Source organism: Pinus tabuliformis, chromosome 1_2, assembly GCF_031772625.1.
Source record: "Pinus tabuliformis cultivar Carrire ecotype Pingquan chromosome 1_2, CPIR1, whole genome shotgun sequence".
NCBI lineage: Eukaryota > Viridiplantae > Streptophyta > Pinopsida > Pinales > Pinaceae > Pinus > Pinus tabuliformis.
Window position 1 is genome coordinate 35,120,975 of NC_142298.1, and position 576,716 is coordinate 35,697,690.

The window sequence follows — 576,716 nt, forward strand, 5'->3', positions numbered from 1 at the left end:
TTATGTGTTATGCTCTCGCATTATTTATTTTCTGTGTTTTAGAATTCGTATGCAGGTAATTTCTGTACAGGGTTAAAACCTATAATTAGAAAAGACTTGTCAGTGTCATCAGTGCCTTGGATGAGCATATTTGGCGGTGTGGTGGAGGCATTGCTTGAAAAGTGGGTAAAAATGATATTGAAAGCCATGCTTTGGCTTGGGGACAAGGAGGAAAGGGAGTGTGGATTTGGAGAGGGGAGTTGGCAAAGTTGTGTGGAGGAGCAGTTGAATTCTATGAAGCGAATGGCCATCTCTTGCAAGTGTGAAGGGATAATAGAATGGGCCCAATATGGTTTGAATCGAAATCACGGTGCCTAAGCATGTTAAAGTCATCAAGGAGGATGTTTTTACCTGGGTGGAGTTGAGAAAGGAATTGTCATTCATCTAAGTCCATGTCGTGGTGGGAGCACATTTCAAGATTAGAGTCACCGGTAAAGTCAGGGAGAGGAAACTCTACAGGTGCATGATGGACATGCCATGCACAATATGTGTTTTTAATTTGTTCCTAATGTGCAACAATTGCCTCGTCGATTTTCTAATGTCATCAGGTAGTTTGTGAAAAGGGTAGTACAAGAGTAGTTCACTCCAGCAAAATTATATATAGCATTATGAATCTTGATATAGGGTGGGGGTGTACTGAAGAATGACGTGTACGGCCATTGAAGAGAAGATGTGTTTCCATGGTGATGTCTTTCGACGGGAGGAGAACGACCAGGACCGTGCAACTTAAATAAGAGACAATGACTCAAGTGAATGAGGTCTTTGCATGTATGAAGTGATGAAGGGTGTTTTTGGAAGATGGCCATCCAAGTTTTGTGAAACACGTTTGAAAACATTTCTCTTAACATTTAGGGAGACAAAAGAATGGTTGCATTGTGTTAGCGAGAGTTTTCAGAGCATGTGGCATGTTTCTTGTGCACCAATGTCTCTATAAACAATTAGTTCGTTTAGGAGTTTGTGAATGATGGTGAAAATAGGGGCATCGAGGGGAGAACTTTAATCAAGGCATGCAAGAATTTGGTGGTAACTTTTAGAATTTGACTTTGCTTTCGCCACATACTTCGAGATGTAGTTCAAAACAACATGATGTGAGAGAAAAGGATGGCAATCAATGTTGGCCTTCCATATCGCAAGCATGTGAGGGTTGTGGATGTTAATCCTGTCATCATTTCTAGCAGGAATATATGTTTTCCATCTGAAATCATCGATGTGCATAGAAGAGGATTTGTGCAACTCCCAAGGGACTCCATAGCGACAAGTTGTAGAGTTATTTATTTTGTGAAGGCATGTAGAGGAATGACAATTTGTGTGCCTTTGGACATAGTTCACAAGTTCCTCGTAGTCTTGGAGCTCTTTGGAAGTGAGGATTTCATTTGTTGCAAGGAGGTAGGGATCACAAATTGTTGATCAATGTATTCCTAGACTTATTTGTTGGAGGGGGAAAGGGTTCCGAGTAGTAACGTATGTATCGAAGAAAGACTTGGCAGCAGCAATGCTTGCGATGTTAGTCCAGTCGAGGTCGTCCACATCAAGTGTGTTTTCCAACCATAGAAAACCATGTATATGTGCAGTGCCTATATGTTTCAATTCATACCTGAGCAAATACGACGAGAAGAAGAGGAATGCATGCAAAAACTATACATAAAGGATAGAAGACAAATAATGGTATATTAATACCTGCAGCAATAGTCCTTTACAAGGAAACATTTTAGTATGACCTCTTTTGAGAATATTATGAATCTACAATGGATGTATTAAGAGGCATGATGTGGTTTTCCAACAATGTTTTGGATTCTCCAAAGAGGTTGATCATGTGCATTGGATGGAGGATTAGAAGGCATCGCCATATGCAAGTCATGCCATTTGTTATCAGTTGCACTTAGTGTCAAAAAGAAGGTAAGGTTGCCTTGTTGAATGATCATGTCACTAAGTCCCCCTTTATACCTGGTCCAAAAGGTGTGGCTCCCTTGAAGGGATGAGTCAAAGCACATAATCTGGTCTAGGATGGTCAAAGGAGGCACTTGTTGAAGGTTGTGGCGAAGGTTTGCAACGATTGTCAACAAGTTATTCACAAGGTCTCTTTTAATGAAGACAAGCACAAGTTCCTGGTTATGATGGCGCATTATAAGGTTGTATAAGTAATAGTGAAATCTAGGATGTTGGCCAAAGCAATTATCATGATAGTGCATTAGATCCAAAGCATATTATTGCATATCAAATTTTGCAATTCTTAGTTGGTTAATCATGGTAGACCTTGTTAGAGTCGGTCTGGTCAGCCCCGTCAGAGATAAAAACTCGTTATGCATTTCATTTTTAGGTGTCCCGCTCCATTCATTCAGCTGCATTCCGCTAGGGGCATGCCATGATCTGACGAAGAAGGTCATGCTAGTCATTTCCCCTCATGTCTGGCTCCTGTTGGCTTAGGTCTTTGGTCAATGATCACAAAAGTCCATGACAGTCAAGGTCTGGTCCTTTGATGGACAAAGGTCATTTTCGATCATTAGGTCTAGGGATTTATCAGTTTGGTCTTTAAATATGTCCAGTAAAGCCATGCAGGCCAGAGTGGTGCCCGTGTAAAGTGATGATTCACAGAGTTTCATCATCATATTGATAAACTTCGACTGTTCTTCAAAACTCTGTTTTGAAGAAAAGTCAAAAAGTGTTATTGGTGACAAAATTTTCAAAAAGGTCTCTAGTTGATTTCTTCAAGTGCAGTCATGGTTTCCATGGCCAAATGTCCTGTCAAGCAATCCCTGCAAAGAGTGCCGAAAATTTCATCGCTTGAGCCAAAATTCAGAGGAAAAGTGAAAATCAGAGTTGTTTTAAAGTCCGTGAAAAAGTGTCAAACATGACATTAGAAAAGTGGGTTTTTTGAAAAAGCAAAATTTAAAATCATGACCTCCAAGTCTTATACACAAGTTTCCATCACAAACCAAACCCATTGTGCGATCAAAGGCATAGGGAAAATGTTGCAAGGTCGTGGAGTGTGAAATCGCACGATTTGGAGCAGTTTGGAAGAGGTTTCACGGGCGCGGCGCACACAGAGCCTGCCCGCAGTGCTTTTTTATAACTGGCGCAGCACACACCCAAAGCGCAGCGCACTCAGTTTTGCGCGCGACGCACACAGACGAAGGGCCATAAACAGTGCCAAACTCCCTCAAATCTTTTGTGAAGCCCATCAAATTGCAAGGTAGGCTCTATAACATCACTTGCTCCTCAAATTTTATAGATGATATGGTGGTTTTATGCCTATGATTGAAATGCAACAAAACTCATAAAGCAACCACAAGAAAACACAAAGGGCCATTTTTGCTAGGGTTGTGTAATTGTGTTGTTGCTGCCAAGGCTTTATTTTCCCTACCTTACCCCTATTCCTTATTCCCCTATGCCATTTTTCCTATTATCACTACCCTAACACTACCAAACTCATATTCCCTTTCCCTTCCCCCTATTGCTCAATTAAAACCCCAAACCCTAACCTGTCAAAATACCCAAAACCCCTACATATCCCTAAACAAAATTCTCCCTATAACCCCTATTCCCATTACATTACTCCCCTCCTAATACTCCCTTTGTTTCATTGTTCCCCTTGGTGGCAGATATCACAAACAACACCCAACTTCACCATCATCAAAGGGGCAGCCTAAATACAGTTTATAAACAGCAGTCATGGCATTTGAGGGTTCATCAGAGTATGAGGTGGAAACTCACAGTGATACAGCTTCAGGAGAACAGGCCCCCAAGAGACATCACAGGAGTGGAAAACATGTTAGGGATGAGCCAAACACCCTCACCGAATTGCAGGCATGCCCTCTTGCTATGTCATGTTTCCAGCACCTAGCATGTTTTGAATTTTGTCAAAGGGTGGCCAATGTTAGATTTCATCATGAGTTGGCCCATCTTTTTGTGCTTCACCTACATGGAGGTTAGTCTATCTTGGCCGGGGTCACCTTCACATTGACACCCGAAACTATCTCAGTGGCAACGGGCATACCAAATGTTGGAGAACAGTGGCATAAGAAGAAGAAGGTGGATAGGCATCATTATGAGCCTTACATTAAGGCCAGTTGTTTGAGGCATCTCACAAGAGTCTTCCCATTCAGATTTTTGAAAGATGAGTATGCTCCGCTCATGAAATTGATCATGAAGTACTTCAGTTGTGAGGGGAGGTTTTCCCGCCTATATGCCTATCACATCAAGTTGCTCATGCACTCTACCAGGGTGCGGATGATGAACCTCCCATTTTTGGTTTGTGGGAACATAGAGAGGATGAAAAATTTCATGCAGCATAAGACCCCTTAGCAGCAGCTCAACAGTGTTTATCACTTTTCTCTTATCCGGATTTTGGTGGATCATCAGTTGGGATTGCAGGGCATTTCTTGGGAGGACTTCATCTCCCGTGACTTCTTCAGCACTCCACAGGTAGTATCAGAGGCAGAGCATGAAATAGGTGGTCCTTCTCATCAGTATGAGTGCCATGAGGCTGCTACTAGGCCAGTATTCATCACCTATCAGAGAGGCAGTAGACATTTGTTTGCAACAGCCAAGCGAGTGTTATCTCCACCCGGGGTGGAAGGGGCCTCGCTTCCTACATCGACGACACAGGAACAGGACAAAGGTAAGGAGCCCATGCATGATGAGGGGCCTTCAGGTGAGCCATCAAGTGAACGAGAGACAAAATTCGTTCTCCTTCATGATGATGAGATAGATACAGAACCTACAAATGCAGAGCTTAGAGAGATCATCCAGGAGCAGCAATCAGTGATTGAGGCCTTATCCCTTGACTTGGAGAGGGCTAAGTGGAACATGACGTACCTGGAGCAGAGAAACAAACAGCTAGAGGATCAGCGAGCGATCATGGAGCTACAAAACATTCAAGAGCATCGCCAAGCTGCACAAAGAAGAAGAATTGAGCTCACATCATTGGAGCAAGAGATCAATGAGGACCGGGAGGCCTATCTTGAGAGTGTTAACATGCACTTGGAGAGGCTACTAGACAAAGCCGACAAGGACCATGCCTTGCTGAGGCACATGGCTTATCATTACAGGACACGAAATATGAGTGCAAAGGCCCGAATAAGGAGCTTGAAGGCAAAATTACAAAAGAGGCAAAAGAGGCAAAAGAGATAGATTGACTTTGAAGGGTCCAAAGTAGTGTGGCGCACATAGGAAAAATTGTCAAATTTGCTTCCGTTTCGCGAAATTTCAATTCGCAACTTCTCCAACTGGGCCCGCTCATCTACATTTCGGTTTTTTGGCACCTAAGGCGGCATTTAAAGTGTTTTCTCTCCAGATTGGCTCCTATCCAAGTGGCGAAGGAAGGCAAACGGTCACCCAAGCCATTTGTCATGTTTGTAACGCTACACCTGTAGCTGATGGTTGGCTCTTCATCTCCATTTTGTAATGATTCGAGTAACTCCCCAACCCTTGGGCGTTCTATCTCTTCATGTCACATTCTATATATTGTATGCAAACCATTTGCAAAGGGTTGGTTGGCTTATAACTTCTGGGAGACTGTGGGAAAGAAACTCTATTTCTTCACAATATATTTTGACAAAGAATTAATGAAAGGCAGCGGCTCTGTTTCATGAGATTCATGTGGTTGTGAGTGTAGCAAATGTGTCTCTTATGTTTTCATATGTATTTCGTTATGTTTCATAATTCAATTCATGTTCATTTCCAGTGAAATTTTCTGAGTTAGATAAGGTAGAATTCAATTTTATTGCTCTGCCTGAGGGAAAATTTCATGTTCAGTGTTCTTCTTCTGTTGAAAAGGATTCATGTTCCTATGCCCTTTTCACTCTCATAAACAATTTCTCCATTCCGCGTTATTTCAAACCAAATTGCTACACTTTCCACCTGCCTTGCCTCACGAAGTAATCTGTGCCTTCGTATTAAATTCTCTGTTCATTGCTATCCGTTGGTCTCATAACATCCCAGAAGCTCAGTCATTCATAAAAATTGTTTCTTGTATCCATATTCACTTACTAGCCTAAGATAAAAATTTCACTGTAAGTCATCTCAGACCGTTTCGTTTATACATTCACTGAGCGTGACTCGGAGAGAGCCCTCTCCTGCTCTGGTAGGGCTAGCTACCAGACTGAGCGTGATTTGTGGTTACCCTAAATTTTTCCTTCCTTCAGCCTAGGGCAGATTTAGGTGCTAACATAGTGGCGACTCCGTTGGGGAACTGAAATCAAATCCCCTTATTTCTTAATAATTCTAAGCTTCCGGATGATGAGTTTAGGATTGGATAGGCTGAGTAAGTTGGTTGTGTCCTGTGATTTTTCTCAATAGCACGCTGGCTTCGAGACGATATACCAGAGCCAATCCAGACCCGGATCCTCCTCATATTTACGAAAACCCCAATTTGATTCCGAGACTCCTTCGTCAAGAGAGCACCATAACTCCCGTGTTCAAATCCCATTCATGTCCTGACATTTTTGAGTATCTTGAAGAGCTTGAGTTTGACAAACGGTTTGAAATATCATTGTTTGAGTATAAATCCGAAAGGGTTGTTGATTATACTGTCCCCAATCTGTAATTTCTTGTAGATCTAGAAACCGAAAGAGCTAATCGGTTAATTGATAATTATATTGTGACACAGCCTCAAACTCCAATTGCTAGCCCCTTACAAACTGTGAAAACTCCTCCAACACCTCCAAGGCCAAATCCACCAAGAGTGATGGCTGCCCCTTTTTCACCCCTTGTTCTGCCTCAAGTTCTAGATGACATGCCCACAGATTATCAAAGTAAAATCTCGTTTTTTGATGGCACTCCTAACAACATTATTGCCCAGCAACATGTGGACAAAATGGCAGACTTCTATGAACTTCATGAGATAGATGCGGAGAATGTGGCAATGAGACTCTTTGTACAAACATTTGCAGGTGAAGTGAGGAAATGGTTCAGAGGTTTGCCGATAGCACGTATCACTACCTTGGCTGAACTACAAAGACAATTTTTAAATCGATGGGAAGTGAAAATGAATCCTCTTCAAATTCTGGCTGAATATGAGAAAATTAAACAAAACACTGGTGAGTCAGTCCAATATTATTGTGTTAGATTCAATACAGTTCATAACGAAATTCCAGATCATCTAAAGCCACCTGTGGGACTGGCTATGATGAAATTTCCAGATGGTTTTGACGCTGATATGGCCTACCAATTAATAGAGAGAGAACCGGCCACAATGGAAGACATGCAGAAAATCGCAGTCAGCGTTGAAGCAAATCTGCTCTCCAAGAGAGCTAGAGCGAAAGCAGAAAAGAAAGTCACGGTTAAGGAAGAGTCTTCTTCAATGGATCAATTACTCAAAAAGGTAGAGCAGATGCTTGAAAGGGTGAAGCTCGACAAACCTGAGCCACAAGTTAGAAATCCTAACTTCCGTGGCCAGCAGCAACAGCCACAATATAGAATAAGACAAAGAGATCAGCGCACCCAAGAGCAGACAGCACAACAGCCAGTACAGACACCTTTGCAGCAAAATTTTTTGCATGGACTGGAGTCAGATGAGGATGGAAATGTACTAGGTGAAGAAAACCACCTATTTACTCCAGATGAGCTGCCTACTTACATTACCGAAGAAGAGGAGTGTGCAGTGAGCTCAGCTGCACACAAAGATGCAGATTTCATTCTAGCAAGTGACATTGTTTTACAAGAAGAATCAGAGGAGTATCAAAGGGGATATATGAATGCTCTGTCCGCACAGCAGCAGCGATATTCACTTAGAAACAGAGATGTGCCGGCCAAACCAATTCAGAAAAAGAAGGATGTTGAAGCATCAAAGAATGATTCATCAGTTTCACAAAGGAAAGGAAAGGAGGCGGTTGGTCTGGAGAGCAGCAAATCAACATCAACAGAACAATCACATCAGCAAGTTGCATCAAAAGAAAAGGAAAAGAAAGAAATCCCAGTCAAAAAGGTAGAAAAGATTCCCACTTTTAACTTAGAGAATGAGATTTCCAAATTAAAAGTATCCATCCCCTTGACTGAAATAATGAAGAACAGCAGTTATAGAGGACAAATATCTAAGATGTTGAATTTGGACCCAATGTCTGACATGGTGAATGTTGAAGACAATCAACCTGAAATGATTTTTGGACCAGCATCGAATGGTGAGTCTCCTGATAGTGATGTGCCACCCTTTTATATCAGTTTAATAGTGCATGATTTTGTGTTACATAATGCCATGTTCGATTCCGAAGCTTCTCACAATCTCATGCCCAAGGCTATCATGGATAAGCTCGGTCTGGACATCACTCGGCAATACCACGATCTCTATTCATTTGATTCCAGCAGAGTGAGATGTATAGGACTCATCAAAGACTTGGTTGTGAGTTTGGATCGGCTTCCCATGAAAAATGTTTTGATGGACGTGGTTGTAGCAGATATTCCTCCAAGGTTTGGCATGCTTCTTTCCAGGTCTTGGGTAGCGAAATTGAAAGGGACACTACAGCTAGATTTCTCCTATGCAACGATCACGGTGTTTGGACAAATGAGGAAATTGTACCGGGAACAAAAAATGAAATATATGATCACAAGCGAGGAGAAACCAATAAATCATCCAATTAACTATGTACATACAGATTTAGAGTCTTTTGTTTTGTACTCAGATAATTTAAATGATATAGATAGTCGGGTAGTAGAAGCAGATGATATTCCGGAAATAACAGAAAATTTCAGAGAAATTTTAAAGAAAGAAGGACAAGAACAGCAGAACAATGTTGGGCAATAAGCTGAAAGTAATGGACAGCAAGCAAACAAGGCACAGCAAACAGATTTCCAGCACTTGCAAGAGGAGGAAGAAGGTTTGTGGACCATGGATTTTGATGGAGCAGTGGGAAATGATGGCGCTGGAATTGGAATTTGGGTACGCAGTCCCTTCTCCGCCCCAAACAAAGTGCCTAGTAGCGTGAGGGTTTGCTCCTACAAGTTGGCTTTTGAGTGTTCAAACAATGACGCTGAATATGAAGCTCTGATTGCTGGCCTGAAGATTCTAAGAAAGTTGAATGCTAAGAGGATTTCGATATATGGCGACTTCGAATTGGTAATAAAGTAGGTCAGAGGCGAGTATCAAGCAAAGCATCCTAGGATGCGGGCCTATCGTAATGCAGTTCTAGACATTCTAAAATTATTTTCAGAATACACCTTGACATGTGTGCCTCGTATACAAAATAGTATTGCTGACGCTCTTGCCAAGGAAGCAAGTAGTTTGAAGATCCCCATGAATTCCAGCAATAAATTCGAAATCCATGTCAAGCATCGTCCAACCATTCCAAACAATCAGAGATATTGGCAGGTGTTTCAAGATGATGAGGAGATTAAATATTTTCTGCAAAACAAAGGCAAGTTCAAAGAAACCTCAATAGATGTAGAAAATAACGATGGTAAAGGGAATGGTACAGATGAAGTGCAGATCAATGAAATGGACGTGTTACAGTTGAAGAATAACGTTATTCCTAAAGGCTTGATGCCTTTAGAATAAGTTTTTGATCAAGATGATGTAGCCTGCAAGCCAACATTGCAGCCAACAGAGAAGGGTGTAGAAGAGGTCAACATCGGAATAGTTGCCAATCCTAAGTTGGTAAAATTGTCCAAAGCCTTGCCGCCAAAGATCAAGGACAAATACATTAGTTTGTTGGCTTCATTTGCAGATGTGTTTGCTTGGGACTATTCTGATTTAAAGACCTATGATACCAATATAATTCAGCACACGATACCCATCAAGCCCAATCAAAAACCATTCAGACAAAAGTTGAGAAGGATAAATCCAAAGTTGCTGCCATCTATTGAAAAGGAGGTAAACAGGTTGTACAAATCAGGGATCATTGTGCCCATCAGATTTTGAGATTGGATATCTAACTTGGTGCCCGTACGAAAGAAGACAGGTGAGATCCGCTTATGCATTGATTTCAAAAATCTCAATAAAGTTTCATTGAAGGACAACTATCCACTGCCCAAAATGGACCATATACTTCAGCAAGTAGTGGGGGCATCTCGTATGTCACTACTTGATGGCTATTCCGAATATAACCAAATTTCTGTCCATGAAGATGACCGGGACAAAACAGCATTCACCACTCCATGGGGAACCTTTCATTATGCCAAAATGCCTTTCGGTTTAAAGAATGCAGGTGCCACATTTCAGCGTGCAATGGACTTGGCTTTTGCGAATGAGAAGGATGTGTTTTTGGTGGTGTACCTGAATGATTTTACGGTGTTTTCCAAATCTGATGAAGAACACATGCACCATCTAAAAACTGTCTTTCAAAAGTGCAGAAAATATGGCTTGTCGCTAAATCCGAAGAAGAGCTTGTTCGCCATGGAGGAAGGAAAATTACTCGGGCATATTATCTCAAAAGATGGCATTCGTATTGACCCAGCACGTGTGCAAGCAATTCAACAAATCGATCTGCCCCGGAATAAAAAAGAGATACAATTGTTCAATGGTAAGATGAATTTTCTGCGTCGCTTTGTGCCTAATCTTACTGAACACTTAAGAGAGATGACCAACATGCTCAAGAAGGACAGCTAAGTGAAATGGACAGAGAAAGCTGTAAAATCTTTCAATTTGGTCAAATTGGCCCTTTCTTCAGCTCCAATTCTAGTCAGCCCGGACTACACTCAGGATTTCATATTGTTTTCATTTGCTTCGGAGCACACTATAGCAGCAGTATTATTGCAAAAAAGAGATGATCATGAAAGACCCATCGCATTCTTCAGTAGAGCTATAAGGGATGCAGCCTTAAAGTAAAACATTATTGAGAAGCAAGCCCTGGCACTTGTGAAGGCATTGAAAGATTTCCGGGTATATATTCTACATTCTCATATTCTGGCCTATGTACCTAACGTTGCTGTAAAAGATGTTTTAGTGCAGACCGATCCTGAAGGAAGAAGAGGCAAATGGATTGCAGCCTTGCTAGAATATGATGTGGAAATAAAGCCTACAAACCTGGTCAAAAGACAGGGGTTGGCGAAGCTAATGGCCGAATCAAACTTGCACGCCTTGGACATAAATCTGATCACTGCTATGTCTGATGAGAATGAGGAAGGATCATCCATTCAGGTATCTGAAATGTTTACTCTTTCTCCATGGTATTCAGATATCATATATGTGCTTAAAAATCTGTCACCACCGCCCGGCATGACTAGAAACAAAGCGAGAACACTCAAGTTGAAGGCTACCAAGTTTTGCATTTTAAATTATGCGCTGTATTGGAAATATCCCGGTGGCATTTTGTTAAATTGTTTGGTGGAAGAGGAGGCAAAGAAAGTCATGGAGGATTTCCACGGAGGAGAGTGTGGTGGTCACCTTTTTTGGAAGTCAACAGCAAATAAAATTCTGAGAGCAGGTTACTATTGGCCGACATTATTTGTTGATGTACATAAGATGGTCAAGCGCTGTCATAAATGTCAGATTTTCGAAGGAAAGCAGAAGTTACAGCCTTTGCCACTTAAGCCTATTGAGGTGAGCGCTCCTTTCCAACAGTGGGGGTTGGATTTCATTGGTGAAATTCATCCCGCTTCTTCCGGTCAGCATAGATGGATCCTCACAGGGATAGATTATTTCACAAAATGGATTGAGGCAACTCCCACCAGACAAGCTACAGATATGGTAATCATTTCATTTCTTCAAAATAACATCTTGTCTCGTTTTGGTTGTCTGAAGAAGTTAATCACCGATAATGCAGCAGCTTTCAAATCAAAAAGGATGGTAGAATTTTGTCATAAATATCACCTCATTTTGGGTCACTCGACTGCCTACCATCTGCAAGGTAATGGATTGGTGGAGTCTTCGAACAAATCATTGGTCAAAATCATCAAGAAGCTACTGGAAATAAATAAAAAGTGCTGGAATAAGAGGTTGGTCCATGCGCTTTGGGCAGATCGGATCAGTCAGAAAAAATCCATTGGTATGTCACCGTTTGAGCTTGTTTATGGAGTTGATACAATATTTCCTACCTCTCTCACTGCCCTGGTAGTCAGACTTCTTCAGGAGGCCAGTAGTGAAGAAGATCCCATGCAGAGAAGGTTGAATCAAATGGTCCACTTGCAGCAGACAAGAGAAGAAGTTTTCAAGAACACATCCAAATTGCAGGAGAAAATAAAGAAAATTTATGACAGAAAAGCAAAGGCAGATAAATTTCAGTTAGATGATGTGGTGCTAAAGTGGGATGCCAGGAATGAAGAGAAAGGTAAGCACGGAAAGTTCAAGAATCTTTGGAAAGGTCCTTTCAAGATTGCAGCATATAGAGGTTAGAATGCCTTTCTTTTGAAGGAAATGAACGGGGAAGATTGTCTAGGAGGGCCGATCAATGGTCGGCTGCTCAAGCGGTACCACTACTGAGTTATTAACGCTGCTTCCACTATCATTGTAAATACCATTTTTATTTTAGTTTGGTTTCAGTTTGTGAAGTTAGTCTTTGAGTCATTTCAATGTCAAGTTTGAGTCAATTTTTTGGTCATTTTAGTTTCATAAATGAGTCAAATTCCTTTGTTGTTGCCGAAATGATGACTCCTAAGCCCAATGGATGAAGGCACTGTCTAGCTCTTCCAGAGATCTGATGTTCTTGGCACCTCCAAGGACCTACCATCCCCCATTGGAGCCAATGTTAGAGTCGGTCTGGTCAGCCCTCCGTCAGAGATCAAAACTCTTTATGCATTTCATTTTTAGGTGTCCCGCTCCATTCATTCAGCTGCATTCCGCTAGGGGCATGCCATGATCTGACGGAGAAGGTCATGCTAGTCATTTCCCCTCATGTCTGGCTCCTGCTGGCTTAGGTCTTTGGTCAATGATCACAAAAGTCCATGACAGTCAAGGTCTGGTCCTTTGATGGACAAAGGTCATTTTCGATCATTAGGTCTAGGGATTTATCAGTTTGGTCTTTAAATATGTCCAGTAAAGCCATGCAGGCCAGAGTGGTGCCCGTGTAAAGTGATGATTCACAGAGTTTCATCGTCATATTGATAAACTTCGACTGTTCTTCAAAACTCTGTTTTGAAGAAAATTCAAACAGTGTTATTGGTGACAAAATTTTCAAAAAGGTCTCCAGTTGATTTCTTCAAGTGCAGTCATGGTTTCCGTGGCAAAATGTCCTGTCAAGTAATCCCTGCAAAGAGTGCCAAAAATTTCATCGCTTGAGCTAAAATTCAGAGGAAAAGTGAAAATCAGGGTTGTTTTAAAGTCAGTGAAAAAGTGTCAAACATGACATTAGAAAAGTGGGTTTTTTGAAAAAGCAAAATTTAAAATCATGACCTCCAAGTCTTATACACAAGTTTCCATCACAAACCAAACCCATTGTGTAATCAAAGGCATAGGGAAAACGTTGCAAGGTCGTGGAGTGTGAAATCGCGCGATTTCGAGCAGTTTGGAAGAGGTTTCAGGGGCGCGGCACACACAGAGCCCACCCGCAGTGCTTTTTTATAACTGGCGCGGCGCACTCCCAGAGCGTGGCGCACTTCGTTTTGCACGCGGCGCACACAGACGAAGGGCTAGAAAGAGTGCCAAACTCCCTCAAATCTTTTGTGAAGCCCATCAAATTGCAAGGTAGGCTCTATAACATCACTTACTCCTCAAATTTTATAGATGATACGATGGTTTTATGCCTGTGATTGAAATGCAACAAAACTCATAAAGCAACCACAAGAAAACACAAAGGGCCATTTTTGCTAGGGTTGTGTAATTGTGTTGTTGCTGCCAAGGCTTTATTTTCCCTACCTTACCCCTATTCCTTATTCCCCTATGTCATTTTTCCTATTATCACTACCCTAACACTACCAAACTCATATTCCCTTTCCCTTCCCCCTATTGCTCAATTAAAACCCCAAACCCTAACCTATCAAAATACCCAAAAACCCTACATATCCCTAAACAAAATTATCCCTATAACCCTTATTCCCATTACATTACTCCCCTCCTAATACTCCCTTTGTTTCATTGTTCCCCTTGGTGGCAGATATCATAAACAACACCCAGCTTCACCATCATCAAAGGGGCAGGCTAAATACAGTTTATAAACAGCAGTCATGGCATCTGAGGGTTCATCAGAGTATGAGGTGGAAACTCACAATGATACAGCTTCAGGAGAACAGGCCCCCAGGAGACATCACAGGAGTGGAAAACATGTTAGGGATGAGCCAAACGCCCTCATCGAATTGCAGGCATGCCCTCTTGCTATGTCATGTTTCCAGCACCTAGCATGTTTTGAATTTTGTCAAAGGGTGGCAAATGTTAGAGTTCATCATGAGTTGGCCCGTCTTTTTGTGCTTCACCTACATGGAGGTCAGTCTATCTTGGCCGGGGTCACCTTCACATTGACACCCGAAACTATCTCAGTGGCAACGGGCATACCAAATGTTGGAGAACAGTGGCATAAGAAGAAGAAGGTGGATAGGCATCATTATGAGCCTTACATTAAGGCCAGTTGTTTGAGGCATCTCACAAGAGTCTTCCCATTTAGATTTTTGAAAGATGAGTATGCTCCGCTCATGAAATTGATCATGAAGTACTTCAGTTGTGAGGGGAGGTTTTCTCGCCTATATGCCTATCACATCAAGTTGCTCATGCACTTTACCAATTGCGAATGATGAACCTCCCATTTTTCATTTGCGGAACATAGAGAGGTTGAAAAATTTCATGCAGCATAAGATCTCTCAGCAGCAGCTCAACAGTGTTTATCACTTTGCTCTTCTCCGGATTTTGGTGGATCATCAGTTGGGATTGTAGGGCATTTCTTGGGAGGACTTCATCTCCCATGACTTCTTCAGCACTCCACAAGTAGTATCAGAGGCAGAGCATGAGATAGGTGGTCCTTCTCATCAGTATGAGCGCCATGAGGTCACTACTAGGCCAGTATTCATCACCTATCAGAGAGGTAGTAGACATTTGTTTGCAGCGGCCAAGCGAGGGTTATCTCCACCCGGGGTGGAAGGGGCCTCGCTTCCTACATCGACGACACAGGAACAGGACAAAGGTAAGGAGTCCATGCATGATGAGGGGCCTTCAGGTGAGCCATCAAGTGAACGAGAGATAGAATTCGTTCTCCTTCATGATGATGAGACAGATACAGAACCTACAAATGCAGAGCTTAGAGAGATCATCCAGGAGCAGCAATCAGTGATTGAGGCCTTATCCCTTGACTTGGAGAGGGCTAAGTGGAACATGAAGTACCTGGAGCAGAGAAACAAACAGCTAGAGGATCAGCGGGCGATCATGGAGCTACAAAACATTCGAGAGCATCGCCAAGCTGCACAAAGAAGAAGAGTTGAGCTCACATCATTGGAGCAAGAGATCAATGAGGACCGGGAGACGCATCTCAAGAGCGTTAACATGCACTTGGAGAGGCTGCTAGACAAAGCTGACAAGGACCATGCCTTGTTGAGGCACATGGCTTATCATTACAGGACACGAAATATGAGTGCAAAGGCCCGGATAAGGAGCTTGAAGGCAAAATTGAGCAAAGCAACAAAAGAGGCAAAAGAGGAAAAAGAGAAAGATCAGCTTCGAATCTTGGCTGAGGCTTTTTTGGCATAGCATAGCACCCTATAGAGAACCTCCATCCCAAATTTCAAGGAATTTGGCGAAATTTTGGTCACATGACAAATTTTTGGGCAAAACACAGGTTTTTTCTCCCTGTGGCGCGGCGCTAAAAATTGGGAGCTCCAAATGAAGAATGGTTTGCATTTTTGGATTCAGCATGGAAAATCACGACTACTAGTGCTTGGACAAGAAATTTGGGCAAAATCTGAGCCTCCGGGAAGTCAAAAACACCCAAAAAATGGCCTCTCTGCCCCTTTTTTGACACACAGGAAGCAGCCTTGGGAGAATGAAGATTTCGAGGGGAAAATGAGCACCAAATTCAGAAATTCTAGTTGAGTTAGAAAGTAGACAGGACAGGATTTCCAACAAGCACACTTGGGCACATTTTGGACACCTGTAAATGCCTCAAATCAGGCTCTAAAGTAGCGCGGCGCACATAGGAAAAATTGCCAAATTTGCTTCCGTTTCGCGAAATTTCGATTCGCGACTTCTCCAAGTGGGCCCGCTCATCTACATTTCGATTTTTTGGCACCTAAGGCAGAATTTAAAGTATTTTCTCTCCAGATTGGCTCCTATCCAAGTGGCGAAGGAAGGCAAATGGTCACCCAAGCCATTTGTCATGTTTGTAACGCTAAACCTGTAGCTGATGGTTGGCTCTTCATCTCCATTTTGTAGTGATTCGAGTAACTCCCCAACCCTTGGGCGTTCTATCTCTTCATGGCACATTCTATATATTGTATGCAAACCATTTGCAAAGGGTTGGTTGGCTTGTAACTTCTGGGAGACTGTGGGAAAGAAACTCTGTTTCTTCACTGTATATTTTGACAGAGAATTAATGAAAGGCAGCGGCTCTGTTTCATGAGATTCATGTGGTTGTGGGTGTAGCAAATGTGTCTCTTATGTTTTAATATGTATTTCATTATGTTTCATAATTCAATTCATGTTCATTTCCAGTGAAATTTTCTGAGTTAGATAAGGTAGAATTCAATTTTATTGCTCTGCCTGAGGGAAAATTTCATGTTCAGTGTTCTTCTTCTGTTGAAAAGGATTCATGTTCCTATGCCCTTTTCACTCTCCTAAACAATTTCTCCATTCCACGTTATTTCAAACTAAATTGCTACACGTCCTGCCTGCCTTGCCTCATGAAGTAATTTGTTCCTTCGTATTAAATTCTCTGTTCATTGTTGTCCGTTGGTCCCATAACATCCCAGAAGCTCAGTCATTCATAAAAATTGTTTCTTTTATCCATATTCACTTACTAGCCTAAGATAAATATTTCACTGTAATTCATCTCAGACCATTTCGTTTATACATTCACTGAGCGTGACTCGGAGAGAGCCCTCTCCTGCTCTGGTAGGGCTAGCTACCAAACTGAGCGTGGTTTGTGGTTACCCTGAATTTTGCCTTCCTTCAGCCTAGGGCAGATTTAGGTGCTAACAGACATGGTGGAGAAGAGGATGGGGAAGGCCATGGAGAAGAGGTCCTCAGTGTTGTATTCATTGATTGGAGAAAGCCCAATAATGGGCCATTGAAGTGAATGGGTGGCTGTAGAATTGGAAGAATCTATGTAGGTAATTATCTCATCAATCTCAGTATGGGAATTTGGAAGCATTCATACAAAGGAGGATGGTTGAAGGTCAAACGGGCATATGTGAGGAGCTCAGGAGTAGGATTTCTAGAGAGGATTTGATGGGGTTCAGGGGATTTGGTGGTGACATGGCACATAAGGGTGGAGACAACTGTAGGGATAACAGGGAAAGTAGAAAGCGCAATTCAGTTAAGTTGAACATCCTTGTAGTATGGATTGTTTGTTAGCTTGAACTACAAAGTTGTAAGAACACATGATATGTTGATAAAGAATTCATGGGCTATGTGGTCATTGTTTCTTTTGTTGGCAACAAGGATATCTATTTCTGAGAGCATGCGGGAAAGGGAGGTGACATTATTAGTTATATCTTGAGGGAAGCTAATAGTATGGTTAGAATACTTGGATTGGCCTCCACGTGCATGGGTCACTTGAAGAACACGGTTGACGCATGCAATTAGCATCTCTTCGACTTGAATTAGGTAGGAGAGGACATGGGGTTGTTTTCCTGTGTCCATGTTGTTCGAGAAGGAAAAATGATAGAGATCTTGCTTAGAGGCACAACAGGAGCAGGTAACAACACCACAACAGATTTTCCTTTTCATGGATGGGCAAGGTTCACTACAAGTGGAACAGACTTACAGGGGGCTAAGTTCATCAATCCTTTCACAAAAGTGACGATGTGCACGTTGGAGATGGTTGTTGTGGAATTGTTGGGAATTTGAAGAGGAAGCAACATAGGGGGATGGTTATACAAGGAAGGTGGAAGGTGAAGAAAGGGTAGGGTTTGGAAAATATTGGTCGGCAAGTGGACATGGAAGAGGAGGGGTGGATGGAAGGGGAGGGAGACAAATCTGGGTAGACATGGAAGTTTGTCTTGGCTTTGTTTGAGAAGGGAGGTTGGATCGATAATTGTTGTAGAGAAGATGATGTCATGCATTTATTTTATCCTTGTTAAGTGCATAGTGCCTTTGTTGGCATGCCTTCCATACATCATTCTCTGGAGTGGATTGCATGGCTAATAAAGCAAGAAGAGTATTGCCAAAGTTAGAGGCATAAGTTAATGTGGAGAAAAGGTGAGTAATTTATGCATGTCAAAGGGAAAGTAGTGTATGGAGTGAAAAAAAAAGTTGGTGTGATGTAGGAAGAGGCATGCTTTTGTGTCCTATTTGAAAAATATATAACATCAATAGGAAAAGGACTAATGGCAATGAGATGACAAACATGTGGCTTTGCAAACAAATAAGTAATATGAACAATGAAGAAAGTTAGGATCAATACATGTCATGCACTAAGTTGAGAGAGAAGGATGTGTTTTTGTTGTTTGGATATTGTTTATTTGTTTTATTTTTAGATTTTTCTGAATGAAAATGAAGTCAGGAAACAATTTGTGCAAGTGTTATAGGAACATGGAAAGTAAACGAAGGATGTGTTGTAGGTTTAGGTTGTGTGTTTGTTTTTTTGCATAAAAAGTTTTTTTTTTTGTTTTTTTTTTCACATCATAGTAGCATTTAATTGGTGTGATTGTTTCGTTTAATGAAATTTCATGTACTACATAAGTTGTCGATTATGAAATGTAGGTGAAATACAAATTTGAAAATGAGTGGTTTTGTTTTTTTTTGTGTTGAATTGTAATATTGAATGGTGGGTTGTTCAAATGACTATTATTAATATTAGAAGCGATATCATTATGCATATATGTCTTGGATTAAAGGAAGCCTACTTTTTGATTCTACCATAATTAGAAGTAATAGTTGTGTATGTTTTCCATATTGAGCATATCCATATCCATATGTGTATCCAAAACATGTTTTTGTGTTGCAAAGTAGATGAAGAGATGAACAAGGCTAGAAAAATGTAAACGAGAAAAAGCCCATATATTTACGAGAAACATTACAAGTGAGTGAGTGCCCATATATTCATGAAGAACATTACAAGCGAGCACATTCCCATAATTTTACGAGAAAAATTACAAGAGAGGGAATGCCCATATATTTACGAGAAAACTTTACAAAAGTAGGAAGTGTTGCCGCAGTTGAGTTTTACAAGAAATAGTAGAAATAGAAATGTCGATAAAAGGCTTTGACTAGGCATGCAGATTTGTGCAAGGGCATGTGAGGAATAATGCAAGTGTAGAGGGGGAAGGGTTTTCAAGGCTAAAGATGGACATTAATGGGGAAGGGGGGAGATGGAGCACAGAGGTGTTTTAAGGAAAGGGTGTGTAAAACAAGAGCATGGGCCAAAGCGAAAGAGAGGGGAAAAAGATATGTTTATAGTTGATGAGAAACTTTCCTAGTAAGGGAAAAATCATGTTACATTTCTTATAGGACAAGGGTGGATGCAGAGGTGTAAGGGAGCTCTTCATATCACACAAGGGTTGTGTAGAGGCACTCAATGATGTTGAAAGCGTATGTTTTGAGGGAGAGCATGAAGAGGAATTGTTAATATTTGATCTTGTTGGATATGTCTCTTACAGTTTCTAGCTCACTTGAGAGGAGGCTAAGGTCCTTTTCGAATATGCCCAAGAGTTCATTTGCTGTGTCATCAAAAGAAACAACATTTTCAAGGTGTCCAATGTGGTCATGCAATTCAAGCATGAGCACATAGCGGTAGTAACATTCAAGGAAGGAGCCCTCACATTTTGTATAGTGCCACTTGTTGTCAGATTCTCGAACAGTATTTTTCATGCATTGCTTTCGATCAATGCTAAGGAGGAATGCAAGGAAGTAGAATTTTTCCATGTTAATTGTTGTAGCAATAGCATGGAGGACAATCCACGAATATTTTTCAGCATATGGCATTACGAAAATTTCAGCTATTGCTTTAACTGTCGATCTTGGTGTACCAACCACGAGGTGCTTTTTTTAGACCGTACAAACCCCACTTGAGTCTGCACACATGAGACTCTAGAGTAAATTTCTCAAAACCTTTTGGTTACTTGATGTACACCTCCTCCTCAATAACTCCATTGAGAAATGGTGTTTTTACATCCATCTTGTGGATCTTCCACCCCATCTGCCAACAAGTGCAAGAATTGATCTAATGGATGAGTACCTTGCTACAGGAGCAAAGATACCCTCATAGTCAATTCCCTCAACTTGAGAGTACCCCTTGGCCAAAAATTTGGACTTATACTTCTATATGCTTCCATTTCCTGCTTGCTTAACCTTGAGGGTCCATCTCGAACCCACCATTAATTTATCTACTGGTCTTGGGACCACTTCCCAAACATTGTTCTTTACAATGGATTTGTATTCCTCCACCATTGCATCAACCCATATAGGTTTCTCTATTGCTTCCTTGAAAGAGGATGGCTTAGTCTCTACAAGCTCAATCATTAGATCTATGTAGCCAGTGTATCGATCAAGTGACCTTCTCTACCTGTGAAAATTTGAAGGAGCACCCACATTCTCCCTCACATCTTGCACAAGTTTATCAGCTTCCCTGGTCCTTTTCCTGCCTTCTCTGGATGGTTCTTCTTGAGTGGTTGTCTCCACTCTTTGCTCCTCAATTTGTGGTTGCTCCACAACTTCCTAAGGCTCCTCCTTTCGAACTAAAAGATCCTCTTCTAGTGGGATCTGAATCTCCCTCTCAAGAGAGAACCACATCACTTTCTCATCATCAAACTTTACATCCCTTCGCACAACTGTCATTCTAAGGGATGGAAAATAGACACGGTAGTTGTGGGGAGTTTATGCGTAACCCACAAATAACCCCAACTCTGTTGTTAGCTCAAGATTCTTCCTTGATCCTTTAGATACATGGCAATAAACAGAGGCTCCAAAAATCCTGAAGTGCGACACATCTCGCTTCCTCCCCAAGAAATCCTCCCCTGGTGTAATCATACAAAGAATCTGATAAGGACTCTGGTTCTACAAAATTTAGATCGTTGTGTTCCATGCCTCAGCCCACAAATGTAGAGGTAGCACTTGGTCATGCAAAATCACCTTCGCTTCTCCCACAATACTACGGTTCTTTCTCTTAGGCACCCCATTCTTTTATGGTTTATAGAGTATTGTTAACTCTCTTTGAATGCCTTCTTTCACACATAAATTTTTGAATTCATTCGACACATACTCACCTCCATTATCACTCCTGAGATCCTTCACCATCTTGTCGATTTCTTTCTCAACCAATGCCTTGAATTCTACAAACTTGGAGAATGTCTCATCTTTCTTTCACATGAAGAAGATCCAACACTTTCATGAGAAGTCATCAATAAAAATAACAAAATATTTGTGTATAGTAGTGGAGGTTGTTGAGAAAGTTCCACACACATCAGAATGGATCCTTTCTAGGATTGCATGTACTTTGTTTTCCCAATCATGGAATGTGGATTTTGTGTACTTCCCAAATGTACATCCTTTGCATACATCCTACTGCTTAAATGTTCCTTTGGGGAGGCCAGTGGTTATTTTCTACATAATCTTCAAAGTGCCATGATGCAAATGGCCAAGTATTCTATGACATAGTTCGTCGACATCATGGCCCTGCACTTTCTCTGCCTTAGTGCTTAATGCAGCACAATATTCTACATCTATCTTATACAGGTTCTTCACACGAACCCTGATCTGCTTCACCTGTCCCGTGGCTATGTGTCTCATGAATGCTTTTCCTTTACTAAAGATCACATCATAACCACGATCTTCCAAAAATTCAATAGAGATGAGATTCTTCTTTAGGTCTGGAACAAACATCACATCCTTGAGCTTGAGAGGGGAACATAACTCCATCTTAAAGGTGATTGTACCAATCCTTGTCACGTTGTACCTTTCATTGTCCCCCAGTTCATTGTGCATCTACAAATCTTTCTCCTCTAGGTCACCAAAAAACTCTTTACACCCTGTCATGTGGAATGAAGCACGTGATTCCAAGAACCACACGCTACCCATTACCGTGTTGTTCATGCATGCGATAAGGCTAAATTCAAACTCAAACTGTGAAGTCAAGGCTTCATTTGCTGCTCCTCCTTATGTCTTCTTGCATGCATTTTTCTTATGGACACTTCGTGGCATAGTTCTTGAATTCATGACAATGGAAGCACTTAATTTTGGACAAATATTTATTCTTGCACCCTTAGCTAGACTCTGGTTTGGATTGAGATTTCTTTCCTTTTCCTTTCTTTCCCTTTCCAACTAATGCAATTTTTTCTTTATCCTCGCCCTTGGATGAAGTCCCGACTCTGGTATTCTGCCTTATTTCCTCTTGTACCAAATCAGACCATAAGCGTTCCCAATTCGGGAGTTTCTCCCTCTCGTTCACCAAATATTGATAGCTATGTTAGCTCTTGAGAAGGCCTAGAAGGGATAGGCTTTCCAAGTCATCCTCTGCAACATTAACACCATCTCCACCAAGTTCATCATGACATTATGTGAACATTCTTAGATATTGTGGAATAATTTCATTCTTCTACATCTTGTTATTTCGAAGTTTATCCTTAAGCACCAACTTCCTGTGGTCACTACTATTCTTGAACAATTCTATTAGTGCTTTCAACATTGCAAATGGAGTTTATTTATTGATATTTGAGACAAAGTGACCTCGTACTCCCTCCAATATTATTCTCCTTGCATTGGCTACATCTTTCTTCCACTGAGCAAGGTTTTGGGCATCAGATGCTTGTGGTTTGCAACATTTGTCTTGATGTATTCTAGCAAGCCATTGTCATCCAATATGGCCTCCATGCAATCCTTCCATGAGATGAAATTAGAGGTGCCTACCAAGGCATACTCTAGCCTCAACCTATTGAAGGTCATCTTCTCAGCTCCGAAGAGATCCTGCTACACTGAACTACAAAATTCGATCATCCTGATAAACAACATTGAAATTCTTGATCTAATGTGAATCCTACTCCAATAATAGGTAGAAATTATGGTGTATATTTGAAACTGCTCATAAATTTTTACTCAAAACCGCAATACACAAACCTACTATACTGCTCTGTGGAAATTAATTCACAATTTAGAATAAAAATTTTAGACATGCAATAAGAAATAACACACATGCACACAGTAGTTTTCTTGGGGAAAACAATCTTCTAAAAACCTTCAATTCCTTCTTGCATTAATCTGATGAATAGAGATGTATTACAATTGCTTTGCTCAATTGAGCACAACCTGTAAGTGAATAACCTACCTCTTTGCTCACTTAGAAGCTCTGACCGAGACTTAGTCGATTTTTTCCTCTGTTTGGGCCCCAATTTCCTTGTGTAACTCCTTGATAAATTAGGCCCCTATTATTTAGGAATTTCTCCAAAATGGATTGTGCAATTCCCTTGTACACTCAAGGCTACTCTACAACTAATGTTAAACTACCTTGGAATCTCTACCACAGCTTGGGAACTCGAATTCTCGACATGCACTAGCTATTTTTGGCTGATTGATTCATTAACTAGATCATCACTGAGTTTGATTAAAGTCCCACTGCACAATCAACCTTCCACTATTTCCTCCAACAATTGGAACTAGTTTAATTGAAAACAACTTTAGATCATTGATCTTGATTGCAACAAATTAGCAATCACACATGCTTAACTAAACTCTAACTCCTCCAACTCGAATTTACTGCGTAAATTGGGTGACACAAGCCATGTCACACAAGTTAACTGCATCCAAGTTGTTTATTGATGTAGAAATTAGGATTTTCTTAATTTAATCAAGGCAAAATCAAATTGAGAATTTCTTGCTGCATTTTTCAACATGTAAGAGGTACATAATATACTAGAAGTTGTCTAGAAAGAAATGAAAGCGTCGTTAGAAGAAGAACTATCTAAAGAAATGTAGAGGCTTTAAAAGAACCAAGGAAGAGATATAAATGAGGAAGATATTTTGAGAAATATTGGGGTGCAAGCAAGCTAGAAAGTGAAAGTGAGGCTCAAGAAGAAGATTTTGCAGAAACAAAAAAGAAGGCAAAAAGTAATTTCATGAATGTAGTTAATTACTACATCTAGACTCTGTTTTTTCCATTTGATTACTCACCATAACTTTTATATTATATAGCAGACATCATATGTCAATACGAATTGGAATAAGCCAAAGGCCTTCTTCCATACTACTAGAGCTAAGCAAAAGAAGGAGAAATTTCAGTTGATGGTTCAATAGTTATAAGAGTATCATGATTTCCTTTGTTTTTAGTGTGGTACAGGAAGGGTTGATACATTCTAATAATGATGTTGAGGTAGGGGTTGCCAATTTTTTGATGACATTAGGAGTGGAAGAAGGTTTGGGTAGTTGGAAAACAAGTCTAGATGGAAATAAGCCTAAATATATGAACAAACTGAGAAGATTGATCAGTCTACCTAGATTTTTCCTTTTGACGATATTGCTGACAAGAAACACACCCCTCTTCGAAGACAAATCTATCACATAAGCCATAGTCAGTGCAAATAGCATAGTAGCACTACTTAGAGGTGGAAAAACCAAGACAGGCAAGAGATATTTTTCACACAAAGTTTGAATATCTAGGGGTGGATACCACCAACACTCGTCCTTCTTCCTATTCTCATCCTCCAAAAAAGTACCCTACAAAATGCATTGCAAAAGTTGATGTTGAGCTTGTAGGAAAGCTTGTTTCAAATATTGATACCCATGAGAATCTTTAAGTTGAGAAGAAATCACAAGTTAAACTAGTTAAGCAAAATAACGAAGCACTAAGTTTTTTTAAATACGTCAAAAGAAACTTAGGAGAATATATTCTTATTGAGTTGTACACTACTCTTCCAAACAAGTAGAAAGGCCTGTCAGCTTTCAAAGAAGATGAAGAGAATCTGTCAAAGTTGCAAATCACGAAGATGAAGATAATCTATCAAAGTTACAAATCATGAATATGAAGAGAATCTGTCCAAGTTGTGACTCATGATATGAAGTATTATGAAAAGATATGTAAGAGGTAAAGAAGATACCATATATGACTATTTACAAATTCCTAATTTCGAGAGGTGCCTGCAATATATTGAAAAGGTTAGATATTATATATGACTATTTAAGAAATCTCATGTTAGCATTAAAAATCATTTTACTGTTGAATAGAAATCCTTTAGAAATACACAATATCTTTAAAATTGAAAATTGTATCTCATTTTCACTTTTCCACAATGTTGTTTCCAATAGGGTTTTCCAGTCAACAACCTCAAAAAACTCTTAAACTCTCTATGCAAAATATCGACAACCCCATGAGGAGAGGCATGAAGTATCTAACTACATGCACCCAAAGTATCATTTAGAAACTATTAAAACCAAGGTTGACATTTGTTCATTGTTTAAGGATATACGAATTGAAAGAAAATTCTGAATAAATTAGTGAACAAAGCATTATGTTCAGAGTTTTATACATATAGTGAGGATGACAGGGAAGGAAAAAAGTGAAGAATATATCTGCCTCACCCTTTTTTCTAGTGATTTGTGATTCTTTGTTGCACATGAGCTTGGTTCAGACCATATTTTTCAGGCATGTCATTTAGACATGTCTTTCATGGGTTTGAACATATATCTCCAATACCATATTTCTCATTCACGTCATTTAGACATGTCTTGTAAGGGTTTGTAATACATGAGAAGACCATGTCTATCTTGCTATACATGTGGGTCGGAAGCATTGTGTATTTTGTAGTGATTGGTTTGTCCAGCAGTCCAAATCACTGCATTAGATAAAATATCGCTTAAAGAGGTTGTCATTTCGTCATATAATTTTTTTTCATGGGGTTGGTAATGGTCTTTCTCATGATTACAAGTAGATCACTTTTTTGGCTTCTAGGTAAATCCCTTTCCTTTCTTAAGCAGTTGTGTATTTGATTATAATAGCCTTTGCTAAGTATTTTTTTGTATTATGTATAGATAAAATAATATGCATGATATTTCAATAATCCTACCAAAGTTTTGCACCAATCCTTATGAACAATAAGTTGTGGATTTTGCAGTATTCGAGCTTTGAGGCGTGAAAGAGAAATATTGGCTAGGCAGATGCAAAGGAAACTAACGGGTGCTAAGAGAGAGACTTTATTTGAGAAATGGGGTGTTGTCCTGGACACAAAGCAGAGGAAATTGCAGTTGGGTCAGAGATTATGGATAGATAGAAGACTGCCCAAATCCAAGGCAATGCTAATATTGTTGCAAAGCTTGTTTGATTTTGGGAACTAGGATGAGCGTAGAAAAACATGTTTGAGATCAACTTTACACCTACGAAGAATCTCCAAAGGTACTCGTCCTCTGGGAGGAATATTATCTCAACCGTATTGAGCTTTTAAACTGTATCTTGGGTCTTGTACTTCAAGCTAAGAGCATTTCCATTTATTCTTCTCTCCTTATTCTATTGCTTGTTTTGATAAAGAGAATGGTTTTATTCCTGCAGTTGTAATAACACGCTTCCACAGAAAATTGTTTCAATATGTATATGTGTAGTTTAGCATATATGTTTAACTTTTGTCTTGGTACTGAGTCAAGGGTACCAATGACTTGTAAACATAATGTATATGCAAAATAGGAAGTCAACATGTAAAATGATTCCTAACGAGGGCATATGTATATGTGTAGTTTAGCATATATGTTTAACTTATGTCTTGGTACTCAATTAAGGGAAGCAATGACTTCTAAATAGAATGTATATCCAAAATATAAAGTCACCATGTAAAATGATTCCTAACGAGGGCCCAAGGCCAAGACCCCACTAGTGAATGTGTATCCTTTAGACCAGGAAATATGATGTTAATAAGGGTTAGGTGAGGCTTGTGATAATGATGTGAACATGTCAGTTTTTTTCTAATCCAAAATTCTGGGAACTCATATGGAGATTATAATCTGATTTAGATGCAACAGTAAAAACAAAAGTAAATTTTTTTGGCAACTTTAATACTAGGTATCTGAAGAGCAAAGGAAAATTTAAAGTGGTGGCCGAAATTACATATCTCAGTGAACAAATTCAGAGTGAAGAACCCCATTCTTGTGTGCAAGAGGCAAATATCAATACAACTCCCCATTGAAAACCCATATAGCTTAATAACTACACCTTTTGAAACCCTTGGAGCTCAGATGGAGATTATAATATCATTTGTACTAAACAGTAAAAGCAACAGTATAACAAATTATGAACTATTGCACTAGCTATTTGAACATCAGTGGAATCCATAAATATATTCGGTTGCTTGAAAAATTCTAAGACACACATATATAATATGTAGATTAAAAAAAAGGTCAAAAAAGAAACAAAACATTGAAGATTTATTGTACACATTTAATTAGGGATGGCAAACGACTTCATTTGCACTACAAATTTTAAACGCCAAAGAATTACATATCTCAATAAACAAATTCGAAATGCATAACCCCATTCTTGTGTGCGAGAGCTAAATCTCAATACAACTCCCATTGAAAAGCCATATTGCTTAATAACTACACATTTTGAAACCCTTGGAGGTCAATCAAACATTTATTACAATACTTTTTTGGGTATTAAACTTCTACTTCATTTATGAACACCCCGGCCCACTGCTACTACAAAATTCAATGACCTAATGCCAATATTATTAAGCGACACCAAGGCCTCTCCACTGACGCCATTCATAATCAACCCCACTTATTGGGCCTAATTCTCCTTAATGGAGAACACACATATGGGTAGTTGATATCATGTCCCCTTCCAATCAGCCAAGAGTCATTTGTCCGCAAAAGTAACCCACGCAACACCAAAATGTCAGTTTCTACAACCCATCCCACGAGGGGTGAAAAGTGGCACTTGACCAAAGGGGGTTTTTGTGATGCCTTTAGCTCTAAATTGGAAAAAATGATGGCACCCCAAAAACAACAGTGCGCCTAAATGGATTTTTTGCAAGGCCTTTAACTCTAGATTGAAAAAAGTGATGGCACCCCATAAACAAAACAAGCAGGATAAGGGAACTCATGTTCCAACATACCAGAGTCACTTTAAACATGGATCTATGAGAAGGAAGGATAACATCGTTGGTCGAGAGGAAGGATAAGGAACCCCTATTGAGCCAACATAATCATATTGCAAAGTGACATGTTTTTGTTATTTTTTGTATAGACCATATGCATTACATGCGTAAGGCACGGAGGACATGTGACAACTCCCCTTCTTTAGGTGTCGATGCATTCTAAGTGCCCACGACATTTGTTAGAGTCATGGATCAGTTAATCATGTTTTCCCATTAAATGTTCCTAGCTACAATTTTTGTAGCATTCTAATTGTGCTTCAGTGTGAACTATATACTTGTGCGTGCCAAGAGACCTACTATTTTCTTGATATTTGAACTCTTCGTAGATTCATTATGGAGCATACCTTCATCGTGATCAAACCCAACGACGTGCAAAATGAATTGGTGGGAGAAATGATACCTAGGTTTGAGAAGAAGGGCTTTATTTTGCAAAGTCTAAAGATGGTGGTTGTAGAGAGATCATTTACGAAGAAAATAGCAAATACTTTTAAAAAATGGGAAATGATCCTTTGTTGAGCATTATACAACAGTTGGTCGACATGTCGAATGATCTAGAAAAGTTGCTCAATGCTCAAAAGGTTCTCGATAATATATTGTGCTATGTTATACATGAATAATATTAGAGTGGATACTTGGGCTAGGAATTTTTACTGGGAAGAAGAGATTTGAGGGCTTCAAGTTTGGGTGGGTTGAATAACAATATTCCACCTCCTAAAACTCTCCAGTCTCTCATTATTATGTTTAAACTCCATGATCTGGATGAGGTAGACTTCATGGGCTTTTTAGGTGTGTGTGTGTGTGTATATATATATATATATATCGTATTTACTTGCAGTGTCATAATTTGCAGTTCATTCATTTCGTTTTGTAGCATTCACAATTAAGTGGATACTTCTATGTATTGAAATACAAATGCAAATATTAACTACGTAGGAAGCAACACAATCGGCCAATCTCAATGCACAAATTCAGGAAAAGGCTTTACAACCAGACACAAAATGTGTTGCAAGACTCCACCCTCAACAAATGTTACTATAGTCAGCTTGTTTTTGGCAGAGATTCCTAATGGAAAGATTAAAAAAAATATTTGCATCATGATTTTGCACAGACAAGTTACCTGGTGTTATGAAACCAGCTCAAGAAAAGATAGATCAACGCCTTAGAATTCAGCCTCTTCGAGGGGGCAACCTCCTTTACATTACATAAATGAACAATTCTTGGATGATACAAATGAAAAAACCTCCTTTCTATATATAGGAGTCTAACGAGTCACAATATAATCCAGCCGACCTAACAATAATAATATAAAGCCACAAAAATAACAATAGAGGGATTCTATGGGGCACAGAAATAACAACATGGGGGTAATAGGGGCACAACAATATAAATAAGGGGTATAACTACAATAGTAATGGGGTAATCACTAGTATTATAGGGACCCAACATGCCCCTCTCATTCAAAAAAGTGTTGTCCTCAACGCTTGAGTAGTTCTGGATACTTCTGCATAAAATTCTCATCCTCCCATGTGGAATCTTCAGCGGATAAGTTCTTCCACTTGATAAGATACTCTGAAATTGATCGATTTCGTAGCTGTCGAGTTCTTGTTTCTGTGACTGCTTCCGGTTCCAATATAATTTTTCCTTCCTCGTCAAGTTCTGGAAATATTGTTTGAACTGGGAGCTTGTCGCCTATAACATTCTTTAAACATGAAACATGGAAAACTAGGTGCAATCGAGAAGCTGCAGGAAGCTCCAATTCGTATGCCATAGTACCAATCTTTTGCAACACCTTGTATGGACCATAATACTTTGGTGATAATTTATTATCCTTCTTAGCTTGCTTTAGGGACATTTGCTTATATGGTTGTAGCCGTAGGAATACCCAATCACCTACATCAAAACTTCTTTCACTGCGATGTTGATCTGCCTGTTGTTTCATTCTATTTTGTGCCAACATGAGGTTATCCTTTAAGAGTTGGAGGACTTGTTGTTGATGTTCGATGTGATGTTCCACTGCCTGAACCTTAGAATTTTCTCTTAAATATGATGTGATGGATGGTGGTTGATACCCATAAAGTGCCATAAATGGGGTCATTTTTGTTGCTGTATGGAAGGAAGTGTTATACCACCATTCAGCCAGAGGCAACCATTTGACCCATTGTGTTTGTTTATCAGATACAAAGCAACGAAGATATCCTTCCAAACATTTGTTTACTATCTCAGTTTGCCCATCAGATTGAGGATGATAAGATGAGCTATGAGTTAACTGAGTACCAAGACAAGAAAATAATTCTGTCCAAAAATTTCCAGTGAAAATGGGATCTCTGTCACTTACAATAATCTTTGGGTTTCCATGTAGCTTTTGAATTGTTTCCATAAATGCAGTAGAAACTGTACTGGCTTTAAATGGATGTGATAATGCACAAAAGTGTGCATACTTGGTAAGTCTGTCAACTAACACCATGATGACACTCTTTCCCTCAGACTTGGGTAAACCTGTGATAAAATCCATTGAAACCTCCTCCCAACGTTGGCTTGGAATGGATAAAGGTTGTAATAGACCCGGTGTCTTAATTGTTTCAACTTTATTTTGTTGGCAAACCAAACATTCCGCCACAAACTTTTGAATATCTGATTTAAGGCCATCCCAAAAAAAATCCTTCTTAACCCTGTGGTAAGTTTTTAAAAATCCTGAGTGCCCTCCTAAAGGAGAAGTGTGCAATTCCATAAGAATCTTTTGTTTTAGCTGGGAATTCTTACAGAGGTATAAGCGATCTTTGTACCATAATGAATCATTTTGCCAGCTAAATGTATCAGATGTACTGGAATCTTGTTGTAGCTTTCGAATAAGTGCCCACACTTCTTCATCATTCTTCCATTCCTCCCTTGCTTCATTTATCCAATCTGGTTGGATAATAGAAATGGCGCACAACAATGCTTCCACATCCTCATCCTTTCTTGAGAGTGCATCTGCCACCACATTTTGCTTTCCTTTTTTGTAGATGATTTCAAAGTCATAACCCAACATCTTTGTGACCCACTTTTGTTGCTCTTCAGAGGATAATCTTTGTTCTAAAAAGTATTTAAGGCTATCATGATCCGTTTTTACCTTGAAGTGTCTTCCCATTAGGTAGGGTCGCCATTTCTTAAGTGCATGGAGTATTGCCAACATTTCCTTCTCATAAATAGCTTTGCTTAAAAACTTTCCCTTGATTGGACGACTTTCAAAAGCAATGGGTCTTTCATCTTGCATTAGAACAGCACCAATTCCATTTCCTGAAGCATCACATTCCACAATAAAGGTTTTTGTGAAGTCCGGTGTAGCTAAGACCGGTGCTTGGCACATTGCCTCTTTAAGATGTTCAAAGGCCTTTGTTGCTTCTAGAGTCCATGAAAATGCATCTTTCTTCAATAATGTTGTTAGAGGTGCTGCTATTCTCCCATAATTCTTAACAAACTTGCGATAATACCCTGTCAACCCAAGAAATCCTCGCAGATGCTTTATGGATGTGGGGATTTTCCATTCCTTAATGGCTTTAATTTTGCTAGGGTCTACCTTAACTCCTTCATGAGATACAATATGACCCAAATATTCCACCTCCTGGACTCCAAAGAAACATTTGGATCTTTTTGCATATAATTGTTTCTCCTCCAATAGTTGTAGCACCCTGTCAACATGTTCAACATGATCCTTCCAAGACTTGCTGTAGATTAGTATATCATCAAAAAATACTAACACAAATTTTCTAAGGAATGGTTTGAAAATTGAATTCATCAAACCTTGAAATGTTGAAGGTGCATTAGTAAGGCCAAAAGGCATGACCAAAAATTCATAATGACCCTCATGAGTTCTAAATGTCGTTTTCGGAATGTCTTCAATCTTCATTCTGATTTGATGATATCCCGAACGAAGATCCAACTTGGTGAAGTAAATTGATCCATGCAATTCATCCAGTAATTCATCAATGACAGGAATGGGGAACTTATCTTTAATAGTGAGCTTGTTGAGCTCCCTATAATCCGAACACATGCGCCATGATCCATCCTTCTTGTGCACCAATACTACTGGAGCAGAGAAAGAACTTTGACTTGGTTGAATTATACCAGCCTCTAGCATTTCTGCAACCATACGTTCAATTTCACTTTTTTGGACATAGGGATATCTGTACGGCCTGATGTTTGGAGGAACACTTCCTGGAATCAGATGAATAGCATGATCATGATCACGCATAGGTGGGAAACCTTTGGGATTCTCAAATACCTTGGAATGATTGTCCAGGACTTTTTGGAGATCTGGAGAAATAGATGATTCCGATGTGGAAACATCTAGCGAACATAATTGTGCAATTACACCTCTTTGCTCCTTTTTTAGAAGCTTTGTCATACCATTAGAGCTGATTATCTTTCCTGGTTTTCCTGCAATACCCCTTAATTCAACTTCCTTTCCTTCCATAGAAAATTTGATGAAAAGTTCTTGAAAATTAAAAGCTATTGTACCCAAGGATTGTAGCCATTGGACTCCTAGTACAACATCAGCACCTCCCATTGGAATGGAAAGCATTAGGCTAGTCAATACATATTCTCCCATGGATAGCTTGATATTATGGCACCTTCCAGAGCAATTTATTGTTCCTCCATTTGCAATCATCACTTGACACTCTGGTGCTGGATATAGGAAGCAATTCAATTCTTTTGCTACCCTACAATGAATAAAATTGTGGGTGCTTCCTGAATCAATCAACACTATTACCTTTTTCTTCTTGATTTGTCCTTCTATCTTGATGGTTTGACGAGTGGTAATTCCTGCCAATGCATTACAAGATATGGTTGGATTTATTTGTTCTTCATCTAGGCTTTGTTCCTGGAGTATATCTTCTTCTTTTGACCTTTCTTGCTCCTTTTCTTCTTCCTCTTCACAATCTATGTAGAATAATTTCTTCTCAGCACACTTATGACCTTTAGTGTATTTGCTATCACAACTGTAACAAAGCCCTTTTGTTCTTTTTTCTTCCAATTGTTGTGGTGTCAACCTTATAGGTTGTGGAAGACTGGGGGCAACAACATTTCCGTCTTTATAGTTGTGAGTGGTATGCTTCCTGGTTGCCATAATTTTGCTTTCCATTTTTCTTGCTAACCTGAATGCCTTCTCTAATGAATCAGGTTCCCAAAGGAGAACATCATGTTGGATATTATCCTTTAAAGACCCTATGAACACATCAATCCTATGCTCCTCTGGAATATCTTTTACCCTTATGTTCAATTTTTGGAACTCCTCAATGTGCTCCATTACTGAACCCTTTTGTTTAAGACTTATCAATTGGCTAAAAAAAGTGTTGCTTTTTGTATCTTCATAATGTGCTATCAATTCTTCCGTAAAAATTGCCCAAGTGATAAATTGTTTACAAGAGCAAAGCCATTGATACCATACAAACTGATTTGGTTCCAAATATATTGTTGCCATACGTACCTTTTGTGTGTTTTGCACATTATTGAGATCGAAGAACTGCTCCATCTGTAATATCCATGTGGCGGGATCCTTGCCATCAAACTTCCTCATATCGATTTTTGGAATATGGTGGGTCTTCGATTCAACATTAGAGTCTATGGAATCATGATTAACATTTCTTTTGTTCTCATCATGAATTTCCTTTACTACCCTTTCACCATTAGTGACCCTTTCTTGTAGCAACTTCTCTAATTCTTCCATGTCTGTCTTCAAATCGATCTTCAAATCTGCCATGTCTCTCTTCAAATCTGTCTTCGAATCATCCATCTTAGCTTCCATGCCCTTTATCTTAGATTCCACGCCATTTATCTTAGCTTCTATTAGCTTTTGTGAGCGTGACATTTGTTGTACTTGTTCTTGTAATTTTGATATATCATGTAGCATTTCTTCCTCTTCTTCATGAGTCATGCTAGAGCTTTCAGGTTCCTTACTAGGTGTTTGCATTTTCTTTCCTCGGGGCATCAGTTACCGATAATAATGCTTTACTATGCCCTTTGAATTCCGTTAAACCAAGCTTACACAAAAATTTAAAAAAAAACTACACACCTTTTTTCACTTTATAGAAGCCTGATATTGAATCTGATGTATCTCTGTAATTTCGGATCATCCAGTTCTGAAATTGCAACCTGTAGTAGCCTTCTGCGTCCTCTTTGCAATGCCACAAGTCTGACCCAAATTGGATTCTCCAAGGAAGAGTTATGTGAAATCTCCCACAATGACTTGCTTTTATACTAGTTCAGTAGAGCGAACGTGTACGACGTGCCACGAGTCACTGTTTCAACCTTTGGATCTGAAACACGCATACAAGAAACTACAGTCCGTCCTCTTTCTGTACCTTCTTACTAAATTTCAATCCAATCCCTAGAGAGAAAGTTATGACGATTTTCCCCAGGTCACATGTTTTGAATGTAATTCAGGAGTCTGCAAAAAGACCAACTTCCTCAGATCATATCTCAACAAATATCACGCGAAAAGCTCTGAAATTCGGACCCAAGGTTCAGCGCGATTTATTCTCAAATGGGTTTTTTTTGTGACTTCTGAAATGTCACAGAAAAAAGTTATAGCGAAAATGCCACGATGACCTGTTTGGAGCAGCGAAATCTTAGAATCCAAAGCTCTGATACCAAATGTTATGAAACCAGCTCAAGAAAAGAGAGAAAAGATAGATCAACGCCTTAGAATTCAGCCTCTTCGAGGGGGAAACCTCCTTTACATTACATAAATGAACAATTCTTGGATGATACAAATGACAAAACCTCCTTTCTATATATAGGAGTCTAAGGAGTCACAATATAATCCAGCCGACCTAACAATAATAATATAAAGCCACAAAAATAACAATAGAGGGATTCTATGGGGCACAGAAATAACAACATGGGGGTAATAGGGGCACAACAATATAAATAAGGGGTATAACTACAATAGTAATGGGGTAATCACTAGTATTATAGGGACCCAACACCTGGTGTATTTCAAAATTAAACCCTTGAGGTCCTTCAGTTTAGATGGTTAGATGTCCCTCAACTCTGATGTTGTCAATTTTACCTTTTGAAATATTAGTAGGTAAGACGCCACCCCTAAGTATATATTGGCACCTGGAAGTCTATCCAACAAACCTAACGCAATAAGTGAAATTGAACAAAATTGAATGGAGAAACTACCCATGCAAATTCAATGCAATTCAATGCAGAAACAGGCAGGTTGGAGGTGAATATTGAATGTGAGGTGATTTCCTAGGAGATTGTATCTAAAGGCTTACTTCACATACATGGGTTCTCGTGTGATATTAAAGAGTCAATTCATATTAAAATAGGGAATGGCTCAGATAGAAAAAGGGAACAAGTGCGAATGTGGGTGAAGAATAAAGGTCTCACTTCAGATAGGGAATGTTGTGCTAAAAAAAGGTACGAGCAATGTCGTCTTGTGCAAAATAAATTGAAGCCTGACTCACTTCAATCCAAAGGGTATGTTGTGTGAATGTGGCCAAAGGATGTCGTACGAATGTGGGTGAATGAGTTGATAGCCCAGGTGATAGTCTAGTCTAGATGGAAATTTATAATTAGCTGGAAGACGATGAAAATCAAGCTCTTCCATTAGTTGGTAGATGAAGAAAATAAATCCCTCCCATTGGCTAGGGAAAACAGTGTTTTCCCACCCCAAGCTCGCAAAGGAAATGCCTATCGACATAATTAATATGGACTCATCCAATTAATTATAGAGTGGGAATTAAAGAATTAGTGGTTGACTTTGGAACAGTTTCTCGAGGAAAATCAAATTGTTGAAAATATTGCCAATGAGGAAGAATCAATAATGGAAGATGAAACCCCAATGGAAGAAGAACACATAGTTGAGATTTCTCCACCTAAATCTAAACAAACACAAACATCAAGGAAATAAGCCATTACATATAGCAAAAGAGTGACAATGGTAATGTTCAAACAAAGTGAAATTGATTAACGAAAGGAGCAGTCTTTTGCCAATGTTTGAAAGAAGCCAAGAACCAAATTATCTTCAAAAAATACCCTACCTTTGAAATACATGAAGATCGACAAACATTTTATGACTATATTGAGTCCTTGGAAGCCAAAGTGAAGGAACATTATTTGTCACCAAGTAAAGGTTCAAAAGAGAAATAAAAAATTCCAAAAGAATACATCCTCACCAAGGAAGAAGAAGGTCCCCCTATCAAGAGGAACTTGAAGATATATTGAAAGATATTCCTCAAACAAAAAAGGGAAGAAATCCTATGATTACCACTAAAGAAGTTATGAAGATGAAAAAGGGAAAAATCAAAATAATGAAGAGAACTCTTAAGGAGATGGAAGTTTTGGAGAAATATATCAAAACAAAAAATGATTTACTCAAAAGGCATAGCTTAATCTTAGTTGAGGAAAAATGGGAAATTGAAAGAGGAAAATAAGAAGCTTCAGGAAGAGAATATGATGGTTTCCAAATAGGAATATATATGGTATCAGAAAATGGAGCTAAAGGCTAAAAATAGAATTCTCAAAGTGATATTGTTGATGAGGAGGCCAAAACTAGTAAAAACAAGCCAAATAAGATAGAGAGACAACATAGACATTATTCTCCAAGTAGCAGGGGCTCTCTAATGAGAAGTTGGATAGTTTTTGTGCATGAGGACATGCAACATGTTCTTCCAAAGGGAGATATCAATCCTTGTTTTTTTATTATATTTTGCCATGTTAAATACACCACATTTTGGCCTAAATAAACTTATCATATGCCACTTTTATTACATTTTGCACCTGTTTTGATCAATAAGACACTTCCCAAGGTATTTTATCTTTAATTTGTAAATTTTGAAATTTTAAGATTGTAAATCAATTTTACCATATGTTTTTAAGAAATAATTCATTTTTGCAATTGCTTTTTCATTTAGCTATTTACAGGCTAGCTAGGGAAAAGCAAGGACATCAAATTTTTTATTCTTAATCCCGAAATGGTTATTTTTTCCTTGGTTAGGCAAGAAAACGCACGTAGAGCTTTGGTCAATGTGACTCGTTTGTTGGCTAAAATATGAATTTAAGAAGGAAATCCACCAAAATTTGAGAATTTTATATCTTTCCATCATTTTCTACATGAGTGAGGTCAAATCCTATCTAGAAGGATGCTAAGAATAGAATTTAGTTAGGACAAAAGAGATTTATCAGTAGTTGGTATTATTTTTCATGTATAAATGGCAAGCTAATGAAGCTTGTTAAAAAAACTTTAGACTTCAAACTTTCATATTTCTATTATGACCTTCATATGAAAGTTTGAAGTCTAAAGGTGTACAAGCTAAGGCATGGAGGGTACCCATTGTCTAAGTGTGTGCATTCATTTCCCTTATTGCTCATAGTTGTGAATGTTGGTACATTTTTCTATGTGTTTTTCTCTCATGTTTATTTTTACATATGCAAGAAAGCTTCTACTTTCATGAAAAATTCATTACCTTATCCACATATTCATTATTGTGCTTTTCTTGTCTATAATTCCTTGTTTGAATTATAAGTTATGTTGATTCATTCATTATCATATTTAATTGTTGTTCATGAACTCTTAAGTTCTCTCTTTTCATAAATTAGCAAATTCTTTTGAGAAATAAATGTATTGATAGATTGGGTAAAAAAATTGGAGAGTCCATGTATTTAGAAAATGCCCTAATGCATGCATAATCTATCAAACTAGACTTGCATCAAACATTGTAAGTTTCTCTTTCCATATATTAGTGTATGCTTTGAGAAATAAGCTTATTGAGAGATTGGGAGAAAGATTAGGAGGGTCTATGTATTAAGAAAAGGCCCTAATGCATACAAACTACATCAAACTAGACTTGCATCAAGCATTGTTTCCATTCTTGAGAATTTCCTTTCATTTTAACACCTAAAATTGACTGTGATGATAAAAGTACAAGATTGAGGAGTCATCCATTGTAAGTATTTGAACCCAAAGAAACTACAACCTGTGGGACACTAGTGCATGCTCGATCAACCAAGTGATTTTAAGTAAGTTGTGTGCTTGTACTTTCAAGAAGTGTGAGTAGTTTAGATGAGCACTATTAATTCTTTTCAACAAGTTTGGAATGATAGATTATAGTTCTATTTCATTCTTTCTTGATTTTATTAGTTCAAAGTTTTAGAATCTAATTGCTAAATTGCCTACTAGTTAGTTTTAATAGCATAGTTCCAATTTTCTTAAGATAAATAGTATTTTTTTCTAACGTGAAAATAAATCTAAGCATAATTCCCTACATACGTTAGTGTGCTTCAAAGTTTACGACTTCCGATTTGAATAAAATATCGTGTCCTAATTTATGCCAATAAATTTGTTTGACAATGACTGTGTTTCCTTTTTGGTAATGAATTTGAGCATTGATATATCATTAATTGATTATGTACAATCCATGACTACTAATCCCTATACACAAATGTCAATCGTAGAAGAAACATAGCATGAAACACTTAAATATTTTTTAACAGCGCAAGGGGAAGCAACAACAAATGGACAGATCATTATCATGAAAGGCAAAGGAAGCAATGAGTTGATCAAAGAAGCATTGCTAGCTGCAATTTCTTTAGAATCACACATGAATATTTAGAGGCATCTATGTCACTTATCCCTAGATTTTGTTTCAATGATCTAGCATTGGAAAAATGTTTTTGATCATATTGTTGAAGATCTCTCAAATTTTTCCTTTGCTCGACAGTTTCCTTAAATCAAAAAGTATTTAATACTTGTTGTTTTGGACCTACTTTACAATATTTTAATTGTTTCCATCAAATATTATGTGATACCTCATTCAAACATACTTACATGATGTCATGATTATCTTATATATATTGAGGTAATTAAAGGGCTCCAATGGCTTTATGATTTCACCTAGTATTTTTTTAGCTAGAGTAGGTTAGGGTGGGAGTAGCAGTAGCCTAGTTTTTATTCCCATCCTATTTTCAAAATATGATTTTGACTTATTTAAGTTTCTTAGATAAAAAGCCACCATATTCTTATTAGTTTTTTGTTATTATTTTAGGATAGCTTACTTTACTTCTAGTTTATTTTATATAGAAATTTTATTCTTTTGAAAAAAACTTCTACTTTGTTTTTAACTTGATCCTTATCTTAAGCCTGATAGTAGACCACTCAGAGAGCCTGATAGCCACCCCAGTTGGTCAATCCCTGAGTTGGGACTCATTTTCTCTAGCTTAACTCCACAACTGCACCCATAATATAATATCCATGTGGTTGGGAGGCTATAACAGCACCCACAAGCTTGTCTCCACGCGGTTATGACCCAAAATCCCTAGTTTTGTGCATGTGTTGGCGATATCTATGCCACTTTTTCAGGCTAGCCTTCAAACCATTGCCTAAACTATCTATGACTTTCCAAAAACATAACTAATATGACAACAATTCCAACCATTCAAAACTTGAGCAAGATCTTGACCTAGACATGCCTAATACACAATATTCATATCGTCAAGCACATGGTAAACATAGAAGCTACAGGTCATGAACGCATATATGATCATAAACTTCTAAACTTCATCTGAGAATCACCAATAAGGCTTTATTCCCTCTCAAGCTCGCTACAACAACACTTGTTAGCCCATGCATTCACCAACCATTCAATAACTTATCAAATCATGAGAGAGATCCATAATAAGAGCACATCATAAAACCATGCAGATAACCATAAAAGAAACCATGACAAATCATCCATAAGATCAACATGATAGTCAATACAAGTGATCATAGATCACAATAGGAAAGTATCTCATGTTAACGTATGGAATTACCAACCAAGTCAGGGACTTCCATGTACCACCTGATCATAGATTGGTTGAACCAAAACCTTTGTTTCAGCCAATCACCCCCGCATCATATTCCAAGCATGAATGTGGGATCATAAGGGTTAAACCAAAAAATAACCAACTAGGGCTTCCACAGGCCAAACCTCGTTAACCCTCTCACCTAACTGGTCAAGAAATCACTAACATCCACCAGATTGATATCTTCCCAAGTTATCCAGGGCTCCAGGGATTCCATCTCAACCCTTAGCCTCTAAGGACCCAAGTTGTTATAGAGCTCCAAAGAACTACCATCTCAACCCATAGCCTCCAGGGACCCAAGTTGTTCTTGGGCTCCAAAGATCATATCCCAACCCACAGCCATATGGAACCTGACAACCAATCAAAAAATCCAAATGGGGAACCCACTACATCATGGATATCTAGGAAATGGCAAAGCAAGGTTGAAACCACTGTCAATCTAGGAAAATATCCATGCTAATGGCAACACATAATCAATGAACCACATGCATATACCATGCATACAAAACCTGACAAGGAAATCACACATGCAACTTGTTACCTACAAAGTATCCTTGTTGTAGTTGTTGATCCAACCTTCTCTTCCACTACCCACCAATTCATTGCTTATCCTTTGCTTACTTTCTCCAAATCCAAGTGAATGCTATAATTCTCCAAGAATTATCTAAGTGTGCAAGAGTGTACGAGAGAAAGGCTAAGACTGATAAAAAAACTATAATGATCAAAAGATATGAATTATTTCTCTGATGCCTTTTTATCATTGATGTCTACTTTTTCTTCATTTTTCTTCATTTTCCTTCATTTTTCCTCTAATTTCCCTTGCCTGCAAATTTGTGTCTCTTCACCTTCATTTTCTCCTATTTTCCTTTAGTTTCACAATTAAATTCCATTTATCGCCTCTTTTCCTTTATCAATCTCCATAGCCATTATTAAACCACAAGTGATACCAACTATAATGTTTACCCATCATTTAGCTTGTAATACATGTCTCATGACCTTAGTCTTATTTATTTACATGGAAAATCAACTAGGGGTTGTTACAAACCCCTCCCCCTTGGGGAAACACCATCTTTGGTGTTCAGTGATGCTTATGACTAGCAAAACATACTACCTATGGAGCTTTATATCATGGCTCGATCTGGTATTTACAACATACCAAACTGCTAAAAAATCATGACCAAAATACTACTTATTGGAGCTTTATAATACAACTTGTTGCAACATTTACAACATACTGCTTATTGGAGCTTTATAACACAACCCATTGTAGTATATACAATACACACACATATATATCAAAAAACACATATGCTCAACCAGCAAATAAGGAGGGATACAAAGCTCGCATCTAATCAGTCATCTCCCATGTAGCTTCACCAGGCCCAAAGTGCTCCCACTGCACTTTAACTTGCTTTATTGCTCGATTCCAGAGCATGAGATATTTCCATTGTAATAAGCATTTTGGCTCTGGCTATAACTCTCCCTCTGGTTCCACTTACAATATATTCCAATCAATCTGTTGACGGTGCTGGACCCGCCAACATGTTAAGGGATCTCCCCCGTAAGAAGTCCCAATTAGACCTCAGACCGTTTGGTGTAGGAGTCCCCGCAGTGGGTCATATAGTAATGCCTTAACTATGATTTCACACAAAAGAAAGTAATATGTCCCTGTTGGTATCAAGGGTGTGACAGTTGTGGTGAGACAAGGAAGGTGCATGAACGGTTCTAAAACACGGAGAGTTGGGTGAGTGCGCCCTTTGGAAACCTGTGATACCATGCGGCTTGGAAGGGAACACACGAGCGAAGATGCATCAATAACTGGAAATAAAGTTAGCTAACAATCCAAAGTGATGGTTAAACCAATCAACACATTTCAATAAGATTGATACATACCTATACAGAATAGTCCATACATGCATGCGTAAGCAAACAGATACATATAACATTTAGAGTAAACAAGATAGTTGGAATACAATATGACATATGCATGAAACCTATTGTCTCTTATTATATTAAGAAGTGAAATTTCCAGTCATATAATACATTCATGTCCAACCACTAGTTCCGAAAGCGGAATGTTACAGCCACAACCGCCTCCTCCTCTAAAGAGATATACTAGCTCTGCGCAATGGAGAAGCAAAGGCGCGTTACAATATTGTCCAAGCTTTCTCTAAGATACTCTATTGAAGCTTGGCTGACAAAAAGCCTATACAATGAGTATGAGGGACTATTTATAGCAAAGGGTGGGGTGGCCCTTGACATTCCCCTTTGTGACAGTTCATCTACCCTCATGACCCTTCATCTACTCTATGACTGTTACATCCAACTATCGACACTTGAACTTGCACTTGACAATACGTTACATTACAATGCACGTGTACCCATGTGAGACAAAATGGCTTGAGCAAGCCATGCAAGACATCACTATGACTCGGACAACTAATGGAAGACCAGCTCTTCGACATCCTCACGGTGGTCGATAGTAGCGAACTGATGCCAAGCTCAGTAGTCTATGATGGTGTCCGCATACTTTAAGGTGACATATTTCTGGAAATTAACTCTTGCCTCCATACCATTTGGGTACCTTGCTCGGGCTCCTCTATCCAACTCAACTTATAGCATGCGCAACATTGTCTGAGTGCAGACAGACCAACAACATACTTGTGCATGGTGTCTGTGCTTATGGACAAGTCTGGGCTGGTGGCTATGCGCATCAACTCGTCAAAGTACGAGTCAAGCTCTAGTCGAACCTGTGCCTTTGTCTTCGCCTGGGTGAGTGTCCCAATAGATGGGATCGCATGTGAGTGAACAACAACATCTATACTTTTGAATAGACGTGCATGGGAAGCCTGTAGACTAGTGTTGAGCCATGAGAGCTCTTCATAGTTTCGGATCTGACTCGAGATGCGTGCCTTCAGCTCAACCACTTTGGGCTTCATCATCTTAGGCAAGTGGAGCGGGGATCCCTTTATATCTCATCGTCCATGTTTGCATGTAATCAAAAGCAACATGCACATTCGACATGGTATGTGCTCTTCTAGCACATTGTTGCTGCCAACCATTAAGATGGACGACTGCCTTGTGCACGATACCAAACTTGGAATACAACGCCCATGTGACTGTATCAAGGGACAATACTTCATCCAGCATTTCCTTCTTCAATTCTGCTCGGGCAGATGTTGTAACCAATTCTCCCCCCTACTTGGTCATCTGTAGCTCCTCAGTCATTCGCTTGTTCTCATCTATGAGGAAGTGAACACTTGAGCTAGTGGCTTCAACACATTTCCTTGTAGCATCGACCAATGCTGTTGGATGTTTGCGCACGTCAAACATGATCACTCGTTCCTCAAACTGCACAGGAGATGTATGATCATCCAGAGTCGACACTCTGCGTGATTGCACAACTCTATGTTGGGACTCGTCAAATGAGATGTTGTGCATCTCTCCTTCTGGATGATCTCCAATGATCTTAGTGTCTCCTTGGTCACTTAGGACTTGCTCCTCTTCTGGATGCGGTGAAGCTGGTGGGTCAACCTCTTGGTGGCGAGGCATGAGGTCGATGTCTTGCTCTAACTCCTATTGCTCCATATCCATATCCATAGGTTTAAGTGCTTCCTCTATCTCCTGAGTGAAGTCCTGTTCCTACGATGGTTCACCCTGTCTGCCTGATGCCAGATGTTCTGATGAGTCTACTATTTGTACGAGCATAGTTTCATCTTGTCTACACAAGTTGTGCCCCCTGTTGTACCTGATCATGTTGCGCTTCCTTCTCATGTCTGCATAGCTCCTGTTCCTTCCGCGGTTGCTCCTTCAACTCATGCAACTCCTTCTCTATTTCCTCCATTCTCCATTTCTCTCTCTTCCTTTCCGCATTTCTCTTGTCGTGTTGTTGCCCCTTTACCTCTATTGCCAAAGCTGCTTTCTGCACAAGTGGGCCTGCTCAGAACTTGCAACTTTTCTCTTCCCCCATGCGGTCGACAATCTTCCTCTTACCCTTGTCATGCACTGGTATGTTCACCTCTGCTGCTGCTGCTACTTCTGGTGCTCTCCAGGATGCTTCTTCGCTATCCATTCCACAGCAAGGTCGACTGGTTCATTGAATCTGGAGGAGTTGTAACAATATCCCCATGGGTCCTCCTCCACCCTGTGACATGCCCTGTGGATCCAGTTGAACTATACTCCCGTGCAATGATCTTTCACAAGACAATGCGGGTCATACGAATTGTAACTTCGAAGGTCGAATGGATACTTATTCATTTGCTCTGCTTCAACATTTGCATGCTTGAAACTATGTATCTCGTATAACTTGATCCGCAATGGAAGAGCGGGCCAAGGTGCCTTCTTCTTCCGGTGCAACCTAGCTATCAATCCTGTCGAGATATGATATGATACTTCCTGCATGACGAGTTTGTACAAGGAAAACTTCGGTAGAACATGTGGAGGCTTCTCCACATTGTACATCCGTATGAAGGTGTCGGACGGTGAGGCATACCAATCGACTATGTCGATCAATGACTCCATTGTTGCCTTCTACATGTAAGGCAGATCCTGTTCGAATATCATCTCGTAAACCGGGGTGACAAAATGATTAGACAAATGCATGATAACTCCTCTAAAGATGCATTTAGACAACATCTTACAATAAGTGTCCACAGTAGTCTTCGTCAGTGTCCATGCCCACTTCAAGCCTGGGAACTCCTGTCGGGCACGGGTTGCATCCAAGATGTAGGTGGACATGTAGATCTCTTCTTGCATACCTTTGGGCAGCTGTCGAGCCCTTATTACTTGTTCCTTTAGTTGATGAGCCAACATGTCGGACCAATTGCATGCTTTTCCTTCTCTGGCCAGTTCCAACGCGATCACCCAACTCTGTGGGAAGGTTTTCGTGCTTTCTTAGCCATATAGTTGACATGCAAAGATGACCAAGTATTGATACACCTTCCATAGTATCTTTGTCTTGTAGACCTAGTTAGGTGTCATCCTGAATTTAGCTGGTTCCTTCACCCAGTTCTTCAAAATGTATCTGGAGTTGGAATTACTACTAAGTATGATGAAGGGACTCTCCATGATGATCACGGGCTCCGACATTTGATACATCTCATCATAATCTTGTGCCCTGAAGGTAGCAATCTCTGTCTCACTAACACTGCTCAATGTCATCATCTCAGGATCAGTGTGCAAGACGATCTGATGTATCATGTCCACGCATGGGAGCACGAGATACCTGCATGCAATCTGGTACAAGCCGAACTTGTGGATGTTCACATAGACTTGGCGGTCTTTGAGGTCTTCCCCAAATGTGCCTGCAAATTCATCATTGACCTCTTTCCATTTCAGCTTGATGTCCTTGTCTACAATTAGCTTGGTATCTTCATAGATCGGTAGACTTGCAGACACTCGCTCAACTGCTACTCCAGTTGCACTTCCGTCAGTTTCCTTTGATCCTGCTCTCTTAGAGGCCATTGATCCTGAACTGCTAAGAGGTAGACGAATGCCTGCTAGATCTAGAGACAAAGCGACATACATGGCAAGAAATCTGTCAGCGAAAACCAAAGAAAATTGGAGGAACGACATGCAACATACCTGGGAATTGACTGGCAAAGATTATGCAATTTCTTCTGGGATGCTAGCTGACTGGCTGCCAGAACTACGCAAAAGGAATTATGGGATGTCTAGGGAGGCTGGCTGGCTGCTAGAATTGTGCAATGTGTAATCCAAGTTGGCCTGTTGGCTGCTGGAATTGCGCAAATGTGCAATTTCAGATGGCAGTGGTTGCAGGCTCAGTGACTGGATTACGCAATTTTCTGGGCCAATAATCACTGTCCCTCAGAATTTCGCAATGCAAGACTGGAGGACAGTCACTGGGCATAAATGTGCATTTCCTGAGGGGAAGATAGAGCCTTCCTTCTCAAGATTGCGCAATGTTGTCTTGGTGAGGCAGAGTCTGGGCCAAGGTTGCCCAGACCCGCCAACGGGCAACTGAAAGCAAATGTGATTGTGAATGCATGGCAATATTGAGTGTAAGCAGGAGTGAATGATCTTGCATGAAAACAGTGAATGAAAGATTTAGAAAATGGAACAACATGCATGTGGTTGAAGCAAGTTTCTGAATCGACGATCGTTCGTGCAAAATAGTTTCATGCATGCAACAGCAGTGAGATGCTAATGAAAACAGAAATGGTGTTAGTACAAGCTAGTATGCATGTAAACAACAGCAAGTGTTCACATAAATCAAGCAAACAACACTCACACAAGAAAAAACGCAAAAAGCGACAGAAATGTTGCAAAAGACAAGTTAAGCCGACTTACTCGTGAATAACTGAGTTGGATGTGTCGAAGACTCCTAAACGTGTTGTGGGATGTCAAAGCTCCAAGATCGATGTGAAGAAAGGAGCTCTGATGTGTCGAATAAATAAGTTTGAAGCTCATGATGCACATGCCACAAATCTAGGAAAAAGCGACGCTTGGACGAAAGATTCTAAAACGAGCTTTGCATGTAACCTCCAGCTACTAAAAATATCTCCCTAAAATCTAGGGATGCTTTTTTCATGTTGTTTTTTTCTATTTTGGGGAAAAAGCAAGCCATGCATGCAAGTGAAGTTTCCTTGGCCCCAGGTGGAACCAGTCAACTCAATTGCATATGCAACAGTCTGCTCAGCTGGGAGGAAAAAATGTGCATTTCTGGGAGGGAGTTGCGCTGACTGCCCAAAAGATTTGCGCAATTTCTGGGTACAGCAGTTGACTGCTACTCAGGATTGCGCAATTCCTAGGCTGAGTAGCCCTGCTGGGAAGAATTTCACAATTTCCTTAGTGAAGCTTAACTGGCATATTCGCACAATTCTGGAGCCCAGCAAGCTGCCAGACATAATTGCGCAATTTCTAGAAGGAAGTTTGGTTGCCCTCTAGAAGTGCAATTTCTTGATGGAGCTGCTCAGCCTACAGCTAGACCAAGTCTGGAGAAACAACCCGTGAGGGGAATGCAACAATATCTCATGGACAGGTTGTCATTCTACAAGAAAATCACTGAAGCTTGTGTACTTGACAAGGCAAGACATGATTTTGTGAAAGGTTGGTACGGAGGCTCTAAAACGAAGCTAAGGAAAAATTTTGGAGGGTGGTCGTAGTCGCTACAACACAATCAAATGATCATCATCCTGGACATATCTCTTAAGCAATGAAACATGGAAAACATCATGGAATTTAACTATTGGTGACAATGCAAGTTGGTAGGCCACTGGCCCAATCCTCTCAAGGATCTCAAAAGACCCACAATACTGAGGTGTCAGCTTGGCACATGACCCAATCCTAAAGGAGCTCCTCTTGGGCTTGATGTACAAGTACACATGCTCCCCAACTTGAAACTCCTTGAATGCTTTATGTTGATCTACATAACTCTTCGGTATGTCTTTTGTTACCTTTAAATTCCTCTTAATAACCAACACCTCCTGCACCATCTCAACCAACATATTTGGTCCAATCAGCACCTTGTCCACAAGATCACTCCAGTTGATAGGAGCATTACAACTATTCCCATAAAGAGCCTCAAATGGACTAATCCTCAAGGATTATTCATACCCATTGTTATATGCAAACGCCACTAGTGGAAGATACTCCTCCAACTTCCTTTGTTGATGCATGACATACATCCTCAACATGTCCTCAAGAATCTTGTTAACCCTCTATGTTTTTCCATCTATCTGCGGATAATAAGATGTCCTGAAATCTAACTCTATCCCCAAGCCTACAAACAACTCCTTCCAAAACTTGGAAGTGAACTTGGCATCTTTGTCTGATATTATCTTCTTGGGAACACCATGCAACCTCATTATCTCCGTAATGAAGATCTCAGCTACCTCACTAGTTGAATTAGTATACTTCACTGCAATGAACTGAGCTACCTTGCTCAACTTTGTAACCAAAACCATGATGGAATCATGTTGCTTTGATGTCCTCAGAAAACTCGTAATGAAGTCCGTGGAAATGACCTCCCATTTCCATTCTAGACTCAGAATATGCTGCAACAAACTAGGTGGGTGTTTACACTCAACTTTCATCTGTTGATAATCCAAACATCTTGCAACAAACTCATCCACCTCTTTCTTCATGTTTGGATAGTGATAGAACTTCTTAACAATTGTCAAAGTCTTTTGGTATCTCGAGTGTCCTGAATATGACTTGACATGAAACTCCCTCAAGATAAGCTTCTTCAGCTCACTACTATCTAGCACATAAATCATGTTACTCAATCTCGCCAAGCCATTTGCTATGAGGTGATACTCCTCATGTCTCTCACCTTCACCATGTTGTTGCAATCTGTGCTTCAGCTACTGGTACCTCTCATCATGTCCCCTGCATGCAAGATCCACTCTTGTAAATTTGTACAATATGAACTCATAGCTCAAATTTGATTCACCTGCACTTTCCTACTGAGAGCATCTACAACCCTCTTCTCCTTGCCCTTGATGTATCTTATCCAAGAGTCAAAATCATTAAGGGTAGCCAACCATTTAGATTTACTTGCATTCATATTGGATGTACCTCAGACCACTATGATCACTCATTAAGACAAACCTCTTGCCAAGAAGATAATGTCATCACATCTTCAATGCATGAATGATAACTGCCAACTCAAGATCATCAGCCACATAGTTCCACTCGTGCTCATTTAGCTTCCTTGACTCATAACATACCACCTTCCCTTCCTGCATCAAGACTCCACCAAGTCCTTCCTTGCAAGCATCTATACAAATCACAAATTCCTTATCAAGATTTGCAATCTTCAAAACTAAAGCATTAGTAAGTAAATGCTTCAACTGCTCAAAACTAGTTGCACACTCCTCAATTAATTCAAACTTCTTCTCTTTCCTCTGCAAAGATGTGATACGATAGCCAATCCTTGAGAAGTTCCTGATGAACCTCCTGTAATAACCTACCATCCCCATGAATGATCTAACCTCATCTACATTCTTAGGAGTTGGCCACTCCATGATTGCTTTGATCTTTTTCAAGTCCACTATTATGCCCTCCTTGGAAACATCACATCCCAAGTAATGAATCTCATACTGAAAGAAATTGCACTTGTTGAGCTTGTGGCATACAGTTGATGCTCTCTCAACATTCTCAACACTATTGCTAGGTGTTATGCATGCCCTTCCTCATTCCTGGAGTATATCAATATATCATCAATAAATACTATTAAAAACTTGTCCAGGTAAGGATGCAACACATTATTCATCAAACATGTGAAGGTGGTTGGAGCATTGGTAACACCAAAAGGAACCATCACAAACTCAAAATGTCCATACCTCGTGTGGGATGCAGTGTTGTAGATATCTTCTTCTTTGATGTGAACCTGATGATATCTTGAACTCAAATCAATCTTTGAGAACATTGTTTCTCCCTTTAGCTGATCAAATAAATCATCAATCAGCAGCAATGGATACTTGTTCTTGATAGTCACTTTATTTAGCTGTCAGTAATCAATGCACAATCTAAGAGTACCATCCTTCTTCTTTACAAACAATATTGGTGCACCCCAAGGTGACTCACTTGGCCTTATGTATCCTTAATCAAGCATCTCCTTAAGCTGCAACTTCAATTCCACTAACTCTAGAGTACTCATTGTAACATCCCTCGACTACCAACTAGGTCTATAACTTAAGTTACCCAAAATAGGTGATTTTTTTTTCTCTTCTACGATTAATTTGTATATATATTCATAAATACACTATATATATCTAATTAATATATGTAAGTTTTCAATTAAATCATATAAATTCTTAAGAAATGTTTGAAGATATAATTAAATTGTCTCAAATCGAACTATATTATTAAATGTTAATTTTAAATCATAAAATATGACTTCACACATAAAAGCTATCCATGTTTCATACAAACATTGAAAATAGATCCATATTATTTCTATATGTTAACAATACTCTATATAGACTTTGTATCATGCTTTTTATCTTTCATAAAACATAAAAACTAAAAACATTAATCCTTGCATAAATTATAAGTCTTCAAAAAATGAAGAAGAATTCATCATATCCAAAAACATTCATTCCATGTAACATAAAGTTTAGATATTAACATTTGATCCATTCATTTGAAGAATATTTCTTTGCAACAATACCCTATATTTTAAATATAAAATTCTGTCATTTTAGAAATATTTGATACTATTATGAAACTATTAAATGATCACAGCATGGGGATTCATTTCCATTTCCTCTTCTCAATAATTTACTAACATCATTGTCAGAGATTTTTAGTCGTGATGGAAAATTTTCTGGCTCATATATTGTTGACCCCGCTATAAATTCTTTTGGCTCATATATTGTTGACCCCACTATAATACTTTCTTCTTAAATCTCCACTATTATAACTTGAATAATCTTTCTAATTTCAAATCCATTTATGTTATTTCCCAATTATTTTTCATATTTACTCCAAACAACTAAAATTAATCTCTTTATGTACTCTAAGAATCTTTCATCGATATGATAACTTTATATGCAAAATATTATAAGGGAATATATATATATATATATATATATTCCAAAAGAAAAAATCCAACCTAATTCTTATTTAAGTTTTTAAAAAATTAAGATACAATTTCCAATACTTAATAAATCACATAAAATTTCAATTACATAATAATATGATAATATTTATATTACTTTATGGTAATATGGAAGGATACCAAAGTATGTTGGCCATAAGTGATTGGTCATAATTACCAAAATTTGTACTGTTTGAAGTAAAGATTCTTATTATTACAATTGCATGTTGCATGAAACAAAATCAAAGTATATTTTTATAATTACAATTGCATGTTGAATGAAAAAAATCAAAGTATATCTTGCCAACCTACAGAAAGACTCAGAAGTATTCTCGTGTCCATAAGTGATTGGTCATAATTACCAAAATTTGTACTATTTGAACTAAAGATTCTTATTGTCAAAATTGCATGTTGCATGAAACAAAATCAAAGTATATCTTGCCAACCTACAGAAAGACTCAGAAGTATTCTTTTCAACGAGAGTCCAAACAAACAAAACAGAGTTTTCTTTCACATTGTCCAAACAAAATTACTCTGTGTGGAAACTCGCATACTAAGATTTGGGGTTATGTAGAGTGCAACATTAAAATAATAATAAATGATTTAAAATCCATTCCAAAATCAACTATTGGTAAAATAACGAAAGATCCCGATGTATAAAATGTTTAATAGTAAAAGTTATAAAATATTACAAAGATTATCTTCATTCTAATATTTTTGACAAAAATAAAAACTTTAAACTACATAATGCAAATGGATAAATCATAAAGTCTCATTTGCCAAGAATGCATATAAATATTACCAAGGTTATAAAAGATTACCAACATTATAAAATATTACCAAGGTTAACTTCTTTTAAAAACCATTACTTTTGGCAATAATGAAAACTTCAATCTATATATTGCAAAGGGAGGAATCATAAACATTTTATAGTATAAGTTACAGATGATTACCACACTAATTTATCTCGTAATGTTTTCTAGTAAGAGTTACAAAGATTACCGCTAGTAAAAGTTGCAAAGTTTACCGCACTAATTTATCTCACAAACTAGTTGGTATATCACACATTAACCAAGGTAATCAAACTAATGCACCATTCAATTTAATGATACAACGCTCTAAATTAGCACATTGACATTGGTAAAAAAAAAAGTAATTAAGCAAAGATATATGCTTTTCTTTTCTGCAAAATGAATAAGCGTTAAGAATACTTTCTTTTCTACAAAAAGAATAAGTGTTATATTTCAAAGAAAACGAGCAAAAAAATGTGCATGGTACCTTCAAAACAATGACTTCTAAACTCTGAAACGAGACTTGTAAACATATGACTTCAAAACATATAACCTTTAAGGAAACCAACTAACCGAAGGAGGATGCCAGAGAATATGAATATGAACATCAACTCTTCCAATTATAATTTACATGACATGGTTTTTTTTTTTCTTCTACCTTTTTTTCGAACTCGCACAGGTAAACTGCGAGCTTAAAGTGTAATCCTTCTTCTTTCTTTCTCAAGAAAAATTAACAAAATAATAACTCGTCTTCAATATATGCTTTCATAAGCAAAAATGTACAATAAAGCAGAGAGCTGCAAACTACAAATAAGAACACTACACTTGTAATTGATAGAAGACATAGGGACTACAATTAACACTACCATGTTGTCGGCTCACAACCCATTTAAATGAAAGAATTACTAATTGGAGCCGCTATTCACCCATTAGTTCAAATGAAAATAATGATCAGGTCTTTTATAATGACAAGAACTATTTAAAATGTAAACTAGCTACATCTTCATCCAATAAAGGTTAATTAAAGCAAATTATAACAAACTGGAAATTTTACCTGATACTGAGTTGTCTTTGTTTAGCAGTGAACCACTACCCGAATCTGGTCAAATTATAGCAATTGAAGAGGAATCTTTAGTCATTAGATCAGCTAAACCTTATTTGGCTACTCGAAAAGCGACTGTTCATGGTCATTATGGAGAAATTCTTGACAAAGGAGATACATTGATATATGAAAGGTTCAAATCCAGTGATATAATTCAGACCAATCAGTGTTACCACCCAACCATATCCAAGGGAAACATTTTTCTGTGTTGAGCCTTATGAGCTCATAAACAGTACCAAATTCAGTAATAGTGAGAATCATTGGGCAAATTAAGGAAGTTATCTTATCTTCCTCTAACACCACTCAGTGTCCATCAACTAGGAAAATTTATTGGGATTTTAAATTTAGGAATTTAGTAGTCATTTAGGCAGCATCTCCCTAATCTTCCTGGTATCCCCCTCCATAGGGAAAAATCTTTCAATATTTATAAGCATTGAGTGGAGTGACACCTCACCACCTTCATGCAAAAATTAACTTATTTTTAATTTATTATAATTCATATTATTCACCACCCTCCCTAAGGTGGAAACATCTCATTTTTTTCTTGATTATTTAATTACTTTAATTATCTAATATTTACCCCCCCATGTGTCCTTTCTAGAAAACTTTCTATTATTGATTTTTCAAAAATAGATAAAAATATTTTAAAATAATTTTCATTCAAATGACCCTCTAAAGTGGGTAAATTGGAATTAATTCAAGTGAAAGTTTAACTTAGATTAATTCACCTGGTTGATGGTTGATGTAATCCCTTAAGTGGTGTTTATTTTCAGTCATAGAATAGGGATTCCATGCCCCTATTCTGCACCTCTCTCGACTTGTTAGGACTCTAAGCCCTTGCCCTATACCTAGGACTTCGCATCCTAGTAGAATCAAGACTCCACGCCTTGATCTATTGCAAAGATCCAAGACTCTACGCCTTGATCTTTCAGAAAGTTAGGACTCCATGTCCTAATCTTTTCCATAGATTCTCATCTATGCTTCTCTGAAGCTCCATGCTTTTCCTCAAGGCACCCATTGTGAGCTCATATGTATCTGATGATCTGTTGGCAAGGCCTTGTTTCTCGAGACCTACGTGCATCATAACCTTGTTTATTAAACACAACAACTAAAATTCATAATGAAATAATTCAATCACATTTTAACTAACTGTATACATGACTTCCACGGTCATTTATTATATAAGCATAATTGTATACATGACCTCCACGGTTATTTATTATCTGAGCACCCTTCTAGACAAGTAACTAAGTTCCCTGCCAATTCCTGCTAATACATGGTTAAGTATACATAATCACGTAATTCACATATCATCAACAAGATTATGTCAGTTAAGTACTCCACATAGTAGATTTTGTTTATGTGTCACAATCATAGACCATCATTCATGTCATGCATCCAAGCTAAAACAGGATGCCAAAAGAGAAACATCGATAATATGCACTTAACCAAAATACACAACGATAGATATTATCATAAGCATGCAAAAACTATGTGACCCAAACCAGGTCTATATTGTACAAGCATATACATAAGTCTGACATATATAATCTTTATACATTCCATCAAAATCACCCTCCAAGTGTCACCAAAACTAACTAACCAAGAAGGGACACTACACTCATCTTGTATGGTGCCTTTGATGTTGGTTATGCTCCCGCCATGAAATCAATAGAAAAGTCCACCTCTCTATGAGGAGGCAACTATGGAATCTTTGCAGGAGACACATCCTGGAACTACTGCAAGATAGGATACTTCCTCAAGACTTCATCATCCTCATCTTCCTTCCCTATGTCATTGGAAATATGAACTGCAAACAACACACATCCTTTACTGTAATTACGTTTTTCCTACATAGTTGTAACCGTTTTCACCAATAGAGGCTTCTTCTTTCCCTGCAAAATTCTCCTTTCCCCATCACCATCCAGGCACTCAATAGCCTTGTCATATCATTTTACCTTGGTCCTATGAATGAGAAACCAAGCTATTCCCAAAAGCATACTATATGATCCAAAAAAGAGCACATTTAGATGTGTTGGTGTGGGCATAACATTCAATTCAAATGCACAATATCTCACCCAATGATGAAATCTTCTCTTAGTCCCTGTGACCAATTGCACCAACCAAGATTCTACATGCACTTATTTATTCAAGTAACACTTATCCACCAAGTCATAACTGATATAACTATAATTAGACCCAAGATCATTCAAAATGGAAACAACTTGATTACGGATCTTACCTTCCATCTCAATAATGGATGTCTAATGATTTTCCTGCTTGTTATCCATTGTTGCATAAATCTGAGGAATATTTTGACCAACATCTCCAACTATTTTTTCTTCCTAAGCACTACAAATCTGAGGCATAACACCTTGGTGTGATGGGTGCTCACTCCTGCAATGCTCTCCATCACAAGTACAACACCTCAAAGGATTTATGCCATTGCCCTTATTCTACTCCTCATGCTGAGATCCATGCCCATTCTCAATTGCATTGAACTTCTTATAATGTGCTACATTCTCCTTATCACTCACATCCTAAGGTATTCCTCACTTCTAAGGCCACTTTCCTTTAGTATTCTCATTACCTTTCTAGTCCCACTTTAACTTAGGCTTGCGCATGGACTGCTCATAATAATGCTTCAGCTTCTTGTTGACTTCCTCCAATGAATGAGGCTCATGATACTCAATCTTATCTTCAAATGCTAAAGGAAATCCACTGATAAACCTTTGGACCTTTGTCTTCTCATCCTTGAGGTAGGGCACATAGCTCAACAACTCCAGAAACTTGGTCATGTACTCTTCATCTGTCATGGAACCCATCCTGAGCTCATAGAATTCCTTGGCCTTTCCATCATAATATATTTCAGACAAGTAATTCTTCCTAAAGGGTCTTTTAAACTCATGGCAATTCAACTCCTCTTCCCTAATGCCTCTGACATGCTTTACATCTTCCCACTGGATATATGTTTTTCCCTTGAGACTAAAGATAGCTATCTTGGCTTTCATATTCTATAAATAATCATGCAATTTGAAGAAAATTAAAAATTAAAAATTAAAAATTAAAAAAAATAATAATAATAAATATATAAAATAAAATAAATAATTAAAATAATAAAAAAATAAAAAAATAAAAATAAAAATAATAAAAATTAAATTAAATAATTAAATTAAATTAAATTAAAATAAATAAATAAATAAATAAAATTAAAATTAAAATAAACAAAAATTAAAAAATAAAAATAAAAATAAAATAAAATAAATAAATAAAATAAAATAAAATTCATCCCAACCAACCATGCTTCTGCATCTTCTAATTTCTTCACTTCCCCATCAAAATTAGGAGGCTTATATTTCTTGAACCCTTCTGGAGAGTACCCCCTCTCACTCCTCCTATAAGGATGTTGGTGGTAATGACAACGATATCTCTCAAAACCGAAACTGGAATAAAATCCATGAGTATTAGCCCACTTGTCAGGTGTGTCCAAGGATCTGCCACCTCTAACCGTGTCATCCCTGTGCAATTTGTGTCCTCTATGAGACATGATGCCATATGCCCCATTTGTATTTACTTCATGTCCCTAATTATACAAATCTTAAAGGCTCTGAAGGATGACTACATTAAATTCTACTTACTTTTCCTAAGTTCTTGCAAGTATTTCATGTGCCTCAATCAACATGTTCTTATTTGCCTTGCAACTTTTGATCTTTGCCCACAAAATCCTCAATATATCTACTAAATCAGGAGATTACTCTTCGCCTTTCTTCCCAACTAACCTTTTCCATTCCATAGAATTCACATCAGGCATGTAAGGGGAGTCATGTGAATTGTAGTCCACCATTATACTCTTCACCTCTGATCTTCTATCTCTTAAAAACATGCCATGCTAGATAAACCAAATAGAGACATAATCAAAACAATACCTCAATGTATTTTAGGGGAGGCTATCTCATTTGCATAATCAATCCAAATTACCACAATATAGATACATAATGACATCAACATATCAACATCATGCATGATAACACAAAACTATAATAATGACCACATGCATAATAACCATAACCATCACAATGCATGCATAGTAGACACATATACAATTAACATGCATGCATAATAGTATGCATTTAGCCCATCCAGTCCAAGTGTTTAAACCTGGAAGCTTTGATACCACCCTCTAACGCCTCCTCCCACATTTATACACTTTTACAAGTTTTGCAATGTAAACATGAGTTGAGTGTCACTATGATATGACTCGACCTCCAAGTTCCAATTGTGGAAGTGGGGCCTACAAACTAGAACACATATTAACATCTCTCAAAGACTACAGATCACTAAGGATCTTGAAAGCCACCTCATGTGGTCAATCCCTGAGCTGGAACTTACTTTCTCTAGCTTAACTCCATAACCGCACCCATAATATAACATCCATGTAGTTGGGAGACTATAATCGTACCCGCAATACTGTCTCCGTGTAGTTATGACCCAAAATCCCCAGTTTTGTGCATGATGTGGTGACATTTATGCCACTTTTTAAAGCTAGACTTCAAACCACTGCCTAGAACTGCTTATGAATTTCCAGAAACATAACTAAGGTGACAACAATGGCAACCATTCAAAACATGAGCAAGATCTTGACCTAGACATGTCTAATACATGATACTCATTTTGTCAAACACATGGTAAACATGGAAGCTATAGGTCATGAATGCATATCTGATCATAGACTTTTTAACTTCATCCAAGAATCACCAAGAAGGCTTTATGCCCTCTCAAGCTAGTTGCAACAACACTTGTTATCCCGTGCATTCATCAACCATTCAATAACTTATCAAATCATGAGAGAGATCCATAGTAAGAGCACATCATAGAACCATGCATATAACCAACATATAACCATAATATAAACCATGACAAATCATCCATAAGATCAACATGATAGTCAGTACAAGTGCTTATAGATCACAATAGGAAAATAACTCATATTAACGTACAGAATTGCCAACTAAGTTAGGGACTTCCTATTGAAGTTGTAATTAGGCCTGGTCTTCATAAATGTACTTTATCTTTGATGTATATGTCCCATTTGGACAATTTATAAGAACAATAAAATTGAATTTTCAGTGTCTCCAATTTTCCCAGTCAACCCTCCAGAAGACAAGTCGACTTGCCCAAATGATGTGTCCTTTCGGATGACAGAACAACTATATATTGGCACCTATCTGCCACCATTTGGAAAGAAATCCGGTGATCATTTGTAAAAGAAGAATTCAGATGTCTAAGGCATATCTTTCTATGGTATACAAACTTACCAAGGCACCATAATATATGTGAAGTGTGAGCTAGATGAGGACTATAATATCTGTGAAGTGTGAGCTACAATAGCACTAAAATCTCTATGAAGTGCGAGCTACAAGAGGATTGTAATCTCCATGAAGTGTGATTTACAAAAGGGTTGTAATTTCTGTGTAATGCGAGACAACTATTTGTGTGGGACGATGCATCTAAATGACAAACATGTGGCAACTTGCAACCATACTTGTTGATATAATTGTCACAGAGTTTGGGCTATTAAAGAAGGGTTGAATTGGATTTATCTTGTTGACTAAAGGTCCTACAAGGAAAGGATTGTTGGGTTTTCCCCTTGTGGGTTTGTCCCTGACCTCTAGCCTAATTTTTGGTGTCTCTTGTCTTTGTATTTTTATAATTGCTTGATGACCTAATGAATGAAGTAAATGCTAAGGAAAAACATATGTACACAAGTCACAAGTAACTATCATGATAATAAATTCAAGCTTGTACTCGAATTTCAACATGGTATTAGAGCTAGGAACAAGGTATGAATTCATATAGCCAAAATTATGAAGAACATATACACCATAAGTCGAGTGTGTGAGATCTTATATTTTGTTATTGAAGGCATATTCTCTGTCAAACTGTCATGATACTACTGAGTTAGAAGCAGTCTTAAAGGAATGACATAAGAATTACATATCCAAAATGTGATCTAAGTTCCCTATGGTATAAAAGGTAACCTCTATATATTGGTATCATTACTTCATCTTCTAATCATTAATTTGCACCATCTAAGGAGACACAAATTCGAGCCTACTCTAATGCTATTTATTTATGGAATCCAAGCGAAGTTTTGAAGCTAATCATCTCTTTTCTGTAAATGTTTGAGGCTCTAAGGCGAATGTGAATCTCAGGTGCCTAATTATTTGTGATCAAATGCGGTTCTTAGGCAAAATGTATATAGAACCTTACATTGGTTATAAAGAAACTATGAAAGAAATTCAATGTTTTTCGAAAGATTGTAATACAAAACCTCATCTTTGCGATACAACGTCCAAACAACATTTGAGTGAAAGAGTGACAAGACTAAGATCAATTTAAGTCCTAGGCGTCTCCAAAGGTAGGGTATCATCACAAGCAATATTCACCCTCATGCAACAAGAATAGTAAAAGCCTCTTTACACTTGAAGTCTGAATTACTTTTATGATCAAAATCTGGTCCAAAGTTCTGAACACCATTCTGAGCTTAATCTAAAACTTGTAGCATATATCTAAAATCTGTGGAAGGGGTCTGAAATCTGAGTACTAGCTATGGAGCCTTATCTTTCTGAAATTTGACCAAAAGTCTAAGTTCAATCAAACCTCTCTATTATGACATCCAAATTACAATAATATTGTGACAAGTATTCATCTTTGAAGATCTTTCTTTACGGTACTAGTCCGAGTTTCATATCTATGATGTAACCATACATGTTAGTAGAAATAAATATATATTATAGAGAGTTGACCTAATGTCTCATTGAATCAAACAACTTGAAGAAAACACTTGGATTGGTTTGACATTGAAATGTGGCATACATGTATTATCAAAGCAACAAATTCCTTTAAAAGTTCAATTGTGACATGGTTGGGTGTCTAGGACTAAAGGGAAAATCTTATCAAAATAAATCTTAGAATCAAGACAAGACTTTGCAAATATCTCTTTGAAGCATCTTGAAGAAATTGGGATTTGACATCATTTTCAAGGTAGAGAAGGAAGACAGGTAAGACTGAAATGATATCCAAAAGGTATGTATCAAAATTTTGTTCCCATATCTCAACATATAGGTTAGATATAAATCATAAGTTCATTTCAAAGTTCTCTTGCCATTAATGACTACTAAATTCATCAATAACATCATCTCATATATTTGTAACCTTAGAATTTTATGTCAATCATATTGCACGATTTGCTAGATCTTCTAGGTTATGAAGAAATCTCATTCAGGAAATAATTATCAGCTAACGGTCTTATTGAAAGATATTATTGACATTTGTTGTATTATAACGTCTATTAAGAGGTTTTTTCCTCTCCCTCTTGAGGATAAAACCACATTTTATATGATAATTGCTTATATTATTCCTTGCACGCAAAAACTTAGTTTTTGTGATATAATCAAAGTTAGACAAACAATGAACTCCATCTCAAATATAGAAGGCTTGCAAATGACAATTCTAGGGTTTGTAGCTAACACTTGTAGAACTTGCAAATTTGAAAGTTGGCAGGTTTTTGGAGATTTTAGATCATGTAACATCTAGGGTTTGTAAACCCTAACTAAGGTGCGTATAAGAAAGACCCTAAGAATAAAAGCATAGGAATGATCGTTTGCGTTGAAAAGAGAAACCCTAGAACTTGCAAGAAGAATGTGACATAATGTTGATGCTGAGAACAAGGATAATGAAGTTGCAAGATAAATACAAGTACAAGTTTAAAAGGGCGTTGACTTTTCTCCTTGATTAAGACTATTGTTATTAGTTTCTTGTGTTGGAAAATCAAAGATAGTATTAGGGTTTGGTTCTCTTTTCTTGATAATTAATTGTGAGTGTGTTGGCTTATTTTACTTCTTTATTATATTATCTTTCATCAAGAAATTATACACATATGAATATCACAAAACAAGAGACACGAGATATAGGCACATGCCAGGGAAAAACCCCCCTTGAGGGGAAAACCCAGTCAAGATAATTCTTCCTTTCAATAATATCCTTTGAGACTCTTTACCCTAGACCAAGACCAGACTTTCCCTCCACACCATGTCAGCCTTCAAGATCTTCGACCCCTTCCAGCAACTTCGACTACGCAGCAACTTCTGGAAATAGCGAAATCTTAGGAGACTTTGATCTCCCAACCCAGAGCATGAAACAGAGAGAGGGAGGCACCAAAAAATCAATTTTCTTCTTCTCTAGAGATTCCCCCAAACTCGCACTTCTTTCGTCCTCCCAGCAATAGACTTCACACTTCTCCAACTCTTCTTGAGATATTGAACTTCCTTGAGAGTGAGTGATTCAAATGACTTCGACCTCCTTCAATATATAGGCTTCTAGTGGATCGAATGGGGGTCCTTAGGCCGACTTGATCTTCCTTAGGCCGACATGATGTGGAGGACACATAATTCATATTTGACTTGATACAAAACCTTTTTACATGATCTGAAAGCCCAAGAAGGGTCTCTTCGAATATACAATGACTATATAAACTCAATATTAATCCTAGGAGTCCACAATGGGGACTTTGACTAATATAATGATGACCCAAGCATGAAACCCATGCTTTAATAAGTCATTGTTACAATAATAAAAAATATTTTCTTTATTCTTTTGACAAGTACATTACATAATGACTCAAGTACATTATTGAAGACTGAACATAGTTACATTTTCTAACACTCCCTCTTAACTAGGGAGGTATTCATAATTTACATATACAATGGAAGATCTCAAACTATATGAAAAACATGAAGACCTTTTCGGCACCACAATGCCATGGACTAGTTTCTTGACTAGGGCAATCTATCCAACCAATCACTCAGCAATTTAGGCACTGCAATGTCATGGACTAGATTCCTGACCAAGGAAATCTATCCAATCAATCACTCAACAATTTAGGCACCGCAATGCCATGGACTAGATACCTTACCAGTGCAATCTATCCAATCATTCACCCAACAATTTAGGCAACACAATGCCATGGACTAGATTCCTGACCAGGGCAATCAATCCAAGTGGGACTAAGGTGGACTCAAGCTTTCGGCCCCTCTAGGCACCATCAGACTTACTTGCTAACCACCAACCCAAACATACATGCATGTATCGAAAATAGAGCTCAATAAACAACACCATCTTTTCAATTCTGGGATTCCAGACATTAGCACAGAGTGATGGCCAGGTGTCTCCCCGGGATATTTTTCACACGCAAAGCGTCAACAAATTGCTTCCAATTCCTTATCGTCAATACAATCACTAATATCTACCAAACCCAGCAGGTTTCTTAGATATTTGAACTTCTTATTAGGAAGAGCCTTTGTCAAAATGTCTGCTACTTGTTCATCTGTTGGAACATACTCTAGCTTCACGATCCCATCCTGCACCAAGTTTCTAATAAAGTGGAACTTTTTATTCATATGTTTCATCCTTGAATGAAACACCGGATCTCCAAACATATTGATACAACTTTGATTATCACAATTAATTACAGTAGGACACAGAGACTTCTCGAACAAATATGTTAGAAGATTCTTAACCAAATAGCATATTTTCCTACTTCACATGCAACCACATATTCTGCTTCGACACTACTCAATGCAATGGGATCTTGCTTCCTACTCATTTATGACATCATAGCAGCTCCAAGACTAAAGCATCCTCTGGTAGTGCTCCTTCCATCGGTCTCACTTTCACCCCAATCAGAGTTTATGAAGCCAATTACCTTGAATTCCTTACTATCATGCGTTAGGTAGTGATGCATGGTGCCACGAAGATACCTCAATATATGTTTGGAAGCTATACAGTGATCATGACGAGGCTCCAATTGAAACTGACTAAGAATGTTCACTACAAAACATACATTTGGCCTATTATTTACCAGATACATCAGGGAACCCACCAACTATCGATACAAGGTAGGATCCACGAGACTAGAGTTGGAGCTCCTCAGCGTCTTGACGTTGGTGATAATAGGAGTAATCATCAGCTTGGAGTCCATCATCCCAAATTTCTGCAATAACTTGATGATGTACTTTTCTTGCCCCAAATATATCTCCCTAGGTCTCTACCATACTTCTAAACCTGGCTAGTAGTACACCAGTCCTAGATCCTTCATCTCAAATTCAGCTGTCAACATCTTTTTGCATTGTTGAACTCTTTGTTCTACACTAGTGATTAATAGATCATCCACATATAGCAGAATAATGACGTGCTCATTATTCACGACTTTGATATATAGATTCGGATCAGTAGTACTCTTCATGAACCCAATTCTCAGAAGATATGTATCCATTCTTGTATACCATGCCCTTAGTGCTTGCTTCAAGCCATATAGGGCCTTCTTTAGTCTGCAAACATCAGAGTCCCTGCTATTTACTTCAAATGCTTCATGTTGTTCAATATACACTTCCTCATCAATGGTCCCATTTAGAAATGCGGTCTTAAAATCCGTTTGATGGATAGTCCACCCCATTGTAGTAGCGAATGAAACCAACGATCTAATGGTAGTTTACCTTGTTGTAGGTGCAAATGTTTATTCATAATATCCTTTGAGACTCTTTACCATAGACCAAGACCAAACTTTCCCTCTACACCATGTCATCCTCCAAGATCTTCGACCCCTTCCAGCAACTTCGACTAGGTAGTAGCTTCCGGCAACAGCCAAATATTAAGAGACTTCGATCTCCCAACCCAGACCATGAAACGGAGAGAGAGAGAGGCACAAAAAACTCAATTTTCTTCTTCTCTAGAGATTCCCCCAAACTCGCACGTCTTTCGTCCTCCTGACAACAGACTTCGAACTTCTCCAGCTCTTCTTGAGATATCAAACTTCCTTGAGAGTGAGTGAGTCAAATACTGTTGACCTCCTTCAATATATAGGCTTCTAGTGGGTCCTTAGGCCGACGTGATGTGGAGGACAGATAATTTATATTTGACTTGATACAAAACTTTTTTACATGATTTGAAAGCCCAAGAAGGGTCTCTTTGAATATATAATGACTCTATAAACTCAATATTAAACCTAAGAGTCCACAATGGGGAGTTTGACTAATATAATGATGACCCAAGCATGAAACCCATGCTTTAATAAGTCATTGTTACAATAATAAAAAAATCTTTTATTTATTATTTTGAAAAGTACATTACATAATGACTCAAGTACATTATTGAAGACCGAGCATAGTTACATTTTCTAACATCTTGTTTATGTGTCATTTGCTTGGTTATAATCATTCTTTCATAACCTCTCAAGGAGGACTGCAGGTCAATGTTTAGCGTTGCTCTATCATTTGTAGTAGATGTAAGAACTAAAAGAATGAAGCAAAGCAAGAGGACTTTCTTAATGCATAGAATAGAGTTCAGAGGGAGCAAGCAATTTAAGATTAATTGTGCCTAAGTGAAGTCAAGATATGGCATGCGGAAGATGGAAGTATAGAAGCAAGAAGGTTCTCCCAGTAAAAGGAAGAGAGGAAGTTGAAAGAAAAGTTTGAGATTAAGGATTATGGATTGATACACTACTACTTGGGACATGAGGATACATTGGTTGGATTGGCAGTCTTGATACTAGTGATGGTTGGGATTTGGTACGATTCCTTGGAAGAGCGTGAAGCAGGATTCTGTTGCACTAGGGATGTTGAGATATGAAAGTTTGTACAAGTAGCTGTGAAGCAGTCTAGCTCCATAAAATGATTGATGTTATACTTGATGACATGTTATATTTAATTATGATATTGATCAAAGCTATATGAAGAATGTTAGGGAACCAAGAAGGTTGAAGCACATTATGATTCATGACATGATTCAGAGTGGAGTCGTGAAGCTATAATATATCTCCATTAATGAATAGGTAGTCAATGCATTGATGAAGTCCCTTCCCAAGGGAAAGGATGAGTATTTTTTAGATAAGCTTGGGCTTGTGGATGTCTCCTCCTTGTTTTAGAGGGAGTGAGGATGGACACCTTATTCTAATGTGTCATGTACTATGGCTAGGAATAACACCCGTAAATCTAGTACATGGACGCAGATAAGGAGAATGATGGATTGGATAAGCATCGGGTACCGACATTATTGAGATCTATACTATGACTAGGACTAACAGTCGTAAGTCAAGTGCATTAATTTAATATAAGAATTGTATGGAGGACTGACGTTTCCTTGTGTCAAGTATTGTGACAATGGATTAGGAAATGGTCCTATGAGGACATACATTGGTGAACCTAGGTAGAGTATGTTCCTTGGAGAGGCGGTGTGATTTCCTATTGAATTCCTTCCAACATTATACTCTGATCTAGTGGGGAGATAGAACTTACTTGTCAAGGGCTTGGTATTTTGACAATTTTGGTTATGATGATGCTATCATCATTGATGCATATCAATCCAGATCCTTTCTTATATGAATGTTTCCACTTGAGAATATGTTGATGAGTCGTTATGAATACCTCCCTAGTTAATAGGGAGTGTTGAAGTTGTAACTAGGTTCGATATTCATAAATGTAATTTATCTTTGATGTATATGTCACCATTTGGGCATTTATAAGAAAAGAAAATTGACTTTTAGTGTCTCCAAATTGCCAAGTTGGCCCTCTAGAAGATAAGTCGACCTACCCAAATGATGTGTCCTTTCAGATGAAGGAAAAACTATATTGGCACCTATCATCCACCATTTGGAAATTAATTTGGTGCTCATTTATGGAAGAAGAATTCAGATCTATGAGGCATATCTTTATGTGGTATACGAACTTACTAAGGCACTATAATCTCTGTTAAGTGTGAGTTATAGGAGGACTGTAATCTCTGTGAAGTGTGAGCTATAGGAGGACCGAAATCTTTGTAAAGTACAAGCTACAAGAGTACTATAATCTCCCTGAAGTGTGAGCTACAAGAGGGATGTAATTTATGTGTAATGAGAGCTACAGAAAGACTGTTATCTGTGTGGGACGATGCATCTAAAGGGAAAGCATGTGTCATCTTGTAACTAGACATATTGACATAATTGTGATAGAGTTTGGGCTATTAAAGGAGGGTTGACTTGGCACTTGGAACATTGGTAAGTTTGACCTGGATTTCTCTTGTTGACTAAAGATCCTACAAGGAAAGGATTGTTGGGTTTTCCCCTTATGGGTTTTTCCCTGGCCTCTAGCCTAATTTTTGGTGTCTCTTGTCTTTTTATTTGTAAAATTGCTTGATGACCTGATGAATGAAGTAAATGCCAAAAGAAAAACATATGAAAACAAGTCATAAGTAATTATCACGATAAGAAATTCAAGCTTGTACTCGAAGCTCAATACTTCCACGTACCACCTAACCATAGATTAGTTGCACCAAAATCTCTCTTTCAGCCAATCACCCGCACACCATATTCAAAGAATGAATATGGGATCATAAGGGTTAAACAAAAAAAAGAACCAACTAGGGCTTCCATAAGCCAAACCACCTCAACCCTCAACCATGGTAATTTCACCTAATCGGTCCAGAAATCACTAACAACCACCAGATTGGTCTCTTCCCAAGCTATCCAGGGCTCTAGTGATTCCATCTCAACACTCAGCCTCTAGGGACTCAAGTTGTTATAGGGGTCCAAGGAACTACCATATCAACCCACGCCTCTAGGGACACAAGTTGTTTTGGGGCTCCAAAGATCCTATCCAAACCCAAAGCCATATGGAACCTGAAAACCAATCAGAAAATCCAAATGGGTAATCCATTAAATCATGGTTATCAATGAAATGGAAAGGCAAGGCTGAAACCACTATCAATCCAGACAAATATCCATGCCAATGACAACACATGACCAAGAAACCACATGCATATTCCATGCATCCAAAAACCAATAAGGAAATCACACATGCAACCTATTACCTGCAAAGTATCCATGTTGTAGTTATTGATCCAACCTTATCTTCCGTTGCCCACCAATTCCTTACTTGTCCTTTGCTTGCTTTATCTAAATCTAAGTGAATGTTAGAATGCTCCAAGAATGCTCTAAGTGTGCAGAAGTGTAAGAGAGCAAAGTTAATATTTACAAAAAATTGTATTGACCAAAAGCTATGAATTGTTTCTCTGATGCCTTTTTTGTCGAATAATGTAACTAGCTTCGGTCTTCGTATTTATATTTGAGTCATTATGAAATGTATTTACAAAAGAATGAAAAATAAAAATTTGTTATTCTTACAATGACTTATTAAAGCATGGGTTTCATGTTTGGGTCATCATCTTATAGGAAAGTCCCCAATGAGGATTTTTGGGTTTTATATTAAGTCACTAGAGTCATTATCCATTTAATCAAACCCTTCTTGGGATTTTGAATCATGTAAAAAGAATTATTATTGAGTCAAATATGTAATTTGTCACCTACACACCAAGTTGGCCCATGCCTGATGAATTCGACCTACAAGAGGACAATTCGACCCACAAAAGAGGCCATATATACAAGTGCAGTTCGATCTATTTGCTCACCAACTAGCCAAGTTTGATACACAAGAAGAAAGTGTGGAAAACTGTGAAGTTCAAGGAGAATAAGGAAGGATTACAGAAGAAGAACAAGTCGAAGTTTTTGGGCTATCTCTCTCTCTCTCTCTCTTTCGTATGAAGTTACTAGGCTATTTTTGGGGTCAAAGATTTATTTTTGGGGAGGTTGAAGTTAAGGATTTGCTGGGTCGAAGTTCTGCTTTTGCATAGGTCGAAGTTTTGTTGTTTGATAGGTCGAAGTTCTACTACTGTAGGGTCGAAGATATAAATCGAAGTTGTTGGAAGGAAGGGTTGACTTGGTGATTGGAGGAAGTTTGTGTCTAGGTCGAAAAGTCTTGGATTATCCTACTTTAACTACTGAAGGAAGAAGTTTGACTGGGTATTCCCCTAGATAGGGGTTTTTCCCTGGCTGAGTGCCTACATCTTGTGTCTCTTGTTCTTGTGATCTTCATACACATATAATCTGGTAATTGCTTGATGAAAGATAATATAATAAAGAAGTAAACAAAGCCGACATAATTCACAAGTAGTTGTCAAGAAAGAGAAATCAAACCCTAATAGTTCTAGCACTGATTTCTCAACATTTTTATCGTTGATGTCTCTTTTTTTTCATTTTCCTTCAAATTTCCTCTAATTTCCCTTGCATGCAAATTTGTGTCTCTTCACCTTCTTTTTCTCCTATTTTCCTTTATTTGCATAATTAAATGTCATTTTTTGTCTCTTTGCCTTTGCCAATTTCCATAGTCGTCATTAAACCACAAATGATGCCCACTATAATATTTATCCACCATTCAACTTGGAATATGTGTCCCATGACCTTGGTCTTATTTATTTACATGGAAAATCAACCAAGGGTTGTTATAGTTTAGTTGATATGACACACTTGACTTGCACTGGTGATAATGTGAGCATGTTTATGCTTCAGATTTATTTGTTGGACCTAAAGAGTTAGAGGATGAAAACATATTCCATAAGCATAAATATAATGTAGGGATAGAGAAAATATATAAAGGAAGGACAAAAGTAAGCATTGTTTGGCTCCTAAATTTCTTGGAATGCAAGCCCACAAGGATGACTTGCGACACTCAAGAAATCAAGAGTTAAATTTAATTCTCAAATAGCCTAACATCTAGACCCATTTAGACAATGTTATGTGTCTAGTCTTTCATGAGGATTAGCCTTTTTTGAGACATTGCATGTGACATATCAATTTTCAACCATATGTGGTACTATCATTTATGCTTTCTATTTCATAATATTTTCCTTGCTTTCTACCTCTCTTTACTCATCATTTACTAATGGTTTTATTTTTCAGTTGTACTTTGGTTTCGAACAAAGATTTACGTTTTGATTTTAAATGTAATTTCAAGGTTGATCATGTACATTTTTCTCAGCGTCATGTCTCATTTTGGTAGCACCATGCATAAAAAAACATGCTTGAAGATTTTTGTATGTCATTCCTAATTTATTATTTGAACTCAATAGATCTTTTGGAATAGTGCAATAGTGATTGTACCATGATTGCTAGAATGGCTCATTAGTGGTTATGCTTACACATTGGCTAGTGATAAATTCCCATGTAATAGGGGATCCACTCATACACTAAGCAATTGCTCCCGTGAAGGGTGAAAATTTGAATTCTATGGGATGACAACAACAACAACAACAACAACAACAAAATTTAATTAGCCAATTGTAACAAAAGACAAATCATATTAGCTATTAGTCATCCCCTGTTAGGTTAAAAAAAAATATAAATAGAAGGCCACCACTTCCCCCATCCACTAGGTGTTAAACATATATTAAATAAACTCGAAAGGATTGGGAAAGAAAGCACAGTCAGTTCAAGGGACATGCAAATATCTCTAATGAGGATATGAACACTCATTGGCAGTGGAGTAAGGTCCATGATGTTGTGGTGAATCCATCGAGTTTATGGACGCTTATAGGTAACGAAAAAAATCAAAGGGATAATTTAATTGTGACAATGAAAATCATTTTTATCTCAAATCTATACCCTCCCTATGATAAATATGTCATCCTAAATAATTGGTGTAGTTTAAGGAAATAAACCTTATCATCAATTATCCTCTTAATGCAATGGATGATCTTCACAAGTTGTGATGCAAACATCACTAGTGAGTCCATCACTGTGAAATGTCTCAAGTACCTACTGCACACTTATTGTTGAATGACCCTAAAGGTAAAAAATTCATCTTCTACATTTTATGTTCGCAACTTGGGGAAGACTGGTAGAGATTTTGGACCTGTCTAGTGTCTTTCCAATTGCTGAGGGCTTAATAAGTCCACCAACTTGGGGCCCATCCTAAAAAATTTCAAATCAAATCTTATGTTAACTTTTTCCATTAATTGTGTTCTCTTGGTTTTCAATTGTTGATCCTTTGTTGTTTGAATAGGTTATTCTTACTCAACTACTTATTCTTTTGCTTGACCTCATGTTGTAGTCATAATTGAGTATGGCAATAGTCTTGTCAAGTTTGTTTTCCTCACAATTGGTTCTCATTACTTGTATTTGTATGCTTCTTTGTTCTTTGACTAAACCTAATGCATGAAAGTGCCATATGTCATTGCCTAGGTTGGTTATAGCATCTACAACGCATAAGTTGGCTCTAAATTGTTTTTAAAAAAGAATTGACATTTCCACCACGTGTTCTACACACTAATTGGTTATTTTCACAACATCAAAACTCTTAATTATTGATGGATAATCCTAATTTTAGTTGGCATCTTGAAGCCTATATGACACAAATGTCAAGAGCATTGACAAAATTAAATTCAAGTAAACCAGTGGCAAGAATGGAGTCAAGCATCTATTGAAAATGATTTTGCACATAATTATGGGTATTGATCAAAGTGAATCTTTTACTTCCATGGCAAACCTAATATAGGTTTTATGCAATTACAAACTCAATGATATTGATATAATATGATATGAAGTCAAAAAGTAATTGAACATGCACTGGGAATTTTCAGTGAACTAAGCCTCACTACTTATGAAACTTGTTGAAATGATCCAAACTGAGGTTGCATGACCAATCACTATAAATCACCACATATCCTTTACACAATGCAAAAGATGACATCTTAATTAGACATTATATGGGAACCTTACAATTTTTTTAAGATTAAAACAATCATGTTACAAAAAGGCTAAAGTTAACTAGTCCCTCCCGTGGGGGGTAGGGGCGACCTCTTCAAGGAAAAATAGAGAGTTCTCTGCAATGTGGGGTGCAACTCTCTAGAGTGGTAGCAACCAAGTAAGTGCATACTTCAATGTTTAAATAGCATATCATACCAAAAGTCCAAGAACATGTGACATGTTGCACCAAATCTCCTTTTTGGTGTGATACACATGAGATAAACTATTAAACCAAAGTTTCATAGAGTAAGCACATTAAACCAAGGTTTTAGCACTCACAATTCCCTAGATATTTAGAAGCCATATAAGACAAACTTTATGGTGATAAACAAAAGAACGTGTTTCTAAAGGGCACATATCATGTAGCACCTAAACTTATTAAGGGTGCAATTTGCTCAAAGGTGGACCTCCAATTATATGTTGCACCTAAAGCTTCTTTTAGTGTGACACACTTAAAACAAAGTTTGAAACCAAATTCTATGAGGTGAATAAGATAGGTGATGGTGAGATGTGAATAAAACAAAAGGTATTTAAAGCACACAAAAGTGTTACCAAATGTCCCACCAAAAAAATCTTCAATCTGCTACTAAATATCACACACAAAATGAGTTCTGATGTGAAATGGTTGGTCACATATAAAACAAGTTCCATTGTAATACACATCAGGAGGTGTCATAAGACACTTTTTTTATGTTGGTTGACATCATTCTAAGACAAGGTAGAAAAGTGCATACATAAGACAAAAGTTTTTGTGAGCGTGCATAGGACAAAAGAGTGTGCATGAGGTGGCACATTAAAACAAATTTTAAAGGGAGACATAATCACATGGTACATATCATCCAATGTTTAAAGGGGCTTATAAAGATAGGTTCAATACCATGTTGCACCGCCAATAAATTGAGTGGGATACATTCCACTGTCCATACCATGTTTCACCACTAAAAATATTATGTGGGTTCGATACACTTTAATCTCCACACCATATCACATCATCAAAAAGATTGTGTTAGTGTGATACACTCTAATCTCCATACTATGTCACACAACCAAGAAAATTGTGTGTGCGCAGTGCACTCAAAACAAATTTTTAAACCAAAGATAAGGAAGCATGAATAAGACAAAAGTTTTGGTGAATGTCCATTAAAAGTAAAAAATAGTGTGCATGGAAAATTTTATTAGTGTATCCCCCATTCCAAATAGATGATAATCATCATAAAGTTTTATGCGATGTGACACATGAAATTTTCACATCATCCTAAATTTTAAAGTATATGTGAATCAAAGCATACTGCACCAAAAGTTAAAGTGGGTGCAACAAAACACTTAAGGAAGAACACATTTTTTGGGGAATTTGCACCATAACTTTTGATCTTGAAATCCTTTTTGCATGCTTTATACCATTGAAAAGATCATGTTGAGCTCTAAAACTTTTCTAGCAAGTTTTAGCATATTCCCTACCATTTGTTCTAGATTTGCAAATCTGAATAGATGCACACAATCAATAGCCTATAAACCTAATAACACATCATCTCAACTAATGTGTCCGCAAAATCACTACTAAAGTAACTAATTTCATAACTCATGAAATGAGATTGAACTCAAGGAATTAAATTCAAACTCCTCATTAAGTTGAAAATTGAGTTCCTTTTGTTAAACGCATTTTTTATAAAAATAAAGTTTGAAGTTTTGTATGTTTACAGCTTATATATCTTGTGGTGATGTCATTCAAGTATCAACGCTGAAAAATAGATTATACATTTCAATATGAAGGCATTATGTATGAGAGAGTGAATAACAAAAACATGGATGCTAAACATCATGGCAAGGAGGATTTGCTAATATACAATAATGGATTTGCAAATGTTTTGTAGAGAAAAGGAGGAAGTACCAACACATGAGAAACTATCAAATGTAAAGCAAAAAATGAAAAGTATTGAAAACTTGTAGCACAAAGCTTGAGCATGGGAGCTTGCATAAGCTACACATGTCCATTGGTAAACCCAATTCAAAGGATTTACACTCATCATTACTCCAAGAAAATTGATTCATTTCTTATTATTCATTTGGACTCCTTAAACATGTATCTAATGGTCAAATGAGGAATGAGGTGGCCAAATTAAAATAAAATTGAATGTAATGAAGTGATATTGAAGGAAAGGATAAGTATCTAATTTGGAAAAGGGGCGATTTCTTGAATGGAACTAAAACTGTGACTTGGCACTAGGCCAAGAGAGGGCAATTATTTTGTAAATGGCTATAAATGCTATAAATTATGAGAACATGTTTTTTTTCTCTTGGAGATTTCATGTACTACTGTTATAATTTTTAATGGGGAGAAGCCACTTTTGGCTAAGCCATTTTCTAGAGAACTATGATTCCTATATGAATATTCCTTGGACTATCCTGCTACCTTTTCTTAGCACTAGAGTTGTGAAATATTGGATCACATAATAGAATATTCTTATGTGTATTTGTTGCATTTGTATTTAAGTTATTTTCAAGTGTTTGTCTAAATTTATTAGCATAGGACTATAGATAATTGTTTTAATGTTGGATTATGCTAGGTTTGCAGTCAATTATGTTGAAAAGTACAGTAACTAGGTTCGGTCTTCACAATGACATGTAATTATGATCTTTGTAAATGATGAAAAGGAGAGAATAAAATTATTGTTGTAAGACTTGCTTCATGGGTTTCATGAGCAAGGTATTTTATTTAGATGGCTCCCATTGAGAACCTTAGGATTTGACATTAAAGTCAAAAGAATTAATGTCATGTATGAAGAGCTCTTCTTGAGCATGTATCAAATGTATATGAGTTTATTAAAGTTTCTAAGAAACCCTCCAAAGACAAGCACAATCCTCCTCTTCAAGTCTGCCTCTAAATGAATGAAAGAACTCATGTCGGTTAACCCTATGGAGACACACCTATTCAAAATGATATGTCGGCTTATTTATATGAACCAAAAAATATAAATAGGCGTGAAGGGTACTCAAATTAGGATAGTGAGAATTTCGTAGGTCTCTCTGTGATCTTGGATAGGTAGAAACATAATGAAGTTCGGATGTATCTCTCACTGAGATTTCGGGTGGATGGGATAGAGATAAATTCGGATGTCTCTCGGATTTCGGTGGATAGCGGCAAAACAAAAATTCAAATGTTTCTCTGTAGACAGTGGCAGCAAGAAGTCTAAGATTCAGATGATTATTTCAAGAGAATAAATTTGGTGCCCTAGGCAAAGTAACACAGTTCAGTGAGAAATCTACTCCTGTATTCCACAGTGACAAGTTTACAGTTCAGTGAGAAGTATGCTTTTGTAATTTACTGAAAAGGAGTTCAGTCTACTTCAGGAATTCAGATCACAAATAGAGTGACTCGTTCAGATCTCAGAGAAGAGAAGAGAAGACTTCAATGCCATAATAGAGTTCAATAACTATTTTAGTGTTATTTCATGAAGTAGATCTCAGTGTCAAGACATTGACAACATCTCAGTGATGATAACATCTCAATGCTAAAAGGACGAAGTGGAAGAGGAGTCAAGAATAGTGATTGTCAAGAGGAATTTTGTCTTAGTCTTGGAGTGGCTAACACGTCAAGGGTCTTGATCTTGGTATTTGTCAATTGGAATCTCTAGAAGAAAAATTTGTGTGGGTTTTCCTCTCAAAGAGTGAGAGGTTTTTGCCCTGGCTCATAGCCTACATTCCGTGTCTCTTGTCTATTTATGTTCATGCATTGGTTATTATTTGATGAAGAAGAACACTAATAATCTAATACAAAAAAGATTATAACGTAATGAAGTAAAAAGCATTCACAAGCAGTTATTAATCTAAAAGAAATCACCTAATGCTAATGCCCTAGATTTCTTAACACGGTATCATAGATAAGGTGACAGTTAAGGAAGGGAATCTAATCAAAGAGACACTCAAGGATCGAGTTTAAAGGATGGCGTCAAAGCAAAGTGAAGGATCTACATTGAAGAATCAAACCCTGGATCAAAGGAGGAAGTCTACTTCAAAAGAATTCTTGGTATCATCAAATAATTGAGGCCAAAGCCTTATTTCTACTCAAGGTGAATAGATCTACAATTCAAGGCAAATATAAGTCTACACCAGCAAGAGTGTTGGATCCTATAGTCTTTAAAGACCACAAAGACCCTCATCAAGATGAAGACATCTACAAAGCAAGGCAACCTAAAGTATAGAGAAGCATTTCTAATACTAAGATCACATCATCTTGGAGATCCTAAAAGTATTTTTGATCTACATTCATTCACTACCAAATAAGTCGAAGTATATTGAAGGCGGGAAGGCATTATCATCTTCAAAAGATATAAGGCAACCTCACTATCACTGCAGCAAGGATCCCCTCATCCTTGAAGAAGATCATCCAAGGAAGCATAAAAACATCCTCATTAATCACCACCAACAAAGGAAGTTAGATCTAAAGGCATTGACATCATAAAAGGGGAAATCTCCTTTATTCAAGAAGGGATTTTAAATTAGAACAAGATCATCCAAAAAGGGCACTAATAAATCTTCTTCAACCACCATCAAAGTGATAAAGTTGAATATTTCATCTCCACTTGTCAAGTAAGTATATTTCATTCTATAATCAAATTTGGTAAAATGACTTTGTTTTGCGAGGATATTTATAAGTTGGTTGGGTCATTGAACTTCCTTGCATGGAAAAGGAGGATAAACATAGTCCTCGATGAAAGTGAAATCATTGAACATATCAATGGAAAGGTATCAAGGGCCTCGAGGGATTCTTATGAAATCACTTAAAGATCCCTCATCCATATATAGCAGGATTGGAGACATCTAAGAGATATATGATAAACTGGTAGAACAATTCTCTGAAGATGCAACAAAGAAAGGTCCTATCACTTAGATTTGATCTACACAAAATTGAAGGTATCAAAGGATGAAGGGATATCTTCATAAGATCTCAAATAAAAGATATAGGAGAGATGATAAGGAGATAATCATCATTGTTCTAAATGCACTAACGGCTGAAAAAGGTAACAAATGTCTATGAGGATAAGAAGGTTATCCCATTCAACAACTTGTGGGTTCTATGCAAGATAGAAGAAGACAGGTTGGGTGAAAAAAGTATTCAGACATTTGTCGAAAGGAAAGAACATAACTAAGAATCAATGTTGTACATGAAAGATTGTCCTAAGCTTAAGAAGGAAAATAGAGAAGAATTCCATTTCACCGAAGAAGTGGAGGGAGCTGAAAGAAGGAATTCCAAGGAAGAGGAAAAACATTAGAAGTAAGAGCTCTTGACATCACCATATGAAACATGAAATATGTCTGATAGTCAACTATGAAGGATATAACTCTTGAGAACCTCATTGGAAACTTAAGAAAGGGGAATAAGTCATCCAAGACAAGTTTCGTCATACATCAAGTCAAAAGGAAACATCTATTGGATAGGGATATGCAAGATCCTCAAGATTCTCTAATGGAATCCTCATCGAAGGATTCACTGATTTAGAGTGGAAGCAAGTGTTTCATTGGGAACTCCAACTTGTGGAATTCATGGGATGAAGGTATGATGACATAAGAGATGAAGCAGATAAAGGGGTTGAAGATCTTTTCAATCAAGGAAAGTGATGAAAGAAGCCTAGATGACCTAAAGGTAAATGAGGTATGTATGTTTATACTTATTATTATAACGTAATGTTGTATGGTTGCAGGAAACATGGATCACGATCACGACTCTATCTTGAGAAGCATGATCAAAGGTTAGGAATCTCCTTCTATGAAAAGATGTTGGAAGGCATGGGCCACACTAGATGAAATCAACATAATATGTCCTCATATGAAGTATGAGGTGGTTGACTACAATTGAGGAACTCTGCTTGGAAGATCCTGGGAATGGAATAAAATGTGTGAAGAAAGGAAGAAAGAGTTTGTGACATTTGCAACCATGGTAAAGGCAATAAACGTCTGGAAGACCAAGAATATTTGACTAGGAAATCTCCCGGAAAGATATGAAGACTCTAATGGAAGTCTGGAAAATATGGAAACCCTTGACAATGGATATCTATCAGAGATATGTCAACATGTATGCAGGAAGCTAAAGAAAACTGGAAGATGTCATGATGAAAGATCATCACAAAGTTAAATTTTGATTTAAGTGTTCATTTCTTATTTGTTGAACAAATATATGGATGGGCTGATGCAGGACTGCCAAAGGGAAGAATTATGGATGACTTATAAGAGGACCATATAGAAGGATTTAAAATTCTTCCAGAAAATATGGCATGAAGAAGGCAGCATGACATGAAGCAAGACTAGATGAAGACTAATAGATCACTTTCTGATGAAAGGAATAATGACATGATCGACCCTTGAATGAAAGTGATGGATGGTTTGTGCCCTATGAAGAAGACACAAAAGATGAAGACCCCTTGACAAAGAAATTCATGACATCGAAGGAAGGAACTCTTCAAGCAGCTGGTGTAGGAGCTGTTATAGGTCCCTAATTAAGAGGGAGTCTGAAAACAAGTTTCTTACTTGGAAGAAACTTGGAAATTCCTAAGCCAAGAGGTAACTTAGGTACATTCCTTCTGTAGGAATGAGTACATTCCATTATTGGAATTGATATGTCCTCCCTAATTAAGAGGGAGAGATAGACACATCATTATGGTCTTCCCCTGGGAATACAAAATGGAGGATTGGGTAATCATTAGACATCAGATACTCTTAGAGGATGAGATAGGGCATCCAAGATAAGAGTATCCGTGGACCGATATTCTTTGAGGACTAGCTATCCAAGATAAGAATAGTCCAAAGTAGATCATACTCTGTGAACACCAGGGTGGAGTATGTACCTTGAGAGACAATGATTATGGTGTCTATGAATCATTGGTCTCCCCAACATTGTGTTATGATCATGTGGATAGGGTTGTTAGTCAAGGCCTTGCTATGTGACAATGCTGGTTGATATGATGTTAGACAAATGGGTTACCAATTCGATTATTCTTATGAGAAATTATTCAGATTGACCAAGTACCATTATGAATACCTTCATAGTTAAGAGGGAGTCTTGAAAAGTGTAACTAGGTTCGGTCTTCATAACGACATGTAATTATGATTTTTGCAAATGATGAAAAGGAGAGAATAAAATTATTATTGTAAGACTTACTTCATGGGTTTCATGAGAAAGGAATTTTATTTAGATGGCTCCCATAGAGAGCCTTATGATTTGTCATTAAAGTCAAAATAATTAATGTCATGCATGAAGAGCTCTTATTAAGCATGTGTCAAATGTATATGATTTTATTAAAGTGTCTAAGAAGCCCTCCAAAGACAAGCACAGTCGTCATCTTCAAGTTTACCTCCAAATGAATGAAAGAACTCGTGTCGACTCACCCTATGGAGACACACCTATTTGAAATGATATGTTGGCTTATTTATATGAACCAACAACTATAAATATTCGTGAAGGGAACTCGCATTAGGACAGTGAGAATTTCACATGTCTCTCTGTGATCTCGGATGGGTGGCAGCAGAATGAAGTTTGAATGTATCTCTCTCTAAGATTTCCATTGGATGGGACAGAGATAAATTTCGATGCCTCTCTGGTTTTGGTGAACAATGGAAAAAGGAAAATTCAGATGTTTCTCTATGGACAATGGTAGCGAGAAGTCTGAGAATCAGATGACTATTTCAAGAGAATAAATTTCGGTGCCCATAGACAAAGTAACACATTTTGGTGAGAAGTCTACTCCTATATTCCACAGTGACAAGTCTACAGTTCGATGAGAAGTCCACTCTTGTATTCCACAGTGACAAGTATACAGTTCGGTGAGAAGTTTGCTTTTATAATTTAGTGAAAAGGAGATCAGTCTATTTCAGGAATTCATATCACAAATACATTGACTCATTCATATCTAGAGAAGAGAATAATTTGGTGCCAAAACAGAGTTCGGACAACTGTTTCAGTGCTATTACATGAAGGAGATCTCAGTGTCAAAAAAAGTGATAAGATCCCAGCGATGACAACATCTCAATACTAAAAGGACTTAGTGGAAGATAAGTTAAGAAGATTGATTATCAAGAGGAATTGTGTCTCAGTATTGGAGTGGCTAATAGGTAAAGGGTCTTGGTCTTGGTATTCGTCAATTGGAATCTCTATAAGAAGAATTTGTGTCGGTTTTCCTCTCAAAGAGTGAGATGATTTGGCACTGGATCATAGCCTACATTCTGTGTCTCTTGTCTATTTATGTTCATGATTGGTTATTATTTGATGAAGAAGAACACTAATAATCTAAGACGAAGAATATTATAACCTAATGAAGTAAAAAGCATTCACAAGCAGTTACTAATCTAAGATAAATCACCTAATGTTGATTCCCTAGATTTCTCAACATGGTATCAGAGCTAAGGTGACATTTAAGGAAGGGCATCTAATCAAAGAGACACTTATTAAGTATCAAGTTTAAAGGAAGGCATCAAAGTAAAGTGAAGGATATAAATTTAAGAATCAAACCCTAGATCAAAGGAGGAAGTATACTTCAAAAGAAGTCTTGGGATCATCAAATAATCGAGGTCAAAGCCTTATTTCTACTCAAGGCGAATAGATCTACAAACCAAGGCAACCAAAAGTCTACACCAGCAAGTGTTGGATGCTATAGTATTTAAAGACCACAAAGACCCTCATCAAGATGAAGAGATCTACAAAGCAAGGCAACCTAAAGTATAGAGAAGCATTTTGTAACAACCCTGGTGAAAAGTTCATGTAATAAAGTTAATAAAGGAAAGATAAGACCACAGATAAGGGACACTTATTCCAAGCTTAATGTTGGGCAAATATATCCTAGTGGGCATCACTCGATGTGTGTTTTGGCTAAGGAAAATTGGCAAAGGCATTAAAAGACAAAAATGCATTTTTGGCACATTTATTTATGAAAATAAATGAAATTAGGAGAAAAGTAAGGTGAAAGGTCACAGATTGCATGTGAGGAGGAAATTGAATGAAAATAATGGAAAATGAAGAAATTAGAGGCCTCATGCATAAAAAGGCTTATGAGGATCAGTTCATGGCTTTTTTCAAGTTCAATTTTGGAGCTCTCTCATTATTCTCTCTCTCTCTCTCTCTCACTCTCTTGGTCACTTAGAGTTTTCTTGGAGCACTCTAGTTGGAGCAAGGAAAGGAAAAGCAAGCAAGGGTCAAGGAAAGGAAAGTAGGATCAAGCAGCTTCAACATGAATACTTACAGGTAACCTTTTGCATGTGTGATTTCCTAGTTGGTTTGGACATGCATGGCTTTGCATGTTGGTGTATGGTTCTCTTGTTGTTGGTGGCATGGTCTTGCAGGGTTAAGATTGTGGATTTCAGCCTAGCCTAACCTTTTTCCAGATGCCATGGTATGTTGGGATGTTTATTTCGGTTTGGAACTTTGGAATTGTCGGATGGATTTCTAAATCTGGGGCGGAGGTGGTCTCAAGGTTCATTCCAAAAGGCCTAGGAATCCCTTGATCGGTTTTGGTGGGATACACGGTAAAGTCTGAGGGAGCAGTGTTGGTTTAGGGCCTAGTGATTCGAGTTTGGATTGCGGTAAAGCCTAAGAGACAAGGACATGGAAAATTCCTCAAGGATAGTGATGGATTCTCAATGGCATTCCAAGTTCTGTTCGGTTGTGATAGGAGCACCGGTTTTGGTGTGATCACGGTTGGATGAGGGTGGAGGTGGTTTAACCTCTGGATTCCCTTGGTTTTTCTTGGATTGGTTGTTCTATGAGATCCCACATTCATGCTTGGAATATGGCACGAAGGAGACTAGCTGAAAGAAAGATTTGGTTAAACCATGTCTATGGTCGGGTGGTACGTAGAAGTCCTGAACCTAGTCGAATTTTCCTATTATTAATAAAAGTTAAGTTCTCTTACTTTTGCATTGATTTATATGTGGATTTAATGGTTGTCATATCTTTGATATTTATATGGTTTTATGCTGGTTATAAGCATGGTTGAATGATTGGTTCATTTCATCGTTATTTCATATATTTACTTGTAACTGTTAAACGGATGGACGCAAGACCTAATTGTTGATATAGTAGTTCAATGAAGAAGGAGGTGATCCTTCTGGTTATGTTTCATGAGTTTTTTCAGTCATTTATGCTTTGTCTTGTATCCTAGACCTATAGGTTGCATTGATGCCAAGTGTTTAACAATATGTCAGTCCTAGTTGGGGATGCTCAGGCCTAGTCCTAAGGGTGGTTTTTTATTAATCAACATTGTTATTATGTTTTTAATGAATTATGGAAGTTCCAACAAGTTATGGGCAGAGGCTAGGATTCTGGGCTGGAAAAGTGGCTTAAATCCCAGGGTCGTTGGCACAAAATTGGCAATTTTGGTCCACAGTCGCTAGCAGGCAGGCCTATGAGAGTGACTTTAGGTTGTTCGTTGCTCCCTTGCCTGTAGCATGAGAGAGACTATGGCCTAAGAGCTAAAGAATAGAAGTGGGACCCAGGGATAGGTTGTCTAAGTGGATGACTTGTCTCCTGAAGGCTCTGTTGATGATGTTGGATGACTATATGTCATGTTCTGTAGATTCCACTTCCTTAAGGTGACACAGGAGGTTGAATCTGATTATAGTGGCATCTCTCCTCATGTTTACCCCGGTTGGGATGGTTACTTTGGATAGACCTGGGAGGGGGTGTTACAGATTGTTATCGGATCATGGTTGTGCTATATTTGGGTCATATTTGGTGCTATAGATATGGGTGAATGTGTTGGTCATGCATGCATGTAAGTTGCGTGTGTGGCTCTTACACTTGTGTTCCATGTGCTTGTTGCATTGCATCATATTTATCATGGTAGTAGTAAGGTTATCTTGAGGAACTTGATTTCGGTTTTATGGAATGCATCGTCATGAGTATATGATTGGTTATACAATTATATGCAGCTTGATTACATCCTTGTATGTTGGGTTGCATTCTTGGTTATTTGATTACGTGCATCAATCTTGTAGGTAGATTACAAGAATTGATCGCTCATGCTCGACTACATGTGGTTATGCGTATGTGTAGCTGATTAGGCATTGCTTATGCAGGTGGATAGTTGCATGAGGCAATGTGTATACTAGAATATTGGTTGTTGTCATGCATGAGGTCATAACCTGCATTGTTGATATGGCCTTGCATTAATGATTGGACCCTAGTTAATATGATGGTTATGCGTTGATGCACTTATTAATATATGTTTATATTTTATTATGGTTATGTTGTACATGCATCACGTTGATTTGATGATCTTGTAGACAAGGTATCCTCCCCGAATATGCTAAGTTACCCTGATTTATGGTGATTTGGTTTAGCTGACATAGTATGCCTTGCAAGAAAAAGATCAGATGGATAGCAAGGTGGTAGACTACATAGAATCTCCATATGCATTATATGGGCAGCGTGGTGTGGGGCACTCTTATGACTTGGCAGACACATTGAGAAGACCGAAGGAAGAAATAAGGAGTTGCAATGCAGAAAATGACAAAATCATGCAGGCACAAGAGAAACAAGCATAGGTGAATGCGATATTACTTCAGAGTTTGTCAGATTTGCAGCAACATGGACCTCTTCAGATCATCCATGGACATGAGGACAGAACTAATGGGGCATATGGAAACAAGTCTCATAGTAGACATAGGTCAAATAGATCTGACACTATCAGAGATGGCATGATGTTGGACACTCTGGATAGGAGGGGTGACAAACACAAGTATTACTCTAGTTTTGGTTCTGATAGACATCATGATCGTCATCATTATCATCCGTATAGGAGGAATGATATGGGATACTTTCCGAATGAGTTCAAGAAGGCAAAGCCACCTACCTTTGAAGGAGAGATGAATAAATCTTAAGATGAGGAGGCTTGGTTGCATGGCATGAGGAAATTCTTTAGATTGCATGCTTACTCAGAAAACATGAAAGCAAGGATATCCCTTTTCAGTCTCAAAGGTAAAGTGGATATTTAGTGGGAAGACGTGAAGACTGTCAAGGAAATACATGAGGATGATTTGACTTGGTGTGTGTTTGAAAGGCTCTTCAAGATGAAGTACTTGTCTGAGAGGTACTATGATGATAGAGCTAAGGAGTTTTATGAGTTGCGGATGGGTTCTATGACAGATGAGGAGTATACTAGCATATTTTTGGAGTTGTTGAGATATGTGTCTTACCTCAAAGAGGAGAAGACCGAGGTTCATAGATTCATCAATGGATTTTCAGATGCATACAGAGATCGGATCGAGTTCGATGAACCTAAATCATTGGTGGAGGCGATCTGAAAGTTGAAGCATTGTTATGAACAGTCGAAGCGCAAAGTTGAGCTGAAACATGACTTGAAAAGGAATGAAAAAGCTAAAGGAAAATGGTCACCAAAGCGAGGAATACCTCAAGATGAAAGTGAGAAAGATAATGCAGTTCCTTACAAGAGATTCAATACAACTGAGAAAGGACATGGAGAGCAGCAGGCTAGAGGCGGTGGTAGGGAACCATTGTAGTGTTGGATATGTGGTAAGGATCATTGTAAGAGGGATTTTCTGTAGTATCAGAGTGGTGGTAGACCCCAGATCTATAGTTCTCAGGAGGTGCATACAATTGGTGATGTTGGTCATAACATTCCTTGGATTTATGCAGCTATGGACAATAGGCAGGCAGATCATCATGCATGAATCATTGAGATGGACGATAAGCTTTGTGATCAAGTTGTTTCTATTTGGATTGATCCTAGATCTAACTATAGTTATATTGATCCTGACCTGGTGGATATGTGTGGTTTGAGAAAAGAAGTGCATGCAGAATCTTGGTTGGTATAGTTGGCTACAAGCACAAAGAAGCGAGTTCACCATTGCGTAAGAGATTGTTCATTTGAGTTAAATGGTATGCCTACATCAACACATTTGAATGTATTGCCATTGGGTTCATATAGTATGCTCTTGGGTATGGATTGTCTATATCTTCACAGAACCAAAGTGGATTGTTTCGACAAGGCCATTGAGTGTGTGGATGATAGTGGGGAAAAGAGGACTTTGTAGGGAAAGAAGAAGTGTACATCAGTGAGGATGGTTACCGCTATGTAGGCTAAGCATACTTGTATAAAACGTTGTTTGATGTTTGCAGTACACATTTCCAGTGACAAGGGTAAGGAGGTTGACGATGTAGATGTGTTGAGCAGGTACCCAGTATTGCAATAGTTTCAGGATGTATTTCCTAAAGACATTTCAGAGTTGCCACTCACAGGTAGGTATACTTTTCTATTGAGTTGGTACCAGGGGTAGCTCTAGCATCGAAAACACCTTACAGGATGAGCACACCTGAGTTGGTAGAGTTGAAGTTGTCGCTGAAGGAAATGTTGGACAAAGGATACATCACACCTAGTATATCACCTTGGGGCGCACCAATGTTGTTTGCAAAGAAGAAAGATGGTACTCTTAGGATGTGAATTGACTACAGGCAGTTGAATAAGGTAACAATCAAGAATAGGTACCCTTTGTTGGGGATTGATGATTTGTTTGATCAGCTAAAGGGAGTAACATTGTTCTCTAAGAACGACTTGAGATCTGGATACCATCACGTATGCATCAAGTAAGAGGATATCTTCAAGAATGCGTTCAGGACCAGGTATGGGCATTACGAGTTTGTTGTTGTTCCATTCGGTTTGACTAATGCCTTAGCTACATCTATGTGTTTGATGAATAGTGTGTTGTGTCCTTATCTGCACAAGTTTATTATTGTATTCATTGATGACACACTGGTATATTCTAAGAATGAGGAAGAGCATGCTTAACATTTAGCAGCAGTGTTGAGATTGCTAAGAGAGCAGCAGTTGTATGCTAATCTTAGAAAGTGCAACTTCTTTCATACTGAGGTGCACTACTTGGGACATGTTATCTCCAAGGAAGGCATAGCAGTGGATCCAGAAAAGATAGGGGCCATCATGGAATGGGAAACTCCCAAGAATGTGGATGAGGAGAGATAATTTATGGGATTGGTAGGTTAGTGCAAGAGGTTCATCAAGAACTTCTCATGCATTGCATATCTTATCACATCATTGCAGTTGAAAGGTAATAAGTTTGAATGGATGGTGGAATGTGAAGATAGTTTTGAGCAGCTTAAGCAGTTGTTGACACATGCACCAGTGCTAAAGATTGTGGATCCAGACAAGGATTTTGTATTGTGTACAAATGCTTGCAAGAGGGGACTTGGTGGATTTATCATGCAAGAATTACAGGTAGTGTGTTATGGGTCATGAAAACTGAATGAGAACGAGCAGAAGTATCCAATGCATGATCTTGAGCTAGAAACGATTATACATGCATTGAAGATGTGGAGACATTATCTTCTAAGCTATAGGTTTACATTAATGAGCGATCACAGTGGGTTGAAGTATTTCTTTGACTAGCCGACTCTAAATGCCACAAGCTAGATGGTTGGATACCATTAGTGAGTTTGAATTCAAGATTAGATACATCAAAGGGAAGGAGAACAGGGTTGTGGATGCTCTTAGTAGGAAGGTACAGGTAAAGGATAAAGCAGTTATGAGCTCTTATGGGACAGAGTTACAGGATAGGATCTTGCAGGCAGGACATCGAGATGACAAATACATGGAGATTATGCACGAGTTACAACAGAGCATAGGTGCAGGTACAATGTAGGTACAGGTATAGATGATCGGGATGTAGACTATCATCTAATGAAATATGGTTTGGTGAGATTCAGGGACAGGATCTATGTGTCGAATTGCAGTGAGCTCAAGAAGCTTATCTTGAGGGAGTTTCATAACAAGCCATACTCGAGTCATCTAAGATATCAGAAGACATTAACGGTGGTAAACAAGTTCTACTATTGGCCAAATCCGAAGAAGGGAGTGGCAGAGTTCGTGGCTAGATGTTTAGACTATCAGCACGTAAAGGCAGAATGCAAGCATCCAGGTGGTTTACTACAGCCTATTGCGATTCCAGAATGGAAATGGGAGGTCATTTCCATGGATTTCATCACAGGTCTTCTGAGGACAATGAAGCAGCATGATTGTATTATGGTCATCGTTGACAGGTTGAGTAAGGTAGCTCACTTCATTCCAATGAAGGCTACATGTTCAATCAGTAAGGTAGCACATGTGTTCATCAGAGAAATAGTGAGGCTACATAGTGTTCCAAAGAATATTGTGTTGGACATGGATGCAAAGTTCACTTCATAAAAGGGATCTCAATGCAATCCTGGCATAAAAGGGATCTCAATGCAAACATACATGACGACAACATGAGTATCCCATCAACATACAACAAAGGGATCTCAAAACACAACATGATGAATCATGACAACAAGTACATCACACAGATGATTCTGCATCACATCAAGCAGGAATCATGAAAACAAGTAAGAGACAAGATCCCACATCAAACATCAAACAGGGATATGTACATCAAAATGCATAGAAAAAGAAGTACGTGAACACACTGCCTATACCTCGCATCTTGGGGCCATCTGAAAAAAGTGGATTTCAAACTGCTGAAGCTGGTCGTACCATCAACCTCGCTGCGTTGAATCTCATGGAATGACTGCTCGCACGCTGAATGCTGACACCTGCACTCCACTTAGAAAAGTGGCCAAGAAATGAAATGAGAAAATAGAAAATTTGAACACACCATCAGATTGTGGCATCAAATAGTGCAAAGTCGACTGTCAAATTTCTGAATTCTAAGAAAGTGAAAATCTGGGGCTCAAGGAATATTTTAGATTCCCCTTAGATTCCTCAAAGATTCCCTCCTCCGAGTCCTCTGCAAATCGGCTGCTCGGATCAGCAAACTGACTACGCCATCGGGTTCGTGTCGCTGAGAGGTGTAAGATCGACATAAAGTTTGTCCAATTTGGACACTGTGAAAATTTCACCCTCCTGGAAATTTTGCTCAGTCATGGTTCCACCTGCATTAAAAAAATTGAGTCGAATTCCATGCCCACTCCTGGTTCCTCAATCTACCTGGGTACACTATGCAAATGAGGGTTTATATAATTTCCCACGTGGATTTTCCAATGAATTGGTTTGGCATATTTGTAAAATTAGTAGTTTGTTGAGGAGGGGTCGGGTGGTCAAACCTCACCCCTCCCATTTTAATATATTATGGTTTTCAAACAACTGAAAACACAATTGTTGGGGGGTCGGGTCTGCATTGGGCGGCCCGCCCCCATAACCTTTGTAATGTTGTGTATTAATGTTTCATTTGGCGCATTATATAGTTTACGGTTGGCGTTGGTGTATTGGTTACGTATATGGGTTGTTTGTTGTACATGGGGCCACCGCATGGTGGCAGGCCATCCCACGTGGCTGGCGCGGGCTCGATACTCGCCGGCCTCCTCACATTAATGTGTTCTTATATAGAGGCGTGGGGTGGTGGGGGTGGTGGCCCCACCACCTCCTTTTATATATATATATATATATATATATATATATATATATATATATATATATATATATATATATATATAAGGCCTTTTCAAAAATTCAAAATTTTGACAGAAGGAGTCAAATTAAATAGGCCACAAATTCGCCCGAAATCTGGCCCAGGTTAGCCAGAATCAAGTGGCCGGATTTTGTCCAAAATGTTGCCTCCTTAAGCCTGCATAGTCAACAAAAGTCAACCAAAACTTTGACTGCCTCTATCTTCCTCATCCAGACTCGGATTGACAAACTGTTCACACCACCGCGATCAAGACGACGATATATTTAACATGAACCTAGTTCGAGCATAATCCAAACACTTTGATTTTTGACCCTTCCTGAGTCCTCCTAGACTTCTGCATGTGTTTGGAGCCACCTAGATCAATCCACCCCACTAAGGAGATTTTGGTCCTCCAAAAGCATGAAAAATAACCTACAAATTCTCTGTACCTTGTCTACATCACAAGCATCCTGAAAGGCCTCACCTCCATCTCCTTCACCTTTGTTCTTCAGAGCCTTAAGCGATGAGCCGACACCTACAACCTCTGCAACCTATAGTACATTTTTTTGCAAATTGCATGCTTGACTTTCATGACCAGCTAATGACCCAAGCATCCCACACTTGCCACGAGTTTACAACACATACTCGATGGTCAAGTCTACATCGAAATGGAAACAATACCCCAGCTACAGAAACAAGGCCTATATATCATTGTTGCTTCAACAATTGATGGAAAACACATCATCACTGCAACACATGATTTACAATAATAAGGCCAAACACTATTTTGTTTTGACAAGTGATGGAAACACAACATCACTTTCACAGTTTATCATGCAACACAAAATAAGACCAGACATCATTGTTGCTTAACAAGTGATGGAAAACACATCATCACTTTTACATTTTAAAATGCAACAAATGATTTACAAAAGCACGATCGTGACAAGCTAACATATCTAGAAACAAATTTTCACTTATCAATGTGAATGGGTCGCCTCATTGTGGCAGTTTTGCTTGTCAAACAACTGCTTCACCTGGTTCATGCACTGACACTCTGTCTTTAAGGCGTTGTTCTGGATGGAGCCTCCAACAAGTGGCTCTTTGATCGCCACTTTTGTCGCAATGACTGCAATGCATCTTCTTTCTCCATATCTGTTTAACCTATTGTGGAGAGGGTCTTTCACGCCTCGTCCTTATGCGTGCTGTGATTCTTTTCCAACACTTAGAAAATGTATGGTTATGTAATCCACAAAAGGTACATGTCTTTTGACGCCATGTTTTATGTTCATCATTAACAACATGATTCCAATCGAAATGAACATTCAAATGTCGAGACTGATTATACCTTTCCTTGTTGTCTCCGGTGTAAGTATGGCGATAAGAGCATGCCTCGGCTCTTTCCCTGCGACGGAAACTGCCATGGGATGATGGGGATGTTTTCCCATCATTCTCTTTCTTCAACGATTTCGACGATGTCTCGAAAGAATATGACACCTTCGAGCGTTCTCCTTTGGTGTATCTATTTTGGGAATATTTAGTGTTCTTGGACAAACGCCTAACCCTCTAGACTTAGTAGCAAGTCTAGAAACAACAAACAAAGTAATCTCTACCCTTTCTATAATCAATAAATAAAACAAGAGAGAAGAGAAACCTACTTGTAGTTTTCGCTAGCTCCTTTTCTCCCTTGATCGATCTTGCTGCTCCTTTCCATACTTAAGCCGCTTGGAAAGTACCTGCGCAAACACAGAAACAAAAACCCATCAAGGCAAATGATAATGATCAATTCCTTATAAATAACATGGAATCGAGAACATGATATACATATGAAAGCATTAACATATGACACAAGCATAAGGAAAAAGTTTTGAAAACTTTATTGATAAGAGGAAGGATTACAACTCATATGTGCTCGATCCAGTGACACTCTTCCAATTCAATCCCTCTTCACCTCATGACAAGCAAGACACTTCAACACTATAACAATACTTGCAATCAATTCTAATCTCATATCACCGGCATCTCCTTACAACTCAATATTTTCCAGCCCTGATCTCTTAGATGAGTGATCTTTTTATAGGTGAATGAAGGAAGTTATGCCATCAATGGTGATAATGAACGCCTTTCTAAATTTAGAAATAAGTTCCATGGAAGAAGGGATAGGGGATGGATGCTCCTTAACTCCCTTTCTCATCCAAATGCGAACTCAAAGGAGTAGGTGGCATTGAGAAACTTCTAGAGGCTTCCAAGGGATAAGGAATCTTCAAAACCTCACGGAAGTTTGCTCAAATTCGCCCAGCGCAGGCCAAAGAGGGACCAAGTGCGCTACATAGCACCCTGTCAGTGTATGGTTTGCATTGCAGTGCACCCTAATGAAGGCCTGCCTACGCTGATCTTCTTAGAGGTAGTTTTTAGATGTTTTCAGTGATTGAACTTCTTGGGAAGTGAGGCATTCTGATGACTAACTTCTTTAGGGCATGTAACAACTGCACTAGGGGTTGATGGGCCCTAATAGTATCGATATGTAAGTTGGGGTTGATGTGCCCAAATGGATCTATAACAGTATCCCACGCTTGCAAATCGATGTTTATGCACAACCTCCAAAGGTTGAGTTATTCCTTGGTTATTAAGACCAAGTTCTTTTCCTCCTTGTGCCTCATCCTGGTAAGGAGCCTCATGTTTGTTCCTATAATTGGGATCTCCAAATCTCCAACATAAATCATACTATGTGAAGACAAAACCGAAAGGAAATCAACATCTTTTACCTCCTCTGTCGATTTAGAAAGAACTGATGAGGGATTCTCATCATCTGTTGTTGGTGGTTCACTAGCTGTCTCGACGCATTCCCCAACTTCTTTCCTAACATACCCAAGTCCTGTCTGACGGGGTAATTCTTCTACTTTGATGGGGTTGACAATGCCTTGGCCATTAACGCCCAAGCCTTTTCCTTCATACCCCATTCTCTTCAACAGTTTGCAACCAATTCCTATGGTATGATTTTCAAAAACAGCGAAATCATCATCAAGAAACATACATGAATTTAGAGAATTACTTTTTACCTCACATGGGTCACACTGCAACTTTTTCAGGGCCTCGTCCTTTGCTTGTAGTTGTCATAGCAAACTATGTTTCTCCTCTTTCTCGTCATGTAGAAGCATATTCAATTCAGCGTTATCTGTTTGAAGACTTTGGTTGTCGTGCTTCAGTTCTTCTAGGGCCTCTTTCGTGGCTCGCAACTGAAGCTGCAATCGCTCCTTTTCCTCTGTCTCTTTTTGTAGAGTTTCATACATTATTTCCACCCTTTTGGAAATTTTTAGCATGTTCTCATACATCGCTTTTTCATCCTCTGTCGTTGCACGTTCCATTGTTTACGCTTGCAATTCACATCCACGTAAAGAGCACTATGATACCACTTGATCTAGGTCCAGGTGTGACAAAGGACCCTTCCAAGACCTTTTACTTTCATGATGTGTTAAATTTAATTTTTAAAAGAACATTAATGAATACATCTGCATGTTGTAAAGAAGAGGAACATGACAATCATCAACACATGAAAACATAAGCCATTGATAACAGAGTTCGTCCAGGAGGGACTACGTCTCCGGGCCCCAGTGTCAAGATGGTGTAGACCATTGCATTAAGTGCTGTCAATAGTGATGATGTACATAAGAGGTGATGTCACTATCATACAAGGAAAATTCCCTCACGCAGCAGTGGCTCCAAGAGATGTTCCGCTACAAGAACTCTTATTCAAAAAAGGACTCCTATTAGTATGACACAAACTCATGCATGATGAACATCCCACCAACATGGCATAAACGTGATCTCAATGTAAACATACATGACGACAACATGAGTATCCCATCAACATACAACAAAGGGATCTCAAAACACAACATGACGAATCATGACAACAAGTACATCACATAGATGATTCCGCATCACATCAAGCAAGAATCATGAAAACAAGTAAGAGACAAGATCCCACATCAAACATCAAACAGGGATCTATACAACGCAATGCATAGAAAAAGAAGTACATGAACACACTACCTATACCTCACATCCTGGGGCCATTTGAACAAGCGGATGTCAAACTGCTGAAGTTGGTTGTACCATCAACCTCGCTGCGTCAAATCTCATGGAATGATTGTTGGCACGCTGAATGGTGACACCTACACTCCACTTAGAAAAGTGGCCAAGAAATGAAATGAGAAAATAGAAAATATGAACACACCATCAGATTTGTAGCGTCAAATAGTGCAAAATCGACTGTCAAATTTGTGAATTCTAAGAAAGTGAAAATCTCAGGCTCAAGGAATCTTTTAGATTCCTCAAATATTCCCTCCTCCTAGTCCTCTGCAAATCGGCTGCTCAGATCAGGAAACTAACTGCACCATCGGGTTCGTGTCGCTGAGAGGTGTAAGATCGACATAAAGTTTGTCCAATTTGGACACTGTGAAAATTTCACCCTCCTGGAAATTTTGCTCAGTCATGGTTCCACCTGCATTAAAAAAATTACCTCGAATTTCATGCCCACTCCTGGTTCCTCCATCTGCCTCGGCACACTGTGCAAATGAGGGTTTATATAATTTCCCCGATGGATTTTCCAACGAATTGGTTTTGCATGTTGGTAAAATTAGTAGTTTGTTGAGGAGGGGTCGGGTGGTCAAACCCTGCCCCTCCCATTTTAATATATTACGGTTTTCAAACAACTGCAAACATAGTTGTTGGGGGGGGGGGGGGGCCGGGTCCGCATTGGGTGGCCTGCCCCTATAAACTTCGTAATGCTACGTATTAATGTTTCATTTGGCGCGTTGTTTTGGCACATTAAATAGTTTACGGTTGGCGTTGGTGTATTGGTTACGTATATGGGTTGTTTGTTGTACATGGGGCCGCCGCACGGTGGCGGGCCAACCCACGTGGCTGGCGCGGACTCGATACCCGCCGACCTCCTCATGTTAATGTGTTATTATATAGAGATGTGGGGTGGTGGGAGTGGTGGCCCACCACCTCCTATATATATATATATAATAAGGCCTTTTCAAAGATTCAAAAATTTGACCGAAGGAGTCAAATTAAATAGGCCACAAATTCGCTTGGAATTTGGCCCAGGTTGGCCGGAATTCGGTGGCCGGATTTTGTCCAAAACGCTGCCTCCTTAAGCCTGCCCACTTAGCAAAAATCAACCAGAACTTTGACTACCTCTATCTTCCTCATCCGGACTCGGATTGACGAACCGTTGACACCACTGTGATCAGGACGACGAGATATTTAACATGAACCTAGTTTGAGAATAATCCAAACACTTTGATTTTTGACCCTTCCTGAGTCCTCCTGGACTTCTACATGTTTCTGGAGCCACCTGGATCATTCAAGTTTGGAGCTCTCTCATTATTATCTCTCTCTCTCACTCTTTTGGTCACTTTGAGTTTTCTTGGAGCAAGGAAAGGAAAAACAAGCAAGGGTCAAGGAAAGCAAAGCAAGATCAAGTCGTTTTAGCAGGAATACTTGCAGGTAACCTTTTGCATGTGTGATTTCCTAGCTGGTTTGGACATGCATGGATTTGCACGTTGGTGTATGGTTCTCTTGCTATCGGTGGCATGGTCTTGATGGGTTATGAAAGTGGATTTCAGCCTAGCCTAGCCTTTTTCCGGATGCCATGGTATGTTAGGATGTTTATTTCAGTTTTGGAAATTTGGAATTGCGAGATGGATTTCAGAATCAGGGGCGGATGTGGTCTCAAGGTTCATTCCCAAAGGCCTAAGAATCCCTTGACCGATTTTGGAGGGATACACGATAAAGCATGAGGGAGTAGTCTCGGTTTAGGGCCTAGTGATCTGGTTTTGGATTGCAGTAAAGTCTGAGAGACAAGGAGACGAAAAATTTCTCAAGGATGGTGACGGATTGTGGATGGCATTCCAAGTTTTGTTTGGTCGTGATCGGAGCACCGATTTTGGTGTGATCACAGTTGGATGAGGGTAGAGGTGGTTTAACCTTTTGACTCCCTTGGTTGTTCTATGAGATCCCACAATCATGCTTGGAATATGGCATGAGGGTGACTAGCTGAAAGAGAGATTTGGTTCAACCATGTCTATGGTCGGGTGGTACGTGGAAGTCCTAAACGTGGTTGGATTTGCCTATGATTAATAAAAGCTAAGTTCTCTTACTTTTGCATATGTGGATTTAATGGTTGTCATATCTGTGATATTTATATGGTTTTATGATGGTTATAAGCATGGTTGAATGACTAGTTCATGTCATGGTTATTTCATATATTTACTTGTAACTGTTAAACGGATGGATGCCAGACAGGCCTATGAGAGCGAATTTAGGTTGTTGGTCGCTCCCTTGCCCATAGCATGAGAGCGACTATGGCCTAAGAGCTGTAGAATAGCAGTGAGACCCAGGGACATGTTGTCTAAGTGGTTGACTTGTCTCCTGAGGGTTCTGTTGATCATGTTGGATGACTGTATGTGATGTTCGATTGATTTCACTTCCTTAAGGTGACATAGGAGGTCGAATTTGATTGTACTGGCATATCTCCTCATGTTTACCCAAGTTGACATGGTTACTTTGGGTAGACTTGGGAGGGGGTGTTACACATTTATAGGACTAAGATCACATCATCTTAGAGATCCTAGAAGTATTTACGATCTTCATTCATTCACTACCAAAGAAGTCGAAGTATCTTGAAGGCGAGAAGGCATTTTCAAAAGATATAAGGCAAGCTCCCTATCATTGCAGCAAGGCTCCCCTCCTTGTCCTTAAAGAATATCATCCAAGTAAGCATCAAAACATCCTCATCAATCACCATCAACAAAGGAAGCTAGATCTAAAGGCGTTGACATCATAAAATGAGAAATCTCCTTTATTGAAGAAGGGATTTTCATTTGGAATAAGATCATCCAAAAAGGGAACTAATACATCTTCTTCAACCACCATCAAAGTGATCAAGTTGAATATTTCATCTTCACTTGTCAAGTAAGTATCTTTCATTCTATAATCAAATTTGGTAAAATGACTTTGTTTTGCAAGGATAGCTATAAGTTGGTTGGGTCATCGAACTTCCTTGCATGGAAAAAGAGGATAGACATAGTCCTCGAAGAAAGTGAAGTCATTGAACATATTAATGGAAAGGTCTCCTCTGAATATATGGAAAGGGATCAAAGGGCTCAAGGGATTCTTATGAAATCAGTGAAGGATCCCTCATCCCTATATAGCGGGATTGGAGACATCTAAGAGATATATGGTAAATTGGTAGAACTATTCTCTGAAGATGCGATAAAGAAAGGTCATATCACTTAGATCTGATCTAACCAAATTGAAGGTATCAAAGGATGAAGGGATATCTTCATAAGATCTCAACTGCAAGATATGAGAGAGATGATAAGGAGATAATCATCATTGTTCTAAATGAACTAAATGATGTACAAGGTAACAAATGTCTATGAGGATAAGAAGGCTATGCCATTCAACAACTTGTGGGTTCTATGCAAGATAGAAGAAGACAAGTTGGGGGGGAAAGCATTTAGACATTTGCCGAAAGGAAAAAGAACATAACTAAGAATCATTGTTGTACAGGAAAGATTGTCCCAAGCTTAAGAAGGACAATAGAGAAGAAGTCAATTTCACTGAAGAAGTGGAGGGAGATGAAAGAAGGAAGTCCAAGGAAGATGAAAAGAATTAGAAGTAAGATCTTGTGACATCACCACATGAAACATGAAAGATGTCTGATAGTCAAATATGAAGGATATAGCTCTTGAGAAAGGGGAAGAAGTGATCCAGGACAAGTATCATCATACATCAAGTCAAAGGAAACATCTGATAGATAGGGATATGCAAGATCCTCAAGATTCTCTGATGGAATCCTCATCGAAGGATTCACCTATTTAGAGTGGAAGCAAGTGTTTCATTAGGAACTCCAACTTGTGGAATTCATGGGATGATGGTATTATGACATAAGAGATGAAGCAGATCAAGGAGTTGAAGATATTTTCAATTAAGGAAGTTGTCGAAAGAAGCCTAGATGACCTAAAGGTAAATGAGGTATGTATGCTTGTATTAATTATTATAAAGTCATGTTGCATGGTTGCAGGTAACGTGGATCACGAATCTATCTTGAGAAGCATGATCAAAGGTTAGGAATCTCCTCCTATGAAAAGATGCCGGAAGACATGGGTCACAATAGATGAAATCAACATAATATGTCCTCATATGAAGTATGAGGTGCTTGACTACAATTGAGGAACTCTAATTGGAAGCTCCTAGGAATGGAATAAAAAGTGTGAATAAAGGAAGGAAGAGATAGTGAGATTTTCAACCATGGTAAAGGAAATCAACATCAGGAAGACCAAGAATATTTGACTAGGAAATCTCCTGGAAAGATATGAAGACTCTAATGGAAGTCTGGAAAATATGGAGATCCTTGACAATAGATATCTCTGGGAGAAATGTCAACATGTATGCAGAATGTTGATGCAAATTGGAAGATGTCATGATGAAAGACCATAAAAAAGGTAATTTTGATTTAAGTGTTCATTTCTTATTTGTTGAAAAAATATCTGGATGGGCTTATGCATGACTGCCAAAGGGAAGAACTATGGATGACATCCAAGAGGACCATATAGAAGGATGTAAAAGCCTTCCAGAAAATATGGCACGAAGAAGGCAACATGACATGAAGCAAGACGAGATGAATACTAATAGATCACTTTATAATGAAAGGAATAATGACATGACTGACCCTTGGATGAAAGTGATGGATGGTTTGTACCCTATGAAGAGGCCACAAAAGATGAAAACTCCTTGACAAAGAAATTAATGACATTGAAGGAAGGAGCTCTTCAAGCAGCTAGTTGAGGAGATATTGTAGGTCCCTAATTAAGAGGGAGCCTGAAAACAAGTGTCTTACTTAGAAGAAGCTTAGAAATTCCTAAGCCAAGAGGGAGCTTAGTAAATTCCTTTTGTAGGAATGAGTGCATTCCATTATTGGAATTGATATGTCCTCCCTAATTGAGAGGGAGAGATGGACACATCATCTTGGTCTTCACTTGGGAAGACATAAGGGGGGATTGGGTAATCGTCTGGCATCTGATACTCTTTGAGGATGAGATAGGGAATCCAAGATAAGAGTAGTCATGGACTGATATTCTTTGGGGATTGAATATCAAAGATAATAATAGTCCATAGTAGTTCATATTTTGTGAACACCCAGGTGGAGTATGTACCTTAAGAGACAATGAATATGGTGTCTATGAATCATTGGTCTCACCAGCATTGTGCTCTGATCATGTGGATAGAGTTGATAGTCAAGGCCTTTCTATGTGACAATGTTGGTTGACATGATGCTAGACATATGGGTTACCAATCTGATTCTTCTTATGAGAAATTCTTCAGATTGAGAATGACCAAGTACCATTATGAATACCTTCCTAGTTAAGAGGGAGTGTTGAAAAGTGTCACTAGGTTCGGTCTTCATAATGACATGTAAATATGATCTTTGTAAATGATGAAAAGGAGAGAATAAAATTATTATTGTAATACTTGCTTCATGGATTTCATGAGAAATGGATTTTATTTAGATGGCTACCATTGAGAGCCTTAGGATTTGTCATTAAAGTCAAAATAATTAATTTCATGTATGAATAGCTCTTCTTGAGCATTTGTCAAATGTATATGAGTTTATTAAAGTGTATAAGAATCCCTCCAAAGACAAGCACAATCCTCCTCTTCAAGTCGGCCTCCAAATGAATGAAAGAACTCATGTCAGCTCACCCTATGGAGACACACCTATTTGAAATGATATGTCATCTTATTTATATGAACCAATAACTATAAATAGGCGTGAAGGGTCCTCGCATTAGGAATGTGACAATTTTGCAAGTCTCTCTATGATCTCAGATGGGTAGCAACATAATGAAGTTTGGATGTATCTCTTTTTGAGATTTTGGGTGGATGGGACAGAGATAAATTCAGATGCCTCTCTGATTTCGGTGAATAGTAGCAGAATAAAAATTAGGATGTTTCTCTATGGACAATGGCAATGAGAAATCTAAGATTCAGATGATTGTTTCAAGAGAAGAAATTCCGGTGCCCTAGACAAAGTAACACAACTCAGTGAAAAGTCTACTTCTGTATTCCACAGTGACAAGTCTACAGTTCAGTGAGAAGTGTGCTTTTGTAATTTAGTGAAAAGGAGTTCGGTTTACTTCAGGAATTCAGATCACAAATGCAGTGTCTCATTCAGATCCTAGAGAAGAGAAGAATTTGGTGCCATTGTAGAGTTTGGACAATTGTTTCAGTGTTATTACATGAAGGAGATATCAATGTCAATACAGTGATAAGATCTCTGTGCTGAAAACATCTCGATGCTAAAAGGACAAAGTGGAAGAGGAGTAAAGGAGAGTGATTGTCAAGAGGCCTTGTGTCTTGTTCTTGGAGTGGCTAATAGGTCAAGGGTCTTGGCCTTGGTATTCGTCAATTGGAATCTCTATAAGAAGAATTTGTGTGGGTTTTCCTCTCAAAGAGTGAGAGGTTTTAGCCCTAGCTCATAGCCTACATTATGTGTCTCTTGTCTATTTATGGTCATGCATTGGTTACTGTTTGATGAAGAAAAACATTAATAATCTAAGATGAATAATATTCTAACCTAATGAAGTAAAAAGCATTCACAAGCAATTACTAATCTAAGAGAAATCACCTAATGCTAATGCCCTAGATTTCTCAGCAAATTACTCATATTCTTGTATTTGTTCTCAACAAACTATTACATAGGCCATTGACCAGAGCATGCTTGGTTTTGTGTTTACTTATGGATTATTGTTAATCGTGTTCGTACACATGTATTTGCATCTTAGATTACTTGCATTTAATTCTTTAATTTAATATATAAATAAAAAATAAAAAATCAATGGTGGATCGGGCCAAAATCAATAATAGTTGCCAAGCCAAAATTCATATGGTTTCCCTATTCTCAAGAATGAAGAGTTTAGTAGGGACATTTTATCATGGGCATCCCTTTCTATTTACCAAGGTCATTTTGAATTGTTAACAAAATTGGGACTTTTTCTTCTCTTGGATCTTTCATTTATTGTTTCTTAAACTTTAATGAGGAGAAACTACTTTTGGCCAAGCTAAATTTTGGAGAACTATGATTCCTATGTGTATGTATTATGGACTATTTTGTTGCTTTTGATTGTCAGTAGAGTTGTGTAAGGTCACGCTATAGACTTCATGTCGCTACTCTTTGCTAAGCAATCCTTGACATGAGATATACTTTAAAAAAGAGAAAGAAAAGGGCCTAGAATATGAATTCCATGTTAAAAAATGGCAAATACATAAATCATTTGTGAGTTCAATATGATTCTACAAAGAAAGTATAGGAATGTATAATGAAGATGGTAGAAAGGAAAGGTAGGTGGAGTTAAGCCATGCCAAAGGAATGCATAAAAAATTCCCTTAAGCAACATAGAGCCTTGCCTCCAATAGTGTCATGGGCCATATGGATAACTAGAAACACAAAACTCAAAAGGTTGGGAGATATAGGAGAGTTTACGGTAGACAAGTTAAAGCCTTAAAAAAAATTATGATGCTTTTCAAGGAAGATCAAAACTCTACAGAGTGAGAGGAGTGTTTTTCTTATTAGAATCTCATGAAATTTATTTTAAAACAAGATTGGGGACACAAACCAATCACATTATTTAATAAAACGTTTTGGAAATTTTGTTGAGCTACATGAAGAGAGTTATTACAAACATATAAGCAATTATGAGAGATGCTAAAATAATTACTTAATGGGTAAGAAAATTAATTAGTAAAAGAATTAATTAGGATACATTATCTTACTATGAGAATGGTCGTTTAGGATTTATAACTCTCTTAGGTCTGTATTTACCATATCTTTTTGATTTCCTTTTCCGGAAAGGAGTCCAGGGTAAAACAGAACGACACACATTCAAATTAGGAGAAATATCATGAACCTGTTTCTGCCAGCACAAATATTTTACTTTCTCTTGGCTTCTGAATAGGAGATCGATCCAATAGATTTGTTCTATCTTTTTGCCTTGGACTTCAATATCTTTCATTATCATATCCCCTATATTTCCCGGTAATTTAGAAAGAAAAGCAATCTTCTGAGTATGATCATTAACAAGATTTGCTTTATAGATTTTACCCATAAATTCAGATCCAAACTGATCTAAATCTTTTAAATCTGTTAATTGCATGCGGGTTAAATCTGTAATGATTGTTTTCTTTTCATCTTGAGGCTCGGGAACAAATTGAGTTAACAAGAGAACTTCTAAAGTGGCTAAGCCTAAAGCTGCCACATTGTTTCTTTCTTCTTGAGAAGCGCCCATCCACCAATCCCAAACAATTCCGGCCATTCGTTTCTCCGCCAGCAAGAGAATGGAAAAATTATCCAATTTTGACACAACTTGCATTTGATATAGTGCACCTATCCAAATCCGGATAGATTCTGCTGGATTAGATGACTTATCTAAATCTAAAACATATCCAGAGGAATTAGTATGAAAGAGATCTTCTTCAACTCTAGGATATTTAGGGTCTTTATGCAGATTTGCTTTCTGCAGGGATGGCATAATAAACGATGGAAATAGAGTTGCAGCATTTTCTATTGTAACAGCATAATTGTTACAAAGACTCAGTATCAGAAAGAGAAGCATCAGTCAGAGACTCAGTATCAGAAAGAGAAGCATCAGTCAAAATATAAAATGAACTTAGAGACAGGTCGAGGAATTACTGGTCTTGGAGGAATCAACTTGACTTGTCCATTATCAATAGTTACTCTTTTCAATTTGGATTGAGGTTGTTTAGTATCAACTATTGACTTGTATTGGAAATACCAGTTTCCAGGTAACTCAGTAGGATCATATAGAACACCTTCAACTTGAGCATTAGACAAACCAACTGTAACACAATCCTTTAAGACAGGCTGTTTAAGTTTAGGATGTGCTGTATTAGTCAATTGAAAAGAAGCTTGTCCAATTATAGACAGGTATTCACTTTCTTCAGCCATGGTTAACCCTTGGACACCAGACAATAATTTCCAACACCTTTATTTGACCAAATCATAGTATTAATGACATCTTTTTTTTTCTCACATCTATAGAGAACACAAGATGGAAGTGGACAAAAAAGCTCTAGAAAATCCAAAGGGATTATGAGAGATTAATGGGGAAGAAGACATGGTAGTATTCTTAGTTTGAGACCCCTATATACGTGAACCACATTAATTATTGCGGAATATGTCGATTATGTGGTCATACTTTGTTGTATATGCTATTGAATGTGGCACAAAGAAATTTTAGTTGTTTAGGTAGATATAGTTTCTTCAACAATATATAAATGAGTAAGGTATTGTCATGGAATACTATCTTTTTGAGCTTGTGTTGGTATGAAATTCCTCTTTAGCTCAATCTCAAAGATCATAATCAAAGAGATATAAGGTTGATTATGGATATTATTTTTTCACTCATATAGATTAATTTTTTTAAAGGAAATAAAAATTGTGGAAATTACTTTTGCATTCACTATTTTGTGTTGTGTTGGCATAAATGTGAACTACATACATATTGAATTCTTAATATTCAAAGAAGTTTTTATTTTAAATATTTTTTATATCCTTTCGGACCTGGTTATATGGAAGGAGGGGCTGATCAATTTAATTTTTTTATTTTTTTATTTTTTTTTTTAATTTTTTTTTTATAATATAAATAATTTATACTTTATATTAAAATTAGGTTGCAATTGAATTAGTCGACAAATACGAAAAGGAGGTTGCCTCTTTAAAAAAAATCAACTTAACTATCAAGTAGTGTGAGCATGAAGCAAAAAGGGTTATACCATCCTTCATAAAGGATTTTAAAAAAATTATACTAGTATAAACTCTAAAAAAATACCTAAAATCACAATTGTTTTACATAACATAACATAACATAAATGGATACTAATAGATCACATTCCTGTTGTGCTCCTCATCTCAACCAGAATTGATAGGATGTGATTCTTGACTATTCCAAATCCATATCTTCTAGCACTTGACTGGTTGTTTCCTCTTCTTTAGGTTCATTGGGGACAAATATCATTGACATTCTCGAAACAACAAATTGAACCCTTATTTAGATTGCAAATCATATTCCTCGGCATTGAACATTTTGCATTGAATACTTGAATTTGCCTTTTTATGCCATAGTGTTTCCATAATCATTGTATTTTGGGAATTGCATTGTTGTTCGCTTTCATGGAATTTGGTTGTTACCTTATGGATGTATTAATGTCATTGATGAAGTCTTCATGCTCGTGCAAAACTTTGTGTACCAAGGAAAAATTTATGGGCTAGATTTCACAAATGGGCTAATTTTCCATGCTTTTTCCCAAAAGAAAATATTTGTCAATTTCCATTTTTTCTAAAACTGATTCTCCCAAATTTTATAGGATAAAATCTTTTTACCTTAAAAGTCACCAAAATTCTATATAAAATATATAAAATTATTAGAAATTTGAATATTTTTATAAAAATATTGCTAGACATTTTATAGTTTGCATATTAGGGACTAGTAATATTTGCCAATGTTTTTACACTTCGTGATAACTTTAAATCCTTAAAATTTTCCCTATTGTATAATTATTTTATCCCTCTAAGATAATTCCCATGGTTCCTAAGGAAATCCATATCCCGTAGCCTCTAGAAGTGCCCAATTGAATTATACATAGTCGGATTAGGGAGAAATCAAGTACATTATGTACCCAAATAGAAGCACTAGAGTTGTCAAACACAAAGGGGCAAACAAAACATTCCCTTGCTTGAAGAGGAGATAAGCCTACACAATTCCCTAAATGACAATCAAAGATCAACTCAAAAACAAGCATTGCCCTGCATACTCATTCATAACTAAAGATTGATACTTTCGATTAGTCTTCAAAATAAAACTATCAAAATCAATAAGGTGAGAGACTGAACTTTCCATGATATTGATGTAATGGGACAAGAAAAACATCCCAAAGTTAAAATATACATATGAAACATTGTCTACACATTCCTCGACTCTTAAAAGATGTAGACTCAGGGTAGCCCCAAAGCTCTAAGCTAAATCCAACATAAAGGAAAATCAAACGCCAAACCAAATCTAAGATCTCAAACTATTAGTAAGAAATAATGTGACTAACAAATAAATAAACCCCTAAAACACCATGAAATTGGCTAAACAAAAGTTCCAACAATAACCATAAAAATCATGCACCAACCTTCATTCTAATGGCTACCTCAAATTATATATTTACAATATGTTCCACTCAATACAATAAATAAATAAGTATGATGCAATGATATAATGAATGGAGTTCCCATTCATTATGTAAGTAGTTTTATTCATTTTACAAAATTTAAGGTTAAAATTTGACATTAAAATAAAATGGTAACAATGAAACTAATTAAATGCGATTTAACTTACACATGTCTTTAATGTTCATATTGAAGTATTATGTTTGATTGAAGTTTAAAAGGACAGAATGTTCATTGTGCTTGAATTGAGTCCAAAAATATTAGTTTATGCTTTTACACAAGAAGTTTATTTAATCAATGAGAATTTTACATAATTTAATAAAAATGAGTTAAAAGTATAAATTTAAATTATATAATTTTATATTTTAAATATTTCATATATTTTTTAAAATATTGAATTTATTTTTATATTTAAAAGTATAATTTAAGTAATAATAAAAATTATAATTTTATCAAAATTTATATGATATATATATATAAAATCTATTTTCAAATATATTCATTAATACATTAAATGCCACTTCGAAATTGGTCCCTTTAGATGCCAATAAATTTTATATATTAATCAATCTTTGTGACTTAGTATTCACTCTTTGTTGAAAATGAAAAAGCCCATCTGACGGTCAAAACCTCTCCATCTACCCCACATTCCTAAACAACGTGGAAAGGTATTAATAAATATGCAAAGTTATTCAAAGTCAATAACCTTCAAATTTCTAAGTAAATGTGGAAAAGTATTTAATGTTTTTAAACAAATGTGGAAAAGCATTCAAACAAACGCAAAAGTATTTAAAGTCCACAAATGTTTCTAAACAAATGTGGAAGTATTTAAAGTGCACGAATTTCGATCCATCAAATTATTTCTAGTTAATTAGTTTTAATAAAATTTGTAATTTATTCATAAATTTTATATTAGTGTAATTTAAATTAAATAAATAAAATTTAAAAATCTGTATAATTTAATATTATTAAAGTTATTTGTTTTAAATTTTATTTAGTAATATAATTAACAAATAAATATTTTTAAATTTTAATTATGGGTTTAAAGTATATTTTGAAATTATTTTTGCTCGGTTAAGAGTTTATTTTTTTCGATGTAAGGAAACACATTAATTGCTCCCTTACGCACCACAAATGGATAGCTTTAGGTGACATGGTTTTTTTAATAACGAAGATGAGTAAGATGGTTGTCCTAGCTGCTGGTTTAACAACTAAATTATAATAAATTTTCTCATCTTATTTTAAAAATAATTATAAACAATATATATCCATCTTAAGTACGGATATTACATGAGCTGAGAGGGATTAAAAAAAAATTGGTGCAATCTTCTTTTAGAGTGCAAAATACAAGGTGTAATTTTTCATTGTTTAAATTATATTTTTCAATGCTATATAGATTAGGTAACTTAAAATTGTAAGCCCAAAAAAATTTGTTGGATTTCAAAAATAAAACATATACCTAAAAAAAGACTAATCTTTTTTTTTTAGAAGAAAAAGCATAATATATTCATATAAAAAAGAGATTACATAATGCAAATGCAAGAAGCATATGCAAAAACGTGGACCGAGCCACATACAAATCTGCATAAACAGATCACCAAATATAGCCCCGAAAGGCCAATAATGCCCAGAAAACAAGGCAAACCCATCTATAAGGTGCAGAAATGGCACCAAAGCACAAAGCAGACAAGCAACGAAAAACAGCGCAAGATTTGACCGCCCAATACAAAAGGAGAGGCACGAAATGAGGAAGAGAGCAGCAAAAGAAGCTACTCCTTCCTCGCCCCCTCAAACTCTCCACTCGAATCAGACGAGAAACAAGATCACTGCCACAAACAACCGCATCTGCCTGCAGAAATGACCAACGGAAAGATCCATAAAAGCGGCACGAAACAGAGCAAAGCCCGTTGTTCCCTCAACGCTCCAAAGGATATTCTGCGGCCAGAACAAACCTAACTGCCGCCGAGAAGGAGAAGACCCACCAGGGCAGAGGCGGGAACCAGGGGCAGAGGCGGCATGGGAAGCCACCTCACCCCCGCTCAGAGAAGACTAAGAGACCAGAAGAAGAAAACAAGCCTGCAGGACGAAACCCCTCTGCTAGCCTCTCACCGTCCGACTCAGGGGAGCCCGCTCCTCATGCCCCGCTCGCCTTTGGAGAATCCCCGCAGATTCGCCGCTCCTGCTCCTCCCAGTTCTCCTGCTCGCCGCACCTGCTCCTGCTCGCGCTCCTGTTCCTGCTCCCTTTCGCTCACCTGCTCCTCCTCCTCCTCCTCCTGGTTCTCCCGCTCCTACCCCTACTCCCTCTCGCTCCTGCTCCTGCTCCCTCTCTCCTGCGCACAAAACCTCCCGCTCGCTCACTTTCCTGCGCACAAAACCTCCCGCTCCTGCTCCTGCTCCCTCTCTCCTGCGCACAAAACCTCCTGCTCGCTCTCTTTCCTGCACACAAAACCTCCCGCTCCTACTCCTTTTCTGAGTTCAAACCCTCCCGCTCCTGCGTTCAAACCCTCCCGCTCGCTCACCTGCTCCTGCTCCTCTCGGTTCTCCTGCTCCTGCTCCTACTCCCTCTCTCCTGCGCACAAAACCTCCCGCTCGCTCTCTTTCCTGGCAAAAAAAAAAAAAAAAACCTAATCTATACTAAACTATATATATGTATATATATGTGTGTGTGTGTGTGTGTGTGTGTGTGTATGCGTGTGATGTTGATATAGACATGAATTAGTTAATATAGATCTTTAGATAGTTTATTTAAATCAAAGGGATAAAAAAAATCGTTGCAATCTTCTTTTAGAGTGAAAAATACAATGTGTAATTTTTCATTGTTTAAATTATATTTTTGAATGCTATATAGATTACGTAACTTAAAATTGTAAGCCCAAATATATTTCAAAAATAAAACATATATCTAAAAAAAGACTAATTTATAAAATACTAAACTATATATATGTGTGTGTGGGGGTGTGTATGTGTGTGATGTTGATATAGACATAAATTAGTTAATATAGATCTTTAGATAGTTTATTTAAATTAGGTGTTGAAATATTTTTTTAAAGTATAAGATTTAAACATTTACACATGTTTTTACTTCTAATTAATTTACATAAATGAGCAATTAACTAAACGTGCATAGCATATTCATTTTTGTTTTTTTTTGTTATAGCGGATAAGTATTTAATTTTAATTTTAAGAGGGACACATGCCAACTCCATGTTGAGCATGGACAAAATTACACATCACCCTCATATTGAGCTATAGAATGAGCCTCTTGACTCAATAAGTAATTCAAAATTCAAAACCCAAAAAGTTAATTGGAGTTATCTTGGATGGTTGGAGAGAAATGTTGTTATCCCTTCACCCACGTTCAATTTCCTATGAGTCCCATGATGATGAGATAGATGATTTCCCTTGAAAAAAAATCAAAATCCAAAAAGATGATTAACCACTAAATAACTAGGCCACAATTTTAATTTAATTATCATTAATTATTAAGTGGATGATAGAGATTTAACTTTCATAGAATATGTTGGAATATTCATAGTATATTAGTAAATCAAGGGTTAGCATTTATCTACAAGTTAGTTATGCTCTTGTAATTAGTTTATCTTAAATTAATTAATTAAATAAAATGTCATATCAACACGTCATATTGGACGTGTGGTATTAATGAGTCATGGTATTGACCTACGGTACTTTAATAAGAGTTATTTACAAGTTAAAAATTCTCATGATAAAGTGAGGTAAATCTACATGGTTAAGAATTTTTTTACATATTTTTTAAAATATATATACATTTACCTTTTATATTAATTATTTGCATAATTAATAATCACAATTTAAAATATTGTTATAATTTAGTAATTTTTTATGATTTTTTTAATATGGACAATGTTATATGTATAATATGCTAAGTGCTATAATATTTATCATAGATTTATGTCTACTATTATTTACCAAATATTTAATTAATATATTTAGATTAGTAATATTTAATTATTATCATATTCAAACACTTACAAAAATAATTATCACCTAATTTTGATAAAAATATATTTTATTTTTTATTATAAATATATATATTTATATATATTATATTAATTCTAAATTCCAACCTATTTAAAAATATAAAATTACAAAATTATATATATCTATCTATATATATAATTTGTATATTAAATATAAATTTTAAATTATATATATTAAACTTTTAAAATGTAAAATTCCAATAAGAAAGTTGTTTTTAAAACAACCAAATAATTTTAAATAAAATATTTTTGTAAATAATATTAACCTAAAAAATAAAATAAAAAATATTTAATTAATTAAACAAAGTATTTTGGTAAAAATTACATGAGAGAATTTTTTGGCCAACGCTTTTCGAACCAACAAGTGTGGTTCATCATATACCAGATGATGAGGTAAACCATGGCAAAGGCTTAAATAAAGAGCAATGTAGAGACATAATTTCAAGTAACGATTATATTTGAACGATTAATGAAATAATATCATTATTTCACTATTTCAAGTAACGGCTAGTTTTTGAAAAAAAAAAAATTAAATAATGAAAAAAACTAGCCGTTACTTGAAATAATGAAATAATGATATTATTTCATTAATTGTTCAAATATAGTCGTTACTTGAAATTATGTCTCTACATTGCTCTCTATTTAAGCCTTTGCCATGGTTTGCCTCTTCATCTGGTCCTCATGATGAACCACACTTGTTGATTACTAATTAATAGGATGATCAATTGGTTATAATGCATGTTCAATCTTTCTTTCATATTCAAAAGATTTTGTTTCCTTTCTATTGAATTTGTTATAAAAACATATTTGCAAAAAAAATTAATATATATATAAAATAATATATTAAGATTTTGTTTCTATTCTATTAATTTTATTATAAAAACATATTTGCAAAAAATAATTGATGAATATAAAAATAACATATGGTGTATATTGTTGATTTCATGGAATTAGACCTAAACAAGTTTAGATCCATCTTAATTACCAAGTGTTTGGAGGGATCAAATCTCTTGATATGCAAACCTTTTTTAGAGTGAAATGAGATTTGATCCCTCTAGACACTTGGTAGATCTAGAGTTAAGATGGATCTAGGTTGTTTTAATTTCCCCTTTTAAATAGGCTATATTCCCATATAAATACTATGGATGCTCAATAGCATGAGTCATTTTTATTTTTATTATGATTTTGTTTTCTATGGTTTTATTTATTTATTTTGACCAAGTTAGATGTTTACCTTACATTACATTACATTAATCTTATAATATTTTTTTTATTATGTAATTTGACTTAGTCAAAGTGTTAAATATTACATTACAACATTTCTACTATGTAAATCGCTTGATATGCAAACCTATTTTAGAGTGAAATGAGATTTGATTCCTCTAGACACTTGGTAGATCTAGAGTTAAGATGGATTTAGGTTGGCTTAATTCCCCCTTTTAAATATGTTATATTCCACATAAATACCACGAGTCAATACCATGGGTTCTCAGTATCATGGGTCATTCTTATTTTTATTATTGTTTTGTTTTATAGGGTTATTTTTTATTTTGAGTGAGTTAAAATGTTTACTTTACTTTACATTTATTTTTATTATTTAATTTAATTTTTATGTAATTTGACTTAGTTAAAGTGTTAAACATCACATTACAACATCTTTACCATACTGGGTTGGAGAGCACAACTTGGCCCAATCAATTACTTGGGAGCTTATCAATAAAAATAAAAATAAATAATCTTAATTAATCTCTTTCTTTCTTCATATATATATATATATATATATATATATATAGGAAATAGTCTTTTTCATTGGAATTCATTAAAATTTGGCCATACAATTTAAAGCAAAAATGTGAATTTTTGTTGTTTAAAATTCATTTTTGAATGCATAAATGGATTCAACACCATGAAAACCCTGTGGCACACAAATTATATAAATTAAACACTTTAAAGTCAAGTTTTTAAAAATCTCTCTCTAATTTTAATTGAAATTAACTAGAAAAAATATCGTTAAAAAGGTCATTTCATCTATAAGTTAACATTATTATTATTAATGATAAAAATTTAATATATAAGTTATTCTCCTATTTTATCATGGAGATTCTTAATCGACCAGCCTAGATCCATCTAACTTCGGTTCTATCATGCACCGAGAGGGATCAAATCCCTCGAGATGCAAACTTTTCCTCAAATTATTAATCCAAAATAATAATAATAATAAACTAATATTAATATTAAATTTAATGATGTTTTTTACATGGTATGATAACAAAATTTATAATAAAGCTACATCAAATTAATATTTTCAAATGTTACAACTTTGATGTAGAAATATTTATGTCTTTAAATATTTTAATATATCCATAAGATATGGTTTTTCCTTTTAAAGAATTATTTTACAAATGTTTAATTAAAAGAAATATTAAAAGATTTTGGAGCAGGGTTTCCCTTCTTTGTGTTGAATTGTATTGTAGTTTTTTTTTTGGAAAGAAATAAAGAAATTATTTTAACATCCACGAGGCTAAAGATAGCCTATGGGACAGATTGCTTCTTCATCTGCTTGATGTATTCGACCCTTTTTCTGTGAAGCTTCAAAATAAATGCACCCAGCTTCTCGACAAACCCCTCGCTAAATGGATTATCCCAAGAGCTAGCTGCCAACATATCTGCATAACTTTCTGTGTTGTCTTTGAAGGCCTCACATTCTAAAATGAAATGTTTTTCTGTTTCCACTTTTTCGGAAGAAAAAAATATGCATACTCTTTCCTCCCACACTTCCTTTGGCCTCTTCCAATGCCCTGCTTCACAACAGAGTTGATGAGAATTAGTACTTAACTGAGAAATAAGAATTTCGGCTCTCCAAGAGACGTTGGCCTCTATGTATGCTTTTGGTTGATGACTATGAGTGGGATTAAACACTTCAATATAGTACTTTTTCTTTCTTCTTAACTCCTTATCCCAAGTACGCTTATGGAACTTTTCCATAACAAAAGCTTTTATCTCTTTGTTGTTTATGGGACACGCATTCAAGCAAATACCCCATTTACTAAACCTTTTGTTATTTTGTTGTATCCAAGTTTTTTTTTTCTCTTGCACAATCTATCATTAAAGACAACCTTAGGCCATCTACCCTCTTCCATTTGGTCAATTTTTTTAAATACCTTATGACTCACACCATAACAATTGCTTCAATAGGAGCAGTCCCTATTTCACTTAACAATATAGCATAAGGAACTGCACTTTTAATCTTAAGTTTGTCTATAATCAAACGCTTCTGAATTTTATCAATTTGTCTTCACTGCATGTCGGATGTACTGCTGACCCATAGTTCACAACCATAGAGAATCACCAGAATCACTAGAAGCCCAAAAGAGTGGTTTCCCAGTCCCATAAATCTGCCTCTCTACACCTATTTTGAAAATCATAAAATGCTTTCCAACCCCCCAGAGTTCTTTTCTTTCTACAACCATTCTAGCTTAGATTTTTGTTGAAGTTAATTCTGAGGTATTTGTAATCCGCAACTTCTTCCAAAATGTTGCCTTCAAAGTAGAACTTATGTTGGTTATGTTTTCTTTTCTTAGAGAAAACCACTACTTTTGTTTTGTTGATATTGACTTGCTTCCCCACACTTCTATAAAAATGCTCATGGGATAGTAAGTGCTCTTGCAAACCAAGAGTCGATTTAGCAATCAGAATAAGGTCATATGCATACAAAAGAAGCCTTATAACAAACTTGCCCAAATAGATACCATCACCCCCTTGCGAATTTAACCACTCCTCAAGCTTGTCGATATATAAACCAAAAAGGGTAGAAGACAATGGACAACCTTGCTTGACCCCGATATCGCTTCTAAAACTTCTAGAAATGCCTGCTGAAGTTCTAATTTTGACTTTCACCTCTTCATACAACCTATGCACAGCTGATCTCAAATGTTTAGAAACCCCAAGTTCCTCCATTCTGTGCCAAAGCTTATCCCTAGGAATCGAGTCAAACGCTTTTCTGAAATCAACAAAGCAACAAAAAACTTCTTCCTTTTTCTCCCAAACTTTTTCAATGATGTGCCTTAAAGTTATACAATGATCAACTGTGGAATGTTTAGGTCTAAAACTTGCTTGCACTTTAGCACGTTTATCTCTTTCTTCTGCCCACTTGCTAATTTTGTTTTCTAGCATGCTTCCAAATAGCTTTGCAAACAAAGAGTTTATCATGATGGTCCTATAATTGGAGGGATTATTGACGTCACCGCTCTTGAAAAGAGGTATTGCCAAACTAGTTGGGCCGACATTTTTTTTTTTATTGTTATTTTATTGAAGACATGACATACTTACACATCCCGTCATACACTTACACGTCTCCTCATATGGGTTGTTGACTTTGTTATAATACCATGGTTTATTAATACCACATGTCCAAAAAACCATCTCTCATTTTATATAACAATGCTTCATATACCATTTTTTTAATTAATGACTTCAATTAGAAAAAGAGAAAGAAAAAACAGAACTACTTTGGAAATAAATCTCAAACTTTGATTATTCTCAAAGTCCTATTCCAAAATTGACATGTCTATCCATGTAATTAGGTAGATGGTAGAGATTTAGCATCCACAAAATATTTTTAATAGTAGTCATAAATCAAAGGTTGAGATTTATGGCAAAAGAAGTTATAGTTTTTTATTCTTTTAATTAAATTTATTAATTAAAAAAATGTCAGATGAACAATTATCATATGGCATGAGTTATAATTTTTTGGGCATGTAGTAATGATAAGTCATGGTATTGTAACAAATCATTTTTACAAATCAAGAATTTCCATAGTTAAAAAAGTTGTTACATGTTTATATATATATATAGATATATATATATATATAGATATATATATATATATATATATATATATATAATATTAGCGTAGTCTCGAATTAATAGAAGAATAGTCATTTTTTCAAGATTAATTATAACCAAAATATCACCAAAAAAATTTAAAAACTTTGAGTTTAAGTTGTTTAATCTGCAGAATTTGAGCGCCCCAAGGGTTTCCCATAGAGCTAAATCCATTTATGCGCTCACACACACACACACACATATATATAACACAAATGAGTAGTATTTCTATTAAGTATGTGTTGAGATGCAACAAGATACACGAGAACTGATTACATTGTTTTTTCATACTTATGCTCCTTCAAAGGAGGACTAGTAAGTGGTTCCAAAATTTCAAACTGAAATCCTACTACAACAAACGATTAACATATACATTTTGCAAAATTGGCCTAACAAAAAGACAAATTTATAGTAGGAATCCATAATCAAAAGGGAGGGGGATCGTCTGTGAGGGGCCTATTAAGATCAATATGCATATTATTAGGATATCGACTTAGTGCATTGCTTGTAGAGCTTTAGTTTTCACTTATTTCATCTACATTTGTAGTTCATTTAATTGTTTTCACAAGGCATTAAATTTCGTTATTCTGACAATTGACTTTAACTTTGAGTGACTAGAGTTCTTCCACTAGAAACATGATTGTATTCATTTGTTGGTGGACTTTCCAGTTCATATCCATATTCTCAATGTGCAAATATTCAAATCGTTGGGGGTGCTTATTACCAGTCATACTGCCACCTATGACTGTTGGAGGTCCTTTCCTGGATGACATTGGACAATTACCGAGGAGTGGAAGCCAAGTTCTAGTGAGGACAAAGAGCAGACGAGTCCAAGGGCCAATGTAAAGGCAATAAGGGAAGGCTAAAAAAACCAGTGTTTGAGGGAACACCAAGAGAGTCAAGTAGAAGCAACTTAAAAACACATAGAGGAGCGGGACAAGAGCCAGAGAGCACAGGTCACTGGTTATACAACAAATAGAGAAGAGATTACCCAAATGGGAAGGGAAACTTCTTCCAAAAAGACTATAAGCTATATTGAGAGCAAGATTGAAGAAAACTACAAACGGCAAAGGAAAATTTCTCTTAAAAGACTAAAAGATACTTGAGAGCATGAGGCGGATTGGGCTTCCTGTGGAGACTCTTGTGGAAGCATAACCCGAAGCCAATTGCATTGCCTCTATCGAGATGAAGGAGAATCATGGCTTTCCAAACCGATAGAGAGGATCACGACGCACCAAAGAAGATAATTGCTTTACCACAAACAATTTTGATGAGAATTTTATCTTCCCAAACCAGCATGGAGATCCAAAATAAGAAAAAGAAGGTAGTTACACTATCATGAATAGGGTTGAGGAGGATTTTGCCTTCACAATCCAGTAGAGAGACCCAGGACACAACCAATTTAGTTAAACTACGTGAAACACTCCCCACAATTAAGTGTATTCAAAAACATATCTTAAACAACAAAAGAATCACAATTTTGCATCATTTCATCTATTAGTTAGACTATCCCATAATTATATAGATTAAAGTTATAAATTAGTTATTTTTTATGATTTTTTAAAATTTTGGTAATTTGAGAAGTATCCCAAAATAAGTGTTTTGATGCTTATCATGGAATGTTGTTTTTTTTCCGAGGGAAATCATCCTCTCTCTCGGCCTAGGAGCTAGAGAGAGGGCATATACAATAATATTCATAGGCATGTAGCCATAACAACAATATTTATCATCATCATGTCACTCGGGAATTGAACCTCGATGGGGGAGATAACAAATAGTCTACCCAACCACGTGACATAAACCCAATTGACATCATGGATTGACACTTATCGATGTTTATCAACTAATTAATTTACATGGCTCCACTAGTTATAATACTATGGGCCAATGACATGACTTATTAATATCACATGCTCAAAAAACCATAATTTATGTTCATATGATATGTGGTATTAATAATCCATGATATTGTATCAAATCTATTTACAAATTAAGATTTTGCATGATAAAATGAAGTGAATCCTTATGGTTAAAAATCTTTTTACATGTTTTTAAAAATGTATATGTGTTTAATTCATATATATATTTTTTTTACCGAGAGGTGCTCTCTAATTCAGTATGGTAGAGATGTTGTAATATAATTTCATGCCTAACATTTTGACTCAGTCAAATTACATTTAAAAAAAAGAGAATAAAAATAATAAGTATATTCATAATTATAATTAATAATTAAACTAGCCTAGATCCATCTTAACTCCTCATCTACTAAGCAATGAGAGGGATCAAAACTCTTGAGATGCAAACCTCTTTTAGACTGAAAATAGATTTGATCCCTCTCGGCGCTTGGTAGATCCAGAGTTAAGATGGATCTAGGCTTGTTAATAATAACAACAATTTAAAATAAAATTATAATTTAGTTAATTTTTATTATTTTTTTAATATTTATAACGTGACATGTATCATGAAGCATGTGTTTTGATTTATATGGTTGTGCTAATTCAATTGAAATATGGAATTTAAGGGTGGCAGAAGTAGGGGGTAATATATCACTCCTAAGGAAAAATATATTTTTTCTATTCTTGGGGTTTGGGTTCAACCTCAAGAAATCAAGCAAAATCCCATAGCCTTTATCAATGCCTACTCCAAGCATTATCATTGAAAGCCACCAAGTTAATTTTAATATGAGACTCTTATTTCCTCATCTCTTATTTACAAAAGGCTCCTTTGTTGATAATTGAAATTGAAGACTCTCCTTGCATGAACAAGTAGCTTGCTTCATAAATCTGAACAATGTGAAGCCTTACATATTCTAAGACATAACAACAAAGAGACTGACTTCTTGGTGAATCACGAAGTCAAATTAACAAAAAGGTACTTGGTGGTTAATAACAAAAAAAAAAAAATGTTTGATTAATTAAAGAACTAGAATACCATCATGCTCGAAAGCGCAAGAGGGCCTTTATGAAAAATGTGGGTTGGCTAAATGGAGGTTTCTTCAAGCTCCCACACATCAACATGCCAATAGAGGAGGAGAATGACAAAGAGGACAAGAAGGACTTCTCAAAAGAAAAATTCAAAAATTACACTGGTAGCCAAACGTAATTTTTGTTTTTGTTAAAAAGTTACTAGAAACTTTATACTTATACATTCGTAGATAATTTTGAATTGTTGCATAGAGAGTGGCTCTCCAACCTAGCATGGAAGAGTTGTTGCATGTCATGTTCGATATTTTTTTTTTATGTAAACATTTTGACTCAGTCAAATTACATAAAAATTAAAAAATAAAAAATAAGAAAAATAAAATAAAATAAATAATTAAAGTAAAATTGAGGTAAAATAGTCAATCTACCATTGGTGGGTTTTGGACTCCAACCAACCCATGATTCTCATGCTTCTCTTATCTGTGCATGAATTATTAGTACTTTTAGGGGAGGACCTAGATCACAAGATTTCCTGTACGATGATGTCTCAAAGGCAACATGTTCTTTATTATTGGAAAGAAGAAGTAAGAGCATAGGAAAGCAACCAACATGTGTGTTATCTCAGTAGTAGTGGTGTGTTGTTCCTACGGCTACTAGCTCCCAATAGACTTGTCGCAGATAGTTTGTGAATGATCCTTCTCCTTCCTTATTGATTTTTGGCTTTATTTAAGGGAGTGGAGGACTTGCTATTGCTAATAGAACAACTTAATTTGAAATAAACCTATCATTTTGTCTCACAAATTACGAATTGACTAAAGAAAGCCCAACTTGCGCTTTCTTCAGATTTCTTTCATCTCACCTATGGATTGGTGATATAACATAATAGTAGATTGGTATGGGATTTAGTGGGGAAGGTGGGACTCGTCCCCATTTGAAGTGTGTGTGTGTGTATAAACCAACGTAGATTTATCTTAACTTCGAATTTACTAAGCGTCTAGAGGAATTAAATCCTTTTCCATTATAAAATATGTTTACACCTCAAGAAATTTGATCTCCCTAAAGGCTTGGTAGATCTAGAGTTAAGATGAATCTAGGATGATATAGAAAAAAATCCCAATTTTAATTATTATAATGTGTTTGAGATCCAAACTCTCCACCTCTATCACTCCTCGTTTTTCATTTTTCAGAATAATAAAAAAAACAGTAGTCTTTTATATTAATAATAGGTTGTTTACATGTAGCAAAATCTTCAGTAAATCACCATTTTCTAGTGAAATGACTATCAACACAAAATTGTTCTCATAATTCCCAGGATATACTTATGCCTTAAAAAAATTATAGTTGAGGATAATGGAGGCTTGACCTTAGAAGGTCCACCCTGAAGGAAAGACAAAGGCATACCGGGAGTTTCAGTCGGGATGGTGTGGTAGAGGTGGACCCAAGGCGACGTGATCCAAGATTTCCATCCCAAAGTTTAAATGAGAGGTGTGCGAATGAAAGATTCGGGGAAAATCAACCAGAGTGATGTGGTAGGTGCAGGCCTACGTAAGCGATGTTATGGATTTTTGTGAGAAGGCACGAGGAACAAGGTGTAGATCGAGAATTGTGAGCTAATGAGAGGAGTCAGTATTGCGGAGGCGTGGACTTGTCGGAACACGTAAGCCTGGAGGTCAACCCCCGACAATTCAACAACAAGAGGTAAATGAGTTGGTGCGAGGTAACAGATCCAGGAGACAGAGAACGTTTATGTTAGTTGACAACCTTTGGGGGGAGAGAGAGAGAGAGAGAGAGAGAGAGAGAGAGAGAGAGAGAGAGAGAGAGAGAGAGAGAGCACCTCATCTTGGAACACTGTCCCCAGATTAATTCGTGAGTGTGCAAACGGAACAGGTTAGGGTAATGGACCTGAGAGACGGAGAAGGTTTCTGTTAGCTAACAACCTTTCATTATATCTATATATATATATATATATATATATATATATATAGTCGATAAGGACCGAAACCGTGAACAAGTTGACAACCATTAACAATCTATCGTATGGTGCTACGAGATTAGCCAGGGTTATAGCCACATGGTTGCCATGTGGCTAGGACAATGATGTGGTGCCATCTAATTTGTCGGGATTGTAATGGGTACATCTCTTGATCCAAACATAGGATTGAGGCAAAGTTTTATATCACTGGATTCGTCTTTATGAGATGAACGTAACGATGATGTCTAACTAAGGTTTTAAGTTATTTGAAAATATCAAAATTTTTATACCCCATTTCCATAACGACACCTTGGATGTTGGGTCAACATAATAATCCCTCCTCTTAATCAGTGTTATGGTGAGGATTAGGAGGGTGTGTGTTATAATCAACCTGCCCCCAAGTGTCAACGGGACCAAGTTGACAATCTACGATAAAAAATTTCAATCAACCAACTCCAATATCTAATACCATATATATTTGGTTTTAGGTGGAAACCAAGGTATTTGAATCTTGAATCCAATGAGACCACCTCAATAGCAAATATATTGTCAATTTCCAAGACAATGTTCAGCTCTGGAGACGCTTCAATAAACATAGATTTTGTTTTACTCGTATAAAGGCCATAAGCATGAGCAAATATGCAAATTATCTAATGTAAATTCTTTCATTCCACCACAAAAGTCTTCCCAAGAATCAAAACAACATCCAAAAATATTAAGTGTGTAATGGAAATGTTTATGGTGATTTGAAAACACGAAAAAGATCCCTGTTGATGTGCCTCAAAAATCATTCTGCTCATCCCATTAATAACCAACAAGAATAAAAGAGGGAAAGGAGAACAACCCTACCTCAACCCCGTATAAGCCTTGAAAAAACTAGAAGGCACCCCATAAGACAACAAAGTTTACAAGGTGATACAAGCCATAATCCAATTAACAACCTCCATAAATAGACCAATCTTGTGAAGGACCAACCGAAGAAAGCACCAACCAACACAATGATATGCTTTGATTAGGTCTAATTTCAATAACAATGCATTCTTCTTTCTGACCTTGATGGAGTGCATACGTTCTTGTGCAATAGCCACAACATCCTATATTTGTCGTTGTTTTAAAAAACCAAATTGCTTGAGGTGTAATATATTTAGACATGGTATCTTTCAACCTCATAGCAATAATTTTCAACATCATTTTATAAACAACATTGCATAAGTAAATAGGCCTATGATCCATAAAATATTTTACCTTTGATACTTTAGAAATCAAAGCTATAAAGGTGGAGTTAGAGCACTAAAAATCTTACACGAGGTTCTTGATTCATCAGCAAGTAGAAACAGATTCAAGCCCAGGAGATCCGTAAAATGGAGAAATAATTCCACGGGCCACCCATTTGGGTCGGGTCTTTTGTCCCTAACAAATGATTTTAAAACAAATTCCAATTCATTGAATGTGATTTCCCATCGAATATTCACATTATCCCCCTCATTGAACATTCTTGGATATGCTTGTATGACTTTCAATTGATTATTGATGTCCACCCCATCCCTGACACGACAATGATTCTCGAAATAACGGATCGCCTCCTTATATAGGTCTTTCGATGAGGAAATATTCCTACCTTCTTCTTCCTCCACATCCCAATTTGTATTTTCTCACCTCATGTGAAAGGTAAAATTGTGAAAAAATTTGGTATTTTTATCCCTCGTGCAATCCAAATGGCACGACTTTTAAGCCTCCATTCCTCTTTTTGCTACTGTAATATTAACCACTTTCTCTCTTCAAATTTCTAGAGCCAAGTGTTTCGAATCATCAAAGAAGAAACTTGAAACAATTAGATTAACTATCGCTGCAAGATTTAGATTAATCTCATGTAATTCTTTAATATTGCTCATCTTTTTAACTTCAACCCATCTTTGAACCACCTTCTTAATCTCATAAAATTTCTAACAAATTATTTCCATATAAGAATTCTCCTTTTCATATGTAACCTTTGACTAAAAATCCTGAACCATTTGCTCAATTTTAATTCTTTCAACATGATATAGTTGAATTTAAAAGATAGGCCTTTCCAATCGGAATCACCACCCCATTAGAGGAAATTAAGAGTATGATCAAACAACATCAATTGGACAACACATGAATGCATCAAACCTTGAGGCTCCATTAAATCTTCATGAACAGAGAATCTACATATGAAATATTACTATATAATGTAGATTTTCAATTACAATAAAAAATAAATAAATATATACATTTTATTGATTTAACATTTTAAACTAACATTTTAAAATAATTTTTAAAACTTTAAAATATTTTTTTTATACATCCGCCACGTGGTTGAAATATGAAAATGAGTCAATGCATAGACAAAGAAAAAAGCGCGCTAACTGTACCACCAACTATGATTTATTTATAAAAAATATTATAATAAATTTAAGATGAGATAAAGCTTCTTCGTAATCATAAGCGTAAGTGGGCTTTGCAAACGGTGAATTAAGCATAAGTGGGATTTGCTACGGCAAACGGTGAATTATACTAGATGAAGCTAGATGTATAATTTGATAAATTTATCCAGGAGGAATGCATCGGATTTAAACCCAGTCCACATGAGCGAGGCGATGCAGGTGGAGAAATGGCGGATCAGGCTTATTGTTCAGGTACTGTGAAAATTCAAACCATTTCTCCGTCGTTTGTTTTCTCGCACTAAAAATGAATGATATGGGCAAGGGTTTCTATGTTGGAGCTCCAGTGTCATGATCCGCCCTGTAACTGAAGCTGCTGCAGCCATTTCTAGGGTTTTGTCGTCTTGAAAATCGCAGAGAATTATTTGGATGTGAAGTAGGGTATAAACCGACTTCACCGTTGCACTTGCTTTGTGAGGTGACAAAAGGGGGAAATGGAGGACGTTGGAAATGCAGGGTTTCCGGAGTGGCTGAGACCCCCTGTTTCAGACTCTGAAGTTTTGTTGTTAACGAGTTTTAATGGCCATCAATTGGAGAATTGTATGGGGGCATCTTTACTTACGAGGAGAGAAAGTGCGCAGGATGTTTTAGGCGTTCGGCAAGTCAACCATGGAGGTGAATGTGACCGTGAAGTTGATTCTAGCCGATTGAGGGCGCAATCGGAGGCTGTGATTCCTTACGACTATTATTCAGATGGCGAGTACCCAGTATTAATCCACACCAGGCAAGCTTCCGACATGTTCGAGCGCTATGTAGATCCTTTTAGAATCAGTTCCTCTTTTGATGCCCGGCCTGGCATTGGTGTCGATGTTGGGCAGGCTGTCAAATTTGTGCCTAATATGTATGGGTATGAGCAGAACCCAGTCTCTTTGTTCCCGCAATCTGGGGCGAGAGAGGATGGAATTGCGCAGGAAAACTCGAATAAGAATGCCAGAGAGGAACAGTTATGCGATGCGGCATGTAGTGAGGATTATGAGATTCAAAAAGAATGCCCGAAAGAGAATGCAAGAGAGGATAAGGGATCTGATAAGGACTGCTCATATGAGATTGCTAGAAAAAGCGATGCATTCTATGCAGGAAGCACCTTGCCTGTTCTTAAAGGAACTAGCAAGGATTTAGAAGTGGTGGCTGAAAAACCAGAGAGACAACTCTGTTCTGATATATCTGGAAAAATTGACTGTTCTTTGGAAACAGAAGGGGAAACAACGATGAATCAGGAGGATGCGATTTTGGCACAAACCCCATTAGAAACATGTGTTAAACCAATTGTTTGTAAATCATTCATTCGGAAAAAGCCCAATAGCTCAAAAAAACGTGTCCCGAAAAATTCTGGTTCTCCAAATTTAGAAGAAACTGTACCCTCAAGTGTTGGTGGAGCTGATCCGCTGAATACAAATAAATCTGAAGGGCTTTCTTCGTCAACGTGTTCAGAAGCTGGTGTCATTGACGAATCAACCTATTCCAGTAGTTTAGTGCCTTCTACAGAACTGCAAACGGATGGCAGTAACGAGGGTGGTCTAAAATATCAATCACCTTCAGAAGCTACTAACACAGACTGTGCATTTACCCTCATTTTGTCAAATAAAAACATTGATGGGGAAATTAGTGGTCGAAGCACTAGAAGCAGAGGTCATGGAAAGATATATAAGAAACCGATAGTTCAAGATTCATTGTTTGATAAAAGCAATTCAATTTTTGCAAATAAGATGACTGGAAAGCGCAGTACAATATGTAAGACTGTGAGGTCCACCATATGGGGTGACCTTGAAAACTTGAAGGAAGGCCCAGAGAAGAAAGGAAAGACTCTGAAATCTGAGCCATCTTCTTTAAATACTGAATTAGACAGAACAAACATTGAAACTGAGGTACTCCAGAGTTGGGGAGGGAGAAAAAGAGAGACTGCTTTAAGAAGGCTGCAATCTGGGAAGCTTTTTGACACTGGGCAACTAGAGCAGGTAAAATTTCCTACGGCTGGTAGCTGTAGAAATTTTACGGAAAAGATGAAATGCAAGCATAATAAAGATGTTTCACATGAACTAGAGTCTGTTGTAGCATCCAGTGGATTTGAATATCACAGTTTAAATTTTCAGGGAGGGGAGCAGTAGTGCCTCAATGGAGATGTTGGTTCTGGAGGAGGAACCACAAATCAAAAGAACATTGAAGAGGAGCATGAGTGTCTGGAAATCTAGAGAGATCAATCTCCTGTTGATCAATCGACATGTTACTTGCCCCTTGATGTTCAAAAATCACTTGGAAAACTAGAAGAGGAAAATGCAGCTGATCGACATTCAAGTGATTCGACAATGTGCATGGATGAAAGTAAATGCCATATCAGTAAAGCAATTAAAACAGAGACATCTCCTAAAGGATTCAGTGATAAAAATAATTTTGATTACAGGGTTCATGAAAATGAGAATGATGCCAGTCACGAAGATCAGGTTGCAATCACCATGCAGGACATGCATGGAAATTTAATTGACACGGGGACAAAGCCACTTGAAGAAAGTAGAAGCAACGAGTGTGCTGATGTGCCCAAGATTGAGAAGTGTGACATTAATCTGGAAATGGGGCTGTTAGAAACCCAAAGCAGTTTTGTTTCATGTAGGAAGCTCCAAAGCCAGAAAGGTTTTCAATATGGAAGGGGGTTAATTGATATTAAAGATGGATCCAATAAATTGAATATGGAGATTTTGAAATTTGAGGAACAGTCTGAAACAAGAACGCTTCATCCAGAAACAAGGACAGCAGAGATGCATTTAGATCAATTTTCAAAATCAAGGATGAGCATGGAGACTTTAGATACCAGCAGAACTGAATACAGGGACAATGAATTGCATGATATGATTTCAGCAACCTCACATGTCGATCCTACTGGAATATTTGGACAACAAGAATTAGGGAAAAGGAAAGCAAAGAGAAAAGGGAAATTCAAAGGGAAATCAGAGTTTCCAGATGCTCTAGATGTTGCAAAAGTTACAGTAGGAAGTGCAAATATGCTTCAGGATGAAATTGCTGTGAAAAAAATGAGGAAAAGTAAATGGAAGAAAGCAGAGAAGAGTACCTATATGCAACGGAGGAAATCAAATTTACAAAGCCAAAGAAGGCTTTTAGATGCAGATGACAGTGGTCAGTTATTTGTTAGCGAGGGTTTGCTCTCAGGTCAAACAGAGAGAAAGGCTAGTCTTGAGCCAAATGAATTTGAGGGCAAAGATGCAACAATATTTGTTGAAGAGAAGACTGTTCAACATGTATCATTTGAAACTGAGGGATTGGAAAGTATGCTGCTACATGGTAAAAACCAAGCAAGGAAAAATGTCAAAAATATCAGTGGAGGAAACCAAAAAACTGAATTGATGAGCAGTATACGTGAGAGGAAGAGGAAAATTGTTCGACAGAAGAACAATATTGGTGATAAAAAAATATCATATGTTAAAAGTGAGTGTGTGCAAAAAGGTTTGGAGAATTCTTTAAGGAATAATAATAAACCAGGTGAAGGTTTATGTAGCTTGTCAAGTAACAATGATACCAACTCTTTTAGAACAGAACAACAGAAAGAAGACATAGGGGACTTGGATGGAATAAAAGGTCAATCTGATTCTTCTACTGATGCTGCCTCACCTATGAAGATGGTGCACAACTCCTCAAGTGTGCAAATGAATCGTGAGCCAAAACATAAACTTTCAAATTTCAGTCAAGACGTCACAGAGAATCTTTTGTTAGAAAACAAAGCTTTAGAGAGACAAAGAGTGGTAGGTTGCAACAATGACGTAGTCAGAGAGGACATTTCAAGTGGTGTCAATGAGGAAGGAGCAAACATGATTACAAGTGCAGTTAGGAATTGTGATGAGAACATAGAGGGGCAGTGTGAACAACCAAAAGTGGGATGGGCACTGTGTGATGAATGTCAAAAGTGGCGATGCATACCTGGGGAGCTTGCAGATGATATTGATGAAACCGACTGTAAATGGTAATTTTCATTTTCTTTCTTGAAAATATTGTAGTTATTTTTAAGATAGTTGTACAATGTGTATGTGCTTTCATGATTGTATGTGTATGTGAGAGAGAGGGAGAGGGAGTTAGAGGGTCACTTTTGTTTTCTTTCTGTTTTGAAACCTGGTTTTGTCCCGTTCCCCATTATCTTCAGTTGTGCTTGAGTACCTCCTTAATGTATCTAATTTGTTTGTGCACTCCTTTTTGAAGATGCTCCTTCTCCTATGATGTGAGGCAATCACCTCTGCACATTTTCAATGTGTACATAGCTAGCTGCTACTAAATTTAGCTGCTCCATGGTGCAGATATTGTGCAATCCTGGGCAACTATTTGAGGTTCTAGGTTGCATGCGAGAGAGGGGTTGGGTTAGTAAGGAGAAAGTATATAAATTTCTTGGAGGTCAGAAGTTTTTAGAACAAGTACATTGTGCAATATACTTCAAACTAGATCTCAAATTGGCATACTACTAAGTCATCTCAGAAGTATAATTTGAATTGCCCCAGTTTGATATTTTCGAAAGGGGTCCTTCATAGTTGCCTGTAACCAAGTCAATTCTGTAGATACCTTGATCAATCCTCTTATTTTCAATATTTGTTTCGTGCCAACCAACCTACGAGAAACGTAAAACTTATACGAGGTTTCATGCCATTGTCCCAATTCACCTCAGTACTATTGATTTATCATTTTCTGTAGTTATTAGTTTATCTGTGTTTCTGGTTTACAAGTTATCGTTGTCTCTCTCAGTTCATGTGTTTATCCTTTTCTCTAGTTATTGATTACTCCATTATCATATCTACCCACTTAATGAGGTCGTTTGCTCACACTTAATCTATTTGGTCAGTTAAAATAATGCAAATCTTATTACATATTAAAGTAACTTCATTAAAATTTTGACTCCTAGTATTGTAGTATTAAAGCATAAAACTCAACAAGATACCTGTCTGTAGTTATGTGATGGTGGTTCTCATGACTGCAACATTTGAGTGATATTGGTCATTTTTCCATCTAAGTTTCCCATGCCAATTCCTCCTTCGAGTTTCCAATTCTTCTTTGCAAATTGTTTTCTTTCTTCTTTGTTTGAGAGTGTGTTGTTACCATAAACTGTTTACGAATCCCCGGCATCTATGTGCAAAACAATGCTTTTTTCTCAATCTTGTCAGGGTAGGTAGCAAACTCATGCATAACCAGAAGACAAGTTACAAATATGGTGCAACTCATACACTCAACAATAATGAGACAAACAGCACAAAAATATTTGGTGTGATGGACGGGGCAGCAAAATCATCTATGAAGTCATGTTAACAGAGTAAAATGTGCAACAAGAATATGAACATTATTAATCTTCAGCAATCCACGTGCCTGCATTATTTTTGTCTACAGATGTCTGTGTCAAGTTCAACGTGCCAGGTTGCACGACTGAATATTAGTATGTCCAAATTCTGCCCGCTCAATGGTTTTGCAGCAAGATTGTGAACTATAAATTTTAGTGCATCTGCGACACGACATTGTTTGTCACTCTTGTCTACATTAGGGGTTGATCATGGCAATGTGCTAACTGTACTGATTTTATTGCACTTTTCCACACCTCTGGCACATCGACCAATTTTGCACAACCATACTTGGACATATTATGGTCAAAGTACTCCTTAGAATGACCAATCTTTAAACTCTTCTTGCATCACATTGTCACCAAATCATCCCTTCCTGTAATATTTTGGACAGAGTCCCCCCCACCGTATGGTGGGTTATTAAAGCTTGTTTATTTGGTATGGGTTGATGGCTACCCTAAATAAATAAGTTCACAAGCTCTGAAGGACTTTAAAAATCCAATCAATCAAGGAGTGGATAAAAGTTAAAAAATATACCATTTAGTTATATTGATAAAGTATGGACTGGAAAAGCTTGAATTCATTTGAAAGATTACATTTTTTTTCTCTTGAGTTTATTGTGCCAGTCTCTATGTTGTTGGATATCAAGGAGAATCTATTCTTCTGAGTTCTTGCCTCCTTTGTGATAGCCAAATTTGTCAAGAGCTTTGCTGCATTGTTTGCAGAAATATGGACAATTTGAAAGGTATATTCTTTGAAGCCCTGGTGGCACTGTCCACTGAAACAAAGCGACCCCCAAGATCCCAAGCATCAATATTGCTTTCTTTTCTGACAAAGTAAATTACAAGTTTAGATCTTTTTCCTAATATTATATTTGGAAGCCCATATTCATACATGGCTTGGCACTCCCTTTTTTTCACATGAATAAGCAAGGAAAATTTTAGGGGCTAATATTTGCAGGTGGGCTAATTTTCCATGCTTTTTCAAAAATACGATTTGCCAATTTTCATTCTTTTCTAAAATGATTCGCCCAAATTTTATAGTACACCGTTATTTTACCTTAAAATTGCCAAAATATTATTTCGACTAATATAAAGTCATTGGAAATCTAAATATTTCTACAAAAATAAGACCAAAAAATTTACAATTTGCATATTATTGACAAGTAAGATTCGCCAAGGTTTCTAAACTTTACGATAAACTTCAAGGTAAACTGTCGACTGACTGTATCTGTATTCTGTCTTACAATTCTTTATTTCTAAGTTGTACAAATATTTAGATTGTCAACAGAGCTATCAAAATACATACTTCATAAGGGGTTTGGTCACATGCGATGACAAATATTTTTTATTGTAACCCTAGGAGACTTGGTTAAACTTGATCACTCTCCAATAATTTTTACCTCTATGTAGAGATGATACAATCAAGATTCAAGAGTGTACCATATGTGTACAATTCTGACAATTCTCTCTTCTACTTGTACACTCCTTTTTTCTTATTCACTTTTCTGAGTTCTCCTATATTGCTATAGTGTGCCCATTTTTTCTTAATCACTTGTCTGAGTTCTCCTATATTGCTAATAGTGTGTCCATTTCACTCATCGCTACTACCACAGCTACATGCACTTCAAGGACGTCCTCATTTGCACTCGAAAATATATGGGAGTGCAACTATACCTTATAGCCTGAGAAACTCAACTTTGTATTTATTCTCTTCAGCTATGTATAGAGACAGGTCAGCGTTTCTATAGGGAGCATTGCACGTGTAGACTATTGATGAGGGAATCTGAATTAGACCATTTTGTTTTTGATGCCCTATCTATTACGAAAACTGCAATTGGTTTCATTGCTTGGGCAGAGAGTTTAATGGTTCCTTGAAGATTTTCATCCAGTACGAGGAGCAGAGATGCATTGCTGTTCTCCTTAGTGAAATGTTTCTTTTCCAGTAGAAAACTCTTGAAGAGATCTCCCTTGTGTTTTTACCAAGTTATCAGGATTCGGATACGGATACGGATCCGTATGCGGATTCGGATACAGATCCGCCAGATTTTTTAAAAGCCAGGATCCGGATACAGCAAGGAAACTGCAGGTATATATAGTATATAAATATTTTCCATAGTAGGGAAAAGGCTACAATATTCATGGTCACTAGTCTAAGCTTTGTTGATACAATCTGAAGACCTCAACATGCAGCTGCATCATTATGTGTAGACAAAATTGGCCACCTGAACATCTCTCTGGTGATCATCCAATATATTGTGATCATTTCTCCTGGGATGTATGCATCCTCAAATCTATGTCAGCCTTAGCTACCTAGATGCCATCTCTTCTTCTTCATCCAGTTCTTGATCAACACATATATCATCTTCCAATGTCCTTGTCTTTATGGTCTCCTATGTGAGGTCTACTATACTGAATGTTCCAGTGACCAGTGCAGGCTCCACTGCCATCGAACCCAACTTTCATCAATTTCCAGGTTCCTTTCAGTGGTAAGAAAATGCCTTAAAATACTTCCTACAATTTATGTAATCTCCTAAATAACACTACTCTATCAAGTTAAAACACCTCAACCCATTTCTGTGATTTGTTTTGGGCTTTAACTGTATATTTGAAAATTTCAAATGAATTAACTTCCTATCCTTGCTTGATCATGGGTTGTTAACAGCTAAATTAATGCCATACGTGGATCTCAAGAGAAATTGGGTATCCATGCAGTTCCTTATTTATACAGATAAGCCTTTGTTGTGGTGATTGTAATGGGAGATGATGCCACTGGAGTTTTTTCATGGTTCAAAACTTCAATGTGCTTTTAGTGGGACATATGTTGGAACTTCTTAGGTCAATGACTTGATTGACACATTTTTGACCATTCTGTGTTTGTTGTGCTATCTTTTGGGTCCTTTCAATACTCCTGCTTTCTACATTCTTGATTTTTCTATTAACTTAAATACAGTGGTAGTTCTTTTTCCAATGCAGTTGATGGATGATGACATGTTTGTTTCATGTGCTAAGGAAATGATTGACCTACTGGACGTTTTATGGTTCAAGTTCTTGCCAGGGTAATCCCAATAGAGAATTTGCTGATTGTTCTATACGACAAGAAGAGTCAAATGCTGAGATCAATGCAGAATTAAATATATCAGATGTTTCTTGCGAAGAAGGGGATTCAAATGGAATGCCCATAGGATCAAACAATCTTGCATCCATGCAGGCACAAGGTAGTTTGTAGAGGACATTGCCATTAGTTCATTGAAGGATTAATTTTGTTCATACTTATTTTACTTTCCTTGGCTTGAATGGTTGGAGTCTCATCTGATTTTGTTGTTTTACAGATTCTCAACAAGCACATTGGACAGTTATTAAGTGTAACGTCTATGTACATCGCAGCCGTAAAACTCCAATCATTGATCAGGTTGGCATCTTTTTATTCATTTATTTGGCATGTACAATCAGTTCTAGTTTCTTGAGTTCTTAACATTGATGTATGCCTAAATTATTTCCAGATAGGTTCTAAGTGGATAAGGGTACCTGGAACAAAAAAACAGGAAATAAATGCCCATATAATCACTGTTAAAGTGGCTTCTAAGTTTCAACATTTGTAAGCATTTACTACGAGGGCTTACCAGTTACACTTTATACAACACATACATACACACAGTTTTATGTGGTTCATTTATGTTGTCTATAAAGAGATTGTGTTGGCAGATTAGTGGTGAAAAATCACTAGGCGTTGTAAAAAATAAGCTTCTGTTTATGTGAATGGCTCATTGTCCAGTATTTTTAACCGAGATGTTGTCTTTGATGCATGTAGTAAGATTGTGGCATCAGGGAAATGCTCTACCAAAGTTGCTTGTTATTAATAAATCTGTTGGCATTAGCTAGGTAGGATATTAAAAATAAATCAGTGCTAAGCTGTGGGCATTAAATTATGATCTAGGGTGGGGCATAAGTTTTCACGTTTCAGTAATATCATTGTGAACACTGAACAGCATGTTGCACCTCATATTGTATGAGGTTCCACCCTGATTTTCATCACATTGGCGGGATTTGCAGCTGGTAGCTCTAAGCATTGGATGGACTTGGGGTGAGACATCTTCATGGTGCCCTTTCTCTTCATTGCATTGGATCATTTGATAGAGGTCTTTTGTTGGGGGAGTCTTACTTCTCCCTTGTTGGATGATTGTGCTTGCTGGCTTGGTGGTCTTTTCACATGTGCTTGCCTTGTTGCTACATATTTGTTGGTACCTTGGAGCATGCTCTCCCATTATGGTGTGGTCTTAGGTGTACTTGGTTATCTTGTATGTGCTACATCTTGTTAATGGATGATGGTTCTAGCCCCCTAGAGGGTTAGGGGCTTGTGTTAGTACGTAGATGTTTCATGAAATTGTTGGAGTTTCCTAGTGACTTTGTATAATGAAGTTGGCTGGCACTAGGAGGGGTGTTTTACATGGTTCTCTTGTGATGGACCTGTGGTGGGGACATATTTGATGATTGGATGGGTTAGCATTTTCTATTGCCCCCTTCTCTTATGATGTTGATGTGGTTGGAGGATGTGTTGTGGTAGTGCACATTCCCTTGGTGGGACTTCCGTGGGTGATATGGCTTGACGCAACAATTGCTAGACATCACCTAGGTGGAATGTGTTTGATGATGTTAGTACTTACATTGATGTATTTTTTCTTAAGTTTGAGATGTGGTGGGGGGAGGAGGTGGGGAGGAGGTATTACATGCCATCTTTGGTGATCGAGCCTTGATGAGGTATTGATTCTCTTATAGTCCTTTGGTTGTGTTCCCTAGGTTCAAACCTAGGTGGAGCTTCTATTTTGTCATTGTGCTTTTATCGTGGTTGTCTCTGCTAGAAGATACACCTAATTTTCATGGTATGGTAGTTGTTGGAGCTCACCCCCCTCATTGGTACACGTTTTCATATTGATTTAATCAGTTGGTGACTATTGGGAGTCTGGACTATGGGTTTATTTGAGCATTAGTGTTTGTGCACACATATTGAGGTTGATTTAACCATTTAATGGTTAAATTAACCCATTTTAATCATAATTCCAATGCTTCTTGGAGTCACAATCAAAGATATCAATATGATAATGCTTTGAGGCATAATAAAAAATATTCTTGGAGTCATAATCAAATTTCAATTTGAGAGTCTTATTAATACACAAATCCCCCCAAAATTAGCATAAGATGGATTGATCCTTAATGCGACAATTTTCTTGAAGCTTCAAAGTTCCTTTCATCTTGTTTTCCCAATCGAGGATAATATCATTTGTGTAACATCAAGTGAAAGAGCTTTGATAGATGAGGATGCATCTTGGGGAGAATGAGACATCTTGACATCAACAACCCTCTCCACCAATGCATGAGGGGAAATTTCTATTAATGGAGGGGCCATCTAATTAACTTAATATAATATAATAAAATCTATTCAGCCCCAACGATTATCTTGATTGGTAGTCCCCCGGGGCTATCTATGAAATGAAAAGGGTTGTTTGAGTTGCACTAGCTCTCGTTGGCATTTGGAAGCCTTCATGTGAATTGTCCAAGGAATTGTGCGTCTCTGGACTAGCCTTGGGAGTTATACTGGTTTTCCTTGCAAGAGTAGATATGTTAGAACATTGCTTTAACTTTTAGGTCTATGAATCAATGTCTTCTAGATCTACTATCTAGGGATGAACACAACTCTTATATTGGTATTACATGCCATCTTTGGTGATTGAGCCTTTCTCTAAGGTTTGATGAGTTATTGATTCTCTTATAGTCCTTTGGTTGTGTCCCCTAGGTTCAAACCTAGGTGGAGCTTCTATTTTGTCATTGTGCTTTTATCGTGGTTGCCTTTGCTAGAAGATCAACTTATTTTCATGATATGGTAGTTGTTGAAGCTCACCCCCTCATTGGCACACATGTTCATATTGATTTAATCAGTTGGTGACTATTGGGAGGTTGGACTATGGTTTTATTTGAGCATTAATGTTTGTGCACACATATTGAGGTTGATTTAACCATTTAATGGTTAAATTAATCCATTTTAATCATAATTCCATTGCTTCTTGGAGTCACAATCAAAGATATCAATATGATAATGCTTTGAGGCATAATAAAAAATATTCTTGGAGTCATAATCAAATTTCAATTTGAGAGTCTTATTAATACACAAATCCCCCAAAAATTAGCATAAGATGGATTGATCCTTAATGTGACAATTTTCTTGAAGCTTCAAAGTTCCTTTCATCTTGTTTCCCAATCGAGGATAATATCATTTGTGTAACATCAAGTGAAAGAGCTTTGATGGATGAGGATGCATCTTGGGGAGAATGAGACATCTTGACATCAAAAACCCTCTCCACCAATGCATGAGGGGAAATTTCTATTAATGGAGGGGCCATCTAATTAACTTAATATAATATAATAAAATCTATTTAGCGCCAACGATTATCTTGATTGGTAGTCCCTTGGGGCTATCTATGAAATGAAAAGGGTTGTTTGAGTTGCACTAGCTCTTGTTGGCATTTGGAAGCCTTCACGTGAATTGTCCAAGGAATTGTGCATCTTTGGACTAGCCTTGGGAGTTATCCTGGTTTTCCTTGCAAGAGTAGATATGTTAGACCATTGCTTTAACTTTTAGGTGTATGAATCAATGTCTTCTAGATCTACTGTCTAGGGATGAACACTACTCTTATATTGGTAAAACTAAGGTAGATAGTTAAATTGGTTGTAACTTGTTACCAATGTTGTTGGGCATTTGGCTAGTTGCATGCTGGGAAATCCCTGAGTCGAGTCCCCTTGGGTGAGGTTGTTTGAATGATCTACTACTCGTTGACACTCCTCGCTCCTCTTTTCAAGATGACACATAGATAATACCTTATCAGTGATCACTCAAGCTTATCTATCATCTTTTTTGCAATTTTAAGCAATTTTACTACTGATGCAGTATCCATCTCTTTAGGAGTTGCAATATCGCAAGTTAGTTATGCTATTCCATCCGCTACAAGTTCTTGTAGAGTAGCAAAACAATTTTTTGTGCAGAAAATTTTAGTGTATATTAGAGCGATAATACCAATGATTTAAGGTGCAACATCACTAACACTTCATTTTTTGTGCTTGAGAGGCCTTGGCTTGATCTCTACTTGCAATTTCACTTCTTCTAGGGCTAGATGAATGGTGAATTGTATTCAAGACTTTGGTATTGTTCAATTGCTTTTATAAACAATGTTGATTATGTAGCGATGGAAGGTCTTTTGGTTTGTGCCGTAGCCAGTGAAGACCTTGAATTAGTCTTTCTTTAGCATGAATGCAAGTCCCTGAGATAGACTTCGGTTACAATGAGTTGATTTCTAGTTTACTGGAATGGTCATCAAGTTTTCATGCGTAGTGTTAAAGCTTCAGTTAAGTGGGAGTCTTCTTCAGTTAGACAAAGACTATAGTCAAGGTGGCAATGACAAGTTCAGGTAGAATGAGTTAAGACTTCAGTGTTGATTGGAAAAAGAATGTGAAGCATAAAAAACTATGCTCAAGCAATAAAACTGATAGCTTGTATGCGAGAATGTAAAAATACACACAGGTATTTAAAATAATAATTTATTATTATATATATAATATTGTATAAGATGATATAAGATGTTTACAATCAGGCCCTGCTTTTATACCTCAACAGGTGACCTTTCGTGACTGGGCATGTCTAAAGATGTTTACAATGAGACCCTGCTTTTATACCTCAACAGGTGACCTTTCGTGAATGGGCATGTCTTTTAGACATGCCTTTTCACTTAACTTAATGACTATTTAACCTAACTAATATTTGTTTAATATTTATATTTATTTTACTTATTTAATTGTTATGAATTATATTCATAACATAGCCCCTTCCTTTAGAAGCTTTGTCCTCAAAGCTATATTGCTGGTAATCGTCTTTGTGGTTGTCGTCTTGGCATATGAAAGGCGGAAAGTCTCTGTCAGTGGTGGCTCAACATTTATAATTTGCTAACAACTCTATTTTGAGTCCAAAGGTTTTTTTTTGTTTATTTATTTATTTTTATTTTGGTTTTGTTTTGTTTTGTTTCTCTATATTGTTTTTTCCTGTTTTCTTTTAAATTCTATATATATATATATATATTTTTTTTTTTAAACTCTATTTTTTTTTGTTTAATTACTCTAATTTTTATTTTATTTTATTTTGAAACTCTAAAGTATATATATATTTTTCCGTAATGCTATACCATATATATATATATATATATATATAGTTTTATTTATTTATTTTGAAACTCTAAAATATATATATATATATATATATATATATATATATATATATATATATATATATATATATATATATTTTTCCGTAATACTATACCATATATATACATATTTTTGTTTTTACGTTAATATAAATTCGATTTTATACCCCACCTTACTCACCGAATCGACGCCTTCAATGGTCATGCTGCCTCATTGACCATTTGACGGATTCGTGACAGGCCCCCAGATCAGTCGACGATGCAGCGTGCGTATCGAAGGATAAACTGGGGCTCGAAGTAGCGGGAGTACTAAAAGATGGGGTTGTTGCAGAGGACGTCGGGGTACCGAATGGGAAACCCGCGGATGATGCCGGGTTGCTAAAAGCGAAAGAAGACGTGGCCAAAGTCAAAGCAGCGGTGCCAAACAGGAAACTGGGGGCTGAAGCCGAGGAAGAAGCAGGTACCGAAGATGCAGAGGTACCGAATGAAAATGAAGGTGCTGGGGCCGAGGACGAACCTAAAGAAAAGTTAGTGAATGAGGGAGCAATGGATTTAGGTTGAAAAGTGGAGCCATCGCCGAATGAGAACGTAGGCGTAGACGATGGTGCCGAGCTTTGAGACGACGAGGTTCCGAAATTTGAAGGGGAAGACAACGGTGTTCCGAAATTTGAAGGGGAAGACAATGGTGTTCCGAATAATGTAGATGATTGCATTGAAGATCCAAATAGTGATTTCTTTCCAATTTCCAAGAACACTAGATGACCCCCTTCAGTGTTTTTTAAAACCTGAGTAGCATTAGCTGTTCCTAGAATTATGGAACATTCTCCATGAGACATTGGCCATATATCATCTTTAGTTACATTTCTAGGAACAAATCCCACAAAAAGTTTGACAAAGCTTTTACCGTCTTGAGATGGAGTGGAATTTGAATTAGGAAGCCTGCTGGAAGAAGGTACAGCTGAGCCGTAGACGTCCTGCTTCTGCCCAAGAACTGGAACATGACTGTTATGACTTTGTGGATTCCCGCCTCCAAATTGAATAGGAGGAGATTTCGACTGGAACCTCTGTTTTTCCATGGATTCATCTCTGTCCTTCTGCTTCAAAAATTGTGTTACAATTTCATCATCCACTCAGTCCAAGGTTCCTGTCATAATGGAAAGACTTCCATCACCGTCATTATCTTCAATTTCTTTTTCTTTATCATCATCTTCTATTTCTTCATCATTATCATCATTTTGATCTAAATCTTCTTCTTTATTATTGATTTCCTTTTGACATTCTTTAACTCTGCAATTTATTTTTCTAATCGTTGAAATGCTTCTTGAATACTAAATTGTTCAATGTAATCAAGATGTTAATGTAATGGCACATTGTGCGACGAACTACGTTCAAAGGCCCGCATGATTATATCGTGTGCCATGGCTTTGATACCACTGAAGCATAAAAAACTATGTTGAAGCAATAAAACTGATAGCTTGTAGGCTAGAATGTAAAAATACACACATGTATTTAAAAAAAAAACTTATTATTATATATATAAAATTGTATAAGATGATATAAGATGTTTACAATGAAGTCCTGCTTTTATACGTCAATAGGTGACCTTTTGTGAATGGGCTTGTCTTTTAGACATGCCTTTTCACTTAACTTAATGACTCTTTAACCTAACTAATATTTGACTATTTAATATTTATATTTATTTTATTTATTTAATTGTTATGAATTATATTCATAACAGAATGAGTTAAGATTGGAGAGATAACAAGTTGAGTTCTCAGATAACTCACAATCACAACTGAAGGAAACTTGAGTGAATTGCTAATCGAACTAGGCCTCCTTGCATGGTTCAAATTCTATCTATAAAGAGAAGGATGAAGGCACAAATTCATAGATCATTCTTTGTGTGTGGAGTGTGCATAATTGTGGAACAATTGTGCGCTAGAATTTAGGAGCTTGTGCGCTAGGAAATAGGGGCCTCAACTGTGTAGGTAAATAGGAGCTTTTGCACTAGGAAATAGGGGCCTCAAGTGCGCAAGGAAATAGGAGCTTGTGCACAAGGATTTAGGGGCCTCAAGTGTGCAAGGAAATAGGAACAAGAGGATCAGGATTCGAGAGCAGGTCAAGGCTATTCAACAGTGGAACAATTGTGTGCAGGATTGAGATCAAGTAGTGATCAAGGTAGGCCACGATCAATTGTAGAAGCTGAGATTAGCAAGGAGAAGCCTAATGCTTTCTCATTGACAGGTTGCTAGCTGTAGTTGCAACGTGAATTGTAATAGATCCATTTTCTCAAAACAATCAATAAAATACCACAACAAAGAAAGGAGGTTTTCCCTTTTCGGTTTCTTGGGTAAAATAGGCGTGTCAATTTTGTGTGCATGTGTTTTTATCTCTAGTGTTTTTCCATTGCTTATAGATTGTTAAGAAATTTTGGATCTCGATGAAAGTAAATTTGGTTTCAGTTTTTAGTTGCCTTGTTTTCAGTAATTCATCTAAGTAGTGTGCAGAGTTTCAAGAAAATTTAATAAACAACTGCAAGAGCAAGAAAACTGTAGAGCCAACTCTTGATTGAGCAACTTGCTATCCAATGATTTCATAAGGATGTACAACTTACTACTGGGCAATAGCAACAAAACGGGTTTTTGGCCAAAATAACATAATGCATGGTGACGATGTTTGAGGAACTGATAATGACATCACAGTAGAACCAACAACAATCACTACCATCTCAAGCAAACACCATCCCTTTGGTTATACCTAATTTCATTGGTCCTTTAAGGTGGACAATAGATACTTGTCCCAAAGTTTGACCAAGCACTAAATGGGCACAAGTTGGGTTCTTGGCTTTGTAGTTTCTAGGCTTACTTTATGACATGGAAGAGGATTGCCTAACCTAGTGGTTGGCATGTACATAGACCCTAGCAACAACAAACTAGGCTCCAATAAGTAGTTGGGATGACTTCAAAGCAACTCTACAGTCTTGGACTTCGGTAGAGCATTTGCAGCATGTCTGTACAGTCTTGGACTTCTTTCCCCCATTATAAGCTATTGGCCAAGAGGAAGATCCTTCTTTGGAGAATCATTTGTATAATTTTTGGGCTTTGTTATTGATGCAACAAAAGTTATTACAAGTCCTGAAAATTTTAGTGTATTAAAGCAATGGCCTACTTGGACCACACCTTAGGTCTCAAGACTTTTAAAGGAGGCATGAAATTTCTACCAAGAATTTGTTTGGCATTATTGCCATTTAATCCCAAGCAGACTGAGCATTTCAGTTGAAAGATGCTCTTTGCTTTGCTCTAGTGCTGGCTCTCCCAATTTTACAACAATGATTCAATGTTGAGACAAATACTTCTCATCATGCCATTTGCATTGATCTTAATCACCGTGGACATCCAGTATCCTATGGTTCAAAGACTCAGATGTTGATGTTTGTAGCTCGGGTAGGTACTTTTGTAAATGCCTAAGTCTCTAGGCGAGCAAAAGTCGCCCAAAGTGTCATTAGGACACTTGTTCACATACTTGCTCAAGTGTGAGCAAGTCGCTATAGTAACGTAGCCTAAGTCTAACTTAGGAAAAACACATTTAATTATGTTGGCTATTGAGCTAAAGAAATTTAGGAAAAGTAAAGCAATTTTCGTTAGTGATCATGTTTTAATCTCAATTGTTGATATCAAGTGAGGCGATATTTTATCTCGGCCGTCAATAAGTTTCGAGATTAGGGTTAGGGATTTAGCTCAATGTAAAGTTACAAAGCAAGGCTAAGGAGAAAGACTGTTAAAATTGGCAACTAGGGCCAAACTCCATGTGGATCACCTTATTTATGGCTTCTGATATTTTTCCTAGATTCCTCTCATTGAGAGGTGTAGGATTGATTTAAAGATCATCCGATTCCGATATATATTTATGGAGATATGAATTTATTTTGATTATGGACAAGTTGTCAAGGTCGGCCAGCAAACTTATGTAGGCTCAGAAGCCCAACAATCACGTCTATTCACACTCAACGTTTGCATAAAAATACAAGGAGCCTCCTCCTCATTTGGACAATTCATTCACTCATCTTCTCTCTCTCTCCCCTAAGCATAAAAGGAGCCTCTCTCTCTCTCACACGTGTGGCTGAAAGGAAGACGTTCTAGGGCAAGGAAGACGCAGAAAGGACACTAGGACAGTAGGTCATATCTTTGACCAGTGTTGACCAAGCATTGACCATCCAAAAGTGCGGATTGGGTGTGGTTGCCTCTCCTAGGCAGGCTGCAATTTTTGGCACGAAAATCGAGGTGATATGACCTCTCGTTTGACCGGTGTTCACTGCCCTAATTTATGTAAAAATTTCTCATTTCCCACTTCAGTTTTCAGTTTCACCTTATTTCTCCAAAATAGTTAAATGCCCTTTCCCATATCCATACATTTAACAACTGAAAAATAAATTTTGCTGAAAACACAAATTCTGGAAATTTTATAGAATGCTGGAAAATGCAGAAATATAAAAATCATCACATACAAACAACCATTTAACTCATTTAAACACAGTGATTTTTGGTCAAGGTGACCCTGGAAAAACCCCCTACAACTCTTGGGGAAAACCAGTTCAAGAGCTCTTTCTTATTTCTGGAAAATGCTTTTTACAGAGAGAAATATTCAGCAAAAAAATTAGCAAGTAAACTTTTACAACTTATCTTGTTTTTCGTGCCTCACAGCCAACTGGAAAAACTTGCAAACAAAAAAATCTGAACAGTAATAAATGATGTACGTCCTCAATTTCTGTGCCAATTTTCAGCCTTAAATTTTGCTGTATGGCTTGCCTAGAAAATCGTGCAAGCTGCTAGAAATTCTGCTGTACGATTTCCTCGATTTCTGTGCCAAAAGTTGCTGTACGGCCTCCTTGAAAATCTTGCCAGCAAACTCAGATTTATGCTGCTCGATTTCTGTACAAACTGCTGTACGACCTCCTTGAAAATCGTGCCCAAAAATCTGCCTTTCACTGTATGCTAACTCAGTTGTACGGACTTGTTGGAATGCTGCCTTGGAATGTGTGCCAAGCTGCTGCCTCCTTCTCCTCCCTGTCCAGAAATCTCCCTTGCTCTCTTGCTCTCCTTCTCCCAATCTGCTCATGAAAGAATGAATGACCTTTTCCTCCTTTTTCTCCTTTAATCCAACCCTAAGTGACTTTTGGGTGATCCATAAATCCAATGGCTGAAATAGATTGAGATCTAGGGCTGTTAATTCACCCCACTTTAATAAAGACCCACTTAGTCATTTATTTCCAAAGTGTAAAGTTTTGTAGATGTTCTATGCTAACAGCAATTTCACTTTTCTCACAGCAATCATACAAGTAGATAAGCAAAATGCAGATAGAACATATAAGCAGATCTTACAGAAGACAAATCAGAAACAAGAAAAATGTATGTGTTTGTTTCGGCGGTCAACAGGATGCTTCAACCAGCAAAGTCTCCTTTGGTCAGCTAGCCCAGCATGTGTCACAACAACCCTCCAACCAGTAGATGAGTCAACCCAAGTCAGTTCTACAAAAGTCAACGCTGTCCTGAAAAGTCAACGCAGGGGCAACAAGCTAAAAGTCAACGCAGCAGCAAAACGGTCAACCCTTTGACCTCGATTTTTGTGCCAGGTAGTATGGCCTTCAAAAATCGAACCTCCCACAAGTTTTCAGCTTGTTTGGACCAAGCGTTGACCAAAGTCAACGCTGGTCAAACTTCTGCGAAACCCTAGCAGCAGAAACCCTAGCAGCAGAAAAATCCTCTTCGTCCTTCCCACGTGTGGCTGAAATTCGTCCTCCAGGTAGCTCGTACTTTTTAGGATGAGAGAGGAAGATGTGAGTTTCTCCAACTTTTCCTGTATATATATATCCATCAATGAGGGTGTGTGACACATCTGTTGGGCATGTGAGCCTACATTACAAAACTGGCTGACCTTTGCACATATAATTTATTAAGAATAATAAATTCAAAATATAAGTTCTGCTCATCGGATTAAGACTATTTTTATATGGATTTTACACCTCTCAGAAAGAGGAATCCAACAAAAATATTAGCCTCTTAATCTGAGCATCAGAACATGGAGTTTGGACCTAGTTGTCCAAATTTAACACTCCCTCTCAACTAGGGAGAACTCCATCTATTAGTGCAATTAACATCGTGAGTCATCCCGCCGAAACTTGCTTTGCTGGCTTCTTTATTTCAGAACAGAAGAGGGTCAGTCACAAAGACATCATTCCTCGACTGACATAATCAGTCCAGAGGTCCCAGACCTCACAAATCTTGATCCCAGATCAAGTGGTTGGACCATGCCATCCTAGATAGAGAGTACGGCATTCTCTGATGCGTCCATCAGTCTTTGCTAATAGTCTCTAGCTTTTCCACACCTCATTGGCCAAATGAGAGGTACTTCCCATGAGCCCTGAACTCAATGGGTAGGATGCATACGGGGCACAGATTAAATGAGTGGCGAACCAGCTCAATAATCACAAGGGTGGGGCAGAAGCATTATGAGTGCTTATAGCTCCGAGAAGCTATCCCCAAAGCCCCCCAGAGCTCCCAGAGCTCATCGTCCAACAGGACCCACATCATAGGGTCTTTCCAAGACACCAAGACTCTCACGGAAGGTTAGGAACTTGACCTTCCCCAGGGGCTTAGTGAGAATATCCGCGACCTGCTCATCAGTTCCTATATGATCGAGCCTTACGGCGCCTCGCTGTACCATATCCCGGATAAAGTGGTACCTGATATCAATATGCTTGGATCGGTCGTGGAACACAGGATTCTCAGTCATACGAATCCCACTCTGATTATCACAGAGTATTACAGTGGTATCTAGCACATGTTGGAACAGCTCACTAAAGAGCTTCCTCAACCAAACTGCTTCACAACAGGCCATACTAGCAGCAATGTATTCGGCCTCCGCGGTGCTCAAAGCCACCGACTTCTGCTTCCTGCTCATCCATGAGATCGAAGCAGAACCAAGATTGAAACAGCATCCAGATGTGCTCTTACGATCCACCACACTGCCAGCCCAATCGGCATCAGTATATCCCCGGAGTATCACACTCCCGGCAGTGTATCTCAGCCCATGGTTTATCGTGCCCCAAAGATATCTCAAAAGATTCTTGGCACCAACCTAGTGAAAATGATGAGGCTCAACCATCTGTTGACTCAAAGTATTCACTGCAAAACATATGTCCGGACGGGTGTTCACTAAGAACATCAAAGCTCCTATGAGTTGACGATACTCAGTAGGATTGGCCAAGATAGGCCCTGCAGCGCTGCCACTCAACTTCTTAAAGTTGAGTTCCATTGGTGTCGACACGGACTTACAGTCCACCATCCCAAATCTTTCCAGAAGCTTCACAATATACTTTCCTTGAGAAAGGAAAATCTCTCCAGGTCTCTGCCAGACCTCCAGGCCTAGAAAATAGTGCATCAGTCCTAGGTCTTTCATCTCGAACTCAGCAGCAAGCTCCCTCTTACATTGATGAATGAGAGGGTCATCACCTGTCAGGAAGAGGTCGTCCACATACAGCACTAGAATGAGAGGCTTTCCTTCCTCAACCTTAAAGTAAAGGTTTGGATCAGCATTGCTTCGAGTGAAGCCCAGCTTCATCAAGTAACTATCCATCCTCTCATACCAAGCTCTGGGTGCTTGCTTTAACCCATAGAGGGCTTTCTTCAACCTGCAGACATAAGTGTCTCGATCTTGAACTTCAAATCCCAGAGGTTGTTCTACATACACCTCTTCCTTTATTGCACCATGCAGAAAAGCAGTCTTGACATCCATCTGATGAAGACTCCATCCTTGCGTAGCAGCAAGGGCTATGATGGATCGGATGGTGGTATATCGAGCCACAGGTGCAAATATATCGTCATAGTCAATTCCTTCCTTTTGAGAGAAGCCACGGGCAACAAATCTTGCCTTAAACTTTTCAGCACTCCCATCAGATCCATGTTTAATCTTGTAGAGCCATTTAGCGGTGACAACAGATTTGTCCTTCGGTCTCGGGACCACATCCCAGACATCATTCTTCATAATAGCCTCATATTCTTCATGCATAGCATCCTTCCAGACTTGATGCTTGATGGCTTCTTCAAAAGATCCAGGTTCAGATTGTATAATAGTACTCATGGCAGCTAGATACCCTTGGTATCTACACGACTTCTTGCTTTCTCGGAATGTTCCCCTTGGGGCAGCATGACCCTCAGCATCTTCGAGGGTGTCCCTGAGCCATGATGGCCTCTTTCCTAGAGAAGGGGAAGGATCAATAGGGTCCATTGGCTCTTCAACATCAGGCATAGTCTCATCCTAGGGTTCTTCCAGATTTCCAGGTCTTTCTTCATGGTTTTCTTCAGATCTAGGAAGATCTACTACTTTCTTCAGGGAAGCATCTTCGTCAAAAGTGACATCATGGCTTATCTCTACTTCCCTTTGACCAGGTACATAGACTCTATATGCCTTAGAAGTCTCACTGTAGCCCACAAACATTCCTTTCTTCCCAGTAGCATCCAGCTTACTTCTCTTTTCTTTCGGCACATGAAAATAGACAGGACATCCAAAAATTCTAAAATGTGAGACATCAGGTTTCTTATCAGAGAAAACTTCTTCGGGAGTTTTGGAGTCCAAAGCGGAATGAGGGCATCGGTTTTGAATGTACACAGCAGTATTTGCAGCTTCTCCCCACAGAAACTTTGGAAGACCCTGGTCACATAACATGGCACGGGCAGCTTCCACAATAGTCCTATTCTTGCGTTCAGCAACACCATTCTGCTCAGGAGTATATGCAGTGGTAGTCTCCCTCTTAATGCCAGCTTCTCTGCAAAAGTCTTTGAACTCATTTGACTCATATTCAGTGCCATTGTCAGTCCTCAAAATCTTGATCTTCTTTCCGGTCATATTTTCCACCAAGGCTTTGAAGGTACGAAACCACATGAAAGCCTCATCCTTCTTCTTCAAGAAGTATATCCAGGTTTTGCGAGAGAAGTCATCAGTAAATGTCATATAGTAAGAACATCCCCCAGGGATGTTACAGGCAACATACCGGAAAGATCAGAATGGACCAGTTGCAATATCTCAGATGTCTTTGTGACACTTGAGGGGAAAGGTCCCCTTGTATGTTTTCCTTCAGCACAGCCCTTACATACACCTTTATGATTATTTCCAAAATCAGGCATCCCTGTCACCACCTTCCTTGCTTCGGGAAGAGCCTTGTAATGAAGGTGTCCAAATCTTCGGTGCCATAGTTCGGTTTGACGGATAGTATCACAAGTCATAGCTCCCAACGGACTCCCTCCAACCTGGTAGAGTGTACCAACTCTAAAACCAATTGAGATAGCTTCCTTGAAGCTCTTCTTCCACATGAGTACCTTTCCATCAGAGAAAGTTACATTGAATCCTTTGTCTTCCATGGCAGATACAGACACAAGGTTCTTCTTCAATTTGGGTACATAGAGTACATCTTGTAGATGGAGGACTTGTCCTTGAGACAAGTGGAGGGTCACAGTCCCGGTCCCTTTCACAGGATAAGTGGCATTATCCCCAAGGGTAATTTCTAGATTAGTATCCCTTTCGACCATGTCAGAAAGTGCTTCCTTGAATCCGGTGATGTGTCTTGAGGCACCACTATCGATTAGCCAGACATCCATAGTGTCGGGCGGAGATGCAGCTGAGAGAGCAGATATTAGAATATACTCATTTCTTTTATCAACAACATTAGACTCCTCATACCTGGTATTTCTGGTCCTTTTAGAAGGTGGATGGTTTCCTTCAAAGTGAGCCTTCCTCTTTCCTTTTGATTTGTCATTTCTTTGATTCCCATTCCTTCGGTTGTTGTTGTTGTCGTCACTATCGGGAGAATTCTTCTGGAAGGGGCATTCTCTAGCATAGTGTCCAGTCCTATGGCAGGTGAAACATTTACCCTTCTTCTTTTGAGTCTTAGTCCTTCCTTTGTCCTTGGAACCACCAGAGTTCTTCTTTCGGGAATGAGCAACATAGGCAGCATTTCTTTCATTATCAAATTCCTTCATCCTTGTTTCTTCTTGCATACATCTAGACAGAAGCTCATCAAAGTTAGGGATGGTATTATTGTTGAGAATGGTAGTTGTGAATACTTGCCATTCATATGGAAGTCCTCCAAGTGCGGTGAGAACCATCTCACGATCAGCTATTGTCTCCCCAATAGCTAGCAGATTGTTCCTGGTTTCGGTCAACTTCATAAAGAAAGTTTGAATAGACTCGTCTCGGCCCTTCTTCATATTCTTCAACTTGTTCTTGAGGAATAGCACTTGGTTCACATTGTTTACTCGGAACATAAGTATCAGTTTGTCATACATCTCCTTGGATGTGCCTAGTTCAGATATGTAGGCAACCAGACTCTTATTTATGGATTCCCTGATCAACAGTTTTGCTCTGATTTCTCCCTTCTTATACTTGTGTTTAACAGCAGCAGAGGCATTTGATGGAGGTTCTTGAATCTTCCCTGTCACATGATCTAGGAGATCATGATCTTCTAATTTGAGATCTAATAACATCTTCCAGGCATGGAAGTCATCACTTCCAGTCAGCTTGTCATTCTCCCTGAATTCAAGCTTAGAGGAATCCATTTCCTTCGATGATGATTGCTATAGATAGAGTTTGTCTTCACCTCAGCTCTGATCCCATGTAAAGTTTTGTAGATGTTCTATGCTAAGAGCAATTTCACTTTTCTCACAGCAATCATACAAGTAGATAAGCAAAATGCAGATAGAACATATAAGCAGATCTTACAGAAGACAAATCAGAAACAAGAAAAATGTATGTGTTTGTTTCGGCGGTCAACAGGATGCTTCAACCAGCAAAGTCTCCTTTGGTCAGCCAGCCCAGCATGTGTCACAACAACCCTCCAACCAGTAGATGAGTCAACCCAAGTCAGTTCTACAAAAGTCAACGCTGTCCTGAAAAGTCAACGCAGGGGCAGCAAGCTAAAAGTCAACACAGCAGCAAAACGGTCAACCCTTTGACCTCGATTTTTGTGCCAGGTAGTATGGCCTTCAAAAATCGAACCTCCCACAAGTTTTCAGCTTGTTTGGACCAAGCGTTGACCAAAGTCAACGCTGGTCAAACTTCTGCGAAACCCTAGCAGCAGAAACCCTAGCAGCAGAAAAATCCTCTTCGTCCTTCCCACGTGTGGCTGAAATTCGTCCTCCAGGTAGCTCGTACTTTTTAGGATGAGAGAGGAAGATGTGAGTTGTGTTGTGATCAAATTCTCTCCAACTTTTCCTGTATATATATATCCATCAATGAGGGTGTGTGACACATCTGTTGGGCATGTGAGCCTACATTACAAAACTGGTTGACCTTTGCACATATAATTTATTAAGAATAATAAATTCAAAATATAAGTTCTGCTCATCGGATTAAGACTATTTTTATATGGATTTTACACCTCTCAGAAAGAGGAATCCAACAAAAATATTAGCCTCTTAATCTGAGCATCAGAACATGGAGTTTGGACCTAGTTGTCCAAATTTAACACTCCCTCTCAACTAGGGAGAACTCCATCTATTAGTGCAATTAACATCGTGAGTCATCCCGCCGAAACTTGCTTTGCTGGCTTCTTTATTTCAGAACAGAAGTGGGTCAGTCCCAAAGACATCATTCCTCGACTGACATAATCAGTCCAGAGGTCCCAGACCTCACAAATCTTGATCCCAGATCAAGTGGTTGGACCATGCCATCCTAGATAGAGAGTACGGCAATCTCTGATGCGTCCATCAGTCTTTGCTAATAGTCTCTAGCTTTTCCACACCTCATTGGCCAAATGAGAGGTACTTCCCATGAGCCCTGAACTCAATGGGTAGGATGCATACGGGGCACAGATTAAATGAGTGGCGAACCAGCTCAATAATCACAAGGGTGGGGCAGAAGCATTATGAGTGCTTATAGCTCCGAGAAGCTATCCCCAAAGCCCCCCAGAGCTCCCAGAGCTCATCGTCCAACAGGACCCACATCATAGGGTCTTTCCACGACACCAAGACTCTCACGGAAGGTTAGGAACTTGACCTTCCCCAGGGGCTTAGTGAGAATATCCGCGACCTGCTCATCAGTTCCTATATGATCGAGCCTTACGGCGCCTCGCTGTACCATATCCCGGATAAAGTGGTACCTGATATCAATATGCTTGGATCGGTCGTGGAACACAGGATTCTCAGTCATACGAATCCCACTCTGATTATCACAGAGTATTACAGTGGTATCTAGCACATGTTGGAACAGCTCACTAAAGAGCTTCCTCAACCAAACTGCTTCACAACAGGCCATACTAGCAACAATGTATTCGGCCTCCGCGGTGCTCAAAGCCACCGACTTCTGCTTCCTGCTCATCCATGAGATCGAAGCAGAACCAAGATTGAAACAACATCCAGATGTGCTCTTACGATCCACCACACTGCCAGCCCAATCGGCATCAGTATATCCCGGAGTATCACACTCCCGGCAGTGTATCTCAGCCCATGGTTTATCGTGCCCCGAAGATATCTCAAAAGATTCTTGGCACCAACCCAGTGAAAATGATGAGGCTCAACCATCTGTTGACTCAAAGTATTCACTGCAAAACATATGTCCGGACGGGTGTTCACTAAGAACATCAAAGCTCCTATGAGTTGACGATACTCAGTAGGATTGGCCAAGATAGGCCCTGCAGCGCTGCCACTCAACTTCTTAAAGTTGAGTTCCATTGGTGTCGACACGGACTTACAGTCCACCATCCCAAATCTTTCCAGAAGCTTCACAATATACTTTCCTTGAGAAAGGAAAATCTCTCCAGGTCTCTGCCAGACCTCCAGGCCTAGGAAATAGTGCATCAGTCCTAGGTCTTTCATCTCGAACTCAGCAGCAAGCTCCCTCTTACATTGATGAATGAGAGGGTCATCACCTGTCAGGAAGAGGTCGTCCATCAGGCCTCGGCACTACCTCCCAAACATCATTCTTCATGATAGAAGAATACTCCTCTTGCATGGCCTCTCTCCAGACCAGCTGGCTAGCTGCCTCCTCATAGCTAGAAGGCTTAGAGTCAAGGATGCTGGTAACCATTGCCATATAGCTACAAAACCTCTCAGGTTGTCTACTCTCTTTGACCGGCCTCTTAGGCTTAGCAACAGATGTGGCATCTCTCAAGGTGTCCTGAAGCCACTTGGGCTTCCTCTTCCTTGAGCGTACTTCTCCCATAGGAGAATGAAACTCCTCCTCCTCATCATCATCAGGAGCCTGAACTCCTGACTGTCTGTCTGCTGTCCTCCTGCCTGCACCTGAACCTGTAGAAGCTGAGGTACCGTGTGAACTGTCCATCAGTGGACTTCCTAGTGCACTGCTATGTGAACTGCTCTGCATGTTGCCTGGAGTACCACCCCTATGGGTCGGCGAGCCACTGCTCACTGACGGACCTGACATCCTCATAGATGTACCTCCGGATCCTCCTGATCCCTGCCCACTGGATCCCTGCGATTGACTCAACTGCTGTTGAGGGTCTGGCTGATCCAGATACTCTAACTCCCGTGACCTCCTAAAGCCCCTGTCGTCCTCGAACTTTACATCCCGTCTGACAACAACTTTCCTCTGTGCACGAATGTAAATCCGAAAGGCCTTTAAGGTCTCACTGTAGCCCACAAAGATACCCATCTCTGCGGTGGGCTCTAATTTGGTCCTCTTCTCCTTGGGCATGTTGGAGTATGTAATGCATCCAAAGATACGAAGATGACCAATATCAGGCTGCTTCCCAGAAAAAACCTCCTCCGGAGTCATGTGCCCCAAGGCACGATGCAGAATCCTGTTCTACAAATAAACAGTTGTGTCGCAGGCCTCTGCCCACAAGAATAATGGCAACCCCTAATCATGTAACATGGCTTTGGCAGCCCCTACGATGGATCTGTTCTTCCTCTCTGCAACCCCGTTCTGTTGGGGGTTGTAAGGAACAGTGAACTCCCTCCTAATGCCTGCCTCCGCACAATAGTCAACAAACTCTCCAAGGGTGTACTCTCCCCCATTGTCCGACCTCAGGGACTTGATCTTCCGACCTGTCTCTGTCTCCACAAGAGCTTTGAACTCCTGAAACCGCTTGAAGACCTCACTCTTGGTCTTCAAGAAGTAAATCCAAGTCCTCCTGAAGTGATCATCAATGAATAAAACATAGTACTCGTATCCACTCAAGGAAACATGAGATATCTGACCGCTCACATCGGAATGAACCAAATCAAGTATCCCAGTCACTCTGCTGTCACTGCTGGGAAAAGGGGATTTTGCAAACTTGCCCATCGCACATCCTCTGCAAGTATCAAAGTGATAAATACTGAAATCTGGCACACCTGTAGTGATCTCCTACAAGGTCCTCAAGGCTCCATGATACATATGTCCCATCCTGCGGTGCTAAATCTCTCACAGCTTAGAACTGCTAGCTTTGCTGTCGGTACTACTGCTCAATACCAAAAGGGGCTGGAATGCAAACTTGTACACCTTTGCATGGCGTACACCTATCACTCTAGCTGAATCAGCTGGAGTGCCCCTGGGATACATCAACACCTGTCCTCCCTGAACAGTACCTCATATCCTCTGTCCTCCAAAGCTGAGACAGACATGAGGTTCTTCCTCATCCCTGGCACATAAAGAACATCTGACACCTTCAAGGGAGGTTTGGACTCCCTCTGAAATGTCAGTGTCACCACCCCGACTGCTCTAACAACTCTGTCATCACCGAGTACTACCTCTATATCAGTGCCACTCTCTGAAAGCTCTGAGAAGTACTCACGGACTCCTGTCATGTGACGTGAAGCCCCACTGTCCACATACCAGATACCTGAAGATGCTCCACTAATCAAGGGAAAAGCATGCTCCCTCTGAACTTGTGTGGTAGGTGATCCTGCACTAGAGGACTCATACGCAGTGAACCCAAACTCCCGGTCAAAACGAACTACAAAGTCCTCAACCTCTGCTGAAGCTGCCACGCTTTGGTTCTTCCCCTTCTTCTTCTCCAGACACACAACTGCATAGTGTCCCATCTTTTGACAATTCCAACACTTCACCTTGGAATAGTCTTTCTGTGTGTTACCCTGTTTACCTTTACCTTTGCCTTTGCCCCCACCATTGCTTGTGGAAGCCTGCTTCTTCCCTTAGCCTTTCTTGCCTCCTGCCGATAGTGCTACATCCTCATCCTGCTCAACTGGCTTGGCTGCCCCAAGCTGACCTTTCTTGATCTCTGTCTGAATGCAATCATCCCAAAACCTCTCCCATGTGGGAAGGGTCTCACATGAACAAACCCCATCAGTAAAGTTCATCCATGAACGGGGGAGGCCATTCACTGCAATCGCACCAACTCAGTGGGTGGAATGTCCTCTCCAACTGTTGCCAACTCATCTTTCACATTAGTAATCTTTGTGAGATATCCAGCTGCACTATCATTGCCCATCTTAATGGTCTTCAGCTTCTCCTTTAGGACCATTTTCCGGTTCTCATTGGTACTCTGGTAGAGATTGGACAATGCTGTCCACATCTCATGGGCATTTCTCTTTCCTCTCACATGAGGAATGCAATGGTCTTTGACTCCGTCTAGAATTAGTCTTTTACTCTTGTTGTTCTTTTTATTATACTCAGCCAACTTAGTAGCATCAGTAAGCACAACAACAAGGTTCTGTGTGGTATGCACCATGATGTCCCAGACTTCTGCCTCCCCAAAGATACTCTGCATTTTCTCCTTCCAAACGCTGTAATTTGTATGCCCATCCAGCCTATCCTCCACCCTCAATCCCAATGACATCTTGCGGTTTTAAAACTGAAAAATAGCACTGCGTAGTAAAGATAAAACTGCTGTTTGTGAAAAATCAGCTTGCTGGAATTTTCTGAATGAAAAATCAGCAGGCTGTAATTTTCCTCCTTGCTGTCCCAAACTGCACTTCAGCACTCAACCTCTGATACCATGTAAAAATTTCTCATTTCCCACCCCGGTTTTCAGTTTCACCTTATTTCTCCAAAATAGTTAAATGCCCTTTCCCATATCCATACATTTAACAACTGAAAAATAAATTTTGCTGAAAACAAAAATTCTGGAAATTTTACAGAATGCTGGAAAATGCAGAAATATAAAAATCAACACACACAAACAGCCATTTAACTCATTTAAACACAGTGATTTTTGGTCAAGGTGACCTTGGAAAAACCCGCCTACAACTCTTGGGGAAAACCAGTTCGAGAGCTCTTTCTTATTTCTGGAAAATGCTTTTTACAGAGAGAAATATTCAGCAAAAAATCAGCAAGTAAACTTTTACAACTTATCTTGTTTTCCGTGCCTCACAGCCAACTGGAAAAACTTGCAAACAACAAAATTTGAACAACAATAAATGCTGTACGTCCTCCTCGATTTCTGTGCCAATTTTCAGCCTTAAATTTTGTTGTACGACTTGCCTAGAAAATCATGCAAGCTGCCAGAAATTTTGCTGTATGATTTCCTCGATTTCTGTGCCGAAAATTGCTGTATGGCCTCCTTGAAAATCTGTTGTACGACCTCCTTGAAAATCGTGCCAGCGAACTCAGATTTCTGCTCCTCGATTTCTATGCAAACTGTTGTACGACCTCCTTGAAAATTGTGCCCAAAATCTGCCTTTCACTGTATGCTAACTTAGCTGTACGGACCAATGTTTTAAAACTCTGACTCCGACTCTGACTCGGCCGAGGATCGACTCCGACTCCGACTCCGAAACGGTAATGACTCGGCCGGCTCGATTTCAGTGACTCGGTCGTTGTAAAAAATACATTAAATATTTATTTTTTTTATTAAAAAACATAATTTTAAATATTTTAAACATAATTTTAAAGATTTTCATTCATGTTTCCAAACACACAGCATTATAATATAGATGGAAGACAGCATATGATCAAAGTAGGCTCATGAACCAATCCACTATATCAAAATGGTACCCAATGGCAATACATAGTCAACTGTCATACATGATCAAAGACTCAAAACAAAATACAAATAACCAAGGAGGCTAGAAATGGCCTCTACAACAAAAGTAAACTGTGATGGTGACCGGACTGCAATACTAATACTACTGGCTAGTAGCTACTGCCAGAGGAGCCAAGATCATCTCGACCAATCTCTGGATCATCATCATCAGAGTCAGACAGGGGGCCCCATGGCTCCTCCTCATCATCATCGTCTCCAACTGCAACTGTAGAAGTGGTACCAGTACCACTAGCAGGCTGTGCAGCAGATGCAAGCTGAGATAGAGTAGATATGCGGCTGCGCTTCTGTCGTGGCTGAGCAGAGGAAGCACCTACAACTGGAGTCCTTGCTGGCTGTGAGACTGAGGCTGGTGGATTGGGATCTGCATTCAACTGAACAGGCTGAAGTTGAACAACAGGTTCAAGTTCAACTGATGTCTCCATATCTATATCTACATCAAGATCCTCATCAGGATCAAACTCTGGTGGACGACTCTCCACTACCCAATCTGATGTTGGATCAATGTCTTCCAACACAATGGGATCTGAATCAGGTCTTTTGTTCAGCAATTGGTTTCGTCTGAGCCGAAGGTTGTATTGGACATAAACTAGATCATTCAACCGTTTTTGATCCAAACGATTTCTCTTCTTTGTGTGAATCCTCTCAAAGACAGACCAATTGCGCTCACACCCAGATGCACTGCAAGTTTGACTCAAAATACGAATTGCAAACCTTTGCAATTCAGGGCACTGGCCACCAAAGGCCTCCCACCATTGTGCTGCAAAAAACATAGGAGTGTAATGAATTATGAGTTAGATGAAGGCTGAAGCTCAACAAAATTACAAATTATATCTAACTTTCAAATTATAAATGATTTAACAAACTTTAATAAAAAAAGTAAAACCATTAAGAAATTGAAAATTGAAATTTTTGTTTACCTGGCTCATCTGCTTCTCTTGCAATCTTTGCTAGGTTCTTCCCAAAGGTACCTGATGCATTGCTGAAGGATGTGACCTGTCGATGTATCTCCAGCTGATCAGACTCCGATGGGATCATGCGTTCAATGCAATCAACCAGTCCATCTCTGACCTCCCCCTCAAAGCTCCTGACTCCTTAGCTTTATAATGATACCGTGGGTTCAAAAAATACCCAGCTGCATGTATAGGGCAATGGAGTTGATTGTTCCATCTTTCATCAATGATTGCCCAAATGGGCCCATACTTTGCCACTCTATCCTCGTATGCTGTCTTTATTTGCTCCTTTGCTTGATCCATAGCCTCATAAATGAAGCCCATAGCCAACCTTTCCCCATCCACCAACCGCAACACCTTAACTAGTGGCTCAACAAGCTTCACAATCTCTGCTGCCTTTCTCCAAAAAGTTTCTTCATGGACTTTCCTTTTCAATTCTTTGCCTTCTGGTTTGTTAGACCAATTGCTTTGATTCCATTCATCACTGGAAAACATCTTTTGCAAGTTTCTATGTTGGGAAAGCATAGATTGCAATGTCAAAAAATGTGTAGCAAATCTAGTGATGGCAGGCCTAATAATATCCTTGCCTCCAGTGTGTTTCCTCATGAGACTCAAAACCAGTGTATGATTGTAGATAAATTTTGTTATGCTTTTGGCATGATCTACAGTGTTTTTGACCCAATCTAATTTTCCAATATCCTCAAGCATGAGGTCTATGCAATGTGCAGCGCATGGGGTCCAAAAGATGGTCTTGTGTTTCTCTCTAACAGTTTACCAGCAAGAACATAGTTAGAGGCATTATCTGTGATGATTTGAACAACATTAGCCACCCCCACCTCCTGAACGACCTGATCCAATAGCTGAAACAACAAGTGGCCATCTTTTACCTTATCAGATGCATCAACTGATTTTAAAAACATGGTTCCCTGTGGGCAGAAGACAAGAAAGTTTATGATGGTATGGTTTCTTTGATCAGTCCATCCATCTGACATGATGGTACACCCTGTTCTTGCCCATGAGTCCCTGAACTCTTGCAAATACTCATTAATGGATTGAATTTCTTTCTGCAAACGAAACCCCCTTAGCTCATGCATAGTAGGGCCTTTGAAGCCTTTTCCAGCAGCATGTATGGCATCAAACATAGGCTCATAATATGGTGAACGAGCAGCATTAAAGGGGATATCAGCATCATACCACCATCTAGCTATGTACTCACAAGCAGTCTCCCTCAATTCTTTCTTCCAATGGTCATCTAAAGTGGGCTGAATTTGACCTTTACTAACTTCAGGACCATGTGCATCTGATGGAGAGGAGGGAGTGAAATAACTTTTGATAGTCACATCACCCTTTTTCAAATTCATTCTACCCTTTCCCTTATCTTGAACAGAACCAAAAGAGGGAGGAACATAACGGAAAGTGTTGGAATTCCTCAGTTTGAGGGATAGAGGAAGAACCCTCAAAATCATAGTGGGGGTTGGTAGCCATCATTTTTTGTATCTCCCTCTTCCTCCCAATTTCAGCCTGTATCTCTTTTTGCCTAGCCTTATCTTCTTTAAATTTCTCAAAGCTGGCCAACGAATTCGTTCTAATCTCCCCAATTTCTGGTGAGGTACATGGGGTAATTTGGCCTCTAATCCCTGCCAAGTGTTGTTTCAGCCTATTAATGCCCCCAGGACCTTCCTTAATTTTCCTATGGCAAAATTTGCAATGCATTTGACTATCAACCATTTCAACATATGCCCAAGCAGGATCTCTTGCTCTAGGTGCCATTTTTTGACTAGGAAAACAATCTGAAAATGAAAAAAAAAAACATTGATTCAATGTTCATTTATTTGACAAAAAACACTCTCTAAGCTTTCTTGATATGCACCTAAAATTTACTAAGCAAAAACAGATTTATAGAGGTGGAAAAAAATACCTCCAGGCACAAACTGCCTCCTCAAGCTTGCTCCAAGAATCAGCTCCTCAATGCTGCTCCAAATGGCTGCCCAAGAAGCTCCTCACTCCAGCTACAATGCTCCTCCAAGACTCCTCACTGCTGCTCCAAAACAAGCTCAAGAACTGCTCACTAATTCTCAAAGAAGACTCTCACTCAAATGCATAAGACTGCTGTGAGTGAATGAGAGCATTTGGGTGTCTTAAATAGGGTTTGGGAGGGGGAAATGGACCCCAAAAACATTTAGCATATTATTATAACAGTTTGGGATCCATAAACTTCATTAAACAATTCAAAAATACCAAAAAAATGAATATTTTATTGTGGTTTACGCGTGCCTGGCCGTTCCCTTGTGACTCGGCCGAGTCATATCGGAACCGGCCGGGTTGACCGAGTCACACATGACTCGGTCAACCGGACCGTTTCAAAGGCCGGGTCAATTCCCTCAGCAATAACTCGGTTCAACTCGGCCGTTTCGGTTTCGAAACGGCCAGTTTTTAAAACACTGGTACGGACTTGCTGGAATGCTGCCTTGGAATGTGTGCCAAGCTGCTGCCTCCTTCTCCTCCCTGTCTAGAAATCTCCCTTGCTCTCTTGCTCTCCTTCTCCCAATCTGCTCATGAAAGAATGAATGACCTTTTCCTCCTTTTCCTCCTTTAATCTAACCCTAAGTGACTTTTGGGTGATTCCTAAACCCAATGGCTGAAATAGATTGAGATCTAGGGCTGAGATTAAATGCTCATTTAAATCTCACTTTCTATTTTTTAATTCACCCCACTTTAATAAAGATCCACTTAGTCATTTATTTCCAAAGTCACTTTTCCTTTTTAATTTTACATTCACTTTATTAAAGTCACTTTATAATTAGACTTTAGTAACTTAATCACTTAAAGTCACTTTTAAATTAGATTTGACTTTATAAAAATTATAAAGTCACTTTAGGAGAAAAATTAAATTCTTTTGGACACTTTTCCCTAGGCCAAAGATCAAAGCCTTAGGGAACCACTTGTCCTCCGGTACCAAAACTCAACAGTTTAGGGCTGCAAGTTGACTTCAGAAATTTGCAAATTGACTGAACTTTTGGGGCTGTTCAAGGGTTGTTTCTTCACGCTGTTCGAGGACAAGTTGACCAGAAATTGACCAAGTATTTTAGAGGTCAATTTCAACTAGTTTGACCAAGTTTGATTTTGCTGATCTAGGATTCGCTGCTGCTGATATAAAATTATAGAATTCAGATTTTGTACTATTTCTCTCTGCTGAACTATTGAAGATAAAACAAGATTTGATCAAAGGGTTTCCTCGCATTGGGGTTTGTCCCTAGCTAGCCGCCACATCTTGTGTCTTTTGTCTTGGCTTGTTTTCTGTTGATCATTTAATGTTCTATTTGCACTTTACTTAATGTATACATGATTGCTAATCTATGGATAATAAAAAGAAAAATGAGTAAACTGCTCTAAACATAGAACATACCATAATTTAACATGGTACCAGAGCTGAGGTGAAGACAAAGGCCAAGCAAGAGCAATCACCGAAGAGAAGGTTGGCAAGGCTATCTGAAAGAAATCATGGGGTCCTCAACACTCTTCCCTGTTGAAGACAAACACCGTGAGAAGTCTGACTATCACGGATGGAAGATGTCTCTCGATCTGACACTAGAAGAACATGAAGTGTTGGACCATGTGAGAGGCGGAATTGTTGAGTCTCCATCAAATGCATCTGTTGTTGCTAGGAACAAACGGACCAAGGGAGAATTCAAAGCAAGGAAGATCATTCAGGACTCTATCGACAAGTGCTTGGTGGCCTATGTTTCTGAGGTAAACACCTCCAAGGAAATGTATGATAGACTGGTGAATTTATTTAAAGTTAATGATGCAATTCAAGTCTTGTTTCTTAGAAATGAGTTGAAGGAAATTAAGAAGGGCAAAGATGAGAGTATGCAAGCATATTTCTTAAGGATCACTGAGATCAAGAACGATCTCCTATCTATTGGGGAAGTAATTCCTGACAGGGAAATGACACTCACAACTCTTGGAGGACTACCATCTGAATGGTATATATTCAGGACTACTCTTCTCAACAATAATGTAATTCCTGGATTTGAGGAATTAATGGCCAGATGCATTCAAGAAGAAACGAGGATGGAAGAGCAAGAAATGCCCATACTTAAAGGTCATCCCTCTGCTTTTTCTTCTCATACTAAAAGAAGAAACAATTCCGGGGCTAAATTCAAAGGAAAGGCTGGACCAAAGGGTGGAAGAAAAGGACGATGTTACACTTGCAATAAAACCAGTCACTATGCAAGGGAGTGCCCTGATAAAAGGGACTCACATTGGGACGATGATCAAAATCCCTCTCAAGGCAATCAAAGGAATGGCAGGTCAAATGGCAGAGGTAAAAGAAGTGCCGGAAATCAAGGAAGAGGACAACCATTTAAGAAGGCAAGAAATTCCAGGTATGAATCTAACACTGTTAACAATAAGCAAGATGAATATTATCTACCAGCAGCTCTATCTACTACTGCTCCCCCAGAATTGCTGGGAAATTGGCTTATTGATAGTGGTGCCTCAAGGCACTTCATTGGTTACAAAGAAGCTCTCTATAATCTAATAGAGGAGGAAACCAACCTGGAATCTGTTCTTGGAGATAATTCAAAATATCTCGTGAAAGGCGTAGGAAATGTCACTCTTCAATTAAATCAGGGTAATCCCATCCACTTACAAGATGTATTATATGTACCTGATCTAAAAAAGAACCTGGTGTCCATTTCGGCAATGGAAGACAAAGGCTACAAGGTGGCCTTCAGCGATGGCAAGGTACGTGTATGGAAAAAGAACTTTAAAGATGCTTTTACTCTTGGGTTTCGAGTTGATTCATTATATTAGGTCGAGGGAAGTCTGCTGGGTGTCATGTCTTGTGACACATCTCTTCAATCGGAACTATGGCATCAAAGGTTTGCTCGCCTTCATTATAAAGCTCTACTCAATGTAAGGAAAATGGTGACCGGGATGCCCGAGTTCAGATTAGAGCAAGGTATGTCCAGGATGTGCCGAAGGAAAGCTCAAAAGGGGACCATTACCCTCAAGCCAAAGAAATACCTCCGATATATTGCAGTTGGTTCACTAAGAGATATTTGGTATGATGCCTGTGAACTCTTTGGGAGGATATTTATATTACGTCACTTTTACAGATGATTATTCTCGCAAGACTTTGATATACTTCTTGAAAAAGAAGGATGAAGTGTTCTCTTGGTTTCGGCACTTCAAAGCCTTGATCGAGAATCAAACCGAAAAGAAGATCAAGACCTTAAGGACTGACAATGGATTGAATATGAATCCAATGAGTTTCATGACTTTTGCAAAGAGGCTGGCATTAAGAAGGAGATACTACACCATATACTCCTGAGCAGAATGGTGTGGCGGAAAGGAAGAATCGTACAATTGTGGAAGCTCTCCGTGCTATGCGCCATGATCAAAGACTTCCGAAGTTTCTATGGGCCGAAGCTGCAAATACCGCCGTATATGTACAAAACCGATGCCCTCATCAAGCATTGGGTTCCAAGACTCTCGAAGAAATGTTCACCGGTAAGAAACTTGACGTATCTCATTTTAGAATTTTTGGAAGCCTTGTATGTTTTCATGTGTCGAAAGAGAAAAGGAATAAATTGGGTGCATTTGGAAAGAAAGGAATCTTCGTGGGCTATAGCGAAAATACTAAGGGCTATAGAATCTATGTAGCTAGTCAAAGGGAAGTCGAAATTAGTCATGATGTCACCTTTGACGAAGATATGGCTCTTAGCAAAGTAGACAATCTTCCTACTTTAAGGGGACCTAAAGAAGCTGACACCAGGGAACCGAAGGAAAAAGAAGATGAGACGATGCCCAATGTGGAAGAACCTATGGATCCTATTGATCCTCCTCCGCAAGAGCCTTCCTCTTCTAGGAAGAGGCCTTCATGGCTTAGGGGGACACTTGATGATGCTGAAGGACACACTGCACCCAGAGGAACCTTCCCTGAAAGTAAGAAGTCGAATAGGTATCAGGGATACCTAACCATCATGAGCATGATCATCCAAAATGAGTCTTCGTCATTCACATATGCTGTCAAGCATCAAGTATGGAAGGATGCTATGACCGAGGAATATGAGTCCATTATGAAAAATGATGTTTGGGATGTGGTCCCTAGACCCCAAGACAAAGCAGTTGTCACTTCAAAATGGCTTTACAAGATAAAGCATGCAGTTGATGGAAGTGAGGAAAAGTATAAGGTTCGTTTTGTCGCTCGTGGCTTCTCCCAGAAGGAAGGTACAGACTATGACGAGATATTTGCACCTGTTGCCCGATATACCACCATCCGCTCGATCATAGCCCTTGCTGCTTTGCAAGGATGGAACCTACATCAGATGGATGTCAAGACTGCGTTCTTACATGGTTCGATCAAAGAGGAGGTCTATGTGGAGCAACCCAAAGGATGTGAAATTTATGATCAAGAATCCCATGTGTGCAGGTTGAAGAAGGCCCTCTATGGGCTAAAGCAAGCACCCTGAGCATGGTATGAGAGGATCGATAGCTACTTGATGACGCTGGGATTTACTAGGAGTGAAGCCGACCCTAACGTTTACTTTAAGGTTATAGATGACAAGCCTTTCATACTGGTGCTATATGTTGATGACCTCTTTCTAGCAGGTGCAGACCCTCTCATTCACGAATGTAAGAGGGAGTTGGCTTTTGAGTTCGAGATGAAAGACCTAGGACTTATGCACTATTTCCTAGGACTGGAAGTCTGGCAGAAACTAGGGGAGATTTTCCTATCTCAAGGAAAACATGTGGTGAAGATATTGGAGAGATTCGACATGGTGGACTACAAGCTCATAACTACCCCGATGGAGCTTGACTTTAAGAAGTTAAGCGGTAGTGCTAACGGACCTGTTTTACGAAATGCTACTGAGTATTGTCAACTTGTCGGAGCATTAATGTTCTTGGTGAATCCCCGTCCGGATATATGCTTTGTAGTCAACACATTGAGTCAACATATGGTTGAGCCTCACCACTCACATTGGATTGGTGCCAAGAATCTGTTGAGATATTTTCGCGGCACAATCACTCATGGGTTGAGATACATTGTCGGAAATGTGAGACTACTTGGGTATACTGATGCTGATTGGGCAGGCAGTGTGGTGGATCGAAAGAGCACTTTTGGGTTCTGTTTCTCTTTGGGATCTGCCTCGATATCCTGGATGAGCAGGAAGCAGAAGTTGGTGGCTTTAAGCATCGCCGAGACAGAGTACATAATTGCTAGCATGGCCTCTTGTGAGGCAGTTTGGTTGCGAAAGCTCTTCAGTGCGCTGTTTGGATTTACATTGGATACCACCATCATCTTGTGTGACAACCAGAGTGGGATCCGTTTATCAGAGAAAAACCGTATTTCATGATCGCTCCAAGCATATCGATATCAGGTACCACTATATTTGAGATATGGTGCAGCGAGGAGCAATAAGGCTCCAACATATCGGTACAGATGAACAGGTCACCGACATTTTGACAAAGCCCCTAGGAAAGGTCAAATTCCTGACTTTCCGAGAACGACTTGGTGTCATTCAGAGATCCTCTTATGAGGGTTGAGTATGATGTATTGAGCTCTGGGAGCTCCAAGGGGGCACAGGGTACTTCTTGGAGCGACTTGTGATCACAGGGAGACTCACCATCCCTTGGTGGTGCACTATGTACAGGGTAAAGGTTCAACCTTCCCCTGTGACACCTCGTGGCGACTGTGGAACATGATGATTAGTTCTCCTGTGGGCCAAGATGATTCGTTCTCTGTGGCGATTGTGGAGTAGGATGATTAGTTCTCCTGTAGGCCAGGATGATTAGTTCTCCGTGGCATCCATTGGACATGATGATTCGTTCTCTTGTAGACATGATGATTAGTTCTCCTGTCGAGGCATCCTACCCATGCAGTCTGGGACTCATGGGAAGTACCTCTCATCTGATCAATGAGCAGGGAAATGAGGATAGGGACCATAGTAGTACTATCGATGGACGCATCGCTGTATCTTCCGTACTCCCTATTTTAGGATGACCTCCATTGATCTGGGATCAGTGATACTGATCTGGGATCAGTGATACTGATCTGGGATCAGTGATACTGATCTGGGATCAATGAGTGTTTCACACTCTGAGACTGACTTCGGGTCAGTGGAGGATGGTATGATACATCCTCGATCATTTCTTCTTCTTCATAGTTCGAGCAGAGCAGAGTGGGGTCAAGCTGTACAACACAGTGCATTTGATGGATGGATAGTAGCGACGGTCCGACGGATTGTAGATGAAGTTCTCCCTAGTTTAGAGGGAGTGTGAAAATTGGCAACTAGGGCCAAACTCCATGTGGATCACCTTATTTATGGCTTTTGATATTTTTCCTAGATTCCTCTCATTGAGAGGTGTAGGATTGATCTAAAGATCATTCGATTCCGATATATATTTATGGAGATATGAATTTATTTTGATTATGGACAAATTGTCAAGGTCGGCTATCAAACTTATGTACGCTAAAAAGCCCAACAGTGACGTCTATTCACACTCAACGTTTGCATATAAATACAAGGAGCCTCCTCCTCATTTGGACAATTCATTCACTCATCTTCTCGCTCTCTCTCCTACGCATAAAAGGAGCCTCTCTCTCTCTCACACGTGTGGCTAAAAGGAAGATGTTCTAGGGCAAGGAAGACGCAGAAAGGACGCTAGGACAACAGGTCATCTCTTTGACCAGCGTTGACCAAGCGTTGACCATCTAGAAGTGCGGATTGGGTGTGGCTGCCTCTCCTAGGCAGGCCACAATTTTTGGCACGAAAATCGAGGTGATATGACCTCTGGTTTGACCGGTGTTCACTGCCCTAGTTTAGGGCTGCAAGTTGACTTCAAAAATCTGCAAATTGACTGAACTTTTGGGGCTATTCAAGGGTTGTTTCTTCAGGCTGTTCGAGGACAAGTTGACCGGACATTGACCAAGTATTTTAAAAGTCAATTTCAACTAGTTTGACCAAGTTTGACTTTGCTGATCTAGGTTTTGTTGTTGCTGATATAAAATTATAGAATTCAGATTTTGTACTATTTCTCTCTGCTGAACTATTGAAGATAAAAGAAGATTTGATCAAAGGGTTTCCCTACATTGGGGTTTGTCCTTGGCTAGCCGCCACATCTTGTGTCTCTTGTTTTGGCTTGTTTTCCGTTAATCATTTAATGATCTATCTGCACTTTACTTAATGTATATGTGATTGCTAATCTGTGGACAATAAGAAGAAAAATAAGTAAACTGCTCTAAGCATAGAACATGCCATAATTTAAAAAAGACACACCTCACAATGGCACTAGCCATTGAGAGAAAATTTTTCTCAAGTGAGGAGTGTGATACTCAAGTGTTTTGGGTCTAAGGAAAGTGCATAATTACAACATTGGAGATCCAAATTGGCCAAGGAGGTCGAGGACAAATCTAGGGCCTGATATACTGGATCAAAACTAGGGGATTTTTGAGAAAATAAATTGGAAAAAATATTTTTTGGTCCATCCAGGTCATCCATCAAGGTGATCAAGTTTTTTCTCAATGCAATCGAGGGTCGAGATTATTTTGACAAGGATCAAGCATTCAACTAACCGTTTTATTTTGGGATCAAGTCAACTTTGTGCAACTCATTGGACCTAGTCGTTTTCACTTATATTTTTTCTATAAATTGAGCTCTAAGCTCCTCAATTGTAACAGGAAAAAATATTGAGCTCTTGGCTAAGCAAAGCTTTGCTATATTTGTAATATTTTTTTGAGCAATAAAATAAAGTCTTTAGGGCAAAGCTATGGTGTTATTTTTCAATTATATGGTGATATCTTTCTGGTCTACTAATGATATATTTTGTTATTTCCATTAGCTCTTGAAGATTCATTGGTGTATAGTTATTTTACATTATTGTTTAGATTTGGAGAAATACTTTAGATGGAGTATAGATCTATTGGTTTTCGGTTAAACCCTTAGATTCCTCTTTCACTATGCTATCCAAATTTTTGTGGATCTAACAAATCTTTTTTATATGTGTAGAAATTAATTGTGTCGATAAGATCTCGAATACTTGGGGACATTCTCGGTTGAACTAACCAACTATTCAAGGCATGGAAGTTGAAGAACACATAGTGGGATCATCTAAAGACTTATCATTCGAAATATGGGGATTTTCTTGCCATTTGCTCTAGATCAAAATTTATCTATCTTTAAACCTTTTTAAATTTTTTTAAAAGGTATTACTAAATAGATATGCTATTAAAGACCTTATTCTTTTAAATTTGTAAATAGATCTTGTATATATTATCTAACCCTTGTAAAATAATTCTTGTCTATATATTTTTTTGGTCCTTTCTAACTTGTTTCCTTGCAGATCTAAAGAGAGGGATAAAGGGTTTGGCATAGATCTTTTGTAAATATTTTTCTTGCAGGTGGATCCTCTTCTAAATCAAGGGAAATCGAAAATTTTAAAGACTAAACCCTCATCTAGGCTAACGACTAGGGTTTTGTGGCAGATTGAAATTTTTTAGAGGGTCGTCTATTATTAGACCTCTCTCTTCAGGCCTCTAGGGTTTTGGGACCCTTCATTACTTTAAAATTGATTTTTTTTAAGGGTTCTTGTTTATAAATTCCAAGACTTACTTTTTTTTGAATTAGATCTCAGTTGGGGTTTCGATTTTGTAGATTTGACAACTATGGTGAAGCTACAGGGATTTTTGGCACTAAATCTTTGAGGCTGCAAGCCATTTGGGTCTCTAATCACTAAGCTGTAGGCCCAAAAGGCTTCTTTCTAGCCATTAAATCAAGCGAGTTGAAGTTTTTTGCGGCCCATAGAATTTTATTGGAGAATTTGTGAGGGCGACAAGCAATATTGGCATCAAGTCATCTAGTCGTAAGTCTAGAAGGGTTTGATCTTTTGTTTAGTGATTATTTCAGTTAACCCTTGTCAATTTTGTAGAGAAAATCAATATTTTTTGAAGGGTTTTTCCTCCAAATTTTTGGTGAATATCAATTGTTTCGCAGCTTGGTTTTGACATTATATATTTTTGAAAGAGCCGCAAGCTTTGGGAGGGTTACCTCTCCTACTCGAGGGTTCCAAGAAGCCTTCCATCACCTCGAATCTGAAGCTTCTTTGGCTTGAAAGCTCACTGAAAATTTGCCTTGTAATTTCCTCTCAATTCATTATAACTTGGGGAGGAATCTTCTTGGTTATTGTAAGGTTCCTTATGATTTGCAAACCTCCTCAAGATTGAAGTCCCCTTCTCACTGTCAAAGGGTCTTCTCTTTCCTTACAATATTAATAATAAAGGTGATCTTTCTCTTGAAGGGGATTCAATCCCATGGTATCTTGCCTCCTTATTTAAAAGTGAGGAGCTCTCATCTTCTTAGTTTAGTTTTCTTTTCATTGGTCTTAGATTTGATTACTAACGTTCTTTTTGCTCTCATTTGATTAATTGGAGGTTCATTGTCATCATAGCATAGATCTAATCTTTTGAGTTGCATATATTATTGCTCGTCATATTGGCTATTTGATCTACTTGCTCATCTATTTAAAATAGTCTTTATATCTTCTTGTTAGCAATCTCATTTGCCATCATTTACTTGTGCTTTCATCATATAATCCTCAATTATTTCAAGTGTCATAATATAACATAAGTGGAGAACATCTTGAGAAACACTCTTTCATTTAAAGGCATTTGAGCTATTGTTTCTAACATCTAGATCCAATTGTCATCTCTTTCCTTTCTATTGTTTCATTGAATAATCTTAACTTGCTTCCTAAATCATTGTCATAAGATAATTATAATCTTGTGTTCTAAGTGCTCATCATAAATCTTGATTATAAGTGGATTGGCATTTCCTTTATTGAAGCATCTTGTTATCATTGGATCTCATTGAAACATTTGAATTTGCATTCTAGATTTAGATTTGCATCTTTAAAATTTACCTCCAAGCATAAGCTGGGTTGAATAAAAAGCTTAGGACAACCTTCTCCACCATTCAATTTAAGGAGCTCAACCCTTAAACAACGATTAAAACAGGTGACCTTGCAGTTATCTTGTGGCCCAGTCCTTTGTAGGAACGAAGGCATTTGGGTTGTTAGAAGTCCTGGGTAGTTATCATTAATGAGGCCTTAGCCTCCTTCCCCAACACTTCTCCCAACAATCTTGTTCGAAGACAAGTTTTGACAATTGAGGAGAAGGTATTCACCATAGTCTAGGCATATAACTTAAAATTTACCAAGATCCTTGCGTTTCACATAGATAGATCTTGCATTCATCTAACATTGTCCTTTTGCATTTCAATTGGTTATCATAATTGGAATTGTGGGCAAATTCTATACTTGCAAGCTTCACTTTATATTCTTGTACTTGGCAATCTCAAAACTTGTTGTCTCTTGAATATCAAGTTTCCTTTCTTTGAATGTTATATCCCAAAGTCTTATTGCTCATATTTCTAATTGCTTATAATCTACTGGTTTCTTGTACTAATGTTTGTTTTGCAGCATTGCCTCTCTTGTGACTTGAAGCATCATTCTATTTTTCAAGTGTTATATCTTTATTGAGCATTGTTATAAGGCATTGGTCTCTCATCTTTATATCTTGTTGAATGCCATATTGATTTAATCAAATATATCTCATTTGCTCTTTAACATTCACACTTGCTAATTGATCTTTAATCAGGTTACATAGATAGTTAATTGCCTAGCCCTTACTCTCCTAGAGCTTGTTGTTTCCAACAAGTTTTCCTTTCATTGTCATCTTTAGGGACTACCCCCCTTAGCTTACCTAGAAGAGAGCTTAAATGGAGAGAGTAGGGAATAGGTGATAGCCCTTGATTTGAGTGTTGCGCCTTAAAGTTTATACCGTGTGGGGTTGGTAACTTTTCCCACACTTAGGTGTACATCTTAGACGACAACAGGTACCAAAGACTATTCTCACGTGTGGGGCAAGAGGTCTATGTGATGGGGCTTTGTACCAATAGGCCCATGGTATTTTGTTGATCCATGGTATTTTGATGGCCTATGGTAGAGACCTATGTTGCAGCGACTGTAAAAATTTCTGTTTTCCCACCCCGGTTTTCAGTTTCTCCTTATTTCTCCCATGTAGTTAAATGCCCATTCCCATAACCATACATTTAACAGACTGAAAAAAATAAATATTGCTGAAAACACAAATTCTGGAAATTTTTCAGAATGCTGGAAATTGCAGAATTAAAAATCAGCAATTAAAAACAGCCATTAAAACACATTAAAACACTGATATTTTTGGTCAACTTGACCCTGGAAAAACCCCCTACAACTCTTGGGGAAAACCAGTTTGAGAGCTCTTCTTTATTTCTGAAATTTGTCTTTTTACAGTGAGAATTATTCAGCAAAAATCAGCAAGCAAATTTACAACTTATCTCCTTTCCCGTGCCTCACAGCAATTTGGAAATTACAGCAAACAGGACATCAATAAATGCTGTACGACCTCCGTTTTGTGTGCAGAAAAATCAGCAAACTGCTCCTCGATTTTTGTGCAAAAATCTGCCTTTCACTATGTGCTGAATTAGCTGTACAAATCTGCTCAACTGCTGCCTTGGAATGTGTGCCAAGCTGCTGTCTCCTTCTCCTTCCTGCTCAGAAATCTCTCTTGCTCTCTTGCTCTCCTTCTCCCAATCTGCTCATGAAAGAATGAATGACCTTTTCCTCCTTTTCCTCCTTTAATATAACTCCAAGTGACTTTTGGGTGATCCAAGTGACTTTTGGGTGATCTCTAAATCCAATGGCTGAAATAGATTTAGATCAATGGTTGAGATTAAATGCTCATTTAAATCTCACTTTCTATTTTTTAATTCACCCCACTTTAATAAAGACCCACTTAGTCATTTATTTCCAAAGTCACTTTTCCTTTCTAATTTTCATTGACTTTATAAAAGTCACTTTAAAATTAGACTTAATAACTTTATCACTTAAAGTCACTTTTAAATTAGATTTAACTTTATAAAATTATAAAGTCACTTTAGGAGAAAAATTAAATTCTTTTGGACACTTTTCCCTAGGCCAAAGATCAAAGCCTAAGGGAACCACCTGTCCTCCGGTACCAAATTTCAACACTCCCTCTTACCGAGGAAGGTGTTCTTCACCACACCCATCTTGTCTCTGAAGTAGACATGCTTGCCCCGTGGTAAGGCTTTGGTAAGGATATCTGCAACCTGCTCATCAGTGGAAATATACTCAAGCTTCACAGCTCCCTTCTGAACATAGTCTCTGATGAAATGATATCTGATCCCGATATGCTTTGACCTGTCATGAAATACTGGATTCTCCGTGAGTTTAATGCAACTCTGATTATCACAGTAAATCACTGAAGGTCTCAACGGCTGACCAAATAAGCCAAACAACATCTTGCGAAGCCAGATAGCCTCACAACTAGCTAGACTGGCTGCCATATACTCTGCTTCCGCTGAACTCAGTGCTACTGACTGCTGCTTCCGGCTGAACCATGACACTACTGCTGAACCCAACCCAAAACAACACCCTGAAGTGCTCTTCCTATCAGAAGCACAACCTGCCCAATCAGAATCAGTGTATCCTGCCAATCTCACTCCATCTCCCTGCCTGTAGTCCAGACCATAATCCACTGTCCCCTGCAAGTACCGCAAAATGTGTTTTGCAGCCACCCAGTGAACCTTCCTAGGCTCACACATAAACTGACTCATCGTGTTGACTGCAAAACAGATATCTGGTCTAGTGTTGACCAAATACATCAAGGAACCAATCAGCTGCCTGTACAATGTGGGATCCACCAACTCGGAATCCGAAGCATGAAGCTTCTTCCAGTTGGTGATCATCGGTGTCGACATGGGTCTACAATCCTCCATGTGGAATCTGCTAAGGATGTCCACAATATACTTCCCCTGCCCCAGGAAGAAATGCCCCTCCTCCTGCCACACCTCCAAACCCAAAAAGTAATGCATCAAGCCGATGTCCTTCATCTCAAACTCCGCCGCAAGATCTCTCTTGCAGTGCTCTATGAGTCTCTCTGCACCTGTAATGATCAAGTCATCCACATACAGCACCAGAATGAGAGGCTCCTCACCAATCACAATAAAGTAAAGGTTCGGATCTGCCTCACTCTTTGTGAAACCCATCCCCTGCAAGTATGCATCTATCCTGGAGTACCAAGCTCTGGGAGCTTGCTTCAGGCCATAAAGGGCCTTCTTCAATCTGCACACATGGGACTCCTTCCCATGCACCTCAAAGCCCTGTGGCTGCTCAATGTACACCTCCTCCTGTATGAAGCCATTGAGAAATGCGGTCTTCACATCCATCTGGTGGATCTTCCAACCCATCTCTGCTGCTATCGATATAATGGAGCGGATCGAAGTATATCGAGCCACGGGAGCGAAGGTCTCCTCATAATCAACTCCCTCTACCTGGGAGAACCCTCTAGCCACAACCTCGCTTTGAATTTCTCAATGCTGCCATCTGCAGCATGCTTTACCTTGTAAAGCCATCTGGAAGTAACCACGGATTTGCCCTCAGGCCTCGGCACCACCTCCCAAACATCATTCTTCATGATAGAAGAATACTCCTCCTGCATGGCCTCTCTCCAGACCTGCTGGCTAGCTGCCTCCTCATAGCTAGAAGGCTCAGAGTCAAGGATGCTGGTAACCATCGCCATATAACTACAAAACCTCTCAGGTGGTCTACTCTCTCTGACCGGCCTCTTCGGCTCAGCAACAGATGTGGCATCTCTCAAGGTGTCCTGAAGCCACTTGGGCTTCCTCTTCCCTGAGCGCACTTCTTCCACCGGAGAATGAAACTCCTCCTCCTCATCATCATCAGTAGCCTGAACTCCTGACTGTCTGTCTGCTGTCCTCCTGCCTGCACCTGAACCTGTAGAAGCTGAGGTACCGTGTGAACTGTCCATCAGTGGACTCCCTAGTGAACTGCTCTGTGAACTGCTCTGCATGCTGCCCGGAGCACCACCCCTCTGGCTCGATGAGCCACTGCTCACTGATGGACCTGACATCCTCATAGATGTACCTCCGGATCCTCCTGATCCCTGCCCACTGGATCCTTGCGACTGACTCAACTGCTGCTGAGGGTCTGGCTGATCCAGATACTCTAACTCCCGTGACCTCCTAAAGGCCCTGTCCTCCTCGAACTTCACATCCCGTCTGACAACAACTCTCCTCTGTGCAGGAATGTAAATCTGAAAGGCCTTTGAGGTCTCAAAGATACCCTTCTCTGCGGTGGGCTCTAGTTTGGTCCTCTTCTCTTTGGGTATATAGGAGTATGTAATGCATCCAAAGATGTGAAGATGACCAATATCAGGCTTCTTCCCAGAGAAAGCCTCCTCCGGAGTCATGTGCCCCAAAGCACGATGCGGACTCCTGTTCTGCAAGTAAACAGCTGTGTTGCAGGCCTCTGCCCACAAGAACAATGGCAACCCCTGATCATGTATCATGGCTTTGGCAGCCTCTATGATGGATCTGTTCTTCCTCTCCGCAACCCCGTTCTGCTGGGGGTTGTAAGGAACAGTGAACTCCCTCCTAATGCCTGCCTCCGCACAATAGTCAACAAACTCTCCAAGGGTGTACTCTCCTCCATTGTCCGACCTCAAGGACTTGATCTTTCGACCTGTCTGAGTCTCCACAAGAGCTCTGAACTCCTGAAACCGCTTGAAGACCTCACTCTTGGTCTTCAAAAATAAATCCAGGTCCTCCTGGAGTGATCATCAATGAATAAAACATAGTACTCATATCCACTCAAGGAAACATGAGACATCCGACCGCTCACATCGGAATGAATCAAATCAAGTATCCCCGTCGCTCTGCTGTCACTGCTGGGAAAAGGGGATTTGGCAAACTTGCCCATCGCACAACCTCTGCAAGTATCAAAGTGATCAGTACTGAAATCTGGCACACCTGTAGTGATCTCCCGCAATGTCCTCAAGGCTCCATGATACATATGTCCCATCCTGCGGTGCCAAATCTCACACAGCTCAGAATTGCTAGCTCTGTTGTCGGTACTACTGCTCAATGCCAAAAGGGGCTGAAATGCAAACTTGTACACCTTTGCATGGCGTACACCTATCACTCTAGCTGAATCAGCTGGAGCGCCCCTGGGATACATCAACACTTGTCCTCCCCTGAACAGTACCTCATATCCTCTGTCCTCCAAAGCTGAGACGGATATGAGGTTCTTCCTCATCCCTGGCACATAAAGAACCTCTGACACTTTCAAGGGAGGTTTGGACTCCCTCTGAAATGTCACTGTCCCCACCCCGACTGCTCTAACAACTCTGTCATCACCGAGTACTACCTCAATATCAATACCACTCTCTGAAAGCTCTGAGAAGTACTCACGGACTCCTGTCATGTGACGTGAAGCCCCACTGTCCACATACCAGATACCTGTAGATGCTCCGCTAATCGAGGGAAAAGCATGCTCCCTCTGAACCTGTTTGGCAGGTGATCCTGCACTAGAGGACTCACATGTAGTGAACGCAAACTCTCGGTCAAAACGACCAGCAAAGTCCTCAATCTCTGCTGAAGCTGCCACGTCCTGGTTCTTCCCCTTCTTCTTCTTCTCCGGACACACAACTGCATAGTGTCCCATCTTTTGACAATTCCAACACTTCACCTTGGAATAGTCCTTCTGTGTGTTCCCCTGTTTACCTTTACCTTTGCCTTTGCCTCCACCACCGCTTGTGGAAGCCTGCTTCTTCCCTTTGCCTTTCTTGCCTCCTGCCACCAGTGCTACGTCCTCATCCTGCTCAACTGGCTTGGCTGCCCCAAGTTGCCCTTTCCTGATCTCTGTCTGAATACAATCATCCCAAAACCTCTCCCATGTGGGAAGGGTCTCACGTGCACAAACCCCATCAGCAAAGTTCAACCATGAACGGGGGAGGCCATTCACTGCAATCCGCACCAACTCAGTGGGTGGAATGGCCTCTCCAATCGCTGCCAACTCATCTCTCACATTAGTAATCTTTGTGAGATATCCAGCTGCACTATCATTACCCATCTTAATGTTCTTTAGCTTCTCCTTCAGGACCATCTTCCGGTTCTCATTGGTACTCTGGTAGAGATTGGACAATGCTGTCCACATCTCATGGGCATTGCTCTTTCCTCTCACATGAGGAATGCAATGGTCTTTGATTCGTCTAGAATCAGCCTCTTACCCTTATTGTTCTTCTTTTTATACTCAGCCAACTGAGTAACATCAGTGGGCACAACAACAGGGTTCTGTGCGGTATGCACCATGATATCCCAGACTTCTGCCTCCTCAAAGATACTCTGCATTCTCTCCTTCCAAACGCTGTAATTTGTATGCCCATCCAACCTATCCTCCACCCTCAATCCCAATGACATCCTGCTGTCCTAAAACTGAAAAATAGCACTGTTGTAGTAAAGATAAAACGCTGTTTATGAAAAAATCAGCTTGCTGGAATTTTCTGAGTGAAAAATCAGCAACTGCAATTTTTCCTTTTGCTGTCCCAAACTGCCCTTCAGCACTCAAGCTCTGATACCATGTAAAAATTTCTGTTTTCCCACCCCGGTTTTCAGTTTCTCCTTATTTCTCCCATGTAGTTAAATGCCCATTCCCATAACCATACATTTAACAGACTGAAAAAAATAAATATTGCTGAAAACACAAATTCTGGAAATTTTTCAAAATGCTGGAAATTGCAGAATTAAAAATCAGCAATTAAAAACAGCCATTAAAACACATTAAAACACTGATATTTTTGGTCAACTTGACCCTGGAAAAACCCCCTACAACTCTTGGGGAAAACCAGTTTGAGAGCTCTTCTTTATTTCTGAAATTTGTCTTTTTACAGTGAGAATTATTCAGCAAAAATCAGCAAGCAAATTTACAACTTATCTCCTTTCCCGTGCCTCACAGCAATCTGGAAATTACAGCAAACAGGACAGCAATAAATGCTGTACGACCTCCGTTTTGTGTGCAGAAAAATCAGCAAACTGCTCCTCGATTTTTGTGCAAAAATCTGCCTTTCACTATGTGCTGAATTAGCTGTACAAATCTGCTCAACTGCTGCCTTGGAATGTGTGCCAAGCTGCTGTCTCCTTCTCCTTCCTGCTCAGAAATCTCTCTTGCTCTCTTGCTCTCCTTCTCCCAATCTGCTCATGAAAGAATGAATGACCTTTTCCTCCTTTTCCTCCTTTAATATAACTCCAAGTGACTTTTGGGTGATCCAAGTGACTTTTGGGTGATCTCTAAATCCAATGGCTGAAATAGATTTAGATCAATGGTTGAGATTAAATGCTCATTTAAATCTCACTTTCTATTTTTTAATTCACCCCACTTTAATAAAGACCCACTTAGTCATTTATTTCCAAAGTCACTTTTCCTTTCTAATTTTTCATTGACTTTATAAAAGTCACTTTAAAATTAGACTTAATAACTTTATCACTTAAAGTCACTTTTAAATTAGATTTAACTTTATAAAATTATAAAGTCACTTTAGGAGAAAAATTAAATTCTTTTGGACACTTTTCCCTAGGCCAAAGATCAAAGCCTAAGGGAACCACCTGTCCTCCGGTACCAAATTTCAACAGCGACTTTGGGGTTGGGGGGACGAGTTTCTGGAACTGCTAGAGCACATCCCCAAATTTTTAGAGGACGAAGGTTGGGGATGGCAATTTTATATAAAAAGTAAAAAAAAATATGTTCACAATATGGATATGCCATAAACTGTAAACATGAATGATAAGTAGAACACATTGAAATAAACACTAACTAGTTAAGAAATCTGAAATTCATCTTAGTAATTATAAAATCAAGAACTCAATTGGCAAATGTTGAATTGTCTAATAACTTAGTATGTTAAGATCATTTTGTGACCCAAGCCTTGATTTGCCAGGTCAGAGAGACACTCTCATAATTTAAATTTCTATGTTTCAAATTCTAGAAAGAATAGTCTGCGAGGTAGAACAAATCAATCAAATCACTGTTTCCAAAGGTAAATACTAAAAAGGTAAAAACATTTCGCATTACTTGGGATAGTCTATGTTCAATTATAAATTATAAGTTTATTATATGATATGCCAATATGGATATAGTATTGACTTTTAACAAGGATAGATACTAGAAACATGATCGAGCAGGTGTTGGAATATATTATATATGGCTAGAGGTCACATGTTTAAAATTTTGGTGGTGATTTATGTTATAAAATAGCCAATGGAATTAAATATAATATTTTGACAAACTATATATAATATATTAATATATATAATAAAAACTTAAAAAGTAAAACATATATGCCCCCATTAAAATATATTACGGAGGAACCAAAACATCAAATGAGTCGATGTAGGATGGTTCGAATGAAAGAGAAATAAATACTAAATAGGTTTGGAAAATAATTTAAAAAATTAAAAAAACCAATAAATCCTCATACACAGAAGTTGGAATTCGAGTTTTTAAGTTTTAACCCAATAAGTTCTAACTTCATATACACAACATATATACAAAAGTGTTTGGTAGCTGGAAAAAACGAAGGGGTTGTGTGCGTCATACCACGACTCTGCTGCATTGTTGAACACAAAACACGGAAACCGGAACCGGAAACCTGTGAGAAATTTGACCACTGCGGATACACCGAAACAAAGACGCCGTAAGCCACAAACCACGAACCAAAAACCTGTGAGAAGTTCAACCGCTGCAAATATATTGAAAACAGAGACACCGCTTTGCGTAGGGAAAATAGAAACCTGTGAGAAGTTTGATGGAGGCAGAGTTAATGAAACAAAGATATCACTTGGGTAAGGAAGTTTTATTTAGATGCCGTGTAGGGAAATTAATTTAGTGCCAAAAAATTTAATATTTTTTTACTGCTCGAGTCAAAAGTCCCCGATTTTTTTGCAGGGACAGCCAAAACTTACCCTAAACGTCCCTGATTTATGCAAGGGTTGGATTGGGAAAATGTCCCCGGTGGCATCCTTGGCCATTTTGGAACGTTTCCTAGCAGTTTTAAAGTCCCCAGAATGCGGAGACATGGAGGACGAGGGTTTTTTTTGGGGGGACGCGTCCTCGTGCAAAATAAGTATAAACTCATGGTATTGCACCATTTGTAAAAGTATAAGTACAAGGGTGAGTGATTAATTCTTGTGGCAGGAAAGAGAGCATTTTGTGGAGGAGAAGGTTGAGTAGGCCTCAAACCTCTTGAGGGTCGAGAGGGCTTGTGGAAGGTGGTTGGCAGGAGAGCATCTTGTGGAGGAGAAGGCCGAGAGGGACTGTGGAAGGTGGTTGGCAAGAGAGCATCTTGTGGAGGGGAAGGCGATTAGGCCTCAGACCCCTTGAGGGCTGAGAGGGCCTGTGGAAGGTGGCCGGCAAGAGAGAATCGTATGGAGGAGAAGGCAAGGTAGGCCTCAGACCCCTTGAGTGCTGTTATCCAAGTAATAGAGCACAAGTAGGTTTTGAGAAGAATTTAATGAATAAATGTTGATTGGGAAAAACTTGTGTGTAATATGTTACTGTGCATGATGTAATTGCTGGTTTTACAAGTTTCGCTGAGGTAAGACATGGAAGCTTCTAGGCTGTCAGTTGATGCTTTCTACCTCCTTTCATCCCAAACTGATGTACAGACCATTGTAGTTTGCTGAACTTTGTCCATACTCTTTGCATTTACCATCAATAGAACTAACACGGATATTTACATGCACATTTTGCAGCTCAACTAGAGCAAGGTATTCTCCATCCAAGGTATGTGATGTGTGTTTGAGCCTCTTGCCCCTTATGAGATTCTAGCTGCTCTTCTTGCTTCATTCACATCCCACCAATGAAAGGAGAAAGATGGGGCTTCTTCCTGCTTCTTCCTTTGTGCATCTGTGCCAAAATTTTAAGTAAAGTCCATGACATACTTTAGCAGACACAGGCCAAACATAATGCACTGTGTGACAGACATCAATTCCCTCCTGGTTTTCGATTTTGTGACAAAGTGTGGCCTTATTTGGAAAACACAGGTTGAGAAGTAGCAGCATCACAACATCGAGCCAATTTGGTATTGTGCCATATACTGTGACACAGTAGGTGTTGATATTTTGTGTAGCATCGGGAGGTATTCCTACATGTCTAAGTCGGCCCAGAAGAATTATGAAGAATTAAAACAAAAAATTGATTTTTTGAATGACAAGTCAGCCCAGGAGGGTGAAGGGACATGTCCCTTGGGTTGTTTCACCTCATTCCACAAGTATAAATAGATGATGTGATGCCTCATTTGTTCAACCAACGAAGAGCAAGTCTGGTCTGATTTTCTGAGGTGTATTTCTCTCTCTTGGACCCTGCACGTGTGGAGGGGATGCTTTTGACTGTCTTTGACCGAGCTGTTTGACCAAGCATTGACTATTTTGTTTGATCAAGCATTGACTGTTCTGTTTAACCAAATTTCTGAGGCCGCACAAGGGGGCTTGACCGCATGCTGACTGCAGGCCGCATGTGCGAATTTGACCGCAGGTCTGAGCTTGACAAGGCTGATTTGACTAGATTTTGGCAGTTTGACCAGCATTTATTTCTGATTATTTGGGCAATTTGACCAGTGTTGACTTTCTGGAGTTTGACCAGGTTTGACTGGTATTTTGACTTGGATATTGGTATAGATTTCTAGACAAATTACTGATTTGTAAACCTTGTTGAAGAATAATTTCTCCGAAATAAAAGTTGCTGGTTTTTCTCCCAAGTTTGGGTTTCTTAGGGTAAAAATATTGTCTCGATTTGCATGACTGTCTTTCTATGATCTTTGCTATTTCTGCGGCATTTACTGTTGATATTTTCTGAAGTGTAATTGCTCAATGATATCAGTGACATAATAGTAGTATGTGAAAAACATTAGGAAGTAATTATCTAGCATAAAATTTGTATTTACTGTACATCTTGTAGAAAGTTAAACATGGTTTCAGAACCTTGTTGAAAGAGTAACCATTGAAGACAGCCTAGGAGACAAATGTTCAACAGCTTGGTTTTGAGATCTCTTGTCAAAATGGCACCATGTCTCAGAAGTGAAGACAGGTTGGATGGTGCCATCAACTTCAGATCTTGGAAGACCAAAATACTCCTTATCTTGGAAGAGAACGATGTTCAAGGGAATGAGGAGAAAGTCATTCCAGAGCCAGAGGGAGCTGAGGAGAAAGGCAAGTATAAGAAGAATGAAGCCAAGGCAAAGAGAATCATGTTATAGATTCCATAAAGAACCGCTTGATTCCTCATGTTGCTGCATTGAAGATTGCCAAGGAAGTATATGATGCTCTAGTAGGATTGTATGAGAGCAACAACACTAGTAGGAAGTTAACCTTGAGAAATCATCTATGTAATGCCATGATGACTAGATCAGATTCTGTTGTCTCATATCTTATGAGAGTCTCCCAGATCAGAGACGATCTTATAGCCATTGGAGATAATATTGATGATGCAAAGCTTGTTACAGTGACTCTCAATGGATTTCCCTCCTCATGGGAGCCATTTATTCAGGGAATTTGTGCACGAGAAAAACTGCAGAAGTTTGATAAGCTATGGACTGATTGTGTCCAAGAGGAGTCCAGATTGTTGTCTAGGAATAACTTGCAGAATCCATTGAAGACAGCCTAAGAGACAAATGTTCAGCAGCTTGGTTTTGAGATCTCTTGTCAAAATGGCACCAAGTCTCAGAGTTGAAGACAGGTTGGATGGTGCCATCAACTTCAGATCTTGGAAGACCAAAATACTCCTTTTCTTGGAAGAGAACGATGTTCAAGGGAATGTGGAGAAAGTCATTCCAGATCTAGAGGGAGTTGAGGAGAAAGCCAAGTATAAGAAGAATGAAGCCAAGGCAAAGAGAATCACAGTAGATTCCATAAAGAACCGCTTGATTCCTCATGTTGCTGCATTGAAGATTGCCAAGGAAGTATATGATGCTCTAGTAGGATTGTATGAGAGCAACAACACTAGTAGGAAGTTAACTTTGAGAAATCATCTATGTAATGCCATGATGACTAGATCAGATTCTGTTGTCTCATATCTTATGAAAGTTTCCCAGATCAGAGACGAGCTTATAGCCATTGGAGATACTATTGATGATGCAAAGCTTGTTACAGTGACTCTCAATGGATTTCCCTCCTCATGGGAGCCATTTATTCAGGGAATTTGTGCACGAGAAAAACTGCAGAAGTTTGATAAACTATGGACTGATTGTGTCCAAAAGGAGTCCAGATTGTTGTCTAGGAATAACTTGCAGACTCTGTAGGATGAAGAAACTAAAACTCTTGCAGCGCACATAAGGAAAGGAAAAGGAAGAAGGAACTTTTGAATGCTCGATAAGAAGAATACAGGTAAAAGACCCGCTCTTGTTCAGGATTAGAAGAAGGATATGTCAAAGGGGAAGTGCTTCATTTGTCATGATTTTGGACACGATGCCTCCTAGTGTCCTGAGAAGAAAAGGAAGGGAAAACAACATGCATCGACGATCAATGATGATGATGGGCATCCACCTCAGAAGAAGTCAAAGGAATTTTTCCTTTAGAAACTATTACTAGTAGTAGTGAAGTTTGGTCTGTGGACAAGGTATATGACAAGTTTCCAAGACTCTCTTATAGATTTGTAAGAGAGGAAGTTTGGCAATTCCCTACAATCCTCAGATCAAGAGATAAGTACTTCATATTTTTTCCGCCTTTGATTATTATTATGACTTTTGTTTTTTAGTCAACCTCTTGCCCTTGTATTTTTGCTTGGTTATGTTTTTTTTTCCTTTCTTTTCCTTTGTATAGAACATGTCCATTGTGGAGGCTGCCAAGGTGACGATTCCCGCATTAGATGGCAACAAATAAGCGAGCTTTTGTGGCAAGAGGGTTCTCCCAAAAAGAGGGAGTGGACTATGAGGATGTTTTTTCTCAAGTTGCTGAATGGTTAGGTTCTTTTATGGCCTAAGGGCTCGAGCATTAACTCAGGAGGAAATTATTGATGTTCGAGAGAGAGGATTGTACAGATTGTTAGGATATCGAGGACCGTGCTAGATGACTGGAAGAGTTTCCAGTTTTGAGGAAGCAGACAATTAGGCAAAATGGAGGGAGCAACCTTCCGAGAGGATGTCATGGGTTGAGATTGTCAGACAAAATGCTCAAAGGCAGGAGGTCTCTAGGAGCTATATGCCTTCTATGAAGGGACCATGTCAGACAAAAGAGTATGCTTTAGTGATAGAGGGAGCAACAATGGCAGAAGGACTTGTTTATGTGACAAAGGGACTAGCCTGAATTACCACAAATGGATCTGCTTCAGTGTTAGAGGGAGTTGGCCTTAGAGTTTGAGATGAAGGATCTCGACTTGATGTATTATTTCTTGGGATTGGAGGTGTGGCAAAGACAAGATGAAATCTTCCTTGGACAAGGGAAGTACATTGTCCAGATTTTGAGGAAATTCAGTCTGATGAATTGTAAGTCCATGGCCACACCTATGGTGACCAATCTGAAGAAGTTGAGTGATTTTGCTTCAGATTTAGATTTGGTGGATCCCACGATGTACAAGCTGTTGATTTGATCATTGATGCACCTGGTTAACACTAGTTCGTATATTTGCTTTGCAGCGACCACCCTGAGATAGCGTATGGTTGAGTTGAGGTAGATAGATTGGGTTGCAACAAAGTATGTGTTGAGGTACTTGTGTAGTACAGTTGGATATGGTTTGAGATATGTCTCAGGGGGTGAAGTGAGGCTGCAGGGATATACTGATTCAGATTGGGCCAGGAGTGCATAGGACATAAAGAGTACCTCTAGGTGTTATTTTAGCTTGGGATCGACTATAGTATCTTGGTTTATCCGGAAGTAGACTTCTGGCGCACTCAGTACAACAGAGGCGAAGTATATTGCAACTAGTCACGTAAGTCGTGAAGTAATGTGGCTTTGAAAGCTTCTTGTAGGACTATTTGATTAAGTCACTTCGTGCGAGACATGTTGCAGAAGGGAGAGTGAAGCTCTAGTACATATCCACAAACGAGCAGATTGCGAACACTCTCACCAAGCCTCTGTCTAGAGCAAAGTTTGTATACTTCAGAAACAATCTTGGTGTGATGTAGAATGTCTCCCGGGTTGAGAGGGACTGTTGATGTCTTTGTAGGATCAGACAAACCATGCCTTGAGAAGCCATGCTGATTTGGATAGGTCATGTTGATTTGACAAGGGGAGATGGATATATTCACCTGAGTAGCCATGTTGATCTGGTTGGGTCATGTTGATTTGACTTGGGGTGAATGACCTAGGGCAACTACAAGATTGGACAAAGCTTCTCTTGAGAAGCCATGAGGGACTTTGGCTGGGTCATGCTAATTTGAACAAAGGAGATTGATGTAATTCACCTAAGAAACCATGGAGGACTTTGGCTTGGCCATGTCGATTTGTCCAAGGGTGAATGGTATAGGGGCAGATCCTCTTCTGAGAAGCCATGAAGGACATTGGCTGGGTCATGCTAATTTGACTAGAGGAGATTGATACATTTACCTGAGAAGCCATGTTGATTTGGCCAGGGGTAAATGTCCAGGATACTCAAGGGGTAAATGCCCCGGATACTCACATTGCCTACTCAAGGATGGAGTGATCTATAGACGTGCATGTCAGGAGTCATATTACCTACTCCATGATGGAGTGATGTATAGACGTGCATGTGAAAAGACACTACATCAACATATCAAGCTCATGAACTTTTCTTATGGAGGAGAAATTTCAACTAAGGAGAAATTTGTTGCAGCCAAGGAGAATACCTCCCTTGCTAAGAAGGAGTGTTGATTTTTTGTGTAGCATTGGGAGGTATTCTCGCATGCCTAAGTCAACCTAGAAGAATTATGAAGAATTAAAAAAAAATTTGATTTTTTGAATGACAAGTTGGCCTAGAAAAGTTAAGTCGGCCTAGGAGGGTGAAGTGATGTGTCCCCGAGGTTATTTCACCCCATTCAACAAGTATAAATATATGATGTGATGCCTCATTTGTTCAACCAACGAAGAGCAAGTCTGATCTGATTTTCTGAGTTCCATTTCTCTCTCTTGGACAATGGCATGTGCAGAGGACACTTTTGACTGTCTTTGACTGCGCTGTTTGACCAAGCATTGGTTATTATGGCTGACTGAGCATTCGCTGTTCTGTTTGACCAAATTTCTGAGGCTGCACGTGCAAATTTGATGGTAGGTCCGAGCTTGACCATGTCAATTGTGTTGAAATTGTAACTAGTGTCAGTCTTCATAATGTAATGCAATTTCATTATCAAAATATTTATTATATTCATTATTATTATTATTTTATTTTTGGTCAAAGCATGTTCTTCATGGTTATAGAGTCAAGAGAGTCAAAAAGAATTTGTTATGAGTCAAAAAGAAATGTATATGAGTCAAGTCCCATTTGGACTTTTGTATGAAAAGAAAAAGAATTTTTATTTTGAGTCAAAGAGTCAACACAAAGCCAAATTGGCCTATGTGGCAACTATTCGACTCTCCTGGACAACTATATATACAAGTCAACTTGACCTCTTACAAGATCATTCATTCACTCATCACTTCACATCGATTTGTGTGCAAAACAAGAAGATAAGACACCGAAGTCAAAGGATAGAGAAGGAAGTCAAGGGAGAGAGAGAAGACGAGTTTTCTGCCCTAGTTCTGCTCACACGTGCAAAGTTTTTTGTGATTTTCCGAGGCTATTATAGTGTTGAAATTTGGCCTTAATTGCAAGTCTAATTTTTTTTGTGATTTGATTAGATTTCAGAGAGTTTGACTAGTGTTGACTTTCGTTGATTGGAGGAGACTTGGAGGAGTGTTGACTTGGATTTTTGTGGTTTTTGGTCTTGATCTTGGGTCTTGGATATCTCGTTTTGACCTAATTCTATAAGAAAAAGATTGTTGGGTTTTGCCTCTTGTTGGGTTTTTCCTTGGCTTGAAGCCTAATTTTTGGTGTTCTTTGTCTTTGTGCTTGTTGCTTTGAAGTTTTGTATAATTGCTTGTTGAAGAGAACATTAAATTAATAAGAAGACAACTAAACATTCACAGTTTATCAAGAAAGAGGAATCAAGCATTAGACTATCTAGCACTTGGTTTCTCAACATGGTATTAGAGACAAGGTGAAGAAAGGAAGCTTGAAGATCATAGTTTGTTGGCACTCTTGATTGAAGACATCTTTGCAGTTGCTATCTTGTCTCTCTCTTTTCAGTGGCAAGGTACATGAAGGAAAGTCTCAAGGCTCTAAGGAGTCTTTTTGAATCCATCAAAGGATACATCACCAACTTCATCTCTAATCTATCTAAAGAAATCAAAGATGGAACTCTCTACTCTGCACTTACAAGTTCATTTGAAGATGAAATCACGTGGGTAATTGATAGTGTAGCTTCAAGGCATATTACAGGTGAACGTGGACATCTCAATACCCTATTTAAAGGAAGCTCTTCTCACAAAGTCGAACTTGGAGACAAAAATAACTATTTGGTCAAGGGAGTTAGATCTACCTCTATAGAGATGGAATTTGGTGGGAACATTCATCTCAACAACATCCTCTATGTTCCAGGGATCTAGTATAGAAAATGCAAGGACTATTGGGATTCGTGAGGGGAGGTTTTAGAGACTTCTAACTCCTCCTCAAGCTTTAGTACATTTGGACATCAATCCTTGTGAGTTATGGCATAGAAGGTATGGCCATCTCCATTACAAAATATTGCCATCCCTGTGTCAAATGGTTACATGTCACCCCAAATAAAGGAAGAACATGTAGGAGTTTGTAAAGGTTGTGCCCTTGGAGAAAATGTGAAGAAACCATTCCCTAGTAGTGACTAAAGATCCAAGGAAATCTTGGACCTAATCCACTCTGATGCTTGTGGGTCCATGTAAAAAAATCACTTGGTGGTCATCAATACTAACATTTATTGATGATCATTCCAGAAAGACTTGGATATATTTCTTGAAGTCTAAAGATGAAGTATTCGAAAAGTTCCAAGAGTTCATGGCAGAGGTTGAGAATATGACAAAAAAGAGGATCAAGACCTTGAGATCAGATAATGGAGGAAAATATACATCTAAAGAACTCATGACTTTTTGTAAAGAAGTTGGGATTAAGAGGGAGCTGATAGTCCCTTATAATCCTCAATAGAATGGTGTAGCCGAAAGGAGGAATCGATCTATTGAAGAATGTGTAAGAGCCATGGTGCATGGCCAAGACCTTCCTAAGTTCTTATGGGGAGAAGCCTCTATGACAACAGTCTACATTCAAAATAGAAGTCCTCACATAATTCTTGACAAAATGACCCTAGAAGAAGCATTTACTGGAAAGAAGGCTAATGTTGATCACCTCAGAATTTTTGGATGTCCTGTCTAAATTCATATTCCCGAGGACAGGGCTGCGTAGTCAATTGGTTCATGGTAATCCTAATATGGAGTTAGATCATGAAGGTGTGTGCAAGGGATGCTCATTGGGGAAGCATACTAGAAAGCCATTTGATTAGTGAATCTAGATCTAAAGAAATATTAGATCTCATCCATTCCGATGTATGCGGGCCCATGTCTAACAAAGCACTTGGAGGACATCTCTATTATGTAACATTCATTGATGACCATCCAAGGAAGACATGACTCGACCTACTCAAAAATAAAGATGAAGTATTTGATAAATTCAAGGAGTTCAGGGTTGAGGTGGAAACCTTAACCGAAAGAAAGATAAACACTCTATGGTCTGACAATGGTGGGCAATACACCTCCAAAGAATTAATTGCATATTGTAAGGATGCAGGTATTAAGAGGGAGCTTATTGTTCCCTACTATCTCGAACAAAATGGATTGGCTGAGAGGAAGAATAGGTCAATTGAAGAAGGCATTCGAACTATGCTCCTTAATCAAGATCTACCGAAGTTCTTATGGGGTGAAGCAGTGATGATTGCCGTGTATGTTCAAAATAGAAGTCCTCATAAGAGTCTTGATAATACTACACCCGAAGAAGTATTCATAGGAAAGAAGTCGAGTGTGGATCATTTCCGCATATTTGGAAGTCCAACATATATCCATGTTCCGAAAGGCGAGCGAAAGAAGTTGGACTCGACAAGCATCATGGGAATATTCGTTGGTTATAGTCTTTCTTCAAAAGCATATAGAATTTACATAAAGGAGGGAAGATACATTGAAGTAAGTAGGGATGTCATATTTGATGAGAATCAAGCTTACAGGAAATCAAAGGATATTCCTATTGATTCTGATGATGAAGAAGTTCCCATATTTGAAGAAGATGAAGTTCATCATGAGAACTCTGCTACAAATGATGAATAAGAAGGACCGAGTAAGCCTATTAAATCGATGGTTATCCCAACCACAAGGAAGAGGCCAAATTGGTTGAAAGCTATATTAGAAGATGCTGAAGGACATGAAGCTGCGAAAGGATTCTCCAGGGAAAGTAAGAAACTGAAAAGGTATTCTGGTTATGCTGCATATATATCAAAGTTGATTGAAGCCAAACCATCTACTTTCCAGGAAGCTGAGCATGAAGAGGTTTGGAAGAAAGCTATGCAGAAAGAATATCAATCCATCATGAAAAATGGGGTTTGGGAAATCGTTCCTAGACCTAGTGACAAATCGGTTGTCACATCAAAGTGGATCTATAAGATCAAACATGCTGTTGATGGAAGTATAGACAAGTACAAAGCAAGGTTCGTCGCAAGGGGTTTCTCTCGAAAGGAAGGCATTGACTATGAAGAAACATTTGCACCTATTGCAAGGTACACTACCATTAGATCGTTGGTTTCATTGGCTGCTACAATGGCGTGGAATATCCATCAAATGGATGTTAAGACCGCATTTCTAAATGGGACCATTGATGAGGAAGTGTACATCGAACAACCTGAAGGATTTGAAGTGAATAGCAGGGACTCTCATGTTTGTAGACTCAAGAAGGCCCTATATGGCTTGAAGCAAGCACCAAGGGCATGGTATGCAAGAATGGATGCATATCTTCTCAGGATTGGGTTTGTGAAGAGTATTGTTGATCCAAATCTATATATCAAGGTCATGAATAATGAGCTTGTCATTATTCTACTATATGTGGATGATCTATTCATCACTGGTGTAGAACGAAGGATTCAAGAATGTAAGAAGATGTTGGCAGCTGAATTTGAGATGAAGGATCTAGGACTGATGCATTACTACCTAGGTCTAGAAGTATGGCAGAGACCTGGGGAGATATATTTGGAGCAAGTATAGTAAATCATCAAGTTATTGCAGAAATTTGGGATGATGGACTTCAAGCCGATGGTTACTCCTATGTTCACCAACCTCGAGAAGTTGAGGAGCTCCAACTCTAGTCTTGTGGATCCTACCTCATATCGTCAGTTGGTTGGTTCCTTGATGTATCTTGTAAATACTAGGCCAGATATATGTTTTGCAGTGAACATTCTTAGTCAATTTCAGTTGAAGCCTCGTCATGATCACTGGATAGCTCCAAACATGTATTGAGGTATCTTTGTGGCACTATACATCACTACCTAAAGTATGATAGTAAGAAGTCAAGCTAATTGGCTTCACAGACTTTGATTGGGGTGGCAGTGAGACTGATGGAAGGAGCACTAATGGAGGATGCTTTAGTCTGGGAGCTCGTATGATCTCATGGATGAGTACGACGCAAGATCCCGTTGCATTGAGTAGTGCAGAGGCAGAATATGTGACTGCATGTGAAGTAGGAAAAGAGGTTGTTTGGTTAAGGAAGCTTCTGGCAGATTTGTTCGAGAAGTCTCTGGGTCCTACTATGATTAATTGTGATAATCAAAGTTGTATCAAGATGTCTGGAGATCGCGTGTTTCATTTGAGGAGGGTTTTGCCTTGGCATGTGCCTATATCTTGTGTCTCTTGTTTTGTAATCTTCATATATTTATAATTGCTTGATGAAAGATAAGATAATAAAGAAGCAAAAGAAGCCAAGACTCTTACAAGTAATTATCAAGAAAGAAGAATCAAACCCTAATATAATATCCTTGATTTTCCAACAAACAGTAATATCAATGCTTTACTAGTAAAGACAATAGTGAATTAGATATATGCCCAACAACATTCAACTTCAGAAATTTTTATCGATATAGCAGAGATTAAATGCCTAGACTTTCCAACAAACAGTAATATCAATGCTTTACTAGTAAAGACAACAGTGAATTAGATATATGCCCAACAACATTCAACTTCAGAAATTTTTATCGATATAGCAGAGATTAAATGCCTAGACAATTAGGATTTACTTATGAGTTAAGATTAATTCAAAAAATGTATTCAGTAATTTCCAGATTTATAATTTATGCCCAATTAGATTAGATAATATTACTGTGCTTATTATTTGGAGCGAAAGAGTTTAGAGATAGAACCTGGAAGGCTTAAAGCCTTGAAGACCACTGTTGAATTCAATACCAAATCTAAATGCTCAAAAACCCTTCAAACAAAGGAAATTCACCTTCAGAAATTTGCTGTGACAATGACAAATAAATCCTTGCTTGGCTGCTGTAATACCCGTTTTAAAACTGCTGTTACAAATAACCCAAACTAGGGCTACCTGGGTGACTGAAAAGGCTGCAAAAGGAGGTGAAATATAGGTTGAACAGAAGACTGATTTGCTTCCTCAAATTTGCTGTCAATGTGTTAATTGTAAGAATGGAAAATAAGGAAAGAGGGACAGAGAAAAGGCTGCTAGGAGGAGAGGGTTAGGATAGGGCAGCGTCTAGGCAGCGGTGAGAAGGGACAGCAGGAGAGGGTTAGGCTGGCTGCTGTGGGCAACAAGGAAGAGGCCGCAGCTAGGAGGGTAACCTAGTGCCACATGCAAAAAGGGACATCAGAATGAGGTTTGGGCTGCGGGTTTAGGAGAAGGGAAAAGGTAGACTAGGAGGACGGTTTGAGCGGAAAAATAACAGGGGTTTGTCAGCAGAGAAGGTAGGGAGAGTAAGGGCTGAGGAAGGAGGGCTGCGTAGGGAGAAAAGTTAGCCACATGCTTGAGGGAAAGGGCGACGACATAAGGGAGAGTGAGGATGAGGAAGGGCTGCGTAGGAAAAGCAAGGACGTGAGGAGGGTTTGGCAGGCCGCAAGCCTTGCTGGGCAACAGAGGAAGAAAAATACAACAAAGGAAGGGGTTGTAGCGAGGCCAACGTCGGCCCTTGTGACCAAAAAATTTTTGATGCTTTCTCTTCCATGAAATTTTGATGGAGACCCCGAAAACACGAAATTTGAAACCCTTGAAGAAAATTTCTCTGAATAATCTTCCTTGCCTATTTTTGTTGAGGCCAGATCTTGCCCTCCAAGATCTAGATCTGGGTGCAAATTAAAGTTTTCCTTCAGATCCGCACTGCAAAATGGAAAACAAATATACCCAGATTCCGATATATACAAAAAATAAATAAAACCCCAAGACCCAAATTAAAAAAAATTCTCAGATCTATACAAATGAGTTATAGATCTATCAGATCTGAGGAGTATGAGTCCAACTCCGCTCTCAAATTTGTAGATTTAAGGCTTTTACTAGCCAGATCTATCAATTTTGCACAATGTATAGAAAGATATTTAAATATTTTTAATGAGGTACTAGCCCAGAAACACCTTGCTGAAAAATAGATTGTTAGATAAATCATGAGGCTTTGATCAAGTAGGCTTTTCAAAAACTATGTTTTGAGAGTTGGCTGGTCCAACCAAGGACTATCCCCAAACACTCAATTAAAATTCGAATGATCTTTTGCAAACACTAGATCTAACTATCGGATCAAGTAGAGAAATAAAATAACATTATAATTTTCAAGAACTAGAGATACTCGCTGATTCAATCAAATTAAAATTGTTACCCTAGATCCAATAAATTGAACAAGATACCTGTGCACAGATTATTCCACGAGAGCTATTGATTAACAATTTTCAAATAATATTTGGAAGAAAAATTTAAAACAATATTTCCATAAATTCAAGAAGAGGAACACCACCATCAATTGAAACCCCAAAGACTTGCATTATATTCCAGAAATATTACAAGAGAGTGTCAAGAGCTTAGTACACGATTCAAAGATCAGATAGAATAGACTGACACCGAGCTCTAATTTATAGATAAATTCTCCAACGACTAGTTTGCTTGATCTTTGTCAAAGTAATTTCGACCGTTGAAAAAGATTTAATTATCTTTTAATCTCTTCCGTTGAAATTATTTTATTTTTTGATGAATATCGAAATTTTCATTTAATTCATTTTTAATTAACTCAAAAATAATAATTTTGAGTTAATTCCCCAAAAAATTGACTTTGATTTATCTATCAAGGGCGAAGGGTTCAAAATCTCTTGAAATTTTCAATATTCCCTTGGCTGAGGACCTCTAAAAATTATTTCTTTAAAACCCACGAATTTTACCTTCGTAGAATTTTAATTTTACCTAGGACACAAAATTAATTAAATTTTTGTCTTAGGCTTTTAATTTAACTTCGCCAGGAAATTTAATTAATTGACTTATGAGGTGATTAATAATATTTCCAACCCTCTAATATTTAGCCATGGTGTCTAACTACGAGGGACCATGCACTAAATAGTTTTGACATGAAGATTTTACATTTTAATCCATGAAGGGGGAAAACTCATTCGTTATAGACCCTCAACATTTACCCATTTTTGTGACGCAAAAAAAAAATCTAGTAGACCAAGTGACTTGTAATAAAATAATTTAGCCAATTAACTAAAATTATTTCCAAGTCACTTTACAAAGACTCGATCTAAAACACTAGGATTTGCCTAAACCCAACTCAACTAAACTGCCCAGGACACAGTCTCTCATCAGCAGGGATTGGCCGAGAGGGGAGGGTGATATGCATGCTTTTATGAGGAATTCTGTCGATTATTTGTGTCTAGAGACACAGATGAATCGGTGAGACAAAAAACCTCCTAGAAAGGAAATCGTCATCAAAACAATAGGTTTACCTAGCTTGTTACATAGAGACGTGGTCAAGTTAGGATTATTTACATTATATATATATGCATAATGGGTTGACATCTTTACAAAACTACCGACTGATGATGAAATCTGGATGGCACAAACATTTGTACATGATAAATCCATTTTGCGAAAAAAGGGGCGTTCTGCCATGGGGTCGTTGACACAGAGTGGTCAATAGGGTGCAAAGGTTCTTGGCCCACCCAAAGGAAGTGGCTGTCCTTGTCAACATTTGAGAATAGTTACCTCTTATCCAGCAGAAATTGGAGACAACTTGAAGCATTGACCTCTGATGCTAGGAGAGATGGTTCATTTCGCTACAGTGATACTTTGAGGATTATGCAGGAGGACCTCCTCAGCCCTGGGCACTTTCCAGAGGACATCGTCAAGGTTTACAACTGTCCTTTAACAATGATAGACGGAGATAAGGATTCTCCTTCTTCCCCTTCCTGCTCTACTTGTACTTTTATTTCTAGCGATGGTGTTGTTGTTGAGCTTGTGCCTTTGTGTCTTTCCTTTTTATATAGCTTTTTAGCATCTATGGGTTTTATAGTGATTTTGATAATCTATTGACATTTGGTTATGCTCTCTAGTCATGTTCACCTATTTCTTGGTCATTTATTTATTTAAGAAGGGAGGAAATGATGTATTGTCCCCTATAGATTAATTGCCTGAGGAACAAAGTAGCCTATCAATCCTGGTATAATATTTGATAAAGGGGAAAACCCAAAAATACCGTATGTTTGGGCAATAGGGGGCAAGTTTTGGGGTATCTGGGGGCAAAAAGTCCAAATTTGTGGGTGCCATGAACCCCTCTTAATTAAATAAAGAAGAGAAAGCCCCCACAAGGAAATCTGTAAATACAAGAGAGTTAGAATCATTTGATCATCACGGAATTGTATTAATTTATCTCTGTTTTTCTTTGAGCCTGAGGCTTTGAGGGTTTAATACCCCTTCTTCTTGATTAATTTCAGTTGAGATGATCCCACCCAATCTAATCCCCTTAGTCTAGTTTCAGTGGAGCTGATCTCACCCTACCTAGACATCTCTCTCTCTGTTGTGGCGCAAGAATAACATTGGAGCATCTCTGCTTTGGTCTGGTGGATTATCTAGCTATCAAATCTGTCTAAGGAGACCATAAGCAGCGAGCTTCTCTCTAAACTTAGGTGGGTTTTAGTCATCAATACTCTGGTTAAGCCTTAAGGAAGTCTTGGGACAGCGGAAGATATCCCAAGGATACCAAGTCCAGTCTGAGGTAAAGCCGTGCGGTGTTTGAGGTTTTGTCTGGAGGCTGCAGCGCCACAGCCACAGGGCAGGGCTGCAGGGCCAAAATTTCTAGGCTCTCACAGGGGTACAGGTGTGGCTGATTAAGGGACAGCGATTCTCTGTGAGGCCCTTTTCTAGGGTGTGTACAGCCACCAAATTCCTAATTCAGCAAGCAAGGGCATCTGCCTGAGGAAGGAATTGAGGCTTAACAACTTGCAACAAAGGCTGCGGAAACCCTCTCTGAAGTATTGAAGGTAGACAGCAACCACCAAGGTCCCTGTTTCCAGATTGCAAGTCAGTTTGTGGTATAACTAGTTGTAACCAGTTTCTGGATAGTGAATTTTTAGAGCCAACCTGAAGCCGTTTGTCCTTATGAGAGTACAGCCTTCCCTCCTGAAGTGCAGCAGGGTAGCCATGAGTAAATTACATAACTAGTTTATGAATATGTGCCTGTGCAGTAAGCCTGAAATAGCCTAGTTGTAATAACTAGTTGTAACAGATTTGATATAGCATAGCTAGAAATTGTACTGGCTATGAATCTGTTAAATCAGCACTGTTGAAGGATTAATCGTTTGGATATACTCACTGCTATTTGGCAGTCAGTGCTAAAAGTACTGTTTTTGATTGAAGTTTTAAATTACTGTGGAATTCTTGTTTTCAATGCATACATAGAAGATTTATACTGTTGTATGAGTGTGTATTTGTTTCTATTGCATTGGAAAGATAATAACCCTAGATAGTTTTGGAAACCCTAAGGGAAAGATTTCCTTAGGACATTACAAATGACGAGACCTAGCGAAGGACATTACAAATGATGAGACCTTGCGAAGTGGATGTTGTCCAAGTATGTATTTAATTTGTACTTTATCTTTATTTAATTTACATTTTTCTAGGTGAATTGGTAAAAAATGGTTGCTCATCTAAGTTTTGTAATTTATATTTGTGCACATAGGAGACTTGTTCAAAGATGATCATTCTCTGTCAATTTTGGACTCATATTATATATATAGTTATACACACACACGCACCAGAGTGTACATCATGTACCGTTGTGGCCATCTCCTTTTGAGAACTTGCAATCCTTTTTGTCTTTGTGAGCATTACATTGATGTTAACTGTACGCATATAAGCTGATTTCGGGTTTTGCAGGAATATATATTAATATCTTGATAGGAACTAACTGGTGTGTAAACTTGACTCAGAATGAGGCTATTGCTAGGCATTTAATTTTTGAGTTTGTATCTAACTTTCAAATCTTGTGTTCACCTCCACCGGATGTTTAGCTTTATCCCGATTACTATCTTTATATATAAGCTGTGTATTTGGGTTTATCCATGACTGAGTCATCTGAGTTATATCTCCTTAGGATGTATTGGGAACTGTTTGACTATTTTCTGTTACTCTAGAAATATTTAGTTATGCCACAGATTTCACCTATGATTTTAATGATGTTGGATGAAAATTTGATTTAGCCCCACTTTGTTGGATTTTGGTGACACTAATCATGTATGTTTGCTAACTGTTATGTTATATAACAAATTAGTTAATTGTAATTGATAGTTTTTTAGGCAAAAGGCATGATCTTTCACCAAGAGGCACCCAAGGCAGTGTAAAGCCAGGGGCCTCCCACAAATTGTATCATCATCTATCTATTTAATAATAATAAAATATGTTTTTGCTGAATAGTTGAGTTCATCTAATCCATCTGGTATTAGAGCGAGATCGGTCTTCGGAGCACGTCGTTGCTGCACAACCCTGTTACGCTCTTCCCTTGCATTGTTACGTTGTTTCCGCTCCTCATCCACCCATTCACCACGCCTTCCGCCCACAATCTCGTCTGCTTCTTCCGCCCTTCGTCAGCTACCCCTGTCACCATTTCGTTGTTGCATCGTTCCGCTATTCCTACAATTGTTTCATTCCTCTGCTGTTCCGCTGTTCCTGGCCAACAATCGTTGCATTCCTTCGTGTGGTGACACCTGTCCCCGACACCTCCTGCTTGCTACTCTTTTTTCTGACCATTCCTGACCTCAGTCGTATCTGTCCCCCGTTTCATCAAATATCACACGGTTTCATCAAGCGATACACTGTTATAATATACGTTGTTTAATTTATATATATAGGCGTTGGTGGGACATTATATAGTTAACTGCAATATAATCATATATTATATATTATTAAATTATTAAAATAAATAAAAATAATAAAAATAATAAAAATATTTAATTATTAAATATATATATATATATAAGGTTCCAATTAAGGAAGAAAGCTTAAACTGGCGGACAAATATACACCCCCACAAACCCGTTCAATGTCGTCGATGACAATGACTGATTTCAACAAAAAAATGATTGATCTTGAGAATAGGATTACTAGCCATTCCGATGATTTTAACCAAAAATTAGTCGATCTCGAGAGTAAGGTTACCGGACATTCCGATGATATCAAGAAGCTTCAAGATACGACAGCTTGGGTAGAACCATATCAAATCCAAAATGGATCACAATCAGAGAATGACAATACTAACCGCTATTTGTGATAGGATGAATATTACACCTGAACAAATATTCCAGAATGATGAAGGTAATCAACAACACAATTCACCAGATTCAGCAAATTCAACAGATTCTCATGGAAAAACTGAGTCTCCAAAAAAATCATCCACGCACCATCAAGAAAATAGTAATGCGAATTTTCAAAATAAGCAATTCTGGAATCTATTCACCAACCAATCAATACCCTTTTTTCACTCCACCGTTAGCGACGTATCAACGAAGAGCAAAAATCGAGCTACCCAAGTTCGACGGTAACAAAAAATGCAGCGTTGCATGGCTCAATAAAGCAGAAGAATATTTCGAGATTTACGATATTGACAATGATGACGAAAAGATTAGGCACACTTCCATGAAAATGGAAGGCGAAGCATATAATTGGTATATGCAGTGGAAGACGACACTCGCTATCAGTTGGAGAAAATTTAAGGATGCGTTCTTTAAAATGTTCCAAGGTGTCAAGGAAGAAGAGTTCTTTTCAACACTCATCAGATTGCGACAAAAAGGAGATGTGGATGAATACACTCGAGAATGGGAGACCTTAGCAACACGAGTACCTGGGCTTCTAGAATCTCGTTTATTCCAATTGTACATCTCCGGACTTAAAACCCATCTACGAGTAGAACTTGAGCTTCATGACATTACGTCGATAGAAGTAGCAAGACAAAAAGCAAAAGCTGCTGAAAAGAAATTTGAAAAGATACCGTGGCCAAAGCTGGAAAAGTATATTCGAGACGAAGATTTCCCCAGTCTGCGAATACAGATAATACAAAATATGTTCCACCGCATCTTCGTGAAGGAGAAAAATCTAACGTGGAAATGCAAAGGTTGAAAGAGGGCAAGTGCAAATGCTGTGGAAAAAAGTGGGACTCTAAACATAGGTGTGCTAAAGGAAAAGAGACAAAGAACCTATATAACTGTGAAGCAACTAATGATTCAAACAATGACGACGAAAGCATTCTCTCTAGAACTAGATGACGAAAGCATTACACAAGTGTCATTATCGGCTATGACAGGTATGTCGCAACCCCAGACTTTAAAATTAAAGGGACATATCAAGAAGAACAACGTAATGGTTCTCATCGACACCGGTAGCACCCACAATTTTTTAGACTCAACCATGGCAAAGAGACTCAACATTTTCACATTTCCCATGCCCAACATGAGGGTGATGGTAGCTGACGGTAAGAAGATTGAAAAGGTAGGGAAATGCGATAAGGTCAAATTGCAGATTCAAGGCTTTAATTTAGAATCTCCCTTCTACACTGTACCATTAGGAGGAGTAGATGTGGTCTTAGGTATCCAATGGCTACAAACCCAACCATCAAAAGCAGTTTATAAGCTTTAGATGGGAGGGGCAGAGCTACAAGTTATATGGATTCCAAGCATCAAAAAATCAAATCGTGTCGTCATCCCAGATGATGAAAATGATTCGAAAAGGAGCACTAACCTATGTAGTACAATTTCACCAATTAGAAATGTTATCTGCAAAAGTGATTAGCAAACAGTCACTAGAAGTACAAGAGCTAATTTAGAAGCACAAAAAAGTATTCCAAGACTTGTCCATGAAAATGCCGCCTAACAAGGAAATTGAGCATACAATAGAAGTCAAAGCAGGATCAGAACCCGTCAACATCAAACTATATCGATATCTGCATCATCAAAAGATTGAAATTGAGAGATCAATCTAAGACCTTTTAAAATGTGGGATGATCTCAAAAAGTAAGAGTCTGTGTGTTGCTCTAGTTGTATTAGTAAGGAAGAAGGATGGATTGTTTAGGCGATGCATTGATTATAGAGGATTAAACATAATAACGATTAAAAACAAATTCACAACTCCCTTTATCGATGAAATGTTGGATGAACTACATGGTGCAAAATACTTCTCAAAATTGGACTTAAGGTCAGGCTATTACCAAATCAGAATTAGGTTGGAAGACATACCAAAAACTGCATTCTGAACACACGAGGTCACTACAAATTTAAAGTAATGCCCTTTGGATTAATCAATGCACCAGCAACATTCCAAGCCACTATGAACGAGTTATTCCGTCGATATCTTAGGAAGTTTGTATTAGTATTCTTTGATGATATTTTAATTTACAGTAAATCTTTGAAGGAGCACCTACAACATCTGGATAAAGTTCTTACACTACTAGAAGAGCATCAGTTCTACGCCAAGAAATCCAAATTCACCTTTGGGAAGGAAGAAGTAGAATATCTCGGACACATAATATCCCATGAAGGAGTAAAATTGGACCCTAATAAAATCAAGGCTATAAAGAAATGGACCAAACCAGTTAATATATCCGAACTAAGAGGGTTCTTAGGATTGACTGGATATTACCAAAGATTTATTAAGAACTATGCACATATAATTTGCACCTCTAACAAACCTTTTAAAGAAGAATTCATTTCAATGGAATGCGGAAGCAGGAAGGTGTTTTGAAGAATTGAAGGAAGTTATGTCTAATGCCCCGGTATTGGCAAATCCAGATTTCTCTAAACCATTTATCATTGGGTGTGATGCTTCCGGGTTTAGTATAGGTGCTGTGTTCATGCAAGAGGGGCATCCAATAGCTTTTGAAAGCAGGAAGCTCAATAAACGAGAACGTCTTAAATCCACATAGAACAAGGAAATGCTCATTATTATGCACGCATTGGCCAAGTGGAGACAATATCTTTTGGGAAGTAAGTTCTCCATTCGAATTGACCATAACTGTCTCCAAAACCTCCTCCAACAAAAAACACTTTTCGAAGAACAACAAAAATGGATTGAAAAAATTGCCGCCTTTGACATGGAGATATTACGTAAAAAGGGAAAAGACAATGTAGTAGTAGATGCCCTATCTAGGAAGGATGAAGAACCAACATTACTTGCAGTCTCGGTTGTTGTTCTTGAATGGCTTAATGAGATTCGAAGTGAGTGTGCCAAGGATCTAGAAATAACTGCGATCATCAATAATCTTCTAGACAACTCAAAATCTGAATGGAAGAATGATATTCTATGGTACAAAGGAAGAATCTATCTAAATTCAAACTCCAAGTTTAAATCCAAGATACTCAAGGAGTCACATGATCCATTGTTAGCCGGACATGTAGGATTCTTTAAAACTTACTACAATGCACGTCAACCATTCTTTTGGAAGGGGACGAGTCGCGATATTCAAAAATATGTAGCAGAATGTGTCAGATGTCAAAGAAATAAAAGTGAAAATATTATGACACCTGGATTACTTCACTCGTTAAACATTCTGAATCAGAAATGGTAAGAAAAATCAGTGGACTTTATTGAGGGGTTACCTGTATCCAATGGCAAGGATAAGATTTTCGTAGTAGTCGACAGACTCACCAAATATGCTCACTTTATTGCAATGAAGAAATCAGACTCAGCTAAACAAATCACTGAGATATTTTGCAAAAATATTTATAAATTACACGGTTTTCTGAAAGTCATTGTGAGTGATAGAGATGCCAAATTTAAGGGTAATTTCTGGAAGGAATTGTTCAACCATATAGGAACCTACCTAAATATGAGTTCCGCTTACCACCCTCAAACAGATGGACAAACGAAGGTTGTCAATAAATGTTTGGAAGCCTACCTACGTTGTTACGCTACAGAAAAACAAAATAAGTGGGTTCAGTGGTTGCATCTCGTTGAATGGTGGTATAATTCTACGTACCATACGTCAGCAAAAATGACTCCATTCCAAGCTTCGTATGGGTACGAACCTCCGAAATGGAAGGATCTAGCTACCGTCCAGACAAATCTACCAACTGTTAAAAACCAACTAGAAGAAACCCAAAAAATCGTCCAAACCCTAAAAGAAAATAATGTAAGAAACCGTATGAAGCAACCAGCTGACCAGAACAGAACCGAGAGAGAATTTGAAGTTGGAGAATGGGTATTTGTCAAGCTCCAATCATACAAACAATTGTCTTTGAAACAAAAAGGAAAAAATAAATTGGCATGAAAGTTCTATGGACCATACCAGATCAACAAAAAGATCAACCAAGTTGCATATAGTTTAAGCCTTCTGGATAAAAGCCGTGTTCACGTCTTCCATGTATCCTGCCTTAAAAGGGCACTTGGTGGCCATCAATCAGCACAAACAACGCTTCCCTCCTAATATGACGAAGGAAGGGTCATTTTAGAGCTAGAAGGTATCATAACCTCTAGGGAAAAGAAGCTCCGATCTCGTGCAATCAGGGAATACTTGATCAAGTGGAAGGACTTACCAGAAGAAGAAGCTTCTTGGGAGACTGAAGCATTTCGTCAACAACATCCATCGTCATGTATGTTTTGAGAACAAAGCATTTTTTGGGAGGAAGACAATGTTATATAAAACATGAGTTAATTGTAAATAATAGTTTATTGGGCAAAGGGCATGATCAAAGATCATGCCCATTCACCAAGAGGCACGCAAGGCAGTATAAATCCAGGGGCCTCCCACAAATTGTATCATCATCTATCTATTTAATAATAATAAAATATGTTTGTGCTGAATAGCTGAGTTCATCTATCGCTAATTGGTAGTTGTCAGTTGAGAACATATAAATTAGGTGATCAGTAACATCCTAGTGATCGTTGAATGGTTTATTGTATAGTCAATTTAGGGCATACCGACTATGGTAGTATCATAGTAGGGTTTTTTTATTATGTCATCAAATTTCTACTTGATTGTAATAGGATTGGTGCTTCAATTTGTTTTGCCAGATGATGGTTTGCCACTGCAAACCCCCAACAGATGGTAGTTTGGGTTGTGGAGATGAATGCCTGAACCGAATGCTTAACATTGAATGTGTGCAAGGGACATGTCCTTGTGGAGACCTCTGTTCAAACCAACAGGTAGTCTGTTGCTTTCCTTTTTATATTTTGATGAATGGTGTGTTGTACGGTAATGTATATAATTTTTGTTTTGGCAAAATTTTATTGCAGTTTCAGAAACAGCAGTATGCCAAAGTTGAGCGTTTCCAATGTGGTAAAATTTGTTTTGGGTTACAAGCACTTGAGGATGTTGCGAAGGGAACGTTTCTTATTGAATATGTTGGAGAGGTTGGTATTGCCATGATAGATGTGTACTTCAAGTCACAGTTCAATAAATCATCATTCTTCATTTTTTAAATAGAACGACATTGGCTTGATTAATGGATAGTTATACCCATTTTAATTTTCTTAGAGGTTACCACCTGGTAGTTTTATTTTTGCTTCTAATGGATTACAATTTTTATTTTGTCTAAAATAGGTGCTAGACATACCCGCATATGAAACTCGCCGAAAGGAATATGCTTCAAGAGGTCAAAAGCATTCCTATTTCATGACATTAAATAGAATCGAGGTTTGCTCCTTGCTATTGGTGAAATGGACATTCTTCACAGATAAGTTTGCTTGTTATTTGTTTTCATAGGTGTTCTATCACTTGGGCAGTTCTAATTTTGGACCTGATCAGGGTTCAAGTCAATGGATATGGAGTTCATTCTGACATAAGATACACATGTAGTTTAAGCTTGTAATGTTGAGGATAGAAACAATCCTTCTACAAAATATTGGTACAAAATTCCCTATCAAGAGATTCAAGTTCTTCATATTCATTCAGTGTATCTCATGCGCAAGTTAAATGATATATTATTCCTCACAGTGTGGTCAATCAGATCCTATTAACTCGGATTCTTTTTGGTCTTTGTAGCTTTAAAATCAGTCATCAGAGTTTAGGTACATAATTTGAAAATAATCTTCTTAGTTTGCTATAATTTCTATATGATATCTTGCATTGGGATCACTCGCCCCTTCCTGAAATTGCTAGAACATTTTAGCCCTTTCCACATCTAGGCATCTGAGGGAAATTCAGTTCATTTTCAGATGACATGAAAAAGGATAACAATCTGAATCCTGGACCTATTTAATTGGTTGATTCTATTTTGTGGCCTGAAAGGCAAGCTCGGTCTTTAAATTTCCTGTTGACTGCATAAAGCTAATAACTATTTTATGTGCCATCTTATTTATGATACACTGTTGATTCTCGGGCTGGACAACGTTTTCTTTTTTAGTGTAGCTTAGTATTGGTTTAGTCTTTAGCAAATTTGGATTTAGATACTGGGCAATGTCTGGTTTCTAATGTCCAAGCATTTTGCATCACCGTGAGCTTAGGCTGGGTGAAAAAGTGGTTTTAAGTTCATTGTTTTGATAGTTTTTTTTCTCAAATCTTCTTACAGAGTACCTGTTACACTTATTTGAATCTCTTGGAGGGATCTATCTGTTATCATTTAGAATTGTGTATGACTAAAGAACTGTGGTTATCCATTAGATTTGTTGGGATTGTCAATAGTTTTCCACCAAGATATGAGAGGTATTCTACAGGCTGGGTTGGGAGAGATGTTTGTTACTTCATGTGTTCCATTGTGTAATGGTGCTACCCACATAAGGAAAAGCTGACCACACATGCACGCAATAGCATAAATTCATCTGATACCTTCATCTCAAGTTTTTTTGATCTCTCTTGGTGCTTACTAGCTTCTGGGTTAAGATGGATCTATTTGCACCAAGGGTAGCAATTAAGTGATAAAAAGATTTACACACTAGGAAATTTGATCCATCTCGGTGCTGGATAGATCTGGGTTTAAAATAGATCTAGGCTGGTGTTAATACATTTGTCCTTTTGTCCTAGTGCTCACTGGTGTTTTGTTTTTTAGTTTAATATTGTTTTTTATGCCATATTTATTCAAGGGTTCGACATATTTGCAGGTAATTGATACATGTGTGAAGGGAAATCTGGGGCGCTTCATTAATCACAGTTGTGATCCTAACTGCCAAACAGAAAAGGTAAAGATGAATTTCTACTCTACCTGGTTTGGAACTTATATACTGGCAGGATGTAGAAAGCTAGAACAGTTTTGAGGGATCTTTTGGAAGTGCCCTGAATAAAGAAGTCTCTTTGGTGTTCTCACATGGCAGCATTGTTTTTGAATCAGCCTAACTATCTAAAACAAAAATTTCTGCTTAAATTCTAATTTTTCAAATCTATATACGGTTTTGTATAGTTACATTCCTGTAAATTTTATTTAGCAGCTGTAGATGGTTAGGTTTCTAGTAGGCAGAGACGGTACTGTTAGTTAATTTTACTGGAAAATATGAAGATCCAGGTGGCAGTGTTTATGTTCTTTGTGAATAGTAGTTTTTTATCCTGTAGAGATTATCCTTTCTGAAATGGATTATTAGATCTAAATTGAGCCCATTATAGAGTGATATTCCTAAGATAACTTCCCAAGTTAAAGGGCGTCAAATATGGAAACAATTCTTTTGGTTCATTAGTTTTAGGTGTTATTTGTGATGCCTTTTGTTACAGTGGAGTCTGGACCACTTTGGTGAACCTCCATAACCATCAAATCAATGATAGTCCCATCATTCTTTTTGTTCCCACATACATGCATGCTTGGGAGACTGCCTATAGTTGTGGGGGGGACAGTGTGCGTTTGGGTTTGCAAGTGCAAGGGCGCATGTGCAAGTGAGCACACACTTATGAGCAGCCACCTGCACTCAACCTGACAGCACAAAACGACTGTAAATTTTGATATAGATAGATTGCTAGATAGGTAATAATATTTCTCAACAAGTAACAAAGAATCTAGAAGAGCACTAAATCTTCCATTTGACTAATTGCTTAGAACATGCTATAAATTAAGTCATGTGAGACTGAGACATGGGGCATGTGGATACACGTCCACCATGGGACATGTCAACCCTTGAAACGTGGTGCACATGGGACATGTGGATATGCATATGTGCCATGGGACACAGTGACTCTTGAAACGTGACATGGGGGACACACACAGACATGCGTGCGCGTGCACACACACGTTTAGAAATACCAAAATAAATCATTGACATAAAGGTCAAAAGTTTCTTAGAACATTTACAAAATGAAAATATCGATACAACTAGTCACTAACTTACTACATCCACAAGAAACTAGAGTATTCAAGATTCAGTAAACATAAAATACAGGTTTAGAAGGTTGAAGTAAGAACCATAAACTGCAGTTTTCTCATCGAGTCATTTGATATTAAAATCAAAATGCATTACAGGAATGCTGATACTATACATGGGAATGCCATAGCAAATACAAATAGAGTAGATACTAGATACAAAGGATGTTTTCTTTCTTGAGCTTGCTGTCTTTTTATGGCAGAGTTATTTACAGCACTGGCAACTCCACTCTCAGCAAACGGAGCAGTAACAACAACAGATGGATTGACGTTATCCCGTCTTTGACCTTTATTAGCAACCCGTGATGATGAAGCCATGATTTTGTAATGTACCCTTTCAGTGAATTTCAATAAATTTTGGGACACTGCAATATCCCTCTTAAGAATATGCCTATTTTTGTCTACCCTTCTATAAATTTTGATCAAGGATTTCGTCAAACAGTTAGGACAACAGTTTTTCTTTGTATATAGAGAAAATAAGCAACTATAACCATGGCACTATACAAAAAGAGAATGCAAAACATAATACTTATAAAAAACTCAGCCTTCGTTTATTAATATGGAATATGTGATTACATTCCCATGCTTTAGTTTCATAACCTGGAACAGATCTGTAAATAACCCCTGCTATATGGAATGCTTGGCTGGATAATAAGTTGATATTGTGGTCTCCAAAGATGAATGCAGCAAACACGGAATTAGCCTCCCAAATCCTCTTCCAAGCATTATGCATGTGAGAGATCTGACTGACCTCTCCTCGTGGTTTCCATGTTAAGCCCTAGTGAGTGCATATGATTTGATCCCTCCTTTTTGAGTGGCTAGGGTATATGTTAAGTTTAGGTATGTTCTATGCTTAGAGCAATTTATTTCAATTTTACAGTTAGCTCAATATCTTTTCCAGATTAGCAATCGCATTAGCATTAAAGTAAATTGCAGATAGAATATAAACATAGATCGTAGAAGACAAGCCAAGACAAGAGGACACAAGATGTGGCGCTAGCCAGAGACAAACCCCAATGTGGGGAAACCCTTGATCAATTCTTCTTATATGTTCTTCAATAGTTCAGCAGAGAGAGAGAGATAGTACATATACAACAAAAATCAACACTTTGACTTAACTCAATAAGAGCATAGATCATCTCTAAGTAGATGATACATGAGCTAGCTGAACTCAGTTGAAGACACGCTGCTTCAACTGATTCTCCCAGGGGACTCCATCACCATGCTGCACCTATCATTGTGCTGCTCCTCATCATAATGCTGCACCTCACTGTGCTGCATTATGCTGCACCCATCATCGCAGCTCTGCATCTCATCATGCTTCATCAATCATGACTGTACCCATCGTTGTACTGCATCATGTACCATTGCTGCACCATGTTTGCCATACTGTCCCATGTGCTTGCTGCACCATGCTTGCCACCATGTGCTTACTGCACCTTGCTTACCATACTGCTGTTTCATTGTTAGCATGCCTTTGCTGCTGTCCCATTGTTACATTGCTGTCCCATGCCATCATTGTAACATTGCTGCTATCATGCTATCATTGTAACATTGCTGTACCATGCCATCATTGCTATCATGCTGCCCATGCATCTTGCTTACCATACTGCCGTCCCAATTGGCTATTGCTGCTGTCCCATCACAACTGCTATCCCAATTGTTCCATGCCATAGCTGCTGTCCCAATTGTGTGCTTTCACTGTTGCTTATACTTTGACTGGTTAGGGCATCTGGTCATGCTGCAACAGCCCTCACAAACCCATCTAACAGTCCACAAACAACCCTCAAAGACTGTGGCACACCTTCATGAGACTCCACACTTAGTACACTGCTGTTCTGGGCATATACTAGCCCTTAATCCTCCCTACGCAGACCCTAACTGTGGTGCTATGGCCTGCGGCCCAGCACACAGTCCACCTGTAGCATACGACCAACACCATACAAGAATTCTGTCAACAAAACAGTGCCCAAACAGACTTGCGAGAGAGAGGTCTCCTAATTCGGTCTTCCCAGCAAGCAACTTGGCCTTCCTTTCAGCAATTCGGTGCCCTGTTTAATCCACAAACTAGGAATTGCTAGGACTGTGGCTCGGTCTTCCTTTCAGCAACTCGGTGCCCTGTTTAACCCACAAACTAGGGCTTGCTAGGACTGCGGCTAGGGCTTGCTAAGGCTGCGGCTAGGGCTTGCTAAGGCCTCCTTCATAGTTGCATTAAATTTCATCCATGAAAAAGGTAAGGGCTCCTTTAGGTCAATGTATAGATCCCTTCCATAGCTTAGCTGGCCTGTCTTCTTTGCTGCGGCTAGGGCAGCTTCCTTTCCTCCAACGTCTCGAGCTCCCACTCTTAGATTTCTCTTCCACTAAAACCCAAAGCGAGTGGAGAGAAATCAAGAGAGAAGTGTGTGTGAAATGACTCTCAAGTTATCTCCTTTTATACTCAAAAGTTGAGCACATGTGGGTGTTATTTAGTTGCTGGCCGACCTTGACGAATTGTCTTATAACACAAATAAATTCATGACTCCATGAATACTTATCGGAATCGGATGATCTTTAGATCAATCCCACACCTCTCGATGAGAGGAGTCCAAGAAAAATATCAGCTGCCATAAATAAGATGACCGACATGGAGTTTGGCCCTAGTTGCCAATTTTAACACTCCCTCTCAACTAGGGAGAACTCCATTTGCTGATCCATCGGCCAGGTTGTGCTATCTCTTGCCAACAACGCCCTGCACTGCTCAGCTTTGCTTTGCTCTGCTGAACCATGAAGAAGAAGAATTAATCGAGGATATCTCATACCATTCTCTACTGACCTGAAGTTAGTTCCATATGAAGAGAGTGTGTCATATCACTCTTTTTGATCCCATATCAGTTACAAGAGAGTGAGTCATATCGCTCTTACTGATCCCACATCAGTTCCAAGAGAGTGAGTCATATCACTCTTACTGACCCGAAGTCAATTCCAATTGATCCCAGATCAATATCAAAAGAGAGTGTCTCAAACCACTCATATTGATCCCAGATCAGTTTCAATATGCCTAGATCAATGGAGGTCATCCTAGCATAGGGAGTACGGTGGATACAACGATGCATCCATCGATAGTACTACTATGGTCCCTAACCCCATTTCCCTACTCATTGGCCAGATGAGAGGTACTTTCCATGCGTCCCAGACTGCATGGGTAGGATGCCTCGACAGGAGAACCACTCATCCTGTCCATAAGTCGCCACGGGGTATCACAGGGGAAGGTTGAACCATTCACCCCATACACAGCGCACCATTATGGGAGGGTGAGTTGCCCTATGGTCGCTTGTTGCTCCAAGAAGTACCCCAAGCCCCTTGGAGCTTCCAGAGCTCAATGCATTCATCATGCAGGACCCTCATAAGAGGGTCTCCCAACGACTCCAAGTCATTTGGGAAAGTCACAAATTTGACCTTTCCCAGGGCTTCAACAGAATGTCTGCAACTTGTACATCAGTCTCAATGCGATGGAGCCTTCTGGTTCATCGATGTATCATATCCCAGATAAGGTATTGTTTGATGTCTCTATGTTGGAGCAATTATAGAATACAAGATTCCTCAATAGTCGAATCCTCCTCTGGTTGACACAGAAGATCACAGTGGTATCCATCATGTGTACAAACAGCTCACTGAAGAGCTTTTGCAACCAGGCAGCTTCACAAGAGTCATACTCGTAGCTATGTATTCGGTCTCAGTTGTGCTCAAAGCAACCGTCTTCTGCTCCTTGCTCATCCAGGATATCGAGCATAACACAAAGAGAATCAACACTCAAAAGTGCTCGTGAGATCCTACATACTGCATGCCCAGTCAGCGTTCGAATAATCATGCAACTTCATATTTCCGGCAGTGTATCAAAATCCATGAGAGATTGTGCCCCGAAGATATCTGAGAAGATTCTTGGCACCAATTTAGTGAGGCTCAACTAAAATATGAGCCCAACATGCTAACTGCAAAAAATATATCTGGACGGAAGTTCACCAAGAACATCAATGCGAATGAGTTTATGGAACTCATAGGCATTTCCTAAATCTGGTCTGACATCACTACCACATAGCTTCTGAAAGTTAAGCTCCATCGAGGTAGTCATGGGCTTGTAGTTCACCATTTCAAATCTAGAATCCAACTCCCTCTTACTTTTGCAACTGAAAGGGTCTGCACCTGTTAGAAAGAGGTCGTCCTCATAAGGTGCCTGTATGAGAGGTCTATCATCCACAACCTTCAAGCAATGGTTTGGATTGGCTTCACTTCTAGTGAATCTTCGCTTCATCAGACAACTATCAATCCTCTCATACTAAGCTTGGGGTGTTTGCTTCAAGCCATAGAGGGCTTTCTTCCATTTGCATACATGAGATTCTTGATCATGAATCCCAATCCCCTTTAGTTGTTGCAAACCTATGGACCTGGTACATGAGGTGAATGGTCCCCTTTGTGAGATTTTCCTTCGGTACATCTCAGACATGTGCCTTCATGCTCTTTTTGAATTCAGGGATCCTTGTCACCATCTGACTCACATCGGGTAGGGCCCCATAGTAAGTAGACCTCCGGTGCTATAGATGAGATATGACAACTGACATGTTCCCCAATGGACCATCCTGCAACTTGATACAAACTGCTAACCCTGAACTCAAAGATAAAGGCATCTTTGAAAATTCTATTTTCAAACACATGCCTTTCCATCGATGAATGCCACCCTATAACCTTTGACTTCCATTGTCGAAATGGACACCAGGTTCTTCTTGCGATCTGGTGCATAAAAGAGATTCTTGTAAATGAATCGAGTTACCCTCATTCAATTTAGGGGTAACATTCCCTACACCCTTTTCGGGATAGGTGGCATCGACTCCAAGTATAATCCCACGATCATTTCCATCTCTACCAAATTAGAGAGAGCACCCTTCTATCTGATGAAGTGCCTTGAAGCACTACAATCAATAAGCCAGATTCCCAAAGAGTCTGAAGGAGAGGGCCAATATAAGATAGCGCTTCTTTATTAGAAACAACATTTGATTCTTCATACCTGGGGTTCCTTGCTTTCTTTGAAGAGTTGGCTATTTCCTTGATGACCTGCATTACTTGTCACTCCTTCGATCATTGAAGATGTCCCTGGAATGATTGTTATCATCATCAAGTGATGTGTCCTTGCTATTTGAACACTCCTTCACATAATGGCCGAACTTATTACAAACAAGGCATCTACCTTTCCTTCCACCCTTAGATCTGTACTTCCCATTGAAGTGATCTGTAGGCCATCAGAAACTTCCACTGCGCCCTTCTGATAATGTTCTCTACTTCGAGTTCACCCTTGGTGAATTTGAAGAGGGATGAGGAACCCAGTGATCCTTTTGTCCTTTTCCATCTGTGTTCGATGATTGCTCTTTCACTCTTGCTTGGGCTTTGTCTTCACCTTAGCTCTGATACCATGTTAAGTTTAGGTATGTTGTATGCTTAAAACAATTTATTTCAATTTTATAGTTAGCTCAATATCTTTTCCAGATTAGCAATCACATCAACATTAAAACAGATTGCAGATATAACATAAACATAGATCGTAGAAGACAAGCCAAGACAAGAGGACACAAGATGTGGCGCTAGCTAGGGACAAACCCCAATGTGGGGAAACCCTTGATCAATTCTTCTTATATGTTCTTCAATAGTTCAGTAGAAAGAGAGAGAGATAGTGCATATACAACAAAAGTCAACACTTTGACTTATCTAACTAAGAGCATAGATCATCTCTAAGTAGATGATACATGAGGTAGCTGAACTCAGTTGAAGACATGTTGTTTCAACTGATTCTCCCAAGTGACTCCATCACCATGCTGCACCCATTGTTGTACTGCATCATGTACCATCATGTGCCATTGCTGCACCATGTTTGCCATACTGTCCCATGTGCTCACTGCACTATGCTTGCCAGCATGTGCTCACTGCACCTTGCTTACCATACTGTTGTTTCATTGTTAGCATGCCTTTGCTGTTGTCCCATTGTTACATTGCTGTCCCCTGCCATCATTGTAACATTGCTGCTATCATGCTGTCATTATAACATTGTTGTATAATGCCATCATTGCTATCATGCTGCCCATGCATCTTGCTTACTGGACTGCTGTCCCAATTGGCTATCGCTGCAGTCCCATCAATTGTGCCATGCCATAGTTGTTGTCCCAATTGTATTGCTGTTGTCCCATCAATTGTGCCATGCCATAGTTGTTGTCCCAATTGTATTGCTGTTGTCCCATCAATTGTGCCATGCCATAGCTGCTGTCCCAATTGTGTGCTTTCACTGCTGTTTATACTGTGACTGGTTAGTGCATCTGGTCATGTTGCAACAAACCCTACAAACCCATCTAACAGTCCACAAACAAACCTCAAAGACTGTGGCACACCTTCTTGAGACTCCACAATTAGTACTCTGTTGTTTTGGGCATATACTAGCCCTTAATCCTCCCTACACAGACCCTAACTGTGGTGCTGTGGTCTGCGGCCTAGCACACAGTCCACCTGTAGCATACGACCAACACCATACAAGAATTTTGTCAACAAAACAGTGCCCAAACAGACCTGCGAGAGAGAGGTCTCCTAATTCGGTTCGGTCTTCCCAGAAAGAAACTTGGCCTTCCTTTCAGCAACTCGGTGCCCTGTTTAACCCACAAACTAGGGCTTGCTAAGGTTGCGACTAGGGCTTGCTAAGGCCTCCTCCATAGCTGCGTTAAACTTCTTCCATGACAAAGGTAAGGGCTCCTTTAGGTCATCCCTTCCATAGCTTCGCTGGCCTGTCTTCTTTGCTGCGGCTAGGGCAACCTCCTTTCCTCCAACGTCTAGGGCTTCCTCTCCTAGATTTCTCTTCCACTAAAACCCAAAGCGAGTGGAGAGAAATCAAGAGAGAAGTGTGTGTGAAATGACTCTCAAGTCATCTCCTTTTATACTAAAACGTTGAGCACATGTGGGTGTTATTTAGTTGCTGGCTGACCTTGACGAATTGTCTTATAACACAAATAAATTCATAACTCCATGAATACTTATCAGAATCAGATGATCTTTAGATCAATCCTACACCTCTCGATGAGAGGAGTCCAAGAAAAATATCAGCTGCCATACATAAGATTACCCACATGGAGTTTGCCCTAGTTGCCAATTTTAACAATATATGGTCTCAATACCAAAGCCCCTTGATTGGATTAGCTAGGGTGGATCACTTACCACCGAAATAACGCTCTTTCATACTGGCTCTCACCTAGACAAACTCCAAGCGCTCAACTTAATAACAAGACAATAATCAAAATGCATACCTAAGAAGTGAGCTCCCATCTCCTTTTAAAGTTAGGGGCTTCCAGAATACCATGGGTTATTGAGTACCATCCCATGGTTTTTAATACTTAAACCATTTTTTTTCAAGTATTCATTACACTTTATAATTTGCTTTATTTCCTAAGTGATAATTAATAATTAACTGGACCCTTATCCCTTCCCATGCCCCCAAGCAATCCAAAGCTATATTCCAGGATCCTATATGACCCCGAAGAATCCCTGTTGTCTATATTCCCACACTTGTATGCCAAGGCCAATCCCTGGACCCAAAATGGATGTGAAGAAAACTCCATTGTGCTCCTGTTATAATACTAGGAAAGTATCAATCATTCCGTCAAACTTTGTCATATGGTGAAGCCATCCACCTATTTGAAGATTTTCGGAACCCCAAGTTGTGGTATCCTTATGCCACCTCATGAAGTCAAAGTCCTTCGGCAACTCATGGAGTCTAAATTCTCCTTGGCAAAACAACCTTGTTAGTTGTGCTGCCTTGTATTGCAATGTTAAGGGATACGTGAGCTTGGTCAAGCAGTCAGCACTCCATAATTGAGATTGTTGCCTTGTATCTCTGATAGACCTGATATTAATTCCACGGTCATTCTCCCCTTGGAAAGAGTCTATGCCACAATGCCTTCTTCCTCCATGTTGTGCTCTACTACTTTGTCAAGCTTTGGCGCATGATGAAATGTTCCATATGGATCCCATTGCCAAATTCGGAATCTATCTTCCCAACTATTCAAGGGCTCTTGCTATGCTATACCCCTGGTGAGAAGTGTTTTCTTAAAGTTTATCCACTCAGTGGGATCGTAACTCATAACCTCTCTCCAATCCAATAGATTGCTGAAATAGGAAGTATCAACAACAATGTCTCCTTTGGAGTCCATAAATCCCCAAGGAACGTTTAACGACCTCGGAAAAAGACCTTGTGTATAAGTACTAACACAAGGAATGATCCCACCATGCTCACGCTGTGCCACTTTGATTTTTCCTTTGTCCTGTTCATTTGCCCACATGCTGCTCCTATCTATTTCTTTGTTCTTCAATTGCTGATATTGATTGTCAGCATTCCTTGTTTTTGCTTGATTGTTCTTGCACTTCATAATTCACAAGCAACATCTCCAGTTCATCCTTTTGCAATACCCCTTCTAATTGGTCCTTCACCATGATCCCCTGAATGTCATCTTCTTGGCATACTTCACAAATTTGAACAATTTGCTGGTCACTAAGAGTTTCATTTATTTCCTCATCACAATGACCATTTTCAATCATCAACAAACATGGATGCATAAGTGAATTGCTGCCAAAATCTTCACATGATTGTTCATACTTTTCAAGGGTGTCATCATAGGCCTCATAATCCTTATTGGACTGATCTGATTGCATGGCTAAGGCTGCTTTTATGTTATCCTGAATCCTGACGCACTTCATCAACTATTGTACCTGCTACTTTGGGTAAGGCATTGTTCCCAAGTTCAATAGTCTTAATTGCTTTGTTATCCTCACATCATTTGGCTGCAATAGCTCCTTATTGACTTCACAAAAATGACCAGGTTTCCAAGTTTCTTGATATGATGAACAAGTTCTCTTCTTGGAGTGCCTTGTAACCTATAAGTCCATTGAAGTTATTTCCTTTCAGTTAATTGTCTTTTGAAACTTTTTATATTATGCTCAACCAATCTTCTTGAGATCTTATGACCAACAGGTGAAACGACCTGCTCCTTCCTCCAAATAGCCAACAACTTTGATCACAGCCGCCTGCAAATGACATCATGTTCTCCTAAAATTAACGACAATATTTTGCATGATGGTTTTAATAATGTCTGGATGATGTTCTTTGATGTTGGTGAGGAAGCATTGGAATGTTTGAAGATTTAAGCCATTGCATTCTAAATCGATCATATTGGCATACAACTTAGTTCTTGCCATAATATCTAAGACCTTGAGCTTCTTATGAACGGTAGGGTCCTTGATATCATAGAATCCCTGGAAGCTTTCCATAATCAACTATAGAACCCGTCTTAAAATGTCATTATTATAGGGGGGAACATGAGCAGTTATCCTTATGATCTCACTGAGGCAAGAAGCAACTGCAAGTCTTACCTCTTTACAAGGGTGTTCATAAGCCTGTGCTGGATCAAAGCAAGCATTGATGGCTTCAAAGCCCCACCTAAAATTTTCCAATTAGATTCGGTTACATTAGAGAAACATGAGTCCAACTCCGCCAATTTAGAGAGGACATCTCCTGTTTTCACAAACTTCAAATTTGACCCTAGTATGAACAACCAATTTCCCACTTCTCTTATCGTAGATTCCTCAGTTGCTTGGTCTGGAGAGTAACATGGACTCCCATTGAGAAGGGTTTGCTATTCTACATTGCTCTTTTCTCCCTGAGAACCTAAGTTACATGACACGAGGACACGAGACATGGAGGACACGTAAATACGATTATTCAATACAAAACGCAGCGACCTGGAAACAAGACATGGGGGACACGTTTTATATATATTTAATATATATATATATATATATATATATATATATATATATATATATATACCGAAATATAGTTTTTTATCCATATTAAATTGCAGGTTGCAGCTTATCTAATCAAATTAAAATATAATTACTTCTCAAAGTTCATAGTTCACTTTAAAAAAATAAATAGAATCAAAATTTACTATTTAGAAATTAGAATGTGATATGCTTGGTCTTGATTCTTGAATATTCAATGTTCATTGTTCATGTACAACTTACAAGCACATAAGAAAATAACTAAAGTCTAATCCTATTGATTTCCTCTGCCCCTCTTGCGAGAAAATGCCACAGCTTTCCCTTTCCCTCTAGAAGCTGAAGAACTAGAAGTAGGAGCTATAGGAGGTAGACCACGTCCTCTACTGGTGGCAGGGGTAGCACGGGCAAGTGGTGTCACCTGGAAACATTACAATCTCCCAATCCTGAAATCCTGAAAAACTGATAAGTCTGCTGCATTTTGAATGAAATCTAAAATTCTACTTTCTCCATATGAAATCCAATGAGGCCAGAACCACTCTCAAACATCCTGAGTCATTTCATGGTAATGTTAAAAATTTAAGTAAAAGGATGAAAATGAAGATTAAGGAGAATGTCACTTTTACTTTAAGAATTTAACATTACCATGAATAGCATATCAATACTAGGGCCTAGACTTGATCATTAAGCTGCCCCACTCAAAAATTATTTGTTGATTTAAAAAAAAATTGCAGCTTATGCAAGCAACGTTTTCTATAAACGGAATACACGTTTTCCAGATGCAGGACACGACGAAAACTGGCGAATACGTTTTACATTTTACAGGACACGATGAAAAACGTTTTCGACACGTTTTAGGGCTGTTTTCGTGTCCGACACGTAAAATACAGGACACGAGACCTTGGAGGACGTGTCTTGTGACTTAGCTGAGAACATTATTGTCAGGGAACCAACTTGAATACTGCTTTACTGATCAAGGTGGAGTGTTGATCACTTGATTTACTGTTAATTCCATCAGGATGAGAACCCTTCTATTGCAAAATTTTCTAAATTTTGTTTTATGAATTTTGTCAAACACTTAATATGCTAGTATTTTCTTCAAGCCCTTGTGTGCAAATGAACCAAATATTTATAGCAGAGACAACACTAGCGATTAAAGAAGGAAAACCCTTTTCTAGTAGAATATACAAGACCCAAATAAGCTATTCCTTTGAGCCAACTTTATTACACTAGAAAAATGTACATGCAACATATTTAGTTAGACCTAGATGTCAGGGTGAAGGTAACCTCCAGAATGCTGCATTCCTCTTTGGGTTTGATTCTACAATAAAAACTATCCATCGTGGAGCTACCCAAAATTAAGACTTGGCCTTCAAGTGTTGCTATAAAATATTTTGAGAGCTTAGCATTTGAGGGAGGAGTTCGGACTAGGTCAATTTGTCCTCTGTCTAGTGGCTACGAGGGTTTGTCCTCCAATGTGATTGGCAACCCTCCTCTTAGTGCCACAGAGTTTGCCTCAGCCAGCTGCAAGTTGATTGGCGTGATTCACAATTTTGGCCCAGAAATTTCCTGGAACCTTTTATTGCCTATTGAACAATTTTAGCCCCTTTGGAGATAATGCTGAACTCGATAGTATTTTGGCCTCAGTTTTCTTCTGTGCAATTGACCCAGCTATTGCAACTTGACTGTCATCAATAAAATTTGATTGCATCCCCCTGTACTTGCTTCTTAAGCATCATATTGGTCACCTAATGAAGTTTGATCACTACAGGTTACTTTGCTGCTAGCAAGATATTTCAGACACCATTGACTTGACTCCTGAAAAGTGGTCTTTCCTTTGCTCGATCTGTGCGCAAATAAGTACCTAGGCCTCCAGGTGTGAGTTGACTCCTCCAACAAGCGATGCCCTCATACTATCTGCATTGATATACATATCGGGGCACTATGGTGCTGGCTCCCAATTACAAATATATCTCCATTCTTGCCACAACCCAAGACATATTTTGCAGATCCTATGACCCCCAGTTGCCACCTTGATTGCTAGAGGATGGAATAGTCACTGTAAATGTTTTGCTGCTGTAGATAATCCGCAACCCAGTGGCTGTGTATGCACATATAAGCTTAGCCTACACAATTGTGTTAGGATGTTGCTGCATCGACACTTTGCCGTTCATCAAATGGGGCCTAGTTGCTCCATGTGTGATATGGGAATTGGCTGTTGCCAGTGTGGTTTGCCTAACTAAGGGTTAGCAATGTTGTGACTTGCTAATAATTCGTTCCTTCAAGACTTCGTTATACTGCATCAATTATATCGACCATCCTCGATTTTGGTTCAACGCTGAGGTAGAACTCGGTCCAGGAGTGAGGATGTAAGGTATCCAAAGAAGCAACCGAGGGACATTTCGCAGCCAACAATCATACCCCACATTATGTTCTTCAGATCATAGAGAACCTACTAAAGTCCCCGTGTAAAGTTAACACCAAATATAGAAGCACTTTTACTGGGTATCAGTCCAATTTGAGGGTTGAGCTTAGTTCAATGAACTTAAATATAGTTCAGATCCAAGTCACTAATTGTTCCATCTCTGCATCACACGTCCGTTATACACAGATACATACCAATCAATCTGTTGGCCCTTTTGTTATAAAGGAAGGGGAAGGAAAATCTGTCTTGAAAACCCAACATGGGTGCTTGGTTGGTGGTCAAAGAAAATACTCTGCAGGGCCTTCACCATAGACCTGCTCCAAAGCTCTGGTTCAAAGACCGACTTCCTGGTGGCAATTGCCCTGCGATCTTGATGCTGTCGAACTTTGGTTAGTAGAGCTCCATGAGAACCCGACCCTTGGATGGGTTTTCATCAAGAATCTCATTTGAACTGTAACCACAATTAGAAACCCTAGGGCTTGGACTTAGGGCTTTGCGCTTCTGTCACCACCCATCCTATGCTAACTTGCATCAATGTTCCACACTCACCTGGCAAAGATGATAAGCTTTCTGCTGCTAAACCCCTCAAGATGGTAGGATTCACAATTCTGATACTACTGTAATGTGCCCTTTTAGTGAATTTCAATGAATTTTGGAACACTGTATCCCTCTTAAAAATATGCCTATTTTTATTGACCTTTCTATAAATTTTGATCAAGGGATTTTGTCAAATAGTTAGGACAACAATTTTTCTTCATATACAGAGAAAATAAGCAACTATATCCATGACATTATACAGAAGAGAACTTAAAGCATAACCTTATTTTATTGATATGGAATATGTTATTACTTTCCCATGCTTTAGTTTGAGAACCTCAAACAAATTTGTAAATAACCCCTGCTATATGGCATGCTTGGCTGGATAATATGCTGATGCTTTGGCCTCCAAAGATGAATGCAACAACATGGAATTTGGCCTCCTAAATCCTGCTTCTCCAAGCGTTATGCACCTGTGAGAGATCTGATTGACCTCTCCTCGTGATCTAGACGTTAAGTCCTAGTGAGTGGATCAAATCTGATCCCTCCTTTTGAGTGTCTAGGGTATATGGTCTCAATACCGAAGCCCCTTGAGTAGATTAACTAGGGTGGATCACTTACCACTGAAACTAACCCTCTTTCATACGAGCTCTCACCTAGACAAGCTCCAAGAGCTCAACTCAATAACAAGACAATAATCCAAAATGCATTCCTAAGAAGTGAGCTCTCATCTCCTTTTAATGTTAGGAGCTGCTAGAATACCATGGGTTATCGAATACCATCCCATGTTTTTTAATAATTAATCCATTTTTTAAATTATTCATTACACTTTATAATTTTCTCTATTTCCTAAGTGATAATGAATAATTAACTGGACCTCCTCGAAAAGTGACATTATAGATTTTTGTGATGTGAATGAGGAACATTGCTGTTGGAGAAATGAAAAATCTAGGAAGTTAGAATTTAGAATACCTCCAAATCTTTGGGTCTACCTTCACCTCTAGCTTTTCTCCTTCACATATGCAATGTTAAGAATATTCTCTAGTTGTTGAAAGTGGGAAAAAAAGAGCTGAAAAGTACTTTTTCTAAGTTTTTCTTGCATCTATGTGTGTTTGACATGTGGGATATGGACATGCAAGCCCTAGTTAATGTGTCTTGCTTCATAGGATATAAATTGTTTTGTGAACAACTTGCAATACAAATTTTGTTTTTTTCCAAGGAAAACCTTGTGGGAAAACAAGTGGGCACTTCTCCACACTTCATGGTTGGAACCTAGTATATACTATAAACCCATTGGTGTTGATTAGGGCCCTTGACCTAGTAGGGGCATCAAGTGAGGCATTGTAACAACGACAACTAGCTCAAGGGATCAAACCTAAGAGCTTTTTTATGAAGCTCAAACCATTCAATCATTCGAGCTAATTCACCAGGCTCCTTGCAATACAACTTATATATATTTATGTATGTATGTATATGAATAATTGGGATGCAACCTACTAAGGTTCAATGGATAAAACTATGAACCATCCATCATATTGGATGCCTTATAAGAGGGGATTGAATATAACCATTAAAGCCTTCCTTGCAACTAACGCTAGCATGGTTAGTGCCACTTGATGTTTGTTGCCTTTTGTCATGAAGCTAGAATGTGTATGATCCTACCTCAAGAATCAATGGCTCCACCAACTTTCCATAAGTTATCAACTATTTAATATAAATGAAAAGTGTTGCTGTGGATTATTGCCCCATTGGTTATCATAAAAATAAATTTCTTGTTGGTTTCATGTCATTAAGAATGTGTGAAGTTATTGTTTGTCTTATGCAACTTTTAAGAGCTTTTGTGGGTTTGAAATGCACCCTATTTGGGTCGAAACACAGAGTATTGGGCCTAAAATGTAGCACTACGTTCTAGTGATGTATTTCCAAATCATGAAACATCCTTGAAACTTTTTAGGATGTCTTCGATCATTTTAAAATGCGTTGTCGACTTAGAACCAAACATCCAACTGTCAAGGTCTGATAATGTTGCCCATTACTTCATGAAGATCACCTAGACATGGGATTAACTTGCAACCATTAGGGAGAAAGTGGAGGACATAGGGCTCATAAATGTGGGCATTGAATGGTTTTCCCAAGTCACTGGAACCATTTGTCAAGGGATTTTGTGCTCAGGAGAAACTTCCCAATTGGGAGAGGCTTTGGGATGACTGCATGTAGGAAGGGACTTGGGAGGAGTCTAAGGCCAGTAGTCAAGGATATCGAGAGGAGAAATTGGCCTTGGTCAAGATGGCCAAGAAGGGAAAAGGGAAGGATTCCAAGGATAACAGTGAGGCAAAAACCTCTTAGCCATGGAAGAAGGAGGACTTGAGCAAGACCAAGTGCTTCATTTGCCACGGGAACGAGCAATATGCATTACAATGGCTAGAGAAGAAGAAGAAGGGGGAGGGGAAGTCCTAGTAGACAACATCATCAATAGAATATTATGCGATTTTCACAATTATCATATTTTAAGATGAAATTTGTGAAAAGAACTGTGTTTGTGAATTTAGTTTGTCCAATGTTTCGTGTGGACACTCTATCCATCATCAGGGACATAAAAACTTGGAGATGATGTGAACGGGTGCTGAGAAGAGAATAAATATAATGGGAAGGAAATTAGCCATTATGAAAAAATTGAATTAATTTTTAAAAATTATTAAAAATGAGTCAAATTTCTTGAAAGAAGGAAACAAAATGAAAGGAAGGGGAGGAAGGAATCGATCAAGAGCTATAGGAGAAGAAAACATTAAAGATATAGTAGGGTGGGGTAAAATGTCCTAAAATTATTATTTTAAAGAGATTAATATAAAACATTAAACTTTTAATTTAATTTAAAAACAAAAAGAAGAATTAGAGAATAATATTGAGTTTCAAAATATTTAAATAGAGAATTGAAATTTAGGATATAATTTTTTTCTTTTAAAAGTTGAGTCAAATTTCATGAAAAGAGGAAACAAAAACCAAAGGAAGAGGCGGAAGGAATCAGTCAAGAATTAAAGGATAATAAATTATCAAAGATATGAAAGGGTGGGGTAAAAGGTCCTAAAATTAAGATTTTAAAGAGATGTATAAATATTAAAGATTAAACTTTTATTTAATATATTAAAAAACACCTTTACACATTAAAAATTAAACTTGTAATTTAATTTAAAAACAAAAAGAAGAATTAGATAAAAATATTGAGTTTCAAAATATTTAAATAGAGAATTGAAATTTAGGATATAATTTTTTTCTTTTCAAAGTTGACAATTAAAATTAGAACATAGATTTTTATTTTTTACAACAATAATGAAAAAAGGGATAAAAATGGAGAGATAATAAATACAAGAGTTAAAAGGAAATCGAAGAATGATTAACAATTGAAATAAAGAGAAAGCTAACTAAGTTCGAACAAAGAGGCGACAAACCATAGAGAGGAATTATTGGGATAGGTGATGGATAATAGGCTTCCAAGAGTGGCCTAGACTGTAACCATCTTCCTTATTGAAATTGTTAGGGTCCTCTTCAATTTTGAGACCTTCCCGAATGATTTGAGGATTATGATAAGGAAAAGATGCTAAGACCTTAGCTTGATTGAAACAGATCAGATGTTGATTTTCGAATGAGTGCTCCACAATGGCTGATTTAAAGATGCAATTATAGATGATATTTTCTATGTGCTCTTTCTTGTCCTAGAAACTTGGTGGAACATTGTAGATTTGTAGCTTGGGAGGTAGTGAACCACCACGGAGATATAAATAATATTCCTAACCTTAGGTAGTCCTATCACAAAGTCCATGATAGGCTTGGATTTGAGGAGCTAGAACATGAACCTTCTATAGATAGCAACATTACACTCAACAGATTGTATCTCTAAGGTAGTTGCTTTGAAGGGGCAACATCACTGTGTAGTTACCTTGAAGAGGCAACATCGCTAAAGGCCCAAGTATCAATTGTAGAATGTGTGCAATTAAATTGGATTGGAGGAAACTTTGAATGAATTTGTAAACCAAAGTCTGTGATCTATAGAGTGCGATCAAGGTCGTCACTAATGAAGTTGATTGTTTAAACTGTAAAGTAGCAATCATCAAAAGTTAAATTAAATTCAACAAGATGAAGATCAAAAACAAGATTCCAAAATTTAATGATACATAGGTTTATTATTCTCTATATATGTACGAGATATTGCATATATAAACACACGTGTAATTTTCCTTTTTAATCCTAAAGATATCATATTATTATATAAAATCTAGCCTAGTGTACAAGGAAAGTTGGCGGTGCTGAAGCTGAACTGCTATTTCAATTGCTATGTAAGAAGATTAGATTGTTAAACTATGCTAAAGCCAACTATCTAAACAAATAGATCAGATCTAGTTACTTGCTGGTAATATTAACTTTTGCATGCAGCAGAAAACGAGAAAAACAATCACATAGTAGACAAATAGTTCTGCCCTTTTAGATCAGTTCATCATTGAAAAGTATCTTCAGAACTTACAAGAGCTCCCTTACAGGGAGAAATGGCTCTGAGAATTATTCAAATGAACAACAAACTTGAAAATTACAGCTTGCACAGAAATCGAGGCATCTTGCCCTTAATCTGTACAATTGTATGGAATCTGTATGGCAGTACTGAATCTGTATGCACGACAGTACAGCCTGCTCTGCTGGGCTGTAAGGCTGCACTCTTCCCTGCTGATAATTGGTTGCCTATCCATGTTAAAGATTGGCTGCTTTCTCCTTGTTGAAACACTGTTGAAAACCTCGCCAATGGCTGAAAACCAGATCTTTGATTTTCTTCTTAACTCACGTGACTTGTGAAATCAATGTTTTGTGTATGTTTGTCCTTTGCTTTCTCTTTCTTTTATAACTTTGAGATGAGACAAAAACCTATTCGTGAATGGTTGAGATCTAACCGTGAAATAAATGGCTTTCTTTTAGTTAAATTATTAAGTGACCCACTTTAGTCACTTTATTAATGAAAAACCACTTTAATAAAATAATGTTCACTTTATTTATTAATTAATAAAGTGAACATTAATAATTAATAATTAATTAATTAATTATTAATTAATTAATAAAGTGAACCTTTGAAAAAGCATAGGGTACTTTTAATGGCGATTTCCATAAGTAGACACCTTCATGGAAATACCTGTCGGAGCTACAAACATTAACACTCCTTATCGAGGAAGATAATCTCCACCCGTAATATCCCTTCCTAAATTATTTTGGAACATGATTTATTTCTACATTTTGGGGCCAATTTTGGAGGAGATGGGGCCCATTCGATTTTATTAGGAGACTTGGGAGTTAGAAGTAAGTTGTTTTGGGTTTGTTCACACAAGGAAAATAAGCACTTCTTAAACCAATAGTTCGAATTGCATGAGAGGGAAAATCGATGGTTTAGTGACGGATCCATGAAGGAGGGAAAATGGAGGGAAAAAGACTGCACGAAATCCATAAAAGGAAGGCAACACTTCTCACTTCATCATTCTTGGCTTATTGAATTTGATTCTGTTGCTCGAGTTGTTTAGCCAGGGCACTTGCTGTTTAGCAAGAGTTTTCCAAGCGGATAACTCACCCTTTCTTTGAGGGACTTCAAGTGTCACCCTAGAGAGGTCCATCCATTATCATCCGAAGTTGATTTGTAGAGAAATTTCTAGCATTTGTATACAGTTCGCCCCAACAGTGCGTATTTTTGGAGGACGTGTAGTGTATCTAGTGTGACCATTGCAACATTCTACCGGAGGATTATTTCTTGCTAGGAGAGATAAATCATAAGGGAAGTATTGGTGGAGTTGATTGCTACATTTCCGGAGTGTTTGAGGAGGATTTTTCTGGTGTATTGGCGGGCATTGTGCTTCAGCAGATTTGGAGGGCGTAGGGCCTTTTGGGGGTCGAATTTGGAAGGTCAAAACCAGACCAAACCATTTCTGGGTTTTTCTGGGTTTTTGACAAGGACCCCAAATATAAATTTGCAGAATTTTCTAAGCACTGGAGGTGGGGTTTTCAGCCATATCTTTGTAGTAGATAGTGCATAATTGCTGGGGATTGCACAGTGCCTTTGGAGGCCGAATTTGGAAGGTCAAAATCTGGCCAAACCATTTCTTGGGTTTTTTCTGGGTTTTGGACAAGGATCCCAGATATAAAGTTTCAAAATTTTCTGAGCACCGGAAGTGGGGTTTTCAGCCATATCTTTGCAGCAGACAATGCATAATTGTTGGGGATTGCACAATGCCTTTGGGGGTCGATTTTGGGAGGTCAAAATCAGGCCAAACCATTTCTGGGTTTTTGTGGGTTTTGGTCAAGGAGCTTGGGGCTGAATTTGTAGCATTTTCTGAGTAGTGGAAGTGGGGTTTCTTGTAGTTCCTTTCCAACCAGCAGTGTAGTTTTCTGGGCAATGCAGAGCATTAGAGGAGCAAACATTTTCTAGTACTTGATATCATTGTCTCATCACCTGGATTCTGTCATGCTTGCCATTGAGGCAAGCCCAGGTGCATTCATCCATACTATTGTACTGCTCCATTGATTAATAAAATGGCTCAGCTGGTTCTTACTTCTGGAGTTTTAATAAGCATTTGTTGATTGTTTTTATTTCTTGTGTCACAAATCGATTTTGTTTTGCATATCACTGTTTATTTAAGTTTGGAACATTACAGTGGTATCAGAGCATGATCTTGGCCCAGCTGTGGGTAACTAGTAATATCATGGGAGATTTGGGCATGTATGCACAGTGACGGGTTACACCATACACCACCCATGGCTCAAGGGAGATTCAATATGCAAGAATTCTGGGGTGGAATCTGCTGGAACGATGAGAGGTTGGCTCAGTTGAGGAAGGTGTCAGACTAGATCCATCCTTGTCCTTATAGTAGAGACACTAGAGGTGCACAAGCCGTGGGAGTACAACCATCTACACTATGTGGGGAAAGCTGACAGAATCAAGGCACCAGATCTCCTGTAAAGGAGCAGGCAGGCCAGAGACAGTTAGAGGATGAGTCAAGGAGACAATTTTGCTGGTGGAGACCTGGTTTTAGACATCAGGGGCCTGAGGAGGAGATTGAGCATGAGGCAGAGGACATGCGGGAGTGTGAGGAGCACATTGGTATACCCAGTGTGGCACAAGAGTCACCATTGTTGGAGACCTCTTTGATAGCACCAATTGACACCTTGGGGGAGAGAGAAGAGCATACACCCATAGGGTCATCCATTGATGAGGTGCCAGGAGACACAAACATGTCCATCGTTGAGAAGGTGACATCCCTTGTTGAGGTATCCGGGGTCGTGACCGAGTTTTCAGGTGATAGCAGCGCACGACGGGATGATGAGGTGACAAGAGACATCACCACCCTTGATGAAGATCCGATAGGTACAAAGGCACCTAGATCTACAATAGAGTTGCGGGATGACAACCACCTACAACAACATGGAGAGAGAGGGGTGTGAGCTAGTAATGGAGAGGCAGTTCGTGATTCATGTTGAGCCCATTGTGATAGAGGACGAGCAGTCTTCTTTGGGGCCAACCACTGACTTAGAGCTGATAGATGCACAGACTGTCAACACAGTTGTAGTACTTCCAGATAATAGCTCTCTCTGGGATTATATAGATGGGGCTTGCAACATTGCTAGACTACCTTTACACCATGGAGAGAGCGATTCAGAGACTCCTCGACAGATTTTATGTGTTGACCAGGATGGTGAGTTGAGGCGACATGAGCTGTGCAGTGTGCAACACTCGCAGGATGGAGGGCTTGTTCTATGTGCTAGAGTTTGTGCATTCGATTCCTCTCTTAGGGTGTGGGCTAGACTCATGGAGATGGTCGTACTCCTGAGTAAAGCTCAGTGGGAGCTCTCAGACATCGAGGGTGTTGGAGGCCCAGGTTGGTATTAGGATCTAGGCGGGGCTTCCTATCCGATATTAGATATAAGGGATGGCTATGGCATTAATGAGGTAGTAAATCTTCTGCTTGAGCGCATGCATTCCTTAGGGGAGTTCTAGTTGACGCTAGTGGCCAGGTGGTTTGTGAGCATACTCCATTGGTTGTTTTGGCTTGTTGATTGTGCATGGGGCTGTAGGATGATTGACATTCTCTGGCAGGAGTTGGTTGGAGGAGGTGGCATGGGTAGGCCATATTGTATGGAGACGATGTTCTTCCGTTGAGGTTTAAGACTCAAGGGTCACAGAGGATCGGCACAACAGAGATATCCCCTCTAGCAGGTGTGGAGTTAGGGTGCTCAGGTCTACCAGGATGGACGATGGGACATGATGCATGTCGTGGTGGGGTCACTATCAGGGTGGCAGACACTTTGGCACATGTGGGATACCATATGTTACAGGGTGGTATGATAGTAGGTAGTGGTACACAAGACTGCACAGAGTCAAGTCATAGTGTCGAGTGTTATATAGAGGGATGTGGCCTGATGCATACAGAGCCAATGCTAGGCCATAACACCCAGTGGTGTGCAGGGCTATGCAGCGAGGAGCAGTGGCCTGGAGAGGAGCATGGAGATACATGGTGGTATAACATAGCATGCTGATTTACATTGTAGCGTAGGAGTGACTCGGTGCGGGGAGTGACAGGTGCAGTGACACAAGCAGGGCACAAGATGGTACAAGATGGTATAGACGTAGCTGGGGGTATCCAGTGGTGTACAGGGATAGGTTGCGGCATACAGTGGCATGTCGAGGAGTGCAGTGGTATTTGGTGGTATGCAGTGACACATGATGCAGTGCAAAGAGCTCTTGAATCATTGCCTCTAGGCAGACTTATGGACAAGGACAATAGGTGTACCATTGGACGCAACTCACTTAGGATCGATGACGACATTGTCGAGCATTTGGGGACACCATGTTTAGTGGAGGCAGGGCCTTGAGGGAGTTATCAGCAGATCCGAGGCAGAGAGAGGGTCGTCCATAGGATTACTCTTGAGCATTCCGACAGATTCTTGATCATACTGTTTGGGACATACCCACCCATCATCCTCCGGTGTTGCTTACAGTCACAGAGAGTTTGGTTGTTGCACTTTGACACTCTCCATTTAGGTACGGGGCATGGGGAACTCACCCTAGGCACTTGGATGAGACACCACATGTCCTGGGCCGAGATGAGACTCTCCAGTTGAGACACTTGGTAGGTGCACGAGTTGACGGTTACAAACTTAGGGATGGCATGGTTGATTGTCGAGGTAGCATATGTTCCACCCCTAGGCTCACACTTGGGGAGGTGATTGAGAGGGAGTTACATGGTGTTTTTTTAGTTGGACAACTTGAGGCGTTAGGGGAGCATGAGGTGCGAAGGACGGTAGTCCTTGTTGGCAGGATGATGCCTATGCTTCTGGCAGTACCTGAGCACATCATTAGGAGCTGGGATATCATATCTCGCTGTGTGATTTGGCAGGCACAGAGCAACTGGATATTTGCGACACATATTCTTGATGCTCGGTGCCTACTTATTGGATACCTACAGGAGGCAGAGACGGGGCACCGAGGGGTCCCAATAGCTAGCAGCATATCACAATGACAGACAAAGAGGATTGGGGGTTGTGGACCTCCAATATGGTTATGGGATCCAGGGATCCAGTGGATTGGTGGGATACTCCACTCCTCAGTGAGCATGGTCGAGATAACAAGCGGACTGATTCATTCACAGGTGGACACATGGGCGATCACCGAAGTCCTCACTATAGGACAAGGCAGATTGTTGCTCAGGATTTGGGCTAGCCATGGAGTGATAGGCACTGGCACTGTTGAGTCACTTTGGCAAGATTGGCCTAGCCTCGATCATCGCATAGATTATGGCTGAGAGTTATGGGAGAGGAGGTTCTGGTACGCGCATGCTATGAAGTCATTCATGATCGGAGTGTCATGATGTCAGTAGGATAGGTTCCTTTTGCGATGGGCAGGGGATTCTGGCATAACAGGGCTGTGTAATTCAACTACCCGTGGAGGTGAGCTGGTTTCTACAGGGAAGGGTCATCCAGATCTTCCGTTTGGTTTTAGTGATTCATTGATGGTGTGGGGAACTTCACCGGTGTGGCAAGGTGATTGATAAGAGGAGATCAGGGGATGCCTGGGTAGACGAGGATTCAATTTCACCAGGATTGGATTGCATCTTTAGGAGTTTACTCTTGTAATGCATGAGATGGACTACTCAGTAGGGAAATTTCATGGGGAGTTGGGTAGAGTCCTACATTATCAGTATGCAAAGGGCTTTTGGGACCTGTATCTGGTTGGATAGCGAGTGGAGCAAGGTGTGCTTCACATTGATTAGGATGGCTTGGGACCCTGGTATCGAGGGATTCCTTCATGTTGGGACAATGCTGAGATTGGGGATGACTCAATGGTACATTTGGGACCCTGGTATTATTGGTGGTTACAGTGGTGATCAACAATCAGAGAGGACACTTGTTTAGGCATTACTTGAGGACAAACAATTTTTGGCGAGGATGATTGTAATGTCCCTTCCTAAATTATTTTTGAACATGATTTATTGCTACATTTTGGGGTCAGTTTTGGAGCAGATGGGGCCCATTTGATTTTATTAGGAGACTTAGGAGTTAGATGTAAGTTATTTTGGTTTTGTTCACACAAGGAAAATAAGCACTTCCTAAGCCAATAGTTCGAATTGCATGAGAGGGAAAATCGATGGCTTAGTGATGGACCCACGAATGAGGGAAAATGGAGGGAAAAGAACTCCACGAAATCTATAAAAGGAAGGTAACACTCCTCATTTCATCATTCTTGGCTTATTGAATTTGATTCTGTTGCTCGAGTTGTTTAGCCGGGTCACTTGCTGTTTAGCAAGAGTTTTCCAAGTGGAGAACTCACCCCTTCTTCGGGGAAATTTGAGTGCCACCCTAGAGAGGTCCATCCATTATCATCTGAAGGTGAATTTTAGAGAAATTTCCAGCATTTGTATACAATTTGCCCCAACTGTGCATATTTCTAGAGGACGCAGTAGTGTATCTAGTGTGACCATTGCAACATTCTACCAAAGGACTATTTCTTTCCAGGAGAAATAAGGGAAGTATTGGTGGAGTTGATTGCTACATTTCTGGAGTGTTTGAGGAGAATTTTCTGGTGTATTGGTGGGCATTGTGCTTCAGCAGATTTGGAGGGCGTAGGGCCTTTTCGGGGTCAAATTTGGAAGGTCAAAACTAGACTGTTAGGCCCCTATACGACTAGTGTAACCCCTTATTGTTATTAGTACAACCCACTTATTATATTGATGTACCCATGTAGTGCCCATATTGTTACTATTGTGCCACATAGAAGCCCACTATTGTTATTATTGTGCCCTTACATTATTATTGTTATGTTGGCACTGATTATGTTATGACCCCTTAGACTCCTATATATGGAAAGGAGGTCTTTTCATTTGTATCATCTAAGAATTGTTCATTTATGTAATATAAAGGAGGTTGCCCCCTCGAAGAGGCTGAATTCTAAGGCGTGGATCTATCTTTTCTATCTTTTTCTTGAGCTGGTTTCATAACACAGACCAAACCATTTCTAGGTTTTTTTGGGTTTTTGACAAGGGCCCCAGATATAAATTTGCAGAATTTTATGAGCATTGGAGGTGGGGTTTTTAGCCATATCTTTGCAGCAGACAGTGCATAATTGTTGGGGATTGCACAGTGCCTTTGGAGGCCGAATTTGGAAGGTCAAAATCCAACCAAACCATTTTGGGTTTTTCTTGGTTTTGGACAAGGATCCTAGGTATAAAGTTTCAGAATTTTTTGAGCACCGGAAGTGGGGTTTTCAGCCATATCTTTGCAGAAGATAGTGCATAATTGCTGGGGATTGCACAGTGCCTTTGGGGGTCGATTTTGGGAGGTCAAAATCAAGCCAAACCATTTCTGGGTTTTTGTGGGTTTTGGTCAAGGAGCTTGGGGCTGAATTTGTAGCATTTTCCGAGTAGCGGAAGTGGGGTTTCTTGCAGTTCCTTTCTAGCTAACAGTGTAGTTTTCTGGGCAGCACAGAGCATTAGAGGAGCAGACATTTTCCAGTACTTGATATCATTGTCTCATCACCTGGATTCTGTCATGCTTGCCATTGAGGCAAGCCCAAGTGCATTCATCCATACTATTGTACTGCTTCATTGATTAATAAAATGGCTTGGCTAGTTCTTACTTTTGGAGTTTTAATAAGCATTTGCTGATTGTTTTTATTTCCTGTGTCATAAATCGATTTTGTTTTGCATTGCATATCACTGTTTATTTAAGTTTGAAACATTACACCACCACTCCAAGCTTGTCTTGAAATTAGATGAACTTGCCCTTAACCAAGGGCCTGGTGAAAATGTGTGCCAACTGCTCATTTGTAGAAATATATTGGAGCTTGACTGCTCCCCTCTGTATCATGTCTTAGATGAAGTGTATTTGATTTCAATGTGCTTTGACCTGTTGTGAAACACTAGATTTTCCCAGAGTTTGATACAACTTTGGTTATCACAGTGGATCACTGTCGGTTCAAGCTTTTGACGAAACAATCCAGTGAGTAGCTTGTGAAGCCACATGGCTTAACAACTAGCTAGAGTAGCCGCCATGTACTCTACCTCAGCTAAACTCAGTGCTACTGAGGTCTCCTTCCTACTAAACTAGGAAACGATTATTGATAACAAATTGTAGCAACACCTAGAGGTGCTCTTTCGTTTTGTATCTCTTCCCGTCCAGTCTGAATTTGGTACCCCTACAATCTCACACCATCTCCCCTAAGGTATTGCAATCCATATCCTATTGTGCCTTGTAAATATGTGAGCACATGCTTTGCTGAACCTAATGAACCTCCATTGGTTCCACCATGAACTGGCTTAGGGTGTTAACAACAACGCTGATGTCTGGTGGAGTGTTGTCTAGATACATCAACGAGCCAATAAACTTCTTGTATTTTTTAGAGTTTGCCAACTATGAAATTGAAGAATCATTCTTCAGGTTGGTCACCATCAAAGTGACCATCGGTCTGCTATCCTCCATCTTTAATCTCTTCAAGATCTCTAGAGTGTAGTTCCCCTGTCTGAGGAAGATCTATTCTAATTGCTGCCAAACCTCATTTCCCAGAAAGTAATACATCGACCCAGTATCCTCCATCTCAAATTCTGACGCTAGATCTGACTTGCAACTTGCAAGTCGTCTCTCTTATTCTGTCAAAATGAGATCGTCCACATACAACACCAAAATGAGGGGTTCAGATGCAACCAACAAGAAGTATAAGTTAGGATCTACCTCACTCTTAGTGAAGCCTATGTCTTACAGATAGCTGTCATCTTGACATACCAAGCCCTAGATGCTTATTGGAGTCCATATAAGGCTTTCTTAAGCCTGCATACATGCGTCTTTCTGTCATGGACCGCAAACCCCTATGGCTGTTCGATGTAGACTTCTTCCTCAATGATGTCATTGAGTAAGGCGATCTTTACATCCATCTGATGAATGCTCCATTTGATGGATGCTCCATCCCATCTCAGAGGCTATCGAAAGAATTACTCGAATATAGGATTATCTAGCTATAGGAACAAAAGTTTCCTCTAGTTTACTCCCTCTTTCTAAGAGAACCTGAGAGCCACAAATCTAGCTTTTTATTTCTCCACACTACCATGTACTGCATACTTAACCTTGTAAAACCACTTGGAAGTCACAGTTGACTTCCCCTTTGGACAAGACACAATCTCCCAGTGATCATTCTTTATGATGGAGTTGTGCTCCTCCACCATGGCATCTTTGCAGACTTGTTGGTTGGCTGGTTCATCAAAGTTGGAAGGCTCTTAGTCTATGATGCTGGTCATCAAAGCCATGTACGTCAGAAACTTTTGCAAAGGTTTGCTCTCCCTGAAAGTGGTCTGGGGAGGCTCAACATGCTCTTGATCATTCTGCAAGGTTTGCTCCACCCACCTAGACCTTCTAACTGATGTCAAAGGAGTTGAATGCTCTTGCATTGAACGCTGACCATCTCCTGCTAATGGAAGTCTTTGCTCTTGGCTCCTCTGCAACTATTCGTAGGTCTTGGATGCCAAGTTCTCCTCGAACTTCACGTCTCGGTTCAACACTGTCCTTTGTTAATCTGTCAGGAAGACTCTATAAGCCTTTGAATCCTCGCTATATCCCACTAAAATGCCCCGCTCACCCAAGGGCTGCAACTTTGTCCTCTTTTCCACAAGTATGTGGATGTAGACTGGACAACCAAATATCCTGAGATGTCCTATCTTAGGCTTCTTGCCTGTGAATGCTTCCTCTGATGTCTTATCCTCCAGAATTCAATGTGGGCTCCTGTTATGCAAATACACAGTTGTGTTGCATGCTTCGGCCCACAGAAACATTGGCAAACTCTAATCATGGATCATGGCGTTCATCACGCTGATGATAGACTGGTTCTTCCTCTCTACAACCCCATTTTGCTACAGGTTTTAGGCCATTGTCTTCTCCCTCTTGATCCTTGCCTCCTTGTAGAAATCTGTGAACTCATTAGAGGTGTATTCACCACTATTGTATGTCCTTAGCACCTTGATCTTCCTTACTATCATATTCTCCACCTGAGCTTTGAAATGTTTGAAGGTCTCACCCTTGGTCTTCGTGAAATAGATCCAAGTCTTCTTGGAGAAGTCATCAGTGGAGGTCAGATAGTAAGATGCACCCTTTATTGAAGATACTGACATATGCCCTGCTAAATTAGAATGGATCAGATCCAAAATGCCTTTGGATCAAGTCTCGCTACTAGGGAAAGATGCCTTGACATTTTTGCCAAGTGCACACCCTTTGCACACTCCTTGCTGGTCCAGACTGAAGTCTGGAAGCCCAATGCCCATTCGTCTTAGTAATGGTAGAGCTTTGTGATGGAGATGCCCATATTGTTGTGTCAAAGCTTACACATGCTCTCACTAGTGTGCACTAGTGCCTGAGTAGGTTAACCCTGAAGTCTATACAAGTTCCTCTCCTAGACTCCAATCCTCACTATAGTCTCTGGATTGGCTCCTTTTGGGTATATGAACACTTGTCCCTTCCGAAAGTTTACCTCATAACCTTTGTCCTCCATGACTGAGATGGAAAAAAGATTCTTCTTTAGGCCAGGTACATAGAATACCTCTTGCGCATAAAATAACCCTCCTAACTCAAGTTGGAACTGAATTGTCTCTTGTTCCTTAACTGCACAGTGCATACTTGGCATCATTGCCAAGCTCAATATGGATCCTTGAGTCGTTCTCTGTAAAACTATTGAATAGCTCTCTAGCCTCTGCATGTGGTGGTAGGCACCATTGTCCAAGTACTAGGAGTTGGTAGTAAGGCAAGACACGAGTAAAAATTCACTGTCGAACTTGGAAGCAAGCTTGCTCAACTGTGTCTTTGTTGTTGCTGTAACTCTTTGTGACTGCCCCTTGCCTTTCTTCCTCCGTGGACACTAAGAAGCAAAATGTCCATTTGTATGGCAGATATAACATTTGGTCTTGCTCATATCTCTCTTCTGCTTGGACTGTTGTCCCTCTGCTTAACTATATCACCCTTCTTGATTGAAACTTTCCCTTTGGTCTTCGTCATCTTGCCAACCAGGGCCAAGTTTTCCTCTGATGCTCCTCCCTACTTGTTGGTACTTGACCCTTTATGAGTCTCCTCTTGGATGCATTCATCCCAAAGTCTCTCGCAATTAGGAAGATGTTCTCGAGCACAAATGCCCATGATGAATGGTTCCCAAGCCTTGATAAATGCATTTAGAGCAACATTCACTAGCTTTGCATCCAATACAGCTTCTCCAATAGCTGCAAGCTGGTCACGGTTCTGTGTGATCCTCATAAGGTAGTTGGTTACATTGTCGGAGGGTTTCATTTTGCACTTTCCAAGCTTAGTTTCGAGAATCGTTTTCCGACTCATGTTATTACTTGAAAAAACAATACTAAGGCATCAAACATCTCCTTAGATCTAGTATTTTATGCAACATGCAGGATTAGATGATCCTTAATAGCTTCAAGGATCAGTGGCTGTGCCTTTATGTCCTTATCCCAAGCCGCATTGCAAGGTCTACTATTGTTGGTGTTTTCGTTCTCCCCGAGGCTTGCGTTGGAGCTGGAGGAGGGTTGCACATGACTTCCCACAAGTCTGGCTCCTTCAAGATTACTGAGATTTCTTCCTACCATGGCAAGAAATTTGAAGCCCCATCAAGTCGATCCTCAACTTTCACATTGGTCACTGACATGGCTATCCTAAGCTTTATCTTTCAAGCTCGTTGAAGTAACTTGGAACCCAGAGCTGGAGCTTTGATACCATGTTAAAATATCCTAAAACCAACTATCTAAGAAAACATATTAGATCTAGCTATTGGTAACATTAACTTTTGCATGCAACAGAAAACAAGAAAAGCAATCACACACAATACATAAATATTTCTTCCCTGCTAGATTAGTTGATCATTCAAAATTATCTTCAGAACTTACAAGAGCTCCCTTATAGGGAAAAAATGGCTCTGAGAATTAATCAAACGAACAACAGACTTGAAAATTACAGTTTGAATGGAAATTGAGGCATCCTGCTCTCAAATCCTTGCGGTTGTATAGAATCCGTACGGTGGTACAAAATCCATGTGGATAGTGGTATAACCTGCTCTATTGGGCTGTAAGCCTGCTCTTTTCCTTGCTGCTAACTGTCTGCCTGTCCTTGCTGAAGACTGGCTGCCTTCTCCTTGCTGAAATATTGTTGAAATCCTCGCCAATGGCTGAAAATCAGATCTTTGTTTTTCTCCTTCACTCACATGACTTGTGAAATGAATGTTCTGTGTGTCTTTGTCCTTTGCGCATTTTCTCTTATAACTTTGACATGAGCCAAAAACCTAATCTTCAACGGTTGAGATATAACTGTGAGATCAATGGCTTTCATTTAATTAAATTATTAAGTGATCCACTATCCATTAATTAATAAAGTGAATTTCTGAAAAAGCATAGGATACTTTTAATGATGATTTTCATAAGTAGACACCCTCATGGAAATACCTGTTTGAGCTACAAACACTGGCATAGCTAGCTATATGTGTACCATTATATAACAAATTTTATTTAATGGCCCCAAGTGGAGGATCCATATAAAGTAACCAAGGTGCTAAATGTCCAAACCAATGTTTTAAAACTTTGACTTCGACTCCGACACGGCCGAGGGTCGACTTCGAGTTCGACTCGGCCGAGGGTCGACTTCGACTCCGACTCGGCCGAGGGTTGACTTCGAATCCGACTCGGCCAAGGGTCGACTTCGACTCGGCTGAGGGTCGACTTCGACTCCGACTCGACCTAGGGTCGACTCCGACTCCGACTATGACTCCGACTTAGTATCGACTCGGCCAGCTCGATTTCAATGACTCGGTCATTGTAAAAAATACATTAAATATTTATTTTTTATAAAAACACATAATTTTAAAGATTTTCATTCATGTTTCCAAACACACAACATTAGAATATAGATAGAAGACAACATATGATCAAAGTAAGCTCATGAATATATCCATTATATCAAAATGGCACCTAGTGCACTCTCCGATACATACACGATGATGATATAGAGATCAAAACAAAGACACATAACCAAGGAACCTAGAAATGGCCTCTACAACAAAAGTCTGTGACCAGTACTACTGGCTACTGCTAGAGTTGCCAACATCATCTGGCTCTGTGTTACTTGGGAGCGAGAGCAAAAGCGGGGAGCGGGAGCGACATTTTCAGAAGCTCCCAATTTGGGAGCGAATCCTGGAGGAGTTCGACAACCAATGTCACTAACATCAAGGTACATAGAGGGATTGGTGCTCTTGATTAAATACGAGTTCCATACCCTAATAGATGACAAAATTCAATGGAAACATTGCAATCTTCCAATCCTGAAATCTTGAAAAACTGATAAGTCTGCTGGATTTTGAATGAAATCTAAAATTCTACTTTCTCCATATGAAATCCAATGAGGCTGGAACCACTCTCAACCATCCTGAGTCATTTCATGGTAATGTTAAAAATTTAAGTAAAATGATGAAAAAAATGAAGATTAAGGAGAATGTCACTTTACCTAAGTTACCGGATCCGGCCACGGCAGGTGGAGTATTGCCGGATCCACGGATCTGAACCGGATCCGGATCCGGATACTCCAAAAAACGGCAAAAAATACGTATTTTTGAAATCGCAGATTTTTGAAACGGCTCACCTTTACCGGATACGGATCTCGCCGGTGGCCGCCGGAAGCGGGCCGAAAAAGTTAAAAAAACAGATATTTTTTTAGGTTTTACGTTTTTGTGGTCCCGCACGGGCATATATTATATCATTTCTTTTGTTCGCTCTACTGTTTTCTTCTGTCGCCATTCATTCGTTCCGACCGCCGGCACAGTAATATTTGCCATTTGCCATTTGTTTGCGGGCTTAACTCCGGCCCCACTGCACGCAGCACCTGGTCAGGCGCCGGTTCCCCTGCACGCACTGTCGGGCAGACTGTTCACGGCAAAAGTTTAAGCGTTAACAGGTATTTACTATTAAGCGTTAATAATATATGTATCAGTGCTGTATTATTTATGCTGTATTATTTATGACTGTGCGTGAACAGGTATTAAGCGTGTGCTGTATTATTTATTTCAAAACAAATAATATATATTTATTTCAGAACTAAAACCGTAATATATGTATTATATTAATGTTTTATGTTATTTAATATTAATGTTTTATGTTATTATATTAATGTTTTATGTTATTTAATATATGTTTTATATTAATGTTTTATGTTATTTAATATTTATATATATATATGTTATATTTATTTATGTTTATACGTTCGAATAGTTGTTATGTTTATTATTTAATATTTATATATATATATATATGTTATATTTAATTTACCGTATGTTTATTGTTCAATGCTGTTTAAACTTTAATGTTTAATATATTAAATAATTAAACTTTAATAACAGTTATAATATATATTAATATAACAGTTATTTGATTTGTTAATTTATTTAATATTTATATTTATATGTTATATTAATATAACATAAATGATAATAATAACAGTTATATTAATATTTAATATATGTTATTTAAATTTTTTAAATGTATTTAATTTTTTTTAATGTATTTATAATTTAATTTTTAATTGTTTATAGATAATATTAATATATTATAATTTGATTTTTAAATGCAGTTGCAAGTAACTCTATACCATTATCATAATGGAACCATCACAAGATTCACAACATGAGCATGGTGAAGGGGAAATCATCAAAACAGATCCAAAATCTCCTCTTTGATTTTTTCATGGAGTATTTGATTTTTTAGCTTTAAGGTGTTTTTTAAAAGTTTAAATATATATATATATATATTGATTGTACGTGACGTATCCTTGCCGTATCCGGATCTTAGATTTTCAAAAAACTAGCGGATCCGGATCCGGATCCGTATCCGTATCCGAATCCTGGTAACTTAGCACTTTACTTTAAGAATTTAACATTACTATGAATAGCATATCTATACTAGGGATCAGACTCAGACAGAGAAACCCATGAGTCAGACAGGGAAGCCCACGGAGTCCCCCACACTCAACAAAAACATAAAAGAATTAAAAAAATGGTTTTATGGGTTTACTGGCCGTTGTCTGTGACCCGGCCGGGTTAAGACCGATCCGGCCAAGCCATGTAATGACTCGGCCGGCTCGGTCTTAACCTGGCCGGCCGAACCGGTTCAGAGGCCAGGTTGCAAATTTTTTTCCAGCTCGGACCAACTCGGCTGAGTCGGTTCCGAGCCGGCTGGCTTTTAAAAGAATGGTCTAAACTCCATGATGACATGCATATATATATATATATATATATATATATATATATATATGTATATATATAGGGCATTGAGGGAGGGACATTTTCATCATCATTATCTCTCTGTCCTATGCAATGGACAAAGGGCCATAGATGTTTTAATTATGAAGCATTCTATAACTCAACGTGATTTTTCTTTTTACATAACTTGCCCTTGCCTCACTTTGTTGATGCTTGATATGCAAAAGCTCATACTTATAAATGTGTGTGTGTGTGTGTGTGTGAGAGAGAGAGAGAGAGAGAAAGAGAGAGAGAGATTTCTTTTGTTTTCATTAATAAATCCATATCACCATGCATCAATTATCTTATAGAGCGAACATGAATTGCGGAGAAAAGTTTTGTAGGAAGATAAGTTCATATTTATGCAGAAAGGGGTCATGTCATTGGATATTGAAGTGTCAAAGTTCCACTATTCTGATTTGTTTTCGTTATAAATCTATAATCATGCATCTATTATCTTATAGAGAGCACATGCATCTATTATCTTATAGAGAGAACATGTGTTCTGTAGAAAAAAGTTGTAAGAGTATAATTTCTTATTGTATGGAAAACACAGGGTTATGTCACTGGATATTATGTGTCATAATTGCATTATATTGGACTCAATGCAACATGATGATTGGATGTTTAATAATAGTAATTAGTAACTATGGTGGCAATGTGCTACCGATTACATCATGTTGTATTTCTCAACTTTATTCATTTGGTACAAAATTTTATGGTTTAAGAACTTTTAAAAACTCAAAATTAGCTTTGATGTATACTATAATGGTGTTACGTGTTTTCTTTGATAAAAATTTGGTAGCTAATGTATTAGATAATAATTATGGTTGCTTGTTGTTGTGGCCATTGTAATATGAACGTTTTATTTTGATTGATGTGTAAAATGTATCTCATTTTTGTTTTATGTTTGTTGGATAGTGGATGGTGAATGGAGAAGTTTGTATTGGTTTGTTTGCAATACGAGACATTAAGAAGGTATGTTCTATTGATTTCTTTTCACAAATTATCTTTCTCATCATTGTTTTCCAGTTCCTTGCCTAGAACAACACTATTTCTTTTTTAAAGATAGGGAAAAATTTGTTCATCAAGGTTTTATGCCCATATCCTATTTGTATAAATGATTTAATGTGCTTATATAAACTAAAGGGTATTTGATGTTGAAACTCATTGATCACATACCTTTACAGAAGCATCAAGATCATGGAAATCACAATCAAATAGAAGCGTTATGCTAGATATTGGATCAATCTTTTTTTTCATTATTTTAAGAACTTGGTAGAAATTTAATCACTCTTTCGTATTGTGTTTCCTTTTTTTTTTTGAAATCCCAATAGATGCTTATAATAAACATAAGCAAGTGGATTTGTGAAAGCAAACCTTTGGCTAAGCTACTAGGGCTTGGGTGGGGTGAGAGGTGTATCTATTTTCCTAAATTCACATAGGACTTGTGCAAGTGTGTGTGTGTGTGTGTGTATATATATATCATTGCACTTGTCAATACATAAAAATTGTTGTATGACATTCACTGTAGAAACTATCAGTAATTCGCTAACATTGAATGCAATTATGTAAGTCTATAGAATTAGGGGAATATCTTGAGATTAATCATTGAAAACAACACATTGAGAATTGACGTGTCTGTTTTGCAACCTTCTGCATCCCTGTGTGATTTAGCTCTTATATTTAACCAAATCGGGGTTAGAGTAACACCATCAAGGATCATTGATGTCATTGCCTATCATGAAGTGTGTTTGTTGCATTTGGAGAGATGGTATTGAATCTGAGGGAGATCTGTTTATGGTTTTGGTGAAAAATAACAGGTGTATTAGGGAAAAATATTAAAACATTATGCTTCACAGAAAAAAATGTTTTAGTTGTTACAATTGTTCATATTAATCATAGAGGTGAAAATGAGTCACCTCATCAAAATCGACATATATATTGACATATAGAACTTAAAATAAAGTTGTAGAAAGGATAGAGGTGAAAGTAAGTAACCTCACGAAACATGATCAAGATCGACATATAGGACATAAATAAAGTTGTAGAAAGGATAAGGAAAAGGACTTGAATAAAGCGGTAACTATTCAACAAAGTAATATTCATATGTTTCAAATAAATTAAAAAGAATTAGTTGTAAGGTAAGTTTAAGTTATTTAAGGAAGAATTTGATTTTTATTTATTTATCTATTTTTAAAATTATTATTATTATTTTTAATTAAACGAAATGACACACTTGAAATATTACCTAAGTTTCAAAGAAGTGAATACATCCTTTTTGCTAGGACCCTCACAGTTTGTGTCTTTTTAGTATTAAGGTATTTAAAATATCTCTATTGCAACATTGCTAATACCAATGGAAATATCTATGAAGTCATGTGAGTGATTGAAAGGGGAATTAAAGCAACCTCAAACAAATTTCAATTTTCAAGTAAATCAAAATCAATTTACTATAAATAATTTCAATAAAAACAATTCTATAGCAACCATGGTAATATGAACGGAAATAACTGTGAAGCTATGTGAATGATTAAAAGGGGAAATGAGAAAGTTCAAACAAATTTTGATTTTCAAGTAAATCAGAGTAAATTTATTGTAAATAAATTCAATTAGTTATTAGAAGAAGCATAATGCCTTCAATATTAAATGCATACCCTACAATGTAAATTGAATGAACAAGTTAACCATACAATTGATTTACAACAAGTACAAGCATGAAGTGCCACTCTTACAAGGCGTCATAATCAGTTAAATTTGGCAACTAGGGCCAAACTTCAACTTGGACAGCTCATATGAGGCAGCTGATATTTTTATTGGATTCCTCTCTCCGAGAGGTGTAGGATCGATCTAAATATCATCCCATTTTGACATGTACAAATGGAATTATGAATTTATTTTGATTAAGGAACAAATTGTCAAGGTTGGCGAGTCATCTAATTTGCACCTCAACGTTGCATATAAGTTCAAGAGGCCTCCTCATTTTGGCACTTCACTCACTCACACATCTGAGGCTTCTCTCTCCACACGTGCGAAGAAGGCAATATTCTTTTGCAGTGCTTGTGTTGACCAGCGTTGACTATCTTTGACTGCGGTTTTGTGTGGGGCATTTCTGTTTGGGCAGGCCGCAGTTTTGGGCACAAAATCCGAGGCTATTTGACCAGTGTTCACTGTGATAGGGTTTGCTGTTGCATTGACTTTCATTGACCAGATTTGACTGGAATTTTTCAAATTGTTTTTGGGCTTATTTGACTAGCTGTTGGTGGTCGAGTTGACGAAGTTTGATAGCACTGTTTTGGAGGTCAAAATTTGCGTTGTTGACCAACGTTGACTTTCTGGTTAGGGCTTTTTGTTTCTATTGTTTGAGTGATCAGATTTCACTGCGATTGGGCAAGTGAAAATTGTATATTGTACTCTCTCTCTGTTGAACTTTTGAAGAATTATAAGAAGAATTGATCAGGGGTTTCCCCGCATTGGGGTTTGTCCCTGGCTGGTGCCATATCTTGTGTCCTCTTGTCTTGGCTTGTCTTTCACTGGTATTGTTTATGTTCTATCTGCTTTTACTACGATGATGATGTTGGGCTAATAAAGAAATTGAAGTAAAATTGCTCTAAGCATAGAACGTACCATTGTTATCTAAAATTAACATTGTATTAGAGCTGAGGTGAAGACAAAGCCCAAGCGAGACTCAAGAGTGAGAAGAGCAATCATTGATCAAGGACGAGATTCAATGGCCTCCACATCCTACTTCAAGTCTGATGACAAGCTTCATGATAAGTCCGATTATCATGCATGGAATATGTCTCTTGATTTGACTTTAGAAGAGCAAGATGTTATGCATTATGTGCAAGGAAAGATTTCAGAACCTCCTTCAAATGCACCGGCTGTTGCTAAGACAAAGTGCAAGAAGGGTGAAGTCAAAGCCAAGAAGATCATCAGGGATTTTATTCATAAGCATTTAGTTGCTTACATCTCCGATTTGAACACATCAAAAGAGATATATGGCAGGTTGGTTGGCATGTTCAAATCTAGCAATGCAAACCAAACTCTTTTCCTCAAGAACAAGCTGAAGGATATAAAGAAGGGAAGAAATGAAGATATTCAATCCTACTTCATGAGGATTACTGGGATAGAAAATGATCTTTCGATTGGAGAAGCAATCGCTGATAGGGAGCTTACTCTCATTGCCCTTGGAGTACTCCCTCGTGAATGGCATGTGTTCAACACTACTATTCTTAACAACGACATGATTCCATGTTTTGAAGAATTGCTGACTAGATGTTCTCAAGAAGGAACAAGGATGATGGAACTAGATATGCCTTCAAATAGGAATGATCCTACTGCATTCTCCGCTCATGCTAAAAAGAAGGACAATGCAGGTTCAAACAAGCAATGTCAAGGAAGGCTGGGCTTCAAAAAATGGAAGGAAGGGAAGATGCTTCATTTGCAACAAGTTTAGCCACTATGCCAGGGAGTGTCCTAATAGTAGGGATATACCTCATGATGATGACAACGACAACAACAACAATTTTAGGGGCAACAACAATCAAAGGAATGACAAATCCAACAACCGAGGAAAAAGGAATGCTCCCGCTCCTCATCAAGGAAATGGGTGCCCTCCCAAGAGATGAAGGAACACCAGGTATGATGAATCTAATGTTGTTGATAACAAGCAAAAAGAATTTTATCTTATATTTGCCCTCTCCACTGCATCTCCTCGGGACACTTTGGGAAATTGGTTGATTGATAGTGGTGATTCAAGGCAGTTCATTGGGTATAAGGAAGCTCTTTCAAATCTGATTGAAAAGGATACAAATTTGGAAATTATCTTTGGAGATATTTCCACCTGTCCTGTGAAGGGAGTTGGGAATGTTACTCTTCAATTGAATCAAGGTAACACCATTCATCTACAAGAAGTACTATATGTACCTGATCTAAAGAATAACCTGGTATCTATCTCGGCGATGGAGGACAAAGGATTCAAGGTGGCATTCATCGATGGAAAGGTACATGTGTGGAGTAAAAATTTCAAAGGTGCATTTACACTTGGCTTCAGGGTTGATAGCCTATATCAAGTTGGAGGAAGGCCATTGGGAGCTATATCTTGCGACACATCACTTCAATTCGAATTATGGCACCGGAGGTTTGCTCATCTACATTATAAGGCTCTACCTGATGTGAGGAAGATAGTGATAGGTATGCCCAAATTTAAAGTAGAACATGAAGGTGTTTGTCACGGGTGTGTTGAAGGAAAGCATACAAGGGGACCATTCCCCTCAAGTGATAGCAAGAGTACTGACATATTGCAATTGGTTCATTCTGATCTATCTTGTGCAATGCTTGTGAACTCATTAGGAGGATATCTATATTATGCTATCATTATGGATGATTTCTCTTGCAAAACTTGGATATATTTCTTGAAGAAGAAAGACAAAGTATTCTCATGGTTCCGTTCTTTCAAAGCTTTGGTCGAAAATCAAACTGGGAAGAAGATCAAAATATTGAGGACTGATAATGGAACTAAATATGAATCAAATGAGTTAAAAAATTATTGTAGAGAAGCTGGCATTAAGAGGGAGACTACTACCGCATATACTCCTGCCCAAAATGGTGTTGCTAAAAGGAAGAATCGTTCTATCGTAGAAGCTACTCGTGCCATGCTTCATGATCAAAGCCTTCTGAAGTTCTTATGGGTTGAAGCTGCAAACGCCGTCGTGTATGTTCAAAATAGATGCCCTTATCAAGCGTTGGACTCCAAAACTCCCGAAGGAGTTTTTGCTAGTAAGAAACCTGATGTTTCTCACTCTAGAATTTTTGGTAGTCTTGTATAATTTCATGTCCCGAAAGAAAAGAGAAGCAAATTGGATGCTTCTGGAAGAAAGGAACACTTGTGGGCTATAATGAAACTTCTAAGGCATATAGAATCTATTTGCCTGACCAAAGAGAAGTGGAGATAAGTCATGATGTCACCTTTGATGAGGATGCTGCCCTTGGGAAGATTAGTAACCTTCCTCTTCCAAGGAAGGAAAAAGACGCAGATTCAGGAAAGCAAGGAGAACTGCAGGATGAGCTGATGCCTGATGCTGAAGGACCAATGGATCCCATTGATCCACCCCCTCATGAGCCCTCCTCCTAAAATAAGAGACCCTCATGGCTTAAGGAAACTCTCAAAGATGCCGAGAGACATGTTGTACCTAGGGGGACATTTCGTGAAAGTAAGAAGCCAAATAGGTACCAAGGGTACTTAACTGCAATGAGCACCATTGTTCAATTTGAGCCTTGCACATTCGAAGAAGCTGCAAAGCACCAAGTTTGGAAGGATGCAATGAACGGAGAGTATGAGTCGATTATGAAGAATGATGTCTGGATGTGGTCCCCAGACCAAAGGACAAATCTGTTGTCACCTCAAAATGGCTCTACAAGATCAAGCATGGAGTTGATGGAAGTGCTAAAAAGTTGAAGGCCGGATTCGTTGCTCGAGGCTTCTCGCAAAAGGAAGGTGTAGATTATGTTGAGATATTTGCACCGATTGCCTGCTACACCACCATCTGTTTGATCATTGCCCTTGCTGCCTCGCAAGGATGGAATCTACACTAGATGGATGTGAAGACTGCCTTCTTGCATGGTTCACTTAAGGAGGAACTCTATGTGGAACAACCTGAGGGTTTTGAAGTTCAAGATCATCAGACACATGCATGCAGGTTGAAGAAAGCCCTCTATGGGTTGAAACAAGCACCCTGTGCTTGGTATGAGAGGATCGATAGCTATCTAATGAAGTTGGGATTTATGAGAAGTGAAGCTGATCCAAACCTTTATTTTAAGGTTGAGAATGATAGAGCTCTCATCTTGGTACTTTATGTGGACGATCTCTTTCTGACAATGCAGAACCTCTTATTCATCAATGTAAGAGGGAGTTGGCTTCCGAATTCGAGATGAAGGACCTAGGATTGATGCATTACTTGTTAGGGTTGGAAGTCTAGCAAGAGCCAGGTGAGATTTTCCTTTCTCAAGGAAAATATATTGTGAAGATACTTGAAAGATTTGGGATGGTGGACTGCAAGTCCGTGACTACTCTGATGGAACTTAACTTAAAGAAGTTATGCGGAAGTGACGTTGGGCCCGATTTGGGAAATCGTCAACTCATGGGGGCCTTGATGTTCTTGGTGAATTCCTGTCCGAACATATGTTTTGCAGTGAATACATTGAGTCAATTTATGGTCGAGCCTCATCACATACATTGGATTGTTGCCAAGAATCTCTTGAGATATCTTCGGGACACAATCACTTATGGATTGAGATACACTGCCGGGAATATGAGGCTCCATGGTTACTCTAATGTAGACTGGGTTGGCAGTGTGGTGGATCGTAAAAGCACATCTGGATGTTGCTTTTTTCTAGGTTCTGCTTCAATATCATGGATGAGCAGGAAGTAGAAGTCGGTTGCCTTTAGCACCATTGAGGCTAAATACATTGTTGCTTGTTTGGCATCCCGTGAAGCTGTTTGGTTGAGCAAGCTCTTTAGTGAGATGTTTGGACATGTGCTGGATACCACCGTGATCTTCTGCGACAACCAGAGTGGGATTTGTTTTTTTGAGAATCCCGTGTTTCATGACTGCTCCAAGCATATTGATGTCAGGTACCACTTTATCCGGGATATTGTACAACAGGGAGCAATAAGGCTCTAACACATGGGACTGATGATTAGATCGCCGATATTCTTACGAAGCCCCTGGGGAAGGTCAAATTATTAATGTTTCGTGAATGACTTGGAGTCGGGGAGAGACCCTCTTATGAGGGTCTTTTATGAAATGGATGTTGAGCTTTGGGAGCTCCAGGGGGGCGGCAACTTGGGGTACTTCTTGGAGCAATGAGCGACCATAGCGTGAGTGGTTCACCTTCCCCTAATGGTGCGTGATGTACAGGGTGAGTGGTTCACCTTCCCCTGTGATACCTCATGGTGACATATGCATAGGTTGAGTGGTTCACCTTCTCCTATGGCATATGAGCAGGATGAGTGGTTCACCTTCTCCTGCTGGCACATCTTGCCCATGCAGTTCGAGACTCATGGAAAGTACCTGTCATCTGGCTAATGAGTAGGGAAATGAGGATAGGGACCATAGTACTACCGATGGACGCATCGTGTACTACTATACTCCCTATGCTAGGATGTTGATATTGATATGGGACCAATGGAAACTGACTTCGGGTCGATTAAGAGTGGTATGACAGACTGTATTATTAGAGATTGACTTCGAGTCAGTGCAGAATGGTATGATACATTCTCGATCATTTCTTCTTTTTTCATGGTTCAGCAGAGCAGAGCAGAGAGATGGATGGTATAGATTGTCAGACAGTTTGGCAGGTGAAGTTCTCCCTAGTTGAGTGGGAGTGTTAAATTTGGAAACTAGGGCCAAACTTCACCTTGGACAGCTCATATGAGGAAGCCAATATTTTTATTGGATTCCTCTCTCCAAGAGGTGTAGGATTGATCTAAAGATCATCCCATTCTAACATGTACAAATGGAATTATGAATTTATTTTAATTATGGACAAATTGTCAAGGTCGGCCAGTCATCTAATTTGCACCTCAACGTTGCATATAAATTCGAGAGGCCTCATCCTCATTTCTGCACTTCACTCACTCTCCCATCTCCCCTTCATTGTTTGGGTATGGATCTTTTGAGGCTTCTCTCTCTCCATATGTGCGAAGAAGGGACTGTTCTTTTGCTGTCCCTGTGTTGACCAGCATTGATCGAAAGTTGCAGGAAGCTATATTGACTAGCGTTGACCATCTTTGACTGCAGTTTTGTGGCGTATTTATGTTTGGGTAGGCTGTAGTTTTGGGCATGCAATCCGAGGTTGTTTGACCAATGTTGACTGTGCTAGGCTTGCTGTTGTGTTGACTTTCGTTGACCAGATTTGACTGGACCTTTCCGGATTGTTTTTGGGCTGATTTGACTCGCTGTTGGAGGTCGAGTTGACCGAGTTTGACTAAGCTATTTTGTAGGTCAAAATCTGCCCTGTTGACCAACATTGACTTTCTAGTTAGGGATTTCTGTTTCTACTGCTTGACTGATTAGATTTCACTGTGATTGGGCAAGTGAATACTGTATATTGTACTCTCTCTCTCTGCTGAACTTTTGAAGAATTATAAGAAGAATTGATCAAGGGTTCCCCACATTGGGGTTTGTCCTTGGCTGGTCCCATATCTTGTGTCCTCTTGTCTTGGCTTGTCTTCTATTGTTATTGTTTATGTTCTATCTGCTTTTACTGTCATGATGATGTGATTGCTAAGCTGGACATTGATATTGGGCTAATAAAGAAATTGAAGTAAAATTGCTCTAAGCATAAAACATACCATTGTTATCTAAAATTAACATGTTGTGACCGAAATTGCAATCGAAGAATCAAGACCTTAGGAGGAGACCCAAGAAGAACTTATGAAAGAGAGACATTGAAAATTCTTAGCGAAGGAAGTTTAATCGGTGATAACTTTCACGAATCAAGGAGCTAATATGTGAGAACAAAATACGATTAAAAATTGCCATAGGAGAACCAAGATTTAAAATGAAACTTGACAAGAACTCGTTGGAAAACAATGAAGTTTTTTAGCTACAGAATCATACTCATCTTAGCATTTACTTGTGTGTGGTTTGAACTGTGTTCTAGCTATGACACCTTTCCTTTGCCAGTAGTGGTAGCACACGCTCCTTCAAAAGTAATGAGGGCATAAGGGAAATTGTGGAGGAGAGAGAAATAATGTTGGTTTTTGCTAGTACTTAAGATCAAGTCTATTTCTAATCACGGCCATAAACACATTGAAATACACAACTTCAAGCACTTTGCACAACGGAAATGTAACAACAGTGAATCAACAAAGCACACAAAATTTTGTAGGTCCAAAACTTGTTTTTATTAGTCCTTCAATTAAACAAGCATAGGGCTCCCGTACTAGGGTTCACGACCCTTATAAAGCACTGATACAAGACACTGGTATATACATTATACACTAGGGCTTGAGGTCTGTCCTTTGATCCTCAATCTGCCCAAAGAACAATGACAAAAATAACAAACTTGCTGATGTAGATCCTTCAACAACAGTCCTTTCAACCCTCTTTTGTCACTGACACCTAGCAGTCCTTTGCCTCCTTTACTCACAGAGAAATTTGCTCCTTTAAAGTCTCTGCACACCAATTGCTCACAAGGGATTTGTCCTTCAAATCTCTTGCACAATCAACCCTAAACTAACAGCTACTCACAGTGGTCTTTGTCCTTTAGGATCATTGTACAAACATCCCTCAAACAGCTGTCCAAACCCTCCTTTGTTGAACAGACTTCAAAATTCCAACTCAGCAATCATTCTTCATCAATGCATCAGCCCACAACCTGTTCCAATGCCTCCTCTCTCCGCCTGAACATCTTCGTTGCCCCTGTTCTTGGATTGAGGCTAATTTTTGCCTCCATTAGGGCTTGATCTACCCACAGAAAACCAACGAGCTTCCTGAGGCCTTGCGGCCCTCCAAAGTAGACTAGACAGAGGCTAGATAAGCCTCTTTCCAGGGCACAACCCTCTCCCATGTACACAGAACAAAACAAACTTCAAAACAGAAAATTCAGCTTGGACAGAGCCCTTTTAGGGCACGAAAACAACACAGAAAATTCTGCCTTCTTCCTGGCAAACTTGACCTATCTTCCAACACAAGACAAACCACAAACTTGCCCCTTCTCCTCCCTGCGGCAATTCTTCAGGCTTTGCATCTTCTTGCTACGGTAGATTTAGACACAAGAATGAATTGCTATGATGTGTTGAGACCTCTGCAAGGTCTCCTTTATTTCTACCTCTCTAATTATTAACTTAGGAGCCCCTAACTCCATTAAAGTGCCTCCACAACAATATTTAGAATAAACAAACATTATCTTTGGGCCTTTAGCCTAAGTTGCCGAAAACGTCTTCATAAATCGCCAGAAACGCCATTTTGTGTTTCCGAAATGGAAATGGGTATGATCCACCATTGAAATGTTTTCAAAACGTTTCCTATCCATTTCAGGGTTTTGGAAATGCGGGAACAAATTTTCGAAACGTTTCAATCGTTTGTATATATTTTTGGATCTGTTTCCTCACACATCCACTTGTAAAAGTCAAATGTCGGGAATAGATTTGGTTAAAATCAAAAAGTTGGGCCCACCCCTTCTTACTTAACGTAACACCCAACCTTGGCAAACCCCATTTGCATTTTAGTTGACTGTTGGAGGAGGCCGAGCCACCGTAACCGGTCGCCATAAATTGAGGCACTCTGGAGTCTGTCACACCGAAGCACAAATTGAGCACCTGAGGCATCGCTTCTTTAGATGTATAGATTTTGGAGCATTTTTGAGCTTCAGATCTCGATGTGTATATGTTTAGGACACACACGAGTTTCCATTTTTTGAATGAGACTTGATACATATCGTCAAGTGTTGTAGCACATTATCCGGCGACAGTGGAGCATTTCTAGTAGTATTTCTATTTGTTAGTAGTACTTTTATCTGGGTGGGTTAGTTTTTGGATAGGGTCTCTTACCTGTTGAGAGGTTCTCATAGACAACGACTAGAAAGAAATGATGGTTGGGTCAGCTAATTAGGTTTCCTAACAAGACTGAATAATCACCTCATGACTTGTATTTATTTCCTCGTGACTTGACTATTTATTTCTTTCATACAACAAAGTATATTATCATGATATAATAGTGATAAGAGCTTAATGAGACCTTTATTAACCACATTATTAAAAAGATATGTAGCAATGTTCCACTAATTGTTTGGGACATTAGGATGTGGGAAGGTCATACGGAATGTTAGGGTATTTGACATAGGGGACTTGAAATACTAAAAAATTAAAACTAAAATGTAGAAAATTGAAATGTAAATCATTGAATTCTATGACAATCGGACAATAACATACATGATTACTTGTAACATAATAAATCTAAGATACATGTAATAATATAATATAAAATAGTAATAATGATTTTCAAGTCATGCATATCATTGCGGCTTATCATTAGATGTAGAAATTCAATTTAAAAGATGAATTCAAAATTGAGAAAAGATGAATAATTATGAATTCACTAATTGTGAATTATTCATCTTTTCTCAATCATGAAATATGAATTCATCTTTTATTGTCTCTTATATGAACGAGAATATGATATTTTTATTGTTATATATATATATATATATATATATATATCCTTCAGGGTTGCGGGGGAGTGCCCTCCCCCCCCTCGCCCTCGCTCCCAATTCGCGCTCTGGGCAAGAGTGACTCGAGTGATAGTCGGAGCGTGCTTTCGAAATTTCTCCCGACAAAAAAAACGCTCCTTGGTTTGGGACAGTTAAGTGTTTTTTGCAATAATATTCCAATTGTAATTTGCTTTCAAAGAAACAAATAAGTTTTGAGTGGGGCAACCTTATGATCAAGTCTAGGCCCTAGTATTGATATGCTATTCATGGTAATGATAAATTCTTAAAGTAAAAGTGACATTCTTCTTAATCTTCATTTTCATCTTTTTACTTTAAGAATTTAACATTACTAGACTCAGGGTGTTTGAGAGTGGTTCCGACCTCATTGGATTTCATTTGGAGAAAGTAGAATTTTAGATTCCATTCAAAATACAACAGACTTATCAGTTTTTCAGGATTTCAAGATTGGGGGGATTTCAATGTTTTCATTGGATTTTGTCATGTATTAGGGTATTGAACTCATATTTAATCAAGAGCACCAATCCCTATATGTACCTTGATGTTAGTGACATTGGTTGTCAAACTCTTCTATCATGACCCTCCTAAAAATGTAGGCATCACTAAAACAAAATCTTGACTTGACATGCTATGCATTTTCTATCTTATGTTAATGCTTAGAGGGTGATATTAATGACAAAGATCCCTATACAAATCCAGAGGTAATGACAAAGATACCTCTGGATATTAATGCTTAGAGGGTGATATTAATGACAAAGATCTTGATTTTCCAACAAGACTAAAAAATTAGACATTTCTCGTGGCGGCAAGAGGCCCAAGCCTTAGCAATAGATAATAGATTTACTTGTCTTTTCTAGTTTCTGGTAGTTTTTATAACTATTGACTCTTTCATATTTATCATGATATTTTTTGTAAATGATAAATGACAATTTAAGTTTGAAGTTTGAAGTTGGTAATTATAACTCATTAGTAATGAATTATGAATATGATGTTTTGTGAAAGTTGAAAGTTGTTTCATTTCATTTTATAACATTTCATTTCATGTTAGATATTATTGTTGTAATGATTACACTTAGCTTACAAGTACAACGTTGGTGATCAATGATGATAAATGTTATATATTGAATTTTGAAAGCTTGAAACTTTAAGATTGATGAATCATGAGACTCAATATGTTGTATGTTATTATGTTACTAACTTGTGGATGTGGTTGATGAAGATTATAGCTTCTAGATGATTGTTGTTATATCGTTCAATCTATGTTTTTTATATCTAATTCATCATTCTACATGCTTTTGTTGACATATATGCACCAAAATATAAAAAATATATATTATATAAAAAACGCTCCTGGAATTGTTCTCAAACCGGGAGCTTCTAAAAATGTCTCTCCCACTCCCACTCTCGCTTTCGCTCACCGTTTTGCTCTCACTCCTAAGTTACCTTGGTTTCCTTTCCATATCGTATCCTGATTTTTTGAAAATTTGTCGTATTCGGTTCAAACCCCATATCAGGTTTCGTTCCCATATCCGTTCTAGTCCAACTTAGTCTTTAGCCCACAACTTTGGGTCCAAAGCCCACCAACTTGGGTACTTTGCCCACAAGAGCTCATTCTCATGGGGTTTCCCCACACAACCTATTACCCCAAGGGTTGTGGGAGTACCTTCCTACAATTTCAACACTCCCTCTTAGCGAGATAGGTACTACCATACCTTGGAAGCGTCTCACCTTCCCATATGGGCCAACAATCCCCCTGCATGACTGCTTTCCATTCATCATATGCTTCGTCATCCATCATGTAAGTATAACCTGCAGTGTGAACAATACTCTTCGAATTATCCTCGCCACTAGAAGCATCAAGCTTCTTCTTCTCCTCATAGGCCTTCTTGCCATTCTAAGGTTTCTGCTTGTCAGGTGTGGAAGTTTCCTTTCTTCCCTCTGTCAATGCGCCTTTCTTGGGTTGCAAATTCTCCCTCTAAACCTGCAAACTCCCTCTCGAACTTGACTCCCTCTAAGTCTCAGAAACCTTGTTCTTCCCTTGAATTATAGGCTTGCCCTTTAGCCTATATAGACCCTTCTCCCTGACTCCAAAGATTACTCATGTGGAGTTAGAGCGAATGGGCTTGATTATCGCCTTCCCATTTTAGAATAATATTTCAAACCCCTTAGCTTCAATTGTTGAGACGGAAAACATGTTGCACTTGAGCTCTAGTACCCACAGTACATCTTGAACTCATAACATCCCTCCTGACTGTGTGAAAATTCGTAGACTTGAAGGAACCCCTACTGCAGCAAATTTGAATCTACTTCACCTGCTTGATTTTTAAATTACATTCATCAAGTTATTCTTTTGAATACTAAAGCAAATTACTTTTGCAGCCTACACTAATTAAATATTTGATCTCATGAAATAGAAAACAGAGCAAAGAACAAGATATATAGGACACACTTATTTTTGGACAAAATAGTCCCCGGAAAAACCCAAGGCCGAAAAACCGGTGCAGCGACTCTGAGGGTTTATTATTATGCAGGAGAAATATCTGAATAGAAATTTACGATGCTCATCTAACAATCCTTTACAGAGAAAATACTGGCAGAAAATCTGAGTGAGTTTTACCTCACTTCACCCGGGAGAATTTTGGCTAATCCGACACAAGACTGGTTAATCCCAGCTACTTCTGCCCTGGCCCTGCGTCAACTATCTCGACTGTTCTAGCAGTTCTTGACAGTTTCGGCTATTCCCGGCAGTTCTGGCTTTTGCGTGACAGGCAATTTTTCTGCTCTGCGCTGGCCCTTTTGGCTCCGCGTTAGGACTGCGTGGGCCCAGACTAGCCCAACGTCATCTCTCCCGGCTACTGCGCTGCCCCTTTGCAAGCTCTCTTTGCCTCTGTTAGTATTCTCCGGAAAGTTCTTCTCCTGGATTCTCACTGCTCCTCTGCTGCTGAATGATCACTTAGTCCGAATTCTTAGCTTCCTAGCCCCAGATATCGAACTCTTAGATCAATTTGTTCTCTCTATGTGTGTTTTCAAATGAACCCCAAGCCAACATTTTATACTTTTCCTGTTGAGTCTTCAACGACCGAGATTAAGTCTCTAATCAATGGCTAAGATTAAAACATGACTTGATCCGCCTTCTAAATCATTCTCACCCATATTTTGATCAATATCCATTAATATTTTAATTTCCCTAAGTTTAGACTTAGGAACCCCATTAAAAATATTAATTATTTTAATAAAATACAATCCGGGTGGAATTTCACCAAACAGTTTCTGGGTTCTTTAGAACTCGTGTGCCTTAACCTCTCCACCAATTTTCAAGGTTCGAGCACTTTCGACGCTACCAAAAACTAACAGACTCCATCCTGAATGGTACAATCCTTGTCCCTCTGACAACTTTCTGACTCTTATCGCCAATCTTCACATGCAAATTAGCGTCCCACTCAGTCATGGTCTCAAAAACTTCTCGTGATTCTATCATATGCTTCGATGCCCTGCTATCAATGTACCAAGCACCCTGACCAATGTGGTGCTATGAGAAATGAGAGACTAGAGAAAACTCCTCATCAAATCTTCTTGTGAAATCATTCTATTCGGTTGCAAAAGAAGCAACCATAGGCATCTCTTTCTTCTTCTCATTATCTCCTTTCTTCCTACGCAAATACTTACTCACATATTGACCATGCTCGTCACATGCGAACCACTTCACTTTGCTCAAGTCCTTCTTGCCATCATTGAACTTCATTGAACTTCCCCTTGCCTTTCGTCTTACTAGGAAGAGCCATATTCTCTTCATAATAATTCTTCTTTTGAAGATCCTTGTTGCGAAGCTCCTCTTGGATGAAATCATCCCATAACCTGTTCCAATTCGACAACTTATCTCGAGTGATAATCCCTTTGATAAATGGCTTCCATTGCTTGGTGAAACCTGTCAAAGCTAAGTTGCATGAAATGGGGAAACAGGTACGAGTTTCCGAAACGGGCACGGGTACGAAAGGCGACTTCCCCAAATTTTGGAAACAGGGAAACACGAATATATATATATATATATATATATATATATATATATATATATATATATATATATATTAGAATTTAGGACATTTAAGAAATGTTATGTGCAATCATAAAGCATACATGATACATTATAATTTATTACATTTAAACATTATGATTAAATTTACATCACATTTACTCATGAATGATCACATAATGAAAATAAAAATATCGGAATATCCAAAAGAAACCTTTATTATATATCCAAATCTCAATATTAGCCTTTATTATATATATGAGGTTGCAAGTACAATAAAGACTATAAGGCTGCAAGAACTATAGAGATAAAAGACTAATCTTCATCATCATAATCCTCATAAAAAATAGAAGCAGAACCATGCTCAATAGTGGATGGTGGTGCTGAAGAAGATCATGGACCAATTCCACTTCCAGGCTGGACCTCAATATTCAGGGCAACAAGAGAGAGATCCAAATTAGGACTTTCTGCATCCACATCCCATTCTTTAGAAGGACCACTATTGTATTCTGGAATCCTACGAGATGCAAGGCGAAGGTTGGAGTGCACATAAACAAGATCCTCTGCCTTCTGCGAGCCCAACCTATTGCGCTTCAAAGAATGAATAAAACTATAAGTGCTCTAATTCCTTTCTGCTAATGAAGAGCTTGCCACTTGTGAAAGAATACGAATGGCAAGGTTTTGCAAATGTACACCATTTTCTCCATGACAAATCCACCACCTAACTGGATTCATGGTGCTTCTCCCCTCCAAAGCTGATATATCTGCATAATCATTTATTCCTGGAGCAAAACTGGCAAATTCTTCCTTTACCTCCTTATGCAGATGAGAAGGAAACATTCTCATAAGGGCTTTTTTCACCCCATTAGCCACCTCTCTATCCTTATGGGGTGCCTTCCTCTTCCCATTGCTTTGAGCAATAAGCTCCTAATCATAAAATCTGGGGTTTAAGGCATGTGCTAAAGTGTGCAATGGAGTGTTGAAATTGTTCCACCTATCAACAATGATTTTCTTGACTAAACCAACAAAATGATCATCAACAAACAAAAGTTGTGGAGATTCTTGCGAAATGATTTCCATAGTTTTCTCAATTATGGAATCCATGCCATCAAATACCTCTCCTAAGAAAGGTTGGTCAGTGTCAACACTCCGAAGAAGCTCAAATGCAGGGGTTGTGAACTTTAATAAGAAATCTATCTTGCTCCTCCAATCCTCATCAAGGCACAATCTACGCACCATATATCCTCGCTCTGAATCTGCTTGTCTCCACTCAATCCAAAGTTGACTCAACACCATAGAAACTAATGCATGCTTAACCTCAACAAGGCGACACAACATCAGGAAGTTTGAGGCATATCTTGTCTCAACAACTTTTAACAACTCCAATTTGGAGTACTCTCGAAATATGGCCTGAGATTGGTGGTGGTTGGTGATGAATTTGACAATCTCCCTTGCTTCCCCCACGATTTCCTTTATCCATGAAACTTTGTTGGGGTCGATCTCCTCTAAGATCAGATTCAAATTATGGACAATACATGGTGTCCAAAAGATGTGGTCATACCTCCCCTCAATAATTAGACCTGCAGCTTTGCAAACTGGTGCATTATCCATGATAACTTGCACCACCTTGTTAGGCCCTATTTGTTCAATAGCTTTTATAATAACATCGGCAATGAACTGTGCATATTTTACCTCTCCTGAGCAGTCTTCCGCCTTGATAAACATTGCTCCATTTGGGGGAAGTGGCAATGATATTTATCAATGGTTTGCGCTTTGTATCTGTCCATCCAACTGAGACTATGGTAACCCTAAAGCTACTATAGGAAGAACGAATTGGTGATAAAATATCCTCCACAAGCTCCTTCTCATTTTTGAGAAGCTGAGTTCTGACTTTCTCATAGTTGGGCCTCTTGTACCCTTGAGGAGCTTTGTTAATTGCCCTTATCATATCTTGCTAGTAAGGAGAGTGAACAACATTGAATGGGATGCCACATGCTTAAATGCACCTAGCCACTCTGGAATCAGTTTCTTTTCTCGCTTGCACATTCACCAATTTACCAATTCTGCTATCTTGAACTAAAGCGGATGCCCCTCTGGTATTTTTGGGTGCTGGTTGTTCATGTCGTTGAGTGGCACTGACTCTCCTCTTTCTTGCTTCAACTACAATCCTTGGCTCAATGTTAGATGGAGCTTGAGGATTAGCTTGAGTAAGCTCATCGTGCCTTCTCTTAATAACATCTGCCTCATCTTGCTCTCTTTGATATGCCCTTCTTACCAATGGGTCTGCTTTTTTGTGCAACCCACAACCCCCTGTCCTCTTCCATGCAAAAGATGTGCCTTCACTCTTGGGTAGGAACCTTTGTACGAATTATTGCAAAGATTACATCGCCATTCCAATGAGCCACCACCTCCACATTTTTGAAGCTTTTGAACATGCGTCCAAAGAGGATAATATTCAGCCCTTGGGTTGGCCCTAGGGCTTGAACTTGCAACTGCACTTTGGTTGGAAGCCATTGCTGCAAAAATAAATAAAAAAACAAATCTGTAAATAAAAAACGTTTTTCATATTTTTGGCAGCATAAACCCTCGAAAAATTGAAGAAATAGTAGGAAAAAACTAAGAAAATGAATGTTTCTTACCCAAATTAATTTTTTGTAGCTGAAGCTACCCCAAAATGCCAGAAAAGACGAGAAATATGGTTGTAGCTGAGCCAAAAGCCAAGAATGTCGTAGCCGGAAACTTTGCACTCCAAATCTGCTGCTGAAATCTCTTTATCTTGCTGCTGAAATCTCTTTCTCTTGCTGCCGGAATCTCCTTTGTTCAGTGTTGAAAACGCCGTAGCTGAAACCACTGCTCTCTTCCTCTCTTTGCTAAAATCGCCAGTCTCCAAGAGAAACAACTTGCTCTATTGTCTGATGAGAGAATGAGGCGAAGGTCACTTTTTGTTAAAATTGGCAACCAGGGCAAAACTTCATGTGGGTCATCTTATTCATGGCTAGTAATATTTTTATTAGATTCCTCTCGTCGAGAGGTGTAGGATTGATATAAAGATCATCCAATTCCGATAAGTATTCATGGAGATATGAATTTATTTTGATTATGGAATTATTATCAAGGCGACCTACAACTCATGTAGGCTCAGAAGCCCAACAGTCGCATCTATTCACCCACCAACGTTGTGTATAAATATAAGAGGACTTTTCCTCATTCGGACTCACTCATCTCATCACATCTCTCTCTCTACTGCGCAGATATGAGTCTCTTCTCTACTGCGCTGAAATGGGTCTCTCTCTCTCACACATGTGAAGCCAGAAGCTGTTGAATTTGAAGCTGCAACTGCAGAAGTAAAGATTGACTTGCGTGGCCTAGAAGATCTCCTCTTTGGAACTGCGCTGTAGGTTCATCTGAACCTCCTTTGAAAGCCGCAACTTTTGGTGGTGGAATGAAGTCAATCCGACGAACATTTTGCAAGATATCGACTGCCCTAGTTTGAAGCCGGAAACTGCTGAAACTGAAGCTGCAACTGCAGAAGTAAAGATTGACTTCCGTGGCCTAGAAGATCTCCTCTTTGGAACTGCGCTGTAGGTTCATCTGAACCTCCTTTGAAAGCCGCAACTTTTGGTGGTGGAATGAAGTCAATCCGACGAACGGTTTGCAAGATATCGACTGCCCCAGTTTGAAGCCGGAAACTGCTGAAACTGAAGCTGCAACTGCAGAAGTAAAGATTAACTTGCGTGGCCTAGAAGATCTCCTCTTTGGAACTGCACTGTAGGTTCATCTGAACCTCCTTTGAAAGCCACAACTTTTGGTGGTGGAATGAAGTCAATCCGACAAACGGTTTGCAAGATATCGACTGCCCTAGTTTGAAGCCGGAAACTGCTGAAACTGAAGCTGCAACTGCAAAAGTAAAGATTGACTTGCGTGGCCTAGAAGATCTCCTCATCTGAACTGCGCTGTAGGTTCATCTGAACCTCCTCTGGAAGCCGAAACTTTTGGTGGTGGAATGAAGTCAATCCAACTGTCGGTTTGTGAGATATGGTCTGCCCTAGTTTGATAATGAAGCCGCTAATGCTGATGCTACTGATCTAGGGTTTGCTATTGCTGATATGAATCAGATTTATTATACTATTTCTCTCTGCTGAATTATTGAAGATAAAAGAAGATTTGATCAAAGGGTTTCCCCACACATTGTGGGGTTTGTCCCTGGCTAGCCGCCACATCTTGTGTCTCTTGTCTTGGCTTGTTTTCTGTAGATCGTTTAATGTTCTATCTGCACTTTACTTTATGTACATGTGATTGCTATTCGGTGGAATATAATAAGAAAAAGAAGTAAACTGTTATAAGCATAGAACATACCATAACTTAACACTTTTATAACTTGAGAAAGGCATCTAGAAGCAGCGAGAAGGCACTTTAGTTGCCCAATAAAAAAATGGAAAACAAAATAATAATAAAAAACATAAGAAAAAGTCAATTTGCATGAGGAAACTCCGCCGTACAGCCCGGAAACTCGTTTCCGGCTGTATTGGCCATGTTTCCTCCTCAAGAAATGGGACAGTATGGCTGGAAACGAGTTTCCAGGCCATACGGTACGGGTTTCACCATTTCCATTTCGTCTTCGTACAGAAACGGACCCTAGACCCACGTTTCCTGCAACTTAGTGTCAAAGCAATCCTCACTAACTCAGAATCTGGAACGTTATCTCTAGTGGTAGCTTTCTCATTACAAACTTCAGAAATCCTTGTTAGATACAGAGCCACACCTTCACCATCCAGCATCGTGGAGTTCTTGAGCTTATCTCTCAATACCAACCACTGGTTCTTGTTCTTATTCCAAAGCAAGTCCTGAAGAGCCTTCCACATCTCACATGTAGTGTTCTTCCCAGTTAGATGAGGTATCAAGTGATACTTAGCACCATCTAGGATGATCAACTTAGACATCGCATCCAACTCTTCATATACTTCCAACTCCTTGGGATCTGTTGGCTTTTGAATCTCTTTGTCAACAAACAGCCATATCTTGTTCACCAAGAAGACCAACTTGATCCGTTCCTTCCAAGGACTATAATTGGACAACCCATCCAATCTATCCTCGTATCTCAAGCCAGCAATCATCTTCGACATGTTGTTAGTCCTCCAACAACAAGGTAACCAACTCCCTCTTGAGCTGTTCGTTGTGCAGACTTTGATTCCACTGCACCTTCAAAGTAGCTCTACCATGTTGGTTTTGCCTAGTACTTCAGATCAGGTCTATGTCTAATCATGATCATAAACACACTGAAATACACAACTTCAAGCACTTTGCACAATGGAAATGTAACAACAGTGAACCAACAATGTACACGAAATTTTGTAGGCCCAATACTTGTTTTTATTAGTCCTTCAATAAAACAAACATAGGGCTCCCGTACTAGGGATCATGGCCCTTACAAAGCCCTGATACAAGACACTGGTATACACATTATACACTAGGGCTTGAGGTCTGCCCTTTGATCCTCAATCTATCCAAAGAACAGTGAGAAAGATAATAAAGTTGCTGATGTAGATCCTTCAACAACAGTCCTTTCAGTCCTCTTTTGTTACTGACACCTGGCAGTCCTTTGCCTTCTTTGCTCACAGAGAAATCTGCTCGTTTAAAGTCTCTGCATACCAACTGCTCACAAGGGATTTTGTCCTTCAAATATGTTGCACAATCAACCCTAAACTAAAAGCTACTCACAGTGGTCTTTGTCCTTCAGGAACACTGTACAAACAACCCTCAAACCACCTTTCCAAACCCTCATTTGTTGAACAGACTTCAGCTTTCCAACTCAGCGATCTTTCTTCTTCAATACATCAACCCACAACCTGTTCCAACACCTTCTCTTTCTGCTTGAACTTCTTCGCTGCCCCTTTTCCTGGACTGATGCTAATTTCGGCCTCCTTCTGTGCTTGATCTACCCACAGAAAACCAATGAACTTCCTGAGGCCTTGTGGCCTTCTACAGTAGGCTAGACAGAGGCTAGATAAGCCTCTTTGCAGGGTTCAGCCCTGTCCCCGGTGCACAGAACAGAACAGACTTCAAAACAGATAATTTTGGTGGCTTGCTGCTCCTAAATTTGGCTTGGACAGAGCCGTTTTTGGGCACAAAAAACACAGAAAATTCAGCCTTCTTCCTGGGCAAACTTGACCTATCTTCCAGCACAAGGCAAACCACCAACTTGCTCCTTCTCCTCCCTGCAGCTCCTCCTGAGGTTTTGCGTCTTCTTTCTAGGGAAAATGTGAACATAAGAATGAATTGCTATGATATGCTGAGACCTCTCCTAGGTCTCCTTTATTTATACCTCTCTAATTATTAACTTAGGAGCCCTTAACTCCATTAAAATGCCTCAACAACAATAATTAGAATAAACAAACATTAGCTTTGGGTCTTTAGCCTACAACATTGGGTCCAAAGGCAACCAACTTGGGTACTTTGCCCACAAAAACTAATTTTCGTGGGTTTCTACCACACAACCTAGTACCCGAAGGGTTGTGGGAGTACCTCCCAAGCTGCAATTTCAACAGATAGAGGGTGGAAATTCATTTTGTTGCCACTCCCACTATCCAACTTAACATTAGTGAGAAGAATATCAGAGCAACTAACTCCACCTCACCTCTTTAGGGTTATTGTGCTCAGGATAAAAGGCTTGGCCTTTTGATGATGGATGCTATGCCCAATAAGCAAAAGTACCCAAGAAGTTTGAAATTGTCCTTCTTGAGCAATAATGAGAAATCAAAATTTTGAATTTTGGGATAGATAAGTATCCATCTAAGTTGCACGAAACGGGGAAACAGAAACGAGTTTCCGAAACGGGAAGCGAAACGAAACGCGACCTCCCCAAATTTTGGAAACGGGGAAACGCGAATATATATAATAATATAATAATATAATAATATATATATATATATATATATATATTAGGAATTTAAGAAATATGTGCAATCATAAAGCATATATGATACATTCTAATTTATTACATTATGATAAAATTGTCAATTGTCAATGCATAGACTATAAGTATCTAAATTTACATCACATTTACTCATGAATAATCACATAATGAAAATAGAAATATCCAAAATCAGCCACGAGAAATTTCTAATTTTTTGTCTCGTGGTTGATTGGGAGTCTCCTCCTACATAGTCGAATGACCTTAGTGCTCTTGATTAAATACAAGTTTCATACCCTAGTACCCTACATTCTCTTGATTATTGGGAGTCTCCCCTGCATAGAGGGCTTTGTTCTCTCGATTAAATACAAGTTCCATACCCTAGTACATGATAAAATCCAATGGAAACATTGAAATCCCCCCAATCTTGAAATCCTGAAATGGATTTTGAGTAAGATCTAAAATTCTACTTTCTCCATATGAAATCCAATGACGGCGAAACCACTCTCAAACATCCTGAGTCATTTCATGGTAATGTTAAAAATTTAAGTAAAAGGATGAAAATGAAAAATAAAGGAGAATATCACTTTTACTTTAAGAATTTAACATTACCATGAACTGCATATCAACACTAGGGCAAACAAATGTAAGAGATCTACATTAGAAAAAAAAAATTAAAAAACAAATGTTTTTTTGGGGGAAACGTGGCCCGTACGGCCTGGAAACGCGTTTCCGGCCGTACGGCCACGTTTCCCGAAACGGAAACGTGGCCGTACGGCCGGAAACGCGTTTCCAGGCCGTACGGTATGGGGAAACGCGTTTCGTTTCGTTTCCCCTGGAGAAACGCCCCCTAGGGCCACGTTTCCTGCAACTTAGGTATCCATGTACCCTCAAATACCACTAATGAAAAAGGACTTGTCTAGTAATGACAAAGAGTTTGTGCTCATGTAGAAATGTTAGATTAAGGACAAATCGATGTACACCATTTTGGACATTGATGTCTAGAGGAATTTAGTATCCCAACAGTTGGTAGAATTACTCAAGTTGCTAAGCTCAATGTTCCACCGAGTTTCCGGAATGGGGAAACACGGTAGTGGGGATACGCACAAAAGGGACGTATATAAGCAACCTCAAAATTTAGGGAAATTTCGGGGAAACAGGGGGACGTCAGATTCATAAAAATTATAAAACTATTTAAAATTTAATATATAAAAATAAAAAAATAAATTCCCAACAATATGTCAATAACTAAGTTAGTAAATAATAAATCTTAATAATTATGAAATGTACATCTAAATGTGATCATCATTTGGTATTAGACTATTATGAATCAAAATTATCATTTGACATTTCTGCAATCATCAATGTAAAATTGTAAATCTAAAAGTAAATTACTAAATTGAATCCATTATTTGACATTATGCAATGTTCCATCGAAATTTATCATTTGGCAATGGGCATTAATATTATGCAAGGTACATCTAAATTAAAGTAATCATTTATGATTTGACAATTGAAATTACACAATGCACATCGAAAAGTAAATTCATCTTACTAAATTGAATCAATTATTTGACATTATGCAATGTTCCATCTAAATTCATCATTTGGATTTCATCATTTGGCAATGGACGTTAATGTTATGCAAGGTACATCTAAATTAAATTAATCATTTGACAATTGAAATTACACAATGCACATCGAAAATTAAATTCATCGTATGGCAATGACATTACGCTGAAGTCTAAAATAGCTATAGAATACTAAACTAAAAGTAAACATAGAAAGCAATGAAATACTAGTAAATTTATCAAAAAGTACTAAATAATAAATCACAACTCCATTCTAGCAGCTCCATGTCACAAATTGAAAATCACAACTCCAAATGTCTCAACCACCCCCCCGTTGATGGTAAATATGAATTACAACAAATTGCAAATGGAAAATGTTTAGGGGCGGCAGTAGGAAAATCTCGGGCGGCAAGGTAAAATGTTAAGCGGTAGCAAAAGGAAAATGTCAAGCGACAAGGTAAAATCATAGGGCTAATGAGAAATGAATGAGAGATGTGAATGATTATGTTTTAAAGTTTTAATTTTTCGTTTTTTTAGTTATCTTCAAATTTGTAATTTTTTTTGTAATTTTTATGTTTTTAATTGTTATTAGCAAAAAAATTTGGGGGCACGTGGGGGGACGCTTTTCATTGCTAGAAAAAAGTCCCCCCGAAGTTTCCACGAGTTTCCCAAAAAAAGTGACGTGGGGAAAAGTTTCCCAAAGAGTTACACTGTCTCGGGAGTGCCGGGGAGCGAGGAAGCACGTTCCCCACCCTGGGGGGCACGTCCCTGTGGAACACGGACTAAGGTCAATCTATGCAAAGCCATACGAATAATCCACCTCGATCACATGAAGGGATTGAGATAATTTGCTTAGATTCACTAGTGAAAGCAAGAGAATCAAATGTAGACAAAGATGTAACGACCTACCTCCAGTTATCAAGAGCATGGAAATATTAGTATACATATGAGACATGCATATGTTAGCTACATATGCATGTATCGCATGCACGACACTAGTAAACATACTAACTAATTATGGAGAATGTCCAAGTATAAAGTAATGTATTGAAATACATACGAGACATGCATATGATAGTTACATATGCATGTATCGCATGCACGACACTAGTAAGCATACTAACTAATTATGGAGAATGTCCAAGTATAAAGTAATGCATTGAAATTACGTAAATATTAATGTATCAAAATCTAATGAATATTTATTGTGAAGTACTTATACCACCATAGTAATATATATATATATATATATATATATATAGGTTCAAAAGAGAAAATAATATAAATCATTAATAATAAAACCCAAATAAATTCAAAGCATGAGTTAATATAAATCTATTGAATGAATAAAGTATATTTCAGAAGGGGCACATATTTCTTGAATTAATATTTAATAAAGTATAAAAGTATTGAATTAATATTTAATAAAAACAATATCTTCCCCTACCATAATATATATGACCACCGCTTGATTTTCGAAGGGAGCACGCTGGAGGCAAAATCCTGCTCCACCTGTGACCGACTCAAACCTTCATTAAATCTGGTTATGAAGACGGTGGAAGAGGGCGGTGAAGGGGGAAGGTTATAAGAGAATTGAGGAGGACAAAAGGGGTAATTTCTTTTCGGGATTCTTACACAACGGACAAGGAATGAAATACGAAGAAAGTCTTAGACACAGAGAAGAATTGAGCAATTGTTCTTGAAGCTTTTGGGCATGGGGGCCAAATTACTTCGAATTTGAAGTATTTTGGAGCTGGGTACCAAGATTGTACCCAGTTTGGTTGGGAGGTTTTGGTCTTTTGGTAGTCGGAGCAAATTGGGAAACATCAAACCAGAAACTTCTTCAAATTAACTTCCAAGTATTCTTCTGAATTTTTGTTTTCAAATTCATTATCTGGTTAATGATAAATTTAGGGTAATATTATGAATTCTGGTTAAATTGTTAACGCAGTTTTCATATTTTGGTCAAAGTAAATGTTTGAGCAAATTATTTAGGGCCTTACAAAAGAGAAATGGAAACAAAGACAAGATCAAATTTTGTAATGATCTAGTCACAAGTGTGTAAGAGAGAGATCCTAGTTTTATGATCCCAAATAATTATGGATCCACCTTTTATTGTTTGGTTAGATTTTTGGGTGAAGGGAAAACAAATTTGGCCAACAAAACCTTTACTAAAGAATTGAGGCACATGAAGAGGATGGAATTTGGCAATTATAAGTGACAAAATGAGCTAAAGTAGAGAGTTAGTCTAGGCTTTGTGGGGGTTGTGTTGTAGTTTTTGAAACTATAAGAAAATTGAAATTATGGGTTACAAATAGGAAGTTATGCTCCTTTACGCTTGACCCTATTTTAGCTTATTTATCTAGTGAAATTGCATATATTCTATTCCTTTCACAACAAACGAGCAAAGAGCGACAAGAAAGAATCAAGGGCTTGCTTGAATTACAATTAGAGTATAAGTAAATGTAGCATATCATCTACAATCATTCCTAAAGATTCCAACAATGAATATAACTTTTTCTTCAAAGTTTGGAGTTTATAGGCTAATTGCTAGAAAGGCTAAAACAATGCTTATAAATTACAAATAATTAAAAGAAAAATATCCTGAGAAGGTATGGACACCAAATCATGCCCCATCTAGCACATATGAATGTTGCATTGGCCTAAACTAACCTTCAAGAGATACTTTCAATTCCAAAATCCAAGAGGTCTTTCTCATAAGCCCAAATGACTATTTATGCTCTATTTTATTCTTGTGCTACCTTTATCCATAACATGTAGGATAAATGCATTTCTAAAAAATGGATAACATAAAGATAAACATCAATGACAAAATAACTATCAAAACAAAATGACTGTCGTAACAACAATTGCTAACTCTGAAAGATAACATTAATCATTAATTACTAATGTGTTAAATTCTTAGGGGCTTTTAAAATCCCTTCATTTAGAGTTGGTTTGGCCCAAGGCAACTATGTGATGGATGTTATGTGATCTCAAGTCCATAGTATGTAGCATCCTCTATTGATAGGTCCTTATTTTCAATAAGATATTCTACTAGGGTTCTAACCCTCAATTTCTTCTCTCTATTGTTAAAATTGAGTTATGGAATCGAGATTGCTTGAACTTCATCAACCAAATGAGGTAGAGTGTTTGAAGTTTAAGCATTTTGTGTCACCACCATTTTAAACCATGACACATGAAAGATACCTGTTGGAAGATATAAAGTGTGAGCAATTGGCCCTAGTTTTGTTGAAATTCTATACTATCCATATTACCTAGTTCCTAGTTTCTCTTTTTCTTCTTCGTTTTAATGATTTCTTCTTGTATTGTATAATCTTAGGTATAACCAAATCCCAATTGCCTTTTAGTTATTTGTTTGTCTTGTTGAACTTCTATTCTATCTTGGGATAATAAAATATTTTTCTTTAAATCTTTGAAAATGTGTTGACTTTCTTCAATAAAGTCCTGTATGATGGGCGCTTGGGCCTCTTGAAGAGACCAATGAATCAACAAAGGTTGATTATAATTGTATAGTGCCTTGGAAGATGTGATATCAATGGACATGTAGTATGTTGCATTGCCAATTTTTGGGTAGATGCAACCATTCTAACTATGAGGATTAGCGTTCCACATCCTAGCTTGGGATATATCAATCCAAGCATTTGTTAACAACCTCAATTTGGATGATAAATAATGCTTGGAGTTAAGGTGGTGCCTACGAAGTTGAACAATTCCTTCGAAAATCGATAGATGAATATTGGCTCTCTCTCGATGGCAATGTTTGAGGAAGACCATGTATCTTGTAAATATGGTTCATGATTAGATTTGCAGTGTTCCATGGGGACGTGGCCCCTAGGGTGGGGTGTGTGCACCCCATGTTTTCCTCGCACCTGGGACATGGGTTGCCTGGGGAAACGTTTCCCCATGTCCCCCTTTTGAGGAAACTCGTGGAGATGTAGGGGCAAACGTTTCCCCAAAAGGTTTCACTGTGGGCATCCCTCCTCAAGAAGGGTTTGGTGTCCCCCCATGAATTTTGCTTGAAAACAATAGTTTATAAGTGGGGAAGCTTATTCATGGGGCCCTACTAATGTTATGTAATTAATGCTAATGTTAAATTCTTAATGTAAAGGTGACATTCTCCTTTATCTTTCATTTTCATCCTTCTACTTAAATTTTTTACATTACCATTAATTGACTCAAGATGTTTGAGAGTGGTTTTGACCTCGTTGGATTTCATATGGAGAAAGTAGAATTTTAGGTCCCACTCAAAATCCAACAGACTGGCCGCCCTAACAAAGGGTTTGGTGTCCCCCCATAAATTTTGCTTGAAAACAATAATTTCTAAGTGGGGAAGCTTATTATGCAATCCTAGGGCCCTACTAATGCTATGTAATTAATGGCAATGTTAAATTCTTAAAGTAAAAGTGACATTCTCCTTTATCTTTCATTTTCATCCTTTCACTTAAATTTTTTACATTACCATTAATTGGTTCAGGATGTTTGAGAGTGGTTTTGACCTCGTTGGATTTCATATGGAGAAAGTAGAATTTCAGATCCCACTCAAAATCCAACAGAGTGCCTGCCCTAACGAAGGGTTTGGTGTCCCCCCATAAATTTTGCTTGAAAACAATAATTTCTAAGTGGGGAAGCTTATTTTTCAATCCTAGGGCCCTACTAATGCTATGTAATTAATGGTAATGTTAAATTCTTAAAGTAAAAGTGACAATATATTTCATTTTCATCCTTTTACTTAAATTTTTTACATTACCATTAATTGCCTCGAGATGTTTGAGAGTGGTTTTGACCTCGTTGGATTTCATACAGAGAAAGTAGAATTTCAAATCCCACTTAAAAGTCAACAGAGTTAACGGTCTTCCGAATTTCAGGATTTAGGGATTGTAATGTTTCCATTAGATTCTAAAATGCATGGGGGTATGGAACTAGCATTTAATCGAGAGCAATGAACCCTCTATGTACTTCGATATTGGTGGCATTAATTATTTAAATCCTTTATCTTGACCCTAGCAAAATTGTCCCTATCACTCAAAAAATATTGACTTGACATGTTACGCTTTTTCTATCTTATTTTAATGCTTAGGGGGTAATATTGATGATGATGATCCCAATATATGCAATACATTTGATGATATGTAGGTATTTGTTGTAGCATGAATTTTATAGGATTATAGAGGCCATCTAGAGGTTTTTTGTTGATTTATTTTTGGTTCAAATATGGATTGCACTTGGTGCTATTTTGGTTATATGCACCTTTACAATATATATGAGAAACTTTGCATATTTGTGTATAATGGTTTGGATTCATATGGATGCACATGAGTATTTATGTATTTTTTTTCAAAATTTGAATGTTTATGTATTTTTTGGTCAACTAGATTATTTGGTCCATTTTTTTTTCTAGTTCTCAATTTAGGGGTCGATTGGTTTGATCACCAGTGAAATTCTAATAACATTGGTTTATTGTCCATTGTTCACATTTAGTTTTAGCTTTTGAGTCTTAACTCTAGGTACTGATGACCTTAGACTAAGTCGTTGACTCCTCAGGTTTTACTAGTTTTTTAAGTTTGAGTAATTTCAATTTACTATTCCAGTCTTTAGACTCGAATATCTACTATTTTGCTTAGTAATAATCAGATTCTAGAATAATGAATGGTGAATTTAATATATAATATTTTACCATTTCTATTTCGTTGAATCATTTATGATGTATGAATTGTTGAAATGTAACTAGTGTCAATCTTCATATTTTGTACTTGAGTCATGACTTGATGTAATTATTGATGTACTTGTCAACAGAAAAGAAAAGAAAAGAAAATTTATTTGTAAAAAGAAAAATTATTTTATTGAAATGGGTTTCTTGCCCATCATGTTGTGGTCCTAGGTCAAAGCACCCATTGAGTGCTCTAGGGGTCTTGTTGTCAAGTCAAGAGTCAAGTTCATGATGGTCTAGCCCTTAGAGGGTCCATGTAACAAAGAAGAAAAAATATTATTGTAATTTGTTGTGTCTAGAAGCCTCCAAGAGATGGGTCGACCAACCTTCCTCAAGTCGGCCTAAAGAGGCCTAATCCGCCCTCAAGGAAGCCTATATAAAGAGAAGCCTCCTCTCATTTGACACACACATCCATCAAGATATATCTCTAATCCTAGCGAAGAAGATAAGGTGATTTGATCCAGTGAAGATGAGAAAGAAAAGCTAATTTTTGTGGAGGCCAACGAAGGAGGAAAATAAGTTGATTTTTGTCTCTGCTCGTTGACATGGGAGAGTTTCTTGGAGAAACTAGGGTTTCCTCAGTTCAGATTTTGCAGAGTTTTTGTTTGGGGTTTGACTGGCTCATCTCTTGGAAGGTTTGGTCTTGGGTCAAGGTCAAGGTCTTGGAAGTCTTCATTGAAATTCTATAAGAAGAGATTTTTGTGGGTTTTCCTTTACAGGAGAGGTTTTGGCCCTGGCTAGTAGCCTACATGTAGTGTTCTTGTGTTTGCATTGTGATTTTTTGATTGGCATTTGTCTTGATGATGAACATAACTAAATAATAATGTTAGTGCTCTAATATAGCTCACAAGAACATGCCAAGAATTGCCTTAGATTTCTCAACATGGTATCAGAGCTAGGGCCTTGAACAAAGGGCAGAAAGAAGATCAATTTGGCTTCATCTCTTCATAAGCTAATCAAATATACTAGACCGAATTTGTGGAGGCAAAAGATCAATTTTCTGGGCACAATTTCTAGCCCTAATTGTAGAGATCAGGCCGAAATATACAATACAAGAACAAATTGATTTGCAAGGTTTATAAGCATTGATTTAAGGAACCTAAAGACTAATGTAATAGTCCTCTCAAATCCGCACCTCTTGACTAGCAGATCGAAGTTTTCTGGACATGCCTATTAGCCCTAGTCTCTGTCACAAGGCTGCAGAGCTACTTCACCGGAGCAAAGTCATGAGGAGGTCATTTGTGAAGGACGAGAGCCTTGCCAAGAAGCCCTAAGGAAGCAACATTCTCTGGTATAAGAGCAAAGGTCAAAAGTGACACCACAAGGTTTACAAAACCTCCAAACTTATAAAGCTATGTTTGGTATGTATGATTTATTTCTATTGCAAATTGTTTTTAGTATTGAAAGGCATCAAAAGCCCATCTATTGACTTCTCCAACAACCTTAGAAAAGGGAGCAATTAGGTTTCTGTATATCCCTCTAGCCTCACTTCACCTCCTAAGACATATCTCAATCCATGCACACATATCTCAAAACATGCTTTGCTGAAACCTTGTGTATCTGCCTTGGTTCTACCATATACTGGCTTAGGTTGTTGACTCTAAAGTAAATGTCAGGCCTAGTGTTAACCATGTACATCAAAGATCGAATCCACTGCTTATATATTGTGAGATTCACCGAATCTGAATCTCCAATCCCAACAAATAATATATTAGGCCAAGTTTTTTCATCTAAAATTCTGAGGCCAACTACCTCTGACACTAAAGCAAATCCTTCTGTGGTAGTCTTGGCTGCTCCCTTTGTCGCGAAATTAAATCCTCTTACCACTGTTGCTCCCTTTTTCACTTTGGCAAGTCCTTCTGTCACTGTTGCTCCCTTGTCACATAGGCAAATCCTTCTGCCACTGATTCTCTCTCTGTCATGTAAGCAAGTCCTTCAACTATTGTTGCTCCCTTTTTCACATAGGCAAGTCCTTCTGTCACTGTTGCTCCCTTGTCACATAGGCAAATCCTTCTGCCACTGCTTCTCTCTCTGTCATGTAAGCAAATCCTTCTGTGGTAGTCTTGGCTTCTCCCTTTGTCGCGAAAATAAATGCTCCTGCCACTGTTGCTCCCTTTTTCACGTAGGCAAATCCTCCTGCCGCTGTTGCTCCCTTTTTCACGTAGGCAAATCCTCCTACCACTATTGCTCCCTTTTTCATGTAGGCAAGTCCTCCTGTCACTGTTGCTCCCTTGTCACGTAGGAAAATCCTTCTGCCACTGCTTCTCTCTCTTTGTCATGTAAGCAAGTCCTTTAGCTATTGTTGCTCCCTCTGTCACGTAAGCAAGTACTTTTGCTATCTGACTTGGTCTCGTCAAAGAAGTCATACTGCTTCTAGAGACCTTCTGTGTTTGAGCGTCATGAAAATCTCAACCCATGACATCCTCTTAGAAGGTTGCGCCTCCCAGTCATCTAGCATAGTCCTAGATGTTTGTACAATTTCTCCTTGTCGAGCACTGGTCACTTTTGTCGAGTTTGTGTTGAAGTCCTCAGACCATACAAGAACTTATGCATCAGAGACTGGAGCAAAAATATCCTTGTAGTCCACTCTCTCTTACTGGTAGAACCCTCTTGCCACAAACTTCGCTTTGTTCTTCATAACGCTGCCATCAGTTGCCATAAATCATTTTCTTGGCATCCTTCACGTTGTACCTGCAGATCTCATTCAGGAGGCCATGGAAGAATCAATTATAACCAAGCAAAAAATACAAAGAAAAGAGGTTGACCAAGGAATCAAAATAATAATAGTAATCAAGGGAGAAATATATGAATTACTTATATTTTGATTAGATTGCTAAGAGTTGTAGTAAATTTTCAACTTCCTCTTGATCCATAAATCAATGAAGTCCATCTGCACTCTCATCAAGCTTAGATTGCTTTGTCTACTTTTGAGGTGGATGCTCATCCTCGTCTTCAACATCAGTTGTTGATGCATGCTGCTTTCCTTTACTTTTTCTTGCATGAATTGTAAGAGCTAGGGTTTCTTCATCTTGTGGATTCATCGGGCTATCTAGCTACACAAAGGACTCGACAACAAGCTAGCATCAATACCAAGACAAACTCCTCTTGCATTCAACACTACAGGTCTTTCTCTAGGGTTTTATCCCACAAACCCTCAGACTCCAAGATGAATACATTAGTAAAGACTTGTCAGCTTCTTGCCTCAATTGGTGCCGAACTTTTAGGTGCTTCTTTAGTAGCATTCTCCTTATCCATTGACAACCTGCTTTCATTACCAGGTTTTGAAGATTGTGAATTCAGATCTACAGAAAGGAATCCACTGGCCATCACAAAACTTGATGGTCTAAGAACATTCCGGTGAATAATCTTTTTCATGGTCTTGCTGTTTGTTGTCCTTTGCAAGTAACCCTTTTTGTCCTCTTTGTCCTTGATGTATCTTGTTGTAGTCTTAGTCCTTTGCTGCTATAGACTTCTTCTAACACATTGTCTGCTCCTTTTGTAGAGATCTACTCCTTTTAAACTCTGTCAAACTGCTTGTAGCTAGCATTCCTTTGATGCTACATAATGCTTTTCACCTTGTTGTCAACTCCTTTTCTTGCTTGACAAACTTCCCTTCTCAGCCCTTCTTCTAGCTATCCCATTGAGCCTGCTATAACAACCTTTCCACTAGTTGTAGGGCACTCCTAGGGCTAAACTTCACAAAGTGAAGTCCATCACATTTGTCTCTTCAATGGCTACTCTTTAACAAGCTTTGATTCCATGTTGAATTTTCTACAAGATGAATAGTAGAAACCGATTTTTTGATCTAATAATTATTACTTAATGATCTTTAACAATTTTATCACTATGCCACTGATATCATTGAACAATTATACATAGAAAATCTGAACAATTTTGCGGTGAAAACAATAAGATCATAAATAGACAACCATGCACAATAGAGCAATGTTATTAGAACTAGACCGAAACTGGTGGAACAGGCCGGTCCGAACATTTTTGTTCCAAAATCGCTCTGAACCTGACCTCCGAACTGGATTTCGCTGAACCAGTGGGTTCAAAACCGGTTTTGTTTTGTTTGTCCCTTCCTTGGTTAGCGTAAAAAAATTGGCTTTTTTTGTTTTAAGTAAAAGTGACGTTCTCCTTAATCTTTCATTTCCATCCTTTCACTTAAATTTTTAACATTACCATGAAATGAATCAGGATGTTTGAGAGTGGTTCCAACCTCATTAGATTTCATATGGAGAAAGTAGAATTTTAGATTTCACCCGAAATCCAACAGACCTAACAAATTTTCACGATATCAGGATTGCGGGGATTGCCACATTTCCATTGGATTTTGTCATGTATGAGGGTAAGGAACTGGTATTTAATAAAGAACATCAATCCCTCTATGTACTTCGATGTTAGTGGCAATGGTTGTTGAACTCCTCTATCATGACTCTACTAAAAATGTACCCATCGCTAAAACAAAATCTTGACTTGACATGCTATGCTTTTTCTATTTTATTTTAATGCTTAGAGGGTTATATTGATGATAAAGATGAGGAGGATGATCAGGATGATGATTCTAATGATGGCATTGACAATTAACACTTGTAGGCCATAGCTATAGTATTGTAGACTATAGTATCATACTATCATTTTATTTTGGACTATAAAGACCTTTTAGAGCCTGTTTCTTTATGTTTTTTGGTTCAACTATGTTTTGCACTAAGGGCTATTTTGGTTATATGCACTACTACTTGCTACATAAATGAGAACTTTTGCATATTTTTGTATAAATGGTTTGGATTCATATGGATGCACATGAATATATATGTTTTTCTTTAAAATATGGATATTTTGTGTGTTTTTGGTAAACCTTTTTTTTTTTTTTTATAAGTTTAATTTTTTAATTTTTCGACTTTTACCGGGTCCCAGTCTACAAGGTTTTTCAATTTGATCATTGGTTAGGTTCTGATAACATTGCAATAGAGACAACAAATTTACCTTTCACCTATGTACTACGACCCCTGTGCATCCCTCCAAGCTGAGTATCAGTTTCCCTGCAAATTTGGTCTCCTCTCAATAATATCTTGGTCCATTTAGAAGTCTCTCATTAAGGTTTCCTTGCTCCAAGTTTTTCTTCCCTTTAGCCTTTGAGTTGCTTACTCCTTCAGAAAAATCTCTCTTCTCAATTTAAAAATCTCCTGCAATTGTATTGTGTCTTTCTCGTCCCTTAGGCTCTCTTTTGTAATTATCATTGAGCTAAAACCATAATCCTCAATCACGAAAGTGATGAATGGCTACGATTAAATCCTAATCTGCTTAGATCAATGCTAGATAGAGTGATTAAATCACTTTCCTTGGAAAACTTTAGCCCAATAACCAAGATTAATTAATTAATTTAATTAATGTACTTTTCTTAAGGTAGACATAGGATAGAAATCATAGAGGTCACTTACTCAACATGATCAAGTACCTAGAAAATCTTGGACCACTCTTACACATTAATCAATTAATTTAATTAATGTGCTTTTCCTAAGTTAGACATAGGAAAGAAATCACAGAAGTCATTTACTCAACATGAGCAAGTACCTAGAGAGTCTTGGACCACTCCTACATGCTTGACACCTAGCTTATGTAGAAGTACTTGTCCACTGTTATATCATCACTAAGGTTTGCCTCCCTCAACCCTCAACCCTCCACTAGAGTTATGGGTTTGAACCTTTTAGAGTCTTCTTCAAAGTCCACACATGGCTAGCCCCATATGCATGAGTAATGGCAGTTGACATGGCTTCCACTCATATCATGGTGGTCAACACGATAGGTCAACTTGCAAGAGGCATAAAGATTTGCATACGAACTCTGTTTGAGGCAATTCTTGCATCGTTGGAAAGGTCTCTGAGTGTAGATCAACATTTGGGTGTTTGACACTAAAGCGAGAAAGTATTGACCTCCCAAAATGTCGTTTCATGCCTCATAATCACTCCAGAATGTTTCAAACTCTAATTCTCCAAACTGGCATTGCCATTAAAAATGACTTTGCATGCTGTTAAATTATGGTATGTTCTATGCTTTGAGCAATTTACTTCAATTTCTTCTTATTAGCCCAATGCCAATTCTCAGTATAGCAATCACATTAACATATAAGTAAACTGCTGATAGAACATAAATAAAATCGACAGAAGACAAGCCAAGACAAGAGACACAAGATGTGGTGGCTAGCCAGGGACAAACCCCAATGCGGGGAAACCCTTTGATCAATTCTTCTATATTCTTCAATAATTCAGCAGAGAGAGAGATAGTACAATATCACAAATTTGTGATTTTATATCAGCAACAATATAACACCAACCAACAAAGTCAAAGTTGGTCAAACAACTCCAATTTGACCTCAAGTCAACCTTGAAGAACTCGGTCTTCAATAGCAAAGATAGGCAGCTCAAAACAACCCTCGTTCAACAGTCAACGAACAACACATCATGTGGTCAGCGCTAACTAGTCAACGCTGGTCAACGTATCACCCAAAACAAAGATGCGCAGTTCAGACTTGGTCAACGTTGGGTCAACACATTACCTAGCAGCTTGGTCAATGGTCAACAACGCTGCACGTTGGTCAAGACAGCCCTGAAAGTCAACGCAACCCTAAAAACAGAAATCTGTCCTCCTAGCACGTGTGAGAGATCAGCTGCTCCTACGCTTGCCCAATCAGATTAGGAGAGAGAAGATGAAGAGATGAGTGATGGTGAAATGAGGCACAATGTCTCCTTCCTTTATATGCAACATTGAGGTTTAGCTGGGGGTGTGCCACACACTTTATCCTGCTGGCCGACCTTGACAGATTGTCAAGAAATACAAATAAAGTGTAGAAATTTCTCATTTCCCACCCCGGTTTACAATTTCTCCCATATAGTTAAATGCCCTTTCCCATAACCATACATTTAACAAGCTGGAAAAAATAAATTTGCTGAAAACACAAATTCTGGAAATTTTACAAAATGCTGGAAATTGCAGAAATAAAAATCAGCAGTAATAAACAGCCATTAAAACACATTTAAACACTGAGATTTTTGGTCAATGTGACCCCGGAAAAACCCCCTACAACTCTTGGGGAAAACCAGTTCGAGAGCTCTTCTTTATTTCTGAAATGCCTTTTTCACAGTGAGAAATATTCAGCAAAAAATCAGCAAGCAAATTTACAACTTATCTTTTCCCATGCCTCACAGAAAACTGGAAATTACAGCAAACAAGATAGCAATAAATGCTGTATGGCTGCCTCGATTTTCGTGCCCACTTTCAGCATTAAATGCTGCTGTACGACCAGCATTAAATGCACTGTACGGACTGCAATAAATGCGCTGTACGACCCTCGTTTTGCGTGCAGAAAAATCATCAAACTGCTCGATTTTTGTGCAAACCACTCCTCGAAAATCGTGCCAAAATCTGCCTTTCACTGTGTGCTGAACCAGTTGTACAAATCTGCTCAACTGCTGCCTTGGAATGTGTGCCAAACCACTGTCTCCTTCTCTTCCCTACTCAGAAATCTCTCTTGCTCTCTTGCTCTCCTTCTCCCAATCTGCTCATGAAAGAATGAATGATCTTTTCCTCCTTTTTCTCCTTTAATCTAACCCCAAGTGACTTTTGGGTGATCCCTAAATCCAATCGCTGAAATAGATTTAGATCAATGGCTGAGATTAAATGCTCATTTAAATCTCACTTTCTATTTTTAATTCACCCCACTTTAATAAAGACCCACTTAGTCATTTATTTCCAAAGTCACTTTTCCTTTCTAATTTTTCATTGACTTTATAAAAGTCACTTTAAAATTAGACTTAGTAACTTTATCACTTAAAGTCATTTTTAAATTAGATTTAACTTTATAAAAATTATAAAGTTACTTTAGGAGAAAAATTAAATTCTTTTGGACACTTTTCCCTAGGCCAAAGATCAAAGCCTAAGGGAACCACCTGTCCTCTGGTACCAAATTTCAACATAAAGTCATATATCCATGAATACATGTCGGAATCAGATGATCGTTAGATCAATCCTACACCTCTCGACGAGAGGAATCCAAGAAAAATATCAGCTGCCATAAATAAGATGACCACATGGAGTTTGGCCCTAGTTGCCAATTTTAACACTCCCTCTCAACTAGGGGGAACTCCATCTGCTAATCCATCTGTCTATCGGTACTATCTCTGCGATCAAATACACTGCCCTGCACTGCTCGGCTCCATTGAACTACGAAGAAGAAGAAATGATCAAGGATGTATCATACCACCCTCTACTGACCCGAAGATAGTCGTAGACAAAAAAGAGTGCTCAATAACGCTCTTACTGACCCGAAGTCAGTCCCAATGAAGAGAGTGTGTCATGCCACTCTTACTGATCCCAAATCAGTTCCAAAAGAGAGTGAGTTATATCACTCTTATTGACCCAAAGTCAGTTCCAATTGATCCTAGATCAATGTGATCCTAGCATAGGGAGTACGATAGATACATGATGCGTCCATCGGTACTACTATGGTCCTTATCCTCATTTCCCTACTCATTGGCCAAATGAGAGGTACTTCCCATGAGTCCCAGACTGCATGGGTAGGATGTCTCGGCATGAGAAGGATGAACCACTTATCCTGCCTACATGTCGCCACAGGGTATCATAGGGGAAGGCTGAACCCTTCACCATGTACACAATGCACCACTAGGGGAGGGTGAGTCGCCCTATGGTCGCTCCAAGAAGTACCCCAAGCCACCCGGAGCTCCCAAAGCTCAATGTATGCATCATACAGGACCCTCATAAGAGGGTCTCTCAACGACTCCTAGTCATTCTTGGAAAGTCAAGAATTTGACCTTTCCCAGGGGCTTCGTCAGAATGTCGGCGACCTGCTCATCTATCCCGATATGATGGAGCCTTATTGCTCCTCGCTGTACCATATCCTGGATAAAGTGGTACCTGATATCGATGTGCTTGGAACGATCATGAAATACGGGATTCTTGGATAAACAAATCCCACTCTGGTTGTTGCAAAGGATCACGGTAGTATCCAATGTATGTCCAAACAACTCACTGAAGAGCTTCCTCAACCAGACAGCCTCACAGGAGGCCATACTCGCAGCAATGTACTCTGCCTCAGCGGTGCTCAAAGCCACCGACTTTTGCTTCCTGCTCATCCAGGAGATCGAGGTAGAACCCAAAGAGAAACAACACCCGGAAGTGCTCTTTCGGTCCACCACACTGCCTGCCCAATCAACATCAAGATAACCATGTAGCCTCACATCTACGGCAGTGTATCTCAACCCATAAGTGATTGTGCCCCGAAGATATCTTAGAAGATTTTTGGCACCAACCCAAGGTGAGTGATGAGGCTCAACCATATACTGGCTCAATGTGTTGACTGCAAAACATATATTCCAATGGGAGTTCACCAAGAACATCAATGCTCCTATGAGTTGACGATACTCAGTAGAATTTTCCAAAGCAGGTTCGACAACATTACCTCATAACTTCTTGAAGTTAAGCTCTATCGGGGTAGTCACGGGCTTGCAGTCCACCATATCGAATCTCTCCAATGTCTTCACCACGTATTTTCCTTGAGATAGGAAAATATCTCCTGGCTTCTGCCAGACTTCCAGCCTTAGGAAGTAGTGCATCAGTCCTAGGTCCATCTCAAATTGGGAAGCCAACTCCCTCTTATATTTGTGAATGAGAGGGTCTGCACCTATCAGAAAGAGGTCGTCAACATACAACACCAGTATGAGAGGCTTATCATCCTCAACCTTAAAGTATAGGTTTGGATTGGCTTCACTCCTACTGAATCCCAGCTTCATCAAGTAGCTATCGATCCTCTCATACCAAGCTCGGGGTGCTTGCTTTAGCCCATAGAGGGATTTCTTCAACCTGCATACGTGAGATTCCCGATTATGAATCTCAAACCCCTCGGGTTGTTCCACATAGACTTCCTCTTTAATCGAACCATGCAAGAACACGGTCTTGACATCCATCTAGTGTAGGTTCCATCTTTGCGAAGCAACAAGGGCTATGATCCAACGGACGCTGGTGTATCGGGCAACAGGTGCAAATATCTTGTCATAGTCTATACCTTCCTTTTGAGAGAAGCCTCGAGAAACAAAGCGCCTGTGAAACTACTTGGTGGTTCATTGTACTATGTGATATTTATTGATGACTTCTCCAATAAGACATGGATATATATCTTGAAGACTAAGGATGTAGTCTTTTAGAATTTCCAAGAATTCAAAGTTGAAGTGGAAAACTGCAGGTAGGAAGATCAAGATCTTGAGATTTGACATTGGGAGAGTACACGTTGAAGGACCTTGTTGCTTTATGTAAGAAAGCTAGGATTAAGAGCGAGTTGATTCTCCCCTATAATCCACAACATAATGGTGTAGTAGAACGAAATAACATGTCCATTAAAGAATCTATTAAGGCCATGATGCGTGATTTGGACTTGTCATTGTTCTTATGGGGTGAGGCATCACAAAAAACTATGTACATTCATAATAAAAGTCCTCATAAAGTTTAGGAAGGTTCGACTCTTTAAGAAGCATTCTCTAGAAGGAAGCCAGAGGTTGGACATATGAGAATCTTTGGCTGTCTTGTCTATATACATGTTCCTAAGGATAAAAGGAACAAGCTTGAACCTTCAGGAAAGAAAGACATATTTGTTGGTTATGGTGAATCATGAAAGGCTGATAGAATATACATTCCAGAGCATCGACGGATTGAGATCAGCCGAGATGTCACCTTCGATGAAAAAGTGTCATATTGGAAGTCTAAGGAAGTCTCTGTGGATTCCTTGGATGATGTGAAGCAGGATGCTAAAAAGGAAGAGCATTTGGGTACTACAAAATATCCCGAAAGGCTATAATGGCCTTGTGATCCAGCGGAACCAATTATTGTGCCAGAGATCAAGAAGAGACCAACATGACTTAGATCTACATTGGAAGAGGTAGAAGGACATGCAACTCCTGATGGCACATCTAAAGAAGTTAAGAAACCCAATAGGTTTTCTAGCTATGCATCTCTCTTGACAAATCTTATTGATGCAAAACCTTCCACTTATCAAGAAGCAACTAGCCAGCTAGTGTGGAAGGAAGCAATGAATGAAGAATACCAATCTATTATCAAGAATGATGTCTGGGAGTTTGTGCCAAAGCCTGAAGGGAAGTTAGTGGTGACTTCCAAATGGATATACAAGATCAATCATGTTGCAAATGGGAGTATTGGCAAATACAAGGCATGGTTCGTGGCTAGACGGTTCTCCCAAAAAGAGGGAGAAGACTATGATGAGACCTTTGCAACAATTGTTAGGTACACCTCCATTAGATCCATCATTTCTCTTGCTGCTTCGTTGCGATGGAAATTGTACTAGATGGATGTGAAGACTGCTTTCCTTCATGGTGTGATTGAGGAAGAAGTGTACATAGAAAAACCTCAAGGCTTTGAGGTACATGGAAGGAATCTCATGTTTGCAAGTTGAAGAAGGCCTTGTTGGACTCAAGCAAGCTCTTAGAGCTTGCTATGCACGCATTGACAACTATTTGATGAGGCTGAGATTTATCAAGAGCGATGTTGATCCAAACCTTTCTTTGAAGGTTGTGAAGAATGCACCTGTGATATTATTGTTATATGTTGATGACTTATTTCTGACAGGTGCTGAGCCTCTTATCATCCAGTGCAAGAAGCAGTGGGCTTCTGAGTTCGATATGAAGGATCTTGTGTTGATGCATTATTACTTGGGACTCAAAGTATGGTAGATGCTTGGTGAAGTCTTGCTTAGTCAAGGAAAGTATGTGTTAGAGATCCTACAGAGATTTGGTATGATGGATTGCAAATCCATGGCAACACCCATGGTGACTAATTTGACGAAGTTAGGAGGTTCCGACTCTGGATTGATAGATCCAATATTTGGTTAACACCAATTCGAACATATGATTTGTTGTGAACACATTGAAATAATTCCAGGTTGAACCGAGGCATGAGCATTGGATTGTAGTGAAGCACATTCTGAGATATCTTCGTGGTACTATGAATTATGGCTTGAGATATGTTGCAAACAGGGATGTACAACTTCTGGGATATAAAAATGCAGTTTGGGTTGGAAGTGCCGAGGATTGGAACAATACCTCGGGAGTATGCTTCAACTTGGGCTTCGCTATGATATCTTGGATGAGCGGGAAACATAGGTCGGTTGCACTCAACATTGCAGAAGTAGAGTACATCGCAACTAATGAGTCTTGTATTGAAGCAATATGGCTCCAAAAGTTGTTTGCAGGATTGTTCGACTAAGAGTTGGAATCGATTGTGATCAGTGTTTTTAAACCCGGCCGGCTTGGAACCGACTCGGCCGAGTTGGTCAAAAAAAATTTGCCAGGCCATTGAATCGGTTCGGCCGGCCGGGTTAATACTGAGCTTGCCGAGTTGTTACACAACTCGGCCGGCTCGGCTGAGTCCGTATCAACCCGGCCGGCTCGGCCAAGTCCGTATCAACTCGACCGGCTTGGCTGAGTCTGTATCAACCCGACCAGGTTACGGACAAAGGCCAATGAACCCCAAAAAACCATTTTTTTAAAATTTTCTGAGTGTGGGGGACTCCCTGGGCTTTCCTGTCTAACTCATGGGTTTCGCTGTCTGACTCTGATCCCTAGTATTGATATACTATTCATGGTAATATTAAATTCTTAAAGTAAAAGTGACATTCTCCTTAATCTTCATTTTCATATTTTTACTTAAATTTTTAACATTACCATGAAATGACTTAGGATGTTTGAGAGTGGTTTCGGCCTCATTGGATTTCATATCGAGAAAGTAGAATTTTAGATTTCATTCAAAATCCAGCAGACTTATCAGTTTTTCAGGATTTCAGGATTGCGGGATTGCAATGTTTCCATTGAATTTTGTCATTTATTAGGGTATGGAACTCGTAGTTAATCAAGAGCACCAATCCCTCTATGTACTTTGATGTTAGTGACATTGGGTGTCAAACTCCTCCGGGATTCGCTCCCAAAATGGGAGCTTCTGAAAATATTGCTCTCGCTCCCGTTTTCGCTCCCGCCCCCGCTCCCAAGTAACACTGAGCTAGATGATGTTGGAAACTCTCGCAGTAGCCAGTAGTATTGGTCACAGACTTTTGTTGTAGAGGCCATTTCTAGCCTCCTTGGTTATGTGTTTTTGTTTTGATCTCTATATCATCATCGTGTAAGTATTGGACAGTGCATTGGGTGCCATTTTGATATAATGGATATATTCATGAGCCTACTTTGATCATATGTTGGCTTCTATCTATATTCTAATGCTGTGTGTTTGTAAACATGAATGAAAATCTTTAAAATTATGTGTTTTTATAAAAAAATAAATATTTAATGTATTTTTTACAACGATCGAGTAATTGAAATCGAGCTGGCTAAGTCGATACCGAGTCAGAGTCGGAGTCGACCCTCGGTCGAGTTGGAGTTGGAGTCGGAGTTTTAAAAGATTGATTGTGATACATTGTGATAATCAAAGCTGTGTGAAGTTTTAAGAGAATCCCATGTTCCATGACAGGTCGAAGCATATTGAGATAAGTACCACTACATTTGTGACATTGTGTAGAGGACAATGATAAGGCTCAAGTACATCTCCATCGATGAACATGCAATTGATGTTTTGACGAAGCCATTGCCCAGGGCCAAGTTCGTGTACTTAAAATATAAGTTGGGGCTTGCGGAGATTTCCCCTCTTGTTGAGAGGGAGTGCTAATATGTTTACAACATGGATGGATATTCTCCCGGTAGGGAGAATGGGTCCAAGAGGTCTAGAGTGCTCATCAAGCAAGGTTGAGTGAGTCCCTCTCGGAGGAGACCCTGATCACACACCAGGAAAGGGTGTAGTGAGGTTTGCCAGTACTTGGACGCTGATCACACACCAAGAAGGGTGGAGTGAGGTCCTTCAGCATTTGGACCTGATCACAAACCAGGGAAGGGTGTAGTGAGATCTTGGACCCTAATCACACAACAAGTAGGGTGTAGTGAGGTCCTTTCACATCTAGACTCGATCACCAACCAGGGAGGGGTCAAGTGAGGTCTTGGCCCCAGAGTGCTCACCGAGAAGGGTGAGTGAGTGCTTCCTAGTTGAGGTTCTCAACATTTTGGCCTAAGAAGAGGCCATGAGATTTGAGGACTGATCACTCTGAAGGAGTGAATCCTGACATGTTGGTGACATTGCCATGGGTGCGGTACCACCCTAGATATGGCCACTAGCAGATGCTGATGATTGATGATGATGTTGGTGATGATGTATAACCTTTTCTTTAGATAAATTTGTCAACTTGTGAACATTTATGATAGTGATTGTGAATACCTTCCTAGTTAAGAGGAAGTGTTGAATTTGTAACTATGGTCAGTCTTCTTAATGTATATTTGGTTGCTTGATGTATTTGTATTTATCATTGTAAAATATATTTTAAATGCTAGAGTCAAAAGAAAAAAATATTTTAAGTCAAAGTGCCATTACGACTTTTTAAAGAAGAAAATTTGAATTTTTGAAATATAATTTTTGGCTCCAAAAGTTGTCAAGTCAGCCTTCCTCCAAGTCAAGTCGGCCTTGTCTTAAGACACACCCATTCAACCAAGACAAACTACTATATAAAGGCAGTTCAACCTCCTCCCCTAGGGCATTCACATTCTCTCACATAAGACAAGTTATGGGAAAGCAAGCGAAGGACAATAAAGACAAATAGGCCGAATAGAAGGACGAATTGACTCGCACTGTTATGAATAAATATATAGGAAATAATGTAAATGATAATAATCAGAAATAATGATTAGTTAATTAGTAATTAGGTTTAAGAGTCATGTTTAAATGAGACATGGCTCTCGATGAAGAGACACCTGCTTAGTATATAAGAAAGCCTCTCATTCTCATTGTAAAATCGTTCTTATTCATACAGTTTAATATATATTCTTATATCTCAATGTAGATCTTTATATTCCAAGTCTTTTGGAGTACTTGATTTGAAGAACGAACTTTGTTTGCTTCATTTGGTATTTGATTTGAATTGAAGGCCAGAAGATTCTAGAAACCTTACCCAAAGACGGTAAAGTGCTATTTAACATTAGGGGAATTTTCGCAGGAAAAGCTGTTATTATTTCTATTTCTTCCGCAGAAGATAAAAATTATATAACACCTAAAATCACAAACCAATTAGTGATCCCAAAGTCAAATATAACCGAAAAATTAGACTTTTTTGGTAATAAAAAGTCTGACATAGCCAATTTACAGTTAAACATTGAAGATTATACATTTGTATCGCAATTCTCAGTTCACACCCCATGGAACAATCAGGGTGACATTATTTTGGGATCACCCTGGATGGAAACGGTAGGATCTATCATCTTAAATACGAAGAAAAAGTTTCTAACATTTTCTTACTAGAAGAAGAAAATAACACTCCAAGATGTTACACTGAAACTAAATTTAGTAACGCCAAAAGATATATAAGATATTTCAAAAGTAATTTCCAAAGAAATAAAAAAGTGATTCAAAATATGCAAAAAGAAGTTGACAAAATCACCGTTGACAAGAATGAGGAAGTTTCTTGATTTAGAGACCATAGTGAAAAATTACTAACACAAATTAAGAAGCTTAAGAAGGATAAAAAGTCGTTAGAAAACAAGGGGCAACAACTTGTTGAAAAGAAAGCATCGAAATCTTCAAGTGTAGAAATTCAAGTTGAAGAAAAAATGAATACAGATCTAGTGAATATGACAACTTGAGAAGACAAGTCAGTTGAAGAAACAACACGCTTAGATATTGCAGTTCAGATGATTAACACCCCAAGTGAAGGTTTGGTGACGAACTCAACAACGTCCTCACAAGAAGAAAATAAAAAAATTTCCTCACACCTAATAACGGAAAGTCAAATCCAAAAAGTTCTCTATTGACATCCGAATCATGAGAGTAGACAACTCAACCATGCTACGTATCGGGACCATTCAGAACAGAAACAACAAATTGATGTTTCAGAGAAGAGTGATGTAACCTCAATCTAGTCCTATGATGACAAGTTGTTACAAAATTCCAGTGATCAAAATATTACACAGAGGATTAATCTAAGATGGTCTGATCCATTTTCAGTGCGACAATTTTGTTTATCACTTAGAAGATCATATGAACTTGTATCGACGAAGATGATTGTTCCGAGACGAAAAGATATTTGAACCCGAAAAAGAGATCAAGCCTTTTTCATCGACAAGCTTTGAGGACAAAGCTTTTTGAGGAGGAAGGCAATGTTATGAATAAATAGATAGGAAATAATGTAAAATAATGTAAATAATAATAATCAGAAATAATGATTATTTAATTAGTAATTAGGTTGAAGAGTCATGTTTAAATGAGACATGACTCTCCATGAAGAGACACCTGCTTGGTATATAAGCAAACCTCTCATTCTCATTGTAAAATCATTCTTATTCATACATTTTAATATATATTCTTATATCTCAATGGAGATCTTTATATTCCAAGTCTTCTGGAGTATTTGATTTGAAAAATGAACTTTGTTAACTTCACTAACTTCTCTCGCTTGCAACTTCCATGTGTGGACAAACTCTTCTCTCTCTTGTTCGCAGTTTTTTAGGGCATTTTGTTGCAGAGGGGTGAAATTCTGGGCAACTGTGATCCAAAATGGATTTTGGATAGACTCCTAAGTCTAAGTGTTCCTCACAGAGGAAAATGAAAGTCCATGGATGCTCCTGGAAATAGCCCTTTTGCGTAGATCGTCTCATTTTGAATCTACTGCAACTTGAATGGGCTAAAACGGACTTGGGATGCAGAAGTTATCACCAAAAGAAGTTGCCCTTTGTTCTTTAGAAAAAGAGGCAAAATACCCTAAAATGGGCAAAAAAACCATTATAAAGGGAAATCACATCGGAAAAAGGCAAAAAGGCCAGACTTAGGCGGAGGCGGAAGAAACCCTGATCGACCGATCCGATCAATCGGGTCGGAGACAGACCTACATCGATATCGGGACCCTGGACTCGGTGATTGCGATCACGTGATACGCCAATCGCCGATGATCGAATCGACGAATTGACATCGGCGATGTACAGAACCCCTGGGCCGTATGCGACGCGATATGCGATTGCGATCGTGACGGGCAATCTCAGCCGTTAGATCGCGAAAGGAATGGACGGCTAGGATCAAATTAGCGACATGTGATCGCCGGACCCGATGGGTTTTATAAACCTGACATCATAATATTTGAGTTCCGTAAAAAGGGACTTCCCTGTGTATAAGAGTGTTTCGGCATAAAAACCGAAATACAAAGGAAAAAAGTCCCCAAAGCGATATAGCCGGACTCGATAGGGATTTAGGGGCGATTGAATGGGATTTCACGTCTGGAAATCACGCCCGATAGTGTATTTTGCGGGCCTTCCCTGTGTAATGGGATTTTCTCCATTTTTTGGATTTTTCGCCTATGAAACGGCCCCGATTCCTTCTGTAACTGCTCCTGATCATCATGCCACGCTGCAGTAGGTGTTTTTACAGGCAATGATGCATTTTGAAGCGACAGAGCCACAGAGGGACAATGAATCGCAGAGAAATGGCCAGGGAAGCCAAAAAGCCAAGAAGATGCCTCAAAAGAGCCAAAGAGCACGATTGAGAGCACAAGAGGAAGGAGCTAATGCAGAAGGCAGAAGTAGAGAGTGAAAGATACTGCGCAGAGTAGTCGAGGGAGTCACTTGGAGGTCAATTGAAAAGCCATAGAGCTGTAAGTTGTAGAGAGCCAAAGAAGCCAGAGCCGAAGAGCCAGAGCGAGAGCCGAGAGCTTCAAGAGCCAGGGATAAAATGGTGTCTAAATCCATTGTTTCTGTGTAAAACAATGGAGTTCAGCCAAGAGCCTGTAAAAAGGACCTTGCCATAATCCTAGAGAGCCTAGTTGAGTTGACTAGAGCTCACGGACACGTAGCCCAAGAGTTTTGGGTGAACTCCTAATTAAATTGTTGTTTTATGTGGTGTTCTATTGCTACATTGTTTACTTATATATATATATATATATATATATGTTGTATCAACATAAATAACAGAATTTTAAAAGCACATAAATAGTTCTAAAACAGACATAAGCATACACATATATTTTCAAGCATATTATCAATTCCGCATTGGTTAATCAATAAGACTCGGGAATATTTAAGCTTTGGAAGTGGGAGCGGTCCTTGTAAGTTAGACAAGAAGCCTAAGTGCCCCATTTTCAGATCAAACTGTAGAGGCAAAAATTTATGGGGTGATTGACAATTGTAAGAGAGTCGAAATTCTGGGTCGGGACAAGTAGAGCATATTGTTGGATCAGATTGGGAGGATTGACTTAGAGGGGAAGACTGGGTTTGACCATAGGTCTAGGTATGTCTCTTGTTGAACAAGAATAATTCTCTATTGAAAAGGTTGTTGGGTTTCTCCCCTTGGTGGGTTTTCCTAGGGTAAATTTTGTCTTCTCTTGTGCATTGTGATATCTACTATTCTACTGTTATTTATGGTTGAATTTCTTTAGTATAGCTGTTGAATGATATATTGGAATAATTTAAAAGAAGAACTACATCAAAAGTAATTATCAAAAGTTCAAAAATATTCCTTATTGCATTAAAAAAATCAACACCAAAAACACCTAAAATATTCAAATTTTAAAGAAAAACATATATATTCATGTGCATCCATATTTTTCCAAACCATTTATACACAAATAAGCAAAAGTTCTCATTTATATAGCATGTTAAGCAAAAGTTTTGATTTATATAGCATGTAAGGGTGTACATAACCAAAATAGCACAGAGTGCAATCCATCATTGAACCAAAAATACATCAACAAATAGGCTCTAAATGGCCTGTAACGTCCAAAAAAGTCATACTAGAATAAATACCTACATATCATCAAAATCATTGCCTATATTGGGATCTTCGTCATCAATATCGTCCTCTAAGCATTAAAATAAGATAGAAAGAATGTACCTTGTCAAGTCAATATTTTTTTAGTGATGGGTACATTTTTAGTAGGGTCATGATGGAGTTCCACTGTTGGAAATACTGAGAGGGGGGTGAATCAACATTTTGCTTACAATTAGTTAATTTTTCTTTTACAAGGCATTAAATAATTTCAACATCAGATCAAAAACATAAATCAACAATGCACAGTATCAAAAGACAATTGACAACATATTTTAGGTGGAAACCCTTTCAGGAGAAAAACCGCCGAATGCTTCTCTAATAATTTTATGAGTACATTATATGCCTCAGCCCCAATTGAAAAGGGAGCCCCCATCTCCCTAGTACTCTAGAAAAAACATGCAATTTTTTAGCTGCAACTGGAAGGACGCTCCAACGTCCTTTCATCAACTGCCACTGATAAGATGATCCAACACCCTTGCAAGCTTCAACTTCTCTAGCGCCACCCTACCACCTTGAAGTGTTTTCAGGCTACAAACTGAAAGTGACTTTAATCATCTTCCTTGCACCACCCAACCACCCTGAAAATAATAGTAAAACAGAGAAACAACTGTGGGTTCCCATATTGGGGACAATAACCCACATACAATGCTTTTCAACAAAACCCTTATTGCTAATATATTCAATGTTCCACGGGGCTGCGTCCCCCCACCTGGAGGTCAAGTTTCCTAGCTCCCTCGCACTCCGGGGACTTGGGGACGTGATCCAAAATGGATCTTGACTAGAACCTCTAAGTCTAAGTCTTCAAATATGTTAACAAAGGAAAGACCTGACAGAGTTATAAAACAGAGTATGGCAAAGAAACAGTTAAAGTGAAAGCGGAGAAGCGCAACCTTAATGCCCCAGAGTCGTGGATCTACGGGATCAACGGATGAGATTGAATCGCATCGGAGAAAGCCAGCGGCGTATTGACCTCTGCCTTAAGCAAATCGCGATCAGCGATACAATGTGGACTGTTGATCGAGCGCACAGATCAATGACGGAGATTACATATCGCATCGCAGATTTGCCAAAGGGAGGACTTACCGCAGGCCGAAGACTATGCGATATGCACGGACTCGAAAGGGTTTATAGATGCAACTTTATATAATTTGAGTTTCGTGGTAAATGGTATTTCGGGCGAGCTTGACGCAGTAAGTGGTATTGGAGAGGCTCCGCCTGATTCCATACACTGGCCAACACGTAGCACACCGCAGGAGAGAGAAAACCACTTTTTTGGGCAGGTAATCTTTGTGCAAGTAGGCCACCTGAAATGGCTGTTAGCCATTGGATTGGAGATTGTGGATCAACGATGGAGATTGAGCGGGCTACTTGATGTTTCGGGTTGGATGCGAACTGTCGGATTGAAGGCAGATCAACGGTGTGGAACACAAAGGGATTACCATCCATAGCCAATGCAACTTGCGGACCTAAGAGGATTATAGGGCGGACTTTATATCATTTGAAGTCTGGCTTTGGCGCTTTGGTCGGATTTTCCACTGTTTTAATGTATTTCCCATGTATTTCTCTGTGTAAATAGAGAAGCGATCCCTAGGGGTTTCACCCATGCCAGTGGTCCTTTTCGTTGTAAAACAGGTAGAACACGGGGCCTCCGTGCCTTAAGCGTTTTGCAATGATCGTTTAAACGCTCAGCAGGGAGATGAAGGGACAGCGCCGAGAGCCAGAGAGCCCGAAAAGGGAAATGAACAGACAAGCACTGTAAGCTTAAAAAGCCATCCCATAACAGAACAGAGACAAATGAAAGTCAGTTGAAGATAGTCACAGAAAGACAGTTAGTCAGTCAGTCAGATCGAGGTAGATTGAATAGAGGAACAGGACAGAGGGAGAGTCTGTGCACTCTTTTAGACTCGATTTTTCGAGCAGATCCCTCTTTGATGTCACTGTTAGTTGAGACTTTATTTTTGAGCTCACTCTTGTAATAATCTGTTCTTGAAAACTTAATATAGAGGTCGACACTGAAATTTGGACCAGGAGACGTAGCCAGGAAGTCTGGTGAACTCCTTGATTATTTTGACTGTGTTGATGTGTGTGTTTGTTAGCTTTTCTGACTGTTAATTGTCTATATTATTTGCAATCTTTTCGATCCGTTGCACTAAGTAATATAGGCATTTTCCTGCACATGAGTTTGTAATAACTTTTTTTCTTGATCTAGTATCCATTTTCGGATCAAGATGAGATGGGGACGTTTCCCCACGCTCCCAAAAAACATGGTACGCGAGGAAACTTGAAAGAGGTTGTTTCCTCCATTTTTGGGGTCATTTCCTCCAATTGACGTCGTTTCCTAGGTGAAAGGGGTCTTGAGGGGTTGTTTCCCTAGAAAAAATTCATAATTTATTTTATGAAACAAAAAAATCGTAATTTTTAATATTTGTTGACCGACCGTGAAGGGTTTACATTATGTTTATTTCACATTTCATTTTCTGTTTGCTCTTTCGCTGAACTGAACACTGCTGCCATCGCCAAGCAGCCTTCTGTCTGCTCCTTCGTTGAACTGAACGCTGCCACTCATGTATCAAAGTTGACTTTTATATTATTCAATATTCAATGTTCATAGTTGGAAGTGGAACATCAATATGGTTTAACGTTTAAAGTTTAAAACTTTAAACATTTACAATTTTATAATTTATTTTCATTATGCATTGTTAGTAAGTTAGTAGACTAGTAGTTACACTGTACAGTTACAAAATTACATGATTTATGATTATAATTTATATGATAATGATATCAATGATCATGCTTTTCATTTTAAATTTGTTTCAGTTATATGATTCATCGATTTATATTTTGTATTTATAAGTTTTTAAGACCCCGTTGTCCCCCCACGTTTCCTAAAAATTGGTGGGGAGATTTTGCATAGGCCGCTCCTGCATATCCCCCCTCCCTCACCTCCTCGTCTCCGAAACTTGGTGGAACATTGAATATACTTCAGATGTACAATGAGACAGTGAAACCCTTTCAACTGAACAAATACTGAAACCCTTACTGCAAAACTTCAACGGATGACAATGGTACCCTTTCTGCCAGACTCCTTTAACTGCTGTAAAAATGATAATGACAATGAAATTCTAAATGAATGTACCTCTAGTGATCAGTTGATGGCCTGAAGATGTATGCTGCAACAATATGTGCCTGCTATAATGATGTCTGAAGGTGCTTCTACCACTGCCCTGTTTACTAATGCCTCTATGAGTAGTTCTATGAGAAGATGTTAATCACTGTACTGCTGATCTACAAACTTTACTTCTTGTCCTATATTGATTGGCAAGACAGAGATTAGAGGAGGATAAAATATCTATCTGTCACTGCCACTCAACATCTCCTTCCAGATCAATGGTACTTAATACATAGTCTTGCCACAGTTAGGGTTTCAACAATTTACTTCGGAAGATCGCAACCAACCTTCACTTCAAGAGAACAGTTAATTAAGATGAAATCATTGTCTAGGGCATAGGAGTTTCAACCACGAGCTCTTCCCACAATAAGTATCTTAGGTCTGCACTATTGTGGATCTGAATGTCAAGTACTTTCTGCCAACAAGAAATAGAGCAGTGTTTCAGTTTTGTAACGACAATGTGTGTCTTGGAGATTTCTTAATTTTGCGACTATTTGATACGGTCAAACTTCTCCAGACATCCTCAGATATGCATCAAGGCACAGGGTGAAACACCATACCAAGGGGCTGCACCAATCCTTACAAAATGATCAGCGAATAAGTGTCTCTGGTTAGGGCTACAACAGGCTTCGAATCAATCTCCAACAAGCTCAGAATTTTAGTGCATCTTGCATTAATCATGCAAATTAGTTCTGCATGTATTTACCCCATAATATGACTCAGATCTGCTTCAGAATGTTGTGCAAAAGAAGACTGAACAGTCCTTTTAGAGTCTGCTTGAAGGTTCACCTAATTGTCACCGTGAGAGAGACTGATTCTGCACACAGTAAAATAGGATGGACGTGCTTTGGGAGAATGCAAATAAGCCATGCACATTCCTAGGTCTGCTCCAAAGGGAAGGCCAAATGGCCTTGGATGCCCACGATAGCCCTTTGCCAAGCAATCCAAAGGATCAAACCTCACTTGCTCCTTTGCTGGTCCTTGAGATTACACAGAAGCCACAGAGATTGATGGTAAAGGTAGACGAGTAAAACACAGCGAAACTCCTTTCCGACGATAATGAAAAACCATAACCGTTCTTCGACATTCCTCAAGATGTGATCAAGACTACACTGGCAGCAGACAATTTCAGAGTGATGAGTTAATTTATCCTTGCTTATTTGGAGGGCAAATGCACTGTATTTATAGGGGCCGAAATGTATTTTGGTGGGGCACGCTGACATTTAAAATTTGAATTTTTAAATTTTTATTTGGAGACAAAACCCTTTGTTAACCTTAAACCGATTTTAATGGAGGGAAGATGGAATTCGAATTTCAAATTTCATAGTTTGGAGCCAACATTAAATTAATATATTTCCTCTAAGCCCATGAACCAATAATAAACTGCCATGTCACCTTATTTGGGGTTTTTGACCACATGATGAGTGCATCGACTTCAAACAAGCATCTCTGTCAAACCGTGAGTATCCTCGTGATGAGCCACATACCGTCAGAATCGGCATAACGAGGAGAAATCAATAAAGATGGTCTTGACTCGAAAAACCATGATTTTCCATGTCATTTTGGGCAACAAAGGTGGGGCATCGTCTGGTGCTGTTTGGGTTGACATCAATGACAACCATATTTCAACATTCAACAACCAATGCCACTAACATGAAGGTACATAGAGGGCTTGGTGCTCTTGATTAAATACTAGTTCCATACCCTTGTACATGACAAAATCCAATGGAAACATTGCAATCCCCCTGATCTTGAAATTTTGAAAAACTGTTAATTATGCTGATTTTATGTGAGATCTAAAATTCTACTTTCTCCTTATGAAATCCAATGAGGTTGGAACCACTCTCAAACATCCTGAGTCATTTCATGGTGATGTTAAAAATTTAAGTAAAATGATGAAAATGAAAGATATAGGAAAATGCCACTTTTACCATGAATTGCATAGAAATAATAGGGCCATAGGCTTGAATAGTAGGCTTCCCCATACAAAAGTTCTTGAAACTCTGAAGGGGTGCTTCTGGGTGTTCTCTATCAAAAGGATTGCCCCTGGGCATCCCCCTTTTGAGGGGGTGCACCCAGAAGCACCCCTTTTGGGGAGACACATCCGCCACATTAGCGAAATGTTCCCCCCTACATCTCCCCAAAAGGGGGATGTGGGGAAGTGTTTCCCCAGGCATTCCCCCATCCCAGGTGCATGGGAAGCGTGGGGTGCATTCACTCCACCTTGGGGGATGCATGCCCATGGAACACTATATATATATATAATCCAAATATTTTTAACATCTGACATATCTCTAGACATCCTGTTTGGGCCTTCCACGGATGATAATAGAAATTTCCTTTGATTTCAATTTGTGTACAGTTCTGTATCTCTTACTGCGTCTGCTCGTTGGTAGCTTAGCTGCTGCTTCTTATGCTGGGCAGCCTGGTTTTATTAACATTCTGATTTCCAGGGTAGAGTTAATTCATTTTCTGTTGCATGCTGCTTTTTTCCTACTTGTTTCAACATAGAATTTTGAACTGAAAATAAATAAATTGCTATTTCCAGTTCATTCAGGATTGAACTTATTCTTTCTTCCTTTTTACTTGACTTGTTTCGTTTTGGTACTGTTAAGCTGATTTTCAGGGTGAGGAGCTCACATTTGATTACAACTGTTTGCAAGCAATTGGTACTGCAGCAGAGAAGTGTGAATGTGGTTCTGCTGATTGTCGAGGTTTTATTGGTAGTGATCCATTTGCTCGAGCAGCTGTACCTAGAAGTGAGCTAGAAGAAAACTGTGAAGTATCTGGGATGCTTCAGGAAGATAGTGTAAACGAGGGTTCTCTAGATAATAAAGTGTTATCAACCAGAGAGTGCAGTACATTGGCAAATGTTGCAGAAGGGGAACTTTCATCCCAGCCTTCTGAAAGAAAAAGTGAACACTCATCAGCTCTATCTGAGAAGCAGGCTGAGGTCTCAAATAACTTTAGTATAATGAAGAAAGAAAATAGAGTTTCTAATGTAGGAAATGCTTTCAACCTGAAGAAGTCTGTTCCAACAAAGATAAAATGCTTTGAAGCAGGTATATGGCATTCTGGATGTTACTATTCTTTCATCAATTTTGCTCTTATTTTTGGGGTTTTTAACAGTTATGGATTTGCTGTTTGGTTCACTTATGTGTGTAGTGGAAGAGAAGCTCAATGAATTGTTAGATGGCAAGGGTGGAATTTGTGGGGACAAGGTATATTTTTACTGGAATTTGCCGCAGATCAATCTATGCAATAATCTTTTCAACTTTGCAACATTCCATGGTTAGACAGTGGGAAAGATGTAGTGCAGAACTGTAGATTTTTACATAGAGAGAACAAAGTTCTGTGGGGACCAGAAGATTCATGAGATCGCCAAACCAACTACACAAATTGTATTTACAGATTTTTGGGAAACTGAGAGTGCACAATGCATATTCAAAGCATGGCAAATTTTCAAATGGAAAATTTTTGACATAGCTATTTTTTTATAGAAGAACTGATTTTGTGAACGCAAATATAGATTACAATTAATATATTAGTTGATGTAGATGTATGTGTTGATTTGAGTAACGTCCACATGCTTTATGATTGATTGTGTCAGATGAATATAAAATTTGAATAATGTTTGAAATAGTTGCAGTGCTGCGTGTGTAACAAAAATTATTAGATGTTAATGTCGCTTCTAACGTTTTGCAATAAGGTTCCCAAACATAGTGTATAAATATTGGTTTTCCTTAGAAGTGTATTTTGCAATATATTTAGTCTATAATGTCATCAAATCAATAGAGAGAATGGATAAAGTACTTACAAAGAAACAAGGTACTTTTTAAACTTCTCTGTTTTTTGGTTTCTATTTTCAATTGTTTGTTAGACTGGGCATTGGATGAAAACAAGTGTTCTGTTGCAATGATGCAAATATAATGTTGCAAATATATCACCAATGATCCAGATTGAAACTTGTTGGCAACATCGGAGAGAATATCAACAAATATCAGAATACTTGAAATATTACAATATTTTTTTTGAATTTTTAATAACATCTAAATCAACTGCCTCCATCTAGCCCTTCTATGAGCAAATATAACAGTGAGTAACCCCTTCGTTTTCAATTCCTTGATTTCCTCTTGAAATTGACCAAAGAAATTCATGAAACAACCAAAAATCTCGATTCAGCAGATATTTTCCTTTTTCTCCCTATATATTGCTGATATGCTGATATATCATGATATTTTCAAAATATCACAATATATATATATATATATATATATATATATATATATTCAAAATTTGTAAAAATGGCGATATTATCACTGGTCTGAAAAACTCCTGATATATTGCCATGTTGGCGATATTTGAAAAACTGGTCATTTGTATCCTCTTCTTCATTGAAACCACGGAAGCCATAATATATGTCTATATTATGTCTGTATTTAGTCTTCTACTCCTATAAAAATGGAACACAATATATATTTTCTATTTTTTAAGATCTCTTGTCTGTGCTTGTGGCTGTTGAACCTTTTGAGATGTTTTTATCAGAGGATCATATTTCAAAGGTCTTTGCATGCAGTTATCTTTATCCTGGAGTCTGAACAATATTCAGATATATAGCATTAGATGATTGAAAAACATTATTTAAAGTGAGCTTATTGTCAAACAGGATGTTGCAAAAGATTATTTGAAGCTATTACTTGTTATATCAGCATCTGGGAATACAGAGCATGGGGATGTTTCTCACAGGTTAGTAACTGCTACGTCTTTTTGTCCTTTTATTCGTGTAGGTAGCTTTGAAATGCTTCACATTACTCCAAGATAAAGGTTTTGTATCATTAATTCATAAGTGAAACTTTACAAAGCTGGTTGGTGTCTCCAGCATAAAAGATGTTTCTATGGTACTGGACGCTGTTCTTCAGACAAGGTCAAAGACGGTTTTAATTGACTTAATGAAGAAAAATGGTAAGAACTATGTTATGGTGCCCTATTGGGAGTACTTCTTTACGTTTTGGCTTATCCAATTTGTAGTAGACAGGATTCTGTGACTGATGTTATCTGTTTCAAGAATTAGCTTACAGTTGTTGGTTGTGCAGGTTTGCAAATGCTGCATAATATGCTGAAGCAGAATTGTAAGAATTACATCAAGACTCCACTAGTATGCAAACTGCTCAAGGTCAGCGATGTAGTTTTCCATACACTCTTGGATTCTTTTTTGGTTTAATTGTATATATTTCCTTGATTGAGAGTGCCTACATATATCACTAAAAAAATTGTGTTATTAGAATTGGGCAACTCTGACTGGTTTTGAAACAAAGGTGGTCGAAATTGGTGATGAACTTCATATGTGGCCTTGTTCAATGCTTGATTTGCTATGACTCAGATGAGCTGTTGTGTACATTAACGTAAATTTTAACAAGAGAAGTTAGAGTGGGACACCCATTTTGGGATTTTTGGAGATAAAATCAAATCGATTGTATCTGACATGGAGAAGATATAAATTGACATGTTTTTCAACTTTCAGTACACTGTAATATTTTTTTCAGCATTTCATCATATATGAGAAACAACTCTGTACTCCTCCCCCCTCCAGGGCTTGATTTGGGAATTGTTGGATTCCAATATTGAAACCTAGAAACTAAGCTATCGTATACAAGAATAAAAAAATTCATAGGAAAATGTACAGTATTAATGAGCTGAGCTGCCTGGTCACTACCCATGTTTCCGTCTGACAATTGCGTTGCCTGTGCTAGCTACTCGACAATGTAAATGAGGGCCCTGCATGGAACCATTATGTGACTGTGTTCACAGGGAAAGTTGGATGCAGTTATTATGAGTATAATTGTTAAGGAATGGGATGATACATAGGGTGAAATTCTACTTAAGACATCTTTATGGGATTGTTATAACTTATAAGCTGTGCAATGGTGCAAAATGATTTAAAACATCAAATGTTAGCAAATGGAAGCCATTCAACAAAGACAACTAACTTCATATTCACGGGCTTGGTCATTTTGACCTAGTGAGTTGGACTTTAGACCCAATTGTGGGCTGATTGTGGGCGTGAGTTTCTGGTCTCTCACAATGCCATATCTACATGATACATCAGAAAATGATCAGACGTGAAGCAGAGGCCAGCATATCATAAAGGCACGAGTATTTCAGCTTCTCTTTGGCGTGCATTTTCAATAGACTATCCAGTCGTTTACCTACAGGATACATCTCCAATAGACAATCAAATAGTTTATAGCAAATACCATAAAATATATAAATCTGACATGGATAAATATAGTTTATGTGGCTGTAAAGCAGCAGAGGAGGATATATGCATAGAGGGATCCTTTCGGGCGGTGCAGTATAACGGGCACTATAATGTCAGTGTGGTAGTTTGACTGGCATTAACATGACAAACATGTCATACCTGTCATTCTGATGTTATAACCATTTTCTGGATATCGGCCGCATCAGGACTATTTTCCCTCCTGCTCCAGGACCAGATAGACTATATTTACCCTTAGCTCCCGCAACCCTTAGCTTTTTGGTATGTTTTTCCTGTGTTTTTGCAAATTTTGGTTGGAAAATTTGAAACTGCAGATTTCAGTAGTTGGGTTGTTGACCTGAGTGTTCTGAGGCTTTTTAACGAGGCTGAATTAATTTATATGTTTTAAAATGTGATTTAGTGATGGAAAAATACGATTTCATTAATAATGCTATTATCAGATTCAGGAAAATAGAAAAATTCCTTTCATAAATAAATGGATTGTTTTTCCCAAAAGCAAATGATCTACAATAACAAAACATTTATCTTTTTAAACCAAAAGAAGTGTGGGAGGAAAGAGTATGTATTTTTTGTTTCTTCCGGAAAAGTGGAAACAGAAAAGTTTACATTTTAGAATATGAGGCCTTCAAAGAGAACAGGGAAAACTATGCAGATATTCTGGCAGAGAGCTGTTGGGATAATCTATTCAACGAGAGGTTTGGTGAGATTGTGAGGCTGCACAGGAAAATGACCGAATACATCAACCAGAAGAAGAAGCAATCTGTCCCATAGGCTATCTTTAGCCTTGTGGATGCTAAAATAATTCCTTGCTTCCTTACTACATAATTGTTTACATATATAATTTTACTTTGAAAAAATCAAATAATATTTATGTACATTTAAATATTTTTTTTTAAAATTATTTGTTTGTTATCCCTCAGGAACCCAACATCTACTAGTAAACCTTGGGGTATACGACCTGTCCTCTTTGCCATAAACCGGGCTTGCTACAGGGGGATTTGAACTGGGTTGCTTTACTTGCGTGATTTCACTAACGAATTACACTAACGAATTAACCAATTGAGATGCCACTGGGACTTTATATACATTTTATCATTTTATAATTAAAAATTAAATAATTATTAGAAAAAAGAAAATATGACTATTTTAGACAAAATGTTAAATTGTAATCTGAAGTGATATGTAATAAGAGGTTGAATTGTAATCTGAAGTATGAGAAGTTAGAAATTACTAAAAAGTATAAGATCTAGTTTTACACGAGGTAAATGCGGTAGGATAAAAGGTCTATATCTCTAGATTATTAGTGAGGTTCTTTTTTTCTTTAAATATCTAACATTGATGAGGAGATCTCCATTCACATTCATGTTTCCGATTAGCAGTGAGTGGTTGTTAGATTCATCATCGTTAACGACTGAGATCTAATAAATTGTGATACTTCCAAGCAAAATAAAACAAATAAAGAAAAAGGCAAGTTTTTTTATAATTCTCATGTAAAATTGTCGATTATATTAATATATAATAGATTGACCAATTGCAATTGCAATTTCATTTTTTAATTGAAATTTAAATTTAAGCCAAGAATGTAACGAAATAAATGATCTGCGATTATGATTATGATTTATGTAAATTTGAAATTTTCGTCAGCAAAAACAGATTTAAACATGGCATAATATGATTTTAAAAAATTATCATATTTATAAAAATAATATATTAGAGATTTCAAAAGCAAAATTCAAAGACAAAATAAAGACGCTCAACTCTGTAGATTTTATAAATTTTAATCGCTATCGTTCTTCTCTGTATTTTGTTTGGTTCTGATTTCTAGGGCACGCATTTTGCAAAATCGGGTCTCTTCGCTGTCGTAGTGTAATGCTAGGTGCTGTTTCGCTTCTTATTGTCGCCAACAGTAATGTCTCTCAAATATCGGGCTCTTTGCTTAGGGGGTTTCCTTGTGGGTTTCACAGCATTCCAATGGGCATATGTATATATATATAAATATAAAAAGTTGGAAAATCTACAGCATTCCAATTGGCATTGCATCTATATCTAAGTTACAGGACACGTCCTCCAAGGTCCTGTGTCCCGTATTTTACGTGTCGGACACGAAAACGGCCCTAAAACATATCGAAAACGTTTTTCATCGTGTCCTGTAAAATGTAAAACGTATTCGCCGGTTTTCGTCGTGTCCTGCATCTGGAAAATGCGTATTCCATTGATAGAAAACATTCCCTGCATACGCTGCAATTTTTTTGAAAGAAACAAATAATTTTTGAGTGGGGCAGCGTAATGATCAAGTCTAGGCCCTAGTATTGATATGCTATTCATGGTAATGTTAAATTCTTAAAGTAATAATTTTCATTTTCATCCTTTTACTTAAATTTTTAACATTACCATGAAATGACTCAGGATGTTTGAGAGTGGTTTTGGCCTCATTGGATTTCATATGGAGAAAGTAGAATTTTAGATTTCATTCAAAATGCAGCAGACTTATCAGTTTTTCAGGATTTCAGGATTGGGAGATTGTAATGTTTCCAGGTGACACCACCTGCCCGTGCTACCCCTGCCACCAGTAGAGGACGTGGTCTACCTCCTATAGCTCCTACTTCTAGTTCTTCAGCTTCTAGAGCATAGCAAACTCCATTGCCAACTCCACCAGCACCAGCGTCTACATCTAGAGGGAAAGGGAAAACTGTGGCATTTTCTCGCAAGAGGGGCAAAGGAAATCAATAGGATTAGACTTTAGTTATTTTCTTATGTGTTTGTAAGTTGTACATGAACAATGAACATTGAATATTCAAGAATCAAGACCAAGCATATCACATTCTAATTTCTAAATAGTAAATTTTGATTCTATTTATTTTTTTAAAGTGAACTATGAACTTTGAGAAGTAATTATATTTTAATTTGATTAGATAAGCTGCAACCTGCAATTTAATATGGATAAAAAACTATATTTCGGTATATATATATATATATATTTATTTATTTATTATATATATATAAAACGTGTCCCCCGTGTCTTGTTTCCAGGGCGCTGCGTTTCGTATTGAATACTCGTATTTACGTGTCCTCGTGTCATGTGACTTAGATCTATATATATATATATATTAAATTTTAAAATATTCATAGACTAAATTGAAATTAATTTAATTTAATTTTAAATTGAAATAATGATATAATGAATATTTTATATGTTATTATTTTTTATTAATTTTTTTCCAAGAAAAAGCCTAAATTGAAATTAATTTAATTTTAGATTGAAATAGTGATAGAATAAATCTTTTACATATATATATTTTTCTAGGAAAAGTAATCAGCTTCCTTTTTAATCTTGACAGCCAGAGTGAGATTGCTGATAACCTTGATAGTGCATACCTAACTTAGGTAACCCATAGGGATACTCAATTGAGAGTTCACATTTACAAGCTTAAAGTTTAAAGAGTTTTCACTTAACGATTTGAATCTATGTGAGAAAGATAATAATAACCATGGGCTCTAAATACATTTGTCTGAGCGGATTGAAATCATCATAATACACACATTATTTATATATTTAAAAATACTGTTATATTACCAGCTCAAAGCTTAAAGTGTTCTCAGTTAAGGATTTGAGAGTTCTCATTTAAGGATTTGAATCTATGTGAGAAAGATAATAACCATTCGATCTAAATACTTTTCTTTTGAGGTCCTATAGATCACATTTGTCTTAGTGGACTGAAATCATTATAATACACATATTATTTATATATTTAAAAATACTATTGTAATAATTAATTAAATTATATATTTTAGTAATTTGAGAGTTCTCATTTAAGGATTTGAATCTATGTGAGAAAGATAATAACCATCTCATAATAACCATTTGATCTAAATACTTTTCTTTTGAGGGCCTATAGATCACATTTGTCTTAGTGGACAGAAATCATTATAATACACATATTATTTATATATTTAAAAATACTATTGTAATAATTAATTAAATTATATATTTTAGTAAATCATAAAACTTAGCTAAATTATGTTTATATCTAAATAAATATGAATATGGATAAAAATAATAGATATAGTTATGGATAAAATAGGAGATATTTATATGTTATTATTTACACTTAACAATATGATATTTATAACCAATAATAATAATTAACTAAACTTTGTGTATAAATGATATTTTGATATTTATAAAAAATAATAATAGTTAACTCTTACGTATAAATGGGAAAGGAAAAAACAATAATAATCAACTCTCTACATAAATGGAAAGGGAATAAATGATAATAATTAACTAACTAGACGTGTATATATATATGGAAAGGAGAATATCCGAAATTTCAGAGAAAAAATAAATACAGTTACCCTGCTAGACTGGATAAATCAATCTCTATCGCTATTCTCTGTATTTGTATTTTCTTAGTTGTGTGAGGCTCGAGAAATTCTGCGTCCCAAGGCACGCACTGCGAAATCGGTTTCTTTTTCCCGTGTATCGTGTGATGCTAGGCGTGGTTTTCTATTGTCGCCGCCATTAACGGGCTTAAGAAACAGGGCTTTTCGTTTCTCCCACCATTTCCTTGTGGGCTTTTACAGCGTTCTAATTCGTCTACGCTGTCTGTTCGATGGGGTAAAGGCTTCTTTCACGACCTGCGAATAGTCTACACAAGGTCTATGTTCAACTTTTCCCGTCTGCCTCACGGTCGGTTGCTGGTAGGGACAGCGATGTTTCAACTTATTTCTTTTTCTTTTCCTTAAACTTTCCAATCTTTTTCACTTTAAGAGGCCAAACCATTCCCATGGTCTAAATTTTAAATATTAAAAAACAATTTCACTTTCTTTATCTCACCTGGCCGAACACATGTCGATGCTCAAATTTTGATTCTTTTCCTTGAAAGTTGAAGAGACGGGCAAAATCCACGCAGTTCAATTATTAAAAAATACAAAAATCAAATAACCTAACGCGCTACCTGAACCACAGAAAATACAGGAAAATCACTTAACTAATTGACCTATGAGAAGCACATAAATGACCTAATTAGACTTACTATTCTAGAGACATTTAATAACACTAGCTTTTTTATTTCATCAACTTAGGGTTAAAATCGAATAACAAATGAGTTCGTGAAATAATTTAATTCACTTTTTTTTATTCTCTTTCCTTTCCTTTTTTCCCTCTCTTTCGTGTATCAACACTTTCCTTCATAAGTCGGCGATATATATCCGCACCCGCGAGTCGACATGCAGATTGAAATCAATCGATGGGGTCGTGTTACACCGCCTGTTAAAGGTGCCCCGCAACGATGTATCCTTCATAAGTCGGCGATACATCTCCGCACCCGCGAGTCGACACACGGATTAAAATCCATCGATGGGGTTGTGTTACACCGCCTGTTAAAGATGATGCCCCGCAACGATGTAGCCGGCGGCATGAACCCCGGCTACCGGAGATTGAATTCACTCACGGCAAAAGAAGTTAGACAGGCTGTCTCGTAGTGCAAAAGACTGACTTGCGAACCCGGGCCTATACCCCAACCCCCTAACCTTCAGTGAGTCCTCATATCGGATGAAGTGTTTGGACGTCGTGCTGGAATATTCTGCAACAAATAAACATATACACTGGAAATTTACGCTCCCAGATTCAATCTGATTTATCTCTGTAATTTGCACAGCCTTTCGTGAAGTATGTTTGTAATTTTTATGCATACATGTGGCTTTTTTTGTGGAAATCTCGTTAGTCCAAATGTAGTCCCTTCTGTACTCATCATATTCAGTAAATCCACAGATAAGGTCATTGACTGTCGTTTATAAGCCACCCTGGTGGAGGTTTTGACGCGTCTACAATGAAATTTTATTCTCTTCCTGCGAAAGAAACATATATTGTAGCGTCTATATCCTTGGGTTCTTTCTCGGTTTACCGGTTTTTTTGTGGTGGAGTGGCAGACGATTGCACAATGGTTAATGCTGCAACGAGTAGTGATGCTATTATAAGAATAATATGGCTTGCGCCCGAAAATTTTGATAGAGCAGACGAATATCTCCAAAGTGGTCTTTCGCAGTCGTTTTAGTTGGTATCTTTCACATTTAGAGTATTGCTTCCTTTTTTTCTTTGGCTATTCAAAGGTCTGCGCTACGAAGATGTAACACCTCGCCCCGTGAGACCGATTTGGTCTCGTGGATACTCAATAAAATCTCTAAGTTGCACTGAAACGGATACAAAATGGATATGGATACTACTGATATGGATATGGGGTAACAGATAATGTATGTTTTCAGAAAAGTCGGATAAGATATATTTGGGAAAATAAATACTGTAAGTTTTCAGAAAATTTGGATATGATATCTTTGGGAAAGGATAATAAAATGAGTCTTAAATAATTCAGACTAGGATTCTAGATTTAGAAGCAGTCATGTTATTTATAACAATCAATAATAGCAAATTCATATATTGTAATAGATAACATTCCTTTCTCCCAAATGTTATAGGCTATAGCTAAGCATTTAATCAAGACTTGTCATCTACTTCTATACACCGATTTCTAAATTCAAAAATTACTCAAAGATTGAATCCCACTGTTAGCTATCTCACAAGGTTCTGCGAACTTCACTGTTAGCTATCTCGCAAGGTTGGTTGAACTTCAAATAGCTTCAATCTTGAGGTTTGAAATTTGCTATCTCGCAAGGTTGGTTGAAATTTCCAATCATAATATTTTTTTATATTAATCAATGTTGATTTCTTACTATTTTACTTCACACAAAGCTAATAGCTAAAGTCGGGCTTTATCAAAGAAAATTCAAATTCCAGTTGATTCTGATTGTGTTAAATTATGGTATTGTTCTATGGCTTTAGATCAATTTACTTCAAATCTTCTTATTAGCCTAATATCAATTTCCAGAATTGCAATCACATCAACTTGATAGTAAAATGCAGATAGAACATAAATGTAAACTGTAGAAGACAAGCCAAGACAAGAGACACAAGATGTGGCACCAGCCAGGAACAAACCCCAATGCACGGAAACCCTTTGATCAATTCTTCGATATTCTTCAATAATTATTCAGCAGAGAGAGTACAATTTCACAAATCTGTGATTTTACAACAGCAGCAATAAAACCCTAGCCAACAAAGTCAAAGTTGGTCAAACAGCTCACAAATGACCCCAAGTCAACCTTGGTCAACTCAGCCTCCAACAAAAATGATAGGCAGTCCAAAACAGTCCAGGAAAAATGGTCAAACAGTGGTCAATGCATGTGCAGCTCTGCGGTCAACCCTAACCAGTCAACACAGGTCAAATCTGTGGTCAAAAAAGGTCAACGTCTTGCCGTCCAGAACTGTGGCTTGCTTGGAAGAGGCTCCCCACACTAATCCGCAGTCAAACTGACCTCTATGCTGGTCAATGCAGTCAAACTCAGCCTAGCTGCTCCTCGGTCAACCTAAGTCAACGCTGCTGCAACAGTCCTGCTTCCTCCTTCTTCCCACGTGAGAGATAGCTGCTCCTCCTGTGCATACCCAATCAAGTTAGGAGAGAGAAGAGATGAGAAGATGAGATGAGTGGTATAATGCCACAAGGTCTCCTTTTATATGCTACGTTGAGGGTAAACTGGGAGTGAGAAACATTGTTTTGCTTGCTGGCCGACCTTGACAAATTGTCAAGTAATACAAATAAATTCGTATCTCCATGAATACATGTCGGAATCGGATGATCGTTAGATCAATCCTACACCTCTTGATGAGAGGAATCCAAGAAAAATATCCTCTGCCATAAATGAGGTGACCCACATGGAGTTTGGCCCTAGTTGCCAATTTTAACAAATTGTGATCAAACTCAATCGATTTAATTGGTGATATTTTCCAAAATGAAAAAATCGCCAAAAAATCGTGAAAAAATTGTGAAAAAACCGCTCATAAAAATTGTGATAAAATCGTAAAAATCACCAAAAAATCATAAAAATTGTCAAAGAAATCGTGGATGCTTTAGATATTAAAAAATTGAAAAAAACAATATTTTTTTTTGTATTTTTTTAATATTGCTGATGTTTTCCTGATTTCTTCTCGTTTTTTACGATTTTTTCTTTTTGAACCTTTTTCGATATTATCCCAATTGCAATTGTCGTAACATTGATTGGTGTGACATAGATTTTAAGTATCTAAGAAAAGTATACTGACTGCAACCCTGGGAAAAGTGTTGGAAATTGTGATTAAACTAAGGTTAGTTGGTGATTGTCGTGAGGTGTATTTGGGTTGGGCCATTGATTGACTTGACAATGGATTGGGCATTGTGAGGGTTGGGAAAAGTAACCGGCTTGTGATTAAGTAGCCTAAAGTCATGTGTTGTGTGAAATTATTAAAAGTGTGATGACATATATTATTGAATTCGATGAGCCTTCTCTTGGATATGTTGGTTACTTGCCTTTGCTTGGATATGTTGTTTACTTGTTATAGTTTATACCTAAGTTGCGTTGGTTTGGGGGAATGGCGCGGATGGGGGACATGTCTCTTGAATGGCTAGAGCGTGCCCTCAAATTTTCAGGGGACGACGGGTTGGGAACCCATGTACTTCATGTCCCCGTGTTCCGAGGAATTTTGGACCCTTAGGAAATGTCCCCAAACTGTTGGAGACTTCATCAGAGACTCAGGGACTTGTTGGCCATCCCCATGACGTTCAAGGATGTTTTTCATAGACGGGTTTTAATTTGGATTTCTGGTGATTTTAGATATTGTAATTTCAATGGTAAAATTACAAGAAGCACCCTCAATGTCAAGAAAACAAAACATGCAACATGTTGAAAGGCTAATCCTTGTGGTTATTTCTCTTGTCCTTTCTCATTTTTGATCATCTAAGGTTTTACATATTGTACGTGGGTTTCTAGGAGTTATTCAATTTTAGTGCTTCCACCATCCAAATCTCGATCATCTAAGGTTTTACATATTGTACATGGGTTTCTAGGAGTTAGTCAATTTCAGTGCTTCCACCATCCCAACCTCAATAATTGTGAAAACAATCAGCGAGTAATGACTTAGATTGGGTACTAAATGTTTAAATAAATTCTTATCCAACCCCTTATTAATCTGAAATATGAATTTAATCTCTTTACAAAACCAAAGTATTTTATAGTGGTATTCAACACAGTTGTAAAAATATGCAAAACCTATTGAGAAGGGAATGCTTTATGTTTAACATAGTCATCATTAACAAGAAATATGAGAACAAAAAAACTACTATAAAGACAATTCTCTATCATAGATCCTTCATGTACCTTATTACAAATTGAAAGTAGTTACTATTAAGTTTCCTAAAGGTAACGCTCATGTCTAGTGGCCAATAATGGAATGTCACTCAACTCTTTTTTAATTTGCTTGAGATTTTTCATAATTGGCAATTGTAAGGGTTGTGCATAATACCATACAAGCTTGGAACAACTTAAAACTCTAATAGTGAATTATGAATAGATAAATATATAATTGTAGTCCCCAACTTGTCGTTCCCTGAAATATTTGGGGTTGCGTTCTAGCCGTACCAAAAAATGTGTCCCTCTGTCCTTGCCATTCCCCTGTCCCCAAAACCAATGCAACATTATATATATTAAGGAAATTTAGCAGAGGGGACATTGGAGTATATATATATATATATATATATATATATATATATATAAAATTCAAATTCATATTCAATAAGGAAAGAAAAAATGCATTGATCCATACATAATTGAATTACATAATGAAATACACTAACTGATACTCATCATTTGTATTGATACACCATGAGATTTAGTAATGAAATACATTTATCCATATTCATCATTCTAGAATCTAAAATGATTTAAAAATTAAATTCATCATCATCATTTTAGATTTAATTAGTACTAAGCAAAATAGACTATAGTAATATTGAAATCTGAAGACTAGAATAGTGACGAACGAAAGAATCCATCTTAAGGTCATCGATATCTAGAGCAAGACTTGAAATTTAAAACTAAAGCTTAAAAATGGAGAATGAGCATATAAGGAACACTCTGGGTGACGAGGGGCAACAACTAATTGTTAAGTCAGATAGGGCTGCAGGGTAAGCTGAGTAGAGGTAAGCTTGTTAAGTCAAATGAGTGAGTTACAGATTGCAAATTAGTTTAGGTTTTGATATTTGTTATGCATTTCTTTTTAGTTTTAGTTTTGTTTATTTTTTATCCTTTGTTTTTTAAATATCTATCTTTTTTTTTTTTCTCTCTATTTTTATAATTTCAAGGGTTATTATACAAAATTAAGGGGGACATGTCCACCCTCTATAGGGTTGATTTTGGGCTTGGTTCTTATGTTTAAATGCTAGTTGTAGATCGTCATACATGATAGAATCTAGTGGAAACTTTGCGATCCCCCCAATCCTGAAATCTTGAAAACTGTTGTTTGATGGATTTTGAGTGGGATCTAAAATTTTAGTTTCTCCTTATGAAATCTAATGAGGTCAGAACCACTCTTAAGCATCTAGAGTCAATTAATGGTAATGTTAAAAATTTAAGTAAAAAGATGAAAATGAAAGATAAAAGAAGAACATTACCATTAATTACATAGCATTAGTAGGGCCCTAGAGGTGAATATTAAGCTTCCCAATTCATAAATTATTATTTTCAGGCAAAATTAAGGGGGGACGCCCACAACACAACTTTTGGGGAAATGTGTCCCCCACACTGGGGAAATGTTTCCCCCTGTCTCTCCTTGTGTCAGGGAAAGGTTTCCCCTCATCCCAGGTGCGTGGGAGGTGTGAGGTGCATTCAGCGGTACGTGTCCCCGTGGAACATTGCTGAAATCTACTTAGAATGTCCCTGGAATTTGTCTGGAACGTCTAGCAAGTCCCCAACAGTTTGGTGATGTGTCCTAAGGGTCCAAAAATCCCCGGAATGCCGGGACACATGGTACATAGGTTTTTTTTTTTTTTTTGGGAGGGGGTGTTCTTGTGCAACATAGGTTTATACTGATAAAAATGGCTTAATAATATTAAATTGTCACGTGTATATTCTATGGAAAATTTGATACATGTCACATGTGACATCTTCATATTTTCCTCCACAACATAAGTCCTAGATGGAGTTAGAGGAAGGGTTCAACCAAAGTTAGAGGTGCGCTAAGTTTGGCAGAGGAACCCACAAGTGGGCTACGACACAACCATACTTTTTAATTATTATTCCTTGACTTAGGGAAAATATAAATTTTCTTATAGTCAAGGATTGGAGTGGTCTCAATCGTCTAGGGAGACTTTATCTTAGCCCTTTGTGGGACTGGTGGGCCAAGTCGATTTCTAAGAGTGAAAAGGGAGCTCATTTGGTTCATTCATGCACTAGAGACTTGGTGGCAAAAGGCAACAAGAAGTGAACACTTTAGGCTACGGTTTTTGTGAACTAGAGCTTTAGATTAGCACAAATTGAGGGAGAAAGAGAGGTAAACAACCTCAGATCTTATCCAGGATCTATTACACTTTAGCTAGGCTATATTGAAGGCACAAAAGAGGACGTACGAAGTCGTATGATTTGTATAATGTGCATGTTGACTAGGCTGTGAGGCTGAGCGAGGGTGTTTGTACATGTTGACGAATTTGTAGAGGCAAAGGGAAGTTTTCCCTTCTTTGTAATATTTTTCTGAACAATATTTTTTCTCAAGCAAACTAACAAAAGCCACCAAGTTTGTAGGTTTTCACCAATTGGGGTTTCTTGGGTAGAATTTGTTGTGTTCAATTTATGATGTATTTGTCTTCATTTGTTCCTTATTATTTACTGCATGCTTTTTATTAAGCTCAATATATTTGTGGATTGAAGTTAAAGATTAATTTTTAGCTCTTTGTTTAGCATAATTCACAGATTAGATTGCTTACCATAATTCACATGGTATCAGAGCCACGTCTCTGAGTGAAGACCAACACACAAGGTTAAGGTGCAGAGGAAACACACAGTACAATTGGAGGGTTATGGTAGGGTTTCTAGCTGTGCGACCTAGGGTTTTGATCCACAAAGCGTAATTTTTCTAGTCAAACCAGTGTGCTAGGGCTTTTGAAGAATTTGACCAGCAGAATGCCTTACCAGGCTTTGAGAACATAGCACAATTTGGAGGGAGCAACAAATTTATGCTCATGGAAGGAGAGGATTATTGTGGTGCTAGAGGAGCAAGGTGTGAAGGAATTTGCGGAGAACCCACCAGTCACAACAATTGACCCACAATAGTTGGCTCAACATAACAAGAACGATGATAGATTAAGGAGGATTATTCTTGAAGGAGTCAAAGACCACTTTGTATAACATCTTTTCAGTAAGAAGATTGCCAAAGAAATGAGAACAACGATTTTGAAGCTATACCAGTGCTCAAGGACAAAATCAGAAGTATCCGATGGACAAGTTTGAGCCCATAATCTCTTATCTCACTAGGTTCAGCTAGGTGAAGGATGGGTTGGACGGTGTGGGAGAGACAATACGTGAAGCAGACATGGTGAGTCTTGCACTATTAGGGTTTCACAAATCGTGGATAACTTTGAGGATGTAGTGAGTGGCAGAGAAAAGCTTCCGGACTGGGAGTGGTTGTGGGGTCACTGTGTCCAGGAGGAGGTTCAAAGGCAGGCTAGATTTCGAGCTCATGTTAAGCATGAGGAGAAGGAGAACTTTACCCTAGCAGGAAAATGGGGCAAGGCCAAACGCAAGAAGAACATAGGAGGGGCTAAAGTCCATTTCCAAAGGCAAGAAAGAAAAGAAGGATCTCAACATGATAAAATGCTTCCAGCTCCATCAATTCAGACACTATGCTACCAAGTGTCCTTCGAGGAAGAAAGGGTCCAAGAAGGACCAAGTGGTAGCTTTGAGAGAGGTGGACGAGTTTAGTTCCAAGTTTGAGAAGGAGCTCTTGCTCATAGCTTGCATGGCAAGCTCATTAACCAACAACATATGGTACATTGATAATGGAGTATCTTTCCATATGACTGGGAAGAAGGAATATTTCAGCGAATTGATGGAAAAGGACATGTAGTTTCACATTGAGTTGGGAGATGATGGCAGGTACTTGGCTAAGGGCATGGGTACTGTCAAGTTTGAGAGGGAGAGTCCGATAACCCTCTTTATCTCAAGGATGTCCTATATGTTCCGAGCCTTAGGAAACCTTGTTTTAGTTTCAACCATAGAGTTATAGGGCTATGAGGATATTTTCTACAGAGGGAAGACCTTCTCAAGCCCTTAAATTCTGGAGCAACGAAGTAGATTGGAGTGAGACTGAAGAACCTCTACCGGCTACAGTTTCAGACAACCGTGACCTTGAGCAGCAGAGAGGGCTATGAGCAGGGTTGAGACCTTGGGGAGCTATGGCACAGGCGTATAAGCCATTTAGACCATGGAGTGCTGAAAATCCTCGACGAGATAGGCATAGTGTTGCAACAGTGCAAGATTGACTAGCATGACGTGTGCAAGGGCTGCACATTTGGCAAGTATGCTAAGACGTCCTTTCCCAGCAGTGAAAACTTGGTTGACTTTCTAAAAGTGTCATGCAGGTTTGTCAATACAAATTTGCGTGATAGCGAGACAATACATAGATAGTTACCCCTTTCAAATCAACTTTTCATTTAAATATTCCAAGCTTAGAACGAGATATCCACATCCTGTCAAACTAGCAGTTATATGGTATTAACAAGAAATCAAATTTGCAGTTATTGAGATAAATCTACCTGTTGGACAAATGCGAATTTTGCATTTCTAAACCGTTTTATAACACTGCTTTGACCCTTTCCATACGATTGTATGGATATGTCATTTGGTCTACTTCTTAACCTAAGCTCCTCTCATGTGCTCTGAATCTACTCAACTAATCTCTCTCTAATCTCCTTAGTCCTCTTTATGTATAAAATGTGTGTACACAACTCTCATCTTGTTCTATTTGTGATCTGGGAGAGAGATACCTAATCTTCTCAATTATAGCAAACAATTTACCAAATCTTAGCATCTAATCTCCTTAATCCTAGGAATTGATTGGCCAAATCTTAGCAACTAATCAATTTTATCCCAACAATCACCTTGTCTTGACAATTAGGTGTATAATATTCTAGAATCTATAGAATATTTCATTTAGATTTTTAAGACTAGGAGAACATAGGGAATTTAACTTTCACTTTTATATATTTAAGTGAAACCTCAAAATGGTATTATTTTTCACTTTTAGTAAGGTGTTACTAGTTGTCTTAAACAACTTCCCTGCATGTTCACACCTAACCGTGTAAGAAGCTACTGCTCGAGCACCTAAGAAATCATCTGCTACTCGAGCTATATTTCTCAATACTCCCTCTTATATGCTGCTCGAGCTAAATTTCTCAATACTTCCTTTTAGCATTGAAGGAATTCTTTACCAATCGAATTTTGCCTTTGACTGTTTCAAACTTCCCTTCGGTTAAGGGCTTGTTTAGAATGTTAGCAACATGTTGATCTGTGTATACATACTAGAGCTTCACTACTTCTTTCTAAATCCTATCTTGTATGAAGCGGTATTTGATCTCTCTGTTTTTGAATTGGTCATGAAATATTGGAGTCTTAGAGAGTTTGATTCAACTTTGAGTCTCACAATAAATAATCATGGGATCAAACTATTGATCAAATAATCTTGCAAGCAACTTGGAAAGCCAAAAGGCCTCATAACTCACTGTACTAGCTAGCTTGTGTTGTGCCTCTGTTAAGCTAAGTGCCATAGATGTTTGCTACCTGAGCCAAAATATTATCATTGATCCCAAACTAAAGCAACAACTTGAGGTGCTCTTCTTGTCTATTGCACTGCTTGCTAAATTTAATTTTGTATACCCCTGCAACTTCACTGCACCATCTACAAGATATCTTAGATCATACTTCATTTTGGCCCTTGAATACCTTAGCACATGATTTGCTTCTACGCAATGTTTCTACCTCGTCTTCACCATGCATTGAATTAGGGTGTTCACTACAAAACATATATCTTGTCTAGTGTTGAGCAAATACATGAATGAACCCTATCTGTTTCTTGTGCAATTTGGGATCCACCAACTCTGAATTTGAAGCTACCATCTTCTTTAGATTCATGATCATGGTTGTGGCCATAGGCTTATAGTCCTATCTGAAATCTCTTCAAAATCTTAGTTGCGTACTTACCCTCCCCAAGGAATATTTCCCTTGGTTTCTACCAAATCTCCAAATCCCAAAAGTAATGCATTGTGCCTGTTTTCCGTCATCTTGAATTCAACTTCCTTATCTACTTTGCATCTTGTAACGAGCTTCTTTGCACCCATAAAACCAATTATCTACATATAGCAACAAAATAGGTAGATCACTCTTAGCAAATATATAATATAACTTAGGATTTGCTTCACTTTTAGTGAAGTCCATACTAAGAAAATATCCATTGGTATTGGAATGTCATGCTTTCAGTGCTTGTTTGAGACTTGAGTCCATACAAGCATTTCTTAAGCTTGCAAACATGGGGCTCCTTCCCTTTTATGTGAGATCCCTAGGGTTTCTCTATGTACACTTCTTCCTCAATAATCCCATTATGGAAAGCTATCTTTGTTGAGAAATCTAGGGCATCATGAATTAGTTGATTTCTCTTTATTTGTAACTGCTTGTGAATGCTATTTACTTCTTTAGTTTAGGATCTTCTTCTTCTTAGATTATTAGTGTTCTTATTCATCAAACAACAACCAATTCATGAACATAATTAGACAAGAGACACAGCATATAGGCTATGAGCCAGGGCCAAAACTGTTGGAAATACTAAGAGAGGGGGCGCGTGGGGGGGGGGGGGTGAATCAATATTTCTTTTCAATTGTTCTTTTTATCTCCAAAAAACATTTATATATGGAACACAGAAATAGATAGCTAGAATAAATGCTTTTATTAATATAATCTGTGCAATGAAATAGATACAATATATAAATGGTTGCAATTAGTTGCCAAGCACCAACTTGGACTTTTGTGAGGCTCCAACCTCCAGAGCACCAACTCTGTTTTGCCAAGGCAACAGTCTTGGACTTAGGAGCACCAACTCCCAAGGACTCCAATCCTTTCAGTTCTGAGGCTCCAACCCTGCGGGCTCCAACCCTTTATTATAAACTGTTATAATCTGTGTTGCTGTAGTTCTCTGCTCCCAAGCCTGTTGAGCTTATGCTTCACTTCTGTTGTCCTGCTTTTGCTTGAACTTCAGCTTCGTCTAACTCTGATTATTCACGCGCGCTCTGCCCTTTCCTTGTTTTTCCTGTTTTATGTAATCCTGATGCCTCTGACTGTTGGTTTCCACTTTCCTTCGGCTTCCTCAACGCTCGCTTCAACTTCCTCTGCGCTTGCTTGCCTCTTCGGCTTCCCGATTCTTCATGTCGCTTTGGTTTCCTCTATGCTGGCTTGTCTTTCGGCTTCCCGGCTTTCGCCTTCCTGTGTCTCTTCGAGTTCACCAACACTCCAGGGACACGTAAATTCAAAAGAGAGGACTGAAATACACAAAGAAAAAAATGTTGCATATTAAAAACTGTAACAGAGCCCCTTTTTCAATAATAATATGCATACACAAGACTTTATTGTTGTACGGGGAGACTGTACCAATCAGGAGGCCCCACCTGCCACTTCACCATCGCAATCGCAATCGCCATCGTTCAGGCCTACTGAACTATTAGAACCGTTATTTATGCATTTTAGCCTTCAAAACCCCGGGCAATACAATTATTTGAAATACACAGGAATATATGGAAAAACCCGACTGAAACGCTTAAGGCCGGACTTCAAATTCATTACACCCGGATCTATAACTGCATCGGGTCCACTCCTCCACAACGTTGTCGCAATCGGCAGTCGCAGCTTCCGAAGGTCTTTTATAAGTCGAGCCCATGACAATGCCAATGGCCGATTCCCCTACGGATGCGATATGATGTTAAGCTGTAGTTGATAACCCTTCGGGTCCATGTGTAATTGCAATCGCAGTTTATATCGCCATCCCTTTATAACTTCCAATGGATAACTCCCGACATGGCAGACGCGATATAGCATTACGTCAAATTGTAATGTTGTAGCGGGTCCACAACATATCGCAATTCGCATGTTTTAATGGGGCAAGGCTTAGAGCCCAAATATAACGATACATATGAAATACACTTAAAACTCACTTTGAAGCTCTTACCCGGACTTCCGCTGTTTATAAACTTGGACATATATGTTTCGTCGGGTCCGCACATGTATATCGCTGTTGGGGGTTTCGGGTAGTGGCTCATAATAGAACCCGCTGATTATAATTTCTTTGATATATATATATTTTCCGCCTCCGATAGTGTATATTGCATATATATATTATATGCTGCTCCGCCTCTGCCTTTAGCCTTTATGTCTTCCGCTCTTCCTCTATGCTCGTTTGATCGGTCTTCCTTTGGATTTTGATAGTTCTTCTGTGGCATACATTACCCCCGATACTCCTGATATGCCTCCTCCTGTAGCTCCGATACCTCAGCTTTGCTCCTCCGATATGCTCTGCTTTTATATTCTGCAATACTCCTCTTTTGATGAATTCCTCCGCCTCCAATTGCTTGACTGTCTTGGCTTTGCTCTGGCTCCTAGAATATTGCCATATTGACATTAATGACAATCTATGTCAACAATCTCTCCCTTTGTTATGGATGGCAATATTCTTCTTCTCTCCCCCTTTGACATCAATGGCAAAGGAATGCATACGAACTCCCCTGTCGAACTACTCCCCCTGTCTTGCAACATCTTTATGAATGAACTTAAGTGATGCTAAAGAGATAACCCCCATCTTTTGACAAAGATGTTCAAATGCTTCTCGAGGAAGAGGTTTTTTGAAAATGTCAGCTATTTGCTCCTTAGTATTGATATATTCCAAGATGATGTTTTGTTCAGCTACTTGTTCACAAAGGAAGTGATACTTGATTGGTATATGTTTGGTCTTTGAGTGCGTCACTGGATTTTCGCTGAGATTGATAGCACTTGTGTTATCACAATAGATGGTAATTGGTTGATGTGTACGTATGTTGACATATTTTAGAGCTCCCTTCATCCATAGTATTTGAGTACAACTGTCTGCTACAGCTATATACTCGGCTTCGGTTGTGGATAATGATATGGATGTCTGTTTTTTGCTGAGCCAAGATACTAAACAGTTTCCTAGGAAGCATGCATTTCCACTAGTATTTTTTTGATCATCTACACTTCAGGCCCAATCAGCGTTGGTGTATGCAGTTACAGTAAGAGTTGAGCTCTTAGGGTACCAAATACCAAAATTAGGAGTTCCTTTCAGGTATCTGAGAATTCTTTTTACAGCTAACAAATGAGATTGTTTAGGAGCTGATTGAAATCTTCCCATCATTCTCACTGCCTGCATAATATCGGGTCTTGTAGCAGTTAAGTACAGAAGGGCTCCAATTATTGACCTATAATGAGTTGCATCTACCGGAGAGGAGTCATCATTTTTGCTCAATTTGCAATTTGTGGTCATAGGTGTGCTCATGGGTGCACAGTCTTCCATTCCATATCTTTTAAGCATGTCTTTAAGATATTTGGCTTGAGATATAAACAATCCTGCTTTGGTTTGAGATACTTGTAGTCCAAGGAAGTGAGATAACTCTCCTATCATCGACATCTGAAACTCTTTTGACATGTTTTGAGAAACTTCATGGCTCATCTCATCATTATTGCTAGCAAAAATCAGATCATCAACATAAACAAGTGTGACTAGTAACTTACCCTCATCCTTCTTTATGTAGAGATTACTTCTTGCCACTCCCTTCTTGAAGCCTTGTTGTTGTAGATAGTGATCCAATCTTGCATACCAAGCTGTAGGAGCTTGTTTCAACCCATATAATGCCTTTTTCAACTTACAGACTAAGTCTTTTCCTTCTGTTAGATCAAACCCTTTTGGTTGCTCCATGTAGACTTCTTCCTTGAGTTCCCCATTCAAGAATGTTGATTTTACGTCCATTTGATAGATTTTGAATCCTTTTGAACAAACAAATGCTAAGAACATCCTGATAGCTTCCACACGAGCTACTGGCGCAAATGTTTCTTCAAAGTCAATTCCTTCAATTTGTGAATAGCCTTTACAAACAAGCCTTGCCTTGTTTCTGATGATTTGTCCATCTTCATTCATTTTGTTTTTGAATACCCACTTGGTTCCTATTATGTTTTTGTCCTTTGGACGAGGTACTATCTCCCATGTCTCATTCTTTTCAATTTGGGACATTTCTTCTTCCATGGCTTTTACCCAATGAGGATCCTTGCTTGAGTATATGTTTCTGGTTCTATCATGGATAAAAGAGCGATATCGTTTTTCTTTGGTGTACTTATCATCCTTCTTCTGGTTTGCATTCCTTCGTCTCTATTGCCAATAATCTGCTCTTTTGGGTGATATTTTTGGAGAAACTTCATCTTTGAAGGGGTTTGAGGTGGTTCTTTTTCCTTGGCTTCTTCTTGATCTATTTCTTCTTTTTCAGGTTCTTCTTCTTCAAATGAGAGGATCAACTTCATGTTCTTCAATTTCGTTTTCTGGAAGGTCTTCACCAATCTTTACATCAATGCTCTGTGTAGAGTATCTAAGGAAGATCCCTTCATCAACCCAAGAATCAAACTTTCCTGGTGAGCCATCATTGATTTTTATGAAGCACTTACTTCCAAAAATCTTGAAGTACTTTACTGAAGCAGGTCTTCCTTTCCATAATTCATAAGGAGTTTTTTCATAATTTGGTCTTAATTGAGTTCGATTCAAGGTATAGCAGCCGTCCCGATTACTTCTCTCCAGAATTTTGGCTACAAACCTGCTGCTAATAACATTGTTCTTGCCATTTCTTGAACTGTTCGGTTTCTTCTTTTAACTACCCCATTTCGCTAGGGTGTTTTGGCAGCAGGGAATTCTCTTTTAATTCCAAGTATTTTACAGAATTCATTAAATTGTTTTGATGTGAATTTGTTAAAGTTGGCAACTAGGGCCAAACTCCATGTGAGTCATCTTATTAATGGAAGCTGATATTTTTCTTGGATCCCTCTCATTGAGAGGTGTAGGATTGATCTAAGGATCATTCGATTCCGATAAGTATTCATGGAGATATGAATTTATTTGTGTTATGGGACAATTCGTCAAGGTCGGCCAGCAACCAAATAAACCCCACTTGTGCTCAACGTTTTAGTATAAATAGAGGTGGCCTTCAAGTCATTTCAACACACTTGGGATCTCTTCCTCTCTACTTGTCTTTGGGTTTTAGTAGGAGGAGAGATCCTAAGGAATATCGCTGCCCTAATCTAGAGGGAAGAAACTGGGATTGCCGGGAATAGCTGAAATTGTCGGGAACTGCCGGGAAGAGCCGGAACTGTTGGGATTGCTCGGAAAAGCCGAAACTGCTGGGACTGCTCGGAATTGTCGGGAATAGCGGAATTGTTGGAACTGCTAGGAATTTGTCGGAACTGCCGGGAATTGTTGGAATTGTCGGAACTGCGGGGAATAGCTGGAATTGCTGGAACTGTCGGAACTGCGGGGAACAGCTGGAACTGTCGGAACTGCGGGGAACAGCTGGAACTGTCGGAACAGCCGAGAAAGTTGACGCAGAGGGTAGAAGCTAGAACTACATGTAGATTGCGATGTTGCATGCCTTTGCCCATGGAAACATGAGGAAGTTGTTGTCATGGATCATGGATTTAGCCAGCCCCTCTGATGGATCTATTCTTCCTCTTGGCCACCCCATTTTGTTGTGGGTCATATAGAATTGTCAGCTGCCTCTTAATTCCTGTCTCCCTGCAGAAGTTCTTGAACTCATGGGAGGTATACTCACACCCGTTGTCTGATCTCAAAACCTTGATCTTCTTTTCTGGTTCTCAATGAGAGCTCTAAGCTCTTGACACTTACTAAAGGCCTCATCTTTGGTCTTTAAGAAATAAATCCACATTTTGCGAGAGAAAACATCAATAAAGTGTTAGTTTTCACTCCATTAGACACTTTACTAGATACATTTCACTCCCTAGACACTTTATAAAATGATTTATAAAGTTGAGAAATGTAACTTCTTATAAAGTGAGTGTGACTTTATAAAGTTGGGTCGCTTAAATGATTTAAGCGGGCCCAATGTGAGATCAATGTTTTAAAAACTGGCCGGTATGAACCAGCAACCGGTCAAACCGATCGGTTAGCAAGCCCACCGGGTCAAACTGGCAGAAAAACCTGGTTTGACCCACCATTTCTCCTAAAAATTGCCCTAACCGGCTGGTTTAGGACGGAACCAACTAGTTTGGCACCATAAGTCGGCCGGTTCCGTCCTAAACTAGCCGGTTAGTGGCCACGACAGGGGAGGACCCACACAACACTTTTTTCCAAATTTTTAGGCTACTTTGGAGGGAAAGTAAGGGTTCTTTCCCTCCAAAAATGCCCTCTCCAAGCCTTTAAGAGGCCCTTCTCACTCTCTTTTGTGTTGCACATCTCATTTGGAGTATTTGTGAGTTTGATTGGGAGCTTGGAGAGTGTTGAGTTTTTGTTGGAGTAGTGGAACAACAGAGAGTTTAAGCTAAGTAGTAGTCATCATGCCTCCAAAAGCAAGGATACTGCATGGGCTTATTGTGGTATGATTGATGGCAAAATGATCTGCAAATATTGCCAAAAATCTATTAAATGAGGGGGTATTAATAGGTTCAAGCAACACTTGGCTGGGATAGGAGGCCATGTAAAGCCATGTGGAGCACCAGATGAAGTAATAGGGCATATTAGGGCAGAATACCTTCAAAAGTTTGAGACTCAAATCATTGAACCTATTGTGAGTCAAGCAATTGCAAAGTTTGGGAGTCGAGACTCAACCAACTGAGTTTGATCATGATGAGTCATGAGAAGTTTCAAGTGATAATGTTGATCACTATTATCATATATGTAGACTTGTAGTAGGCCACTAGCCCCATAGTTTGTAGGCTTTGTTTTTGCACTCTAGAGGCCATTTAGAGCCTCATTGCTTATGTATTTTGTCGATCATATGTACTTGGTGCCATTTTGATATATTCATCTTTACATGGTATATAAATGAACAATCTTTGCATATTTTGTCTCTATTGGCTTGGAATCATAGTTTTAAATCTTAAAAATAGTTTTTTCATTAAAAATTAATTATTTAAGGTATTTTTTTAAAACCAGTTCGTTTAGACCTGACCGTTCTTGGTTCGAAACCCTGTTCATTAGGTGGACTGGTCTGGTCACCGGTTCCGGTTTTTAAAACATTGTGTTAGATTAAGTCATGACCATTGGTTTTGTGATGGTTAGAATCTCAACGATTGAGATCTAGGGTTAGGGATTTTAGTCATTAATGAGAAACAAAAGGAGAGGGAGAGTGAAGAGGCACACCATTCTTCATGAGATTTGAAGAGTGAAGAGAAAGGGAGAGATAAAGAAAGTTTTGGAAGGAGGAGCAGCAGGGAAAGGAGAGCTGGGCATGCATATCCAGGGGAAATTGGCACAGTTCCCAAGGAACTTTCCCAGAAATTTAGCAGTCTGTACAACACATATAATGCTGGCTGTATAGTGAAATCTGGACACATTTATGGAGGCAGAGGGCACAACAATTGAGGCAACAATTTTCTGCTATGCTGATATAGTCCGTACAGTAGTGGTACAATAGTTGGGTGAGATTTTTTAGGAGGCTGTATGCTGTCAAACTGGGACAGATTTGGCACAGAAATTGAGGGGGGATTTCGGGCATGTTTTCCTAGATGCTTGGCACAGAAATTTTGGCCTGACTCAGTGAGATAGGTTGGCTATTAATTGATAGAATTTTTTCTGTGTATTTTTCTGTAAATTTTCTGTGAGCTGAATAAAATTTCTCTCTTGTGGACTGGCTTTCCATCCGGGGCTTTTCCAGGGTCTTTGGACCAAAATCTCCTGTGTTAAATTTGTGGACTGCTTGTGTTATTCTCAGCAAACATGAAAGTGTAGAGTAGATTCATGTGTTTTAAGTTTGAAAATATTCATGTATATCACAGCAGCATAAAACATGTTGGGTTGGGCATTAAACTTGATGTGATTTCATGAACTTGTGACCAGGTTGGGCGTACAGTCATTTTTCTACATAAAAGATACATACTACCTGCTTTTTGTAATTGACGCTATTGACATCTGTTCACAAATATTTGAGTGTAGAAGGTCTAGAATCCCTTTAGACCTATGCTCGCCTCTTGGGAAAGCATCTTGTGAGCAGCCTTGACATGCTTTCCAAGTATGCGCCCTTTGCTTACTCCTTGTTGCTCAATGCTAAACTCTGGAAGACCTGTGTCTATCTAACTTTGTATAGGCAACACTCTATAATACAGATGCCCCATCCTCTTTTGCCGTAACTGAGGCAAGCTATTACTGTTATGAACTAGGCCTTGAACAGGTTCACCCTGTAACCTGTACAAATTCCCTTCCTTGATCCCTATAAACTGTGATGTTTCTGGGGTAGACTTTGGCCTGATAATGTCTAATCAATCCATGAATTCTACTTCATATCCCTTACCCTCCATAACCAAAACTGAAAGCAGATTTTTCTTGAGACTTAAAACAAACAAAACATCATCAAAGTCTAAAGAGTTACCTGAACCAAACTGGAAGGGAATATTACCAACTCCTGCTACTGAACACTTGGTATCACTTCGAAGCTCAACTTTTTCTCTTGAGTCTTTGTTTATTAGACCAGAAAACAATTGTTGGGCTGATGTCATATGACGAGATGCTCCACTGTTCACATACCATGCATTCCTCAGAACCATGTTCTAGGTACTTGGGTGTCAGTACCTTCTCCCACTATCATTTGTTAAACAACAACTGCGAAAAGCTCTTGGCTGCTAAACAGTTTCCAAAAATATGTAAGTTTTTTAAACCTCATCCATCATTCCTCTAAAGTGACAACTCTTGACCATTTGAAAAGGGGTATAGCCTCCTTTTCCTTGCTGCATGACCAAAGAAAGCTAGAGCACTTCTTCAGTATCCTTTCGATAATACTCTTTGGAATGTCAGAAATGCATAACCAATAGACTAGTATGCTCTAAAGTACAGACTTAGCCAATCCCAACCTTCCTCCCATGGACAACCATCTATAACACCAACAATTAATTTGATCCTATCTTTTTTGATCAGCAATAGCCAATGCGCTTTTTTTTTCTTTTAATCTTCTTCTCTTTATTCTTTCTAGTTGTTTCATTTAATAGTTATTGGGTTTTTAAAAGAATCCCAAGTACTTCACTCTGATATCAAGGGGTTCCAATGCCATTGGACAAATCTATGCCATCTGTCTCTTCAAATTATCACTCAGATTGTTATACAAGATGCAATGGTTATTCAAGTTTAGTTCCATCTCTCTTGATTTACAGAAGGAATTGGGAACAATTTAAGGTATCTTAATTCCCTAACAGATCTCTCCCAAAGAGAAGAATGTCATCGACAAGCAGTGTCTAATAACAGTTGTATCCAGTGTTAATTGGGAGCAGGAGCGAAAGCGGGGAGTGGGAGCAACATTTTCAAAAGCTCCCGGTTTGGGAGCGAATCCCGGAGCGTTTTTTATATAACATGTATATTTTTTATATTTTGATACATATATGTCAACAAAAACATGTAGAATAATGAATTAGATATAAAAAACATAAAAAAACATAGATTGATCCATATAACAACAATCATCTAGAAGTTATAATCTTCATCAACCACGTCCACAAGTTAGTAACATAGTAACATACAACATATTGAGTCTCATGATTCATCAATCTTAAAGTTTCAAGCTTTCAGAATTCAATATATAACATTTATCCTCATTGATCACCAAAGTTGTACTTGTAAGCTAAGTGTAACCATTACAACAAATAATATCTAACATGAAATGAAATGAAACAACTTTCAACTTTCATGAAGCATCATATTCATAATTCATTACTAATGAGTTATAATTGCCAACTTCAAACTTAAAATGTCATATATTGTTTAAAAAAATATTATAATAAATATGAAAGAGTCAATAGTTATAAAAACTACTAGAAACTAGAAAAGAGAAGTAAATCTATTATCTATTTCTTATGCTTGGGCCTCTTGCCACCATGAGAAATGTCCAATTTTTTGGTCTCGTTGGAAAATCAAGATCTTTGTCATTAATATCATCCTCTAAGCATTAATATCCAGAGGTATCTTTGTCATTACCTCTGTATCTGTATAGGGATCTTTGTCATTAATATCACCCTCTAAGCATTAACATAAGATAGAAAAAGCATAGCATGTCAAGTCAAGATTTGTTTGAGTGATGCGTACATTTTAGGAGGGTTATGATAGAAGAGTTCGACAACCAATGTCACTAACATCAAGGTACATAGAGGGATTGGTGCTCTTGATTAAATACGAGTTCCATACCCTAATACATGACAAAATTCAATGGAAACATTGCAATCCCCCAATACTGAATCCTGAAAAACTGATAAGTCTGCTAGATTTTGAATGAAATCTAAAATTCTACTTTCTGCATATGAAATCCAATGAGGCCGAAACCACTCTCAAACATCCTGAGTCATTTCATGTTAATGTTAAAAATTTAAGTAAAAGTGACATTCTCCTTAATCTTCATTTTCATCCTTTTACTTTAAGAATTTAACATTACCATGAATATCATATCAATACTAGGGACATAGACTTGATCATTAAGCTGCCCCACTCAAAAAGTATTTGGTTCTTTAAAAAAAAATTGCATTTCGAACATTATTACAAAAAAAGAAATTGCAAAAAAGGCAAAACGCTGCCGAAAAGGCAGGGAGCGAAATTTTTTTTAGGGAGCGTGCTCCCGACCCGCTCCCGAGTCGCTCCCGCCCGGAGCGCGGATTGGGAGTGGGATCAAGGGGTGGGGGGGCGCTCCCTTGCAACACTGGTTGTATCTGCGTTGTTGATTGCTCTTAAGAATCTATTTTGACTGGCATCCAAGATCAGTATGCTTAAAGCTTCTACAACTGTAAGGAACATAAAGGTTGCCAATGGACATTCCTACCTGTGGCGTCGAGTTGTTGTGATAATTTCTGAATGTGAACCATATCAACATAACAAAATTTGTTGATTCATTATACACAATAATTCATTTAACAGATTGTAGATTCAGGCTTGTTTGTATAAGCACCAATCTCAAGAGGAACCAATGGAATTTATCGTATGTCTTTGAGAGATCAAGATTCATTACCACCTCTGCCTACTTCCCTCCTTTGATTGAATGGAAACCTTCCTGTGCTGTCTCAATTGCATCATGAATCTGTCCATTTAAAGGTAATTCAAATGTCAAATTGTTCATATGAAGTTTAGTAAAGGAAAATTTCAAGGATGAAAATTTATCTTCAAAGTTTAGAAACCTTGGCGAATCTTACTAGTCCTTAATATGCAAGTTGTGAAATGTTTGGCAATATTTTTGTAAAAATATTTATATTTCTAATGATTTTATATTAGTCTATGTCAATTTTTTGCGATTGTTGACCACTATGTGTCAACTACCCATAGCAGTACACCCCCTTTTTTGCAAAAGGGATAGCGTTTGATCGACGTGTCCGTGCCATTTGACTGTCATCATCAACTCGATCATGTTATGTTGTAAATCCAGTCCGCATGTGTAAATTGTAAATAATCTTAGCAGATTCGAGTCATGTATGTAAATTGCTTAGGCAAACCTAATTTTCTAGTGATAATCTACGTTTCGGAAGGTTTTTTGTCTCACCGATCCATGATCGACAAAGTTTTCCTTTAGCCTAACCCCAAATTCGGAATGGATTTTGTCATTAGAATCTTAGGGGAACCCTAGTGTGCTTTGAGTCTATGTAAAAGTAATTTGGAAATAATTCTAACTATTTGGTTAGGTTATTACAAATTGTTTGATCTGGTAGATTATAGTTGTGTCGTAGAACTGGGTGGTCTATGAGCGTCTGTGTCAAATGGGTTTCCCCCTTGAGATGTAAAATTGTAAAATTCATGTTGTAAAGTGTCTTGAGAGTTAGAAAATGTTTTATCCCCTCTTAAGTCCTAGGTCTTAGATGATTTTTCAAAAGGGCTAAGTTCGAGGATTAAAAAAATAAAATAATAATAATAATAAAAAAAATAAAATAATAATAATTCAAAGTTTTGAGAAAATAAATGCAAAGTTTTAATCTTTTAATATATTAAAATGCATTTAAAATTTCGACGGATGAGATTAAAAGGGATTTTGATTTTCATCGACCGTCGAGATTAGTTTGACATGGATCACTCGAACTAGCCATTGGGAATTTTTCCTTTAAATAGGGTGTCAGGGTCATTTGAGAGATTCAATCTTAGAGTCGTGTGCTAAAGAAAGCTCTCTTGTAGTAATTTTTTGTGCAATAAAGAAAGACTTTGGGGTTGAAAATCTTGCTGGTGTTACTCTTCTGGAAATGCTGTAAGATGTTTTATTTTTCTGCATAATTTTATTTTCAGCCATTGATAATAGCTTGATGAAGATTGATTTAGGCACAGGTATCTTGTCTGATCTCTGGGGTTTGAATGATAGTTTAATTTCTGAAAGATAATGGTAGGTATCTCCATTTGATGTGAATTTCTCTATTGTTTTCTCCTTCTATGTTAATGGTTGATTTAAGATGTGCAGGATATCCTTAGTTTTGAGTTTACTGAGCGTTAGGAGAAGTTCTCGGCTAAACCAACCAACTCCCGGGTTGCGTTTTCTGAAAGAGCCCAGCCAATTTTAATCATGGGCTTATCATTTAATTTTTTTTTTTTTTATGAATGCATGAAGGGTTTTCAGAAGCATTTCAGATTAAATTTAAATTCTGAAAATATTTCTGTGGCATAACGATAAATCTCGCTACTTAGAGCCTTCAATTTGTAATTACTATAATTATTTTGCTGATTTTTAGGCTTTTTAGGGTTTTATTTATTTTTTGCATTTTTAGGTTCTGGCTGTTTGTTTTCATTGTTTTCAGGTTGCAGGTTACATGTTGTAGATCTGAAGGTGAGCTTCAATCTTGAAAGCTAGATCTAGGCCCTAGAGGGTAAGATCTGGCCTCAGAGCCATTTCAATTTTTACAGGTGTACAGTTCTGTTGGCCTTATTGTCATTTTTGAAGGGATATTCTTCAAAAGGATTTTTAAGTTTTTCTGAAGAAATTCGAGGATTTTTTCCAAGCTATCTGTTTGCTGCTTGGGATTTCATTTTGACAGAAATTTTTGAAAATTTTTCTTTACGCTGTGGCATCCTAGGGTTTCATTTTATAGAAATTTATTAAAGGCAGGTGGGGTGATTGTTGTTACACCTCGGTGCGTTTCCTCTCTATGCTATCCCTTTGCCAGCGTTCCCTTCAACGCTGCCTTTCCTTATTTTGCAAAGCCTGCCCTCCTTCTCTTCGCCAAGTAGCAGTCAGCTCCACGCCTGTTCTACGCATTCCACCAAACCCTCACGCAAATTTTCATGCTGCCCAGCTCCACATCCTTGCTGCCACTATCCATTTTCTTCATTCAGTTGAGCCATTCCACACAGCTAATTCACCATCTCCCCATTCGCAGTCATTGAAACCCTTCAACACAGCTCCATTTTTTTTCTTGCCGCAGCTTCATCCTCAAACGTTGCAAGGCTTTTCATTGCTCTGCGTACACCAAACATTAACCTCTACCTTGCTTGATTTTTCCCTCAGTCAAACCTACATTTTTCTTCAACCTGCAATCTTCTCCAAACCCTGCACAACTTTCACACTGTCAAAAGCTGCTCCTCCATCAATTTTTCGTTGTACTCCTCCAGTACCCTCCACACATTTTTCTTCTGCCTATGTTGCGGGGGAGCGCCGCCCCCCCCCCCTCGAACCCGCTCCCGAACCGCGCTCCGGGCGGGAGCGCGCTCCCAAAATCGCTCCCGGACGGGAGCGATTTTCGGGAGCGCGCTCCCTTAAAAAAATTTGCGCTCCCTGGTCTGTCAGGGGGCGACTTAGGGAGTGATCGCTCCCGAGCTCCCGGAGCGATTTTTAATGCCCGGGAGCGATCGCTCCTTGATCGCTCCTGGGCATTAAAAATCGCTCCGGGAGCGATTTCAGCCGGGCCGAGAGCGGGTCGGCGGAAAAAAAATCCGCCAGACCCGAAATTTCAAAAAAATTTAGAATTTTTTTATTTTATTTTATAAGCCAAATGGGCCAAAAAAATTTCATTTCAACTTCATTGAGCAGGAGATTGAGAGCTGGAGCAAGAGCAAAGGAGCAAGGAGCAAGAGCTGAGGAACAAGGAGCCAGAGCTGAGGAGCGAGGAGCAAGTGCCAAGGAGCGAGGAGCAAGCCTGCAGAGGTAAGTAATTTAATCATTTAGTTAGTTTAGCTGGTTAGGTAGTTAATTTGGTTAGTTTAATTTAGCTGTTTGAGTTTAAAGATCATGTATTTAAATTAAATTAATAAATTAAATGAATTAATCCCAATAAACTAAATTAATTTGCAGATTCAAGACTCAAACCCTACAAACATCAAACACCATGGACCTGGGGATATTTATTGGCATTTTCCTCTTCCTGGTCCCTTTTATGGTTATTATGGTGGTGGAGAGTAGGAAACGGAGGGGGCCTGAAACTGAAGAGGTGGATGAAGAAGCCGGAGGAAGTCAAATGGGTGAAAACCCCAGTGAGGAGGAGGTGGAGGAGGGTGAACATGACCCTCAAAAAACTAAACAAGACCAAACTCCACTGTGGAAATATGTTCAAAGGGCTGAAACAGGGAGAGGGGGTGGAACCACTAAATTTCATTGCCCCCATTGCAACACTGATTACACAGGTTCATACACCCGTGCTAGAAGACACCTCTGCGGGAAAAGGCCATGGGATGGAGAGAAACAAATAGGAAATAAAACTTGTGCAGCGGTGTCAACAGCAGATAGAGCCAAATACATAAAGGAAGAGGAGGAAGCCCAATACAGAACAAAAAGATCAAGGGGTTTCTTTGAACCAAGCTCACAAAGAACTCCTTCAGCATCCTCCCAAGGCAGTGGATATGGACATGGAGGCACAGGGTCATCATCTTTACGCCGTAGAACCATATCAGATTTCCTTGATGAGGGGTGTAGGAATGATGTGGATTCAAAAGTTTACAGGTTTCTCTATGCATGTGGGATACTATTCAATGTTCTACGCTCACCTTATTGGCACGAAATGGTTTCTGCCATAAATGATGCCCCTAAAGGATACAAGAGCCCTGGGTATGACAAGGCAAGAACCGTTGGCCTTGATCATGAAAAAGCAAAAATATCAAATTCTTTGAATAAAATGACAAGTTCTTGGACTGACTATGGGGTGTCCATTGTATCTGATGGATGGACAAATGTAAAAGGCAAGCCATTGATAAGTGTTCTTGCTGTGTCTGTTAGTGGTCCCATCTTTCTAGCTGCACATGATTACTCAGACAAGTTCAAGACCGCTATCAACATTGCAGAAGCATTACTTGAAACAATTGAGCGTATTGGCCCATACAATGTCATCCAAGTCATCACTGATAATGCTCCTAATTGTAAGGCAGCGGGAGCAATTATTGAGGATAAATACCCGAATATATTTTGGTCTGGATGTTTGGTTCACACATTGAACCTTTTGTTGCATGATATTGTCAAAAACAAAAATGCACAATACAAATGGATTGGTGATTTGTACAAGAAAGGCAAACAAATGATAACATTTATTACAAATCATAGCAATACCCATGGCCTTTTCCGCAATCACTCGAGATTGGAGTTGCTGAAGATTGCGAAGACAAGATTTGGTAGCTATTACCTCACCTTCAGGCGCCTTGTGAAGGTAAGAGAGGCATTAGCTAGCATGGTATCAAGTCCACATTGGCAGGTATTAAAGGAAAGGGCTGCAAATGCAGCTGACATGGGAGGTTTTGAAATGGTGGAGGAGGCCGCTCTTGATGGGCAGTTTTGGACAAGTGTGAGGCAGGTATTGGATTTCACCAAGCCAATTTATCACATGATTCGGTTTGCAGATACAGACAAACCAGTGATTGGCGAGGTGTATGAGCAAATGGATACCATGTTGGGGCAAATAAAAGATATTGTTCATAATAGAGATCCCAACTTGTACAAACTAATTCATGATTGTGTGTGTGAATGGTAATAAGCTTAATGTTCCACTACATTGCTTGGCGTATATCCTTACGCCAAAATACTACTCTTCATCTTGGTTGGGCAAACCTGCAGCAGGGGGTGGGGTTAGGACCAAACCCCACTTAGATCAAGAGGTAACTAGAGGATATTTGGAAGCATTAGAAAAATTGATACCTGACAGGGAGGAAGGTGCAGCTGTGCGCCTTGAAATAGGCAAATACCTCAGTGGCAGTGGTTTGTATGGTAACTTCCATGCAATGGACGACAGAGATAAATTTGATACTCTCACATGGTGGGAAACATATGGCGGCCACGGACTTTTGCCAAAATTGGCAAAAAAAGTTCTTTCACAGGTTGTAAATTCTTCTTTTGCAGAGAGGTGTTGAAGCACCTACAGTTATATACATAATGTGAAAAGAAACAGACTCAACGAAAACCGAGCAGAAAGCTTGGTTTATGTGCACTACAACTTGAGGTTGTTGAGCCATTACTGTGATCGGGCTAATGAAGATCCCACATATAAAATTTGGGACAATCACCCTGAGGACGACAATTTGGAGGATGGCATTGTACATATTGAAGAACTAGAAGAGGAGCTTGTAAGGGATGAAAATGAAGCAGCTGCAGCAGCCATGCCACCTCCACCTCCACCATCCAGTACTAGTAGCAGTGCTCGGGGCCCGAGTCTTGTTCCATTGCTGTCGCCACCTCCATCGACACCCTCGCGTGGAGGCTCTAGTTCTGGTCGTCGGTCTGTGCGGGAGACTCCTAGAAGACCACCACGACCTACTTATACTCCTGAAGACTCTCGTGGCAAGGGCCACTTGTAGATTTACAGTTTACTTGTCTTTTTTAGTTTCTATTAGACTTTGGTTTTCATAACTGTTGAGTTTTGAGTCCTTGACTCTTGACTCTTGACTCTTTCATATCATTATGACATTATGATATTTTTTGTAAACATTATATCACTGTGACAATGAAAATTTGAAGTTTGAAGTTGGGCCTTGGCAATTATAACTCATTGGTAATGATTGTGAATTATGAATATGATGCTTTGTGAAAGACTAAAGTTGTTTCATTTCATCTCATTATTCATGTTTCATTTTATAAATTTTTAACATTTCATATCATGTTAACAGTTAGAAGTTAGGATTTAGAAATATCTTCGATATTACTTCTTGTAATGGTTAAACTTGGCTTACAAGTACAACTTTGGTGATCAATGATGATAAATGTTATTGAATTTTCAATTCTGAAAGCTTGAAGTTGAAACTTTAATATTGAATTTGATGAATCATGATTTATAAGACTCAATATGTTGCAGTTGTAATATGTATTTTACTAACTTGTGGACATGGTTGATGACGATTGTAATTTCTAGATGATTGATGTGATATGGTTCAATGATCAATTTATGTTTTTTTATGTTTTTTATGTCTATTTCATCATTCTACATGTTTTTGTTGACATATATGTATCAAAAATTAAAAAATATAAAAAATATATATATTTTTAAAAAATCGCTCCCGGATTCGCTCCCAAACCGGGAGCTTCTGAAAATGGTCGCTCCCGCTCCCGCTTCCGCTCCCGCTCCCGCTCCCGCTCCCCGTCCCCCCTCCCGCTCCCGCTCCCAAGTAACATTGTCTTCTGCGATCCCTTCCAAACCTGCAGCTCATCATCCTTTAACGCTGCTAGAAATCTGCATAAAAATATAAAAAAAACCGCAGTCCCTTCAAACCAGCCGCAGCCATATCCGCACATGCAATCTGCTACTCCATTCCACACTGTACCCTCTGCCGTCGCTCTTCTCTCCGTCATGCAGTTTGCTGACCTGCGTTCAACACATTACGCACAACAGTTCATCTTTTGATTTAAATGTATGTGTATAGTTTAGCTTAGGGTTAGCGTGATTTTCTTTTTAGTTTCATGTATTCAGATTTGAGTGTTTTTTGAAATTTTTAATTAGAATTTAGATTTGATTTGATTTTTTATAGTTTAGAATTTAATTACCTTCGTTAAAGCTTTGATTTCATTTAGATAGACTTCAAATTTTCATTTTTCTTATTATGATGTGTTTACGTTAGTTCTTTTTAATTAGATTTTAATTTAGATTTTTCTTTTTAATTAGATTTTAATTTTGATTTTTGGTTTAGTCTTAGGCTAGTTTAGATTTTTATTTGATTTTAAATTTAGGTCTGAGTTTTATTATTTAGTTTTCATTTTCATTTTTGTTATATATATTAGGTGTTAGTTTTTTTTGTTTTTAGCTTAGCTTTTTTAGTTTTAAGTTTTAGTTTTAATTTAGATTCACTTTTGTTTAAATTTTATTTTAAAAAAAATAATATCAAAAAGTTTGAAAATAAAAAAATCGATTTTGATTTTTTTTTATGCTGTTAGTTCAAGTTTAGTTTTGTTTCATTTTTTTTAATAAATAAAAAATCATAAAAAAGTAAAAAATCATAAATGGTTTAGAAAAATTAAAAGGTTCCTTTTCATTTTTAGAATTTTAGTTTAGAATAGATTTAGGCTTTATTCTGATTTTTAACTTTAAAATATAAAAAATATAAAAAGTTGCTTTATGGTTTTAGATTAGATTTTAATTTAGGATTTTAATTTTGTTCTATTTTGATTTCTTTATTTTAGAATTTTATAGAAATATAAGAAAATATATATATATATATATATATATATATATATATATATTTTTTTTTTTTTGAAAAGCTTAACTATAAATTGAAAATTCATTCTTGGTGACTTTTGTGGTATCTATGTTCCACTTTTCTATAGTTAAATGCACTTAAATGTTTATTTGAAGATTAATTATATGAAAGTGGTAACTGGTTAGCATTTAAATTTTATGATCATTTAAAGCATTTAATTTTTCTTGAAGTTTAATTGTTGGATCATCGTTAAAGCATTGTGAATTTATTGAATATCTTGCATTGCTTGGGTTATTTGATGATATATGATTGTTAATGGTGGAATTACAAAGTTCATATTTCTGCAGCATTTGATAAACAATTATTTAATCATTAACTCCATAAGGCACTGGTACATTAATTTCCAAAAAAAATCAATCAAGTACTGGTATTGCCTTGCTGTGTCTCCCAGCCCAACTGGTCCATAGTTGGTCTTCTTTTGTCCCATAGGGTCTACCCCCCTTAGCCTCGGGAGACGGCGTAAACGGAGAGATCGGGGATCAGGGTGACAGCCCCTTGTCTGAGCGTTGTCGTGACAATCTGTGCGACAACAACGATTTTTAAGGGCGAAACACTTTTAGAAAAAATGGATATTGGTGAATCTTTTTTTTTAGAAAAAACATGGAAAATTAGCCCCCCCTGCGAATATTAGCCCCTAATTTTTTTCCTAATTTACCTCAGACAGCGCTTGTTTAAGTCTATTAGCAATGATGTTTGAAACAATCTTATACACTAAATTGCAAAGGGAAATCAACCTAAAGTCCTTGAAGGTGTGATTGGATTGTTCTTCTTTGGTATGAAAGCTTTAAACGTTGCATTCAAGGCCTCCAACCTTTTTTTGGAGTCTTGGACTGCTTCGACTTCTTATTAACCCTAAGCAGATCGTTTTCCACAAGATCGTGGAAGCCCAACTAAAAATTGATGGTCCAACTATCAGGCCCTGGGCTTTTGGCCTTTTTAAAAGAAGGAAAATTAGCTTTTTGTACCTCCTTTCAAACACCTGCTGCCAATCCAACATTTTCTTCTTCATCAAAGAGTCTAAGGACCAGCCTGATCATGTTTATCATCTCACCAATATTAGAGGCCTCATTATCTTCAAACAAATTTTGAAAGTGTCTCTTACCTGCCAATGCCAAATGCTGCAATGAAAAAGTCCTAATACCATCCTCCATTTCCAGTTCCCAAATCATACTAAAGTTTTTCAGAAACGCAGCATATTTGTGGAAGAACTTATTGTTGTCACCCTCTAAAACCCAAATGGCTCGACCATCAAACCTCCACTTGATCTCCTCTAAGTACAGCAAAACCTTTTTCTCTTCTCCAAGTCCGGTAGATGGTGTAACTTTTCTTCTGAAAAAACACACTAGATTTCTGATAAAAAAGAACCTCTATGGCTTCCTCCACATCCTTCAGCTCCTTTTGATTGGATAACCATTTGTCTTTTGCAGCTGAGATTGTCAGCTTTTTTATCCTTATCAAATTGTTGGAGAATTGATATATCACATAGGAATTGGCATTGTAGTTAAACTTTCTCCAATTCTTTTTGACAAGAGATATGAAACTCTCATCTGGAAGCCAAGCACGATTAAATTGGAAGGGAGGAGGGGGTTTTCGATCCAGCTCTTCAAATTCTAACAAAATAGGCACATGGTCGAAAAGCCCTCCCAAACCTGTTGATGATAGTAGCTTCAGATATGTACTTTGGCACAGTCGAAGTGTCTAGATGTGTGGAAGTCGTTCAAGTACCTTTAAACTTGGCAAATTACTTCAATTAAAAGATTTGTTAAAGTAATTTCTTTTTATAAGAAAAAGTGAGTTAATATAGTGAAATGCAAAGGTTATTTGCATTAGTAAATTATATGAATCACAACTGTTGATGTCAAGAAATGTTGAGATCTAATCTCAACCGTCAATCACTTTGAAGATTAGGGTTCTGGATTCGGTCAATAACTCATAAAAGAAAGGTTAGGTGAAGGGAAAAGGCACACAAGGGACATTTAGAGTTTGAGTCGTGAAGGACAGTGATTCAAAGAGAACACAACAAGGGTGATAAAGGATCTTCATCCGGTGTTTAGGCTGAGGGAATCAGGAAATCCTGAGACAGTGAGGATGAATTCATACTCGAAATTAGTGGGGGCCTTACTATAGTAGGCTGTACTATTTTCTTGTGCAGAGAAATCACATGAGCCATGGTTGCAGTTTGTAGAGAAGGCTGTATGCACACGTCTCGAGTGTGACTGCAGCAGTTTTACCAGTGTGCAAGTTGATTGATGCAGCGCAGTACAGGTACAGCACTGCTGTACAGGTTGAATGCAGCAATGCACATAATGACAGGAGACGTTACAGGTGATGGCTGTGAGGTACAGAGTGACGTAAGTAGGCAGACAGGTGATGGAAGCATCGTACAGGATGGCAGCAGCAGGCGATACATGCAGGAGCAGTCCATATAGCCATAAAAAGCACAGATCAGGTTTTCCTGGACGACTGATGAGCATGCTTTTATTGATGTAATTTTCCTGTTTGTTTCTATTTGGGCCATTTTCCCAGTGAGGGAGCCCTTGTATATTGTAAAATTGAAGTTAATGGACGGCAGATTTGAAGGATACAATTTTTCTGTGTGCATGTGTATGAGATTGGCTGATTTTTTCTTCCTCTGTTTTATTTATTTATCTGTTAAAACCCCAGTGGTGCATTTATTCAGTAATCTGTATTTAATTAATTAACAGTGATTTACTGGGAAATAACTTGCTTGTAGCTAGGGTTTCCTCCTTATCTTTGGGATTTTTTTACGTTCTTAACTTCTTTCCTTTCTTTCATTTCTTGTATTTGAGCTTTAATGGATACGGGTCTGGTTGTATCCAGATCATATGTAAGCCATATCATATACTGATTCATCTGGGTTATGTCCATACTGGATATGGATCTATACAGATCCAAAATATGATGGTGGATTCTGTAACATATGACGGAACTAGAAAAGAATCAATGGGGAAATAGGGCAAGAGAGTTGAAAAAACTTTGCGGCATGGCTAGTGTGCAAGCAAGATAAAAGGTGTAGATAGTTAAATGATTGGCTGGTCAAATTTTCTTTTTCACCGACAATAATAGAATTAGAACAATGTATTGTAGGCAGCGATCTATTTTCATTGTGGTTGTCTGTTGGATGCTATTAAAATTGTCTTCTATATATTTTTATATTTGGTTTAAAATACATAATTCTGCTAACCTTTATTATCCATATTTTTGTTTTTTTGACACTTTCTTTTTGTTTTTCCCCTTATTAGTTTCTTGCTTTCTTCTGTGAGTGCATGTGTGTTTCATTAAATTATTATTGTTTTACTTTTCCTGCTAAAATTCACTGAGTTAAAGAGAATGTGGACTGACTCTGTGTGCTCGTGAGGCCATAAACAAGAATCATAGTGACAAAATTGACAAGCTTTATTTATGTCTGGTAGTGTTCTACAAGGTAGGTACGTTAATATATATTCAAGTGATAGTAGAATCGTATAGTTGAATTATTGGTGACCAAGCATAGTTAGTAGGGACAATATAGGTATTATTATGATGCCCCTTAATGAATGGTTGTGACTACTGGTTATAACCTTATGATGATATAATGTAATGCTTCTATGCTCCATGTGGGTATAATATGAGCAAATGCCATTACTTTTTTGCATTGTCAACAATTTCTGATGTCTAGACTATGAATTCAGAGCATGCGACTGGTAAAGGCTAATATCTTTGCTTTACTGCAGGTCATAGAATTTCTTGTAGAAAATGGTGTCCTTCTAGTTGAACCGATAAATTCACGGCCTGGTTGTAGAGCCAGTGAAAGGTTAGTAAAGTCTGAATATCTGAATGTTTTGTTATTTTCTTCTTTTCGTTTTTTTGCTCTCTTTCATTTTCTTTTTTTTTTTGATCTGAGTACATCCTTTAGTTTGTCAAGTCAGATCACGTGGTTAAATACTTTTGGAAAAGTCGATTATCATCTAAGCGTGCAATGATGTTTCTTCTTTTTTCTGCTTAAATCTGCATTGATATTTAGAGTTAAGCTTTAGCTGTATTGGTTATTATTGTGCCAGAACCTTGCATAGTAAATAATTATACTAATTTGCTTGCATGTCTTTTTTTAAAAATGAAGGTTGCATTAGTGAAGGTTATTGTATTTCTGCTTATTATTGTAGATTCTAGTACAGACAATTAAAATAAAGTCCTCATTCTTTTTGGATTAAGGCACCCTCTATACTCTTTGCCTTGTATCCGTGTTCCTTTTTTATTTGAGGACTACAAGTGCAAAAATGAGTGAAACTTTTAGTGTGTCTGTTTGCAGCTTAAATTGATTTTGCAGTCCCATTTATTTATTAACAATAGTTCATGGTACATGTCCAATGATTGTCATTTTTCTTGTTTCATTTGCAGTTCTCTGTTTATGATTTTGCAATTTTACATTACAAATCTATGTTACAATTATACTTGTTGAGTTGCTTTGGAAGGACTGAAAGTTTTAAATTCAGTAATGATTACGTTTGATTTCAAAGTTGCAATATGTTCCTATGCTGTAAGAAGCAATTGTCAGGGTTAGTTGCAGAAGATATTGGGAGCCTTGAAGAATTGTTGAATCTATCTTGAAGAATTGAAGCAGAGGGTTGGAGCCCTAGAGGATAGGAGTCCTCAAGAAGACTAGATTCGAACCTGTATTTGTGAGTGAGAGGGTTGGAGCCCTAGAGGTTGGTGTCTCATAGAGACAAGGTTGGAGCCTTGGAAAGATAAGGTTGGAGCCTCGTGAAGTCCAAGTTGGTGCTTGGCAAAGTATAGGTTGGAGCCCGGTGATTTGAAGATTGGTGTCTTCATCTAGGGTTGGAGCCCTAATTATTATTGTACTTGATTTATTGTAAGGAAGAGGATTGGAGTCCTTGTTATTTCTGATTAGTAAAAATATTATTGTATTATTGTTCATTTTGTGTTCTAATTATAAGTGATCTTAACTGGTAAAAATAACAATTGAAAAGAAACACTGATTCACCTCCCCTCTCAGTATTTCCAACAAGACCAAGCCCTAGATGAAGATCCACCTGCAATCCTGTATAAGATCCAATGCACTCCCCTTACCTTCTAGAACAACCAAACATTAGTGTAATTGAGTAAATGAGCTTACAAATCGAGGAACTAAGTGGACACTTCATAGTGGCATGCCCTCCCACAGTGGGCTTTGGAACATACAAGTGTCTCCAAGTTTAAAAAGGAGGTTAACCAAGGACCCTATTAGGTGGTTTCAACCTCTAAGAGGCTGACAGGCCCTTGGTACATCCATCAAATAGCAGGTGGCATTTGATATAACGATGGAATGGAGTGGGTTATCAGGGGAAGATTCCAAGTCACATGCCACAGTATAAGGGTAGCTAAAATAAGTGTAAAGCTTGATATTGTAATTACATTTCTAGCAGTATATGCTTGTCAATCTAAATTCATTTCTAACAGATTATAATTATAATTTCATATAATTTCATTTCTAGCATAATATACTTTTCAATTTTATAACTAAACAAATCAATTTAGAATCAATTTAGACATATGTACATACCTGGTTTTTCTGAGTTTTCTAAGTTGGTGTCAATCCCTGGACGATGTTGTTCTTCTGATACCAAACCAACCAAATTCCTCCCTGCCTGCCTGGGATCAGTTTTTCCGGATCTCAAACCCAAAAGGCTTTGAAAGTGAAACCTTCTAGCCCCGTGCCCAAAACCTCCAAGAACAGGGCCCAATTCTCATAGATCTATATCTGAAATCCTGAGCCCCAAGGCTCATTTGTTATTTCACAAAATTTCTCTCTTAGATTCTCCATTTTCTTCCTCCCTGTCCAAAATTTCTGTCTAGAAGTAACACCCCTGCCCCCCCCCCCCCAAACTCACTTCTCCTTTTTAGATTTTATATAGGGAAGGATCCTTCCCTCCGAAGAAATCCCACCCTCTTTTCCTCCAATCAATCTTATCCTTATCCATTAATATTTTATTACTTGAGTCGGTCACCTTTATTTTAAATTACACGTACATTAAATCAGATTTTTACTTGTATATCTATATATATATATATATATATAATGGAATTTTGAACTTTATCATTTCAACCAACTTCGAGAAGAGGATGTTTTAAGTACCTTAGCATGACTTGCCAAAGGATTACAAAGTTAATTAACCTTAGTAATATTTATTTATTATTTATTTAAAATGTTATTAATGAAATTAAATAAATATATTATAAAATAGGGTATTAATTAATTATTTTAATATTTAATTCATTGTCCATATGTAGACACTTTATGTAATTAAATTGGTATGAATACTAGTACAATACTTTTAATAATTAATTCATTGATCCTTCACTTGGGAATTTTCATAATAAGTTAATATGCATACTAGCGCAGTGCATGCAATGCATGCATATGTAGCTATCATATGCATGCCTGGTATACATGCTAATATCCCTATGTTGACTGTAATTTGAGATGGGTCATTACAATAAGGGAAGCCCACACTTGGGTATATGAATGTAAGAGGAAGTAATTGTGGTACATGAGCTACCTCAACCATGATTTTTCCACCCTTCATATGCCTTTTGCCTTTTATAGATTTTTCTTTTTGTAACTGCTCGGGGCTCGAGGGGATGAGAGCATAATGCATAAGATATGTCAGTGAATACCCCCTTAAGGTGGGGCAACTCATTGCCCACTAGGGGTAGGGATAATCATGGGTTCCTTAATAATGAAAGGGGTCGATATGAGGGACCCTAGGAATCAGGGTGATGGCCATAATGATAGGGTTAGAGCTCATGTACTAAATTTGTGTGTCCTGGCTATCTTTTGCATTTTATGGTACATTTTCTCTTGAGAGTGGCCAAATTATGCTTTTTCTTTTATTTTTAGCTGCATCAACTTTTGGGGCATCGTTCCAAGCCCTATTGGAAGTGCCAACAAGGGGAACGGGAGGCTAACTCTTTGTGGACCCAGATGGGAAATATATGAATGGGGTTATAATGAGAAGAGGGGAGTGATGTGTATGGTGTTGGGAGGCGGGACTACGCAACCAAAATCAGGGTTTACCATGTAGTGCCACTCGTAAAGCTAGTAGCCAATAAAGGAGATTCCACGGGACTAGGATGCAATGTTAACCATCAAATTGGGCTGGAGAGACAAGAGTACAAATCAAGCCCACTCTTTTTGCTGAATGCCCCCAATAATCCATGCCCAAAAGTTTCCATGATAAGTAAACAAAAATACCCAACTACACAATGAGAAGCCATACCTTTGGGGTTGGGAGGCCCACCTTCAAACATACGATCATAACAGATTGGCGAGGGATCATATGGCTGGCTCAAGCGGCGGAGATAGTGGCACATCGAGCTATTTGGTGCCTACAAGGGGCTGCTCGCTGCCGGTTGAGGATCATCTAGGGGAAATTTTTTCTCCCATGGATACTACCCATGGGTGGTGGGTAATAGGATTCACACTAGTTAATGCCTCCTATGGTGTTTCATCCTCCAAGATTTTGTGAGGACACCGATTTTGGATGCACACTGTTGTATTGCATACTACTACCCAAAGAAACATTGATAACCTAGTCATGTATGAAGGACTTAACAACCTATTCAATGGATCAAATCTTTTGTTCGACCTCCCCATTTTGTTGTGGATTGCACAAAATTGTTAGGTCCCTGTTGATTCTTGCCTCCTTGCAAGCGCTGTTAAAATCCTTGGAGGCATACTTTCCGACGTTGTTGGATCTCAAGATTATTTTCTTCTTCCTTGTCTAGTTTTCCACTAGAGCTTTGAACTCTTGAAATCTGCTAAATACCTTATCCTTGGTTTTTAAGAAGCAGATCCAAGTCTTGTGACAAAAATTATCAACAAGAGAAACATAATACATGCTTCTTGTTGTTGAGGTTACTGACATTGGTCCATTTTACCACAAAATGTAGTAGTCTAATGCAAAGCCTCCCCAGGCAACCTAAGTCTTAGGGAAGCAAGGAGGTGAACCACTACTGTCAACTTAATGGCCTCTCCGCTACCATTTTGTGGTATAACGTTATCCCCACAAGGGGGGCTTCCATAACAAGGCTTAGAGGATAGATGACCTAGGGTTACTAAGACAAAGGGTTCCCTAAGGATCATTGTAACAATATCACTTAGAAAGATCTCCAATAAGGGCATGCTAAGGGGTGATAAGAGCTTAATGGTCGTGGAAGAAGGGATCCACAAAGCCTTGGGGGCTAAGATAAATTTTACAGATGTTTAAATACACTTTCCCCCAACCCCAATAAACCAAGAGAGGGCTTTTGTAAATAAGGGTTACAATAATATGTAGATTTATGACATGCAAAAGCATATAACAACCTAGAAATAACCTATAAAGTATAAGATCAACAAAGTCTTGAAGGCTATTAGAGGGGTAAGTAAAGGATAGGTCAACAAAGAGTTTTTGATTGCTGAAGATGCTTGAGACAATACCAAGTATCTATACGTCAACCACTATTTGGAGTGGTGAAATATGCAATAAATGGTGGATTTTCCCTTTTAAGCATTAAATTTTAATGAATGTAATTCCTACTTAAAGGACAATAATGTATAGTCATAAAAATGTTATTAAATGTAGATTTAGAACAAGCCCTAACGCTAGCTACCATGAAATGAAGAAAATAAGAAATTTAGAGTGATTTGCACAAGAAAACCGTTGTTTTCATTTAATTGGGCCATGGAGTCGATTAGGTTGAAGTTGAGATAAGATGACCTTAAATGATGAAGAGCGGAAAACAATTTGTTTCGCTTAGAAACTCTAGTGACTTCTTTCTTGGGAGATTTAAGGTCAAGGTATGCATGAAAACGAGTTCCTTTCATTGTTTCTTGAATGACAAATTTTGCATAAATACATAGGAAGAAGAGCTTATAAAAGATATTGTACTTTTTTATATCACACAAGATATTAATTTCAGAAATTACATGTAAAATGGAAGAAAATAACATTAGACTTACACCATTCAAGGAAGAAACACTTTATCAATCCACAAGATACCTTCTCTATCCTTAGAAACATGCCTCTTCTATAGTAATCACTAATTAGTAAAGCTAATGCCTTGGCTTCTTGGCTCAATGTTTCCTAATCTATGTATGGATGCAACCTTCTTTGCTATTTTTACATGGAAAATTGTAAACTAGCCCCTTCCCTCTTTCATTTTGGAGTCAAACTTGCTTGCATGCACTACAATTGAAGTTGATGCCACTTTGTACTGTCAGTTAGTTGGTAGCTTCCTATATTCGATTCATACCTATCTTGATATTTCTTTTGCTATTGGTCTTGTTGCCCAATATATGTAAACACTTCGTGGAAGTCATTAGAAAGCAAAAAAAAGGATACTTTGATATATTCGAGGTATAGTTTAGTTTGGGATAGATTACAGTTCATGGGGGACCCCATTGTTTGTTGGTTTCACTAATTCAAATTGGGCTAGTGACCTTGATGATCAAAAGTCTACTACATAATATTTTTAGTCTTGGTTCCAGACCTATCGCTTCGGCTTGTAAAATGCAACATGATATTGCTCTTTCTTCAGCTGAGGCAGAGTATCAAGTAACGATTAGTGCAAGTCAATAAGTGTTTTGGCTTCGTCAAATCTTTTGAAATTTTGGATTCTAGTAGGAGCATCCGACCATTGTTTGGTGTGACAATCAAAGTGCCATCAAACTCCCCAAAGATCCAGTTCAACTTTAGTGCAACAAATACATGGAGCTGCAAATGCACTTCATAAGAAAGATCATTCATGATCAAGTTATTGAAGTAGTCTTTTGTCCTATAGATGATCAAGTTGAAACATTTTCACAATGTTTGTTATGAATATGAATATGGAATAATAGAAATAATGAACTAACAGTAATAATCGTAAATAATCATGGAAGGGCATGTTTCAAAAGGCAACTTCTTACAGAAGGCCTTTTGAACCTTAATATTTATATGGGGCCCATCATTGTACTCAATCATATTACTTTTGTATGCTTAAACAATTATATACATATTATTTCTCCTATGATGTTATATTTCGGATATTCTGAATATTGTGCGTGATAACAAACTTTATTCTTATCATTTGGTATCGTAGCCTTGTTTTCTGATTCCAACCATTGGCCATATAGGCCTTTTAGCCATACAATAAAATTTTTGGAGTTTCTCCCTATTCTCCAAATCCTTGCCTACATTTAGGCTTTGGTTCACTCTTATTCTTGTAATCAAGGAAAAATAAGTAAAAATAAAAGTTTTACAAAAAATTATAGGGTTGTGGAAAAAAAATTCATATATATAAAATGGTTCTAAATCATTGTTAAGAAAGTGCATGTGAAAGTAAGAGGGAATTTTTAGGAAATATCTTTAAAACTACACGTAAGAAAAGGAAGAGTAGATAAAATAGTCTTGATTCCTCATTAATTGCCACTAGTGGTTTACAATCTCATTGTTTTGGGCACCCATGGTAATTTCCCATGGCATTTACAAGGTAAGGGAAAGCAAAAGAAATACAAATATGTCTTTCGTGAATGCTAAGTTTTATCTTTTATGAGAAGGAAATCATATACATCAAAGGGAAGTTTTGAAGTTATAAGCAGTGTGTTTGAAGTTATGTATATAAAGGTCATAAATCAAATTTTATAAAGAATTATTTTAAAAATCTATTTAAGTTTCGAAATTACTAAACTAACAAGGAAAAGTTATACATATGTAAGAATTATAAGAGGTTTATTTATCTATTTATATTTATATTTCTGTCAAAGATCAGAGCCATCATCATCACAAAAAATCTGACCATTGTTCAGAAAATCGTTCTTTGGCACAATAAATACCACTGGAATATATGTTGACATAACTTGTTAGTAGATCTCATTGAGAAAATCAAGGTGAACCTATTATGTGTGACTAGTTGGAGAAGTTGAGTACATGTGCATGTTCCCCAAATTCCATGGAGAGATTGGGTAATCAATGATAAATTGTTGCCATCGTGACATTCATTCACATGGTCGTCGATGATTGTTCATTCATCATGTAGCTTAGTCTCATTGGGATTATTGTGGGTGGATACACTACCACTGTTTGGTGTAACACTTTAGGGAAATTATTCGTTATAGTCTTGCTGGTCTGCAAAGGTGTCAAGGGTATGTGTTCACCAGAAATATCAAACATGTGGTTAAATATTAATCCCAAAGCACATCAATTCAAAGGTTGTGACCAATAATCATGCATCAAATAGTTTAATACATATTAATTAGTTGCCTTTAGCTCAAGGTGTTAATAAATACTTCATTGTAATAAACCACGAACAAGCTACGGTCGAGACAAAATGGTTTGAACAATAGTCATAGTAGGGAACTCTCATATTTTACAATTTTCATCAGTGTATATGATGCTGAATCATATACTCAAAATGTTGATGAGATGTTCGTTTAATTTTTTTCCTATTAAGTTATGTGAGCACCTAGCATTTATGACTAATGTGTTGGCATTATGACTAATGTGTTATCCTTGATGGCAACCTACTTGATGTGTTGCCTATTTATGGCAACCTACTTGATGAAGATGTCAACATGATGTGTCTACATGTGACAGAAAAGGATTATCAATTCAGAGACAAAAGAATGATAAAGATGACATTTGAAGAAGTATACGCAAATTAGGTCAACCAAAGTCGAGTAGACGCAGGTTCTATGAAGCAAAGTTGTGTATACACAGGTTGTATGAAGCAAATTCGTGTACACACTTAGGTTTTTTGAAGCAAAGTAGAGTATACATGGGTTCTGTAAAGAAAAGCCGCACACACACAGGAGTATGAAGAAGAAAATGTGCGTACATATTCCGCACCATGGTATTCCAAATACCAAGGATCTTTACCCTGGTATTGACCCATGGTATTGAGCCCAACAACGTATATTTGATCTCGTCCAAGAATACCATTGACACGAGTATGGTTTTGACCTGTGGTATTGTTTAAGGGCTAATCTATATAAGGAGATGAAGATGAAAGTGTTTATGGTGTGCAAGTGATGAATATTATATGAACAGTTAGATCTGAAGAAAATATGCATGTAATGGGCTGTTAATGATTTGCTTGATCTAAAACTAAGTATGCACCTGGGAATTTGATGATGGATCAGATCCAATAGATCTGAAATGATAGTTTGATTATGGGTTGATTTTGTTAGTGATGATAGTGTCTTGACGCTTGATATTTTTGTGTATGCTAAGATCTGGTATGTCTGAAGTTCTGTGATGCAGCAAAGGTATGTCCCAGTAATTGCAAATTTGTACGTGGATTTGATAACCTGAAAGGTGCGTACACATGCGAGTTTAACACAGGTAAGTAGTGTATATATTCAGATCTTTATGCAGGTTTGATTATGGAGAAGCACATATACATGTGGATGTTTGATCAATTTAATCAGGCTTGCTGTGTTTTTGCTGTCTATCAATGAAGTCTTACTTGATGATCTGGGCTTAATAGTGATGTTTTGATTGAGGATTGATTGATTGAAGAATGATGAAGCTACTAGCTGTTTGTGATTGAAGATCAGTGATGGTTCTGTGATTATTTCAGAATGATGCAATGGATCTGTGTATGATTTAGTATTTATTTCAGAGTGACAGTGGTTCAGTTTCAGGGTTCAATGTTTTGAGATCTGTACGCAAGTATGCTTCAAGGAAGTCACGTATACATGCGGGTTTGCTACAATAAAGTAGTGTATATATTCTGATAGTTTATTGATCAGGGCTTTCAGTTGATTCAGTAAGTTGATGCAGTATTTGGATTCAGTGTTAGTATTTTGGTTACAACGATCTAACTGCCTTGGTTGTTTGTGGATAAGTTGATTGATTTGGATTTCATTTGATTTAGTGATTGGTTGATTCAGTTGGTTCAATGATTGGTTGGTTCAATGGTTGAATTACAATGATCAATTTTTAGTTTTGATATTTAGTTTTGGGCTTAAATTATGATAGTGGGTCCAGTCTGGAAATTTGGTGAAATGTGGCCTACAGTTGTGATGTTGTGTATTAGGTGGATCTAGTATGAAAATTTATGAAACGTGGTCCATAGAAGTGTTGAGGGTTGCAGCGTTTAGTGAGGAAGTGGAAGCTTCCTTCCAATGGTAGTTGGTAAATTAGATTAGGGGGTTGGAGCTCCTTTCCGGTGGGTGTCGGTGAACGAGATCAGGGGGTTGGATCTCCCTTCCAGTGGGTACTGGAGAATGAGAGAAGGTTGTAGACTTCTACAGGTGGGTGCCTCTGTGGTGGTATGAATCAAGAAAATGAGAGGGTAGGCATGTTTTTCTTGGAGGAACTATATTTGGAGGAAAACAACCCCAAATTTCCCTCAAAACAACTTCAAAACTCAAAAAATGCATTCTGTGGGGTTTATGGTTGCCTTGACAATAAACCCACCGGTTTATGATGGAACCGATCGGTTTGACCATAAACCGACCGGTTCCATCCTAACTGACCTATTACGACCAATTTTTTTTATTTTTTGGCGAAGGGAGGGGTCAACCCGGGTTTTTTTGCTGGTTTGACCCGGTGGGCTAATGAACCGGTCGGTTTGACCGGTTACCGGTTGAAACCGGCCGGTTTTTAAAACACTAAGTGATAGTTACAGATGTCAGCAAATATTCAAGTTTGTGAGCAACCCGTTTTTTATTGATCAAGAATGAAGAAGAAAGTAACAAAGAAATACATGTATGAGCTTTTGTTCTAATTGTGATCCATTTCCTTGTCTATGCAATAATGATGGTGATGATGACAATAAAACAACTGAACTTGCACTTATGGGTAAAAGTGAAAGTAAGCACTCTAAAGAGAAAACAGATTCAAAAATGATGCCTCTAGAAGCAGAAGATCAAGGCAAGTCAGAAACAATGGACAATGCAAATGTGCCTATGCTGAGCAAAGATAATTATCAACAATGGAAAGAAAAGATGAAGTATAATCTAATGAATCTTGATGTCTGGTATCTAGTGTGCAATGGCTACACCAATATTCCTCCATCAGACAAGGAAGTGCAAAAGAACAATAAGGCTTTGAGTGACATCTTTTGTAGCATATCTGATTCAACATTAAATAAGGTTATGCATTATACAACTGCAAAGCAAGTGTGGGATAAGATACAAGAAATCCATGAAGAAATCCCAAAGGGGAAGATTCCTCATCAAGGAAACTACCAAGGTAACAAGGTTACTTGGGAGCGGGAGCGGGAGCGACATTTTTAGAAGCTCCCGGTTTGGGAGCGATATATATATATATATATATATATATATATATATATATATATATCTATATCTATATATATATATATATATATTAATATTTTGATGCATATACGTCAACAAAAGCATGTAGAATAATGAATTAGATATAAAAAACATAAAATACATAGATTGAACCATATAACAACAATCATCTAGAAGTTATAATCTTCATCAACCATGTCCACAAGTTAGTAACATAGTAACATACAACATATTGAGTCTCATGATTCATCAATCTTAAAGTTTCAAGCTTTCAAAATTCAATATATAACATTTATCATTGTTGATCACCAAAGTTGTACTTGTAAAGCTAAGTGTAACCATTACAACAAATAATATCTAACACGAAATGAAATGTTATAAAATGAAATGAAACAACTTTCAACTTTCACAAAGCATCATATTCATAATTCATTACTAATGAGTTTTAATTGCCAACTTCAAACTTCAAACTTAATTTGTCATATATTGTTTACAAAAAATATCATAATAAATATGAAAGAGTCAATAGTTATAAAAACTACTGCAAACTAGAAAAGACATGTAAATCTATTATCTATTGCTAATGCTTGGGCCTCTTGTTGCCACGAGAAATGTCTAATTTTTTAGTCTTTGTGGTGCTGTACCTGTTTCCCGTAGGAAGTCGTTGGCTGCAAAAACTATGCCAAGAAACCAACTCAACCAACCTTTAGGTTCAAGCTGGCCCTTGAACCAGAGGGGGCTCCCTCAGTTTTTATGAGGCTTTGTTTAACGTTGTTCACCTGTCATTTAACAACAGCCTTTGAAGCACAATGGCTAGATTTATGGTTTTAATTGGGGGTAGTTGGCGATCAATGATAGTTCCTACTCATGATTTAAAGGGTCTCTCACAAGGTTCCTTTTGAAAGTCTCAGCTTCCATCTTGACAGAATAACTTCGCTTATTCAAGAATTATGGTAGAAGAATGTAAGGGGATTCCTAATAATTGAAAATGACAAGGATCATATTAAATCAGTAACAAGGATCATATTAAATCAGTAAATGTTGCTGTGGACTCTAAAGAATATTGTGAAGGTCTTGAAGCTGAGATTGTTTCTCTAAGAGCAGATCTTGAAAAATCAGATAAGCGGAATGGACAACTACTTCAAGCATTTGAAGAACAAGAAAATGGGCTAAAAGAAGATATTCTCAAATTAAAGCAGCAAGTGGAGGAAGGAAGAAGGGTTGAAGAAGTTATGAAGAAGCAATATCTAGAAAAGAAAAAACAATATCAGGTTGAGGTAAACATCCTAAAATGTAAATTAGAAGAAAAGGATAAACATTTGCGATTTCAAGATAGTGCTAAGATTTTGGATAATATTCTTAGTAGTCAGAGGTCTCCTGCGATCAAATCTGGTTTTGGCTTTCATGAAACTGTTGAAGGATAATCTAGTTCACAAGTTGAGGCAAGGAATTTAAAGAGTAACAATGCAAAAACTGAGATAAGAAGTCGACCTGATCAACAACCAAGGAAAGTGAACCTTCAAACAAATTCCTTTACTCCTAATTATAGAAATGTTAATCGACTCTCCCCTCTGATCAATAATGTTGAATGTTCTATATGTCATTAATATGGACACGTTGCAACCAATTATAGAAGTAGACTATTCCAAGCTAATAACCACCTCACAAAAAGGTCATCAAGTTCTAGGCACTTTAAGAGATATTGTTTTGCTTGCAATATATTTGGTCACAAAGCCATTGATTGCAATAGAAGGAATATGAAACAGAAATATTATGATTCCTCTGCTCATATAAGATGTTATTCTTGTAACAAGTTTGGGCATGTAGCAAAAGAATGCAAGAACAAGTCGATGGATCGCTGTAGACAACATGGTAAGCAACCAGATAAGAATATTGATGTTAGAAGCCCTGCAAATGATGGATCCACCAACATTTCTCATAATAATCAGAAAGAAGAAGAACATATAAGGTGTGGTCTTGCTCTCTGCTCATTTAAAGATGAAGATGAATGGTCCATAGATAGCGGATGCTCTCATCACATGACTGGAGATAAGAGTAAGATCGAGTCTCTCAAGAAAAACCAATATGGTAATGTTATTCTTGGAACTAATGTTCTAACAAAAGTTCTGAGAAAGGGTAAAGCCAAAATTAATAAACATAAAGGAGTAGTTGATGCCTTATTAGTTTAAGGACTAAAGCATAATATTCTAAGTGTAGGTCAAATGGCAGATAAAGGAAATATATTTGTCTTTACATCAACCAAATGCAAGGTTATGGATGAAGAAATTGGATAAGTCATAGCAAGAGGATATAGAAACCAAGATAAATTATATGTGCTTGAAGAACGGAATTCTCGTAGATATGAGGATTCAAACTCAGAGTAAAAGAAGATGGTGCCCATTGCAGTCCATTATTCTTAAAATAATACTTCTAATAGTGACTGCAAAAAGTGATGTGAGGTACATGAACTCGTAAAGAACGAAAGATGATTATCAGGGGGAGTAATACATGTTTTGACTTGATGATGATTTCTATGATTGTTTTGATATCCATGTTGGTTATACTACTGACAATGCATCTGGTGTAGTAACAATAATCAGGTACATACAATAGAGGCTTGGGGGGGATGAAGTTGTGAATTTTCAGTGTTTAACTTTCTATACGTGGATTCTATGAAGACAAGTCGCGTATATACGCAAGTTTTGATCTGAACAGTTGCGTATATTTTGCTGTGATGAAGAAACAGTGAGTCAAACTTAAGAAAATGCTCTGATATGCTTCAATCAATTATTATTTAGCTTTTTTTTTCTTGATGGTTGATGGTTACGATCTGTTGATGCTATGTAGAAGTAGTTTTGTCTTTTTATAAGTTGATGCCTCGATGGATAACTGATTGATGAAGATACTTTGATGTTATTACTGATATATGAGATGATATGATCATATCTGACAATGAACAATTGGCATAGGTTCAGGGGGAGCATTTGCTATGCTTATAATAATGCATTGTTGGCATTATGTTTACTTTAGAATTCCTTGGTACATAATGATGCTTATCAATGGTGATGTTGCTTATGTTTCTGCAGTTCTTAAATGATGATGCATGAGTTGCTAATTATGGTTGATTCTTATCAGTTGTGGAAAGAACATGTAGATCGTGTTATGTCATGCTATGATTATTTGATGATAATGTTGCTATCATGGATGATAATGGGATGAGTAGTTGATAATGATGTGTACCTGAGTTGCGTATTGGTGAAATAGTTCTTGATGAAGTGGTGTTGATGTGATAGTTCTTCTTGCATGAAGAAAATGGTGTTACTTCAGGTTTCATGAAAGACATCTTCTAAAGGTTACTGTAGGAGACATGGCATACTTAGTCACATATTGCTACTTTATGATGATGTGATCAGTTCTCACATATGTTGATTATGCCCTTGATGAACGTGGATTGAGGTTCTTCCTACGAAGGGAAAGAGCAAGTTGACCTTGATGAGTTCAAGAGGATGAGTTGATAGTTGATCCCTACATATTGATGCTGCATACTTGGTCACAGGTTGATGATATTAAAACTACATTGTCTTATCTTGCAAATTGATGATGAAAAGGTGCAGGTTGCTGTTGACAGATACTTATGGTGTGTTGAAGAATCTAGGGCATTTAGAATCAAGGTGATTCTTCTTAGCATGATAACAATTTGTGAAGTGTTTTTACAATTTTATCTTAGCTTGGTCTTCTTGTCATTATTAGTGGGTGTGTTTACTTCATCAAACTGCTATCAAAAACAAAGAGACAAGAACACAAGATTTTTGGCATTCTGCCAGGGCCAAAAGTTCTCCCTCTTGGAGAGGAAAACCCGCACAAAATTCTCCTTATAGAAATTCCAATTGACGAATACCAACACCATGACCCTTGACCCATCCTGCCACTCCAAGACAAAGACATCAATCCCTTTCTCTGTCACTGCTGAGATCAACATCATCACTGCTTCTATACTGATGTCATCACACTACTGCTACACCTTTGCTGAGATCATCCTTGCTGCTCCTTCACCGAGATCATCATTGATGTATTTTCATTGAGATCACTATTGCTGCAACATTGAGACCATGATTACATCTATGCCAAGATCAGGACTGTGTATGAGAACGTATCACAGAGATCCCTCCTTATCCCGAATATATTACGGTTGTGATTACAGTAAGCATAAAGTATATGACTGAGATATGAGTCATCATACAATGCGTCTATCTGGAATGTCAATATCATTACAAGTGTGATTGAGAGTATGCCGAGAGGGTATATGTGCTTACTGTGGGATCATCGTGATCCTCTATATTGAAGCTGTAGGATTTTCAAGACCATGATAATTATGCCGAGGATGTAACGCTTGTTACTTCTTGTAACCCTAGTCACTGCTTCTTATTATGCTGAGATTGCAACAAAGATACCACTTGGATTAGTATGCTGAGGTTGCTAGAAGACAGATCCAAATTTTCTCACTGTGATATACTGCGAGATTTTGCTTGTCACAATCATGCCGAGATTGTTAGTAACACTGTAGGATTCTGGAGATCATCTTTGCCACAGGAAAACAATGATTATGATCCCTTTCACTAAAATGAGCACCACTGAGGAGGAGAGGACTATCATTGTGATCATCACTGAAATTGATGAGGTCTTTCGAGATCCTGTACCCAACCGAGATCTCCTTCCTGCACCTCATATCCAACCGAAATTTCAGAGAAGAGAATGCGAGTTATATGCCTCTCATTTGTTGATACCTTAGCCACCTATTTATAGTGGTTTGTCCTAAAAAATGAGCCGACTTGTCAAGTGAACCGACATGTCCTTATATTGAGCCGACATGATATTTAAATATATATTTAATTCATTTTTGAAGCCGACATGATGACCTTCTTAACATTTTGCTTGCAGACTTCTTGTGCTTGCTAATGGAGGATTGATCTTGGTCTTTGGAGGGCTGCTACACACTTTTGTAGACTTGTATACATTTACATAGGCTCATGAGGAGCTTCTTTATACATGACATGACTCTTTGACATATCAATAAATCCTAAAGAAATCAAGAAGTCTTTGACCTAATGACACTTCTTGCTCATGAAACCCATGTAGCAAGGTATACAAAAATAATTTATTCTCTTTTATTACATCATTTACAAAGATCGTGTCATTATGAAGACCAAACCTAGTTACAATTTCTTCAACATGGTGCAGATCCTACATAGCATACGATGGTTGATGAAGACTATGTTGGTCTTATTACCTCACTATAGAGGTCTTTGGTCTTTTTTATAAATGTCATATCTGTCATTTGATGTAAAGGTCATGTAAAGATCTATGATGTAATCATTGTAAAATTCAGTGATGTATGGCTATTGTGGTCAAGTTTTTTGGGGCATATGATGTAATTTGTAACCCCACTGTGCTTGGGTGGTTGACTTGATAATGAAGTCAACCACTGTGATTGGGTGATTGATGTAAGTTTGGGTCCTTGGTGATAGGAAAAGTCATATTCAGTTGAGTCATAGAGTCATGTACTTCATTGTACATCCCTTAGAAATTTCAGCATGTGCTCAGGGGGAGCATGGTCAGTATTTGGTGTTCATATTTAGCAATTCAACAATGCTCAAGAGAGTAGCCTTCATTCAACATTGGTCAGCCCTTTGCCCTTGATGTCAAAGGGGGAGAGTAACTTGGTATTTGAAAATCTTGGTGATTAGCTTGATGTGTCTTATAGGTATTTGCAGGTTGTGGTGACCAAACACCAAAGTGGTTGCCATCAAGTCCAAAGGGGGAGATTGTTGGCATTATGACTAATGTGTTGTCCTTGATGGAAACCTACTTGATGTGTTGTCTTTTGATGGCAACCTACTTGATGAAGATGTCAACAGGATGTGTTTACATGTGGTAGAAAAGGATTATCAGTTCATAGACAAAAGAATGCTAAAGATGAAGTTTGAAGAAGTATATGCAGGTTTGGTGAAGCAAAGTCGAGTATACGTAGGTTCTATGAAGCAAAGTCGTGTACACACTCAGGTTTGGTGAAGCAAAGTAGAGTATACACAGGTTTTGTAAAGAAAATCCGCGTACACACGCAAGTATGAAGAAGAAAAGGCGTGTACATATTCCGCACCATGGTATTCCAAATACCAAGGATCTTTACCATGGTATTGACCTATGGTATTGAGCCCAACAACGAATATTTGATCCCATCCAAGAATACCATTGGTACTAGTATGGTTTTGACTTGTGGTATTGTATAAGGGCTAAGCTATTTGAGGAGATGAACATCAAAGTGTTTGTGGTGTGCAAGTGATGAATATTTTATGAATAGTTAGATCTGAAGCAAATGTGCATGTAATGGGCTGTTAATGATTTGCTTGATCTAAAACTAAGTATGCACTCGAGAATTTGATGATGGATCAGATCCAATAGATTTGAAATGATAGTTTTGATTATGGGTTGATTTTATCAGTGATGATATTGTCTTGATGTGTGATTTTTATGTGTATGTTGAGATTTGGGTATGTTTGAAGTTTTGTGATGCTGCGAAAGTTTGTGCCAGTAATTGCAGATCTGTACACGGGTTTGATAGCCTGAAAGGCGCGTACACACGTGAGTTTAACACAGGGAGGTCGCGTATATATTTAGATCTATACACGGGTTTGATTCTGGAGAAGTGTGTATACACGCATAAATGTTTTGAGAAAAGCGTGTATATAAGCTAGGTTTTCCCTGAAAAAATGTCTTATCAGTTTAATCAATCTTGATGTGTTTCCACTGTCTGTCAATGAAGTTTTACTTGATGATTTGGGCTTAATAGTGATGTTTTAATTGAGGATTGATTGATTGAAGAATGATGAAGCTACTAACTGTTTGTGATTGAAGATTAGTGATGGTTTTGTGATTATTTCATAATGATGCAGTGGATTTGTGTATGGTTCAGTATTTATTTCATGGTGACAGTGGTTCAATTTCAGGGTTCAATGTATTGAGATCTGTATGCGAGTATGCTTCAAGGAGGTCGTATATACACGTGGGTTTGCTACAGTAAAGTAGCATATATATTCTGATAGTTTATTGATTAGGGCTTTCAGTTGAATCAATAACTTTATGCAGTATTTGGATTTAGTATTAGTACTTCGGTTACAATGATCGAACTGCTTTGATTGTTTGAGGAAAAGTTGATTGATTTGGGTTTCATTTGATTCTGTGATTGGTTGATTCAGTTGGTTTAGTGATTGGTTGGTTCAATGGTTGAGTTATAGTGATCAATTTTCAGTTTTGATATTTGGTTTTGGGCTTAAATGATGATAGTGGGTCCAGTCTGAAAATTTGATGAAACATGGCCTACAGTTGTGATGTTGTGGATCAGGTGGATCCAGTATGAAAATTTATGAATCTTGGTCCACTGAAGTGTTGAGGGTTGGAGCCTTTAGTGAGGAAGTCGAAGCTTCCTTGCAGTGGTAGTTGGTAAATCAAATCAGGGGGTTGGAGCTCCCTTCTGATGGGTGCCGTTAAACAAGATCAGGGTGTTGGAGCTCCCTTCCAGTGGGTGCTGGAGAGTGAGAGAAGCTTGTAGCTTTCTGCAGGTGGGTTTCTATGTGCTGGTATGAGTCTGCGCCAGTACAAGATTGTAAGAAGTTTTTCTTTATAACAAAAAGAAGACAGAGACGAAAACAATGATGGTTTTTTTCCACATTGGGTTTCCACCTAAAAAATCTTGGTGTTCATGTGTGTTGATGTGCATGTGTGCTGGTTTATTTTGTTCTTACTCCACATGGTTACTGCTTAATTAATGTTTAATGAGTTACTGATACACTGGCTCAAGGTAAATAGATGATGAATTAACTGAAAGGTAAGTTTATTGGATATATGCTAGTTGTTTGTATAACAGTTGCGTACATACGCGAGTTCCCTTTAGTAAAGTCGCGTACATAAATCTGGATATGAAATTGAAAAGTTTAATGATTTTTAAATACTAATTCACCCCACCCCTTCTCATTGTTTTTCCCAACAACTGGGCTATCACTTTTGATATTATTTGCTAAATGAAAAATTCATTTCACTAGTCTGTTATTTGTGACAAGTTTGTCTCAAGTGGATTTTATTTTTATTATAAGTTTTTGTCTTATATTACATTTCCTCTGTATTATTACATGTCACTAATATCAACAATATTTGATATGGTAATGTGCAAGACTGTGTAGATTTCCCTTAAAACATATGTGTACCTATTTTGTTATTATTTGTTAGATAAATATTTTTTATAGTCGTTCCTCTCAAAAAATGGGTTGTGTTATAACTTACTTTTATTTTATCGTTTTGCAGCCTCAAGGCATTTGTATGTTCTTTGACAGGGCATGCTGATTCACAGGTATATATACATGTATTTATTTATTTATCTTTTGAGCACTTTAAAAGAAAAAAATGAATTCTAAACTTGTATTTTATTATTCATGTTTCAATGTTTGTGAAAGATAGCATGATCATATCTTTTTTTAATCTTTAATTTTTGCTTCCTCCTTTTATTATTGTCTTATGCTTGGCAATTAATACTTCTTTCCTTGTTAGTAGTGTTAAAAATCAATATTCCATTTGGTAGTAGTGTTAAAGATCAATCTTTTGCACCTGTCATTGAAATTGTTATAGATTGAGATAAATATGGAATTATTTCTTTCTCTATCATTTTTTGAGCGAGGTTAGCATGCTTGTGATCAAATACCATGCCCTTCATTTGTTTGGGCTTTTGTAACAACCTAATTAGTTCAATGCTTATTGACCTTTTTCTTTAGTCGTTTGTTCTAGTGCACAGATCTGATGTATGTTGGTTGAGTAAGCTAAATAAAGTTAGTTTGTTGTTTAAGTCCATGCCATAGTTAGCTAGGGTTTGTTTTATATGTAAGTGCATATCTTGTATGCATTTCTATTGTTCAACAATATCCAAGTTTAAAAGCTTGGAGTCACAAGTCATCAAACATGCAAGTCGTAAGGTCAAATCTCACCCACAATTTGGGTGCATATTCTTAGTCCAAATATAGATTGAAGTGCAGGTCAAGCAAGGATGAAGCAACCTCATTTGATGAACCCTATCCTAGAATAGAAAGTATAAACCAAAGTCCAACTCCACTAAAGTGAAGTTAAAGGGAACCAAACTAATGGTAAATTGAAAGTCAACTACATGCACATTACATGTCCACTCCTAGATTTGGCATAGTCATCATCTAGTCTAAAATAGGAAGGTGATGCCCACAAGTGTCTAGGAAGCTTTCTCCTCAAGTTGTGTGCTTCTCTCTCAAAGACATGCAATCTCCTAGAATAACAAAACTTGTTTTGGCACTGAATTGAGTTCAATTGCATGAAATTTGACGTGAAAAATCAACTCAAGGTTGGGTGCGTACTAATCCCTAGGCCATAAGTAGGTCATTGGTATGCATGAAAGTCTAAGAAACTTTCTCCTGAAGTAGTGTACACACTTTCTCCGATAATAGCTTTTGATCTACCTTCTCGTTGGAGAGCTATTTTTCTTGCGTGGAAGTTGTTCTTCAACCCAACTTGCTAGAGTTCATGCTGCACGTCTAGTATTCCTCAATTTCTACTAAACTTTATTTTCTACTAATGTTGCCCTATCCTTTTGGTGCTAAGTCCTTTATGGTGGGCAAGTTTTTCTTGTTGAATTCTTGGTCCAACATGGAAGGCTCATAGAATATTAGATTTTCCACATTCACTTTTGGTTAAATGCACATATATGGGGGTAGATTGAGTCTATATGAATTATCATTATTACACACCTTTTCCAATACTTAAAAAGTACTATACTACACAACCTTGGTCTTCTGACTAGGAGCTTGTAGCATTTTTATGTTCAGATACATCTGAACTTTGTCACCCTCTTGGGTATCCCAAAGTGCACCTAGACCTTTTCAAAGAACGTGTTTGTTGCATCTTGTCCATTGATGGCCTTTTCACAAGACATGATAATGGACATCTTACTAAACCTGTCAACTACCGCAAAGAGCTAGTCGCGTAACTTCCTTTCTCTTGAGAGACCACTTGTGAAATCAGTTGAGATGTTCTCCTAGGGTCTAGTAGGTAGAGATGTGGGATTCTATAAATCATGCTTTGTATTATTGGGGTTGCTAGTAGAACCAAGTATTTATCCTTTAGTGTACTAGGCTACATCTTCTTGCATTTTAGGCCAATAGACATACCTCTATAAGTTGGAAACTATCATTTGAACAACAAAATTCCTTACAACTTTGGAGGTGTGAGCCTCTTTGTTAAGCTACAATCTTTCACCTTTAGGAACACATAACTTGTTGAGCTTATAGAGTGACCCATCTTGGAGATAATAGTTAGCCTTAGTATCACCTTTTACATGAAATTGGCCTTGTAGCCATTGAAACACCTCTTTGAAGTTCTTGTCCTGTATGTATACTTGTTTGTCTGTAATATGTATCATGGGTGAAAGATTGCATGTGCATAAGAGTTATCAAAACTATGTTCAAACTTAAAATGTCATATATTGTTTAAAAAAATATCATAATAAATATGAAAGAGTCAATAGTTATAAAAGCTACTAGAAACTAGAAAAGAGAAGTAAATCTATTATTTATTTCTTATGCTTGGGCCCCTTGCCACCACGAGAAATGTCTAATTTTTTAGTCTTGTTGGAAAATCAAGATCTTTGTCATTAATATCAGGCCTCTTGCCACCACGAGAAATGTCTAATTTTTTAGTCTTGTTGGAAAATTAGGATCTTTGTCATTAATATCACCCTCTAAGCATTAATATCCAGAGGTATCTTTGTCATTACTTTTGTATCTGTATAGGGATCTTTGTCATTAATATCACCCTCTAAGCATTAACATAAGATAAAAAAAGCATAACATGTCAAGTCAAGATTTTGTTTGAATGATGCGTACATTTTTAGGAGGGTCATGATAGAGGAGTTCGACAACCAATGTCACTAACATCAAGGTACATAGAGGGATTGGTGCTCTTGACTAAATATGAGTTCCATATCCTAATACATGACAAAATTCAATGGAAACATTGTAATCCCCCAACCCTGAAATCTTGAAAAACTGATAAGTCTGCTGGATTTTGAATGAAATCTAAAATTCTACTTTCTCCATATGAAATCCAATGAGGTCGGAACCACTCTCAAACATCCTGAGTCATTTCATGGTAATGTTAAAAATTTAAGTGGCCTAGACTTGATCATTAAGTTGCCCCATTCAAAAATGATTTGTTTCTTTCAAAAAACATTACCACAAAAAAAAATTGCAAAAAAGGCAAAACGCTCCCGAAAATGCTCCTGAAAAGGTAGGGAGTCTCTCCCGCCTGGACCGTGGATTGGGAGCGAGATCGAGTGGGGGGGGGGGTGCTCCCCTGCAACACTGGAATGAATCAAAGATAAAAGGGCTAGTTGTAGAGATCCAGATGGGGCTTTTTCATGATCTAAAGCAGCAAAATGAGAGCCCTAGATCTGGGTAGATCTGGAAGTGTTTGATAGTGAGAAGAAGCCCTAGAAGAGGACAAATCCATGGAGCTGTTTCGGGTCAAGAGAAACAACATTATGGAGTGCAAGTACAGTGATGAGGAGACATCCAAATCACTGTTAGAGGGTAGATCTACAAGCCCTAGGAGAGAGCAGTCTTGTGTGCCCTAGATTAGTGAAGCATCGACTGTAGAATGGGTAGATCTGAAGATGAAGTTGTTGTGAAGAATGAGATTCCTAGATCTGTGCAATAGAGGAGCTGTTGCAGAACAGAGGGCAGTTGATATGCAACCCTACTTCAGTCAAGGACTGAAGATGGGCAATGCAAGAACAACAAGCAATGCAGGAATAACAATGCAGGAAGGAGTTCAGATGAGGCAGATGGATGGAGCAGCCAAAAGAACATGACTTAGGTGTGAAAATTCCCTTGAAACACAACAACTGGAATTAATTCTCCTCGCTGATTAGCAATTTATTAATTTTCTGACTAATACCGAATTAATCACACTACAATTTTTTCACCTTGAAAATTAACTGCGGAAGCAAAAATATGAACTGAGAAATGCTAGCACATAAAATTAACATGGTTGGTTTTGGACAAACGTCCTTGGAAAAATCCAATGTGGGAAATCCGGTGCAACAACTGAGGGTTTATTTTATTATGCAACAGTGAATTTTGAGTACTATCTTTGGAAGCCTAATTGGCTATCCAATTAGCAAGATCTAATAAAAAATATTTGAAGGTTCTCTTCCTCGACAAGCAAACCTTGACCTCTGAAAATTGGCTGCCAACCTCTGTGCAGACCGATTATGCTTTTGAAGATCTGTGCAACTGTGCTGGGAAATCTCGCACGCAAGGTTACTTGGGAGCGAGAGCAAAAACAGGGAATGGGAGCAGGGAGCGACATTTTCAGAAGCTCTAGGTTGAGTAGCGAATCGGGAGCAGAGGCTCTCGGTTGAGTAGCGAATCGGGAGCGGATATATATATATATTTTTGATGCATGTTTGTCAACAAAAGCATTTAAAATGATGAATTAGATATAAAAAGCATAAAAACATAGATTGAACCATATAACATTAGTCATCTAGAGGTTATAATATTCCTCAACCATGTCCACAAGTTAGTAACATACCACATATTAAGTCTCATGATTCATCAATCTTAAAGTTTCAAGCTTTCATAATTCAACATATAACATTTATCATCATTGATCACCAAAGTTGTATTTGTAAGCTAAGTGTAACCATGACAACAAAGAATATCTAACATGAAATGAAATGTTATAAAATGAAATGAAATGAAACAACTTTCAACTTTCATGAAGCATCGTATTCATAATTCATTACCAATGAGTTATAATTGCCAATTGTCATATATTGTTTACAAAAAATATCATAATAAATATGAAAGAGTCGACAATTATAAAAACTACTAGAAACTAGAAAATACAAGTAAATCTATTATCTATTGCTAATGCCTGGGCCTCTTGCCACGAGAAATGTCTAATTTCTGAGCAGGTCAAGGTGGTCTTCTAGGAATCCCCTTCTGTATAGTCGCGCGATCAGAACCAGACGACACATGCCCTCCATCTGAGGATGTAAATGGCGTGACGACAACAAAGGAAGAATAGTTGGAACTCGAGCACTGGCATTGCTACTGGATGTTGGGGGTGGCATGGCTGTTGTTTCTTCATCATCATCTCTCAAAAGTTCTTCTTCCAATTCTTCTACATGTATAGTGCCACCACATTATTGTCCTCTGGGTTGTTGTTCGAAATTTTATATGTTGGATCCTCATAAGCCCAATCACAATAATGACTCAACAACCTCAAGTTGTAGTGCACATAAACAAAGCTTTTTGCTCGATTTTCATTAAGTCTGTTTCTTCTCACATTATGGATGATGCTGTAGGTGTTACAACACCTCTTTGCAGAAGAAGTATTTACAACTCGTGAGAGAACTTTTTTTGGCCAATTTTAGCAAAAGTCCTATGCCTCCATATGCTTCCCACCATGTGAGAGCATCAAACCTATCCATATCTTCCATTGCATGCAAAGAACCAAATGAACCAGTGCAACTGAAGTATTTGCCTAATTCAAGACGCAAATTAGCACACTCCTTGTTAGGGACCAACTTGTCTAATGCTTCCATATATCCTTTAGATACCTATGGATATGTTTGGGGTTTGATCCTAACCCACTCCTAGGTGTAGGTTGGCCCAACCAAGATGGAGAGTAGTATTTTGGCATAAGGATATACGCCAAGGCATGTAGTGGAACATAAATTTTATTCCATCGTGCACACACAATTGTGAATCGTTGTATACAAAATGGGATCATTTTCCTTATCAATATCTTTTATTTTCCCCAACATGCTATCCATCTGCTCATACACATCCCCAATCATTGGTTTATCTGCATCTGCAAAAGGAAGCATGCTATAAATGGGATTGGTGAATTTCAAAACTTCCCTCACATGTGCCCATAACAGACCATCAAGAGCGGCCTGCCCCTGTTCAAAACCTTGCTTTTCAATTGCATTTGGAGCCATGTCCTTTAATACTTGCTAGTGTTGACTTGATGCCATGCTATGCAATGACTCTCTTACCTTCAAAAGGTGCCTGAATGTGAGGTAATAGCTATCAAATGTTGTCTTCACAATCTTCAACAACTCCAATCTTGAGTGACTGCACGAAAGCCCATGGGTATTAATAAATTTTATCATTTTTTTGCCTCTCTTGTGAAAATCACCAATCCATTTGTATTGATGGTTTTTGTTCTTAATAATATCATGCACCAAAAGGTTCATTGTGTGAACGAAACACCCAGACCAATATATGTTGGGGTATCTATCCTCAATAATTGCTTCCTTTGCCTTATAATTAGCAACATTATAAGTGACGACTTGGATGACATTGTATGGCCCAATACGTTCAATTGTTTCAAGTAATGGTTCTGCAATGTTGATGGCTGTCTTGAACTTTTATGAGTATTCTGAATGGAAGGTTGCACCATTAACAGATACAACAAGAACACTTATCAATTGCTTGCATTTTACATTTGTCCATCCATCACATACAATGGACACCCCATGCTCATCCCAAAAACTTGTCATTTTACTCAAGGAATATGCTATTTTTTCTTTTTCATGATCAAGTCCCCCGTTTCTAGCCTTGTTATACCCAGGGCTCTTGTATCCTTTGGGGGCATCATTTATGGAACAAACCCTTTCATGCCTATAAGGTGAGCGAAGAACATTGAATGGTATCACACATGCATAGAGAAACCGGTAAATTTTTGAATCCACATCATTCCTACACCCTTCGTCAAGGAAATCAGATATGGTTTGTTCCTGTGCCTCCATATCCATTGCCATGGGAGGATGTTGATGGAGTTCTTTGTGCATGTGATTGAATCACTTGCGTTGGAGAATCAATCTGTCTAGATCATTGACTATCTGCAACTGGGCTCAGAGTCTCAAGTGCTTCTCACTTTCAAGTGTTCCCTAAAGTGTGTTCTTCATCTACCCGTCGACTTCTTCTTATAATATCTAGTTGAGACCTCAACGACCATGATTAAAACTTAATCAATGGTTGAGATTCTGTCTAAGTTGATCCATGTGAGTTTCTAGATAATTCACACGTTTCTCTATTAACCCCTTTTCCTAAGTTAGACTAGCAAAAATTAAATGATGACTAATTAATTTAATTGAGCCATTTCTAGGTGTAATATCCAGAAACAGTTTCTAGGTTATGGGGAAACTCCAATGCTACAAAAGCTAACATTAGGAGGGATGTAGTGGCTTGCCTCTTGAAGGACTAAGAGGACTGTTAGAAGAGACAAAATTGGGTGAGCTCAGGATTCATTCTTGAGGGACAAAGAAAGGAGGTCAAGGGAGCAGATCACATCAGCCCAAGCTCATTGTTGGAAAAGGACAACTTGCAGTGATCTGCCCTCTAACAGTGATCACTAAATTCTAGGTTTTTACAAATGTTGACTTTTTAGATAATATGTTTTGCATAAGCATCATAGGATAGAAGCATATGGTAGTAGGATTTCTAGAATTTATTATGTTGCTTAGTAGTGATTGGATCATCTAGGATATAATGTTAAACTATTTTGCATATTGTTCATCCAAATTATTATCTAACATTATGTTAGAGGTTGTCATTTTGCTAAAATGGATCATTGTGATCCGGGAAGGACCATCATTTTGGAAAGTCCTTGGAAAAAGGATCATGACAAAAATATTATGTAAGTGGAAACAGACTAGCAAAAGGGATGAAGGGTTGCAATGGGTCAAGATGCAAACTTTTTGTGATATATGGATGCCTAGATGATTGGATGAAAGCATAGGAATGTATGTTGAAAAGTAAACTTTAGATAAGATTCACATGTGCAAGAATCTTATGAAATGAAGTTGGTTATAAAGATATGCTTAAGTACTAATGATGCTGGAAAAGAATAAAATGTGACTTACTTAAGAATGTATAGAAGATTAGGACTTTCTCTAGAATATGTAGGACGATAATTAAACATCCAAGTATAATCTCTGGAAGAAAAGTTGTAACTTGGTAATCAAGTTCGATCCTTGGGCACTTTGATGCATGAAGGAAGTATCAAGTGGAGATGGTCAATGAGGATGTTGATGGTACGAGAAGGTCACCATGGTGAGGTAAGTTTATTTCATTTATGGTTTGGTTATCTGGCTAACATATTATTTTTGGCTACCGGGAAAAGAATGTTGCAGGAATACATGATGACAGTTGGGGCAAGTTCAACTGTATGGATGAAGAATGTTGAGAGCTCAATGTTTGGTACCTAGCAACTGTAAAGTCAAGATAAGTCCATCTTGGGATTGAAAGGGTAGCTGTATGAGAAGATAACCTCAAGGTCAAGGAAGATCACTTTCATGATCATATTGAAGATCGGGATGGTTCAATGCAATGCCTTCATGATAGAAGAAAAAAGTGATGAGCAAGATGACCTGGATCTTGTCATAAGAACGGAAGAGTGGAAATGGCTCCATGATACCTTAGAAGAAAAACAAGTGTTGCAAAAGAAAGAGGGGGCCATGTGGTTATGAATATCAAGTAGGTAATACTCTCATGTAGACAAGCAGTAAGGTTTGTGATGTTGGCTTCCATTATTGGAAGGAAGGAATCCCCTCTGGGTTGAGAGGGAGCAAAAGGAGACTTTGCGAATAAGGAGCAAGGTTCTATTCTCAAGATTAAGAGAGAATAGGGATGTACTCTCTGGGTGAGAGGGAGTGATGATGAACATCACATGTGCATTCTCCTCTTCGGGTGATGAAGAGAGAATGATGAAGGATTGGATAAGCATTTATGGTTTCGTTGAGGATACAACATCCAAGAAAGGAAAAGGACCGACACTCTTTGAGGATGGGACAAGAATCCAAGAGAAGAGTGGTCGAATAGGACTGATATTCTTGATGACTTAGGTATGGAGATCCAATATAAGAATAGTCCTAAAAGGACATACCTTGTGGACATCCGGATGGGGTATGTACCTTAGAGAGGTAGTGCGGTATCACTGTTCATACTTGTTGTACTCATTTCAATATGTATCTTATGTAATAAACAAGAAAAAGAAAAGAAAAATTATCACTATTAAAGCATGGGTTTCATGCTCATTATTGATGGTATTTTAGGTAAAAGCATGTTCTTTGTGCTTCTAAGGTTTGTTAGGTCTTAGGATTTATTGTCATGATTTAAAGGAGTCAACATCATGTTCATAAGACCCTTTCGGGTAATTTGTAATTGTAAAAAGAATTATTTTTTCGTATAGAAAGTCCTAGAATCTCCAAGAGTACATGTCTGCCATGGGATCCTCAAGTCGGCCTAAAGGAGGTAATTTGACCCCTTGAGAAGGTTATATAAAGAGCAATTCAACTTCATTTGGTGACACACTCACACACAAGTTTGATCTACAAGAAAGAGTTCGATCTATAGCTGGGTAGTTGCAAGAGGGAGAGCGAAGGTCAAGAATAAGGAAGGACATAATTTCTGGGTTTTTGGGCTCTATCTCTCTCACACATGCGAAATTCTAGGGATTTTGGGTCGCAGGAAAAGGCCGAAGTTGCAAAAGGATGAAGTGTAGAAACTGGTAGCTAGAATGAAGGAAACTTTGTCTAGACCTTGTTGACCTTAGGAAGTGCTGTCTTACTCTTGGAAGGTCCCAGAAGGAGGTCAAATTAGGGTTTCTTCAAGTGCTGCATGGCCAAAGTTGCAGGCCGAGGAGCAGTGGTGTAGATGGCAGGTCGAAGTTATAGTATGTAGCAATTTGGTGTAGATTCAAGAAGGGATTGAGAAACGATTGACTTGGTACTGGGAGAAGGACTTGGTTTTGGGAGAAGGACTTGGTTTAGGGATTGGGTCTTTGTATCTCATATGAAGAAAATTCTAAGAAGAGAAGAGTTTTAGTTTTTCCCTTGGAGGGTCCTCTTTTTTTGTTATTGCTTCTTGATATTGTTTGATAAAAAGATCTAATTAAAGGAACGTAAAGAAGATAACTAAGATTCACAAGCAAGTATCAAGGTCAAAGAAAATAAGTTTAATAAGCTGCTACTTTACACTTTCTAACACCTTTTTCCTTGTAAGGTCGTGAACATTTTTACCATAGGCATTTGGAGGATATTCATTGAAAATTTTGAGAAGGCCGTATGCGCTTAAGGTCTTGAAGCGATTTTTTTTGGTGGAATTTCCTTGTTAAGTTTGAGGAGGATTGATTTCTATCCCATTGTAGTTTGAGGAGTGAGCTTTTTGTTGTAAGGAGTTATCTCTTGTAGCCTTTCTCAAGACTAAACAAGCCCTTGTCATTGTCTAAAAGGCCTCTTCCTCTTAGTGTTTATAATAAAACTGATCTTCTTGCTTGAAGGGAGCTTGGGATTCAATCCAATGGTATCCCCCTCCTTATTTAAAAGGGAGGAGCTTTCATCTTCTTAGTTAGTTTCTCTTTGTTCTAGTCTTAGATTTGGATACTAACCTTTTTTGTTGCTCTCATTTGATTAGATTATACTTTCAATGATATGATAAGTAAGATGTAGTCTTTTGAGTTGCATATTCTCATTTTATTTTGTTAGTAATTTCATTTGCCATTAATTACTTGTGCTTGCATCATTTAATTCTCACTTGTTTCAATGGTCATATCATATAAGTAAAGAGCATACGCCCTATAACTAAAGGCATTTGAACTATTTTCATTGTTTCATTGAATAAATCTTAAGTGCTTCATTGGTTCACTATTGGAATCTTATAATCCCTTGTTCTAAGCGATATTCAATAAGCTTGGTTATAAGTGATTTAACATTCCCTATACTGAAGCATCTTGCCATAACTGTATCTCATTGAAACAATCTTATATGTTGTCATTATCATTTACATTATCATCTTATATTTATACTTGCATTTTAAAGTTTACTTCCAACCATAAGCTTGGTTGAATAAAAAGTTAGGAATACCTTCTCCAATATGTTGGACGTTGGATAAACTAACACTCCCCGTGTGTTTTGCGACATGGGCTAACCGCCTATCGTGGATCCTTATCTTTGGTGAAGCGATCGTTGACTAACACTTGCGGGTTTTGGTCTAACGACAATCGTGATTCCCAACAAGTGCTATCAGAGTGTAGGTCACGAGTTCGATACACACCCACCTCGTGTTGGGGGGGAGATTGTTGGACATTGGATAAACCAACGCTCTCCGTGTATTTTGTGACCAGGATTAATTGCCTATCGTGGATCCTTATCTCTGGCGATGCGATCTTTGACTAGCAGCTGTGGGTTTTGGTCTAACGGAAATCGTGATTCCCAACACATTATTCAATCTAAGCGCTGGACCCTTATTCAACGGTTAAAACAGGTGACCTTGTAGTTCTCTTGTGGGCAATCCCTTGTAGGAACGAAGGCACTTGGGTTGTTAGAAGATCTGGGTAGGTTGTTTTTTGACAATTGAGGAGAAGTATTTCACCTTAGAATAGACATTTAACTAAAATTAACCAAGATTTTGCATCACACTTAGTTTAATTTTGCATTTGTCCATCTATCTAACTTTCTCTCATCTGGCATATTGTTAATTGTGAGCATTTTATTTTTAGTTGCATTATTATTTTACTTGTGATTTAATTTCCATGTTCATTGTCCTTTGATATTGTCACGTTTTATTTGAGCATCTTTTGAAGTATAGTACAAGTTTCTTTATTTTGCAAGCTATATCTCTTGCTCATATTTCAATATTTTTCATTTTTTAATACAAGTTTTTGTTGTTTTCTTATTTTTAATTTTTAAAAATTAATTATATGTTGTTTTAATTTTTAAAATTTTTTAATCTAATTGTATCTAACACTGTGAAAACATTGCCCCATACTGGCCTATAGAGCACCTCCCTGTGCAATAATGGCATTCATGTCTTAATTGGAAGTATTTACAATTAATCTCATCTATAAAGGGCAATTGAATATGTTGTAGTGTCTTACTCTTGTGGATGCTAGTTTCTGTTTGGTCTTTTAGCATGAAATGATAACATAAGCCAATCTTAGTAATGGTTACACAATCCTAACATCTTTGGAGTGACATTCTTTTCAGCTCCATTTCTTGAACATTTAGGCTAGGCTTCACGTCATCCACATTGTTATGAGCCCTTCTTACCTTCTCTTTGGGTGAGAGGTCTTGCATCTATATACAGTGGAAACAAGTGGAAGCCGCGTTGAGAGTGTTCTCCTGACTCATAGGTGTTGAAGAATCTTGGGCAAATGTAGTATAATGTGATTCTTCGTTACTTGATAACAATTTGTGGAGTATTTTTACTTTTCCTTATTAGCTTATTCTTCTTCCTCTACTTATTAGTGCATATGTGTGTACTTCATCAAACTGCTACCAAAACATAAGAACAAGAACACAAGATATTGGCTCTCTGCCAGGGCCAAAACCTCTCTTCTCTTGAGAGGAAAGCCCTTTAGTGAATTTCTCTTATTGAAGCATCTATTGATCAATGCCAAACCCTAGACCCCTGACACGAGTATCCTCCAAGCACAAGTCAAGTCCTTCCTTCTTTCTACACCTTATTCCCCATCACTTCTTCCGACACTTTGTTCTCTGGCATTTCGTCCTGCTTCTTCGGGCACTTCTTTCTCTTACTATGATTCTTGTCTAGAGATAGACCTTCCTTGAGTGAGTCTTCTTGATGAGGTGTTCCTCTTCTATCCCTTGCTCAAGTACACTTCAACTTTGACCATCCGAGATCCTCCTTGAGTGTATGACTGTTCTGTTGTTCTACTGCCCTAGTTTTTCACGTGTGGAGAGTACCATTTAGTGAATTAGGGTCTTTCTTCCTTCGCTGGAGAGAGGGGCTTCTTCGCTTGTCTTGGGAGGCCTTGTGAGCCTAGTGTCAAACCCAAAAAACACAAGATTGTGGACTACTTGTCCCTGCTATCATACCCGCAGATTTCTCCTCCTCTTCCTTGCATGTGTGACTGTTTCTAGCCCTAGAAATAGTCCTTCACCTTCGCTGTCCGTCCTTCTTACTTCGTTGCACATTTCGAGACCCTTTAGACTTTCATTTGCTTCCTTATCTTAGCTTCTGTCTTCACTGATTTTAGAGCTTACTTGAATATGTTATAGAGTAGTGGATAACCTCTATATATAGAGGTCTATCCCTCCATTTAGGCCGACTTGCCAACTGTTTGTTGGCCAACTTGAGGACTACTAGGAGGCTGATTTGTTGAGCAGACTTTAGGTAGTTTCCATGGTGGTGTAGCATACTTGAAGTAGCTTCTTGATGGTGCCATTGCATAGGAGTAGACTTGAGTTTGCTTGGAGGTTTTCCCTTTGACTTTAATAGATATTTATACATCGTGTAACATGCCCTTAAGGTCTTCAACATAATTCTTTTGACTATTTGACTCACCTATAGCACTTTAAATAGTGCTAGACCTATTTCAATGAGCAAGAAACTCCTTGATATATGTTATAAAAATAATATTTTTTTTCTTGAATAAATACAAAATCAGTGTGGAAAAAGTCTAGAAAAAATCGGGATTAAATCCCCAAAATGCAATTTTTTTGACTGGCCGATTAAATTGGACGATTTTTTGCCGATTTTTTCCTAGTTGAAAAAGTCGGGATTAAATCGGGACTTGTTCCAAAAAATCGTGAATGAGGTAGTTTCTTTAATGATTTTTTATTTTTTTTTTGAAAAAATCTGGAATTTTTTGAAAAAGTCGGGATTTTATTGAAAAAGTCGGGATTTTTTAAAAAATGAATATTTTTGTATATTTTTTTTTAATTTTGTCGACTTTTTGCCGACTTTTTCAAGAAACTCCCAACTTAAACGACTTTTTCAATTTTTGGACCCTTGCCGATTTAATCTTGACTTTGACTTTTTCCACATCGATACAAATATCAAAAGTACATTTATGAAGACTGAACCTAGTTACATTTCCTTCAACACTCCCTCTTGACTAGGGAGGTATTCATACAATATTCGAAGGTGTTTGGCTATTATCAATCTTGAAGAATTCGCATAAGAGAGATCAGATTCATCAACATTGTCATAGTGCAAGGCATTGACTAACAACTCCATCTCTTCGTGAGATCATGAGCCACAATGGTGGCGAGACCAATGATTTATAGACACCTTATGGTACATACCCGCTCGGGTGTTCTTTGAGTATGACCTTCTAGGACTATTCTTATCTTGGGTTCCCATCCCTCAAAGGATATTGGTCCTCTTGCCCACTCTTGTCTTGGGTGCCTTACACATCCTCAAAGAGTATCGGATGGCGGATGATTACTTAATCCTCCCATTCTTTCTTCCCAAGTGAAGACAAGAATGTTGTGTCTATCTTGTGTTTTGATTTCCATTCATGGCCTTTATCTAGACTTACGATTGTTAGTTAAGGTCTAGTGCATGACCCATGAAATGGAAAACACAATTGTCACTCCTTTGTAATCAGGGGTGATCCAAGACTCCCTCTTGATCAGGGACCTGTCAGATCTCCCTCTTAACTAGGGTCTCTTTCACTCATCAACAACTTCTTCTTCGGGTGTCCTTCAGCTGCTTGATTTTCTTCCTTTCTTTGATGTCATGATGTCTTTGTTCAAAGTTCTTTTAGGTAGGGTACCATCCATCGATCACTTTCCTTCCTGGTTTGTCATGCCATTGTTTCCTTTGTGGAAAGTGGCTTTCTTGTCATTCATAAGGTTTTCTTGTCATCTTGGCTACTCCTTTGTCATCTTGTCCATGCTTGAGAATACTCTTCACATGGATGCTTCGTTGTACTTGCTTGTTTACATGCCTCAACCTAGTAGCCCATGATGACTTCATGCTGATATTGTTTCAACATTGTTTTTCCTTCTGTTGGATGGCTGCTTCATCACGACATCTTTGTAGAATAGAATCAACTATCGTCATCTTTCATATCTGCAAGGCTTTCATAGGTGTCAGGGGTCCTTTCTTTCTTTGTCAGAGTTGTCCTGCATTCTTTGGGGAGATATCTTCAAAGCATTTTGTCAAATAGTGATTTTCGGTGATCATGGTGTTCTTCACATGCTTAATCTCTTTCTACATTTGCTTCTTCTCAGATAGATAGGTCAACCATCTTATGCTTCTTGTGAGAGCATTTCTTCTTGCTTCGTAGTCAACAATCTTATACTCCTTATGTGAGCATATTCTTCTGTTGACCTTCATTGAATTGTAGTACATGCCTTCGAGCATGTCATTGGTGAAAGAGATTCTGCCATACTTGATCATGTTATAGAACCTTTCCAATGACTCAATAATATAAAAATGATAACATGACTTAAACTTTGATGCATACGTACCTCATCTTGACTCTCTTTTGATCATCTTAGCTTCATTTGGTTGTCCTTGGTGTGGCCCTTCTTGCTTCATCTTAGCTTGCTTGCATATTCCTAATGAGAGATCTACTTTGGTTCATGAAACTTCTTTTGAAGATTCCATTATAGGATCTTAAATACCCTTGCCTTGCAAATGTTTCTTTTCATTTGGTTGTCCTTCGTGTGGCCCTTCTTGCTTCATCTTAGCTTGCCTGCATGTCATCCTTTTTCTTGAATCTCATCCTAATGAGACATCTGCTTTAGTTAATGAGACATCTGCTTTGGTTCATGAACCTTCAACACTTTGACTTATCTAGATAAGAGCATAGATCATCTCTAAGAAGATGATACATGAGATCAGTCGAAGACATGTTGCTTCAACTGATTCTCCAAGGTGACTCCTCCACCTATCGTTGTGCTGCATTTCGTCATCATGCTGCACCTCACCGTGCTGCACCCATCATCACTATGCTGCATCTCATCATGCTTCATTAATCATGACTGTACTTGTCACTATACTGCATTATGTGCCATTGCTGTACCATGTTGCCATACTGACCTATGTGCTGGCTGCATCTTGCTTGCTTGTTGTCCCTAGCTTGCTTGTTGTCCCTAGCATGCTTGTTGTCCTTTGCATGCTTGCTGTCCTTTGCATGCTAGTTGTCCCTTGCATGCTAGCTGTAACATTGCATGCTTGGTGTATTTGCTGCTAAGTACCATACAACTATCGCAATGTTCGTTAGTTGTCCCTTGCATGCTGCTCTCCTTCGGAGATAGATGCTTTGGCTATTTCGGCAGTTCCGACTGTTCCCGACAGTTCCGACAGTTGTGGCAATTCCGGCTGTTCCCGACAGTTTCGACAATTCCGGCTGTTCCCGACAATTTCGACTCCTGCCCTCTGCGTCAGCTTTCTCGTCTGTTCTGGCAGTTCCTTGCAGTTCCGACTTCTGCTCTCTGCGTCAGCTTTCTTGGCAGTTCCTGGCAATTTCGACAGTTCTGACAATTCTGGCTATTCTCGGTAGTTCCAACAGTTCTGGTAGTTCCCGAAAGTTCCTGCTTTTGGCCTCTGCATAAGCTTTCCCGGCTGTTTCGACTGATCCAGCTGTTCCTCGCAGTTCCGACTATTCCTGACAGTTCTGACAGTTCCGACAATTCTGGCTATTCCCGACAGTTCTGGCAGTTCCGGCTATTTCGGCTATTCCCGACAGTTCCGGCAGTTCCGGCAGTTCTCGGTTGTTTCGTCTATTCCCGACAGTTCCGACTGTTCCCGGCAGTTCCGACAGTTCTGGCTTTTGCCCTCTAGATTAGGGCAATGTTATCCCTTAGGATCTCTCCTGCTACTAAAACCGTAGAGAGGAAGAGATCCCAAGTGTGTTGAAATGACTTGAAGGCCACCTCTATTTATACTAAAACATTGAGCACAAGTGGGGTTTATTTGGTTGGTGGCCGACCTTGACGAATTGTCCTATAACACAAATAAATTCATATCTCCATGAATACTTATCGGAATCGGATGATCTTTAGATCAATCCTACACCTTTCGATGAGAGGGATCCAAGAAAAATATTAGCTTCCATTAATAAGATGACCCACATGGAGTTTGGCCCTAGTTGCCAATTTTAACAGTTAGCTAGGGAGGTATTCACCTTGACTTCCTTGGATGTCCACTTTACTAAAAATTTCTCCATCTCAAGAATAGATTGAATGAACCTGCTATGTTAATGTATCTAGTCACTTGATGTTCTATTCTAGAACCATGTGGAAAGCATCCTGCATCAACATCATGCAAAAGATCTAGTCACCTACTAACCAAACACCCTTTGGCGATATGGTTAGGTACCTCCTAATCGGTGTAAAAACAAAAGTAGTCCTAGGTCACCAACTAATCAGGTCGTCACTTGGAACTAGTTCAGTTTTCCCTGACCAATGGTGAAACCCTAGGACCATTTACCATTCCCCCATGTTGTCACATAACACTTGAATGGTAAAAGTACTTGCCCGATGGTTTGAGGCACTCACTCGACCCCCCAGCCAAGTAACCTTTGGCAATATGGTCAAAACCTTCTGATTGGGGGAGCACTCTAGGCTCTGATGCTATTTGGGCCATTCTCCCTAGCCACATTACAGTCAATACCCTTAACCTAGGGAAAATGTTTGCCCTAATGCCACAATATCAACACTCCCTCTCAATGAGGGAGGCATTCTCAAGCACTCCAAGCTTGTCGCTGAAGTATACAAATTTCATTCGTGACAGAGGCTTTGTGAGAATGACAACAACCTACTCGTCCATAGAAATGTATTGAAGCCTCACTGCTCCCTTCTGTACCATGTCTTAGATATAGTGTTACTTGATCTCAGTGTGCTTCGACCTGTGAAGGAAAACTGGATTTTTCATAAGGTTGACACATCTTTGAGTGTCACAATGTGTCATAGTCGTCTCCAACACTTGATCAAAAATCCTGCGAGCAACTTCCGAAGCCACACTGCTTGACAACTTGCCAAACTAGTTGCAATATATTCGGCCTCTGTAGTGCTGAGTGCGATAGATGTCTGCTTCCTTCTCATTCATGATACCATAGTAGAACCCAAATTGAAGCAACATTTTGATGTGCTCTCTTGTTTTCGGTACTTCTTGTGCAATTGGAATTTTTGTATCACTGCAACTGTACTTCAACATTTGAGACATATCTCAACACATAACTGACTGTACCACACAAATATTTGAACACATGCTTTTCTGCAATCCAATGTACATGCCTAGGTTCCACCATGAACTAGCTCAAAGTGTTCACTGTAAAGTAAATATAAGATCTGATATTAACCAAATACATCAAGGATCCGATCACTATCGATATATAGAGGGAACCACCAAATCCAAGTCAGGGCCTCTCAGCTTCTATAGATTGGTCATCATGGGAAAGGCCATGGATTCGTAATAATATACTTCACTTGAGCAAGGAAGATCTCACCCGACTTCTGCCACACTTATAATACCAAAGAGTAATGCATCAAACCTAGGTCCTTTATCTCGAACTCAGAAGTCGACTCCCTCTTTCACTGAGCAATGAGATTTTCTGCTCCTGTCAAAAACAGGTCATCAACATGTAACAACAAGATCGCAGGCTCACCTTTAACAACCTTGTAGTAAAGATTAGGATCGACATCACTCTTGGTGAAACCAAGACTCATTAGGTATCCATCAATCTGAGAATACCAAGCCCAAGGTGACTGTTTGGGTCTGTACTGAGCCTTCTCCAGTTTGCAGACATGAGACTCCTTCTCATTACCTCAAAGCCCTAAGGTCTATGCACACTTGTTCCTCAATCACTCCATTGTGGAAAGTGGTTTTTACATCCATCTGATCCAATTTCCAACCCATAATAGAAGAAAGAGAAATAATACTTCTAATAGAAATGTATTTGGTGACTGGAGCAAATGTCTTTTCAAAGTCCTCTCCCTCTTTCTTGAAGAACCCTCTTGTCACGAATCTCGCTTTTTTCTTCCTTATGTTGCCATCTACCACATGCTTGATCTTGTAGTTCTCCTTAGAAGTCACCACTAACTTCCTCTCAAATCTCGACATGATTTACCACACATCATTCTTCATGATGGATTGATATTCCTCCATCATGGCATCCTTCCAAACTTGTTGGCCTACTGACTCCTTATAGTTGGATGGCTCATAATCAATGATGTTACTCATCAATGCCACATATCTTGAGTACTTCTTAGGACATTTTCTCTCTGTAGGGTCCATGGGGAGTTGCATGCCCCATTGCATCTTTCAATGTACTTCGAAGCCATGTTGACCTCTCCTTGGATTCTGGAATAACGACCTTAAGTGGGTCCACTAGCTCAATGGGTCCTTTTGGGTCTTCCTAATGAACCCACATGCTTGGGAGCCTCTTGCTCCTCATCATCCATATCCATGTAAGATCCTTTAAATCTCTAGTAGGCTGCAGCCTCATCAACGTTATTGTCCTGGTTGACCTCAACTTACTGCTGCCTTGGAACATGAATCTTGTAAGCGTTTGATGTCTCATTAAATCCAACAAACGTTCAGCTCTTCCCATAAGGCTCTAGCTTTGTCCTCTTCATCTTCGGTATGGGAAGCCCATAGTTGATCAAAATTTGGAATTTTTTGTTCTGCCACAAGTGCTTGATACAAATGAATCCCATGAATTCGAAAACCCATTAAGGGTCACAATCACAAGTTCTAGTTCATCAATATAATCTCCAATGGCCTTGAGATGATCTATCAAATGAGAGATTCTCATGAAGTAGGAAGCCACAATATCTGATCTAGACATCTGAATATCACGAAGTTGATTCCTCAAGGTAATTTGCTGACTAATGTTCTTGACTGTATACAACTCTACTAAGGCATCATATATTTTTTTCCTAAAGTTTCAACCCAGCAACAAATGGAATTAAATGGTCTTTGATGGATTCAACAAGAATCCTCTTGGCCTTAGTTTCCATCTTCATGTGCTTGGCCTTTCTCTCATCATCCTGAGGTTCAGTAACCTTTCCTTCCACATTTTCATGACATCATTTTTTTCAAGAATGAGATGCATTCTATGTTGCAAGAAACACTGGTCCCGATGGCATTTTTGGGTTGAAATGATATTGAAACGTGGAAAGTTTGGTCCCAAGGGCATTTCTGGGCTGAAACGAAATTGAAACGTGGAAATGCATTTGGTATGACCTAGAAACGCGTTTTAGGCCGTACCGGTGCGTTTCACATGGGCGAAATGTGGTCCAATACGGCTGGAAACACGTTTGCAGGTCGTACGACTATGTTTCCACCTTTAATTTGTGATTTTTCTGCTTTTTTGTTTTATTATTTTATTGGGCGAATAAAATATCTTTTGGATGCTTCTAGATGGCTCTCACAAGCTATAAAATGATTCTCGCTTCATTCCCTCATCACACAAATTGAGCAAATCGTTTCACTTGGAGATGGACGATTTTAGCAAGGAGAAAAGAGCAAGATAATAGTGGTTTCAACTAGGGCATTTTCAACAGTGAGCAAAGGAGATTTCAGTTGCAAGAGAAAGAGATTTCACAAGCAGATTTCGAGTTCGGAGTTTCCGGCTACGACATTCTTGGTTTTTGGCTCAGCTACAACCATAGTTCTCGTCTTTTTTGGCATTCTGAGGTAGCTTCAACTACAAAAAATTGATTTGGGTTAGAAGCATTCATTTTCTTAGTTTTTTCCCACTTTCTCTTATTTTTCGAGGGTTTATGCTTCCAAATATATGAAAAACGTTTTTTCTTTAGAGATTTGTTTTTATTTTTTATTTTTTTTGTAGCAATGGCTTCCAACCAATGTGCATGTTCAAGCCCCAAGCCCAACCCAAGGGTTGAATATTATCCTCTTTGGAGGCTTGTTCAAAAGCTTAAAAATTGTGGAGGTTGTTGAAGAATCTAGGGCAATGTAGGTTAATAAGATTCTTCTCGCCATGATAACTATTTGTGACGTATTTTAACTTTTCTTATTAGCACAATCTTTACTTGTTATTATTAGAGTGTGTCTTCTCAGTTCATAGTTACCAAAACAAAAGAGACAAGAACATGAGATGTTGGTTTTCTGTAGGGGCCAAAACCTCTCACTTTTTGAGAGGAAACCCTGCACAAATTTCTTTTTATAGAGATTCTAATTGACGAATACCAAGAGCATGACCCTTGACCTATTAGGCCACTCCAAGACCAAGACACCAATCCTCTTCTTTGTCATTACCGAGATCATCATCGTCATAGCTGCTTCACCAAGGTAATCATTACTGCACCTTCATTGAGATATTCATCATAACAATGAGGTCATTATTGCTGCACCATTACTATACCTTCACTGAAATCTTCACCCTGTAACTATGTCTCCATCAGGATCATGACTATATCCATATTGAGATCATAATTGAATCTATGCTGAGATCATGACTCTATCTAGAGGTATGCAGAGATAGAGTGTGTCACTGTGAGATCTTATCACAAATATATCGAGATCATGATTGCATCTAGAAGTATGTCGAGACAGAGTGTTCTTGCACTGAGGTCCTCATCATTATAGATATGTTGAGACTGTCTAGTATGCCGAGACTTTTCTTCAGGGGTACCCATCCGAAAAATCATAGAGGATGGTCTATCCAAAACACTGTACCCTTGTACTTATCCGAAATTTCAGAGGATCCGAGTTCTGTACTCCACCTTTTCTCATACCCTAGCTAGGTATTTATAGTAGTTTGTCCTCAATAAATGAGCTGTCGTGTCATGCCGAACGTGTGTGTCTCCATAGGTGAGTCAACATGACTTCTCTTATTTCGAATTGCAAGCCGACTTCTTCACTAGGGATTGTGCTTGTCTTTGGAGGGCTTACAGACATTTCTTATAGACTTGTATACATTAAACATAGGGTCAAGAAGAGCTTCTTCATACATGACATTGACTTTTTGACTTAAATTAAATCCTAAGGCTCCTAATGGGAGCCACTAACAAATAAATCTCTTGCTCATGAAACCCATGCAGCAAGGCATACAAAAATAATTTTATTTCTTTTATTTCATCATTTACACATATCATGTCATTATGAAGACCGAACCTAGTTACACTTTCTTCAACGAAGGTGGTGGCTCATGGGAATGACAATGTAATCTTTGTAATAATTCGTATAAGGGCTCCTACCTAAGAGTAAAGGCAGATCTTTTGCGTGGAGGAGGACAAGGGATTGTAGGTTGCACAAAAACAACATACCCATTGGCGAGGATGGCATATCAAACAGAGCAAGATGAGACGGATGGAATTAAAAGAAGGCATGAAGAGCTTAGTCAATCTACTCCTCAAGCTCCACCAAACATTGAGTCGAGGATTGTAGTTGAAGCAAGGAAAATGAGAGCCAGTCAACAACATGAACAACCACCATCCAAAAATATTAGAGGGGCATCCGCTTCAATTCAAGATAGTAGAATTGCTAAATTGGTGAATGTGCAAGCAAGAGAAGAAACTGATACCAGAGTGGCTAGGTGCATCTATGCATGTGGTATCCCATTCAATGTTGTTCGCTCTCCTTACTATCAAGATATGATAAGGGCAATTAACAAATCTCTGTAGGGGTACAAGGGGCCCAACTATGAGAAAGTCAAAATTCAGCTTCTTAAAAATGAGAAGGAGCTTGTGGAGGATATCTTATCTCCAATTCGTTCTTCCTGGAGTAGCTATGGGGTTACCATAGTCTCAAATGGATTGACAGATACAAGGCGCAAACCACTGATAAACATCATTGCCACTTCACACAAAGGAGCAATGTTTTTAAAGGCGAAAGATTGCTCAGGAGAGTTAAAAGATGCACAGTTCATTGGACCTAACAGGGTTGTGCAAGTTATCACGGATAATGCACCGATTTGCAAAGTTGCAGGTTTAATTATTGAGCGGAGGCATGATAACATCTTTTGGACACCTTGCATTGTCCATAATCTGAATCTGATCTTAGAGGAGATTGACAATAAAGTTCCATGGATAAAGGAAATCATAAGGGAAGCAAGGGAGATTGTTAAATTCATCCTCAACCAACACCAATCTCAAGTAATATTTCGAGAGTACTCCAAATTGGAGTTTTTAAAAGTTGTTGAGACAAGATATGCCTCAAACTTCCTAATGTTGCACTGCCTTGTTGAGGTTAAGCAAGCATTAGTTTCTATGGTGGTGAGTCAACTTTGGGCTGAGTGGAGACAAGCAAAATCAGAGTGGGGATATATGGTGCGTAGATTGTGCCTTGATGAGGACTAGTGGAGCAAGATAAATTTCTCGCTAATGTTCACAACCCTTGCATTTGAGCTTCTTCGGAATGCTGACAGTGACCAAGAAAACTATGGAAATCTTTTCACAAGAGTCTCCACAACTTTTGTTTGTTGATGATCATTTTGCTGATTTAGTCAAGAAAATCATTGTTGATAGGTGGGACAATTTCAACACTCCATTGCACACTTTAGCACATGCTTTGAACTCCAAATTTTAGGATGAGGAGCTTATTGCTCAAAGCAATGGGAAGAGGAAGGCACCCCATATTGATAGAGAGGTGGCTAATTGGGTGAAAAAGGCCCGTGTGAGAATTTTTCCAGCTCATCTACCTAGGGAGGTGAAGGAAGAATTTGCTAGTTTTGTTGCAGGATTAGATGATTGTTCAGATATATCAGCTTTGGAGGAGAGAAGCACCATGAATCCATTTAGGTGGTGGATTTGTCATGGGGCAAATGGTGTACATTTGCAAAACCTTTCCATTTGTGTTCTTTCACAAGTGGCAAGCTTTTCATCAGTAGAAAGGAATTGGAGCACCTATGGTTTTATTCATTCAGTGAAGCGCAACAGGTTGGGCTCATAGATGGCAAAGGATCTTGGTTATGTGCACTCCAACCTTCGCCATGAATTTCGAGGGGTCCATAATATAGCAATGGTACTTCTAAAGAATGGGATGTGGTTTGAGAATGTCCTGATTTAGCGCTCTCTCTTGCTGCCCTAAATATTGAGAACCATGAGATTAGAAGTGGAATTGGCCAATCATCTTCTTCAACATGACCATCCACCGTTGAGCATGCTTCTGCTTTTATTTTTGACGAGGATTAGTCTTTTGTCTTTATCGTACTTGCAGCCTCATAGTCTTTATTGTACTTGCAACCTGATATATATAATAAAGGCTAACTTTGAGATTTGGATATATAATAAAGGCTGATTTTGGATATCCCGATATTGCTATTTTCAGTATGTGATCATTCATGAGTAAATGTGATGTAAATTTAGAGACTTAAAGTTTATGCATTGACATTGGACAATTTAATCATAATGTTAAACTTTAAATGTGATAAATTATAATATAGCATGTATGCTTTATGATTGCACATAACATTTCTTAAATGTCCTCACACACACACACACATATATTGCGTTTCCTTGTTTCCAAAATTTGTGGGGGTGAGCGGGGTGGTCATGTTTTGTACCTGTGGCCATTTCGGAAACTGGTACCTATTTCCTCTTATCGTGCAACTTAGGGTCCATTCTAGTTCTCCAAGCCATAAAATTTGTTGCACCTTCCAGCCTATCTTCAGGCTTGATAAAGAGAGCCATCTGGTCAAGGATTTGGTGACAGATCAAATTGCAGAATTGGTGTCTTCAAGGGGTGATCTCAATGACTTTTCACCAAATCTTTGATGCCATGTTGATTTTCTAGTGCTAATTGGATAAGCACAATTTTATGTACCTGATAATTACTTCCAATAATATATGATATTACTTTGACACACTCCAAAACATCATTAGGTAATTACACTTAGAAAATTCAACTGGTCAAACATTGACTGTCTCATAAATTCGACTCCTTGGGAACTTCGTGTTGAAGAATCTAGGGCAATTAAGGTTAATAAGATTCTTCTCGCCATGATAACTATTTGTAAGGGTTTTTTTTTTTTTTTTTTTTTAATCTTTTTCTTCTTAGCACAGTGTTGACTTATTTTTATTAGAGTGTGTCTTCTTGATTTATCAAATAGTTACCAAAAACAAAAGAGACAAGAACACAAGATGTTGGCTTTCTGCTAGGGCCAAAATCTCTCACTCTTTGAGAGGTAAACTCGCACAAAATTCTTCTTGTAGAGATTCCAATTGACGAATGCCAAGCCCATGAACCTTGACCTATGATGCCATTCTGAAACCAAGACACAATCATCCTTCTTCCTTGATTCTTCGATTTCTTCATATTGTCATTGAATCCGAGATGCATCATGTAGCTCCCAGCTGCATCATATAGCACCTCCCATCACTCATCATTATAGCACTAATCAACACCTTGAAATCATTGAGATCTTACAGCACTGAGACCTCATTCAAACTCTCTTCAACTAGCAATACACCTTCATATTATTGAGATCTTACAACATAAGGACCTTTATTCAAACTATACTATAGTGATATCGCCATCCATATTATAGTGAGTATGTGCCAAGACTATGAAGAAGTTATCACTGCAATGTCATACAAAGTAATCTGTATAGTGATCATTGTGGTAACCGAGATCCTTACTGTCTCAAGCATTCGAAAGCCTTGGAGAGATCCGAAACCTGATCTCTGTCACCCATCTGAAATCTCAGACTTTCTGTGTTGTACCTTTCTAAAGTGTCTCACTGTTTTGCCATCTGAAATTTCAAAGATGTATGCGAAGATTTCACTATGTAAATGCAAGGGTACAGGCTCCAAAATATAGTTTTTTGTCCCTATATTTGAGTTGACATGTCCATCAAAAGGATGTGTCTCCATATGTGAGCCTCTTTATTGGAGGGCTTCTAGACTTTTCTATAGACTTGTATACATTACACATAGGCTCAAGAAGAGCTCCTTCATATATGACATTGACTCTTTGATTTAATAGTAAATCCTAAGGCTGTCAATCAGAGCCACTTGTTGAAAAAAAGTGTAGCTAGGTTTGGTTTTTCACCACAAATTATAATTATGATTTTATAATAAAGAAACAAATGTTTATTGTATTCCTTGCATCATGGGTTTCATGAGCAAGAAGTGTTTTATCTAGGTCAAAGACTTCTTCTTGATGTCTTTAGGATTTATGAATATAATTACAAAGGTTATGTTACACAAGGAGAACTCATACTCCAAGACGCTGTCACTATCTCTCACCATCAGTTAAAACGAATAGAACAATCTTCATATGAATATGTCGGCCCAAACCAAGGATCTTATGTCGGCCTTCAAAGGTAACACATGGACCACTATAAGTATGCAAGTGATCTCACTCCAAAAGAACAAGAATTTAACTCGATACATCTACGTATCTCAGTGAAGAATTACAGTGATACGAAGGCAATTACATCTATCACAAGTTTCGGGTAAAGGAGTCTCTGTCTTCATCGCAGTGATATGAAGGAATGGTGAAATACATATATCTCTGTTTCGAAGTAAGGCAACCTCTGTTTTCATTACAGTAATACGAAGAAGGGTTCCATCACAGATTCGGATATCCTCTGTCTCATCGTGTGCAAAGAATCAATCACTGTCTTGGGACAATACTCTTATAAGGATATATATATATATATATATATATGTACATATATATGTACATATATGTATATATGTACATATATACATATATATATATATATGTACATATATACATATATATATATGTACATATATATATATATGTACATATATATATATGTACATATATATATATATGTACATATATATGTACATATATACATATATATATATATGTACATATATATATATATGTACATATATGTAGATATGTACATATATATGTACATATATGTACATATATATATATATGTATATATGTACATATATATGTACATATATATATATATGTACATATATATGTACATATATACATATATATATATATGTACATATATGTACATATATATGTACATATATATATATATGTATATATATGTATATATCTATATGTATATATATATATATATATATATATATATATATATATATATGTACATGTATATATATATATGTATATGTATATATCTATATGGATATCAATATATGTACATATATATATATATATATATGTACATATATATATACATGTACATGTACATATATATATACATGTACATGTACATATATATATGTATATATATACATATATATATATATACATACATATATATATATATATATATATATATATATATATATATATATAATGTGATCCAGAGATAGAGAAGATCGAAGTTAGAACAATCTTGTCAAGCGAAAGTCCTGGATTGTGGACTACATTGCGAAGGAGGAGAACAAAACTTGGCATAAGATCAGTGTCAAGGTTTTGGAGGCTGAGTTTCTCCAGTGCTACGACAACTAGAAGGAGAAGGAACTTAGAAGTATGTGAAAAGAATGATTGTGCAGAATTCGTGAGATAGTGACAAGTGTCTTGGAAGTAAGTCTGAGTCAAGCAGTTTTGTTAAGGGTCTTGGTATTCATCAATAAGATATCTATAAGAAGAGATTGACGGGTTTTCCTCTCAAGAGGAGAGGTTTTGCCCTGGCTTGAAGCCTACATTTTGTGTACGTGTACTTTGTTGATTTTCTTGTTTTTGATAACTGTTTGATGATTGAAGAACAAGCAAACATAAAGAAGTTAACTCAAGAAAATAAAAGACATCACAAGCAGTTGCCAATGATGGAAGAATCATTAATAGTTTGCCCTAGATTCTTCAATACCACTAACAAATAAACCTCTTTCTCATGAAACCCATGTAGGAAGGCCTACAAAAACAATTTATTTCTTTTATTTCATCATTTACAAAGATCTTGTCGTAATGAAGACCGAACCTAGTTACACTTTCTTCAGGAGTCCCTCTTAACTAGGGAGGTATTCATAATGGTACTTGGTCATTCTCAATGTGAAGAATTTCTCATAAGAAGAATCGAATTGGTAACCCATCTGTATAACACCATAGTAACCAACTTTGTTTCCATAGCAAGGCCTTGGTTGACAACTCTATCTCTCATCAGATTAGAGCACAATGTTGGTGAGACTAATGACTATAGACACCTTCATCATTGTCTCTCAAGGTACATACCAATGTTACTTGGGAGTGGGAGCGAAAGCGGAGAGCAGGAGCGACAACGGGAGCAGGAGAAACATTTTCAGAAGCTCTCGGTTTGGGAGCGAATCCTGGAGCATTATATATATCTATATATCTATATATATATATATATATATATTGATATATATATGTCAACAAAAACATGTAGAATAATGAATTAAATATAAAAAACATAAAAAACATAGATTGAACCATATAACAACAATCATCTAGAAGTTATAATCTTCATCAACCACGTCCACAAGTTAGTAACATAGTAACATACAACATATTGAGTCTCATGATTCATCAATCTTAAAGTTTCAAGTTTTCAAAATTCAAAATATAAAATTTATCATCATTGATCACCGAAGTTGTACCTGTAAGCTAAGTGTAACCATTACAACAAATAATATCTAACATGAAATGAAACAACTTTCAGCTTTCAAGTTTCATCAAGCATCATATTCATAATTCATTTCTAATGAGTTATAATTGCCAACTTCAAACTTAAACTGTCATATATTGTTTAAAAAAATATCATAATAAATATGAAAGAGTCAATAGCTATAAAAGCTACTAGAAACTAGAAAAGAGAATTAAATTTATTATCTATTTCTTATGCTTGGGCCTCTTGCCAGCACGAGAAATGTCTAATTCTTAGTCTTGTTGGAAAATCAGGATCTTTTTCATTAATATCACCCTCTAAGCATTAATATCCAGAGGTATCTTTGTCATTAATATCACCCTCTAACCATTAACATAAGATAGAAAAAGCATAGCATGTCAAGTCAAAATTTTGTTTGAGTGATGCGTACATTTTTAGGAGGGTCATGATAGAGGAGTTCGACAACCAATGTCACTAACATCAAGGTACATAGAGGGATTGGTGCTCTTGATTAAATACGAGTTCCATACCTTAATACATGAGAAAATTCAATGGAAACATTATAATCCCCCAGTCCTGAAATCCTGAAAAACTGATAAGTCCGCTGGATTTTGAATGAAATCTAAAATTCTACTTTCTCCATATGAAATTCAATGAGGTTGGAACCACTCTCAAACATCCTGAGTCATTTCATGGTAATGTTAAAAATTTAAGTAAGAGGATGAAAATGAAGATTAAGGAGAATGTCATTTTTACTTTAAGAATTTAACATTACCATGAATAACATATCAATACTAGGGCCTAGACTTTATCATTAAGCTGCCCCACTCAAAAATTATTTGTTTCTTTAAAAAAAATTGCATTTCGAACATTACTACAAAAAAGAATTGCGAAAAAGGAAAAACGCTCCCGAAAATGTAGGGAGCGGAAATTTTTTTAGGGAGCACGCTCTCGACCTGCTCCCGAGTCGCTCCTGCCCGGAGTGCAGATTGGGAGCGGGATCCGCGGGGGGCGGGGGGGGGGTGCTCCCCCACAACACTGGTACATACCCACCTAGGTGTTGACTGAGTATGACCTTCTAGGACTATTCTTATATTGGGTTCCCAACCCTCAAAGAATATTGGTTTTCTTGCCTCATCTTATCTTGGATGCCCTACACATCTTATCTTATTTTTCGGATGTTGATTGCATTTATCATGGTTGCAAATCTCACTATCTCTTCCTTCCTCACACATTCCATTCCCAGGAGCTTCAAATCAAAGTTTCTTAATTGTAGTCAACCACCTCATACTTCATATGGGGACATATTATGTTGATTTCATCTAGTGGGACTTATGCCTTCTTGCATCATTTCAAAGGAGGAGATCTTTTTCTCTTGATCATGCTTCTCAAGAGAGAAGTAGTGATCCATGTTACCTGCAACCATACAACACGACGTTATAATTTTAAACACAAGCATACATACCTCATTTTACCTTTAGGTCATCTAGGCTTCTTTCAACAGCTTCCTTGATTGAAAAGATCTTTAATCCCTTGATCTGCTTCATCTCTCATGTCATCATACCATCATCCCATGAGCTCCACAAGTTGGAGTTTTTGATGAAACACTTGCTTTCTCTCTAGATTAGTGAACTCTCTGATGATGATTCCGTTAGGGAATCTTGAGGATCTTGTATATTCCTACCTAGCAGATGTTTCCTTTTTGATGTATGATGAGCCTTGTCCTCGATGACTCGTTCCTTTCTTTCAATGTCCACTGAGGTTCCCAAGAGCTATATCCTTCATGTTTGACTGCCATGGATTTTGTCCTCATGGTTCCGATGGTGATGTCATGAGCACTTCTAATGCTTCCATGATGCAGTAATGCATCTTATTATTTATCATGGTCATATCCATAAAAGACTGAGGAGCTTATGATGAGATCCTTTTGTGAAGGAGACCATCTCAAACATAGTAGAGATTTGTTACTCCCTCTTTCCTTGGTCCTTTTCAGCTACCTCCATCTTTTCAGTGATATGAGCTTTCTTTTCATAATCTTTCCATAGCACTGTTCTGTCTTGTTTGAGGACTAAACTTCTCTTTCCTTTTTGCAACTGTTTGAGTGTTTTAACCTTCAACACTTTTGCCTTCAACTTGTCTTTCTCTATCTAGCATAGAGACCACAAATTGTCGAATGAGGTAACCTTTTTTTTCATGGACATTTGCTACCTTGCTTATTAGTTAGAACAATGATGATTATCTTCTTATATCTCTCCCAGATTTCTCAATTGAGATCTCATGAAGATATTCCTTCATTTTTTGATACCTTAAATTTTGTGTAGATCAGGTCTAAGTGAGGTGACCTTCTTTACTGCATTTTTAGAGAATATATCTTCTAGTATGTCCTATATCTCTTTGATGTCTCCTTTCCTCCTACATAGGGATGAGAGGACCTTAAGAGTTCACTCCCAGGAATTCAAAGGGGACCTTTTTTTCTTGATATGTTCACTGACTTTTCTTATTTATGAGGATTATAACAATCCTCCTTTATTGCATGCAAGGACCTTTGATGACCCATCCTACCTATAGATCTCCTTGCAATCATGAAGTCATTTTACCAAATTGATTAATGAAAAATACTTACTTGGCAGGAGAAGATAGAATCTTCACCTTGATCACTTTGAAGATGCATTGATGCTTCCTCTGGGTGATCTTTGATGTGATTTTATTGTAGATCCTTGCTTGAGTTGCCTAGCATGAACAACTGAAATCCCTTTTAATGATTTTTGAGACCTTCTTGCACTGTCCAGCACCAAGCACCGAAACTGCTCCAGACTATAAGTTATTGAGATCACTGTGGTATGACAGAGATTGTAATGACACCAAATTTGTGGCTAGCACCGTGGTTATTTCAAGACTGAATTAGCACTGAGACTGTGAGAGGTACCAAAGAACTGCCTTCTCTTCTTTTGACTGAGATTACTTAATCATATTAAGGCATCAAGATGTTTATAGCATAGCTCTGAGACTGTGGTAGTATGAGACTATGAAATTATCAGAGAACCTGAGATAAGGATCCAAATCAGTGTTGTTGTAGGACTAAATTGTCTTGCTGTTGTAGACTATCTCCTTGATTCTATAGATAAAAGCCCTTGCCATTATATACTTCTGTTGTAGACTGATCCTTCAATCTTTGATGTCGGTTTTGAAATGCAAAGCTCTTCAACTTGCTTTGGTGCCCTCCTTGAAAACTGATTCTTGAATGTCTCTTTTTGCTGCTCTTCCTTTGACTTCAACACCTTAGCTCTGATACCATGTTGAAGAATTTAGGGCAATTAAGGTTAGTAAGATTCTTCTCGCTATGAAAACTATTTGTGAGTTATTTTTAACTTTTTCTTCTTACCACAATCTTCACGTATGATTATTAGAGTGTGTTTTCTTGATTCATCAAATAGTTACCAAAAACAAAAGAGGCAAGAACAAAAGATGTTGGCTTTCTTCCAGGGCCAAAACCTCTCACTCTTTGAGAGGAAAACCCACACAAAATTCTACTTATAGAGATTCCAATTGACAAATGCCAAGACCATGACCCTTGACCTATGACAGTCATCCTTCTTCCCTGATTCTTTGATTTCTTCGTACTGTCACTGGATCTGAGATGCATCATGTAGCTCCCAGCTGCATCATATAGCACCTCCCATCACTAATCATTATAGCACTAATCATAACACCTTGAAATCATTGATATCTTACAGCACCGAGACCTCATTCAAACTGTCTCTTCAACTAGCACAACACCTTCATATTATTGAGATCTTATAGCACCAGGACCTTTATTCAAACTATACTATAGTGATATGTCCATCCATATTATAGTGAGTATGTGCCAAGACTGTGAGGAAGATATCACTGCAATGTCACCCAAACTAATCTGCATAGTGATCACTGTGGTAACCGAGATCCTTACTGTCTCAACCATCTGAAAGCCTTAGAGAGATCCGAATCCTGATCTCTGTCACCCATCCGAAATCTCAGACTTTCTCTGTTGTACCCATCCGAAGTGTCTCACTGTTTTTCCATTCGAAATTTCAGAGATGTATGCGAAGATCTCACTATGTAAATGCGAGGGTACAAGCTCCTTTATATAGTTGTTTGTCCCTATATTTGAGCCAACATGTCCATCGAAAGGATGTGTCTCCATATGTGAGCCGACTTGACATTTATATACATTCTGAGGCCGACATCAAGAAGAGGATGACTGTTCTTGTTTATTGGAGGGCTTCTAGACTTTTCTATAGACTTGTATACATTACACATAGGCTCAAGAAGAGCTCCTTCATATATGACATTGACTCTTTGACTTAATAATAAATCCTAAGGCTCTCAATGGGAGCCACTAACAAATAAACCTCTTGCTCATGAAACCCATGCAGCAAGGCATACAAAAATAATTTTATTTCTTTTATTTCATCATTTACAAAGATCATGTCATTATGAAGACTGATCCTAGTTACACTTTCTTCAATTCTTCGGCCTCTTCCTTAGATAACTTTTCACGTTAGAGAGAGAGAAAAAATATGAGTGATGAGTGAGTGAATGTAATATTCCTAATGGAAGATTTGCAGTGACAACACAGACAAGTAATAAAATTCACAATAAATTTTTATTCAGTAATGAACACATGAACAAAAATTTCTCATCAAACACCCCACTTGCTTATTTTTCATTAAACAAATATGTTGGAGTACAATGGAAGTTGGATGAGGTGCACTTGGGCTTGCACAAGGCAAGCCACAAGCCTCAGGTGATCAATACATAAGTGCCCAACTGCTGTGAATTCGCTGTTCCGAAGAGAAATGCGCTGTCTCCCCAAATCTGCACTGCTGGCTGACTTCAAGCTCTGATTTACCCTCTCAAAACAACCCAGTAATTTTTGCAATTTTGGTGATGTACTCCTCTCCGAAAACCCAGAAAAACCCAGAAAGGGTTTTCCTTGGTTTTGACTTGGCAAATTTGATCCCTTGGGGATTGGCCCCCCTACAACACTGGAAATCAATGCCTGTAACTGAAACTGCTGTAAATCGCTGCTACAGCGTCCCAACAATTTCCCCACAACCTAGCTCCCCAATCCTGCGGTTAAGCTTACTTCCAAGTGAACCCCACTATTGACTGTGCAGTCCTAGGTGAGGATGATGCAAACCCTTCGACCAGCAGCTCGACCTGAGTATTTGGCTTGCCTTCCTGCTGTAATTTCTCCTTTCCGAAGTGGAAGCTCGATGAGAATACCTCCAGCAACCTTCACATCTGAATTCCCTGGCTCTACTGCTCCACCCAACACACAGTCTCTCCCACTGCGTCCCTACTGCTCCCAAAACTGTGTCCTTGCTGGCCAAGGCAGCGTACTCCTCTGTTGGGTGATCTTCTCTCTGTCTCCAATGGAAAAGAAAGCCCTCCTAGGGTGGCACTCGAAGTCCACCGAAGAGAGGGATGAGCTTCACTCCTTGGGAAGCTCTTGTGCTGAACAACACTTGTAGCTTAGCTAAACAGCCAAAGCAACAATGAATTCTCAAATCATCAAAAGGCCCAAATGCTACTCACTTCCTTCTATTTATGCTTGCTCCCTTGGGCCCCACGTGGGTCCCATCAAAATTGCATTAAGCCTAAAATAACAAAATTGCCAAAATTGGTTTCTCCTCACCTTGGGAAAATAATTAGGAAGGGACATTACAGTGAATAAATGAGAAGTTCAAGTGTCTTTTTATAGTGATATTAGGGTGTCGAAAGAGGCATGTCTCTTTGCAAATTAAATTTAAAATTAATTTAATTTTTCTTTCTTCTAAGTAGCTGGGGAATATCTCTGGCAGCTACAAAACGAATTAGATTATAATACATTCTTTATATTTCGGTAATTAAACATATTTACTAGGAATTACTGCCCACCATAATTTATGCAATACTTTGCATAAATTTAGGTAGGAGTAAAAATAAATATATTGTATATAAAGATCATAACAACCTTGAAAATTTAACAGTAATTGGAATCCCAAATTTGAGGAACATTTAATTTCTAAATGCCATCTTTATTACAAGAGCCATGTATATGATCTTTTGTGCTTTGCATGGCTCCTTTCAGACTATTATATACTACGGGACCAGAGATGTCTTTCACTGGTCCTATTTGTTATTGCCACATCATTGTTGGAAAATCCTTGGTCATATAACTTCTCGTATTGCCAGTCCAAACTCATCATTTTCTAGTTTTACCCTGTAGATAGTTCATGCCTGAGGATGCCTTGTTAAAAAGGTAACCACTATGAGATCAATCGGGTAATATATGCCTTAAATTTTTCAGCTAGCCGTTAGTGCAAATCTCATCACCGCAATTTTCCTAGCCTTTGATGTTAAGAGATCTTTTGGTTGACACTGTATTTCACAAAATTGTGTTGTAAGTTACTGTTATGTCTTCCATCCAGGTACCCTTTTTTGGTCATTTACCTTTTCTACCCATTTGTGTTTTGTTTACTAGTCTTTCTTCAACAATGTGTTTTATTGCATCCATAGCTTGAAGAATCAGAATAGGGTTTTGAACTTGCCACCTATCGAATCAGGTTTTGAACCAGAACTAGATCAAATCAGATCATATTTAGTGAACTAATCTTTAAAAAAATACATATAGTAATTAATCTTTAATGAAAAAAAATATTTTTATGGTGTCAAACCATGATTCTAAACCTTTAGAGAAAAAATATGCAAAATTTGCTCATTGATATACCATGTAAATTTGTGTATATCAAAATGACATTGAGTGCAATATGCATCATCCACACAATACATAATCAATGAGGCTCTGAATGGCCTCTAGAGTAAATAAACAATGGTACAAGCTTATGTGTCACTTCCCTAGTGCAAATCACTCATCAAACTCATCATGAGTTCACCAGTGTTAGAAATGGAATCCTCAACAAGAGCTACGTAAACATCATCTGGCTCAAGGTATTCAAACTTAGATTCCTCAACCTTATAATATGGTAGAAATTGAAAAGGCTTAACATACCTAACAAATGATTTTGGTTTGATTGAAGAATTCACCCCCTTAACCTTATTACATGGTAGAAAAAGATTAGCATGCCTAACCATTTATTTTGGTTTGAGTGAAGGGCACATTTTTGTTAAGGCCATGGTAGATGAGTTCAACAATCAATACCAACAATCAACAATCAATACCAGCAACATCAAGGTACATAAAGGGCTTCATGCTCTTGATTAAATGCCAATCCCATACCCTCATACATGATAGAATTCAATGAAAATGTTGCAATTCTACCAATCCTGAAATCTTGAAAATTATTAGGTCCACTGAATTTTTAGTGGGATATGAAATTCTACTTTCTTCATATGAAGTCCGGTAAGGTTGGAACCACTCTTAAACATCTTGAAACAATTAATGTTAATGTTAAGCATTTAAGTAAAAGTCCTTCTACTTCAAGAATTTAACATTACCACTGATTTCCAACATTGCTAGGATTGAGTTAGGTATTTTATTTAGATTAGGGTTTAGGACAGGGAGGGTTGGTTTTATAGCTGAATGGGTCTGTTTTAGGAGGGAAATAGCCCCTAGTTTCCTCCACAACCACTGTGGGTCCCAGATTTGCCGCCACACGTGAGATCTAACTGGTCCAATTTGGAGTGGAACCGGCCAATTTGAGCGAGTTGGTACTAGTTAGGCACCAAACTGGCTAGTTGGGTATCTAATGGGTAACAATCGGTCCGCAAACCAGGTCATCGGCTGAAGGTTGCTGATTGGCTGGTTTGACTGGTTACTTGTTCAACCTGGCCAATTTTTAAAACTATGATTGCATCTGAAATGTAGTTTACCAATACTGTTTCTTTTTGTTGCAGATACATTAGGTATTCTCATTATCCATACTTGTACATTTTGTAGTTAGAATTGTTAGATTGGTCATCTTTGGCCTCTAGTGGGAATTTAAGTAGGTGCATAGTTTTGTTGTTGTTGTGTAATGTTACTTGACAATATCTCTTGCCATAATATGTTGTAGCGCACCTCATGGTGCAACCAACTATGAAGAGAGTCCAATAATTTTTGTTCGTTGTCCACTAATAAAAAAGAATCTTCTTTCCAATATCATCAGGGACTTGTGAACATAAGTATTCACTACTTTCTGGTTTCAAACTAATTATGTAGACATTTTTCTGTTTCCATGACCAACACTTAATCAGTAGTAAATCTTTGTTGTTATTATTATTATTATTGACATATGGTAAAATTAACAATCATTTCCATTTCTGGTTATAACTTAAAAACATAAATTTAAATTTAATTTAAGTTGATTTGTATCTTTTTTAAGAGTAAATCTTTGTTACTATTATTATTGACATATGGTACAATTAACAATATTTTCTATTTCTTGTTCTAATTCAAATACATAAATTTAAATTTACTTTAATGCTGACAGCTGACTTATATTTTTTACTTGAAAGCCTACTTGTGTTAGTATTTTAATTTTTTAATGTAAATATTTTATTATTATCAATTTTTAAATACTAATTTTTTAATCTAATAGCATTTAATGCTATGTGAGGTGCTATGATGGCATTTCATGTTTGAAAAAGAAACATGTATAGGGCAATTGAATATATTACAGTGTGTCACCCTTGTGGCTGCTATTTCCTGTTTGGTCCTTTTGAATTGACTTGATAACAAAAGCCATTCTTAGTAAAGGTTACATGGTCCCAACAACCTTGGAGAGACATTCCTTTCAGCTCGAATTCTTGGAGGCTTAGGCCAGGCCTCACCTTGTCCACACTATTACGAGCCCTTTTTCTCTCTTCCATAGGTGAGAGGTTTCGAGTCCATATACAATGGAAACAATTGGAAGCCACATTGAGAGGGTTCTCATGACACATAGGTCATAGCACAAGACATAGCACGTGCGTTTGTGGGATATTAAAGAATACCTATAATTTCACTAAATATTGATAAATACTTTGAAAAATCCTTTTGTTTATCCCCCTTCTCACTACATCTTTCCAATAAAAAGAACCCCAATTTTTACTAGATATCTCTTGTTTTTTCTATGTATTAATGTTATCAGAACTAGACTAAAACTGGTGGAACCAGTCGGTCTGACCGTTTTGGTGCCTAAACCAGTCTGACTGGTGGGTAGAAAACTAGCCTTCTTTAACTTTACCATTAATTGCCTTGGGATTTTTGAGAGTGGTTCTGACCTCATTACATTTCATATGGAAAAAGCAGAGCTTTAATCCCACTCCAAAGCCAACATACTTAACAATTTTTAGGATTTGAAGATTGGGGGATGTAACATTTCCATTGGATTATGTCGTGTACAAGGGTATGGAACTAGCATTTAATCGAGAGCACCAAGCCCTCTAGGTACCTTGATGTTAACGGCATTGACTGTTGAACTCCTCTATCATGACCCTAGTAAAATTGTACCCATCACTCAAACATAATCTTAGTTTGACATGTGAGGTTTTTTCTATTTTATTTTTAACATTACTATTAATTGCCTTAGAATGTTTGAGGGTGGTTCTACGCTCATTGGCTTTTGTATGGAGAAAGCAGAGCTTTCACCGAATTGGCTGGTTTTGTACAATGCAACCAAGGAGCTTCCAAACACATTTTTTTTAAAAGAAAACAATAGTTAATGAGTGGGCAGATTTAATATTCAACATTAGGGCCCTACTTATGCTACATAATTAATGGTAATGTTAAATTCAAAGTAAAAGTGACCTTTTACTTAATTTTTAACATTACCATTAATTGCTTTAGGATGTTTGAGAGTGGTTCTGACCTCATTACATTTCATATGGTTTTAGGGTTGGAAGATTGGGGGATTGTAACATTTCCATTGGATTTTGTCACGTACAAGGGTATGGAACTACCATTTAATCAAGAGCATCAAGCCCTCTATGTACCTTGATGTTAACAAGATTGATTGTTGAACTCCTCTATCATGACTAGTAAAAATGTACCCACTGCTCAAACAGAGTCTTGATTTGACATGTGAAGCTTTTTCTATCTTATTTTAATGCCTAAAGGTTGGTATTGATGATGAGGATCCCAACATAGGCAATGCTTTTGATGATATGTAGGTATTTGTCTAAGTCACCATGATTCAGATACAGATACAGATCTGGATCCGGATCCGGATCCGCTAGATTTTTGAAAATCCAGGATCCAGATACAAGAAGGATACGTCAAGTATAAAAAATATAATAATATTAAAAAAAAACACTTTCAGAGTTCAAAAATCAAATCCATTTATAAAATACATCATTTAGAATAGAAATCATTAGATATCTATGAAACCGAATTCGTTGAAAAGGGCTAACGTGTCGTGAATTCGGCGAATTCGACACGATTTGTGCCAATTCGTGTTCGGAATGAATGACCTTTTCCTCCTTTAATCTAACCCCAAGTGACTTTTGGGTGATCCCTAAATCCAATGGTTGAAATAGATTGAGATCTAAGGCTAAGATTAAATTCTCATTTAAATCTCACTTTTTATTTTTTAATTCACCCCATTTTAATAAAGACCCACTTAGTCATTTATTTCCAAAGTCACTTTTCCTTTTTAATTTTTCATTGACTTTATAAAAGTCACTTTAAAATTAGACTTAGTAACTTTATCACTTAAAATCACTTTTAAATTAGATTTAACTTTATAAAATTATAAAGTCACTTTAGGAGAAAAATTAAATTCTTTTGGACACTTTTCCCTAGGCCAAAGATCAAAGCCTAAGGGAACCACCTGTCCTCTGGTACCAAATTTCAACAGTGAAGCCGCGATATGTTGCATAAGTCTATATGCACATTATAATTTTTGAAGGGCGTGACTCCCATTTGAAAGCTGTATGCTCATTCAAATTGGTGGCTAACAGTTTAAATCAATGTTGCAGTTATCGTTATCGGGATATTATTGACAAGGGACAAAATCAGGAAAAAATCGGAAAAAATTGTAAAATACAAAAATATTCATTTTTTTTCAATTTTTTTTAATATCTAAATCTTCTACAACATAAAATAAATACATTGACACATAAATATGATAAAGAACTAATATAAACGATGTGTAATATCATTTCTAGTGCTACATCACACAGAACAATGAATCATGTCTTGAATAGTAAGTCTCGATTCTTGACTCTTGAGTCCCAATTCAATTTCAAAATATCAACAAAAAATATAATAATGTATCTCATATCATGAGTCATAATGTCATATACAATGAAATGAACAAAATAACTAAAGTCTAATAGACTAATACTACGGATTTCCTCTGCCCCTTTTGCGAGAAAATGCAATAGCTTTCCCTTTCCCTTTAGATGTAGATGCCAGTGGAGTTGGCAGTGGACTCTGCTGTGCTCTAGAAGCTAAAGAACTAAAAGCTATAGGAGGTATACCACGTCCTCTACTGGTGGCAGGGATAGCCCAGGTAGGTGGTGTCACCTCCAGGCTCCTCCTCCTGTTGCTCCTCCTCCTCGTCCTCCCCCTCTACGCCTTCCACTACCTCCTGCTCTAACCAATCATCGACAAACTCCATGAGAGGCCTCTCGGCCTCAGCCCTCCATGCAACAGTGGTGTCAATCCCATCTAATGAGATGGCCTCCATATCAGGTGTCCTCTCAAGTTGCCTCACCCACAATCAAAGATTGTAGTAGACGTAGACCATGTCATTAAGTCGTTGGACTCCAACCTGTACAAAGATCATGAAATAATAATTATAAAAAAAATATTGTTTAATGAATTCAAAAACTTATTTGGAAATTTGCAATATTTTAAGTTTTAAGTTTACCCTGATGCGCTTCTTGTTGTGTATTTTTTCAGATACACTCCAGTTGTGCTCGCATCTCGAGAAGCTACATGTTTCGCTTAGGATTTGAATGGCAAGCTTTTGCAGAAGGGGTACCCTGGCACCATACATTCTCCACCATGCATCTACAACAAAATTACAGATAAAACATAAGAAAAAAAATTAAATTTGAAAGTTGAAGCAAAATATGAAGTTATGAACTTGAAGAGACAAGGAAATTTGAAACAAACTAAAAAATACCTAGCATTTTAGTCGTCCTATCAGTCACAACCATCTCAAAGCCAAATGTGCCACCTGCCATCCTGTATGTCTCCATTTCTTTAGAGATTTCTGTACATTTTGCTGGAGATCGCACCATCCTCTAAACACAGGTTAAGAATCCATCCATGATCTCAGCATCAAATACGAACCCACATGGGTAAGAAAATGCAGGGTTCAGGTAGATCCCTACAGCATGAATGGGACGATGGAGTGTGTTGTTCCATCGTTCATCAATCACTTCCCATAGGAGGAGTTGTTTATGAAACCCCTCATCTCCCTTATCATCATAGTAGGCATGAATGGATTCTTTGGCCCTGTCCATGGCTTGATACAAATAGCCCATTGCGGGCTTCTCACCATCAACTAATCGAAGAACTTTTACCAAAGGTTCAGTAACGGTGCACACCTCCTGCACTCTCGACCAAAAGTCTTCCTGGTATGAAACTAATTTGCATATGGCCTCTTCCTCTAGTTTGCGGCTCATTGTCAAAGCACACCACTCCTCTGAAAGAAACATTCTCTTCACATCCCACATAGAATTCAAGAGGGATTGAAGAGATATGAAAGTGGTGGAAAATTGTGTAATGGCGGGGTGCACCAACTCTTTATTGTTGGTGAATTTTCTCATCAAACTAAGCACAGATGTATGATTATATATAAATTTTGTAATGCTTTTTGATGACTTAACAATATCTTTGACAAAGGAAATTTTTCTTATGTCCTCTAACATCAAATCAATACAATGTGCAGCACAAGGTGTCCAAAATAAAGTAGGATGCCTCTCCATAAGCATCCTACCAACAACAACATAATTTGCAGCATTGTCCATTATGACTTGGAAAACATGTTCTCCACCCACTTCCAAAATAAACACATCCAACAAATCACATAAAGTTTTTGCATCTTTGATATGTGAAGATGCATCAATAGATTTCATAAACATTGCCCCCTTGGGACAACTAACCAAGAATTTTATAAGGGTTCTCCCCTTTTGGTCGGTCCAACCATCTGACATCACAGTGCATCCTGTTTGTGCCCATGATGCCCTAAACTCCTCCAATCTTTTGGTGCAGTCAACTTTTTTATTTTGAAGAATTCGGCCTCTAAAGTCATTATAAGAAGGGATTTTGTACCCTGGGCCAACAATTGCAATAACATCAACAACAAGCTGGAAAAATGGATTATTCCTTGCAACGCTGAAAGGAATATCACTCCAAAGGAGAAATTTGGCCAACAACTTGTCAGCTTGTTCTTTCTCAGTTTTTTTAAACATTGAAGTGATAGATGGTTATGAACCAGGCATGGTTCTAGGAACAAAAAATGATGAGGCAGCTACCTGGTTGGTTGTAGATATTGATGCTGAAGTAGAATCAGTGCCTCTTCCTTCACCTGAGCCTAACACCCTCTTTGCTAGTTGCCTCTTCATTTCTGCTTTGGCCTCTCTGTCGTGCTCTAATTCTTCTAATGATCTCATGGCTCTTCGGTTCCGGATTTGTATTTGTGCAAGGCCCTACATCAAATCCAAGGATTTGTGCAAGGTTATACTTCATTCTATAAACCCCCCTGACATATGATGCCCACACAACTTGCAACTCAAGTTCATTCTATCAAACCCTCCATCAGGTTCACCAAATTCCCACAGAGGGTCCAATTTCCTTGGCATGTTTGTAACTTGGTTGAACTCTTGACTCTTGAGTTTTAAATTTGTAAGATGAAGTTTGAAGTTTGAACTTTGAAGTTGAATGGTGAACCTATGGCAAAATAATGATTGCAAGTTACAAAAATTAAAAAAAATTACATATATGAGTAATATGACAAAACACATGGAATTTTTGACAATTTAACAAACAAAAACCCCATCAAATCAATTCAAAAATATTTGATAAACAATGGGTTATCCAAACCCAGCCAAAAACATAAAAAAACCAAAACAAAATTGGTGCCCATATTGGTTTGCTGGAGAAAATTGATCCTCTCCTCCTCAGCTCTCAATCCACCAGGATTTTTGAGTCGATTTTCTCTTCCAATCAGCTCCCAATCGACAAGTTTTTTCTCCTAGGTCACTCCCAATCCATCGCTGTCCCTGTCTGTCGAAATGAATAAAAAAAAATTGTTTTTTGCTAATATTAACCCTTTGTTCGCCGGCCGAACGATTTTTACTAATCTAATCACGATTTTTTGCATTTTTATCGCGGATATTTAGAAAAATCTTGACTTTTTTAGAAAAAATCGCGAAAAAAATCGGTTTAATAATCGGGTGATTATATCGGGAAAAAATAAAAATCTCGAAAGTCCGATTAAATCGCAATTAAATCTCTATTTTCGCATCACTGGTTTAAATTCCTAGCTGTGCATTGTTGAGTTTGTGAAAGGCGTGAATGTTGCGTTAATGGTATGTCAAAGGATGGTATATTGGTGCTATGTGTTGAAATACTTTGAAGACCGTGCGCGATGGTCGTGTTCAAATGTCGCTGGCAGTGTTCAATTACTCATGTTGATGATTAAATTTGTTGTGCCTATTATATAATTTTGGTGCATTAATAATTCAAAGGTTGATATATATGTTGAAAACCATGCATGGTTCCTTTGGTCCTTTTATATATGCGTTGGTTTTTGATATAACAAAAACCAACATACCTCCTGGTTTTTAGTATATGCGTTTTTGATATAACACATGCCTGACATGTTTTAATACATGCGTTTTTAACTCCATTTTTTAACACGCTGTGGGTTCATAACTATGTCAAATATACCTTCCAACCATGTTGACCACCCCATACCGCCTCTGTCATATGATATTACGTTGAATATAACCCGCTGGCTTGACACAACGCTCTCTCTGTTGAATGCTATAACGCTCCCTCCATTGAATAACGATGTTACATTAAATGATAGCAGGTTCGAGGTGTGGATCATTGTACAAGTCCTCAGGTAAAGGTTCGAAATATTCAGGCTCAAACTAAGTTCTGCTGTTGAAAAGCCCAGTAATTTGAAGCATGCTTCCTTCGAAGTATTGGCTATGAAGGTGTTTGACCATATGGAGCTTACGGAATCAGGGAATACTGAAACAGATTGTACTGACATTTCTTTGTAGGGATGCTCAACTGGAGCGGCTCCATTTGATATGTGAACACATTGTTAGAAGGGAAAAACTAAAGCATGAGCTACTTCATTGCTCACATAATATCCTTGCCTCCAAAAGGGATTGCGTTGCTTTCTTTGCGGTTTTCCATAGTTCTTTTCGGCCCTCCTTAAGAACAGATAACACATCTCTTTGGCTTCAAAGTTGCAAAGAAATCAGAACTGTGGCATCAATATTCGTGATCTGTATCTAGTGCACAAGGGTTCGATCTCCTCTCCGATGGCAAATATCTTGAAAATTCGTCTTGTTCCCTTATTAAAGAACTAACCAATCTGTGTGGCACTATTTCTTCAACTTCGTGAACTACCGATTGTGGAGATGTTGCAGATATTATTTTAGTTTCAATATTTTGATAAAGAGAAGTAGGATGTTTTTTCAGTGTGTTCCCTGGCTGTAGCGGTGCGTTGAATTAACTATAACGTGGAGTGTGTATGGTGTGTTGATTTTTTTTTTGTTTTTTTGTTTTTTTGTTTAGTATTTTATTAAATCTGCCTTACTCGTTTGTTTTGCATTAGAGCCTTGATATATATTATATGATGGCAAAGTTTTAAAGCATGGTCGTCACTCTTGATATGTTGTGTATGCAATCTTGATACACTGCGCATGTACAAAGGACTTTTTTGTTTCGTAGATGTGAATTATGCGACAAAACATGTAAATCAACTTACAAACTGATCCATTGCGTGAGCATATCCCACAATGCGATATGCTGTATAATGCGATGTGAATTACTCAAGACTGTTTCGAACATGTCCAATTTTCTATGTTGATTAAAGCAATGCCTTGTTGTTAGCCACACGGTTGGTGTTTCACATGAATTAGTTCTTTGCGTTAACTTGAAAATGGCCAAACATTATGATATAGTAGAGCTGTTAAATACTCTAATACATTCTACTGCAGATGAGATGGTAAACATCAACAAGAACATTCTTTGTGATATTAAAACATGTCTGCAGTATACACAAGAGAAGGTAGACTTTTCGGAGCTTGACTCTCAGCTTCAGTGAGCGGAATTACAACAGTGGAGTCATCATTCTGAACTTGTTTATGTTCAGAACATTGAAACAGACTCCCATAAGCAGCAAGTCAATAACGTTCTAGTTGATTTAGGTCCAGTGCCCAATGAAGCAACAAAGTTACATGCAGATGCAGAAGTTTAGTTTGCACTTTCGAAGCCCATCATCAGACCTTGAAAAGAACTTGTCCATAACAAGCACATAAATGGTCTTGGATAGGACAAGGATGTGTCCTTACATATTCTAGATTACTCAAAGCCCATCCAATTCCAGAGTGCTGAATTTCTTCACGACAGTTCATCTTCAACGTTTTCAGATCCTCCTTCTCTTCCACAACAACCACAACAGAATATTAAATCCCAACATTGTGACCGAGTTGGCCATATGAAAGATCACTGTTTTGGTCTTCATCCATGGGAGCACTGTCATAAAACCACTCATTCTTCAAATAGATGCTTCAGAAACAATCCTCTTGCAGGAACAAAGATTCACCTTGGATGAATCACTTCTTGGTAATGGGCTTCAACAACCAAGAAGATATTTGAATCATATGTCAGACCTTGTTCTAGAGTATTGAACAGTCTTGCAGTTGAGTTTTATCTTGTTAATTTTGGTATGTTCTATGCTTAAGAGCAATTTACTTCAAATTTTCTTATTAGCCCAATATCAATTTCCAGAATAGCAATCACATCAGCATGATAGTAAAATGCAGATAGAACATAAATATAAACAGTTGAAAACAAGCCAAGACAAGAGGACACAAGATGTGGCACGAGCTAGTGACAAACCCCAATGTGCGGAAACCCTTGATCAATTCTTCTTATATTCTTCAATAATTCAATAGAGAGAGAGTACAAATATACAATTCTGTAATTTTATGACAACAACTGCAAAACCCTAACCAACAAAGTCAAATATGGTCAAATAGGTCAAATTTGACCTCTAGTCAACCCCGGTCAACGCTCAGTGAACTTGGCCTCCAACAACAAGAAGAGTCAACCTAGAACAGTCCGAAAATTTAGTCAAACATCAGTCAACGCCTAGTCAAACATGCGGTCAGCTCTTTGATAGTCAACGTTGGTCAAAGTGTGGTCAAAACAACTATTCAGAAATGCATCTTGCTAAGGAGAGGCAACCTAGCCCAATCCATAGTCGAGTCCACGTTGGTCAAAATGACACCCTGCAGTTTCGGTCAACCTAGGTCAACACTGCCTTAATCACAAACCCTTCTTGCAACCAAACATGTGAGAGCGATATTGCTCCTTTATGCGTCCAACCAAGAGGAGAGAGACAAGGATGTGAGAGATGAGATGAGTGAAATTATGCCACAAGGTCTCCTCCTTTTATATGTAATGTTGAGGATAAGCTGGTGGTGAAAATGACCGTTTTGCTTGCTGGCCGACCTTGACAAATTGTTAGAAATACAAATAAATTCATATATCTATGAATACATGTCGGAATCGGATGGTCGTTAGACCAATCCTACACCTTTCAGAGAGAGGAATCCAAGAAAAATATCAGCTGCCATAAATGAGGTGACCCATATGGAGTTTCGCCCTAGTTGCCAATTTTAACACGCCCTCTCTACTAGGGAGAACTCCATCTGCTAATCCATCTGTCTGTCAGTACTATCTCTGCCATCAATGCATTGCTCTGCTCTGTTGAATTATGAAGAAGAAGAAGTGATCGAGAATGTATCATACCATTCTCTATTGACCTGAAGTGAGTGCCAGATAAAAGAGAGTGTCTCATACCACTCTTACTGACTCGAAGTTAGTTCCAATGAAGAGAGTGTGTCATACCACTCTTACTGATCCGAAATCAATTCCAAATAAAGAGAGTCTCATACCACTCTTACTGACCCGAAGTTTGTTCCAATTGATCCTAGATCAATATCATCCTAGCATAGGGAGTACGATAGTACACTATTCGTCCATCAGTAGTACTATTGTCCCTATCCTCATTTCCCTACTCATTGGCCAGATGAGAGGTACTTCCTATGAGTCCTAGACTGCATGGGTAGGATGACTCAGCAGGAGAAGGATGAACCACTCATCCTGCTTACATGTCGCTACGGGGTATCACAGGGGAAGGCTGAACCACTCACCCTGTACATAGCAAACCACTAGGGGAAGGCTGAACCACTTACCCTATGGTTGCTCATCGCTCCAAGAAGTACCCCAAGCTCCCAAAGCTCAATGTACATATCATACAAGACCCTTGTAAGAGGGTCTCTCCACCACTCCTAGTCGTTCTTGGAAAGTCAAGAATTTGAACTTTCCCAGGGGCTTCGTCAGAATGTCAGTGACCTGCTCATCAGTGCCAATATGGAGCCTTATTGCTCCTTCTTGTACCATATCCCGGATAAAGTGGTACCTGATATCGATGTGCTTTGAGCGATCATGAAATATGAGATTCTTTGATAAACAAATCCCACTCTGGTTGTTGCAGAGGATCACGGTAGTATCCAATGTATGTCCAAACAGCTCAATGAAGAGCTTCCTCAACAAGACAACTTCACAGGAGGCCATACTCGCAACAATGTATAGCGGTGCTCAAAGCCACCGACTTTTGCTTCGTGCTCATCCAGGATATCGAAGCAGAACCCAGAAAGAAACAACATTCGAAAGTGCTCTTGCGATCCACCACACTGCCTGCCCAATCAACATCGGAATAACCATGCAGCCTCACATCTCTGACAGTGTATCTCAGTCCATGAGTGATTGTGCCTCGAAGATATCTCAGAAGATTCTTGGCACCAATCCAATGTGAGTTATGAGGCTCAACCATATATTGGGTCAACGTGTTAACTGCAAAACATATATCCAGACGAGAGTTCACCAAGAACATCAGTGCTCCTATGAGTTGACGATACTCAGAAGCATTTCCCAATTCAGGTCTAGCAACACTACCGCATAACTTCTTGAATTTAAGCTCCATCGGGGTAGTCACGGGCTTGCAGTACACCATCCCAAATCTTTCCAATATCTTCACCAAGTATTTTCCTTGAGATAGGAAAATTTCTCCTGGCTTTTGCCAGACCTCCAACCCTAGGAAGTAGTGCATCAGTCCTAGGTCCATCTCAAATTCGGAAGCCAAATCCCTTGTGAATGAGAGGGTCTGCAGCTGTCAGAAAGAGGTCATCCACATTCAACACTAGTATGAGAGGCTTATCATCTTCAACCTTAAAGTAAAGGTTCGGATCGACTTCACTCCTAATGAATCCCAACTTCATCAAATAGCTATCGATCCTCTCATACTAAGCTCGGGGTGCTTGCTTCAGCTCATAGAGAGCTTTCTTCAACCTGCATACATGAGATTCCCGATTATGAATCTCAAACCCCTCGGGTTGTTCCACATAGACTTCCTCTTTCATCGAACCATGCAAGAAAGCAGTGTTGACATCCATCTGATGTAGGTTCCATCCTTGCAAAGCAGCAAGGGCTATGATCAAGTGGATGGTGGTATATCGGGCAATAGGTGCAAATATCTCATCGTAATCCACACCTTCCGTTTGAGAGAAGCCTTGAGCAACAAAGCAGGGCTTGTACTTTTTAGCACTCCCATCAGCGCCATGCTTGGTTTTGTAAAGCCATTTCGAGGTGACAAATGATTTGTCCTGGGGTCTGGGGACCACATCCTAGACATCATTTTTCATTATGGACTCCCTAAACCACATCCTAGACATCATTCTTCATGATGGACTCACATTCTTCATTCATAGCATCTTTCCATACTTGATGCTTCACGACTTCTTCGAATGATGAAGGCTCGTTTTGAATGTTGGTGCTCATAATGGTCAAGTATCCCTGATACTTGGATGACTTCTTGCTTTCACAGAAAGTCCCTCTGGGTGCAATGTCTCTCGGCATCTTCAAGAGTCCTCCTAAGCCATGAGGGCCTCTTACTAGAGGAGGAGGGCTCTTGAGGAGGAGGATCAATAGGATCCATAGGTTCTTCAACATCTGACATCATTTCATCTTCTTTTTCATCTGGTTTCCTAGTGTCAACTTCTTTATCCTTCCTTGGAATAGGAAGATTGTCAGCGTTGTTAAGAGCCATATCTTCATTGGAATAGGTAAGTGCATTTCCTCTCTATTTTTTTGCATTTTTATTACAACAGTTTGTATATGCATTTATTTTACAAATTTGTGCATTTTTGTTTTATTTTTTTACAACATTCATGACTCAATCAAGGGCAGTAGGGAAGGGGAAAAGGAAGGGGAAGAATGTCCCCATTGGAGATGTCCCTCCTCCCCCAATATCATCAGGGTCTGCTGCAAGTAATCCCTCTATTACAAGTAATGTTGAGGGAAGACTTCCTCGTCAATGTAACATTGATAAATATCCTTTGTGGAAATATGTCACAAGAGAGCAAGGGCCAAGCAATAAGGTGAAGGGAGGAGGCAATGTGAATTGGAGATACAACTTTCGCCACAAATACTTTCACGAGCACATATTTCTGTGTGAAAGGCCATTTGTTGGCTTTACCAGGTTGTGGAGTTGGAGCTTGTACAAAAGTGCCTTTACAAAAGAGAAAAGAAATGGAAAGAGAGTCCAATGTTGCTATGGCAAATGTGGTTGCAAAATTTAAAAAAACCAAGAATGATGACCCCCTTGCATTTTTGAGGAAAGGCAACAACAAATTCCCATTTGAGAGTTTTAGTGGGGAACAAGTGGTAAAAAGAAAGGCAATTTCACTTGCTCCAATGGACAAGGTTTTTCGAAAGGAGAAACAAGAAGAGCTTGATCTCACCATTGCCCTTTTTTCTATCAAAACTTCATATCCTTTAATGTTGCACGCTCACCTCTATTTATTGAGATGTGCTGAGCTCTAACTCAAGTGGCTCCATTACGGTACGTGCCTCCTGGTTCAGAGAAGCTTAGAACCCCATTGTTGACGAAGGCAAAAAAAGAGGTGCAAAAAAAGCTTGAGCCTATTAAAGCATCATGGCCAACATCTGGGGTTAATATTGTTTTTTATGGATGGACAGATCCATCATGACACCCACTCATCAACTTCATGGTGTCTTCCTTGAATGGTCCAGTTTTCTTGAAAGCAGTGGGTACACTTGGAGAATACAAGGATGCACAATATATGGGTGAGTTGTTTATTAAAGTTATTGAAGGATTCTTGTGTGCAAATCATTAGAGATAATGCACCTGTTTGCAACGCTGCTGGCATGATTGTGGAAGCTAACATCCACAAGTGTTTTGGACACCTTGCATTGTACATTCATTGAACTTAGCACTGAAATCCATTGCTTCTGATGTGCCTTGGATTGGTAACATTATTGAAGATGCACAACATATCTGTAACTTTGTACAAAATCATACAAATGCCCTCACTATGTACAAGGAGTACAATAATCTATGATTGTTGAAGATTGCGTATAGACGGTTTGCCTCTTCATTCATCATGTTGAAGAGGTTGAGGGAGGTCAAGACCACTCTTGGGGCCATGGTTATTTCAGAGTTTTGGTCTTTTTGGAAAAAGACAGATCAAGTAGCCTTTAAACGAGTGAAGGGCACAATCCTAGATGATGCTTGATGGGAGATGGTAGATCTACTTATTCAGATCATGGACCTTATCATTTCTTTGCTTCGATTTGCAGATACAGACCAACCCATCCTAGGAGAGGCTTATGAGGGATGGGATTCCATGATTGAGTCAGTGAGGAGCATTATTTTCCAGAGTGAGTGCCGTAAGTATGAGACACCACCAGAGGCCTTATTCACCACTATACAGGATATTCTTGTCAGCAGGTGGGACAAGAATTGCACACCTTTACATTGTTTGGCTCACTCATTGAACCCAAAATACTATAGCCATGAGTGGCTGAATGGTGGACCTTCTCACAAATTCCCTCCTCACATGGATGGTGAAATCTCACAGGTGAAGAAAGATGCATTCAGGGGGGTTTCTCAGGATAGAGCATTGCTTGATCATGGAAGCCTTTGATCATGGAGCATGGCACGAACAACTTCCATAATCGCATGATTCTTCCTTTCAACCACACCATTATGTTCAGGAGTGTATGGTGTTGCGGTCTCCCACTTAATGCCAGCTTCTTTGCAAAAGTCATGGAACTCATTGGATTCATACTCGGTCCCATTATCAACACTTAATATCTTGATTCTCTTCTCAGTTTGATTTTCGATCAAGGATTTGAAGTGACAGAACTAGGTGAACACTTCATCCTTCTTTTTCAAGAAGTAGATCCAAGTCTTGTGAGAATAATCATCTGTAAAAGTGGGATAATATAGATATTCTCCCAAAGAGTTTACGGGCATCATACCGGATATGTCGGAGTGGACCAACTGCAATATATCTGAAGTCTTGCTATTACTTGAGGGGAATGGTCCCCTTTTATGTTTTCCTTCGACACATCCCAGACATACACCTTCATGCTCTACTTTGAACTCGGCATCCTTGTCACCATTTGTCATACAATGGGTAGAGCCTTATAATGGAGGTGGGCAAACCTTTGGTGCCATAACTCAAATTTTAGAGATGTGTCGCAAGAGATGACCCCAATGGACTTCCTCCAACTTGATATAAACAATCAACCCGGAACCCAATAGTAAAAGCGTCTTTAAAATTCTTTTTCCAAAAATGTACCTTTCCATGGATGAATGCCACCTTGTAGTCTTTGTCTTCCACTGCCGAAATGGACACTAGGTTCTTCTTGAGATCTGGTACATATAGGACTTCTTGCAGGTGGATTGTGTTACCCTGATTTAATTGGAGGGTAGCATTCCCTACACCCTTTATGGGATAGGTGGCATTGTCTCCAAGAATAATCTCCAAGTTTGTCTCCTTCTCTATCAAATTAGAGAGAGCTTCCTTGTAACTAGTGAAGTGCCTTGAGGCACCATTATCAATAAGCCAATTTCCCAACGAGTCCAGAGGAGAGGTAGTGGAGAGTGTTGATATAAGATGATACTCATCTTGCTTACCGTTAACAACATTTGATTCTTCATACCTGAAGTTCCTTGCTTTCTTGGAGGGTTGACTATTTCCATGATTTTCTGCATTCCTCTTTCCTTTGCCATTGAACCTACCATTCCTTTGATTGTTGTTGTTGAAGTTGTCCTTGGAGTGATTGTGATCATCATCATGTGATGTCTCCTTTCTATTTGGACACTCCCTCGCGTAGTGGCCAAATTTATTGCAAACAAAGCATCTTCAATTCCTTCGACCTTTTGATCCGGTCTTTCCTTTGAAATGACCTTTAGATCCATAATTATTTCTCATTTCGGCATGAGAGGAGAAAGCAGTGGGGCTGCCTCTATTTGAAGGCATTTTTTTCTCTACCATCCTTGTCTCTTCTTGAATGCATCTCGACATCAATTCTTCAAACCCCGAAATTCGATCATTATTAAGAAGAGTGGTTATAAATATATACCATTCTGATGGGAGCCCTCTAAGGGTAGTGATAGTTAGTTCCCTGTCAGGAATGACTTCTCCAATTGATAGAAGATCATTCTTGATCTTAGTGATCCTTAAGAAGTAGGATTGAATATCGTTGTCCTTGCCCTTCTTAATATCTTTCAACTTATTTTTGAGGAACAAAACTTGATTTGCATGACTAACTTTAAACATGTTTACCAATCTGTCATAGATCTCGTTGGAGGTGTGCAAATCGGAAATGTAGGCCACCAGATGCTTGTCAATGGAATCTCTAATAATGTGCTTCCCTTTGACTTCACCCTTAGTGTACTTGTTGTTTGTAGTAGCCGATGCATTTGATGGAGGCTCCGAGATTTTACCCTTCACATAGTCCAACACTTCTTGTTCTTCCAATGTTAGATCAAGAGACATCTTCCATCCGTGATAGTCTGACTTCTCATAGGGCTCGTCTTCGACCAGGAAGTGGGATGAGGAACCCATTGAGCCTTTTATCGTTTCCAACTATCATTGGTGATTGCTTTTTCACTCTTGCTTGGGCTTTGTCTTCACCTCAACTCTTATACCATGTTAATTTTGGTATGTTCTATGCTTAAGAGTAATTTACTTCAAATTTACTTATTAGCCCAATATCAATTTCCAGAATAGCAATCACATTAGCATGATAGTAAAATGTTTTTTTAACCACATGGTGAATCAGTAACTGCCAGTCCTAATCTATGGGAGACCCAAGATCAATCCTCGTAGCTACCTCTATAACACCAGGAGTATATCCAACCACTTGCAAGTCGGGTATACTAAGATCTTATGATTTTAGCGAGAGCAGACTCATGTGCCACCAAGACGGGATTGGGGAATCCGCCCCTTTAGCTTCCACCACAACAGGTCAGTGTACTCAATGAGAATTGAACTGCGGTTTCCCAGGCTTCACCCAAGTGACTTACCTTCAAACCACACATCACTGTACAACATGATAGTAAAATGTTGATACAACATAAATATAAACACTAGAGGACAAGCCAAGACGAGGACACAAGATGTGGCACCAACCAGGGACAAACCCCAATGTGGGGAAACCCTTGATCAATTCTTCTTAGATTCTTCAATAGTTTCGCAGGGAGAGATAGTACATATATACAATTTTGTAATTTTATGACAACAACTGCAAAACCCTAACCAATGAAGTCAAAGCTGGTCAAATAGGTCAGATTTGACCTCTAGTCAACGCTCAGTCAACTCGGCCTCCAACAACAAGAAGAGTCAACCAAAAACAGTCCAAAAATTTAGTCAAACTTCTGTCAACGCTTGGTCAAACCTGCGGTCAGCGCTTTGATAGTCAATGCTGGTCAAAGTGTGGTCAAAACCACTGTTTAGAAATGCGACCTGCCAAGGAGAGGTAGCCTAACCCAATCCGTAGTCAAGAGGAGAGAGAGAGAAGGATGTGAGAGATGAGATGAGTGAAATTATGCCATAAGGTCTCCTTTTATATGCAATGTTGAGGATAAGCTGGGGGTGAAAATGGCCGTTTTGCTTGCTGGCCGACCTTGACAAATTGTCAAGAATACAAATAAATTCATATCTCCATGAATACATCTCAGAATTGGACGATCGTTAGGTCAATCCTACACCTCTCAGAGAGAGGAATCCAAGAAAAATATCCGCTGACATAAATGAGGTGACCCATATGGAATTTGGCCCTAGTTGCCAATTTTAACATATCCATCTTTTCACCTTGTATCTGACAGGGGGAAGTGATTTTCATCCACAAGCTTCAAAGCCACATCAAGCGAGCCTGAGCCACAATGCCAGATTCAAAGTTGTAGCCAGAGATAGAGATGCCCCTGAGCATGCCTTTGGTTGGTGGTCAACCTTAAACCATCAATGTGGAGTTGAGACCTCCCTTTTCAGGTTGAGCTTCTCCCTCTTCAAAGAATTGGGGACACTTCTTCTAGCAGAAGACTTCAACTTCTTGCCAGTTCTGGAAGAGTTCCAGGGATTGCATTAACATTCCAGAGTTGGTGTTCATCTTTAAACCACCGTAGGTTGAGACCTCCCTTTTCAGGTTGAGGTTCTCCCTTTTTTACGCAGGTTGCAGACCCCCCTTTTCCAGGTTGAAGGTCTCCCTCTTCAAAGCATTAGGAGCACTTCCTCTAGCAGAAGACTTCAGCGTCTTGCCAGATTTGGAAGAGTTCCGGAAACTGCACTAAGCGTTCTAGTGTTGGTGGTCACCCTTAAACCACCACCTTATGCCAACATTTCAGAGAGCACATTCAGCCTAGTGCTGCCATGCATATTTTTGCACATTTTGTATTACAGCTCTCTTCTTGGACTCATACATACCCCTTCGGATTAAGGGGGGAATATTGGACACCTAATCCTCTAAGGGTTGGTGTGGAAGCTGAACAGTCAAAGGGAGTCCAAGAGACCACTTGAAATATGAAACCAAGGGTCACTCCAATGTATTATAAATATTTATCATTGTGAATAATAATGCATTCAAGGCTTATCCTTCACACTCTTGTCTTTGCCATGGTGATGCCTAACAGTTTCTATGTATTTTTTGGTGGACTGTTTGTTTTTCTACCGGGTTTGGTCCGGTTCCCAGTTCAGGGGGTCTACTAGTTTGGTTCTAATAACATTGCTATATATCCCTTTTTATAACCCCCAATACCTATAAACCTGTTGTATCCCACATCAATCCCTCCCGTCAAATATCTACTATATTTTAGCTGTATTTTTCACAATTTATTCCTTTATGAATGGAAATGATAAGATATTGGCCAGCAAGGTGACCATGTTGTCCAAACATGGTCATGTCAAGCAAATGGTTTTGCACTAGTCATAGTAGCTGAATTCAGTAATGATTTTCAATATTTGGATCATGACGTATAGGATCCAGTGCATGGTTTTGATTCATCAAGTATTCATTTCTATCTCATTTCAGTTTGGTAGCCAAAGCTTTGGATCTATATGCACACAAGAGGCATTTCGTTTCTCCAATAGTTAAATCTTGACATGAAGGTGGTCCCCCACTCTAGAGTTTTGTATTAACAGTCCTAATCTCTCCTGGAGGGATGTTAATCGAATGTACAGGTATTAGCTAGGAGATCTGCAAAACCTATTTGAAAGTGACATGGAATATCTAAGCCTTCTACACTAAAATTTCTCCATTAGTTTACTTGCATTTTCAAAATAGCCTCATCCACAATCCCAAGTATGTTGGATTCCGCTGCTCTTGCTCTAGGATCGCATGGGCATAGCTTTCGTTTTGTTTCCATCAACTCCATATGGGGAGATAAATAATCACTTTCAGGGGAGCGTCCCACTGTGCAGACTTTGTAATTCGGAACCCAAGTCTGAGGAACATCTAATTTCCAGACGGTATGATCTTTAGTGCATTGCATGTCTCCTTCAGGAGTTTTATATACTACGGGACTGGAGATGTCTTGAACTGGTCCTGCATCATTATTGTCAGAAAGCCCTTGGCCATAGACCTTCTCGTATTGCCAGCCCAAACTCATCCTTTTCTAGTTTCAGCCTGTAGATAGTTCATGCCTCAGGAGGTCTTGTGGTAAAGGTAACCACTATGAGATCGATCAGGTAATGTAGGCCGTAAAGTCTTCGGCCAGCTGTCAGTGCAAATCTGATCACTGACTTTTCCCAGCCTTTGATGTTAAGATATCTTTTGGTTGACACTGTAGTTCACAAACTTGTGTTGCCCGTAACTGTTAGGTCCTCTATCTGTGTGCCCTTTCTTTTGAGGTCATTTACCTTTTCTACTCATTTGTGTTTACTTTTACTAGTCTTTCTTCTACAGCTTGATTTATTGCATCTCTAGTATACTTTACCCGTACTATTTCTTTTTGTTGCATATACATTAGGTATTCTCATTATCCATACTTGTATGTTCTGTAGTCAGATTGGTCATCTTTGGTCACTAGTGGTAATTTATATTTTAATTACATTAAATATGTCACCTTGCTGGTGTTGTTCCTTTGCAAACGCAATTGACAGAAGGCTTATAAATTATTTGTGTAGAAAAATAAAAAAGCATGTTCTTTTAACATCTAAACAATGCGTTATTTCTGTAGTGTTTTTTTGTTTGTTATGCCTAGCTATTATACCAGAGTTCTATCAAATTAATTTTCATTGCATGGACCCGTCACCTCGAGTCTATAGATTAGTTGAAATTGCATTCATGGTTATTTTTGATAGTTCAACTAAACCTTATTTTATGAATTTTTTTAAGCAATTCGATACATTTATTTGAGGAAAGTTTCTGCGTATTAAAGTTCCAATTTTTTAATATTTTTTCAATTTTGAGACATTAAAAAGTGCTTTTAATATGTTTAGTATTTATGTTCCTTTTTTTCGGTGTGCGTATGTTCTGTCAATTATTTTTGTCCGTATGGACCTGCCACCGCAGACTTGGAGATGTCAAATATGGTTTAGTTAAAATTGCATTTTAATCCGTTTATTTTAAGCAGAAAGTTTGTAAACATGAAAGTTCTAATCTTTTAATATTTCTATAAACATTAAAAGTTGCTCGTAATATGTTTAATATTTATGTTATAACTTGGGCTACATAAGTTTTTAATTGAACTGATCCTTTAAATTTTTAAAGCTTCTGCATAGGTTGCAGGTTCTACCTATCGTGCATGTAAGTTTTCAGCATTTGTAGAGAATTTTTAAAATGGTCTAAAATTTAAATGTGCAAGGTAAGTGCGATTATATTTACATTTAGGAGATTAGTAAATTAAGAGATAAATTGATATTAGAATACGTGTTTCTGGCCTTGTACTTTTGTTTGCATTGTGCCTTTTCTATATCCTCCTATTATTATAATTATTATTTTTTATTAGTTTAAAGTGGCTTTCCTATGAAATTTGTTACTTGCACTGTTTTCAGTATCTTTTCTGTTTATTCAGGTGGATTGTATCACTATTCTGTTGTAATTTTTGATACTTTTGTTTAGTTAGAATCATATTGATTTAGTCTACTACTCAAATGGCTAAATCGCTAAATCGCATTTGCAGTTTGGCTTGCAACACAATTTATATATATATATATATAGGCACAGGGTGAATCGGTAACTGCCACAATTCATATTATTTTAAAGAGGGGTAAAATTAGCGTGAGTGGTATTGTTCTACTTCTTATACTAAAGGATGGACCAACAAATTGCAGGTTCAACAGATAGCTCAAAGACTTCTAGATAACTGGATTCCTCACATTAAGAAAGATGCCGAAAGTAAGGAAGGATTGAATTTGAATACAGATGGATTGATATCCAATGATTATGGAATGAGTAATTGTAGGTTCTCAGACAAGCAATCAAAAATGGTTCCAAGACAAACAGACGCAATAGATTGCGTCAATTGGACACCAGTGGAGGAAGATATTGTCGCAGGTAGTCTTTTTTCTGTGCCAGATCAGTATGAGGTTAGCCATGGTACTCATGAAAGTTTCCCTAGTCAGGATGGCAGTGAGAAATTGAACAGAACAAATGCTCTGGATGGATGGAAGAGAGGGACAAAAGACCGAAAGAGGAAGAGCCGCTGGGATCAACCAACAGGGCTCATTACACGAGATAGTTCGTCTCAAACAAACTTGAAATGCGGAGAAACCAATGTAGAAAATGGGAAGGATTCTGGTTCTGTCATCTTTCAATGTGATAAAGAGAATAATGCCGAAACAGATCAGGATGTATCCACTTCTGGTGGTAAATGGTCTTCTGAACAAAATCATGTGATCAATATTGATTGTCCAGGTACTTCTGTTCAGTTTGCCGTATCTTCTTGTCCACCTTCTGCAAACATGTGTATGTCAAATGGGCCGGGGACATCTGGAAAAGAGCAGTCTTTGCCGTTTCCCATTCAACAAACGACGCAAATGCCTGGACGCGTAGATTCATGTGTTAGTTCCATCGGTACTGTACCATGCTCAACAGACATGCCTGCTACACAACCCCAGATGCTGGCGCCTCACATGAAGACTGTTTTTGGATATCCAATGAAGTGCCAAGGCAATATGGTACCGCATTGGCCACTTTCATATGGTATACCTATGCCCCTCTTGGCGAATCCGCCGAGATTGCCCACTCCATTACTTGATGGCATGTCTCAGCCTTTGTCAACTCATAGACCACATTGCCCATCCGGTAACAATCCAATTTCGTCGACTGTGATCCCAAATATGCGCCCTTGTCCAAGGCAACCTGTTATGGGATGCTTTCCCCGAAATCCACAGCACCAATTGCAACCCTTTAACATCCCCTTACCAATGCCGTCAGCTGCTCGCCCATTGCAGAATGTGAGACAACCGCCTTTCCAAATGCATCCGGGACAGGCTGTTAGGCAGTGTGCATCTGATAATCCAGATTACATCGAGCCAGAGCCACCTGTACCAGGATTGTCCCCATCAAGATCAACAGAAACTCCATGCAGTAGCAATTGGCCATTAAGAGGACGAAACAAGGTGGGCCATGGCCAAACAGGGAAGCCAGGCAAGAGGCCAGGGAAACAACAGAGGTTTAATTACCCAAGGTTCTCGAACTACAAAGGGCCCTTCGATAGAAAATTTAAGGATGGTTTCCCTCAGAAAAAACATCCATCGTTTAAGGCTACATGGAAAAACAGGATTTCTTCTAATTTTCATAAGAGCCCGCATCATCCATCGAATGAAAATAGTATTCATTTGCAAAATTTGCAACAAAATTCGGAGCATGTAAACACCACAAATTTCTCCGAGGCTGTAAGCAAGAATTTTTCTACATTCCATTGATGATAGATCTTTGCCATTTGTTATGCAAGCAAATTTTTATTGCTGTATATCTTAGTATCATATGTATGAACTTGATATCCTTTCACTTCGAAGTATATCTCCTTTTTTGGTTTATCAATGACAAGCCAAATATCATTGTGTTTGTATAGCACATATCTGATGTAGTCCTTAAGTTGGAATTTGTGGTAATTAGAGTTGGAAACATAACATGGGAATGAGCATAACAAATAGAGCAACATTTTGCTAGTTTTGTAAGTATGTGGTGTTTTAATAGAATATATTATAATTCATATTTAGATGCGTTCTGAAAGCTCTTTTCAGCATTGTCAGGTAAGGCAGTTACTTTTTATCTTTTTATTTATATGCACTAGGTAATGTCGTCCGCGCAAACCCAAATTCTCAAGTATATGTTTAACATATGATCTATATTCTGACGATTTTTCAACTCTCGCTTTACTTATGATACCTTTTATGCTTCTACAGGTTATTTTGGCAACATAGATGTTTAAAGATAGTGAAGTTTATAACACCTCATTATAATTCATTTTTAATCCGTAGGGTTAATAGAAAATAACCATATTACTATCTTTTACAGCATTAATTATTTGAACAACTTTTTTTTTCGCTTTTCAGTGACGGGCTTCTCTTTTGAATCCTAAAGAAGCGACGAAGAAGTGTTGTTTACTGGAATTAGTATTGTGTTGTTTACTGGAATTAGTATTATTCATTGATTCATTACTGGTCAAGGAAGATGTTTGGGTTATTTTAATTTTTTTTGATTTTGTGGTCATCTAGTCGACCTGCATTAAAAATTACTTAATTAGAGTTAGTCCTAATATTTCTGATAGCATCTACAAACTTTTTAGTTGTAAATCTAGAGGAAAATAAAGATCCACTATTGGAAAAGTCTACTCTGTATAACTATTAAGGTTACTACTAATGACAATGACGATTGCAGTCTTTTTAATCAGTATAACTATTAAGGTTACTATTAATGACAATGACGATTGCAGTCTTTTTAATCAGTTACATGTGCACACTATGTAGCCCGCTCTCAAGTAATAAAGATTGGGGATGGGGGTGTTGGTTTGTGGGTTCAGAGTTATTGTTGCAGTAAAATTTAGCAGCTAGTGCTCTCTTTAGTGATAAAGATTGGGGAGGGGGTGTTGGATTGTGGGCTCATGATTTGAGTTATTGTTGCAGTAAAAGTTAGCAGCTAGTGTAAAATTTCGCTAGGTCATTTGGATGGATAAAGTGCAACAATGTGTAAGAATTGTCATCTTAGTAACTACTCCCCTCGTTTCAATGATGAACACAATTCAAACATAAGAGAGGCTTACCTAGTAGATTTTAGGGATCAAATAACCCAATAAACTTAAGTGCACTCCCAAAGGTTCTTCAAGGATTTTTTACCAAAGGATAAAGATAGGAAATATAAGGTCTAAGGTGGATTTGTGAGTAATTTCTTTTGATTTCAATAGTTCCAATGATTCTCCTAGATGCTTAGTTCAACCAATAGAGACTCAAGATAAGTTCTCAAATACACCCAAGAAATTACACTTGACTATCATATTATGATATAATAGTTTATGACACCAACAAAATTAGCCTAGAAACTATGATAAGAAATTGTAAAATGAGGTGTAAACATAGAAGTAAACAAATGATTAAATTGCAACATTTTATGCAGTTAGAGAGGGATGTAACATCTCTTAAACCCTAGATGTTAGTGTTAATTCATTGGAAAACATAACAAAAGCCCTAGATGCCAATGTTAATTAATGATTGGAATGACACTTTTGCTTTTTGAATATATATTCCCAAATGCACTGACATTAGCATCCAAGACATTAAAAACTGAAAAATATATGATTTTGCTATAATTAGTACTAATTTATCCTTGAATAAAAAAATAAATGATTTTATAAGTATATTTGATTGCCATAAGAGATAAGACTAATGTCCTCAATCTAGGGCTAATGGAGTCTAGGAACAACATGCATTCAAACCTCAATTTCCACACAACATTAATGGTGAATTATACACAATATACATAAGAGCATAATTATACTCACTGCTTGGGAAATACTAAGGAAATACCAAGGAAATGAGCACCTTTCTCCTAACCATAAATTGTCTCTCTACTAGTTACCCTCAAGCTAAGAGCTTCTTGCTCTCCAAAATCAATTCCCTTTCATTCCTAGGTGGTTTTCTTTTTATAAATTCTTCTTTCAAAAATATTTTTAGCAGTGTCTTACTTTAATTTCTACCAACCTTTTTCCTAGATCTTTTGTTTTAGTTTTTTTTTAATATTATTTTCTTTTGCTTTAAAGAACACATTTTTCTCCCATGGTGCTTTATTGGACCCCACTTAGTACTTTTCTCCAACTAAGTGATTAAAATAATCTCTCCCATTATGTTAATGTAATTTCTCCTAGGGATTTTTAGGAGACTTTCAGGGAAGGTCCATCATGTGCACTTAACCACCACAACTTTTTCTAAGCTAGCAAGAAGTCTTCTACACTCTAATGTTCTTTCCTAAATATTTACACACGCAATTTATTTATTAACTCTAAAAATAGTAATTGTCTAAAAAGCAGAGTCATGGGTGTTACATCTTCCCCCCTTTACAAAACATTGTCCTTCCATATTTTCTTAAGACAAATGAAATGCGCCATGCATTCCTTCTTTCATTCCTACATATGTCTCTTCAGTATAAGTTCTTTCACTTTACTTTATTTTGAGTGATGGCTCAATTCTAAAGCACACATACTCATATCTTAATTATGTGGTCCTTCCCTAGCATGCTTTCATACATGCTAAACATGTGCTCCCTATTTACAATCATTCATTCCACCTGTACCCAACAAAACTATCCACATGTACCCAACAATATTAGCATCATCGACATAACATCACAATAAATACCACAAGTCCTCTTTTTTTGTACATTTAGTCACTGTTATGCCAATTGACATGGAATTGCCACTTGTTCTTTGATATTACTTACACAAAGATAATAAACAAAGATAATAATAGTTAATGGGATGCTTATGTCATACTATTTTATAATTGTTATTTTGATACCATCGTATCAAATACACATCTGTCATGCATAATAAGGTGTAGTAAATCCTACTATCTCCTCCCCTTTTCATGGCTGTTATATTTTATCAATTTTATTCCAATGTGGACTTATTCAAGTCCATTCTTATGGTACTACCACTTGTTTTCATACCTTTCCATAAAGGCACAAAAGTATGAGGAATTTCATAATACTACATAAATAATTAAGGGGTACTTTCATGGGAAAATAAAAAATATAACCTTAGGTGCCTACAATACACCTTTCTTTTGCTCATTCTTTTGAGTTATTTCAGTTTGGTGAGCATTGGAGGTTATTTATGAAAATGTTGTACGTCTTTCTCTTGGATACAACCATGGATTCTTTTCCTTTTACATTTCGATATACACTAGTTGTCTTGATACAGAGTATGCTAAGATAATTGTTTTCATCAATTCCAAACATTTTCTCTCTCTCATATATATATAATTTTGTTGAATAAAAACTAATTTTGTGAAGTTTCTAACAAAACTACAATATTGACCTCTAATCCCATATCATTTTGAGACCATTTGATTCTTATAATACCAATCAAGGATTATTTTTGCGCTCGTTAGGGTCTTGCAATTCCACTTGAGGGATTACATGTTTCATGCTTTATTTTAGCTTTGATCCATTTTACTCTTATACATTTGTGTAAGGCTTTGATTTTTGCCTCTTTTCAACATTATTTCTGAGTGCCTTCATGCTTTTCTAATTTCTTGAGTAGTTAGATTGCCACTATTACTATTAGTTTTGTCTTAGCATTCTCGAATTTTTCCACGCACTTTTTTATTTTCGTGTTTGATGATTTTTTTTTGCCAATCACCATTTACAACGATATTCTATTTTGTCACACACACACACACACACATATATATATATATATATATATATATATATATATATATATATATAATTCTACACATATATGACTATCTACAATTTCCATTAGGTATCCCCTCATCAACCATTTTTTGAATGTATTATCCCTTTTCAAGTCCATTGTAATTTCCTTTCAAGGATTTTCTTATACAACTTTTTTTTTCACACTCTGTTCTCTCATTATTAATGGTAATCATATATCTGAACTAATAATTTTTTTATTTATTTTTCTAATCTTGAATGGAAAGAGTTCTAAAGTTCCTCACTCGAGGAGGTCACCAATTAATCTATCTATTTCCTTGGTATCAGATTAGAAATTCTTCCCCAAATATTATGAGGCGTACAAAATAACCATGTTTAGAATACCTTGGTAGTTTGATTCTCAACCATAAAGGTATAATATTTAGAATACATGTTCTTTATTTATGCTATTAGCATCTATTTTCTTGATAGTAGTTTTTAGTTGTACCAATATGAATATAAATATGCTCAAGAAAACTATTTTTTATTTCGTACTTGGTATATTTATCTACACCGTATTTGTCGACTAATGGTTCTTAAACCCTTTTTTAATCCACTTCTATTCATGTTTATATACATTACAACAACATGTATCTTGTGAATGCACTGCATGCTCTTTGTTTCTAGGGTCAAAATGTCTCTTAGATAATTTTTTCATAAGAATATTTGTATCCTCCATTCCTAATTTTAAGCTCCCATCTTCTAATTTTCCTCCACTGTATCGCTTCCCCAAGTCAAACAATAGTACACCTCCTTCTTACATGCAATTTTTGTATCTTACTTCGAACACTATACTTAGTTATTATGCTTCCTTTAAACATTCTTTTTCTATTATGTGCTTAATTCTAACCTTAAGCAATTAAACACATTTTAGAACTTGTTGGTTTATTAGCATATAACTACTTGCTCAATATGTCTGAATATTAATTTATTCATGTAGCCTATAACAACTAATTCGTCAATATCTACCCTATTCTTTCTCTTTCAATACTATGTTTTCCTTCCTATACTCTATATTTTAAAGTTCACCACGAGGCAGAGAATGAAAATACGTTAACCTTTACGCTTGTGTTATTGTAATTGATATGTATATGGTTACACATGTTTTGTTTTGAATGATTTTGTATCTTGTACAATATTATTTGTTATCAAACTTATATCACTACTTTTTCCCCTACATAGTAATAGCCATGAAAATTGTACTGGTGTTACATCCATGCATAAAAAAAAAAACAGGGCAAATTTATACCTCACTTAGTAAAATCATACCCCTCATCATTTTCTGTATAACATTTTTGTGGACATCCTTTCTTTGTATCTACTAATAGTTACTTCAGTTTATATGATTGATTTTTATACTATTTTTTTCCATTAACCTTTCTAGATATTTTTGCCTTTCCCCTTCCCAATATTGCATCTGTTGTTTAATGGTCTTGCATCCTCTTTAGATCAGAACATGGATGATATATCACTATTTTGTTTATACTATCTTATCTTATTACATCTCACCCTATGAGCATCCTTTAGAATGTATACCCTTGAACTCTTATTCCAATTTAGTTCGTAGTAATATGACTTTCACATCCTAGCTACAATAATATCAATTATCAATTTGATGATAATTGTTTTACTACTCGTTAGTTCTAGTCTTCAATTCTTTGATTCTTCCAACACTTTGTCATAACGAGTGACATTGAAGCACATCCCTAGCTTGCAACTATGGGTTGGCCCATAGGTCTCAATATTGAACCTATGGCTATGATACCATATGTAATTGTCGTAATATGACTTTCTCATCCTAGCTACAATAATATCAATTATCAATTTGATGATAATTGTTTTACTACTCGTTAGTTCTAGTCTTCAATTCTTTGATTCTTCCAACACTTTGTCATAACGGGTGACATTGAAGCACATCCCTAGCTTGCAACTATGGGTTGGCCCATAGGTCTCAATATTGAACCTATGGCTATGATACCATATGTCACATACCAACTATATATATATATATATATATATATATATATATATATATATATATATATATTGTTCAGATTATCTTCCAGATACATCGCATAAGGATTATTCTTCATCGACGTTTCGAACCAGCGACGGTGGTTCATCTTCAGGATGTAAAAGAATATTAGAAGACTGGTCTTATTTTTCACTATATATATATATATATATATATATATAGATGCTTAGCTGACAGATGTAATTAATTTAATTATTCTTTTTCTTTTTAGGTTTATGGTTAACGGTTGTATTAATTTTATTTATTTTAATTATATAATTATTTTAATTTAATTTTGATTAATTATTTTTATTTTAATTAATTTAATTTGCTTTTAATTAATAATTTCTAATTTAATTATTCTAATTATAATTCTTTTAATTATTAAATTTAATTTCAATTTTTGTAATTATATTTAATTATTGATAATTAGTTTTAACTATTTATTTATTTTAATTGATTTTATGTTATATGATTTATTTTAATTACTTATTTTAATTATTTAATTTTAATTAATTAATTATTTTGTTATAATTATTTTAATTATTAATTTTAATTGTTGTAATTTTTTAATTATATATATTTTAATTATTTGTTTATTTTAATTATTATTGTAATTAATTATTACTTTTGATTTTAATTGTTAGAATTCTATTATTTTAATTATTATTTTGATTTTTAATTGTTATAATTATATTTATTTCAATTTATTTATTAATTTTAATTTTAGCTATTATGATTAAATTTATTTCAATTTATTTATTAAACTATTTATTAATGAGTTATTTCTACTTTGTATTTGTATTAGTTTTAATTATAATAATTAAAACAAATACAAATATTAGTTTTAATTTGTATTAGTTTATTAATTTTAATTTTAATTGTTATGATTATAATTATTTCATTTTATTTATTAAATTATTTATTAATGAGTTATTTTTACTTTGTATTTGTATTAGTTTTTTTTGTTATAAGTCATGATTATTTATTAAGGTTTCCTACATATTATCCTTTGTTGAGGAGTTTATTATAGTTGAGATATTTTCAATTGATGTTTATTTTATATGATTTTTTGTTGAATTGTATTTTATTAAGGTCATAGTGTGTTATTAAATTAAAATGGATTAGAACTTTTATGTTTGTTTTAGGTTAATTAGGGGAGGATTCTAGTTAGGGGCAGATTTGGATGATAGGATTGGAACCCAGTTTTTGCTTACGGTCCATCCATCGTCTCTGTTGAGGTTATTAGGGTGTTTGCTAATTTCTATGGCTTCTCTGAATTTCCTTATGAAGTAGTGATCACTCCTAGCTAAGATACAGGTATCTTCTATGCATATTTGGTGCTTAGTTTTATCAGAATGTTCAGCTAGAGCTGAGGATTTGGATCTATTGTGTTTTATGTCTGCTGAGTGTTCCTGGATTCTTGTGTTAAAGGATCTCCCAGTCTCACCTACATAGGGTTTGCCACATGAGCAAGGAATTAAGTAGACACCTTTATGGCATGTAGGGTCAATTTTGTCTTTCACTGGACTAAGGCAGTTACAGATAGTGTTTAAGGGTTTGAAAGTGGTTAGAATTCCATTGTTTTTCAAGATGCGGGAGATTTTGTCTGTAGACCCTTGTATGTAAGGGAGGTTGACTTTACCTTTTATATTATCCAAGTTTTTATTTTTGTTAGGTTGCATTTTTGCCTTATTTATGGCTTTGATAGCTTGATGTTTATTGTATCCATTTTTTAGGAAAACTTCAATAAGATGTTCTGTTTCTTTTTCTAGGTGTTCCTTGTCAGATATTCTAAGGGCTCTGGTTGCTAAAGTGTTAAGGACTCCTAGTTTGTGGGTAGGGTGATGCTGTGAGGAGGCATGTAAATATTGTTCGGTGTGAGTCTTTTTTCTATATACTTGGTGGGATATAGAGCCATCCTCATTCCTAGTGATGAGGATATCCAGGAAAGGGAGGCTTTTGTTGACCTCGACCTCCATAGTGAATTTTATGGAAGGGGATAAACTATTTAGGTGTTGTTTGAAGGTTTCTAGGGTTTCCCTTCCATGAGGCCATATGATGAATGTGTCATCCACATATCTTTTCCACAATTTAGGTTTTAGGGGTGTCGTCCTTAGGGCTTTGTTTTCAAAGTCCTCCATAAATAAATTGGCAATAATAGGGGACATCGGTGATCCCATGGCGACTCCACATGTTTGTTCATAAATATCTTCCATGAAGCTGAAAAAGGTTGATCTCAGGCAAATTTCTATGAGCTTAGATGTGCTTGGGTTTGTCAGTTTGCAGATAACCTCCATGGCATCATTAATGGGGATATTGGTATACAGATAGGTGACATCAAAACTGACTAAAATGTCATCTTGATCAAGTTTGATGTTCTTGATTTCTTCAATGAATTGGGTTGAGTCTTTGGGTTTGGTCATCTTGTTACAACTAAAGTGTATTTGTTCATGTGTTAACACCATGATTATATACAAAATATTTGAACCTAGGTTTATTACCATACCAACTTCGGCATAAGGTGATCATATAGAGAATCAATGTTACATTCAATTTATTTTTTATTATGATGTTCTACATGTCTCAAGTCCTCACGCTACTCTATTAGGTCCTTTGGTATATTAAAAACAACTCCTACATGCACTTTCGATTTTATACATCATAGCTATAGTGGAGGTGGAAACATAAAGCCTAAATTGTATGGGAAGTGAAGTCCATGTGAAAAAATGATAAAGTATATTATTGCTTGAAGCTAAAATAAATTCCACCTTCTCGCTTGAGATTGGTGGAGTATCCATGGTTCATGTGATATTCACAAATTGAGGTACTGCTCCATAATCTGTCTAGGAGATTCATGTTGATTAACATCAAGGGTCGATATTGGAGTTTATCCAACCCTAATTTTATAACTCTTATGTGTTGAAGTTCCATTTTGTTTACCCTATGTCATTTTTCCTGGTTTGGCACCGCATTGAGGGTAATATTTTTCCTCTACTTACTGAAGTATAGAGGTTCTTCCTCACACTTGTAATCATCCCAAGTCAATATTTTTTCCACGTGGAATTTGAGGTGAACCAAGTACTGGTGTCTTTGTTATATGATAATTTTGTTATGAGAGGCGAAAGGTCTTGTTTTTTCATTCGGTTGGTTCCTTGTTTGGAGAGTATCCTACCTCCTCCATGCTCACTGTGTGGTAGGGAATTCTTAATATGGTGGCATCCATATAGAGGTAACATGGTGGCGAACAAATTTTCATGTTTCCCATGTCTTTTGATCCTGGTTACACTTCTTAATTTCCCAATGAACATGGGTTGGGTTTTGTATAGGATTATTAGGAACAAGGTTTAGTGTTCAATTATGTATTTTTCTTTTACGACCCAAATTTTTTTACCCTGTTAGGCTACCAAGGATTTTCAATAATTCTCATTCGATTTCTATCTTACCTATGTAATGAAAATACTACGCCATATGGGGTGAGTTTTGGGGTTCCTATGCAGACTCCATCTGAATGTCATGCGAAGTTTGCACCTGATATACCGATTTAGTGACCTCTACTTCTCTTTCTTAAAGTTGGAGTCTGAGTTTTTTTTTCTTTGGCTAACTTATATTTAGTTATTTTTCTATAGAGGCATCAAACCATTTGACCAAGTGTTTCTATTATCATTCTAGAGAGGTGAATCCTATTTTTGTATTCCTTTTAATATTCGCTTCTATCTATTCACGATTTTAATGTTAATTCGATTTAAGAAAAAAAATTTCCTCTGATTTTTTCTTTTTTTCCTCTTTCCTTTGCTCCACGCCTCCTTGTTATAGGATATATGCAGGGCTATTTAGATTAGTGGTTCGGTACCTCTTCCATTTTCAGTTTGCGATGATTAAGATAAACCTGGTGGTCCTTACCATATCCCATTAGATAGATTGGGGTTTTGGGATTTAATAGACGAAAATCCTTTCGAAATGGCATGAGTAACACATATTTCTTCTCTCGGTTCTCAGGTTGTCCTTTCATACCCTACACCCAGTATGAATTAGGATCCATCTTATCGAATTCACTCTCTTTGTTAATTTCCTATACATACATTTTCTAAAAAACAAAAATATTATTACAAGATAGTTTTTTTTGGGGACATGAAATTGTGATCAATAGGATTGTTATTATTATTTTCTCACATGGAGCCAAATAAATATCCAAAAGCTACTACACCAATAAAGCCTCATGAAGGCTCATATAGGACTTATGAAAAAATGAAGACTTAGAATTTAAGTTCTCCCATTTAGACTTAGGATTGATAATTGCTTGCTGCACTAGGTGTAACTGCTTTATGAGATATGGCATCAACATTCCATCCTCTTCCTTCACATAGTTACCAATCCATTACTTCGAGGTGCAACTCCACCATTGTCACGCTTTCAACTCAATACCTTTGTTGCTAGCTATGGCCTATTGTATAGCCCAACAGTAAGTCTGGCCTCTGATCTTCAGTTAACAAATAATATCAATGCAGTAGTATAAGTCGTACAAGGACTTGACTCAATCTAAGTGTACTGATTTGAACTTTGGTCTAGGACAGATTTCATTAATATAATATGACTGTAGGTTACCAACCTTATAAACAGTCCTCAGGAATAGTTTCAATCACAATGTTGTCATCATCATGTTGCCATTGAAATACTATGCTGATCCTTGAAGTCTCGATATGCTGTTAGGGCTTCTTCCCATCAGCGGATTGGGGTCTCTCATTGATGTGGCTTAGGACTCATCATAAATATGAAGCCTTCCTTTATAGTGGTATACAGTTCCTCTAGCCAGCGTAGTAGATCCCTCCTTAACTGTTGGTTAGAACCTCTTTTGACAGCGTATAGGTCCTCTTCATAAGATAATTGTAGAGACTTCTCCCTTCAACGCAGTTGGGCTTCAAAACTGCAGTTAAGACGTGCTAGGTCTCCTTACTTGAAGAACACCTAAAACACATCCTTTAGGACTATGTGTTGAGTCTCTTTCTTATTGTGGATTAGGGGTTCATTTAGGCTCCCTTTGATTGTGTCTTAGCTGTGAATAAAAGACTACAACTAGGGCTCTTTTGGAGCTTCCTTTGATAGCGTATGGAAGCCTCCTTGTTGTGATGAAGAACCTTCTTTTGGGACAACAACAAAGCCTCTCTTCATTGTGATTTAATCCCTTTAGGACAACATATAAGGCTTGTGGATAGGGCACGTTTTACAGCAGCTAGGGATCCTCCAAGGTTGCGGCTATGACTCTTCCTTTAATATTGCATTTAGGGCAGCATTAGCCCTCCGTTGAAAGTGGATTAGTGCACAACTGATCAATAATTTCAACTCCTAGTTTTGGATTGCAGTTAGGGCATCATATCTCTATTAGGACAACATATAGGATACTTCTTGACTGTGGCTAGACTATCTCATTTCCTCCTGCGTCTAGGGCTTCATCATCTAGATCTCTCTTGCCACCAAAATCCAAAACAATTGGAGAGAGATCAAGAGTGAAGTGTGTGTACAAAATGATTTGAAAACCTCTTCTATTTATAATAAAACGTTGAGGATAGACAGGGTAATTTGGTTGTTAGCCGAATTTGACAAATTGTCACATAACACAAATAAATTCATATCTCCATGAATACACGTTGGAATTAGATGATCTTTAGATCATTCCTACACCTCTTGACGAGACTATCCCATTGTGCCAATGCTGTACTATGTCATGGCTGTCCCGTTGTGCCACTACTGCACTATGTCATGGTTGTCCCATTGTGCCACTACTGCATAATGTCATTGTTGTCCCGTTGTGCTTTTCCATACCATAATAGCACCATCTATCATCTACAAAGACAATGATTCCAACGAATCTCTTTGAACTCAATAGAATATCCAATGTGATTTTTGTTGATCCAAAAGACCAATAATACCCACAAAAAGTGGCTTCTCATTGAAAAATTGAACACATAGTGAAGGGAATTAGAAAGATGGAACCTGATTGTTTTATAGTGGTCCACTATAAGTAATGTCTTAGAGTATGTTTATGAAATATAATGCCTAGAAATTGATACACAGACACAACACAACACTTCATAATGGTGTTTGTATCACCATCAAACCCTAAACCCTTCCATAGAGCTTTAGTCTATAATCTGCAATGAGAATGATTCCAACGAATCTCTTCGAACTCGATAGAATATCCAATGTGATTTTTGTTGATCAAAAAGACCAATAATACCCACAAAAAGTGGTTTCTCATTGAAAAATTGAACACACAGTGGAGGGAATTAAAAAGATGGAACTTGATTGTTTTATAGTGATCCACTATAAGTAATGTCTTAGAGTATGTTTATGAAATATAATGCCTAGAAATTGATACACAGACACAACACAACACTTCATAACGGTGTTTGTATCACCATCAAACCCTAAACCCCATACGCTGAATGGTCAGAGCAGCCAGATCTTGTTTATGACTATGTTGAGAAAATGTCCTCTTACTAGTTCAAGATCATTTTGACCTATATCATCGATCATTCCAGAGTGCACCTTTTCCAGGCCCCAAAATTGTCCCTTAGCATTGACTTCATGTGGATTTGTTAGAGGTTTGTTGTCTACATTTCCTTTTAAAAATCTAGTGCATGAATGATTGTCCACATGTTCATGGAGAAGAGAACATATTTGCATTTGATGTGGTCCAGAGAGAAATTTTTTATTTGGTCAACCCTGTATTCTTCATCAATGATTTTCTTGACATCGTTTTCATTCTCAGCACTATAGTTGTATATGTCATCGATGGTTTCATTACAAGTTTAATCAATCTTCTGGCATTGTCCAACTTTGTTATTATCAACAATAGAGCTATCTATAGGTGGAAATGGATTTTTATGACTTAAAGCTTCAATAATGGTGTGTTTATAACATACCCTTTGTTTGTCTACCAAGGAATATCCATCACATATGTCAATAACTTTGTCTTGCATATGAGTATTGACAATAAAAGGATGAGACTTTCCTATCCCAGTTGGCTTGAGGAATAAATTCAGATCATAGGCATAAATAATAGCAAGACTGTCAGATTCCATGATATATGATCTTTTAGGATTGAACTATAAAATTAATTGTTTCTTCACTCATATAATCATAATGGTCACATTATTGCTTTGTTGGCTTTGAAAAAGTATATTGACCTCAAACTTTAGGAAACCATGATTACTTTCCTTTATTTCTTACATGATCATGATCAACATCAAAGTGCAACATGGGGGTTACATTACTCCTACTCAAACTCACAATGAAATATTGAGGTTCCAAGTGTATTACCATGAAAGTCTACAACTCCTTTAATTTCAGTGTCTATGAAAATAGGATTAGTTTATTGAACTATATTTCTGTGACCTCAAAAGTGTATTCAGGATTTAAATTATCAGAAAGGAAAGCATGATTTTCATCATCCTTTTCATATGGTTGATCTTTTGGGGTAGAAACATGGTTTCTACCTACCTAGAACTGCATATGGGTTGTATCAATGGTGGAAATATTAAAAAAATCTTCATTTCCTTTGTTTATCACTTTGTCATGTAGGAAAACATAGTATAGGAATATGGGTTAGTCTGACTTGTAACTGTAAAGTTGTTGAGTCTCAATTGTGATTATGTGATCTTGGAAGGTTTTGAGAGTATATAAACTCTTCTAATGCATGTCATTTCCTTGCAAGACTTGGAGAGGGGGATATAGAGTCTTCTTATTGGAATGTAGAGGTTGTTTGACTTTGTATAGTTGCTTATTATCTAATCATATGAAGAAAAAATAGAGTTACAAGAATACATGTTTAAATGCCAGGCCTTCTTCTACTTATGTTTTGGAGAACACATATCACCTGATCATTCTAAACAACAAAACAAAATAGCCAAACTCATTCCTATACCTCTTTAATTTTTTATCCTAAATTCAGTGGCAAAGTACCAGCCTTCTCTTCATGCAATCTCAAAACAACTCTGAGGGCCAACCCACCTTCATTGGATGAACGGAAAGGTATTAGCACATCTATTTAGTGTGCATCTTTATGTGCATTTGTGGATTCTTCAGCACAAGCATACATCACAAAGATGATTCGGTTTTGTGCTTGTGTTGAGGTGATAAACAGAATTTTATGAACAATGCTGCTCAGTGTTCCTTGAACAAAGTTTATATTGTTATAATCCTTGTTCAATTCAGTACTAGTTTGGAGAATTTATGGCTATTTCATATTTGTACAGGTCATTCTCAGAGGCTATTTTGCTTTGAAAAGTGTTGAATATCCATCTACAGATTTATTGTATCCATTTCCATTTGGAATCAATAAACCATTAAAAAGTTTTTTCACCGCCTTTGGAAGTAATAAATACCCTATTGATATTCATTTTTATCTCTAGTATATCAGCATTATTTATGGAGGAACAGAAAAATGGACTGATGTAGTATGGTTGGATGTGTGCCAGCATTTTCTTAATTATAATTTATTATTTATATTACTAGGATGACAGTCTGCAACTTGGTAAAACCCTGAAGTCGGACCAATGAACTAATTAGGCTGGTGAATTGGGGTCTCTGAATTATTTTTGTTGTCTTCGGAAGCAATTAGCAATCTATTTATTTTGATATTTATCTCTATTATATGAACATCATATATAGAAAGACAGAAAAATAGGACCCGTCTAATATGTTCATGACAGTTTTCAGTTATAATTTAGTTTTCAGCATGGCACTACTACTATGTGCAATTCAGTACTAGTTTGGAGAATTGATGGCTTGGACTTCCTTGATTGGATGTGCTATGCCAATAGCAATTTGGCATGTTCTGCGATGATTAAGGCTAGATGTAAGAATTATTAATTAACCCTATTTCATGCCAAACAAATCTTCCCACAATCGTATTTAGGGAGGGCTAACCAAATCCATTTGAGTATTGAATTTCCTTTAAAGCAGTCAAGGTAGTGATTCTACCATGATTCAAATAGTTGAAAGACATTTATTTATCATAAGATGTGAATGGAAATTCCTCAGAAATCACTGAAAGAATACTAGTATTCATGCTATCATAAAGGTGAATCCAATTTACCTCATTGGCCGAGAAAATAATTGTTCTTTTGACAACTAAGTTGAGCCATCTTCACCCATGCTTGTAAGGTCATAGTCTATGGATCCCTATCATAGCTAATTCTAGGTGCCCATGCAGTAGTTGCATGTATAGTTAAAGAATTCCTCTTCCTATTTGATCTGCTCCCTATTGATAGTCCATGAAACAATGATGATGATCATTTAATTTTTGCAAGGTGGAAGAAACAAAATATCAAACCCAGGTAGTGGAATTACTTCCTTGCCATTCTCATTTTTTTCTTGGAGGCCTTTGAGAGATGACATGGTTCCTTTATTGAGACTACCAAATGCAGAAGAGGTAGACTCTTCTTGACATCATTAACAACATGTGCTATCTTTTTTCTAGACTGTAAGTTATCATAGACATTCTCCTATCTCCCCTCTACCTGCTGGCAAAAAGGTTTTCTTGCTTCTCATAAAGACATACACATATAACTAGATAAACAGATAGTTCGAACAGAAAATGCCTTTTTGTATTTTGTAAAGTTTAAAGCGAGTTTTCCCATATCCAGCCTTTAGTTTTTACTAGAGATGCATGAAGCATTATATAAACACAATGCAATCTTTTGGGAAGTCCATTCAAATGTGGAACATTACTATGGAAGCCAAGTTAAGCATTGATTTTAGACCTTGCATGCACATTTCATGGATTGCTGTAGTAGTGACATAAAAATAGACTAGGTCAGTTATATCATATATGTCAAAGATAGTTTAACTCAAAGAATGAAACTTCCATTTAAGTTATAAACCTGACTAAATGGTCCAAACTTGAAACTGTGACCCTTCCTTGCAAATTGTATGTGCTACAAATTAATCATAGTTAAATGGTTTTAGATTCAATACGAGAGTAATCTTATGGAGGAGCTATTGGGTTTGGAAACTCACCACAGGACAAAGGCCAGTGGGTTGATCTCCTAAAACAAGGTGTTAAAATAGTCTGCTAAGATGTACATTTTCCATCAGGATATCCCCTAGACTGATATCTTTTTATGAGGAAGCAAAAACATGGAAAATGTTTGGTTAGGTAGGAATATAGCTTGTCAATTTGGTCTAGCTTGAGTGATTAAAAGAGAAGGTTGTTAGGCTCTCCACCATTTCATGGATTGATATAGAGATGAGACAAAGGAGGCTCTATCTTGAGAATATATGAAATACACCAATCTTATCTATGCATTCATAAGCAACATCTGACAAACACGTTTGGCATCTAGCCTTTAGTTTTTACTAGAGATGCATGAAGCATTATATAAACACAATGCAATCTTTTGGAAGTCCATTCAAATGTCGAACATTACTATGGAAGCCAAGTTAATCATTGATTTTAGACCTTGCATGCACATTTCATGGATTGTTGTAGTAGTGCCATAAAAATAGACTAGGCCAGTTATATCATATATGTCAAAGATAGTTTAACTCAAAGAATGAAACCACCATTTAAGCTATAAACCTTACTAAATGGTCCAAACTTGAAACTTTGCCTCTTCCTTGCAAATTGTATGTGCTACCAATTAATCATAGTTAAATGGTTTTAGATTCAATACGAGATTAATTTTATTTTGGAGCTATTGGGTTTGGAAAGTCACCATAGAACAAAGGCAAGTGGGTTAATCTCCTAAAACAAGGTGTTAAAATAGTTTGCCGAGAGATACATTTTGCATCAGGATATCCCCTAGACTGATATCCTTTTATGAGGAAGCAAAAACATGGAAAATGTTTGGTTAGGTAGGAATATAGCTTGTCAATTTGGTCTAGCTTGAGTGATTAAAAGAGAAGGTTGTTAGGCTCTCCACCATTTCATGGATTGATATAGAGATGAGACAAATGAGGCTCTCTCTTGAGACGTGACTAGGTCATTCATAACAGTTGTGGTGTTGGTGCCTTAACTTAGCCAGAAAATGCCAAAACTTTATTGATGAACAAAATTTATTACTGAATCTACCTCAGAGTATCCCATAGTCACTGAATATGACATGCATGGTTTTACCAAGGAGGCCCTAAACTTTTGAACAATGAAAATTTACATTGGCATGGTCAACCTACATGGGTAGAAATGAAACTTTTTTTAATAAGATGCTAGCAAAACTTGGACACTGCTGTGTCGGATTATTGCTTGGTACCTGCAGAGTGAACAACGACCTCTATTGGTTGAGCCAACAGGAATTGATTTCTTCAGGTGGATCTTCCTAGTACAAATGTCCTTTCCTTGTAATACCTTCATAGGGGTATATAGATTCTTGTTAATAGAATGCATATTTGTCTGTATAGTTGTTTATTACGTAATCATTTAAAGTAAAACTGATTACATGAATATGGGTTAGGCTGCCTCATAACTATATAGTTGCTGAGGCTCAATTGTGATTACGTGATCTTGGAAGATTTTGAGAGTATATAAACTCTTCATGTATTATAATTTCTCTGGCAATGTTCTCAAGGCAATTGCTCCAAAAATAACAAAAATATTTTTTGTCATTAAACAGAGATTGTTTTCCTTTAGAAACAAAGAGAGATTGTCTTTACAATACCTTCTTTTGTTTGTGGCATGTAAGGAGATCTTGAGAGTAATCTAGAATAGGAAAACTAGTTGGTCAACTTGTGATAAAGGTGAGTAACTACTTGGACACTAACTTTTGAGCCTGCCACATTCTTCTAAGAAAATTGGATCCCGAAATCTCGAAGGCTTCAACTACATTGATTATGTCATAGAAGTTGGAAGAACCAGAGATGTCATGGATGTGTAACTGTTAACATTATGAAGATGATAGCACGTGTGTCTTTCAAGGTACATTACCAATCATAGTGCAAACAACAAATTTTACCACTAATATAGTTCATCAATGTTAATTTAGGTATGTTCTATGCTTAGAGAAATTTATTTCAATTTTCACAGTTAGCTCAATATATTTTCCAGATTAGCAATCACATCAACATTAAAGTAAATTGCAGATAGAACATAAACATAAATCGCAGAAGACAAGCTAAGACAAGAGGACAAAAGATGTGGTGCTAGCCAGCGACAAACCCCAATGTTGGGAAACCCTTGATCAATTCTTCTTATATGTTCTTCAATAGTTCAGCACAGAGAGAGAGAGATAGTACGTTTAGAACAAAAGTCAACACTTTGACTTATCTAAATAAGTGCATAGATCATCTATAAGAAGATGATACATGAGATTAGTTGAAGACATGTTGCTTCAACTAATTCTCCAAGGTGACTCCTTTACTTATCGTTGTGTTGCTTTTCGTCATCATGTTGCACCTCACCGTGCTGCACCATGCTGCACTTATCATCATAATCCAATGCATAATAGAATGCATAATCCAACAGAAAAGTGATCTTTCCTAGTCTATATGCTTGTGATGAAAAAAGATACTAGCCATGACGGGTCAGCGGTCATGGAATCGAAGCGATAGAAAAATCTCAAAGTCTTTAATTTAACTTGAAAGATAACCTATCCCAGCACTCAAGGCCAAAAGGTCATAAAGTTCATAATTTTATTAAAAATAAAAGATAAAAATTGTAAAAGTGGGTTTTTTTTTTAATGTTTTCCAAATCATAAGTCACAAATAGATCTTTTGACCCAACAAACATCATTTGTGTTTTGAACAATTGAGAGGAGCTCTGGAGAAAAAACCAACAACCGCAATCCACCCACTTTATCGGCCCAAACAATTACCAAACGTCCATGTATTCTTCAAATTTGATCTTTTAATGAATTTATGTGCATTTCAATTTTTTTTTTTAATATTTTTACTGTAAAGAATTTATTTTTATATTTTTTCTTTGGGAGTACATGGGTTGGGCATATCGAAGTCGCGTATGAGTAAGCCCTATACGCGACTGTGTATGAAGTGAACCCGCATGTGCGGATTGAAAAATTTCAAACTAAGTTTTTTAATGGATGAAGTTGTTTCAATTGCAGGATGACTATCACATGGAAAGAAAGAGAGCATAGTGCAGTAGAGAATGAAGTAATGAATGACCCACTGTCACTGGATGCATTGAGAGGGTGTGGATTGCTAAAATTCTTCAAAATGCCAAATATGAAAACCAACACAAGGTTATTGAAGATGCTCATAAATTATTGGGATCCAGAGAGGATGCTTTTATGATTGGTCAAATGCCCTTGTGAATTGAAGTAGAATATATCTACTTCATCACTAGACTTTCCCAAAGAGGAGAGTCAGTTAAATTGCAAGTGGAAGGCCCGAGGCAGTCTCAACACAGATGACTACATTCGCATATATTGTCCCCGGAAATAATGAGAAGGTAGGGACACAGATCACAATAAAGAATGTGGAGAGTCTACCCTTCAGAATTCTCCCTTTTACTATTCTTAGGGTAGTAGGTTCAACTTTGTTGCACTAGGAATTGTGTGTTACAATTAGCTTAGCAGTGGATTGCCTCACCACAGTCTTTGATTGGTGTACAACCCTCCTGATCAATCTGAAGAAGAAACTAAATTCTATAAAAAAAACATTAATACCAAACATTTTGTGTATGGTACCATCCTTTGCAATTTATTCTTTGAGAGGATACTATGGCTTTGACCCAAAGTTCTCTCTACCATCAGCAGCCCGAGAGATCCACGTATAGGTAGATGGGTTGATTTGATGAAGAGACTAGGGGGTGGGGAGGTCCATAGAATAACATTTGACGAAGACTTTTTCCTTTGGTGGGAACAACAAATCGTTGCCATCGAGGACTACCCCTATGCAGGTATGGACTTCAGAGGGGATCCAGATCTAGTGCTTCCACCATATGCTGCATGGGGTGCCATAGGTAAAGATACTTTTAAGTTTTAAAGTTGTTTGATTTTTTTGGATTTCAAAAAATTATGAATTGAAATTATTTTTAATGAGACAAAGATTCTTACAAAAAAATTTGATCATGATACAGAAGTGGGACCAGTAAGACCTGAGGGTCTACCCAGACATAGGCCTCGCGGAAGAGACACGAAGACTTCCACAACAGACTGAGAGACTCCTACATATTGTATAGAGGAACTTGGAGAGGTTAACTCACAGGTACCTATGGTGGAGATAGAGGATCTACCACAGGCTATCCAGAGCCACATTGTAGGAGTACCACAAGATTGGGTGTGGCTCTTTCGACGGGTGAATAATTCCATTGTCTTCTTCTGAGATGCACATCCGGGGCTGGACCCATAGATATAGATTAGAGATGTCCAGATTTTTATAGGCATGATTGGGCTTAAGCCCTAATTTTGTAGGACATTTTTGTCCCGATTTTGTATAACATTTTGAACAAAAACTTCTATCTATATACAAACGGTTTCATAATGTGATGATCATATATACAAATGAAGTTCGATTATTTTTTATTTTTAATGCGATGAATGATTGATACGTCAATCTAATGCTTGATTAGCTATGGAATTAGCAAATGAATTTTCTGAGAGTAGAATATGAATAAATGTGATAAAACTAAATGATCTTTGTAATAAATGCACTCTCAGAAATTGACGATATAAATAAGGATCTCTTACAGGATAAATGTTATTTAACTGGGAAACCACCAGTTGTGAATCTAAGTATACTACTAAAAAATCAATACCAAGGGACATTGCTTCAGATAATAGGTTAACCACAAAAGTATATTCGACAATATTATTTGAAGCAAGGCCGATACATATGCCTCTTGAAACAAACAACTGATCAGATGGATAGTAAATTACCTAAGCCAGGGAAGCCAAATTCTGGGTATGTCGACTAGCACCATAGGCGAAGCCTAGATATACCGAATTGTCCATCAATACCTACCAAAGAAAATAAAAAATATTGATATCACTATGAAACCTATAGAAAGATATGCACAATATCTACAACCAAGTAAATTCTAGGTAGAAACCTAAGCATAATAATTTTTAAGATAGAGCTCATTTCTGGGCTCCGACAGCTCGTTTCCGTCAAAATCAACCAATTCATAAGCTCCCTTTTTTAAGACCGTTTTAATTATGAAAGGACCGTACCAAATGGGCTTAAACTTACCTTCCCCCGAGGCTTATTTGTGTTGGTCATAAACCAGGACAAGGTCACCTTAAGAGAAAACCCTAGGATGCGCAGCCTTATCATATTGGATTTTCACTCATTTTTTATGAGCTTCGTTTATTGTGGTAGCATCTCGATGATGCTCATCAAGATGTTCCAAATGAACGAGGTGTTATTCAAGACTAGAAGTGTCTGGAAGAAGTTATACAACTAATTTAAGAGAAGGAATGTCACATTCCACAGGGAATATTGATTCCAAACCATAAACAATTTGCAAAAAGGAGTGAAACCCGTAGCAGTCTTAACCAACATCCGGTATGCCCAAAGCCTAGGATATAACATTATATGCCAATTGGATCAAGCTTTATTAATTTTCTTTTGGAAGATAACCTTCAAGGATTTATTCACGGCTTCCACTTCACCATTGGCCTAAGGATAGTAACGAGACAAATGCTCCTTCTAGAAACCCAACTTGAAAGCCAATTCAGCCATCATCTTATTCTGGAAATGACTGCCATGGTCAATGAAAATCTCTTTTGGAATACCAAAATGAGAAATGACTTGGTTGAAAAGAAACAAGGTTGTTGTTTCACCATCATTCACTATAGTAGGCATAGCTTCGACCCACTTGGTAAAGTAGTCCACTGCTACAATAATATACTTATGACCCTTTGTCGAAGGCAGGTTACAAGTTCTAAAATCAATGCCCCATTTCGTGAGTGGATTGATGGTGGTAATAGGAAAAAGAAGAGTCGGATGAGCGCACATTTTCTAAGTATAAACCTGACAAGGATGACATTTTGTTTTTGCTTCAACACAATATTTTAACATCAAAGGCCAAAAATACCCTGCATGCAAGATTTTTTTGGTTGTATCAAGCCCAAATAAATGACCACCACAAGCTCCACTATGGCAATCATTCAGCACTGAATCAACTTCTTCTAAGGTTAAGCAGTGCCTAACGATTGAATCAACCCCGCAACAATATAAAGTGTCACTGATAATAATATAACTTTTTGCTAAGTGACACAATTTTCTTTGCTCATCCTTTGAAAAACAGAGGGGAAACTTTGAAGTTTGAAGATATATAATGATATCTCCATACCAAGGATCTTGTGAATAAATAAGAAAAATATGTTCATTAGGGAATGATTCCTCATAAACATTTTCTTCTTCACAAGGCAACTCTGAGATTAATTCTGCAAATACTAACGATTTCTTAGATTTGGCTAATAAGAAGTCGAGATCAAACTCTTGTAAAATAAAAATCCATATATTATATTTTCCCCCAATCACTCGCCTACTAAGAACAAACTGAAATGGATTGATAGTTGCTAAGAAAAAAGTTTTCCTAAGTAGAATATTACTAATATTCTAGAATGCAACTCCAGTCGAGAGGGGGTGAGTATTAATACGATTATAGAATGCAACTCCCCTCCTCGCTAAATATTTGCGTTGGATTGTCGGCTTCGTTGGTCAATCCACCACCGAGTACATTTATGTAACGAAAGAAATATCTAGACATTGAATTCGATTTCGGAAACGTGATTCATCTGGGAAAGATAGATGGGTGGATATTTCCGAACTTTTATTGAAGTATTAATAAATAAAAAATGGGGATTTAATTTTAAAAAGAATTGGAGTTTTAATTTAAAAGAAAATATTTTAAAGTAATTAAAATAGAACTAATTAATTGAATTATTACTTAGTTTTGATGGTTAATCACTCATTGTTTTAAATCTCTAAAACAAAGCATGTATGGTATTCAAAATATCAGTGGATAGAATTACTTCAGTAGCTTGGTATTTATCGTATAACACATGTTAAATCTTTGTTCTTTTAAACATTTTTCGCTTGATTTGGATAAGATCTATATCTTGTTCTAATTAGGATAGGGTAGATTAGTCTTATTTTACTGTTTGCATTCTAGGGTAGATTTGCATTTAAATTAATTTAGTGCATATCATAAAGTCTCCTTACGAAGGAGAAATTGCATTTTTGGTTTGGATGAGACTTTATTTTAGCTTAAAGATTGCTTTCTTGCAAGCTAGCAGCAAGAGGGGTAATTTCGATATCTCTATTCTTGTTGATAGTTAATTAGCAAAAGTCACTTGGGAGAGTGAGGGGGTAACTAGACCCATTAAAACCTATTGGTGTGGCCATTACAAACAGATACGAGTCTGATTTGGGACTATGACCGAGTGGTCTTCCAAAATGTTGATGAGGTCATTTTTTGCCATCAACAATGCTCTCCATGTCATTCATGAGATTGTTTTATTTTCATGTAATAGATTTCGGGAGATGGAGGAGGGAGTGGAGAGATGACACATCGTGTTGCTCGATTTCAACATGGGGGACATCTAGGATTTCATGGATTATGAGTGGATTGTTGTGAAATCTTCATGAGAAGACTCTCTAACTTCAGGTAAACATTTGTGAAAATCAGACATTTCTAAGGGCTCTTGAATCAAATAGCTTCCTTTCGAAAAGGAAATGTATAGTGATTGTTTAGAATTTGTCAATTATGAAAGATTATAGACCAAATGTGAACTAGATGAATGTTTGGAGCCAGCAAACTCTGCAACCGAGCTTGAAAATCAAAACCCTTCCAACATTTCCGATGAAACTCTACATATTGACTCATTTTCAATGATGAAAACATCCAATTTAATTAATGAAGCTTGGAGCATGTATGGAAGTCCGTCTAAGACTATTGGTTTTGGCGATTCTAAAATTCGTAACATCTCAATAGTAGGAGAAACATTTTGTAGATTTCATGTTACGTGGGCCTTTTGCAATGAATTAGGAGAAATTTGTTGCCCTTGCTGTAGTATGAAAAGCACAAAATTTTGCCATCAAAGTATGATAAAGTGGCAATTGTACATTCCTTGCAAAAAAATTACTTATTATTATATTTTGGGTTCAAAATTAATTTCAACAAAGTTTATTTGGTTACATGTATGTATGAATGATTCTCGATGGGTGATTTATATGCATTTTGATTTGTGTCAACCCTCTTGTGAAAATTCCATTGCTTTGGGAAAACAATCATATCTCAACCATGATTATCACTTTTCCTCGTGAGGAAATTATTTGTTAGTTTTTTTGCAAATTATCATATCTCAAACAAGACTATCACCTACCTTCATATCTTGACATGTCACTACAAACTACTCCAAGTTGCTATGGAAAGTGCCTAGTAATTATTTTCATTCGTTAACTATTGTTACACAAACTAATGTGTAATTGCTCTTGTTGAGGTTTTTATTTCTTCCATCCACGTGTCTTCTTTTCTTCAATTCCAACACTAGCTACCATTGACCTTGTCTTTTGTAACAAACAACAGTTTTGATTCTACAATATCCATTCCTAGATACTTTGATTTTAAAAATTTAAAGAGAGGAATTTATTTTATATTTTTGAAATGTTGGCGAATATTACTAATCTTTAATAAGAAAATTGTAAAATCATTGGGGAAATTTTTGTCAAATTATTCAATTTTTTAATAATTTTATATATATTTTTATAAAATTTTGACCATGTGTATCCTATAAAATTGGAGCAAACCAATTTTAAGAAAAATGTAAATTACCGAAATAATTTTTTTGGAAAAGAAGACTTTTTAAAAAATGATTGGGGAAATTTCCCCGATCAGGGTGCGAGTAGGTGTAATGGTCCCGATGGGAACCGAGCCAAGGATATAGTAATAACAATGGAAAAGGTAAGGTGGCCAGGTGATGTCCTTCATTAATCCCCCCACATGGGAAAGGTGGAAATGTGTGATGTTAAGAGATTTGGAAGGTATAAGTTTCAATCACCAAATTTGGATTTGACGTCTTATTTCAGAACTGCTGTGTGATCGTCTGCACTGGGTAAGAGGTTCATGCAGGCTCTAGGCGTCGCTGTAGATGGGTGGCTCCTCCGCTTCCTCGCCTCCCAGTTGGTAAATTTTTGGTGTGGTTATACTCTCTTACTTACTTCTAATTCCCTCCCCTCTAGAATGGTTCTCTATCATTACATGAATATCATCATGACTATCTCTAAATTAATAGGTGTGAATAGTACTGAGGGTTCCTAGGTTGTTATTGAGGAAATAATGGTTATATGCGTTCTACGCCGTTCATCCCCTGCTAATCTTTATGTGTTCTTCGAAATTATTGTTTCTTTGATGCCTATGTACTCATAAATTATTGTGGGGCTCTCATTTAGTGTTACTGTGTTTATGGATGTTTGAGCAATTCACTTCATTAAAGCCAGCCCAATGACTTTAGGTTATCTGGGTTAATTTTGTAAAGCACTACCTTTCTCGACTGGAACATATGTGTTCAAAGGGCTTCAAGCCTTTGAAATTATTCAAGTTTGGCACTTTGGGTTACAACTGGCTCATTGTTGTGGGGGAATATGGGTCTGCTATGTGAGTCGCTTACTGTTTCTTTAGCTTATGCTCATTTTTTAGCGCTAAATCTTTTATGGTCTCATAAACTTCTCATGACTTCCAGCTCTTAGTGGACAGGGTTTTGCCCTTGATGGTTTTCTTGGTTTCAACATTCTGCATTGACGGGTGGTCTGCAATCCATTCTTTTGGATTGCCCCTCCTCCGAGAAAAGAAATAATTGTCGGGGAGCTCAGGCCCCGAGCTGCAAAAATGGTCGAGGGTGAGGCAACAACCATCCCCAGTATCATCTAGCTAAGGGAAGAGGAGGTTGAGGCTCGGCGGGTAAGTCTCTGGAAGCTTCTGAAGTATATTTCAACACTAATCCTTCACTTGTTCATCAATTTATCTCTAGTTGGAAAATGGAGCTTAAGAAACAAGCTGAGAACTATGATATAGACTTTGAGGAATGGAAGCGTATCGTCCCGGATCCTCGTCACTCTCGTGGAAGTTACACTCAATGCGAATAGAATATTTATCTCTATTAGCTTATGAAGAAAATTGTGGTAAAAGAAATAGGATCTAGTTTTGTCGGGCCACCTAAACAAGTGTCTGAGTTGCAGGAAATTCATAAAGAATTTCAATTGATTCAATTCCAAATTCATCTCCAAAATGTTCACCTCAACCTGATTGAGAAGCACATCCCTTTTCCCCCTCAGAAAAAGTTGTCGGGTTCTAGCGCCAAACATCCGATGCCTATTGATTCGTCTGATGAGTAATAGCTTGATTAACAGGGTCTTGTTTTTTGAAAATTTTGTGTAGCTCATATGATGACTTTACAGTCTTTATGCTTCTGTTTTAGTTATATAGATATTAAGAGAAACAAAGATGTTTATACCTACATGGCACTACTGGACAATTTGAAAACCTTTAAATTTTGGATGGCTTACAATGTGGTTAGATGGCCCACATGATTCATTTCCCGGTGAGCGGGTTGAGGCCATCTAACATTGTTCAATGTGTATGTAAACTTTGTATGCTTTTTGAAAAGGAATAGAAAATATACGCAACGCTTACAAAAAAAATTGATTGGCGAAATGTTTTCCAAAACATTCTATTTTTTTAATAATTTTATATATTCTTTAAAAAAAAATTGATGTGTATCTTATAAAATTCGAGCGAACCAATTTTAGGAAAGATACAAAATTACTAAAATCTCTTTTCTTTTAAATCATGAAATTACTCCATCTAAATAGTATAGCCACTAAAATTTCTCTATAAAAATGTATTTTCATGGAGGGCTTAAAAGAAGAGCACCATTTAAAATATTGTTAATATAAAAGATATTAAGTCAAAATTAAATAGAAAAAATTGATGACATAATAAATAAAGGATAACAAAAGATTAATATATTATAAGATATTACAATCTAAACTATTTTTATTTTATATTCTTTTTCCTTGGTAGGTAAGCACCCATGGGGGATTTGAACCAGTGGCCTATCGCAAGGAGTGCCTTAACAGTGCACCCATTCACCATCAATCCAAAACCCCGTGGGATATTTTTATTTTATATTCAATTTGGACACAAAATTAAAATTAATAAAACTAAGAATCTATTCTTAACCTTTATAATAAAACTAACATTGAATACTAATTAACGTGGTGTTTCTTCGGGAGAAGGAAGTAGTCTTCCCTCTGCCATCAAGAACTATAGTAACTTAAGATTTCACAAGTTTGAAAGTGAATACAACAAAATTCAAAGCCATAGATCTGTTACAAAAATATTTATCGCTTAAGTGATCTATCTCCTCAGAAGTAATTTTATCCCCTCACAATTTCAAACAAGAGGGGTAGAATATGCATGCCTTCGTAAAATTATAGACCAAATGTGAAAAAGATGAATGTTTGGAGTCAACAATCTCTGCAACCCAGCTTGAAAATCAAAACTCTTCCAGCATTTCTCATGACACTCTACATCTTGACTCGTTTTCAATGATGAAAACATCCAATTTAATTAATGAAGCTTGGAGCATGCATGGAAATCCATCTAAGACTATTGCTTTTGGTGATTATGAAATTCATAACATTTCAATAGTAGGAGAAACATTTTGTAGATTTCATGTTATGTCAGCCTCTTGCAATGAATTAGGAGCAATTTTTTGCCCTTGCTGTGGTATGAAAAGTACAAAATTTTGACATCAAAGTATGATAAAGTGGAAATTGTACATTATTTGCAAAGAAAATACTTATTATTATATTTTTATTTCAAAATTAATTTCAATAAAGTTTATTTGGTTACATGTATGTATGAATGATTCTCGATGGGTGATTTATATGCATTTTGATTTGTGTCAATCCTCTTGTGAAAATTCCATTCTCTATGGCCAAATAATCATATCTCAACCATGATTATCACTTTTCCTCGTGAGGAAATAATTTGTTAATTTTGTTGCAAATTATCATATCTCAAACAAGATTGCCACCTACCTTTGTATCTTGACATGTAACTACAAACTGCTCCAAGTTGCTATGGAAAGTACCTATTAATTATTTTCACTCGTTAACTATTGTTACACAAACTAATGTCTAATTCCTTTTGTTGAGTTTTTTATTTCTTTCATCCACGTGTCTTTTTTTCTTCAATTCAAATCCTAGTTACCATTGACCTTGTCTTTTGTAACAAACAACAATATTGATTTTACAATATCCATTCCTCGATACTTTGATTTTAAAAATTAAATAGAGAAATTTATTTTATATTTTAGAAATGTTGGCGAATCTTACTAATCTTTAATAAGGAAATTGTAAAATCATTGGGGAAATTTTTGTCAAAATATTCAATTTTTTAATAATTATATATATATTATAAAATTTTGACCATCTTTATCTTATAAAATTGGAGCAAACCAATTTTAAGAAAAATGTAAATTACCGAAATAATTTTTTTGAAAGAGAAGAAATTTTTTAAAATGATTAGGGAAATTTCCCCAATCAGGGTGTGAGTAGGTGTAATGCTCCCGATGGGAACCAAGCCAAGGACAGAGTAGTAACAATGGAAAAGGTAAGGTGGTTAGGTGACGTCCCTCATTTATCTCCCCGCAAGGGAAAGGTGGCAATGTGTGATGTTAAGATATTTGGAAGGTATAAGTTTCGATCACCAAATTTGGATTTGACGTCTTATTTTAGAACTATTGTGTGATCATCTGCACCGGGTAAGAGGTTCATCCAAGCTCTAGGCATGTATGTAGATGGGCGGCTCCTCTACTTCCTTGCCTCTGAGTTAGTAAATGTTTGGTCTGGTTATACTCTCTTACTTACTTCTAATTCCCTCCCCTCTAGCATGGTTCTCTGTCATTACATGAATATCATCACGACTGTCTCTAAATTAATAGGTGTGGCTAGTACTGAGGGTTACTAGGTTGTTATTGAGGAAAGAATGGTTATACGCTTTCTATGCCCTGCATCCCCTTCTAAGCTTTATGTGTTATTCAGAATTCTTCTTTCTTTGATGGTTATGTACTCAAAAAGTATTGTTGGGCTCCCATTTAGTGTTACTGTGTTTATGGATTTCTGAGCAATTCACTTCATTAAAGCCAACCCAACAAGTTTGGGTGATCTGGGTTAATTTTGTAAAGAATTACCTTTCTCGACTTGGAGATATGTGTTCAAAGGGCTTCAAACCTCAGAAAGTCTTCAAGTATGGCCGTTTGGGTTGCAGTTGGGTCATTGTTTTGGGGGAATATGGGTCTTCTATATCAATCGCTTACTGTTTCTTTTAATTATGTCTACTCATCTTTTCAGGGCTAGACCTTTTATGGTGTGGTAAACCTCTCACACCTTCTAGCTCTTAGCGGACAGGGTTTCGTCGTGGTCGGTTGCCATCAAGTTTGGTTATGAGTTTTCTTGGTTTCAATATTCTGCTTTGTCGGGTGGTCTACAATCCATTCTTTTGGATCGTCCCTCCTCCGAGAAAAGAAATAACAGTCGGAGAGCTGAGGCCCCGAGCCGCAAAAATGGTCGAGGGTGAGGCGACAACCAACCCCAGCATCATCTAGCTAGGAGAAGAGTAGGTCGAGGATCGGCGGGGAAGTCTCAGGAAGCTTCTAAAGTATATTTCAGCACTAAGCCTTCACTTCTCCATCAATTTATCTCTAGTTGGAAAATGGAGCTTAAGCAATAGGCTGAGAACTATGATATAAACTTGGAGGAATGGAAGCGTATAGTCCCAGATCTCCGTCACTCTAATGGAAGTTACAATCAGTGCAATTAGAATATTTATCTCTGTTAGCTTATGAAGAACATAGTGGCAAAAGAAATAGGATCCAGTTTTGTCGGGCCACCTAAACAAGGGTCTGAGTTGCAGGAATTTCATAAAGAATTTCAATTGATACAATTCCAAATTCATCTCCAAAATGTTCACCTCAGCCCGATTGAGAAGCACATCCCTTTTCCCCCTCAGACAAAGTTGTCGGGTTCTAGCGCCAAAGATCCGATGCCTATTGATTTGTCTGATGAGTAATAGTTTGATTAACAGGGTCTTGTTTTTTGAAAAATTTGTCTAGCTCATATGATGGCTTTACAACCTTTATGCTTATGTTTTAGTTATATAGATATTAGGAGAAACAAAGATATTTATAGCGACATGGCACTACTAGACAACTTGAGAACCTTTAAATTTTGGATGGCTTACAATGTGGTTAGATGGCCAACATGCTTCATTTCCTAGTGAGCGGGTTGAGGCCATCTAACATTGTTGGATGTGTACGTAAACTTTGTATGCTTTTTGAAAAGGAATAGAAGATATACACGACGCTTACAAAAAAAATTGATTAGCGAAATTTTTGTCTAATATTCCATTTTTTAATAATTTTATATGTTCTTTAAAAATGCTTTTCCATGGAGGGCTTAAAAGAAGAGCACCATTCAAAATATTGTTAATATAAAAGATACTAGATAAAAATTAAATAGTAAAATGTTGATGACATAAAAAATAAATGATAACAAAATATTAATATATTATAAGATATTACAATATAATTTATTTTTATTTTATATTCATTTTGGACACAATATTAGAATTAATAAAACTAAAAATCTATTTTTAAGCTTTATAATAAAATGAACATTAATCACCACTTAAACATTTTTTTCTTCAGAAGAAGGAAATCAGTTTCCCTCTACTATCAAGGGCTAGAGTAACTTAAGAGTTCACAAGCTTGGAAGTGAATACAACTATATTCAAGGTCATGGAAGGATGACTTCACTCGAGTGAATTAACGCTTGTACATGAGTAAAATTAGTATGATTTGTATATAAACAAGCTCATTACGTGAGAATTTAATTTCCATTGTTTATAATTTATAGTTCTGCATTTCATTTTTTATAAGTTTCAAGGAGATTTTCTAGTTTCACAGATTTAATATATTTATGACTCCATGCCCAACAAGGCTACTAGTTTGCAGCTTCTCACTGTCTTTCCAGTAAGGCATTGTCCCTAGTTGAGCCAATGTTGTACCCTCCTAATTGTCCCTTTTGTTCTTCCATATAACAGAGAAGACTTTTTTCTTGTATGCAGGGAAGGATTTGTTCTTGTAAAGCAAGGCCAAGGCATAGTCAAGGGGGAATTTGAAGAGGAGATCAAGAGGATTCGTGCAAAGAATAAAAGAATTTGAAGCCATTTTTTAGGAAGAAAATGATCTCAAAGACTACATCACACTCACTCAGCCAGAAAGTTCTCTAGAATAGCTTTCCAATGGTACGAAGACACTTGAAAATAGCCTCCTGGATCATGAGATAGAGCCAGCCAAAGTTGGTGACAACAAGTCAAAGCATTACAAATATTAAAGGTGTTTAGGTGAGCCTTTGGTGCATAGCCAAAGTTGGCTTAAGTGTCAAACTTAGCAACATTGTTGGAAGAACCTCCACACGAAACTCTAAGAAGACGTGGCTGACATGTTACCAATGCAAAACAATTCTGTATTGGCCACAGGTGGGACCCAACCAGCTGGCTTGACCTAGCGGAGTTACCAGACAAAATTTTAATATTGAAATAAAGTTGAGGGATGGTATAAAGGAGCGATTGAGGTCCACTTGAGGGAGTTACCTTGATGACGTGATACAAGGGCACAAAGTTAAGCGTTAGGAGTGGAAGACCGAGATAACGTCATCCTGGCAGTGGTTCCCTCCTGAGTATATCCCGGAGGACCCACATATGGTTTGAAACCAAGTGCTGGGATGTAACTAAGCAGCTGGGTTCCACCTGATAGTAACACCTCAAAGGAAACATACAACGCGTACAGATGAAGTATCAGGAGGAAACTAAGAGGGCAGAGTCCACCTAGCAGTAACACCCTGGTGGCGTATCCAGAAGGGATAACAAATAAGAATTAGTAAAAATATAAAAGGAGGTGGCCCAACCTCCACATTAAATGGAAAAATCTAATAAACGAGCAAATAGTAGGCTTATCACCATCACTTCTGTGGCCGCTTGGTCTCAGAAATAATTTTAGTGGGGTAAATAGTGTGATTGATAAACCAACAATAGGGAGACCACACCTACCACCAACGTGCGAACACAATACTGACGTGAGCAAGCGAGCACAATTTTTGCAGGGCTAAGGGCCTACCCCTCCACTTTTCATTTAATCTGGCGACTCCATGTGTCATTCCCAAAACTCTCTACATTGCATTCCTACCCACGCGTCACTCCAATGTGTTCCCAACCTATAGATATGTCACACGCTAACTGTTGAGTTTCAAATTTCTTCCTCGTTCAATGTTTTTTCTCGGTTGCGCCTCTGACGCTTGACCTTGTTCAACCATCAGCTAGTGTAGAGAACCTCCAATGCCACCACATCAAATCCCATCTTCCAACTACAGATTTTAATCCCGATGGGTGAAAGGTAATGCCATACAAGTAGGGCCACATCCAAAAAGGTAAATTTAAGCAGTTAGAGGGAGAAAATCACAAGTGAATTAGCAAGTAACCATGGGAGGAATACAATGGAAGAGGCGAGGCCAAATCATCAAGCCACAAGGAACCCAGATAATGGAGCCTGAGTCCACCTTAGGAAATAAGAGGATTCGCGAATGGATATATTTTGCTGTGTCAATTATGACACCTTATGTTTTCATGTTTTGTAAATATTTTATTTGAAGAAATAATCAAAATATATTAGGTAATCATTAGGACACATTTCACATTCCCAAATAGTTGGGAAGTTCTAACCACTGTAGCATTTAGGATATTTTGTAACTATTCTTTTGGACTCTCTCCCTATAAAAAGGGATGAAAAACTCATTAGAAGGATTCAATGTTCCTGTTCAAGAGGCTGTAATTGTAATTGTTGGATTAAATTTTTGTAATTATAGTTGTTGGATTCACTCCTAAGTCACAGATTTACTTATGTTATGTCATAGAAAGTGGTACCTGTGAGATTGCATATTTACGTATGTTATGATATAGTAGATAGTACCTGTGAGATATTGAGTTCGAATCCATAAAAAGTGCTCCATAATTTATGCATAGGATTTTGTGTATGTCCAACCTTCTACATGGGGTTTCTTCATTATATTCCTTCTTTCCACTTCCAATCCCCTCTAATAATGGAGATTATTATTATTATTTATTATTATTGGAATAATAATAATCAAAATTATTGATTATTATAAGAATAATAATATATAAACAAATAACCTGATAAAGAAACAATAATATATTAACCTTACATTATAAAAACAATAATTTCTTAGCTTTGTGCCTTATATTACATTTTACATTATGTATATTACATTTTACATTTTACATGCATTTCACATTTTGTAAAAAAAAAAAAAATGGAAATAAATAACTTAAACAAGGAGGTATTAAAACATTGAACAAAACCCATGAATGTTTCCACTAACTCTAATGAATTTAATTTCATTTTGCCAAATGCCAACACAAGAATTTAACGTCAATATCAATAAATAGGAGGATACATAAGTAAATATCTAAAACGAGTGGGTATTAAAACATTGGAATCAGTGCAAGAATGTTGCGACTAACTTTAAAAAAAAGAAATAAGTATCAAATGCATATTAAAATATAATTTGGTATTTCATGTATAACTATAGAAAAACATGTAAATTTTCTTATTAATAAATAAAGTAAATATATTTTACAATGAATTTAATGTTATATATCGTAATATACAAATATTTAATATTATATATCATAATATACCAATATAATATATATTCTACACTGAACTTAATATTATAAAACTTATTCTACAAAGATGAAATCATCTCAACAAGCAGATCATCAATCGATTCTCCAGCTTCTGAATCCACTGCATCTACCTCAACGATATTTGTATTACCAATCTGTTCATTTGTAGATTCTGCAGCTCTTGGTAATCCCATGAATGTGTGTCCTTCAATTTCACTGGCAGCATCCTGTTGCTTCTCTGTTTGCCTTTCAATTTCAAAGGCAGAGACTCGTTAAACCCCTGCTGCCGGTTGTCAATTTCAATATTGACAGCCTCATTCATGGGTACCCCGCTTTGTTGAGATGTGTTATCATCTTCTTGAGGAAGACAGATTTTGTTAAACCTAGCAAGTGGTTGTTCACCATTTAACTGGATCTGAGGGTTGCTCTGCACTCCCGCACCATCTGTCACCAATATTCGATCCCTCATCAATGGCAGCCCTGCCATGGGTGTTTCCCCGTTGCCTTGACCACTTCGTAAGCCAAGGGGAAACTGAACCGCCTTTGATTGGTCTCCATTGTAGTAATTCTGGACTAGCTGGTTTGGATCGTGACCCCCCATTATTCTTTCCATAGAATGCCACCTTTCCATGGATGAATGCCACCTTGTAGTCTTTGTCTTCCACTGCCGAAATGGACACTAGGTTCTTCTTGAGATCTGGTACATATAGGACTTCTTGCAGGTGGATTGTGTTACCCTGATTTAATTGGAGGGTAGCATTCCCTACACCCTTTATGGGATAGGTGGCATTGTCTCCAAGAATAATCTCCAAGTTTGTCTCCTTCTCTATCAAATTAGAGAGAGCTTCCTTGTAACTAGTGAAGTGCCTTGAGGCACCATTATCAATAAGCCAATTTCCCAACGAGTCCAGAGGAGAGGTAGTGGAGAGTGTTGATATAAGATGATACTCATCTTGCTTACCATTAACAACATTTGATTCTTCATACCTGAAGTTCCTTGCTTTCTTGGAGGGTTGACTATTTCCATGATTTTCTGCATTCCTCTTTCCTTTGCCATTGAACCTACCATTCCTTTGATTGTTGTTGTTGAAGTTGTCCTTGGAGTGATTGTGATCATCATCATGTGATGTGTCCTTTCTATTTGGACACTCCCTCGCGTAGTGGCCAAATTTATTGCAAACAAAGCATCTTCAATTCCTTCGACCTTTTGATCCGGTCTTTCCTTTGAAATGACCTTTAGACCCATAATTATTTCTCATTTCGGCATGAGAGGAGAAAGCAGTGGGGCTGCCTCTATTTGAAGGCATTTTTTTCTCTACCATCCTTGTCTCTTCTTGAATGCATCTCGACATCAATTCTTCAAACCCCGAAATTCGATCATTATTAAGAAGAGTGGTTATAAATATATACCATTCTGATGGGAGCCCTCTAAGGGTAGTGATAGTTAGTTCCCTGTCAGGAATGACTTCTCCAATTGATAGAAGATCATTCTTGATCTTAGTGATCCTTAAGAAGTAGGATTGAATATCGTTTTCCTTGCCCTTCTTAATATCTTTCAACTTATTTTTGAGGAACAAAACTTGATTTGCATGACCAACTTTAAACATGTTTACCAATCTGTCATAGATCTCGTTGGAGGTGTGCAAATCGGAAATGTAGGCCACCAGATGCTTGTCAATGGAATCTCTAATAATGTGCTTCCCTTTGACTTCACCCTTAGTGTACTTGTTGTTTGTAGTAGCCGATGCATTTGATGGAGGCTCCGAGATTTTACCCTTCACATAGTCCAACACTTCTTGTTCTTCCAATGTTAGATCAAGAGACATCTTCCATCCGTGATAGTCTGACTTCTCATAGAGCTCGTCTTCGACCAAGAAGTGGGATGAGGAACCCATTGAGCCTTTTATCGTTTCCAACTATCATTGGTGATTGCTTTTTCACTCTTGCTTGGGCTTTGTCTTCACCTCAACTCTTATACCATGTTAATTTTGGTATGTTCTATGCTTAAGAGTAATTTACTTCAAATTTACTTATTAGCCCAATATCAATTTCCAGAATAGCAATCACATTAGCATGATAGTAAAATGTTTTTTTTAACCACATGGTGAATCAGTAACTGCCAGTCCTAATCTATGGGAGACCCAGGATCAATCCTCGTAGCTACCTCTATAACACCAGGAGTATATCCAACCACTTGCAAGTCGGGTATACTAAGATCTTATGATTTTAGCGAGAGCAGACTCATGTGCCACCAAGACGGGATTGGGGAATCCGCCCCTTTAGCTTCCACCACAACAGGTCAGTGTACTCAATGAGATTTGAACTGCGGTTTCCCAGGCTTCGCCCAAGTGACTTACCGTCAAACCACACATCACTGTACAACATGATAGTAAAATGTTGATACAACATAAATATAAACACTAGAGGACAAGCCAAGACGAGGACACAAGATGTGGCACCAACCAGGGACAAACCCCAATGTGGGGAAACCCTTGATCAATTCTTCTTAGATTCTTCAATAGTTTCGCAGGGAGAGAGATAGTACATATATACAATTTTGTAATTTTATGACAACAACTGCAAAACCCTAACCAATGAAGTCAAAGCTGGTCAAATAGGTCAGATTTGACCTCTAGTCAACGCTCAGTCAACTCGGCCTCCAACAACAAGAAGAGTCAACCAAAAACAGTCCAAAAATTTAGTCAAACTTCTGTCAACGCTTGGTCAAACCTGCGGTCAGCGCTTTGATAGTCAATGCTGGTCAAAGTGTGGTCAAAACCACTGTTTAGAAATGCGACCTGCCAAGGAGAGGTAGCCTAACCCAATCCGCAGTCAAGAGGAGAGAGAGAGAAGGATGTGAGAGATGAGATGAGTGAAATTATGCCATAAGGTCTCCTTTTATATGCAATGTTGAGGATAAGCTGGGGGTGAAAATGGTTGTTTTGCTTGCTGGCCGACCTTGACAAATTGTCAAGAATACAAATAAATTCATATCTCCATGAATACATCTCAGAATTGGACGATCGTTAGGTCAATCCTACACCTCTCAGAGAGAGGAATCCAAGAAAAATATCCGCTGACATAAATGAGGTGACCCATATGGAATTTGGCCCTAGTTGCCAATTTTAACATATCCATCTTTTCACCTTGTATCTGACAGGGGGGAAGTGATTTTCATCCACAAGCTTCAAAGCCACATCAAGCGAGCCTGAGCCACAATGCCAGATTCAAAGTTGTAGCCAGAGATAGAGATGCCCCTGAGCATGCCTTTGGTTGGTGGTCAACCTTAAACCATCAATGTGGAGTTGAGACCTCCCTTTTCAGGTTGAGCTTCTCCCTCTTCAAAGAATTGGGGACACTTCTTCTAGCAGAAGACTTCAACTTCTTGCCAGTTCTGGAAGAGTTCCAGGGATTGCATTAACATTCCAGAGTTGGTGTTCATCTTTAAACCACCGCAGGTTGAGACCTCCCTTTTCAGGTTGAGGTTCTCCCTTTTTTACGCAGGTTGCAGACCCCCCTTTTCCAGGTTGAAGGTCTCCCTCTTCAAAGCATTAGGAGCACTTCCTCTAGCAGAAGACTTCAGCGTCTTGCCAGATTTGGAAGAGTTCCGGAAACTGCACTAAGCGTTCTAGTGTTGGTGGTCACCCTTAAACCACCACCTTATGCCAACATTTCAGAGAGCACATTCAGCCTAGTGCTGCCATGCATATTTTTGCACATTTTGTATTACAGCTCTCTTCTTGGACTCATACATACCCCTTCGGATTAAGGGGGGAATATTGGACACCTAATCCTCTAAGGGTTGGTGTGGAAGCTGAACAGTCAAAGGGAGTCCAAGAGACCACTTGAAATATGAAACCAAGGGTCACTCCAATGTATTATAAATATTTATCATTGTGAATAATAATGCATTCAAGGCTTATCCTTCACACTCTTGTCTTTGCCATGGTGATGCCTAACAGTTTCTATGTATTTTTTGGTGGACTGTTTGTTTTTCTACCGGGTTTGGTCCGGTTCCAGTTCAGGGGGTCTACTAGTTTGGTTCTAATAACATTGCTATATATCCCTTTTTATAACCCCCAATACCTATAAACCTGTTGTATCCCACATCAATCCCTCCCGTCAAATATCTACTATATTTTAGCTGTATTTTTCACAATTTATTCCTTTATGAATGGAAATGATAAGATATTGGCCAGCAAGGTGACCATGTTGTCCAAACATGGTCATGTCAAGCAAATGGTTTTGCACTAGTCATAGTAGCTGAATTCAGTAATGATTTTCAATATTTGGATCATGACGTATAGGATCCAGTGCATGGTTTTGATTCATCAAGTATTCATTTCTATCTCATTTCAGTTTGGTAGCCAAAGCTTTGGATCTATATGCACACAAGAGGCATTTCGTTTCTCCAATAGTTAAATCTTGACATGAAGGTGGTCCCCCACTCTAGAGTTTTGTATTAACAGTCCTAATCTCCCCTGGAGGGATGTTAATCGAATGTACAGGTATTTGCTAGGAGATCTGCAAAACCTATTTGAAAGTGACATGGAATATCTAAGCCTTCTACACTAAAATTTCTCCATTAGTTTACTTGCATTTTCAAAATAGCCTCATCCACAATCCCAAGTATGTTGGATTCCGCTGCTCTTGCTCTAGGATCGCATGGGCATAGCTTTCGTTTTGTTTCCATCAACTCCATATGAGGAGACACATAATCACTTTCAGGGGAGCGTCCCACTGTGCAGACTTTGTAATTCGGAACCCAAGTCTGAGGAACATCTAATTTCCAGACGGTATGATCTTTAGTGCATTGCATGTCTCCTTCAGGAGTTTTATATACTACGGGACTGGAGATGTCTTGAACTGGCCCTGCATCATTATTGTCAGAAAGCCCTTGGCCATAGACCTTCTCGTATTGCCAGCCCAAACTCATCCTTTTCTAGTTTCAGCCTGTAGATAGTTCATGCCTCAGGAGGTCTTGTGGTAAAGGTAACCACTATGAGATCGATCAGGTAATGTAGGCCGTAAAGTCTTCAGCCAGCTGTCAGTGCAAATCTGATCACTGACTTTTCCCAGCCTTTGATGTTAAGATATCTTTTGGTTGACACTGTAGTTCACAAACTTGTGTTGCCCGTAACTGTTAGGTCCTCTATCTGTGTGCCCTTTCTTTTTAGGTCATTTACCTTTTCTACTCATTTGTGTTTCTTTTACTAGTCTTTCTTCTACAGCTTGATTTATTGCATCTCTAGTATACTTTACCCGTACTATTTCTTTTTGTTGCATATACATTAGGTATTCTCATTATCCATACTTGTATGTTCTGTAGTCAGATTGGTCATCTTTGGTCACTAGTGGTAATTTATATTTTAATTACATTAAATATGTCACCTTGCTGGTGTTGTTCCTTTGCAAACGCAATTGACAGAAGGCTTATAAATTATTTGTGTAGAAAAATAAAAAAGCATGTTCTTTTAACATCTAAACAATGCGTTATTTCTGTAGTGTTTTTTTGTTTGTTATGCCTAGCTATTATACCAGAGTTCTATCAAATTAATTTTCATTGCATGGACCTGTCACCTCGAGTCTATAGATTAGTTGAAATTGCATTCATGGTTATTTTTGATAGTTCAACTAAACCTTATTTTATGAATTTTTTAAGCAATTCGATACATTTATTTGAGGAAAGTTTCTGCGTATTAAAGTTCCAATTTTTTAATATTTTTTCAATTTTGAGACATTAAAAAGTGCTTTTAATATGTTTAGTATTTATGTTCCTTTTTTTCGGTGTGCGTATGTTCTGTCAATTATTTTTGTCCGTATGGACCTGCCACCGCAGACTTGGAGATGTCAAATATGGTTTAGTTAAAATTGCATTTTAATCCGTTTATTTTAAGCAGAAAGTTTGTAAACATGAAAGTTCTAATCTTTTAATATTTCTATAAACATTAAAAGTTGCTCGTAATATGTTTAATATTTATGTTATAACTTGGGCTACATAAGTTTTTAATTGAACTGATCCTTTAAATTTTTAAAGCTTCTGCATAGGTTGCAGGTTCTACCTATCGTGCATGTAAGTTTTCAGCATTTGAGGAGAATTTTTAAAATGGTCTAAAATTTAAATGTGCAAGGTAAGTGCGATTATATTTACATTTAGGAGATTAGTAAATTAAGAGATAAATTGATATTAGAATACGTGTTTCTGGCCATGTACTTTTGTTTGCATTGTGCCTTTTCTATATCCTCCTATTATTATAATTATTATTTTTTATTAGTTTAAAGTGGCTTTCCTATGAAATTTGTTACTTGCACTGTTTTCAGTATCTTTTCTGTTTATTCAGGTGGATTGTAGCACTATTCTGTTGTAATTTTTGATACTTTTGTTTAGTTAGAATCATATTGATTTAGTCTACTACTACTCAAATGGCTAAATCGCATTTGCAGTTTGGCTTGAAACACAATATATATATATAGGCACAGGGTGAATCGGTAACTGCCACAATTCATATTATTTTAAAGAGGGGTAAAATTAGCGTGAGTGGTATTGTTCTACTTCTTATACTAAAGGATGGACCAACAAATTGCAGGTTCAACAGATAGCTCAAAGACTTCTAGATAACTGGATTCCTCACATTAAGAAAGATGCCGAAAGTAAGGAAGGATTGAATTTGAATACAGATGGATTGATATCCAATGATTATGGAATGAGTAATTGTAGGTTCTCAGACAAGCAATCAAAAATGGTTCCAAGACAAACAGACGCAATAGATTGCGTCAATTGGACACCAGTGGAGGAAGATATTGTCGCAGGTAGTCTTTTTTCTGTGCCAGATCAGTATGAGGTTAGCCATGGTACTCATGAAAGTTTCCCTAGTCAGGATGGCAGTGAGAAATTGAACAGAACAAATGCTCTGGATGGATGGAAGAGAGGGACAAAAGACCGAAAGAGGAAGAGCCGCTGGGATCAACCAACAGGGCTCATTACACGAGATAGTTCGTCTCAAACAAACTTGAGATGCGGAGAAACCAATGTAGAAAATGGGAAGGATTCTGGTTCTGTCATCTTTCAATGTGATAAAGAGAATAATGCCGAAACAGATCAGGATGTATCCACTTCTGGTGGTAAATGGTCTTCTGAACAAAATCATGTGATCAATATTGATTGTCCAGGTACTTCTGTTCAGTTTGCCGTATCTTCTTGTCCACCTTCTGCAAACATGTGTATGTCAAATGGGCCGGGGACATCTGGAAAAGAGCAGTCTTTGCCGTTTCCCATTCAACAAACGACGCAAATGCCTGGACGCGTAGATTCATGTGTTAGTTCCATCGGTACTGTACCATGCTCAACAGACATGCCTGCTACACAACCCCAGATGCTGGCGCCTCACATGAAGACTGTTTTTGGATATCCAATGAAGTGCCAAGGCAATATGGTACCGCATTGGCCACTTTCATATGGTATACCTATGCCCCTCTTGGCGAATCCGCCGAGATTGCCCACTCCATTACTTGATGGCATGTCTCAGCCTTTGTCAACTCATAGACCACATTGCCCATCCGGTAACAATCCAATTTCGTCGACTGTGATCCCAAATATGCGCCCTTGTCCAAGGCAACCTGTTATGGGATGCTTTCCCCGAAATCCACAGCACCAATTGCAACCCTTTAACATCCCCTTACCAATGCCGTCAGCTGCTCGCCCATTGCAGAATGTGAGACAACCGCCTTTCCAAATGCATCCGGGACAGGCTGTTAGGCAGTGTGCATCTGATAATCCAGATTACATCGAGCCAGAGCCACCTGTACCAGGATTGTCCCCATCAAGATCAACAGAAACTCCATGCAATAGCAATTGGCCATTAAGAGGACGAAACAAGGTGGGCCATGGCCAAACAGGGAAGCCAGGCAAGAGGCCAGGGAAACAACAGAGGTTTAATTACCCAAGGTTCTCGAACTACAAAGGGCCCTTCGATAGAAAATTTAAGGATGGTTTCCCTCAGAAAAAACATCCATCGTTTAAGGCTACATGGAAAAACAGGATTTCTTCTAATTTTCATAAGAGCCCGCATCATCCATCGAATGAAAATAGTATTCATTTGCAAAGTTTGCAACAAAATTCGGAGCATGTAAACACCACAAATTTCTCCGAGGCTGTAAGCAAGAATTTTTCTACATTCCATTGATGATAGATCTTTGCCATTTGTTATGCAAGCAATTTTTTATTGCTGTATATCTTAGTATCATATGTATGAACTTGATATCCTTTCACTTCGAAGTATATCTCCTTTTTTGGTTTATCAATGACAAGCCAAATATCATTGTGTTTGTATAGCACATATCTGATGTAGTCCTTAAGTTGGAATTTGTGGTAATTAGAGTTGGAAACATAACATGGGAATGAGCATAACAAATAGAGCAACATTTTGCTAGTTTTGTAAGTATGTGGTGTTTTCTGGACATGCTTATTCCGCTAATAGAATATATTATAATTCATATTTAGATGCGTTCTGAAAGCTCTTTTCAGCATTGTCAGGTAAGGCAGTTACTTTTTATCTTTTTATTTATATGCACTAGGTAATGTCGTCCGCGCAAACCCAAATTCTCAAGTATATGTTTAACATATGATCTATATTCTGACGATTTTTCAACTCTCGCTTTACTTATGATACCTTTTATGCTTCTACAGGTTATTTTGGCAACATAGATGTTTAAAGATAGTGAAGTTTATAACACCTCATTATAATTCATTTTTAATCCGTAGGGTTAATAGAAAATAACCATATTACTATCTTTTACAGCATTAATTATTTGAACAACTTTTTTTTTCGCTTTTCAGTGACGGGCTTCTCTTTTGAATCCTAAAGAAGCGACGAAGAAGTGTTGTTTACTGGAATTAGTATTATGTGTTGTTTACTGGAATTAGTATTATTCATTGATTCATTACTGGTCAAGGAAGATGCTTTGGTTATTTTATTTTTTTTGCTTTTATGGTCATCTAGTCGACCTGCATTAAAAATTACTTAATTAGAGTTAGTCCTAATATTTCTGATAGCATCTACAAACTTTTTAGTTGTAAATCTAGAGGAAAATAAAGATCCACTATTGGAAAAGTCTACTCTGTATAACTATTAAGGTTACTACTAATGACAATGACGATTGCAGTCTTTTTAATCAGTATAACTATTAAGGTTACTATTAATGACAATGACGATTGCAGTCTTTTTAATCAGTTACATGTGCACACTATGTAGCCCGCTCTCAAGGGGATGGGGGTGTTGGTTTGTGGGTTCAGAGTTAGTGCTCTCTTTAGTGATAAAGATTGGGGAGGGGGTGTTGGATTGTGGGCTCATGATTTGAGTTATTGTTGCAGTAAAAGTTAGCAGCTAGTGTAAAATTTCGCTAGGTCATTTGGATGGATAAAGTGCAACAATGTGTAAGAATTGTCATCTTAGTAACTACTCCCCTCGTTTCAATGATGAACACAATTCAAACATAAGAGAGGCTTACCTAGTAGATTTTAGGGATCAAATAACCCAATAAACTTAAGTGCACTCCCAAAGGTTCTTCAAGGATTTTTTACCAAAGGATAAAGATAGGAAATATAAGGTCTAAGGTGGATTTGTGAGTAATTTCTTTTGATTTCAATAGTTCCAATGATTCTCCTAGATGCTTAGTTCAACCAATAGAGACTCAAGATAAGTTCTCAAATACACCCAAGAAATTACACTTGACTATCATAAATTAGTAATATAATAGTTTATGACACAAACAAAATTAGCCTAGAAACTATGATAAGAAATTGTAAAATGAGGTGTAAACATAGAAGTAAACAAATGATTAAATTGCAACATTTTATGCAATTAGAGAGGGATGTAACATCTCTTAAACCCTAGATGTTAGTGTTAATTGACTGGCAAACATAACAAAAGCCCTAGATGCCAATGTTAATTAATGATTGGAATGACACTTTTGCTTTTTGAATATATATTCCCAAATGCACTGACATTAGCATCCAAGACATTAAAAACTGAAAAATATATGATTTTGCTATAATTAGTACTAATTTATCCTCGAATAAAAAAATAAATGATTTTATAAGTATATTTGATTGCCATAAGAGATAAGACTAATGTCCTCAATCTAGGGCTAATGGAGTCTAGGAACAACATGCATTCAAACCTCAATTTCCACACAACATTAATGGTGAATTATACACAATATACATAAGAGCATAATTATACTCACTCCTTGGGAAATACTAAGAAAATACCAAGGAAATGAGCACCTTTCTCCCAACCATAAATTGTCTCTCTACTAGTTACCCTCAAGCTAAGAGCTTCTTGCTCTCCAAAATCAATTCCCTTTCATTCCTAGGTGGTTTTCTTTTTATAAATTCTTCTTTCAAAAATATTTTTAGCAGTGTCTTACTTTAATTTCTACCAACCTTTTTCCTAGATCTTTTGTTTTAGTTTTTTTTTTTTAATATTATTTTCTTTTGCTTTAAAGAACACATTTTTCTCCCGTGGTGCTTTATTGGACCCCACTTAGTACTTTTCTCCAACTAAGTGATTAAAATAATCTCTCTCCCATTATGTTAATGTAATTTCTCCTAGGGATTTTTAGGAGACTTTCAGGGAAGGTCCATCATGTGCACTTAACCACCACAACTTTTTCTAAGCTAGCAAGAAGTCTTCTACACTCTAATGTTCTTTCCTAAATATTTCCACGCAATTTATTTATTAACTCTAAAAATAGTAATTGTCTAAAAAGCAGAGTCATGGGTGTTACATCTTCCCCCCTTTACAAAACATTGTCCTCAGTGTTCCCTCAATTCCATAATTTCTTAAGACAAATGAAATGCGCCATGCATTCCTTCTTTCATTCCTACATATGTCTCTTCAGTATAAGTTCTTTCACTTTACTTTATTTTGAGTGATGGCTCAATTCTAAAGCACACATACTCATATCTTAATTATGTGGTCCTTCCCTAGCATGCTTTCATACATGCTAAACATGTGCTCCCTATTTACAATCATTCATTCCACCTGTACCCAACAAAACTATCCACATGTACCCAACAATATTAGCATCATCGACATAACATCACAATAAATACCACAAGTCCTCTTTTTTTGTACATTTAGTCATTGTTATGCCAATTGACATGGAATTGCCACTTGTTCTTTGATATTACTTACACAAAGATAATAATAGTTAATGGGATGCTTATGTCATACTATTTTATAATTGTTATTTTGATACCATCGTATCAAATACACATCTGTCATGCATACTTAGGTGTAGTAAATCCTACTATCTCCTCCCCTTTTCATGGTTGTTATATTTTATCAATTTTATTCCAAGGTGGACTTAGTCAAGTCCATTCTTATGGTTCTGCCACTTGTTTTCATACCTTTCCACAAAGCCACAAAAGTATGAGGAATTTCACAATACTACATAGATAATTAAGGGGTACTTTCATGGGAAAATAAAAAATATAACCTTAGGTGCCTACAATACACCTTTCTTTTGCTCATTCTTTTGAGTTATTTCAGTTTGGTGAGCATTGGAGGTTATTTATGAAAATGTTGTACGTCTTTCTCTTGGATACAACCATGGATTCTTTTCCTTTTACATTTCGATATACACTAGTTGTCTTGATACAGAGTATGCTAAGATAATTGTTTTCATCGATTCCAAACATTTTCTCTCTCTCATATATATATATATATATAATTTTGTTGAATAAAAACTAATTTTGTGAAGTTTCTAACAAAACTACAATATTGATCTCTAATCCCATATCATTTTGAGACCATTTGATTCCTATAATACCAATCAAGGATTTTTTTTGCGCTTGTTAGGGTCTTGCAATTCCACTTGAGGGATTACATGTTTCATGCTTTATTTTAGCTTTGATCCATTTTACTCTTATACATTTGTGTAAGGCTTTGATTTTTTGCCTCTTTTCAACACTATTTCTGAGTGCCTTCATGTTTTTCTAATTTCTTGAGTAGTTAGAATGCCACTATTACTATTATTTTTGTCTTAGTATTCTCCAATTATTCCACGCACTTTGTTATTTTCGTGTTTGATGATTTTTTTTCAATCACCATTTACAACGATATTCTATTTTGTCACACACACACACACACACACACACACACACACACACACACACACATATATATATAGATAATTCTACACATATATGACTATCTACAATTTCCCTAAGGTATCCTCTCCTCAACCATTTTTTGAATGTATTATCCCTTTTCAAGTCCATTGTAATTTCCTCTCAAGGATTTTCTTATGCAATAATTTTTTTCACACTCTGTTCTCTCATTATTGAGGGTATTCAGATATCTGAACTTATAATTTTTTATTTGTTTTTCTAATCTTGAAGGGAAAGAGTTCCAAAGTTCCTCACTCGAGGAGGTCACTAATCAATTTATCTACTTCCTTGGTATCAGATTAGTAATTCTTTCCCAAATATTATCAGGCATACAAAATAATCATGTTTAGAACATTCTTGGTAGTTTGATTCTCAACCATAAAGGTATAATATTTAGAATACATGTGCTTTATTTATGCTATTAGCATCTATTTTCTTGATAGTAGTTTTTAGTTGTACCAATATGAATATAAATATGCTCAAGAAAACTATTTTTTATTTCGTACTTGTTATATTTATCTACACCGTATTTGTGGGCTAATGGTTCTTAATCCCTCTTTTAATCCATTTCTATTCATGTTTATATACATTACAACATCATGTATCTTGTGAATGCACTGCATGCTCCTTATTTCTAGGGTCAAAACCTCCCTTAGATAATTTGTTCATAAGAATATTTGTATCCTCCATTCCTAAATTTAAGTTCCTACCTTCTTATTTTACTCCACTGTATCTCTTCCCCAAATCAAAAAATAGTACACCTCCTTCTTACATGCAATTTTTATATCTTACTTTCAACACTATACTTAGTTATTATGCTTCCTTTCAACATTCTTTTTCCATTATGTGCTTAATTCTAACCTTAAGCAATTAAACACATTTTAGAACTTGTTGGTTTATTATCACAGGACTACTTCCCTCACTCAATATGTTTGAATATTAATTTATTCATGTAGCCTATAACAACTAATTCCTCAATATTTACTCTATTCTTACTCTTTCAATACTATGATTTCCTTCCTATACTCTATATTTTAAGGTTCACCACCAAGTAGAAAATGAAAATACGTTAACCTTTACACTTGCCTTATTGTAATTGATAGGTATATGGTTGCACAGGTTTTGTTCTGCATGATTTTGTATCTTGTACAATATTATTTGTTATCAGACTTATATCACTACTTGTTCCCCTACATAGTAATAGGCAGGAAAATTGTATTGGTGTTACATCCATGTATAAAAAAAAAACAGGGCAAATTTATACCTCACTTAGTAAAATCATACCCCTCATCATTTTCTGTATAATATTTTTTTGGACATCCTTTCTTTGTATCTACTAATAGTTACTTCAGTTTATATGACTGATTTTTATAACCTTTTTTTCCATTAACCTTTCTAGATATTGTTCCCTTTCCCCTTCCTAATATTGCATCTATTGTTTAATGGTCTTGCATCCTCTTTAGATCAGAACATGGATGATATATCACTATTTTGTTTATACTATCTTATCTTATTGCATCTCACCCTATGAGCATCCTTTAGAATGTATACCCTTGAACTCTTATTCCAATTTAGTTCCTAGTAATATGACTCTCTCATCCTAGCTACAATAATATCAATTATCAATTTGATGATATCTTTCATTCTCTATCTCTTCCTAAATTGTTTTACTACTTGTTAGTTCTAGTTTTCAATTCTTTGATTCTTCCAACACTTTTGTCATAACGGGTGACACTGAAGCACATCCCTAGCTTACAACTATGGGTTGGCCCATAGGTCTCAATATTGAACCTATGGCTCTGATACCATATGTCACATACCAACTTTATATATATATATATAATATATATATATATATATATATATATATATATATATATATATATAGATATATATATATATATATATATATATATATATATATATATATATATATATATATATATATATATATTTCAGATTATCTTCCGGATACATCGCATAAGGATTATTCTTCATCGACGTTTCGAACCAGCAACGGTGGTTCATCTTCAGGATGTGAAAGAATATTGGAAGACTGGTCTTATTTTTCACTTATATATATAGATGCTTAGCTAATTTAATTATTCTTTTTCTTTTTAGGTTTATGGTTGTATTAATTTTATTTATTTTAATTATATAATTATTTTAATTTAATTTTGATTAATTATTTTTATTTTAATTAATTTAATTTGCTTTTAATTAATAATTTCTAATTTAATTATTCTAATTATAATTCTTTTAATTATTAAATTTAATTTCAATTGTTGTAATTATATTTAATTATTGATAATTAGTTTTAATTATTTATTTATTTTAATTGATTTTATGTTATATGATTTTTTTTAATTACTTATTTTAATTATTTAATTTTAATTAATTAATTATTTTGATTATAATTATTTTAATTGTTGTAATTTTTTAATTATATATATTTTAATTATTTGTTTATTTTAATTATTATTTTAATTAATTATTACTTTTGATTTTAATTGTTTTAATTCTATTATTTTAATTATTATTTTGATTTTTAATTGTTATAATTATATTTATTTCAATTTATTTATTAATTTTAATTTTAGTTATTATGATTATATTTATTTCAATTTATTTATTAAACTATTTATTAATGAGTTATTTCTACTTTGTATTTGTATTAGTTTTAATTATAATAATTAAAACAAATACAAATATTAGTTTTAGTTTGTATTAGTTTATTAATTTTAATTTTAATTGTTATGATTATAATTATTTCAATTTATTTATTAAATTATTTATTAATGAGTTATTTTTACTTTGTATTTGTATTAGTTTTTTTGTTATAAGTCGTGATTATTTATTAAGGTTTCCTACATATTATCCTATGTTGAGGAGTTTATTATAGTTGAGATATTTTCAATTGATGTTTATTTTATATGAATTTTTGTTGAATTGTATTTTATTAAGGTCATAGTGTGTTATTAAATTAAAATGGATTAGAACTTTTATGTTTGTTCTAGGTTAATTAGGGGAGGATTCTAGTTAGGGGCAGATTTGGATGATAGGATTGGAACCCAGTTTTTGCTTATGGTCCATCCATCGTCTCTGTTGAGGTTATTAGGGTGTTTGCTAATTTCTATGGCTTCTCTGAATTTCCTTATGAAGTAGTGATCACTCCTAGCTAAGATACGGGTATCTTCTATGCATATTTGGTGCTTAGTTTTATCAGAATGTTCAGCTAGAGCTGAGGATTTGGATCTATTGTGTTTTATGTCTGCTGAGTGTTCCTGGATTCTTGTGTTAAAGGATCTCCCAGTCTCACCTACATAGGGTTTGCCACATGAGCAAGGAATTAAGTAGACACCTTTATGGCATTTAGGGTCAATTTTGTCTTTCACTGGATTAAGGCAGTTACAGATAGTGTTTAAGGGTTTGAAAGTGGTTAGAATTCCATTGTTTTTCAAGATGCGGGAGATTTTGTCTGTAGACCCTTGTATGTAAGGGAGGTTGACTTTACCTTTTATATTATCCAAGTTTTTATTTTTGTTAGGTTGCATTTTTTCCTTATTTATGGCTTTGATAGCTTGATGTTTATTGTATCCATTTTTTAGGAAAACTTCAATAAGATGTTCTGTTTCTTTTTCTAGGTGTTCCTTGTCAGATATTCTAAGGGCTCTGGTTGCTAAAGTGTTAAGGACTCCTAGTTTGTGGGTAGGGTGATGCTGTGAGGAGGCATGTAAATATTGTTCGGTGTGAGTCTTTTTTCTATATACTTGGTGGGATATAGAGCCATCCTCATTCCTAGTGATGAGGATATCCAGGAAAGGGAGGCTTTTGTTGACCTCGACCTCCATAGTGAATTTTATGGAAGGGGATAAACTATTTAGGTGTTGTTTGAAGGTTTCTAGGGTTTCCCTTCCATGAGGCCATATGATGAATGTGTCATCCACATATCTTTTCCACAATTTAGGTTTTAGGGGTGTCGTCCTAAGGGCTTTGTTTTCAAAGTCCTCCATAAATAAATTGGCAATAATAGGGGACAGGGGTGATCCCATGGCGACTCCACATGTTTGTTCATAAATATCTTCCATGAAGCTGAAAAAGGTTGATCTCAGGCAAATTTCTATGAGCTTAGATGTGCCTGGGTCTGTCAGTTTGCAGATAACCTCCATGGCATCATTAATGGGGATATTGGTATACAGAGAGGTGACATCAAAACTGACTAAAATGTCATCTTGATCAAGTTTGATGTTCTTGATTTCTTCAATGAATTGGGTTGAGTCTTTGGGTTTGGTCATCTTGTTACAACTAAAGTGTATTTGTTCATGTGTTAACACCATGATTATATACAAAATATTTGAACCTAGGTTTATTACCATACCAACTTCGGCATAAGGTGATCATATAGAGAATCAATGTTACATTCAATTTATTTTTTATTATGATGTTCTACATGTCTCAAGTCCTCACGCTACTCTATTAGGTCCTTTGGCATATTAAAAACAACTCCTACATGCACTTTCGATTTTATACATCATAGCTATAGTGGAGGTGGAAACATAAAGCCTAAATTGTATGGGAAGTGAAGTCCATGTGAAAAAATGATAAAGTATATTATTGCTTGAAGCTAAAATAAATTCCACCTTCTCGCTTGAGATTGGTGGAGTATCCATGGTTCATGTGATATTCACAAGTTGAGGTACTGCTCCATAATCTCTCTAGGAGATTCATGTTGATTAACATCAAGGGTCGATATTGGAGTTTATCCAACCCTAATTTTATAACTCTTATGTGTTGAAGTTCCATTTTGTTTACCCTATGTCATTTTTCCTGGTTTGGCACCGCGTTGAGGGTAATATTTTTCCTCTACTTACTGAATAATAGAGGCTCTTCCTCACACTTGTAATCATCCCAAGTCAATATTTTTTCCACGTGGAATTTGAGGTGAACCAAGTACTAGTGTCTTTGTTATATGATAATTTTGTTATGAGAGGCGAAAGGTCTTGTTTTTTCATTCGGTTGGTTCCTTGTTTGGAGAGTATCCTACCTCCTCCATGCTCACTGTGTGGTAGGGAATTCTTAATATGGTGGCATCCATATAGAGGTAACATGGTGGCGAACAAATTTTCATGTTTCCCATGTCTTTTGATCCTGGAACATGGGTTGGGTTTTGTATAGGATTATTAGGAACAAGGTTTAGTGTTCAATTATGTATTTTTCTTTTACGACCCAAATTTGTTCAATTATGTATTTTTCTTTTACGACCCAAATTTTTTTACCCTGTTAGGCTACCAAGGATTTTCAATAATTCTCATTCGATTTCTATCTTACCTATGTAATGAAAATACTACGCCATATGGGGTGAGTTTTGGGGTTCCTATGCAGACTCCATCTGAATGTCATGCGAAGTTTGCACCTGATATACTGATTTAGTGACCTCTACTTCTCTTTCTTAAAGTTGGAGTCTGAGTTTTTTTTTCTTTGGCTAACTTATATTTAGTTATTTTTCTATAGAGGCATCAAACCATTTGACCAAGTGTTTCTATTATCATTCTAGAGAGGTGAATCCTATTTTTGTATTCCTTTTAAGTATTCTCTTCTATCTATTCACGATTTTAATGTTAATTCGATTTAAGAAAAAAAATTTCCTCTGATTTTTTCTTTTTTTCCTCTTTCCTTTGCTCCATGCCTCCTTGTTATAGGATATATGCAGGGCTATTTAGATTAGTGGTTCGGTACCTCTTCCATTTTCAGTTTGCGATGATTAAGATAAACATGGTGGCCCTCACCATATCCCATTAGATACATTGGGGTTTTGGGATTTAATAGAGGAAAATCCTTTCGAAATGGCATGAGTAACACATATTTCTTCTTTTGGTTCTCAGGTTGTCCTTTCATACCCTACACCCAGTATGAATTAGGACCCATCTTATCGAATTCACTCTCTTTGTAAATTTCCTATACATACATTTTCTAAAAAACAAAAATATTATTACAAGATAGATTTTTTTGGGGACATGAAATTGTGATCAATAGGATTGTTATTATTATTTTCTCACATGGAGCCAAATAAATATCCAAAAGCTACTACACCAATAAAGCCTCATGAAGGCTCATATAGGACTTATGAAAAAAGTGAAGACTTAGAATTTAAGTTCTCCCAATAAGAGAAGAAAGTTAGTGAAATAAATGGTAGTATTTTGAAAAAGGTGGATTTATTAGGTTCTCAAGAAAATATTAAAAGAGAAATGATGGATGAAATGGAAAAGAAGATCAATGAAAATCAAGAATATAAAAAAAAATCCAACATGGAAGAGATAAAAGAATTACAAATGATTCTATTTAAAGGTACTTCTAAAATACATGTGGAGATCCCAAGAAATCATGAACAAAATGAGAAGGTGTTGAGACATACTCCCATATGGGGAGTATTTTATCACATTTGGAGAGAAAAATATTGAATTACATAACCATAATCATGAATTTTGAATCCAAAATCCATATGATCGGGCCTTCAAGTCAAGAACAAGGATCTACTACATTTCAAAGGTCAATATGAGGGAGTTTGATGGTAAGGATCTGATAACATGGATATATCAAAGGGAGAAATAATTTGATCTACACCAAGTGCTATCCTTACAAAGAACAAATATCGCATCCATGTTTTAAAAAAAATACCGACATGCATGGTATTAATGGCTTTGTGAAAGGAAAAAAAATTGTGTTATACCTTGGCCCATTTAGCTCCCAAAAACATTGATAACTGCTTGCTGCACTAGGTGTAACTGCTTTATGAGATATGGCATCAACATTCCATCCTCTTCCTTCACATAGTTACCAATCCATTACTTCGAGGTGCAGCTCCACCATTGTCACGCTTTCAACTCAATACCTTTGTTGCTAGCTATGGCCTATTGTATAGCCCAACAGTGAGTCTGGCCTATGATCTTCAGTCAACAAATAATATCAATGCAATAGTATAAGTCGTACAAGGACTTGACTCAATCTAAGTGTACTGATTTGAACTTTGGTCTAGGACAGATTTCATTAATATAATATGACTGTAGGTTAACAACCTTATAAACAGTCCTCAGGAATAGTTTCAATCACAATGTTGTCATCATCATGTTGCCATTGAAATACTATGCTGATCCTTCAAGTCTCGATATGCTGTTAGGGCTTCTTCCCATTAGCGAATTGGGGTCTCTCATTGATGTGGCTTAGGACTCATCATAAATATGAAGCCTTCCTTTATAGTGGTATATAGTTCCTCTAGCCAGCGTAGTAGATCCCTCCTTAACTGTTGGTTAGAACCTCTTTTGACAGCGTATAGGTCCTCCTCATAAGACAACTGTAGAGACTTCTCCCTTCAACGCAGTTGGGCTTCAAAACTGCAGTTAAGACGTGCTAGGTCTCCTTACTTGAAGAACACCTAAAACACATCCTTTAGGACTATGTGTTGAGTCTCTTTCTTATTGTGGATTAGGGGTTCATTTAGGCTCCCTTTGATTTTGTCTTAGCTGTGAATAAAAGACTACAACTAGGGCTCTTTTGGAGCTTCCTTTGATAGCGTATGGAAGCCTCCTTGTTGTGATGAAGAACCTTCTTTTGGGACAACAACAAAGCCTCTCTTCATTGTGATTTAATCCCTTTAGGACAACATATAAGGCTTGTGGATAGGGCACGTTTTACAGCAGCTAGGGATCCTCTAAGGTTGCGGCTATGACTCTTCCTTTAATATTGCGTTTAGGGCAGCATTAGCCCTCCGTTGAAAGCGGATTAGTGCACAACTGATCAATAATTTCAACTCCTAGTTTTGGATTGCAGTTAGGGCATCATATCTCTATTAGGACAACATATAAGATACTTCTTGACTGTGGCTAGACTATCTCATTTCCTCCTGCGTCTAGGGCTTCATCATCTAGATCTCTCTTGCCACCAAAATCCAAAACAATTGGAGAGAGATCAAGAGTGAAGTGTGTGTACAAAATGATTTGAAAACCTCTTCTATTTATAATAAAACGTTGAGGATAGACGGGGTAATTTGGTTGTTAGCCGAATTTGACAAATTGTCACATAACACAAATAAATTCATATCTCCATGAATACACGTTGGAATTAGATGATCTTTAGATCATTCCTACACCTCTTGACGAGACTATCCCGTTGTGCCAATGCTGTACTATGTCATGGCTGTCCCGTTGTGCCACTACTGCACTATGTCATGGTTGTCCCATTGTGCCACTACTGCATAATGTCATTGTTGTCCCGTTGTGCTTTTCCATACCATAATAGCACCATCTATCATCTACAATGGCAATGATTCCAACGAATCTCTTTGAACTCAATAGAATATCCAATGTGATTTTTGTTGATCCAGAAGACCAATAATACCCACAAAAAGTGGCTTCTCATTGAAAAATTGAACACATAGTGAAGGGAATTAGAAAGATGGAACCTGATTGTTTTATAGTGGTCCACTATAAGTAACGTCTTAGAGTATGTTTATGAAATATAATGCCCATAAATTGATACACAGACACAACAAAACACTTCATAATGGTGTTTGTATCACCATCAAACCATAAACCCTTCCATAGAGCTTTAGTCTATAATCTGCAATGAGAATGATTCCAACGAATCTCTTAGAACTCGATAGAATATCCAATGTGATTTTTGTTGATCCAAAAGACCAATAATACCCACAAAAAGTGGTTTCTCATTGAAAAATTGAACACACAGTGGAGGGAATTAAAAAGATGGAACTTGATTGTTTTATAGTGATCCACTATAAGTAATGTCTTAGAGTATGTTTATGAAATATAATGCATAGAAATTGATACACAGACACAACACAACACTTCATAACGGTGTTTGTATCACCATCAAACCATAAACCCCATAAGCTGAATGGTCAGAGCAGCCAGATCTTGTTTATGACTATGTTGAGAAACTGTCCTCTTACTAGTTCAAGATCATTTTGACCTATATCATCGATCATTCCAGAGTGCACATTTTCCAGACCCCAAAATTGTCCCTTAGCATTGACTTCATGTGGATTTGTTAGAGGTTTGTTGTCTACATTTCCTTTTAAAAATCTAGTGCATGAATGATTGTCCACATGTTCATGGAGAAGAGAACATATTTGCATTTGATGTGGTCCAGAGAGAAATTTTTTATTTGGTCAACCCTGTATTCTTCATCAATGATTTTCTTGACATCGTTTTCATTCTCAGCACTATAGTTGTATATGTCATCGATGGTTTCATTACAAGTTTAATCAATCTTCTGGCGTTGTCCAACTTTGTTATTATCAACAATAGAGCTATCTATAGGTGGAAATGGATTTTTATGACTTAAAGCTTCAATAATGGTGTGTTTATAACATACCCTTTGTTTGTCTACCAAGGAATATCCATCACATATGTCAATAACTTTGTCTTGCATATGAGTATTGACAATAAAAGGATGAGACTTTCCTATCCCAGTTGGCTTGAGGAATAAATTCAGATCATAGGCATAAATAATAGCAAGACTGTCAGATTCCATGATATATGATCTTTTAGGATTGAACTATAAAATTAATTGTTTCTTCACTCATATAATCATAATGGTCACATTATTGCTTTGTTGGCTTTGAAAAAGTATATTGACCTCAAACTTTAGGAAACCATGATTACTTTCCTTTATTTCTTACATGATCATGATCAACATCAAAGTGCAACATGGGGGTTACATTACTCCTACTCAAACTCACAATGAAATGTTGAGGTTCCAAGTGTATTACCATGAAAGTCTACAACTCCTTTAATTTCAGTGTCTATGAAAATAGGATTAGTTTATTGAACTATATTTCTGTGACCTCAAAAGTGTATTCAGGATTTAAATTATCAGAAAGGAAAGCATGATTTTCATCATCCTTTTCATATGGTTGATCTTTTGGGGTAGAAACATGTTTTCTACCTACCTAGAACTGCATATGGGTTGTATCAATGGTGGAAATATTAAAAAAATCTTCATTTCCTTTGTTTATCACTTTGTCATGTAGGAAAACATAGTACAGGAATATGGGTTAGTCTGACTTGTAACTGTAAAGTTGTTGAGTCTCAATTGTGATTATGTGATCTTGGAAGGTTTTGAGAGTATATAAACTCTTCTAATGTATGTCATTTCCTTGCAAGACTTGGAGAGGGGGATATAGAGTCTTCTTATTGGAATGTAGAGGTTGTTTGACTTTGTATAGTTGCTTATTATCTAATCATATGAAGAAAAAATAGAGTTACAAGAATACATGTTTAAATGCCAGGCCTTCTTCTACTTATGTTTTGGAGAATACATATCACCTGATCATTCTAAACAACAAAACAAAATAGCCAAACTCATTCCTATACCTCTTTAATTTTTTATCCTAAATTCAGTGGCAAAGTACCAGCCTTCTCTTCATGCAATCTCAAAACAACTCTGAGGGCCAACCCACCTTCATTGGATGAACGGAAAGGTATTAGCACATCTATTTAGTGTGCATCTTTATGTGCATTTGTGGATTCTTCAGCACAAGCATACATCACAAAGATGATTCGGTTTTGTGCTTGTGTTGAGGTGATAAATAGAATTTTATGAACAATGCTGCTCAGTGTTCCTTGAACAGAGTTTATATTGTTATAATCCTTGTTCAATTCAGTACTAGTTTGGAGAATTTATGGCTATTTCATATTTGTACAGGTCATTCTCAGAGGCTATTTTGCTTTGAAAAGTGTTGAATATCCATCTACAGATTATTGTATCCATTTCCATTTGGAATCAATAAACCATTAAAAAGTTTTTTCACCGCCTTTGGAAGTAATAAATACCCTATTGATATTCATTTTTATCTCTAGTATATCAGCATTATTTATGGAGGAACAGAAAAATGGACTGATGTAGTATGGTTGGATGTGTGCTAGCATTTTCTTAATTATAATTTATTATTTATATTACTAGGATGACAGTCTGCAACTTGGTAAAACCCTGAAGTCGGACCAATGAACTAATTAGGCTGGTGAATTGGGGTCTCTGAATTATTTTTGTTGTCTTCGGAAGCAATTAGCAATCTATTTATTTTGATATTTATCTCTATTATATGAACATCATATATAGAAAGACAGAAAAATAGGACCCATCTAATATGTTCATGGCAGTTTTCAGTTATAATTTAGTTTTCAGCATGGCACTACTACTATGTGCAATTCAGTACTAGTTTGGAGAATTGATGGCTTGGACTTCCTTGATTGGATGTGCTATGCCAATAGCAATTTGGCATGTTCTGCGATGATTAAGGATAGATGTAAGAATTATTAATTAACCCTATTTCATGCCAAACAAATCTTCCCACAATCGTATTTAGGGAGGGCTAACCAAATCCATTTGAGTATTGAATTTCCTTTAAAGCAGTCAAGGTAGTGATTCTACCATGAATAGTTGAAAGACATTTATTTATCATAAGATGTGAATGGAAATTCCTCAGAAATCACTAAAAGAATACTAGTATTCATGCTATCATAAAGGTGAATCCAATTTACCTCATTGGCCTAGAAAATAATTGTTCTTTTGACAACTAAGTTGAGCCATCTTCACCCATGCTTGTAAGGTCATAGTTATGGATCCCTATCATAGCTAATTCTAGGTGCCCATGCAGTAGTTGCATGTATAGTTAAAGAATTCCTCTTCCTATTTGATCTGCTCCCTATTGATAGTCCATGAAACAACGATGATGATCATTTAATTTTTGCAAGGTGGAAGAAACAAAATATCAAACCCAGGTAGTGGAATTACTTCCTTGCCGTTCTCATTTTTTTCTTGGAGGCCTTTGAGAGATGACATGGTTCCTTTATTGAGACTACCAAATGCAGAAGAGGTAGACTCTTCTTGACATCATTAACAACATGTGCTATCTATTTTCTAGACTGTAAGTTATCATAGACATTCTCCTGTCTCCCCTCTACCTGCTGGCAAAAAGGTTTTCTTGCTTCTCATAAAGACATACACATATAACTAGATAAACAGATAGTTCGAACAGAAAATGCCTTTTTGTATTTTGTAAAGTTTAAAGCGAGTTTTCCCATATCCAGCCTTTAGTTTTTACTAGAGATGCATGAAGCATTATATAAACACAATGCAATCTTTTGGGAAGTCCATTCAAATGTGGAACATTACTATGGAAGCCAAGTTAAGCATTGATTTTAGACCTTGCATGCACATTTCATGGATTGCTGTAGTAGTGACATAAAAATAGACTAGGTCAGTTATATCATATATGTCAAAGATAGTTTAACTCAAAGAATGAAACTGCCATTTAAGTTATAAACCTGACTAAATGGCCCAAACTTGAAACTGTGACCCTTGCAAATTGTATGTGCTACAAATTAATCATAGTTAAATGGTTTTAGATTCAATACGAGACTAATCTTATGGAGGAGCTATTGGGTTTGGAAACTCACCACAGGACAAAGGCCAGTGGGTTGATCTCCTAAAACAAGGTGTTAAAATAGTCTGCTGAGATGTACATTTTCCATCAGGATATCCCCTAGACTGATATCTTTTTATGAGGAAGCAAAAACATGGAAAATGTTTGGTTAGGTAGGAATATAGCTTGTCAATTTGGTCTAGCTTGAGTGATTAAAAGAGAAGGTTGTTAGGCTCTCCACCATTTCATGGATTGATATAGAGATGAGACAAAGGAGGCTCTATCTTGAGAATATATGAAATACACCAATCTTATCTATGCATTCATAAGCAACATCTGACAAACACGTTTGGCATCTAGCCTTTAGTTTTTACTAGAGATGCATGAAGCATTATATAAACACAATGCAATCTTTTGGAAGTCCATTCAAATGTCAAACATTACTATGGAAGCCAAGTTAAGCATTGATTTTAGACCTTGCATGCACATTTCATGGATTGTTGTAGTAGTGACATAAAAATAGACTAGGCCAGTTATATCATATATGTCAAAGATAGTTTAACTCAAAGAATGAAACCACCATTTAAGCTATAAACCTTACTAAATGGTCCAAACTTGAAACTTTGCCTCTTCCTTGCAAATTGTATGTGCTACCAATTAATCATAGAAATGGTTTTAGATTCAATACGAGATTAATTTTATTTTGGAGCTATTGGGTTTGGAAAGTCACCATAGAACAAAGGCCAGTGGGTTAATCTCCTAAAACAAGGTGTTAAAATAGTTTGCCGAGAGATACATTTTGCATCAGGATATCCCCTAGACTGATATCCTTTTACGAGGAAGCAAAAACATGGAAAATTTTTGGTTAGGTAGGAATATAGCTTGTCAATTTGGTCTAGCTTGAGTGATTAAAAGAGAAGGTTGTTAGGCTCTCCACCATTTCATGGATTGATATAAAGATGAGACAAATGAGGCTCTCTCTCGAGACTTGACTAGGTCATTCATAACAGTTGTGGTGTTGGTGCCTTAACTTAGCCAAAAAATGCCAAAACTTTATTGATGAACAAAATTTATTACTGAATATACCTCAGAGTATCCCATAGTCACTGAATATGACATGCATGGTTTTACCAAGGAGGCCCTAAACTTTTGAACAATGAAAATTTACATTGGCATGGTTAACCTACATGGGCAGAAATGAAACTTTTTTTAATAAGATGCTAGCAAAACTTGGACACTGCTGTGTCGGATTATTGCTTGGTACCTGCAGAGTGAACAACGACCTCTATTGGTTGAGCCAACAAGAATTGATTTCTTCAGGTGGATCTTCCTGGTACGAATGTCCTTTCCTTGTAATACCTTCATAGGGGTATATAGATTCTTGTCAATAGAATGCATATTTGTCTGTATAGTTGTTTATTACGTAATCATTTAAAGTAAAACTGATTACATGAATATGGGTTAGGCTGCCTCATAACTGTATAGTTGCTGAGGCTCAATTGTGATTACGTGATCTTGGAAGATTTTGAGAGTATATAAACTCTTCATGTATTATAATTTCTCTGGCAATGTTCTCAAGGCAATTGCTCCAAAAATAACAAAAATATCTTTTGTCATTAAACAGAGATTGTTTTCCTTTAGAAACAGAGAGAGATTGTCTTTACAATACATTCTTTTGTTTGTGGCATGTAAGGAGATCTTGAGAGTAATCTAGAATAGGAAAACTAGTTGGTCAACTTGTGATAAAGGTGAGTAACTACTTGGACACTAACTTTTGAGCCTGCCACATTCTTCTAAGAAAATTGGATCCCGAAATCTCGAAGGCTTCAACTACATTGATTATGTCATAGAAGTTGGAAGAACCAGAGATGTCATGGATGTGTAACTGTTAACATTATGAAGATGATAGCACGTGTCTTTCAAGGTACATTACCAATCATAGTGCAAACAACAAATTTTACCACTAATATAGTTCATCAATGTTAATTTAGGTATGTTCTATGCTTAGAGAAATTTATTTCAATTTTCACAGTTAGCTCAATATATTTTCCAGATTAGCAATCAAATCAACATTAAAGTAAACTGTAGATAGAACATAAACATAAATCGCAGAAGACAAGCTAAGACAAGAGGACAAAATATGTGGTGCTAGCCAGCGACAAACCCCAATGTTGGGAAACCATTGATTAATTCTTCTTATATGTTCTTCAATAGTTCAGCACAGAGAGAGAGAGATAGTACGTTTAGAACAAAAGTCAACACTTTGACTTATCTAAATAAGTGCATAGATCATCTATAAGAAGATGATACATGAGATTAGTTGAAGACATGTTGCTTCAACTGATTCTCCAAGGTGACTCCTTCACTTATCGTTGTGTTGCATTTCGTCATCATGTTGCACCTCACCGTGCTGCACCATGCTGCACTCATCATCACTATGCTGCATCTCATCATGCTTCATTAATCATGACTGTACCCATCACTGTACTGCATTATGTGCCATTGTTGCACCATGTTGCCATACTGACCTATGTGCTGGCTGCATCTTGCTTGGTTGTTGTCCCTAGCTTGCTTGTTGTCCTTAGCATGCTTTTTGTTGCATGCTAGCTGTCCTTTGCATGCTAGTTGTAACATTTTATGCTTGGTGTATTTGCTGCTAAGTACCATACAACTGTCCCAATGTTAGTTAGTTGTCCCTTGCATGCTGCTTTCCTTCAGAGATAGATGCTCTGGCTGTTCTGGCAGTGCCCGATAGTTCCAGCAGTTCTTGGCAGTGCCGGCAGTTCCGGCTGTTCTTGACAGTTCCAGAAATTCCAGTTGTTCCCAACAGTCCTAACAGTTCTGGAAATTCCGGTTGTTCCCGACAGCTCCCGTCAGTTCTGGCAATTTCAACAATTTTGGTTGTTCCCTGCAGTTTCAGCAATTCCAGCTATTCTTGGCAGTTCCAACATCTCCAACTTTTCCCAGCAGTTTCAACAGTTTCGACTTCTGCCCTCTCTGCCAGCTTCCTGGTTGTTCTGGCAGTTACGACTATTCCCGACAGTTCACGACAGTTCTGGCAGTTCCGACAGTTCCAGCTATTGTTATGCTCTTAACCTGCAAAAGATACCCAAATACAGAATATGTGAAGAAAGATACCCAAAACATAGAATAGTGAGAGACAACAATAAATATTTTATTAGTCAAAAAGCAATGTTCACTGGCCTCTTCGAGGGGGCAACCTCCAATAGAGCAGAGCTCGATACATAAATAAGACACGATGCTCCTCGCAAGGAGTCTCTATCCTTTATATATGACTCATACATGCAATATCATGGATCAATACCATGGGTTTTATTAATACCATCTATCTAATACCATGGCCCATTTGCAACTAACTATGGTCCCATCATTAATTGCGGGTTAACCACTTACAATTATTAATAGGGGCTTTATTGACTCTTTACTATGACTCGATCCCACTACATAAATAAGGGGGTTAGGGTGGGACCCTAACATGCCCTCCCCCTTAAGAATAGACTTGTCCTCAAGGCTAAAGCTGCGGAAACTGCTGAAGAATAGTGGCTGGTTCCCATGTTGCATCTTCCGGCGAGGTGTCTTTCCACTTGACGAGAACTTCCCGGATCATGCGGCCACGTAGATGCCTTTATCGAGTGTCTAGGATCTGTTCAGGTTGGAGCCAGATTGACCCTTCCTCATCCAATTCAGGTAGACTGGTTTGAATTATGCAATTGTTCCCAATCACTTTCTTGAGGCATGAGACATGGAAAAATGGATGGATTTTTGCAGTAGGCGGCAAAGCCAGCTTGTAGGCAACTTCTCCAATGCACTGAAGTACTTGATATAGTCCATAGAATTTTGGAGATAGTTTCTGACAACCCTTGTTTTGAGTGATGTTTGCTTATATGGTTGCAACCTCAAAAAGACCTGATCCCCTTCTTGAAATTGGCGCTCTGAGCGATGCTGGTCTACCTGTTGCTTCATGCGATTTTGAGCTTGATGAAGATTCTCTCTAAGATGGGCGAGCATGGTTGCGCGGTTTTGTAGGAGTTGATCCACTGCTTGTACCTTTGAGGCCCTTTGATATAAGAAGTAGGGGAAGGAGGGAGTTGACCATATACTGCTTCATAGGGAGTCATTTTGGTGGTGGCATGATAGTTGGTGTTATACCACCATTCAGCCAGAGGTAACCATTGTACCCAAAGATGTTGCTTTTCTGAAGTGAAACACCTAAGGTAGGTTTCCAGACATTTGTTGACAGCTTTCGTTTGACCATCCATTTGTGGATGATAAGAAGTACTGAGTTTTAGCTGGGTGCCTTGTAGCCTGAAGAGTTCCTGCCAAAAATTACTGGTGAAGATTGGGTCGCGATCAGACATAATAGAAGTGGGCATGCCATGCAATTTGAAGATCTGATCCATGAAAGATTGAGCGACCAAATTCGGTGTAAACGGGTGGGGTAGGGCGCAGAAATGAGCATACTTCGAAAGCCTGTCCACAACCACCATGATGACTGACTTGTTTCCTGACTTTGGAAGACCTGTAATGAAATCCATAGAAACCTCCGTCCATATTACTACCGGGATGGGCAACAGTTGTAATGTGCCTGGTGCTTTGACAGTCTCCCCTTTGTGGTGTTGACAGACATCGCATTCTGCTACAAAAGTGAGGATGTCCTTTTTCATGCCTGTCCAAAAAAATGATCTTCTGGTGCGAGCATACGTCTTCTGAAACCCTGAATGTCCTGCAATGGGGGATGAGTGCAATTATGCCAAAATGCGACTTTTGAGGGTGGATGTTGGTGATATTACGACTCTGTCCCTGTAGCGAAGAATCTCATCCTGCCATGAGTAGCCCTTGGTGGAATTTGGATCCGCCTGCAATTGAGAAATGAGTTGGGAGAGCCCTAGATGTGAAAACCATTCCCTGCGACCTTCTTCAATCCATTCTGGAATGGGAAGGGAAATTGCTAGCAGGGTACTTCCCTCCTCAAATTGGCGAGATAATGCATCTGCTACACTATTTTCTTGCCCTTTCTTGTAAATGATCTCATAATCATATCCCAGCATTTTGGTGAGCCATTTATTTTGTTGTGGGGAGGATAGGTGTTGCTCCAAAAAATATTTAAAATTGTGATGGTCTGTGCGGATTTGGAAACGTTGCCCCAATAAGTAAGGTCGCCAGGTCTCTACTGCATGTAAAATGGCCATCATTTCCTTCTCATAGGTAGATGGCCCAGATTCTTCCCACTTAGTTGTTGGCTTGTGAAGGCCAAAGGTCGCCCTTCCTGCATTAATACCACCCAATACCCGTACCCGAAGCATCACATTCAATGACAAAAGATTTGGTGAAGTCAGGTAGTGCTAAGACTAGAGTGGAACACATGGCATTTTTGAGAGCTGTAAATGCCTGTTGTGCGTCCTCATTCCAGAAGAATGAATTTTTCTTTAGGAGTTGAGTGAGGGGCTTCGCTATGCGACCATAATTGCGGACAAATTTACGATAATAGCCTGTAAGACCCAAAAATCCTCTCAAGCTATTCAAGGTCTTAGGTTGAGGCTAATCCTGCATTGCCTGGATCTTTTTGGGGTCCACCTTGACACCTTCATGCCCCACAATGTGGCCCAAATACTCAACTTCTTCCATGCCAAACGAACACTTGGACATCTTGACAAATAATTTATGCTTGCGGAGCAGTTGCAAGAGTAGATCTACATGCTGAAGATGTGCGGCCCAAGTGCAACTGTAGATGAGGATGTCATCGAAGAAGACAAGGAAAAATTTCCTGAGATATGGTTTGAGAAGGTGGTTCATAAGGCTCTGAAAAGTAGAGGGGGCATTACAAAGACCGAATGGCATGACCAGGAACTCATAATGGCCTTCATGAGTTCTGAAAGCAGTCTTTGGAATGTCGACTTCCTTCATGCGAATTTGGTGGTAGCCCGAGCGAAGATCCAGCTTAGTGAAGAATTGAGCCCCATTGAGTTCATCCAAAAAATTGTCAACCACCGAGATGGGAAATTTATCTTTGACTGTCAACTTATTGAGGGCCTTGAAGTCTGGACACATCCGCCACTCCCCATCTTTCGTGAGCACTATGACCACCGGTGATGAATAAGGACTAATGCTGGGACGAACGACACCTGCTTCCAAAAGTTCCTTGATTATTTTTTCTATTTCATTCTTTTGGGTGAACGGATATCTGTATGGGCGCACATTTGGGGGTTGGGCCCCTGGAACCAAGGTGATGCTATGATCATGTTCCCCTCTCAAGGGTGGAAGCTCATGAGGCTTGTTAAAGACCGACAGATGGTTATTTAAAATCTGTTGCATCTCAGGATGAATCTACACTGCTCTACTTTGATCTGCGTTGTTGAACCATGAAGAAGAAGAATTGATCGAGAAAGTTTCATACCATTCTCGTCTGATCCGAAGTCAGCTTCATCTGAAGAGAGTGTGTCACATCACTCTTACTGACCTGAAGTTAGTTTTATTGATCCTAGATCAATATCACAAGAGAGTGTCTCAAACCACTCATACTGATCATATCAGTTTCATTGACCCCAGATCAATGGAGGTCATCCTAACATTGGGAGTACAATAGATACAACGATGCGTCCACCAATAGTACTACTATGGTCACTAACCCCTTTTCCCTGCTCATTGATCAGATGAGAGGTACTTCCCATGAGTCCCAGACTGCATTGTTAGGATGCCTCGACAGGAGAACTAATCATCCTATTCACAGGAGAACGAATCATCATGTCCCACAGTTGCCACAGGAGAACTAATCATCTCAGCCCACAGGAGAACTAATCATCCTATTTCACAGTTGCCATGGGAGAACTAATCATGCAGTTTCATATTTCTGGCAGTGTATCTCAATCCATGAGAAATTTTGCCCTAAAGATATCTCAGAAGATTCTTGGCATCAATCCAGTGAGGCTCAACCAAATATGAGCTCACCATGCTAACTGTAAAACATATGTCCGGACGGAAGTTCACCAAGAACATCAACGCGAATGAGTTTTATGATACTCAGAGGCATTTCCCAAATTTGGTTTGACATCATTACCATATAACTTCTGAAAGTTAAGATCCTCGAGGTAGTCACCGGCTTGCAATTTATCATTCCACATCTGGAATCTAACTCCCTCTTACTTTTGGAAATGAGAGGGTCTGCACTTGTCAGAAATAGGTCATCCTCATAAGGTGCCGGTATGAGTGGTCTATCATCCACAACCTTCGGGTAATGGTTTGGATTGGTTTCATTCCTAATAAATCTCAGCTTCATCTGATAGCTATCAATCCTCTCATACTATGCCCATGGAGTTTTTCCTCAAGCCATAGAGGGCTTTCTTCCACCTTCATATGTGAGATTCCTGATCATCAATCTCAAACCCCTCAGGTTGTTCCAAACTTGTGGACCTACTATATGACGGGAATGGTCCCCTTGTAAGATTTTCGTTCGGTACATATCAGACATGTACTTTCATGCTATTTTTGAATTCAGGCATCCCTGTCACCATCTGAATCACAAACCTTTGATGCTATGTGTTAATGGACATGGTCCCCAGTGGACTTCTTGCAACTTGATACAACCCTGAACTCAAAAACATCTTTGAAATTCTATTTTCGAACACGTACCTTTCCATCGATGAGTTTCACCCTGTAACCTTTGACTTCCATTGCTGAAATGGACACCAGGTTCTTCTTGTGATCAGGAACAAAAAATACATTGTGTAAATGAATCGATTTACCCTCATTCAATTGAGGGGTAACACTCCCTACACCCTTACTGAGATAGGTGGCATCGACTCCAAGTATAATCCCACGATTGTTTCCATCTCTACCAAATTAGAGAGTGCACCCTTCTATCCGATGAAGTGCCTTGAAGCACTACAATCAATAAGCCATATTCCCAAAGAATTTGAAGGAGAGGGCCAATACAAGATAACGCTTCTTTATCTTATCAAAAAAAACATTTGATTCTTCTTTCCTGAGGTTCCTTGCTTTCTTTGAAGAGTCAACCATTTCCTTGATGACCTGCATTACTTGTCATTCCTTTGATCATTGAAGATGTCCCTGGAATGATTGTTATCTTCATCAAGAGATGTGTCTCTGCCATTCAGACACCCCTTCTCATAATGGCCAAACTTATAGCAACCAAGGCATATGCCTTTCCTTCCACCCTTAGATCCAGAATTCCCATTGAAGTTATCTTTAGGTAGGCCATCAAAAACTTCTGCTAGGCCATTCTGATAATATTCTCTGCTTCGACTTCACCCTTGGTGAATTTGAAGAGGGATGAGGAATCCATTGATCCTTTTTTTTCTTTCCCAATTGTCTTCAATGATTGCTCTTTCACTCTTGCTTGGGCATTGTCTTCACCTTAGCTCTGATTCCATGTTAATTTTAGGTATGTTCTATGCTTAGAGAAATTTATTTCAATTTTCACAGTTAGCTCAATATCTTTTCCAGATTAGCAATCACATCAGAATTAAAGTAAACTACAGATAGAACATAAACATAAATCGCAGAAGACAAGCTAAGACAAGAGGACACAAGATGTGGCGCTAGCTAGGGACAAAACCCAATGTGGGGAAACCCTTGATAATTCTTCTTATATGTTCTTCAATATTTCAGCAAAGAGAGAGATAGTACGTTTACAACAAAAGTCAACACTTTGAATTATCTAGATAAGAGCATAGATCATCTCTAAGAAGTTGATACATGAGATCAGTTGAAAACATGCTGCTTCAATTGATTCTCCAAGGTGACTCCTTCACCTATCGCTGTGCTACATTTCATCATCATGCTGCACCTCACCATGCTACACCCATCATCACTATGCTGCATCTCATCATGCTTCATTAATCATGACTGTACCCATCATTGTACTAAATTATGTGCCATTGTTGCACCATGTTGCCATACTGACCTATGTGCTGGATGCATCTTGCTTGCTTGTTGTCCCTAGCATGCTTGTTGTTGCATGCTAGTTGTAACATTGTATGCTTGGTGTATTTGTTGCTAAGTACCATACAACTGTCCCAATGTTAGTTAGTTGTCCCTTGCATGTTGCTCTCTTTCAGAGATAGATGCTCTGGTTGTTTCGGCAGTTCCGGAAGTTCCGACAATTCCGGTTGTTCCCAACAGTTCCGGCAATTCCAGTTGTTCCTGACAATTCCAACAGTTCTGGAAATTCCAGCTTCTGCCCTCTACATTAACTTTCCATGTTGTTTCTGCAGTTCCCGATAATTTCGATAATTTCGTATATTCCCAGCTGTTCCAGCAATTCCAGCTATTCCCGAGAGTTTTGGAAGTTCTAGTAGTTCCGGCTTCTGCCCTCTGTGTCAGCTTCCTAGCTGTTCTCGACAGTTCTGACTATTCTCGACAGTTTTGGCTATTCCTGACAGTTCCGACAGTTTCGACTATTCCCGGTAGTTCCGGTAGTTTCGGCTTTTTCGGCAGTTCCCGACAATTCCGATAATTTCGACTATTTCTGGCAGTTCCAGCAGTTCCGGAAATTCCGGCTATTCCCAACAGTTCTGGCTTTTTCGGATTTTCCGGCTATTCGCGGCAGTTTTGGCAATTCAGCCAGTTCCGACTTTTCCCGGCAGTTCTGGCTGTTCCCTACAGTTTTGACTATTGCCGGCAGTTCCGGCAATTCCGGCTATTCCCAACAGTTTTTGATTTTCCGGTTATTTCCGACAGTTCCACCTTCTGCCCTCTAGATTAGGGCAACGTTATCCCTTAGGATCTCTCCTCCTACTAAAACCCAAAGACAAGTAGAGAGGAAGAGATCCCAAGTGTGTTAAAATGACTTGAAGGCCACCTCTATTTATACTAAAACGTTGAGCACAAGTGGGGTTTATTTGGTTGCTGGCCGACCTTGATGAATTGTCCCATAACACAAATAAATTCATATCTCCAAGAATACTTATCGGAATCAGATGATTTTTAGATCAATCCTACACCTGTTGATGAGATGGATCCAAGAAAAATATCAGCTTCCATTAATAAAGTGACCCACATGGGTATTGTGATGTGTGGTTTTACGATAAGTCTACTTGGGCAAAGCCCAGGAGACCGCAGTTCAAATCTCATTGAGAACACTGACCTATTGTGGTGGCGGCTCAAGGAGCAGATTCCCCACCCCCGCCTTGGCAGCACGAGAGTCTTGTTCTTGCTAAAATCATAGGATCTTAGTATTTTAACTTGCAGGTAGTTGGATGTACTCCTGGGGTTATAGAGGCAGCTACGAGGATTGATCTTGGGTCTCCCATAGATTAGGACTGGCAGTTACCGATTCACCATGTAGTTAAAAAAGAAAAAAATATGACCCACACGGAGTTTGGCCCTAGTTGCCAATTTTAACAATCGGGCATGGATATCAATCAGGCCTAGTTAGCCTTACTTTTTTGGTAAGGAGATGAGGCTTCATGTTTTCCACCCTATTTTCCCCAAAGAAATTTATTCTAGCAAGAAAAATTATTCATTACTTTCCCCTCTTACAAGCAAACACTTGGCAAAAAAAGGATTTCACACCTAAGAGTTTTTTATAGGATAAAGGGAAAGGTGAGTGGGTATCCTGCAGTAGTTGCATTGGTCTTATTAGCATTACACCACTTTTCATATGGGTCTTCACAACAGAGAATCACCATTACACTTTGTTGATTTGTTTTAAAAATAAACATAACATGCAATAGATTTCTTTTGGGATGCAATGTTGTTGTTGGTAGTATGATTGTATTTGTGCCACATGTAAAGCTAATATGCGTTAAATTTCTTTCACCTTGCAATATTTTTATTGGAAATGTGCTTGTGTTTGGGCTAGAAACTATGATAGATTTCTTTTGCTTTGCAATATTGTTGTTGTCAATTTGGTTGTTTATGATAAAAGGAAATCTAGCAAGTGTTAGATTTCCATCACCTTCGCAATGTTATTGGAAATGTTGTGCTTGTGTTTGGGCTATAAGTTGTGCTAGATTTCTTTTCCTATGCAATATTGTTGTTTTCAATTTGGTTGTTTATTATAGAAGGAAATCTAACACATGTTAGATCTCCTTCACCTTGGTAATGTGATTTTGTTTGTGTTAGAAGGAAATATAGCATGCACTAGATTTCTTCTGGTATGAGATGTTGTTATTGGTAGTATGCTTGTATTTATGCTACATGTAAAGCTAGCATGTGTTAAATTTATTTTACCTTGCGAAGTTGTTATTGGAAATGTGATTGTGTTTGTGATAGAAGTTGTTGGATTTTGTTAGCTTTTGTTTGCCCTACAATTTTATTGTTGGCAATGTGATTTTGTTTGTGCTAGAAGTAAATCAAGCGTATGCTAGATATCTTCTACACTGCAATGTTATTTTTGGCAATGTGATTGTGTTTGTGCTACAATAAACTCTATAATGTGTAAGATTTCTTTTACTTTGAAATGTTTTTGTGAGTAATATGCTTCTATTTACGTTAGAAGAAAATTTAGCATGTGGTGGATTTCCTTCGCCTAAGAATATTGTTATTGGTAATGTGTTTGTGTTTGTGCTAGAAGGAAATCTAGCATGTGCTAGATTTATTTGACCATGTAATGTTGCTTCTAGCAATATGCTTATGTTTGTAGTAGAAGGAATGATATTGATTGTTAGCTTTCATTTGAGGAAACAATGTTTCATTACATACAATATGACTACCATACTATTTTTATTTTTGCATCTATATTATTTTTTCGTAAGTTGTGTGTTTTTGGGAAAATATAAAGTCACACTTTACACAGTTCATCCTTTTAATTACAAGTTACGATTTAACTGTTGTTACAGAATTGATACAAGCTACAATGGAAAATACAATTTTGGCAAAAGGGGACTATGTTGGTCTCCTTATTAATGATCAAGTCATTGGACTAGGAAGGCTTGAATCTGCAGAGTCTAGAACTTATTATGTTGGAGAAAGGGTTAATGTTGGTTATGTTGCAATTTTTATAATTGATGTCATTCAACCACATTTGATTGATGACGATGTTAATGAAGAGAACATACATCCATAGAAGATTTTGGATTTGAGACACCACATAGGTAAATCAAAATATTGAAGCATGTGTTATATATTATTGATACTATAATAAATGTTTTTTTTGAGTAAATACTAACATTATTTACATTCGTTTATAGGTACAAATGTTTCTTCTACATTTTCTATTGGAGACAAGGTAAATCTTCTGCAACATGGAGTGAAGGTGGGTGAGGGCTCCATATTCAATATAGAGCTTGGGCATAAAATGCATGGAAATATGGTAAAGAAAGGATGCATAGTGGTTAAAATTGAAAAGGTGTTAAAACATAATGCTCCTCTACCACATCCAATAGGATTTGAGCATACACTTGGGGGTGCATTAGAATCTTATGAAATTTGGCCAGAATCATATTTGGAGCCTCACTGTCATGATCATGCCATAAATATTCCCCAAGATAGGGTTAAATTCATATGTGCAAAGGTTTTGCTTACACATGAATGCATGGGAATAGGCATGTGCATTGCCAAAGGAATGCTAGTTAATGTCTGCGAGGATGACATTGTTGAGGGTGAAACACTAGGTGAAATGGATTTTGGTGTTTTTCTAGAAGAGATAGATGGAAATTGTGAGATATGTAGAATTGGGGATAAGTCTATACACTGTTTGGTTAGATGGCCAATAAATAAGTTGGTGGACAACAAAGGTGTGATATTAAGGGTCAAGGAAAAGTTCAAGGAGCCACCCAAAGAAATGGTGATATGGGATGTTATAGAGGACACAAATCCATTAAACAAATGCGATGGGTACCTTTGTAATGAAAAAGATAGAAACTCAATTGATATGCATGTAACAAGGCCATATAAAAGGATTAAACGAATTATGGCTACAAAATTTTTTGTAAATGTAAAACAAAAATAGATGAAGAGAAAGAAATTCGACTTTTGGCAGCAGATGTATGTGGTAGAAAAGATTGTCTTCAACATGTGGATAGGAAGGCCATTGCAGGTACTAGAAGGGGTATGAGACAAATAAATACAAATGGTATCAGAGAATTTGTCTTGAATTCACTCATGTCAAACACAGTCATGTCAAAGGGCCATGGCCTACCATCTATTACTAGAAATGTAAAGGACATGAGATTTAATGGGAATATGATTTGTAAGAAATCATGGTATAAGATACATAAAATTCCTCAAAGCACATTATATAATTACCAACATTATTTCCAACATGGACATATCAAAGATATTCATGGTAACACCAACACATGCAAAGCACGAGCTCACATAGTGGCAGCCATAGAAATACTGCACCAAATTGTAATGGATAATTCAGATTTTTCACCAAACCAAATATGTCAAGTTGAAGAAGATGGAACATCTGCTCCTTTAAGACTTCTTCTTTCGACTTACACACAAAATTATTTGTTAAAAGAGATCAATGAGGCTCTTCAAAAGCTCAATTACCCATCAATATCACAGCCAATAATGAGAAAGATCTGGAATACTAAGTTTCGAGATGTGGCATTTTCAAAGAACACCAACTTCAGTAAATGCAGTGAATGTATTGTGTTGAAAGCACAAATGAAGTTAGCAACTACAAAAGAGTTGGAAGGAAAGGCACGAGGTAGGCTGACAAAACATAACAAGATTGTTATGTGTGGAAGATATTGCTACTATGCCAATAGAATTATGTCAGAGCAGTTTCCAAAGGAGTATTTGAGCATTATCCATGATAAAATGGACAAAACGAAGACTTCAATCCCAAGGCTACGTGTCAAATCAAAATCTATTGTAGGAACAAATTTAGGTTTGTCATTGACAGTTATGCTTACACATGGGCATAAGGCGGGAGGTTTGTTGGAAATAATACTGAGAGGGGGGGGGTGAATCAGTATTATCAGATCAATCAAACTTTTTCAATTTCATGCTCAGAAACATATACGCTACTTCAATTAAGTAAACCCGCGTGTACACGCTACTGTGTCTAATGAAACTCGCGTATATCCAGAGATCTTATAATTCAGTTAGCTTAATCTTCAGTAAATGCATCAGATCATTATTAAGCATATTAACAGTAAACGGGTGTAGAATAACAGAACAGAACATCACACAAGAGCCACACACATGAACACCATGATATAAGGTGGAAACCCAATGTGGGTGAAAACCACCTGCTGCAATTTGTCTCTTTCTTCTTTAATAAGAAACTTCTTTTACAATGCACTGGTGCAGTCATTTACTAGCACGCAGGCTGCAACCTGCAGAGGGCTACAACCCTCATAGCTCTTGTACTAGCCGATCCATTTACTAGTACGTAGGTACCAACCCTACGATCTTCCCGGGACCACGTTTCATACATTTTCATACTGGATCCATGAAACAATCATCATTGTAGAACAACCTGCATCATCAATCACTGAAACACCCAATTCTGAATCACTGTAACCCTGTCAACAACAACCAGACAACATAACAACAACCAGATCCAACTTCATCTTCAAATATCATACTTCACATTGTATACGCTACTTGGATGAACCCAACCTGCGTGTATACGCTCTTTTACCAAAGCCAACCCGCGTACAGATCTGCAAATTCTAACTTATAACTCTGCAGCTATATCAGACATCAAAACATACCCAGATCATAATAATAAACATGCGTCAGTAGATCTGATCTATCCACAGGCAAACCATATGAAGATAATCATTCCAAGCCTTGAGATCTCGTTCCATCATTCATCATCCTCCACATGAGTAAAACCTTGGTTCAGATCACCAACCCATAACCAGCACTTGGATCACACACTTTCTCAGATCTTCATCACTCACACTTACTCTCTTTGGCCTAGTGATCTTCTCCTTATATAGCCTTAGGCCTTGCTCAATACCAAGAGCCAAAACCATAGTAACACAATACCATCAACCTCGAAACTAGGGATCGACACGTCCGTCGAGACACCATGGTCCAAAACCATAGGCACAACTTCCAAGGACTAACTGCCACTGACCAAAGGTACGTTTTCACATGTACGCGCTTTTACTGAAGCCAACCTGCGTGTACACGCTGATTCTCCTTGCTGAACCTGCGTATATCTCTTTCTTGTCCTGCTGTACTGAGATCTGTCCACTAGTTAAGTTGCCATCACCTGTACCAGTCTCTGAGCACCTGTACCAACCTCTGAGTGAGTTGCCATCAAGGACAACACTTGAATCATAATGCCAACAATCTCCCCCTTTGGACTTGATGGCAACCACCACACCAAGTCACTCTCCCCCTTTGACATCAAGGGCAAAGGGTGGACCAAGATATTCTCTTCTTTGGTATACCTTCTGCTGTCCATACTGCTGTCCATACTCCCCCTGAGTACATGCTGAAATCTCCAAATGTGCTCCCCCTTTGTGTATGCCAAAGTGTACCAATCTATCCATCCTGCTCTTGCTGAATTGTGCTGTTCATGCTCCCCTTGACTGTAGGCAAGATCTGCAAAAGATGTTCTTCAAGAAGAACAAAGACTTATACATCATAGAAGACCTTCCTATCACCAAAAGACTCAACATACATTCATCACCCAACCTAGTGGGGATATACCAATATTGACTCATCCACCTAACCATGTGAAGATACATGATAATACATGAACATTTCATCATTCATCCCAGGCATAGTGGGGAAACCAACATAGGCCGTTACATGACCTTGACATCATAAAAGAGATATCACAAAGAGATACATGACATAGTGATGAAATATCTAGACCAAGACTTATGAAAGCCACCAGCAGCATCATGATCTGTACCATAAGCATCAGCCTGCAATACCATTCCTAAACAGCAAGATGTATCATTTAGCTTCATAGACTTTATCAACAACTTCTAACCATAATGCCAACAATGAATTATTTGAAGAATCTGCTCCCCCTGAGTGTGAGCCAACCATGTCTGAACCATTTCCTGAGTCTGTTCTGCTCCCCCTGAGCCTGAGCCATCTGTAGTTAGATCTGATCATGCATACATCAGTAATAAGCATCAAGATCTCATCATCAAGTTAGGATTAAACACTTCTAGCATCTTACAAGTATCAAAACATTTCCAAACATCCTCAGCAGACTGTAACTGTTAACCAATAGAGCATATACTGGACTGGATCATATCAGACCCCTTTTCTGAGTCTGTCCCCACTGCTTTTTCACAAACTGACATATACGCGACTTTGCAGTGCGAAACTCGCGTATATACGCGGCTTTCCTTCATGAAACTTGCATATGAGAATTAGAACACTGAAGTTTTACACCTTCAGCTCCCCCTGAGTCTGTTATGTCTGTGTTGTGCTGAGTACCCTGTGTTGTGCCACATCTTTCTGACTGAACTTCCTTCTTCTTCCATATCTTCAAGCATGTTGATGATTTCCTTTTATCATGAGCTTTGTTCCTGCAATCTTTTGCTTTATGTCCAAACTTGTTACATGCATAGCATCTTACATTTTTCATATTCCTCTTATAGCAATCAGCAGCTTTATGGCCAAATATATTGCAAGAAAAGCAATATCCATTAAAGTACCTTGAATGTGATGATCTTTCTGCATGATGGTCTTGAAACCTTCTTCTTCTACATATGGCTGCAACATGTCCAAGATTATGACATACATAACATTCAACATTATTCATGGGAGGAGTAAAAGATTTTCTTGATTGTTGATGAGGTTGACCTTTCATCTCCTTGTAGAGCCTTTCAGATTTTGCATTAGAGATTCTTGTCTTACTTTGTGAAACAGATTCACCTTCAATAGACTCATGAAAACCAAGACCAGTTTTGATAGCAGGGGACCTTTGACTACTAAGAATATCATCCAAGATCTTAGTACTATCTTGAAATCGTAATAGTTTATCCTTTTCTTCTAATTTACTTTTCAAGATATTTACCTCAACTTGATGTTGTTCTTCTTTGTCTAGACATTGCTTCTTCAAGGTCTCTTCAGCTTTCCTTCCTTCATCCAACTGATGCCTTAGTTTGAGGATCTCGTTTTCTTGCTCTTTATTCAGTGCTAGCAGCATTTCTCGAATTCTGGAGGCACATTCCAACTGATCTTCTAATCTGATGATTTCTTCTTTGAGGGCATTCTCCCTTTTGCTAGGTAGATCTTGTTGATCTATGATTTGATCTGATGCTTCATTTGCTTGTCCATCTTCAATCTGAGGTGCTTCAGGATCTGAATACTTGCTTCCACTCAACGACAGGTTGTCATTGTTCCTTTGAGCTGTCTTCTTCTTCTGACGTGCTTTCTTCCCCATTGTTCTACGAATCTCCTTCAAGCGATCAAGCTTCTCTGAAGGACCTGCTCCGATACCAATTGTTGGAAATAATACTGAGAGGGGGGGGTGAATCAGTATTATCAGATCAATCAAACTTTTTCAATTTCATGCTCAGAAACATATACGCTACTTCAATTAAGTAAACCCGCGTGTACACGCTACTGTGTCTAATGAAACTCGCGTATATCCAGAGATCTTATAATTCAGTTAGCTTAATCTTCAGTAAATGCATCAGATCATTATTAAGCATATTAACAGTAAACGGGTGTAGAATAACAGAACAGAACATCACACAAGAGCCACACACATGAACACCATGATATAAGGTGGAAACCCAATGTGGGTGAAAACCACCTGCTGCAATTTGTCTCTTTCTTCTTTAATAAGAAACTTCTTTTACAATGCACTGGTGCAGTCATTTACCAGCACGCAGGCTGCAACCTGCAGAGGGCTACAACCCTCATAGCTCTTGTACTAGCCGATCCATTTACTAGTACGTAGGTACCAACCCTACGATCTTCCCGGGACCACGTTTCATACATTTTCATACTGGATCCATGAAACAATCATCATTGTAGAACAACCTGCATCATCAATCACTGAAACACCCAATTCTGAATCACTGTAACCCTGTCAACAACAACCAGACAACATAACAACAACCAGATCCAACTTCATCTTCAAATATCATACTTCACATTGTATACGCTACTTGGATGAACCCAACCTGCGTGTATACGCTCTTTTACCAAAGCCAACCCGCGTACAGATCTGCAAATTCTAACTTATAACTCTGCAGCTATATCAGACATCAAAACATACCCAGATCATAATAATAAACATGCGTCAGTAGATCTGATCTATCCACAGGCAAACCATATGAAGATAATCATTCCAAGCCTTGAGATCTCGTTCCATCATTCATCATCCTCCACATGAGTAAAACCTTGGTTCAGATCACCAACCCATAACCAGCACTTGGATCACACACTTTCTCAGATCTTCATCACTCACACTTACTCTCTTTGGCCTAGTGATCTTCTCCTTATATAGCCTTAGGCCTTGCTCAATACCAAGAGCCAAAACCATAGTAACACAATACCATCAACCTCGAAACTAGGGATCGACACGTCCGTCGAGACACCATGGTCCAAAACCATAGGCACAACTTCCAAGGACTAACTGCCACTGACCAAAGGTACGTTTTCACATGTACGCGCTTTTACTGAAGCCAACCTGCGTGTACACGCTGATTCTCCTTGCTGAACCTGCGTATATCTCTTTCTTGTCCTGCTGTACTGAGATCTGTCCACTAGTTAAGTTGCCATCACCTGTACCAGTCTCTGAGCACCTGTACCAACCTCTGAGTGAGTTGCCATCAAGGACAACACTTGAATCATAATGCCAACAAGGTTTTGGTCATTTTGCCTTACCATTTGTCCATATGGGATCACAATTTACTATTACGTCCCTTACAAAGTGCTTAAGGGACCTTGAAGACCCACAAATGGATATGTATGGTGATCTACTTTATGAAAGTGGAATTTCAAGAAACCCACTTACAAATGCATTACTTGACACCTCTATTTACTCAAAATGTCAAGGGTACAAGGATGATTTTATATCTCATGGAAGTTAAAAAAGTCAAAATGTTGATTGTAAACCTCTTCCTCCACATTTGTTGTTACAGTTGGACAATGCAACAAGTGATAATAAGAATCGCTATCTTTTCATGTTTCTATCACTTTTAATTGCACTTGGTGTCTTCATCACTATTGAGGTTGGGTTCTTGCCTGTGGGGCACACCCATGAAGACATAGATGGAACCTATGGAGGAATGTCTTCCAACCTAAAAAGTAAAGATATTTATTCTTTGCCTGAAATGATGGATACGTATCGCATAATTGAAGAAAATTGAGTATTTCCACCTACACTTATTGGCAAGGTCTATGACTTCAAAAGTTTCCTTAATGGATACATTAAGGAGGGAAAAAATGCACTAGTTGGAAATCTTAATGTCCAATACTTCCAATTTCTTATACTCAATGATGTTCCAGTACTAAGGTACAAAGAATCAATTAGAGATATTGATTGGTCAGAACCAGTTGAGTTATGGAATATAGATGATGAAGGTCGACCTATAATTCCCATAGGGAAGCCATCTTTCTTAGCTTCCAAACAGAATGATGCCTATTTAAAATAACTAAAGGAAGGGATAAAATCATACATAAAAATTTGGAAAGACACTATTGGGAATGAGGATTCACCAATTGTTACAGAGGAATGGAAAAATAAAGTAGTGTATTGGGAAAAAGTTCTTGATACATTAGATTCCGATACATTAGATGGAATCTATAATGATCATAGAATAATATATGGAAGTGATTCATCTTGTAAGTATTTCTGGCCCAAGACAAGGCACATTGTTGATGTTGATTGTAATGCGCTCCAAGTAATCTCAGGTATTATGGATGGAGATTTTGATAATGCGATAGATGAACCAATATATGTTGGACCCAAATGCAACAAGCCAAAGCCAACATTCAATCCAATGATTGATGTTGAGAAAGGAAAGATGTTGCTAGTTAGATCAGGGAATGAAGATGCATGCGAGATGATTTGGATGGCAAAATCCATCTCAGATATCTTTAGGGATAATGAAAGTGAGAATCTTCATGTAAAGGTTGACTGGTGGAAGCCTATGTCAGGGAAATACAATGGAAAATTTTTGGAGCAATATTGTGTACCAAATCTTGATGACCAAGAACTTGTCTCTATTCCAATTAATACCATAGTGTGGGCATGGATGCCAAAGAAAGAACATTGCAAGAAGACAAAGATAAATAAATATGGTGTAGAAGCCATTCTTGATCTACTTGAGTGAATATCTTAAGAGTAGGTTTATATGATTCATGAATGCAATTTTTTTTTAAAGGATCTATTAATATACATTCAGACACACTTTTCCATATTTGTTGTATAAATATTCTCTTCATATTTTTTTTGAAGGAGTTTTATATTATTTAATATTTCAATGTAATCATGTGTTATGCAAATTCCATGACAATGCCATAAAATATTTAAGTTTTCAAAGCTTTATTTGACCAACATGACTTCTCACCATATCAAATATGCATAGTCAAATTCAATAATGCATCTAAAAACATCTTCTAAACTTGGTATATTAAAACAACAGTGGAGTACCTAATTAGTATTATATTTAATATAAACCATTTAAACACTTAATGAATAAATTCTACACACTTGATATAATGTTTTAGGTGAGTTTTCTTTGATTTTCCTTATTATAATTGATATAAATCAAATTCGCTATTTTGTTGCACTCTAATTTAGAAAAAAAATATTTTGATCATTGAGCAACACAACTAGAATTATAAAATATTTCCTCTTATAGATTTTGAAGTGGTGCCAACATTGTACTAGTATAATTAATTTGTACTCAACTTAGGAAGAGTAGTTAGTGTCAATTTAAAATGGTCAATAATAGTAAGAAAAACAATATTAATATATTGTTAAATAACCTTATAGGTAAGAATTTTTTTACACAATCTAGTATTCACGAGTCAAATTTAATACATAAATATAAATGTTAATGATAATATAGATAATGTAAGGAATCTATGTTTTAGATGAATTTTAATATGTTCTTTTCAATATAATATCCTTAAACATTACAGGGATAAAAAATAAAAATTTGTAATAAAAATTAGTCATTTTTATCTCTTTCTTGTTGTATTTGAAAATAATCAAATTGTACTACTTTGTTACTATTCTAATTCATGACTGATTTTGATCATTAAAATGATTAGTAATTGAGACGAGATGCTCATTTTACAACCCAATATGAGGGGATGTGTAAGTTTGTCTGTCCGTCTGTGCCCCTTTAAAATAAAAATGATGTTCTAAATAGAAAATATAAAAAAGAATATTTTGTAAAGCAATTAGAAGTAAAAAAATGTGTGAATTAGATGTTTAAATCTTATACTTTTCAAAAGTAACTATTTTAAGATTTATGTTAACTAATTTATGTCAATATCAACTTCATATATATCTTTATATATATATATATATATATATATATATAAAGTTTTTGTGGTTAAAATTATTATTTGTTCGTATATATACTCTATTTAGCATTCAAAAATACAGTTTCAACAATTAAAAATAACACATTGTATCTTTCACTCTAAAAATGTTTGCACTTGAAGAAATTTGATCCCTACATCTGCACTTAAAATGGATCTATGATGGTATATATTGGACACATTACTATGATCATTTGTCATTAAATAACTTTATACTTAATATATAGCTTGCATATTAATCTATTATTCATTAAGTAAGCCTCAACCAACTTTGTTTTTTACATAAAAGTACAAATAATAAATAAAAATAAATTATATTCAACATTAATTTGACCCTAAATAAATATTTTCTCATTAACTCTACAATGGTGCAAACTTCCTACAATAGTATGTAATGATGATGGTGATAATGATGATTATCATCCACTAAGACCAAATATGGTATATAAGAAGGTAAAAAGATATTACTAAAAGTTATTTCGAATTTTATTGTTATGCTAAAAAAGCATTAAAAGAAGTGTTTCAAGATCATCATAATTTTGTTTAGGTAAACAATCAAGAAGGTTGGTAGCATCACAAATATTTTGAAATTTAATTCCAATATTTTAAATTGTGCCAACATTGTCTTAGTAATAATCGTAACTTAACATATACATGATATTTACTATATCGGATTATAATTAAATGGGTTAATAATAGTTACATACACATCATTATTTTCATAAAATAACCTTAACAAACTTATCTTTTTAATATAAACCATAAAAAATATTAAAATAGATAATGTAAGGAATCCAAGATTAAAATGTGAAAGATTTGCTTTAGCAAGTTTATATAAATTTGTTTTATAAAGTTTATCATGATAATTTTTACACAAAAATGGTGAATATCTACATTAATATTAGTGAAGTAAGTGACTTTCTAATTCCTCATTTTGAAAAAACTTAATCTAGTTAAGGTTCTAAATTCTAGATCCATTGAATACTTCCATATTTAATGAAATATGTGTTAACGAGGTTCTGGAAGGTTTAGAGGTAAGTTACCCTTCAAATGCTTTTCTTGTGGTAGAGTTGGTCATTATGCTGCCAGATGTCCTCATAAAGATAAATTTGAAAAAGGAAAGGAATATGCAAAAGGGAATAGAAAACAAGTTGTGAATAAAAGGAGTTACTATACTCATGAAGATAGTGATGGTTTATCTAATAGTGATGAAGATGAAATTGGACAAGATTACAGACTTCTCATGGCTTATGACGATGATAATTTTTGGGATGCTTTAGAAGAGGAAGACCTTCATGAAGAAATATCTAAACTCAAAATCTATTTAGAAGAAAAGAATATGATTATAGATACCTTAACATACCAACTTGCTAAAAAAGAAAAACACAATGAAAAACTAGAATGTGAAATTGTGGGTCTAAGAAAGGATCTTGAGAAAATGAAATCTCTCAATCTTAGATTTGCTAAAGGATCAGAAACTTTAAATGAAATTATCAAAGTTCAACGTTCTCCTCTAATAAAGACAGGTCTTGGATATACTGAAGAAGCATCTCAATCACAGAAGCCGTCAACCTCCACCAAAAGCTATCTTGATGCAGCAAAGACCAGTGAATAGTATGACAATCGTCAACAAAGGCATAAAGGAGATCACAAGGTAAATCAGACTCAATTTACTCCAGGGATGAATAGAAGCCACAACCAACCTCAGGTAAATCATATTCAATTTGCTCCAAATATGAATATCAATAGAAACTACAATCACTAGGTCAATAGATTCGATAGTCGTAGGAACTTCTTTAATGGACAATTTTTTTCATGTCATAATTTTGGACACAAAGCTACTCAATGTGTTGCTTACAAAACCATCATGACTAGAGAAGCACAAAATCAAAGGAATGTAACAAGGATCAAGAAAATTTCCTATAATAACTTTTCTCTTCTTGAAAATGAAATAGAATGCTCAAACTGTAACAACTTTGGTCGTGAAGAATCTGAATGCAGGAGCAAATTTCAGCAAACATCTCAAAAGGAGAAAATTCCATTAAATTCAAAGATATGGAGAAGGAAATAATCTCAAACAGAAAGATGTGGTATAGCTTTGAATGCAGAAGGATAAGAAAATCAGTGGTACATCGATAGTGGATGCTTGAAACACATTGTCACACGGAATCTGTCAAGGGTGCGGACACGACTGACCTTCCTAGAAGTCTAAGACATTCTAATGACAAACAAGACAAAATGGAGTGATCTTTCTCTAAATACACCTTTTACAACATGAAAACTACAAGTGTTTAGGCTTACCTTATTCCAAAACGCTGTTGTTGAAGTCCGTTCTTGACGATCCGGATGAGCTCCTCCTTCAAGTCAATTCCTGCAACCACAAACAATCAAACAATTACCAAGCACTTGCATTTCATATAATAAAACATATATTCAACATGCAGACCAAGGAACACATGAAATAACTCATTAACACAAGCTATTGAGAAAAATAAACCAGTTTGTATTAATAACGAAACAAAGAAACTCTTACAACCTGGCCTTGGTGTTGTGCAAGTTCCTCCCAGGGTCCATCAAGGGTTTTCCTCTACTTTGACAAAGCTCACCCTCTCCCAAGTAGAATCAAGTGAAGACAATCTCTCCTCACAAAGGCTCTAATGGAAGACCTAAATCCTGCAGCATTTACCCAAAGAAAATGTATAGCTCCAACCTCTCCTCCTTCTGGCTCAATGCCTTTATTTATAGTGCTGTAAAGAGGTTATTCAGGTCCACTATCAATGGGATCATCCCCCTCTATGGGTGGGATAGCTCCCTTATTGATGGGATAAGTTCCCCCTTAATAGAGATACATGAACCAACTGGAGGCGCATCCATTTCATCAAACCGACCTCTAGAATGTTCTAGAAGTAACCACAAGTAACTTTTTCAAGATAAAACTCGCGCATTTTGCCTTTTACAGAGGGACGCACCTGTCCCTTAACATACAGAGCGTCCATGGACGCAGATTTTGTGAACATGGACCGCGTCCCCGCAGGTAAGGCTAGAGAGAACCTGCGACCACAGAGATAAACATAGTTTTTACAAGACTTTCTCTCTTCTTTGAGTTTGAGATGGATAACAGAGGCATGAGACTTGCCTAAGAGGGTAGCATGACTGTTGATTTGAGCCATACTAACTGTAAGTAGTCAAGGTGACATTTTTTAGTGTAACAGATTGCCCCCTAAAGTGCGAAGCCTGGAATAGAATAGGGTTTTGTAATTCTAGGAAGGGTGAAGCGCTTTATCATTTCAAGGATTGCCTTGTGGATGGCCTGGTTGGAACCTGCAATTTTCAACACAAAATACATGGATAAGATTATATCATCACTGAGGTAGGCATTCCCATACTCAGATTCAAAACTTTAACTAATGGACTAACTATTCTGATACAGGAATGATCTTGCAGTACATCATTTTTATAGACTTTTGTAGACACAGTATGGACGCAGCCATCTGTTTATGATTAGTCTACATAGATAATGAATACAAAACTCCTCGCAGCCTGGATGGTAGAAACTAGATCCAGGGTCTTCACTTCTACTTCCCGAATTGGTACGATTCTAGCCATGTGATTAAATGATTCGATGTCGAACATGGTAGAAACCACTTGATTACCAGTCAATGATGTAAACTGTTAACAAGCGTGAGAGAAACCACCAGTAATGTCAATGGTTCTCAAAGTACCAAGCACAACCCGTGAAATGTGAATAGATGTTTTGATGTCGAACACTTCACGGAATCCTCTGATCGAAAGTCAATGATGTAAACTGACGTCAAAGGCGAGAAACCTGCCATTGATGCATGCAGACTTCAAGGTACTGTCGATTCCTAAGTCATCTTTCTAGATAATGTGTCGATGTCGATAGAAAGCGACCCGTTGCAGGCAAGCCCGCAACACGAAATCATTGTTCAAGTTGAAGAAATGTTGCTGTAAGGACTGACTCAGGGATGGTCAAATGGATGACAAGTATTTTGCAGATGAAAGTTTTTTCTTGCAGACCTCTTGAACACATAACGACACAACAGATGGCTTGGTGACGTATAACTCAAAGTTAACCCCTGGAACCCGGTTAAAGACTTTCAAAGTGATTTGGTCAACTGTGAGGTAAAAGATTTCCCAACCCAGGTGAATGAAAAGTGTCGTGTTCAAGAGCGGTAATAAAGTTTCTTCTGAGACAAAAGGTGACAAATAGGTTCATTCTTCTCTTTTTTCCCCCACCATTTCTGGCAAGTACCTCTTTATTTTTAACAAGCTTGAGGAGGATAACATATGCTTGATTATAAGCTCATCCTTCGGACGAGTCCAACCTAGTTTAAATTCGAACCCTAGGAAGGAGTGGTTCGTTCCTGTTTGTAATTGAACAGGTCCTCTACTGTAAAAGTTTAACGAGCCCAGTATAGGAAAAACTCGGCGTTTTTCAATTTTAGAGAGTCTGAAAAAACTAAAGGAGACTCCACGTTGAACTTTTTCGTATATTTGTGTCCCTCAAGCCCGAAAAAGTATAAAATAATACCTGGGGGAACCGCTTGATCTTGCGACCAAGGAGTACTTTCATAATAGTGTCGTTAACCTGAAAAGTAAAAAGCGATCAAGGACACGTCGTTTTATTTCCTTATCGAGTTCGAAACGACAAAAACCCGGCAATCTTTTCCTGATTTTGCGGTCAGAAAAGAGCTAAAAGGGGACCGTCTTTTAATTCCGTTTTAACGAGTGAAAAAGAAACACTCGGCGATCTTTTCATGTTTTAGGAGTCAGAAAAGGGCTTAAAAGATGACTCTGAAATTTTGTTTGTGAAAAATTACAATTTCCCTCGAAATCCCTTTGTCCTGCACAAAAGCGACACATTACTCATACCTGTTTAAAATAGGCAAAAATACATTCAAAAACATCTTTTCATGGTAAAAAATGAACTAATTCATCCAAAAAACCTATAAAAAGACCTTTTACCATGTCATTTTTACCGTTTCACTGTTGAGGTTGAAAAAGGAGCTTTTGACAAGAAACTTCCCGTGGTCGCTGCGGAAAATCTGACCGTTGGAATCGAACGCCGTCTCATCCAGGTATTTTACACATCCTACTCTGCATTTCTATCCGTTTAGAATCAATTTTTAGGTTTTAGTTTCATTTTTTGGGGGGGTTTTGGTTTTGGAATGCGCCTCTCGGCGGACGCAGGTGCCCTTCGGGTGACCTGCGTCCCCCGACTTTTTCTCATACGGGAAAACGGTCGGAAGACGCAGTCCGCCTTCAGGCCAGCTGCGTCCGGGCGCCCTGTGCTACAAAGCCGGGGTGCGTCCTCCGAGAAACGCGCATTTCAAAACCCCAACTCTCTCAAAAAACCACCAAAAATTCCCAAATTAATTTCTAATTGCTATTTTTGATATGCAGGGCATTAATCATGTTAGACTGGAGAGAAAGAGAGCATGTAGAGGAAGATGAAGCTGCAATAAATCATCAACCTTCCCTGGATGCCCTAAGAGCATGCGGATTATACAAATATTGGACCATACCGGGCATGAGGGGCCAGGTAAGATTCTTGGAATGGCTGGTTGAGCGATGGAACGTACAAGAACAATGCTTTTACATAGGAGGGCACCAGCTCGAGATAGAGCCCTCGGATGTATACTTTCTCACTGGCTTGCCAAACAGAGGTGAGCAACTCAGTCTTGCGGGGACTAGGCCGGGTGGCCAATCCCTTGATAGTCTCCGCGAGAATTGGTGCACACCTGGGGCTCACCATTCAAAAGGCATAGAGATAAAACACATCACTCTGCCGGAACTCAAAGTCATAGCGTTCACGGTTACCAGAATTTGCGGCGCGGCCGCTTTACACATTGCTTCCGGATCCCAAATGCGGATGGCAATTGACTGTTACCAAGGCACCATTTTCAACTGGTGTGAAGCTGTGTCGGCTCATATGAAGAGCCAACTGACCAAGGCAAAGAACGGACGACTAAAGACTTTTGGATATGGGCCTATAGTCGTGAGCTTTGCCTTGGAGAGAATTCCAATGCTGATCCCTCAGCAACTCACTGTTGATATCTTGGGTCCCCAGCAGCCAAAGCTGATACGATGGGTTGCGGTGATGGCCCGGCATCCTGACGAGGGCGCGACAGTAGTTCGATTCTCAGATAGTTATTTTGACTGGTTAGAGGGCCAGCTTTTTGTGATACAGGACTTTCCGTATGCCGGAATGGATTTCAGAGGTGATCCGGACATGGTTCTTCCACAGGGAGAACAATGGGACGACAGAGGTACTTTTTATTTTCACAAGTTTTCTAGTTATGTATTTTTTGTATTTTTTATATATATCGTCTCAAAACTAATAGTAAATCTTTCAAAATGCAGATGTTGGTCCACAGCGTCCAGCCAACCTCCGGCCTTATGATAGACTACATCCAGCTGCACCGGTACCGGCCCCACAGGATGCGACAGCAGAAGTACTAGCTGAGTTGGAGCATGATCTAGAGCGTCTCACGGCAGATATACCTGAGACTACTATGGACGACATTCCTATCAGGCTTCAGCGCTTCGTAGTCGCGGTCCCTGGACCGTTTAGGAGATTTTTGCGTAAGGTAGCCCGCGCAGTGGTGTCGTACAGAGAGCACCACCAGTGATTGACTAGTCACTTTTGTAGTCACATGTGACATTTTTGACTTTTTGTACTATCATTTTGCCGATCATAAGGTGTTTTAAACCTATGATCGAAGACGATGTATATATTTTTTGACACACTTCTATCTATATATATCACTATTACCGGCTTATCTTGTTTAACATATGTGATGAAATGTTTTTAAATTTACTTGCATGATTATTGTAAATGTCTGTCCAACATTCGAGAAGCAATTGCATCTGCTAATGTATTCAAAGACCTTGGAATATGTTGATATTCAATGTAATCAAATTCACGTTCCAAGAGACGCACTCTCAAAAACAACCTTAATAACACAGGATTTCTAATGGCATAAACTCTATTAAGCTGTAATACAACAAGTTCAGAATCTAACCTCACTATCAAACGTCGAATTCCAAATGAAATAGATTCGGATAATAATTCAACCACTGCACTGTATTCTGCAATGTTATTCGTTGTTTGACCGAGGCTTACCCCATGCATAGAAACTAACTCGTCAGAGGGCGAATAGATAACCCAAGCTGCGGAAGAGATATTCCGTGTATTACGACAAGCACCATCAGCAAATCCAATGTATGTTTGGAGAGGCGTCGACATCTACAATATCAAGAGTAAAACCAAGATAAGCCAGAATAATGACGAAAAACCACACTTGCTAAGCTAAGCACACTGACTAAACTAACACACTTGCTAGCTAGAAAGAAAATCTAACCTATCTAAAAATTTCTCCATACCCATCATTTTAAGCATAATACCTCTTTAGGTAAAGTCCATTTCTGGGTTTACCCAAAGAGTCCCCATCAAAATCAACTAACTCATAAGCCCCTTTTGCTAGCTTTCGCTTTACAATGTAGGGCCCATGCCACATGGGAACGAATTTTCCGGCACCTAGCTTATCGTTAGCTTGATCATATAATAGTACTAGGTCTCCTTCCGAAAAACTTCGAGGGGTTACATTTTTATCGTACTGAGCTTTCATTCGTTTCGCGTGAGTCTCGATAGCTAAAGTAGCGTCACGTCGAGTCTCATCTAATTTAGCCAAGTATAAAAACCGTTTCTCCTCTTCGGAAGTAGCTGGAAGTAATTCGACAGCCATTTGAAGTGATGGGATTTCGCATTCAATAGGTAACACAGCTTCTAAGCCATAAACTAGCTGGAAAGGGGTGAAACCTGTTGAATTTTTCACTGAAGTTCGATATGCCCATAGCGCCGAAAATAACATGTTATGCCAATTCGTTCGATGGATACCAATGATCCGTCGAATCATGATGACTAGAACTTTGTTGATTGACTCAACCAAACCGTTGGCTTGCGGATAATAAGGAGTAGAGCTATCGTGGCGCAAACCAAGCTGGCTTGTAAGCTCAGTCATCATGACGTTTCGAAAATGGCTCCCATGGTCAGTAATGATTGCTTGTGGGACACCAAACCTAGTTATGATATGATTGAATACGAAAACTGCAGCTGTCTTGCCGCTTGCGTCGAATGTAGGCATCGCCTCGGCCCATTTTGTAAAATAATCAACCGCGAGGATGATATACGCATGCCCCCCGGCCGAGTGAGGGTTACAAGTAATAAAGTCAATGCCCCATTTGGCGAATGGACCAGCGGCAATTATAGGGTGGAGAGGAGCAGGTGGAGCGCGCATCTTTCGATCAAACACTTGACAGTTGTGGCATGTTCTGACAGCAAGGATACAATCTTTAAACATAGACGGCCAGAAATAGCCAGCGCGCAACACCTTCTGAGCTGTGGCATACCCAGACATATGACCGCCACATGCTCCAGAGTGACAATCATTCAAAACTCTCTCAGCCTCTTCGTGAGTTAAACAACGTCGAAAAACTAAGTCTGCCCCCCGGCGATAAAGTGTATCTCCAATAATTCTGTATTGCTGGGATCGAAACCGAATTTTTCGACGGTCTTCCTTGGAAGCTTCAGGCCGAAAGGTTTGGGTTTGGAGATAGATGATTATATCCCCATACCACGGATCTAAAGTGCTAATAAGAAACAAAGATTCGTCCGCAATGGACTCCTCTGCCACAGTCTCTGTGTCAGCACTCGGGAAATCACACATCAATTCCGCAAAAACTAAAGATTTCTTAGACTTGGACTTCTCGAACTCCAAGTCGAACTCTTGCAGGATAACAATCCATTTAGAGTACTTGCCCCCTAGCAGTTGTTTTGTCAAAATATAAATCATAGGGTTGCAATCCGAAATAACTGTAGTCTTGCGGAGAAGAATGTAGTGACGAAAACGCTGGACAGCTTGAACGGCTGCCAGGGCCAATTTCTCCACATGCGAATATTTTAACTCAGTGGGATTTAAGGTTCTACTAAGATAATATATCACATGCTCTGCTTTGAATTCATCTTCTTGAACTAACACCATTCCAATGGTGGAATGCGAAGCTGCGAGGTATAAGAAGTAGTCCTGGTTGTAGTTGGGAGGATGCAATAACGGTGCATGGGTCAACGCGTGTTTTAGTGCATCAAAAGATTGTTGGGCAATCTCGTCCCAAAAGAATTGTGCGTTCTGTTTCAACAACCGTGTAAAACCTTTAGTGACCTCGGCGTAGTTTGGGATGAATCGGCGTAAAAAGTTCGCTTTCCCTTGCAAACTTTGGAGTTGGCGCAAACTCGAAGGAGGAGGCAATTTGATGATAGCCTCGACTTTCGAGGGATCGACGCGAATGCCGGCTTTTGAAACAACAAATCCCAGCAATCGACCTGTTTCTATACAGAAAACACACTTGTGGGGATTCAACCGAATTCGATAATGCCTACACCTCATAAAGATTGCTCGTAGGTGGACAAGGTGATCAGCTCGTTGTAAAGAATGAGCAGGCAAATCATCGAGATAGGGTTGCACAATGTGCTTGATGTCATGAAATGCATAAGACATCGCCCGTTGAAAAGTGGCCCCGGCATTCTTAAGTCCAAAAGGTAATTTGCAATAAGCAAATGTCCCCCATGGACAAATGAATGCCGTTTTTGGTTGATCGGCAGGTAGAATATTGATTTGATTATAGCCTGAGAAACCATCCATGAAGGAAAACATCTCACTTCCGGCACAATCATCAATAATTTGATCGATATAAGGCGTAGGATAGTTGTCTTTTGGACAAGCTCGATTGATATCCCTATAGTCGATACAGATTCTTATTGTTCCTTGTTTTTTATTGACGGGAACAATATTCGATACCCAATCCGTTAACGGGATCGGATAAATGAAACCTGCTTTCAACAGCTTTTCGACTTCTGCTTTAATCGCAGCCGCTTTTCGAGGGTGAATCTGACGCAACCGTTGCCGAATGGGTTTAGCATCCGGGTAGGTTTTGATTTCATGAACAACAATGGCAGGATCAATTCCCGGCATTTCCTCGTAAGACCAGGCAAACACGTCGCGGAATTCTTGGAATAGGGCCTTGTAAGTTTGGATTTCTTCTTCAGTACATGCGGCACCTATATGAATGTTCTCCTCGATTCCGGGCTTCACTGAAATATCAATGGGAATAGTACGAGAAATATTCCCTAAATTCAGCTCTGAATCAGAATGTTTCGTTGGATCCTGAGCGTCTTTGACATATTCAGCGGTAAAGATAGATGAAAAATCATTTTCAAATGCATCATCCTTAGGTAAAAACGAAGATCTGTGATGGAGATCTTCCCATGGTAGATCATCTACACTTAGGATTTCGCGAAGTTGTTCGTCAGATGACACTTCTTCGGGAAACGTTATCCGTTCTAAGGGTGAGGTGAAAAGTGACTCTTCACTGACCACATTCATTTGGTCGGTTGAATGAAAGTCGGTAAAAGACATAAGAGCTTCATAAGCAATCTCATACGGACTCAACGGCATAACATCACCGAGTGAGTCTAGCTCAGAGTCAGAGGGAACATACCAAGGATCATCATAAATAATGTTTTCTGACGTGATCATATGAATTGTTGCAACGAAGGGTCTGCATTGAGTGGAGGGAGAGGAAAAGTTCCCAGTAAACCGGAATCCTTAACTAAACCTACACCAATGTCCCTATAAGGGATTGTCGTTTTACCAACATGCTGGATAGTTTCTAAAGAGGTTGGGTCGGATGAAAAGTATGTCAGCTGATCAATAGTCACGATCTTACCGTTATGTGGAAACTTAATGACTCTGAAGACCGATGAAACGACCGCTGTCATAGCATATGACCAACTTCGACCCAAAAGAAGGTTGTAGTCTAGAGGGGCATCAACCACTTCCACATCCAGACTAACGGTTTTACCTTCGACCCCTATAGGCAATTCTTGTAGAATACCAAACGGACGGAACCCACGGCCATCAAAGGCCTTAAGGATGGTGGGGGATTGGTTCAACGAAGGAGAACCAAGCGATCTCCAACATTGAATCGACATAATACACGTAGAAGCTCCCTCATCAATCACAGTCCGATGAATAGGCCTGTTTTTGACTATCACTGGAATTTGGAAAGCCATTTGATGGGGGAGACGCGGTGTACTACTTTCTAGATCAAAGATCATTAGGTTCGGGTCCTGAACATCGACAGCTCCAATAGCCGACAAAAGCAATTTTCGTTGCGCTGGACATGATTGCAGCACTTCGAGTGCCGACATTGCTGAAGGTGAAACAGCTAAGTCTTCAACAATGTTGTAATTCTGGGCTGCTCTCGCATGTGGATTGAAAGCAGACCTTCGAAGTACACCCTTGGCGGGCGGCTTAATCACTAAGTCTGGGTTAGGTTTTTCGATCTGTAGTGGATCGGAACCAGGAGCTGAGGTTGATGGGTTAGAGTGAGAAGATTCTGCTTCTTTACCATCAACAGGAGCCTTACTACCATAATCTTGCGATCGAGTCGCAATCCTGACATGAGACATCATCAAAATGGGTTCTTCACTGGCATTCGAAGAAGAACCTATCATCTTATTCTCCTGCTCTGGAAATGGATTTTTTAACACAGCAGGAGTGGGAGAACCTTTGACTATTTTCACTACCTCGGCCCGATGAGGGCAGTCTCTCGTAAAATGATCTTCTTCACAAATAAGACAAGGATATCGAGGTTTGCGCTTTTCGTCATTGGTTTCCGACTTTTCCGTTTTCTCCTTTGGAGCCTTGTCTGCTTTAGCCTTCTTCTTTCCTTTCTTCTTTCCACCGTTTTTGGATTTGGCCGTAGATGACTCTACAGCGTGAATGTCGGCGGTAAGTTCAGGAGGAGAAGACTCTCCTGTCGGAGAATCAGGCAAAGTGATAATTGGAGTATTGGAGGTCTTGGAAGACTTCTTCTTACTCTTCGTAGTCACGATACCGATCATACCATCAGCGGCATGAGATCCCGAAGGAGCAGCAGCGATTTGGTTTGACTTTGGAAGATCCGGAATTTTCTCGTGTAACGTACCCGACTGAGTGTAAACTAAGTCAAGGTATTGTGCCTGAGCAATGACTTGCTCCTCAGTAACTACTCCGGCCTTAGCTACATCTTCAGTAATTCTTGGTAATAATGATTTGACAAACCATTCAGCTAAGATTTGGTCCGGGATAAAAACTTTCACTAATCTTCTTCGACGTCTCCACTCATGGATGTGATCAGAAATGTACGTGGATGTCGATTGTTTTAGCGAAGTTAATAATTCTGTACCATTATCGTATCTGACTGGTAACTGAAAATGAGTTAAGAACGAGGTAGCTAACTGGCTAAAGTTGTAAAAAGAGGCCCGTGGTAACTCAATGTACCACTTGGCTGCGAGACCAATGAGTGTACGCTGGAAAAGACGTAAGCGGATGGAATCATCTGAGATGGAATTTGATGCACACCAGAGGTGGTAAGTCATCACGTGATTAGACGGATCCTCTCCAGACTTACCTTCGAACTTGGGTATATCGCTGGGCAACTTATTTGGCATTGGCGGCCAGAACGGAAGATATTGAATTGGATCGTTCGTTAGGCGCGTCAAGTCGGGTAAATCTAAAGTCGCAATAAACGGTAACTGCCGGTTAGGATCTCTAAAACTCTGAGTCACAATACCAGCCCCAGGAGGAGGATATCCAGGATAACTAGGAACAGGAGTCGCATTGGGGATATTATATCCTCCTGGAAAACCAGGATTAACCGGACCGTACTGGGGTTGCTGAGGTGGTTGATAAGTGTACCCAGGATACGGTTGATACTGGTAAACCGGTTGTTGGGCAGCTTGCCCAGGTTGATACTGTCCCTGGTACGGAGGTTGAACAAATTGAGGTTGAGTAGTAACAACCGTACTTGTACCAGGTTGGCCTGCAGGCATCTGGACTGTGGTTTGAACCGTGGGTCCAGACAACGGTACAGATGTCTGAGGAGTGGTTACAGGGACAGTAGAAACCGGAGCTGCCGATACTCCAGAAGTAAGCATGGTAGATGAAGCGGTAGTTGCTGCAGCCGTGTGAGGTGGAGTACCAGGTGCAATTGGCGGCTGAGTAACTACAGAAGTTACAGGGGTCTGAACACTTGACTGGACAGGTTGCGGTTGCTGGGGTGGACCAGGAACTGCAGGTTGTCCTGCTTGAGGTACCGACTGTATACTTGGTTGCGACATCTGTTGACCCTGTGACGGATCCCATGTTAACATTCCAGGGTATTGACTCGTAACAGGTTGAGGATACTGAGATCCATAGCCGTATTGAGGATAGGGTTGATAACTGTAAGGTGCAGTCCCATATGATTGCCCTTGAGGTGGTTGATAACCTTGACCAGGGTATTGACCCGTAGGTTGATAACCTTGAGGTAAATACGAATACTGGGGTTGACCTTGACCTTGAGGTTGGTATCCTTGAGGTTGATACCCTTGGGGTTGATACCCTTGGGGTTGCCATCCTTGAGGTTGCCATCCTTGAGGTTGATACTGATACTGAGGTTGACTTTGGGGTACATATTGAGGCTGGGGTTGATACCCTTGGGGTTGATACCCTTGAGGTTGCCCCCCAGTCACGAATGAAGTACCTTGAGGTTGCCCCCCAGGCATTAACGAAGGTTGCCCCCCAGGCGGTAATTGGCCACCTTGAGGTTGGTTAATGGGAGTTGAACCTGACATCATATAAACTTCACCTATACTCAATGGTACATTACCACTGTTTCCAACTAATAACCCATGATCAATGGGTTGAGGAGATGCTCCCGCAAAGGTACCAGAAAGTGATTGATACCCAGTAGGAACAGAAGGACCGCCATGTAAAAATGATTCAGGACTTTGTGAAAACACAGATGACTGACCAGACATATTTACAGGAGAATGAATTCCTCTAGGTGGAACCGGAGTACGAGGTGTAGAAAAACCTACTGAGTTGTCTAAAAAATTGGTTAATGCAAGGTACCAAGATTCACTTCTAGGAGGACTGTAAAAGATGGATTCACGCTCCCTTAGATCAAGGGTAATTAGATCTTCAGAATCAGAAACGCCTATTTCTTCCTCTGGAACAAGTTCTTCTATAGCAATTAATCCAACAGGAAGATTTTCGGTGATAATTCTTTCTATTCTTGGTGAATCAGGAACACTAGGAGTTGGAGTAACAGGTTCTGAAATTTCAGGTTCTTCGCCTGTTTCACTGGCAGATGAAAAACTACCAGCAAGCTCGGAAACTGTAACAGCTTCGGGATTGTAACCTGTTTCTAAACTTTGGTAATCTGGATGGACTACCAAGGAAGATTCTCCTTCTTCAGGTGATCCTACTCTACTGCCACTAGGAGGAGTTACAAGGACCTTTAACCCTTCTAAATTACCTGGGTCGTCTCGAGGAGGGGATCCCCTAAGTCTACGGATCTTCTCAACAATTCGGCCACAGAAACAACTTCAGGAGACTGGCCCGCAATTCGACGGGACCTTCTCGGTAATTCCGCCACAATTAAAGATTTTTAACTACAACACACGAAAACAAAGTAAAAAATTTCAAATCAAACCACCTAAAGTCTTCTAAAGAACCAATCAAATTTGAAGCACACGCCTAAATAATCTAGAGCGTCAAACCACACACAAACAGTAGTCTTCCGGACCAAAAGCGCTAGTTGGTGATTAGGCCCAACCTCGCAGGATTCAGTACAGAAATAGTGGGTGGAACAGTTACCCCGGCAACCTGCTTAATGAATAGACTGGACCAAGTTCCTCCACTTTAACCGTCTCGAAGTGAAGCGAACCCCCCAGAAAATCCAAGTGAGTATAACCGACGTCTGCTCCAGGTACAGTGGGACCTTCCCTCCACCGTCACCTTGGGTAGAATCCTAGATATTATGGCCACTAAGGTTACCAATCACAACAATTACACCTGGGGGAACAGTCTAAACTCCGACAGCACGCAAGGGCAGAGTAGCAAGCTCCAATCCCCTTACCGGCTCCTTGACAACAATCCAAGGTTTACCGATAAGTGACCCCTGGCTCCTCGACAATGGTTAATCCGAGGTTTACCGTTTGTAATACGTACTGCCTGGCGTCGTTCCCAACGAGGGAGGAATGATCCCCTCACTGGTTCGGACACGAGCTCGTGTTTCTCCTTTAAGAGGAGCTTTCCCAGAATGTAACTGAAACAATTGGATTTGTTCTACTCAAGATAGACTATCTGTTTGGTTTTGTAGTCTTGGAGAGTTAAGTACTCACCTACTCCAAGACCCTAGCCTAAGCTATGTTGGTGCTTCAGAGCCCTAGAAAAATAAAGATTACTAGATTGATTTTAATTTAAGCGTTACTTTTAAGGTTGTTTCTTAAGTCAAAAGGTGATGGAAGTGAAACTAGTGGTGTGTTGACTCGACTCGAAACCACTACAAAATGCACCTAGAATGATTTATCCACTACTTTACTTTTTCGATGAATTGCTTAACTAAAAAGTTGAGAGAATGCAATCTTTATAAAAGCAACTTCTTAATTGAAGACAATCAAAGAAACAATTCGTTTTTCTTTTCCAAGCATAAAAACATAACTTCTCTTTACATGCACGAAAAAACTCTTTTCTTCTTTTGAAAACAAAAAGCTACTTGAAACAAGACTTTTTAAGAAGATGTTTTTGTATTTTTCTTTTAATAAAGCAAATAAATCTAATATAACCAAAAATCAATCTTAACAACTCTTAAAATCTATGAAAATGCACTCATAAGCAAACTAAAGGCAAATTTACTCTAAGCAATCTTAACGAGGCCAAAACTAACAATGATTATTTCTAAGGTGTTTTACTTGATCACAATCAAATCAAGGACTAGCTTATTGCAGAATCAAAAACTAGCCAAAACAAAACTCTAATCTTTTTGTTCTTTTTGTAAAATGGAAATCAATACTTTATAAACAAGTAATTCGAAATTTGACCCAAAACAACTCAAATGGCAAGTTGCTCACAAAAGGAGACTTTACGACAGGCCCGACTTCTAAGAAGGTTGACTAACCAGAGAGATCTAAGGCTGGACAACTTTCTACTATCAAAGTCACTACAAAGCCTTTCCAAAAATCAAACCCTAGGTCTAAACTTCGTTGAAAACCACTAAAACACTCAAAGCTCACAAAACAAGTTCAGGTGAAAATTCTTGACAGGGTACTAAAGGATCTGGGCAGAAAACACTAAGGAAAAACAAAATCTAAAAGCAATTTAAAGCAAAAATGGAATTTTCTTAAGTTTTACAGGAAGACGCAGGCAACCCGTTGTCACAGGTGCGGCCCCGCTCTGTGCAGACGGCAACAGCGCGTCCAAAGACGCACTGTGCAGTACTCAGAGAGTGCGTCCTTCTGGAAAAATGAAGAAAAACCAAATCTAACTAAATCTAAAGCTAAGCCACCCAAATACTAATTCTCACAGTCAAAAACCAGAAAATAAAAATGATTTTCTCAAAGCAAAGTTCATATAAAGGAAAAGACTCTCTCATTAATGGATTCCCCAGTGGAGTCGCCAATTTGTCACACGGAATCTGTCAAGGGTGCGGACACGACTGACCTTCCTAGAAGTCTAAGACATTCTAATGACAAACAAGACAAAATGGAGTGATCTTTCTCTAAATACACCTTTTACAACATGAAAACTACAAGTGTTTAGGCTTACCTTATTCCAAAACGCTGTTGTTGAAGTCCGTTCTTGACGATCCGGATGAGCTCCTCCTTCAAGTCAATTCCTGCAACCACAAACAATCAAACAATTACCAAGCACTTGCATTTCATATAATAAAACATATATTCAACATGCAGACCAAGGAACACATGAAATAACTCATTAACACAAGCTATTGAGAAAAATAAACCAGTTTGTATTAATAACGAAACAAAGAAACTCTTACAACCTGGCCTTGGTGTTGTGCAAGTTCCTCCCAGGGTCCATCAAGGGTTTTCCTCTACTTTGACAAAGCTCACCCTCTCCCAAGTAGAATCAAGTGAAGACAATCTCTCCTCACAAAGGCTCTAATGGAAGACCTAAATCCTGCAGCATTTACCCAAAGAAAATGTATAGCTCCAACCTCTCCTCCTTCTGGCTCAATGCCTTTATTTATAGTGCTGTAAAGAGGTTATTCAGGTCCACTATCAATGGGATCATCCCCCTCTATGGGTGGGATAGCTCCCTTATTGATGGGATAAGTTCCCCCTTAATAGAGATACATGAACCAACTGGAGGCGCATCCATTTCATCAAACCGACCTCTAGAATGTTCTAGAAGTAACCACAAGTAACTTTTTCAAGATAAAACTCGCGCATTTTGCCTTTTACAGAGGGACGCACCTGTCCCTTAACATACAGAGCGTCCATGGACGCAGATTTTGTGAACATGGACCGCGTCCCCGCAGGTAAGGCTAGAGAGAACCTGCGACCCCAGAGATAAACATAGTTTTTACAAGACTTTCTCTCTTCTTTGAGTTTGAGATGGATAACAGAGGCATGAGACTTGCCTAAGAGGGTAGCATGACTGTTGATTTGAGCCATACTAACTGTAAGTAGTCAAGGTGACATTTTTTAGTGTAACACACATGACAGGTGAAAAAGAAAAACTTAACCCATATAATGCCTTAGAAAAGGAAAAGAATGTCTCATTTGGAAACGACACTCCTGCTATCATAAAAGTTAAAGGCTCTGTTTTCCTAAAAGAAAAGGTTAAGGCTAGAAATGTTATGTATGTAGACGGTTTAAAGCATAACTTGTTGAGTGTCAGTCAAATGTGTGATCAAGGAAATGAAGTGGTGTTTCGATCAAATAGATGTGTTGTTCATGAGCTTGATACAAGAGAGACCGTGATCAAAGGTACAAGAACTCTAAACAACTTATACATACTCAAGGGAGGACAACAATAGTGCTATCTAAGCAAAAATGATGAAAATTGGTTGTGGCATAGAAGATTGGGACATCTAAGCTTTTCTCTAATAAGAAAAGCATGCAGATTCAAGGTTGTTCATTATCTTCTAGATATTAGCATCCCAGAAAATACAATATGCAAACCATGTCAAATCGGCAAGCAAACCAAAGTTCACTTCATGGAAAAGGAATGATCAGCTATTAAGCCTCTTGAACTTGTCCATATTGATTTATGTGGACCATCAAGGAAAAATTCACCTCATGGAGAAGAATATTTTATTTTGTTCATTGATGATTTTTCCAGAATGTGTTGGATAGGTCTTCTAAAACATAATGATGAAGCATTTGAAAAGTTCCAAGCCTTCAAAGCTTTGGTTTAAAATGAATCAGATTGAAAAATAAAATGCCTCAAATCTGATCGAGGAGGGGAATTTACCTTGGATAAATTCTTTGACTTTTGTGAACGACATGGAATAGAAAGGCAATTCTCCACCGCAAGGACTCCTCAGCAAAATGGAGTAGTAGAAAGAATGAACAAAACTGTTCAACAAATGGCTCGAGCTATGCTAGATGAATCTAGAACTCCTGCAACCTTCTGGGGCGAAGTTGCATTCGTTGTCATAACTATTCTCAACCAAGCAAATGTTCGGGTAAAAAACACTCAAACTCCACATGAACTTTGGTATGGTAAGACTCCTACTGTAAAATAATTTAAATTTTTTGGAAGCAAATTTTATATCAAAAGGACTGATGAAAAACTTGGTAAGTTTGAACCCAAAGCAGATGAAGGTATTCTTATTGGTTATTCTTCCATAAGTAAAGGATATAAATTTTAGAATAAAAGACTTGGAAAAAATGTTGAAAGCATTGATGTTGTGGTTGATGAAGCTTGCAAAAATCCAAAACAGTTAAAATCAACAGAAGATTATTACAATGAAGAAAATGGCGATTATTTTCCCACATCAAATCAAAATCATATTGAAGAAGAAACCAATGAAGCACTAGAAGAAGAGATAATGGTAGAATAAAAGACTTTGTCCAAGTATGTTTAGAAAAATCATCCAGAAACTTAAATTTTAGGGGAAAAAGAGGCAAGTGTATAGACAAGAAGAACTATTATAGGGACCTCAAGCTATCTAGAATTACTATCCTCCACCGAACCTCAAAATGTAAAAGAAGCATGCAAAGATGAATGTTGGGTCAAGGCCATGGATGAAGAACTTGAGCAAATTGAAAAAAATGATACTTGGGAATTAGTTCCTAGACCTCATGATAAAAATGTTATAGGAACTAAATGGATATTCAAAAACAAGCTAAATGAAAATGGAGAAGTCATTAGAAACAAGGCTAGACTTGTTTGTAAAGCGTATGCTCAACAAGAAGGTATAGATTTTGAAGAATTTTGCACCTGTTGCTAGACTTGAAGCCATAAGGATGTTTCTTGCTCTTTCTAGCTTTCATAAATTCAAAGTATACCAAATGGATGTAAAATCAGCCTTCCTGAATGGAGATTTAGAAGAAGAAGTTTATATTGAACAACCAGAAGGATTCATTCTTGGAAATGATGCAAAACTTGTATGCAGACTCAAAAAGACCCTCTATGGTTTGAAATAGACTCCAAGGGCATAGTATTACCGCCTTAACAAATATCTACACCAACAAGGTTTTACAAAAGGTTCAACAGATATCAATCTATATACAAAGATTGAAATTGATAAATTGCTAATTATTATTGTTTATGCTAATGATATCATTTTTGTTAGCAATGAAGAATCCATGAGTCAGAATTTTGCTTCAGTAATGCAGCAAGAATTTGAAATGTCTTTGCTTGGTGAATTTATCTATTTTCTTGGTCTACAAGTTCAACAAAATAAAGATGGTATTTTCTATGAAAAACCAAATATCTCAAACAGATCTTGAAAAGGTACGGAATGGAAGATTCTAAACCTATATGTACACCAATGGTAACAGGATGCAGTCTCAGCTCAAATGATGAATCAACAATAGTACATCCTCCAACTTACAGATCCATGATTGGAAGTCTGCTTTATCTAACAGGTACCTGACCTAACATCATGCATGCAGTAGGAATAGTTGGATGATTCCAAGAAAATCCAAAGGAATCACACCTTCAGGCAGTCAAAAGAATTTTCTAATATCTTCAAGGAACTCAGGACTTTGGTTTATGGTATCCTAGAGATGCAGATCTTACTCTTCATGCATATATAGATGTAGAGTGGGCAGGAAGTGTTGATGACAGAAAAAGCAATAGTGGTCGTGCATTCTATATGGGTTCTAGGTTAGTGTCTTGGTTCAGCAAGAAACTAAGTTCAATTATCTTATCTATAGCTGAAGCAGAATATGTGGCTGCTGCCTCTTGCTGCACACAACTACTTTAGATGATGCAAACCTTGCAAGACATTCAGATCACATATACTCCACCCATATCCATTCTATGTGATAATACAAGTGCCATCAGTATTTCAAAGAATCCAGTCATGCACTCCAAGACCAAGCACATACCCATTAAATACCATTTTCTACGTGAACAAGTGCTTGCACAAAAAGTCAAATTGGAGTATGTTCCCTCCAAAGAATATGTTGCTAATATATTCACTAAACCACTACCCAGAGAAACATTTGAATATATCAAACAAAATCTAGGAGTAGTTGTTGCATCATCGTGTTGTTAAATCTAATTTTTCAGAGAAAGGTTATTATACGCGTGTTTCATGAAGTTGAGTTGCGTACACATGCGGGTTTCTATGGGACAAGGAGCGTATATGTTTTCAGACAAGAAAAATAGTGGAGAAGGCTCTGATATGGGTTCTTTGTCTAATGTTGATGATCACAGTCTATTGATATGCTTTGTTCATTAATTTTTATCTAACTGCCAAAGATGCCTTGATCATTGACTTGTTAACAATGCACAGGTGGCACAGGTTTAGGGGGAGCATTAACCTTCACTCGCATTCTGCATTGTTGGCATTATGGTTTTTGAGTCGAGCTATGGATTTAGATATTTATACCTTTTGTTGCTTAAGCCATGTAAAAGTCTAGAATGTGATATGCAATCCCATACATTTGAATGAGTCCTATTGGACAAATTATGTAATTTGTATCCCCACTTTCCATGAGATGGATGATGTAATATTTATTGTTTCTGTCATGAATAAACAATTGGTATATCCCCACTTGGTTCGGTGGATGAGTCAAGTTTGGTATATCCCCACTTGGTTGGGAGAATGGATGTATGTATGTCATTGGCGATAGAAAGGTCATACTCACATAGTCGAGTTATAGAGTCATGTTATTCTTTTGAAAAATATTTTTGCAGACTCTGCTTGTGCTCAGGGGGAGAATGGATGGTTTCAGTGCATCTCAGCATGTACAAAAGGGGAGCTCAATCAAAGAATTCAACATGTACTCAGGGGGAACATGAACAACATAATGTATGTCAAAAGGAGTGAATATATTGGTCTACCCTTTGCCCTTGAAGTCAAAGGGGGAGAGTGTCTTGGTGTTGTTGTTGCCATCAATTCCAAAGGGGGAGATTGTTGGCATTATGATACAGGTGTTGTCCTTGATGGCAACTCACTCAGATGAAAGCTCATAGTGCAACAGGTCAAATAATTATAGATCAGACTACAAAGAATGAAGAAAGAGAGGTATACGTAGGTTCACCTTGTCCAAGTTGCATATACACGTAGGTTTATTGAACAAAAGGAGCGTATATGTACACATGCACTTTCACAGAAGGAAAAGCACGTATATCTTGGAAAAACAAAGTTTTTGGTCCAAGGTATTTCTTGGTCCAAGGTATTTGACCCAAGGTAATTGGTCTGAGGTATTTGGTCCAACGTATTGGTCCTAAGTAGTTTTGGTCCATGGTATTGAGAAATTCCTAAAACTATATAAGGAGGAGAAGATCATTAGGCCAGGTGTGCAAGTTTTTGAATATCTTATGAGGTGTTGGATCATATATGCAGGTTAATGAGCTTCTGATGGTTTGCTTGATCTGATCGAAGGAGGCACCTATATGGCTGATGAAGGTTGATGGACCAGGATCATAAAGGCTTAAAAGTATTATCATTATGTGGTTTGACATTGAATGGTATAGATCTGAATACTGACACATGTTTTATTCTGTAAATATGATGATCTGGGTATGATTGAAGTCTGGAATAGTTGTGATATTTTAAGTTAGAAATTATAGAACTGTACGTAGGTTTGCTTTAGTAAAAGAGCGTATACACGCTGGTTCAACATATCAAAGTAGCGTAGACATAATAATTAGAATTTGCAGATATGTACACTGGTTCCCTTTGGTAAAAGTGTGTATACACACTGGTTTGACACATGGAAGTAGCATATACCTTATGAAGCATGATGTTTAAAGTTTCAGTAGTTTCTGTTTGCTGTTGCAGAGTTCTGGGTTCTGCTTTGTGTTCTGGTGACTGTATTCTGGTAACAGTGTTCTGAATGATCAGATTGATTGATTGTGATTTTCTTCAGTGATGATGGCTTGTTAGTTGTGGTTGATACAGAAAGTGATGATTGAGTTTTTGGTTGATGCAGATGTATTTGATGGTTGTATCGCAGTTATGATTTTATAAGTTTCAATGTTTTTGATGGGTCCAGTATGAAAATTGGATGAAACATGGCCTTCAGATTGTGGTGTTGTGTTCTAGGAGTATCCACTCTGAAAATTCATGAAACATGGTTCCTGGTGGAAGGGTGGATTTTTTCTGTAGGCTGGCACTTACATACTAGTAAACATATTGGCTAGTACAAGAGCTAGGGGGTTGTAGCTCCCTTCCAGTAGTAGCTGGAGAACGAGAGAAGGTTGTAGCCTTATGCAGGTGGGTGCCTGCATACTGGTATGAGTCTGCACCAATACAAGATTATAAACAGATTTTTTTATTATTAAAAGAAGACAGAGATGACAATAGCAGGTGGTTTTTACCCACATTGGGTTTCCACCTTATATCTTGGTGTTCATGTGTTTTTCTTATATGTGATGCTTTATTCTTCTTTTACTGCACTACCTAATAAATCTCTGATATACTGGTTAAAGCTCAATACATAATAAATTGTATAAATTAAAAGTTCTCAGTATATACGCTAGTTGCTTTAAGTATAGTCGCGTGTACACACTAGTTCACTTAGCTGAAGTAGTGTATATAAATATCTTTGGGAAATAAAATTATAAATTTGATAATACTGATTCACCCCCCTCTTAATATTATTTCCAACATCTTTTCCCTCCCATGGAAGGTATATACAGAGTCAGCAAGAAATTGATTTAAGAGTGAGGTATATGACTAACAAATAGGAGTCCGACTCTGCAACTCTTATTTAGTGGCAAGGAAATATTCAACGGTAAATGCTTGATCTCCTACAGTGTAAATTTATAGAGAAATGGCTAGCATAAATCTGTCCATTGTCCAAATGTCCCAAAAAACCATGTATTTTCGGACTTTGGTTGTGTGTGGGAGAGGGGAGATCACATAAATAATCCATTATCAAAAGAAAAAGTTAAAGCACAACATTCTATGGAGATTTTTTGAAAATTTTTATTACATACCTTAGAAAGTTTGAAAGGACAAAACTGAAGCTTCCCTCTCCTTCCACACTTCATTAAATATGTACCTTTTCCAATGTAGATGTGGCCTACAGAATCACAATCAACAACCATAATATGAAAAGTAAGTTTAATGAATTAAAGTAGCTTTGTTATACCTCAAGCAAATGGACTATGAGAAATTGGATTCATTCTCTACAAAAGATGATATAGCAAGATCTAATCAAATTTTTAACTAAAACAATGGTAAATTGGATTCATGCTCTGCAATAGACAATATAATGATATCTAGTGACATTTTCAACTCAAACAAAGGTAAGTTGAGTAAGCTCAAGCTCCAAAATGATGGCACCCTACTTCTAAGTGGCAGTTACTGTATATCTCTAGCTAGAGGCTATAACATAAAGATATTTGTTATATGTGAAGATAAAAAAATGAAAGGAATGTCACATTTTGACCATCAACTATAAGTTCCTTTCAAGGACTAGATCAAACCATAACATTGTTATCAAGATAATCAACTCACCCATGCTAGTACGCTTCTAGTAGTTTCATGATAAAACTCAAACTCAAGAAACTTCAAACAACATAAATTAACCAACAATATGTCTGAGGTTGGTTACCTAAGGATTATATCATACTAAATTTAGGGAAGCTTTACTGGAACCGTTATCGACTTGTTGAGGCTTTTGAATGTTTTGAGGGTGGTATCTACAAATTTTAGTCATCCCAACTCAATGGCTTGTAAAAATGACTAGATCTTTGTAAATTTTAAGATATATTGAACCACAAAACTGAGAAAGAAAAAATACAAAATAAATAACTCTAAATGATAATGCACGTGCAGACAAGAGTGCGAGTTTTTATTGGGTAGAGAGACACACTGATGTTTTTGTTTGATTATTTGAAATATTTCCAGCTAGTCATAAGGATAATTATGAGATTATGTTTTTTCAACAAAATTAAAGTGAGTTATGTGATAATCATGAGATTTGTTTTTGAATGATCCTATTTTTAAGGATTTTAAGTAAAATATTTATTATTTCAGGGTTTGAAGCTAATTGGTATTTTCATTTTCCCAATGTCTATGCATGAAAGAAAGCAATCTTGTTTACAATGTGGATCAAATTTTGATATTTAGTTAGTCTCTATCTGCTTGATAAAGTTCCATAACCTTTTGGGAACACAATTCTTCAACTTCTGTCACAAACATGAGTCCTAGTAGATCCAAGTCTAGAATATTTGAATCCATTTCCAATATTTCCTTCCAAATTGAATATAATTATGGATCTGCATGTTGTGTATCTTCCTAGGAGATATTGAGAGAAACTAATTGTTTGAAGAAATGTTTGAGCTAGGACCATGTCAATTTGCACCCTATGTATCAATACAACTAAGAAATACATTCTACCACACAACATTATAATTGGAGGAATCAAGAGATATTTAACACCTAATTCTAGCAGATAAATGAACATGAATACACAACTTGTGGCATCATAAACACAATCTATTTATTTATTAGCTCCTCCTCTAATCTTTAATGCAACACACATGTACAAACCATGGTTTCCAATCAATGATTAATGCCAAATGCATAGTAAGGCTCTTCTGAGCACATTATCTCTCTGTCTCTATTACATAGAGGCAGGCTTGTCCCCTTATACATAGAGATTACAATCATTATATCCTAAATTTCTTGAAATAAATACATCTAAACCACCAAATACCAATGCTACCACATTTTTTGGGTGTTGGATACCCACTACATAGTGCATAGGAATCTTGCTTCATGGCCTTACTGTAATTTCTCTTCTTGCGATTTGGCTCCAAAATCCATCCTAGCACCTCATGATTAACATACCCAACAACTCCTATAAATGGGTCAATAAGTTAGAGGTGCGTCATGCTCTACTACCCCTACATTGAGCACAAATCTATATAGACCCATGTCTGAGATGCACTTCCCCGTTTGTGAAGCTATAACTTGCATATCTCTTATTTCTATATTTCAGAACTCAGTCAATTGTCTGCATTTTATGGATCATCAACCTTAGGAACCCCTAGGTCAATATCATACTTGAATCTAGATAGGTGTGTGTGAATGTCATATTCATGCAATCAATGCATTGTTTATATTTAATGTCCCATCACCTAGACATACAAACTCTACAATGCCCATCGATATTAGCATGGACCTCAGCTCTTTCTCAATGAAACTAAGGTGGATGTGATCTAATTTCCATCTCTCCAAAAGTGCACAGTAATCATTACAACAAATAATCTTTACCACTACCCTTGAAAGGAAAGACTACTAGGGGCATTGTGGAATAAAAATATATATGTAAAAAGGTTAGAGCTTCAACAAAAAGGATCCAGCTCGATTTCACAACTTCAACAAAAGAATATGTGGCAGGCTCGATTTCATAACTTCTGGAGGTTGAATTGCACTAGGTAATTTAGATAGCTCACATGTTAGTATAAGAGATGGGGAAAAAAATACTACACAATGTGCCTTAATTCTATTTCATTCAACTGAATGTACAGGGTCCAACTGACCTCCAACTAGAAGAAAGATTTAGAAAGCTTTCCATAGGTCACAACTTGAGTAGAAGTGCCTTCGAGCTTTGATATATGTGGTGCTAAGTCTCATGATCAGGGTGGTGCTGATATGAAAGGTTGGGTTTTTAGTACGATAGTAGGAACTTCTAGAAGTCACAACAACTTGGCTTCTAGAACCTCCAACAAACCCATCCTAAGGCTTTGTGCTAATTTTAGTATTTCAGGTGCTCCCCTATGCTGAGCATCCTGAAGTCCTCTGTGATGTTCCCTAAAAATTTTGGGGTGTCTCTACACGTCCCTCAGATGGATCCCTGCATTCCTATATCCCCATGTCCTGGAAACTTGGAAAAACATTGGAGTAAGAATTCCTCCATCAAACAACCATAGGAGACCACCATGATGAATGCCCCTCACTCATAAAGTGGCATTTTTTTGAATTGAAGTCGATTCCTTGTTTTCTTAACTTTTTTTCTTCTTACAATGAACTCTAGGCACCTTTGGTATATCCCTCTCATAAGAATTTTTGTGGTGATTTGTACTCCAATTAACCTGTTACATTACAATCATTGTTGTAAAGAATCAAGTGCTTAGAAAACATGGCACTTCAACTTGTAATACCAATTTATTTTCATGTCTCTTACATGCACAAAGTAACACAAGACAGACACAAGCATATGCATAAACAAGACAGAATAGGTACTAAAATACACTTCAAAACATCACAGTTGGATTATATGAGATGCCATGCAGTAAAATAAACCAATATTTTTAAAAACACTGCATATACCTCGTTCATTTACCAAATCCACTCAATTTTATACAAGACGTTGTAAGTCAAAAAAATTTGAAGGGGAAAAAGCACTGGGATGGGTAGGTTTAGTAGGGAGAAACAAAGAAGAATTGGAAAGGGAAAAGGTACTAGGAGGGGTAGTTTTAGGGAGGAGCGAAGAAGAATTGGGAAGGGCAAAGACATTGGGAGGGGAAGGTTTAAAGAACAGTGAACCAGTAAAAACATTAGCACCACCAACACCACCACCATCATTATCACTGTTAAGACAAACCCGTTTAGTCTCAGTCCTAAGGGCTTTTGCAGATCTTTTCCTTTGTTCCATGTCTTTCTATAAATGAGCCACACATTTTCAAGATCTTTGGTAGGCATCTGTGGTTCAAGTTTGTGCACTTCAATGCACTTTATTACATTATTCAATGAATGAATTTATTTTGAGGTTGTTGAATTCTACAATAAGACATGGAAGTGTTCAGAGAATAGCTGTAATGACAAGTTGATATTTTGATATTTTATATTGACAAGGGAGCATGAGCCACACCAATAATAATAAACATACCAGTGACCCAACATGATCTCTTCCAATTTTTTTCCATTTGTTTTGATGCTTTCCTTTGATGCTCGAGATATGCCTTCAACAAAGGCACAAGTGGAAATTTTTCTACAAGTCCAAATGCAAAGACAAACCGCAAAGCAGCCATTTGCCTTTGAATTCGTGATGTATTTCCCACATTAACATGAAAACCTACCATTGCAATGTCTCGTTTGGAATTAAACACAATTATCTGCGAATATGTAATCATATATATATCAGCACAGGTATCCATAACTCTTTATCAAAATCTGCTCATGTGTTTAATTTCAAAACTACATTCATTCATCCTACAATAACATTAAAGAACTTGCTCTTCAATGGAAAAACATGAGCTACACTAGAAGAAGGAGAACTATGATGTAATATATATATATATATATATATATATATATATATATATATATATATATATATATATATATATATATATATATATATATATATATATATATATATATAATTGAAGAAAAAGTGCATAAACCTTAAATATAGTAGGGTTGGGGCTCTCTAAGAAGCCTTCTTCTTACACTAAATTCATCTTAACACATAAATCATTGTTTCGAATAACATCACCTCCAAGCTTAATATTTGTAGTAATGCAGGTTGTCTTTCCAAAGAAATCCAGTGTAAATTCTGGGTTGATCCCATGATTTGATGTATTGTTGAGGATACCAGGACTTAGCTTTTTCACCTGCTCTAAATTAATACAAAAATCATGTATTAGTAAATCCAATCCTCCTCGAGCTACACTACCCATTATAAATGAGAATATCTTCAAACTACCCTCATCATGTAAAAGAATAGCAATATTGTTCTCCTTAAAGAGAGACCTGTAATTTGTAGTGTCCAATTCATGGAGAAGATGAATTTCTAGACAATCACAGAAGTTGTACAAATAGATCCATAGGACCAAGAGACATAGTGAGTGGAGAGTTTGACTTTAAAATAAATTGGAAGAAAAAAAAACCATTTCCATCAAGAAAATCCTTCCAATGATGTAGCCCAATAGACCTTAATAGACCATCTTGATCACCCTCAAGAACACTTGATACTTCACTAATAGATGTGCTTTCTGGATTCAATTTTCCAACCAAAGTTGAACCATCATGATAAGAGAGGAAAAGTAATCTGCAGGCTATTGTGAAACATAGAGATATATATTTTGACTGCACATCTTTACCCCGCCCTTGGATAGTCATCGTCAAAACTTGAGCTCCAGTGTATAATTTTTTGGATTGAAGTCAATAGTTACTAGTGATAATAACAAGAAGCATGTATTGTCTTTCCTTTATTGATGATTCTTCTCATAAGACTTGGGTCTACTTATTAAAGATCAAGGATGAGGTGTTTAGCAAGTTTCAGGAGTTCAGAGCTCTGATTGAAAACCACACAAGTATGAATATCAAAGTCTTGAGATTGGACAATGTGAGAGAGTATACCTCCAAGGAGTTCAGGGGTTTTGCAAGAAGGAAGGAATCAAGAGAGAGTTGTAGCTCTATACAACCCAGGGAAAAATAGGGCGGTCGAGCAAAAGTCCACCATAGGGGCTACTAAGGTCATGACACATGAAAAAGACTTGCCGATATTTCTTTGGACAAATGCATGCAACAAAACCTGAGCAAAGATAAGATACAATTATTATATTAATGTCCAAAGATACATATAGAGTGAAATCCTACTTTTTCATAAATATATATTTATAGATTATAACTTGATTCTTATGTTGTAAAAAAATAAAATCAAATTTGAATTAAAGCATGTCAACTTTTTAGCTTTCATACTCATATTTACCATTCGAGAATGACACAAAACCACCAAGTTCACAAAAGATTTGATGACTTCAATTTAGCTAATAACATCATCATATATTCAAGCTATAACACCAAATAATATAAGCCAAGAGTAGAGAACCATGATGAGAAATAAAATCAATTCTTCTAACTAAATGAGAGATTAAAATTTACTAATGGTGGAAAATTGTGTAGTGTGAAAACTTTTGTTTCAGATCATAATAATACATGAGTGACAATGTCTAAATACAAAAAGAAACATCACATGTGAACTTTAACCTTTCAAATAAGAGACACAATTCACTAGCAGATAAACTATACTAAAGGCAACTAAGAGTACAAAACTACTAAAACACTATATTGATATATACTTGATGATCACAACTAATCTAACAATAAGTTTAAACCAATGCACTTGGGATGGAATCATTCAAATTTTGAACAAATTATTATATAATTTTTATGTAAATTGTGTGCTGACTATTCTAAAAGATAAGATGAATGGTGAAAATTGTTCAATACATGTTTTAGGGTATAAAATAGATTCTTTTCACTTAAGTGTTAGGTGAGGAAAACTATTCTGCCAAAGTCACCAAGGATATACACTCAAGTCACCACCCTCATGGGAGCATTGACAACCCCACCCTCATGGAAATGGAGAAGCTCATTTGAAAAAAAACCTGAAGATCCATAAGCTTCAATAGAATACCTTATTGTTGAATATCAAGCATTTCCTTGGTCTGGAACTGCTCCTCCAGAAGATCCTCACTCGTTTATTTACTAAGAAGCTCTTGTTTCTTCTTCTCCATAACCATGCGCTCAATCTCTTCCTCATCTGGTAGGGGCACATGGGCAACAAACTCTCACTCTCTCTGTTGTTGGCTTCCCTTCTCCTGCTCTCCGATTTATTTCGCCACATCCTCATCTTCCTTGAATAAAACTGGCTTAACCGCAGTGACCTCCACACTCTTCATTGTTAACCTGGCCTGCCTTTCGACAGACTCAATCCTCTGCCACACTCTTGGTGCCTTGACCTGCATCTCCTCCTCTGTGAGTTGCTCGACTTTCTCCAAGATCTTGTCCTTGTCATCCTTGTAGCCATAATAACTTGCATCGTTTCACTTGTAAATATCATAGGTAGACCTCCTCTTTTTTTCCTCCGAGGTTTTATCGAATAGCTCTTTGAGGATGGCTAGGAATTTCGTAGTCCTGAAGTATCTCTAACTGAGTTTATCATAATTTGCATTCAACTACATGACAAAGGATCCCCTAATTTGTATCTAACTACATGACAAGAGATCCCTCACATTCTCGTCCCTCAGATGGCAGAAATAAATAGCAATGATCAGAAATTACGCAGAGGAGAGGTATTGTTTGGTGTTGATAGTAGCAGTACCCAGTGCCCACTATAGATTCAATTTAAACTTTCGGTATTATGGTGGGTCACAGGCTTTGATTGTACTATTTAATGTGCATTTAATATGTTGTACATTTCCTTGGCTCTTTTGTCCATGAAATATAGAGAAAGCGGCAACAAATAGTGGACGAAACAGGATTCACAGGGATATAGTGAAGCCCGAGTTAAACCCGTCTTGCGGCTAGTGCAAAATGGTAGCACCGACAGCATTGTGCACATCCACCTAGTTTCCTTCCAAGTCTGTCATCTTGGCCCCTACTTTGGCATAATTTCTAAAGTGATGTTTGTCAAGTTGGAGGAAATTTTGACCCCTACTTTGGCATAATTTCTAAAGTGATGTTTTTCAACCTAGAAGAAATTGTCGTGAAAGTAAAGTATTAAACCTTGGCATCAACGTTTTCCAATTAAGCATGTGATGTGAAAACCCTGCAAGCAAAAGGCATCAAATCTAGTTATGGAATCATAACTATTATAGTGTAATTCTAACAAAATCCCAATTTTTTTGGTGTGATGTATCTTAGTGAACTTGCAAACTAGGGATAGTATTCCATATTCTCTGTGCAGTGATTAATATTTAACCATAGATCGCCCAATGACCAGGCTACATGGTGAAATGTTCTATGGCCTTAACAAAATTGAGGTCCGTGGAGGAGCTTCAAGAATATTGGTGCTAGATCTCACCACTGAGATATCCTACAATAAGCCAAACGAGATCCCAAAATATGTGCCAAAAAAAAACAAAACGATTAGATAAACCAATTATGATCCAACTATGAAATCTGGAAAATATTTGAATTATCTGGTATAGCTAAACCCGTCTTGCGACTAGTGAAAAATGGTAGCACCGACATCACTGTGCACATCCACCTAGTTTCCTTTCGAGTCTGTCATCTTGGCCCCTACTTTGGCATAATTTCTAAGTGATGTTTGTCAACCCTGAAGAAATTGTCGTGAAAGTAAGGTATTAAACCTTGGCATCGACGTTTTTCCAATTAAGCATGTGATGTGAAAACCCTGCGAGCAAAAGACATCAAATTCAGTTATGGAATCATAACCATTATAGTGTAATTCTGACAAAATCCCAAATTTTTTGGCGCAACAGTGATTAATATTTAACCATAGATCGACCAATGACCAGGCTGCATGGTGAAATGTTCTATGGCCTTATCGAAATTGAGGTCCATGGAGGAGCTTCAAGAATATTGGTGCCAGATCTCATCACCGAGATATCCTACAATAAGCCAAACAAGATCCCAAAATATGTGCCGAACAAAAAAAAAAACGATTAGATAAACCAATTATGATCCAACTATGAAATATAGAAAATATTTGAACTATCTGGTATAGTTAAACTCATCTTGTGACTAGTGAAAAATGGTAGCATGGACAACTCTGTGCCAATCCACCTAGTTTCCTTCCAATTATGTCATCTTGGCCCCTACTTTCGCATAATTAGGGCTGCCAAGCTCTATGATCTGAGCTTCTCAGTGCTCCTTTTCCCTAATCAACTTGTTGATCTCGTCGTTGAGGTCTGGGAGGCAGTATCTGCTAAGGTCTAAGTTTTGAATCTCCGTGACCTTCCCTCCGATCTCTCGTATTATCTGCTGCCTCCATTTGTGTGCCTATACGAGATCACGACATTTTGAAGCCAGAAACGAGTGCCTCTCCTTGGGTTTATTCTTCTCTTTGTTATTAAATGTCAAGAACCTGTTCAGCATAGACTGTGCCTTCTCTTCGTTACGAGCCATTCTTCCCCAAAATCCAAGATCCTCCAGTACGACCTATTATGTTTAAAGCCTTAAGCCCTCCTTGCCTATAACTTCACAAAATAACTAGAAGGTATGAGTAGATTTCATCGAATAGGTAAATCTTATGCTTAAAAAGGCGATAAGGGTTGGAATTTGGAATTTGGAATTTGGATTTATATGTTTACCGTTAAGAACCTTTTCTCTTGAAGAAATTAAAAAATTACCATTCAATAACATTAAAATTCCACTTTAAATAAAAGCAATAAAAAATAAAATTAATGCATAATATTCTATATATATTAATTCATAATTTTGACCATCACTAATGGAATGATTTCATTCAAGTTAATTTTATTGGTGTAGAGAATAATTAGGTTTTTGAGAAAAATTATAATCTTAGATTGGAGACAATTACCTATAAATAGAATAAATAAAACAATAAAACACTTTAAATACGTTTCTTTTTAAATTGAATTCTGCATTTTTTACCATATCAAAATTCTAATTTGAATAAACAACCACTTAAAGAGATAAAAACCTGGAGTTTTTGGGGCAATCGTGAGTCTGTCCTTCGAACCTCCACCACCTACAATATTTGACACTATTCAAGAAACAACCAACTTGATGAATAGAGGATGAAAACAACCACTATAGCCACTTCCTTGAGAATAAAAGAATAAATATACACAAAATCAAATATTTTTAATATATTAATAATTATCACACTAATTTTTACATCTTAATCTTTTAGGTAAATTTTACATGCAAACTATACAATTAACACATTATATACAAACTACATTAAAAATGAAAGTAATTAACACATTCAACATTAATCATCTCATTCCATATTAGTTATTTTTGAGTGTATATATCAAATTTCTTCTATATTTTTGTTGAATCGAAATAACATAAATGTGCCTTATCCCACTCCCTCAGTTAAAACCCAAAATCATGATTGAATTAATTGTACCATTTGTTGTGCATATGCTACTAGTAAATGATACATAAATTTATTGTTTTCACTGAGATATCAAGATTCATTAGAATGCATCTCCAAACTTTGTTAGAAAGATACAATTTGTACTAAAATTTGAAACTTTTGGAAAGTGTAATAACATATTTCTAATTAAATTCACAAGACTAAACAATTAAATGGATCATGGGCAATCCATTGAAGCAAGAGTTGAGGATTTGCTTTCTCGGATGACTATGGATCAGAAAATTGGGCAAATTACTTGGACTGAGTGTGGGGCAGCCAACCCTGATGATGTAATTGAGAAGTTTGGAAATGGCACATCCATGGGACCCTATTTGCTCTTTGTTTGAATTTTCTTTACATTTTATGGGAATCTGTAGTTCATTTATTTCATATTGTCTTTCAAAGAATCTTCATACCTATGTCCATGTTTTGAAATGTCTTCAATGCCCAGAAATAAAAGAGCTTCCTTTCGAGGAGCACTTTCTATCATTAGAACTCCAAACTATAGAGCCAAGTTATCTAGAAAAGAGGAAATTAAAGGATGCATATAATTTAGAATGTGCATTTTTGAGGATCCAAAATTGTTTGGGTAGAAGCACACTCCACATTTTGCAAAAATGGCCTGAGTGGAATTCCACCTTAGACAAAGCTAGATAGAAGTCGTGAAGTAGGGCTTGACAAAGAGGGTGACCATTATAGGGCCCTCCCAAAACTGCGAAAAACTATGTTGGTTTGACCATTTCCAGAATCCTCCTATATAACATACAGTGCGATCCTATTTTGGTCATTTGTTATACCAACCATGCACTAATTTAGTTCCTGGAATCCATTTCTTCTGTAAATAAAAATATTGTTCGAATCAGTGGTGATTCAAAAATTCAATGTTGAAGCCAAGGTTGAATGTCCTTTTTGGAAGACTTCGTGATAGAGACAATGAATTAATGTGTACCAATGTGCAAGAGAAAATCAACAGGTGTTCAACTTGACTGAGAGGTATGGTAGAAAGGGACGAGAGATGAACTAGTGGTTGATAAAGCTGATGAAAAATTTAAAGGGAAGCAGATAGTGTCGAATAAATCTTCTTCAGTAGAGATATCTCTAGACAAAATACTTAGTTCCCAATATTTATGGTCGTTTCCATAAAAATCAAAGATCAAGTTGCATAATCATTAGTTTCAGAAAGCCAATGAAAAGGTTGAGGAGGAACTGCACAATCTATCTGAGAGATACAAAGAAATATGTGATGGGTTACTTCAACATGATCATAAGCCTAGCCTCAAAATTTTAAGAAAAGCAAAAGTTGTGGGAATGAAAACCACTGGGGCTACTCAAAATTATGTCCTCCTCTAGGCATTGCAAGAAGAAATAGTGGTGATAGAAGAGGCCGTCAAAGGTTTTGGAGGCCCATGGTCTTCCCTGCATCAACTCCTTCACTCAACATCTCATTCTCCTTGGTGATCACTTACAGTTGCATCCTTTTGTTGCGGAATATGAATTATGCATGAAATACAAATTGGAAATCTCCCTCTTTGAGAGATAAGCAGAGGGATCGAGCATGTGACCCTAAGATGCCAAAGAAGAATGAGGCCTGAAATTTCAATATTAATATCTAATATCTATCCTTCATTGTAGGGATTGATAAGTAGAGAGATTGAGCATGAAACCCTAAGATGCCAAAGAAGAATGAGGCCTACAATTTCAAGATTAATATATGATCTCTATCCTTCATTGTAGGACCACAACAATGTGAGAAAGTATGAAAACATCAAAGGAATTAGAAGTGATGTGTTTTTCTTAAATCATAAAGCCATGAAATCCTAGGTATTGGACAACAACAACAAGATTAACGTAAACGAAGCGTGACTTGTAGTAACATGGACATAGGCTTTCATTTAATGTTTAATGGGCTATACAGAAACTACAGAAGCTACCACACCTATTGTGGAAGCTAGGGCTTAACGGAGCAGCCTTGCTCCTAAAAGAACCAATTCAGAACAACCATGGAAGGCAGGAACCAAGAACATGGAAAGGTAAGAGCTTTGTGGATTTTAACCATAAATCATGAACCAAGCATGAGTCGTGGAAGGCTAGAAGCTTTTTGACTTTCGAAGGAACCATGGAGAGGAAATACGACCATAGTAACAACCACATTGTTATGTGAATATAGGAAGCCATGGAGGCTTTTACCTTTACCTTTTGTACATAGGAATCAATCATTCCATATGTATGTGGGCCAGTACTAAAGAAAATCATGGAGCTACACTCTCTATGTATGGCTTTGCACTATGTAGTTTTTGACCTAAATTTATGGCCTAGATCTCGGGTAGTGTATCTCCTAGTTTTCCCTTGGCTGTTAGAGTGAGCACTTAACTACTTAACGGAACCAAAAACATTCCTCCACTAGACTCAGACATTGCCATAGCAGCTAGACCTTACAAAATTAGCCCTAAGTGCACAACTTGAATTTCAAAGTAATTTCACCATGTTCATTTGTTTATTGGACCACATATTCAAAACCTTACCTATTCAAGAGGGGTATGTGATCTCTTAGGCACCCACCCATTCTGTTGGGTCCCTATAATACTAGTGATTACCCCATTACTATTGTAGTTATACCCCCTATTTATATTGTTGTGCCCCTATTACCCCCATATTGTTATTTCTGTGCCCCATAGAATCCCTCTATTGTTATTTTTGTGGCTTTATATTATTATTGTTAGGTCGGCTGGATTATATTGTGACTCCTTAGACTCCTATATATAGAAAGGAGGTTTTGTCATTTGTATCATCCAAGAATTGTTCATTTATGTAATGTAAAGGAGGTTGCCCCCTCGAAGAGGCTGAATTCTAAGGCGTGGATATCTCTTTTCTATCTTTTTGTGAGCTGGTTTCATAACATTTGGCATCAGAGCTTTGGATTCTAGGGTTTCGCTGATCCAAACAGGTCATCGTGGAATTCTCGCTATAAATTTTTTTCTGTGACGTTTCAGAACTCGCAAAAAAAACCCATTTGAGAAGAAATCGCGCTGAACCTCGGGTCCAAATTTCAGAGAGTTTCGCGCGATATTGGCGGAGATATGATCTGAGGAAGTTGGTATTTTTGCAGACTCCTGAATTACATTCAAAACAGGTGACCTGGGGAAAATCGTCATAACTTTCTCTCTGGGGATAAAATTGAAATTTAGTAAGAAGATACAGAAAGAGGACGGACTGTAGTTCCTTTTATGTGTGTTTTAGATTCAAAGGTTGAAACAGGGACTCGTGGCACGTTGTACAATTTTGCTCTACCGAACCAGTCTAAAAGCAAGTCACTGTGGGAGATTTCACATAACGCTTCTTTGGAGAATCCAATTTGGCTCAGACTTGTGGCATTGGAAAGAGGACATAGAAGGCTACTACAGGTAGCAATTTCAGAATTGGATGATCCGAAATTACAGAGATACATCAGATTCAATATCAGGCTTCTATAAAGTGAAAAAAGGTGTGTAGTTTTTTTTTTTAATTTTTGTGTAAGCTTGGTTTAACGGAATTCAAAGGGCATAGTAAAGAATTATTATCGGTAACTGATGCCCCGAGGAAAGAAAATGCAAACACCTAGTAAGGACCCTGAAATCTCTAGCATGACTCATGAAGAAGAGGAAGAAATGCTACATGATATATCAAAATTACAAGAACAAGTGCAACAAATGTCAAGCTCACAAAAGCTAACAGAAGCTAAGGTAAATGGCGTGGAATCTAAGATAAAGGGCATGGAAGCTAAGATGGATGATTTGAAGATAGATTTGAAGACAGACATGGAAGAATTGAAGAAGTTGATACAAGAAAGGGTCACTAATGGTGAAAAGGTAGTAAAGGAAACTCATGATGAGAACAAAAGAAATGTTAATCATGATTCCATAGACTCTAATGTTGGATCGAAGACTCACCATGTTCCAAAAATCGATATGAGGAAGTTTGATGGCAAGGATCCCGCCACATGGATATTACAGATGGAGCAATTCTTCGATCTCAATAATGTGCAAAACACACAAAAGGTACGTATGGCAACTTTATATTTGGAACCAAATCAGTTTCTATGGTATCAATGGCTTTGTTCTCGTAAACAATTTATCACTTGGGCAATTTTTACGGAAGAATTGATAGCACATTATGAGGATACAAAAAGCAACACTTTTTTTAGCCAATTGATAAGTCTCAAACAAAAGGGTTCAATAATGGAGCACATTGAGGAGTTCCAAAAATTGAACATAAGGGTAAAAGATATTCCAGAGGAGCATAGGATTGATGTGTTCATAGGGTCTTTAAAGGATAATATCCAACATGATGTGCGCCTTTGGGAACCTGATTCATTAGAGAAGGCATTCAGGTTAGCAAGAAAAATGGAAAGCAAAATTATGGCAACTAGGAAGCATACCATTCACAACTATAAAGACGGAAGTGTTGTTGCCCATAGTCTTCCACAACCTACAAGGTTGACACCACAACAATTGGAAGAAAAAAGAGCAAAAGGGCTTTGTTACAATTGTGATAGCAAATACACAAAAGGTCATAAGTGTGCTGAGAAGAAAATATTCTACATAGATTGTGAAGAGGAAGAAGAAAAGGAGCAAGAAAGGTCAAAAGAAGAGGATATATTCCAGGAACAAAGCCTAGATGAAGAACAAATAAATCCGACCATATCTTGTAATGCATTGGCAGGAATTACCACTCCTCAAACCATCAAGATAGAAGGACAAATCAAGAAGAAAAAGGTAATAGTGTTGATTGATTCAGGAAGCACCCACAATTTTATTCATTGTAGGGTAGCAAAAGAATTGAATTGCTTCCTATATCCAGCACCAGAGTGTCAAGTGATGATTGCAAATGGAGGAACAATAAATTGTTCTGGAAAGTGCCATAATATCAAGCTATCCATGGGAGAATATGTATTGACTAGCCCAATGCTTTCCATTCCAATGGGAGGTGCTGATGTTGTACTAGGAGTCCAATGGCTACAATCCTTGGGTACAATAGCTTTTAATTTTCAAGAACTTTTCATGAAATTTTCTATGGAAGGAAAGGAAGTTGAATTAAGGGGTATTGCAGGGAAACCAGGAAAGATAATCAGCTCTAATGGCATGACAAAGCTTCTAAAAAAGGAGAAAAGAGGTGTAATTGCACAATTATGTTCGCTAGATGTTTCCACATTGGAATCATCTATTTCTCCAGATCTCCAAAAAGTCCTGGAAAATCATTCCAAGGTATTTGAGACTCCCAAAGGTCTCCCACCTATGCGTGATCATGATCATGCTATTCATATGATTCCAGGAAGTGTTCCTCCAAACATCAGGCCGTACAGATATCCATATGTCCAAAAAAGTGAAATTGAACGTATGGTTGCAGAAATGCTAGAGGCTGGTATAATTCAACCGAGTCAAAGTTCTTTCTCAGCTCTAGTAGTATTGGTGCACAAGAAGGATGGATCATGGCGCATGTGTCCAGATTATAGGGAGCTCAACAAGCTCACTATTAAAGATAAGTTCCCCATTCCTGTTATTGATGAATTACTGGATGAATTACATGGATCAATTTACTTCACCAAGTTGGATCTTTGTTCGGGATATCATCAAATTAGAATGAAGATTGAAGACATTCCGAAAACGGCATTTAGAACTCATGAGGGTCATTATGAATTTTGGTCATGCCTTTTGGCCTTACCAATGCACCTTCAACATTTCAAGGTTTGATGAATTCAATTTTCAAACCATTCCTTAGAAAATTTGTGTTAGTATTTTTTGATGATATACTAATCTACAGCAAGTCTTGGAAGGATCATGTTGAACATGTTGACAGGGTGTTACAACTATTGGAGGAGAAACAATTATATGCAAAAAGATCCAAATGTTTCTTTGGAGTCCAAGAGGTGGAATATTTGGGTCATATTGTATCTCATGAAGGAGTTAAGGTAGACCCTAGCAAAATTAAAGCCATTAAGGAATGGAAAATCCCCACATCCATAAAGCATTTGCGAGGATTTCTTGGGTTGACAGGGTATTATCGCAAGTTTGTTAAGAATTATGGGAGAATAGCAGCACCTCTAACAACATTATTGAATAAAGATTCATTTTCATGGACTTCGGAAGCAACAAAGGCCTTTGAAAATCTTAAAGAGGCAATGTGCCAAGCACCGGTCTTAGCTACGCCGGACTTCACAAAAACCTTTATTGTGGAATGTGATGCTTCAGGAAATGGAATTGGTGCTGTTCTAATGCAAGATGAAAGACCCATTGCTTTTGAAAGTCGTCCAATCAAGGGAAAGTTTTTAAGCAAAGCTATTTATGAGAAGGAAATGTTGGCAATACTCCATGCACTTAAGAAATGGCGACCCTACCTAATGGGAAGACACTTCAAGGTAAAAACGGATCATGATAGCCTTAAATACTTTTTAGAACAAAGATTATCCTCTGAAGAGCAACAAAAGTGGGTCACAAAGATGTTGGGTTATGACTTTGAAATCATCTACAAAAAAGGGAAGCAAAATGTGGTGGCAGATGCACTCTCAAGAAAGGATGAGGATGTGGAAGCATTGTTGTGTGCCATTTCTATTATCCAACCAGATTGGATAAACGAAGCAAGGGAGGAATGGAAGAACGATGAAGAAGTGTGGGCACTTATTCAAAAGCTACAACAAGATTCCAGTACTTCTGATACATTTAGCTGGAAAAATGATTCGTTATGGTACAAAGATCGCTTATATCTCTGTAAGAATTCCCAGCTAAAACAAAAGATTCTTATGGAATTGCACACTTCTCCCTTAGGAGGGCACTCAGGATTTTTAAAAACTTACCACAGGGTTAAGAAGGAATTTTTTTGGGATGGCCTTAAATCAGATATTCAAAAGTTTGTGGCAGAATGTTTGGTTTGCCAGCGAAATAAAGTTGAAACAATTAAGACACCAGGTCTATTACAACCTTTATCCATTCCAAGCCAACGTTGGGAGGAGGTTTCAATGGATTTTATCACAGGTTTACCCAAGTCTGAGGGAAAGAGTGTCATCATGGTGGTAGTTGACAGACTTACCAAGTATGCACACTTTTGTGCATTATCACATCCATTTAAAGCCAGTACAGTTTCTACTACATTTATGGAAACAGTTCAAAAGCTACATGGAAACCCAAAGATTATTGTAAGTGACAGAGATCCCATTTTCACTAGAAATTTTTGGACAAAATTATTTTCTTGTCTTGGTACTCAGTTAGCTCATAGCTCATCTTATCATCCTCAATCTGATGGGCAAACTGAGATAGTAAACAAATGTTTGGAAGGATATCTTCATTGCTTTGTATCTGATAAACAGACACAATGGGTCAAATGGTTGCCTCTGGCTGAATGGTGGTATAACACTTCCTTCCATACAGCAACAAAAATGACCCCATTTATGGCACTTTATGGGTATCAACCACCATCCATCACATCATATTTAAGAGAAAATTCTAAGGTTCAGGCAGTGGAACATCACATCGAACATCAACAACAAGTCCTCCAACTCTTAAAGGATAACCTCGTGTTGGCACAAAATAGAATGAAACAACAGGCAGATCAACATCGCAGTGAAAGAAGTTTTGATGTAGGTGATTGGGTATTCCTACGGCTACAACCATATAAGCAAATGTCCCTAAAGCAAGCTAAGAAGGATAATAAATTATCACCAAAGTATTATGGTCCGTACAAGGTGTTGGAAAAGATTGGTACTATGGCATACAAATTGGAGCTTCCTGCAGCTTCTCGATTGCACCCAGTTTTCCATGTTTCATGTTTAAAGAAGGTTATAGGTGACAAGCTCCCAATTCAAACAATATTGCCAGAACTTGACGAGGAAGGAAAAATTATATTGGAACCGGAAGCAATCACAGAAACAAGAACTCGACAGCTACGAAATCGATCAATTTCAGAGTATCTTATCAAGTGGAAGAACTTATCCGCTGAAGATTCCACATGGGAGGATGAGAATTTTATGCAGAAGTATCCAGAACTACTCAAGCGTTGAGGACAACAATTTTTTGAAGGAGAGGGGCATGTTGGGTCCCTATAATACTAGTGATTACCCCATTACTATTGTAGTTATACCCCCTATTTATATTGTTGTGCCCCTATTACCCCCATATTGTTATTTCTGTGCCCCATAGAATCCCTCTATTGTTATTTTTGTGGCTTTATATTATTATTGTTAGGTCGCCTGGATTATATTGTGACTCCTTAGACTCCTATATATAGAAAGGATGTTTTGTCATTTGTATCATCCAAGAATTGTTAATTTATGTAATGTAAAGGAGGTTGCCCCCTCGAAGAGGCTGAATTCTAAGGCGTGGATCTCTCTTTTCTATCTTTTTGTGAGGTGGTTTCATAACACATTCCCCAAGACCTCCTGTGGCCTGGTATTGGTCAAGACCTATTCCATATGAGTTTGTACAACCACTGATAGGAGTTCTGCTACCACAACACTTCATCCAGAGTGTAACCCACTAGACACAGTATCCATGTCCTCCCCATGTTACATTTGGTTGGGACAGATAGATCCCCAAAACTTTCTTAGTGCTTGGGATCTCCCGCATGAGTAGGTTTTCCACAACAAGTGTCCAGGCAGGCCTAAGCTTCGACACTTCTCATAAGGGAACACCAAGAGGAGGTTCCAAAACACTAATACATATGGTATGTGCCGAGACCCCCTCCTCCCATACTATAAGTAGGCCTTTTTTTAGCACCTTGATCCCAGTTAACTAATAAAAAATAGTTTAGTTGGGCTAGTCCATCCATCTCCAAAGCCCCATCTTGAACTGTAGCTTCTGCTATTTTCATCAGGTCTATGGTCCAAATCTCATCACCATTCTATCTAATGGAAAGGGAATAAGGGAAATATCCAAATATTGTTCTCTATATTTTTCTCCTATTCTCATGGTTACTGATGAAGGGAGACTAAACTATGTCAATTTGATTGTTCCGAGGAAATTCCTACATCATCGAGAAGAGCTATTTAGGATTTAGGTTCTTACTAGGTAAGGCTGAATGAACTCGTGATGTATCTATGTAAGTGGTCATATCCCCACTGTGAGAACTATGATGAGTAAATCCCAAATTCTGCAGGGTCAGATGAATCACATTCTTCATAAGATGATATAAAGTATAGATTATCTTCTATGAACATGTTAATTCCTTCCATGATTCCTTTAATTAGAGATGATGTTCAACCAATAGATGATGAGTTTCAATCGAACAAATAGGATGAGGTGGTAGGTACTAACCAAGATAGATTCGAAACATCAACACCTCAAATAGTATATCCATTGGCAACTGATTGTATCATAATGAAGGTCGTGTCTCTAGATGAGGTTCCACAACCGCTGATAGGAGGGGTTCAACTAAGCAAGCAATAGAGCCATGAAGGATTCAGGTCCCCACATGCTGAGGTGTAAGGCTGCTACATGAGCCTATGGAGATCCCCATGGGGGACCTAATTTTCACCTATATTGTCATTGACGAGACTAGGGAGGTTCAACCACATAGGTGTTTTGTTTTCACTATTAGGTAGGACTATTAGGTAGTTGTGTTAGGTCAATAAGTGTTAGGTCGTAAGTGAGCCATATACCCTTAGCTTTCTTTGAGGCCAAGTGAGCGAGAGCTTTTCCATATCATTGTTTGGATAGCCAAATGTGTTGTTCCCCATGAAGTTAGTGAGGCTCAACAAAACAAATAGGAGAGGCTTTTAGTAACCGCATAGTTGATGAGGTGGTTAAATTGAACTATCCACCATGAAAGGGCACCACCATGAGAGAAGTTATGGTTGAGAGCTATGAAAACACTAATTCCTTCCTACCTACTATTATGGTCCATTATGAAAACCCCTCCTTCCTTGTAAATAGTTAGCATGATAGTTACTCTAGCAGATCCCTCTCATTTCACATTTTTCCATAGTGTCAAAACCTAATTTTGAGTGGTTCAATGATGAAATCACACATTGGCAATATCAAATGGGAAAACTGAAATTTCTATGGGTTTCCATAATAGTGGTAGGATGCCTTTGATTGAGAGGCTTGATGAAACTTACATCGAGGCATTGAACCTTCCCCATCCAACTATGATGGTTTGCAAACAAAATGCGAACCCATCCTTCATTCCTTACTTCCAGCTGTAGGGTTTCAACCATCAAGTGTTATATGGAGGGAGGTTAGAGGCTTTTTAGAGCCATTAAGGGTGTCCTATTGATTTATGAGGGTTTTTGAACCCATGTTAAGGTGTGTATCTATGTAAGAGGAGGGTTTCAAACCCGTTCTGTGTGTCTAATGTGTCGTATGATATTATTCTTTTTCATAGTATCTACGTCAAAGCTAATTTACATCACTGATAAGTATATCCTTGGCCTAGGCATAAGAAACCCATATCATATATATTAGGGATGAGTGTACTCCTCCTATGTGTTTGTGGATGTTTCTTGAACCTTTTGTGATATGAAGAGATAGAGCTTGCTTGATATCTACGTTTTACTCGTATTTCATTAAGGGACAACAATAAGCTGATATGGCATAAAAGAAGCTAAACACCAACAAGGGGTGAAAACAAGTTCATACAACATATAGCATTAGCCAATTGGGATGATGTTACCACTACTATTTGATTAGATTCAACCAAGAATTCCTTCCTGCTAACGCAGTGCAATCCTCTTCTCATCCTTACAACTATGATGAAAAGAATCCATCAGTGGGACTAGATCATATTATCTTAAATCAAAACCCTTATCATTTGGCATGATAGCTAAGGAGTGCCAGGGCATGCCAAGGAATGAAAAGGTGTGCTAACACATGGCAGACAATGTCAATGGATGGTGAGGAGTGTTAGGGAGAGTAAGGGGAACACAAGGGAGAACTAGGTCAAAATGCTTGGAAATGAACAAATAAGAGTGTGTGCCAAGGAGTTTCAGTGAATTCCAGGTGTCCCAAGGATGAAGTGTTTTAGGAGAAGTTCAGAATAAGACTTGCAGGAGGCAATCCTATGGTTGTGATAGGGCGTGGACAAAGCAATTTCAGAGAAAGGGAGACTTTGGGTTGGGCACAATATTGTTTTTCTAATGAATTGGTTGGGTTCCCAAGTCGCAAAAATTGTAAGGTTATCTATGAGGGTGTTTGTGCCAGTTAGTTCATCCTGTCACCAGTGATCAAATATGCTCTTACAAGATGTTTTTAGGGTGTCAAGTCTATTTTTTTTCATTTTAGTGAGTCTTTAAATAAAATCTAGTCACTGGCTAGTGGGTCTAGGGCTATTTTCACTCTCTCAAGAATTTCATATGTCAGTCACTTTCATCACTCAGTTAAGTCTACCATCATGAAAAACTCATTAATATCACTTCAGTCACATCATCATGGTCTCCATTCAGCTTAGTGTCACCATTAGGTCATTAGTGTTAAGGTCACAAAATCAATCATTTCATGTATAAATCCGACAAATGAGGAGTAGCAATAGGTAAATTTGTTTAGTAACACTTGATTTCAAATGTAATTTATGTTTTTAGATGTAATAGTGTTCCTAAGGTTCTAAAGTTACAAGAAGAGGTCCTAAGGCTACAAAACTAAAAAAGAAAGTGAATTGGTGAGGTGGGCCATCCTACCGCATTAATCACTTAGACACCAATTTTTTTATTTTTTATTTTTTATTTATAAAAGCACATGGAGGAGCTCATTCACACTCATTTTCACTTGTCTATCATCCTAGCATCGATATCCCCCCTCTCCTTTGCAAAAAATTGTGATTCCATAGCCCTCACTGGCAAAAATTGACTATCGTTGCGCACAGAGAGCCTTCATTGCGCACTGGAGAGCATGCTGCGCACAAGAAGCCTTCGCTACGCACGAGGCAGAGTTGTCCAAAATTGTTGTTTGACCACCAAAATTCATTTTTCAAAGATCCTCTTCATTCATTTCATCCTCTAGGCTCTATAACAAGTAAGTTTAATCATTTTCATGCCCTCCTTTGCCTCATATGTCAGGAAAATGATCAAATACTTATTCTTCTAGGGTTTACATGATTTTCATGGTTTTGATCCTCAAATGATGATTTTCTACCCTAAACCCTAGGTTTCATGTCCCTACACCTCTATTTGCAGCTAATACACCATTTTCATCCATCACAAAGCTTTATCCCATCATTTTCCTCTAAACCCTAATCTACCTTATCTCTTTCTAGGATAGGCCTATGTTTTGGCCTTTTCCACATCCTCCCCTCACAGATTTCCCAAAATTCCTTTTTCTCCTACTCACTGACATCACTCGCTACCCTCCTAAATTTCCTTACAAATTTAGGCAACTCCTAAGTCCATCATACAACCTCATTCCCTCACAGCAACAAATTTCACTATTTTTTGTTGCCTTTCACCTAGGGTTTGAAGTATGGAGCATGACTCATCACCATCAGAGAAGAGGAAGTACAACAAGGGGAGAAATATACTAAGGTTTGAGTCCTCTAATTGCAATGAAATGACCTCCTCCCCATTTGTCATGAAATTCTTTGAAGATGTCAATTGTTTAGGGTTTTGTCAAATAGTGCAGGAAGTAGGATACCATGAGCATCACACATGTCTATTTGCCCTCACCTTGAAGGAAGACATGATCACGATTGCAGGGACTGATTTCATGTTTTCAGTGGATGTAATCTCTCAAGCTACATGTATACCAAACCATGATGAAAACTGGTTCAAAGGCATGAACCTAGACCTAGAAGAGTACAAACCCTACTTGAAATCACAATACAAAGGAGATACTCACATTTTTTCCCATTCATATACTTGTTGGAGAGATATGCACCATTTATGAAGGATGTCATGAATTTCTTCACATGTGAGGGCATATTTTCCAGGCTATATCAATACCACATAAGACTGCTCATGCACTTTATAGTTGCCAAGTCTCTAAATTTCTCTAGCTACTTGTATAAGAGCCTAACCAAAATGTCTGAAAGGGTGAAAATGAAAGGAAAAGTGCATTATCCCAGCCTCTTTCACCATAGCTTGATAAAGGTTATAGTACTCCATTAGTTGACATAGAAGAACATGACATGGGACACCTTCATTGAGGCAACCATGAAAACACATATAACCACTTCACCAAGCTAGCACCAAACCATGTCAGTACATCCCATGGAGATGGGGTCATTAAGAAAACATGATGAGATTTCCAAGGCACCTAGGCTTGAGGTGAGCAAGACATATCAGAGAGGTAGAAGGCTTGTGTTTTCTCCTCAAATTGATGAAGGGGCCAAGCTTACTACATCAGCAGAACAAGGATCAACATCACACCATGAGACTTATTTGCATGAGGAGGATCCCACTGAGCATGAATTTGACCTAGTTGAATTGGAGGCACATGATGAGCATCAAACCCTGCAACAAGTCATCAAAGAGAAGGATTCTTAGATCATGGAGCTCAATGAAAATTTGGAAAGGGCAAAATTCATCATTTGATTCCTTGAGAAAGAAAACAGTTAACTTAAGGCAAAATAGCTAGTCATCGAGAAAGAGAAATTCAAAGTCAAGAAACAAGAGATGAAAGGCAAGGAATTGGTGGACCATGTGGACACTGAGAAGCATGAAGGACATGTGGTAAGGAAGATACCAATGACAATGGGTCTTAGGAAGGCACTTCAGAGGGAAAGAGAACAAAAGCCACCAAAGGAAGAATTGACCTATGGAGATAGGATTGCCATGGAAATAAATCAGGATAGGATTTTTGGCTTGCCAAATTCAATTTCCACCTTGAAAATCTCCTTGAAAATTTCAACAGGGATAACAAGTTGCAAAATAAAATGGTCATCCATTCTTACACAAGGAATTAGGCTGCCAAGGTCAAAATCAATTAGTTGAAGGAAAAACTCAAGGAAACCCTAATCAGCCAAGAGGCGAAGGATAATTTAGAATTTATTTTCGATGCATCCACGATTGAATAACATACCTCATCAGGCATCTCTAGACAAATTTTGGGAGGATTTCGAGAAAAATTTGTGTCCTTGTGCAGACTGGTGCAAACTTGCAATTTTTTAGCAATTTTCTGTCTAGGAGCGCAATGAGCTCACGATGCACTCCTTCCCAGGGATCCAAATGATGGAAAATAAGCCTTTTTGGAAATATTATGACCCCCCCTAAAAACCCATTTTCCCACTTTCCTGATTTGGGGCTCAGTTTTTGAGAAATTTGCAAAAAAGAAGCCAAAAATCACCTTTCTACCCCTTTTTCCATTTCATTGTGCACCTGGAGACACCTTGGGAGAATGACCATATCTCAGCCAAAAATGGGTCCTTTTGAGTGAAAAAAATACTCTAAAGACATCTACGCTCTCCCAGATTTCCAGAACAGACTTCGGATCTGGATTTTGACTTCAGAAAGGCACTCAAACATGGACTCCAATAGCTCACTACACACGTGGAAATTTCTGAGATTTTTGTAAAATTTTCATTGCTTAATATTTTGTAATTCCTAGTTTGACTTTGGTAAAATTCAAAAGGGTGAAGTAGATGAATGTGAAGGGTAAAATTAAATGTAAGTAATGGGTGGTTAGTCTTTGTAAGTTATTTTGATGTAAAATTGACCTCATTTATGAGATAGGTTGGAGTCAAAGTTAATTGTAGAAGTTGTTTTTAACTTCCCTAGACATTAGGGTTTGGTTAGAACACCTCATGGAACGGTTCCTAGAGTCATGGATTCGACTCCTAAGAGTGGGAAGATGTTGTTTTGGTATTTATGTATCAGTTTCTCAGTGATAGAACAGGTTGTATTTCAGAGGAGAGAATTATTGTAGCTTGTACTTGAACATTTTCTGGAAATCAAAGGACACATTTTGTAGCTATTATCTAGGAATTCATGTGCAGTAAGTTTGTGATGTTGTTTTTCTTTGTTATAGCTTTATATGAAATATATTCATCTTCTCTTGCCATTCATAAATTATTCAATGATTTTCCTTACAGTTTATAAACATAATTCTTTGCATAAAGCTCTGTTGTGATGGAAAAATCATTATGCGTTACTTTCTTTCTTGCTTAATGAATTCATGTTTCATGCTCATTGAGACCTTTTGCTTCTACTAAACTCTACACTACACTGAAAACCCTAAGATCCATCAAAAAAGTAATTCTACCTTGCTCCTTTATGTCTTTGCTATTGTAATTCTTTGATCCTTTGACCTAGCTACCTAGTTTTTCTCCCTTATCCAGCAACAAAACCCTAAATTTTCCAAAACCCACCTGAGCCTAGCTATCTAGCCTAAAATACTTTACATTCTAGTCATCTCTTGGCTATGATTTCATAGAGAGAGTTCTCTCTGGTTTGGTAGGGCTAGCTACCAAACTAAAATCTTGGTCTGTAGTTACCTCCGTCGATCTCCTCATCAACCTAGGACATTGTGGAGGATAATAGAGGGCATGACAACTAGGGAGCGCCAAGGTGTTATAGTGAATGTAAGTTTCCCAAGTCATGGAAAAATGTAATGCTAGTTGTGAGTTCATGACTGTCAAGGTGTGTTAGGGAATGCTAGGGCATGCTAACATGTTCCAGATATTATGAAGACATGTCAAACAAGCTAAGATGTGCCAAGTGCTAAGGCATGCCAAGATGTACAAGGGTGTGACAATGCATGCTAGGGACTGTCAAGGCAAAAAAATGGAGGAACAAGTTAAACTACAAGGAAATGAGAACATGACAGGGTTAATAAGTCATCAATTTACCTTTTCCATGAGGGGCATGCTAGGCACACCAACAATAAGTGCCAATAGGTGCCAAGTGCCAAGCCTCAATGCATTCTAAGTGCCAAATATTCCTTCGTTTCTTCTCATCTAGTTTCCAGTAATTGATCTCAAATGAGAAGTGCTAGAGTGTGCTAGGTAGTTTCGGGGTATGCTAACATGTGCCAAATAGTTCCAAGGCATGCCAGGTGCTAAGACATGCTAGGATGTGTAGGGTGCTAGAGTATACCAATATGCGTCAAGGAGTTTCAAGGCAACAAAAGGAATAACTAAGCTAAAATGTAAGGAAATGAACACATAAGAGGGTTAATAAGCCGGGACTTTATCTTTTTCAAAAGGGGCATGCTAGGCACACTAATAATATGTTCCAATACATGCCAAGTGCCAATATGTGCCAAGTGCTAATGTTTGTCAATGAAATATTATTTCAAGGTGTTCTAGGGCATGCTAGGGACTACAGGGCATGCCAACACATGATATGGGAGTGTTATGCTATGCTAGGGCATGCCAACATGTGCTTGGGCCTCCTACTCATGGCAAGATGTTCTAGGCACAAAGATGTTCCATGACATGCGAGGTGCCAAGGAATGTTAGTGTAATTTTCCAAAGCATGTTAAGGTGTGCCATGAATGTTGAGGAGTGATAGGTCTCTCTCATTAATATAATTGACAAATATTGTTTATGTATTAAATAATATAGTTCCTACACACACTAGTGGAACTTTATTAAAAGAAAATTTGCTAGATAATAAACCTAATAGAGATGAATCATGTGTTGACTCACAGGAAAACTATATTCTTATGAATTGAGGGAAATGATACACACTAATTACTTCTTAACAAATTCACTGACTATAACCACTATGACCTTGGACACACAATGAAAAATACTAAAAAAAATGGTCTTAAATCATTATATTTTGACAAAAAATATAGTAACAGGTACATAGCGTCATCAAAAACTCATTGGAATGATCAATGATGGCGAACATTTTCTGACCATCACCATAAGTAACCAAAAAGAGCATTGGTGACGGTCAATAAAATAAAGTCACTAGAAGTGTCACCAAAGAGAGAATTAGTGATGGGCCTTTAACAATGCTCATCAAAAGTGTCATTGAAAATGGCTTTGGTGACAAACCTTAAAGGACCATCACTATATACACTTACAACAATGTTTTTTTAAATACCGTCACTATATGCGACATTGGTGACAGACCTTAAAGGTCCGTCATAGGCATGAAGCATCATCAAAAACTCATTGGAATGATTAATGGTGACGAACATTTTTTACCATCACCAAAAGTAACCAAAAAGAGCATTGGTGAGGGTCAATAAAAGATCGTCACTAGAAGTGTCACCAAAGAGAGAATTAGTGATGGGCCTTTAACAACCCTCACCAAAAGTGTCACCAAAGAGAGAATTAGTGACGGGCCTTTAACGACCCTCACCAAAAGTGTCATTGAAAATGGATTTGGTGACAAACCTTAAAGGACCATCACTATATACACTTACAACAATGTTTTTTTAAAAACTGTCACCATATGCGACATTGGTGACAGACCTTAAAGGTCTGTCATAGGCATGACCCTCACAAATGACATTTTTTCTTGTAGTGTTATTATATGCTTTATGACTGTCCTTTTTAGCTTCTACAACATAGATTTCAGGTTTTCTTTCTAATTCTTTTATGTTCAAGCAAAGTGTGTTTTCCATTTTCTACAATTAGCATGGACCTTATTCCATTTCATTTTCGCAAGTTATTTCTACAATTAGCATGGACCTTATTCCATTTCATTTTCGCAAGTTATTTCTACAATTTAACTTTCCTACTTAGCTTGGCAAGTTGACTAGATTTTTGTTCATCAAACCTACAGTACAACATCTCTCACCTGCATTATTATTAAAAAAGGAAGATATAGTGTCTATTGCACATACAGTGTCACCCCCCCTTAATTTTTTATGAACTCTGTGTTGATAATTGAAGCTGAAACTCTTAGGAGTTGCATCATTATTGTTGTAATACTAAGGACCATCATACTTCTAATGTACAAGAGGAAGTATTGGCGCCATAAACCTCTTCAAAATATATTTTATTTTATATGTAGATTTACTAACCCTATATTTTGGTAGACTTACACAAGTTTCAAAGAAATTGATTGATAGAAAACACCTCCATGTATCACTCTTGAAAGTTTTTAAAAAGTAAAAACAATTGAATTTTTTCCTGGAAATCAATAAGGTTTATTTTTGGAATATAATCCAATTCTAGGATTTGAGGAATATGAAATTTGAGTGGATCAGAAATATGTTGTAAGAACTTCACTATTTCTCTTCCCAACCAATATCAAAATGATTAAAAGTTTACTAAAAGTAAGCACTACCACCAATGTTTGCATGCATAGTTTTCTTTTTTTGATGTTTTTTATTTCAAATCACATAAAGAATAAGGAAAAACTATAAAGCACCCCTAAATCCACAAACCTGCAACTCCAACTTTTGCAAAATAGCTTAAAGGTTCAAGTATTTTAGCATAAATTACAAAATCAAAATGTCAGGGACTTTACAAAAGGAAAGTAAGGATATCATATGACTAGATATGTTCATTTGTTTAGGTTTAGTTCTTTTTCAATATTTGATATTTAGTGATTGCTTGCTATTCCATTTTTACTTAGTGGAACTATAAAGACCATTATATGTATAAAATGTTAATAAGCCAATAATTAAGGTGCACTTAAAACGAAAAACATACTTTTACAATGAATAAAATGTAAAATACATATTTGATGCTAGTAAGACTAGGTCTGTGTGTGTGTGTGTGAGAGAGAGAGGGACAAAGGTTATAATTATAATAAAATGGGATGATGAAAGGTTCTAGATTACATACCCATATAGCAACAGAAATGCAATAACCTAATATGTAGGGTTGAATAAGGGGTTTTATGGTTAACATGGGGTTCTCAGAATTAAATCAAACTATCATGAATTATTTTTACTTTGAATTGGCATCCTATTACGTATTTATGTACTTTATTAATTACATGTAGTATGGCCAAATTTTCATTTTCATAGATGGTTCTTAGTAAGTTGTTTCCTTTAAGTTCACTAATTTCAAAGGCAAGGAAGCTTCCTGCTTGTATCAAAACTACATCGATGTGTTAGGTCCCTATAATACTAGTGTATTCCCCTTACTTTTATTTTTAGTGTAGCCCCCTTATTGTTGTGTCCTTACCTTATTATTGTTATGTAGGCTCTGATTATATCGTGACTCCTTAGGCTCCTATATATACCAAGGAGGTCTTATCATTTGTATCATCCAAGAATTATTAATTTATGTAATGTAAAGGAGGTTTCCCCCTCGAAGAGGATAATTATTAAGTCATTGATCTATATTTTCCAAGAGTTGGTTGCATAACATTTAGTATCAGAGCATTGAATTCTAGGGTTTCACTTCTTCAAATAGGCCATCTTGGAATTTTCGCTATAACTTGTTTTCTACGAGGCTTCAGAAGACTAAATTACAACCACGTGGAGATGAAATATTGGTTAACTTCGTGTATGAATTTCAGATCTTGGTTCACTATATTGTCAGAGATATGATCTGAGGAAGTTAGGGTTTTTGCAAGCTCCAAAATTCCATCTCAAATAGGTGACCTAGCGAAAATCATCATAACTTTCTCTCCGAGCATCGGATTTGAATTTTGTAAAAAGTGACTAAAATTAAACAGGATGTTTTTTTTTTCAGGTATCATTTTAAAGGCTAAACATTTAAACAGTGACATGTGGCACTCTGTACAAGTTCACTCTACGGAACTAGTCTATAATCAGGGCATTGTGGGAGATTGGGCGTAACTCTTTCTTGAAGAATCCAATATCCGTTTAACTTGTTGGGTTGGAAATAAGACTCAGAGGGATACTATGGGATGAAATTTTAGATCTTGGAGATCCAAAATTACATATATACAACACTTTCAATATCAAGCTCCTAAAAAACAACAAAAAGGTGTGTATTGTTTTTCAATTTTGCCTAACTTTTATTTGAAAACTCAGTTTGAAGTGATTCAAAGTTCATAGTGGAGCATAGATATCATTGTTTGATTTCAAAATTCCTAAAAAAAAAGGGATACATCTACTAAGCAACTAGAAAACTCTTTTATGATGCATGAAGAAGAGGAAGAAACACAACATGATATAGCAATTTTACGAGACCAAGTGCAACAAATTTCAGTCTCGCAAAAAGTATAAAAAAATGAATTGGAAGCCATGGTGAATGTTAATATAGATGGTATAAAAATGGAGATGGGAGTTTCAAATGATGGTTTAAATTCAAACATGAAAGCAATGATGAATGTTAAGATAGAGGGGTTGAAGGAAGATTTGGAAAAGTTGCTAGAAGAAAGGCTTCTCAATGGTGATAAGGTAATCCAAAAAAATCATGATGAGGATAAAAGGAATATGAAGTATGATTTTAGATACTCCAATTTTGGGTTTAAGAACAACAACATTCCAAAGGTCTATATGAGGAAGTTTGATGGTAAGGATCCCATAATATGGATACTACAGATGGAGTAAGATTTTGATCTCCGTTATGTGTAACACACATAAAAGGTACACATTACATATTTCTATTTAGAACCCAATCAATGGTATTGATGGCTTTGTTCTCGTAAACCACTTGTCACTTGGTGAATTTCTACACAGAAAATGATAACACATTATGAGGATAAAAAGAACAAAACCTTCTTTATCCAATTGAGGACTTCCAAAAGCTTAATATCAGGGTGACTGATAAAACCTTGAATATCAGGGTAATTGATATTCTAGAGGGGTACATGATTCATGTATTCATAGGGACTTTGAAGGATAACATCCAACATGAGGTTCACCTTTGGGAACCTGATTCATCAGAGAAGGCATTCAGGGTGGCTAGAAAATTTGAAAGAAACATTATGGCAACAAGCAAGTATACGATTCACAACTATAAATATAGAAGTGTTGCTACTCCTAGTCTTCCACAACCTACACGGTTTACACCACAAAAATTGGAGGAAAAAGGAGAAAAAGGGCTTTGTTACAGTTGTGATAGCAAATAACATAAAGGTCATAAGTGTGCTGAGAATAAATTATTCTACATAGATTATGAAGAGGAGGAATAAAAGGAAAAAGAAACATCAAAAGAGGAGGATATACATGAGGAACCCACCCCAGAGAAAGAAGAAATTAATCCAAGCATATCTTGAAATGCATTGGTAGGAATTACCACTCCTCAAACTCTTAATATAGAAGGATATATCAAGAAGAAAAAGGTAATAGTGCTAATTGATTCAGGTAGTACTCATAATTTTAATCATTGTATGATAGCCAAGGAATTAAATTTCTTCCTATATCCAACACCCGAGTGTCAAGTGATGGTTGCAAATGGAGGAACCATAAATTTCTCTGGAAAGTGCCATAATATCAAGCTAACCATAAGGAAATATGTATTTAATATTCCAATACTTTCCATTCCAATGGGTGGTGTTGATGTTGTACTAGGAGTCCAATGGTTACAATATTTTGCGACAATAGCTTTTAATTTTCAAGAACTTTTCTTAAAAAAAAATGGAAGGAAAGGAAGTTGAATTAAGGTGTATTGCAGGGAAACTAGGAAAGATAATCATCTCTAATGGCCTGATAAATATTTTGAGGAAAGAACAACGGGCGTAATTGCACAATTATGCTCACTAGAGTTTCAAACATCAAAATCATCTATTTCTCCATATCTCCAAAAAGCCTTGGACAATCATTCCAAGGTATTTGAGACTCCAAAATGCCTCCCACCTTTCCGTCATCATGATCATTCTATTCATTTTATTCCAGGAAGTGTTCCTCCAAACATCAAACCTTACAGATATCCCTATGCCCAAAAGAGTGAAATTGAATGTATGGTTGCAGAAATGCTAGAGGATGGTATAATTCAACCTAGTCATAGTTATTTCTCTGCTATAATAGTATTGGTGCACAAGAATGATGGATCATGGTGTATATGTCCATATTATAGGGAGCTCAAGAAGCTAACTATTAAAGATAAATTTCTTATTCTTGTCATTGATGAATTTTTGGATGAATTACATGGAGAAATTTACTTCACCAAGTTGGATCTTCGTTCAATATATAATCAAATTAGAATGAAGACTGAAGACATTTTGAAAACAAAATTCAGAACTCATGAGGATCATTATGAATTTTTGGTCATGAATTTTGGCCTTACTAATGAACCTTGGACATTTCAAGGTTTGATGAATTCCATTTTCAAACCCTCAGAAAATTTGTGTTAGTATTTTTTGACGATATACTAATCTACAACAAGTCTTGGAAGGATCATGTTCAACAATTTGACAGGGCACTCAAACTATTGGAGGAGAAACAATTATATGAAAAAACCTCCCAATGTTTCTTTGGAGTACATTAGGTGGAATATTTGGGTGTTAAGGTAGACCCTAACAAAATTAAAGCCATTAAGTAATGGAAAATCCCCACAACCATAATGCATCTTCGAGGATTTCTTGGGTTGACAGGGTATTATCACATTGTTAAGAATTATGGGAGAATAGCAGCACCTCTCACGACATTACTAAAGAAAGGAATTTTATTGGACTCTAGAAGTGACTAAGGCCTTTGAACATCTTAAAGAGGAAATGTGCTAAGCACCAGTCTTAGCTAGGCCTGAATTCACAAACCCCTTTATTGTGGAATGTGATGTCTAAGGAAATGGAATTGGTGTTGTTTTAATGCAAGAAGGGAGACCCATTTCTTTTCAAATTCATCCAATCAAATTAAATATGTACACAAACATATTTATGAGAAGGAAATGTTGGCAATACTACATGCACTAAAGAAATGGAGACCTTATCTAATGGGAAGACACTTCAAGGTAAAAATAGATCATGATAGTATTAAATACTTTTTGGAATAAATATTATGTTCAGAAGAGAAGAAAAAATGGGTCAAAATATGTTGGGTTATGACTTTGAAATCATCTACATCAAAGGGAAGTAAAATGTAGTTGCAGATGCACTCTCAAGAAATAATGAGGATGTGGAAGCTTTGCTTTGTACCATTTATATTATCCAACATGATTGGATAACTGAAGAAAGGGATGAATAGAAGAATGATGAAGAGATGTGGGAACTCATTCAAGAGCTTCAGCAAGATCTCAGTACATCTAATGCATTTAGCTGGAAAAATGATTCATTATGGTACAAAGATTGCTTATATCTTTGTAATAATTCCCAATTCAAGAAAAATATTCTTTTGGAATTGCATACCTCCCCCTTAGGAGGGCACTCAAAATTTTTAAAAACTTACGATAAGGTCAAGAAGGAATCTTTTGGGGATGGCCTTAAATATGATATTCACAAGTTTGTGCAATTTTTTTTGGTTTTCCAACAAAATAAAAATGTGACAATTAAGACCCTGGGTCTATTACAACCTTTAGTTATTCCAAGTCAATGTTCGGAGGAGGTACCAATGGATTTTATCATATGTTTACCCAAGTTTGAAGGAAAGAGTTTCATCATGGTGGTTGTTGATAGAATTACCAAGTATGCACACTCTTGTGCATTATCTCATCCTTTTAAAGCTAGTACAATTGCTAATGCATTTATGGAAACAATTCAAAAGCTACAAGGAAAACCAAAGATTATTTAAGTGACAGAGATCCCATTTTCACTAGAAATTTTTAGATGGAATTATTTTCTTGTCTTAATACTCAACTAGCTCATAACTCATCTTATCATCCTCAATCTCATGGGAAAACTGAGGTAGTGAACAAATGTTTGGAAGGATATCTTTCTTGCTTTGTATCTAATAAATAAACACAATGTGTTAAGTGGTTACCTCTAGTTGAATGGTGGTATAACACTTCCTTCCATACTATAGCAACAATGACCCCATTTATGGCACTTTATGGATATCATCCACCATCCATCACATCATCTTTAAGATAAAATTCTAAGGTTAAAGAAGTGGAATATCACATCAAGCATCAATAAAATGTTCTACAACTCTTAAAGGATAACCTCACTCTGGAGCAAAATCGAATGAAACAACAAGAAGATCAACATCACATTGAAAGAAGTTTTGATGTAGGTGACTGAGTATTTTTACGGCTACAACCATACAAACAAATGTCCCTCAAGTAAGCTAAGAAGGATAACAAATTATCACCCAAGTACTATGGTCCTTACAAGGTGTTGAAAAATATTGGTACTATGGCATACAAATTGGAGTTTCCTAAAACTCCTTGAGTACACCCAGTTTTCCATGTTTCATGCTTAAAGGAGGTTATCGGTGACAAGATCCTAGTTCAAAAAGTGTTTCCAAAACTTGACGAAGAAGGAAATAACATATTTAAGCCTGAAGAAGACACAAAAACAAGAACCTGACAGCTATGAAATTGATTAATTTCAGAGTATCTCATTAAGTGGAACGACTTACCCACCAAAGATTCCACATGGGAGGATGATAATTTTATACAGAAGCATTTGAAAGTATTCAAGTGTTGAGGAAAACAATTTTTTGAAGGAGAGGGGCATGTTAGGTCCCTATGATACTAGTGTATTCCCCTTATTGTTATTGTTAGTGTAGCGACCTATTCTTATTGGTGTTCCCGTGTATCCCCCATGTTGTTATTGTTGTGCCCCATAGAAGCCCACTATTATTATTGTTGTTCCCTTACATTATTATTCTTATGTAGGCTCTGATTATATTGTGACTCCTTAGACTACTATATATACGAAGGAGGTATTATCATTTGTATCATCCAAGAATTGTTCATTTATGTAATGCAAAGAAGGTTTCCCCCTCGAAGAGGATAATTATTAATTCGTTGATCTATCTTTTCTATGAGTTGGTTGCATAACACAATGTCATGGCCTGAGGTATCACACTCCACAATGAAAGTTTTTGTGAGGTCATGTGTCATTGGGATGTCAGTTGCACACATAGCCTCTTTAAGTCTTTCAAAATATTTGGTTACTTATTTATTCCAATAAAATGCTTCCTTTTCCCATAATTTTTTATATGTGTTCCTATTTGACCATAACTCTTCACATATGTGCATTAATATCCTATCAATCCTAAGAATCCTTTGATATTATTTAAGGTGTTAGGGATTGACCATTCCCTCATGGTTTTTATTTCATTAGGATCCACTTTAACATACCCATGAGATACAATATATCCCAAATATTCCACTTCTTGAACCCCAAAGGCACACATGGAAGGATTTCCATAAACTTGTCATTCTTTCAATAGTGCTAAAACCCTATCTAGGATTTATTGTAGATCAATATGTCATAAAAAAATACTAACACAAATTTTCTAAGGAATATTTTGGAAATAGAATTCATAAATATTTGAAATGTTGAAGGTGCATTTGTAGTTCCAAATGTAATTACCAAAAACTCATAATGGTCTTCTTGTGTTCTAAAGGTTTTTTTGGGAATTTATTCTTACCTCATTCTAATTTGATGATATATACAATGGAGATCCAACATAGTAAAGAAAATCTCTCCACGCAATTTGTCTAATAATTTATGAATGATATAAAAAGGAAACTTATATTTAATTTCCATTATTTTCAATATCTTGTAATCTAGACACATGCGCCATGAACCATCCTTTTTATAACATTACCACTAGCTAGGAGAAAACACTATGGCTAGGTTGAATGATGCTATCCTCTAACATTTATTTAACAATACAATAAATCTCATTCTTATATGCATATGGATACATGTAAGGCATAATTTCAGGTGATACACTTCTAGGTTGAAAATGAATTGTATGGTCATGATCTCGAGCAGGTTGAATCCCTAGGAATATATCGAAATACCTTGGAATGATTGTTGATAACATTTTGGAAATCCACTAGAGAAAAGGATATAGATATTTAAACATATAATGAAAAAATTATGCAATTGCACCTTGGTTTCCCTTGGATACCTATAAGCTTAACTTTCTTTCCTTTTGAGGAAAATATCGTGAAAAGAACATCAAAATTAAGGGATACTATGCCTAATGGTTGTAACAATTAGACCCATAATACAACATTATAAACACCCCTTTGGAACATAATCATGAAAATATATAATAAATACCCCATATATTCAGCTTAATACTATGACACTTCTTGGACAACTTACGATACTTCCATTTGTAATCATTACTTGAGTTCCTAGTGCTAGATATAGAAAGTAGTTAAGAAGCTTTTCCAATATGTAATTGATGAAGTTATGGGTACTATATAAATCAATAAACAATGTTAAATTTCTCTTTTTAACATATCCTTCTATATTAAGGGATTTTAGAGTAATGGTGTTGGCCAATGCATAACAATATATTGGTGGAGTACTCACTTCAACCTCTACATATATTGATGGTTCCAATTCTTCATCCTCTTCATCTTCTTCATCTTCATAGTATATGTAGAAAAAATTATTTTCACCACATTTAAACATACTGCTATACTTTCTACTAGAGTTGAAACATATTTTTTGTCTATTCTTTCATCCATTTGATTAGGTGTCAACCTTGTTCATTTAATATGGAAAGCATGATTTTCTATAAAGTTGTAAGTGACCAATTTTCTACTGGCCACTTTTTTACTTTCAACTTTCATTGCTAGACTAAAATATTTCCCTAAACATTTAGGTATAAAGAGACCCATCTCATGTCAGAGTATTTCCTTTACATTACTATAACTAGGTTTAACAAATTATCCTTTGAAATATTCTTTACCCTGAGACTCAATTTTTGGAATTTTTGAATGTGCTCTGTAACTAGACCATTTTTCCAAATATTTACCAATTAATTGAGGAATGTATTATTATTAATATGCCCATAATGTGCTATCAATTCCTCTATGAAAATATAAGAGTATATGATAGAATGTTTTTTCCTTTTGCAAAACCATTAATGCCATACATGTTGATATTATTCTAAAATTATGGCTACAATATTTACCTTTTGTAAGGTTCCCGCCCGATGTAGATCAAGGTAATGCTTTATATATAGTATCAATTTCATAGGATCATTATTTCAAGCTTCCTAATATTTATATTTGAAATGTAGTAGTTCGTTGGCACTGCCTTGAAGCCTTAAATATGAGGATTGTAGAGTGAAGTATCATATTTATGGTTTTTTCATTCAATATTTGTGCTCTCCAATTTTGCTAAAATACTTCCCATTGGTAATTCAATTCCAACATAATTGTTCTGCATGTTTTCATGATTTCATTGGATATCAATTTTAAAAAGCCTCTCTATGAGAATCTTTTCTATGTAATTCATGGATTTTTTTATTTCATCATTGACATCTTTTCATATTTCTTCCTTATTTTCCTCCATATTTTTTTACATTTCATCCATCATTTCTATTTTAGTTTTCTCTTGAGAACCTGAAAAATCCACCTTGTCCACCATACTCCCATCCATTTCATTAACTTTGTTCTTCCATGGGGAGAACCTAAATTCAAAGTCTTCACTTTCTTCATCAGTCCTAGATGATCCTTTGGGAGGTGTAATTACTATAGTAGCTTTCTTTTGAGGCATGTTGGGAAAGAATACTATTAACCCTCTTTATCACAACTTCAATCATAAAAAATCTTAGTCTAATAGAAAAATATTTCATGCATAAATTATGTAACTCTAAAAACATAATTTGGATAATATTTGAATGGATAACCTTTTTCTTGACATATAGTTCATACTTGAGTCCTTTTGAATTTGAAACTTTGGCTTATAATACCATGATATACCTTTTCTAAAATCCAATAAGTGTGGCTAGAATTTGATGTACCAAGAAAAATTTATGGTATTTTTTCAAAAAATTGTTGATTTTTGGGCTCCCCACAAGAGAATACTTGTATTACATACCATGTGTACTATTCTTAAAACCTGATTCTAAATTTTTCACCTAAGATGCTTCATTGTGTCTCCTTAGATCTCTAAATATTTCACAATATAAAGTGTCTCTAGTAAAAAAAGAAGAAGCTAAAATTTGAAAGTTCACTCATTTGAAATTGATTTCAGGGCCATTTGGAAATCTTGACTTCCACATGATATATCTAAGAAATTATAGGGAACCAGAATATATAATTTTTACCAAACATAGCTTGCATTTCCATCTCAATCTGTGCAAAATTTTATATTTTGAGATTTATGAAATAGAATTTATAGCAAAACATATAAGATGACTCATTTGAAACATATTCTAGGGTTAACCATAAACCCTAACTTCCATATTGTATATATATATATATATATATATATATATATATATATATATATATATATATATATATATATATATATATATATATATATATATATATATATATATATATGAAAGTATAGCTAATCAAAATTTGAAATTTTAACTAGATGTTCCACGAGATATCTCCTCAACATTTTAAAGTTTCCTTCATTTGAAGCATCTAGGAAAAAAAATTATAGAAAAAATTCCATGATGAATTGTTTGAAGTAAAAAAAAAAATAAAAAAAAAAGGATCATGTGCTCTAATGTAAAATTTATGAACCTTGCACCTTAAAAATGATAACAAATCAATAATTATAGCCCACTTTGAGGGGAAATATCCTTTTAGAATGAATACAATGTACAAGACATTATTTCATGATTTTAAGAGTAGGTATCCTTAGTATATATATAGAATACAAAGGGTACAACTATAACAAAATGGGACCATGAATGGTTCTAGCCTACATAACAACATAACAATAGAAATGTTATCAAGTAATATCTAGGGCTTATTTATAGGTTTTGTAGTTAATATTAGATGTATACAAAGCTTAAAAGTTTGGATTCTACAAATATCAAACTTGTGTGATTGCTCACATCAAAACCAAACAATCACTCCTAAATCCAACATAATTGGGCCATCACCCCAACTATAAACTCTATAAAACAAACTCTAAATTGAACCAACTAAAATCCTTCATTATAACAATGTCAGAAAACAAAATTCTATATCATTTAGGACATTGCTTGTAGGAATCCAAGTAATCCTCCTTTGTCATCCTACATTTTTAAACATAGAACATATCTTTGTGGAATTTTAAATATTTTATAATTAGTGTGAAAAAAAGCTAATGTAAATGGATTCCCATAAAGTGTTGGTGGGTGACATTTTATTGTTCCGATGGGAAATGATTTAATCATCCAACTCTTTTTGGGTCCTCGTCCTATCATTGCATTATTGAAAACCTATAATCCCTCTACCTACACTAATGAAAGTGGATTATTAATCACACCATAAGTCATCTACCTAAAGTGGTGATTATGGAATGCAATTGCATTGGAGGTGATTTTTAATGGTTTTTTGGAAACATTTCTAGCCACTATTGGATTTCCACTAATATCCCTCATTATAACCTTGTTTTCAACCTTCACTAGTTTCTTTTGGTGGATTCATTCCCCATTGTTGAAACTTTTGAAAGCTTTAGTTACATAATCACATGTAAAAGCGGCTAGATATTTTAGGCCTAGTGGTTTTATATTTTTTCACATCATCATGTAAAAATTTCCTATCGTTCCGACCATATTTTGTGTTCATAATTCATTGCATTCAAATTTTTCATAATTTATTAAAATTTAAAACAAAAAATAAAATGCAACAAAAGGGACCATAATATTTTGTTTCCCTCCAACTACCCTTACTCCCATATGAGTGTAAAGTACATGGGGCCTACATTAGTCCCATCATTCCCAATATATAACACATTTCCCATCATCCAATGAGGAAAAGGGACAATATCGATGTTATTTTGCATTCCAAATACCACCTTACAAGGTGCATTTTGCTTCACCCATCCATGATCCCTCCTATAACCATCAATGTTGTAGCAAAGACACATACAAGTATTATTTCTCATATACGAACCCTGCTGATGCAGGAGCATCCTACTCAAATGTCATTGTTTATTTGGTTGATTTAGGGGGTTATGTTTTTCTTGATTATTTTATAAATTATGTACATTTTAAGAGAAAAATATGAGTGTATGGTTTATTGTAAATATTCTCTTATAATTGAGAATATTAGAGGAGTTGGGTTGTATAGATATGTTAGGGATTATGAGCTCCTTGAATAGAAATTAGTTGAGTCAAAAGAGGGATAAGATATTTTAGGGATTTAGTTGAGTGATCTATAGAGAAAATCATGGATTTAGAATAATCCAGAACTATGTAATTAATTCTATAAATATAAGTCTGTGTATGAGGATAGATAGGATAGAGAGGATAGGGAGAAGTAGCAACAAAGAAAAAGACAAAGATGGGTGTGAGGAAATGTGTGAGCGCCATTTCAAATGTAGAAATCAAGATAAGTATTTTATGTATATAGTTTGATTAATGAAAGAAAGTTTTCATTATGTTATTTCATCTTGGATGATTGTTGATTGATTGAATTCCTATTGAAGTCTTGGATAAGAGCTTAGCTCCTTTAATGTTTTGTGTTGAAGCAATTCTATCATTTTAAAAGACCATTGTAATAAGTCGAATCTTTAGATATGAAAATATGTATTGAAGAAGCCTATGATATTGAGCTAAAGTTATCAACGCAGAAGGTATTTGCAGAGGTCATGAAATTTGACCAGCTATTACGAGATCTCTTAGTGATTGGAGCAATGTAAAGTGTTTCAAGAATTTGGAGTGCATATGGGTAATTTCTTTACATCATTGAAGGAAGTATCTTGTCTTTCCACGAAGATCAAGTCACATCCATGATGGAGAATTTTGTTTTATGCAAAGTAAGAAGGTGAAATCAAGTTAGGAGTTCAACAATCAAATAAATTGTCATATATGAATGACATATCGATTCTCTGATTGGGTAAGGTTGGTAGATGAATCTGTGTCTTTGTGAGTGTTTAAACAGAGTGTGACAGAGTTAATCTGGGTGGAAATGTGAATTCCATCGTAAGAAAATGAGCGCAGAGGGAGTTGTTGGATCGTTTAGATCGACGGATATGAATGGGGGAAGAAGAATGGCATAGGAATAGACCACGGGGATAGAAGAGTATGGATTTCTTGATCAGGGTTGAAGCTTTGCACTCATTCCTAGCTATTGATTTCATTTTCAACGTCTTATGTCACAGTCAACAACAGGGGTTGGGCCTGTTTTTAAGCTAGGTGTTAATAGAAGTAGCATGAGCCGTAGTATTTAATGGAATCTGATATATAACAAATATCGGGCCATAAAGAGATCTAACTTTAACTTCAAAGTCAGACCCAAATAGTTATAGATTAAGGATTTATAATCCTTATCAGCTCCGTAAGGGCAGTTAAACATTGTGCAAGTGGTCTGAGTGATATCCCTGCTGACAATTGGATCAAGTGGGATTTGATCAATGGTGGAGAATTAATCCGATAAGATTTGTGGGAAAGGCAAAACCGAGAATTTTATGGACGCGGGTTTATTCTATTTGGGGTCCGGTCTTTTGCATTCAGGTGGGACCAACATTCATTGGTGGATTACATGTGAAAGTGTTGTTGGGTGATTGGTCGGGTTTTGTTTAAAACCCACCAATGTAAACACTTCTGATTGGTATATGTGAGCCATAACCCATAGGTTCACGTAAGGTTATTATGAAAAGTAGGGAAATTGCCTTTAGGCGGTTTTTCCCGCGTCAAAGTGGTATCAGAGCAAGGATGTTCTTGTTTATGGATATTTATGATTACAAAGGTATGAAAGTTCGTGGTAGTTGAATGAATGGCAAATTTTGGCACAAGACTACAATAGTAAGACTGTAGGAAGAACTTTTGGAAGTTCTTAGAGATTGTAGCGGAACCTCATTCCGGCCGAGGCTTGGAATAGACAGGGATAGAGGAGTCCTTAAGAGAAGTGAGTGTAGCAACTAGAGAGAGAACAAGATTGCTTAGTGCAAGTTGTAAGGAAAATAGGACTTGGAAACCAGGTAGAGGAGAAGCTTGGTGAGAAGATCCTTAGAAGGAAGTTGATTGGTTTCAGGTGTAGAAGCTCACACAGAAGATAAGATGGCTATGGAAAGTCATATGGAAGGTTCAGAAGGAGGCTACAAGATGAAGGAAAAGGGTGCTAAAACAATCTGCATGAAACGGATGAGTCAAGCAGAGCTTGACAAGGAGATGGCTGAGATAAGAGAAGAACTTGATATTATAACAATGCTGCTAGGGGAAAACCAAAGACAAGGTTGGGACTTGAAGAAAAAAAAACGAAGTGGCCTAAGTTATAGAGAAGGCTACGACAGAGACAGGTGAAGCAGTTGATGGAAAACCTCAGAGAAGCAGAGTCAGAAATGGAAGTTTCCATTTGTGAAACAGAACAGGGTGAAATTTTGGGTGAAGAGGGTAATGGGAGATCAGTTGAAGATCTCATGGAATATTGGAATAGTTTAGAACAATTCAAAGATATTTTGATGAGGGAAGCATATGAGGCTATGAATCCTTGTGTTTTTAAATCTCATAGTTTGTGTGTGTTTGCAGGATGTGCAGAAGATGATGGATAGTTTGGTGAAACTGTCACAAAGATGAATAAATCTCTTGAGGTGAAGTATGATGGAGAATGCCTTTTAAAGGAGGAAGGTGCTGATTTATTGCAGCAAAAAGAATCCATAGATGAATTTCTGTTTGGTGTAAGAAAATCAGTTGAAGTTGTTATGGACCAGAAGCATAATGAAAATGTCGTAGTGGTATTCCAAGGAGATAAACAAATGAATTTATTTAATGAAATTGATGAAAGAATTTTGCAATGTGATGGTACAGAAAATAGGATAACTAAGGAGGATTTCCAGAAAATGAATGAAGTCGAGAATGAAGGTTGTGATGAAATGCTGGAAAGATTTCACATGGAAATAGAGTTCTTGGAAAGATTGCTCAAGGAACTTGAGGGAGAAATGAAGCTTTTAGAACTTGATAAAGAAGAGATTGCGGTTACCATGCATGATAAGGATGAAATGTCTCTAACGTTTATAGATTTAAGTGAATTTTTTGACTCTTCAATTAATAATGTGGTTGTAGGTACTGAAGACAACATTAATAAATATAATGATGAAATCAGAGAAATTGAGCAGAGATTATTTGAAGATGAGATGAAAGATCAGGAGCAGCAAGAAATTTATATCCTTAGAGACATGAAGGAAACAGAAGTATTAATACAGCAGGATAAAGATGGAAGAAACCAGCAATTTAAAAGAGATGATCAGCAACATGAGAGTAAATTTGAGGAAGGCATTAGATTGCGGGAGTATAGAAATTGGCAGCAGAATGAAGAGTGTGAGATTAGTCTAGCAGTAATGAGAGAAGAAGTAGATATATTAATGGAGTGGCTACAAAGAAAGACAAATTAAGACTAAAGATATAGATGGAGAATGAAGAAATGGGTCAAGTGGAAGCAATTGCAACAGAAGTGGAATGGCATGTTGATAAATGAGTTCAGAGAAATTAAACAAATTCATATTTATTTTTTAGAGAAGGAGAGACTCAAAGGAATGGAGTCACAATAAAGAGGATCTGCTGAAATCCAGAAGGTCTATGATGGGAGATTGGTGCTTGAAGCATCAAAAGAGGGTGAAAGGTCTTGTATTTTTAAAACTAATAATTTGTTGATGAATGCAAGTATAGTATCAGATGCAGAATTTGTTACTATAGGGATAGTCAATGACTATAATTGTGACCAAGAAGAAGTTATTTATTATTCTTCATTACAGAAAGTTGAGTGTCCAGCGCAATTGGAGAAGGAAGTAGCAGACAAAGAGCCAGAGGCCGAAGAAGATAATACCAGAGAAATCACAATGGAAGGAGGAGAAGGCACTACAGAAAACATCAATCGTATTGAAGTAATTGAAAAAGAGGAATTACTCCGAGGAATTGGCGGAAGTAATTGCTGTAAAAACCGACGGAATCTGGTTGACAGAGTGAGTGATGCTGGTGATAGTGGGGTTTCAGATTTAGCTCTTATTAACTTCAACACTACCGAGTCAACTGATAAAACTATAAGTGTTGATGTAGAGCCAGTTTGAGACCCATTCGGAATTCAAAGACCAAGAAATTGGGCATTCGTGTTTCCACTTGCAGTTCACAAGTCTATACTTCCAGAGGTAAAGATGGGGTGGCATGGAAAGTCAAGAATCATGTTCAATAATTATCTGAAAATACTATTCTGGGAATTCTGTGCAGAATTATAGAATGGAGTTGATACTTTAAAGGACCAGTGGCAAAACAGAGTTTGGAATCCTGGAGGTAGCAAGTCACTGAGACTTGTGGTTGTCGCATTATTACAGAAAAGTGGCAGACCTCATAGAAAGGAGTGGAAACTTTTCTATATGTGGAGTTTGATGCAGGAGCATCCTGCTCAAATGTCATTGTTTATTTGGTTGATTTAGGGGGTGATGTTTTTGTTGATTATTTTATAAATTATGTACATTTTAAGAGAAAAATCTGAGTGTGTGGTTTATTGTAAATATTCTCTTATAATTGAGAATATGAGAGGAGTTGGGTTGTATAGATATGTTAGGGATTATGAGCTCCTTGACTAGAAATTAGTTGAGTCAAAAGAGGGATAAGATATTTTAAGGATTTAGTTGAGTGATCTATAGAGAAAATCATGGATTTAGAATAATCCAGAACTATGTAATTAATTATATAAATGTAAGTCTGCGTATGAGGATAGATAGGATAGAGAGGATAGGGAGAAGTAGCGATAGAGAAAAAGACAAAGATGGGTGAGGAAATGTGTGAGGGCAATTTCAAATGTAGAAATCGGGCCAGGTATTTTATGTATATAGTTTGATTAATGAAAGAAAATTTTCATTATGTTATTTCATCTTGAATCATTGTTGATTGATTGAATTCCTATTGAAGTCTTGGATAAGAGCTTAGCGCCTTTAATGTTCTGCGTTGAAGAAATTCTATCATTTTAAAAGACCATTGTAATAAGTCGAATATTTAGATCTGAAAATATGCATTGAAGAACCCTGTGATGCTGAGTTAAAGTTATCAATGCAGAAGGTATTTGTAGAGGTCATGAAATTTGACCAGCTATTACGATATCTCTTAGTGATTGGATCAGTGTAAAGTGTTTCAAGAATTTGGAGTGCGTATGGGTAATTTCTTTACATCATTGAAGGAGGTAACTTGTCTTTCCATGAAGATCGAGTCACATCCATGAAGGAGAACTTTGTTTTGTGCAGAGTAAGTAGGTGAAGTCAAGTTAGGATTTCGATAATCAAATAAACTATCATATATGTTTTGTGCAGAGTAAGTAGGTGAAATCAAGTCAGGATTTCGACAATCAAATGAACTATCATATATGAATGACATATCGATTCTCTAATTGGTTAAGGTTGGTAGATGAATCTTTGTCTGTGTGAGTGTTTAAACAAGGTGTGACAGAGTTAATCTAGGTGGAAATGTGAATTCCATCATAAGCGAATGAGTGTATAGGGAGCCGTTGAATCGTTTAGATCAACAGATATGAATGGTGGAAGAAGAATGGCAGAGGAATATACTGCGGGGATAGAAGAGTACGGATTTCTTGATTAGGGTTGAAGCTCCACACTCATTCATAGTTGTTGATTTCATTTTCAATGTCTTATGTCACAGTCAACGACGGGGGTTGGGCCTGTTTTTAAACTAGGTGCTAATATAAGTGTCGCGAGCCGTAGGATTTAGTGGCCTCTAATATCCAACGGATATCGGGCCATAAAGAGATCAAACTTTAACTTCAAAGTCGGACCCGAACAGTTATAGATTAAGGATTTATAATCCTTATTGGCTCTGTAAGGGCGGTTAAACATCATGTAAGTGGTCTGAGCGATATCGTTGCTGACCATTGGATCAAGTGGGATTTGATCAACGACGGAGAATTAATTTGATAAGATTTGTGGGAAAGCTGGAACCAAGAAGTTTATGGACATGGGTTTATTCTATTTGGGGTCTGGTCTTGTGCATTAAGGTGGGAACATAATTTGGGAGATTACATGTTAAAGCGTTGTTGGGCGATTGGTCAGGTTTTGTTTAAAACCCACCAATGTAAACACTTCCGATTTGTATAGGTGAGCCATAACCCACAAGTTCATGTAAGGTTATTATGAAAAGCAGGGAAATTGCCTTTAGGCGGTTTTTCCTGCATCACCTTCACAAGGTAACTCATCCTTTACGAGGCCCCCCATAAGGAAATGTTTCCCAATGACATGCTAAGGTCTCTTCTACTAGGTCATCCAAACTATAGTCAATATTATATATCATGTACCCTTTAGGAGGAAACTCCATAATTTATGGAGACATACCATTGGTCCTTCCAGTATAGTATCTAAGATTTGGTTAATCACATTGAATCACAAATTCAAAAGTGAAAAGAAAAGAGAAACCTAGCATCATTTAAGAATCAAATGATAGCACCCAACCACAAGTTTATAAGATAGATCAACAAGTAAAACTATTGTTCCAAACATTACGCCAATGTGGTTAAGACACAAATCCAAATTAGTGAACAACTTATCAAATAACCTTCTAGTTTTGATGATTAGGGCCCAAGGATAGATAAAAAAGCTAAAGAAGATGGTCATGTTAGCCTTCATGCAAAAATCAGCTAAGGTGAAACTATCATCATGAATACAGGAACTCTCTAAGAGAATCAAGATGGTTATAATGAATGTGTCTTGGTTATCATAGGCACTTCATAGTTTCACAAACCTAGGACACATTCCCTACGAAAAGTAGCTAAAGATACTACTTCATGATTAATAACGAGGTGGAGTATTCATGAGTCAATATTTTGAATATGGGAAGGGAACGTAGGACTAAGTCATAGACCCAAATATTTATAAAAAATGGTGTTACCCTAAGGACTTTGCACCTTACTTAAAACCCCTTTACACACATAACCCACTAATCTAAGTGTTAAGGAATAATGTAATATCTTGAACTAGCTCGACCTAGTGTGTCAAACCTCTATGAAAGGTGCTTTCTCATCGAGCATCACTCATGAATGTTTCACACGCTAATGATATTCTAGTTTTTTTTGCAACCTTGAAAATTTTACCATCCAATCCTACACAAAGGCTCTTGCAACTAGACTATGTTGGTTTTTCTAGAAAATAAAAGGTCAAGTTGCTTTCAAGATTGACCATTAGTTTTAAGATTCATTCATTACAAAAGGAAATGAAATCATAACTAATGATGTTGTCAAACACTTAAAACTAAAAACTTAATAGCATTGAAAAAATTTCCACTTTCCACTTATTCTTCAATGAACTAGGTCTCCATTAGGCATTAAACATGAATAATTATTTCAAATATCAAAAAAATTATACAATGTAAACATTATTATTATTTTTAACTTTCCAAACAACAACAATATAATCATACCTTATCAAACAAATTGGCATAGAAATGCAATTCAAAGACAATACTAGAAATGAAAAAATTAGTAAAAGGGAGAAACAAAAACAAAAAATTTGGTTAGTTTTCTTATAAATGAACCCTAAATGTACCTAATCTAGGACAAAACAATAAATACTCTAATCATTTCAGACCCAAGCCCTTCAAATAACCGAAAATCTTACAAGAATAGAAGAGAAATAGAGAGAATCTATGAACTTTTATTTCACAAGAACTGCATGCACCTTTTGTGAGCGGACAAGCCTATACATGTACATCTCATGAAGAAAACAAGCATGTGCATGCATTTTATATGAATGAAAAGTGCCTATAGGGTTTGTATTAAGAATACAACTTCACAAAAGCCTTCAAAATTTCCATGAAGCCCAATTTATTGGAATGTAAGTAAGGTACGAATAGAAAGAGCTACCAAAGTACCTTAGAAAAAACTTAAAATAATAAAGAGAACATTGTAACGAGTAGAAATCAAGTATTTTTACATATTAGAAAAGATTGTTGAGATCCCTAGGGTTAAACTATTGCATAGAACTTTGAGAAATTGCTGACTTATTTACTTAAAATTAGACTTGAAATACTTGTTATAACTAACTTTTAGCTAGATACCCCATGAGGTAGCTCAATTGGAAAGTATCTTGAAAATGAAGTTTTATGTGTCAGGAGATTTGAGGTTCAAATCCCCCTGACTTAACAGTTTCTATAGAAGGGGTATACATATGAACCTAGGAGTTATAGTGGTTGCAATAGGAATTGACCCCATGTCACACAAGTGTGAAAATAACCCAATTGTTGGTTCCTCTAGTCACAAAAAAAAAATTAGAAAAACTTTTAGCTATAAAATTTACATTAACCTTTTGTGAATGGGACAAACCTATACATGTACATCTCATGAAGAAAAATATCATGTGTGTGCATTTTATATGAATGAAAGGTGCATATAAGGTTCATATTAGGAATACAACTTCACAAAAGCCTTGGAAATTTTCATGAAGCCCAATTTATGGGAATGTAAGTAAGGTACGAATAGCAAGAGCTGCTAAAGTACCTTAAAAGAAACTTAAAATAATTAAGGGAACACCCTAATGACTAAAACTCAAATATTTCTACCTATTAGAAATGATTTTCGAGATAGCTAAGGTTAAGCTATCACAAAGCACTTTGAGAAATTGTAGACTTGTTTACTTAAAATTAGACTTCAACTACTTGTTATAACTAACTTTTAGTTGGATACTCCATGAGGCAACTCAATTGGAAAGTGTCTTGCAAATGAAGTGTTATGTATTAGGAGATTCGTGGTTCAAATCCCCCTGAATTACCACTTTATACAAAAGGGGTATATGTAGGAACCTAGGGATTATAGTGGTTGTGATAGAAATGGACCCCATGTCACACAAGTGCGAAACTAGCCTAGTTGTTGATTCCTCTAGTCACAAAAAAAATGAAAAACTTTAGCTAGAAAATTTACATACCTTATTCTAGCAGTTGCTACAGGATGAATCCCAAATTTTGATCTATTTATTTATGTCCTTCAATCAAATCAAAGTCCTAAAAATCCGAAAATGTTACAACAACCTTCCTCAACGCAGTTAGTTATAAAATGCAAGTATGGGGATAACTAACTCTAACTACATTTGGGGGAGGGAAAAATGAGAATACTCCCTTTTCATTAAGAAAAACAATAAAATACAATTGCACCTGTGAGTACAAGCACCTTTCATAACCATCATCCAAGCTTCTTTGACCTTGAGCCACTTAAGATAGGTTATGAACACTAACCCTTATCCAAGTAAGAAACTAAAGAAAACTAGGGAGTTTTAGGCTTCAAATCGAATTAAATAATATACTACTCATAAAACAAGGTTTTCTAGGGGCGTAAGGTCATAGAAACTAAGAATAGTAATCACCTATAACTACTCCAATGTGATGGTGTGAACATCATATCTCTATCAATAATGCTACTTCCCAGCCTCTCCTCTAATATTAGACCTGCTTTTACCCTTATTCGTTGCTTGAGGTAGTTAATGATAGCTTTTAGAAAGATATAAGTGTATGGGTTCCCTAAACCCCGTTCAATAGTGCATATTTTTTAAGAGTTTATTACTTTTATCCACATTTAAGGTAGACAAACCTACTATGAGGAATACGGTTGTGTACGTAGTCCATTTGTGAAGTAAAAGAATGTGTGGAGGGAAAAAAGTTCTTTTTAGTCGTGCTTTGATCCGGATTTAAACAGGAACGCAATAGATTATAGAGATAACCATAAATACATAGATGCAGCGGAAATAATACTTCATTTCATTACTGTAAAATGCTGAAATATGCTTACAAACAGAAATGGAAAGAAACCAGCTAGGGCGATGGTAGCTTATCTCTGAGAAGAGATGTGGCGGCTACATGCCTCTGAACTGTTCCGAACTGTATTACAATGAGGCTCGAAGGCCTATTTATTGTTGAGAAACAATGGAAAACCCTTCACATCCCGAAACCTAACCCTAGAAGATGAAACGCCAAATTGTGGGCCCCGTTTGGGTAAATTGGTACATCAATTTCCCGGGGTCGTAACTTTGGCATACGATCTCCGTTTGACGCGTTCGATAGCTCGTTAGAAAGATCTATCCGAGCACTACCACTTTGGGAAGGGCAACATCGGTCTATAGACCCATGTTGCCCCCAGATTCCCAAAAAAACGTCGTTTAGGGCCTCAAAACGGCTCCGGAAGTTCAGGACCCGAAAAAACTGCTAAAAATAGTAAACTGTGCTACAATTTAGGAAACTGAAAAAGCTGAAAGAGACAGTTGTGGGGGGCCAAATGGGTTAGTGGGTGGCCACCAACATCCACCTGGATCATTCCTCCCCCCTTAGGAAGCAATGGTCCCCATTGCGTTGAGTTCCTCCATCTGCTGAACTTGTCCTGCAATCTCTGATGTGTCCAGTGATAGTGGGAAGCATGGTTGACGATGGTCCACATTGAACATTTGGTGCCAGTGAAGGAATGGAGGAATGATGTGCTCCAAAGCATTGTTCCCCATAGCCTTGGTACTGTTGTAAAGACCATGTCCGAGTGATCTGAGCTTCTGATGGGTTCTGGTAAGGCGTTCTTTCTGTCTATGCAACCAGACTTTGTTGCCCACCTGAAGCTTGTGTGGTACCCATATGCGTGAGAAGTTGTTCCTGTGTTCTGTCATGACCGTATTCCTTTGCTGCTGCTGCTGCGTAGAGGAACCCTTTGCAGGGGTCATGGATGTAGTAACAATCTTCCCCTTACTTTGGGAGTGGACCAGACAGATGAATTTCCTGGTCTGTGATATGAGCTTGCTGCCTTTCTTGGTAGTGATCAAAGATGTGGCGGTAGGTGGTGCTACCTCCGGTATCCTGTATAATGAATTATTCAAGGAAATAATGACAGCACGAGGCCTGGACTCATACACAGCATGTCGCCTCCACAAGTATGGTTGGCCTAATAATACATCGCAAACATCCAGAGGTGTAACATCACACAATACCTCGTCTGTGAAGGGCTTGATGCTGTATGGAAGGCGGCACTGCTGGCGAACTTTCAGATCTCGTCCTTCGTGAAGCCACCCGATACTGTACGGCTGCGGGTGCGGTGTAGTCGGTAGGCCCAACCGCTTCACGACCTCTGCTGAAACCAGGTTCTTTTGGCTACCACTGTCGACAATGAATTGTAGCGGCGAACCCTTCACCCACATCTGTGAGTGGAAAAGACGCTCCCCCTCTTCTGGATCTGTGGGCTCGTCTTTCTGGATCTTGGCAGTGGCAACAGTGGCGCTAGGATCCGCATCAATGATCTGCTTCCCTTTGCCATTCCCCTTGTCGGGTTCTGGCTCAGGGTCGGAACATGCATCTGATTCGGAAGCCTTCAACTCGGCCACCAGTGACTGCTTGGTCCGACACTCACTTGTGTTGTGAGTGGAGCTCTTATGGAACTCGCACCATTTTCCAGTGTCCTTTCTCGGCTTCGCGGCGTTGCTCTTTGCTTGCAGCTTCGGCTGGTTGTCTTGGGCTGTCCCGCCTTGGCTTTGTCCTTTGTTCTGTGGTTTAGGGGCACCTTTCCCCTGCTTTGGATTCGCAGATCCAAAGTCTCGCTTCTTTTGTTTAAACTTCTGCTCGACCTTGACGGCATACCGGTATGCTGCGCCGAGCGAGGGGATGTTTAGGAACTGTATTTCTTCCTGGATGTACTTGTGCAGGCAGCCACGGTATTTGAGTATCAAATGTTGCTCCGAATCCTTGATACCCAACTGTGTGCGAAGGGTATGAAAAATGTTTGTGAACTCCGGCACATCTTGGTCTCGTCCCTGCCGCAGTGTGGTCCATTTGATGTATTTGTCCTCATAGCTTCCGACAGGGTAGTACTGCTCCTTGATGGCATCCCGGAAGTCATTCCAAGTGGGTGCGGCTGAAAATAGTGAGCCCGTACTTTCATCCTTCTGCTCGCAGTAGGTTTCCCACTAGTCCTTGACGTGGGGGGCTGCTTTGAGAAGAGCGAAAACAATCTTTTCCCGACTTGAAAATTCATGAACAGAAAAATATCCATCTAGCAGATTTAACCATTTATCTACGGCATCTGCGTCTATCTTACCCTCGAAGATGGGGATTTCAAAATTAACTTGTACCTTAAACGGCGTGGCGTTTCCAGAGTCGCTTTTGGAAGTCGATGCGTCGCCTCTGGGTAGCCGCTGAAGGATCTGCGCAAAGCTATCCATCATCGCGTTCCTTTGCCGCTCGAGCGCTTCTTCGAGCAAGATTTTGATAGGATCTCCTGCCCCCTCGTCTTTCTTCTCATCCGCCATGGGAGGCCGTCGGGATTTGCGAGGCTGGTCTTGCAAAGGTTCGACCAGTTCAAGCCCTAATTCCTTATATCCCGACCTCGTTGGGGACATGCAAAGAAAAACAGAGAAAAAGCAGACCGCTCTGATGCCACTGATCCGGATTTAAACAGGAACGCAATAGATTATAGAGATAACCATAAATACATAGATGCAGCGGAAATAATACTTCATTTCATTACTGTAAAATGCTGAAATATGCTTACAAACAGAAATGGAAAGAAACCAGCTAGGGCGATGGTAGCTTATCTCTGAGAAGAGATGTGGCGGCTACATGCCTCTGAACTGTTCCGAACTGTATTACAATGAGGCTCGAAGGCCTATTTATTGTTGAGAAACAATGGAAAACCCTTCACATCCCGAAACCTAACCCTAGAAGATGAAACGCCAAATTGTGGGCCCCGTTTGGGTAAATTGGTACATCAATTTCCCGGGGTCGTAACTTTGGCATACGATCTCCGTTTGACGCGTTCGATAGCTCGTTAGAAAGATCTATCCGAGCACTACCACTTTGGGAAGGGCAACATCGGTCTATAGACCCATGTTGCCCCCAGATTCCCAAAAAAACGTCGTTTAGGGCCTCAAAACGGCTCCGGAAGTTCAGGACCCGAAAAAACTGCTAAAAATAGTAAACTGTGCTACAATTTAGGAAACTGAAAAAGCTGAAAGAGACAGTTGTGGGGGGCCAAATGGGTTAGTGGGTGGCCACCAACATCCACCTGGATCATGCTTTCAAAGGAAAACAAACTACAAGTGATCAATATGAAGGTCATTTTAATAATTTTATTTTATTTTTTGAAATAGGTATGTTTAAAAAATTATATAATTAGAGATAAATAATTAAATAAATTTAAAATAATTTGTTCATATTAATGATTTATGAAGTTTTTTGAATTAAAAATAGAATTACTATTATTATTTGTGTTGTCAATTATATGATTTTATAAATCATAACCATATTATTAATTAAGTTATGAAAATAAAACATATTAAAAATTATTTGAACCTATTATCACTCAGATTTTCCCTGAAGTTGTAAGAAGAGGGAAAGGGGTCCCAGGTAACCACAAACCAACTTTTAGGTACAAAATCTAGCCAATCTGTACCCAAAGAGGGCTCTCTCTTTAATATTTAGCTTTGTTTTATCAGATATTAGGCTAGTTATGAAAGCTTGGGGGTTTTGATTGTGTTTGGTGGTGGAATTCAGGAGCAGATGGATAGAACTGAGTATTTCAGGCCATTGGGCTATGGAGTCAATCTAAAGATGGCTTAACTGGACTTAGCTTTTCAACAAAAGGATGGCTTCACAGGGCAAGATAGCTAAACAAGGAACAAATGGTAACTTGAAAGGATGGGATGGACTTAAAAGGGAAGAAGGGCAATTAAGAATCCTTCAACATGTTTTAAAAGAGGGAAACTGACTGATCACCAATAAAAAGCAATTAAGAATTTTTTATTAAATGACCGAAATGATAAACTAAGAAGCAAAAGAAATTAAGAATTCACAGCCTATGATAGTTTAGAAGAAAACATTTAGAATGAAAACAATTTTAATGACATATTGCACTTGAGCACTTTCTGAATTACACTTTTTCGTTTTAATATTCAGATATGGAACACAATTGAAATATTTAAACAAGAAAACAATAACACATGAGATATAGATACTTATTTGTCCAGTGTTTGACACATGAATCCTGTGAAAAGTCCTTTGTATTATTCCTTCATCCAGCCAACCATACAAGAAATTGTCCAACAATACATCTTTTCCAAAATAATCAGTTTTACAGAAATGTCTAAGAATCCACCCACAATACTCCGAATGAGGGAGTATTTATACAAAATTTTACAGTAAAATATCTCATAACAAAGTGAGATATATTCTAGGATGACTAACTATATGTTACATGAAAGTAGAGACAGATGGTCTCGAATATAGAAGATAAAGGTAAATTGATGGTTTGATGTCCCTATTCTTGTGAATGCGCTGGAGGCAGGCCCTATGATTGGGCATCTTGCTGTCTTCTTTGTAATTCTATGCTGGCTGTTCTGCTTTTCATCTTCTTACTGATACTCTTTGACTTGTTCTGATACTCTTTACCTGTTTGATCCTTGGTTACCTTCTATTACCACCATTGACTATGGTAAAAATGGAAATTTACTTTTTCACCAAGGATAAATCACAAAATTTCTGTCATATTTGTCCACCATTTTTCTTGTGCTATTTTGGTCCTTTGAAGTTTTCTTAGGATCTCATCAGCCTCGGTGTATTTGAAAAAATTAGGCTGAACTGGGAACAGATGTTTTATTTCATGCTCCACATAGAAAAGGTTCTCTAGATTGTCATAGAGAACTCTGCCTATAGGTAGTGCCTTTGGTGCAAATGCACTAACTGATGAGCTGGCCTGGTTGTCTACATATTGAGCCAACTTGTCAACATAGTCTATATGTCTCATCAATTTATCATTAATAACTAAAGGACTGGGAAGTCCTTTGCTCTGCAATATGCCAAATTTCTCCATAAATCATTTATTTCCTCTTGTATATTCTGACATCTCCTTTGAAAATTCCGCATGAGATATCTTTTGGTTAGTACATTCTTGACCTCTAGAATAGTCCCTGTTCTATCTTTAATGCCCAACTCTTCTATTTGGTACTTATTCTTGCTATTAAAAAATTTATTAGCATGGTGGCTTCCTCAGGCTTTCTTCCTAGTTCTTCCTTAGTCCTATGGATTTCTTTGAGAGCCACTTTTACCAAATCAATTTGTTCAAAAATTATTTGTATTGATGGAAAAACATCATTTATTGACTAAGTGATGTTGGTACAAAGAATTTTCCTAATGTCTGCTAAGGGCTTGTCAAACGTGAGGTCCTTCTCTTGTGATTTCACCTGCTGAGCTGATCCTTTATTCTCCCTCACTTTTTCAACAAAATTGATCTTGGAAGATCATATTTCTGTTCTAAGGTAACAAATTGTTCTTTTACCTTCTGCAATTCTGAGACTTGGAGCTTCATCTCCTCCATTGACTATTAATTCTTCTGTGCTCAAATCTGAAGTACCTGCCTGTGTTGTTCCTGTAACTACATCTGCTGTGACCACTAGGACATTTGGTGCCAGAGCTATTCCAAGTGTTGAGGGGACTGTAGTGGAAACTACTGTAATCACATTTGGAGGCTGAGAGGTCGACTCTCCCTGCTTGATCTTCAGTGATTTTTCTAACTCTTGCTCAGTTTCCTTCAACTGTTCATTAAGCTTTAGGACTAATTCCATCAACTCTTCTTCAGATTTCTTGTGGACAACTTCTGTAATTTGTGGATGTCTTCATGGTGGAAACTTTAGCTGCTTTCTCAAGGCAGCTATGTCTTCATCTTTCTTCTTTATTAAGGCCTCTGCTGCCTTCACATCCTTTGGGTTATGACCCAATCCAATCACTAATTCCTCTAAAGATTTAATTCTTTTATCTTTAGCCTGTGAGGAGGATTTTTCCAGCTGTAGTTGGGCAGTTGTATTATTTACGGAATTTTCCAATCTTTGGGCCATCATGGCTTTGCTAGTCAACGTTGAATACACCATTTCCCCTGTTTGTTTGTGTAACTCAATCTGGTCCAGGGGATGAATATCTTTTGCCATAACCTCAAAATCTATTTGAAGATAATCTGCCCTTGTTTGACGCTGCTGCACTTTGGGCTTGAAGAACCTCATTTGCATTTTTCCCTTCTTGATGTCATAGACTGACATCAACCTGTTCTGATTGGTGGGTGCCACTTTTAATATAGACTTGGATCCTCAATGGCTCATTCCTAGCCTTTATTTCCTTAAATTTCTTTTTAATATCTAGGTTGTCATTTCCTGGGGGCCTGAAGGAAGACACTTCAGCACTTTGTTGTCTCTCTAGCACCTGTCTCTGTGAGCTGGAAGGTGTCCCACCTACTGGGAAGGTTTGGTGATTGTCTACACCTTCTTTTCTTTGACTATCAGTAGTGTCTTCAAAAAATTCCTCTTCTGAATGAGGATTTAGCCTGTGCCTTTTAGCACCAGGCTGGTCTGATGGGCCACTGGCAGGGGTAGCTACTTCCTTGTCTCTATTTTTGTTCTCTTCCTCATTCAGAGGGGTCTGCAAAATTAGGGGCTCTCCTATGTTGACTTGAGATGGATGTGCTTATTTTTGACTCTGCCCCTGAGAAGTTTCACACTATTTAGACATGATAGATTGTTTTGTTGCTTGATTTCTAGTCTCTTGTTCCCTTCCCTGTGATTTTTCCGTTGGTGGTGCACTGGTCTCTGGTGGAAGCCTTTGTGAGGTATCAGCTGTTGAGGCACTGATGCCTGAAGCTGTCTTTTGAGAAGTCTCAAAATGTACCTACCCAAAAGAATCCAAGTTAAGTGTTTTTTCAAGATCCTTCATCACATTTTCTATATTGACCTGTTCACTATCTATTTCTACTAGGGTTCCTTCCCTCCATTCATCCATATTTGCAAATTGATAAATCTCTAGAATTCTATGATGCAAGTATGGTGACAGTCTGTTTTTCATTCTTTTATCACAGATAAAACTATGAGGGTCATATGGAGTCCAATTAAAACTTTTGTTTAACTTTAGATCATCTTCTAGAATTTGTTCTGCTTCTCTCCATGCTTCTCTAGTGTTGCAGAAAATTGTTCCTAAGTGATCCCTTATTCTAAGTTGGGATTTCTTCTTGACCTTAGTAAAATGTGTCAAATCTGAATGTATCATCTATATGTAGTATTCCAATGCAAACAATCTCATTGGAACATATTTGGGTAGCTTGAATGGGGAAAGCTCATACCCATATATCCTGATTTCTGTGTGATTTTGGTATAAATGCGAATCACCCACTTTGTACTGTTTAGAGAGCTAAAGGATCCTTTTGATGTCATCACTTATTCTGGGAGGGGAATTCCCTATCAACAAGGTGGTTACTGGGTGGACAAACTGATCAATAAACTCATTATAGGAATAAGGGCAAGCAAAAGTTCTATGGAAGATGGAAGTCCAAAAGACAATAGACCTTGGATTACCCTTGGTATCAAGTTTCTTGATAGAAAATGGGAAATGGTCTGATTAATAGTAAAGGATGAGGTGGTATATAAAGGTGGAAAACTTGAAAACCCTTTCATTCTCCAGTCTCATGAACTGGTCATGAATTTTATCAGCAATATAAGAGGCATAATCATACTTGACAGCAGGAGGCTATCCTGGGGTAAAGATAGACATCATCACTAGGGTTAATTCATCTACATATTCACTAGTGTTGAATCCCATGACTGCTGATATCATGTCAACTATGATTTTGCCTATGTCTGTGAAGAAAACTGACAGATAAGGAGGAGGATCTTTAGTTTGATACTGTGGTAGTATGAAAGTTTGGCAGAGGCGAGTGAGCTCAGCTTGGGATAATTGAGTTGATTTTTCAAGTAAATTCCCAATGGAAATGGGGGTAAGGGCCTGACTGGGGTGAAATTGTAGCATCTCATTAATTGATTCAATAGTTATTGTAAAAATGACTGTTTGGTTGGGAGACATGACTGTTTTGCGAATAAGGTCATACTTTGCATGGCATTGATGAATTATATCAGGGAAAACATGGACAGAAGGGAGAAAGTACATTGAGAGATTGGATTCCCACAGTCCCATGGCATCATAGCCATTCAAATGGTTATCTCGGCATTGGCAGAAGACTTTGGGGTGGTTTTTATTAGTGGTTAGGTATTTTATTTGGAAATATTTATCTGCCAGAGGCAGATAGTTTAAATCACGATGAGGAGTGGTACTGGGAGCAATATTTTGGGCTACCATAGTTTCCATACTAGTTCTTGTGGGTTTTAGGAGGGAAACTGATGATTTTGAGGTGGAAATGATGAAATAGCAGGTCTAGGTGTTTGAATTTACAAATACAATCGCAGAATTATGATGAATTCTGGTTTTTTAATAAATCTTAAGTGAAAACAAGTATTTGCAGGGTTTTCTTGTTGGAGAGTTGGTAAATACCTACTTTTGGATGACGGGCAACAGAATGTAGGTATTGGGTGTAGCTGGGAGGCTCTGGGCGACGTCGGCTGTGAATTTTGGAGCAGGTTGGCAGCTGAAAACTCAAGCTGGTTGACCTCAATGTATCGTTTGCATGGGCGTACATGTTCACAGGATAAAACAATGAAAAATACATTATTTTGTTTTATATGCAAAGTCAAGGTTTGGCGAGTTTTGGATGGGTGACATCACCGGGTGAGCGAGGTGATGTTTTTTGTCATTTAGTTCAGAGGCAGTAAGCAGTTTATATTGCACCGCCTATGGGGAAGGGGCAATATTAAGCCTCGAGCCAGCGATTCCATAGATTTCTCGACGCGTGTCGGAGGTACTGTACAAAAAACCGCTTTGTAATCGTGCGTTAACGTGCAATCGCAAAGAGTCGTGTGATATTGATAATAGTCGTCAGGTCTCAGGGTCTTGATTGAGCGACTGTCGGGGATATGAGATGGATGGGATTTAATGAAGGCGGGCCTGATACATTTAAGGATTAATTAATCATATCGGGGTTGACGGGATTGGACGTAGGGGCTGTTAATTAACCATGAGGGTTAATTAATCCCTTTTTCATGTGGCAGGGGATTAAGGGTTATTAATTAGTTACAGATTAAATAATTAATTCCCATTTAAACTATATTATTGTCATAACTAACCAAAGAGGCGAGATATATAGAAATTCAGGATTTTAATAGTTTAAATAATACGGGAGCGAGTGTATAAGGGGATTACTTAATAACAAAAATTAGTAGTTAATATGATTTTATGAAGTGGAAAGTGCTAAGCATAAAACATTAAAGTGTGTATTTAACCTTAGGCTAAAGTGAAAAAAGGGATTTTGTGGAAATATTTAATTTTCCTAAGTAAAATAGGATTTTACTTAGGAAAAACTTATCAAGGGTATGAATGATTTTTATGAAGGAGTATGATGATTAATGAACGGTCTTAAGTACTTAGGCTTTATAAATTATTGGGCCGAGGGTCTGGTCCTTCCAAAAGTCAGAGAAATGCTTTGAGCCCCTCTAATTTAATAGACACCTTGGTACTTAGGGGAAATTAGTGAAAATTTATGGAAAATGAGTAGGGAAGTTAATTATTTGACTTTGCTTTGCATGAAATGTTTTCAATGTAATACATGCCTTTACCTTGTGATGAAAGTAAAAGATTAAAACATTTAGAATCATTATTCACCACATGTAATTTTGCAACCATCATCTACCTACCCTACCTACTTTAACCTAACATTTTTATTTCTTTATTTGGGTGCACTAAGACTGGAAAACCCTTATCAAACTTTCTTTTCTTTTACATGGAAATGCCTATCTAAGTCTATACTTATTACATCCAAGGGCTCAGATTAAACTGTTGAGCTCCTTTTTCACTCTACCTATCTACTTATCTATCAAGATTACACTGTTTGGTCAGATCTTTATTCTCTATTTCTAGAACATGAAATTGAAAAATGAACTAGCCAAGTTTAAACTGTTTGACTATTCATAAATTGTGGCAGAAGGGACAAGTTGCACACAATTGTTTATTATACAAAGTGAAAAAGTTATGGCATTTAAACTTGCACACTTTCATGATCTTTTCTTTTTGTTGGGGTTCATTTTCTTTCATTTTTTGACCATATTTTATTCTTTTTACCCTTTGATTTTTCTTTTACGGTATACCCTCTTTACATTTTTAAATTTTCTGATTTTTTATAAATATGGAAAACCTTTGCAACAAGTAAAGGTATGAACATATTACATAGTTCATCAAGTCAATTATGATATATGACACCTATTGGTATAGGGGCATAACAGAACCTATGTGAAAAGGATAACATTTTTCAATTAATTATTTAAATGGACCCAATCGAAACAAACATCATTATTGTTAAAATAAAAAGTATAGTCTATATTATTTGGTGGGATAAATGGTAGCATTGATGTTAGGTGAAGCTATTAGATATTATCATTTAGAGTTAAAATATTATTAAAAAATGTGCAATTTAACCTATCATTTATAAATTATTTTTGAAATATCTTGAGTTTTGAAATATATATATATATATATATATATATATATATATATATATATTTATTTTCTATGGAGCTCACGGTCTTTAGATTGGTGATTGCTACGTCCACAAAAATAGTTGTACCAAGTAGATTGACCCGAAATGATCAACGTGGTCCTGAGAATGTTGAGAGAATTAAACCTATAACCTCTCAATAACAAAAATGCTTTAACAACAAAAACTAAACCAATTAAATGCTCTCTCATATGATCTTTACTATATTAAATAATTTACATTTTAACTTTCATTTTTAAATGAATTATCTCTCTTTCTCTCTAATATGATCTTTACTATATTTAATATTTTACTTTTTAATTTCCATCTCTAATATGATCTTTACTGTATTAAATATTTTACATTTTAACTTTTATTATTAAGTGAATTATTAATTAAAAAAATATAACATTCAACGTTATCAGTTTTATACATTCTTTAACGTATTAAATATTTTACCCTTTTTTCATTATTATGTGAATCGTCAATTCACAAAATATTGTCATTTTTAAACATGAAAGATAGTTATTTCATTTTAAATTTTAAATCTAAAAATATTTTATTTAACATAATAATTTAAATTTAAATAACTTGAAAGAAAATCTTCATCCTCACAACACCTTTCTAATAACATAGTAGGACTTGTTTGCAAACTATCATAAACAATATGGTGGATTCTTTGACTCCAAGGAAAATTTCAAATCGGTCTAGATGGCTATCAATCAAATTCTGCGATGGAAGCTATAGTTAGCTCTAAATAAAGCCATATTCAAGGAAACCATCCTTCTTCCTAAATATGTTATAAAAAATCCGAGTGCACTCTCCACGAATTCCTCTTCCATACTTCCTCGTGCTAAATAGTTTCCTAGTTAGATGAATTTGAGAAATCATGTTGGTTGACTTCCATTGATTTGGGCAATTCGAAAGAAAAAAATCGCTAAAATTCCCACGAAATCATACTGACATCTTTAGTTACACTAAAAGGATTTCTCTAAATGGTGGAAAATATGTGCTTGCTATGCTTTATTCTTCAGTAGAGCCTTGAAAGGCAATTGATGGGATGTAGGTGTAAGAGGGGATGGGTATCTTTTTTCCGGGAGGAACAAAGGAAAAGTCAATTGGAAATTTGAAATGAAAACTAAAAATTCAATGGAAGCATATGTTTTTCTTAAAAGGAATTTCTCTAATCATATTTTTCTAACCAAAACGATTAATAATGTTTGGTAATGGCTAGATAGTAATTTCTTAGTAAAAGGACAAAATGAAAAAGACGTAATATTGGCATCCATCATAAACCCAATTTCAGACCAAGTCTTTTACTTATAAGTTTTTTTTGTATCTAGAGGAATAAACAATTGGGTTGGTCTCATACTTGTGTGACACTTGGTCGATTCCTACCACTACCACTATTACCTCTAGGTTCTTGCATATACCCCTTCCACAAGCACAAGTGAATCAAGGGATTTGAACCTTGAACCTCCTCAAACATAACACTATTTTCATGGCCATCGCTAATTGAGTTTCCCCTTGGGCGCTAATTGTTTCACTTAGCATTGAAGGTTGAGTGGTTTCATATTAAATTATAACATAATCAAATGGAAGATTTCCGGGCCAATCAAGATATAACCATGAAACAAGGGGGAGGGGGTCCATTTAAGGAAATGTATTCCATTCATCCAATCCTATAGCATAATGTTTGACCAAGTGTAAATTCATCGTAGTACCAATTGGATCCATAATCTATCTCCTTGCATCATGCAAAACACTTGTCCACCTCCCCCACCATGAATAACAAAGGTGTATGTAGTCCTGGATATGACTACCTTTGTCCTTTCCCATGATTCCACTATGGGATGTCTTATGGAGAGCAAATGAAATTTGATATAAACATTTAGTTTATTTTTGAAATAATATGTTTGGTTGAGTGCTCTGTGTGGATAATTGAACTTGGTACTAGCCTACTTCTAGTTTCTCTTGTCTTCTCCCCTATTACCGTAATAATCATGGATTTTGGGAAGTTACAATCCACTCATAGATCCCTTCAAAAACACAAAACAACCATTCCAAAGTTGTTATTTGGACTAGAAGTGGTATCAGGAATATTGGAAAAAATGAAGAGCTCTCCAAGCAAGGATATGGACATGCCTCTAAACATTTTACTATATATCAAATGGAGGATTGAATCTCATGAGAAAATGGATGGTAGCGTGGAAAAATATATTGTAATCATGGATCCTTAGCATCATGAAACAATGACTCAAAATTATGGCATCTTCAACGACTCCACTCCATCAATTATGGTCATCCTAGCGGTGCATTAAAATTTTCATGGTTTCTTTCTTGCTTGTCCTCCAATAAGGTTACACTTTATTTGTATGAGATTATGTCTTTGGTTCTTACCAATTTCTAAAAGTTTAGTTTGTAGAAAGAATTCAAATTTTTTCTCATTAGCAAGAGTTACTACCACCCATGCAAACCTTGCCTTCCTTCTCTCTATGTTATATGTTATATATTTCGTTTATGATATGCAATCTATCCTTGATAGGAAAGTTTGAAGTTTGGAATCAAAATACAAAAGGATATTTATAGCTATGTATCTAAATATTGAGAAATTTTCTTATAACCTCAAACTAAGAAATTTTGTAACATTTATAGGAGCTTTGGCCCCAACCTTTTATAATGTATTTTTTACCAATGTTTGTTAAAAACACATTTAAAAACTTAAAATGTAAGTCTTCTTAAAGAAAATTATTGAAGGACAAAATTTAAAACAATAAAAACTACTATAAAATATAAAATAAACATCTAAGAAATGAAAATTTTGAAAATGCAATACTCCAAAAAAACCTTTTTTTTAATAAATAAGACACTTATTAAATTAGTAAGAGGTTACATAGCCTAAAATTTGTTAGTCTCTGGCCTCCCTAGCAGGAAACTTGAACAAAGATTGAGTTGTAAAATCTTAATATTAAATTAGTAAGAGGTTACATAGTCTAAAATTGTTAGTCTCTCGCCTCCCTAGGAGGAAACCTGACCAAAGATTGAGCTGCAAAATCTTAATATTATGGAAATTGTTTTTGACACTTGCATATGAAAGAAAATAAGTACAACATTGAGGTTGAGTATTGTAGTACATAGTTTGGCTACTACTTAACTAATAAAAAAAATGAAACAAAGGGATGAGACTTCATGAAAGCTAGAGATTATAAATTTCCCGATTTGCAACTTGGTGGTTGGCTACTAAGTCTAATGGATCTTAATGAGGAAGTGACCCAACATGGTTTGGGTATGCCAGTAAATAATTATGGCTTACATGTAACCTGAGTAGCGGGATTGTGACGTTGTTCCTATTTGATTGTAGCTTCAACCTATTTAATTCTCTTCCTTACACGTTCAAGAATGAGTTGCTCATAGTTGGCCATAGAGTTTCTAGCCTAAGTGTAAACCCAAGAATATGGGACCAATCCTTGTTAACTAGTACTTGGAGAAGAGGTGGAGGGGAAACCTTTGCCTCTTCATCTGCTAGGGGAATTAGAGCAAGATATAGTCATGGTGATGAGTGGATTGAGGGTGAAGTGTATATCAAGGATAATGGTCATGGGGTGAAAAGGTTTGGTAATGCATATATGAGACAAGGGGATGGCTTCGAGATAGTAAATATTAGGATAATGTTTGGTGTGGAAACATCGTGAGAGGGGTGATGAAGGAGAAATGGATGCATTTGCAAAGTGTTAGGTAAGGGGGGGATGTTAGAAATACTCCAGGATGGAAATGATTCCAGAAGGAATCGAGATTCGAAGGAAGGATACAGAGAAACAATATACTAACAATCCAAAGATCGAACTAGAGAAACACAAAGTAACACTAAAAGCACCAAAATGGAAATTCAGGAGTCTTACCCACCACATAGTAGAACTGATATCCAAGTTGAGCACAAATACAATGGGTCGTCTCTGCTGGAATTCTCCGATTACAAAGAATACTATTATCATAAACCTTAAAATTTTCCTGATAAAGGAGTTGGGGGCTCTTGGGTGGTGTAATATTGCAGGAATCGATGACAGTCATTATGCCTCAAACCTGAGGTTTTTGAAATAAATAGATTTGTTGCCCAATGATGTAGGTGGCATTGTCGAGTTGTGGAGATACTTTTATCCTGCATCCAAGTGTTTTCATGATGGAAATGTTCTAGTGCGAGTTGCATTACTCCAATCATAAATATTTGGTATCATTCCTATGGAGGATCTGTCATCTATCATTAACCAACATATATTTGAGTTTTTTTGCTGAGTAATTAACATGTACCTTGCCTACTTTCTATCATGATCACTCCTATTATCTCTCATCCATGAGGTGACTAGTTCCTCATTTCTCTGCTAGATGTTTGCATGTTGGGAGGATGATGAGCTATCAAATTAATGAGGCTGGGGAGGTAATGCCTTAGGGAAGCCACTATGGGGGGAGAGGTCTATTATTGCTTGCTTTTGGCACTAAGAGAATAGAGAGACCAATATGTTTTGATCCCAGATGTTATCTAACAATGAGTTCTTTAGAGTGAGGCCATAATTGGCCAAGAGGTCAGCCAACTTGCTAGAATATCAGTGGACATGAGAGAGGTGAGAGGCTGGAATATGAGTGAAGAGTCTTTTTGTACTCTTAACTCTGAAAAAATACATTATAATTAAGAATATTCAAAATGTTGAAATCTATTTTAAGGAAAAAAAATATAATAATAACAAGATTTGTTGGAATAAGGATAAAAAATAAAATTTTAGAGGGATCTTATGAAATTGGTGAATATTTTGGATGACATAGTGACTTGAATTCTAATTACATTAACTTAATTTTGATTTAATACATAAGAAAAAAATTGAAAGATGGGAAAAAGAATGCTTCTACTTAGTTCAAGGAAGTGCTTTAACACCACTTCTTGTTTTCCTTAATATTAAGTATGAATAAAAAACAATATATCCAATATTATGCTAGGAATCTCTAACACTTTATTAAAATCAAAACTTATAAAATAATATAACATTGTTAATACTTCCTTGGAAGGAAAAAACATGTTTATGTGTCTGTTCGAGTTCAAATACGATGAAAATTACCTGCCACATTCAGTAAGGAGAACACAATAATTGAAATAATAAAAAATAACTTAATTCTTAGTATGAGGGAGATATATAATTTATTCACTACTTAATATGGAGTTCACAAATGAAATGTAAAGATAATATTAACAATATTACATAATGCATAATTTATAAATCAAGTATTTCAGTACGCTTGTTGAATAAAAAAATTTAATACACACACACACACACATATACATATACATATACATATACATATATATAGAGAGAGAGTCCTTATTCCATCAATAGGTTTTTCCTAATTTAAGTTATGAGGGAGATATGTGATCTCTCTAATGTTTAATATGGAGTTGATATATAACATTTTAAAAAATATTGATAACAAAAATAATTACAACAAGACAAATAATATCCTATGAATATATGTTTTTTATTTTTGAATATGACGAGCATGTATTAACATTTTAATGTAGAGAATGTGAATCATAAATAAAATATTTCAATGTCAACTACTGTAATTCTTATAGTTAAAACATTTCATTAGTTTATTGCTGAAAATTATGGTAGAGAGGAATCAAATCTCTACGTTGAAAAGTAGGTTTGCATCTTGAGAGATTTGGTCCCTCTATATTCTTGGTAAAACAGAAATTAAGATAGATCTATTTTGATATATACTTACATAGAAAAGTCTAACTTTAACCATTAATGACCCTACCTTAATCATTTGATCATATTACACTAAGTAATAACTATCTAATAAACCTTATTTTATAACAAGAAACAAGGTAGGCCTATCATACATTACAATACATAACTACCATAACTACCATATCATATAGTCTAATGGACCCTTAAGCATATTATTACATGAATAAGGATGATTGCACCATATATTTCTCATCATCCCATGTTCATAGTCCTTATGATTCTCCTGCTGATAACATGCATAGCTTTTATTGGGCATATGGTGGTATATCTTGCAACTCATATAATCTTTATACTAATAATCACTCCAACCCCATAAACCCTATAATATTTACCCTAATAACTGTTACGAGAATAATACACCCTAGGGTATGGGTTGAGAACCCCAATAGAGTAGAGGGCATACACCAACAAGAAGTAGGAAAACAAGCAGCCTTAATACTTAAACTACTAAAGTAGGAAGAAGAAGTATTACCAGAGGTCCTATTTTTGAGGTTGTTCTCGTAGGGTCCAAACCCTCTGCTTCCTCTAATGCCTTAAAACCTACAACTCATTCAAGAAAATCATATACAACAGTAGTAATAGAAAGCATGTTCATGATATAAGTATTAAATCATATAAGCATATAAGCATAAAACATGAAATCATGCATCAATTAGATCTAAACATGAATTAAAGAATTAAGATCTAATCATTAGGAACAAGACATGGCTTCTTTATTGATGACAACAAAAGAATATGGAAGAATACAACTTGATCCTTCTCCGGCTCCAAGAGAAACCTTCATCCGGATCCGTCCAACCCAAGCCTCAACAATCATCTTTAAAAAGCATACACATGGATGCCATATAAAGGAGATGGACATCACAATGAGGAAATAGGAGTTTCCTATAGCTAGGAGTGCAGGAGGCACAAGGATAAAATCATACTTGATCAGGGGAAACTTGGATATAATATCAATATCTTATCTCTCTCTCTTCCCTTAGGCCTTCCCCATGAGGTGTATTTATATGACCTCAAAATAGTTTTTCAGTTGGAAAACAGTTAGGCCACAGGCTCCTGTAGGTAAGCTTCCAGTGTAACCCATAAACCCCACCCAAAAAATATGGATTTTATATTTTTTTAATATTTTAAATCATATATGGGGGTTGGGTATAGTTGAACCCACGTGTGCACACACTTTGTACATGGCAGAGTCATGTATGGAATTTAAAATAATGTTTTTTAATATTTGGACCAAGTCTGATGGGACAGGGTTGCCCAAGGCCATGACTTAGAGCATCAAAAAAGGTCGTAAATGATGTTATAATAGATGCACCCTGATATATGAGTTCATAAGGGGTACATGATGGCCGAAATGTACAAAGTGTATAGAAAGAATCATATGAGTACTTGGGAAGAGATCACCAGATTCCAGCCTACCAAACCAACGAAATAGATTAGAAAGAAAGCTCATGTCTGAGGCAGGCATACCCATGCTCAGAGATAGTAAATCATGTCCGCATATTAAGTGTAGAGCGGATCCAAAATGTATACAAGTACAAAGAACACTGAGAAATACATAGTGGATCATCTTATCATAGCCACAAAAGTACATATCAAGGCTATGTCACAATATCACATATAGAAGAACTGATCAATGATGCTGAAGTAGATATCTGATCATTGAAGTCACAAAACTGATCCTGAGAAAGTACCAAGTCAAAAAGTGGAATAATGGTGCTGCATGCAACTCGAGTGCCAACATATAGGATGTTGCGATGATGAACTACAACATATAAGGTGGATGGTGTCACTAGCAGTAAATTGGAGGTACTGACATGAAAACCATGAAATGTTGGTGCAACTCGAGGTCTTCACCGACGACCATGATACATTTCTACACTATGGGATTAAATGAGATGAATTCAACCATGTGAGAAGTCATTTGATTAACAGTCATTGATGTGTATCGTTAAAAAACACGAGACAACTCACCGATAATGATGATGAGACTCAAGGTACCCTACTACAATCTAACAAGTGAGAATAAATGAGTTGAAGTTGAACACTTGAGAAAATCTATCAATCAGGAGACATTGATGTATTCTCACTGTCGATAGTGAAGGAGTCTGCCACTAATGACTGCAAATTCTAAGGTACTGATAAAAGGACTTTAGATATTATTCCCAGAGCAATGAGTCATAGTCGATAGGAAAAGATCTGCTAGAAGGCAGGCATTAAGGCATCCTACATCAATCTAATATGAGTGTAACCCGCAGACCAATAATGTGGAAGGAATTAGATGAATAAAGATGAAGTAACCAAACTGAAGCACGTTTCTGGCATACACAAGATGTAGCTAGCGCACGACAGAAACCATCTGAACCAACCAATAATGAAAGCTAACACAAAGGTGAGGAATCCACCAATAGGGTCAAATGGAAACTAAGGTACTACACAAATCCCAATGTATGATAATGCAAGCTAACACCAAACACAAGGGAAACCACTCAGTCAAAGACCCATAATATTGATTGATGTTGAGCACAAGGTCACCTATCAATGATGGAAATAGGGCCAGGGTGCGTCTCTAGGCCTATTCTTAGAGCAATATGTCGAAGTCGATAAGAGTAGACCTGTCAGTCAGAAGTCAATGGAGACCTTCTCAAACCAACATGAGAAAAGGACCAAATAGCCGATGTGATACTCAACATAACTCTGACAGACCACGTATGGCCAACAGAATATGAGTCAAGAGACACCGTAGAAATACTGACTTAGGTTTACTTCCCTTGAACAAAATCACGACTCAACCGTGACTATATGGTAGCATATGATAACTTTGTATAAGTTTGTCATGCATGAGGCATAAAAAAACTCTCCATATGATTGGAAGAGATAACCAATAGGAGGAGTACTAATTCAATAACAAGGTTATGGCTCTCCTAAGTCAAACTAAAGCCCATCCTGGTGGAGAAAAGACTCATTTTAAGTTCTTTGTTCAAGGGCGACACAACTGACTCTTGTTTCCAACAATGATGGAAGTAAAGTATTGTTCCTGCTCTTTTTGGAATATATTATTTCCTTTTCTTTCTCATATATGGAAAGCTAGAAAAAAAATGCCTATGGTACAGTGGAAAGAATGAGTGTCCAAATACAGATGTGGTAGTTCCTGGGAGGGGAACATTCCTATGCTCAATGCAAGGTGACGAAACTAGTCAATGAAACTCAAAGGAATGATCTTTCCACATGAAAAAGGTGTCAAGTTGCAGAGGCTAAGTGATTGCAAGGTTGACTTTGCAAAAAGACATGGTCAAAAAGTGGCTTATACATGAGTCCAAGTGAAGCCGACTTAAGGCCAAACAATACAAATGGTCAACATGCAATGCAGCAGTACAAATCAACATGCAGGAGCCTCTAGGGTATAAAGCCAGAAATATTGCAAAGAAGAAGGAGAATGAAGCTTCATCGCAAAAAGTCATGGAGGGACTAAAGAGGACTCCCGAACCTACTCAATATTTGTAGCATGGGCCACATATGTCAGTGAAGATTTAACTAGGAATCCCATGTAAGGAAGGCTCTACCATCATGTAATGATTTTATATGTTGGTGGGTGAAAATGGTTTTAAGAATCATAACATAATGGGGTCGGCCCTAAGGCAATATATCGTAGTATGGAGGCTAGAATGCATAATCCAACAGAAAAGTGATCTTTCCTAATCTATATGCTTGTGATGAAAAAAGATACTAGCCATGACGGGTCAGCGGTCATGGAATCGAAGCGATAGAAAAATCTCAAAGTCTTTAATTTAACTTGAAAGATAACCTATCCCAGCACTCAAGGCCAAAAGGTCATAAAGTTCATAATTTTATTAAAAATAAAAGATAAAAATTGTAAAAGTGGGTTTTTTTTTTTAGTTTTCCAAATCATAAGTCACAAATAGATCTTTTGACCCAACAAACCTCATTTGTGTTTTGAACAATTGAGAGGAGCTCTGGAGAAAAAACCAACAACCACAATCCACCCACTTTCTTGGCCCGAACAGTTACCAAACATCCATGTATTCTTCAAATTTGATCCTTTAATGAATTTATGTGCATTTCAAACAATTTTTTAATATTTTTACTGTAAAGAATTTATTTTTATATTTTTTCTCTGGGAGTTCATGGGTTGGGCATATCGAAGTCGCGTATGAGTAAGCCCTATACGCGACTGTGTATGAAGTGAACCCGCATGTGCGGATTGAAAAATTTCAAACTAAGATTTTTAATGGATGAAGTTGTTTCAATTGCAGGATGACTATCACATGGAAAGAAAGAGAGCATAGTGCAGTAGAGAATGAAGTAATGAATGACCCAGTGTCACTGGATGCATTGAGAGGGTGTGGATTGCTAAAATTCTTCAAAATTCCAAATATGAAAACCAACACAAGGTTATTGAAGATGCTCATAAATTATTGGGATCCAGAGAGGATGCTTTTATGATTGGTCAAATGCCCTTGTGAATTGAAGTAGAATATGTCTACTTCATCACTAGACTTTCCCAAAGAGGAGAGTGAGCTAACTTGCAAGTGGAAGGCCCGAGGCAGTCTCAACACAGATGACTACATTCGCATATATTGTCCCCGGAAATAATGAGAAGGTAGGGACACAGATCACAATAAAGAATGTGGAGAGTCTACCCTTCAGAATTCTCCCTTTTACTATTCTTAGGGTAGTAGGTTCAACTTTGTTGCACTAGGAATTGTGTGTTACAATTAGCTTAGCAGTGGATTGCCTCACCACAGTATTTGATTGGTGTACAACCCTCCTGATCAATCTGAAGAAGAAACTCAATTCTATAAAAAAAAGATTAATACCAAACATTTTGTGTATGGTACCATCCTTTGCAATTTATTCTTTGAGAGGATACTATGGCTTT

General features: G+C 37.7%; 1 protein-coding gene and 1 pseudogene across 1 annotated transcript; one reads left to right on the forward strand and one right to left on the reverse strand.

Annotated features, from left to right (window-relative positions):
* The first annotated feature begins 126,412 nt into the window (after window positions 1-126,412).
* On the forward strand, window positions 126,413-402,961 carry LOC149204281 (histone-lysine N-methyltransferase ASHH2-like). The gene is made up of 15 exons (XM_089394677.1): window positions 126,413-126,607; window positions 126,722-126,801; window positions 193,022-193,153; window positions 193,244-193,360; window positions 193,551-193,643; window positions 195,047-195,124; window positions 229,836-229,892; window positions 284,110-284,545; window positions 284,649-284,704; window positions 286,150-286,229; window positions 286,363-286,445; window positions 286,577-286,656; window positions 325,276-325,355; window positions 344,181-344,226; window positions 401,070-402,961. The coding sequence occupies exons 1-15, from the start codon at window positions 126,565-126,567 to the stop codon at window positions 402,663-402,665; spliced, it is 3,057 nt and encodes a 1,018-aa protein (XP_089250803.1). The 5' UTR covers window positions 126,413-126,564; the 3' UTR covers window positions 402,666-402,961.
* Window positions 402,962-512,442: 109,481 nt separating this feature from the next.
* LOC149204282 (uncharacterized) lies at window positions 512,443-514,897 on the reverse strand (annotated as a pseudogene).
* Window positions 514,898-576,716: the final 61,819 nt, after the last annotated feature.

Bases quoted from the DNA above. Each gene is read 5' to 3' on its own strand.
- LOC149204281 (XM_089394677.1), top strand. From the start codon at position 126,565: ATGCCCATAGGATCAAACAATCTTGCATCCATGCAGGCACAAG. The intron at 126,802-193,021 runs GTTGGCATCTTT...TTGTTTTGCCAG, and splicing joins AAACTCCAATCATTGATCAG to ATGATGGTTTGCCACTGCAA. The intron at 344,227-401,069 runs GTATATATACAT...AACAAATTGCAG, and splicing joins CAGGGCATGCTGATTCACAG to GTTCAACAGATAGCTCAAAG.